General features: G+C 33.8%; 19 protein-coding genes across 29 annotated transcripts; 7 read left to right on the top strand and 12 right to left on the bottom strand.

The window, feature by feature from the left end:
• Positions 1-1,773: 1,773 nt before the first annotated feature.
• Positions 1,774-19,574, top strand: LOC106709254. The gene is made up of 13 exons (XM_014501015.2): positions 1,774-2,016; positions 9,830-10,102; positions 10,322-10,473; positions 15,630-15,882; positions 16,132-16,247; positions 17,060-17,192; positions 17,502-17,675; positions 17,908-18,041; positions 18,169-18,340; positions 18,419-18,526; positions 18,636-18,744; positions 19,251-19,396; positions 19,512-19,574. Exons 1-13 carry the CDS (start codon positions 1,774-1,776, stop codon positions 19,572-19,574), a joined length of 2,076 nt encoding a protein of 691 aa, XP_014356501.2.
• Positions 19,575-20,780: 1,206 nt separating this feature from the next.
• Positions 20,781-23,958, top strand: LOC106709255. The gene is made up of 6 exons (XM_045681055.1): positions 20,781-21,130; positions 21,624-21,746; positions 22,051-22,186; positions 22,660-22,772; positions 23,071-23,213; positions 23,736-23,958. The coding sequence occupies exons 1-6, from the start codon at positions 20,888-20,890 to the stop codon at positions 23,893-23,895; spliced, it is 918 nt and encodes a 305-aa protein (XP_045537011.1). The 5' UTR covers positions 20,781-20,887; the 3' UTR covers positions 23,896-23,958.
• A 1,896-nt stretch (positions 23,959-25,854) lies between these two features.
• LOC106709261 (ADP-ribosylation factor 6) lies at positions 25,855-57,669 on the bottom strand. Its single transcript, XM_014501021.2, has 7 exons — positions 57,509-57,669; positions 50,854-50,956; positions 28,277-28,385; positions 27,726-27,881; positions 27,378-27,524; positions 26,795-26,983; positions 25,855-26,099 (listed from the first exon to the last, which is right to left on the bottom strand). The coding sequence occupies exons 3-6, from the start codon at positions 28,356-28,358 to the stop codon at positions 26,841-26,843; spliced, it is 528 nt and encodes a 175-aa protein (XP_014356507.1). The 5' UTR covers positions 28,359-28,385; positions 50,854-50,956; positions 57,509-57,669; the 3' UTR covers positions 25,855-26,099; positions 26,795-26,840.
• LOC123721577 (putative nuclease HARBI1) lies at positions 36,422-38,302 on the top strand. Its single transcript, XM_045680664.1, has 5 exons — positions 36,422-37,082; positions 37,213-37,397; positions 37,481-37,613; positions 37,685-37,805; positions 37,917-38,302. Exons 1-5 carry the CDS (start codon positions 36,822-36,824, stop codon positions 38,045-38,047), a joined length of 831 nt encoding a protein of 276 aa, XP_045536620.1. The 5' UTR covers positions 36,422-36,821; the 3' UTR covers positions 38,048-38,302.
• A 364-nt stretch (positions 57,670-58,033) lies between the features above and the next one.
• On the top strand, positions 58,034-70,275 carry LOC106707449 (leucine-rich PPR motif-containing protein, mitochondrial). Its single transcript, XM_045680944.1, has 16 exons — positions 58,034-58,216; positions 58,321-58,668; positions 59,268-59,424; positions 59,737-59,846; positions 60,305-60,536; positions 61,043-61,249; positions 61,334-61,547; positions 62,359-62,571; positions 63,076-63,296; positions 63,482-63,658; positions 65,404-65,562; positions 66,131-66,345; positions 66,899-67,072; positions 68,961-69,183; positions 69,550-69,772; positions 70,074-70,275. The coding sequence occupies exons 1-16, from the start codon at positions 58,083-58,085 to the stop codon at positions 70,250-70,252; spliced, it is 3,186 nt and encodes a 1,061-aa protein (XP_045536900.1). The 5' UTR covers positions 58,034-58,082; the 3' UTR covers positions 70,253-70,275.
• Positions 70,276-70,904: 629 nt separating this feature from the next.
• Positions 70,905-74,325, bottom strand: LOC106709257 (intraflagellar transport protein 74 homolog). Its single transcript, XM_014501018.2, has 11 exons — positions 74,204-74,325; positions 73,870-73,996; positions 73,488-73,725; positions 72,728-72,924; positions 72,451-72,627; positions 72,229-72,354; positions 72,028-72,129; positions 71,644-71,949; positions 71,457-71,571; positions 71,262-71,371; positions 70,905-71,117 (listed from the first exon to the last, which is right to left on the bottom strand). Exons 1-11 carry the CDS (start codon positions 74,323-74,325, stop codon positions 70,905-70,907), a joined length of 1,833 nt encoding a protein of 610 aa, XP_014356504.2.
• A 596-nt stretch (positions 74,326-74,921) lies between these two features.
• On the top strand, positions 74,922-76,394 carry LOC106709259 (putative serine protease K12H4.7). Its single transcript, XM_014501020.2, has one exon. The coding sequence runs from the start codon at positions 74,970-74,972 to the stop codon at positions 76,392-76,394; it is 1,425 nt and encodes a 474-aa protein (XP_014356506.2). The 5' UTR covers positions 74,922-74,969.
• Positions 76,395-77,837: 1,443 nt separating this feature from the next.
• Positions 77,838-201,914, bottom strand: LOC106709306. Of its 5 annotated transcripts, XM_045680896.1 has the most exons (11): positions 201,840-201,914; positions 191,763-191,997; positions 131,779-131,926; positions 114,118-114,275; positions 97,696-97,768; positions 95,275-95,442; positions 90,787-90,985; positions 84,585-84,862; positions 82,410-82,500; positions 79,519-79,758; positions 77,838-78,424 (listed from the first exon to the last, which is right to left on the bottom strand). In XM_045680896.1, exons 2-11 carry the CDS (start codon positions 191,825-191,827, stop codon positions 78,309-78,311), a joined length of 1,536 nt encoding a protein of 511 aa, XP_045536852.1. In that variant the 5' UTR covers positions 191,828-191,997; positions 201,840-201,914; the 3' UTR covers positions 77,838-78,308. The 5 variants fall into 5 exon arrangements, 4 of the variants coding, with proteins under 4 accessions (XP_045536852.1, XP_045536858.1, XP_045536864.1 ...); XM_045680902.1 differs by lacking the exons at positions 191,763-191,997; positions 201,840-201,914 and adding an exon at positions 171,236-171,456; XM_045680908.1 differs by lacking the exons at positions 191,763-191,997; positions 201,840-201,914 and adding an exon at positions 158,982-159,039.
• A 10,106-nt stretch (positions 201,915-212,020) lies between these two features.
• On the bottom strand, positions 212,021-233,151 carry LOC106719007 (dynein beta chain, ciliary). Its single transcript, XM_045681023.1, has 66 exons — positions 232,839-233,151; positions 232,515-232,672; positions 231,981-232,203; positions 231,730-231,882; positions 231,443-231,654; positions 230,848-231,363; positions 230,660-230,770; positions 230,435-230,589; positions 229,971-230,167; positions 229,604-229,858; positions 229,381-229,529; positions 229,033-229,244; positions 228,667-228,952; positions 228,319-228,597; positions 228,116-228,251; positions 227,859-228,040; positions 227,580-227,738; positions 227,329-227,502; positions 227,109-227,254; positions 226,909-227,035; positions 226,540-226,569; positions 226,051-226,296; positions 225,742-225,966; positions 225,433-225,659; positions 225,212-225,353; positions 224,691-225,103; positions 224,472-224,607; positions 224,248-224,382; positions 224,042-224,172; positions 223,595-223,928; positions 222,812-223,524; positions 222,440-222,741; positions 222,225-222,379; positions 222,029-222,165; positions 221,460-221,926; positions 221,182-221,297; positions 220,949-221,110; positions 220,578-220,777; positions 220,224-220,380; positions 219,940-220,128; positions 219,595-219,834; positions 219,316-219,506; positions 219,064-219,233; positions 218,714-218,976; positions 218,484-218,604; positions 218,238-218,413; positions 217,903-218,072; positions 217,679-217,817; positions 217,432-217,596; positions 217,156-217,349; positions 216,694-217,063; positions 216,472-216,612; positions 216,238-216,408; positions 215,931-216,167; positions 215,768-215,847; positions 215,112-215,388; positions 214,840-215,031; positions 214,551-214,722; positions 214,298-214,473; positions 213,905-214,147; positions 213,633-213,815; positions 213,447-213,506; positions 213,261-213,374; positions 212,919-213,061; positions 212,639-212,786; positions 212,021-212,303 (listed from the first exon to the last, which is right to left on the bottom strand). The coding sequence occupies exons 1-66, from the start codon at positions 233,149-233,151 to the stop codon at positions 212,142-212,144; spliced, it is 13,458 nt and encodes a 4,485-aa protein (XP_045536979.1). The 3' UTR covers positions 212,021-212,141.
• Positions 233,152-237,997: 4,846 nt separating this feature from the next.
• LOC106719008 (kinesin-like protein KIF13B) lies at positions 237,998-328,561 on the bottom strand. Its single transcript, XM_045684373.1, has 36 exons — positions 328,369-328,561; positions 323,896-323,983; positions 279,192-279,355; positions 264,455-264,582; positions 263,348-263,497; positions 257,381-257,628; positions 256,809-256,956; positions 256,397-256,576; positions 256,217-256,316; positions 255,996-256,144; positions 255,636-255,873; positions 255,355-255,501; positions 255,140-255,250; positions 254,176-254,399; positions 253,847-254,008; positions 252,606-252,767; positions 252,406-252,522; positions 252,027-252,288; positions 251,740-251,936; positions 251,357-251,517; positions 251,165-251,279; positions 250,869-250,970; positions 250,676-250,781; positions 250,031-250,222; positions 249,733-249,877; positions 249,108-249,256; positions 248,474-248,619; positions 244,280-244,463; positions 241,149-241,282; positions 240,767-240,893; positions 240,207-240,677; positions 239,950-240,119; positions 239,694-239,841; positions 239,349-239,513; positions 239,077-239,229; positions 237,998-238,630 (listed from the first exon to the last, which is right to left on the bottom strand). The coding sequence occupies exons 1-36, from the start codon at positions 328,421-328,423 to the stop codon at positions 238,548-238,550; spliced, it is 5,781 nt and encodes a 1,926-aa protein (XP_045540329.1). The 5' UTR covers positions 328,424-328,561; the 3' UTR covers positions 237,998-238,547.
• A 465-nt stretch (positions 328,562-329,026) lies between these two features.
• LOC106719027 (proteasome inhibitor PI31 subunit) lies at positions 329,027-330,901 on the top strand. 3 transcript variants are annotated; one of them, XM_014513261.2, is made up of 8 exons: positions 329,027-329,152; positions 329,225-329,380; positions 329,454-329,603; positions 329,706-329,717; positions 329,870-330,053; positions 330,208-330,298; positions 330,411-330,557; positions 330,723-330,901. In XM_014513261.2, exons 2-8 carry the CDS (start codon positions 329,237-329,239, stop codon positions 330,853-330,855), a joined length of 861 nt encoding a protein of 286 aa, XP_014368747.2. In that variant the 5' UTR covers positions 329,027-329,152; positions 329,225-329,236; the 3' UTR covers positions 330,856-330,901. The 3 variants fall into 3 exon arrangements, with proteins under 3 accessions (XP_014368747.2, XP_014368748.2, XP_014368749.2); XM_014513262.2 differs by having other exon boundaries at positions 329,209-329,380; XM_014513263.2 differs by lacking the exon at positions 329,706-329,717 and having other exon boundaries at positions 330,723-330,898.
• Positions 330,902-331,469: 568 nt separating this feature from the next.
• Positions 331,470-357,375, top strand: LOC106719030 (PRL-1 phosphatase). 5 transcript variants are annotated; one of them, XM_045684960.1, is made up of 6 exons: positions 331,470-331,586; positions 353,904-354,089; positions 354,700-355,198; positions 356,039-356,205; positions 356,472-356,603; positions 357,137-357,375. In XM_045684960.1, the coding sequence occupies exons 3-6, from the start codon at positions 355,091-355,093 to the stop codon at positions 357,243-357,245; spliced, it is 516 nt and encodes a 171-aa protein (XP_045540916.1). In that variant the 5' UTR covers positions 331,470-331,586; positions 353,904-354,089; positions 354,700-355,090; the 3' UTR covers positions 357,246-357,375. The 5 variants fall into 5 exon arrangements, with proteins under 5 accessions (XP_045540916.1, XP_045540911.1, XP_045540920.1 ...); XM_045684955.1 differs by lacking the exon at positions 331,470-331,586 and adding an exon at positions 347,282-347,468; XM_045684964.1 differs by lacking the exon at positions 331,470-331,586 and adding an exon at positions 347,484-347,617.
• Positions 357,376-358,892: 1,517 nt separating this feature from the next.
• LOC106719033 (deoxyribodipyrimidine photo-lyase) lies at positions 358,893-362,002 on the bottom strand. Its single transcript, XM_014513274.2, has 7 exons — positions 361,513-362,002; positions 361,193-361,395; positions 360,772-360,930; positions 360,410-360,608; positions 360,057-360,249; positions 359,741-359,982; positions 358,893-359,496 (listed from the first exon to the last, which is right to left on the bottom strand). Exons 1-7 carry the CDS (start codon positions 361,922-361,924, stop codon positions 359,333-359,335), a joined length of 1,572 nt encoding a protein of 523 aa, XP_014368760.2. The 5' UTR covers positions 361,925-362,002; the 3' UTR covers positions 358,893-359,332.
• Positions 362,003-362,895: 893 nt separating this feature from the next.
• Positions 362,896-365,845, bottom strand: LOC106719010 (deoxyribodipyrimidine photo-lyase-like). The gene is made up of 7 exons (XM_014513243.2): positions 365,382-365,845; positions 364,711-364,913; positions 364,471-364,629; positions 364,121-364,319; positions 363,816-364,008; positions 363,425-363,666; positions 362,896-363,225 (listed from the first exon to the last, which is right to left on the bottom strand). Exons 1-7 carry the CDS (start codon positions 365,752-365,754, stop codon positions 363,059-363,061), a joined length of 1,536 nt encoding a protein of 511 aa, XP_014368729.2. The 5' UTR covers positions 365,755-365,845; the 3' UTR covers positions 362,896-363,058.
• Positions 365,846-366,361: 516 nt separating this feature from the next.
• On the bottom strand, positions 366,362-369,255 carry LOC106719034 (deoxyribodipyrimidine photo-lyase-like). The gene is made up of 7 exons (XM_014513275.2): positions 368,810-369,255; positions 368,508-368,710; positions 368,213-368,371; positions 367,903-368,101; positions 367,627-367,819; positions 367,294-367,535; positions 366,362-366,774 (listed from the first exon to the last, which is right to left on the bottom strand). The coding sequence occupies exons 1-7, from the start codon at positions 369,171-369,173 to the stop codon at positions 366,629-366,631; spliced, it is 1,506 nt and encodes a 501-aa protein (XP_014368761.2). The 5' UTR covers positions 369,174-369,255; the 3' UTR covers positions 366,362-366,628.
• Positions 369,256-369,875: 620 nt separating this feature from the next.
• LOC106719036 (deoxyribodipyrimidine photo-lyase) lies at positions 369,876-372,475 on the bottom strand. The gene is made up of 7 exons (XM_014513278.2): positions 371,954-372,475; positions 371,646-371,848; positions 371,065-371,223; positions 370,781-370,979; positions 370,514-370,706; positions 370,173-370,414; positions 369,876-370,062 (listed from the first exon to the last, which is right to left on the bottom strand). The coding sequence occupies exons 1-7, from the start codon at positions 372,321-372,323 to the stop codon at positions 369,896-369,898; spliced, it is 1,533 nt and encodes a 510-aa protein (XP_014368764.2). The 5' UTR covers positions 372,324-372,475; the 3' UTR covers positions 369,876-369,895.
• Positions 372,476-372,757: 282 nt separating this feature from the next.
• Positions 372,758-377,812, bottom strand: LOC106719011 (ankyrin repeat and MYND domain-containing protein 1-like). Its single transcript, XM_014513244.2, has 15 exons — positions 377,675-377,812; positions 377,169-377,342; positions 376,853-377,062; positions 376,516-376,713; positions 376,236-376,432; positions 376,022-376,142; positions 375,765-375,948; positions 375,184-375,679; positions 374,928-375,096; positions 374,647-374,856; positions 374,293-374,532; positions 374,067-374,205; positions 373,693-373,888; positions 373,202-373,538; positions 372,758-372,967 (listed from the first exon to the last, which is right to left on the bottom strand). Exons 1-15 carry the CDS (start codon positions 377,798-377,800, stop codon positions 372,758-372,760), a joined length of 3,207 nt encoding a protein of 1,068 aa, XP_014368730.2. The 5' UTR covers positions 377,801-377,812.
• Positions 377,813-378,369: 557 nt separating this feature from the next.
• Positions 378,370-390,036, bottom strand: LOC106719035. Its single transcript, XM_014513276.2, has 12 exons — positions 389,942-390,036; positions 385,145-385,344; positions 383,136-385,052; positions 382,928-383,058; positions 382,621-382,840; positions 380,992-381,138; positions 380,564-380,626; positions 379,966-380,106; positions 379,514-379,731; positions 378,974-379,141; positions 378,576-378,725; positions 378,370-378,447 (listed from the first exon to the last, which is right to left on the bottom strand). The coding sequence occupies exons 2-12, from the start codon at positions 385,341-385,343 to the stop codon at positions 378,391-378,393; spliced, it is 3,411 nt and encodes a 1,136-aa protein (XP_014368762.2). The 5' UTR covers position 385,344; positions 389,942-390,036; the 3' UTR covers positions 378,370-378,390.
• A 9,210-nt stretch (positions 390,037-399,246) lies between these two features.
• On the bottom strand, positions 399,247-431,304 carry LOC106719040. Its single transcript, XM_014513283.2, has 8 exons — positions 430,740-431,304; positions 405,959-406,201; positions 404,642-404,786; positions 404,239-404,374; positions 401,058-401,157; positions 400,755-400,839; positions 400,341-400,492; positions 399,247-400,133 (listed from the first exon to the last, which is right to left on the bottom strand). Exons 1-8 carry the CDS (start codon positions 431,088-431,090, stop codon positions 399,846-399,848), a joined length of 1,500 nt encoding a protein of 499 aa, XP_014368769.2. The 5' UTR covers positions 431,091-431,304; the 3' UTR covers positions 399,247-399,845.
• Between the last annotated feature and the right edge of the window lie 1,492 nt (positions 431,305-432,796).

Genomic DNA, 432,796 nt, shown 5'->3' with positions numbered 1-432,796 from the left:
TTATTTAACGCGAAGCGTTTCTTTCATGAATTTTAACTACTTTCAACAGTGGCTCATAAAAATCAATTTATAAAAACTTTTCTAACGCGACGAAACGTTCACAATTTAATAAATATAATGTCACCGTTAAAAGACGAAAATAAATTTTATCTCTGATTATTATTATAAATGCGAAAAGTTGTATGTATGGATATTATTATTACCTATCTTCAAAACGGCTAAACGGATCTTGATTAAATTTTGCACAAATTTTGAACATCTAAGAATGAAAGAACACACTAAGTTTTTTTCATTCCGCGCGGTCCAAGTCGCGGGTCAAGCTAAAAAAAAAACAAATAATAATGCCTATGTTGTAAATAAGACAAACAAACAGTTACATTGTGAATAAACTTTAAAATATAACTGTTAGTTATTGATTGAAGAGCTTTCTTATTTACTTTTAGTTTGTTTTGGATTGGATTTTTGACACCATAATTCCTTTTATTAATTTAAGCAAAAGAAAAACTGAAACTGAAAACATATTGTTACATATCTTTGTTTATATAGATGATATGTTTTATACAGAGATTTTGGTCTCAGCAAGCCACAGTTAGTTACTTATTTTACCCACTTATGTTGGAATGAAGACCTTCATCACTACATAAATAATTTAGTAAATTTATCCGTAAGCAGAACTTGATAGCAGGAAATATTATAGTGTAATTTGAAGACGCGCTAATTCAGCCAATAATCTAACATGCATATTGAAAAATACTTGTGTATTTATAATCATTGTTTCTTTTTTAATTACCATAAAAAATCAAGTAATGTTAATTACATAAATATAAGATCTTAAGTCCTTTTCAGCCATACGCCACCCACTGCTGGGCATAGGTCTGCCCCAAAAATCACCATGCTGATCGATCATATGCTACCCGTATCCAGGACAATCCCGTAACCTTGACCAGATCATCGTGAGCGTCTATCTTGCGTGTGGTCTGCGTCGACCCGTCCGTGGCCGCCATTCTAGAACTTTACGGCCAAGATCTTAAGTAGTCATAACTTATTTAAAAAATAATATAACTGGTAGCAAAAACAACACGTACAATTCAATATGTAATCTCGTTTTATCATATTTTCACATGATAAAAAATTCAATTGGATCAAGTCAATATATTGAAGTTCATAAAGTTATATCTGTATTTGTGGATAAACCAATTTGAGGTGAGTGGTGAAAGTGGAATCCTATAGCGATGTTATTGCGGTCTTGTCGATGTGAGGGAATATTGCTCGAGTTTACGTTATTAAAAATATAACCATTGCCATCTATATATAGATCGGTTAGGGGTTAGAGTTAAAGTTTTTTTGTAGATTTAGATCTATGTATAAAATTAATAAAAATTGGGGTGTCTGTATATCTTAAACATACTCCGTGTACATGATTTATAAACGATGTTTAACGTAAAACTATTTTTTAAAATTTTTGCCTGTCTAATTGTGTTTAATTTTTTTTTAAATTTTTAAAAATATACTATAGATATCTGAATATCAATGTACAGTATGCATTCATACAGAAACAATACAGTGTAATATAAAGTGCAGGAACGTGAACTTTATATTTCGCACTGGCCATTTTGCATTGCAATTAAAAAGCAATCAACGCCAACCGGACGTCTGAATACGAACGTCACGTACAAAATGTGAAATTTCAGTATTTCGGTGTAACGTCAAACGCGCGCTTTGTTCAATTTTTTTAGGTTATTTTTATATAATTTTACATAAAACATTAAAAAGATGTCTTCGATTAAAACTTCTGAATTCGCGGCGGATAATACATCGGAAGTTAATATAGCACTGATGATGCTTAGAAAACCGACAGAGTTGAAAAAAGTTATAGAATCAGTACCTAAGCCCGTTAGTGCCGTCCCTAAAAATGGTTTGCCGATGTGGTACAGGCTGGGTCTCGAATCCAAACTGCCCGTGCCCAAAATGCCGCTTGGGAAAATCATATTTTCGCGGGGAAAAATTGGAGAAGATGTAAGTACTTTTGAAACTTGACATCAAGACTTAAAGCTTTATAGCTTTAGATTGTAAAAAAGTTTTTATTATTCCTAGGATGTATAATAGAACAGAATGACACATCTACGGAATGTAAGAGAAATAAAAAAAAAACATTTTTGCATATTTGTTTTGATAATTTTATATCGCTGTATAAAAATATATATTTATATTAATTAAAATCATAATAACAAAACCAAACTGACATATATTACTTCCAATTTCATGAATTTTACCCATAGAATGTTAAAAAAATCTTGTATAATCTCCTAGCAATTAATTATTCCGCACTCGTTAAATGTCCTTTCATTTAAATTAGTAGTTTACCTCATTTAGTTCCAGGAGACGAAACATGAATATAAATTAATTGCTGTTTGACCAGATATTATGTAATTTTACTATAAACTATGACTATATTAACCAAACCGCACGGGACCAGCGTAGTTGACTATGGCCTAGTTACCCCTAACTTGTGGTAGACTCCGAGCCCCTGAGTGGGGACGTATAGTGAGCTGATGATGATGACATGATGATATGACTATATACAATATATATAACTATATACCAATAGCTAATAATAAAGCCCAGATTACAATTACTCTTTAAAAAATTTCTACGACCGAATATTTAAAATCGATTTAATAGTCTTGTGTCTTTTATTAGAACTAGTTCTAAAAAAAAGTAAGCAAAACTTTTTTTACATTATTGACCTTCGACAAAAAATGCAATATTATTTACATACAAGATGCGACTCCGACAGCGCGAATTAAAAAAAACTTAGCCGTATTGTTTTTCTAGACTATGTTTTTTATTCATGCCGATCTAGAGAACATTCATCCATCAACCTAAACGTTCGCAGTTATAATATTAGTAAGATTATGAATAAATCTTATAGAGAGATAAATCAATATAGTGTTATTCTACTAGCTTAAAATAGAGTGTTTTATAATCGTACCAGGACTCTTACAATCGTATTGATGCTAAACGTACAATAGTAAATCCATCTGCAGCATTGTACAAATGGTTCAAAGCGACGCGACGTCTCTTTCAAAGAATACTATGTGCTAAAATATAATATCTGTACTCTCTACGTGACAAGGAACGTAAACAGTATCTCTATTGTCAATGAAATGAACATAACATTTTATACTTCGTTACCCCATGATATATATTATTTATGCAAGTATACAAATTAACAAGCGTCTAGTTGTTACATAGTCGCTACAATTTAACATGCATTCGAATTTAAAATTGAGAAATATCAGAATAAAGAAAAAAAAAACGTTTTTTATAACAAATTATGACAAACGAGAAAGTGGACAGGTTATATTCGCCTAAATAGCGAAGTTATTTATGCACAATATAAATGCGAATTTATTTATGATATCCGCATTTGGCTACCTTTAACTGTCGGAGTGGACGCACACAGAGTATAATAAATGCTGCATATTGAACGTCTCCTAAACACGAGTTTTGTCAAAATAAGTGGTACAAAGCATGTGCGTGTTCTCTCAATGTGATTAAAAAAACAGATAACGATATATTTTTTTTTTATACAGAGGCTTAAGGCAGTGGAAAATTACGTTTAATATATGGTGTTCTATGTAAATTGAGATATTAGCGACTGTAGACATGTGTAAACAAGGTAAGACTTTAAGTTAACTCATAAATTATCCAAAATTCTTCCGTAACATTTCAGTTCACAACGTTCTAACAGTACTCAAAAGGTACGTTTAAAAAGTTCGTTAGGATGATAAAAACCGCTATTGCATTATACATATACATTTGTATTATACATATACTAGCTGTCGCCCGCGACTCCGTCCGCGCGCAGTTAAAAAAAACTTAATAGGGGTATGAAAAAAAATTAATACGCATATAAAATTTGGTAAAAATCGGTAAAGCCGTTTCGGAGGAGTACGGTAACTAACATTGTGACATGAGAATTTTATATATTAGATTACATTCCAGGCTGGTTGCAATTGTTTAAATTTATAGAAAAAAAGTTTTATCGCTATCTTTAAAGGTCAACGTTAAAGCAGTTAATCCTTCAATAGCGTACATAGCTTAGCGACCATACATAGCACACTTAAAGATAAGTATGGTCTACATCAGATAATTTCATACTAAAAAGACTATGTGAAAATTAATTACTAATCAGTTATAGTCGAACCAAAAAACAATAATAACCAAGGTATTGAATACCCTTAAAATGCTTCGAAGATTACACTATAGGAAAAGGTAGCAAATCTTATCAAATGTTTCCACGAAACACCAAATTTATAACTAAGCCAGATATTTATTTTTCTCTGACGCATAACGTAGATAAATTCAAATATAATATTCGCAGATTAATTCACGCCACATTTCAACCGAATCTCGGCCGTGAGGTTGTTTGAAATCCTTTTTAAGAAGACCAAGCTTTCATTATGCTAATGCGTCGTATTCAAACGTTGAATGGGGCGGTACGGAGGCTTTCGTGCGATAAATTCATAGTCCCGCTCCCGCATCGTTTCAACCCTAGCACACGTGCTATACTTCAGTTAAATTGTTTGGGGTCAGTAAAGCCCCAACTCTTGTTTGCGTCGCTGGTCTAAAGGTTAAAGCTTTGCGTTGTGGTTCACTCTGAATGGTGCGAGAACGATCTTTTATTCCAGTTTTTTCTTTTCATTTGCACCCGCTTTAGTTCAGACTAGACACACAGACAAAACACCGAGGGTTTATTGTGTACAAACCCATACTTTTATGCAAATCGCTTTGTCCAATAGCGATGTGTTATAACATAGAATATTATGTTGTTTCTATTTTAATGGCAAACTCCGAAATGAATAAACAAGTAGACGTAGAATAACGCATAAAAGAAGAATATGTATTCCTTAAAACACATGTTATTTTGAAGAAAATTTAAAGGTTGTGTTTACTAGCAGAGCATAAGCATCGAAGAACACCAGCCGAATTTTGAGGCAGTACTTTAACGTCTCGGTTAAATTTACGACTTAAACGATTTCAATTTACTTCAGCGTTATATTCATTAGGGAAGCGTCTCGATTCGCAATTTGCCCTTTATTTCACTCTCTCAATAATAAGGTAGGCACTTTACTTTCGACGAATGAAAATCATTTAATTTATCTCAAACAATCTATTTCTTGATAGGCGACGTCACATCTCATCAAAAATTCTATTACATTACAACTTGATGACTTTTCTTGTCTTTTGTTTGTATTGTAAGTATCCTATTTCTCGACCTTTAGCCCTCATTCACACGTACGCTTTTTTAACGCCACGTGGGCGTTGGCTTTCAAACGTCGAACGCTTCAAAATCACTCTTGTTCATTAGTTCGTCCAGCGCTCAAAATGCAACACTGCGCGATAGAAAAAGCGTCATATGAACACATGATGCATTTGATTCTATTTCATCGCTTTTTAACGCGCGATTAAAAAGCGCTCGTGCGAAGGGGTTACGTCTCTCGGTCACAGATAAGTGAAAGCAAAGCGAATACGAAAATCAAAATAAAATAATAAAGACTTACACATAAGTCCAAGTAAACACAAAATATAATTTACACATCGCACAAATATTTTACATGTGTATGTAAAGTTACTTGTATACCTGGCTATTAAATTTTGTCTATAAAACATCAAAAGAAGTAACACTTCTTTACCCTGAGGGTGTCATAACCTGAACGTCATTTTATTGACCTACTTTTTTATATCTAAAGAATCGAAGTGACGGTCGGGTGCCACTTTGAAAGCATGTCAAGTTTAATGGTTATAAGAATTTGAAACGAGATTTTGATCGAAATCACTGATTATCTAAAGTATAAGAAATCTTAAGTCACATCAATCTTTCACGAAGGAAATAATTTTCATATAGTACACGGAACATTAATAGGAACTCATTTTTATGCTGCGATGTTTCAAATTAAATGTTCAAATTTGTGTTTGGTGTTTTTAATAGCCTACTCAATAAATTCAATTTCGTCAACGCAGAATTAAAAAATTAAAGAACTTGTCCACAATATTCCCGCATGCATCAGCAACCTACACGTCAAAGTCCTGTCTAGTCGTTCCGGAGATTAGCCGAAACAAATGCGGCCTTACGGACAGACAGATAGACAAAAATTTGTACACCATGTGTACAAAATATGAACTTTGTTACAAAATAACATATACCTACTCTAATTTTTATTAATATGTACATTAATCGTAACATTATTTTTGTAACAGTATGCAAATTGTAGCGCCCATATAAATAAAACAAAAGATATTAGTACAATATTTTGCTTTATAATCGTGTTACATAATTAATATGATGGGTAAGCAAAAAGGTTCGCTTTAATACATTTATGAAGATTTTGGTAATAATAAGCGAAATTGTTTTAACCAAGTTGTTAATGGATCATTGTTTTGATGTTATTCTATTGTAGAAATCATAATGAAGCAATTAATAGCTTTGCTTTGCTTTTCGCATTGAAAATGTTAATTTACAATCTTCTATCTTACTAATATTATAAATGCCGAAGTTTAGATGGATGGAAATTTGGCATTTGTAGAACATAGTCTGGAAGAACACAAAAGTGGAAGTACTTCTTGCGTTTTTTTTCGTAATTCCGTGCAGACGGAGTCGCGGGCGACAACTAGTCTTCAGTATAAATGTTTGATAGTTCCGATACTTTACGGTTTTTTTTCTTGTATGAACTCTGTATGTATCCATACACCTTCTATGGTTCCATTGTTTAATCTTCTATGGCTAAAACGTGATTAATTTTGTTTTGTAGGATGCCATTCCCACTACCACCTTATAAAAAAAAAATTACACTAATGTTTCACAAAAGTGACATAAGCTTATTTATACAGTTTTATAATTATTAGAGAATTCGAGTACAGTCACGTTACGCACTCATAAATTAAGGAAATGAGCAAACTGATGACGTTTTTAATTAAAACTTCCGACCATGAGTGTTTTCGTGATGGGACGACGTGATAAAGTAAGCCGATGTTATTTTATCGCAATTTAATTTGTAAACAACAATGTTTTAATAAGAAAACCGGTCTTGTGTTAAAGTGCCTTAGTAACAGTAATGAATGAAATACCAAAGTGCCAAAGATAAAGTGCTATAATTGTTTTGTTAGTAATAATAATAACTGTTATTGATAAATGTTTTATTTAAGGTGCAGTTAACAGGTAATAAAAATGTATAATTGTTAATTGACACTTTATTTGTATTTAATCCATCTATATCTTATATGACGGCTTAATATATCTTACTAATATATATGCGAATGTTTGGATGGATGGATGGATGTTTGTTTGTAGGTATCTCTGGAACTGACTTAACGGATCTTGATGAAATTTGGCACAGATGTAAAACATAGTCTGCAAGAACACATAGGCTACTTATTACGTTTTAGCCATCATGCAAGATCCATATATGAGATTTCAGATACAGATAGAGGGATTCTATGATTATATTCTATGATTTAGTTCATATATCTTTAAATAATACCACACATTCGCTATCCGTATTAAAGTTTTAATACAACGTTAGAATAATCTGTTAAAGTTAATTATGTAAAGTATTAAAGCGGCGTTGATTTTCAACGAACTCGGGCGTGCTCGGTACATCGTTAACAGGTGTTTGCAAAATGTAATAACCAATTTTCTCTTGTCACTTACACCGCACTCTCAAAGTTCCTTCGTTATAATCCAGCCAAACATTTTTTGTGACGTGAATATTTGTCGCAGAATATCTAAACTTTAATTATGAAATACGTAAGTTAATTAGCATAAATTTATAATAGGTGTTTTTAAAATACAATTTAACTGTAAATAACGTCACTCAATGTAAAGCGGATCTCCTTATAACGTTGAAATTAGTTGGTTTACCTTGTTTTCCATCTTTTATACACTCCATATAACATTGCTCACACTATATTTAACATCATATGGCTATGGCACATGCTCTATTTAACATTACGTGAAATTTCGGTATAATAAACCTTTAATCGTTGGTTTCTGATACCAAAACTGGTTGAAACATATTGTTTTCTCTATTTTCTCTATTTTATACAAAGATTTTGGTCTCATAAACCTAACGATAAGTTGTCGAAATTTCTAAGAATTGCAGCTGTTTACATTTTTTTGTTTCCTTTTTCTTATTTTATTATCGAGCACGTGTTTTCTACGTTCCGGGCGTTCTAAGGATTTTTTGCTATTATTTTTGTACAATAGAAGGGGGTGAAAAAACACTTTACTTTAAAACAATTTACTTAGCAAATACAAATCATAATAGAATAGAAAATTAGTTCACTCCATTTAACGTCGCAAAATGCATGATTTTTAATGCAATAGACTAAATACAATACATTAGAAATAGTGCTATAAGGGAAGAAAAAAGAGAAAATATAAAAGAGGATGTTGTAAATGGAGTTGAAAAAGGTATGCTTAGATTGTTTGAACACGTTGAAAGGCTGAATGAAATTAAAAAAAAAATTATGCCACGAAAGTGAGTGGCAGTTTTGGTCGGGCCGTCCCAGACGGATTTTTACTGTTCATATCGATGAAATACTTAAGAAGAGCGGTGTTCAGAGCACCCGAAACCGACGTGCATGTATGCGTTGATGTATGAATGTAGAAGAAGCGAGAGAGGTTTAGACCGCCAAGTACCATCCATAGCATCTGGATGGCTGGCATTCCACAACAGTGCGGTTCTCGCGAAATTTTTTGCCGCACACGGCCGCGTTGTGGGATGGTCTGTCCTTGGCGGTATTTCCAAACCAGTACGACTTAGGGTCCTTCAAGAAGCGAGCATATGTCTTTCTTAAAGGCCGGCAACGCATCTGCAGTTCTTCTAGTGTTGCGGATGTCCATGGGCATCGGTGATCACCTTGGTGTTCCCGCCGCTCGTTTGTCCCCTTCTCTTATATAAAAAAGGTGTGTCAGGACCGCGCCAAATAGAGGTGAGGTCCGTAGTCCCAGCGCACCCCTCTGTATCTTATACGAACGAGTAACCGTAACATTGATCAAAGTTTTATTCAACTAAGTTTTGTTTTTGTAAGACTTTCTAAGTACATTACCTATTCTCTTTTCACGTTAAGGAATAAAGAGCTTAGCCGCAGCGAGAATGTTGACAACTTGTTGCTCGTGTTTTGAAGATTGAATTATTTAGTTAGGTTGATATAATTTCTATGTATTCTTTCACTTGAAATCTGTTATTTTTTGCAAATGATGTGAAAAATAAAATATTTTATATAACATAAAAATACAGGAAGAGAAAGAACAGTGTCGATATTTCGATTTTTTTTTTGAGTCACTGATTTTTTAACACAGAATTTGTTTTTTCTAAATATACAGTTCCAAATTTACGTATAATTAAATTATGTACAATATCATAGCTGCCCATTCAATCCTATCAAATCAAAGGGAATGTAATTAGTTATGAAATTAAATTCGTGAGGCAATCGCGGTATTTGTAATAACGCGTAATGAGACGACGTCATACGCCTCCCACACTTAACATGCCTTCAACCACTCAAGTACTTAGTTTTAGATTTAATAAATTAAACTCTTATTAAGCCTATACTCAAAACTACGCTTACCACCAAAAAGCCTTCGGCGAATTTTATAATGGACAATCATTAGAACCATGTTCGCTGTTAAAATGTGTTTTGACAAGGTTGGCTTTTCACTTTGGCTATGTCACCATTTCAAACCAAACTCATTTTTAATACCTCTAATATTTATCCATGTCTCTACAACTGCTGTTGCTATCACTGTTAATTTATATTCCAGGTCCGTCGCCTCGGGCTGGGTAGTGATGCCCCTTTTCCAACCTTCGATTTGACTGACCCCAACTGCTATAACGTGTCATACGACTACGTGCCGATGCACGACCCGCACCTCGCGCATCACTTCGCACAGAAGGCTGCACGGAATAGGATGAAGCAGCTCGGCTTCTGCACGAAAGACGGCCGCGCGGTCTGCTCGCTTAAAGAATTCAATCAGTACAGAAAGTACCTGTATAATCGCTTTATGGACAGAATACATATGGAGATGAAGAAGTTGGTAAGCTCGGCAATACCGCTATAGGATTATTTACCTTATCTCTGCGGTCTTTTAACAACAATATTGGAATGATTTACAATATGGATACGTTCCATATAAGAGATAGAAAGAGAATGCAAAATATGACGCTTAATATAAATATGATAGTTTCTTGTGTTTCATGTTGGAATAACGATCTCCATTTACAATAGAATAAGATACAGTTTCGGAATTTTTCAGGATGAACGGGCTCGTGATGATCTGACGCTGAAGCGCGTAGAGGTGGACGTGGCGCGGCGGCAGCAAGCGTTCACCAAAGCGGAACGCGCAAGAGAACATCTCGAACGAATCGCGCAGGAGCACGCGGACGAGTGGGCGGAGAAGAGGAGACTGTGAGTAAAGCGTACTTACTTCTTTGACGCTATGTATATTGTTTGTCTCCAAAACGTATATATCCCAAGTCAAAACGAAAAACCCTTGTGAGCTCGATGTCTTATTTATACTCTGTCAAAACTGGGTATCTCTCGTCTATAGGTGCTCAAATGTAGCATTTGTTTTATTGTATACGAAATAAAATTAGAATCAGATGCATCGGATTTAATTCGTAATAACTGAATGCAAATTCTCTCTCTGTGTAACTCTTTTGAGTTGGGTGTCGACATAAATTTATTAGTTACTGAAGTATGGGACTGGCGGCGCTTAAACGAATTTCCAGCCAGACTTATCGAGCTCTACAAACTATGTGAGCGGCCCTGCGCGTGATTAATGGCCTCACTTTATTTCTATTTACTTCACGCAATTTTCTGTTGTAAATTCCTAAATGTCGAATAAAAATTGAAAATCTTACTTAATATTATAAAATCGAATGTTTAGATGGATGGGCGGATGGATAGATCTTTGTTTGAAGGTATCTCCAGAACGGCTGCATGGATCTCGCTGAAATTTGGTATGGACGCAGAACATAGTCTGGACGAACAAAAAGGCTACTAATTAGGTTTTTGTTTTAATTCCGCTCGGACAGATTCGCATGCGACAGCTAGTATTTATGAATAAGTTATGTATAGGTAATAAATAAGTTAACTTTAATGACATATAAAAATGCTATAATTTTAAGCCATTTAAGTTACTAAAAACAAGTAAAAACAGAATTTATTGTTAACCTAAGATTGAAATACGAGTAACGTTCGTAGAATAGTTAAGGCATAGCAATGATAATTAAAAACGCACTTGATGAACAGGAAAGATGACAATTTTAGCTATTTTATATTAAATTTTTGTTTACCCTTTAATATCCAAATTCGTAACAACTTTTGTTTTTAGTTTGTGCAAACCCCTCAGGAAAGTTTAGTAATTTATTGAAGAGTTTGTCACGTAGCACTCAACAACAGAAATTCAAATTGTTTGTTGACACAGAAACTACAAACCAGTTGTAAACAATGGAAGCCCAAAGTTAACATCTGTATGTCGAAAGTCTTTTATAACTTTAGAAATGAGTGAAACTGTAAAGTTGGGCTATACTAATTGTATAACTTTGCCAACATTATTGAAATTTCCTGTTTATTTTACAGAAAATTATTCCAAAAATTACTTACATTCTTTTACTATGAGAATTGAGTGCAGAGACATTTGTTTTGTAACACACTTAAGATGGTGTTTTTATTAAACCGCATCAGTAATAACCAAGAAACTTTCAATTTATACATATTGTGTATGACTAAGCTCTTCGTCAATGCAATACAAATTCAATTTAAAAAGCAAAATACCATTTCATCAATTCTTTATATTTCCGCTCTTTGCAATATTATCTAGTGCTTTTCAATTCAAACTGTTTGCAGCGATATTTGCATCCGAGTTTCCCGTGTCTGCTCCCGAGCACTTCGCCCCATCTCTCGGATCCCACCCCTCGTTATCGTAAACTCGACAGACGCATTTGCATAACCCATTCGCTGAGTACAAATACTAGATTTTAGCTTACAGTTTGTTTACACGATACTAGACTTCTCTTTAACTGGTGATAAATTTATTTATTTAATTTCAAGCAAAAGACGATCAGGATTTCAATGTGCGAATTCTAGTAATGTAGATTATATTAATGCCACATTAACGCTACATACAACGACAAAAGATAAGTAATTTTCTGTCCTTGTCCAAGTAAGTCTTGAAAAATTTCTTAATCACCAATTAATCAGGATACTTGTCAACCTAATTAACCATGATGAGACATTTTATTTAATACTTCTACAAACATTACTTTCCTTCACTTCGCAGTACGTTTGTGACTACTTTAATCTTAAACATATTTTCCACTTCTCCAAAACATTTCTCAGCAAGGTTCACAATGACCTACTTTGTTGAACCTCGTGGAATGTAGTAAAGAACTTTCTGGAATGCAATAAACTTTGCACTATTCAAAAGCATTCGACGTACGTCTCTTAAAATCCAACTTGTGTTTATTATGCAACTTAACATAAAATTTAGTAATGTTCAGTACAGATATTTTAGTTACGAATTTACTATTAAATGGATATTAAATTGGTACTTAAAATATTTAACGATTCAGTACTCATTTTGTTCTATGCACAAAATTTAGTAACACTATACTGAATTCAAAATGAATTTACACTTTATTCCTGAAGTGACCATCTGCGCTGATAGTTGGCTGGAAATTATTTAGTTTAATATTTGCATTCAGTCCCCGCTTGTTTGTCAACTGTTCGGCTCGTTCATTTCTCTCCTCAGTCAATTGCATGTCGAGCTTTCAAACGGGGTTACTGTTTGGCAATTGTATTGACTTCAGCGCTGCTATACATAGATGGGAAATTTTCGGAATAATAGCAGTTAGCAGAATAGCAGTTTAGAACTACTAAAAGCCTAAAAAAGTGCACTAAGTTATTAAAATTACTAGAAATATAGTGATAATAATTGGGATCAAAACAATGATAGACCCCTACTACTACGTTTGAATAATGGGATACTTCAGAATCTTTGACAGGTTTTTAGAGAAAAGTAGTACGGATAAAGCTTACTTTTGCATATATCTTCGAAGGGACGACACTCTAAAAACAAAGAAAGGACGTTTAAGATATATAATCATTTTCTAGTTCAAAACTTGCTCATTTAATTGTTACTAATAACATGTCAAAACAGCGCACAGCAACTATGATATCGAGATTGTAAGGATTTCAGTCCCGAGCGTCCGACAACGGCAAAGTTTGCGAGACGAGAAATTTAATTAACATTATTGTGCTATATAATTTAATCTTATTTATACTTAACCTACGTACATTATATACTATTTATACAATTCATATAAACGCACATCAATAGTCCTATTATAGTCTTATCATTTACAAAGTAAAATTATCTGTAATAGAAGAACCTTGCAATTAAGCGATTTAAATTTTATATAATTCTAAAGAAATTGTCGATTTTTGTTAACGTGAGCTTTATATTTTTAACTAGCTGTCGCCCGCGACTCCGTCCGCGCGCAGTTAAAAAATGGGGGGCGGGGGGTATGAAAAATAGATGTTGGCCGATTCTCAGACCTACTGAATATGCTCACAAAATTTCATGAGAATCGGTCAAGCCGTTTCGGACGAGTACGGCAACGAAAACTGTGACACGAGAATTTTATATATTAGATTACTTGCAAAACAAAATATACATAAGTTAAATTTAATCTAACAAGTCTTTGCATATTAAACACAAGTACAGATGTTAGATATACTAGTCATTTTTTTTGCTTATTAAAGGAAGTATATTTATCAATATTCTGGTCACTTTAGCCATATGTTATTGTTACTTGGAAAACAGGAAAAAGCCTTGAAGATTCACTTTGACACAAACGCTCTCGTTTCAATTTCACTTAAGACAAGTTCGATGGCACTCAGTCGCCGCGGTGCGAGCTGTCTACTGTGCATTTCAGATGACTTGCACTATGGAAATTTTTAAACTACTTAAACTTGTCCGCTGTCGATTTTTATCGTAACTACTTGTAAAAAATACTTTACATACGTGGCCTCTTATTTAAGATTTTATCATCATTTGATGTTTTACGTTTGTACAAATTTCACCCAGTTCTGTTCTGAAGTTCTGAAAGAGACAACAGTTCTAACAACATATTGTTAGTAACAAACGTTCATACATCCAAACTTTCACATTTACAATATCTTACTGAGTGTCTATTTTACAATTACCAAATAAATCCTGAATAAGCAACTTTGTACTTATTTTTCGAATAAAGTCGTCATTGGCGTTTTACAATCTCCAAATAAGCTGTAAAACGGAAAATATTTTCACAAGAAATGTTTTGTTTCAATTAACTTATTTATTAGTTTTTTTACAAGACTAGTAATATAATACAAGAAAGATTATTACGATAAATATTGAGTACAGTATTATTGATAGTAAACACCGTTAAGAGAATAACAACTGTCAGTTCTTATTCAAATTGAAAGACATCAGGGAATTGGTGAATTTTTCAAAACAAGCTGTTTTTTCTTTAGCATTTTGGTGAATCTAATTTAACATAGACAAAGGTAAACGGAACGGTAACGGAAACAGTTAACGCGGGCTTTACGTTACAAACGCGCGGAGTGATTTACAATGGTGCTTTATTTCTATTTACACCCACGCGAAGTTTCCGACCTTACTGAGCAGTGAACGTAATTTTCAATTTGTTGTACGGGATATTAACATTAAAGTCAATTTTTTTTAAGTACTGCGAACTATAGATTATATGAGTAATTGACTGGCTGGCATTCTACAACGAGGTTTTCGCATAATTTTCTACCTTTCACAGAATCGCTGTAAAATACTCTGCGCTCAGAGGTATTTCCAAACAGTTATGACTTAGGGGCCTACAGGAAAAGAGCGTACATCTCCCTAAAAGGCCAACAAAGCAAATGCGGTTCCAAATAAAACAAATTGTGATAAATTTCCTTATGAACTCCTTTACAGTTTTTGAAAGCTTTGGACTTACAAAGCAACAAAAACGTAACACATTTATAAACTAGTCTTGTGTTATCTATGTTCATATAATATGGAGAATTACGGGTATCAAAACATCGTGGATTTCACGTATGTGGTTATTTCTCAACAGTAAGCCAGTTAACTGCCAAATTTTTGAGACGTCGAGTGGTGAGTTTGTAAAGAGAAATTGATGTCACGAATGCAAAACGTAAATCAAAGGGAGTAGAAACCGGTGCAGCGCCGTCTTAATTAAAAGAACTCACCCGAGCGCACCGACCGTCGACCGCTGCCTTAACGCCTGCTCGCGTGTTCAAACACACAGAATATTCAGGCAGACTTTCTGAATAAATATTTTCTGCTCCTACTTACTAATGTACGATTTTTGTTAATTTTATTTTTGAAAGCAAATTGCAGCGTCAATTTTAATCATTTAAATATTTTTCTAACCTAATAAGAATTAATTAACTCGCTAGAAAATTGACATTCATTTTTACTTTATTAATAAAAAGCCCGTAGAACAAACATAAGTAAAATAACTAAATTTCTAAGACATGCATAAATAATCTGTCGTTTTCAGCGCTAAGGAACAAGAAAAGAAGATTAAAAATAGGATGAAGTATCTAGCCGAATTCAACGAGAAGCAACGTAAGGAGAGAGCGGCGCGTGCGCACGAGAAACAGAACAGAATCAAGCAGAGGGTACAGGCGGCGGCAGAGCTGGAACTCAGGAGGAAGATCACTATGGTGCGGCAATGGCGAGCCAACGAGAGGCAACGACTATACAGGCTAAAGCAGGAGCGTGAAGCTAAGGCGAAGCGGTTGGAAGACGAGGTAACTAACAAGAGTAAGACCTGACCTGACCTGATGACTCTATTTGGTCACTGACCTCGGACAATAATAACTTCGACCCCGCGTGATCTCGACTCTGTCCTGGACTTGGAGTTATTGTAGGACTTTTTTCAGATAGATGCTGTAGGATGAAATGTTGTAACATTGCATTCCGACATGACATCTTACTCAGTTGTCTCTTATTATGTGTAATCAAAAGTTGAAGAACGATAATGAAAATATGTTTTTTAGGCTAATAGAAAATGGGCGGCCCGAATCAACGCACAAAATTCAAAAATTCAAGAAGAAACTTTACTACTTAAAATCTACGCTGAAGATATGAAAGCTGGAGCTATGAGGAGAGCCAAGTAAGATTATTAATGCATTAATAATACTGCTTGTTTAAAATAACATATATGTAAGCATAATAGTGTGTCTAAAATATAGGTACTTCACATGGATGTTATAATACTTCCGTCAACTGAACACTAAAACCACGAAATGGAATACTGCAGTTCAAGTGCAAGGATATAACATTGATAGATTTTATTACGCGGTTTCTAGACAATTAACCGCAATATTACATGAGTTTCTAGCCTTGATTTGTAAACTGCGGCTTAGTTCTTATTTCTCGCTTCTTCGCTTCAAATGTTTACTTTTAGGTATGCAACCACAGATAATAAGTACTAAGCAATCTTTATCATTTTGTAGACCTAAAAAAGCTGGCTCGCATTCAAAACATCCTTACTTGCCGTCCCCATTAAAATTTATTATAGACCAGACTGACTTAATGTCCCGAGATATCCGACTCTAAAGAGCCAGGAGTGAAAATGCTAATTTTTGTTTTATTTCGACTAAAAAGTATTTTATATATGTTAAACTTATCGTTTGCGTCGTCTATAAATTAAATAATAAAAACCTATGTAAAAACCTTCGTGAGTTATATGAAGTTGAAAACGCAGAAAAACATAGAAATCTCAAAATTTTATATTTTTCACTTTTTAAAAATATAGGTAGTTAATGGATATAATTTAATAACTGATGAATGATTTCTCTTAACGCAAACATAATAAACGTCTTGTCGAGAACAAGAAAATAAAATGAAAACAATAAGATCTGTAACATTTGTTTGTTAAAGTCAAATAAAGTTGTTTTACTCATAATAAAATTTGTATTGTAGGAAAGCGGAAGTTTACGCGTACAACACGGACTTGGAGTTACAACGTATCAGATTAGCGAACTGGAAGCTGCTGCATGGCGGAGATGTGAAGGCCGCCAAACTTGTTAAAAAGATGGGGGTCGAGTTTGAGAAGGTTACGCTATATTTATATTAAATAACAATCAATTTACTTATGCAGATTTGAATAAAATACTGAACGAACTTTGAACTTGAATTCTGAAAACTATTCAAATATGAAAGGTACCGTAAAATATTATCCTGTGATTTCATTTCATGATGCTCTGAACAAAACCACGTTTCATTTCAAAAGCTTGCTCTTTTCGGAAAAGTATGAATTTTTCCTTGTCTAAATAGTATTTGTTATTCCTGAGATAGTAGAAAGGATATGCAAAAATTGTGTGTTTGATACTACAAGATTTTATTACCTTTTTATGTTTTACAGTCAAAGCGCGGAGCTAAGGGCATGAGTCCAGAGTTAGCACAGTCGCTTGCGATAGAAGCTATGACGAGTGCGGTGTCGACACAGGGTGATCCACTTGTCACCTTAGGACAAGCTCGTACCATGATGGACGTCGCCACTGTTCTACCGACGCCGCCCTTGAAACTACTGGAAGAAGTAAGTCTAAGGATTATAATCATTTACTGTTCATCATCATCATCGTTATTATATTTCTTGACCCTTGACCCTATGGTCGGCACAATATGTACAATTCTTCCATACATCTTTTCCCCTCCCAATCACAATTATTTTCCGTGTGCTGTAATATTATTAGAAAAGCTGAAAAAGGACAGCGTCAGTTACACATATTCATCAGTTGGCTATTATAATTAATTTTGCAAAATTTCAGGTGATAGAGTCAGTTGTGATGGAGTTTACACGACAGCGTGTGCACGTGATGTTGCGAGGAGTCGAAAATCTGGTCCACACGAAAGCAGCTAATGTATTCTTCTCAAGCATACGACCGTCTGAGAAGAAACAGTTGTGCGTTTAAATATTATATTACTAATACGATTAGATCTATGAATGTAAATGAACCTCAGTGCAGCAAACTCCTCAGAGTTTATTATGGCCAGTTAAAATAATGTCACAAAATTCTTTTCCCTTGAAGCGGGCCAAAGAAGCCTCGTTGGGCGGTACAAGTTGCGGCGGAGATGGCAGCGGCCCAGATGACCGGCCATCGTCACAACTCCCTGGAATTCGGCAACGTGGAGGCCATTCCCAATGATTTCGAAGCAGAAGTCGAGATGAAGAGTATTAAAGATCGACCACCGACGCCAGTCGTATGTATCTTTTAAAATCAACACGTAGGAAACCTAGGGTGTAACTAGTAATCGAAAATTTTCTTATGCTTCTTCTAGCCATCAAAAACGAAATTAGCAGAAGTGACATTCTTAGATCGATTGGAAGATTTACCAGATCCAGTCTCTGTGCCGAGCTTCTTACCTGAAAGAAGAAAACTTCTTGAGGTAAGTTAACGTTCTCAGAACAAAATGATCATAGTAGATCATCATGAAATCTCTGAGGAATTGGTAAACTATTTGAAACTTTCCATTTATCACTTGCCATTCATTTCAGATGATCAACATTGCAGCCAAGTTACTGACTCGGTCTGTTAGTCAGAAGGTTTTAAAAGGCATGGACGTCACGCTCGGCAAGGTTACATTGCCTAGACTCAGACAAGCCAGTTCGTACCATTTAATATTGTTTGAACAAGAGTATTTACTCTCCTATTATCTGTTAAATGAACGGGATATCATATTAATATTATAAATGCGAATGTTTAGAAGTTTAGATGGATGGATGTTTGTTTGAAGGTGTCTCAAGAACGTTTCAGCGGATCTTGATGAAATTGGCATACATGTAGCACATAGTCTGGAAAAACACATACGCTAATTAATTTTATTTTTTAAACTTCGTCGTACTCGTTCGTTTTACTCTTCGTCTTGAGTTTTGTCCTGTACGTTTTCCAATTTATGCAAAAAAGAATCATGTAAGGTAGTGGGCAAGTCTAGAGTACAATGAATTAATGTAGCAAAAGAAGATGGTAAGATAAGTATGATAAGTGAAGAATCAACACCTGCATCGTCAGTTTCGTCCAATGCTTTTATTGAAAGCTACATTTTAATGACAACAGTTGGTGGAATGTAAATAGGTAGTTTTTTAACATACAAAATGTGTATTGTTAACTAGTGGAGTGGGGTGAGGCTGTGGAAGGGATGAAGGAGGCAGTGGTGGACAACCGCGTGCACGGCGACGCAGTGGAGGTGCGTCACACCGCCGACTATCTGGCTAGCCGCGTGCTGAAGTCATTACGTGCTGAGATGAAGGAGGAGAAGGTAAAGTTATAAATCAGACCAAACGTAAAAGTATAAATACACACTCGTTTTCTGTACTTAACTTGTTCAGCGCTTTTTAAACGTCAAGAAAATTACATGTGTTTTATCTTTACAGAAGAAGATTAGTACTCAGTCTGAAGGTGACTTCTACGTTCCTGAGAAAGTGAAACAAAATTGATAATGAATGAAATTGATCGGTTAAAGTCTTTGAAAGTTCAAGAACTTTTAATAAAGGTAATTTAAGTTCTTATAACTATATTATTCGACTAAATTGAAGAAAATTAAATTTTAGATTAAAAACGCGATCTACAATTTAACTTTACGATTAACGTTTTCAAGTTTGATTTATTTACTTGTACAAACTACTAATTTATTCTTTAAGTAATGATTACAATACAAAATTATTCCACTAAAAAATTGACTAATATTTTCGATATGGTTTTAATTTTGTCGATTAATTAGACACCTGTGATTTTAATTGTCTATGTATAGCGAGTTTTTGAAATAATTTTTTTAATAATAATTTTTGAGCAGTTTTAAATTTTAATTTTTAAAATTTTACGTCTTCCTCATTTGTTGGTTTGTAATAAATGTTATGGTTGATTGTGTGTTTCATTTTCGTTATCACTCGTCCGTCCATCTGTCTGGCTGTGAAGACATTTTTAAGAACGCGTGGAGCTATCAAGCTAGAATTTATACCAAAAACTCTGGTCTACTGTCCCTCAGAGTTGGGAAAAAATCTAATTTTTAAGCCAATGCAATCAAATGATTCGCAAATTTGTGACATTCGCAAGGGAATCAAAACCCCGTGGTACCGTGAACTCGGAATCTTGAAATTTGGTACGAAGCAACGTCTTATAGCGTAGATAAATAAAGGAAAAATTGCGAAAACCTACGTTTGTACGGAACACTCGGTGCGCGAATCCGTCCGACTCGCACTTGGCAGTCTTTTTTTAACATTTATAGATTGACGAAAATATTTCTTACAAAATTGAAACAGTATATATTAATGATGTATTATATATAATTTTCTGAATTTGATGTGAATTTAACGAAACTTTTATCTTCCGGGATCTTCAATATTCCCTTTTTCTCACGTTATGGCCATTATTTTGTAATTGGTTCTACGTGATTAATGGCCATTACACCCTTCTTACGTCGATGAGTGGATTGATTCGTTTTATTAAAATTTATTTAAAAAGCATCTTCGACATTGTTAGCATTATTTTAATTTTGTCTGACGGAACTTTGTCCTTGTAGGTGAAATTCTATGCAAAGATAATACTGAGGTTTTTAACTCCTTCGATTTATATAGAAACTACTTAATTAAATTGCATTTACGAAATAAAAACTTATTCATAGTGAAAGAAAATTATCTCGACATCTGTCAATAAATTTTTAAATATGGAAAGGTAAAAAATGTTTTGAACAGCGCAGTTATTTCCATAAAACCAACCCTAAAAATAACCCAACAAACTCGTAATATCCGGTATGCAGTTGCTTCACGAACAGAAACCATTGATAAAGAACATCGTAAACATGAGCGTCAATCTGTCTACAAGGAACCATTCCACCCACAATATAGAGATTAAAGAGAAACGGTCTTCGGATTCGTCTTTAAGACTGATGAACCCGGTAGCCAGCGGTGATAATGTGGCCACCGAGTTGAACACACAGAAATTGAAAGAAGATATGCCGCTACTGCTACCCTGCTGTGAGGGCAAAGAGTTACAGGTTAGCTACACAAATCGTAGTAACGTAATTTTAATTTACCTTTCGTCTTCTTCTCGTCGTATTACGAAGAAAGTTTGTTGAATCGTCTTGTAATTATGTTTTGCTTAGACGTCTCGACGTGTCTTGAAGATAAGAGACTTCTAAATTACGTAACTACCAAGCCTTAGATTAATAAATACACCGTGTGGTAGCCAATAAACTTAAAAGATTTTAGAGAATGTAACAATAAACAGCTTTCCGTTACAACAACATTTTTTGTTGTCGATAAAAGACGCCCGCATCTCTCGCCTCATCAATCAGACAATACTCCAAAATCTTTTCACTCGATTTATCCTGTCGTACACTTGAACACACTCTAATCAATCTTTTTACGTCGGAAGCAATGAATTATGTAACGGTTTCGGTACTCAAAGGTTAAAATAGTCCAAATATAACAAATTTTGCCATTATGTCCTATGGTAGAATAATTTATATGTATTTGTAAATTTTTAAGATAAATCAAGATCTGGTAAGGAGCGGACTGTCGGCGATCTCAATGAAACATGAAAGCGTAATGCAATGCTTGAGCATATCCCAAGCATCAGAAAGATCACAATTACTTCCTGGACTTGTAAAGGTAATTTATCGGAAATAATAAATAGATAGCAGAAATAATAAAATAAATAGCAAATATCTAACTGATAACTGAATCTAAAGTGCCGAAGAGTTTATCTTAGTTTGCCAACTTGATCATGTTACATGAAAACCCATGACTATCGAGATTTAAAAAAAAAACATATTATTTAGCAAAACATTCCAGTATATTTATTTTGTCAGCTAAAATCTACGGTTACATTATTAAAATTTTTTAAGTTTCGATTTACAGATTCAATTGATTTTTATTTGGAATTTAAAGTAACAAGCTGTATCGTTGTCCACAGCATCGTAATTCCTTCCGGTCGCTTCATCGTCCGGATCTGAAGCGTGTGCCGTACCTGCGCCGCCTCAGCCCCGACGACCTGGAGATGCTGTTCCGTGGCTACGCTGACTTACCCACAAGAGACGCTCTTGTAAAAGGTAGGTTATGTTTACACTAATAAGCTAATTGGGATAATAACAATGCCTGAATAATTAAGTGATTATTTTGGATTGAGTTGTAACGAGTATTTTTTTTGTTTTCTTGTGTAGTTTTCTTAACTCCTAACTATTCTAATATTGTTTAATACCCATGTGTTGCCATCTAACAATATTTCTTGTTAAGTCACTGAGCTGGGTCCTCGCGATACAGGCTGCGCCTAGTGCGAGAATCCTGGATAATTCACTGTATTTTTGGATTTTAATAAATTATTTTTTCATTTTCATTCTTTAAACTTTCTTCGTTTCTTCTTAAATCATAATACACTCGAACCTGGATAAGCGAGAAACCCTCTATGAGCGAGAGTCATTGTCCGGTCCCGGGCTGACGAATTCCATAAGTGAGATATTGGGGTCCTTTGGACTCTCGCTCATCCAAGTTCGACTGTACTTAAAACTACTTGTACTATAAACAGACTATGAAGAAGCTTCAAAAACAACATCCACACGAGGTCAGGACTTAAGGACTGGTGACTTATCCAAAAAGGCAATACAGGAACACAGTAAGACCGAATTCCTTCTCATTGAAGCTCATTCTAATACATAATCGAGACTAAAATAATATTGATATTTTAAAGTCTAAATGTTAATATGATTTAGAGTTTCTGGCGTTTTGTTGCCAAAAGCTACATGCATTCAAGAATATAATTGCGAAAGTTTGGATGGATGGATGAATGTTTGTAACTACGTATCTCCAAAACGAATCTCGATGAAATTTGATACAGATTTAGATTGTTAGTCTGAAAGAACACATAGGCTTCTTATTACGTTTTTTTTTAATTCCGCTCGGACGAAGGTGTAAAAGCTAGTTTTAATTTAATTGTCTTTCTGCAGATGATAGTACACTGAATTCTAAATCAGAGCCGCGGCCGACAAAAGAGGAGATACCAGTTGGTATGCGACTGCACGGCACCCGCGCGAGGCTCTACACCTCTGTCCTAGCTGGCACTAAGCCTGGGGATCAACTTAAGTAGGTACATCTTTTAAAACATGCAACATTGTAGTGTAACCGAAAGATAGTAAATTTCGTCAGTTTGTAAACAGGCTTAACTGTCTGTTGCTATTTCAATTATTGGTAGCATTAATGTCAAATTTATAAGAATACAAGGATGTTAGAAACGATTCTTCACGTCCGACAAGATAGAATTTTTTAATTTAGTGATACATTTGATGGCACATATAGTTGTCAAATACATAATGTTCTACCAATGTTAATATGTAATATAAAGGCTAAAATTTAGATGGATGGATGGATGGATGAATGTTTGTTTAAAGGTATCTCCGGAACGGCTCAAACAGATCTTGATGAAATCTGGCATATATATAGAACATAGTCTGGAATAAGACATAGGCTACAAATTAAATCTTTTTTTTAATTCGGCGCGGACTGAGTCACGGGCGACAGTTAGTCTATATATAATCTGACGAATTTCAAACGGGGTAATATATACGCAACATGAATTTAAACTTGACCGTTTCGTAATCTTTCCAGCAATGCATCAACTTTAGAAGACTACGACACGGTACCTGAAGTAGTTCTCCCTGAAGATGAGGTTCAACTTAACGAAGAGTTACAGATAATTCTACCACCGCGTTCAGAAGATGGTGCGGAATCTGTTATTACCACAGCCACTGATAAAACTCTGTGTTAAATTGCTGCATTAACGTAACAAGAAAAGTGAATTCAATAGAAATATTACAAACTCGAACTGAAACTTGGCTACGAGAAACACATTTGTATACAAAATAAAAATTAAATTTATGTTTGTAAATAATGCTTTTTTTTAAACGTTGGTTTCTGAAACCGAAATATCATACCCATAAAACATTCATCCCTTTCATTATCGATATATATATATATATATATATATATATATATATATATATATATATATATATATATATATATATATAAAAGAAAGTCGTGTTAGTTACACTATTTATAACTCAGAAGATCGGTCGAACTGATTTAGCTGAAAATTGGAGGGCAGGTAGCTTAGAACTAGGAGACGGACAGGAACTTTTTTATCTTGTGTGCATTTTTTTATATTCCGCGCGGACGGAGTCGCGGGTAAAAGCTAGTTTTTAATAAAACCGAGAACATGTTTTAAATTGAGATTTTGGTCTCAGAAACCCACGGTAAGATCCTTTAAATATACTTGTCGTTTAAATAATTTATTTTGAGAATTATAAGCTGTAAACCTTCATGACTAACAAACTATTTGATACAGCGTTGACTTTTTTATACACTGAAATGAAATAATCGAAAAGTCTGAAATAAAAAAAATTGTGATAGTCCGCAAAAACTTCTTTTAAACGAATAGCCAATTCGCCCAGAGAAATACCACCACTCAGAAGAGATGCGTTAAGTTAAAGTGACAATTAGTGTGTGCTGAGTTGAATTTTTACGGGAGACGCGTAGGAAGAGGCAATGTCCTTTTTGTGCGTCCCCTCCTCTGTCGATTAAATGTAGCACATTTACAAATACGGATGCCTATAGGTACATGTCACTTCGCTATTTCAGCGAATTTGGGTGGCCAATATTCATTTGTCACCTTGTACTATAGAAAAAAACTTTTTATTGCATCTTGTCATAATTTTTGGCTTTTTAAATTAGTTTTGACTTCGGTAAGTATAAAAATGCGAGTTATGGTTGAAATAAAAAAAAAATCTGGTTGTATGTTTTATTTTCGATAATTTAATTCGGTTACGCAAGTTTTCAGTGATATTTGTATAAGTGATAAAGAGGTATCGATGTATGGAGTTCTAAAGGTTCCAGCTACTAGATATAGAGTGATGTTTGAAGGATTGTATAAGAATTCAAAGTGTACAGAACATGGTAAACGATCAAATATTTCAAACATGGAAGCATCAAACAAACAAACGTACTATTAATTAATTTAACAAGCACCTTTTATGATAATTTACTGGACGCTTAAGCGAATACTCTCTCCAATATCATAAACTAGGAAATTTTATGTGTTTTCTAGAAATGAAGACTTATATTTTAAGATTGTCAAAGACGTAAAAAGGATCTGTTACAAGTATAGCAACTTTTTGCAAATAAACATTCAATTAAGGCAATTAAAAAATCTTCCAATATACAAAAACATCGCCATTAAATTTTCTTTGAAAAAAAAAGAACAGTAATGTGTTCCAATAAAAGTTATCTTTGCATTTGTATTTGAATTACTTTTATCTCTAATTGGGAAGAAAACCTTGCATAGTGTAATTGTGTTGGGAGTTGCGTAAATTAAAAGAGTAAATTTATTTTACAATAATAACTTTGTTTTAATTTTTTTTTATCACCCACAGAATGCGTTACAAACGAAGCTATTATACAATACGGTAAATACGCAGGCGTGCAATACGTTATTGCTTTTTTATATTTATAATAGTTACACCTCACATCGATACTTAATTTAATCAATTGATTTCTATGCATCAAATATGAATTTCTACCTTACTATACAAAAAAGGAGGTAAACCATTAAATTAATTTTCTTTAATAATATTTTAATAATAAAAAAAAAATTGTTTACTATACGTAATTATTTGCTTTTTTAAATAAAATTAAAAAAATAATAATCAAAATATTTCGTTACAACAAACCTTCTAATATTTTAATTAAATAATGGAATAAGATTTTCGTTTAGTGTGACGTAAATGTTCACTTTGTTTTTGTTTCTAACTAAGATTAGCAAAGTCCCGCCGCGCACTGTCACAGTCCATACACACAGCGGCAATACATACATACATACATACGAGAGTCAATGTCCAATACATCGGCACTGGTTCACGAGGTTTCTATCCGACGGCATGGGCGCAGCTTACTTAAATTAAATGGCATCCTCAACTGAAAACAAACATTCAATATATAAGTTCCAAAATATACATATCCCGATTAAAGTCCGACAAAACATAACACAGGGTGGTTTTAAAACCATTCAAAACAACATATGAAATAAATATCGAAATGTCATTAAAAATGTGAAATTACATTTTTTTTAATATTATAACCAAACGAGCAAGCGGCCACATGAATTCGCCGAAATAGCGAAGCGACCGCTGCCCATAGACATTCGCAATGGCAGATGGTTTGCCTACCCTCAAAAATTATGACTTAGCGTGAAATCAAATTGTATACAGTCGAACCTAGACAAGCGAGAGTCCAAATACCGTGGTTTCTCTCTAATCCGATGATATTTTTCTAGCTTATGATGGTGTCTATCGGATTCGGACAATGAATGACTCTCGCTTGTAGAGGTTTCTCGTCTTTCTAGGTTTGTTTAAAATATGATTAGTCACATGTCCGTTCCATCATTTCATTATGAAAAACCTTAAAAGGGAAGAAAAACTAGTCTTGGTGTCTGAAAAGACACAGCATAGACGCAAGACTACAATTTCACGACTGTCTATTGTATGGTAGCTGCTACACGTTACAGGGGAAAACAGAAAGATAGACAAAGAGACTGGAATATTACAGAGTAGAAAAAAATAACATAGTTTGTGTTATCTCGAATTGTGCTGTACAGTTAGATATGAATGTACCGTGTCAGGGCTAGTGGCGGCGTCCTTTGGCCGCCTACTCCGCAGCTCATAACTTGTGGTTGCTGGTGAGCCAGGTAAGGCCCTCGTACAGACCGTCGCCGGAGGTCGCGCACGACGGCTGCACGTACCAATTGCGGTCGCGGATCCGCGTCAGGCCCAGCTTCTCTTGGATCTCGTGAGGTTTCATCGCTGAAAATTATATAACATACAACATTTAATATCAATCTTCAGATACTGTTATTAACAAATAATTTAGTCTCTGCAGTCGGATCTATTTTCCACTATACTGTTAGTGGAAAGTGAGAGGGCATTAAATATGTACTCTAAATATTCATGCGATATAGTTATAAACGAAAAAAGTAATTACAACAAAGTGGTATAGGATTAATCTTAAAAAAAATTGTAATTAACAGCGAATTGTAATAAATAGCTTCACTATCATATAGTTGCGTAATGATGTAGATTTCTACGTTCGTGCTCACAACTTACATTTTATTTGTGTAATGTTATAAACAGTAATTAAAATTATACACTCTAAATTATAGACTTTAAAACTTAAATGATAGAAACAAGTTGATATTACCATCGGGTAAGTCTTGCTTGTTGGCGAAGATGAGTATGATAGCGTCGCGCATCTCGCGGTCGTTGATGATGCGATGTAGCTCCTGACGTGCCTCGTCGATACGATCGCGGTCCGCGCAGTCCACCACGAATATCAAGCCCTGCGTGCCTGGAAATAAACAAGCAAATCATCAACAACATACCCGCCAAAACATTACCTAGTCACATTCGGGCAACAAGTATCTTGTCAGGACATAATCGTATTAATAGATCGACTTTATTAGGTAAGTATGACAGACACAAAAAGAGAGCGTGGAATTTCTGATCGGTTTGATATGACTATCATGTTTTTAGTAAAAAAAAATCTTACCTGTGTAATAATGCCTCCATAGCGGTCGGATCTTGTCCTGCCCCCCGACGTCCCATACGTTAAATTTGACGTTCTTGTACGTGACGGTTTCGACGTTGAAGCCAACTGTAGGTATCGTTGTGACTGACTGACCTAATTTTAACTTATATAAAATAGCTGGGACAAGAAAATGTTACGAAAATTATTGCGGGCGATAAACTGTCGAATTATTTTATTTTAATTGATAAACCAGAGCATAACCATAACGCAACTTCAACTAAGATGGTCGAAAAAAATACAGCATAAAATTAAAATGTTTACGTTAAAAGAAACATAATTTCTATTGGCGTTTATAAGTTGCTGTTCCGCATCATACGCCACATCAATAAATTAATAGAACGAACAGAAACGAAAGTAAAAAAGTCCAAAACAAACTAATGGCATCGCAAAATATACGATTTAGAAAGCTTAGCGAAACATGAATTAGGCCGTCGCATAATCTTACACTGAGATAATTTTTGAATTGCTTCTAGTAGCTAAAAGTATTTGAGATATCGTTTGATAAAGGATACTAGTCTTTCCAGCGGCATCGAGTCCCAGCATCAATATCCTCATCTCCTTGTTACCAAAGATTTTCGATAGAAGTTTCCCCATAGTGCTGAGCTCACCTCAACCTCTCAACTGGAAAAAACAAAACATTTCAACTAAGAAACAAGTATTTACACCACGATAATACAGAATGACGTATCATATTTATAATTTGTTTGGATTTCCATGATAGATTGAACAGTGGACCTAACACAAATATTTGTAAAAGAAAATGTTGTCGACAATATTTGTGAAATACAGCAAAAATCTCATTCTAATTTTGACGTAATGACGATGCGAATATGACTATCACAAATATTCATGCTAGGCCCACTGGAATGCACGAATAACATCTATGATGACGAAATAACGTCTAATGAACCGTTATGAACAATTAGCATCAAACCAACAAGATGAGTGATAAATTAATGAAAAAGATATATAGCTCTTATAAAAGCGCAGTTAAAAGAAACAACTGAGTGAGATGAGCCAAAAGACCTTGACTAAAACTAATCCATAATCTTGGGCAAATTCGTGGAAATGTTTTATATAGGTCGATAGTAAAAGTTGGCATCAAATAGCAATCGATTCTAATTAAAGTTGGTCCCTTTAAGTCGGATATCGTTTCTCCGCGGATTCATCGAGATACATGTTCCAGCAGCCGCGAAACTTTCTAATTTGGCTCTAATAAACCCAACAGAAGTGGGAATATACTTTCAAACGTTCGTTGAAAGTTATTTAAAAGTTAAATGACATGAATATATATAAAACTTATTAAACTTAACTCTGTACATATGTGTATGTACATGTCTATACAGCAGCGTGAGATGCATTCAACATTTATTTCTTACTTTTATCTATACTGGACCGTAAAAATGGACATTATTGGTTGGTTGGATTACCTTAATGTCAAATAAACTACTTTACCAAGACTTGAGTAACGTGAGGTTGGTAAAATGTCGTAAGATAACTCTTGATGGAGAAAATAAAACTTGAACTTTGACTTAATGTTTTACATAAAATGAACACTAGCAGCGGTAATTAACGTGTTCTTTTGTACTTAAAAATGGGTCAAAGCATTAATGAATGCATACTTTGACAACAATTTCGTAAGAACAATAACATACAAACATATGCAAAGAATTTGTTTAAAAAAAATATGAAGCTTACATTTTTATGTCTAGAACGTCCTTGAATATTATTACTAGCTGTCGCCCGCGACTCCGTCCACGCGCAGTAAAAAAATTAAATGGGGGGGGGTTATGAAAAATAGATGTTGGCCGATTCTCAGACCTATTGAATATGCTCACAAAATTTCATGAGAATCGGTCAAGCCGTTTCAGAGGAGTTCAAGTTCGAACCCCGTGACACGAGAATTTTATATATAAGAAGAAGTAAGTAGTATCTTAATACAATAAGCCATTATATTTACACTATATTTCAACATTTGGACACACAAAATCAATTATTCACGTCAGACTTATCACAAACAGTTTAAACTGCTTAAAAATAACCTTTAACCACTGCGATAATTTTATGAGTACGTTATAATCAATTCGGAATAAATAAGTTCAATTGAATTGTTAATTGACATGTGGAGTAAATTGATATTCCATAGAGTGGACTTTATCCGGTAAATCGGCTTACATTTAGATCGATATGTGTTGACCTACATTTATCGTAAAGTTTATTTTGTTGGTAAACAATTAATTTAAGAACTTAAATATCTCATTAATAAGGAACCTTAAAAAACACAAGTATACGTAACTTTATGATATAGATTAATTATAGAACTGATACTTAAGGCTCTTTATAATTTTTAAATTTTTTCGTCGTCGTAATTAGAGTCATAATTTTGTCCCAACTCTAACTTGTCCAATTTAGAATTTTGATGGAAAAACTAATCGCCATATATATGGTTTTTAAACAATAAAGTAACTGAATTGTTGTTTAATTAAGCCTTAAACAATATCAATATGATGTTACGTAACTAACATAATTTAAATAGATATCATCTCTGCAATCCGCAATCTCCACGTACAAGTATGCCGCCGCCCTAGATTCAGCTTCCAGCTAAATATAGATAACACAAGGGCCCTTACTGTGAATTTTTCTTTTGCCCAACAAAACCACTTTCGGTTCCTAATTATGTACACCTCAAGCTCTATTCAGTTTTGGTATACCACATAAGTAACATAGAACTTCCATTCATAAAAATTCAAGGAATAAATCGTAAAAGTTACGTATTTCATCGATTTAATAAATTAAAATCAAACCAAAATGATAAACTGCCGTCTTTAAGTACAGAAAGATTTGATATTAAATTCAATGAGTCAACAATAGATTACATTCTTAATGATTAATTTTTGCAGCTGTTAATAGACAACAATGTAGATCATCCACATACGTAATAATGCCAAGTATTCTCACCAAGAGTCGCAGTAATTTGCTTCGTATTTAAAAATCTCAGTACCATCGTACAATGATTCAGCAATAGGCAATTATCACGTGAACAGTTAACAATCATTATCTCATCGTTGCGTAATGAAATTGAATGTGATTAACTACAAAGGGAGAAAACCAAGAAAGTGCGGGATCAATTCAGTTTGCAGGACAGATAGTGATGTATTGAAGAGTAGTAAATAACGCCTCGACTTTTAGACTTTAGGAAATGACAGGAAGGTGATGATCGTTTCATAATAATAAAAATGTTTAGTCTTCGAGAAAATACACACATTCATCTAAACTGTAGAAATTTAATTATTTATGATACCTTTCGGTTCATGCTGTTAACAGTTAACTAACCAAATCATGAATAATGCGTGGTAATTAAAATGCTTAACGTAACTTAACAGTGGTAGATCCCGCAACAACAATATTTGTTGGGTGCACGAATTGGCCGGGTCGACCGGTGCAATACCACGACCACACAGAAGACTGACGTGAAGTGGAAGAAATTCCGCGTTTCGTCTGATGAGTGTGGTTCCGGAGGCCTAATCCCCCCCCCCCCTTCACTCAGCATGGCAGTCGGATTGGAAGAGTACATACCCCAGGGGGGTACCGATACCACTGGTATTGGAGAATCCCCCTCCGCGCGTTTACGCCTGAACTCCCGCTTGGAGTTTGGGCGTAAGCGCGCGGGCCGCCCTGCGTATTCTGGGGGGGGCACCATTCCGCTCGTTGCTGGAGCTCGGGGCAAAAGCAAGAAACGCGCAGCGGTTTCCCCTAAAACGTTCGCCGTGGACGTCTGTAACATTAGGGGACTCCACTCTAACTTGGAGGCCGTCCATTACCACCTACGGATGGCTAAACCGGCCTTGCTTTTCCTTACTGAGACGCAGATATCTCCTCCGGCGGACACATCGTATCTATCCTGCCCGGGATACAAATTGGAACATTCTTTTTTGCCTCGGGCCGGGGTGTGCGTGTACGTCAGAGATGATGTTTGCTCTCGTCGCCTCAGCCTTCTTGAAGGTAGGGACCTATCCATTTTGTGGCTGCGCGTAGATAGCGACGACCATCCGCGAGTCTACGCGTGCCTCTATAGGTCCCATAGCGGTAATGCCGAAATAGACCGACTCATGGAGCAAGTCCAAACGGCTACAGATTCTGTCCTGGAGCAGATCCCATCCGCCGAGATTGTGGTACTTGGCGATTTTAATGCCCACCATGCCGAATGGCTTGGCTCTCGAACCACCGATCACGCGGGGAGATCTGTCCATGACTTTGCCTTGTCCTATGATCTGACGCAGCTGGTTATATCGCCAACGCGAATACCAGATGTGGAAGATCATACACCTTCCCTGCTGGACCTTCTGCTGACCTCACATCCAGACAGCTACTCGGTTTCCGTCGACGCCCCCTTGGGGTCGTCGGACCACTGCCTGATCCGGACAACAGTGCCTATCTCGCGTCGCCCACGGCTCAAGCCAAATGGCCTCCGCCGAGTGTGGCACTACAGGTCAGCAGACTGGGATGAGATGCGGTCCTTTTTTGCATCCTACCCATGGGAGCAAGTTTGCTTCAAGCTGGACGATCCCGATGCCGTTGCCGACTCTGTCACCGATGTCGTGCTTCAGGGGATGGAACTATTTATTCCGTCATCTGTCGTGCCTATCGGGGGCAGCTCTCGGCCCTGGTATGGTCGATCCTGCAAATTAGCAGCGCGCTACAAACAGGATTGTTACCGAGCCTGGGCTGAAGCGTCAGCGGCTAGGGATGTAAATACCAGCTTGCTCAAAAAGAAGTACAACTCCGCCTCCAGGTCCTTCAAAAGAGTTATTGCCAAGGCAAAGTCGGAACACGTGGCTAGCATTGGTGAGAGACTGGTGAAACTTCCTTCGGGAACTCGTGCGTTCTGGTCTCTCGCCAAGGCTGTCCAGGGGAATTTTTGTAAGCCATCTTTACCACCTTTGCGCAGAGGGGATGACTCGTTAGCCCACACCGCAAAAGAGAAGGCCGATCTTCTAGGCTCTCTTTTTGCGTCGAACTCGACTCTGGAGGATAAAGGTAGCTCACCGCCGAATATCCCGTGCGGTGACACCTTCATGTCCGAAATCCAGTTTCGCCAGAGATCAGTACGTAAAGTGCTGCATTCTCTGGACGTCCACAAGTCGAGTGGGCCTGACGGAATTCCTCCCATCGTGCTTAAGACTTGCGCTCCTGAGTTGGCACCGGTTTTAACGCGCCTGTTCCGGTTCCTCTACTCCTTAGGCATCGTCCCGAATTCATGGAAGACTGCCATAATCCACCCGATCCCAAAGAAAGGCGATAGCTCGGATCCGTCCAACTACAGGCCGATTGCCATTACCCCTTTGTTCTCAAAAGTCATGGAAACGACCGTCAATTGCCAGCTTATGAGGTACCTTGAGGAGCATCAGCTGATTAGCGATCGGCAGTATGGGTTCCGTCAGCGTCGCTCAGCTGGTGATCTTCTCGCGTACCTCACGCATCGATGGTCGGAGGCTATCGAGGGCAAGGGGGAGGCCCTGGCGGTTAGTTTGGACGTGGCCAAAGCCTTTGATCGGGTGTGGCACAAAGCACTTCTTGCGAAGTTGCCTTCCTACGGGCTGCCCGAGAAACTATGCGCCTGGATTTCTAGCTTCTTGGAGGGTCGGAGCATCAAGGTCGTTGTTGACGGTGCGTGCTCTGACCCGAAACCAATCAACGCTGGTGTCCCACAGGGCTGTGTACTGTCGCCCACATTGTTTCTTCTGCATATCAATGACATGCTGCAATTCAGCAACATTCATTGTTATGCAGACGATAGCACGTGTGACGCACTGTACACGGCCCGTGCCAATGTTTCTCGGGCTACTGCCGATGAGAACCGGACCAAACTTGTGTCTGAACTGGAGACCCTACTGGGTGAAGTTTCGGATTGGGGTCGACGAAATCTCGTTGAATTCAATCCCAAAAAGACACAAGTATGCGCCATTACCGCTAAAAAACAACCCTTTGTCGTAGATCTTCGTTTTAAGGGCACTCCCCTGGTTGCCTCAGCCAGCATCGGTATTCTCGGCGTTGACATATCGAGTGACGTTCAGTTTCGCGGTCACTTGGAAGACAAGGCCAAGCTGGCCTCCAAAAAGCTGGGTGTGCTCAGTAGGGCGAAGCAGTATTTCCAGCCGGGCCACCGCCTACAACTGTACAAGGCGCAAGTTCGGCCCCACATGGAATACTGCTCGCACCTCTGGGCGGGAGCACCCCAATACCAGCTTCTTCCATTTGACCGCATACAACGGAGAGCGACTCGAATCGTCAACGACCGAGCTCTTACCGATCGGCTTGATACTCTGGCCTTGCGGAGGGACGTTAGTTCCCTCTGCATTTTTTATCGTTTATACCACGGGGAGTGTTCCGAAGAACTGTTTGGAACGATTCCTGCCGCCGAGTTTCGTCATCGGACGACCCGACAGACCGCCAGGTACCATCCATACCATCTGGATGGCTGGCATTCCACAACAGTGCGGTTCTCGCGAAATTTCTTGCCGCGCACGGCCGTGTTGTGGAATGGTCTGTCCTCGGCGGTATTTCCAAACCACTACGACTTAGGGTCCTTCAAGAAGCGAGCATATCTCTTTCTTAAAGGCCGGCAACGCATCTGTAATTCTCGTAGTGTTGCGGATGTCCATGGGCGTCGATGATCACTTCGGTGTTCGCGCCGCTCGTTTGCCCCCTTCTCTTATATAAAAAAAAAAAAAAAAAAAACTTTTCTTAAAATGTGTACGCGAAAACAAAATTTAAACGAACAATAAGTCTATCAAGATGTGGACATTGAATGCAAAAGTTTCAGAGAAATCGTATACCCGTGAGAAATATTTAAATTTTAATGAAAGTGAGAATTGTATAAATAAACACAGGTTAGAAAACAGCACTCATTACAATTCCCGATCTTATCATAAACGAACAAAAAGAGATAAGTTAAATAAACCCGTAGTTTAGTAGACTATCCAGATGTCACATCTCAGATCTTGGAATTGATTCCTACACAAGAAAAGTGTTTGACGTTTTGCGTAAAAGGTGAACGATTGCTTATTTTAAATCACCTTGTATTCCCAACGGTGTAAAAGGGATACAATATTTATTTTTCCCAGTCAAACATTATCAAGTTTAGACGAGACTAACCGGAATTTTAAATTTAATGCAACATGACACCTAAGCAGTCCACTCTCCAAATTCAAACAAATCCTTAAATCTTTAGAGAGTTTATCCAACATTAATCTGCAAATGGTTCTGCAATCGTTATTGGAATACCTGTTTGTTTCAAATGTTCCAGCGGAGTAAGTTATTTGAAACACAGTACCAGTATAACTTGCAGACCTAGATTTCTATACTCTAGGTCGTGAAGTTATCGGTGGCTATTTGTCAGAAAATTTATGTCGTAGAAACAAACAGTTACGTAGGTGAAACTTACCGATAAGAATTGTTTGTTCAATTTATTATTGTTTTACGTCGATATGATTTCAGACAAGATCTGAAGCATATCTGGAATTTTTTGTAACTATAAACAAGTAACTAAGCGTAAGCTAAATATCGATCGAGAGACAGTTGAAAATCTAACAATTAAAACGAACAATACGCCAGAAAACTTAAAATGGAAATTGAACATTCACTTTCTATGACTTGTATCGTGTTTAATTCACCACATACAAGTTTAAAATAAACGAATAATGGTAAAAAGTAAGAATTATTTTAAAAGATTACAAAACGCATTAAAACACTGACATTTAAAGATCACGTAATACTATTCTACCAATAATTGCCTCTGATTTGACCAATTGATTGCCCCAATTGATACAATGAACTCTGCAATATAACTCCTACCTTCAATACAGAAGTAATTATGTTGTATTATTTTTTTATAAGTTTAGTTGCTTCTATTGGAGACTGATATGAAAAATGATGATGCTGTCTTTAATTCAGACAAAGCTCTATGCCAGAAAGTGTACTGTTATCAAATGTACTTTAACAGAAGTGTATAGAAAAAAGATACGCTTTAATATTAAGGTAGTGCTAAGGTAGACATAAAAACAGTAAAAGCCGTTTCGCTTTTCACATACCAATCTGCTTGGTCGATATTATTGAATATTTAAAGGTATGCAAAGGCGTAAACTTGTAAAGAGGGTAAGTCGAAGCACGAAATTGGGTCGGTGCCTGCCGTCGCCGTCTCCCTGTTCTGAACCCTGAGAATCGAATGTATAAGCAATGTTTGTTTAAAATGTGTCGCTTTCTACGATATGCTCTATTTAAGATTGTACGCCATTCATTGACTAGGATCTTGTACAACTCTAATATGCAATGATTGGGCGAAGCTTAATCAAGAAATGAAGGCAAAATTAAACATTGTATCAAAAGATTTTTAACGTAGCAACAGTCGCACTTTAGAGAGGGCGATAGAAGATCAGAGCTGGGGTGACGTAATCCCCTATAGAACACTTGATAGCGATTTCGCAACGAGTCAGTGCTACTTGCACAATTAGTGAACTGCTAGGAACTTATTAATTCAACAAGCAACATTTTAATTGTCTTATCGTCAATAGGTATAGAAACATCAACATTATCCATCAGTGGTAACAGTAGATAATACAGGTATATAATTTTCATCAAACAAGAGTCCACTCCAGCGGGGTTAGGCAGTAAAAAACAAAAACGAAACGAAAGCGACTGTCGTTCGATTGTGATTGGTTGAGAGACTGACGTCTGACGTCACGCGTTAAAACCGTAGGCAGTAACACGCACGAAAGACGAAAGACGAAGCGTCGTCTATCGTCTATCGTTTTTCGACCAATTCCTTTGAAATTCTTAGGCAGTAACACGAAATGACATTTCCAATCGTTTTAAAAGCGACACGATCGTTCGTTTTTGAGACGATCGACAAAGGTGTCTCGTTTTGCCGCGAAGTCAACCGAATCAACTTTAGTTAAATATCTTAAACTATTATTAAATATTAAATAAAACTTCGAAGGTGAGAAATCAATTTGGTATTATGTTATAAATGATTTGTTAGTTGAATAAAGTAAACAATTTATGATTTGGCATATTATAGATGTGTCTCGCATGTGGACCGCCTTGATGTTAGAAGCTGCAGATGCCGAAGCTAAAAAGATGTCTCGGCAGCGTATGCTTCTACAAAGATTAAAGAATCGCGAACGGTTACTCCAAAAAATTCCGGAGTGGCAGTTAAGAGCTCATTACAGGCTGAATAAGGAAGAGTTCCACTCGTTGTGTGACGAGCTCAGGCACAATACCAGTTTAAAAGGTTCGAAAACAACTTCACTGGAACTTAAGGTAAATTGATTTCTTATGATATATGTTTTTTTTTAATATATGTGTGTTAAAAGGTGATTATGTATTTAATATGATTAATGTTAACTTTAGTCACTTTGAGTCTTATACTGACACAATTATTATATTTTAGGTGCTGACAGCATTGAACTTTTATGCCATGGGTTCATATCAGAAAGGTGTTGCTAATGAGGTACATATGAATCAAAAAAGTGTAAGTCGGTGTATCAGAGAGGTGACAAAAGCTCTGAATGAGATTTCAAATAAATGGATACAATTCCCACAAACAAGCACACAAAGAACTAAAATTAAGCAAGGGTAGGGGTTACTATATATAACTTCCGTCATTTTATTTTTATTACCTTGAGCACATACAACTACTTACAAATATTATTTTACAGATTTTATACTAAGTTTAATTTTCCTGGTGTAATTGGTGCCATTGATTGCACCCATGTGGCCATAGTTCGTCCAGCTGCAGATGTACTTTGTTTTTATAACAGAAAAGGCTTTCATTCTCTTAATGTCCAAATGGTATGAACCTTTTTATGTTTGTTATAATAATTATAAGATAATTAAAGATTAATCTCAATTAAATATTTTAGGTATGTGACAGTGATCTCAGAATCACTAATGTTAATGCCAAGTTTGGTGGTGCAAGTCACAACAGTCATATCTGGGCAAGTAGCAGACTGCAAAGCCATATGGAGGCTCTGCAACTATCTGGCAAGTCCGTTTGGTTGTTGAGTAATTGCATTTTTAGTAGAAAAATATTTAACAGGTGATGTTCTATGTTAAATATTATTTGTAACTTTAATATTACTTATAACATTTTAGGTGACAGTGGTTACCCTCAAAGGAGCTACCTTGTGACACCTATTCTGAATGCAGAACCAGGATCTAGAGGAGAGAACTACACTAGAGTGCATGTCAAGGCCCGAAACTGCATAGAAAGGGCATTTGGTTAAATATAGATTTTGATATTTGTTAGGTCAGCGTATCCTTTATTATCACCCTGATTATGCAGCAGAAATTGTTATTGCATGTGTGGTACTGCATAACATGCTCATAGATTCAAGAGGAACTCCTACAGATGATGAAGAAGTAATTTTGTCCACTGCTCTTACACAACCAACTGTTGTTGAAAACGGGCTGGATGTGATTGTGGGGTGGGCTGTTAGGAATAGACTAATTATTGGCAGTTTTTAGTTTGGTTGAAGAAGCCCACACAATAATGTCTAAAAATGTATTTTTAAGAAGAAATATGATGAAGATGAATGTTTTACAAATTAAAAATAAACTTTATTTATATACAATTATTTTTTATTTCAATATTCACTTAAACATTAATTACACAAGTTACAACCAAAACCAATGTAAATGTTACATGTTTTTGCATTTGAGACTGCATCTCAAAGCATAAGCATTACATTAATAAGCCAGTGAGTGAGGGTCCTGGATGCCATTTCCCTCTCCTTTGAACTGATGATGGGGCAGCTATACTCTTGAAGAGGAGGCAACATTTTGTTCATCATCTGAAATATCATGATAAAGTTAGTAAATATTAATGTTTAAACTGTATTTAATAAGATAAAACTAAACATTAAATTGTATCAATTGATTTTAGTTAATTTATTTTACCCAAATGATTAAACAGAAACATGGGCAAATAAATTGAGGTAGGTACTTATTAAATATTTTTCTATTAATACAGTTACCAACTGAAGAATAGATTTGCATATCTGTTTTCTAAATGAAATAACAGGATTGTAATAAATTACTGTCAGTGATCTGCTCCAAAATTTGTATTTGGATAGATGGTTCCTCAACTGGAGGCTCCTCATTTGACTGTTCCTCTACTGGTAGTCCTAAAATATAAAGTTTGGGTGATGAAATGTGATATTCGTAGCTAGGAAAATGGCAACTACAAAACTATTGTTATTAAATACATGATTCAATAGCAAGGGCACTTGCAAAGAATAAGTAAAATAAAAAAGGATGTGTCTGCCAGCATAACAAACATGCTTCAGAATGAATGTCTTGTCTTATGTTTACAATCATTATTATATTAGAACCAACCTTGATCCATTGCTCCATAGACTTGTCAGGATCACTACCTGCCTTACCCAGCAACATCTTTAATAGTTGGCAAAGTTCCTGGCGCCTCACTCTTCCCTGCGGGGTGTTTACCATTTTAAATACGTTATTGACGTACCTTTCCATAAATTCCACCATTATGGCGATTTGCTCATTGCTTGCGTTTTAAGAATTCATTTTACAAAACGTAAATTGAAACACAAACACTTCACTAAACTTTTGTATTTTTACCGCGAGAATATTTGACCTTTATACGTCAAATTCAAATGACACAATGTTGATCGTCAAGTATAGACAATAATTTGTTTTTTTTGACGATTCACCTTCGTCTGCACGAAAGCGACTGTCGTCTGTTACTGCCTAGCCTTACATGGAAAAACGAGAGACGCTATCGCTTAGACGAAACGATCGATCGTTTCGTTTTTAGTTTTTTACTGCCTAACCCCGCTGTTGTCAATAACAACTGATTCTAGTGACGTTAAATAAGCTTCCCTACATAGCAACAATCCTCTTGATCAAATATGACAGAATATCTAACACAAGACAAAACATACGTTGAACACATGTTACGAACGATCTGCTTAACATCTGAGCTACATAAATTTGATTGTAACTACCAATTACAAGATGTAGGTGACGTCACAGGGTTCATCGTAGTCATCACGTAACGACATCCGCTAAGCGTGTACAAACATCGTAAACTCCTCGGACAAATACGAAACACAAAATACGCTATGTGCGGTATGGTAACATTCGCCCTCTCTTCTATTTCCGTCGGGTCAATGCTTGGGGCGTTAACCATTTCCGCACCATTTCCTTTCCCGGGGCAATTTCAAATAACAGATAAAACTATAAATTACCACTCTTCGCAATATATTGTACTAAACAAAATGTATGAAATAAATAAGTACGTTTGAGTTTGTACTAAGTTTGAGTGTTATTTTTATATTTATTGTATCTTCCTCGCCTCTTCTCATATTGCTTCTCTTTTTGCATCACATATAAATTGTTTCAAAAGTCAATTCCGTCGCACTATAATCGTATAATAAAAAGTGTACCAAGTGTTTTCTACTATCGAAAGCTCTTTACAATTGCAATAAAAACAAACTGTGATATTCGTTACGTTTGTAGATCAATGGGCGAGATACGCTAGCAACATAATTGGCTCCGCTCCAGTGGGCTAGTGGGGAGACTGCCAGTACAATATCCCTGCTACTGAACTAGCCAGGAAAACAAAAATAATCCGTAATGAACGAGTCATGATGATCAACTGATTGAAATACTCTAAAATGTAAAGAATTCGTAAATACAATCGTTGTAATTACATATTCGTGGTTCGCAGAGTAAACGAACGAAATCTCAAAGTAAAAGAAAGAAGAAGCTAACTTTTGGCAAAGTAATATCAACGCAAGAGTTATAGAAACGCGAATGAAGTATTTGGTCGTTTGCCAATAAAGTACATCACGTAACTTTTACTATTCAATTTAAACTTAATGGGATCTTCCATTTCACTAATTAGTTTTAAAAAGATCAAGTCAAATCGATTAATGAGTTCGATTTTGCAAAAATACATTCCACAATTATGTCTACATTACAATATTTAATAAGTTATATCATATTAGTATTGTGTTAAATTATTACGTATTTGGTATTTGCTACGGACCGAAGTAACGGCCTTATTTTAAATGGTTATGAATTCTTTCTACAAATATTTAGTATTCCTTTTGGTGAGGACGAGTTGAGCGCTTCACAATATGCAAATAGAATGGCCAAATATGTACGAGAACTTTTTAATGTTTTCTATTTACTCAGTATTTACTTTTAATCTATTACCGTAGTGGTATATATGAACATTTCTTTTTTCATACATCTAACAAGCTTACGAAGTGCGATGACTTAGTTTAAAATTATACTTATGAGGTATATAGATAAGCTGCCTGTTAAAAGTATGCAATATCCTTGGGATGACCTTGTTCCATAACTTTAACGTTCCTAATCATTATAACAGGGCGGTGAGTGACCTTCCCGTCTAATGTGAGGTCATCGGTATTTTTATTAACATTGTATCAAGTTACCAAAATTTAATTCAATTACCAAATGCGTTTGTTTGTTTATTGCGTCGTCGGTATGGTCTTATGATGAATCAGGTCATATGTAAAATGAGTTACGAATCATTACAGACGTGCTATATACAATCATTGGATAACGTGAGAGTACAAATTTTGTTTATAACAGGTATCAAAGTAGACATTCCGGATTCGTAATGTCCACCGACACAGTTGTTCATTAGACTAGTGAGGAAAGATAAACTCGACGACGTTGCCACAGTAACCATTAACGATATTCAATAAGTTCTTTTTACTATGATAGAAACCACCATGCAATTTATGCAAGACTACAAAAAATTTCATTTTAATACTTTTCTAAAGAGATACCGAATTCTAAATTAAATTGGTTTTCTTCAAGTTTAAGGATTTCATTTTTGGTTCATATAATCGTATCAATTAATCTAACATCTTTCTAAGAAATCAAACAACTTGTCATTTAATAGCTGTGAAATTACCATTGCGTATGCGCCGCGAAAGTCGAGAAAGTGTAGAAACGTAAACTAACACAAATGATAGTGAATCGACCTGTAACTAGCAATCTATTGCACCGGCCAAATGTATGATGATTTTCTTGATATGGTAAGATTAGCAGACCCAAACCCGAAGTATCCTTTAATAAAATGCAACTGTTCCATGTACAAAAGAGCTATAAAGATACGAGTAGTACACGCAAGTGTCTTTACATGAACGATTTAATAATTTTTATCGTAACACTAAATACTAGACAAATTCCTAGCGGGCTATAAGGAAATCATAGCAATTGTCTATAGTCTAGACAACAAAATATACAGTTCCTATTAATAGAAGTGTTTATTACAGATAAAATTATTAACTACCAATTAAATCACTAAAAATAATCCAGTCGTAAAGTGGCTTACGACTTTTGGTCGATAGGTACTATAATACAGACGGCAGCAGTGCGGCAGTCAAAAATAAAGCAAAGGTTTAAAATTCACGAGGCCCCGTAGTCGGGTGAGGAGCGCACTGTCTGTCCATTCTAATGTGTATAGAATGTCTGAACTGACAACAATGGCTCGGCAACGATACGCTGAGAATCCAGACATTCATTCAAAGAGGACGTGATAGTGCCCATTTCAGTAATCACTTGTTATGGCTTATAGCAGACATGTTGAAATTTCGTGTTTTTTTGTTTACTTCCATTTAAAAGCCACAGCTTAACAAAATATCACTAAACCAATGTGATGAGTAGGTATTACAATTGATTATTTTTTGGCACATGTAAAGATGTCGCCTTTTTGTCAAAGGTTGGATGGCAAAAGATGTTAATAAGCATTGCACAGGTTTTTCATTTTGATAATGAAACAAAGGATTTATGTACTTAACGTATCACTTTGTTAGGATTGTTGGAATAGAAGTCCTTCATATCTCTTAATAACCTTACCAATGTAGGGATTTATGACATTCATAAACAGATAAGCGATAAGACATTCAGAATATACAAGCGAATAAGACTATCGTGCCAAGTAGAGTATCGAGCGTACACGGTAACCGCAAACCGGCTACCCAACTGCGGCAAGCAAACGTGACATGTGGTGACTATTAACCTACATGGAAGTGTCGTGAAATTGTATGTACATAAAACTGACAAATTCACTAAAATAATAATAGCCTTGTTTTTGATTACTGGTTGTGTTTTATAAAACTTTTTCTACTAAGTTAGCTTACCTACACTAGTTAGTAGTTAGCCGTGTTACTTGTTTGATTCTCAGACTAATCGAGAGGACTAGGGATTTCCTTGCAAAACAATTAAAATTTAAAAATAAAAATTGTTCCTATTTTTATACGGCCATATTTTTTAAATATGAGTAATTGATTAATCTAAACCCAAATTTTTAACCGCCTTCAAAAAGGTGAAGGTACTAAATTCTTCTGTATGTTTTGTTTTCGTAAATTTCGCATTATAAATATATATTTAAAAGCTATTGCTTTGTTCGTTACTTTATTTGAAAAACACTTGTAGAAATAGTATAGGTCAAGTTGTGCCATCGACAGGCGTCTTTAGTTCGCCTGACAATTTTTCTCTGCCAGTTCCAAACAACTCCAGTGATCCTCATATTTATGTTTGTAATAAAAATCTCATATACCTCGCAATTCAAAACTTCTTACGCTATCTTTTACACTGCAACAATTTTTTGTACTACTAAAAATATTGAAGACAAATATACCACACTCATAAAATAAATATTATAAGTAACGGAATAAGTGGAATGAGTTAACTAATGCACATTCTAACGCTAATATTCGTTATTTTTCACCTTGAACTTTCACAATATGGCAAAGGGCAAATGGCTGATATAACATCAGTATGCCGGATAATATCGGAGGGTGGATTGTGTAGACGTTGTTGCGTTACCATGGCAACGTCGATGTTTTACGACACCCCGCGCGTAACGAGCAAGATTGCATCGAGCGAATCCTCTTTGATATTCCCCAGTCCATTTTATAGTCGATAGACCCGTAGGCGGCTGTGATAAAGCGACTACATCTAAAACTTTCACGTTGTACGTGCTTAAATTTTTAATGACATAAGCAGAGGGGTTATTTACGTTTTTCGACAAAGCTTATCTGGAATAATGGTTTAATAATCAAAATTTCAGATATTTCATGGTTCATAGTAAATGTGTGTGATGCGTATTTGTACCTTTTTCAACATATAAATAGAGTCTGTTCTATAATGGAAAAAGATAATGTGAATCGACAGCGCCATTATAGATATAAAGAAACAAAACTGTGAAAGAACACCGTTCCTCGATAACAAATCGAATATGTCGAAAGAATGTAACTCCTATGCAGTATTATTATGACGCACAGACCAAGTATAACTAAACCCAAAGACGTTCAACACATATATCAATTGTTTTTCATTAATATACTTTGACCAAATAAATTTCTTGAATTAATATCGAAATTGATTCATCTTTAAAGTTTTATTCTATTACATTGAATGTCAAAATGTACATTATATTGATGTTAGGTTACTTATCAAAACACGAGTCTGCTTGTCTAGTTATAGAGGCTTAGCTTTCCGCAACCCAGCGACTAGCGCCTATCTAACTCTTTCCACTCTTTAGCCTTATAAATATTTTTTGTCTCTACACATTTCATATCATTCAGAGGCAGTATTGATCCCGGGACTATCACAACCGGGTGACTACCCCGCAGAATCGCACTTTGACGCTACATGAACATTAATATTGTTATTGCCTGCGCGACTTTTATGGTTTCCCGACCCCTACAAATGTTATCCCAATTGCTCGTTGCAATTTATTGGTAAAGGAAAACCTTTCAAGTTTGCGTGCCTTCGGAGATGTGGTTTTATTCATGTGTAGGTATATTGTTACATAATACAGAAACCGCAACTTCTGTGCAACATAACTTTTAATTTGAATAGTTTATAATTTTATAGTAATCTCTCCAAACAAAATTTCTGGTATTGATTTTACAACTAGCGGTAGTTTTCACATTGATTGATAATATATTGTACCCTTTCATTACAAAAAATATAAGAAAACATGCGAATGAACTTTACATTGATAACAACGTTATAGTGAATGGTTCATAATGCAATGAGTAGTGCAGACTCGTCAGATCGTGTTACGTAACAAAATTACTGAGTATCGGAGTCTAGTTGATTCTTTAAGATTTCATAGCAGACATAACAATAACCTAGTAGAAAAGTTTAAATGAATTTCGTTGCAGAATTCAACAACTCGCGAAGCATCTTGTTGTCGAGAAAGCGAAGTTAATTTATATTAAAAAAAACCGTATCTTAACCGTACAAAATTGAGATCGTACAAGATTGATAAATAATAACAAACAATGACGAAACCTTCAGCATTAATCGTATTATCCGACTAAAGTAAATAGAATTCCCTGTGTACACTAGGCCCTAATTTAATTCGTCAACCGTCCCAAATAACATTAACCACCCTAACTCATAGAAGCGACGAGCGTTAAACGTTATAGTGCTTTATAAATTGTTGCAATAAATCTTGCGTAATGACTTCAACAAAAACATAAATCGAATGTACATAATAAAAGTTAGTTTGAATACGAAAGTACACATTTTGAAATGTATATCATATCTACCTATCCAGTGTGTAAACAAAAACCGACTAAATATCAGAGATTACCTAGTTTTTTTTCTTTTTTTGTTAAAGGGCGAAATGTATAAGTACTTAGTACACTTCGCAAAGAATCAGACGGTGCTTATGATAGGTAAATAGCAAATATTTCCGTTGTCTCTGAGTCATTGTTTGAATTATTAACGCATTTTAAATACATAATTACCAGATGGCCAAGATAACTGCTATCTAATTTAGTTATCGATTATCAAAATCGTTTTCATTATTTCAATACCATTAAAATCACCTAAAAGTCACTTTATTCGTATTCGAGTACTACTTAGTCATAAAACGTCATTGCAAGTTTTCTACTTTGAATAAGTAAAAATACAACTGTTCTTTACATTCTAAGCTGATCAATGATTCAATGACCATATGGTCACTTGTGTCCTGTACCTACAACCCTACGTCAAGATAAATTTTTAAGGTGAAAACCAGTTTAAAAAAAATTGCCTTTTTTAAAAACTAACAGAGCGTAAGCGAATTGCTGTCGACAAGATGCAAATATTCGACGAATATTTTTTTAATTTCAGTAGCGCATATCAGATTTCGTAATTACGTTCTATAAACTGTGAACCCAACGCCAAATAGTTTATTTGACTTTTTCTAAAATCATAAGATTTGACGTGTGATATGACGCAGACATTAATTCTTCTGGGCTGCCTTTCCCTACACACTATGAATATATTCAAACCAAGATTTAGGTATACAGTGAAATCATAAAAAAATCCTTGTCTACTCTTTATAATAGCATGATATTTCTTGCAATTTTGATATGCTTATTTTGTTCCTTCCTCAGACCTTTAGGATTAACCGCACGTTTCTCTAGTGTGCTACTTTAATACATATAGCATTGTACTAATCAAGCTTGATGTCGTCCAGCTACAAAGCGTATAAATAATTTTATTACAGTGGCAGAGTTTGGACGCGCAACGTGCGAGCGGGTGAACAAACTTTACTGTGCACGTCCCCTGAAAGCTCGTTCCGACGATGTAAACATCGAATATCCACGCACAAACTATCAGGGTTGCCAATTATCCCATTTTATAATACGATACTTTATTAACTTTACAATGAAAAACTACAAATCAAGATATATAATAGCTACAAATGTGGTATTTTCAAGATTTTTAAAATTGCAGTATTTATTAAATTCTGATGTGGTTACAATAAATAAACATTAGATGCCACATGGTCGGTGCGACGTCAAATTGTGTAAACTGGCTTCGGGATAAGCAAATGCCAAATGGATTTCGTTTTACCACAATTAGTGGTAGAGATGTACATTTACATTTTTTGTAAAAAAAAAAAAATCTCAGAAAATGCATGCTCATCTTGTCTTATTTTATTACATTAATAATTCTTAGATTTTCTATGACATTTTTTGATTAAAAATTTATAAATATCAAAAACAAACTATGTCTAAATGCCTTTGCGCAACAGTTGACAGATAAAGGATGTCGATGAACAAACTATGACATAAATATGTAAGTTAACCAACCTTTCTGTAGTCTTTACAAACAAGTTTAATTGGGTGTACATTTACAGGTACAATTAAACTGCATTGAACATATAAACAATGCGGAACGCTATACGACATTATGTTTATTACGAAAGACGTCGTTAAAGACAAATGTTCATAAAGACGTAAATTATTCTTATCTCATAAGAATATTTATGGCCTAACCTTGGCAGAGACGAAAACTGAACAAGTACAAAACAAAGTTTGTAGAACTTCCCATTTTACTAAAGAAGGTAACCGGTGCAAATTATAATTCTGATTAGAATGTCCAACAAAAGCTACTTTCATAAATACATATAAAGTATGCAGTAGTACGTAGTAGTTTTTGTGTAACGTTGTCTAAACTAAACAGGTACCAATGTGACACCAGAGAAAATAACATGTCTTGTTACCACTGCAAGGCGGGTAACTAGTAAATATAATTAGGTTTTATTCCCTTAGAGATATAAATAACTGGCATCCCTTGTCCCGATATAGCACGGCTGAAAGGGTCCACCGGGTCACCGGCCTGTGTCATGCAACACTTCGATACTTCATTAAGCGTATGACCTGACGAGACTAGTTACTACTTAGACCTACAGCTAACACACAGCCGTTGATGGACTTCTAATCTGCCTGGTGACAGACGTTTTAAAGTAATTACTTTGGTAGCAACTCGATAAGACATACAAAGGTTCATGCACCTTACGTTAGCGTGACTAAGTATTTTATTAAATTTCAACAGTGAGCATTTGCTCATATCAGTATGCTTTTTGACTTCAGCGCCTTTTTTGTAACTTTAATAATCATAAACAAATTAAATTATTGAATTTTCAAACTTTATTACTGTTACAAAAATCAATTCCTTAAAACATCTTATATATAAAATTTCCATGTCATAATGTTAGTTACCGTACTCTTCCGAAACGGCTTGACCAATTCCTATGAAATTTTATATGTATATTCAGAAGGTCTGAGAATCGGCTACTATCTATTTTGCATACCCCTATTAAATTTTTTTTTAACTGCGCGCAGACGGAGTCGCGGGTGACAGCTAGTATTCTATAAAGCCTCAAACACGTAATGCTTTATATTAACTAGATAATTTACAGTTTAATATCAATTCAGTCTTGGTTTTAGAAGTTTTATAGTCGGCGACAAATTCATAAGAAAATACAAATGTTTAGTCTATACAAAATAAATAAATGAAATATATACGTGTTAATAAAAATATTTTCATGGCTAGAGAAAGCGTGAAAGTGTCTGTGTGAGCTTTCTCTATTTTCAAAGTGCTTTATAAGAATAGATCGTAAGTGGGTCAGGGTGGGATTGTGACCGTGGGAGCCGAGACCCTTTTATTGTCGCGCCACGAATACGGTAATGATTCGCCTACTGAATTTATTGTTATGTTAACAATAGTACCGTTCATAGATTAAACCTGCGAGACAAAATTAGATGTAAAAGATATTGAATCAATACTTGGAAGCTATATTATTGAGAAACAACAAGTTAAATAAAGCAGAGAAACATTTGTCTCATTGACACAAGTTAAAAGGGCATTTATCCGAAAGGTTTTACAATTTTAAACTTAAATCAACAAACACCACTGTAATCTAAACATTATTTAGGAACAAACGTTCCCGTTACTTTCTTTTGCAAACCTTTATTAACTTATTTTGATACATTGATCGGAAACTACGTTTATTTCACCAAAGGACCACCAATACTTCCCTGTTTCTATTTATTTGCCACAAATTTCCAAGTATAGCACGTTCTGTGCATACAAATGACTGAATGGGCCCTTCTGAAGGGTCAATAACCCATTGCCCATCACCGGATAGAGCCAGCGGTATCCTTTACTGCCAAAACACATTCAACGCGCAACGTCGCATAAAATTTAGCAAACCCTTTGTAAATGTTTTGCGATATAAAGTCAATTTATATGGCTAAGGAGTTTTCCTTAACATGAGCGTTTATGAAAAAATAAAGTTATCATAGAAATAAAAATATAAATTGCGTTAATAATTCAATACTTATCACAAAAATACTGTTAATTCGCATTCAAATAGTTTCTAACAATAAGAAATTACTCGTAATATTAATATTGATAGTTGAATCAACAAGTTAAATTAAAGCTGGGTATCATGTCGGACGCCTGTTACATCCACTGTTGGCGTTAACACATTGAATACCAATTGGCTTAACGGTCGCTTTAATCACATTCCTATTACACGTACTAGCTTCAACATTTCCCGCTAATTTCTTCTCAGATGGCTTGTTGGATGGACTTTTCTCCCATCTTATTGCATGAACATCTCAATATATCAAAAAGTACAAAACAGCACAGCCTAATTACCATGAAAAAAGCCGACACAAGGGGATAGTAGCAAAAAAAAATGACGGGTAATAAAGGTGATTTTTTGAAATTGTCATAAGCATAAGAGTGTTATTTATAAGTAATCATTACTTAAATTGAACTAATTTGAATCCAGCGTAACCGAAAATATTCGGACTGATTATTAAACTGACACGTTTTTTATAAATTTTTACTTTTAAAATGTATTAAATTTTACTAATTTCAAAATAATTGTATTCAAGGCACGATTTAAGGTGTGTTCGGTATGCACGATGTTTGTAAGGCCTTCGAGTGCGAACAGGCTCGCTTACGCCCACGCACAGGTGTGACTGGTTAGTTAAATAGCAACGCCGTTTAACTCTAAGATGAACACTCAGATGTAAGCGGTCACTAAAGAAGTCTTCAGTGAAGGTTTACTATTAGTAATGGCCTAAGTATCTATTTTGGCTAACCTTTACACGAGTCTACGTGAAGTTTGATGACCTTAAAATCCAATAAAAACCCCTTTCGAGTCCTAATAAAAGACCTTTTAGTCCAAATCTCGTTAAATATAACTGCTTACTTAAATCATCTTGTAATCTATTAATCAACCCTTGCAATGCAACCCAAATAGATAACTTTATGATAATATTAAAAAAATAATTTCGAGCTTTTCCCTTTGCTTCGATTAAATATTTTGATACCGCGACTCATTTGGACAGGTATTTTGTAATTTGTTTTTTATTTCTATTTTGATAATCGATGTTTTTAAAACACGATTAAAAAGTCGTCAATTATTTCTATGTACGGTAATACTTGCTTACTTGCATACTTGCCCTTAATGCGCAAACCACTTCGAGGTCTTCAGACTCTATGCAAACGGTTACAGTAAGGTTACGAAATGGACACAGATAACACAAGTCCACCTTGCCGATTGCTTTAAGGATATACTGTTTTCTTAGATCTTAAAGCGAATACTAACTTCTATCAATTTATGACTAAAGAAAATTTAAAAGTTTTAAGTTTCCCAGATGAGTTTATATTCCTACTTCAAATTAGAAAGAAGGCATGATTTAAATGCTGTTAAAACTTTACATAATAAATGAACATTACATAAGAGAGAATACATAGTATTTTTTAAAAAACGAACACCACTGTTCAGTTCTACATTACATTCAGAACAAACAAGTCATGGCTATAAGCAGTCACGCTTTCTGCTCGCCCAGCAGACTATAGAAATACAAGAATATCTAATCTATGAGAGCAAAATAAGCGCGTGCGAGTATTTATAGATCAGTTATACATAAACAGCGCAAAGATAATTTTATAATGTCTACTTTAGATTAAAATAATTTAAAAAAAGACTGAGAATATGATTAACATATATTTTAAATCCAGTTTCAGACTTGGCAGCACATTATAATTTTGTTTAAAAAGAAAAATTAAAAAAAAAAATTCTAATACCTTACCGCGTACCTTCGCCTTCAGCAAGTCAAAGAAACATAAAACCTCTTCGGTAATTTAGTACGTTCCAAATTTAAAAAAACGACCACACTTCATCACACTAGGCTTCGATAGGGCTACTCACATCAAACAGACACCGCCAACACACCGGAACCATTCCACACTATTGTTGTATCGCCGCGACAACCCTGCAGTACACGGTTGCTTATCTAACGACACGAGCACACCTGAAACAATGGATACATTCATTTTATATTTTATCGTCCATATAATATAAAAATATGTACAAATGTATTGGGTATTTGTGTAATATTTCATCTAAATCTATCAAACTACCTAATGTGACGCAACGAAGTGGTCTCCAGTTTTCTTGACTCAACCCATTCCTCGTTTAAGCCCATATTTATGGTAAAACATTAATTTAATTCCCCTCTATAAAGTAACTTAAAAAATCAGACGCCACTAAACGTAATCGAATTTCCCTACTGAGATTACATCAGGATAGGAAAGAATAAGAATTCTGAACGTGAAACTCTATTTCACCATAAAATATTCAGTAAGCCTATTAGAGGCAAGTGTTGTAAAACATATCCACTTTCTATTTTATGTCGAAACAAAGCAATTTATTTATAGGCACTAGGTGCAATACACCAGACTATTGAATTATTACGTACACGGTAGCGCTACAATCGAGTAGCTTTTGCTATAATCGGTGAATGAATGCCTTGTAAGATAATGAAATTTCTATAGATTCCTGGGGTCCGTGTTTTCCTGAAGTAGATAATCGAAATGGTTAAACCAAAGCCTTGTAAAGGAGTAAATGTATTGTATCAAAATGAACTATTCCTATACATAATTGCGATTGTATGGATGGATGTTTGTTTGAAGGTATGTCCGGAACGGCTCAACGGATCTTGATGAAATTTGGCCCATTGGTAGAACATTGTCTGGAAGAATACATAGGCTACTAAGTTTTTATTTAATTCCACGCGGATGGAATCGCGGGCGACAGCTAGTTTTGTTATAAAACACTTAAAACTTAGAGCAGAACCTTTAATACGCTTATAATTACTTGGTATGGTCATGGTATGGTTACTGGGTATTATAATTCTCTTAAATTTTATTATTTACTAGCTGTCGCCCGTGACTGTCCGCGCGGCGTTAGAAAAATCTTTATAAGTAGCATATGTGTTCTTCCAGGCTATATTCTACAACCGTGACAAATTTCATCAAGATCCGTTGAGCCGTTCTCGAGATACCTTCAAACAAACATACGCATTTATAATATTAGTAAGATTTATTTTTAAGGATTTTTTTACGAAAACATTGGAAATTTAAAAAATATTGCTATGTAATTAAATACGTAAAGTCTTAAACAACATTTGATAATGTTTAAATTGACACCGTCAGGTACTTAGGTTATTATTACACGTTTCCTTGGGACTCATTAAAACGCAATATAGCCAACCACTAACGCAATGACAAATTTGTGAAGGGGAAGTCATAAGGTAAAATATTAATTAATTGTTAATACGAAATGATTTTTCACTCCAAATTACTTAATTTTAAATATAAAATGTTCCATTTTTTATCGGGACAGAATTTAATTTAAAACTAAAGTTCACCAAATACAACATAAAATTCGGACTTTAACTTCGTCGCTAGTCTTCAACTAACCATTGGTTTCCGAGACCCAAAACTCTGTATAAAACATATCATCGCTGTCATTATTGTCTTAAACGGGGATTTTGGTCCAGAAACCGACGGCTAAACTTAGTGTGGGATTTGATTTTAAAACTTATGTTTGTTTTCTAGTAACTATTTAACTATTGTCTAATAATCCCGTAGCATAAGTTCTAATTTAGTTTAAATAATTACAAATGTTTTTTAAATTATTCAACATAACAATTTGAAATCCCACGCCCAAAATTATTATCCAATGAATTTTATATCTAAAGTACCTACGGTGAGCTCATTGAGTTGAAAAATTAATTCTGTATAAGCGTACCGGGACCTGTTATCATCCTACAGAAACTCTCAACTCCGCAATGCCAAGGGGATGAAAATTTTATGAAAACATAAATAAGTCATTTGTAAGGTGCACAGATTGAAACTCGCAAGAGTTAAAATGAAGTATTTTAAATATTATGTTATAAATTTGATGAGATTTTATCTTACTAATATTATAAATGCGAATGTTTAGATGAATGGATGGATCGATATATGTTTGTTTGAAGGTATCTCCAGAACGGCTTAACGAATCTTGGTGAAATTTGGCAACGTAGTCTGGAAGAACACATAGGCAACTTATAGTTTTTTTTTTAATGCTGCGCGGATAGAGTCGCAGGCATTTAGCATTCTTTTTTGATTAAAATAATCTGTAGAGAAACATTGAATTTCTCGACTAATTAGGTATTAACGACAATTCTATACTCTTTAATACTGGTTGAGAGGTCAATGTCAGGTCATATGATAAAATATATCAAATGCCGCAAAATAATACATGACACGTGACACATTGATATGTAGCATGTAATCTAGGAACGCGGGAGCGCACGACTACGAACTTCCGTCCGTAACATGCGTGGGTATGACAAAGACCATAAATGTATCACAATTGGCATATTTCAAGTCATAAGCGACAGCGGAATAAAATATACCGTATTCCAATTCAAAATAAAATAGATTATAAGCAAAGTGATCCTTACGCATATCTTTCGTTTGGTGTTAATATTGTGCTTAAATATATTGTAAATTTCTCAGATTAGCATTTATAATTGGTAACTGGCGTTTTTTTTTTCTTTATAAGCTTTTGCATTTATATAGATTACAGATAGTAATGATTTGTTCCAGAATCTGCTAACGTTATTTATGGATAACTGGCATCATTTGTATGTGTGCTCCAGTTTTAATTAACATTTCGTATAGCGACGATTAGTCTACGAATTTGTAATTTTCTAAAATAAGCCTATATAAAATTCAGATTTAGCTATCAATATTTTACCCCAAGGAGCACTTATAACTTACGTCTGCAATCTCGTTTCGGTTGCCATCCGCCGCAAACATACTGTCATACATGCTTAAACTGACGATATTGGTCATGGGCTTATGGCACACAGATAAAATGACGTTTATCATACTGGCGAAAAAAAAAAGCAAGTTGAAAGAAGTACGCGATAAATTTATTTTATAATTGAAGCTCGTATCAAATAAAAAATATTCTAGAGCAGTAAAGTTCATTACGGTATCATAGCAAAACATAACTAAGGTTAACTACAACATTGAGTCCCCACCAACGGTTCCCGCCTTGTCGTGGCGGTGGGGCTCTAGTACCTGTGGGATTTTCACCCACGGCGAAGCTAAGAGGAACCAGGGTCGGTTCGGCGTGCAGGACTGGCCGCTTGCCCCCCGGAGCCGCCGAGTGTAGCGCGCCGGGCCGGCCCACCTGGGGGAGGCCTCCAGGGGTGGACTATGTTAGCGGGTCTGCCCCTGTGAGGGCCTGTAGGTAGGGCCGCGGGGGGTGTGGGCGGGTACTGGTTTATCCTGCCACCCTGCATCCCTCGTGGCCGGATGTGTGGTGGGGTCGTGGGGGCTGCGGGTGGGTACTGGTTTATCCTGCCCCCTGCAGCCCTCGTGGCCGGATGTGCGGTGGGGCCGCGGGGGGTGTGGGCGGGTACTGGTTTATCCTGCCACCCTGCACCCCTCGTGGCCGGATGTGTGGTGGGGCCGTGGGGGGGGGGGGTACTGGCTTATCCAGCCCCTCTGCGGCCCGGTAAGGTCGACGGCGGGACCTAACATCAGATCCGCCGTTGGGGGCTGGGGAGGTGGGACAACCGCCTCCCCGGCTTCCATAGCCCTGTGGTGGCAGGTACGGGGGTACCTGTCACCCGCTTCAAAGGGCCAGGAGGACGGCGCGCCTTGGTTCCCGGCGCGCCTCCCCAATGGAGGTTGGTGGGCGTAGCCCACTATCAGTGGAGAAGCTGCTGCGGCGGCTAGCGCAGACGGGGCCGCGGAAGATATGCGAAAGCAGTACCCGTGACCCCGTCACTATGCGCAGTAGGAGGAACAGAGGTGGTTTAGCGGGTATGCTCCCATTAGGGGAGAGAATCTCGCATAACTACCGTGTCCCCCCCGGGACACGGCGTATGCATAAAGCATTCCCCTCTTAAAAAAAAAAAAAAAAAAAACTACAACATTGAGTAAATTTAGGGCATCTCTTCATATCATAAAACAAAAACAAAAAAATGTAACAACAGTTAACTTAAACTGAAATTGTCACGGCCTTGTACCATGGCCTGATTATACTCTGTTGCTAAGTGATACCACAAATTAACCAAATACATTTGTTAGTACGATGTAGTAACCTAAAAACTTGATTATCGTAAAACTAATAATGAGAGCCGATAAGACAACAGTATTTTGTTATCACTTACGTTTTTTTCAATCTTTGTGATTTTTAGTTACAACATCACTACATTAATCGTGAAACAAAATCAAAACATTTTCTATTTTTAATTAAACTTCTAATTATTTGCATTATTAATTCAACTGAATAAATTGCGACATGTGAAATAATAACCAAAATTGTCACGGAATTAGGATAAAAGTTGCTAAAATAATATTTAATTTTATTTTTTGTAATTTTTAATAATCGTAATAAGTACGCCATATTTGACGACATGGATCTGCATTATAGAATTACTTCAAGCTTCTTGCACATTAATAAAAAAAAAATTACTTAAAAACGCACATTTTTAATAAGATGTCATGACTACATTTCATTGAAAAACTTATACATAAACAAAATAGATGTAATGCAAGTAATCAGAAGTGACGACTAGACGATTTATTGTAAAGGGCTGTGGGGGAGACTATCTCACAATGTGTTACGCCAGACCCCTTGCAATTAAAAAAAACCACAGACTGAGTAGTAAACAGCTAGTATAATTAATTGGATGCATAAATTTAAATAATAATGGAGACACCTTTTCTAATAGAATAATCAAAATAATATTATATTATATTAATTGGAATTATCTTACTAATATTATAAATGGGAATGTATAGATGGATGTATGTTTGTTTCAAGGTATCTCTGGAACGGAGGTATAACTTGATGAAATTTGGCACAGATGTAGAACATAGTCTGGAAGAACACATAGGCTGCTTATTACGTTTTTTTAATTACGCGTGGTCGGATTCGCGAGTTACAGCTAGTAGAAAAAAATTTATAGATATTACAGCTAATTAAGGCGACATTGAGAGAAGTATATGCTCAAATAGAAGTTGAATAATCTTCATATTAAATGATGAACATATATTTATCCTATTTTCAGCATTTAGCAAACACAAACTAACAATTTATTAATAAATGGAAAAAGTCCATTGTTAATTATCAAGTTAAATAAAGAATAGGTTTAACCAACAAGAATAGGTTTGACATATTGATAAATAATTTAGAAAGACAGACAATTAACAAAAATGTTTGTTTTATAAGAAAAAGCTACATTTTGACAGAGCTACATTTAGTTGTGAGATAAACATTTTGCATATGTTAAACATTGTGCTGTGTACAATTTTAATATTTTAATGGACATCAAACGGCAACAGATAACATGAACGCACTCAAGCAATTTATATCATAAAATAAAAATTTAAGTCACAAATTAAACATAAATTTAATTATTATTATTGTTGTCATGTCATTGTCCAAGAATATTTATTCTGTGTATTATTAACTCATTGGAAATATGAACATTACTCATATTATATATTGGGATGATAACTCAAATACAAAATTAACTGCAAATTAGTAGAAACAGGAAAAAACAACAAAATAAAATATGTAAATGTAAATTTTCAATATGCACTATATGAATAGTTAATGTTTTTAAGCAGTGAAGTTATTAATATTTGACACTAATTGATAAAAAGTATATAAATATTTAGTTAACATATTTGTAATTTCTGATAATTGTAACTTTTTTGCAATAATTAATATCAAAATTATAATTTCAAAATACATGATAATGATTAATGATGCATTTTTCCTTTGAACTTTGATTCAAATTGCAAAGGACTCATTATCTTCAGTGATATTATACTAAAATAGGATAAACCAAGTTGTAACAGCAGTCACACAGTTCGAAGGAATTTTAGTATTTTTGATTTGTATTATCTTATGTATTTTCTAATTTAAAGAATACCAAAATTATTGTTTTAATAATCTCTTCAATGTTAAATCTTTTAAGTTGTTTAAAAACTATTCTTCATGCCACAAAACTTTATAAAATTTTTCACTTATAACATAAATATTTAAAACTTCTAATGTGTAATTCTTATACATTTAAACAAGAAAATAGGTAGTTTATTTCCTATTCCATCATTCATCACAATCAGCGGCAAAACCATAGATTTAAACATGAATCATCGGCGGGAAGGCGGCAACAACATTATTACTTATGTTGCTTGGAAACTGGTTGTTTAAATAAGGGGGTCAAATTTCTGCAAGGTTAGGTCGTAATTTATATCACGCGGGACTTAAATATATAAGTACGTGTGTGCTTGACAAATACTAAGAAAAAACTTGATCTAATGTCTTATTCGTCAGGTAAGGCGGTGCCTTTCGTTCGTCAATGGGCTTGGGCGATGGCGGTCAGCTAACGGCCGTCGAGAGCCGCTTACAAAACAGTAGTCGGTTTACACATAAAATATTCTAGTATAATATTAGTTCCCAATGCCAAATTAATTGACCAGTCAGGAACAAGAGGTAAACTTACCACATGTCAACTATAAATCTCTGCTATTCCTACATCCACTTTTCACTCACAACACAAAACATTCCACATCCACGATTGACATTCACAAATCACAGTTTCACTTTGAAGTTACGATACGAAGTTACATTTGCGAACACTAGCGCCACGTGTGTGAACCGAACATTACTAACTCACTGGAATGAAGTTGTTTTCATACTCAGCATCGTTGTAACAAAATCAAAGAGTGTTAAAATTCAACATTTTTAATGTAATAAAGAAATTGAGGCAAATTTACTATTGGTGGGTATATTCATAACAAATGAACAATTAAGAAAATAGGAAACACATCATGGTCTTGTTTGACAATTTATTTGTTTAACTCCTCCTCACCGCTTTCAATTTCAACCGTTAACGTCAGCGTCAAAATGGCGAAAAGTCACGATTATCTTGGCCTACATGTGTAGAAGTCTGTGCTGCCTGTACTTTGATTTTAAAACAGTTGATGTCAAAAAAGTCAATGTCAATGTCAAAACAAAATATAATGTTCTTTTAAAAACTGTTCTAAATTTATTTAATTTTAGTCAAAAATTAGAAAATGTTGGTTAGGCGTTGGATTTGTCTACCGAATTCATATCGACTGTTTAAAAAATTATCTCATAGACCAATTTCACATACTGTCGGTTTAAGGCCACCGACGGTATGTAATTGTATTAGAAACGGGCAGTACAGGTTATGTTTAGTTTTCTTTACGTTGTTATTGGTTTGACTTTGTATTAAAACATTTTTTCCACACAAAAATATTCCATAATTTTTATGATGTAATTTTTTTACAGATATGTGAATACAGATGATGCCAAAATATCCGAAAATGTTACTAACAAGGATAACACATTACGTGAAAGTGTTTCCCTTTTTCCGAATAAATCTTTTAAACTATACAATTCATCAATGGCTTCAGAGGAGCTATTAGAAAAATTGATAGCAGGTTTATCAAGTGATATACATCAGAAGAGAAGGGTATATAAGAATGATTTTATCAGAGTGTTAAATAAGGTGAAAGAGTTAAATTTCTCTACCAAAAAGCAAGGCTTGCTCCTAATAAGCTGTTGTGCGGAATTACTACCAGATGAAACTCCATCCTGTAGAATGGATTTGATTGAACAGGTTTGGATAGCATTAAAGTAAGATTTTTTTTCTTTCTTATATTTTGATACAGTAGGAGACCACAACCTATAAACATAATAATTTTATATTATATATTACTTTTTTTGATCCTGCATTCAAATATTTTATATAGTTTTGTGGAACTTTGTTCTAATCCCAAACATAACTATATCTAATATATAATATTCTCGTGTCACAGTTTTCGTTGCCATACTCCTCTGAAACGGCTTGACCGATTTTGATGAAAATTTTTGTGCTTATCCGGTATCTATGAGAATCGGCCAACATCTATTTTTCATACCCCCCCCCCTTTTTTTAACTGCGCGCGGACCGAGTCGCGGGCGACAGCTAGTGTATTATAAAAACATAAATAAAATAAAAAACTACTATTGCTGAATAAGCTTGACTGATAAAATACCATAACCTCACAGAACCCAAGCATGAATGACATGAAATCTATGTTTCATCTAATGAGTGAGTGAAAAGTTACAATTCTAGTGTGACCCTATTCCATAGACTCAGATACCATTGTCTTAGAAGTAAATAAAAGCCAATAGACATTTTCAATCATTATTTGATTTATTTATTTGTTGAAACCTGTTTCATTTATTTACAGGCCACATACAGAATTTGGTGTAGAACATTACAATGAGTTACTGAGAGTATACATTGCTAATAATAGAACACTGAATGTTAGCTCATTTATCCAACAAATGGGTAAAGTGAAACCAAATACTTTAACATATGAATTGATTCTTGAAGCTCTTGGGGAGGTAAATATATAATAAACTTATATAGCTTATAATCTTATGTAGCTTTTAAAGGAGACAATACAACAGTACAATATAACATTATTTAAGTTGTAGTGCATGTAACAGCTATTTACCAATATTAAGTAATGAGTTACGACTTAGGGGCCTTCAAGAAAAGACTAAACAATTCCCCCAAAGATTGGCAACATATCTGCGATTCCTCTGGTCCTGCAGATGTTCATGGACATTAGATTAATTAATTTTAGGTGATCAGCTTTTTGTTTGCCCCCTTTTGTATTATTTGTTTAGTGAAGTACTACTTTTCAATATTAGGTTGGAGATCTCAATCAAGCAACGGAAGTTATAGCCAATATGAAAGCTGCAGGTTTACCAGCAACAGAAGAGATTTTTAATTCCTTGATTATGTGTCAAGGAAAATCTGGGTAAGTTATTACAAACTCACCATAGATTGACAGATATTCTTTTAAGTAGAGCTACATATAACTTGTAGGAACATTTAGTTGCATTATACTATGTATCTTTTGTATGCTTCTATTATCTTATTATATGTTTTGATTCTATTAGGATGAGTAAATAAAACATTCTTAAATTATCACTTAAAATCAATCTTTTATCTATAATTACATATATCCCTTGACTTCATCATGAGAAATATGCATCATGGGTGAATAGATGGACCGATGGTTCTTATGATAGAAAAAGGAAATATTTGAAAATTAGTTTTTCGAATTTGATAAATATAGAAGATAGTCTGGAAGGATACTGAGTTTTTTTTTTTATTTTGCTCCAACATAGTCGCAGACAAAAGCTAGTACTGAATAAAAGTACTAAGGAACATTTAAAGATAGAATATTATTATATAAGTTATGCAATGTTCCAGTAATTTAGCAAACATCAAAGAAGTCCTAACAATGATGAAATCTCTAAAGCTTGAACCATCGGTAGACACTTATACAGCTACTATCAGAGCATATGCATTTAATAAAAAACAGGATCTAGTTTTGAAAGAAATGCAAAAAGCCCAACAAAATGGATTACAGTTTAGTGAAATGCATATAATGAAGATTGTGAAAATGTTAGCCTCAGTTGGCTTGTATGAAGCAATTCCTAAGGTAAAACAGTTAGATATGTTTTTATGCCTTCAATTTGATTCCTTTTTAAAATATGTATTATTAGAACACTAAAAAAAGTTCTGCATATATCGATGTCCCCGTTGAATAATCCTGCAATGCACTCTTACCGGGTTCTTGCTTTTCCGTCGAATTCGACATCTAAAGGTCCTATTACACATTGTGATTTGTTTAAATATTTTTCTTATGGTTAATTATCGAGATAAAAAGTCATTATTGAAACAGTTTTTTTTTATTTCCGGTATTATCATTTTTCCTTCATAGCACAGAATACGCCCGGAATACATGAATGAAAATGAAACTATAAAAATTAGCTTTGTTTTGGTATCTAAAAGATTCTTGTACAATAATTATTGATGTAGTTATTAAAGAAATACGGTTTTTTGCTTCTCCTGAAAAATTTGATTTTTCCTATTACGGGGTTATTCGATGGCGGTGTCGATATATTTAATACTATATCATTATAGTCATATTTGTTTTTATTTCAGGCTCTTAAATTCTTACCGGAAGATATTCTCAAAACACCATCTATATCACCTTATATGCAGAGTGTTTCTACAGCATTGGTGTTCCAAAATCACCCTGTAGCTGCTTTAGAAATATATAAATGTCTGCCTTTACCTTCATTTGGCCCTAAAGATGACCAGGGTTTGCATGGACGAAGTTTAGTTAGAGATTGTGTGAAGGCTTCAATAGTAAGTTTGTAGAAAACAGTTTGAATAACAGGAATGGTTGTTTAACAAGTTTTAAGGACTACGTAAAAATTTTATATTTTTTAGGGTTCTGGTGTTATAAGTCTTATTGCTGAAGAACTGATGTCATCTGGTAGGAATCCTATAGCATTACAGAATGCTTGTGAAGCAGCACTACAGTTGGGTAAAGTTCCGTTGGCATTGGACTTGTTTACACGGATGAAACAAATGGGTATGCCCGTCAGACCACATTATTTTTGGCCTATATTACTTCACACATCAAAGACATATGGAGAAAAAGGTTAGTACAATATAAATATATCTTACTAATATTATAAATGCGAATGTTTAGATGGATGGATGTTTGTTAGAAATTGTCTCCGGAACGGTTTAAGGGATCTTGAAGATATTTGGCACAGATGTAAAACATAGTCTGGAAGAACACACAGGTTATTAATCAAGTTTTTTTTTAACTTTGCGCGGACGGAGTCGTGGGCGACAGCTAGTTTTAAATATTGGTTGATGTATATTTTTCTTATTGCCTACGACACGATAGTCTAGTAATTTAAGTCTTTGATTTTTTTTTATATTGCATAAGCTCGCGGTTATAAGGCGTCAATTAACATTTATTTACCCTAATATTTTTTGGAATAAACTAGTGGTAGATCCCGCAATAACAATATTTTTTGGGGGCACTAATGGTCAATGGTGAAATACCACGACATCATAGAAGACAAGCGTGAAGTAGAAGCAATTTCGCGTTTCGCCTCATGAGTGTGGTGCCAGAGACCTAAATTTAGTCCACCTTCCCTACCCACCCTTTTCTTATAAGGAAAGGATGGGAAGGGGTATTGGATTTGAAGAAGGAGGGGACACATAGGAAGAGCGATATCCCCTTTCTGTGTGCCTCCACCTCTGTCAATTAAAGGTAGGCAACGCATCTGCAATTGCAGATGTCTATGGGCAGCAGTCACTTCGCTGTTAAGGTGGACTCAGGTGACCGCTTGCTCGTTTGCCACCTTATGATATAAAAAAAAAATATATAACTGTCCATACATATATAAAAGGTTAAGGTACAATACAAGAATTTATATTTGACAATTTTTATTTAGGTATAATGAATACACTGTCAACGATGGTTAAAATGGATGTCAAACCTGATTATGAGACTATAATGACATATACATTGCCATATGTCAGTTTCACGTCTCCGCAGAATCTGATGAAGAAGTTCCAAGATACAGGTCTATCTGTATCCACGGTACTTACTCCTATGATGGAAACACTATTAAATACAGGACAAGTGAGAGCCGCTAGTGAAATCTGTAAGTATTACTGTGAAATTCAACTGCAGAAATATAATTCAAAACCTATTTTTTTTAATGTTTTGTAAAATTGTTTCCAAAATGTAAAATAAAATAATTAAATATTATAGTAAAATTCAACGAATTCTACTCTAAAAGTTAGTAGATGTTAGATTTTTATTTACTAATGTTTTGCTTGCATTGTCAGTGTTATTTCTAATATCATATCAGTGGATTTAAATTACCAATTTTGGTATTAATTTTTTCAAATATGTTGGTGATTCTTATCTTCTTGTGAGTCGCAGCAAAGAACATAATTTGCTCGCTAATTACATCGAATCGCTCATGATATTTTAACAGAACTATAAATTAAAGTATTATGTTGTCTTAAGTTCTTAAATTTACCTGAAAATTATATTACGTAATTATTTAAATCAGGCAAAGTATAAAAAAAAAAAAAAAACAAGAATCAAATATGTCTATAGTAAAGAGTATTTTAAATGTTGTAATTGAAATTGATTATAGGTGAATTATTTGAAGGAAAAGTGGATACAGATGTTCTATTACGATCAGTTGTAAAAGGTTATCTGATTAGTTTGGATGTGAAATCAACTATACATATCCTAGAGGATGTCACTGCTAAAGCTATGGATAAAAACAAAGACTGGGTGGGCAGGTTTCTGTGTGTTTTTATGAGGCATAAGAAAGTTAAGGAGGATCTCTCAGATTTTATGGCAATTGTACAGGTTAGTGACAAATCCTGCGCAATTATAAGTTTTCTATGTTATTCAATCTTTAAAAATATAACTTTGATGTTATAAAAATGAACATGTCAATGTGTTCATCGTAGAAATACCGAAAAGTGTTGCTTTTTAAACTCTTATTTGGTACATATTGTACTGGGTAATCTTAATTTTTTTTAATGTTTTAGGCTTTGAAAGAAACATCACTTAAGATATCGACTTCCGCGGCTGATTATTGTATATCTAGACTTCCAGAAATCTATGACCAGCAAACTACTGAGAATTTTAGGAACAATCTCATTGATATCACGGATGAAAGATTGATAGACGACAGCGATATCTTCGTACAGCAAATGCTGCATCCAGTAAGATTTTTTTTATTAGTTTTGTCTGATTATCGAATAAGGAGTTATTTAGTAATGTTTTTATGTTTTACCATAGGTTTCTGAGACCAAAGTCTCTGTTGAAAACATATTGTAATCACAGTTTTGTCAAAACAGGAATGATATGTTTTATTCAGACCAACAACTAATTTTAGTCCTCTTTCCCTTTTTTATTAGAAAAGGATGGGAAGGGAAAGTGGATTTAGTGGAAGAGGGGACGCATAGGAAAGAGAAATTTCCTCTTTCTGTGCGTCCCCTTCTCCGATGATTAAAGGTAGGCAACGCATCTGCATTTGCGGATGTCTATGGGCAACTGTCGCCGCGCTATTACGGCGAATCCAGGTGGCCGTTTGCTCGTTTGCCACCTTATGATATATATATATAATATACTAGCTGTCGGTCGCGACTCCGTCCGCGCGGAATTAAAAAAAAAAAAAAAAAAAAAAAAAAACTGTAAATCTAAACCATTCTCGAATCTCCACGAACACACACAAAAAATTTCATCAAAATTGGTCCAGTCGTTTAGGAGGAGTTCAGTCACATACACACGCACACAAGAAATATATATATTAAGATATATATTAGGGTGTTTCAATAAAAAAACTTTTTTTTTTAATGGTGTCGAAAAGTTGAAAGTACACATAAAAACAAAAATTTTAGCTCCTAGTAGAGCCCTTAATATTAATATTAAGGTTTGCCTCTATTCATTCGTAATTTTTCTATTTAAATAACACGGGAAAACCTTTTTTTATTTTAAAATTTTAATTACTTTGGATTGGCTTGTTTGCGCTACATCTCAAAGCAAGGGTCTATAGGAAATTTCACGCTCTACAAAAAACGTCTGATGGTCAAAGTTCCTCAGATCAACCGTTTCAAAGATATCTGCGATCAAAAATAACACTAATCAAAAATTTCAAATATTTTCCAATAAAACTGCAAAAAAATATCATACCCTATATTTATCTTATTTTTTTCTGTAAAATCACTTGAATTTTGTTTGCCTGAGATGGTAATTTTTTTTTTGCTCATTTACTCAATACGTAACTCACAAAAAGCACAAATACATAAATATAAAGGTTAAAAATATCAAATAAATGATTTTTGGGTTTATTTTATAGCAAATTTATTTTATGTGTCATAAACTTCATAAATTTTTGTAAGAAGAAAATGTAAAGTTCCTCATTACATTAACTAACCAAGCACTCATCATTGCATTTTATTCAAAATAATAAAAAAATTATGTAAATATTTTAAATCAATTGAATCAACTATAAAATTTGATCAATTTTTCCATTCAAAAAATTCGACAGAGCTTTATTTAGCTCTGTCGACAAAAGTAGTATAATCGTTTGATCTGAGTAGTGTAGCTAATAAGCTCTGTGTTGGTAAGACTGGCCGTTCGGTACCAACTTCACTTTGTTGCTCTGCTTTTAACGCTTTATTATATCTTCTCGTCATTGTCTTTCTTCATTGATACTGATTGTTTTTTAAATCCGTTATATTATTAATTTAATTTGCGTAAATATATTAGATATAAATTTTATTACTTGTTGTTGAATATTGTTTTTTCTTATAAAAAATTGATTGTTCAATAAAATTTATTAGTATTCGGTGGAAAATTAAATAAATTTGTCATAATATATATATATATATATACAGTCAAAACCGTAAATAAAAACAAAGTTTAATTTATTCCTGTATTTATACTATATATTTTTTTTTTGTAGAAAAACATGAACGAAGTATCACTAAGGGCCCATCTGAACGAATTGGAGGCAAAGGGCATGAACACACGCGGCGTACTGCGCAAGTTACTACAACAGTACTGCAGAGAGAACAACTTGCCTGCAGCACTTGAAATACTTGATAAGTGTAAAAAGGAAGGAGTGAGTGCTTTAGATTTTATAAGTTAAATAATGAAAAAACTAAATAAATATTAAATCTCAAAGGCTATTAAAGGAAATATTGTATGGACCGATAAAGTTATCTGACCCAGTAGGCATTATAGGTCAAACTAAATTATGATGGCTCACTAGCGACACCCTGTCAATTTCGAAAGAGTGTCACAAGATCCTTGTCGTACTGTAGTTGTCATGCCAAGTTTTTTTTTTATATCATTTAATATGCCTAAGTAGGTTTTATATATTTTCTGACAGTTATGGTCAGCAGTATCTCTTTCACCGGGCCAGATTACTATGTTTGACTTTAAAAATGATTGATATCTTTGTATCGTTAACCTTACCTATAATAGAAACAAATTTAATTGGCCTGGTGGCCATGTAAAACAAAAATATAATAATTCTTTGGTTATTAATGAGAAAAAGTACCACAATATCTATATTAGACTGTCTTGTCATGTCAACAACCAACTGCGATAACAGCGCCCTCATCACCGGACCAAGTAAATCAGTCTTACGATAGATTTCTATTACACTGAAGTACTTAATTTTGTAGGTATTCTTATCAGCGGGTATGAAGGCAGCCATATTCGATCTTCACGTGAAGCTGGGAGAATTAGAAGCGGCTGAGTTAGCACTTGTCGATCTCAACAAATCCTTTCCTAATTTTACCCTAGATGAGTTTAAAGTGATAGATTTCGCTACCCTAATGGTATATAGGAACAGGATAAAACCAGCTTTCGATTTGATAAGTGAACAATCTAAGAATCGGTAAGATTTCTTTTTTAATTCATGTGACGAAAATGAGTGTCGAAGCGTGGATAGAAAATGTTTTAATTTATGTAACTATAAATAACAATAACCCAGTAAATAATAAAATCAAATTTTAATTAAGATGTTATAATGTACTGGATGTACACAGTTCTTCTTTAGGCCGTAGTTCTATTAGTCGTTAAAAAACGCATGCGTTTCGGTGATAACTTGCTTTACATCGACCGATCATTTCTTAATCTATATATATAAAAGAAAGTCGTGTTAGTTACACTATTTATAACTCAAGATCGGTCGAATTGATTTAGCTGAAAATTGATGGGCTTAGAACCAGGAAACGGACATAGGATAATTTTTACCCTGTTTTCTATTTTTTATTCCGCGCGGACGGAGTCGCGGGTAAAAGCTAGTATCAAATATGTATCATACTTGCGTATTAATACAACAAAATTAATCACATCTCTTTTCTTTACTCTGTAAAAATTGAGATAGCAATGTTTTTGTTTGAATGTCGTCAGTGAAAGTCTACGGTTAATAAATATTTTTGGTATAGACGTGTGATCGGAGGTAGAAGTGTGTCTATGAACTGTTGGCGTCTGTTGAGCGCGATGGCGTCGCACGGCAACGTCGACGACACTCGTCGTATGTTCCACTTGCTCACTGAACTGCGCTACTGCAAGCCCACCAATACTGTACTGGGGCCACTCGTACGAGTGCACTTGAACGAGTAAGTCTTTTCATTCATGTACAGTCGAGGACGTTTATTTCCTACCCATTTACAAAACTAAAACCCATTTCAGTATTCATACATGTTGTCATCTCTTTCACTCTCTTTAACAAAATAGAGACAATGAGATATAAGTCTTTTCATTCATTTACAGTCGAGGACGTATATTTCCTACCCATTTACAAAACTAAAACCCATTTCAGTATTCATACATGTTGTCATCTCTTTCCCTCCCTTTGACAAAATAGAGACAATGAGATATGTCTTTTCATTCATGTACAGTCGAGGACGTTTATTTCCTACCCATTTACAAAACTAAAACCCATTTCAGTATTCATACATGTTGTCATCTCTTTCACTCTCTTTAACAAAATAGAGACAATGAGATATAAGTCTTTTCATTCATTTACAGTCGAGGACGTATATTTCCTACCCATTTACAAAACAAATTCATTTCAGTATTCATACATGTTGTCATCTCTTTCACTCTCTTTAACAAAATAGAGACAATGAGATATAAGTCTTTTCATTCATTTACAGTCGAGGACGTATATTTCCTACCCATTTACAAAACAAATTCATTTCAGTATTCATACATGTTGTCATCTCTTTCCCTTTCTTTGACAAAATAGAGACAATGAGATATAAGTCTTTTCATTCATGTACAGTCGAGGACGTTTATTTCCTACCCATTTACAAAACTAAAACCCATTTCAGTATTCATACATGTCATCTCTTTCACTCTCTTTAACAAAATAGAGACAATGAGATATAAGTCTTTTCATTCATTTACAGTCGAGGACGTATATTTCCTACCCATTTACAAAACAAATTCATTTCAGTATTCATACATGTTGTCATCTCTTTCCCTTTCTTTGACAAAATAGAGACAATGAGATATAAGTCTTTTCATTCATGTACAGTCGAGGACGTTTATTTCCTACCCATTTACAAAACTAAAACCCATTTCAGTATTCATACATGTTGTCATCTCTTTCCCTCCCTTTGACAAAATAGAGACAATGAGATATAAGTCTTTTCATTCATGTACAGTCGAGGACGTTTATTTCCTACCCATTTACAAAACTAAAACCCATTTCAGTATTCATACATGTTGTCATCTCTTTCACTCTCTTTAACAAAATAGAGACAATGAGATATAAGTCTTTTCATTCATTTACAGTCGAGGACGTATATTTCCTACCCATTTACAAAACAAATTCATTTCAGTATTCATACATGTTGTCATCTCTTTCACTCTCTTTAACAAAATAGAGACAATGAGATATGTCTTTTCATTCATTTACAGTCGAGGACGTATATTTCCTACCCATTTACAAAACAAATTCATTTCAGTATTCATACATGTTGTCATCTCTTTCCCTTTCTTTGACAAAATAGAGACAATGAGATATAAGTCTTTTCATTCATGTACAGTCGAGGACGTTTATTTCCTACCCATTTACAAAACTAAAACCCATTTCAGTATTCATACATGTCATCTCTTTCACTCTCTTTAACAAAATAGAGACAATGAGATATGTCTTTTCATTCATTTACAGTCGAGGACGTATATTTCCTACCCATTTACAAAACAAATTCATTTCAGTATTCATACATGTTGTCATCTCTTTCCCTTTCTTTGACAAAATAGAGACAATGAGATATAAGTCTTTTCATTCATGTACAGTCGAGGACGTTTATTTCCTACCCATTTACAAAACTAAAACCCATTTCAGTATTCATACATGTTGTCATCTCTTTCACTCTCTTTAACAAAATAGAGACAACGAGATGTATTGATATAGTGTCACCTACACTAATGTTAATTGACTTGCCAAAGTAATATTGCTTACATATGTATGGATATATAATTTATTTTTTCCAGTAACAACATAGAAGCCGCTACAAAGGAATTTGTTACCTTAGCGAATAAATATAACAAAACTCCATTAAAACATGAATTGTTGTGCAAAATATTGACGACTATGGGAGATGGCGGCTCTGAAGAAACTTTCATTATAAATGAAAAAAGTAATGGCAGTATGAACAAATTGGTACAGAAAGTGTTAAATATTGATAAGAAAGTTCACGGTCCGGGAGATGTACAGGTAAGATTTATTACTATATTTATCCTAAAGGTCGAATTTGATGAAAAATATCTGACATTAAACACATTCAGTGCCAATAACTTGCCTTATTTCACTTTAGTACTTAGTGGCATTGAAAGTGTTAAACAAACATAATAAAAAAATAAAGATAATATGTTTTAAACGGGTTTTAGTCTCAGAAACCCACGGTTAAGAATTAAAGGGACAAATAATTTATAATAAAAATGGTGAAAACTTGTTTTAAAGTTGAAAAAAGTCCAAAGTAACAATCGGAGAAACATTATCAAATCAGTCATGTGACGCCGAATACGGTTTACTAGCTAGAAAAAAATATATGATAATACATAATATATTTAATCTTTATAGCTTACTTTAATGGCTGCCTTAGCGGACGTTGGTTATAAACGAACTCTACGCAAGATGCTTTTGGACCCCAAAGTAAAGTTCCATCCAGACGCCTTACTGAGGCACTGCGAAAGATTTGCCGATGAGAAGAAAATCTCTGCCTTGGAGACTGTAGCTGAATGCGTCAAGGATCTACGATTTTTTAACGTTCAAGATTTATATAATATGATGCTTGAAGTTTATCGTAAGTAACAAATTTAAAATTAATGCCAACAACTTTCGGAAAAATCTAATTATTTGGTGTCAACTACAGAAATACGTTACGAAACGATACGTACGTTCTCTTTTTTTAATTTAATTGTACAATTCATAGAAAGTTCACTTTGACAACTCGTACTTTGCCACAAAACGCTCTGTAAACTTTTTTATTATGGATATATGACTTATGTACGCTACGCATTAGTTTTACCTTCCACTATATTTTAAACGGAGAAGCTAAAGTGTATTAGTTTTTTTATTGTAATTTTGTTTATTTTATTTTTTAGAACGTGATAACAATTATAAAGACGGGCTCGCTCTTTGGACTAAAATGCAAGAAGCAGATGTGACACCATCTCAAAAGTTTATACGTAACCTTTGCTCGCTTTGTACTGCCAATAATAAAGATATACCAGCGGATCTAGCTGTTCTACTTGACAAGGAGACCAGGCAAGCTATTCCATAATTTTATTAATTTAAAATCTTATATGGCGTTTATTCTAAATTTAGTTTCAATGTTGACTTGTAGAATCTGTGATATTAAATTATTGTGTTGTAATTTAATAAAACCTTTTGAAAATATTTAGTTTTTTTCTTTAAAAATAATAAATATGTTAAGTGTTTCATATCTTATGTCGAACAAAATAATAATTTCAAAGGAACTAAAAGATTCTGGTAATCGATTGATTTTATTAAACATACGAAAAACAAGTTTGAAAGGAAAAATTATATTTGCCAATTGGAATATTCTTGAGAATAATCTTGAATCTGTGTTAAAATTTAATAAAATACTAGCTGTCGCCCGCGGCTCCGTCCGCGCGCAGTTTAAAAAAACTTAATAGGGGTATGAAAAATAGACGTTGGCCGTTTCTCAGACCTACTCAATATGCTCACAAATTTCATGAGAAACGGTCAAGCCGTTTCGGAGGAGTACGGGAACGAACATTGTGACACGAGAATTTTATATATAAGAAGATAAGATATCAAGAGTTAACTGTGGCCTAGTGACCCCTAACTTAGGATAGGCTACTAGTCCCTCAGTGGGGATTTACAGTGACCCTATGATGACCATCAATAATATATTTTACGTGCATTTATTTGATCGTTAGAAAATACTATCAATAAGATTTTGTACTATTAAGGTCTTCTATTATTTTCTGATTCAGCTGCTCCAATACATCCAAGGCTTCCTTCTTAATTGGTTCATAATCAGCTTTTAAAGTAATCGATGCTATGTCCTCTTCTAATATGGTTTTCCTGTTTTCAAGGTTTGCAACTTGGTCTTCTAAACTATTAAGTTTTGCATACATCTCATTTCCATCTAACGCCGCCTACAAAAATAAATCATTTAACCTCTTATTTACTGCATTCACTATGTAATAAACTTAAGTAATTGACCTAACATAGAACTATAATGGTTTTTCTCACAAGTTGGATATCTTTTCTAATGATAACATAATTTGTTTTATATGTACCTGTATTTTCTTCAATTTATTAGCTGCTTCTATAACTGCGCTCTCAGTGGGAGCTAGTTTTTCTTTTAAAACTTGCAGCTCATTTTGTAATTCTTTTTTCTGTATTTCTCCTATTAAAATAATTAGTAATTTTATGTTAGAACTCATTACACGTGAGATTACATAGCGACAAAACAATTCATTAAACTTGTCTACCTTCGTCTCTGAGTTTTTCGAGATCAGAAAGAGTCACAAGTTCTTCTTCCATTACTCGTGTTTTCTCTGGTAGCGTTAATAGTTCTGCTAATAAACGTTCGCGAGTAGCTTCTACCTAAAATTAACACATATTAGATTAATGGTTTTTATCATACCACACTCATAGTCGCAAAGTAATCGTCCGTACTTTCTTAAGATTTGCCTGAAATCTTTCATAATCCTTCATCAATGTCTCCACAGATTTTTTGCTTTCATCGTATGCCATAGTATATCCATCTCTCTTCTTCAATGAATCTATCTCGCTCAGATCTAGATCGATATTGGAGCTGCTATGTTCTAATGCAAATACAATATCTTTCTCAAGTTGGTCGATCTTTTCTTTTTCTTTTGCAAGATTTTCTTCGTAAGTAGACAAAAATGCATCCATAGTTTCTTCTCGTTTCTTCAATTCTCTATATTTTTGATGACGTTCGGAATTACCTTCTTCGAGGTCCTAAAATTGATATCTATTTTAGTATTAATTTTATTTTGCCACATACTCTTTCAAATTACAACACCCTTATAATTTCACCTGCTCAGCCTGTTCTATTAACTCCTGAGTCTTTGCGATTTGTTGTTTCAAGTTTGCTGCATTACTATCTAATGAAGCAATGGCAGCATTATCTTCTCGAACCTGTGAATACAGTCTAACGTTATTTTTTAAATGTTTAAATTTATTTTGCATTACGAAATAAGATACCATAAATTCTATGAGAAATGTCCTATTATTTACCTGTTGTAACAATTTCTCACGTTCCTCTTGAGGATCCAAGCGGTTATTTATTTCATTCTTAAGACTGTCGCGTTTCTCTTCTGCAGCTGATAATCGTCTATATAATTCCAACAAGTGTACCTTTATCTAGACAACATAGTTATTCGTGTTTTAAAATCGAACGTAATTATAGAATTATCTACGCTATTAGAGGTTGCAGTGAAAAATAAATAACGTAAGTACCTGGGACATAGAGATCTCTTTGTTGAATTCCTCTTTTTCTTTAGTAAGATTATCTATCTGTGTTCTTGCTTGTTCTGCTTCTTCTCTTAAAGCGGCAGCATTAGCTTCTAGTTCGTTATACTGTTTTCTTTGCTCCGGTGACATTTCTGACAATAGTTCTGATATTGTTGATTGCTCCTGTTAAGAAATGGATCATAAGAATCTAGAACTATTATTGATAGAATTTGTGATGATATTATTCCACAACACTGGTTTAATGATCATTTTAGATCTATACCTTATCCATTTGTTCTCTTAACTGCCTTAGCTGGCTTTCTTTTCTTTGTTTCTCTAAAAACACCTGTTCAACATCTACCTGTAACTTTTTGTTACTAACTTCTAATTCTCTTGTTTGTTCTTCTACTGACTGTTTAGACGCTTCTCCGTTAGCAATACGAATAGCTGTATTGTAGTCTGATAATCGGCCTTGAAGATCTATAAAAATCGTAATAATGCATTATCATATTCAGAGAGAAATTTCTAACATAACAATTCTAGAATAGGTCTTGAGCTGATGGATTCCTGAAAGGGAAAATATGTAAGTAATCAATTTATTGCATTTGTGTCAAGAAATGCTAATTTTCAAATAAAGTGTAACGATACATATTATTTTCATACTTTCACGATTCTATTAAAATGATTATTTGTAAAAAAAAACTCGTATCAATTTTAATGTGTTTCGTATATCTTGTGCACTCGTTAGCCTAAATAGAGTGCAAACATTAAAATGGTAAAGATAAGACAAGTAAGTATGCTTATTGCTTAATGCCTTTGTGTGTATAGATAAATATGCCAGAGGAAATGGAAAGACTATATGAAAAATGTTAATGTTTTATCGTCGTAGTAAGAATAGACAGTAATTTTTTTTTTTTTGTAAAGAGCGTTTAGGTAACATAAAGAGTTATTATTTTAAAATGAAATTAATATAAGTTTTGGTTTAAAAAGTATTGAGTTTTGTAAAATGAATCGTTTAAAACAAAAATTGACAAATACCTTACCTGTCAATTCTTGTGCCAGTTCCCGTACTCGCTTTTCATAGTGTTTTTTAGCAGATTTTTCTCTTTCTCCCGACTCGACCTTGTCACTTAATCGAGCTATCTCCGCTTTGATTTCACGCACCTTGACTTGCATCAACTCTTCCCAGTACCTTTTATCTTGCAGCTGCCTCGTACGGAATCCTCGTGCAGTTCCTGTGCGAAGCCCTGATATGCCTTGTTGTGTTATTGGCCTGTCGATCTAAATAACAAGGTTTATCTATAACTGTTAATCATGGCTACAGACTAAAACTGTAACTAGAACTAACACTAGAGGCAGCTGGTGCATAATCTTTTCCTTTCTTTCTACCGCTTTTGTACCAAGAGGTTTGCTGTAAGTACATACCATAGAGAATCCAGTCATAGCAGTTGGCTGTCGATTAGCAGTAGGCGGTGCGGGTCCAAAACCAGCGGTCGCCAGACGCGACGCCGTGCTACCCCGATACGCAGAAGTAGGTCTCATGCTGTCGCTTCTGTGCATTAAGTAAGCATTGTAGTAAGTTGTAGTGGCAGTCGATTGGCAATATAAACATTTTATATTTTAGGAAGTCTACTTCAACCTAGGTAATTATAAAAAAATAACGTTTCATTTGCTATCTATTCATATAATCTTTATTTCATGCCTTCGTTGTAAACTTTATCAATCAATTATCTTTTTGTGCATACGAAGTTGAAATTACCTAGATACCGCGGATCCAGTATTGGTATACTCTCGATAGCCTCTCCTGGACACAGGGCGCGGGGCGTCGGTCCGTCTGACCGCGCTCGCTCTGTCCACAACACTGCCCTCAGAAAAATCCATAACGAACTTATTACTTGTAACGTTATAGCGACGGTAAATTAATTAAATAAACCACCCGATTGTCACGCGCAATAGCTTTGTTGTTTATATGTTGCTATGACAACGGGGCTGATATACTTTTGACGTCATGGATTGGACAGACTATTAAACGATAATACTTGCATTAAAGTGCCAAATAGCAAACTTATGCTCCAACCGTGGATTTCTGAGACCAAAACTACTATACGAAAATACCTATTGTAAGAGAAATCTAAGAGATACCGAATTTTGAAATAGGTCTTGATCCTAACTGTAGTTTGATAAAGGACGGTTTATGGCTAGAAGTATGGTGTGCTTTGTAAAGTAACGCCCTTATAAATTGATTGCCAAGTTTTATTTTGCAAGTGCTATGAATAGAATGAAAAAGAATATTCCATCACAGAAAGAACTTGTTTTGCCTGCAAATGCACACATGTTGTTAAATTAAACGAAATATTTGGAAATGTAAGGAATTCTGCCACCATCGTTTTAAACACCTAGATAAAATTCCTTTGCATTAGCATAAATACCAATTACGATGCAAAGAACATTTAATGTATTACATAGCTCAGTGCGTTGTTACTAATTTAACTTGTGGGAGTTGACTCCAACTTTTAAAACTAAAAATGTTGTTATTACACATTTTTAAATTATTAATTTTTACCCATCCAATTTGCGGTTTTGTATTCAACGGTCGATTTAGACATTTAGTAAAAGAAGTGACTTCTATATTTCTTGGAACTCCTACACATGAAACTCGATGGTTGGAACAGAAGCTCGACCATTTTGATGAGAAAGAAAATCGTACATGGAATATGCGATATTTTAAAAGAAACGATCTTTGGAGACCAAACGGTCCAGTAATATTATTTATCGGTGGTGAATCCGAGGCATCGCCCGGTTTTCTATACGGAGGTATGGCGTATGAGTTGGCTAAGGAAACGAATGGTGTTATTTTTGCATCGGAACACAGATATTATGGAAAAAGTGTACCTCTACAATTTACTGGTGTCGATGATTTTAAATATTTAAGCGCAAAGCAATCTCTCGCTGACAACGCACACCTGATACGTACAATTAAATTAAATCCACTTTTTTCTAAGGCTAAAGTTGTTGTGATTGGTGGTTCTTATGCCGGTAATTTGGCAGCTTGGATGAGGTTGCTGTACCCAGAATTGGTAGACGCGGCAGTAGCGAGTAGTGGACCAGTTTTAGCAAAGAAAGATTTTTACGAGTATCTAGAAAAGGTAAACGACGTTTATGAACAATACGGTACTAATAACTGCTTATCTAGAATAAACGATAATTTTAAACGGTACGAAACTTTATTTGAAACTGAACATGGTATCGAAAAGTTAAAGAAGGAAGAGAATATTTGTCCTGAAAGTGATATGAGTGTACCAGAAAACAAACAATTGTTTTTCCTTTCCAAGGCGTCTGATTTTATGGGGAGAGTACAATATGGTCGCGCTATCGATATTAAAAATAACTGTGAAAAAATGAATGAAACCAAAGAGAAGTCTGAACTTTTAGACGAACCGAATTTTTGGAGAGAAGAAAGTAAATGTAACGACTATGATTTTAACAGAATGGTTGATAATTATTACAAAAATAAATCGGACTGGACCGCTTGTTGGACATATCAAACATGTACCGAATTTGGATACTTCCAGAGTTCTACTTCTAATAAGCAACCTTTTACGAACAATATACCGGTAGATTTCTTTGTCAAGCTATGCATGAAAACTTTTGGTTCCGAATTCAATGACACTCGAATTGAACATGGTATAGAAAGAGTGAACGCTATGTATGAAGGATTACACCCGAATGTAACAAAAGTAGTCTTTGTAAACGGTGACATGGATCCGTGGAGTAGGCTTGGAATTTTAGAAGACGTATCATATGACGCCCCAGCTATAATTATTCCTCGTGCTTCTCATTGTAGAGATTTAGTTGCAAATTATAAAGATAGCGAAGATGAATTAAAAGAAGCTATAAAACACATAAAATACTTGATTAAGAAATGGATAGGAGTGGGAGAATTTATCTGAGGATATTTGATTTGAATTTGTTTTATTAAATAACAGAATTATACCTTTGTTTTTTCTTCTCCAGTAAGTACTAGTCGGTAATTTTTTTACACTATTAGTGTTATAGACAAAAAAAAATAGGGAATGCAAATAAAATGATCAACGTTATTAGAAATAATTGTATATTTTATTCATACATATTTTCCTTAAGATAGGTTACTCATTAACCAACACCCTGCTATATACAAAGAGGATGTTGATGTTATTCTAATCTATCCGATTTAATTCAGGGGCAACACAATTCTATTTAACTGTCAAATGACTCTAAGGAATCCATCTTTTCGTGATTACAAAACGTTTGTTCTAGAATGTTCAAGAATCATTTTTATGAATTTACACATTAAAATTTTATTGTCATTTATAAAAGACAGTTAATAATAATTGATTTTTTTTTCTTTCAAATAAATAAATTCGTGGTCTTGGTTTGTTTATCACAAATTATTTTAATATTTCATACGTAATCAGTTGTTCTTTATCGTTTATAGATTTTTTTTTAATAAAAGATTGACTTTTTTACGATTATAAATACAATGAAATGGTAACATGTGTAGCACCTCTGAAAACATGATTTTGAATGTACAACAATGTTATATTCGTTAATTATATCAATTAAAATTTATATAAGTAAAGATCTAAAAAATATACAAGAGTATACAATATATAAAAAGACAAGTTAATCGTAATTTAAAAATAGTTTCAAAATTTGAATACCTTAAAAACTTTTTGGACGATTTCAACTTTATACAATATCAAGGCGTTAAAGAATAATTCCAAAAACTCTTAATTTATTTTAAAACTCGTCTTTCTAAAATGTATTCTTTTCAATTATACTTAAGATAATTATACAATAATATAACTAAGCTTTAAAATAGTTGAGTATTGGTAAATAAAATGAAAATGAACGGATATGCGAAACGTATATTTTTAAATAAAATAAGTGTTCCTAAAGTATAAAATACTTAATTGATGAAATAAGTCTATATACAACAGAGAATTATTATAATTCCTATAATAAAAGATACAAATACTATATCTAAAATATATATTTTTTATATTCTAATAATCTACACTACGTCCAGTACAAAACTACATCGATCGCATCAGCGATTTTGCTGATATAAATAAGTAAACAAAAAAAAATGACATTTTTAAGAATTGCTTACATCCCAACCCTGTATTGACTAGGATTGATACCTAACTTAAAAATACGTAAAAATTACAGAAACAAAAGATTCTAAAATAAAATAAAGTTGTAATAAAAAAAGAAAAAAAATTGAAAGTCATATTCATCTGCTGACATTTACATTTATTGGCAGTGATAATTAACTACGATTATACCAAGTATCATACTTAAATTAAATGAATACTCATAAAAATGGTAGAAAAACATTTTGTAGAAATTCATATGCACGCTTTTATGATAGCTGTATACGTAAATAATACGATCTATGCCAATTTTACAAAACATCGTAATTACTAATTAATATTATCAGGATTTAAAATTCATTAAACCATTCATCGAATTATAATCCAAGTCAGGACGGACCGTTTTTCAGATATTTCATAATTTACAAAGAGTATGAATATTTACACATTATCCAATAATTATACTGTCACATCGATATTATTGAAATCTAAACGAATCAAGAATAGTTTAGTAATTAGAGTGGCTACACTCATTTATAGTCCGGCATCTCAAGGATAGATGGAACAGACTACGTTACAGGCTAGTGTATACCCTGAACATATTAGCCAAATTATCAGTTTCTATATAGTTGAGCATTAGTCTTTGTTATAATAAAATCGATTTCAAATTTCCACAACATCGATGCAACGATATACAATCGAGTTAGTTCCTAATAGGTCCCGTATAATCTAGTCCCATTCTCCGATGAACATTTGGCGGGCGTGGGGTGCGGGCGGGGGCGGGAAGCCGCGGCCGGGTACTGGCAGTCGGCCGTATAGTGCATATGGGTCGTAGTGCTCGCCATCTGAAATCAAACCACCCCTATGTAAGTATCTTTTTACTAATGTCACTCTAGTAACCGTTAACATTACTATACACCTTCGAAGTAAATTCAAAATGATGTTTGAAACTAGTAGACTTCGTCAGCACAAAACTTAAAAATAAAGGAACCAGCGTGCAGCTGCTACACGTGAGTCCGGTCAAAATAGGTCCTGCCGTTCCGGAGATTACCCGGAACAAACTCGGTCTTTCGGAAAGACATATAGACAGACAGACAGACAAAAATTTAAATATTGGTTTTTCGTTTTCAGCAACGCAAATACGATATTACATACGGACACATTTTATGTATTTGTATAGATAGGGAAAAGTAGTTTAGATAAAGTATTAACTTGTATATTATTATGTTTGGAATAGTCGAAAAAATCCATTATTGCACTATTTTATTACGTAACATAATAGCAGATTAGTAAAATTACGATGTTAAAACAATAAAATTGGTATTCCTAAACACACAACATTTAATAAACTTACAATAAACATAGTATACATAAATAAATATGTGCGTGTCAACAACAAGAGTGTTACATCGTGCTGTTCACGATCACGATCTCACAGCGACTTTAGAATACATCTATGTAAAGTATTAGATGCCATTAACACAATTTATTGCATGTCCTAAATTTTGCAATCTTTTGTATTATTTTGTTAAAGGTTTTTTTGGTCAATTGCATATTTATCAATTAAAGGGTGAAGCGAAGCTTGCAATGGCGAAGTCTGGTGGTGGTGGTACCGGCATGGTGAATGTGGTCTGAAAATGCAGCAGAAAATCACAGAGCGCGATAGTTGAAGATAGAAAGACGAGAAGAAGAATTGTGGAGGTGGAGTGAGAATAGTGTGACTTACGAGAAGCGAAAGGCGTGGTGCTACCAAGCGAAGCGTAAAACGGAAATATTTATACCAGGACTGCAGCGAAGAGTCCGCGAAGTTAAAGTGCGGGGGTTAGTTTCTATGTACACTATCGGGGCTGCTGGATGACCATGGGGCGCAGCTTTCGCTCCCTGTCGGGGTAGAATTGAAACATCAGCTTTTCCTTTTTCGGGTTACGCTCGTACGCACCGATTCCGCTCTCGTAGGAGCGGGCGTGCCAAAGGGCTGCGGGCGGCATGGGCGCATGCGCGAAGGGCGGCATGTGCGGTAGGAAGGGCCCGGGGTGCGCGTGCGCCACGCTGTACCGCTTGCTGGGCACCGGCGCCTCCTTTAGCGTCAGCCGCTCCGTCATCGTCGGCAGAACGTGCTTCCCATTCGCCTTCACAAAGTTGGGTACGCGAGCACGCAGCCCACAGTAGTACGGGTCATCTGGAATTCAAGTTTTTTTAGGTGTGAGTGTAAAATGTCCTAAATTAATATCAATGACGCGATGATACTTTTATGTACAAAATTCTCTAACAATCTTTATTATACCTTGTTCTTACAATTTAACAGATGTATTATACTTGACATGTAAATGTGTTGAAAAATCACTAACATCCAGCATACGATAAATGTAAGTAAAAGTTTGTATTCATAAATTTACCATTACATAGTGTTGGACTAAGCCCGATGTCACGCATAATATAAGTAATATAAACTAAAAGTGGAGACCATCTTCATGTCCAACACGTCGCCGTGTTCGTTGAGTGTGTTCCACGTGTTACATGTGGTGACTGTCACGTCCGTGTTATACATGTTTGTCGTATATTTTAGAAGTATTTGCGCTTTTATTTTGTATAAAACATACTTTGTATAGACATGCATTTATTTTATTCCAAGTTGCAGAAAAACATGCTAGCCAGTGCTATGCCTAGATATCGGGGGGGTCTTATAAGGAATTCGGGTTTTAAACAACTATAGTTTCATAACTAAAACAAATTAAAATTTGTTAGATAAATATAATGAGTTTCAGTGCACATGCTCAGTAAACGTTCCGCATCCTACGCCACGACAAATGCCGTTGCAAATATCAAGGATATAGTAAAATGCCAGGTGCGGTGAGGTTGCGACATAGTTCACTATTGTCTCGGTAAACCTATACCCTTAGCCTGCAGACTGGCACGAGGCGGCCGTCAAGTTAGAACGAACTAATATAAACCAAATAGATCTGACTTAGTTAAACTGTCTTTATATTTTGGTTTCTGCTTTATTTTTGAATATTTTACTGTCTATTTAATTTTGTAAAATATTTATTCTTTGAGATTCTTAATGACTGAAGTTAATTCGTTAAATTAGGACAAAACTGAAGAAACAATTGCTATCTGCGTCATTAGACAGTGACGACAACGTCTAACACATTCGTAGTGAGTACTATTTCAAATAAGTTTAGTTGAAACAAGTCTCTCATATTTTACAGGTGGCGCTGTAAATCTGCTAGTCGTGGACATCTCAGATTTATAAATGATGATTCGTCCGCGTCGGATTATTGATATTACGATGTTCACACCACTAGTGTTGATGCTGTAAATAATGATTTTCGTGCATAAATCCTATGTATTGTCAAAGGCGTCCGCTGCAGGAATATATCAAGTGGAATGACCTTGATAAACTACCTATTGTTACACGAATAGTGAATGTAAACAGAAATACTGACGTGTACTTGATTCTTTAATAAAAATGCATTAAAACATTCTACGTGAGTAGAAAGCAAGAGTTGCGTAGTCGATACAAAAGAAAGTAAGTACAGCAATGTCTATTGAAAAATTAAAAAACATATCTTGAATCTATCAGAATGTCATGATTGTAATCGATTATTTATATTTTACTAACTGTCGCCCGCGACTCCGTCCGCAAGGAATTTAAAAAAAACATAAAAAGTATCCTGTGTGTTACATCAAACTGTGATCTACAACTATGCCAAATTTCATCGAGATCCATTGAGCCGTTTTGGAGATACCAAACATTCGCATTTATAATATTAGTAAAATTTATCATAAAATCTCTGAGAATATTTAACCAGTAGATGTTATGACTATAGTTAAGTAAACGATACTTAAAGATGTATCAAATTAATTAGATCATTGACGTACTAAGTTAACCTAGTAATTGATATTATTGTAACTTTATACGCTGCTGGTCAAATATACTTGGGTTCTCACAAATATTATCTGATCAGTCATTTTTAGTTTAACACGCAATTAGTGTTAAAATCTAGAATCATTGAAGCAAATACTAAAATAACAGACTTTTTTTTAAAGTGAACCCTCAAATTCAGATCCAGTTTCAGGTAGACACAACTTTATAGTTTTAACTCGAACTCATTCGGATTTTTAGTGGTCAAAATTACCTCTAAATTAATCATCACAAAATAACTTCCAAAAAGGTTACAGCCCGCCCAGAGTTCTATCCGGATTCGTCAGTTTTAAAACTGGAAAACCCCATTTTAAACTGTTCCATATAGTAGAGGAATTAATTTTAAAAAAAACTTTAATTCCAGAATTTAATTGTAGTATGTTTGGACTGATGTTTGGTTTGGACAGTAGGTCCAATTGTTATTGGCTTGATTAATTAAAATTACAGTCATACAATTTACGACAATTGTTTTTATAGATTCAACTACTTGCTTTGTTTCTTACGAAGTCTTAATTCCTTTTGTTAATTAAAATAACCTTAGTTTCCTTAAAATTTTATCTACATGCAAAATTCTAGCCACAGTCATCTTTAAGGTGACCTTCATCGTTTTAAACCCTTGTATTTACTCTTTTTGTATCTTTACCGATACATGCATATCATTTGGTTGGTTCATCAAATTTTTTGCATATACCTATATATAGTTATATTTCACCTCTGTAATAGCTCTTTTTTATGAATATTTTCTTTCTTAGATATATACGGCACAAACCTTCTCTGGTGTTCTTATCGCCTATTAAAGTTTTGTCAAAATGTATCTATCGGTTTTGGAATGCACAGAGGATAAACATACAACATTAATTTTCATTTAAAAAAAGAAAAAATTATCGTATTTTTTTAATACTGACCGTATTTCTTGTTGTCTTTTCCTTTATCCGATTTGCCTCTCGGGAACTGCGACGGGACGCGTCCGTTCACTTCAATGTCATCGTAATCCGGCTGCAAACAATTACAGATGAAAAAATGAATTAGCGTAATGTATATAAAAAGCAACAGTAAATAGGAAATTACTTTTTATGTATATAAAGATTTATATAATGGTAGAGAGATGTTCGATAGACAGTAGAAAAGATATATTCTAGTTACATCCAGAAGCTGTCAACTAAACCAGATGAATTAGAGTATTGTCTTGCGCAGGCGCTTTCTGTACCTACTTGGTGTAATGGTATGATACGATAAAATCATAGAGATCCTCAAAAACGATTCTAGAGATATAATATGGAAATATACGGTCATGTCAAGACTCTAGGATCGACAATTTATGTATTTCTGTTTCTAATCGCGATGTTTACTTCTTTTCTATTCAATAAAGTACAGAAAACTTGAAATATAACGCAATAAAAAAAAGGATTAAAGTCTTGAAATAATAGTCATAAACAAATTAAATCATGTACCGAAAAGAAATCTCTTTATTCATATAATGAAGATAATAAGAAATGCAACTCTACGTTGCACTAGTTGAAATACGTGGGTACTATCTCAAAGACTTACTAAGAAAATATTGACTAAACTACAAATAATGTTATTACTAAACCCATATTGTAGATGTGATTTTATCGTAGCAAAAGAAATGATTCGCACCACCCAGCTTAAATACTTTTATTTATAATAGAGCCCGTAAACATTGGAAAATAAAAGTGGCGGACAAAAAGGCGGGCGACATAATTCATGTATGTAATGTCACAGTTACAACCTTTTAAAGGAATGTAGTATTTGGATTACCAACAAAAGAAGATGGAAGGCGACCTCTAAAGGGCGTGTATTGCCATCTATCTTCGGCGGTCGTGAAATCACAGATGCGTTGGCGAAATGGGCTTTACCATTGTGTTCACACGACATATTCAAAATAAGTTGCAGATTTGAACAGATGACATACATAATACTCGAAAGGAAATACGCGAAACAGAGACAAAAAAGAGGTAGAAAAATTGTTCATAGTTTTGGCTAGAAAATGCATTTCTCCAAGTTAATGGCTGTGATTTTGTTTTACTTTTACATTAGCTTCTGAATTAGAAATTAATTCATCATGAAAATCCTACCTTTATGTTTTATTTCATACAGATTGTTTTTCAATAAGAACTGATTGGATATGGATTTCATTATTCATGTCAGGCGATACTGATTCAGAATCACTTTGCGTAAATCGGTTCCCTTATCTCACATATAATGTATTTGTTGAGTTCTTTTTATTTTTAAATTTTTTGCGGTTTAAGGGTCAGGGTCTCAACTCCATTAAAGCCAAGATACATGGACTTAATTTAGTCAGTCGACTGACAGATGGGATTGCTTTTGGTATTTCGATGACAGCTTCGGATGCCTATCTCGAATAAATTAAATATATAAAAATTAATATTTATTTTCTAAAAATGAATAATTAGATTATAAAATGTTATAATGACAGAATTGAAAGACATGAGTCAGTGTTTAATTAATAAGATTACAGTTTATGTACTTTAAAATACCCTTGGGACTTACTATTGCTTAAAATTCATGCTTTAAAAAACGTCAAGTCATAAAAATGATATTTAGAACAATATTCCTATGTTGTATTACTATCCTATTACTAACCGTAAATTGCAAGAATAATTTGCACTAATTAATTACATAATGGAAAAAACACTGATTTATTTTCATTTATTCTTACATTTAATGAAAGTAAATCGCCATTTGAATATTTTAGGTAACTAATCTCGGTTCCTCGAAATTTTGTTGTATTAGTCATAAAATACGATATCTTCTAAGTGCTAATAAATTTGACTGAACCCTTTTCAGAGTGTTTTAATTGGGATTTATGAAAACGATTGTCTGGGAACGAAAGCTAAAAAAAGGAACAGAAAGATATTTAGTATACTATGAAAGTTATGTACATTTTTGTATGAAACAGATAGCCTTAGCTTATGAGTAAGATGTATCTATAAATCTAGTTAGGTAATAGTAGATATAAATACAGTAGAAGATGAATAAACAAAGTTGTACGTAAAGAATGTGATAAAGTACATAAAATGCTATGAAGTGTACCAGACCTTGGGAATATCAGCAGGTCCGTAGCCGTTCTCCCGCGGTGGAAGCTTGGGCGGCTTCTCTCCTCTCTTCTGTCCCATCTGCATCATGAGTTGCTCCCGCGTCGCCGCCACCACGCCGTGGCCGTTGCCGTGTCCGTTACCCAATCCGTTACCCAGTCCGTATCCGCCGGAACTGCCGCTAGATCCAGAGCCATTGGCGTTAGAACTGGCGATGCTGTAGGGGTCTTCGTCGGGAATCGGTATGCGAGGTCTATTCTTGATATCCAGCGGTCTTTGTACTATTAATAGAAAGAAAAAAAAAATTAGTATGACCTACAAGTCTCCGTAAAACAACGGCAAAATCTAGCAACTTTGAAAAATTCCTGAAAAAACTGGAATAGCATTAAAAATATCACAGTTGATAATGCTACTGGTTTTGTAATGGTGGACACATGTAGTGCGTTTGTAGCGTAAATAGTGCATATACTGAAGGTTTACAAAAGGAAAGGCATAATCATGTGCCAAAAAGACTGTAACCAAAATAATTGTACGGGTTACCCAACGGTGTCACGTCGATACAACGTGGGTTTTTTTTATAATAGAATTAAATGATATATCATTAATAGACATTTTGAGCGGACGACAATAGTAAACGTTTAGTGCATTGCGAAAAGCAAGCGACATGAACGTTGTGTCGTGATTCTGAAAATGAACGCAAATCACTTCTCTTCACGACTTTGGACAACCTACGATTATTAGGTCGGCGATGCTAAAGGTTGCAGGGTTATTATAAATCCAAATGATCTGTTTTCAGATCTTTTATAGCCATACATATTAAGCTTGTTTTTAAAGATAGCGATATACAAAATAATAGTGTCGGGCAACTTAGATGTAAGGTTAAATTTCAGTGTAATTTAATGGCTGGCTCCATATTTCTTTTTATTGTAATATATAGCACCAAATATTTGGAATCAGATCGAGTGAAACATTGTTTATATTTGCTGTAAGGCAAATTATAGAGAATGATTGAGCGGAAATTGAGATTAAAGCATACAGCGTAGTGGACCGTGACGTAGCTTTATTTCGTATCCTTATGAAAGCGGTGATTAAAATAGTAGCAATTATAGGAGCTATTATTTCTTTGTATCTATAAATTATATTATAATTTAAACAATGAATTTTAAGTGCTCAATTGTAGTGCGTGTTTCTATGCATCTGCTGGTAGCTTTACACTACCAAAGCTTCGTATAGTGGCAGTACAATTTCCAATGAAAGAATAATGGTAAAAACAGAAAAATTTTAGATTAGCGTTGATAGATAGGATTTGAATCGCACATATCTGGACTCCACAAAAGGTTTACTCGTAAAAATTGCAGGAATAAAGGATGAACGAGGTAAGAATCAAGATTAGGTTGGTTTATGTCGTGAATACATAAAATTATTTGTTCTGTTTATACAGATGTGGATACAAAATTTCTAGAGACGAAATATTTGAACTGGTAAAATTATAAATGGTTCACAGGAAATAATAAGTTGAGTGAACTTACCGTTTAACGGGACTAATTTGCACTAAGCTAACAAAGTGGTTGATTTTTCAATTATTTTAGACAAGACATTAAAAGTAATTTTTATTTATCTCTTTTATTATAGAGGATCATAAAATATAGATTTGCGCAATTGTACGCTTCCGGTAATCATCAACGCGTGCTACTTTGCATAACATCGACCACGACTTTTGTCTCACAAACCCTAAATGTTTCAATTGCAAATCATTTCGAATTCAAAGTGGATTCTGTAGCAGTAGGATCTAGTCAAATGGCTTATTTCGTTTCGGTGAACTAGATATGCCACAGTTAGTCACGAACACGTGGTGCGACCTTCACGTCGAAATCGAAATTTGCCGCCTTAACTACGACCATTGCTGCACGCTAAAGTGGTGAAACATTTCGAAATATATCATCTACCGTGTTAAATGTTATATATAAATAAGCCTGTATTATAAAGACCTCAATTTATGCTTATTTCATTTTAACTATATTGCCGAAACGAACTAATATCGCGTATATGATTAAAATTAAGGTCTACATGAATAATACTTGAAATAAAGTTTTCAAATGTTCTAATCAAAGTAGCATCACGATTTCTTTATAGAGAAATTGAGATGCTTTCTATAATAGATTCTTTTGTGTTTCCATCCGATAAATAGCTGTTAGACCGCGAAACCACTGCAGAAAATCTAAGAAAGTATCTTATTCTTTATGGGAAATCAAAGGAATATGGTTATGCGGTTTCTTTCTCATAGATTCTCTATGATTTGAGCAAAACCAATATTAGATGTTGGTAGTTGGTAAGTGCGATGTGAGTAAAGCTAGTTAGAAATTTGCAGTATACTGTGAATAAACTGAGGTGCAACACATCTTGAGATCGACGGCAGATTGCATTGTTGCACAACAATAATGCAGACTACTGCGGAGTGAGGCACTGAATAGTTGATGCGGTCGCGCACTATGAGACTCGAATCAGATTTGCAATTTGTTATAAAATTGCACGTGCCTTATACCAGCGACCAGCGATGTTTACCGCAAAATTAATGTCAGTTGTTTTTCTGACAGTACCAAATAAGCTTGTTAAATTAAAAGCCCATATTTTTGACTTATTTAAAGTTGTGTATCTGAGCTCCTCATAGATTAATAGTTAGTTGAATATTATTAACTGACATTTTAAATCATCATCAGCAGGTGCTTGTCTACTGCTAGGCATAACCTTCCCTAATTTATTGAAATTTTGAATATGTCAATAAAAATAAACACAATTTTACTATAAATAAACATGCAGGTGGGTCGTAGTGCTCGCAGTATAAGTTTTAAACATATAATTTTCGATCAGCTGTCTGACCTAGTTCCGGAAGTATGGCGGACTGGACAATGAAATCGATAAAAGTCGACTGCGAACGGCGGCTCACCTTGGTCGTATAAAAACCAGTTCACTTCGCATGGGCCACTACAATTACCTTTAAAATTACTCCGATGATCCTGTTCTTAAGGTCGTCTTGAGACATTATCAGAGTACGGAAACCTTTTTCAATTCTTTCAATATCGAAAGTATTGTGAGTATAACGAGGTAAAATTGACTCTCGCTACAAAAGTTCGACTCAAGGTCGTCGTCACTTCAAGCACACGTCTACAGTTTTGCGTGAGAACACTGTATTATAAAATTTAATTTTATATATTCGTTAGCGTTTCTTAATGATAAGTGTAGAGGTCGGCTCATTGTTGTGTTGCATAACCCGCGTCGTCCGGAGGTCTGAGACAAGGTAACTGTAACATTGTCGGCAGCCGCTACTCGTTGCCGGCGTCTCTGTGCATGAAACACCATTCAATGGTAATTAACACCGTCGTTGATGACGCGTGACTGACTTCTGATTGCGTCCTTGTAATATTTCTACAATGTATAATGGTATGCGAAGTTATAAACGCCTAAAGGCAATGTAGATGTTTGCTTTCGTCGGTATAAATGACTAACAAAGGGATGGGACTGTCGATAAAAAGTTACATGAAGATTTAAACACAATACGCGTTGTCGTACATTAAGCTCGTAGGCGTTCTTTGATAAATATTGCTCACGATGCAATATAATAATGGGATCTTTCCGTTCTCATAGCTGAGCCGTGTCTTCAGTGATGCACTGTGTCTCTGTCAGAGATCTCGGCGTTAGGCGATTTATTCGCTTTGACACGTATTGTGCGCTTGTGTCGTTCAGGCGCCCCGACCGACGCCCCAAGGCTTCCATTTCTATCTACATCTCTACATCTTGCTCACATTTAACTTCGTTTTAAAGCAAACAATAAATATTATAAATTTTTCTAAGAACTAGGGAAAACAAATAAGGAAAAATAACTTTGATGCAAAAAAACAAATAAGGAAAAATAACTTTGATGCAAAGAGTTCTATTAATAATTTTACAAATTTAAGTATTTTTATGTTTTTGTCCAATTTTTTTTTTTGGAGGGAGATTCCAAATTTAACCAGAAAAATATCAAGATAAGTAATAGTCAATTCTGTGCTACCTATAACGCACTGTTATAGATTAAAAAACGGGTAAAAAAATCGTATAATAGTAAATATTTGGCAGAATATTTTCATAAGTTCTGATTCTTGATTAGATTGTGTCTAGATTGTTAGCAATTTAAAATATAAGTGCGTTATAAATTCAATCAGACGAAATGAGTGCGATGTATATTTTACACATCATTAAGCTTCAGAAAAACAAATCGTCTGTCCAATATTATAACTTTGCCTAATCAAGCGACGCGACGGGCAGAAAAAAGAGGATCATTGCAAAAAACCATAAATAATTTATTAAAAAAGATGTTGCCAGTTTACATTGAACTAGGGGAGATGTTGCCAGTTTTTAGCGCGGAAGTTTCATATTAATAATTAATAAAATGTTATAAATTTTACATTCAAATAAATATACATTATTCAGATGCTCATCGTGACTTTAATTCCTTGAATTATTAACGCGTGTATTTTAATAAAGTGATTAAATTTTATGGAAATAAAATCGTATACATTTTTATTTATTAACAAAGTTATGGAATTCAATTACTGTACCGAAAAAGGTTAGTTACTACTATGGGTAAGTAGGTTGTGGGAATGGCGGCGAACGAATACATTAAAGTATATAAAATATAGATACTGCACATTTTATGAACCTTGTTTAACATATATATTTTTACATTTTATATTCAGTGTTTAGGTCGCATTAGCAAAATGGTTACGATACGATATATTCTTGTATGATGACGGCGCAAGCTGTAATTTTTTTTTTAATAATGTGAATCCTCTTGTTCTTTATGTAGGAAGGAAAAATGCAATTTATTTACCATTCGTATCAAGTCACTCATTAAGAATGTATGACTATACGATGTAATGAGTACAGTAATCGAGAATTTCCTTGGAAAAATGCGATTTCATATTTGGATCTTCATCTGGGTACCATTATTCCCGCGATACATTTACCACAGACATTTAGCGATCTATTCTCAAAAGCCTAATTGGTAAATCGTATATTTAATACTATCAGTGGTCACCCATTGTTCCAAATTCAAATTGAATTTTATTTTACATATTTGATTTAAAAAAAAAACTTTTTCTGACATTAACTTTGATTGTGTTATTTCATTAGAAAAAGGGAGTACAAAGTTATCGCTTTAAGTATTAAGTGTCAAAAAGTTAATGGCACGGGTCCTGTTTAATGTAATTTAGGTGGAATAAGAAAATTTTTCATCACTAGCGTAAAATTTAAAGTAACACGTGGGTTTTCGCTTTTCGAATAGTTAACTTAAGAGTAATTATTTGTATTGTGGGAAGAAAACGTTAACTTTACGTTAAATTATTACTAATCGGCAGTAAGCGATAGTATAGCTAGGGAGTGTAGGGACTAGAATTATAAATTATTTCAAACAAAAACTGTAAGATTACAAATCTATTATTTTTAGCAGGGTGTTTCATAATCACAACGATTCAATCTCATATCAGAAGCATCAAATCTTTAAAGTTATAACGTATCAATAATGCAAAAACTCGATGCGGAAATTTACGAATGAACGAAAATTATCTTGTCATTATAGGTTCGTCTACGTTTAATCTGTGCGAATTTTGTCTATTAATTTTTGTGATACGATAAGTAACTTTAATTATACTGACAAATATATTTACAATTGATATCCCATGACATTTATGCGGATTAATGCCTGACGAAGGTTTAAATAATTCGTAACGAATTTTTAAAGTAGCAATTCGATAAAAACAGTCATGCTAATTAGGATCAAAAGAAGCTGTTCAAGTCTGACTGTATTTATGTTATGTGTATCGGCTGTATAGACTAGTTGGAGACTTGCGGTTCTAGGCAGATTTTTATTTTCTGCCTTGACAAACTGATCATGGACGTCTTGTATCAGTGACCGCTTCACAACCGTCTCGTTTATAAAAGAGTTAAGGAAATACAGTATTCTAGCTTTTGCTTGTGACGTTGTCTATACGGAATTAAACAAAAATTGTATGAAACCTTTGCGCTATTTCAGACGCTAATCTATACCTAATTGGCAAATTTCATCCAGATTCGTATAGCCGTTACGTTTTAACATACATCCACGCATCCATCTAAACTTTGACATTTATAATATTAAGTTAGTCAGTTTAAGTATGAAGTTTGATGTTACCTGGTGGCAGTTTAGATTTGAGCATATCCATAGCGACGACGTTGATGACGAGCACCCATATGGGGCACTCGAGTATGTCTGCGTCCGACTTGACAAAGGCGACCGCACTCAGGCACTGCGTCTCCAGCCTCCGCCGGTCCGGATAGGAGCGCCGAAGTTCGCGGTTCACATTCGACTGGAATTTCTTCATGTCGAACAGCTGGACATAAATTATTAACTATTAGAAATATTATCAAAAACTAATAATGAGGTAGATAATTGCCATAAAATATCATCGTCATACTGATTTTATCCCACTCATTTAGGTCCGTTGCACCATATTATTGCCGTATAATATTCATATTAAAGTTTTTTTTTTAAGCTACATTAATAATAGCAATGGTATCAAGATAACAATGTATGCAAAAGTAGTTTCTCTGGTAAAGAATACGAAGTTACAATTTCCAAAGTGTTATATCATTCAACTGTCGGACAGCTTTATAAAGGTAAACTGGTAGCAGTCTTTAATAGCCGACAAAACAAAAACTGTACGATGATTTCTAAGACTATTTCGAAACCCCAGTCAAGTTATATTAAACTATTCAATTGGTATGAGATGTTATCGTAGTAATTTCTCTAAGAAGAGCCGCTGTCTTACCAAATGAAACAATTGATTTATCAAACGCCCACGCATACTGCCCTTATTAACTTCACTAACTGAACAAGCAAATACAACATTTCCAACTTCAGTTTTTTTTTTTTTTTTCTAATAAATAACTTCTAACTCTCGTCGAAAAAAGATAAAAAGTTTGTACAAATTTTTATTTTATTTAACGTACATAAAATTACACTATTAGTAATATGATGCAAACATTTTTGACCTTATAATTAATGTTTACTTACAAAGGTTAGGTTATAACATAAAATAATATTAGGGGATTCATAATTATTGCTATCCTACTGTATAGAATAAAAAGAAAGTGATATTACATAAGCTCTGTGCTGTCAAGGTTCGTCGTTCGCATCAAGATGGTCATCTCAACGCAACTAGACGTCGGACAAAGTGAAAAGAGATGTCGATCGTATCTAAAAAAACTACCTCCCACAATAAGTCATCGGAGAATTTACCAACTCATTTGTTTTGAATGAATTTTAATTATTAATGCTTCGTTTAGCGCGATTGTTAAATTAAAAACCTCCGCTGACGGTTCACTTAATTGGATATGTTCCCGGAATTTTGTAATACATTCATATGACGGCCTGAAGGTTATTTTGTATCTGTTATTATTTATTGGAAAATTCTAATAATTTGATTTATAATTATAACTATACTTTGTATAAAAAGTTATGTCGGTAAATTGGATTTATAATTTTTAAATAGATTTTCTACCATTTACTTGTTTATTTACTGTTTAAATAGAACTGGTTCGTAACAGATGTACTATTAAACTTTACTAGTGTCGCACATTTGATGAAGAAGACAACATTGTTATTCTTTAAATGACTCTCAAGGGAACTAGTTGTGGGAACTGAAAAGTATCGCACGAAAAAAAATCACAGGGATCGAGGGGTTACAACACATTGTATTGTCTACAGATTATTGTTGTGTTTCTAAGAAATACTGACCTGAGCTTGCAACGGTTTCTAATTATAGAGATGAATGTATTTGAAATTAGAGTAACAGGTTTCAAGGGCACTGCAGAACGTGATTATTCAAAACACATCTACATAATATATAAAAACCGTGATTTGATGGAAGTTCAAAGTGTAATTTTTGACAAGGCCTAAGTATCGTAAAAATTTTGTTTTTTCTATAATACGAAAAAGTACTGTGGGTATTTTAAGGCTTGAAGGCATATAAATAAATATATACTAATATAAACTCATATGTTATAAGTATATGAAGTAAAAGATGGGCCCAAGTAAGAGAAATAGTAAGTTGTATACTTTTAAAATTCAGTGAAAATCAAAGGAACTGCAATTAGCAAGCTCACAAATTCTAGTCTATTTATTTGTTGGTTATTGATTGCTTGCAGACCTATTTCATATCCTTCATCCGCAAGTTGCGACACCTCGGACAATACGCATCGTATCTGCGAATTGCTTTCATTACTCTCAAGGAAACGGCATAAGATACAAACAAATAAGTGAGGCAATGACCATTCTTTCCCTTGCTTAATGGCACTATCTTCTCGCATTGTTCTCGGCTTCTGGTTACGTAAACCTTGTTAATGGTGTATGAATTACTAACATATCTCTTGTGTTACACTAGGAAGTGAATTTCGTATTGTTTGATTCGACCTAATTATACCATACTATTTCCTACTTCGTTATTAAGATTAATAGCGTCTGTGTCATTGGTCTAAAATGAAACAATCAGGACACTGAGCTTAATTGTTTTGTTGTAGAAAGCAGAAGAAAAATTGTTTACACCTATTTCTTAATAATACGTTTAAATTTTTTATGTACGTATAAATCAATGACAATATTAAAAAATTGCAACTTCATTAAGAGACCTCATTGTTGTAAATGTCTCTTATTAATCATAATAATTTGTACTTAATGAAACAGATAAAACATTATTAATTAATATTACTTATATAAATACTGAGAAAAGACAGTTAAAGTACTTAAGATATGATTACAAAAAATTGTAATGTTCTAGAAGATCAAAAAATGAACACCGACGTCAATTTGATAATTTCGAAAGAACGTCAACTAAAAAGAAATTATGTGGCAATGGCATGGTCAAGACATCAGTCGTGAGCCGCTGGGAGTCGTGATGCACAAGATATTACTAGCGATGCACAATGCATCTCGCATTAACAGTAATGCTTGTTTTGCACGAAGACAAAAGAGTGAGGTAGAAGAGTGTGACAGTGCAGTACTCCTATAGATTGAAGGCACACTTACTGCCAAAACGGTACTATTCTATTTCGGCGTGTACGTTGAAATAGCAGTACTGTATTGCCTACTGCCCTGCTTCACTGTTGAAAATGTCCGCGTGGAAAAATAGTATAATGTTTCAATTGTTATCCTCCAATCATTTTTGTTTTCGACACAAATTATAGTTGCAAGAGCATTCCTAATTATTGTAGTGACAAAATAAAAAAATTATTTTAATTTTCAATTTGTCGCAACTGCTGACAGCTGATACAGTCTAGGTCTATCATATTCTGTCATAATTCTTTAAATCCTTTTTTAATATTTAAGTATAAAAAATAGTTCAAAATATATTACAATCGGAGAATTTTGAACAGTACCACGTTTTCATATGAACAAGGCAAATTTGTATTAAGTATATACTCACGATAAACAGAATTCATATGTAATTCAAATCCAACAGCAATGAAGAGGAAACAGCTCGAACGTGATGTAGATGTAACACATTATCGATAAACAATCATCCTTGCGTTCAAGTTTTTCCAGTGACTATGACAAAACCAAGTAGTGCACTTTGAAAATTCCAATTTCTAAAGTATTAATATACCAGCTTTTAAAATGTGTAACATACTTCTAACTATTTTAGGAGTGTTTTGTTTAAGAACTATAGGACTCCGTTTTTTTTTTCATGATTCTAAGTAAATGCTATATTAATATACAACAAAGTATCGTTTTAAAGAAAGCTGCTGAAATTTGCTATATTTTTGTGATTCTATTTTTAATAGTTTTGGAGAAATCGTAATACAGTAGAATCTCGATATCTCTAGTGTAGGATATGGAAAATAATCAACTTATTAAGTCCTCGATTTAACAAGTAATTCAGGATATGAAGTATTTGACAGGAATAGGAGATTCCTAGTAAGACGACATCATTTTTTACTAACTTCGACTTAAATAGTCTGATTTTTATTTAAATTATTATGCAGGGAAGTAATATTTTGTTCGATAATTCGAGACACCGAGTATTAAAGGGTGCAGCGAAAGGGAACAGCATTTTTTCGACTTACTGAGGTTTTCAGCTTAATGAGGTTTGAGTTATAGAAATATGACTGTAATAAAAATTTACTTCTTTGTTTTTACATCCATTTTATTTACAATATCAACGATTAATGTTAGAACTGATTATGATTACTGCCCGAAGCGAAACAGAAGCTTCCTTATTGTAGCATCTAATTCAAATTACCATCGCGCTTACGAGCCGGATTATTACGAGAACTCCAAGATATTAATATTCCAAGTTTCGTCATAAACAAATGGGTTCATCTTGACGGAAATTACGGCACCACCCATATGGCTGAGGCGAAGCTAATTGCCTTCTTGTGAGTAAAAACTATTAAGCTATATTTAATCTATCTTTTAATAATATGTCAAGTAATTTAAACCTACAACCTACCTATTGAACCTACACTCATAATTTTGAGAAAACCAATAACTGGTATTTAATTCAGTTAATACCACAATTACTATTATAGTTTTGTTTGCACGTATTGAAATTATCTGCTCTACGTAACATATGGTTTATTAACACTTTTGTAAGTTCTGAAAAAAAAAAAAAAAACAGTTTACCTTAAATATTTTCTCCTGTTCCAATGAGTATCCAGGCAGCTTAAGTATGTCTTGGCCTATCGCCGTCTCCTCGTTGTTTGTGGCGGCTGTACTCTTCACAAACACACTACTCTTGGAGTAGCGTCTGATGAGTATGTTACCGGCGTCATCCATTTTTATTTTCACGCCCTGTGCAAAAAAAACTTAATTATTGATACAACTAATACATATTGGTTCATATGCTAAAGAAGGGCACTATTAAACCTTTTATGTATGATTAATGAAGAATGGTTATCAGAGAAACCATTGAGGTAGGCCATATATATAGAGAGGTTATTTTTTAATATCTTTTGGTAAATTACTTGTACTTGTCAGCATGAGTTAGTACCTAAGATTGTTGGGTTTTTGTCACTAGACGGAGCGGATCAATGGAATTTTAGTTCCATTGTTCAATATGTTGAATTGTCCGCTGCCCAGATATTAACCCATTCCGTTGATTATGAAGTACAACATTGAAACAAGTACCTTCATAGAATAATTTCTTATGTTTATAAACTAAATTTTATTTTTAATAAGTATTATCTCCTTTCTTTGGATAACTAACTACAAAGGGTTGGAAAGTAAACTTTCTTTTATATAAATATCAACTCTAAAGCAAGTATCCAACAAAATTGCTGTTAAAATTCAAATCAATCGCCTATCCGGAAGTCAAATATTCAAATATAATAGTTGTTTCACACGTCATGAAACTTAACAGTAAAGTTTAAAATTATTCATCAACTTACAGATTATTTTAACTTCCTTACAAGTCGGTTACTTTATGTCCGTGTATTAATTCAAATATTTTTTTGTTCATCAACATTATGCTAGTTATACACGTTGGGAGTTATGCTAGTTATACACAGTTAAGCAGTGCAAAACTGCAATTGAAAGGACATTTACTTTCAAAACAAAACATTGGTCTCTCTTGCCGAATAATTCCACTGCTGTGGCATTTGGATTCGCACTTATCGTTGTATCTTTTTTCAAACAGAATTAGAGGGAGGACATAGTACATCAAAACCTACATTCCGTGTGTAAGTGCAAACAATTTCTTTCTATACTGCCGCATTGTCCTCGTGTGAAACAAGCGTAATGAAGCGGCACAGTAACCGGTAGCGGGAAGTTTAGCAACATTTATGAAACTTAGTTAATTGTCGCGACTTCGAATGCCGTTCACTCACCGGGCCGTGGATAATTAATTCGTGCAGAAATAAACATTTTAGTCACAGGTATTTTAATATTACAAGATCTAGCGTGTACCAAAATGTACTGAGTTTAAGAACAAAGGAAAAGTATTATTTTATAACTAGATGTCATCCAAGATAAGATTTTAATAGTGAAAGAGTAGCAAAAAATTGTAACATCTACTTACTAAAAGAGAGCGGAAAAGGTCAAATAGTGTTACAATCGAATTTTACTAGTTTAATGCAAACATTGGCTCAGATTCAAATTCCCACAGGAAACTAACTAATCTAAAAAACTTTTAAATCATATGCAAATTATTTTTTTGTTTAAACGTTATTGAACTTATACATCGAGTGTAAAAAATCCTTATGGTAAAGCTTATATCATTGACCTTTACTGGCGCTCGTTACTGAATTTAGTTTGAATAATAAAAAACATCGAGACGAAATAATAGATAAAAACAAAAAAAAAAGCTCGATTACATTTGTCATTTTATAATCGTAACTTGGATACTCTGATGATTATTTAAAGACAATCCAATTTAGTAAGTGCATGAATCAAATCTATTCTATCTACAATCAATGATTGATTTTGGTATCAACACCGAGGGAGAGAGAGAGAGAGAAAGGGAGAAAAAAAGAAAAGCGGGAAAGTCTCACGAAATCGTAATTTTGTAAAACTCTATCTAATAGACCTTCATAATCTTTAGTCTCTAGATTTAAACAGTGTTTAAAGCTATTTAATATATTCTCAGTAGTCAGTGTTTTGCATTGGTGACATCAAATTACGTTACGTCGCCGTGAGACCCGCTAAGCAATCATTAGGGATAATAACAATTGTTAATACCTATTTATGTGTCTTCAAACGTGCATTTATTGCTTATATCGTTAAGAATAATTACTGTTGGTTGTTGATTATCATTGTAACTTAAAACTGATGATGGAATTTCTAAAGATTTTAGCAAGAAGGTCATACCAATATTATAGAGGTTCCATTCTTAAAATATAGACTTGACTATTTAATTAAGAATTTGGTCGACAATCAAAATGCTACATTACTAATTTACTAATCTTCTGATAATTTTCCGATGGAAAATTTTAGCATTTAATTGTACATCTCAAAATGTACGCAGACCACTTAACCGTTTAATGAACATCATCCAAGGAAATGAGGTGGTTGAAGTGTTATATTTAATGCAATATTTAAGAATAGTACCTGTCCAACGTGTTTCTTCACTTCTTCTGTCTTCGGGTCTCTGAGTGGGTTATCAAATCCGCAAAGGCCGATTCTGCAAAGATAGAGAAATAATTGAAATAATGTTAGCAACAAATAACAAAGGGTTGCATTCAAAACACGTAAATCGTATATTTTTATGTGATTTCTGCATCGCTTGGAACTTGGCCAAACGAATTTAGAATAACATTATAGATAGGAAAAACCACTTTTATAAAAATAAAATAACATTTGTTATAAAGTGAATATTGTGATATAAAGACTCTTTAAAATACAATTTGAATTTACCCGCAACTTCAACAGCGCAGAATTAAAAAAAACATAATAAGTAGCCTATGTGTTCTTCCAGACTATGATCTACATCTATGCCAAATTTCATCGAGATCCCTTGAGATCTGGAGATACCTTCAAACAAACATGCATCTATTCATCCATCTATCCATCTAAACATTCGCATTTATAATATTAGTAAGAAGTAAGATAACCATTTTTAAATTACAATATATCATGATTAATAATAATCAGAGATTTTTTTTGGAATGCTGCGAAAATATTCAACTAAATACAGCGCTTGATTGTGCATAATTTTTATCTTAGTATCGCCCTATCCTGTCTATTATAATAAGGTATGAAAATCAGAGTAAGCCTAAAAACACAACTACAGGAAGAATTTTAGTTGTGTAGAAAATAATGGTTTAAAATTGAATTCCCATATTACAAATTAAAGAATGACGTTTGAGGAATTCGTCTTCATTTAAAATTACATCCACGTGCTGTATCGGAATATTGTTTTCTCAAAACCGTTGATCGTTATTCGTCGCCCTGAGAACTACGTACATCTCATTTACATTCTTTACAAGCACTGCGGTCGGCTCCCGGCGGCGCTTACTGATTGGAAATTTCTATTCGATTGTTAAACCTTGTAATACCATGTTTTCTAATCACTTAGACGCGTTAACTATGGTTTTGTAAGCTGTTACCGTACAATCGAAAGTTGATCCACAAGGATTTTCTACTCGCATGAAGAATTTCAATGTACTGTATGAGAAATTTGTTGAATTTGATATGACAGTATTTAAATTATCACTATAGTTTCTTTGAAGATGTTTGTTGATGACTTAGATTTGATGCTGTCAAGTTACTTTATTAACTTTATACGAAACTTATAACGTTTTCAAAGTTTTAGCTCATTAATTTCTTTGGTGCCTTATACTTTTTCAATGCATCAAAATTTGTAAACATAAAATTGCTTTTAAAATATCTTGGACTGTAGGTACACTTATGAACCATCTCGTTAAGTTAAAAAATTTATTAAACCGTCAATTCTGGAATGAGGAAGTAAAAACCAGGACTTCATTCTCAGACGAAGAACAAGAATAAAATAGGATAATGCGAGAACAAATTAATTTGTACGTATCAATGGGTCGTCGAACCAGTAGAGGCGAGTGGTGAACGGAGGTAACCTTGAGGCGAGACGCGTGACGCGCGCGCTCCCGATCGCTACTGTGTCACGTCGCGCGTGTTTCGGTGGCGCCCTCTGCCACAAACTTGATTACACGATAATTTTTTGCACAAACATATTTGTTAAAGTACTTTATTGCTTAACCGACAAAAGGGTGACAACTTTGTGGGGATATCTCATTACTACATGTTATCGAAAGTCTGTATCGGATTTTCACCTAGAGTGTTTAGGGTTATAGACAGTAAAGCTTTTTTTAATTTACGACTTTCTAATATGGTTTTATGACCTTTAATATATACTGAATTTACATCACCCTGTCTTTTATTTGATTGTGCAGATTTGACAGTAAAGTGAATCGAATTGAAGGTTTTAACAATTATTTTGATTGGTTATGATTAATTTGATGTAATAAGATTTTAGATTTACGATCTAATAGACCTATGAATTGGGTAATAACATTAATCTTCATTAATAAACTTTAATGAACTGAGAATTATTAAGTTCTACTCCGAACGTGACCAACATTGATGGAATGCAGAACTTGTATAATTGCAAATTAAAATTAAGCCATTGAATTTACACTTATTACGATTTAAATTATGATACAAGAATACTTTTCAGAGCAAAGGCGATTTGTTAAAGAATACCATAATAAGTAAATTAGAACAGGAGGCAGATTGATGTAGAAATAAAAAGTTGGAATCTCAAAGTACTAGGTAACTTATTACTGATAATGAATGTCAAAAGATTAACCTAATAATTACGGGTCTATACAAACTTAAATTTTACTTCAAGTATTTCGCTAGTATTTGTATCAAATATGAAAAATGACATGGTCAATATTTCCATGGTCAAGCGTGACTAGTCAAGGTACTGTCGCGTAATGAAATGGTTTGGAACAGTGGACTCGTTAATTTGATATTGTTCCGTTATCCATTTCAATTATGTGTTATTTAATGATTAGCAGTTGCAGTCACGAACTGACTAATGAAATTGTACTTCTGGCAAGAAAATTATAGACAATTTTGATTATTAATGGATAAGGCGCGAGCGATAGTTGATAGAGATTATTTATGTTTGAGAGTTGCAGAGTTTAGATGTGAGTTAAAACAATAGAATACAAGGGCATTTTTTTTTACAATTTCTGTTCCAATTAAAGTGTAATAAAGGAGTTCTAATGAACTTTAAATTTTTAATGTCTCAGAAGGGAATATATCGGTAGTAGAAACTTTTCACAATTTCAATTATAAATCCCACGCTAGTAAATCCTCGAGAGAAATTAAATTATTTAATCAATGCCTATAAAAAGTAATTAAGTAGAAAGTATGTTTAATTTCTCGACATGTAATTAAAAATAATATCTAAAGTATGTAGCATACAACATCGAGCGGCAAGAAAAAAGAAATAGATATTAGACTCGTAGGAATAAGCTACAGATTTAGCCATACAAGTATAAGAATTTATTTTTTCACAATTCGTTTAAAATGAAAGAGAACAAAATAATTGTCGGTGAAAATTGATTAATGATAGTTGCAGATCAAGGTTACCAATCAATTAATATCGTAAATAAAAATAAGAATGTTGTCAACGAAAGTACTTTCGATTATGGATGTCGCCTCGAGCGACGATCAACGAAAGTAAAAGCTGATCGGAAGGTACAGGCAGCTTGATTACGGTCATTTCTTGTGCTTGATATTACATTGTACAATCATAGAAAAAAGTATCAAGTATATTACATAGAAAGCGAGTACTTTGATGTATGATCTTTTGGAAAGTAGGCCGAAGAATAATATTGTGGCTCAAAAAGCTATGTTTTTTTAGAAGTCGCGGTTTCAAGAGTACAAGATGCTCTAATGATGGCCTTCGAAAGAAGATGGTATTTCAAATAGAGATAGTTCTATAGTGTTGATTTTTATACTTCATCATGATCAAGTATCTCCCTTAGTGACTTTTAAACAATACATTTAGTTGATATAACTGCGCAATTTAATAAGGAATTGTAACATACCTTTTAAAGGACATCACTGTACAGAATTTAAGTTCAATTTAGGTCACACTTCGTGAATAAAAGGCGCGGTGACTTGCAAGGTTAATAATCATACCATCTGGTGACAGTCACAAAGAATTCCGTCTCTAAATCGAATGGAGATATAATACTTTATTAGTTATTGTTATAAGAGCAAAATAATAAAAGTTGAGCAAAATAATATAGGAGCTGTTGAAACTATTGAATATTAAAACAATGGAAGCACTACTGGCATATTTCGAAACATTATTACGTTCGTTTGTGACTATAACTGTGTAATTCTTCGACAGAAATTGAATAAAGACAAATTTCCAAATAAAAAATATAAAGAGATTGAACATATAAACAAAAAAGTAATCAGATTGAATATGGATGGCTATAAAGGTAGAGGAAGTCCAAAGAAAGTATGGATGGATTGTGTGAAAGAGGCTATGTGTAAGAAGGGGGTAAATTCAGATATTACGGCTGATAGAGATGTGTGGAGTAGTACAGTACATACTGTGCTGATCCTCCATTGGGATAAGGGCAGGTTGATGATGATGATGATGATGATGATAGAGATATATTTAGTATATGTTAAAGTACAAATATCTAGACATTAATTTACACTGTAAAGGCTTTGTAGAAGTAGATCTAAAACTTGTTAAATAATGATAAATATGAAAAGTTATCGGTAATTTTAGCAAATTGTAACCGTGATATGGTTTTAGTTAAGAGTGAAAGTTAATAACCAATCAGTGTCAATCATCAATTGGTTTAACGTTGGTATATTAAATGAGAAGTGCCAGACATGCTGATAGAAAGTGGTACCAACTTACATTCAAGAAATAAGAGAAAACATTTTTGAGTAATGTAACCTGATTAGGTTTAAACATTACTAGATGAAATTGGAATATGTTGCAACAAATAATGTTAAAGTGCCAACAGAAATTCATTAAAACAAAGTTTTATCTTAATCTGTCGAGTAGCTAATTGACGTATAAGGGAGACAAACACAAACATTGAGTTTTAATTTCGATCGATGTTATCTTTTAAAAAATGATCACGATAGTTTTAAAAAAGTTAATTTTGTATCTAAATGTCCTTCAAGCCCCATATTAACTCACGTTTCATTCGTCTTGAATCAATCCAATCTATCCGCTGTAGGTCAAACATGTCGGCATTACAAACAAAACACAATAGCTTGAGTTATGTGATCCATGAAACTGAGCCGATACTTGCCAAGGATAGTGGCGATTGTCCGCGGATGTGCCCCGCTTTTGTCACCTTGATTTTAAAATGAGAGCAACAATACTAAAGATTTACTCAATAATTTTGTATCTATACCTAGAGCAAACATTTTTATGTTGTTGTTTTGGATTATCAAAGAGTAAAAAATCATTTGAAAATGTGCAGTTTACTCTATGATCAAGTTAACGTAATGATTGTTGACCTTTGAAAGAAGGTGCCACTTTAAAAAGAACTTTATGACCAACTACAATAGCAAATCGGAATAAAGGAGAAATTAATTTTCTGTTCAAACACTTGATTTTTCTGTATGATAAAATAAAGCTTTTATGCTATTGTACTTAAAGTCTTAATTTGAATGACAGAAGGCAGTTAGACATCGATTCAAATGGTGTTCAAACAATCATTTCCGTTTGCTTTCCGTATTGTTGGTGGGAATCGATTTTCCCGAGCATGAAATCAATTGATCCCGCCGTAGTTACTTTCTTTTTAGCATCGCTTGTGTATTTTCTCAATGCTCTACTTAATAACTGAGCCGTTCTTCGAAGTCAATATTATCAAACTCGCTTTCTTTTGCTTTTCCTACAAAATGACTTTATTGGTTATGCGAGTTGGAGTGAAACAATTTAAAGTAAACAAATAAAAAGGTAGTTACATTTTAATTGAATTTCTAGCTATATTATAGCTATACTAGCTCCCGCCCGCGACTCGCGAAAAAAAGCTTTTTTAGTAGCGTTTTTTCCTTTCAGACTATGATCTACATCTATGCCAAATTTAATCGAGTTCCGTTGTGAGCCGTTCTGCAGATACCTTCTAACAAACATCCATACATCCATACAAACATTCGCATTTATAATGTTGGTAAGATATGTTGAAAACTAACTCGGAACTCATTAATCGTTTTTATTATTTTTTTTTATCATTATTTTATTAAGTAAAATATTTCAAATAATTTGTCGGCATTTGAAAGTTGATTTCTAACTGTATAGTTATACGATTGTTATGTATATAGTTACCGTTTGTCGTTGTCAGCGTCGCTTAAAGCATTGAAACAGAATAGGGCTATTTACATTAACTATTTCTATCAATTACTTCTAATAATAGAACTACTAAACTAGTGTTCAAGGCTTGCTATACGAGTAGTTACGATTATTATTTCTCATGATAACGTTTTGGCACTTGAAAATAAATAAAACCGACTGACTGTCTTTTGACAGTCAGAAGAATACTGATCGAATGTCATATCATTTATCAAAATCGGTTAAGTCGTTTAAGCCCCAAACCACAACCAAACCGACAACAAAACCCACATATCCTACTAATCGTTGATTTCTGAGACCAAAATCTCTGTATTTAAGGGATATGGCCTTTAATTATCTAACAAGACAGAGATAACAATATGATTTATAGAGCGATTTTGGTCTCAGAAATCAAAAATTAGTCGAGTTATTAAAGTTCAATACGACTGTAACCATCAAAGTTGTTAAACGGTCGCTCAGAAAGTTCGCTCACCACAGATGTAGTATGAGATGCAGTATACTACGGGACAACATATGTAACTATCAAATGACTAGTTCTCGCCGTAAGATAGATTATGTTTAAACTATGTTTGATAAAGTTAACACAATTGGGGTTCATAAATAAGTACAATAACTCATTGTTTCATAAAAGTCAGTCTGTATAACATTTAGTTTAAACTTTATAGCAAAGTTCAGGACAGTTGTAAATTACGACCTCAGACTGCACCTAGCTTATTGCGAAATGCACTCCGGCCTTAAAGATATCTAAATTACTTTTACGATTTAGAACTAAGTTTTAGAGTTGTTTAATAATCAAAAACATGTACTTTTGTGTTGAAATAGCAAAATACCGTTCTGTAAAAAATATTACATCTTACTTGTGGATGGATGGATGTTTGTTTGTTTGAAGGTATCTCCAGAACGGCTCAATGGATCTCGATGAAATTTTGCAGGATTGTAGAACATAGTTTGGAAGAACACATAAGATACTTATTATGTTTTTTTCTTTTTAAATCCCCGCGGACGGAGTCGCTGGCGACAGCTAATTTTAAATAAACCCAGCACGTAAGCCACTATAAAACCCGTGTTATATAATTTAAACATTTTTCTATCCTTATCTTTTTCGAAGTGAATGAAAGAAATAACAATATGTATAAGTTTGATTTTTTTTTAATTTACTCAATTATTTCACTTTGTCATACTCATTTATTACTCATATAATTGTTTTATCTCTTTTCTGTTATATTCTTTTATGTTATGACGAACTCTACATAAATTTCAAAGCTATGAAGTAAACAATTTTTAAGCGCCAATAGTCTAATGGTTAAATATACAGACATCCGATCATGTTGTCGATAGTTCGACTATTATCGTAAACCATATCGTAGCACAAACCTAAAACTTAGTTGGAATTGTACAAAACGCATAAGTTAATTGACAAAAATCTACTAATATATAAAAAAAGACAAAAAGGTGAAACATTCGCCAATGTTCAAGTAGATATCTCATACTACGCTGAGACCACACAGACATTAACGCCGACAGCAAATGTTAGTATTAAATTACACCGCATACATTTCTTAAGGAAAGTAAATTCTTTTCAACTAAACTGACAATAACTGGAACTAATGAACACTTAACATTGACAAGTTATACGCATAGCAATCGAAACCCTCAATAAATTCGAAATTGTATCAGATATAGAATGAAAAGTAACATAAAGTATGTAGAAAAAAGATCGGAATAGCGCTTTAAATCGAAGTACTTATAAATTTTAATAATCTTCTTGTTTTATTTGTCGAAGAAAGGAAAGAAGTACGAATATTTAGCAAGTAATTTATTTGTTGTTTATCTTAAGGAATTTTTTCTTTGCCTATTTTTTAATTTATATGTTCATTAAATACATAACATATACATAGACATTATAAAAATTACAATCCTACGATTTTAATTTTTTTATTAATTTAGTAATAACTAGCTTTTACCCGCGACTCCGTCCGCGCGGAATAAAATAAAAAAAGAAAACGGGGTAAAAATTATCCTATGTCCTATTCCTGGTTCTAAGCTACATGCCCATCAATTTTCAGTCAAATCGATTCAGCCGTTCTTGAGTTATAAATGGTGTAACTAACACAACTTTCTTTTATATATATAGATATAGATTTAAATCATACAATAACTAAGGTGTACAATATGAAAATTAGAGTTCGCATTGTGGTGCTATGCGGATCGAACTTGTCGACCTTCGACACACCTACTGAGCCGCCGGTCTCCGGCAGTCGCGCCGCGCCGCGCCGTTGTCAAACAACAGGATGTATCCATCATGACATCTGTTCACGTGTGACATTTACTCATTTCCTACATCAAAATAATTTCGTCTTAATATTATACTATGAATATATATAACTATTTTTTGGCCTTCGTTTAAAACTAGTTGTCGCCTGCGACTCCGTCCGCGCGGAATTAAAAAAAAACCCTAATAAGTAGCCTATGTGTTCTTCCAGGCTATGTTCTACATCTGTGATATATTTCATCAAGATCCATTGAGCCGTCCCGGAGATACCTTCAAACAAACATCCATCCATCCATCTAAACATTCGCTTTTATACTATGAGTAAGACTAGTCTTTACCTCAGCCTCGTACGTGCGGAATTACAAAAAAAAATGTTAATAAATATAGTCTATACCACCCGGAGATAGTGTAGCAACCCAACGGTGAAATAATATTTTAAATCGGTTCAGTAGTTTCGGGTCTATTCAACGAAAAAAAAATCTTTCCTCTTTATAATATAGGTAGGTATAGATGTTAATCTATTACGTTACAATAAATTTAGATAATTGTTAAAAACAAAAATTATAACCGTAATTGTGATTTTGTAATTTTTTACCATCGTCAGTTATATGTAAATTAATTCAGAAAATCTAATACAAAATCCATTCATTAAATGCACATTTTCCAAGGTTTTTCTCATAATAAATTGTTCAAAATCATGTTGCATCATACCAGTCACTAATTACTAATTACATGGAATACTAAAACTTTGACTAACTGAAGTATTTTATTGATTAATTTAATTAGTATACATATTTATAAAGGTTAACGAGGCTTTAAATATTTTTATGTACACTCGCTATATAGTAAATAGTAACTACGCACTGTTTCTAAGTTTATGATTTTTTTTAATTTACGATTCACTAAATAAAATAAGTTTTATTACATTAAAAAAGTTTAAAATTATTTAATAACGTTTAATTTAAACTGACGTTTTTAAACATATATTTAAAAATGTTTTAAATTCCCAAAACACAACTGATGTTAATAAACGTGTTAAAAACAAAAAGCACGCTTACAACAATATTTATAAAAGCCGATTATGTTATGTTAATATTATTTTGATATGTTTACTAAGATTATGATATTTAGTATCATTACATAGATATTAAAATGAGCTTAAAATCTTCAAGATGCGTTATTGAGCGCAAGCAAAGGTTACTTGACCAATTTATTAATAGCGAATTAATGCATATTTCAACATTGAATGTACTTGGAAGGAATCTCGCATTAAAAGGTTGACCAGCAGCCGATGACAAATCTTTTGAGGAAACATTAACATTTTACGTACAAAATTCCTGAATAAATTAATAATCTGAATAACATACGAGTATCATACATTTTAACATACGAGTCGTTTTCACGAGTTCCAAGTAGGGTTGGCGACAGGCAGGCGGCTGCATTGTAAAACCTTGTGTGCCGGCCCTACGTGAGTGGGAAAAGGCCAGGGAGATGATGCAGTTGATGAGTCCTTTTCATGAGAGTAGTGACATGGATGCCAATATGTTTTATATAGAGATTTAAATCTCAGAAACCAACAGTTAGACATCATCAAACAACACAGCAGTGTGGCATTGCCATCCTTGACTCTCCATTTAAGTAATACAAAATATATAAACAACAAAAGTTTCATTTGAGCTCTATATTAATACCTTTCGCTTTGCTTTGTTAAAATCGCATAACGCAAAGGTCAATCTGTCAGTTCTGTTAGAAAAGTTTAGTTATGGCCTGAGGCTATTGCTTAATCTACTAATGTTTTATTTGCTTATAAACATTTGAAATAAACAAATGAAGATTATATTTTCTATTTCATTCGTCATAAGGTTCAAAATTGAATTTCTATAGCATTGTAAGTTTACAGTACGGTTTAATTTCGACGTAAATAAATTGCTACTCTATTAAAATTTACGCATCTCTAATTGGTAATTGGTAAGGTTTTGATACTAAAGTTAATTTTATTGGTCTCTTATTTTTTAAATTAAGTATAGTGTGTCAAGGTTGCTAGTTATTTTCATTTCTAAAATATTGACAAAGCTTGCAGTACTTAATTTAATAAACGATAGAATAATATCTAGTTCAGGCACTAATTAAGTATGTTCTTAGAGATTATTTCATGATTTCTATTATGAATATAAACAAAAAATGATCATTGTTACCGAGCTATGATTGGTCTTCAAAGAAAATCAATTAAGCACTATTCTCATGTGATTTGAACTTAGATCCTACTTAAAACTATGATTAATAGTAATATGGAACAATACTCTGACCATTTAGAGAACGAGGTCAAAAGATATTGATATCGCAAATCGATATCACGTATCGATGTATGTATTTTGAAAGTTTAAAACAATGAACATAATTGATCAACTAATGTAGGTTAATCGACTATTTCACCTCGTGATTGTTCGTAATGGTTTTGTTATACAATTACAATTTTAATTACAAAATAAGATGTTGCATAATGTTTAAGCTGTAAAGGTTTGCGGAAGTATACGTGTTATATTATTTGTACGTACTCGTAAAACTACTAACATTGTACAAAAACAACTCTATCAAAGATCGCAAATAAGAAAATGTCATGGAGAATTTCCATTCGAAGTCGAAATAAACTGAAAAGGAGTGTTGATATCTTACCAATTAAGTAAAAAAAAACTACAGAACTTAATGTATGATTTCATCTTTCAATATCACGGTTTTATTTGTCATAGGGTTTTGTTGAATTATTAATCTAGCCGCTATTATTTAGCCTCATATATTTATTTGGTAAATATTTTTATTGTTAAATACATGCGTAAGTTTTTTCTACAAATGACAGATTTTTCAACGCAGTTTTACTTTTATACTCTACTCTAGTAACAAATAGACATTAAGTTTTCGTTCAGCATGTCTTTAATAAACGTGTGAGTGATGTCTATATTGTATAAAATCAGCGCATAACAGCGCCCTCTACAAGACAAATTGAAGATTGTACGATTACATTGTCCGGTATGTACCTCACTTTCACTCGATGTCACATTTTCACATGGTCTGTTAGCGCAATGGGCTAAGTATCTGCTTTAATAGTTTAATTCGGATGAAAGATATTAGTATAAGTACATTGTCATTTTTTTGTTATCAAATATTTAAATATGATCTATTCTTACTGTGATATTGTTTTAACGTCAGTTCCAAATGCGCCTCTTATAAGGTGGATTAAAAAACTTAAGTTTTGAATTATATTGAAAAAGAAAATAACAAGGTTAAAACTTAAATGTAATTAATTCTTTCGCGATGTTAGTAGCTAAGACCTTTACTAACAAACTATAAGTGGAAAAAGAGCGTATTTTTTCCATCACATTACCGGAAATACTTGAAGGTAAAGTTAAATAACTTTATAGGCTTTTTAAATCTATGAAACTGATATGTTAAATGTCATTCAGCGAGTTAATTTTGTATTCATGACGCAATCGCACAGCTTTGAATTCACATTTGTTATTGTCTCTTGAGAATGTACATATTTATAATAAATGAGATCTGAACCCACTACTGTAATATTTGTAGCTTATTAAAATTACAATGAATCTATTGTAATTTAGAATGTATGTATTGTAATTGTAAATCTAAAATCTAAATTTCAAATGCGAAGGTTTAGATAGGATTTGTTAACAAATAATTACAGAAGAGTATAACGTATCAGAACGAGTTTTGGAACAGATATTTTACATTTTAAATAGTGCTTAAACAAGTTCATTTTAAACTTCCAGCGGATAGAATCACGGGCGACAGCTACTACCAAGTAATTAATACTATTTTGATATTCGCTATACTTACAATAACGCCTAAATTTTTTAACGTACAAATACGTCCAAATCCTACTTTTGTCACCTTGTATGACTTGCTTTCTTAATGATGTCTAATGTAGATATGACAAAATATTTTTAAAAATTCACTAGTCCAGTGTGTGTATACCTTTATAAAGGCGCGTCTGAGTCGGCACGCGCGGCCGTGGGACGAATCAATTCCAGTCATCGCTGTAAATACGACAGGAGCAACTTAACCCGCCGGACTGCCGACGATCAGATAGTTGATATTTGCATGTTGACATTAGAACTAGAGAACTGCTCTACTTAAACTTGTACCATTTATTACTCAGAGAAGAATTGTCTTAAGTGATATGCCCACACGTACGTAATACGGATGCGTTGAATGGAAAGACAAGAAGTAAAGAAAATACTGGTCTTGATAGATCAGAATTGCTAAGTTTTTCTTTATCTTATCTTAAAAAAGTCATGGAAGATTTTCAGCTACTCACAGACTACAAAACAATCTAGAAAACTGGGATAATGGTATACAATTTTTTATAAACTTACTATATTTTATTATAGTTATGTTCTGCACGTATCATGTTATCGTAACATAAAAAGAATTATCAGTTTCATAAGATCTGCAACAAATTCGTTGACGCCGGGCATTGAGAAGTGTTGCAAAAGCCTACCTCAATGTCGGCCCACTTTCGAACCGACTCCCCTGCTATAATCGTGTCGTGTCGTATCAAATAATTATGTCATGCCACGTTACTGCGCTGCGCAATCCATATTATCTTGATATATAACTTCAATTTAAAAATAAATTTGGTTTAATGTACTACTCTTGTGAAGTACACATGTAGTTTTAGTACAAAATTTTTGAGCATTGAAATCTATTGGCTTCTAAGACCAAAATCTCTGTATAAATCATATCGTCATTCTTATCATTACCGTTAATAAAACCGATATAACAATAAGTTTTAAACCTCAGGTCTCAGAAACCAACGGCAAACCGTTTAACTAACAATCAATACTGTAATGATTAAAAGGAATTTTGAGCTTATCAATAATAACCCCGAAGTAAATATAAAACGTCAACGCAGACTTTATGAGTGTCCAAAACACATATTAAACGCATTTCAATTACCAATTTTCAAGATAATCTTAAATTAATGACATGTGGTACCGCTCTACGCTTTACTTCCACAAAAAGCAAGGCTAGTTGAACCATTGTCCGCCGCTCGTGCGAGCTCGCGGGTTCCGCACACCACTAACAAAGCATGTAGATATCGATAAGAACACAATAAACAATAACATTCAGATATTGTTGCAACACCTAATTGCTATGCGACCGCGCCAACCAAATTGTTTGCACTTCGACTTGATAGAATGTAGGAAATATCATATAAAAACTCTTTTCTTTTAATTATGTGTGAGAGATACTGGAAGACAATCTTGTATAACTTTCCATAGTCCATACAAGAAAAGTAACTGAAATGACTTTTTATACAACATAAGTAGTAGTAACAATGTATGTAATAGATTTATGAAAACGGACAAATAAATGAAGCACGTAAGCAAGCATTATTAAGATGGTTTTCGAATACATATTTAAAAAGAACGACCATAGATTAAAATATGTAGTTTTGATTCCTTGTAACACGTTATTTGTCACAATTCGAGCGTTTTATCGATGGTCATAAATTGTATGCATGTCAGTAACTCGCCCTCTTGTCTGAGATCAAATTATCGTGTGCGCTAGACAACAATGTTAGAGCCATCTGTTGCCGCCAGGTGGCCAACAAGTTTGATGATAGATCTCTGACAATAAGTGTCCGTTCCCTATCCTACATAGATTTCATTGGTTATAATCATAGAGAGAAGAAATTATGAATAAATTTATATATTTTACTTTTGTGTCTAAAATTAAAAATAAGATTTATAATTTCGTAAAACAACAACAAAGACGGTATATATGGTTTAAATTTAGTAATATAATTAAATAATTATACAAAAAAAGAATTACAATTAACAGATTACAATTTCAGTAGCGGCTACTTAGCGACTTCTAATTCAAATAAAAGGAAGGACCATTTCCCTATCAGACATCCGTGAACCAGTCCTAATTATTGCCGCAGGGAATGTTCGATCTTTATTGTTCGCTGTTAGACTCCGCGTACATTAGATCGAGGCTAATTAAATGAGCCTGCGGGAGCTCTGACTTTCATTAAAATGCCGATTTTCGTGTGTGTGCATCTGATAGTGCACGAACGTCGAAGTGCGACACTTCCTACTTACTAACGCATAAAACAAATAAAATCTAGAAGATTTATCTATACTTAAACTATAAGTGTGAACAGAATATACTTTTATTTGTACTAGCTAGTTTTACAGTCAAACCTATTTTAGAGTTACTAAAGTTAAACTGTAAAATATTTGCGGTTGCATTTATAATATTACTGTAAAAAACTCGTCGGCAATAACTTATTTTTTACTTAATTAAATGGTTTAAAAATCTGTAGATTCTCGATCGATCGAAAAATCTATTATTTTATTAAAAAAACTTGAGTGGTGTCAAGGGACACCCGGATGGAACGAAGTTCCTTTCAATTAATTAGTGAAGGAACCAATGTTTATTCTATGCATAAAAATCTTAAGTCTTCACAAGAAGTACATTTTATTTCTATGAATTTTCGTTATATATTTTCAGGTCGTTGCCATGGTGATATAGCAAAAACTGTCGTGACAACTTTTCGTAAGAATTTTTTCCGTCTAGCCCCCTTTCACAACGCGCGATAAGGAACTTCGTTCCAATTATTGTTTTAAAAAAAACACAAATATAGTTATTGGGCTTTTAATTTTCTAGAAATTCCGACCTAAGGAATTGCTACGATATTTTTTTGCATTATTACTGTACGTTGTGTGCTACTCTTGCTTAATTTATTTGAAATAAATCACCATTAGCATAAACAGAGGCTCGATGATCTATTCTGCGAGACTTCCGTGTCATTACTGGCTACTGAAAACATATCTTGCGTGTGATTACATCGCTCTACCAAACACCTCTTTGTCTCATTTAATTTATTTCCCAGAGAGAGTGTAATTATATCAAATACGACCATGTTGCATTGAAAGTAAATTGTTGGTTTAGATTTATCATTGCCAATTATATTTTATTAAATAAAGGTAGCGCTTGGGTGGTCTTCTTTTATTTTAGAAGATACTGTATACATCTAATATATAAAATTCTCGTGTCACAGTTTTCGTCACCGTACTCCTCCGAAACGGCTTGACCGATTCTCATGAAATTTTGTGAGCATATTCAGTAGGTCTGAGAATCGGCCAACATCTATTTTTTTTTTTTTTAACTGCGCGCGGACCGAGTCGCGGGCGACAGCTAGTAGAAACTAAAAAAAAATACTTTGGTAACAAGATATACAATAATGATAAGAAGTATATTTTAACCTATGAATAAAGGATGAAAAATATTTGATAGAAAAAAATAGATTTATTGATATTTATTTCCAATTGTTGTTGACGATTCGTCTAGAAATTTGAATCTGTACCATAAACAGGAGTTGTGTAAGAAGTACTAATCAAATACCTTATCGACATATTTGCACGCACGATTGCCTAATACTAAACGTTCGACAGCTGAGGTACAAACTTTCACTATCATACGAACAACTCGTGTAGATCTAATAAAGTTATTACTCGACATTAAATAAACCGGTGAAACTGTGAAACTTCGGTAATGGCCGACTAAGCGACCTTGTTTCTCGCACGCTTCGCTAAACCCGCGTCTTTTGTTAACAGCATTTATTAAATTCTTTATAAGAAAATTAAAATAATTTTAAATGTTAAATAATTGCATTTATTGCAACTTTATATACTGAGGCATTATGAAATGTTTACTTTTGTAACGCGTTTATTTTTAAACTTACACTTACTTAATATTTCAAATTTAGAACAAAATCAAAATCTTCGTTTCTAACATGTTGTTATTACAGTTAAAGATAAAGGACACGGATGACGATATGTTTTATACAGGGATTATGGTCTCAGAAACCAACGGAAGCTTTACACTTTGTTTGAAACGAAGAACACACATTGATTTCTAGTTCGATAAGTATATAATCTTGTCTCTAAATATCCACGTAAATTAAATCTAAGTTTTAAGATTTATTTTTCATTAACTGATAGTTTATTAAATTATTTACTGTCATGTATATGCAGTAATCACTTCATAGACTTCGTATTCGATATTTATTTGCACTCAGAATGTAGAACGGCCACGTGCTGATAATTTTAGTTTTATAATCGATAAAAATACCTTAAGCATTTTAGTTGAAGGGAATTATTATCTATCGGATCATTTATATTTATGTTGTTAGAACTATTTTAATAAAACGTTATTATATAACGAATATGTCTCTTTTATTCCCATTATTAGAGTCGAAAACGAATGTTACAATATATGCAATACTAATTTCAATAATGAAATCTCAAATCATTGTTAAACTGTAAACAAAAATGGTATAGAAATTACTAACCTCATGCCGTCAAATCCGTCATCAGATCCATTGATAGTGAGTACCGGCGCACGCGCATACGCCTTTGCCACGCGTCGATTCTTCTCAAACACTATCACCTTCGCCCAGATTTCGTCGTCGATCTGTGTCCATTTGTCCAGTACTTCTTGTATGTGTTCCTGTAAAAAAAGATTTCAATTAGTGATAAGAAGACTTCATGTTAAAAAAACCGAATATTTTACAGAATGGTCAGTTTTCAAGTATAATTTCCAAGCCATATAATAATGCAGAAGAAAAAAAACAGGAACGAAATTTAAAGAATTGTCGGACTATGTTAAAGTTTAAACCACAACATTTTATACTAATCTTTTGTATGTCCACTACCGTACTTCGTGTAACGTTTCTTTGAAATCCCGCATTTCATTTGTTCCGTTACACAAAATTCATTTATGTCAACAAGGTGTAGAAGACATTGTTTAAAAACTATAGTTAACGTGAGTTTCTACTACCGAAAAACATGTTTAGAAGCAAATTGTCGTCCCTCTTAGTCCCTTTGATAAAATAGAGAGAAGAATATTTTCATACATGTTTTTATGCCGTCGAAACTCAATGTTACTTGAAGAAATTATTTAAGAAGTTTGTAACAATGTTCAGGTAATATTACGGTTCATACTTTGTCTTTATTTAACTTGCGACACTTCAAACATTGACCTTGTGTCATGGTGTGTTCTTTTGTAAGACGAGATTGCTAATGTCTCAGATATTAATCCAGATTTGGCAACGTTGTAATGTAATGACATCGCTCAGTGTGGGCGCAACTTTATTTTCCGCTCTAGTTATTTATTTCTTACTTGAAGTATATGAGTCTGTTTAATTGTTTGTCTAAAACTTAAAGTGGCATTTTATAGTAGTTAAATTAAATTTACGTAATTCCAGATTTTTTTTTAAACATAACAAACTGTGAGTGACATAAAAGCATTAGAACTATATACATATATGAATTTGGTTTCATAATAATGTGTTTGCTATTCTTTTAAAAGCTGATAAATATTAAAATTATTTAAATTAACTATCATTATACTGATATCAATTTGGTGTTGAGAAATAAATATTTAAACAAATTATTGCTTTATTCATTTCGGGATCTGTATCCTACGATGTTAGTGACCTCTGCATTGAAGTAACAATTTCTCAAATAGCACTAAGCAAGGAAAAATTTACTCTATGAATAAGTAATTGAGGTTTAAAATGCAAATACTACTATATCAAAGTCGCATAAACAATTTACGTGGTCACCGTCCCGTGTAGACAAAACTTTGTTTTTACTTACTTGTAATAGGTACACTAGCAATTTTCCCGCGGATATCTAGTTCTAAATAAACCGTTGCTTTATACAAAAAACTTAAGAAATAATCGCGGACGCAGTACTTTTGTTCTTATTCTAGGGTTATACAATAAACAAATTGATTATTTTACAATTTTTAAATATTATCACATTAAGAATTTTTTATTATTAATATTATAATATTCTTTATACTAATAATATTTTTAAATTTTCAAAAATACGATGTACTAAAAATACACGTGATTTTAGGTATAAGAATGAGGGCTAGTTTAAAACCTCTTCACATATCACGAGAGGGGAGTGTAACAATGAATCTAGTGAAAGAGGGATCATAGAGAGATATCGTCATAGACAGAAGATTATTATTTAATTTTAACTTTCATTATCACTACTAATCGTTAAAGTTTTACGATAATTTATTTTGGACATCCCTAATATACTCGTACATTGAAACATTGTTGGCATGTTTGGTGGTATTATTAAAGCGATTACATAACAGCCAATTGGGATTGTTAGCGTGTTTTTGTTTCTTTCCGGCTCCGTGATAATGATAGCGAATCTCACTTTCGATATTGTTCCGCTATACCACGAGTTCTCCGTTGAAAGTAAAACTTATGCTGCATAACTTTGTAACTTGTTCTCAGTATAATAATGTAATTTTGCTATCGAAACAATGTTATAAAAGCTGTATCCCTCGATTCCGTAAGCTATGTATTTCTTTGAATTGTTATCTATCCCGTTACATCCAGAAGTTTTCAGCCGGTTTGTAGTTACGTACTAACAAGCATCAATGCAACCATCCATCCATCCAAACTGACAAAATGGTCACCTTAAAAATTTACAGTTAATTTATATACTAGTGCGGGTCATAGAGTTAACTACTCGGACTACTACTCGGAAAATGTGTAATGTTTCTGAGACCGGCTAGAGTTTATGTACTTGTTTATATGTGAGATGTTACATAACATAAAGTTAGTAAAGTGGTATAATGATTTAAATAGTATGTTATTAAAATGCGTGGCGAAATACATAACTTATTAAAACATAGCAAATTATGATTGTTAAAGTTTATCTAAACTAATATTATATAGAAGAAAGATTTGTTTGTTTAAATTGAATAGGCACCGAAATTTTCTACACTTTTCCTGGGTAACATAAGCTATAATTATTACTAGATTCTTTTAATTCCGCACCGACGAAGTCCCGGGCAACTGTTAGCAAATAATATGTTTGAAAAGGTTTTATAATTTAGACACTTGAATTTTTTACTTTAGCTTTTGTTTAAGCTTATCTATATATTTTTTCTAAAAGTGTCTATATGTCAACAACAGGTAACTGTAATACAATTTGTATAAAAGTATATCAACATTTAAATAATAGGAAATAACAACTCAAATATACCCTTGCTTTGAAACTGTAACAAATTGACAACACTTTCATTTCATCACATTTATGAATACATGTTGATTGTACAGACTACATTCATATGACATTATTTGACATCGATGGAATCAATAGTTTAACAGTGATGGAATATTTTCGCTAATGTGCAATTCACAACAACCTTTGCTATAATCTAGCACTATATTGTTGATCGGAAAGTCATGTATGTGGTATTTACGTTGAATAGTGCTCGTTAGGTTACTTTTGTACTTGTTGTAACCGTACGGTCACTCAAGCTTAATCATTGAACTGATATATGGTCAACGTTTTAAAGGACTTTGTTGTCTTATAAGGGAAAAATAACACCCTTTAGCATCCTGCTGTAACTTTTTATTTCACCTTGCAAACTTCCTTGTATTAGTTTTTATGAAATTCAACAATCAAATAGAAGTTTACGGTTAATGTAATGTTGATATATTATTCGAAGATTTTAATTCAGTTAAATTTAAAAAAGAAAAACTTTATTTTTAGTACGTGTTATATATTGGTAGGTATAATGCTATTAATTCTTTTTTATTTAGATCTATCTGAACATAATTATTTAAAAAAACTTAATAAAATTAAACATCTTGTTAAATAGTCATATATCATAAACTCTTACAATGACAATGCAAATATTGGTAGAGATTTTTTTTTAAAAATATTAAACATAATTACAGATATACTATCAAAATAAATAATAACAGTTCCAAATTAAGATCCTTTTCACATAATCTATAGTTACATTCTAGTTTTCTTTCCATATCTCTTTGTCAATAAATACTTATAAAAACAACAGAACCTCGCAAGGCTGACCACACCTAGATGCCTACAACTTGTAACTACTGCTTCTTTATAAGTTATTTATGTTTAAATCCTTACCCGTTGAATTGTAATATTACTAATGTGATATTAATGAGCTTTTGCAACATTAATGCGATTAAAAATAAACTTAAATGTAATTATTTTAAATTGGAACATACTGTATAATAAATCTAGTGACTGCTATAGATACGAGAAGTATAAGGTGTTAATAACGTGTATGGTTTTTGTTGGCATCTGAATATATTTTTAATTTTACTTCGATTATAAGAGATAACTGACCGAATTTTTGTAATGTCGTTGACGGTTTGAGTCCTATTTATTCTTTATTTGTAGAGTATAACTATTTTTTGCATATACATATTTCGCATTAAAAATAGAAATAGAACAAACAAACGCATATATAACAACATTATTAGTGTATAAATTTAAGAAATGTTTGTAATAAAAATATCGTAAAATAAAAACAGTTATAAATTATTCTGTTGCGATTAAAAGCGGTATTCAATTAACTTTAAAATAAGCAGCCGACAAAATTTCTTAACACGTGGAAATTTTTTACAAAAAATATTAATCTTGTTATCGTAATTAGATCAAAGTTACATACCATTTTTTTTACTATAAATTGTACGAAATAACTTAAATATTTATAATTCAAATAAATTATATCTAATATATCAAATTGTTTTTAAGTAAAATTATAAAATATTCACTCTGCGATATTAATCGTTTGAACAAAAGATTTCAACGAGCACTCGAGAAAAAATGTAAAAATTCACTGTCATACTTCTTGCCTTAAAACATTTTGCTGTCTCCATTTTATTTAAAGATAATGAGAAGGGGGATAATATAATTTAACATTTTCAACAGAGACAACCTATAGTTACGTATAATAATTTATAAAAGCGTGGAATAATTGATACTTCACTTAAATCAGTAAGAATTAAGTGTCAAGGTGTAAAAAGGTTAAGATAGGTCAGAAAAATTTAAATTTAACGTAAAACACAAAGGTTAACTTCCATCTTGGTGCAACAGTTTGACAAATACACTGTTATAGTTCGAAAATACTAAAATTTATTTTTTTCTTGTCTAATTTACCTACCACCGGTCTATCTGTATATTTAGATGTTAACAGTACGTGCAAGTTGCTAATAATATTACTAAAATAAAGAAAACGATGTTGCATAAATATCAAAACATATTATCAGCTCACTACACGTCCCCACTGAGGGGCTCGGAGCCTACACTAAGTTAGGGGTGACTAGGCCATAGTCAACCACGCTGGCCCAGTGCGGGTTGGTTGACTTCACACACATCTTTGAATTTCTTCTCAGATATTGCATCAAGATGTTTCCTTCACTGTAAGAACGTCGGATAAATGTACATATGTAAATCGAAAAACACAAATGGCGTGATTCGAACCCAGGACCTGCAGATTACAAGTCAAGTGCTTAAACCCTGAGCCAATCAAAACATATGCTTAAAACTAAATTCACAGAAGCATATTAAAACCTTTTCGGCAAAGTCAAGCAGACATTGATGTCCTCAAAAACCTGTTTTAACCATTATTTTTATTTTGTTTCCTCGAATCTAAAAGAATTTTATTACAATTGTGACACTTCAAAGTTGTAATTTATTGAAGGGATTAGTGCGTCATTTTTAAGGCAAAATATTATTTAATATGATATTATTTCTAGATTATAACTATTTAAGTCTTTCTTTAATAAAAATTCACAGAACTTTCTGTATGATACATAATATATATAAAAATATATATGTACATATTCATTATGTTATATGTTATTTATTGTATGAAGTCATTAGTGAATGTATTAGTAGCTTCAATTCTATACAAAACTCTTACTTAATATTCAAATTTTATATAAAGAAAAGCGAAATACACAATCAAGTATATTACTTTATAGTTATTCCGCATTCTTATTATAGTAATCTAATTCAAGCAATTTCCAACTTTAAGTTACAAAGTATTGAAGTCGATAATCGGATAGCGTTCGTTTAAAAGTTGCTCTACATAAGCAAATAGCAGTAGGATGACCTTGCGTGTCCGAGTTTCCGGCGACCATTCGCGGACTGATCCTAACATTAGCTAAAGTAATATAAAACAAGTACAAAGAAAATGTTTTATTTTTAAATTTAAAGAACTACTTTGAATAATTCCTTATGTGACTAAAAATGCAACCGTACACCTTTTGGAACGAAGTTCCTTATCACGCGTTGTGAAAGGGAGCTAGACGGAAAAAATTCTTACGAAAAGTTGTCACGACACTTTTTGCTATAGTAAGTATGTTAACGACGAATGAGTGCTACTTCACCATGGCAACGACGTGACAATATATAACGAAAATTCATAGAAATAAAATGTACTTCTTGTGAAGACTTAAGTTTTTTATTCATAGAATAAACATTGGTTCCTTCACTAATTAATCGAAAGGAACTTCGTTCCATCCGGGTGTCCCTTGACACCTCTCAAGTTTTTTTATATTACCAAATGTAAGATATAAAGAGTAAGTTAAAGTGCCTGATACTGATCAAAATAATCTGACGTGATGCTCTCTTTTATTTAATATACCAAAAACAATAAAACCTCCCGTGAGTTTATCGAACCGTTAAGTTTGATATCGATATTAAGTTCGACAATTCAAAAGAAATCATTGGAGTATAAGTTTGTTTAAAATTTAATTTCATCTTTATTAGGTTCGGATATTATTAACGTCAAAACTGATCAGAAAATTTTAATTACAATAAACTCTCCCGATTTTTAACAAAAGCAACAAACTTTTTAAATATTTGTATACAAAGCATATTAAAAAATTGTATACAAATTATGTTAATTCGTCGTCTTGATTTCCGGATATTATGAGTTTCTAGAGTATGCAAGTACTATAAACTTAGTTATATTTTTTTTTATACATTTATTCAATTTCTAGATAAATACATAACCAATAAACTGTAATAGTTCCAAATCTAAATAAATAAAGACACATATACAACGTTTTAAATCCTAATGAACATTGAACATGTTTATGCTATTAACTATTTATGGATTTAAGGAAATTTACCGCAAAATAATATTATGCAAGAATTTTTAAATGTACTAAAATGTCAACCTATTTCTCATCATTGAACGTAATTGAAGTAGCAGCATTCCAGTTAATTCTAATAAATTATTCATTTCGCTGATAGTACAAGTGTATTATGTACGGAAACCAAATTAATGTTACATTTTAACAAATAGATCAGTTATTAAAAGCTTGTCTTGATCGGGATATATATACTCCTTAAAATGTCAGCGTTTGAAATGTATGTAAAAAATAAAAATTACGTATATAACACAAGTTTAATTAGTAAATAAGTTGGTATTTTTTAAATTAATTTGTCAGTAAAATGTTTCTCAGAACTGTTATACTTGTTATTATTTTGTTAAGGTACCAAAAATATATTTCATTCATATTATTAATCAAAAATAAATTCACATTCATCAACTTTGTGTTATGCTAACAGTACTCAATAAACTTATATCTTGTCCGATCTCAAGTAGAGCGACCTTCTAACCTTGGTCATCCCTTGTCGACCTTTTAAGTTGAGACAGCATGCCGAGAGTGAATGGAGACACAGTTTATGCTTCGATTGGTATTTAGTCATCGGGTCATCTTACCACTACATCAATGTAATATATAGTTTTACCCGCGACTTCGTCCGCACGGAATTATACAAAAAATCTTAGTAAGTAGCCGATATGTTCCTCCAGTCTATATTCTACATCTTTAGCAAATTTCACCGAGATCCGGTAAGCCGTTATGTAGATAAGTAGTAACATACATCCATCTATCCATCCAAACTTTCCCATTTATAACATTAGTAGTATAAAGTAGTATGTGATTCAATCTATATATACAGAATTTTATAGAGTAATACCATTCGGAATAAGGAATTCACGGCGATTCAGAAAGGTTAAAGCTACAACTAAAGACACTTCTTATTTAAAAACAAATTACTTTGTTGCTACTTATGTAGTTTTAAATTATTGTTTTCATATTTACAATTCTACATTTGGGTCTGGTTAATATTTTTATACTATTACTGGCTGTCGGAATTTAAAAAAATAGATAAAAAAAAAACCTATCCCACCCATCTGTTAAGAAGATACACGTCAAGGTCGTAGAATCAATTATTTTGGAATCTTCTTATTTCTATTTCGCATTAATTTGAAAATATTTAAGCATCACATATTTTTTTTAAATTGAATTTTTATTTTGTTCTTTATAAAATACATATTACAATATTTTTTAATGTGTCATAGATTAGAAAAAAATCTAGATTTAAAGCTTGCTAGCGACGATGATTTTCTGCTGTCTCAATATACGGACATCATTTCATTCAATGTAAAATCGATTTAAAAAAAAGATGTTTTTGGATTATATATTTTACTCAAAACAATAACTACAATTTTCGCATTTTAACTGTCGTTAATAACTTACGGTCTTTGTTAAGATGAGTTACAAAAACCCTGATCAAAAAAACGAAATCAGTTAAAGATCAATACATTAATTAACCGTCTACATCTTATAGGTCGGTGTGACCTTTAAACAATTACGTCGTCTCGACGAATCTTTTATGAACTTGTTCTACCAGTTGTCCTACCCAATTGTTGTTTTTAATTTGGGCTTCTTTTTCATCGATAAGATTGTTTTATTAATAAACACAATCATTATTACTGTATCTACTTCATCACCATTCATCCTCCATCATCGATTGCCACAATGGACGATCCTGTACTTGTCCATCTACTTACAAACATAAAAGTACAATGCGAAAAAATCAAATCAATTTTAAGGCGTTATACTCGCACAAGACATACGAATACATTAAAAATTATCCTGCAAAATAATGAAGATGATGAAAATAAATACATTTAGGATATAGCTTTTTGTGCTCTAACGATTATATTTAAATAACATAACTAAAGTTTATAATGCAACAAAGCATTTAGGTAAAGCTTGTGGCAAAGGAATGTGGTCGGACCTAAATCCTTTTACCAGCGTCATAGCGCGCGAATATAATAAGTCGCACTGACCTTTGACAATATAAGTCACGAGCGGGTAAGCATCGGATAGCGTTTTTAAATTGTTGCTACGTTCAGAACGACCGTTACAGCATAATAAGATTTTCATTTTTGTTTGCCCGATTTTTAAACTATACCTATCGCCTCTATTTTGTTTTTAAATGAAATAATATCTAAGACAAAATTAATTACATGAGTGTTTTTCTCTTAGTCTTGATCAGGAGTAAGGAGAGATCAATCTTTGATTTAATATCAATTTAAAATCTACATTTTAAGGTAATAAGTACTAAGAAATATTACTAATATTATAAATGCGAATGTTTGGATGGATGGATGTTTGTTTGAAGATATCTCCAGAACGGCTCAACGAATCTCGAAATTTAGCATAAATGTAGGTCACAGTCTTGTAGAACACATTGGCTACTTATAATGTTTTTTTTTTTAATTCACGCAGACAGAGTCGCGGACGACAGCTAGTATCTAAATAAAAGTGGTCATGAAATTATTATTCTAATACATTTGTACAGAACATCTCGTGAAAATTCATGTAACCAATTGTCAAGTGACCGATATATACATGTACTGAACAGGTGTTACTTGTCAACTCTCCATTTCAAAATGGCGAATGCAAGCTTGCTTTACGACTTTGATTCTTAATGACCGGTGATAAAGTGTAGTTGGAATTTATTGCATGTAAATCAGTGCCGTCATGTTGCTCCGGCTTGTACAATGAATACACTAGTGTCACATGTGATAATGTTCAGTTACATAAATGGTTAAGCCATCACATATGTTAACGGAAATAACTAATACCATTTTAAATGTAACATACTTGTTAAGAATTAGTAACAGCCTATTGTAAATATTGTAATAGGAATCAGTTTTTATAAATGATATAACATGTGATTCGAATCTTTAGTTAAATCTTAAATCTTTAGATTTTATTTTAGGTACTATGTTCTCTTTGTTTCTAAATTCTTTTATAAGTTCTGTCTACTGCAAAGATTAAACTTTTTAAGGATGTTTTGAGAACTTCAGAATAGGTTTCATGGTGTTTGGACTTGAGTTAACATAATGAAAATAACCGTTAATAATAATCAAATCACATTTTAAATGTCCAGTTTATTATTTCTACATGTTTCGCCATCGTTCTCTATGGTAATAATTCAATATTTCTTGGTTTCTACTCTTGTTTGTTGCTTGAGTTAACTGATGTTGATTGATACTTATCAGGAAATGACGCTCCGCCAGCTTTCGAAACTTTTCATTAATATATCATCCCATTCAATCTATTTCGGGCCAACGATCAAGTACTCACGTACTTTTGATAGTGATGCGTGAAATGTTGGCTTTTGTACTTGATGTACTTCTAATATGATTAAAATTATAGTTACTTAGCTTCCGAAAATATTTCAAAACACAAGAATAATATCTATAGCCAATAAATATAACCTGTCACCGGGGATAGCGTAGCTACCCAAGAGTGAAAGAATTTTTCATATTGTTTTAGTAGTTTCGGACCCTATAACAATCAAATATTTTGCCCTTCTCGTATTGTTTACGTATCTTTATAATATTAATATAGATTAACTTTAAACAAGACCTAGTAACTGTTTTCCTTGGCACTTTGTCACGATTCCGCCTATAGCTCAGAAAAAACGACAATTTAAATGAAGCATAGACTCGACCATATTGCATTCTGTGGCGGAGTTAGTGTATAGCAAAAAGAACCTAATATAAATGGTGCGAAGATTGATTATTCGCTAATATATTGCATGATATTGCGGAGTCGCAGGACCAGACAGGTGAGTAAAATAGAAAGTTGTTCGCTTCCTGGTCGGCCGCTCGCCTCGCCGTCTCCAGGTCACTAATGTACTCAGTTTTAGATTTTAATATGCTAGGACAATTATTAATAAAATAAAATAAAGCCCAACATTTTAAATGCAGACCTAACAGTCAGTCAGTAGACAGGACACGGTAACGAATCTACGTTTCTACTCCTAGTAATTTATAGTATGTTTTTTGTTTTCTTAAGCTTGCTACACACGTTCTGTAATACACAGTTTTGATTGAAAGTGAAAGTGTGTAGCGGGTTTTAGGGTTTTTCGGTATATTCCCTTTAATGCAGAGGTGTGATCTCTTGCATACTGCACGAATTTGCATTGATGAACAATAAATTTCATCTCACCTTAATAATACTTTGCATTACTCACTTTACCTTTCTATCCAACTAATTGTATAAATATGAGATGACAATTACATACTGGTATTAAATCGTTTTTTTAAGTACACCTTGTGTAAATTAAGTGAAAACAAAAAAGTCGCATTGCGCAACTAGTTTGCAACTACAAACATAATGCTGCGGCATTGCAAAGGTTATGTAACGTTAAGTAACATGAAGATGTGCCCAAAGGTAAAACAAGGGAATTAAAGTCAATACATTGCTACAGGTTGTTACAATTTGTCACATTATTCTTAGGTATTTTTTTAATTTCTGTATTGTTTTTATTAAAAAAGAACAAGCTATGAGTTAAAAAAAAAATTGAAAACACTGCTTTCTTAAGTTTAAGTTGTATTTCGCTACAGGATGAAAGGAAAAGTCGAAATTTTAAAATGTACTTTCTCTTGCGATACACTAAAAAGTGAAACCTGATAATATGAACGCTGTGAGCGAATAATGACTAAGTACGGCAACGGAGTTTGAACCATCCTGTATAACTAAATATGCTTTTAGTTCCTTGTTATATAACGCCATGATAATTTGTTAGTCGTGATCGAAAGTCTAAATATATAATACTAGATCAGGGGTAGCTCAGCCATGAAGCGTTTGTGCAACAAATACACATAATAGTATTCTGATATTCGCTTATTTATATATTTTTTTACTTTCCTATCTTGATTTCATAATAACTCAAGCTAATTAGTATTATTATTTGTATAAATGTTATCTCTAAAAAAATTAGCTACATTAAATTATTCAAACTTTCGTGAGACATTATCATTAACTTATTTAGGAACGGCTAAAACACTCACGTATATATATCTGGTGTCGGCACCGACTAGTTTCGAGTCCATCGGGGGCCCTTCATCCATGTGAGCGACGGGCCGTGTTCGCGAAATAATACCAGTTCCACTTACCCTGATGAAGGATTATGTTATATTAGCTACATGTGTTACATTATGTAGTGCATATGCCAGTTTATCTCAATATGACTTTAGAACATTTTTATGAAAGCCATCGAGTTTTATATAACGTGAAGTACATAATGAATATGTAAATAAATAATTAAAATGAGCACAGGCGAATTTATCGACAGGTTAGTTATAATATCGGGGCACATTAAAATGAAACATACAAATCATTTGAATCCAGATACGAGTAATTCATACCTAAGCATGACTTTGATAATGTTATATTTGATAAAAAGGGAAATAAATACAACTGACAAGGGTAAACTTCAATCAACACATTAAATATATAAAGGAGAGTGACATGAAATATCATTCAAAATTTAATATGGACAAGTCATCCAGTCTACACAAAAAAAAAAGCTTTTCTGTGCGGACTGAACTTCTTAAAACATTTTTGTCTGAATAAAAATTATGCAAAAAATATTTCATACCACAATGGCTACTTAAGTGTAATTTCATTGCAATTTAATGGGATAATTAATGAGCAGTTGTATACTCTAACCGGAAGGAGGGTGGCGTCTACAAGGACGTATGAAACATCTGTTCCCTAGTAATAAAAACCTTGAGAAATAATCCAAGGCCTTTGCCAACTGTTTAAGTATTTAAGTGTACATATTTTAAGTTGGGAATATGTAGACTTTTCGTAATACAACATTCAGATGTAAGATCAAAGCAAATAACTAATTAAAAAAAAACAGTAAGGTATGTCTTTCAAGTATAGTTTCAGAAAAAAATAATTCTACAATAAAATTTCGTCACTGTTTATTTATATTCTTCAGTGACATTTCAGTAATTATTTTATCATTCTTAATAGAACGTTCATTCGATCTAATGTCTATTACGGCCTTCGTGATTAGAAACGACCTTTACAAACATGCAATTATGTTACACACAACTAAATATCAACTTGAGCAGGATTGACAACTACATATTCTTTCGTAAACTCAAGCATATATCTAACCAAGTGGCATTACGTAATATGATTCTGCCAACTTTTAAAATGTCAAATATTGACCTGTGACATGATGACGTAGCCACCTGTCTTCGTATTAGTTTAATAATAGCTATATCAATTTATACCTTAACTCAATAACATCAAGAGTTGTTTTTGTGTGATTTATAAACTTGTAATTATTATAATGAGGTGAATGGATAGAATTGTAATCTGCACTTATATTTGCTTAATGCGTCAAGTACAAAGTAACTTATTATCTTTAATAATATTCTATTGAAGTTTAAATACTGCCAGTACTCTTTACCCTTCACTACGGTTTAAGTTACTTCATGCCACCAAATTATTTCTTTTTTATTTGACTACTAGCTATCACTCGCGACTCCATCCGCGGAATTAAAGTCTTGAAGAACACAAAGGCTTTGTGTTCTTCAAGATTATATCTACATATATGCTATTAAATGTACTATTCTAAAAATTATTATTATTATTAAATTTTTTATTCTACGAATTTCATTAAGATCCGTTGAACTGTTCCAGAGATACCTTCTAACAAAAATCAATGCAACCATCTAAACTTTCGCATTTTTAATATTAACAAGTTGTCATTTAAATAGAAAAATCAGTATTTACAGAAACGTTTAGAGAACGATCAATAGTTTACTTCAAAATTAACTTAATTAGTCTACGAATCGTCATCTTAAGTATCGCTTATTGGGTTTATTCTTAAGATAAAACATTATACTGTTAGTCGCGGCGCTGTGTTGCAAGCTTCACGACACTTGTGCTCCGTCGCCACTTGATATCCTTGACAAAAGCGAAGAATTTTCGAATGTATAATGTAATATATTATTTACTACACACTTATGTATAAATATATATGAATACCTTTGATTTAATCACTAAGAATCTTTAATGTGATGGTTCAAATTGTGATCAGCGATTTTTATTCTGTATTGATATTTAGTTTTCCATTAGATGTATGAAAAAAATATTCCGTTAATGAAGTGGAAGGTAAAATTTAAACATCGACCTTCACTTTTGTACAAAAATTTGCTTTTCTGCCACCGAACAAGTTTCACTTTTAACACGTATCAAGTACGTTTTATACGATCGCGTGTTCCAATGTAATTATATTATCAAGAACTATCCCAAATTGGATTTTATTGTAGTTGAAATACTTAAATATAATTTGTCCGGAAGTGTACAACGGAACATCATAACATTTTGGCTAAAATATGATTAAATTTCGCAAGTTAGTGCGAATAATAGAATTCACTTTAACACTTAAGTCTTCAAAGTTTACTGTCGTACTCAGAGTAATCAGTTACTAAGTTTGCACTAAGGTAAGCGTCTATTTTAATGACTATTTAACAACTGAAGCACTTATACTTATTTCTATGAGAGAAACACAACTTACTCAAAATATTAGGTCTCCAGTGCCACATGTACTTTAGTAGTCACGCTTTTAGGTATAATATCTAAAAACTAGTTATTTAGGTGCAGTAGTCGTTTAAAAACCGGCATATTTTTGTCACTGCCGCGGACAGGTGGCGCTGGTTGCGACAAGTCTGTTGCAACATTCGGTGCGTGAAGTGGTCACCAGATCGTATTAAGGACACGGTTGTATAATTTCGCGTCTTACGTCGCCAGACAAACTTAATAATGATTTCGATATGCTTTTTGTGGTTAGATATGAGAGCAAAAAGTATTACTAACAAGTTTTAAAAAACACAAAGAAGTAATTGCAAGATAACTTTACCTCTCTACTAAAGTTGGTATTATTACTTCTTAGCACAAAGTATCGAAGTATAAAATTTAATATGTCTTCCCTAATTAATTTGGGTTTCAAATGGTTTATAAAATAAAAAAATGTTTTCAAGAATACAACTTTATCTATTTGAAAAAAAAACTTACTAAGTTTGTACAAGTTTTTCTTTTCTAAATAAAGAACCCAATCTAAAAAAAATATAAAATAGAATTACTAGAATACGTTTACTTATTAACTTGACCTTGTGTGTAATTATTTTCATGCGACCTTACATATTAGCAAATTTAAAAACCCATTAAAAATGTTGTCAAAACTCCTCGCACCTCTGTTGATACGCTCGTCTAATGCGAAAACTCGCGATTGATCTTTGAACTTTTGCTTAAAAATACCAAGGCTTTATTGCCAAGTGCTAATTAGAAAAAAATTATAGCAAGTGAAAGTTAATTGAATGCACGTAGTAGCACGTAGTATGCACGTAAATCATTTTATCATCGTATTCTACAAGGCCTAGTAAATGAAAATTAATAAAAAAAATTGCACATAAAAATATACAAAATATTTAAAATAAATTCGAAACAAATACATTTATTTAATTTAAAATAATAAAGTAACATTATTGATATCACTACCAATACCAAATTAGAATCAATTATTTAAAAAGTAAAAGCTCTAAATATCTGTCAATCCCTTTAATAAAAAAACGCGTCAAGTGCAAAAATAAATCACAGTCATAAAGGCGAGTATACTTTAGTTGAAACTCGCCGATCGCATTATAAATGATGCTTCTTGATTTGAAAAGATTACTCGTGAAATGAAGGTGACCCGCGCTGGATTCAATCTGGCTAAAGCCGTCCCTTGGACAGCCATTGTCACTTAGGATCAACGCCCCCGATGATTTATTATACCGATTTTTTTCTCTTATGTTTTGAAATTCGGTCATTATTAATTCTAAAGAAACAGCCGCAAAAAATCTATACATTTTGAGAATGCAATCAATATAAATAATACGACAAAATAATAATTAAAAGTTATTAAAATTTTATTTTATAAATTGCTGGTTAAAAAAATACAATAATTCAATATTAAAAAACATTAACTATTTCCTTTCAAAACACGTTCCTTCTTAACTAAAATCGAATTCATAATAAAAACAAAATAATTCTGACATTGTTCCGAAGTTGAGGGCACATTTAAAACTGTCTAGATGAGATATTTTACGGACAATTTGCGGTGCGGTAACACTACCATTACTTACACACAATCGAGATCAATGGATCAGATATAAATTACCAGCAAAAATCCAATACAAAGAAAATTTCAACTATTATTTGCATTATTTATTATTGGTAAATTCTACACTAATATGAGTCGTTAAATTGTCCCACCAAACGATTCCCGCAGACTAATAATTATGTTGCGGCAGTTAGTATTAGAATTTAAATTGTATTAGAGATTTCTTGATTAAGTATGAAATAATAACTTCATTAAGGTCATGGATACAATTTAACGATGTTATAGATTACCATGTTCATGCGACCGTTCCATTTACGGTTAAGTTTTCAATAGAAATCATCTTAACGATGTATGTTGCCAATATTAAATATAGTGTTGGTTGGGTCAACTGCACTTTATGTTGTATATTCCCACGTCGTTAATGTAGTCGGAAACTGTTACAAAAACTTAACAGTTGACAAAGAAAACTAAATCTTACGGACTATAACTATGTGACATTGTCGATTGAATTATACTGATGAACTAGCTTTGTCTATTGTTTACCTGTGGAATAGTAAAATTTTGTAATAATACTACAATAAAATTGCAAAGACGAATCATTTGTATTGAATATCATGTTGTTATATTTGTTTTTAAAAATGAGAATAACATATATGACTATATTATGCAAGTATATTGACAGTGAAAACGCGCAATAAGCTTCATTTGTCTGTTAACGGAAAGTTTCAAAGCGTTTAAAATATAACGTCTCTGTTGCAATAATGGCGGTTAGCTATTAAAATGTTAATCTACGTTTTATATTTGAAGACGAATTTTGCAATATATTTAAATTAGTTGATTGACGGCATTTGAAGTTCACCTTTGCCTCTCTTTGAACTAATTTAAATGCTTTATGTACAAAGATAGAAATTTTAGTACATAAAGCCCTAAATCCTTTAAATTTCGTAAAGAATTTTTAAACTTAAAGTTATTTCCATTCATTAAACAAACTTAATTATTCAAGCAAAAGGTACAAAAGTCAATATTCTTAGCTAATATCATTTTAGATATTGAATGTAAAGTTTTGTCTCCTGTCTTACCTTTAAATTATAACATAATCTACTGAATTATTTTTAGACAACCTAATAATTCCTTCTATCGTACTAATATTATAAACGTGAAAGTTTAGATGGAAGGATGAATGGATGGATAGAAGGTTTCTCCAGTACGGCTGAAAGGTTCTTGTTGAAATTTGGCATAGATGTAGTCTGCAAGAACATGTCTTTTATTCCGACAACCAATAAAGCGGGTAAAATTGGATATCAAGTAACTATTAGATAATTTATAATAATCGGTATTGTCTTTGATATCATGACATAACTGGGGAGTGGTTTCTCCTATGCGTTGTAATTTGTTTGTATCTATTACGGTATGATTGTGAACTCAGGCGTGAACATTGCTAACGGCGGCGCAGGCGGCTCGACGACCTCGTGATTGATGTGTAGAAAGTTTCCAAGTGATTGGGCGTTACATGAGGCTATTACTACTTCATTGGCTTGTTGTTGTTTCGATTAGTTCGATCCGCTTACAGGCTTGACAGTTTGTGCTTTGTTTATTTTCCTTTTATCTAGTGTATCATTTATTGTGACCCAGAAATCTTGGTGAACATTGAATCCTATCTGTTCGTTGACAAAAATATTTCCAGGTTATGCATTTTTTTATATACACCGTTATCTTTTTTCAACTGTCATCTTTTATGTTAAAAATTTTCTTAAAACAAATTTCATAAAACCATCAAATCTTGTGTCTATTTTTAGTATAATAATTCCGCTTTTTAAGTGAGCGTTAATACTACGAAGTTAATTATTGAAAATGCACTTTACCTTATAAAGTTTGTCCTTTTGATACCACACATCTTCCTCTTCCTCTACTTGCGTAGCGAAAGCCTGTGTGAGGTCGTCGCGGGAGCGCGATAAGATTCGACGTCGTGACACCATCTCCCCACCCGTCGCCGCGTCAAATGGGCCCAGGCTAGAACAAAAACAACAGTTAAAGTTAGGTACAGTAATATCGATTGACAATACGATATTTTAGGAAAGTATACGAATCGAATGATATCTCGTTCTAAAAAATCAGTTATGCTGTTTGGGCTACAGAAAGTCCCAAAAGAATGGTCAAGCATGGATTCGAAATAACATTATCCTAATTTTAAATCAGATGGCTTATATTAAATCGTACAAGTTCATTCCTAATACAAGTTATTGTTGCATTTACTAACAGTAGCTTTGGCAAGTAAGAAGGAAGAATAATATATCTCGGTCATCATTGCGTGATAGAATTTAGTGACATTTTATAATGATGAATTCATTAGAAACGTATTCTAGATCATTTTGAATTGTCATATTATGCAAATATACTTCCGTGTATTTAAAATATCAAAGTTAATATTATGTATAACGTTCAGGATTTATTCGTGTCATATTTTTAATCAGTTTCATCAAATTTATTGACTGCAATCTATATGTTATATTTTTGTACATACAGATTTTATAATTTAAATAAGATAATTCAATGCTATTTTGATTCTAAATCTACAATTTTACCCCAAAACAAGTGTAAAACTAAATATTACACACATACAACAAATCCAATTGGAACTTAAAAACCTGTGTAACCATTAAGACAACGGAGGAGTGGGTTGCGTCTTTTATATCAAAGGCAACAAAGCGATAGTTAGCACCGCTTCCTTCCGAGACTTAACAATGTGTGGCATTGGATTCGGCATTGGGGATCGTGGTCCGTATCTAACAATCGCCTCCGACGTCCTCCCATTCATCTGATACATTACGTCGTTTGTTTACGTCTCCGATGCCGGCTGCTCTAGCGTCAATTAGACACTAGGTAGGCATAGCAACATTAGTTGCTGCAACTGTTACACTTTTAATATGATTAAAAGTTGCCTATAATTAGCACAGCTTACAGTTGTTGCAAATTTATGAGAATTCGCTAGGAGTACAATGGATTAGACTGAAAACGAAAACTCAAGTGACAGTTGCTTGTAACAGCAAGAAATATCTTACCCATCGATTGTAACAAATGAAAACATTTGCCGATCGTCAGAATTCGCAACTCAAGTGGATACGTGTGCCCAGTTAAATGTACATAAATGCCGTTTTCTATTGAGGCAACAGTTGCAGTCCAAAGCGTCTTATTGCGAAGCGAGTTGTCGAAGAAGGTGTTATGCCGATAACATCTTTGGCGCATTTGCTTGTATCTGCTTGTTTTCTAACGCTTGCCTTAGTAGCCCGTATTGTACTGTCACTTTTCTATTCAGGGCGTTTATTATAGGCTTTCAGGAAGTAGATCGTTCTTTGATATATCCGATTTATTTTAATAGTTAGACGCTCTATTTGAACCTCATTCTTTGTAACCTAATTAGTATATATTTGAGTTTTGTATATACATATTTCTAGAGCTTTCTTTACCTGTGACTAAATAATAATTAGGTATTGTTTAAACTTTCAAGACATACAACAATTAATAAAAACGTACTTTATTTGTTTTATATAATTATTATTCGGTAGAGTAAAAAAATCTTTGATATTTTATTCAATGTTAAAAAATAAAAGCAATTACCCTTCCGTGATTAAAAAAGTATCAAGAATAATACATGAATAGTAAAAATTCGTTTGTATTTAAAATTATTATTTATGGATGACATTTCCTTTTAAGTAATTATTAAAAAAGATTTCTTATAATTAATCATACATGATTTACAGACGGATATAGTTAAAAGGTCATTTTAAAAAAGCCTCTGGAGAAAAAAAACATGTTGATTTTGGACAATAAATCTTTGACTTTCGCTGTTAATTTAATTTTGATATAAAACAAGCGTATGTATCAATTTTGTGTATACGTGTGTATGTTACCGTAAAAGTTTAAAAACAGTTTAGATTTAATAAAAGATAGATATATGCTATCGCGGACTTTTATTTAGCACATTTAAAGAGCTACAATTCGCCATACATCATTTTGATGTAGGTCTTATAGTTTAGCCTACGTAAGCGCTGAAAGCAAAAATGTCCCTAATTTTCGCAACAAATTTTGAAGCTATATTCAAAATCTACTAGTCTTCTAGTTATTTAAAAAAAAAAAACAAAAAAATGGGACCCACCTGCAAGCACTTCCTTTCGATTAAAATAATTTTTATCAAAATCGAACCACCAGGGACGGAGATTCGCGGTAACACACATAAAAAAAAAATTCAGTCGAATTGATAACCTCCTTCTTTTTGGAGTCGGCTAAAAAATAAATCAAACCAAAAATATTACATTGGATATAATATATTATGACGTTATAAATATGAGTGTATTTTTTTAATGTTTGTTTCTAATTTTCCGTCAATTTGTATCATCATAGTAAGATTATAAACGGTATTTTTAACGCGTTTATAAACTATTCTTTGTTAAATAAAGAACTTCAAAACGAATGCATGCTTCAGTACGTTGCGTGCATTTGTAGAAAATGAATTAATAACACAAGTTTTCTTTTCATTCATAAGACAGAATTAAATTTATATGACAGGTACACCAATTGGAAATTATCAAATTAATTTTCGTTTTTGACTTTTTATTAGAATTAGAAAAGTATTAAAAAAGTCGCAAATATTAAATATTTGCAACTACTTTCTTCTTTTTTCTTTTAAATGTCACGCTGATAAAGTCGCGGGCGACAGTTAGTATTTACATTTGTATTTTATTTTTAATTTCTTTGAGACCGACTGCTGCACTTGTTAGGGTGTCTTCCTTAGTGTAGCTTAGAATGAGAAATAAACACTAAGGTACTCTTTATGACCAATTAACGAATGCTGTAGTTCATATTATATTCATTTAACAAATTTTCATAGTCGTTCGAAAGTAATAAGACATTATAAGCAACATTACAGAGTAACGTCAGTGGGCAGTGGGCCATAACATTGTGACGCAGCGGTTTGTTATAAAAATAGAGCAAAGAACGGACACCGCGCACGTGTACCTACTTATTAACTTACTCTTTGATTACCTCGTAGTTATAGGACGGCCTCTCGGATGCCTTAAATGTAAATTCCAAAGCGAACGGATCGAGAAAGCTATGTTTTAATGGTTTCAAAGTATGGACTGTATAGAAGGAAGTAAAGTTTTTTTTACATTTAATACTGATATTTAATACTAGTTGATATTGAAAATAAATGTCAATTAAATATAAGAAAACAGGTATGGGTAAATTGGGATGACGGTTTAGAGTCGTTTGGTTTTCTAAAGTGATACGTCATTTTTCACCGAAGTGTTTTATATTTCTTTATAATGTTTTGTTATAATTACAATTTCGGAATAAAAGTTTAATACCAGTCTCTCAATCATATGTACTATTCTATTTCTGTAATTAAGAAACACATTTCATTTACCTTGAATTTAATTTAAATAAAAATGTAATATACGCATGCAATTAATCTTTAAATTGATAGCTCGCAATTGCATTATATCATCGTTGTGGCGGGTCTTTGGCCGCGGTACAGTTATGCTAAGATGACGTCACAGGCGAGGGACCTGTTTACAAGGAACCCGCGACGCTGACCTATATCGACAGGTGCGTGAGGACTTAACCACGTATCGATATCGAGAAGATTAAAGTTATAAGGATGTACATTACTTATAAAATATATTTAATGAAGACATTGAATTTTTTTAATTCAATTTATTAATGAATAATGTTGAAGGCTGATTTTACATTTTGAGTAATTCAAAAATAAAAGTAATAAAAATAGTTTAACAGGAAAAAACAAAGAAAGAACCTGTTAAATCCAACGTCCAGCGTGAATGCAATTTCTTAAAGGTTATACAAATAAGGTTATAATAATAATCACTTTTGTTAATAACTAACTACAAAAAAGCGAAAAATTATAAAATTGAATACGAAAATAACTACTTTCAAATACAACATTTCATTACTTTATCCTTTACAATTGCGAAATAATAAACATAAAATCTATCAACCAAAACAAATGTACAACCGTAGTAACACACACATTTACCTATGAGCTCAAACATTGACCTAGTGGAACAATTACGTGTAAAGTCATTGCGCGCAAAAACGTTTCGAACACAACCCGGCCGTCCCGTTAGCTAAGCTAGTTATCACGGGAGTGGCTAGCGGAGCGATGCTTTTATTTTCTTTTGATATCATGTCGGCATCTCGATACCGTAATTACAACGAAGGATAACTTGACGTCATTTTATCGTTTAGTAACGTTTTTATAATTACAATTGTAGTGTTTGCACATTACAGAGGTACACACATTACACAGGTAAATAGAGTACCTTTTCTTTATCTTTTAGTGCGAATAATTTAGTGGTAATTAGATATAAAATAGTACTTTTTTGTTCATCCTAAGCAATTCTAATAAGACTACGAAAAACATCAAAATACATTATTAAACGACTACAGTTACATAGAGCCAAGTACGTTTATGTTACAACACACCGAATTTCAGTAAAAATTGACCGAACATTCTTGACAACTACTTTCCAAGTCAAATTACAACGTGCTCGCGATCCTAATTGCATTCATCTATTGTACTCAGCGCCAAAAGAATGTAGATCTTATATACATTACACATTTAAAATGCAAATTCAGTTGTTCTCCTTCACAACATAAGGCTCATAATACTCTGCACTATTCTTAAAAGCGAGGTTCTTTTCGATGATTGGTCGCGTTCCATTTTTAAAAAAGCTTTTGTTTAGCAAAAGGCATTTTCGCAATGTGTGTTCTTAAAGATTCTACGACTAAAATAGAATATGACACCATCACTCAATATATTGTTAAGGTCACGGTCAATTTATGAACTTAGAACTATCGAATAGACGTGATTCAGTTTTTGCATCAATCTATAGTTCACCCAAATATAACGTGAAATAGTTTTTTATACATTTATAAAGTTTAAATTATTACAATTCGGAGATACTTGTATGCCTTGAATATAACGCTATAACAGATTTATCTTTGTTAAAATAAGGTATGTAAACCATAAGATTCATGGTATATTTACAATACATTTAGATCCTAACGTCAATTGTGTGTAGGCGAATGAAAATTGTCCTTCATATCAATTCAGGTCAAAAACAATATGCAAACCAACAAATTAAATTCACGTATTAGGGCGCAGTTCCATTGGATAACTTTATACAGCATGCGGGGACTCCCCGCATTCGGGCTAATGACTAATGAAAATAATCCGTCAATGTAAAGCACGTGTGGGGAGGGTGGTTTAGTTGCCAAGTACAACAAATAACGCGATAAGGAAAAGTAAGGACTATCACCCAACGCATGCAAGCGCAAACTTCTAACGAAAACGGTTCTCGCATGCTAGAGGTATTGCATGCGTGAATAAGAAACCTCTCGCGTTATGCGTGCTGTAAAACAACCGAGATATCGACGAGTGAAACTGCGCCCTTAAACATTAAATAGATAAAAACACATAATTTTAAGATTTTTTTTTCACATTTAGTTTCGTACGAAACATAATAACTACACCCACACACAAGGTATTTAGCCTACAAGTTTTCGAGATAGGAACCAAATTTAGCGAATGATTCATATCTGAGCTATGCTGTTTAGAAAGTTAATAAAACGCCTATATTATTGATAGCGTTGTTGCGAAAATTAGCATAGTTAAAGCTGCGAACCTTACGTGATTTTGGCACGTGCAGATAATATTATGCATTTATCAATAGGAACTATCTGCACCCGTGTTTAATTAATTTATCACTTTATTTTTTAATAACATAGAAAACAAAAGTTTATAAACGTAGTAATGTCTTCTTTTTCGTATTATCGATACCAAAATTACGTCAGCTTTATTATGTGAAAATATTTTCGTAACGCAAGAATCAATTTAGTAATTTTTTTAAAAAATAATGCTGTAGATATTTCGTATATCTTCATAGCGTTTGATTACCTAGTACAAGACATTTTAACTGGCAAGTTTAATGTGTAAAACTTGTCAGTTAAAATGAATTGTAAAATGTATAATAAAATCAATTCATAATCCCATCAATATATTGCGATGTAACTGTGACATAGATACGAGAGCTGTAGAAAGTTAGGCGGAATAAATTTGACAGAAGTGTACCTCGTACAAGTAATATATATGTATTTTTACATGTATTATGTTGACAGATACTTTCAAGATATATTAAATAACTATATGTAATTGTGTTCAGTGTATATTTTGGAAATTATTATGTTAACATAGAATAAGTAATAATAAACCTTAAATAATACTTATTATCTTCTCCCTGATGTTAATTCACTAATGCGGGGTCGGCACACAAGGTTTTATTAACCTTAAAGTTTTGGCTATATTTTTTTGTGGCCGGCCGCCTGCCTTTCATACATTGGACTTTAAATCTTAATATATATATTTCTTGTGTGCGTGTGTATGTGACTGAACTCCTCCTAAACGACTGGACCAATTTTGATGAAATTTTTTGTGTGTGTTCGTGGAGATTCGAGAATGGTTTAGATTTATAGTTTGGTCTACTGGAAAATGTTTTTTCAATTAATCTTAATATATATATTTCTTGTGTGCGTGTGTATGTGACTGAACTCCTCCTAAACGACTGGACCAATTTTGATGAAATTTTTTGTGTGTGTTCGTGGAGATTCGAGAATGGTTTAGATTTATAGTTTGGTCTACTGGAAAATGTTTTTTCAATTAATTAATCCGGCGGACGGCGCTATCATCGCATTCAATATTATTCTATTTCAATTTTAGTTTGTCCCGACAGATGGTGCTACGATTAATTTGAAAAAAAATTTGTTATTCAATTCATGTGCTGATTAAAATATTAAATGTAATTATTTTTTAAAGAGTTTTGAAGTGTGTATAAATAATTTTGTGAATTCAGATGTTTTTTTAATTAATTTTTATTTGTAAGGAGTTTTTGATTTTGGAATGTTTTACATCAGATTCGACGGATGGCGCTATCATCGCATTCAATATTATTCTATTTGTATTTTAGTTTGTCCCGACAGATAGTGCTACGATCAATTTGAAAAAGTATTTCGTTATTTTGTGTTATAATTGTGTTATTCAAGTGAAGTTGCTAATTAAAATATTTAATGTAATTAGTTTTCGAAGAGTTCTGAAGTGTATATAAATAACTTATACATTTTGTAAATTTAGTGCGGAGTCGAAGTGAGTATAACCTTCAAGTTTATTTGTGTAGTTAGAGGATTGAATTTTTTTAATTATTTTTATTGTTGTTGGCTTTACTCTGTTGAGTGACAAAAACGAGGTTTACCTCATGCGCATATTTTGATTTGGTTGGTGGATAAAGTACGCCCAGAAGAAATTGACAAAATTATTTCAGCGGAAATTCCAGATCCGAATGTTGATCAAGAACTGTTTAACATTGTTACTACTAATATGATTCATGGTCCATGCGGTACTCTAAACATGATGTCACCATGCATGAATGATGGAAAATGTACGAAACGTTTTCCAAAACCATGTCAAACTGATACTATCACCAATATTGACGGTTATCCATCTTACCGGCGCAGAGACGTAGATAATGGCGGTCAATCGTATGAATTGCGACTGTCAAACGGTGTAAGAGTAGATATTGATAATCGGTGGGTGGTTCCATATTCGCCATTACTATGCAAAACCTATAAAGCGCACATAAACGTTGAACTGTGCAGTTCGGTGAAATCTATCAAATACATTTGTAAGTACGTTCACAAGGGCAGTGATAAAGCTATATTTGCTGTTCAAAATGTAAATGACAATGACGAAATAACACGTTATCAAATGGGTCGATACATAAGTAGCAATGAAGCTGTCTGGCGCATTTTTACGTTTCCTATTCATGAAAGGGATCCTGCAGTTATACATTTGGCTGTGCATCTTGAAAACGGACATCGTGTTTATTTTACAGAACAGACTGCACTACAACAAGCATTAACGGCTCCAAAAACAACTCTTACTGAATTTTTCAATCTTTGTAATCGACAAGATGTTGTTGGTCAATTCGCAAAAACATTAATGTATACTGATGTTCCTAAATTTTTTACATTTTTTACAATCGAAAAATTGGGAACCACGAAAACGAGGGATTCCAGTCACAGGATTCGCCGACATATTTATGACAAATACTTTAGGTCGACTATATACAGTTCATCCTAAGCAACGCGAATGTTTTTTTTTGCGTTTGTTATTGGTTAATGTTCTTGGACCGACATCCTTCCAATATTTACGAAAAGTCAACGGTATTTTATACGACACTTTCTTCGATGCGTGTCGTGAGTTACATTTATTGGAGGATGATAACCATTGGGATCTCACACTTGCAGATGCAGCACTGAGCTCATCTCCACAACAAATTCGTCAATTATTTTCAATAATATTAACAACGTGTTTTCCGTCTGAAGCATCTGCTCTCTGGAACAAATATAAAGACTCAATGAGTGAAGATATTTTGCATCGGATTAGAATTACTAATCAAAATCATGATATTCAATACTCCGCAGAAATATACAATGAGGCTTTAATTATGATTGAGGATATTTGTATTCTTATTTCAAACATGCCACTCATCCATTTTGGCATGCCGGCGCCGAACCGCCCAGCAGTAGATATCATCAACAGTGATGTTCAACGTGAACACCAGTTTGATAAGACTTCGTTGGCTACTTTTGTTGCTAATAATTACAGCTGAACAACGAAATGTATATGATCAAATTAACGTATCAATTGCAGCACAACAAGGTGGATTCTTTTTTTTTGGATGCACCAGGTGGCACTGGTAAAACCTTTCTCATCTCACTGATACTTGCGCGCATTCGATCACAAAATCATATTGCATTGGCCATTGCTTCATCAGGCATTGCAGCGACGTTACTTGATGGTGGACGGACTGTGCATTCAGCACTTAAGTTACCTTTGAATGTTCATACAAATCCCGAAGCAATGTGTAACATAAAGAAGCATTCCGGCATGGCTGAAGTTTTGAGAAAATGCAAAATTATTATTTGGGATGAATGTACAATGGCCCACAAGCATTCGCTTGAAGCTCTCGACAGGTCCCTGAATGATATCAAAGATAATACTAGGCTTTTCGGTGGTGCTCTACTGCTACTGTCTGGTGATTTCAGGCAAACATTGCCAGTAATTCCACGTGCGACATATGCAGACGAAGTAAACGCATGTTTGAAGGAATCTTATCTATGGCGGAGTGTCAGTAAATTGAGTCTTACTATCAATATGCGCGTTCAACTACAAAATGATCCATTAGCGTCAGGATTCTCTGAACAATTGTTAGACATTGGCAACGGTAAAATTCAACTGTATGAAGATACCCAATTTATTAAATTTCCAGAGAACTTTTGCAACATGGTGGCTACCAAAGATGAATTAATAAATAGTATCTTTCCAGATTTAAGATATAACTATACTAATCATGAATGGCTACGAGAGCGAGCTATTTTAGCTGCAAAAAATTTAGATGTAGACGCCATCAATTTTAAAATACAACAGTCATTGCCTGGTAATGAAATTACATTTAAATCAATTGACACCGTTGTTGATCCTGACGAAGTGGTCAACTATCCAGTAGAATTTTTGAATTCTTTAGATTTACCTGGAATCATCATCATCATCATCATCATCAGCTCACTATACGTCCCCACCGAGGGGCTCGGAGCCTACCCCAATGTAGGGGGTGACTAGGCCATAGTCAACCACGCTGGCCAAGTGCGGGTTGGTTGACTTCACACATATCATTGAATTTCTTCTCAGATATGTGCATTACCTGGAATGCCACCACATAATTTGCGACTGAAGATTGGCTCACCTATAATTTTGCTTCGTAATTTAAACGCCCCGAGATTGTGTAATGGCACGCGATTAGTTATAAAAAAAATCATGGGCAACATTATTGAAGCGAATATTTTATCTGGAAAATTCCAAGGTGAAATTGTACTTTTACCGCGGATTCCAATGATTCCTTCAGATTCACCTATACCATTTAAACGCTTACAATTTCCGATCCGTTTGGCATATGCTATGACTATTAATAAGTCACAAGGTCAAACGATGACATTTTTTGGCTTAGATTTAGAAAATCCGTGTTTTTCTCACGGCCAATTGTACGTTGCGTGTTCCAGAGTTGGAAAACCATCGAGTTTGTTTGACTAACTAAAAATATTGTACATCCAATGGCATTACGATAAATTAAGTTTTTGTAAATTAAAAATAAATAAATACATATGTTATAAAATGTTTTGAGTGCAAGCTTTTTCACCTTTCATTAAAATGAGTTAAAGTTTTCATTTACGATGCTGTTATTTATTTAACAAAGTAATAACTTTTCAATAATAATTTTCATCAAAGCGGTCCAAATTGTTTCAGCTCATTAAAAAAAGTATGAAATTAAAGACGTGTGTACAGGACAACGTCTGTCGGGTCCGCTAGTAACACTATAGAGTTTTAAATCTATACACATCTAAAGATGGCTTAATATTTACTAGCTTACAAATAGTGTGTAGGTTTTATACAATGCATTAATCTTGATTATGTCTAGGACGTTTCTGAAAGTTTTCATAGTTAACTTTCGCCGCTAACAGAAGCTTAAAAGCAAGACCGAATTTTAGGTTATGTAAAGCGGATATTGCATTACCTTTGTTCATTTTTGCATTAATGGCGAATAAGTTAAAATAAAAAAAAATAGGATATACAGCATGTAACTTAGGTATATTTTAGCATAGATTCTTTCGTTCAATTTTATTTAAATAGCTTACTTAAAAAAAATTATATGTTAGTGTACTACTTTATTTTGATGGATAGTATTTTATTGTCTTACTATGCGCATAATTATCTGAAACGATGAAAGAATATCTCATTTAATGCGAAAGCCATTAAATATACATTTTAATCTAATTTAAATAGAATTTCGCTATCCAAATCCAGTATAGGCAAAATTAATATTCAAATTTTGATCTTTTATTCTCAGTTCCGTGATCTAAAATTACGCAATTTCTAACGATTAGCGAAACTGATATTGGACCAGATTTTGTAGCCATTTATAATATTAAAATAATATCGATGAATTTCGACTTAATCGATATTTATAGATTTTACATGAAATTTAATCATTGTTATTTAATAAATATTTGTAATGAAGCATACATTTTAAGCTCTGAAAATTTTAATAGCAGTAATTGTACGTTGGTAGAAATTCAAACATAATACAAAAAGCTTTATTGTTTATTTCTAAAAAAATAGCTTTATTCCTTTCTTCCCCACATTAAATGTTACAAATTTTAATTATATCCGTTCGCACAATTTCCTTAAAAAAGGGGTACAAAGTTTTCGCTTCGCGTAAATTATATGTATAATGATAATCATATTGAATCCTTACGTTTTGCTAAAGATTGGCAGTTCTATGCTAATGAAAGTCTATACAGCTCTCAAATTAATATGTTTATTTTAACTTATGCAATAACTTTTTACCGAACTATATCGTATTGGTAAGATTTCATCAGAACAATGCAATTTATAAAATAAGTAATTCTTTTATTGCACTGTGTTGCATTCCATCATTCACTCCCACAATCGCGCGTGACCTTTATTAATTTACGTAACATAGTGTGGGTAAAGCGAGTGCAGTGCGGGCGCAATGCACGCTTTGCAAATAGCGAATTAACTTCTCGTTAACTCTAAAGACTTTATCATTTGTTTCGCATCTTAATATGTCTTAGATAAAACTACGTATATCTGCTTTATAGGTAGACTTTAAATCTCCGGTCTGTTAAAAAAGTATAGAAAATCCTTGTAAGTAAAGTCCTACAATGACCATTATAACCTTTAAGTAGATTTTTTTTCTACAATTTTGTCTTTTATTATTATATACTAAAATTATTTCTTTTACTTCCGTTTCCTACGAACTTGAAACAACACGTTTATATTTAAAGGGCTTTTTTGTCTTATCATGTAATTATTTTCAAGTATCATTTAAAATAATCACACGTTTTTGCGTCATGTGTTTAGGATCATACCCAAATGGTTTCTAATCTATGATCGTAGACATTTAGCGTAAAAACCCGCTCGTCTACTGCATTTACTCTCTAGTCACGTGTCTAAAGATTGCCAGACAAAGTGTGGATAAAACGGGGCCTGAACTTTTTTTAGCATCCAGACGGTCAACGATATAATGTAACTAAAACGTCTTGATCCGTTAAGCTTATCACTTTCTTGTAAAGAATGTATCATTGTTGTAAAGTTGCAGTGCTTAAATATGAGGTCGTTACGAAACACGTTATAACGGATACTGTCTTTTGTTTTAATTTTTTTATCAACCAACTTTTTTGTAACGTATTTATTTTTTAATGTAGTCACAGCCCTTGATAATTCTACACAAGTTAATCTTTTCTGTTAAATGTTTCTTTTGTATCCCTATCACGAATGTAAGATACTTTTATGTCCTCAAAATACGAACATAAATGTAATTTAAGTGTCCATTTTATAGTATTTAACAAAAGATATTATGAATCATGCACGAGTAGTTTATAGCCTACCGTTAGAATGGATTCCCACATAGAAATGTTATATTTAACTTCAATAAAAATATTTGGAGGCCTAAAGTACATATAAGTATAAACATATTTATAGTTTTTGTGATACACAACTTCGCTTCACTTTGATTCCGAAGCACAGGTGTGCTACAAAAGTGAAGCATGTTTGTGTAAAGTTGTGTTAGAGAATACAGTCTCTATGTGTATGAATAATGAGTCGACCTGTGAACCGCTACCCGGTTATTCATGCGCGGTGTCTTATCAGCCGTTAGCATCGGCTGACATCTCGCGGTTTGCGAATTTTATGACGGATACCTGAGGACGGGAACTCCTTTTATCTGGACATTTTTATGTATACGGTTGACTTGTGATGTTTAATGTCTTCTCAGATTAATTTTTAAAGTTGTTCATATTCGCTTGGTAGGTTCTCCCAAATTGGTTATTGATACTGTCGAAATTAAACGACTGAGTGTGGTAGTTAGTTATAGAAGAAGGTTTTGTGAAATTAGGTTACATGTCAGATGTAATAGAACATCACATGTGAAGACGACAAACATGCGCATACGCTTTACCATTTAGATCAATGGTCTCAAATATAATTTGATTTTTGCCACTAAACTCAAAATATCCAACTGTCTAGAAAAATTCAACAAATTTGGATTTTAATTTGAAAACACTTCAAAACATTATATATATACACGTGCATAAAAACTACACGGATTTTCCTGCATGCATACGGTTCTTTATTATGGTATTTTTTCTACGTCTGCGCCCGTTACCCCACTATCAGAGACATTAATCACCTGCTTGTCATAAAGTTTCACGACTGTACAAATGCCTAACCTATCGCAATCTTTTCCTAACCTAGCAAAATCTGCCTAAAGTTAATAAAGTACCGTTGAAGAGATTTTTGCTTGCAATTAAACTGTTGTAAATACATATTTTGGCTTTGCAACGTTACCGTCTTCAGCTAGTTAAATATTTACTTTGAGAAGAAATATTATATTTTAATGTAAAACTATCTACTTTAGTACTTAGAAAGGTTATATTGAAACAAATTCGAACAAAAAAACAACATGCTTATGACAATGTATAAAAAAAATTAGAATTTCAACTGTTAGAAATTTAAATATCATTTTTAATACCATGTCCATTATAATCGCATAAAGCTAGCGCGTTGTCTCAGATTTCTCAGTTTAACTATTAAATGAACTTACATAATCACAATGGTAGCTTTCACTAAAACTACATATAAACACAGTTTTGTTTGTATCGTGAGTTTACTTCCTAATGCCCGTGTTACGCAATCCTAATTAATTAGTGCCCCAAATAATTTGCAATAACAATTAAGAGTCGTAATTTTATTCCACCTGTTAATAAAGAGTTAATCTTACTACGTTTTTTATACAGCGCAGACAGAGTCGCGGGCGACAGCTCGTATTTAAATAATTAACACAACATCTTGACTATGACGATAAGAGGTTAGTATTGCGTCTTTTTTGAAATAAGGTCAAGTTGTAACCCACATTTTCCTAGCTACTATTTAAAATCAGAATACATTTTTAAAAGTCTTCAATGGTAAGTTAAAAAAAGAAAGATACATACTACACTTAGTAATTGGACTTGTTCCACAAGTTTACATAAAACCGTCTGACCTCGTTTTATCTGACATTGAAAGTGACTTGATTCGCGCGAATGAGTGTCAAAATTGTACCAAACTAGACAACACGTGGAAGCTATAATGACAATCATTTATCATCATTTACTACATTGCAACTTAAACTTAATTCATCATCGAATAATGTAGTAAGTACCATCTCAAATAGTAACTTAAATTTCTTGCCATGAAACAATTATTGCATTATCCAACAGAATCAAATCTGGTACTCCTTTGTCCATTTATGTAGGCAACACACATATAAATTTTAACTCTATTGAAATATCTTTGGGCAGCGGTCAATATGCGATATTAGCGTATCGACATCTTGTAGCCGCTTGGTCATTAGTCAAGTCAAGTCCTTCTACAAAAAAAAAAAAATCTCCATCTTGTACAATTAAATTCAGCTTCTGAAAGTTAATGTGTAACTTAACACTAACTTGGTTACTTAGCCTTGTCATCATCTATGAGTTACTCTTTATAATTTCAACCCGGATATTAATCATGCGTTAATTACATTTATAATCACAAATAAATTCTCACATGTAATGTGAGCGAGTGACACGTACCGATGCCGTAGTAATGAGTGTACGACTCTTGCATCACAGTTACTGCACTTGATAAATCTCTTTGTTTTATATTACCTATGGTTAACTAGTTTTAGTCTTAACCACAATTGATTGAGTGGAAAATTGCGAATTCCCTTTTCGGCCCAATTACGGCATAATTGTTACTTTGACATTCATAATTATAACCTTGCATGAAGGATATTGCTGATGATGCAGATGTCAATGAAACTTACTAATTTTAGTTTTAACTATACTACAAAGTGAAATTAAGAGTTTCTGTCTAGAAAGCTTATGATGTTATTTCATAATTTCAAACTTAAAAACGTCAAATAACAGCATGAATGGGATATTCCTAAGGAAATGTTGGGCAAAATAAATCGACGTAAGATCAAAGCTTTTTAAGGAAAACAATGATCATTAGAAAGAAGAAAGAATAAGTTAATTTAATATGTCTTAAATGCATTTACGTAGATTTTTGAAGTGACTAAAATAACATACAATTCAACCACCTCCAAATTATTTAAATAACAGTTAATTTTCATTCAATTTTATAATGTTCTCAAGTTTCAAGGATTTTTATTATATAAGCTTTGTTTTTTCGGTTTTTACCTTGGTGTTGATATCGAAGAGGAACGGGACAGGTTCGTTTTTGTCTTGAACCTCAACACCTTGTGATTTCGCAAATCCATGATAACAACAAATGTACAGACAGATCGACACAACAATCCACACACGACCACTCACTGACCGCGCACTTTTCATACTACTTTAACAATTAGAACAAACTATAATGCAATCTTATTAACATAAAAATTTCAAGTTTTAGCCTTACATTGGAACCGTCAGTAGCGAATTACAATGAAGGGTTGGGAAATCTCACTTCTGCTTGCAAACAAAGTGCTTGGGGTGAAAGAGATAGTTTCGGTTGAGTTACTTTGTTGAAATTTGGCTTAGTGTCGTAAGTGTTGATGTTCACTTGTTATAAAGCCTTTCTTTTCTCACAGACTCCATTAATTACTTAGTTGAGATTTTACCTTATAACGCTTTGTTAGTTCTTGTATTTTATGAGCTTAAAATTACAATTACTTGCATACGTTATGTTACGATTTGTATTACGTTTTCTTATTTCGAGGTGACTTAAATTCTTTTCAACGTTAACACATAGGTAGACCAAGAAAACTCGCCAGTTCGGAGAGGGTAGTCGGTCGCAGTTGCCTTCCAGACGCATAAACCGTTCAAATCAATTTATTACATTGTTGCTTTGATTTATAACGTCGCCGTTCGATATTATGGACGTTTTAACCGTTTGAATAATTTCGCGTTTAACACTAGTGCAATTGGTCACACTAGAGCGGTGAAAGGGACATCGAGATCGTAAGTCTTCGTTTTTATTTATTTATTTTTGTACGCATATGCTTCACGTATACATATTTAATATAAGAATAATATCTGCTTTGTAGATTAATAAAATAGTGGAAGAAGAACTAGTTTAAAACAAACGAGTAAAAATATTGTCCAATTCATCCAAAAAAGTATATTTTCACAACGTCAGTTCATCATCATCATCAGCTCACTATACGTCCCCACTGAGGGACTCGGAGCCTACCCCAAGTTAGGGGTGACTAGGCCATAGTCAACCACGCTGGCCAAGTGCGGGTTGATTGACTTCACACATATCATTGAATTTCTTCTGAGATATGTGCAGCATCACGATGTTTTCCTTCACCGTAAGAACGTTGGATAAATGTACATATGTAAATCGAAAATCGAAAAACACATTGGTACATGGCGGGATTCGAACCCAGGACCTGCAGATTTCAAGTCAAGTGCTTAACCCCTGAGCCACCGACGCTCACAACGTCTGTTGGGCGTGTAAAAATTTAATGTTTGAAAAAAAAAACATAGAAATTTGACTATCATTAAACTTTACTGCTATAAAAACTGGACACATTTTACTGTCCTAAATTTTAAACACTACATTTAAATATATACGCAAATCGTGGGAATAATTTGTAGATAGCTAGAAACTGGACTGTTAACAAAATATCTTCCACGTTTAGTTTGATTAATTCCAGAAGATCATAATGAGATTTATCCTATTTGAAAACTAGGAAGTGGCAGATGTTTTAAGATTTAAAGGCGTAGAAATAGGAGTTGATGGGCGATACACGTACGTGATAGCACAGCGGCTCTTTTGTACTAGAATAAGACAAGCGATGACAACCAGAAAGCCGTGTATGAACCTACTTGACAATTACTCAGCAAGCTATTAAATTCAGCTGGCAAAAATCCAATAAATTAAAAACGATAAATTGTTTTAGTTAGTATTCGTAGTACCCCGTATATTTATTGCAAATAAAGATATTATTATATCTATAAGTTAAAAAACAAATGAAAAAAAATAGTTTTTTGGTCTTGAACCCATCTCTTCCATTCCTTGCAAAAATTGTTAGTGCTTAATCTCGTAAAGTACCAAAAATAATGATATATTAGTCTGATAGATATAATCTCACTGGTCAAAAAGCCTCAATCAAATACTTGTACATACAACACACATTATCGGATTATATAATCCAGTCGCGATACAGTAGCGCGATTTGACCGAACCCTACATTTCAGTATCGTACCGTTATAAAAGCGCGCTTTGAATTTGAATGTAAACACCGAACACACTTTTACGAACACGCTATAACTGTTTATAATTATTCGAACTGATTTCTAAACTATAAGTACTTATCGTCTCCCAAATTTGCGACTAGAAAAACTGTATGTTAAGATGACTTGTTATGTTACTAATTGCGTACTCAGAGACATTTAATAGTAACTGTTTCGGCTGCGTGAAGCCAGGTAGCACCTTGAAAGGCACTACCCGCCGCCGCCTGGGACAAGCTCCCAGTTGGGTGACCGGTGCGATTAAACAAAGCGAGAATCTCGTATTGCACCTCGCGGCACGCAACTCGATCCTCACCTTGCGCCGGTAACACCGGTCCAGGATCCGCAGAGAAGTAGCAAAGGCGGCTACTACGGACCAACAAACGGGCAACGTCGCCAGAGAAAAAACACTTTAGTAAAAGCGAAATTCCTCGGGGTGAGTTAAGCGCGTGTGGTCTCGACAGAGGCTGAGTTGCGACTGATAGATATCGCCGTAAGGCGCCATATTTATAGCCCGCTAAAGCCGAGGAAGGGGCTCTCGGTTAGCGCTCGGACCACAACGTGCTGAGACCAACCCTTTGGTTTTATCTTTATTTATAAAATTACAAGAATACAGAATTATAAAATCATAAGAAAATACACATTGATATATATACAAAACATGCGTGACACATGTTTAAAAGACAATGTGTATTAAGCAGGGATAAAGTATTTTACATTATTATTACACATACAAACACAAAGTGAATCTTATGCACACACGTACACATGTCATCCTAATGCATCATGCTAACAAGTGGCCACACATACTGAGATTATTAATTTAATCCAAAGTTAGCAATAACTTTTAAACCTGATTGATGACCAATGTGATTCACTTATACATATACTTTATCCTTACGTCTAGACCATAAAACTTTACCAAATTATTCTAGACGTAATAGAGCACAAATAATATTTAACTGATACATGTAAGGGCAAGTGGGATTATACATAACATTCATACGGTACGACAACTTACATACATTAGATTCTTAACAACATTTTAACCTATCCAAAAACACAAATATACTCACAATAATATATAGGTTAACAATGCGACATTTAAAACTGACTCGATACATAATTAACATTGAAGTTACCATTAAAACATACTGACATGTAAGAGTAGACGACTGGCGATACATTCGTACACAGATTGCGTTACACATACGATATAAGTACTAGCGCGGATACTGTGACGACACATTTTACATTACACTAGCACGAACACTTTGCCGTTATACGACACATATTCACATATTAATTTCACTTCATTACGCATTATAATATTTCTCAAAACATCTGGTCCCGCGGTTCTTGCACATTGCAAGCCATTGTAAAATTAGTGCCATAAACTTTAATTCTTTTATGGCTTCCACGGCGCGGCTGTTACTTTGCTCTATTGTCCAATTTCGAGAAGCGAAGAATTCGTTTCCATAACATTTTAAAACCAAAAAGTAATTATCGGAAAGCCGGCAATAAAATAGATGATGTTGCCTGCACTTTCGTCTTTCAAATATTCGTTTCGATTGTTCATTTCGAACTATCCAATAATAAAAATTACTTTTCGGTAATCCTTTAAAAATGAGCCCATTGTTGTTCCTTCTTGCATCTGCCGCCTTAATTCTTAAAATAGCGAAATTACTTTTTCGTCGCCAACAATCTCCCCCTCGTGCGTAGCACCAACCTTAATATGGCGACGCTTCTGTCACCGGAATTCCAAATCATGGCCGCCCAGCACGCCGTCTTATCAGTTGACGTCTCTATCTGATTGATCATCGGAATCGGGTAGAACGTGCTGGATCCTGCCCCATATCACACATTCTTGAGAGGGAGTAATTTCAATACTTTTGCAGTTAGCATATTTCGCGCAGTGTTGTCCATTTTTCTTATTGTAGCTGCAGAGCATATATCCAAATCATGCAAGCTATATTAAGTCGTCCAGTCATTTATCTACGTTCGATTTATGTATCGGTCCATAATCTTGTCGAAGCTATTTATAATTAGCTTCGCTTGTACCACTGCTTGCCCATAATCAATATTTTTCACATTTGACTTGTCGTTCAAATTGTGCCATTCGATTTTGCGAACGCGTTCAACCTTATAATTTTTCTTGTTTTCCTTAGATGGTCGCATCGCGTATTTTCTAGAAAAAACTTTTCAATAAGTTATTCTTCGGTCCGTAACTTTTCTGTTTCACTCGTTCGGCTATACCAATGCTCGAAACGGTGCCTTTTTGTTTATGCCATTTGCTACGGGTCACGCCGTGATTTTCGTGTATACATTGTCCTGTTGACCGCCAATGTTTCTTTGTTTTTGACTTATGTCGCCGTACATATTCCTTTTGCTCAACATAAGCCTTTTCCAATACAATATTCTGAGATCTTTCAGCCTTACAATTTAACTTCGGCCAACAGGACGATTTCCTCCGTGGTGACGACTGCTCTATTCCCGGAGCGACGTCGTAGAGCTTTTCTTTTCGTAGTCCGTAGTGTTTATTTTTATCATTTGTCCAGTTACGTTTTGACCGCCTTTTGAAATTGTCTTTGTTGCGCGAGGTCTGGCTGGGCTTGGGTGTTCTCGCGCCGTTCTTGCGTTTACCTTTGTCATTTGTCGCGCTCTTGTAGACTTCGTTTCCGTTTTCTTGCATGCATGTGCTTAAATAGTGCACAGGCTTAGCACTACCAATGTCTACACCATGTAGCACCCATCCCAGGCTTGTTCTCGAAGCGACGGGTAGCTCCGGCTTGCCTTTTCTAAACTCTCGCGTGACAATCAACTCCCAGTTGTCTTGACCGATGATCAACTGCGGAGGTTCGGCTTCATAATATAATTTGTCGCTTAAGTCTTCTAAGTGGGAGTATTTGTTAATTTTTCCTTTATCGAGGAACTGTGGCGCTAACCTTAAATTTTCAATTGTGCGCACTTCGCCCAATTTTTCTTTCACATTTAAGTGAACTCCCTTTACTTGGAGATTCACTATCTGCGAATGCGGTTCAATAATTCGTTGGCCACCCATTGTTTCTATAATAAGTTCCTCCTTATTTCCCGTTGCGCCGATCTCTCTTGCTATGTCGGCGTTTATAAGCGACACCGTAGAGTGCTCGTCTAACAGAGCCATAATTTTCTTTGAACCCTTTGTTCCGTAGACATTTACACGAACCATTTTCTTATATACTTTTCGTGTGCTATCTCTTGTTAGACGTGAGACTTTTGTGATATCTTCCTTTGTGGAAGTTCGCTGTTTCTTGGTTCTCGGTGTACTATTCGACTTGTCATGTAACATCGTATGATGCCATTTTCTACATATTGTACACGGCGGGCTTCGCCGACAAGTCGCCTTTTTGTGCCTTCCCCATAGACACTTGAAACAGACGCCATATTTCTTTGTGATTGCCCATTTTTCATTTGCAGATTTCTCGTAAAATACATTACATTTTACTAGGGCATGTTTTCCGTGACATAACGGACACGTTTCTTTTGTCAGCGTTCCTTGCTGCCTTATATCTTCACAGTTTATCAGATACTGTGTTTCTTTTCTAGAGTCGCAGTTCGAATCTCTAGCCATGGATTCTGCCTTGTCACCCGAAGTTGTAGACTCGGAGCAGCGGCGATCTTCTTGTTTAATATCAGTCGGAGAGAATGCTCGGCTTGTTATTACGCCCGAAGCCATACAATTTTCTTGTTTCACGACTGCCAAATCTTCCGATACTATCTGCGGACATCGCTGGATTTCTTGTAACGATGTGCAGCCATTGATACTTTCTTCTTGCGGTAGATATTTGTGACATCGCCGAGCCATATTCTCGTTTCTCATATCTCGTAGCGATGTACAACCGTCCGTAATCTCTTCTACCGGTAAGCCTATCTGACACCGTTGGGCTTCATTCAGACCCCGTGTATCTTGCAGCGATGTGCAGCCATTAATTATTTTTTCTTCGGAGTCTTCATCCATTGAGTCCTCGCTCTCGCATTCTGCCAGCTCCAACTGTACGCGAGCCAATCTTAATTCGGCCGCGGCTAGCTTTTCCATAGCCAATAGCTCGCGACATCTTTTCGAGGAACTCGTAGTCTTCATGGACTCAGAACAACAGCTATGCCTCACCGATACAGCGGCTGTAGTTACACCGTGTATCGATGCAGTCGATGGGCTTAAAATAGCTGTGTCTTGTACGGGTATCACAGACATCACCGTACCGTTAATTGTTGCCTCTGTCGTCGTATTTGAAGCGCACGTATTCTGTAATCTTGCCGACGTACAGGCATCCCTCGTCCATTCTTCAATTTCTTCTGTCGCGCACTTTGTAGAGAGTGGCGACGACATACGACGAGACGCGTTATTCATATTATTTCTTAACGACGGCATTTTCAGTGCTTCTTCCTTCGTAGCAGCGTGTATATCTCTTGATATCGTCGACAAACAGACATCTCTCGGACATATGTTGCATTGAACAGTCGCGCACCTTGTAGAGGGCTGCGATGGGGTCCGACGAGACGCGTTCTTCATTAAATATCTCTGAGTCGACGCCATTTCTTCTTTTCTACTCCCACAGATCGACCGTGATATACGGTCTCTTCTAATCCGGCTCGAAGGACCAGCTGTTTCGGCTGCGTGAAGCCAGGTAGCACCTTGAAAGGCACTACCCGCCGCCGCCTGGGACAAGCTCCCAGTTGGGTGACCGGTGCGATTAAACAAAGCGAGAATCTCGTATTGCACCTCGCGGCACGCAACTCGATCCTCACCTTGCGCCGGTAACACCGGTCCAGGATCCGCAGAGAAGTAGCAAAGGCGGCTACTACGGACCAACAAACGGGCAACGTCGCCAGAGAAAAAACACTTTAGTAAAAGCGAAATTCCTCGGGGTGAGTTAAGCGCGTGTGGTCTCGACAGAGGCTGAGTTGCGACTGATAGATATCGCCGTAAGGCGCCATATTTATAGCCCGCTAAAGCCGAGGAAGGGGCTCTCGGTTAGCGCTCGGACCACAACGTGCTGAGACCAACCCTTTGGTTTTATCTTTATTTATAAAATTACAAGAATACAGAATTATAAAATCATAAGAAAATACACATTGATATATATACAAAACATGCGTGACACATGTTTAAAAGACAATGTGTATTAAGCAGGGATAAAGTATTTTACATTATTATTACACATACAAACACAAAGTGAATCTTATGCACACACGTACACATGTCATCCTAATGCATCATGCTAACAAGTGGCCACACATACTGAGATTATTAATTTAATCCAAAGTTAGCAATAACTTTTAAACCTGATTGATGACCAATGTGATTCACTTATACATATACTTTATCCTTACGTCTAGACCATAAAACTTTACCAAATTATTCTAGACGTAATAGAGCACAAATAATATTTAACTGATACATGTAAGGGCAAGTGGGATTATACATAACATTCATACGGTACGACAACTTACATACATTAGATTCTTAACAACATTTTAACCTATCCAAAAACACAAATATACTCACAATAATATATAGGTTAACAATGCGACATTTAAAACTGACTCGATACATAATTAACATTGAAGTTACCATTAAAACATACTGACATGTAAGAGTAGACGACTGGCGATACATTCGTACACAGATTGCGTTACACATACGATATAAGTACTAGCGCGGATACTGTGACGACACATTTTACATTACACTAGCACGAACACTTTGCCGTTATACGACACATATTCACATATTAATTTCACTTCATTACGCATTATAATATTTCTCAAAACATCTGGTCCCGCGGTTCTTGCACATTGCAAGCCATTGTAAAATTAGTGCCATAAACTTTAATTCTTTTATGGCTTCCACGGCGCGGCTGTTACTTTGCTCTATTGTCCAATTTCGAGAAGCGAAGAATTCGTTTCCATAACATTTTAAAACCAAAAAGTAATTATCGGAAAGCCGGCAATAAAATAGATGATGTTGCCTGCACTTTCGTCTTTCAAATATTCGTTTCGATTGTTCATTTCGAACTATCCAATAATAAAAATTACTTTTCGGTAATCCTTTAAAAATGAGCCCATTGTTGTTCCTTCTTGCATCTGCCGCCTTAATTCTTAAAATAGCGAAATTACTTTTTCGTCGCCAACAGTAACTAAAGGTGACTCTTAGTGTAGATTTGATATGGAAAATGTGATTAATTTCACTGCTTAATTGTTCATTAAAAATAAACTCTGAGTGCGGCAAGTAATAATTTCTTATTATGACTTTTAATTTTACAAGACCAGGTTTTTCCTGGGACTTTATCAGCGCGGAATAAAAAAATCCAGTAATAAATGTAGCCTATGTTACTCAGTGATAATGGAGCTTTTTAATGATAAAAGAATAATACAAATCTTTGATCTTAGTAATTTATGACATTTTGAACATTTCTTAGTAAATTATTTTCCAAATACTACACTTAAAATGAAATAAAAGGAAAAAGCAGAGATTTAAATTTTCACTTCTGTGATAAGAAATAATAAAGTAATCAACAAAAAAGTAACTGTTTAAAAATAATAATCTAGTGCATCTATTAAGATATGAAATATCTTCATTAAATTTTTTTTTTACGTATTTACTTATACATATTGACACCTATTATCATTACATTATCTATTATTTAAATAAAATATCAACATATTTCTTATTTAATTGTATATGTAATAATTATTAAAATTAATGTTGCATTGATAAGGAGATGACTTTATTGCGCGCTATTCGCATTTAAAACGTGATACTAGAATTCAAGATGACGGAAACGGAAGAGACGGAAACTTGCAATGACCTGCATACGAATTGACAATAGATGGCGGTTATTTAAGAAGTCTGGGAAATGGTCGTAGTTTATATTATTTATTCTAAATGTATTTGTATTATCTGTTAAGAAAAGGAAATGTTTGATTGCTTGTTTGTTGGTGTGTCTGCATTGAATAAGCTCCGAAACTACTGAACCGATTTGAAAAATACTTTGACTGTTGACAAGCTACACTATCCCCCGATGAAGTAGGCTATACTTAATACTAGATTTTTTTAATTCCGGACGAGATCGTGAACATCAGCTAGTATATTATACTTTCAAAGTAATGGAATAGAAATTCCGAAATAAAATCTACATAACAAAAAGTTTTAATTAACTCCAAATATAGACACATTATCTACCCACGTATTAAACTAGTTTATATTAACTACGTACAAAATTGCGTGAAGAAATCGTTTTTAAAAACAGTTTAGTGTCTTTTAATTCAGGATTAATTGTTATGAGGCCAGAAGCCTATAAGTGGGAGAAGCGATGCTATCGTCAGACACGCGAGACACGAGACACGAAGCTATCGTCTCTCACCGTCACATTTCAGTCAATCAACAGACAGACAGATCTAGATCTTTATTGAAACACTAAGGAGCTTACTTTAGTACCTTCTCGACACAAATTTAACGATTGTGTCTTTTGCATCTTTATTTTGTGTACTCCAATGACTCTATCCTCAGGTAGATGAGTTTTGTTTTTGTTATACAAATTTAAATATTTTCAAAAATGAATTTTATTTTTTTACATTGGAAAGGCACCACATTCGCGATTATTATCATTATTAATATTGACTGAAGTTGTCTAAAAACACTTTTAGGAACTTTTTTTAAACACTGTCTTCTCTATCACTCGCAACATTTTAATTTATTCATTATCACCGTTCCAACACTCGTGTAGTATCACTACAATCTTTTAAGACAGATGTCGCTACTTGTAAATTAAAACAATTTGCAATGGTAATTTATGGTCGTACATCTCACAAGAAATGTAGAGACACACGACCACAAAGTCAAAAATGTGCGAGACGAGACGCGACTGCGAAGATCTCAGAATAAACACTAGCCCTAAAGATGGACCCCCGACGGGTCTGAAACTAGTCGGTGCCGTCACCGAAAAATAATACGTGAATTAAACCGTTCTTAATTAATTAATTAGTATGTCTCACGAAAGTTTAAACAATTTAATTGACCACAATGCCAGATGACGAAAATAACAGAACCCAAAAAGGTACATTTTTTAAATAATACTTCTAAATATCATCAAGTTCATCATCATTATAACATATGTCTAAAACCATTTCATAATCATCATGTTAATTTGAACAGGAAATTAAAGGTTAAATTGAGGTCAAATAGCATCAAAGTATTTAACACGTATGACCTTCTATAACCTTTGTATTTCTTTAATATGATTTCGTTTTAAATTATTTTTTCCGTTGTCTATTTTATCTTTACTACAATTCAAACTTACAATCTACGATTTTAAGTAACTAGAGAATGGTCTTCATATGAGATCTGTCAAAAGCAGTACAAAAATATTGATCTATGTAGAAATAACTCAAAATATATTAAAATTTTTAGACGTTCACATCCTGTTTGCGATTGTCGACTTATTTTTACATATAACATGTCAATTTCACCTGATTAGTATTCTTAGGGGCGAATATAAATACGTTTCTTTTATGCCTATCACGTCACGTTCACGCGGAGGCTACGTCATAGAGCTAAACGACCGCGCAATTAGGTAAGAATCGTTTCGTAACAAACTATCGATTCTGGAGTCTTCGATCTATGTTTTAAAAATAAAATATACACTTTGATGAAAATTTTGACAGGAGCTTAACAACTAGATGCAAGATCATTCAGTTGTTGTTTAAAATATCAGTTGCAGAATCACAATTATTAAGATTAAGCATCGATCAATGAAAGAGACATCAGTCTGATTGAACTGATTCTCTGTTATGCCTGCCGATTAATCAGATCGTGGTTAAAAGTAGGTTTCCAATTTTACTGTAATATGAATGATATATTCAAGATGTTATCGAGTACTTTAACGTCAAACACATGACATGCGTCGGTTGCACAATTAAATAGAACTTAAAAATACCAATCAAGTACAATATAAGGGACTGAACTTCGCAAAATCATGCTGAGTAAGAGCGCTTGTCACTTCGTTGTGTCGTTCGTATAATAAAGATTTAAAATTTGTATAAGCGTAAAATAAATCGAGATCGTGCTCTTTGTGATCGACGAACAAATGCATTCTGCGTTCGCGATGACTTTGTATTATTCGCGATACAAAATAAATCGAAGTATGACATTCGCTTTGTATAGAACGAATTGAAGTGGGCGCTCTACTGACTTCATTACTCTTTGCGATCGATCGCGGCATTCGATCGGTCGTCCTGTAACAGTTCCATTGAATGCTTGACATACAGACGACCAGTGTTCTCAGAACTCACACTTTACGACAAACGACAGTGGACATTCAAATGTGCATTTTACAATTTATTAATAATTTGAATACTAAGTACAATTTGATGCAATAATGCTGTCTTGAAATAACGTACATTAATAATTGTTGATTTTTATAATAGAAAAATTCATGAGAAACATTGCCTGAATAATTTGTTGAAAAATATGAACAGCGATCTAAATAAATTCGAATAAAACAGTTTAAAACTTGTTATTTTTAAAGAAAATCTTTTAAGACATAATTTACCAAACCTGAATAGACTTCGTCAAAACTTGTCCCTTTTGCCTCCTTTACTATGTTACGAGTACGTACCTAAAACAAAGAAACATCAATTAATAATGCGAAAAATTAAGTTTTAAAACAAATTACGGTATTAGTAACTTTGCTGACAAAACTTATAACATAAGACTGTCCTATTTAGTATCTTCTTTAATTAGCAGCTACAAAAAAACGTAGTAAACGTAGAAGTAGAAACTGGATTTGACGGAGGAGGGACACATAGGATGAGGATGTATTTTCTTTCCGTGCATCCCTTCCTCTGTCGATTAAAGGTAGGCAACGCATCTGCAATTGCGGATGTCTATAGGCTTTGCTATTTTGGCGGACTCAGGTGACCGCTTGCTCGTTTTCCACATTATGAAACATTAAAAAAAAACCCCTCCCAAAAGTCAATCTAACAATAGTGTTCCAAACTCGAGAGGAATCGTCTTAAAAAAACTAATTTACCAATCAAGTTTTTTTTTATTTCCTCTGAGCGTATAATGTGTAACATCGTTATTTTATCGCCTACCACTTATCATAATGAACAGTTTATAAATGAATAGCTTTTTATACGTGATAGCTATCTAATATCAACTGGAAACAGGTATAACCGTGGGGTTCTGATACCAAAATATCTGTATAAAACATATCGTCGTCCCTGTCATTACCTTTGACAAAACAGAGATGACAATATGCTTTAAACAGAGATTTCGGTTTCAGAAAGCCACGATGAGTCGGGTTACAACGTCCGTCAACTGCCGTCACGGTTCGAAATAATATGATTTATGACTTCAATCGTCCACCGAAATTGTATTCTATGACTATTCAATTACGATTTAAATTTGTTTAACAGATTGATTGATACGTGTTTAAAGTTTTACAAGGTAATAAGTTTTTTGACATAGTTCGTGTAGTGAAAGTTTAGTTTTTACGTAGGCAGTAAAATGATTGCACGTGCTGCATTTTCATGATATTCATGGTATTAAAAATGGTCTTATCAACATGATATATATCTTACTTCTTACTAATATTATAAATGCGAATGTTTAGAAGGATGGATGGATGTTTGTTTGAAGGTGTATACTGAACGTCTCAACGGATCTCGTTGAAATTTGACACAGATGTAGAACACAGTCTGGAAGAACACATAGGCTAATTATTATTTTTTTTTTAATTTCGCGCGGACAGAGTCGCGGGCGATAGCTAGTATATACATAATTTTAAATATTGCTTAACAAGCAATCGTTTTGTTATCAACATTTTATACGGCATAAAAAGTGCGTAAAAAAAACTTCAAAGAAATTACCGTTACATAGCTCGGAAGTCAATAATTCAATAGATTTTTATCTTTCTTTGACCTCTCCGATATTATTGATTTGTTGAAAAAGCGTAATAGGTCACAGTCGTTTTGTCTACGAAGCGAGTCACGCTGACGCATGACGTCCCTTTAGTTTCGGTCAAATCATTTCCGTAGGTACTACAATTATATATTCAATTTAATTTCGAATCAGTTTAAACTCGTTCATAGTATTTAGAACTGTTGTGGCTAAGTATGTCCTGTTTTTATATTACCTCATTACGTTGGTATAAATATTATAATTTATTTGTTAACTTAAATTTAACCCACATTACCAAAAACCATGTCTCACGTCATGTTAACAACAGCTTTACTTAACCGAGTGTTGTTCATTGAATCATTAATATTAAACGGGTCTAGAACTCGAGCAAAGATAATTCTTGTGCTTCGTCCGTCCATCTGTTGCGTCATAGATATGACGCCCGCTGACTTTTGAATAATGGACTGCTTTGGAGCCTTATTTTTTTAACTGACTTAGATGACGTTAGATAATTAGAAGAATCTTATAATGATATTTTAACACATTAACTGCCATATTCAGGATTATTAATTTGTTATTCTGAAAATTTGTTGTACCCACAAAAAATCTCATTTGTACTTAATATTATTGTTTTACTAGCTGTCGCCCGCGACTCAGTCGGCGGATTTAATAAAACACGTAGTAAGTAGCCTTGTGTTCTTCCATGCTATGCTACATCTATGCCAAATTCCATCAAGATCCGTTGAATCGTTCCGGAGATAACTTCAAACAAACATACATCCAAACATTCGCATTTATAATATTAGTAAGATTTGATCATAGGAATTCGAAGTGGATATTATTAGAAGAACTATTACGAAATAGAATTTAGCACAAGCAGCACTTCACAGCGTAAACAATCCGTGGCCGTGGGGAAATTAAGAAATTGCATCGTGACAACACAAATACTAGTGAGATAAGCTCACTAGGTTAAATAAGTAGGATTACTTTAACTTTCTTAACTTTCATAACAGTGAAATACATAAAAAATGTCATCAAAAAAGTAGAAATAAAATTTTAGGTACGAAATTTCATATAAGCAGAATGAACTTATTTTAGACTGAAAAAAAAAAGATGAAATCATGAAAAATTTTAAAATTAATCAGTGCCATACACTCCCGAAAGGATATTACTTGTTATTATGACCTTTAATCTAATGAAAATAGAGTTGTAAATGTTACAATAATTGTGTTTTTCCTACGCGTTCCGCTGTTTGATTCGGTGTAGCATGTTCGGCAGATATATGAATGCGATTTTCACCGCATTTCTCTCAGTTACTTTCCAAGCCCGGTTGAATAACCCTCGTTAACGCATCGTGTAATTACGTCAATCTATGAGTACACAAAAGTGGACACAAACTAGCCGCTCCTGTTCTCTACATTCCGTAATATGCAAGTATATAACATTTGTTAATATGTTATAACATCGCTTATGCATTTATAATATGGTAAAGTATCGTTAGATATTCCAAATGAATGTTTATATAATTTTATAAACTATAGTAATCTCTGATCTTTTCTAAAAAAACCTGAGAAAAAAAATTTTCGACGACTTCGTTTAACTTACACACATCCGTGATTCGATAGTATTGAAAAAAAAAAATCATATGTATGATATATAACTTCAAACTTTCGTGGTTTTTACAAATATAATGTTCGTAAGAAACGGGATTCTTACCACGATTAGGCTGTTTGTTTTTTTACACTACCGCACAACATCAGTCAACCCGTGAACATGGCGCATGCAACTGTGCCGAAATATCGGGAGCTCAAACAGCCTAATCGTGGTAAGAATCCCGTTTCTTACGAACATTACATATGTATGATTTTTTAACTATATCGATTTGATGTAATTTTAACCACTTTTAATGTACTTATTAATTCACACTACATTTAAACTCTAGAAATTCATTCTAGGCATCTTACCGCTATGTGTCTGCGACGCCACAATACAGCCTTGTGCCCTAGATACGAACCGAGAAAGTCTTCAACTATTAAAATTTTCTTCTTGGAAACATTTAAGTTTCTCTGACTTTACTGAAACATAATCTTTTAAAAACATGTATCATTCTAAAATATAATTTTTCATTTAACTACAGCCGGTTGACACTAAAAGAAATGGAAAGTCTACGCTTAGAAAATGTGCTAATACTAGAGATATTTGTCAATTTAAGTGTGAAATGTTTGTCTACAATGCGTTTTCTATCTTCTAAGTCAATGAATCAAATATTGATCTGTTGTTTTAGAAAAGAATAAAAATACTAAGATAAAAATCATTTTTTTTTCTATCTCGAAATTGATTTATCAATCACTAATGCACTAACTTTACTGTACGTATATTATGCTTTTGTTTTTCTGACAATTTAAAAAAAAAATATTGTTTGACATTAACTCTTCCTATCTGGCTACCTCGTGCCCATTTTAAAATATCTTTGTTTTATAAAATATAAGTCAATTGCTGCCTAATTCCACTAAGCAGTCAGCAGCGTATTAAAATTTGGATTTTAAAGTAATTTACGTATAAAATCGCGGCAATGAGTACATAAAGAGAACTTGCATATCATTGGCGTCTTAACAGACTTGTAACTCTCCTTTGTCCTACATTTAGCTTTCCCTAGATCTTGTCTTACGAAACGAAAGTCTCAAGAGAACGTTTATTTGTTTACAATAAAGTTTATATCACGATGTCGCACTGAATTATTTATAACTCATAAAACTAAAAAAAAATTGTGATTCATAAAAAACAAAAGCATAACCTTTACCTACCACCTAAAGTTACCATCGTCTCATTTAGAATTACTATTTGGGGCTATCCTTACCACAGTGACTATGTGGGCATTGCGCTACTAAAAAAGTATAAACATTTAATCTATGTCAATAATTTAATTAAGCTTTGTGATATTATCATTATTATTTAAGCAAAACATATGTAAATTAGTTAGTTTCTTAACAAGTAATTGATTACAACTTTGTTGGGCAAGAAGCAATAAATATTAGCCAATGTCTTTGACCTTTTGAACGGTGTTTTTCTTCATATAATGCGACGTTTCTATTCATTTATTTTGTTTAAGATTTTTTGTTGTTTCACCAATTGCATACATAGTGTAGGTCTTAAAGTTATTGTACGAATAAGATTTAAGTATGAATTTTTATTGGGGAAAAAACAAGCAAGTCAGTGAATACCTCTAGAATTTTGCAATAAGTTTCAGCTGTTTTTCTATCTTCATTGAACAGAAGAGGTGATGAAAAAGAAGTAGTGGAAAGGACAGAAATGTGGAGGATTATAAAACAAAGTCCGATAAAGTTTAAAACAACGAAAACGAATTCAAAAATCGATTATGCACTTGGCTCAATGACGAAGACCGTGGGGGCAGTGTGAGGTCGCCCGGTTTCGCCGAAATGGGAATAAACAAGTTTATAAAATGTCACAGAATCGTAAAACCATTCCATTATCGTTGCGTGTCAACGTGTACCAACTAGCAAAAACAAACCTCTAAATGACTTTAAACTACCAGCATAAAATATGTCCGAATTTTGAAAGGCGTATTAATTTAAGATCTCATTTACGGATTGCGTTTTGGTTACATTTTTCGTTTGGTTAATATATTTCTACAGATTTTGATATTTATAATACAAATAATTTCTAGTTCTTTTTAATATATTCGGCATTTATCTTTTAATCTAAGTTATAAAATCTAAGCATAATTTTATTTGAAATGATCCGATTTACATATACTACTTTTTAATATCGGCAATTGTATTTAAAAGGAGTTAACTTCAACTATAGAATTTATTAATAAAAATGCTTATTGAATCGATTATACTTTCTAATATCGATACTTCAAATATGATGTAGGCGGTTAACATATCTGATTAATAGAGCCCGCGGGATAGTTCATCTGCTTACAAAAGTAATCGTATTTGATGCTTATTCGAGCATAGAAAATTTTAATTTGCTTTTCAAACAGAGTTGGTAATAAACGTCCATACGAATAGAACTCACTCATTCACCTGTCACTTAACCTACAGATATTTATTGAAGCACAAAACAAAATAATAATCTTAATTTAGTTACTAACATGACAATTTATAGGCCTGTAATGTTAAGAAATTTAGTTATTATACGTTTTTGTATAATCAATACTTTATTCTTAATGTATAGTTAAAGCCAGAATAGACATAGTTTGCTAACTGTATCTATTTGCTATTTGCTATTTGCATCCATTGCAAGATAAATGATTTATATAAAAAATGTCGCTACAGTAAGACCTTATAAAGTATGTTTCTTTTCGGTGGCGGGCTAGGGATGGAAAATAAATACTGTTGTATTTCTTGTCGATTTCTGTTATAATATCCAAAATAAAATAAAATAGATTCACAAAATACAATAGACAGTAAATTAAAAATTTTTTTTTACATATTTAAGTCATTAAATGTAACGGCCTGTTTGTCATTTGATGTAACTATAGATGGCGCGATAGTACTACAGAAAACATTAACTGGATGTTTGGTATCAAGGAGGTTGCCGAGCTACATTTTTGTATTTGCCAAAAATGATGGTTAATTAAATTGGTTAAAATATGTCAAATATTTGGTGATTTACGCTATTCTTCTCATAAAAAAAAGATAATAAATCTGGACGTCTCCAATATGAGTTTAGTCGCTAACAGTAACAGGTTTTAGATCCGGCTGATTTTGAATATAATTATAATAAAATTTGTTATTCCAACGTAATTTATATTTTGCATATATTTTGATACGCTTCATTTGGTTACGTAATTTTTAAGACAACCAAATGAGCAAGCCTTTACAAATAATGTTATCTAGCTTTTAGTTCGAAACTGTTGAAAAAAATAATTTAACTCTAAATTAAATGCAGTATTATGAATTATTGCTGTATAAATACAATGTTTTGTTTATAAATAAAGGATTCTTGCAAAAAATAACAAATCAGTTCTTAGGCCCTTCGTACCTTGCCTTGTGTACTAAGTCGTTGCAATTCTTTCTTGTTTTAATAGAAAGGAATTTATTTTTTAATACTAGTTGGAAAATTTATTTCATAGTTTTTTTAAGTTTTTCATTAACCTTTTCACATTATTCAAGGTTAAAGTTTAGATTAAAATTAAAAGTCATTTATCTTTTTTAAATCTTATCATGTATGAGATTTTTGGGCGAAATATTTGTTAATAAAACAATTGATCAAACTCTAAAAGTGATAATAGCATCTAAAAGGTTAACAAAAAAACTTGTTTATAACTGGTTTTAGACGAAAAATACATATCGGAAATGAATAGTGAAATTTGTGAGGTGTGACAATTGGTTTCAATATTTGACAACTTTAAATTGCATTTACTTTAAGAGTTACATAGAACAAACGAAAAAATTGTTTCGCAAGGACACGTGTTATTTAATACTCGTGACGTAGTGTGAAAAATAAACACCAAACGCCAACGAGTTTCTAAATATTCTTCCAGTAATTCTTATTTTGAGTGAACAATATAAAAATTTTCGTAGTTTTTTAACTAAAAACATACCTCAAAGATAGTTGAGTATCGATAGCTCATGTATATCCATACGGAGGAGCTTAGAGTCTACATAATTTAGGGGTGATTAGGCCATAGTCTACCACGCTGGCAGTGCGAGTTGGCTGCATGAGTGTGCATGCGAAAAATTAAAGTGCCTAATTATAGTAACACAATATAACACTTGCTTTCATTTTTTACAAGTATACTCTACAATATAAATTTAAAAATAGAATTGCTTGTTACATAAATAACTTCTACTTGTTACATAAATATTTATTGCCGCGAATGGAACTGTTCATACAAAAGACATCAACGAGAGCGGAGACTATTTCGTAGATATAATTTTAATATGTAATGACTAATTTTTAATCAAATTAGCCGAGAACGGGGACGGTAATATTTGAATAATAACTTGATTTTACTTAACAGCATAGACATAAATACGGAAATACGTACAACGGCCTTCTATTATTAAAACCTTGTTTTGTATGTAAAGACTTTTGAGTGTTTGTAAATGTTTAAAAACATAGATGTTATCTGGCAACCGATATATAATTTAAAATAGTTGCTTAAAATTCATTTATCAAACCCACATTTCTATGAAAACCTCGTCCTATTTACAATTCATGTTTAATGGAATAATTTAATACATAAATAGAAAATCTAGTTATTGAACAATATGGAAAATATAGTAAACGCAAATTTAAACTTTATACGCCTTGTTATTAGGACGTAAGTAGCGTGGATAATTATAAATAGGTTGATATTGACTCCCCACCCCGACCTCATAATTTCTCGGCGCGATATAACCTTCCGACGCCAATCAAATGTGTTTTATCATTAGTCGAATCAAATTAGACGATTTCTACTAAGTTACGGCGAGATCAGACCTATTTGATCTATTGTTATTGCCTATTGTTCATAAGTAGTTCCTGTTAGATCTTTATATGAGTGATTAAATGTGTAACAGTCAAAGACCTGACAAGTTTGAGATGATCACTGAGAATAATTATAATAAGCGTAAAGTGTTAAGAAATAATTTAATCTTTCTAATATTAGAAATGTTTAGATGGATGGATGGATGGATGTTACAAGGTATATCCAGAACGGCGGCATGGATCTCGCTGAAATTTGGTATAGATGTACAAGAACGCATAGACTACAATTTTTTTTATATCCTTGCAGACGGAGGTACGAGGTACAACTAATTCAATGTAAACTATGAATATCATCAGAACGAAATTGTATGATATTTTGTTTATAGAGATTTTTCGATATGAAAACACCTTTGAAATTTTACCACTTGAATTAAATTGTCACAAAGCTTTCACTAATAGTCAACCAAATGTGAAGTAATAATAATAGATGAGTGGGTGGTTTATTAAATCATTTTAAACTTAAAAATTTTATGTGTAAATAAATACACGTAAATCTTATTTACATACAACCTCTTCTTTCGTCAGTTTTTAATTACACGTTTATGAAATAAGTATACTCAATATATTTTTTTCTCAGTTAAATGTTTAAGGAATGGTTAACTCTATAGCTAATATTGCAATCCGGCGAGACTGCGCTGGTGTTTCGTAACCACTGAGCAGCAAGTCTGCGCGTGTTCTGATATCTAATTGTATGGCACAACATTGCACAGATATTTCATAAATTTAAGTACTCCATATTTAATAATCCAACGTTTACTTGGTTAAGTTAGCGTTGATTAAGTTTAATGTCATAATTAGATAGAAATCATAAAAGTATTTTATAGTCACTAATAAAAAAATTAATCTCTAAATAATTTAATTTTAATTTAAAAATATTTAACATTTTACATTAATTACATAAAAATATTTCCATAAAAAATTAGGAATAATTAAAATGAAGCAACAGATATTGAAAACTAAATTTGTTTATTGTATTTTATATGAATTGTGAACAATTACAAAAGCTTTGAATGCGTGCGCTCCCTAACTTACATGCAAACAGATTCCTATGATGGATAATTTGGCTAACTATCCAAAGTGCCGGATATCAAACTTATGTACATTTATACAAATTTAAACTCTATTCTAACCAAATAAGGGCAATTTTCGTGCGTTTCTTCTCAATCGCATATCCTGCCGGAAAAAACGTTTCTAGCAAATCAGAAAATAGATAATAGGTCTATTTAAGAGTATTCCTACAAAAATAATGTTCTTCCGATGACCTCTATTCTCTGAGAAAAATACTGCGATGTATTATAAAATACTTAATATTGAATAATGCAATTAGAATTATTTGAATACTTGAAATATATTTTTAATGCATTAGGGTTATTTCTCGATATTTTATTATTTTTAGCAGCACTTCACTGTGCGTTAAACGCTCCATAAGTCACAATCGAACCAGTCGGTAATCCTTTCACACACGATCGTCTATTGCGCAATTGTGTCCGAGTTATTGTTAACAACAATAACTGACAACGGTTACCGCCAACGATTCCGTATCAAAGCGGTTAACCGAACCATTTACTTTCTTTTGTCTGTATTTACTGTCCCCATATTTCGGCATTCTCGACCTTATTCCTTTGTTTTAAGGATGTCGCTGCCCCGAATTTTTATGTTAATTTTTATAAGTACAAAGCACTTGTTGAAATTTTATGACTAGGCGTGTACCGTGAGACTTCCAATACAACTGCTACATGAACGTATATTGTTATTGATTTGTATGTAACATATAGATTTTAATATTTAAAAAGGTCACATGTTTAGTCTGAGTTCTTTTTTATTTTATCATAGATCACAATCTCACAGACTAATGTGGATTGGTTACAAAATGCCCAATAACTACTAACTAGCGCTACTAAATATATTTTTTATTTATCCCATTATTTAATTGGACACTAATAATTATTTTTCTATTTTAAATGCAACTGCTTAACTCTACTTAACTTACCTTATACGTACCATACAGAAATTGACAAAAATCAATGTCTAGCGCAAATGGAACTCAAATAATGCGATTACATATTTTTTCTTTTTCTATTTAATATAACTACATATTTATATAAATTAAAATAACCATATCTTATCCAACACCAAGGAGTTAGAGACGATGTCGTTAGTTTTTATAACACATCGAATTTAACGATATAATCAACGATCGCGATTTCCAGTACTGGCCGTTTCGCAAACTGTTTTCGAAACCTTGAACATTTACTTAAATAAACTCCGTTTTAAATCTAACAAATGCTACTACTAATTATTATAAATAATAATATCATCATTGTGGATCCTAACCTAAGTTAAGGGTGACTAGGCTATAGTCAACCACGTTGTCCCAGTGCGGGTTGGTTGACTTTACACATATAATTGAATTTCTTCTCAGATATGTGCAGGTTGCATCACGATGTTTTCCTTCACCGTAAGAACGTCGGATAAATGTACATATGTAAATCGAAAAACACATTGGTACATGGCGGGATTCGAAACCAGGACCTTTAGATTACAAGTCAAGTGCTTAACCCCTGAGCCACCGACCGTCTAAAATCAAAAAATATTAATTTTAAACCGATTTTTATACAAATTGTAAAACTAAATTATCAGTTTTTGAACTTTGATAAAAAGATAGGTATTTTAATAATTTGTTGCGGTATTTTGACTTATCACGACTAATTACGTTCCAATTATATTTTAATTGTACTTAACGTTAAGTAATATTGTTATCGAAACAATTGCATACCAATTATACAGGAATTTGTATTCCGTTATATCAACAAATAATTATTGTTTAATAAAACCTGAGGTAATCATAATTCACAAGCTTTTGCCTGCGATATTGTCCGCGCGGAATTAAATAAAAACATATTTACCTTTGCAATATTTTAAAAAGTAATTAATCTCTTTTTAATACGTTCTTTTACAACAAAGTCTATTTAACATAAAAACGCTCCATAAATATCGCTTCAAATGCTGTGTCAATGCTCTAAAAACCAGCTTGTCACAAACAGTGTCGTTTATTGCCATGTTACAGATTTAAATATAAATCTATTTGTTGATATCCTGTTTGTTGTGTATATTTTGAATATTATAAAATATGAACATTTGAACTTGTAACTCGTTTATTCATTTCGATTAAAAAAAATGAATTTTAATAATAATTAAATCTGCACACTTTATATTGAGAAAACTCTTGCAACATTAATACTTTTAAGAATTTCGCAACTTTATATAATAATAACTAAGTATGATTATGTATTAAAATATTGCCTAAAGTAGATTTTAATATTTGACTTCATTTAAATCTATTGGAGAGTTCAGAATTAAACTTAAATCCGTACCTGAGCCGGTTACGCTACGCTTAACAATCGCGACATACAATCTCTCGATAAAACACTGAATCTGACGCAATCATAAAAATGGCAATAATTTATATACAACAAACAAAAAAGTCTCTTAAGATTTTACTTTAATATATTCAGTAATAAATTTCATACACATAAAAGTCTTATGTCATATTTATTGATGTTTAAATATCTTTCTTCGATGATATTTGATTGTTATAACATTTTTTAAATCAGAAAACATAACTTATAAATAGATTTCTATAAGATTATAATATTATATTTGAACATTTCACGTAAGTATGACATAAGCGTTAAATATAATATAGTATGTCACGTGATGTCTATTTGTAAATCCCAAAACGTAATTAATATGATGCCCACATAATAATATGTTCAAATTAAGAATTTACCATTTCTGTGGGGCGTTGCTTACCAATCAGAGGTCACCTTGATACAGAACTAGAATTTTTATTAGGTATTCTCAAGTTGGAATTTCTGCCTACTTTAGACAACAACCGTTCGTATGCAAGTCGCGCGTACAAAAGATATCAACGAGCGCTGTTCAACATTTATTTATGGGAAAATACATAGTTTGTAAATACAATGTATTATTTTATATAAAATAGCAAAATAATACCAAAATCATCTTCATTTTCATGAGCAAAAATTTAAGAATCATAATTAACGTAAATAATTCTAACTAATTGAATTTTCTATGATAGAGCACAGCATAAGTAATAATGAAAATGTTTTTATTGTTTGTGTACGTTGATACTTTCGAATTTGATTCAAGTTATTATTTTTAAAAGTAGGACAATTTTAGTGCACCGAATGCATGCTCGATTCCGCATCGATTTGCGTATTCACGCACGCATTGGTATCTCTAAATGTGCATGAACGCCGTCCAACACTTATAGATACGGTTGCAATAATTTCACAACTCCTGACATTTCCGCATATCGAGACGAGAATTGTGTAATAGTCAATTACGCGACGTCCGATTAAAAATAAACCTAAAACACTTACCACTTGCAAAAAACTCTGGCGAAGTGAAAGTCGGTTCCTAAACGGAGCTATTAGCAAGCGCCAAACGTCACTGATATTGCTGGCACAAAACACTGAAAATTCACTGTTGACATAAAAGAAAACACGGAGTTCGTAATTTGAAATTGAATGTGCGGTGGATTTGAAAGTCGCGCGGTAGTGAGGCGCGCGGCGACGGCGGCGGACGGGCGCGCGGGTGGCTGGCGGCGAGAGACTGCGCGCGCGCCGTCGACCGCCCAGCCCCGAAATACTAATCACCTTGCTATCGAGAATGTGATACTGTCGCAAGCATTAAGTTTTAGCGATATTACTGTCATAATATTGTCTAATATATGCTTCCGTTTGCATATTGTAGACCGTTGTTTTTCCTGCATACAGTTTTTTTTTAATTTGCAATGTTTGTTACATTTACACACTACGGTAGAAATGTTTTAAAAATGCCAAACGTCAAATAATTATACTCAAATTTGGCAATTTTGTCAATAAATACATTAAACTAACGCTACAAGTCAGCATTTCGAAAAAAATGAAAAAGCTTATAACTTACACCACACACGGGGCAGGTAAGACACGCACCCAATATGACGTTTTTCATTTCACTCAGCAACTGTTAAGGTCGGAAATTGGTCACAAATATGACCTATCAGAGAACGTTGCTTGTGACGTCACATCTGAAGGAAACAGGTCATTGCCAAATTGGTTCCGGATTCCTCAACGAATTTTTTACAATACCTTTGTGGTCTATGTGTTTGAGTTGTTCAGAATATAATTTTTAACAAACGAAAAAAAAAATATTACTTTTATTGTTGACATACCAAAAAAATATTTGAAACTTTATTGGTGACATACCAAAAGTTTTGAAAATATTTAAAACTTTTCGTATACCTACTTATGATGGTACAACAAAATTATTCGCATCCCTGCATCAGTACTATCTCCTGGGCAAAGAAAGCACCTGCCCTAAGCACGTGTCTAAGGCGCAAGATAATATCTATTATTATATGTCACCTTCAAATAATTATTATTTTGTCTGATAGGGACATTGCAAATAGTTACTTAAAATTAGGTGAACTCCTCTCAATTCACTGAGCTTATACTCGTATTATCAGAAGAATGTTTTGTATTAACAACTCGATAGATTCAAAGTTTCGCATGTCGCCTTGTGACCGCCCACATATTTAAGGTGCGGGCAATTAGATTCAAACACTTGCTGTATGTAAACCGCTTGTGTTTAGTGTGGGTTGATTACAACCAAAGCATAATATTTAAATCTTAGATACTGTGGCTTAAAAGTATTCTAATTAAAATTCTTAACACGATTTTCTAAAAATTTTCACATTTTAGAACATTTCTAAATGTTATTTGTAATCTGTATTATGAAGTTACTGAAACATTTAAAAAATAACCTAACAAATTTATTATTTCTTTAATATGCAATTTGTAATTTTTTTTAAAAACGATCGGCTAATGATTGCAACATTTACAAATTATAACCGTTATATTACAGTCAGCAATTAACTGTATGTTCTTATAAAAACAATACAGTAAAATTTATTTTAATAATTTAGAATCAATATAAGTCATTACTGCTATTGTTTAAAATTGTATACATTGTATAATTCACATAAATATACATGTGTCATAAAACGTCGCAAGATTTAATTGTTCAGATGATCTTTGGCGAAATAAAAACCTTTTTAAATTGTCTACCTGAATGTACCAGGATTCATTTAAAGTAAACCCCTGAACCGATTTTCATGTTTAATGAATGACATTTCGTGATTCACCTTAAAGTCTGTTTTTGTAACTCCATGATAGTGCACAATAAAGTATATTTGTATTTGTATTTGTAAAGTCTGCTTGTAAAATCGAAATTGGGAATTCCAAATATACTTCGGGTACTGTAGATTTAAACCACAAATTGTCTACGACGATATGATAATACAAATTGAAATTTGAATGAATGAATGAAGTTGTATTTATCGTTTTTTTTTCCTATTTACTCCTTTTTTCTAATATCTGTTACTCCTTCGAATGTTATGAACATTGCTGGATGAAATTTTATATACACTTAACATCAATCAATTCCTTAGTTCAGGTAATACACAATACGACCTATGATGTGATCATTAAAAATTGACGAGGCGTCATCAAAACAACGTCTGTAGAAGGCTTGCGCGTGTCAACATATGACATTGGCCTAGTTGTAGTTGATTCGATATTCGGTTACATCGCACAAGTGACGAACCTCCGCACCTCTACACGCATCTTTAATTAATGTGTCGTTCGCTTCTCACTTCAATGTACCATTAGTTACATCATCGTGTTGGTATGATGAGCGGTTATGAGTGTCATAATTAGAGTCCTAATTGGATAACTTTTAGCAATGTTCTGTATTCATGTGGAATACGTTTTGGTACGAAAAGTCGGGCAATCTATTTTCAAGTGTGCCTAAGGCTTAGTGAAACTGCTTAGTACTAAAATCTTTTCTTTGAAAAACTGCTTAGAAATACGTGGCGATGAAATTTCCTTTTTCAAAAGTATTCAAATAGTAATTGTAACTTTGTATACGTGATACGTCATTTAAAGAAAAAAATCCACTTAATATGTCAACTGTAGCTTACTGACAATGTTGGAAAGACTTCAAGGCCGTTTACTTGTAATAAACACTTCTAATATACCTGTTAAAGGAAAATATGTTCTATGTTATTGTCATAACGAGCTTTTATATGTTGTGAATACTTCGGTTAAATTTCAAATGACACGTCACTATTTCTGCTTCAATGGGTTTAACCCAAACCCTGAGAGAGGATGCAAATTATGACGTGTTACTCCGCCGGGGACTATGTCATAAGTCGTTAAGTCATTTTTCTGAATCTTCGATTAACAAGATCGATTTTTGCTCGAGTTTTTGCTTTCTACTCAACTACAGGCATCCCTACGCTCATGACAGCGTTTTTCGTAGTGTTTGTGTGTTTTTTTTTAGGTATAATGATTAGTCTATTAGTGTTTTAAGTCTTAAATATCCTGCAGACCTAGAATAGTATATTAAAAAACCTGAATTTGGTTCCTTTAAAAATTGCTCGAAGCGCTAGATAAGGAAATAGTTGGTGTAACGGACATTTTCGGGCGTGTTTAAGTTTTGCGGACCACAAACGTGAGATGTCCCTTTTAAGGTGTTCATTGCGAGTTCGTCGAACTGAGACTAAGATATAATTTTCCTTCTACGCCTCTCTGACATCATGCGATCCTCTAAAGGATACCTGTGAATATTTTAATAACTTATTAGACAATTATTTTCAAAATGGCGAATACAATAATCATGCTAAGTTTACTTTCGTTAGCCTACCATTCGTTTATGTTGAATACATGAAAGACACAAATTATAAAATCAGATTAATATACGTTTTCCTTATGAGCATTAAAAAATCAAAAGGATTTATGATTCATTCTTTAACGGAAAATAATGCAAAATATTTAATCAAAACAACATTTAGTTGAAGATATATATCAAAACAAAATTCAAACATTTCAATTAAAGGACCAAGTATTTTAGAATTGCACTCGCATGGTAATAAAAATTTAAAATATTGGCAATTTATTTGTCCGCGATGACATCGAGCTGATGCATTACCATGAATGCAGCGCGTTTAAAAACCTATTACTCTCAACACGGAATCGAATTGAATCTTCAATTTGTTTAAAAAAACAACATAAATCGATTATGCAATTCACTCGATTATTAATAAAGGTCCCGCCTCACCGAATGAAGAAAAACGAGTACCAACATTAAAATTTCATACCATTTCTTTTCATTACTTGGAACAATATAAGTATCGTTATCTTTTAAACTCGAACGCATTTCATTATTTTTTAGATACACAGATAATATATTCGAAAGGTTTTTTAACTTGATTCCTGATTCCATTTTGGATATGATTTTATTATAACTTGCTTAATTGGAATATGATCAATGCAAAATATTCTTTTTGGTATCTTCAATACTGACAATGTGACGTCACATCTATTGCACGTTTATTCAGCATCTAGACTTAGGTGTAATTTGTGTATAATAGATACTATATTTCCAAAAATATAATTTAGAAAAGAAAACAATTGCTACACACAGAAGAAGAAATGACTAAAATAATATCTATATTGAAATTTCTCATTACGTGTACTTTTATTTTTACTCGCTGTTAGCTGCAGGCGCCGCACTGTGCCACTAATGTCAAAATATAAATCAATTGGAAAGCAAATACATCGTCTGAGAACACTTCCGCGATCCATCTATCTTCTTCTGAGTATTCAAAGCCATAGGGTTGCCAACTTTAATAAACAACTAGATATAATGCTACAAAGTCTTCTCAAAGTAAAACAGATTTTTGAGACAGTAAATTCATGTAATTTCGTAAAATGTACTTATTTAAAATAACAATAATTTGATATAATAATGAAAAAGTAAAGCTTTTCTTCATTTGAATTGTCAGTCACTTAAAGTAAGGCTTTAAAAGGTCTGATAGGTAAATATTGATCATTTTTAAAGCAAAGATGAGTCAACTATTACCTGACTATATTTGTCTACCTAAATTAAACATTTGTGCAAACATAATTTATCACCTTCTTGGTATTCGAATTTTAGCAAACATTCCGTATTTATTATTCTAGGCTAGTGTAGATGGTGTAGATGGACCCAGATAAAAAAATCACTAAGAAATTCTATCTTTCGAAAACTTCACATCAAGATGGCTAAAGATTTTTTCTAATTTGAATAATGTGGTCTAGTTGTTTTTTTTTTTTTTTTTTTTTAATTTGAACAAACATATTTTCTCATTAGGTTTCGTTACAGTGAAAATATAATTTTGACAACCCTGGCGATGGCGAAAACGTTTCGTGAACCAGAACAAATTACGATTTCGTAGTAGTTCAAAATGTACTCATAACTAATTCGAATAATAAAAATATTGAGCAATTTTGTATACTTACTGGTGTCACTGGTGGTGTTTTAAATAGATACGCAATATGAACTCGCAGGGTTTAAAAACAAATATTATTTATACAATGTTTTACTCTCCGTACCTATGATTTTTTTTTATAGATGAAGGGGGCAAACGAGCGGCGGGAACACCAAAGTGATCATCGACGCCCATGGACATCCGCAACACTAGGAGAATTTCAGATTCGAATTATGTCATCAGAATATGGCATGTATTTATGCACATTCTTAAAATTTATTTAATGTTCAAATAAACTATACAGCATTCTTTTCAAAAAGATAAGAGTAAGTAGGCAGACATGTAGTCCTTATACAATATTTCGTAAGTTGTACAAAAGGAACATCATTGTATGCTTAACGGTGCATTGTTCACCCGTTAATGGACGAGACAAATAAGTTTTTTTGGCGGCAAAACGTAGGAGGCGAATTTTTACTGAGCTCAAAAAATCTCTTAATTTACCGTCTCTTTGACTCTTAATACTTTGCAATAGATGCAAGAATCGTTTGAATTTTTAATGTTTTTATCTTTGTTAAAGTTTATTTGTTTTGTTTATATAGAAATTCGGTATTTGGTTACGCTGTAAGTTGTGGATCTTCTCGATATTATTGATGTTACCGTTACAAAGGTAAATGGATTGCTTGTGACATAACAGTTGTCCTTGACAAGCTGACCGAATTACTTTAAGTGGTTCCATTTTTTAATTTTCGTTTTTCGACTTTCTCTTTATACATAGTTAAGGTATATTTCATACATCGAAACTTACTCAAAACTTACCGTGGGTTTCTGAGATCAAAACTAAGTTTAAAACATAGTGTTATCTCTGTTTTGTCAAAGATAATGACAGGGATGACGATATGTTTTATATAGATATCATAGTCTCAGAAACATGCCATCGTGCATATAATACGGAAAACATAATTTTAATATCATGCAATTGGTAACAGATGAATTAGAGACATGCAGGGCCTGGGGAAATACATATTCTATATTATTACTAAATTTTCCCACAAGTAGTCATATAGAATGAAAAACGTCAACAAAATGCTAGCAGGGAAAATAATTAAAAAACCCCGTTATTCAGTCACTAGTATGATCGATATATGGGACTTAAATATAATTGAGGTTAGTGATTTGTCCGCTTTAAATTAAGTCGCAATGACTAACGGATTTTCCGTCAAAGAGTAAACAAAAAAAAACATAAGTCGGTCTGGCCAAAAATAACCGTCAGATATTATTTAATTCGAAATTCAAATTGCCGCCAACGATCAGGATTCATTAAGGCACGGCGAACTTCGTCGACGAGTCCCGTAACGGGAATGTCGGTCAAAGAGTAATCGTGTCAAACCACCCGTGGCTCGATATACGATCCCGGGCTACTACTCGTAAATCCCGCGTTCCCGGTAACCTAACAGTACACGGATAATACTAACACATCAAAAAATAACTGTAATTCCTTTAAAATAAAGCATAATTTCTAATAACTCTATACATACGTTCGTAGTTGTAACTAAAGTTGAAAGTTATGACTCATTTGTTCATGTTATTCTTCGCGTTTTTGTTGTAATTATGATAATAAAATTAAATGTTAATATAAATTTTGATAATTATACCTTTTAAATCGATGTTACGGTAACAAGGTTAGTTATGTGTGACATTTTTTGTTTGCAAAATAATTAATTAGAATAAAAAATATGCAAACAACATTTTTGTAACGAGATAAATAAATAAATTTTTAAGGACAACCTATACATAGTCTTTAGCATTTAACCCATAGTTATTCAGCTAATTTAAAGATGTTTAAAGCAAAAACAAGATTTTATGCAAGTTAGTACTAATTTACATTAATAAATGGACTTTGAATAGACTCATCTTGACTTAATTCCGTTCTTCTCGACTTTAGCATTTTAAAGTTTACTGGAACTTGTCAATTAAATGGTTCTTACCATCGGATGCACGACCTAAAATGCGCGATTCATTGACCTTAAATAGGATTAGGTAATTCAAGTCAACGTTGTGTACAAGAAAAAAATGCAAGTGCAAGGTCGGATGAGCTCTGAATATGGTAAAAGCAATCAACTACAAACTGAAATGTATAATTTTTGCATGTATATTCTCAAGTTGTACTTTTTTCTTTCATCTTAAATCTCTTACCATAAAGTGAATTTTAAATACTTTCTTTTAAACTTTCGTATGCATTCTTTGAAATAACTCTTTCGTAATAATACTGTAACAACTTATCAACTTTCAAGCTCGGTGCAATAATTCAAAAAGCAACCTGTCAAATGAACAGAAGACGCGAGTGTTCACTGAAAACGAAAACCGCTGAAGCAAATGAGATAACGGCATTTTTATTTATCATCGACATTGATCGTTATAAATAACATCCCTTATTTCACTCAATGTTTGCGCCATCGGATATACGTTGCAAAGATAATTTAGGTAGAGACAGTACAGTTAGCAAATAAAAACAATTAGCTTTTTAAATAAGTTCAAAATATCAAACCTTTAAAAAAAACTTCTTGGCATGAATAATTTCTTTATAAAGACTACTGATTACCGTAGGTATACCCCCAATCCAGTAATAATAATGAAGTAACAGCCCGAGCCGAGGCTCCTAAGGGAGCCCTATAGCCTAGTTACTCTTAAACGAGGTTTAGGCTAAGTGCCTTCTGGGCCCGGCCACCTCAAGCCTGGCGAAACTGTAAATACCTCCTCAAGGCAAACAGTGCTCTCACAAACTACTCTCTACTCAGTCTCTCTCAGTACTCAGTCACAAAAAAAATACGTTGGTATACAGAGATAAAAATATGTCCAGAACGTGGATCTTCGTCTCAGAAACACACGGTTAGTACTCTACCTTAACTAAGGTGAAAATACTTTTTTTTTGGATCTGAACACCACAGCAAAATTAACTTAATCTATGGTATGACAATTTATCCTTTAAAAATTCGTTATTACAATACCAAGAAATATGTTGGATACATTTAAAGGATGTAAGACTCAAAGATTCATCTCGAAAATATTTGCTAACAAACTATAGAGTTAACTAAAAATTTGTACAATGAAAAAAATACAAAAATATTATCTTTTGTTAGCGAACAAATTTACTTACAACAACAAAAGAAACTTAACAAATTGAATTCGTGTAAACTTTTTCTTTATCGATTCCTTTACCATATTGTTCCAGGATTTGGCTTTAAAATGTTTCTTTATGTAAAGTGAATTGATAAAAGTATTGTACAATCAAAGAATTAAATTACCATCCCACTTAGAACTGAATACTGTGGAAAAAACTGTCACCACAAGAGTTACAATTTAGCTATACAAGTGTCACGTAAGTATAGTGTGTGAGTTTCAAACGACACCGAATCTCACCGAAATGGGTAGGAAATAAACGTCCTCGACTGTACAACCACAGTACGTATGACAGTAGGTGTTTGCGTTTACATATCGTGTTATTTATTGCATTATAAAAGGTATCGCCGATCGCGCATTTCGGACTCCCCACTGCATGTTCGATGACATATCACTATTTATGGCGTTCACGTATTGTCACCGCGGTGTAGGACGTGATGTATGTTCCGTTTGTTCGAATAGATAGCGAACGCTTCCGAAGTCTTTGTTATCTATGAGCGCGCGGTATTCGGGAAATGTTTTGACCTCTGACCACAGTATTCGTTTAGCGCTACCTCTGAATAATGTGAAAAACGTTAGAATTTTCAATTAAATAATTTTTGCAAGTCAAAGTATGTGAACGTTTGTAAATAGAAATACAGAGCTAGATAAAAAAAAAATAGTAAGTTTAAAGAGACAGGTGTCTATGGGTATAACACGCTTTATTAAAAAACAAGTGAATGTAATCGAAGAAGTTTTTTTTAAGAAAAAAAGAAAATAAAGATTTACCGCCGAAGGTAAGAAATTATATATAATGATTACCATCAAGCGTTTTACGGTGATTTTAATGAAACATAACAATATGACAATGCTTGTAAACTTGTTCTGGTGCGAGAAACTGCCTACGACAAAAACGCTTCGGAAGAAACGGCTACCAGATATGGAATGATTGAGTGCGATTTAATTGGCAATGTCACAGATAGTTTAATTATACGCAGAGAAAGCGAGAGTGAAAGTTAAATATGGATGCACTTTAATAACATTGCAATTGATGCGTACAATGTATCATTCATACATACATACATACATACAAATGTATGTATATCGATCATTTATCAATTGTCACCTTAGAAAACAAAACATCAACCGTCCATTAACAATCCAGAAATTCTTTACAACAAATAACATTATTATTTTTTTTTGCTTTGTAAAATCACAGGCCATGTATGTACACTTCACAATACCCAAAAAATACCCAATAATAAAAATTAAAAAAAAACAATTAGAAAAAAAATACAAAAGCACTTCTTTTAGTATTTTAATTATTCAATAATTACACATGTATTCAATTAAAACCATAAATAAAAAATAAAAAACCTAAAACCCCAAGATAGTAGAAGTTTTCCTCATTCCCATCCCAGATGTGAAACTTTGTTGGCGTCAGTTATGTCTGAATAGGAACAAACTACATTTTACTGGCCCAAGTTGGAGTTCAAATGTAACAATATGTAATGCTATTTCCTACTTTAGGAACACAACAAGCGCGACGTCAGCCATTGTCAGCTCAAACTACAATATCGTAAACAAAATCCTATTAAGATGATGATACACCTGGAGATAAATATTATACGTATTAATTATTTACTTAGTGCAGTTATTTTTTAATAAATATTTTGTAATATCATAAGGAAATGTACGGTAAAGAAAAGTTTACTTCCATCAACGTTATGACGCCATAAACCTACTTTTTTACTTTTAATACGGCTTTTTAGCTGAAAATAACAAAATCTTGAGGGCTACATAATTTTTAAGATATTCACACTTCAACTAATCGACTGCCAATGTCGTATCAAGGGTAATTTTTTTTTACTTATCTATACGTCAAGAAAAAAAATTGTTTTTATGTTTGTTATAAACGAATGAAAATGTAACATTAAATAATAATGATAATATTTTAGTATACATTATTACTTATATTTTTTAAGAAATAAAAGTTCTGACGAAGTGTGTCACAGACCTAATAGACAAACATTTTCTAATTTTCCTAGCAGTACAACATGCAAATGCATTAGGCCATGTTAACACCGGTCGGGGGCCATACGAGGAAGCTCGCCTGCCCGCTGCCCGCCCGCCCGCCTGCGCGTCTGACACGCGGCGGTTCACTAAGGACCGTATACAATGCCTGCGTCGCATTGCGTTGTCACTTCAACTGAGCTAGTTTTGCATAACTATTCTTGGCTGATGGACAATGGATATGTCTCTTTTTATTCGTTTACAAATGACGGGATAAATGTATTCTTTTAACTGAAATACGACTGAGTTCGGTTACAAAATGCAATTTTTTTCCTTACATTTTTTTTTACTCCAAAAGAAAAAAGCAATAGTCTACTTATCTTATAATATCTTTGATTAATAGTGCATTTCTTGATGAGAAGTTTTACCAAACTTAATAGTAATCGGTAGAAAAATAAATTAACTTATGCATAAACGGGTTTTTTTCTAACAACTGTCAATGTATCCTTAACTTAATGACATAAACAAAACTTAGATCTATTTTAAATTTTCAATATAAATTGCTAAAGACACCTTTGTTCCAGTTTTCCAACAAAACTATACCAACTCAAAGTCGATTTGTAAATCGTGCGAATAAATCGTCAAAGCTGAAATCGAATGGTACAAGAAAGGGAGCGAATGCGAATATATTGTAGTGGGTTTATTTTCAATAGCTGTCGGGTAAATATTAAAGAGCGGCACAAAAAACCGTCCCAGTACTGAAATAAATAGTGGAAACCTTTCAACCCGTGCTCAGGGCTGTACTATTATATTGTCAATTGGGGAACCACCGCGCTCTGGTATACAATTACGAGATGTGTTCATTCTACTACAATCTGTCAGGCGCGGCCCGGTCCGTCTCGCTATAAATAAGACCGATTTATACGCACGCATCTTGTCTTATTTATGGCTATTTCGGCTACAATACTGTGAGCTGTGACATGATACCCTACTATAGTTTGTAGCCTATAGACTTTAAAGGATTATTATGATAAACTTTTTATAATTTAAATTGGTTCTGTGTTGTAATTAACTGAAATCTGATTGGTATTTAACTTATCTGAAATGCGAAAGTTATATATATTGAAAGTATATTTTTACATTTGTGAAGGAAGTTGCAGAAGGAAAATGCATTACGTTATTTGCATAGCCTAATGCATTTACAGTACTCGAGAAAAACTTATCACCTACCATAATATTTGATGTTAAGCGTCATATAATATTTTAGGCAACAAAAAACTAGAACTAAATTAACAACAAACTTTACAAATAACCTTTAAAAATTCCATCGAATGAACAGCGATACGAAAACGATACACGCTGTAACCGATCTTTGCAGGAATAAGTCGTTTAACTCAGTAATAAAATGTAGCTGCCTGACTTAGTGGAGGCGAGGTCTACTGTCGGGAGAGGGATCGCGGCTCGGGAATCACGGCACAGTAATGTACCACGCGATTGTACAGGAATTGCTTTACAATTCGTAATTTAATCAACTATCATCTAATAGATGCGAATAAAACATCACGTTCCGAGTGTACACTTTACATTATAGTTGGTTGATGGCAATAAACGTTGAGATTAGATAAATCGTTTTGAAATGTACTAATTAACACATATAAATACTTACAGAAACTCACAATAGAATACTTTAATCGTGAATTGTAGGTGCCAAATGCTTTTGTAAGAATTGTACCAAAGTAGAATGGAAGTCGTAACTCTCCAACCTCCAAACATTTCATTGATAAACATTGATTGGGTAGGAATTCTGAAGAAAACTCTTAACACTTCATATCGTAAATCAACACTTACCCAAGACCTCCCTAGTTGTAAGAAGCGATACGAATCAATTGTTCTATACTGAAAAACATGTCCCAACAAGCTCCTGTACATTTAAACTAAAAGAACGCGTGAAAGCGCTCATAAAAAAGATGTAATGCCCTACCTGAACGAACCATTAACTTTATTTTATGGACAGTAAACACCATAAACATCGAAGGAAAAACGTTAAACACACATTTCGAAGTGCATTTGTGCTTTATTGTCCCTTCCAAGCGAAATTCAGGAGTTAAATAAATTTATACTTTATACCAGTTACATAAGGTCTACATTAAAATACTGAATTGTTTTAAAATACTTTACTTAAGAAAATTATGGTATGGCGTTTACAATTTTCATAAACTAATTAGTTCATGTTTAATGAATAATTTAGGAAAGGATCCTAATTAAAGAAACTTAAGGTGTTGAAGTATGCTTCACATAAATATTTCTAATCGATACCTCATTAAAGATAAAAACAATAAACTAAACATAACATCGCTTGACTACAATTTTTAAATCAAGAGAAATTATTTATATCCTTTTCAGAGAGTATATTATTATTTAAGTAGGGGTCGCCCTTTGTCACTACGGAATTGCAAAATAAAAGAATATCCGTTCCGCCCTCACCTTCCGTTGAAAGGTTCGTCAAAATCAGTCCAGCCGTTTCGGAAATTACCCGGAACAAACGCGGCTTGCGAACACAAAGACAGATAGAAAGACAAAGAAACAGACAAACATTTTTAAAATTGGTTTTTCACTATAAGTAAAGCAATTACATCACATAAATGAAATATTATTATTACGATAATAAATACAGATAATCCAATTTTATAAACTGAATAGATTATTATAGTCCTCTTTAGCGACTCCAGTGTCATTACGTCGTAAAGTCGTTTTCCTTATGCTATTTATTTCATTTAAGAATTTCATTTTATCGAATCACCAGTAACGGTTTTGGGGTTTTGTTACTCATTCTAAAATAATATATTAAAGAATGGCAAATGACACTTTTCTTTCTTAATTTATTTTTTACAGAGTGTTAAATGAGTAATGATGTTTGCGGTTTGCAAAGTACACTTCTTTCGACGATAAAAATCAATGTGATATCATGTCATTTTAAAAGATTACTGAAATCACCACAGATTTACTACATATATAATAGTTTTCAAATATCTTGGTGGCTCTTAACTTCGCCTGTGTCGCTACGTAGAACACAATATTAAGAGTAGCGGATTGTAGCGGGAATCAGCAGGAGGGCAACGCGCAGAGCGCAGATGACCTTGAGCCGCCAATATATTTGAAAAGAATTATACCGAGAATTTGGTGAATTTTTACACAGCATTTTTATAACTCATATAGAAATCATGCAAAGTTTATTGAAGTATAGGAAACTTGGTTATGTTTTAATGGATATTTTTAGGAATTGCCTATATCTCATGTATATATCTCATCTCAAACGTTTGAAGGAGTTACATTGGGTTTTACTTTGAACATACCTGATCACTGTTGCCTAGTAGAAAGAAAACGAAAATCAAGCAATAACAACCCGAGGGCGGTGGCACATTGTAAAATGTAATAAATAGTTAAGTATAAACGCAAAAAAAGTCACAATGTTCTTTTCGTTTCCCATTTGCTATATTATGGATACTGTCCTCGGCTCCATGGGTCAAGTTACAACCCTTTATATCCATTGTAACGGTGCTATTTATTTGACAATCCGACTGTGCCGCAGAGAGACGTATAATTTTACAATATATGCAAACAGTAGGAAATAAAAAAAAAGTGAATTTAATAAATTATATATACTCGTACTTGTCAAAAGTATGAGTCTAAAGTCATGTCTATGAAAAGTCAAAAGTTGAAACTGATCTATTTCTACTTTGAAATTAGCAATCAAGAAATCTATCACCAGAAATATAAATTCCGTCGGTAATGCGGAATCAAACGCGTTTTCTTTTATGTGAAAAAAAAAAACTTAAAATATATTGTTATTTAACGATCAATAAAAGTGCAGTTATGTCAAATGTTTTTTATTTAGCAAGGTAAGTCGTAAATGTATCGTGAACGTTTATCACGTGATGTACTATTTCGTGGATTCCTACACGTAAACTTTGATCACTCGGACAACGACATCGAATGGTACTCAAAAGGTATTTGTTTTATTAAACGTACACAAAGCAATATCTTTTAATATGAGCAGAGTTTCACAGTTACTTGTCACGTAATATTGTAATTCAATGTAAATGTGAAAAACCCAATTTTAATTTGTCTGGTTCATTTATCCGTATACTAGCTGTCACCCGCGACTCCGTCTGCGTGGTCTTATAAAAACGTAGTTAATGGACTATGTATGATTCCAGACTATCTTCTACATCTGTGTCAATTTTCATCGAGTTCTGTTATACCGTTGGAGATACCTTCTAACAAACATCCATCCATACATACATCAAAACTTTCGTATTTACAATATTTGTAAGATATGGTAGAAGATAAGAATAGCTGAAGGAAGAGGCATAATTTTGAGTGTTCACTTAATAATTACCTAATTTCAATACCAGGATAAAATTGTAATTTACTGAGTCAGATTATTGAGACTAATATAAACAAAGGAATTGGATAAGAAATACGTTTATTTGATAAATCGGTTTTCATTTAACTGTGTCGTAACGTTAAAACATGGCCACATCTCATCTTATCCCAATTGTTAAAATATTTATATACTTTTTTGTTAATTTTATTATTACACAGGATGTGTTATTTATTGTAATTTTTATAGTATTAAAGCCAATTTGAGTAAGAACTCTCAATTCAGTTTACTACTAGCTACTAATACGTCAATTACACAATGTTAACTTAAATGTTATTGTATAAATACAATATAAAAGTCAAGGCGACAATCCTAGTTGTATATGTATATAAGCCACCGAGGCATTACTATCACGTTCAGTGCGTAGGCATTAAAAATAATACAAATGTATGTATTAAAACATAAATTCTCACTTAACCATCCCTATCTACTAAAGCATTGTTTGCTTATCGTTGGGATAAAGTTACTCTAATTAAAAATTGGTCCTAGTACTAAAAGGCACAGAAGAAACGAAGGGTTCTGTTCAATATTATTATTTTTACTTTTTTTATCAAATTTTTCTTGTTGGTTTTATTCTAATTTGAACTTTTACTGGCTTTAGTTTAATCATTATATGACAATAACATTAATTCCACCAAAACAAGCTCATAGAAAAAACGGATTCTGAGCTTTGAATTTATCACCAACGAATTATGGATAAAACCTTTTTACCAGTCATAATTGAATTTAAATATTTTTGTAAACAACAAATACAATCGACGACCTTGATGCTATAACGCAATTTGCCAAGTAACCTTTAAATGGACTAAAGTTATAAATACAAATAAGGATGCCGGAACTGCATAAATAAAAAATAAATTTAAAAAATAATCTCTATTTTTATTTTTATAAAAAATAAAGAAACAAATTACTAACAGAATCTCTCACCACGAGTTTTCACTACCAAAAGAGCAGGACATAACATAACATAACGAACACAGTCCCTCTCATGGAATATATAATATGGAAGTAGCAAGAGAAGTATAACAGAACTTTCACCAAAGAAAATCTGTCATCTCTGTAACTTTCAAGGTATAATGGGCGTCAAAAGTGTTTCCGTTGTTCATTTATTTTTATTTATCGATTAATAAAGTTAAAATACAATCGAGAACAGTTTAGTATATCGAACCCTAATAAAGAACAAGCTTCGATGAGAAGGAACGTGCCTTGTTAAGCTGATGAGCTTTTAAAATCGTTTACATTCTTTTATACACGTCTCGCATAAAAATAGCTCGGAAGGTGAACACTCAGACTGTTTTGGTAATGCCCTAGTACTTGTTTGCATTAAACCAATTAACATGATTATTTATTACCTTAGATATATACAATGTAAAGGGTAAATATCTTCTATCTATCCTATATGTATAAAAATCTGTTGATTTATGACAACTTAATAACGGCTGAAGCGCTCTGGATCACTTTTCTTCCCTAAACCTAGGAAGCAAATAAGAATCATTAACATTAAAAAGAAAAATATAGTCCGACAGGGACATCTATCGGCAGCGGTGCGTTCCATCGGAGATCCCGGAGCCATGCCAGTGGCACTACAGGATGGCCACCGAGGGGGTTTTAGTGGGTAAAACCCCACAAGTTTCTCCCCAAGAGCAGGGTATCTAAGTTAAACTAAAATATACCAGCTTACTACCACCCCCTGTGACGTCAAAAAAGTTTCACAAAAACCTTTTCGAACTTACCGCGGTAGCAGCTACTTCCTCATCAGCTAAGATATTCTTGTGTTAGGTTAGGTGTATAGGTTATTGTAATCTTCTGTTTTTAAACTGTTTAAGTTGCCGCTAGGAGGCGTAACATAACCTAAGTATACACAATTATTTTCAAATGATGTTACAACGTAACACATATAAAGGTAATATTACTGGTAAGGTAACAAACAGTAGGTTGGTAACAAACGATTGTAATTACATTGGCATATGTTTAGGTAATTATTGACAAGAGTGGGCGTTGTGAACATCGACTTTGATGACCCAGATGAGGTCATGAGTTTACACCGTACAAACATAAATTGCTATTCATGTTCATTAGTTTTTTTATAGTTCTTAATTTACCAAATATCTTAACACTAGCTGTCGGCCGCGACTTCATCTGCGCGGAATTAAACTTAATAAGTAGCCTATGAGTTCTTCCATTCTTCTTCTACTGTACCGTACTGTAACTGTGCCACATTTCATAAAGATCCGTTAGGCCGTTCCGAAGGTCCTTCTACCTTCAAACAAACATCCATCCATCCATTAGTATGATTAATACATACCAAGACGAAAAATTATATTATGACATTTTTGTTAAATTGAAATATTACTGTGGTAATTTCCATTAAAATTTTTAGTCAAGTTTTCGATATTAAACTTTAGCGCAAAAAATATAATTAACATATTTTAACTAAAAACTATAACATCGACAAACAATGTACTGAAAACAATCTTTTCAACACTTACCGTTTTGCCTCAAGGTATCCTTTTTTAAATATCTTACATCTAATCATCGACAATAATAGAGTCCAGAGTCATCTCAACATTATCGGCTTATGAATCTAATATAAAAAGTTCAAGGGTAACAAAACATTCGACACTAATTGGCTAACATTGGTATAAATCAAATTTCTATACCTACTCGTATAATCTGATTGACAGGAATATCACGTGTTAAATCTACATTCTTCTAATTAAGATTGGAGATACATAAAAGTCATTTAAGACTTGAATACGTTACAGGCAACATCGTGTGACAAAAATTTGGTAAAACTGTATTTTTTTTTTTGTTTTCCGCCCGAACATTTTAATCGAGTAATCAGTTTGATTAATAACCGCTATTTATAATATCAGGGTTGATAAAAAATGTTATCTCTTTCATTGTCTGGGACAAAAAAAGAGATAGGATTTTTTTAATGTTTGGAAGTGGAAACCGACCATTAAGTAGTGCACGAGTTAGCCGAGATATCGATATCTCATATCTTTAATCGATGTTCCCCATGACTCATACGAAAATTACTTCTAACCAAAAACATAATTAAGACGTACATTCTTTAATTACGAAGATGACGGCTCTCGATTGTTCTTGTCTATGTTAGAGCTTCGACTAGTTAACGTTATTATTCTTACGAAGGTTTTTATAACTTAACATAACAGTAACTTTGAAATTATTAAGATAAAAATTTCTTTTTTGTAATTTCAACAAAAATACATTTAATCATGATTACGTAGGTTTAACTTCATGATGGAGTTTTGATCTATATCTGTTACATATAAACTAGCTTTTACCCGCGACTCCGTCCGCGCGGAATAAAAACGGGGTAAAAATCATCCTATGTCCGTTTCCTCGTTCTAAGCTACCTGCCCACCAATTTTCAGTCAAATCGATTCAGCCGTACTTGAGTTATAAATAATGTAACTAACACGACTTTCTTTTATATATATAGATTGCGTATTTTTTACATATTTAATTTTTTTTTATATAACTAGCAGTTGTCGACGACTTCGTCCGCACGGAATTAAAAAAAAACTGGTAATAAATATTGGCTATGTTAGCCGGGATAGTGTATCTTCTCAACAGTGAAAGAATCTTTCAAATCGGTTCAGTAGTTCTGCAGCCTATTCAATGCAAACAAACAAACAACCATTTTTTTTCCTCTTTATGATCTTATATATAAAATTTCCATGTCACAATGTTAGTTACCGTACTCCTCCGAAACGGCTTTACCGATTTTTACCAAATTTTATACGCGTATTCAATAGGTCTGAGAATCGGCTACTATCTATTTTTCATACACCTATTAAGTTTTTTTTAACTGCGCACGGACGGAGTCGCGGGCGACAGCTAGTTTTAGTATAGATTAAGATTTTTTTAAATACTTATCGTTTTTTAATTAATTCATGTATCAATACTTCAACGTAAAAAAAAGCTTTTCTTGCAATAATTTCTATTATAACTTATAGCGCCATCTACATCGAAAGTCTTGCACTAACTGAGTAGTAACAAGATTACGAATGTGAAAACGGTGTGAAGCAAGAAACGTTTGTTGCTTACAATTGCCGTCAACGGCGCTAGTAGTAGTATGTTTTGCACAAGTTTAACTTTAAATTTAACTATTCTTTAAAGTGTTTCTTTTATTATTCTACTTATAAATATATTTTTCTTATGAAATGAACTCATTTCTATTAATATATCAGGTGAATTGAAAGGTCATTCTTGAATATTAATTGTTCAACATCACTCACCATAGGTCCCCACTGAGCCTGATCCTACCCTAAGTCAGGTGTGACTAGGCCATAGTCAACCACGCTTGCTCAGTGCGAGTTGGTTGACTTCACACATATCTTTGAATATCTTCTCAGATATGTTCAGGTTGTATCACATGGATATGTACATATGTAAATCGAAAATCGAAAAACACATTGGTACATGGCGGGATTTGAACCCAGGGCCTGTACATTACAGATCAAGTGCTTAACCCCTGAGCCACCTACGATTGAATTTAAGAAATTCTTTTACGAGATTTGAAAGAAAATTCTTGAAAGTAAAAATTTTATGAAAATAAAACTATTAGTAGAAGCATATTATCTCTCTTATAATGTTTACATCGTGGGAAAAATTATTAGATCTAATATTAATAATATGATATTCCCGATCAGAGAGTATCGATTACAAATAATGATGTAATGTGGTGCCACTCAGAGTGAATATATTATTTCTGTTGCACTGGAATCAGAGAAGTTCCTTATTGCCACAGTAAAGTTGAGCTCTAATAAACTTCCTTGCAACAGTAACTTTTCATTAAACAAGTTACATACTATCAAATAAGTATATAATTTCCATTCTCATTTATTCTGCTTCCATTAAAATTTGGATTACAAAATACATGTTACTAATATTATAAATTCGAAAGATACGACGGACGGAAGGATGGATGTTTGTCAAAAGAGATCTCTCTGAAATTTTGCATAGACTTAGAATATAGGCTGGAAGAACACATAGTAGTAGCCTATGTGTTCTTTATTTTATAATCCGTATGAACGGAGTCGCGAGCAACAGCTAGTAACAAATAAAACGTGAATTGTTCGACGTATCAATTAATATATTTAAAGTAAACAAACTAAAAAATATTAACACTGGCAATAATTGTATTTGTTTCGGTAACCGTAATGGCGTAAGGCAACTATAATGTTACCAGAAGCAATTCAAAACGGCAGTAAATAATTGATCCAAGATATTTTGTTACTAAAAAAAATACGGATTATTCGGAAATTAATCATATAAATAAGATTGATAGATAAAGATAAATCAAACTGTAATGAAAGTGAACAAACAAATCGGGCATTGATTCCATTTACTCTCTCACAGTAGGAAGGAAAGTGATGTCATTTGCATAATCTAAGCAAAGACATAATGTTTTTTTTGCTGTCACTAGAATTAAAATCTCATTAAGTGTGAACACGAATTAATAACTGTATTCAGTGCAGTGAGAGTCGACCTCAAGACAGTTCAAAGATCAAGAGCACGGACATCTATACCAAAACTTTTAATATTTAAAACATAAATTATATTTTAATGTTAACTCTATTATATGCTATTTTGAAATCTATTACAAAGTGTTAACGTTCCAATTATCTTGCAGATTTACCTAGAAAAGATTGACTTGCTCAACAAAATAATTTTAAAATATTAGCTTCGCAAATTAATGTAAAAATTCTTTACAATATGGTTCAGGAAGAAGTTTCGAATTCTGGTTAGGAGTGACTTTAATTAATAGTGGTGAATATTTGGTCGTCGTTAGTACAAAGCGAAATATTTAGTTCAAAAAACAAACGAATAACGATTGCTATTTATTTAATTTAAATGAAATGAGTCTACATTTTAAATACATTTAATTTATTTAAATTAATTCACTCACCTTCTTTCACGCCTTTTCCTCCTTGACGTGCTGGTCCCTTTAATCGTTCTGTATAAGGTCATCATCTTGAATACGCTTTTTAATGTACACTATTCACAACACTAATTAATTATAATTTGAATAAATCAAATGGTTAATAAACATTCACAGAAGATAAATAATATTTAAAACCACTTATCACTGTTAACATTATCAACACTTCACTAATTATATGAGCTCCGTCAAGACGTTAAACCTGAAACGAAAAAAGATGTTATTTTTTAAATTAAGACGTAAAAAAATATATTATGTATCCTTAGTAAAAAGTGGTCAAGATAAATACGAAAAAAATGCTTTCATTCAGTTTCATTCCGCGCAGACGGAGTCGCGGGTGACAGCAGTACATATATAACAACAAATAGCGTTTAAATAGTCATAGCAATGTTACAAAATTATAATTTTTAATATATCCAATTATATTTTATCATCCGATCGATTGCTAAACAATTAAAATACCTATACTATTGCCGTTTCAATGTCTATCAATAATTATTACTGCTCGTAACATCCGATTACTTAATGGCAATATAATACAGGCCATTGATAGATGCTGTAAGTTTATTGCAATAGAAAAGCAAGTTAATTTTATAGTTTAAGATTTTTTATTTAAGTGTAAACAACATAATGACGTTAACATCTATAAGGACTGTAACAGCTGTACACTAAAATTTTAATCTAATCTAAGAGATGCATGCAACTTTTTTATAGTGTATTCCAAAATAGCGAAGAAACCGTTGCCATAGATATTTCCATTTTCAGATGCGCTGCCTTCCCTTAATCGATAGAGGAGAGGACGCTTAGAAAAGAGGTGGAGGGTTCAAACATAAGGACTCTAGGTGTGGCCACAATAAACTCAAATGTATTAATTTTTATTTGAAAATTAATGTAGATAATACAAATACCTATTAATACCAAATACTTGTTCCCATTTTTATTATAAAATACCGTTACCTTTGTACAAATAAGTCAACAAACGTGTTTGATTAGAATTAGTAGAGTTCAATCGAAAATAATATCTATTCCCATTATATAGATTGCTTTAAAATTTTCATTCGAATAGCAAATAGCCCCCGCAGGGCGGTAGGAAATGTGAACCGACCAGTCCACTAGCCCACTAACCGATTAATGTTTATCGATTAAAATTCTGACTCGATTTAAATTATTATCATTCGAGTGAAAATCGATTACTCACAACTTTCATTGGTTCCCATACAACGCTTGTCTATTGCTAATTTTCACTTTCATCAGTTTTTACTTTGTGCGTTCACATCCATTCATCTAACAACAAAAAACTAGGTGTTATGAATTTTCTGTGAGTTTTCTAATCCAGGAAGATTGCGGAAAATATATCAGCTTTAAAATGTATTACTTAACAGAACGTATAAGTGGTCAGTCAATAATTAATCAATAGATGGCGCTTTTAAGGCGGGTGCAGCAGAAATAAAATATTTTACATTAGTTGGATCACTTATTTAGAATAACAGTATGTTTCTAACAACGAAATTTAAAAAAGAATAATTGTTTAACTTTTTAATATTTTTAAAGTGATAACTGGCCACCGAGAACACCTTCATCTAAAAAAAGTAATAACGAGAGATTTAGCGCGAAGAGAAGTGCAAAATAATATACGAACGGAATAACAACGAAATTGATTATGCTCTTGTAATTTAATTTTAATAGTTTGTAGCAATAAAAAAGATAGTAAAAGTGATGGTCAGATATCATAACTTTGCTAATGAAAAGTAAAAAAAAAACTTACGTATTTTACGACGAATTCGATTTATTCAAAATATTTTTTTAACATATCAACATAACTATTAACGTATAAATATAATTAGACAGTTAAAACATTTGCAATAGCAACATTCTTAGCCAATTAAATTCATAAAGAGTCCGTAAATCGTAACATAAAGCAAGCGTGTCGGCAAGAAAGTTGTATGTATGTTTGTATCAAACTAGATTATAATGAGCCTCAATATATTTAACGTCCAATTACCAAAACTATATTTCGTAAATTTGTTATATATAAAACCTTTTTGGTTATGAAAGAAGGCGGAAAACGAGCATGTGTGGTCAGTTCTTGTTAAGAAATTAACACTGGCCATAAAAATACGCAATATAAGAATACAAAATTGAAGATTTTCAAATGCGTTGCCAATCCTTTAACAAAACAATAACATAGTAATTAATAGAACACTAGAATAATTAATATATCAGTCTGATATTTTACATTACCGCTAAAAATATCAAAAACAATCTTATCGAAATGTAATTAGAAATTATTATGAAAGATATTTTCACTCATGAAATATTCACGCTCCGCTGAATATTAAACCGAGACAATTATAACTGGATGAACGACTTGACCATAGAGATCAAAGACCCCGCCATGCTAATTATTGGAATTTATGATCTTATTTAACTTTTATAAAAAAAAAACTTTCACTACATCAAAAGAATTCGATCGATTCTTTTGCTGGTTCCGGAATTTTCTGATATTTATCACTTTTAATTATAAATATAAAATAAAAATATCATCAATAATGATGACAACATTTTGATAAAACTGACTACCATCTGAATCACTTCCATTTAACTTCCTAATTCTTAAACTATAAAATGTTGAGTAACAATTTTAAATGTATTACATATATTAAATACATAATTACATATTTAAGAAAGTCGTACAAATGAATGAAAGCGTAAACAAATTTATTTATGCATCTGTTTTGAGGTGCAAATTATTATATAAGAATAATTATAATACATATTTAAATTGTTGCATTTCAAAATGTATTATGAAACCAAAATTAATAAGAATTTCGACTTCCAAAAGCAAAGGCCACACTGTTCATTACATTGCAATGATGACAGTTGCTTTATTAAATACAAATTTTAAGTAATATTAACTGATCAATCATTATTATTTTATGTCTGTGTCAATGATATAGGCAATAATTAATTGACAAATAGTTAATTTGACCTCGTTTCAAACTACTAATGCGCTAATAGAATTATTTTTAACTTGAGCTTCAAATGTGACATGAATTTCGAAGGTCTCCTTGACCAGTTAATTTATAATCGTAATTTATAATTTTTTCATTACTTTCAAGAGAACATTTAAAGCATAAGAAGAAATATTGCAGTGTCAACAGCCAGGATATAGTTTAATTTTTAAGAACAGTCAGGATTTAAAACTAAATCCTGGCAGTTCTTAAAAATTAAAAAAAAAAACGATATTAAGAAATATTAGTATAATAACGGGACATAGAATTAAAATCGAAATGAAGAATAAAAATCTAAGGGTACAAACATTATTAGGTTGCAGCAGTAGCTAGCTAATTCAACTTTATATTTACGTAAATAAAACGTTTAGTTAAAAGTCTAAAACCTCAAACAATTTTGTAATATTTTATATTTTCTATTTCATGGTAATCATTGCATACATTTTTACTAGCTAAGTGTTTGTGATTACAAACACCTAAACTATAAAAATTATGCAACAAATAAAAAAATTTTGCAATTCATAGTGGTAGTGGTGTAACTGTTTTGAGTCGTCCACGCAACTGTAAAATTTTCATGAGATAACACACATAAAAAAAATACAATTGATAACCTCCTTCTTTTTGAAGTCGGCTAACAAAGTAAACTATAGCAAATATGCAATTCCGTAATCGATTTTTATTTAGTTAAATAAAAATATAAACTAAAACAAAATCTAAAATGAAATGAAACAAGAAAGAAATAAACGAAGACCACGTTTAGTTGATCAAAATACTAAGTTGAAGAGAGAAGGAGTAGAAATAAAAAGTACAGAGCATGTCTCTGATTACATTTTTGGAACATATAACTACTATCAATCTTATTAATATTATAAATGCAAATGTTTGGATAGATGAATGGATGGATGTTTGTTACAATGTAGATAATAAATAGTCTGGAAGAACACATAAGGGACTTATTAAGTTATTTTACTTATGCGCGAACAGAGTCGAAGGCGACACCTAAAATTTTTAATCTTAAATAAAATTTTCAATAATCGTAACGAGAGAAATAGAAGAAGAACTGATAAGCACAATAACAACAGTAGAAACAACATAAAATCAACAATTTAAACTATCGTTTAACGTTTAACTAATCGTTAAACTAGAATCATTTTTAGTAATGTCATAAGAGCAACTTAACATTACATGTGCCTTTAACGTATTCGTGAAATACGAATAAGTAAGAATCGTTTCGCAATCTGAAGAATGGCATAAATCTGAGTCACCGACAACTCGCACCGGACAGCAACAACAAGGCAACTGGTTCCTGTGGTAGACGCTGTTTAAGGAATCAATTTTACGAATTGGGTAATACATAGTTTTGATTTACAACGACCAGTTTTAATCAACATTTCTGTACAACGTTTGTACATTGTTGAGGAATGTAACATTATTAGCTCGTATTATAATTAACATTTAGTTTAATCTTGGAAATGTGGTGCAGATATTTCTAACTGTATACAGGAGCAAACTTAAGTATGCAGGAAAACTAAATTATATTCAGCGAGATCTATGCCAATGTGAATTGATAATCTTTCCAATCATACGATAATCGTATTTGTTGATCTATTTTAATGCGTGAAACAAAGGTATGACATTTGAGTTAAATGTCTAAATATAGAGGTCGACGAACTATAGCTTGTTTTGTGTTCCATTTTCAAATAAATAAGACGCTAACCTATAATCCACATAAGGTCATTAGCCTTCAAAAATAGATATTCAATGAACATATTTATGTGAGAGACATCACGGCTACAAAATTCACGGAACGTTCCCCGCATGTGTCGCAAAGCAACAAAGGCCAAGTTACTGTGCCACAATTAAAATGCGTCAGGCGTTACCGCATCCTGATTCTCTGATTGGAATATAATCAAATATCCAATTTAATAGACCTGTATGTATATACAAACATCTAAGAAGTACGGTGCATGTTATATTGGACGTTTCGTTACTCCACCGTTGCATCACTTTTCAAAGGAAATGAAGGTTAATATTTTAGAGTGAAGTTGAGGATGTTACAAAATTGTATACAGGCTTCATATTTGATACGTAAACTTACAATTAGATTAAAATTAAATATAAGAATATCTCGAGCCTTTCAAGTTTGACTGAACTGGACTTACAACGTACATACGTCTTTTGACTTCTTACTAAAGAGCCTAGTTATAGTGTAAAGGAAAAATCTTTAATAGAAAAATTTTTATTCATCAAGTTGAAATAGAATTTGGCGTCATGTCGAAAACGGGTCACCAGTATTGCATCATCGTCGTCAATATTTAAGTGACCTTATTGGTTCATTACATAATATTTGAAAACTTATATGACTCAGCGACCTCTTAGCGAGGTTCTTCATACATTGGGGAAACACGGTCGCTAATGACGTGATTTACGCACCCCACATCACGTAAACCAAATATTCATCAGTTTTAATCATTGCATTAGATTCTTAGGTTGGACCTTCAACTTTACACGGAGAATTTATTTGATTTGAGGAGAAAAATATGTCGCCTTGATAACAATAACTGCTAATGAAACTAATTTTGATTATAAGTAATTCTCTCATTAATGTAATGTTTGAATCGTATGAGATGTCCATAATTATTCATTGTTATTTGTTTATTATTGTATTGAAACGGCATGCCACATCAACAAATGGAATGTGGCCAGAAGAAATGCCCCTCTACCCCTCAATTAGACTCAATTACCTGCTTTACTAAGAAAGGATACAACATATTGACTACTACTGGACATGATATATCAAGGAACCTTATTTAAAGACGATTAAGGCGACGAGACCTTAAAGATTCTCGGCATTCTAGAACATTTCCTCATTGTTAACATCTCAAGATGGTTTTTCATTTTTGATTAGCATATTCAGTCTGCGTTTTTGTCAGTGCGACGAATAAATTAACATCTCTTGAGAGAGATCAATGAATAGAGTTACAATCTCAAGATCTGACATCACTATGAAGAACTCTTTTCATCGGTCGATTTGTATATTATGGGTAATTTTAAATGACATTCCGATCAATATGTTAGTAGTAACATTATGGACCGTAACGACATTACTGTCATTTTTCGCTTTCGACATCGTAAAGTCAACGCGGCGCACCGGTAATGTGCGTACATTAAACAAATCGTGGCCCATCTCGTGAAATAACATAGTTATCTACAAACTGCGTACCGTTCGCAAAACAAGTTATTGAATAGAAAAGCAAAATTAAAAGAATTGGAGGTGCACCTCCCGTGCAATTCGTGTTGTAGGTATGTCCGGAATCATCCCTTACCTGAGGCTGATACTGGACGTACACTCACATACATAACAGTTTGGGATTTCATTGAAAATCACATAAACAAATTGAGTTATGAAACGTAACTCGATTTCAATATCAGACAAAACATCGACAACCTTTTGCGGTACGTTTTGTAATCGTAAATCGATATAATAGCCGCGAGTAATGAATCGATTCGCAGCAAATCGATTCTTCACTCTCGCTCGGACGCTACCGACACGTTTGCATCTGGCCACTTGCTAGCCACTTTCGATGATCGCTTGCGTAAGACGCAACGCATTAACGTATGCCATTCTTCTTTTTTAACACTATAGTGTTGTTAAAATATTTCATGCTTTCAAATATTTTGTGTTAAGTTTTTAAATGCAAAAGAGTGTGGAGCCATTTTTCTGTTTGACAAATAAATTGATAAGAATAAAAGTAAAACTTTTGTTATCACGCTTTCGGCATGTTGAAATAGAAATCTATGAAATAGAATTGACATAAATGTCCATTATCTTTGACAAAACAGAGATAGTAATATGTTTTAAACGGGGATTTTGGTCTCAGAAACCAACGGTAAATGTTATAAATTACTTTGTGTACTACAACAGATTTAACATATCACATACTTATCCTTAACTTAATAACCCAAACTCAACCCGTCTAATGTCCCAAGGGCAGTCTCACCCTTTTCGTACAAAATTTAGTAAAAAAATTAAAACGCTTAATTTGCCTTATTTAAAAATTCCTGGCAGGTAAATTTCTGACCTTATGCGTCATCTTTGAAATAATAGCATGGATTACTAAAAAATAATGGTTTATATTTGAACTGTCTGGTCTCAGGGTCCCAAAATTAATGCTTAGGGATGTTGTAGATTTGTTAAATATACCTTAAGATTATCAAAGTCTTTGAATTAAAGTCAAATGGTCAAAGTTTTATCACAGGAGAAACTGATTGTTCTGACACTTGATTAGTGTCTATTATTGATGACTATGCATAAGTGACAACATATCTAAATCTTCTTGGTATAAATAAGAATTGATTGTTTTTTGTTGGCATAAATTCACTTCTTATTTTTTTTTTTAATTTACAAATTATCTCTCCCATAGACTTTTTATCAAATAAACTTTTGTGCTGGCTCAATCCAGGTCTGTTTACTTGTAGATTATGTAATGTAGTAATTCTGAGACATTTTTGGCGGAAAGTTACTTGGTCACATTCCATAAGGGCACGCCAGAGAAAGTAATGCTATAAAATGTTATTTTTCTTAGCGCCGCCATTGAGATATAAAAAATGAAAATGAAAAATTATATTATCTAGTCACAAATTACAATATAATTTCAGGAAAGGCAATTCAAAAGGTTTAACTAGGACAACGATAAAATGTCGCAATATCAAAGTTTCAGCAATAGAACCGCTTGCTCTTAACAAATGAATTATTGTCCCAGAAGTGAGAACAAGTTTAAAGCTTACAATTAACCGAACTTACGATAAGATTAGAGACGGTAAAATTTAGTTATTTGCTCAAATTTTATTGTTAACTTATGTAAGACCTAAAGCTATTATATAAACATATTTGCCTAGTTTTTGTCTCACCCATATATCAAAAATGCAAGATATCTATATCTATATATATAAAAGAAAGTCGTGTTAGTTACACTATTTATAACTCAAGAACGGCTGAATCGATTTGACTGAAAATTGGTGGGCAGGTAGCTTACAACCAGGAAACGGACATAGGATAATTTTTACCCCGTTTTCTTTTTTTTATTCCGCGCGGACGGAGTCGCGGGTAAAAGCTAGTTTGTAATATGTGCGTCCTCTATATCTAACAAACACTTACTTCAGTATTGTTATACAATAAATTGTGGTCGGAAATTCTCCTCATATATTGATTTCAATGCGTAATCCAATTACAAAGCTGCGTAATACTTTTATTTTCAACATAAGCAAGTTTATCCGTGAGTTATCACTCCAAAACACGATTTGAGAATTAAAGAATTTTTCAATGAAACATAAATTTATAAATACGTTTTAGAAGATGTGACTCATTAAGGATTTTATACATATTTAGTTGAATGATCAATAAATTTGAAGATACTACCAAATATCATCAAACGTGCATGTTTTCTGACACAAAAGTAAGAATAAATTAAATTAACATAATAGTTTTGGCGTGACACAAAACGGATTCCGTTTAGCCGAGGTCAAGTTAAAGGTGTCTTGTATTTACCTTTTTTAAGATCCTCCATCCGAATAAAAATTGAATAATCACGAACAATGACGCTCATGTAAATTTTTATTTTTAAAAATATAATGATGTTAGTTTTCCGCTAATTTTAAAATAATGGAAAAAAATCTTAATTTTATCATAAAAAATTAGCCATTCTAATGTATTAAGGACAGTTTAACAATTAGCATTTATATCAAGGAAATTTGTGTAACTACACAAATATGATATATATTTTCACACAAATAATCTACTTGAAAACCTAGTGTTATAAAAACGTAATAATTTAATTGGTCAAAATCCGCGGGAAGTTCCTAACTTAACCTCCGTGCACATTAACGTTAATGATGTAAAAAGGATGGGTGTATTAAATCATACAATTCCTGCACTTTCCAAATATTGTTTAAGCGCCTAACTAAAGCGTAATCTCTAAGTCTAGGTTCGATCCCTGCCTTGTACAAATATATTTTTCCATTAATTTGCTCCGACGTTGTGCTGCAAATGAAAACATCGTGATGCAACCTGCACATATCTGCGATAAAATTCAAAGATATGAGTGAAGTCAACTAACCCGCACTGGGCCAGCGTGATTGACTATGGCCTAGTCATCCCTAAATTGGTTAGGTTCCGAGCCTCTCGATAGGGTTATATGAGCTGACGACAACGATGTATTCATATCTTGTGAAGTTTATAAGTTACGTAAATAAATTAATTTTAGTTTTTTTATTAACAATTTTTATAAACAAATAACAAACATTTGACAAATTATTGTTAATGAACTTATGTTAACGGACAAATTAATTTTCATGTTTTAAAAAGATAAAATGAAGGAAATAATTTGAACTTTAAAAATTTGTAAATAAAATCTTTCTCATTATCTTTACTTTTATTAGTTGATTTTAATAACATCTTAAATTAATAATTATAAAAATGAATACATTATTTTTACTTGTGTTTGTGACGTCATACATCCGTTGACAAAGTTGAAAACAACTGTTTGTGTTAATAAGCACATTTATTAGCACCCAATTCAAGGGGAGTCTAGTGTCAAAAGGTTTTAATAAAGATAACCTCTTACAAGGTACTATGTAAGGAAGTTAAATAATTTGAGATGACCACTTTACAAAATTTTCTGACTTGTTATGTATTCTTCCAAACTAAGTTCTACATCTATGCCAAATTTTAGCGAGATCCATGAAGCCGTTCTAGAGATACATCCAAACATTCGAATTTATAATATTAGTAAGATTATTCTTTAATACATTTCTATGACTATCCATATTAAGATGCAATAGTCACTGGGCTTAAAAATAAATAATGATAAATTATTTTTATTGATTTTAATATACGAATCGTGAGTCTCATTAAAATAATACAAAATAATACTGTATATTATTCATATTTAAGTACATTAAAATCTTAAATTAAAACAATTGAAAATCATTATTTTATCCAATTCCTTATGAAATTAAAAAAATAAATCTTTACCTTAGTTTTAAGTTACAGCTTATCCAAAATACTTAATTCACTTCACAGATTATTGTTAAACTGTAATTTATCACTAATATCGATAATTCGCACTAAATTAAATTTCGATTCTAAATTCGAATTTTCGATATCATAACGGTTTAAAAATGGCGCGTTTCTGTTTTCGAAGTCGCGCACAATTGAAGCGTGCTGGCCGCTAGCTGGGCGCCGCTACTTTGCGCGCGCGCACCACACGTTTGCCGCACTGCCACATAAGTAGGTGACATAGAATTTATAATTAAATTAATTTATTTTAAAAGTTAAACTTTTTTAACTGGACACATGTATTTTAATTTTCCCAGCAACGAATGTGCAGTTCCTCTGCAGAGATATTCATGGGCCTCAGTAATTTCTTAATATTAAGGGAGATAGAAAGAAAATCCTTAACTATTCTCTATTATTCATAATTAATAAGTAGATGAGGCTCTCTAAAACTAAATTCAACTAAATTTTATGTCTAGTTATATTACTAAATAGGTTCGATTGCAGTTGGGTTTTAAAAATTCGTGACTTTACAAACATTTTAAAAAAACAACGCGGAAACCATTTAAAAATCATAAAAACATTGTGCATGTTATTTTTTTACCTAATTTTAAAGCTTTTATTGTTATTAAAGGTCAAAGTACAAAGCTTAATATTAGCAGATCGTTAAATACACTTCTGCACCAGTGAATAAGACCCAACCAATATTATATATACAGTTAAAAAGTATCAACTTAATACATACCCTAACATACAGGAAATTATCTCGGTATTTTAGCACTTAGAGCCATTCTATAGAAGCATTGATTGAAAGCAATTAGGTGTTCAGACTGGCACATTATATGAGTTTTGCGTGAAAGAAAAAAACATGGACATCATTGGAATTTCATTCGTTATAATTCTAATATATACGTCATTGTGTAATGACTTAAAATATGTGTTAATGTACAAAAGTATTCTATTCATCCAAATATTTTTTTTTCAAGTCCTACGTAACTTTGTACCCAAGCCTAGCCTATAAAAAAGCGTATCTTTAAAGAATAAACAGTTAAAAATAATAAATATAATGTTTCTTTAAGCTATAAATTATTAATTAATACGGCGTCGTACATTTGACCTTGGTAACAAAGATATTCCAACAATAGATGTTAGTGAAATCGTCGAACAAACAAATCATCAGCAATGATGTAGACAGAAGAAATACGAACGCAAAAGTTAACTAAAGAAACAAGATACCGCTTTCATAAAAAGGGAAAGTGAAATCAATTGTGCATATTTTATAATCAAAATATGACCTTTAAACCAATATATACAATTTTGGCAATCGAATTAAAGAACTACGAAAACCATACCGGGACAAAATGTTTAAACTTAAAAACTTAAGTTTCGTATAGTACTTATATTACTTATATGATGCGATTTTTAGATGAATGTATAGATGGATGTATGTATGTTTGTTTGAAGGTATGTCCAGAACGACTCAACGGATCACCATTAAATTTGGCATAGACGTAGAACATAGAAAGAACATAGGCTACTAATTAAGTTTTTTTGTATAAAGCGCGGACGGAGACGCGAGCGACAGCTAGTAAACTATATTTAGTTAGTTTTAATATGTAAACCTCGGTATTCTAAATTATGAACATCCTTTAACACATTAGGTGATATTTTATTAAACAATTTTGTAGGATGTGAAATAGTGTTTGCGAAATACTTATACTATTTTCTTGGGGGCCATAAAAATCACACGGTTATGAAGAAATCGGTTAATTGATTTATTATTTCAACGTTATTTGTATATACACGTTTTTCTATTTCCCTTTTTAGACCACTGTGGTTGGTCATACGTAATGTAAATTCAAGGATTAAGTTTTAATATGTCGGTGGCCTACTTATCGGTCAACATACTATGCATTTTAGGACTATAACTATTTTTTGCAGACTATATGTACATATGTTCGAGTTAAACTTGTTATAGGCCATATATAAGATGAAATACCACAAATACTTTACTAACATGCTTATATTTTTCTCATTAATTGTTAGTTGTATGGGCCCGGTTTTTGCGTAAGTCAATGGTTAGCCCGTATTTTGTGAGTGGAGGTGAATTGGATTCACATAAGCCAGACCAACTTTCTAAAGAATCACAACAATCACTTGATGTTGTCGATAGCCTATGTAAATCTTATTCAAAAATTATTTGTAACTGAGTTTCTTTTAGGTGTGTAATTTATAAAGAAAATGAACACGGAACCCTAAAAAGGCGTTAACGAATAATCGCTAATGTGGCCATTTAAAAACCATAACTTTAACTCAAAGGTCTTCCGACTCGAAATCGAAAGCGAGAACCAATTTTATAAGTGTGACGAAAAACCGAAACTTTACTACTTTCTTTGATTTCCGAACGTGTTATAATATTTTAGCCAAGCTGATACTTTCTTTGTAAAAACTATGGAACAATTGTTACAATCGTTTAAACTCATCATTAAAACCCCTATGGGTTTATAATTTAACAGGGTCAATTCTTATAATAAAATCTAATCTTATATTTATTAAAAATGCGAATGTTTAGATGGAGGGATGTTTGTTAGACGGTATCTCCGGAACGGCTCAGCGGATCTTGATGAAATTTGGCACAGATGTAGAACATAGTATGGAAAAACACATAGGCAACTAATTAAGTTTTTTTTAATACCGCGCGGAGGGACTTGCGTGCGACACCTAGTTTTAAACTAAATATATGAATATTGTGAGTTAAATGTAAGTTACTCGGGTTCCAATAGTAGCCAATGAGGATGACTAAATATTTTTATTTTAATTTCTCAATAACATTGCCAAGAATGCCAAGGCTCTTTGCAATAAAAAGTCGATAAGAATTTCAAGCAGGCTTGAGCACCTAAATATTATTACATGTTGAATGACTTGTCAATATGATGTATTACTCTGTGATGTTTTATTAAGATGCTAAGTACGTGCGCAATTTTACACATAAAAAGCTATAATTTTTGTCACGACTTACATTAAGTTAATGAGGTAGTACGAACTAATAGCAATCATTTCCCACTTATCTACCTGATTTGATTAAAATCTCCGTATAAAACATATCGTTAACCCTGTCAGTATCTTACAATACATTTGAGATAACAATATATTTTAATACGGGAATTTTGGTCTCAGAAACTTACGATTAGTTCGCATATAATCAACATACAACATATGAAAATAGTAGAATAAGTTACGTTAAATTAATTAATTTTCCAATAAAATACATCCAACTATACACACTTTACCAAACCTACAACATGCTTCAGAAAACGAATTTTACGTTTTTATAAAAAACTAGTTTGTTAAGTGGGCATTTTTTCGCCGTCGCTAAGCCGGTGCAGCAGAACTGGTGTTTGGCACACATACCTTATCGGTATTGCCTAATGCGCTTAAAATTCTGTTACCTTGATTTATCGTACCTCGGCAAGATCTAATTATTAGTACAGACATTTTTAGAAGAAATTCCACACAAATTTATAATTTTAGGGCGTTAATTTAATTGAATTTATCGTAATCGACTCTTCGATAATCATCATAATAATCCCTCGCTGCCATATTCCAGTGAGTTTGGTTATTATTTACTTACACCATTTCGTTGTTTATATGTTTTGTTGTAACTATGATTTTTATTTTTGACCAAATAAATTTATTTGTAAAAGGCCAAGTCCTATTTTCTAAATTCAAATATAACCTGTAGGTACCTTTATATACATATGTGTTCTTCCAGTCTATGGTCTATTGCCATGCGAAATTTCATCCAGCTCCGTAGAGGCGTTCTGGAGATACCTTCAAACAAACATCCATCCATCCATCTAAACATTTGCATTTATAATATTAGTAAGATTAACTATTAGGATAAAATTGTGAAATACTTGTTAATTAAATAAATAGACACTTGACTGTCAAATTTTTAGACTATGACGCCCACGTCTACCAGGAATAAAATACGACGACGCGTAACTGTAGGTCGCGTGTAACGGTAGCTGCTTTAAAAGGAAAACGTCCGGTTATCGTTATAATGCGACCAGCGGCACGCCCAAGCATTCTCTATACGTATTCTAATCTAATAGAATACCAAAGTAACTATAGGAGATATCTAGCATACGTCATTACTATCCAACTATGATATAAGGAAGCCTTCGATCTATCTAAATATACTAAAACAATATACAATCATCGTCAGCTTCTATTTATCATCTGCTGAACATACTTTCGCAAAACCTTCAACATGCTGTCTTAGGCATACGGTAAACGAATACTTAGTAAACTTTTGATTAAGACACAACATATGTGATGTTCAATGACCTCGAGACAACATTCTTTAACGTTCGATATTACGCACGCGTTACGCAGTTGAATGTGCGGACTTATAATTACCATTTTCGGCATAAAATATGTCTGTAAGTTTTTGAAATGAAATAATTTGATGTTAGATTTATAATAGAGACTGATAAGTTTTTTTCCTTCAACTAAGTCATCATCGTCATTTGTCTTTTCTTATACATTATTTATTTATTACTAGCTTTTACCCGCGACTCCGTCCGCGCGGAATAAAAAATAAAGAAAACGGGGTAAAAATTATCCTATGTCCGTTTCCTGGTTCTAAGCTACCTGCCCACCAATTTTCAGTCAAATCAGTTCGACCGATCTTGAGTTATAAATAGTGTAACTAACACGACTTTCTTTTATAAATATAAATTTAATAATAGGTACATAGTAACAACTTAGAGTATATCCATATCCGTGTTATAAGTAACGAAATGTATTCCTTACTAAGTTTCCTTACTCAATGGTGCTTAGTAATACTTATTTACCCTTAGTAAAAAGATCAAACTTCCTAAATCTTCTTTAATCTATTACGTAGATAATATAGAGTACACCTTCACTCGCCAAAAGTAATCCTCTCTGGTAAATCTTCCGAATTATGCAAAACATCCAAGAAATGTTGTTTTGAACGAAAAAATAACTTTTTGTTTAAATACACTTTTTAAAACCACTTTCACGTTAAGTGGTAAAATGGGATTCAGTACTCTATAACAACATATAAGTACATACTATTAGCCAGTTTAGTTTAGGCCACTTTCACTGCCAACAAATACCCATGAGCTAATTTACATGCATTCTTAACACGCGATCTTCTCGTTTAGGCGCCCACGTGTCATACGATTTTCTTCAACTTTTATATTGAGAGCTGAACACATTAAGTACCATTTTAGCTTGCATATAACGAAAGAAAGATTAGCTGTTCAAGCCTTTTTTCAAAACGTTATGTCAATCCATGCCATTTATAGTGAAGTTATAATTACGTGTAACATGGACGTAATTGTATGATATATAATATTATGTCTGTTAATAGTATAATATTATGTTTGAGATTTTAAGTCGACGCTAAAACTTTTTACTACGTTAAACTTTATCGAGAAATAATCTACCTCCTCATACCCTATTTGTTTATATTTATTTAATACCTTACTTTGTAATAAACTTTAAGATTTTATACTACGTCTACGTATTGACTACGTCTAATCGAAAATATTTGCTTTCAAATATTCAATGTTATTCTCAACGATGATGCATAAACATTTTCAGCAACTAAGTAGGTATCCAGACTTTATCGCATACTTGACAGATGGCAATTATTAAAAACAGGAATCACTAAAGATTATAAGTGCAGGAACCACGATACATCGTGCCCAATATTTGATACATTTGAAGGTCATACGTCTTTATAGCAGTACGCTACGAATACTGCTACGTGGGACATCCGCTGAGTCAGCGCGACGCGGGTAGGCGACGCAAGGAGCCACAGCGGTTGTGGGCGTGACGTGCATCAAACGTTGCGCTCCTAGACAATTAAGGCAAGTTAGTACATGTCACGTTGATACACAAGTCAAATATACTAACGTCAAAGTTGGACTTTCGCAAAAATTTTCAGAAATCAATTTCAGTTTTTTTTTTAGTTATGACTATTAAAATCGAATAAATCATTATTAATTGACAGAAACACGCGTCTACATTCTACAGCTTGATTATGATTCAAGCCAACAAGCCAATCTATGTTAAAAAAAACAACAAGGAAATACAAAGTAAAGACCCAATTAAAACATTTAGGATGGACTCGACCTTCAAAGAAGCACGACCTAGACGTTTACGCAAAAAGAACACAACATTTTACGCCTTGCTATGGTCATATTATTATAAAACAAATACCTTACAAATTTATTGGCAGCTGATAAAAAATAAAACATAGAGACCGGATATGGTATGCACACTAAACTGTCAATTATACCTTATACATTGAAAAAGGATTAAAATGGCTAAACTTCCTTTGACAATGGCCATTGAGAAATAATAAATATCCTTACTATTTATACTATTTATTATAACTTTTCAAAGTAAAATGAACTTGAACATTTAACTTAAATACAACTTGATGGTAATGTTCTAATACAAGTCACTTATGGATGTGAAGAATAGTTGATAGTCGAACTTGTGCACAGATGCAATTAATAATAATCGCCATCTATATTCGGCTTACAAAAAATATAATAACAGGATGAATTTTATCATAGAGGTAACCTTGAAACGTTTAAACTTCCTAAAAAGTATAACTTTGAATTGCATGAACGTTAGAATTTTTCTTTAAGCAAGTTATAAGCAAGTAAGTGATACTTTAACTACTATTTTTTATTAACAATCAAGATGAGATCATGAACCAATAGGCAATGAAGACTTGCGCCAACGATCAGTCATGCTACGAATATAATGACTCGTGACGAAACGAAATGACGCTATCCCAAACATAATGATTAAATGTGTTTTAATAAAAAGCGGTTTTGTGTCATCATTACAAGGGCTACGAAGTAAGTTCTTTTACCTTTGTCTTTAGCGAATAAGTTTTTTTTTTCTGTAAATGTTTTGTAAATGTGACTTTAATGATGTCTGACGGTTTTATAGAATAGTAAAAAATGTAGTACAAAATTTAAGGACAGCTACTTCATAGTAATGGAGTCCGAATTTTGTTTTTCTATTTAATTGTTATTTTATTTCAACCTATTGTTTATTTTAGTTGATAATTTTTGTTCTTTTTTAAGATGAACATAATGTGTTTTTAAGTTTTACCCGAGGTTTATATTTAATTATGTACAGTGCGACTTCACAAAAGCATTATAACATTTAGAAAATCTTTTCTTAGCTAACAAATTGTACAGATAAAATATTTGTGTTTTTTCTTTTATTTGCTCACAGTTCACCTATGTCTCCTAATGTAAATAAATAACTGATTCTTTTTACATTCATCTGATTGCAATGCTGGACGCACAAATAAAAAGGTCCACATTATGACTAAATAAACGAGTGTCAGTATAAATAGAAGAATTGCATTGCAGGCTTGGTGAATACATTTGGCTCCCAACCTATTGTTTGTATGTGTGGGTGATGTTTGTACGTATATTAATAACTTTTAACAGACACGCGCGTACCATACCTTCCCATACCCATTGATGATTATGTGGTTGATGATTGTTAGCTTCTATGTAGTAAGCGGATAATGTATTTACATAGATTACCTATATACATTGTATTGAATTTTGTTGCAGGCACAACTTATATGAAAGTGCTACAGGAGAGGTATTACGAAAAAACATAATAAATAGCCTAAGTGTTTTTCTAGACTATGTTCTACATCTGTGCTAAATTTCATCAAGATTCGTTGAGCCGTTCCGGAGATACAAACAAACATCCATTTGAATATTCGCATTTATAATATTATCAAAACTTACTTGATTTTATATGATCAAATAAACAAACCAATTGCTTTATTTATGTTCGCTTTTCTACCTCATTGTACAAAGTTGAAACAAAAATTTATTCCAAAGAATAAAACCAAAAACTTAATGACGTGTTGGCTGTTAAAAAAATCCTATTAAATCCTACTATTTAAATGTTTATTTTAACATTGAACTACGACTTAATGCCGCCTACCTACCATCTAACAAGGCTACCAGCGAACAGCGCGGCAACTCGAATGCTAATGCTACGCCCACTAAGAAAGTAAAAGCTAAGATATCGAATTAATTACAAAGATACAACGACGTGTTAACAGAAAAAAGATTCACTTTCGTTACTACAAATAGAACGAGGTATTTAAATAACAGTCTGTGGGCCTAGCACGAATATTTGTGACAATCGCCATCGACAATTTGTATTAAAATAATATGTATATCGGATGGAAAGTACATCAAAAAATGTCATATTAATGTTGATATAATTAACGATGACGTTACGAAGGCATTTGTCATAAATCGTGTTAGACCGTTCGACTTTGCTACTAGACTGGGACGAACTTTTTGGCTTAAGTAAAAGTAAAAATTTGACTACCTATTTATCCTACATTATTAAAAATGGCTCTAAAATGGCACATTTTATCTGCAATACATATAAAAATTCTGTCTAATCTTGGACTTTAAAGTAAGACATTATTCTTAGTATCATATCTATAGTAAGTTCTTCATGAGAACTGTTAGATAACAGTAGAAATAGGTGCTTCTTCACCCCATTAATAAGCGGTATATTAGTAATCGATTTATAAGTAAAGCATCAATTGAAAGTAGAATATCGTAATTTAACAACACTTTGCAACCAGTTTAATTTTCTAATTGTCTTGCGAAAGTGAACAGTTAAAAGTGCTAGTAAAGATTATGTTAGCGCTCAATCATTTACGCTTCGAACGCAAATACGTAACAGTTTTACAGTCATGAGGATTTTTAATTTGTTTATGATACTGCAAAGTTAATTTAAGTTCTACGATTACAGTTGAATTAATACGTGATATATTCACTTATAGAAAAATATGTTTAACTAGCTATCGCACACTGTCCCCGCGGCATTAAAAAAAATAAAATAAAAATATAACTCCTTTATTGTCATCATAAGGAATACAATATTTCAGGCATTATTAACAGAAAAAAATATGACAACAATGGGCTGCAGGCTCAGCGTGTATCGCAAGGCATAGCCTTGTGTAGCTGGTTTTCAGCCTGTCCCGGTGGGCCGTGTTGCGCCCGGTCAGAGGTGCCCATCTGCTGGTTTACAGCATTAAGAATTTTTAACAAGAGAGAAAAAAGTAGCCTTTGTGTTCTTCCAAACTATGCTCTACATCTGTGCCAAATTTCATTAAGATCCGTTGAATCGTTCCGGAAATTTTTGATCGTTTTAAATACAGAACTAAATATTTGTTTTCGACTATCAGTAGTAGGCGCTATAAACGCGCGCGCTTTGAACAAGCAAAATATCTTGTATTCGTTTCGCTTATTTCGCACATTAATCATTTTAATAATATAAAATTAATTAAATACATCTTATAGACAGCAGAAATTAATTCTAAGTCTGATTTCATATTAAAAAGAAAAAATTATAATCATTTTATATTTAAAAGATTGACGCACCTATGTCTTATGTCATCAAACTATAAAAACATCAAATTGATAAAATATAACATAAATATACATTGAATTATTAAAAAAAAAGATATATGGTATTTTAAAACATAATCAAAGGTCAATTAAATCCAAATATGATTTCATCGTCTACAACATGACCTTACTGATTCATAACTTATTTTTTTACGCACTATTCGACGGAATAGTGCGTAAAAAAATAAGTTATGTAGTAACTTCATCAAATGTCTAAATTATTCATAGTAAAATGACGATTTTACTATGAATAATTTAGACATTTGATGAAGTTGAATAAAAAATAAATGCGTCATTTTTGTAAGCAAATTGATATTTTCTATTTCCAATTAACTATAGCCTTGTTAAATTTTCTGCAATAATTTTAAACGGTATGATTGTCGAAAGAAAGCGCACAATTCAATTTCCCCTTTCAATAATAAAAACAACACCATTAGCGAAAACAGATTTTATTAAGAAATTACAAGAAACTTTTGTAAAAAAATTAAATATAATTTGACTAAAATAAAACATAAAATATATAAACACTAAACCTCAGAATAAATACAAAGCCGTAAAAGATAGTTACAATGAAGGACATTAAGAATTTCTTTTACATTATTCACTATTTAGAATCTTAATTTTTAAGCATGTTGGTTGCTCACTACTTGTAAGCGCTACATAAAATAATGCTATGTTATTCTATAGCGGCATTATGTAACATTGACTCTATAACAAAATAATTAATGAAAGCAAATTACGTTTGCAACATTATTCTAATCATCTATATCTGAAGCAACAGCGCAACTCCGGCTAAGGTCCACTTGGCGGGTTTATCTTTTGTTTTGAGGTTGAAGGTCCACACGTAGGTGGGGCCGCGGGTCCGCGTCTTGTACACCGGGCACTCGTACATGTTCCTAAGGTCTTGTTTGTCCTGCGTTATAGCCTAGAATAAAATTGTTATTTAGAAAAGAGTCATAAATGATCAAGACAACAAGCTGTGTTAAGTCTTTGCAATAATATCCCATAGTATGTATTTGTTACATATTAAAGAGCAAGAAGAAATAACATAAAAGATTTGGTAAGGGTGGGATAAAAACAAATTAATTGTTCAAATTTAATCATAATGTACAATTTATAATCTATTAGAGCTATATTTTAGCGGCATATTGTCTGTTTTAGGTAATACGTGACCTTGGTGATATTAATATTGCTCGACCTATTAGACTTTAGTTAAAGTAAAACTAATACATAAAACACGTAATGGTGTTTTTATCATACCCGAACATTAATAACTGGCATTGGTGGGAATAACTCCTTGAGCCTGGAGTCCATAATGATGCCGGCCTGCACGTCCCAGCGCGCACCCTCCATCTGCAGCCCATGCACGTACGCGCCATCTCGCGGTGCTGACCGGGAGTCAGCTATCCTGTACCAGGTAAGCATGACTTAATTTACACGCAGCAAGCAAATAAGTACAATTTTTTTTTATTTACAATAATAAAAAAGTCACAATCAAGTGATTAGAAAATTATTTATCTACAAATTATCTTACGTGAACTCCTCTTTCATTTTTTTAGTGACGTCACACTGCAGACACATTTTGTCGAGGGGCAGTTCATAACGGCGCGCTGTGCTCTGCATGATGGCGGTCAACAAGCTTTGCGGGTTGAAGAAACCCGCCAACCACACTGAGGCAGGCAACTAAAATTACAAAAATAACGTTAATATGAAATAATAAAATGTTTATTGGGTTGTATAATTACTTTAAACTGATTCTTTCGACATATGTCATTTATCTCTTTCAATGATAATCTCACACGATCACGAAATTAAGATGAGATATAAATTGATTCACTTCATTGATTATACAAAACAAAAGACAGTTAAACTAGCTTCTTACAACAAAGTCAGTGGCCCAGGTTTCCAATTCTCGAAGCCGTAGAAGTAGATCTACGAACCAGGCTGAGAGTCCAAGCAAGGAAGGATAAGCTCGATCAGCCCAGATGGCAGGTACCTAAAATTTATTATCGTTTTAATTACTCTATATAAATATAACACTTAACACTAACTTGTACATCATACTTACTTGATCCAAAAATAAAGAATTTTCTAAATCTTCCATATCGGACGTTATTGTTAGTTCTCCCTGTAAAACCGATCTCTTTCTCATTACGATTTCTAAAATTATGTTCGAATGCCTCTAAATGAGGCAGACAAAATGGAATACTGGATTATTACAATATTTCAATTTACATAATATAAGAAACTATACCTTTAATCCTAAATCTAATTCTTTTAATGACCTCTTCATTTCGCCAGTCAAATGGTTCATTCTCTCGCACTCTTGGAAAGCCACAATTACGTACGGCGTACGTTCCTCAACTTTGCCCATAATTTCTACCATATTGAATTCTTCTGGTAATTTCTCCATTATTTCGTCTAACATTTGTTTGACCTAAATTTAATTAAAATTATAGCAATATTTTATACCTAGTTATAAATAATAAACTAATGTAAAAACTTTTAAATAATACGTTTCAATACCTTGTCTTCTCTAGTAACAGTTGATGCTCCAGAAGCTTGGGCATCTCTCGGTTGCATTTCGAATATTGTTCTGAATAAATTTTCCGAAGTAGTAGTCAAAAATCCTATTTCAGCATTAGGATGTAAACCGTATAAGTAAGGAGATTCTGGAGGCATCGCATCTTCTATGTACTGGTGATAACCAGAATAATCAGTGTTAGGGGGAGCAGGGAAGCCTGGAGCTAATTGAAGTTCACCATCGACCTAAAAACAATTGATTCAGTTCAATAAAGTGTAAAATTATCATAAGAATTTAGTCGATACATATTTTAAAATCAGAACCATAAATGTGAACTTAATTTACGCAATATTAAGAGCTTAAGATTATTATTAAGAGCTTAAGAAAAAACTTACAAGATCCGATTGCATAAGTTCTTCTAAGTAAGCGTTACAAAGACGTCTGTCCCAATCGTCGGTTATATGACCTCCGTACATAATTTCACCAAACAAATATCGAAGATCTTCCCAAGGGACTTTAGAATTAGCCTCCAAATAGTTGTAGAGAACAAACACGCTAATAGTGAGATCACCTGAATCAAGAAATTGAGTAATAAAATATTTTACTTTAAATAGAAGCTTAATCAAGTTATATACATTTATAACTTACCAACATTAAAGGGATAAATTTTGTTCCAACCCTGAGGGCCAAACTTCCTTCTTTCAGCCACTACGGCATGGAAGTAGCACAGAGCAAAGAGTATAGCTTTAAATTCTGCTTCCTTGCCACACATTTCTAAAGTTTCTTGATTGAAATTATCTAGGGCTTTATGAATGTTTGCCTTAAAGGTTAATGAAATATTAATATACCATCATCATGAAATAAGTTATAACATACCATCATCTCGAAATAACGAATGTACAACATTTGGTGATATCATTTTTACTGATCCTTTTACCTGCATACCGGTGGGTGGCTCATTAGTAATTTTGATACTGGATTCTAAAATTCCTTGCGGGATAATATGAGCCCCCGGTGTAGCTGCCGGCTCGGCAGACATAAACAAACGAAAGTCTTCGTGACAGCCTGAAGCAAAACTTTCCATCTTCTTTTCTAAACTCGGCAGCCATTTTTTTACTAAATGAATATTCTGAAAATGAAATCAATCCAGCTATTAAAACTAATTGAAATGATCTTTGCACATAAATAGAAAAAGCTTATTGAAAATACCTGTAAAACGACCCAATGGCCATTCTTTAACGCTTCATCCATTGCTTGTTCGGCCACAATTTCTTGGCCCTGACCTAATGACACGTTATGGAAATTATTCCTATCGACAGAGAATCCCATAACTTTACCAAGAGTTTCAACGTCTTTAAGGGGATTCACTCCGGGTGAAAGAATAAAAAAGATTGGTGTCGTAGGACTCGTTTCTTCAAATGATTTGCTGAATTCAACTGTTCTGTTTTCAACGTATTTCGATCCCATCCTCTCTTCGATGTAAGCTCTAAAAATAATGTTGAAAATGTCATCATCAGCTCACTATACGTCCCCACTGAAGGGCTCGGAGCCTACCCCAAGTTAGGGGTGACTAGGCCATAGTCAACCAAGTGGCCAAGTGCGGGTTGGTTGACTTCACACATATCATTGAATTTCTTCTCAGATATGTGCAGGTTGCATCACGATGTTTTCCTTCACCGTAAGAACGTCGGATAAATGTACATATGTAAATCGAAAATCGAAAAACACATTGGTACATGGTGGGATTCGAACCCTGGACCTGCAGATTGCAAGTCAAGTGCTTAACCCCTGAGCCACCGACGACGTTGAAAATGTACGAAATTATATTTCAAATCAAACACTAAGCAAAAAATGGTTTTACTAACGCTACTGCGTAGGTCATCCTATCAGGTCGCAATGCTCTTAGCATGCACAATCGTTGTAGGGCAGTTTTATTTTTCCATTCCTGTAAGAGAGCAATTAAAACTGAAAATAAAATTTTATTCATGAAGTATGCAGCGACTTCCATAAAAATTACCATTAACTTACCTGCGGAAACTTTTCTCTTTCGGGGCATTCCATTTCTACTATTTTTTTCCAGCGTTTCGGTGACGTTTCTATATCTCTATCGAGGTTCCTAAATTCATCCTTGCTAGCTAAAGAACATATGCCGCCCCAACTTTGGTTCGATAAGAAGTCCACTGGACTCGTCACGTGAGGTTTAATTGGAAATCGCAAGAAAAAGTCTAATTCAGCAGGGGAAATTTCTTCGCTCATTAGAAGCACCTTTAAAATATATTTTTATTAACTCATATATAAAAATGATACCTAAAATTAACAACATTATTTAAATTACCTGGAAAGTCATCTGTGACGCGAATATCAATTTGTCGCATTCAAAAAGACCCCGAGATGTATATTGAAAGACAGAATAGCTTATGCAATCTATTAAGTTTCTTACTCGTTGATTTACTTCATCCGATGGTTCCGCACGGGAAATTGCTTTTTGGAAGACAACACTAAAAGCCTAAAGAAAAAAGTTCTGTACTTTCTTTTATTATTCTTAAAACGGGAAACGTGTTATAAATACCTTTAATGAAAACTGGTAAATCGGATTAATAGTATTCAAGTCGTTTAAAATGAAATATAGCAACGATGCTCTTGCTGAAGCTGGACGGTAAAACTCTCTTGCTTGATCAATTTGGTAAGATGTTACTTTAGCTTCTGTAACCTACAAATGAATCAAAACAAAACAATTTCCAATCTTTTTCAGAAAAATGTATTGCAAATAAAAGTTTTAGTTGTTGCAAACCTTCTTCTCAATATCGGCTGCTGTTTTTTTGGTAGTTTCCAAATTCTCTACTAATGCAGTGTCGCCCAAAATATTTGCACCAGCTGAAGATAGTCTAGACAATAAATCGTCTTCAAGTTCTTTTAATTGAATCTTAAATTCATTTTGTTGTTTCGTTAATTCTGCCTTTAATTCTTCAAGATCTGGTCTCTCGGCTTTTACTACTTCGGCTAACAGTTGATCTTCCAAGCCATCTCTCGTGACGGTAAAGTTTACTAAAGTAGTCTGAGCTTGCATTTCTGGTTTGTAATGTGGATTGGCAAGTTTAGTATGCAAGATTAGTCTAAAGTTAGGACTATATTCAACTTCTTTATCACCTATTTTTATAGCTCTGTAATTTAGTAAACACGTTGTTAATCATTTAATAATGACTCGTTCAGATTAATATGACTTATTTATACTATGTTAATGAAAGATTTTCACCTGCCCTTCTTGATCAAATTTCTGCCTAACAAAGGATCTAAAACAGGATCCACTGTTTCACCAATATTTTCCAATAAAACTGTCTCTCCCTTTATAATTGCTTTTTCTATTGTATCCAAGTATCCTTTTTGTCCGAGTCGTATCACACGCAATTGGTCACCATATTTTTGTTTAATCCATTTAACTCCTTGTAGCTGTTTTATGTAATAAAGTTAGTATGTAATTTTTTATTTACTTATGATAATTAATATTAATCACAAAAGTCAAAACGTATACCTGTGGGTCAATCATAAGTGGCCAGCGATCAGAATTCGAAAGTATTGTAGCATTCTCAGTGCTCATACGATCAGAAGGCAGGCCTTCATTCTGCCACATTGCTATTGTAGTGTCATCAGTCAGCATCGTTAACGGATCTAGGCCCTCTGTTATAGGGATCGGTGGCTAAAAACAATAATTGTCATTTTATTTTACCTTATAAAAACTAAATTAAGCCTTTATCCTTTAAGTTCTGTATCTACGTTACCTCCAAAGTTTTCAAAAAGACAAGCCAATTCTTATGTAACAAGTCAAGCCTGTATTGTTTTGTAAAGCATCCAACGTATGATATAAAGGCACATACAAGTAAAACATCTCCGGGTAAAGTGGTACTCTGTTGCATGAAACTGAAAATAAAAAAATTACAATTTAGATGTTATTTATTTTCAGTCTGCTTTAGTAAATACATTTGGTTGACAAATTGTTACGCACTTTGACACTGCCTCTGCCCACCGTACATTTTCACTCGCGAGTCCGTTAACCAATCTATTAGCAAGTTGAATTGTCCTGTTGGTGGCATCAGCTTCTTGTTGACATTTGAGTTTCTCTAGCGTTGCTTTTTCGAAATCAGCTGTTAGTGACCCTAGTTGCTCTTCTAAAGACTAAGAACGTAATGAAGGTTTTAACACAATATTTGTAAAGGAATGTACTCGTAAAAGTGATTTATATTTTGCTAATATGTCTACAAACCTTTGACTTCCCTCTTAACAAATAAAATAACTTTATAAAACTACAAATTATCATGTTTTAAATGTTTAGATACTAACCGCAACTTTAGACTTAATTGACTTCAGCTTCTCAGTAGCCGCAGCTAACTCAGCGTTGGCCGCCGCCAAAGCTTTACGTTTTGGCTCCACATCACAAAATACTTCATAGAATTTGATGATGTTTATTACCCACGCGCAAAGCCCAGCGGCTGCGGCCGATTTGGACCTTACAAATTCTGCAAAATTTTCATGTTACAAAAATAGTGAAAACTAACTGTAAAAATAAAACTATTCAAGCTTTGTTACCAGGTTCAAATTCTGAATCTTTGAGATATGGTTGAATTGCTTTTATGACATCAGGATGAATATTTTCTTTATCATAATGTATGAGGGACTCCAAAAAAACATCCACTTTTGCCATCATCATCTAGAAAAAAGCGTTTTTAGTTCCAACCTAGTGTTATAAATGTTAACTTATAATGTTAATTCGATGATAAAATATTTGTGGACGTCAACTGACTAATTAATATACATACCTTAGCAGATTTCCAACTTCGATCTTTAGGTATTTTACCACCCGGGGCAAGTAATACCATTACAGCGGCCGTGACATTAGTAACAGCGCCAGGTGGTGATCCAAAAGACTTAAGCTCAGTGAGGTTGGCTTTATTTAAGGTATTCAACGCTTCTTGTGCAGCAACAAGAGCAGGTTCTGCTTTGATCAAATCTTCTTCACAATCTTTCTGCTTCTTTGCGACTTCCTCCGCTATTACAGCTACTTTTTCCTCTTCTTCGTCAGCTAAAAACACAAGAGAAGAATTACATTTATTACAATATAAATGTGTTCCTAGATATAAAACAAAAGAGTGTCCATCTTTTATTTTACCAAGGGCTTTCTCGCTTTGAACTTTGGCCGTCTCAACCCCGACCATTTCAATTAGCTTATCTGCAGCTTCATTCTTCTGCTGTAACTCTACTTCTTGAATTGCCAACTTAACCTTCAATTGGTCTACTTGTGTAGCAGTACTTCGTAACTTTTCCAAGCCATTCTCTAATCTAAATGTTATTAAAAGTAATTAGCACATAGTATATTAAAAAAAAAACACGACATTTTACTTGTTAATCGTATTCCCCTTACCTACAAATCTTAGCCTGCAGTTCTTGTGTTTTTTGATTGACAAGTTTTGCGTATAAACTGATTTGTTCTAAGTAGCTCTTTGGTGTGGTATAATTGTATCTTCTTTCGTTCGACAGATAGGCTTTGGAAATAGAATTCACTGAAGTGTGAACATATGCCATAAATCTTGAAATGGAATCTCTTAACGAGACCTAGAATGGTTTGAAATTTTTACTCATTCATAAAAAAAGGACAACAATTATTAGATACTTTAACATAGAAAATTATTTGATAACTTACTGGTAAAACATGGAGTCCTTCCAAGAACTTCATCGAGACTGATACTAAAGCCTCTTGAGGCCATTCATGAAACCAATTTATAGAAGTGCAGTTGATCAGAGCTGGGAATTTCCTGGACCTTACTCGTAATGTTGAACCAACAGGGGAGAAACATAAAACGACTTTCAATTGTTTTCGAACTCTGTCTATGAAGAACTTCCAACAAATTTCTCTTGTATCCGGTAGACCTGCACCTTTTACCTTTAAATAAAGTTATCTTTAGTACAAGACTTAGTGGTATAACTTTATAAGATTCGAAATCCTTGCAAAATTTGAACATTAATAAGATAACTGTACTAAAATTACCTCATTTCTAACTCCGCTAATAATATTTTCAATCTCATCATCAGGGAAAAGATCTGCAACTTCTCCTGATGCTAACAAATCATTTATTAATACTAGAAATTGTTCGTTTGCTACTTGCGCATCGGTCATTAAAAACATAATACCAACGTTCTTTAAGCCGGTTTTGATGTATAATCCCGAGAGCTCGTGCTGAAAATTAAATATCAATATATGTATATTGTTTTTTTTTCTCTAGTAACTTTAAAGTTTTAAGGAAGAAGGAATTCCTTTAATTATAATTTTACCTTCAAATCCGAAACACAGTATCCTTTCTTCAATTGTATTTGGAATACTTCTAAGCTTGAGATAAAGGCAGCAAGACGAGAAAGTGACTGTTTGCCCGATCCTCCTACACCCACAAGTAACGCACTTCCTCGTGGACTTTCCAGGATCCGACTAATTCTAAAAATCAATTATACATAACTAGCATTGCACAAATTCTAAATTCTTTTTCTATTCTAACTTCGTTTTCACCAGCCAACTAAGGCACAGGTTTTGTTTTATTTAATGTTTCGGTTATTATTTTAGGGTATAAATTTAAAAAGCTCTAAATTCTATCATCGCGCTTTCATTACGTATGGCTATTGTCTTTAAATTACCTGCAAATGTGCATCATAGCGTCTTCAAAAAGCACAAGATTCATTGCAGCAATAAGATCGTTATAACTCGCCATGGCTTCTGTCAGCAGTTTGTTGAGCTGGTCCCACGACTCGATCGGCATGTACTTAGGTTCTCCAATGCCTCCCGCGAAGTGACAGTAGATATTTGGTTTATCGAATACGACGCCTTCATCAATATCCTAAAATTAAATTTAATTTTGATGACTTTTAAAGTAAGTTCTGGTCCCTACAATTATTTTATATAGGAATACTCCAACTGCTGTGCAATTAATGTTTAATTAATCTGAAAAAGTTTTTCGCAGACTTGAATAATTAATTTTTATCATAAAAAATGTTGTATAAATACGCACTTCAAAGTTTTTCTTGCATATATCGACCTGCATTTTGAGAAATGCGTCAATATCTTTATCCTCAGTGAGCTTGTCTCCGTACACTCGGTGAGTTTCGTGCAACCACAGACGAATTAGATCTGAAGGACCTACTAAACATTCGTTGGTGCTGAATAGAAAACCCTTCAAATCAAAATACAATTCATTAATCAAGTGCTATTTTTTAAAGTATTAATAAAGTTTTAATTAATTACCTGGAATATGTTTGATAGATCTCTTAAATTAAATATATAATGGAATTTAATGGCTGTCGGTAAAAACACTTGTGATACTTTATTGTGTAAAGCTATTGTCGCAGTCACAACATTGTCTGAAAGAGAGACAGAAAAACTGACTTAAGTATGCAGTGGCAGTTACTTGGATTATTATTAACGTGAGCCAGCTTAGCCTATTAGCCTATAAAAGTTACCCCAAAACATTGAACTTGGTAAATTATTATTAGTTAATTAAAATTAAATAAAATAAAACTTACTTGATAACTTAGCGACTTGACCACTTATCCGCAACTCCGGATTAACCAGATGTTGACTTAAAATATTATGGTAAATGTTATTCAAGGCTTCATTATTTGGAAAACTGATAGCGAAAACGCAGAAATGTCTTTGTAATCTTGGATTAATTGTAAAACTACCCGATGTTGGATTCATACAAGACACGTATTGAGTGTTGTGAATATCTTTAAGGGTCAACTTAGTTCTGTCGTACCAATGATTGTAATCAAGATGCTGTCTGATTATAGTATGAGGTTGTACGGTACCGTAAGTATCAACTTCTGGCATATTCATATCATCAATAAAATATATGAGTGTCTTATTTCCCGGGGGACCGTAATTTCTACCAGCCTTTTTCTCTAAAGGTTTCTCTAATACTTTCTGTAGCATTTCTGAAGACGTATAGAAATTAAATGGAACAGATTGCACGGCATAGGCTTCTGAAAGACTGTAATCAGAAATGGAATAATAAATGCATCATAATATAAATTGTTACTTTAACTGTACTATTGGTTTAAAAAAATATGAAGCTTATGGTCTAAAATCATACCTTTGTAATTTTTCATTAACTAAAACTGTTTTTCCACAACCAGCTCCCCCAACTAACATCACCGGATGCTTATTTTTCATTAATAAATCCAAAAAGTATCTTATTCTGATAGTTTCTGCTGTCGGTACTAATACCGCCTGTAATAGTCACGGATTAAAAAAAACAGTTATTTTTTATTTTTAACTTTTTTACATACCTGTAACGGAATATCCGTATCCAATTCAAACTTTGTGATCTTTTCAGTCCACGGTGTGAATTGTTTTGTCTCTGAATCTATATAATAATCAAAGACGGTTCCACCTTGTGGAAATTTGATTGTTTTAAACTCGTTGACCCACCATTTTGTAAACTCTAAAAAGTGAAGGAGTTTGAAGAAAAGTATAATAAGGTATATATAAATAGTCAACTTACCGATTCTATAGTCAACATTTGTGTCCTGAAACATTGCAGATCCGAACGCCCATACGCATGCAAAAACAAAGAAAATATCATGCCATTCTTTAGGACAATCTGCTGGAGTATTCTCAGGTACTAATAAACAATCAAGGAGGTGACATAACATTTGTATGTGAGCCATATCAGCTATAGGCGTTATTTTCTTAAATCGATTTCTAACAGTTTCTAAACATGGTGGTATATATTTATCAAACAATATAACCAAATTCGACTTCTCTGCTGGTATCTTTCTTGTTTCGATCCAACTTGTCACATATCTAAAACATTAAGAACATTGTATAGTAATTTGTGTACATGACCTTCTTAAATATAGATCTCAATACTTACGGATTCCAACCTAAGTCTTGGGGATTTATGTACAAAATGCCAGCCCTTGAAACGGTAGCTGGGGTAGCAGTTCGTAGGTTTGAAATTTCAAACATAAGTCTCATTGTGGGAGTCAATGCAATTCTTTCATTGCTTGCTAATGTCAGTATCTTATTATCATCCATAACAGTATTCAAAGATTCTATCCACATCGGATCTATATCTCCGTCTAAAACTATCCATTTTGGATTTTCTCCAACGATATTCGCTTGGTCTCTCATAATCACCGAAAATAAGCCATCCTTCCATTCTCTTGTTGCTGGGTTTATAATACCAAACAGTTCGTCATTAGTCACGGCTTTAGGATTTAAATCGTTGAATATTGGTTTCTTTTTGAGATTCTGGTATGTTTTAAAAAGAGTTTTCCAAACTTGAGTTTTCCCAGTCCCGGCATTCCCAACAATAAAAATAGAATGACGTACTTCTAATAACTCTTCAAGTTGTACAACTTTCAGAATAAAATTATCTTCAGGTTGAAGCAGTAAGTCCATTGCCGCTTGCTTTACGGTTCTCTCGAATTCCAAATCACGTTTTCTTGGTACTTCAAGAGCAGGGAATAAATCACCAATTAGCCCCATAAACACGGGCATGTCATCAGTTACAATTTTTGGTATGTTAAAATCACGAAGAGTCCTCATTAAAACTTCTTCTTCAGGTCTTCCGGGATCACCTCTCTAAATGAAAAAAGACACGTAAGAAAAAAAATCTACAAATAAAATTCCGTCCTTGATTCAATTTTCTTACCTTTAAAGATCCGGCAACAACTAGCACAGATTTAATTGCTCTAAGTCCCCAGTCGTAATGATCTTGTTTTGATAATAACTCCTTGCACAATGTATACAGTGTTATGAATTTTCTAGCGAGTATCTTAGCTTCTTGAAAACCTTCAGCCACCAACATGATTTCACAAATCAATTCGAAATCTGGAACTACCATTGCGCATGGTCTGAATAAAGCTTTTAAGTTTTCAGGTAATTCTGTCCTTCCAGCATAACCAGGATTCATGGTTATGAAAATTCCGACTGTTGGGACTAGTACAATTATTTCCCCCATAAAGTTAAATGTTTCCTTTTTGTCTCTGAAAAAGTAATTATTTATACACAATCTTGATAAAAAGTACAGTTTAGTTAAATAACAAATCGCTTGCATGATAAGAACTCTAAATTAATGGACAAAATTATATCATAATACCTTATCGCATCTTGGACAGATTTAACTTGCACTGCTACTACGGATAAAACTTCTACGGAAATTCGATTGAATTCGTCAAAACAACCCCACGCACCGGTTTGAGCTAAACCTTTATAAATGTTGCCGCAAGACTGTAAACAAATGATTCATAAAATATTCGCTAGAAAAAGTTTTGGAATTTTAGAAGCTATTGTAAATATGAATACCTGGTAGTCCATTTGCTCTGAACAATTAAATACATAGACCATAATACCCAACGCTCTTCCTAGATCCTTTGTCGTTTCTGTTTTGCCTGTACCAGCTGGTCCGGCGGGACCACCTCCCATTATTAAATGCAAAGACTAAAAATCCAAACCATTACAAAAATTTCAAAACGGCGAAGCATAGTAGTATAGTATTCATTTAAAGTATGTTTCATTTACGCCTTTACCTGAGTCAATGTGATGTAGCAACGGTCAGTTAATGGAGTGATCACTAATCTCGGAGTGTTACCGAGATATTCATAACTGTATTTGAATTGAGCGTCACAAATATTTGCAAAGCAGTGAGATTCCTTTTCATCCCATCTACAATATTTGTTATTTATACAACAAATAATATAAAAAAATTGCAAAAATAAAATTATAATATTTTAGTAGGAATTTCGAACCTGTGTCGTAGTTGCGATTGCCATTGGAATGCTGATCCTGCTTCCACTTTCCCTTGTATGAGTTTACTGACAACATCTCTTGAATGTACGTCTATCGTGCAAATCGTCATAATTTTCTGTCTGTCCTGTTTACTGAGCTCACCGATGAGTAAAGTAATAAGCGTGCTCAGCTGAGCTAATTGTTTCTTGTAGTAATCCTTTAGTGCATTATCATATCCTTCTTCTAATCTAGAAAAAGCCATATTCACTTCCGTCGTCCACCAAATTTGTGAGGAGCATAGAGATACTTGGGCCATATAGTCAAAGAGCCATTGTTCACGAGGTTTCTCCTCGTATGAAACTATTGCTTCACTAAAATACTGTCGAATGGATGACCTCATTATTTCTTGCAGTCTATTTAGCCAGATTTCTACCTACAAGTGGAAGCAAATGAGTAAAACAGTCAAACCGTTATTTATATTAATAGTATTACAGAATAAGTATTATTTTATTTGTAATCAAAAGTTCTAGCTATTACTTACTGGTCCAGTACAGTCGCATGCTCCATGAAAAGGCACGTATTCACCATCTTTAGCAATCATTCCAGCTGCCTGTTTCTCTGTCGGGTTATCACTTTTAATAAAATTCAATCTTGCGATTGAGTCAAAAAGCTTGGTCAAATGTCTAAAATAGATAGGAAGTAAGTAAAATAAACGAAGAAAAAATTAAAAATATTACAAAGACGAGAAAATCTCAAAAGTACCTGATCACTAATTCAGCTTGATTTCCGTTCGATAGAATGTCTAACAAATCTGCTGATGATACAAAGTAAAACCTAGGAAAGGCCAATCTCTTCGTCTCCAGATATTCAGCTAATGCTTTTTCGCAAATTATTAAATCTTTTTGTAAACTATCAAGTGTTTCTACCAAACCTTGTTTATTGGTACCTTTTACAACATTAGGCGTTTTCGACATTTCTTTTGAAAGAATCTAATAAATGAAAAAGTAAGAAATGTTTTTAAATACCATGTCTCTAAGTAATATCAATCATAATGACTAAAAATTTTCTTGCCTTAAACTCAGCATCAATCCTATCGAATCTAGCCGAATCATCGGGAAGTTGCTTTCTTATGTCTTCAGAGCTCATGAAGATACTTTCTAAATGGGACCAAGTCCTTTGCACTTCAAACCAGACCGAGATAACTTGATCAGCAATTGATAATTTTTGTTGCCAACTGGATACCTCTTCCAGAAAATGAGCAATGAATTTCGAAGTTATTAAATTTTGAAGTTGCACCTAAAAGAGACAAAAAGAGGTGCGTTCTTTTGTAAAAAAAAAAATACTGAAATAATACTATCAAGTAAATGAGACGACTCTCACTTGATTTTCTTCTAAGGTCTCGATTAATTCTTCGCTTGCTCGTAACAAAATACATCCCGTTCGTGTGTGAACTTCTTGTTCAAATTCCATTCCACTCCAAGTGGTATTAAGATCTTTTAATATTTTTTCCATAGACATTTCTTTAACAGCTTTATCCACTATGTTCTTTACTTCTTCTTCACATTCATGCAAATTAAGTGCTAGCAAATCTGCTAGTGTGGTATTTTCATCCATAACGATTCTCACCTAAACGATTGCGTCAACTTTAGCATATATTTCACTATCTTAAATAAACTTTTACCATTGAATTCTTAATAACCGTCTATTTTCATAAGTGATATTTACACTGACTAAAAATTGAATTTTAAAAGAATAAATTCAACATGCACAGATGCACAGACATGCACAGACAACAAGCGTAAGAATTTTTTAACATAAATTCGAGCAATTAACATAAAATATTACAGTTGTTTGTTGTTTTATACTTACAGTGAGCTCAGGTGGTAATGCAGCTAAGCTCTGTGAAATATAAACGTATTTACATTCCAATATATAGCTTTAAGAATATAAAACATTCCCTTAATTTATTTCTATCATACTCTAGTAAACAATTACCTGTTTGGTTTATTTACATCCAAAGAAATACTTAAATTATTTATGTAATTAAACGAGCACACAACGGACACATGCTAGTAATAGATTTTATAAATATACAAACATTTTTAAAATTTGCAAACCATGCTATGCCAATCAAAAGTTTTGAAATATTTGATCATTCCAATGTAGCAGTTGTGGTTTATTTACAAAATAAATTAATAACTTATTTACAAATTTATACACTTTTTATCTTTTGAATACCTTTGTAGATCTCATTAGCTGATCCCAATGCCTTTCTCTGATCGCTGGATTCTGTAACTCAGCAACTGCACGTAACGAAGTTAGCATATTTTTCACGGTTGCTTCCAAGTTGATGTACGTATCCCAACTATTGTCATAAGATAATTACATATTTAAGTATTCTCAGAAAAATATAAACATTCTCTACTTATTCAACTTACCCTCTCATTTCCTTGTCCAGTAATCTTATTTCTTTCGCAAATTTTTTACACTCTATATCCATATTTTCTACGTCTATTTTCCGCCATGGCGTTGTTTTCCAATCTTCTATACTTGTGCGTACAATATAAACATAATCCCAAAGTTGCTGTAATATAATTTTAAGTTTAATTAAATCACAAACCAAAATACGAAGTTACTTGAGCCAATTTGTTACAATACCTTTAACATACGCAATTCTTTTCTGCATTGTTTTAACAGCTTAAACTCTGGTACATTTACTTCAAACAATGAACCAGATTCCTGAATGCCTTTCATCTCATCTTCCAAATGTAACACTTCATTGTCTACTCTGGACATCACAGCGTATGGATCATCGCACTCATATTTAAAGAACTGCGAAAATATTTCAACATTTTATAATTCTTTAAATGGTTAAACAACTAATATATATGCAATAAAAAAATATTTACTTCATATCTTTTAAAAACTTCTCTGTAATAAGTTATATGAACATCGAACATTGTTATCTTTTTTCTGATACATGCCACTTCTGCAGCCTGCAGTGGTGCTACTTGTTGCTTTACAGTCAGAGCTAGCTTCTTAGTGGCTTGCCATTGCTCGGGTAATTCCTGAAACAAATATTGAAATATTCCTTACACGAGAATTAGCACTCTACCACATACACCATATTATGTGAGTTCACTTCCTTCTTTTAATTATAATACTTCGCAATTTTTTTTAATACCGACTTGTAAAAGAACGTTGACTTCTTCTGGTATATCCATGTCATAAAATTTGAGTAATTCAATTGTTTCCGTCAATGGTTGGAACATTTCATCTGTGGTCATTGCTCTTTCTTTAACATTCATCAAGTAACCCATTACTGTTACTAAAGCTTCGTAGTCACCTTCGGGAACAGGTTGCAGTAAACCTATCACGGAAAAACAGAATTATAACCATTTATTCGCGATATTACGCTATCAAACATTTTAATGGTTTATAATACCTTCATCTGCTTGTCTAATGAAATTTCCAAGGTCACTGAGGCTAGAAATCACGTTATTTACTAAATGCTCTTTGTACATGTTACCCCATTTTCTGACAGTGTTCAATAACGCCTGCCTAAATGGTCTTATATCAACCTGTAGATAATGTTTACTATGTAATATGAGCATTATACATACATTATCACATCAAAATATTTTTTACCTGAAACCAAGAATTGAACACTTTATATGAGTCCATGTCTTCGATATCTAGGAAAAGATTCTCGTAATGATCTATTTGTTCTCTAAATGCTTCCATTTTGGGGGTACTAGGTATCGGTCCTTGTACATCCTTATCTTCAGAACCAATTTTATCAATTTCATCGGGATTTAAAAGTCGTCCATAAGTCAAGAATATTTCCATTACTGCGTCTCTTTCTTCCAACCATAAATAAGAGTAGTTTTCGAATGTTTTACAGAAATCATTTGCTTCTTCAATAACCTAATAAAAAAAGATAACAATTATTGTCATATCAATACTTAAAAGTATCAACTGAAGAAAATTCAATACCCTCTCTATTCCATTTAATATCTCTTCTTTCATGTCTATAATATCAACGTGTCCTATAATTTCATCTTCGTAGGTCTTTTCTTTTTTTGGATCTATCCGTTTAATTATAGAAGCCATTTTCAAAATGTCTGTTATGAGATTATTTATCAATGCCATAAAGCCTTTCTCGTCGTCTGGCTCTAAGCTTGGAGCAAAAACCATATCTGGCTCTAATAATTCTAATTGAGCTTCAAACAGAGGCGCTAACTTATTTTTGGGATTCATGTGTTCACATATATAACCAAGACTGAAAACAAAGTAAATTATCGGTTTAAAGAATACTACATTTACTTATTGAATTATAAACTAATCAAAACAACTCCATACCTGCAAGCTATAGATTTAAACAAAGATTCTTGGAACAGTGAATCTATAAAGGCGACGTACGCTAACCAAATTTCACTGTCTTGATTTTCTTGCATGTTAAATAGCAACATGTTTTCGTTCAGTAGCGTTGTTATTCGCTCAGCCGTATCTTTAATATCACTATAACGCTTGTTAATTTTTTCAAGACGATCATCTAAATTTAAAAGTGTATCCTAAAAAACACGTATTTTCATAACAACAAAATTGTTGTTAATATTAAAAAGTCTATTATTGCCTCTAGTGAGTATTGAAAATTTTCATTATTGAGATTTTCGGAGTATAATCCTACTTTTTAAATACAGCATTTACCTTTTTTTCTTCTTTCCTTTGAAATAACGGTTGCGTAGCCCATACCTTTAGAACCGCTTTGATTTCCTTTAAATTATCTTGTATTTTAGACATACGCTGATATAAGTTTCCCACTAACTTATGCAGTTCTTCGGAATAGGTCCATAAATCTGATCAAAATATTATTAGTCAATTTATTAACAGTTAACTATTAAAAACAAAATTTTGTGTATATGATATTGACCTTCAGAGTTCCAGTTAAGTTTATTTTGCGCCATTTCGATTCTTTGATCGATTGCCTTTATTTCATCTTCCACCAAATCAAACTCAACTTTCTGACTATCTTTCCTTATTTGATTATACCAATCAATAGTTATAGTTAAATTGATCCTGTATTGTCGGTAAGTTTCTTGTTTGTCAAAAACTTCCAAACTCTCTTTAGGTAAGAGATCCTGCACATCGGAATTATTTTTCATGTGCCGAACTTCTTTCATTAGTTCTAAAAGCTGAAACCATTACGACGTTGTGTGTTAAATAAGCACTTGCCACTTTAAAGAATGCTGTGTATTAATTTTAATAAACTTTCCCTTTTGATATTATTTTTATTTGACTACTCACTTTTTGACTGAAATTGAGTACTAAGTCTGATCCTTGCCGGGCAAGGATTGGCTTATTCGTATTATCTAGTATTATTTTAGGAACGGTAGCAGCCCATTCGTTAAAATATTTCTTTTTAAACTCATTAATATTTTCTATAAGCTTGTCGTATCTTTCAAATAATTTAATGGCTTCATCCGCACCCTTAATCCTGCATACAAATTTAGTTTTGAACTGCTTATCAATAAGAAAACTTTTTTTTTAAAGAATTTGTGTAAACTTCAGCAAGTATATTGTTTTTATCTACTTTGTCTGTATTTTATATTTAATAAAATTTTACAAAAAAGCGAAAGCAAACTGAGTTTTTCTAATCTACTATTCTCTAAAACATCTACGACCAATCGAGAACGTATAGAGTTAAAGAAGATTTTAAGCCAGATAATCAGCTTTCGCAATTTGCCCCACCCCGCTGACTTACGGGTGCGGCAAACTGCGAAAGCAGGCTATAGGCTTGGTGATCCTCGCGGCCAGCATCGTCATGAATAGCAGGCCACCTGCCACCGGCGGCATATACAGGTCGATCTCCATGTGGCCGTACTTGTACAGACGATTTGACTGCTCTATAAATAATTCCTGTAAAAGTAAGTAAATATTTACTCATTAAAACATGTTTTGTTTTTACCTAGTTGTTATTTATACTTACCTCGCATATTTGCAACTCCTTCTCTAACATAACAATTATTTCGACATATTTTGCTGTAAATTCGTTTTTGATCAACGGTCGATCTAAAACGGATCCAACAATATCAATCAACTGCAAGGAAAATTAATAAGTCAATGTTCTTGTGATTATCATAGTTTTATGTTTACGGTGATAATTATGAAACATACCTTAAAAATAGCTTCTAAAGTGGAACAGTTATCGAATGACTCGACTAAAACTGTGGATAATTTAAGGTCTAAGTCGATAATATTCTCTTGAAACTCTTTAAAGTCCGTATTAAATGTATCATCGTCTGGTTCCAAAACATCGTAGGATTTTGAAGCAAATTCATGGAAATAAGCATCGAATTCCGCTGAAATGTCTCTTATTTGACCACTTAATACACGACCTTTCATTCCTCCCACTTCTATCTTCTCAAGCTTTTGAAATTCCAAAACAGTTTTAAAAAACCATTGTATGGTGTTCAGTCTATCAAGAAATTTATTCATTCGTTCGAAAACGACGTTGGGATGAAACGTCCAAGGCACCACTACTCGATCCATGAAATATTTTGGTAACTTTTCCTTGAAATAATCAAATGTTTGCCGAAACTTCTTTAAAATGTCAATTGTAAGTTGAATACGTTGTCTCGCTTCGTCGATGTCGCTATGAAATAGTGTACTGGGATCTAAACATTTCTTTGCCTAAAATACGTTTCTAATCAGTTGCTGTTCAGACACAACTAGTATTACATAAAAGTTAATAGGAAGCCTATAAAGTTACCTGATAAATAAGTAAATTGCATATTTGTTTAATAAGAACCATCAATTTTGAGGAGCTGCAGTAGTATTTTGAATCTCTCCACACCATGCAAATCACATGGAACAGAGGTCGGAACAAAGGCTGACACTCAGTAAAGTCTGTATCTTCCAACGCTTGGAAATGCTTCTCTAATGTTTTCAGATATAAATCGATTTCACGAGCTTCTGCTAAAGCTGTAATAAATGCGCTGGTAAGTATAGGAACACTTTGTAAAAAGTAAGAAGGTTTCAGACTTCTGACTTCTATACCTGAAACAATGTTCTTGAACAATCGACTAAAGCACGGATAATACGCTGATGTGGTCTTCTCAAGTATAACCGCCATACAACGAACTCTCTCTGTACGCAACTGATCGTAAATGTAATTCAAGTTGCTTAGTCTAGATTTCCAAAAAGCCAGTTCTGCAAATATAAAAATAACTCTAAATTCAGTCAGTTTAGCTAAAATCATAATAAGGTCACTTTGCACAAAAATGTATGAATATCTGAGCAATTCTAACCAACACTAGGTACTGGGTTTTGTCCGTTATCAAAGGCTTGTGAGGAGTCCTCTGTCATGACATCATTGATCTGCTGAGCCCATTTTATGACGACGCCTTCGATAGCACTCTTCAGATATAAATCGACCTCTTTTCCTTTTAATATTTCTTTTTCGGCTTCATGCACTAATTCTACGCCAACAGGCATGGGGAGAACCGTCTGCCCGTTCACTTTACCTTTCACCTAAAGTGATAAGTACTAAATTCACTTTTAGTGAATTAATTTATAGAATCATGGTAATTGTAAATTTTAATTTTAAAATTGCTACAGTGCTAAGTACAGAAAAATCTACACAATTAAAAATAACACTAATAAGATTACTTTTAAATGTAAATGCGTATATTTGTATGATATAAATTACCAATTTTCATGACCGTAATCGCAACGCTCTTTTTCGTAAAATGTTAGTAAGATTTAAGTTAATTACACCTTGTACCCCGAATTTAGTCTCGGTAACAAACTAAGAAAATGTATTTTATTTGCGTGTTGCGTACCTCGTATACGGTGCTTTTGAGATTATGAATTTGTTTGAGAATATCTTGCGACACGACCAGCGGCCAGCCTTCGTGGTTCAGAGGGTTGGAGAGAAGTGGCACAAACACCTCGTCCACTAGCGATGCCAGCTCGTCTATCAATCTAGGTGCTAAATCGCCTGGATTCAAACATATTCTTGCTTATGTTAAATTATATTGCTACCCTTTTCAAGAACATTAAGTTATAGTAGAATGGTTCCTATTTTGTTGAGTTCACATTTTTTTTAATTCTTTTAAAGTCATGGTCGTACTAGATCCTTACTTACCAAATGATCGTATACTCACCAAAAATAACCATATCAGCACAGTTCTCTCTGGGGACGACATCGGGCTTCTTTTTAATGTAATATACTGCTTTATTTTTTAGACAACAAGGAAATGAGATTACAGGAACAAGCTGCGCGGCGTGAGTCAAAACTACGACCAAAAGCAAAGGAAAGGGCTTGTCTACGAATTCTTTTAGAATACTTCTGTGCTCTTCTACGCTCACAAGTCGCATCCATTTCTCAGGCTTAAGTTTAAGCGACTTTACAGCGTAAGAGCCGATGAAATCAAAGCGAGGATCTTGGTTAGAAGTCGATGGACCTGGTTGGTCCATTTTTGACTGAATAGAAACTTATATTGACATCTTTAGGAGATAATCAGTATTGCTGGCTCTTTGTATGACTGCTGGAGAAGTATTGAAAGACGAAGAAAAGGCAAAGGCATGGAAAATAGCAAGTCACGCAAGTCGAACGCGATGTCATTATGAAACGAAGTCTCCTTTGTAACGAGCTATAAACTTTACGAAAATAGACTAGCTTTTACGGTGTGCAGAAAAAGACTTCAGTAGTTAGTGTTTTATAAGTATGAAATAACAGCACTTGCTACTATAAAGCAATATTAAAAAAAATAGTTATCACCATCTGAGAAATCAAAAGAGTGTAAAGTTTTTGTATTTAGTATTCAGAAAATGAATATTTATGGAACCAAAATTAATACTCTACCTACCTATCGGGTATTGAGTTTTAATCATTTTCTTATTTGTTTTTAAAACTTGTGGACAATATCAAGTAATTACATAAATATTGTTTAATATTTGTGTTGACCGTACATGTAAGCAGAAGTAAAGCAGTGCCAGGCAAAAGGCGCGCCACCCCGCGACCGCGCGACGGCCAGACGACACTCGCACGACGTCGCGAATAAGGTCAACCCCTACCATGCCCTTTGTCACAAACTAGAAGCGACAGCGATTTTTATCAAAAAATAAAATATTAAAAAAAATAAAATAAAAAAAAGGTTCTATGATGTCTTTGTTTGACTCGATGAGGTTTTGTCGCTTCACTGTGAAGTTCCTATGGCCATCTTCCAACTCCATCATCAGATCAGCATTATGTCATCATAAGGCATTGTCACGGGATTTATACATGTATGCAAAATTTTATCTCAATCTGTAGCCGCAAAAGTGGAGCAAATTTAATTTGCAAGATTTGAGTTTAAGCATCCGGACAGGTGAAACTAAATAAGAGCTTGTAAAGAGTATAGTCGTATAAAGAAAATTGTCGGTGTGAAAGTGAAAAAGTTTCTATTAATGGCCATCAACAACTGACCGCAGCAACCACATCAGTAAACCACGAAGGGAAGCAAAAAGAAATATCAAAGGCAAAACATTCATAATCATGTATTGCGTGTTAGTTTCAATTTTGTCACCTCTGCTTACAGCTTCAACAGATAAACGCTTTCGCCAAAAGAAAGATCGGAGATATTTTTTCTTCGTTTTCTTATGTCTTGGTTCAAACATCAAGTAAAAATTTCAAACCCGCTTATATAAGATATTACAAAAATGTTGATCGCATGACATATTTTTTTACTTTCAGTTTATCATTTAACTGAAATATTAGTTAACGTTAACTTAATATTATAACATTATTTGTTTATATTTCGGGAGATTTAAATTACTCAATACGGCGTACCGATCTATTTTGCATAAACTGAAGTAAAGCATTAAAAGTTCAGTTGATTTTTCTAACTCACTAATAACTTTAATAGATACATTTAATCAATTTGAATACAAACCAAATCTTACTAATTTTACTATTTTACTAATATTATAAATGCGAATGTTTAGATGGATAGATGGATGGATGTTTCTTTGACGGTATCTCCGTAAAGGTTCAACGGATCTTGATGAAATTTGGCACAGATGTAGAACATAGTCTGGAAGAACACATAGGCTACTTATTAAGATTTTTTTTACTACCGAGCGGGCAGATTCGCGGGCGACAGCTAGTATGTAATATTTATTTAAAAAAAAAATTACCTGTTACTATTCTAAAGCGAACTCAACATGTTACAGTGACTAAATTAATATGAAGGGTAATGATTAATTCTCAGGCTAATCCGATCTGTAATAATCTATGAAATAAGTTTATGAGACAAAAATCCCCGTTTTAAAACTTATTTCTGTTTTGTCAAAGATAATGGACAGGGAGAACGATATGCTTTAGGAGATTTTTTCCTCAGAAACCAACGGTTACACAAATAAAGTAACTTTTAACAGTAATTCTATTTTTGTTTTTCATTATCTGTATATTACTGTGTATTTACACCTCATTTAACGTAATTTACTGGTACGAATTTCAACTTGCGATACTAAGTTCAACACTATCTGCTACTAGGTTAAAAAATTAAAGGAATTAAATGAAAATCTTACTAATATTATAAATGCGAATGTTTAGATGGATGGATGAATGGATGTTTATTTGAAAGTATCTCCGGAACGTCTCAACGGATCTTGATGAAATTTGGCACAGATATAGAACGTAGTCTGGAACACATAGGCTACTTATTATTTTTTAATTCCGCGCGAACGGAATCGAGGGCGACAGCTAGTGAAGCATAAAAATAAACACGCTAAATATTTTTATAATACATTTATTGATAATGACAGCGATGTTTGATTGAAATCCGCTACTTGGCAAAAATATTTCCACTAAAAGTGAACTATTTTTGTATTAAATTTTTTAAAATCTCTTTACTCATGCTTATGTATACAATAATGAAAATCCAACCATCTATAGCTACAGAGTAGCTGCCTATACTAACGTCCGCTATCACATTAAATAATTAAAAAATACATACATTTTGTGATTCAAACTTGTATTTGCACAGTTAAAGAAACGGGCAATTTAATATAACAATTTCATTCTAATAAACATGGAATTCGGTTAAAATTATAATGCGCACAGTTAAGCTCATTTAAGTTGATTTATGCAATAAATATAAAGGTACAATAATACAACTATACGATCATTAAATCATATAACAAATAATTTCATTTACCTTAAAAAACTAAACATTTTAAAACAAAAAGCACAGCACATGTTCAGCTTAATTTCTAAAAAATAAAAATTAGGAGCTAAAAGAGGCTGATTTAAGGTCACTATATGTCTAAAACTAGGAGCCCTAGTGTTATTCCGCCACGAACCAGCCTTCCGCCGAACTAACAAACTCTCAACACCGCATTATCAAAGACATAAAAAAAACACTATCTTTAAGAGTCTAAGTAGAAAAAAGTAACGTTCAATAGATTTTCATGTTGCAATAATATTGGAAAATAATAAATAACAGTTTAAAAGCACTTAATTGACACAATGAAAACTACAATATTATGTTTTTTTTTAAGTTATCTTGATAATGACCGTGTTGTAAGTTTGTTTTCTCGTCGCGTGTCCTCACTATAGCTACTGGACAAAAGCACATCGAGAGTTTCAAAGACACATTCTACTTTATTTTTGATAATATTCAATACTTCAATTATATTCCTTTACTTTGGACTTTGAGCTTTACTCGTCTAGTCCTAGAGGCCGGTTTATTAACATCATTAGATATAGTTCCGTTTTAATATATTTAAAATGCAAAAAACGAATGCAATTTTCAAATATCGTCTATAAAAATCTAACTTACGATCGTAAATTATTTCTATCGAATGTCTGTTCATTACAAATGCAAGATATTTTAGAAAAAAAAAAGAAAAAAACAGATAGAATATGGAATGTTTAAGTACCAAAGTTAAAGCACGCGATGTCGTGTAATGTCGTGAAGCTTGCGATATAAACGAACGAGTTAAATACCCGAGTGCGTACAATTTCATATATAATTTCGTGAACTTCAAAGTTTACTAAAAATGTCTTACAATTAAAATGTTAATATACAATATAGTGTACAATGTAGGCAAGTGGCGGGCTAAGATGAACGCACGAGTGAAACACTTACAAATACTAGATAAAGAGGCTTTTTATCTATTCACGTGTACTCATTTAATGTACTTAGGTACCATTACTTGACTAAGAGGATGGAATATACATTAGGTGATCTCGCGCTAGTGTGCGGCGATTCCGCGACGGATCTCTACCGCAGTGTACAGTTTCACCGTCTTATTGTTCGAATGTGGATGGAGAAAAGTCGAGGACAATATGATGTATTCAATATACACCGTGTGCCGGAACACGAACTAGAAACATTTTTTTTTTGTATATATTTTATTTTACATCTCAAAACTTCTACACAACCTAAAAGATATAAATTCGGAGCGCAAGTAACAAGCGATAATTGTTAATGATTTTTTTTAAGTACGATAGAAAATATATTGTTAAATAAATATTGAGCAGGCAGTAAAATTAGGCAGTAATTTTGACATTTGAAATGGTCCATGTGTTAACCGCGTGCGCTTGTCACTTGCGCCGGTCTGCGGTACCGGTGCGGGACCGGTGCGGGTCCGGTGCGGGGGGGTTCATGTGACCATCGAATGTGTCGTATGTACTAAGTACCAAAAGTCTTTTATCAGGACGAAGATGTGAATTTGGACGACTCTTTATTGTTATTATAAATGAAAAGGAGCGTTTCAGGGACGGGCGTCGCATTAAAAATTATACTACAAATATTAAAAGGTCAACTATCGTCTTTTAGTCCCGTGGCAAGAAACTATCACATCAGACAGGTAGAGTTACACTAAACGTAGAACATGAGCAATTTAATTTAAAAACAAAGTATATGAATTGAAATAATAAAAAAATATGCAATATTGGATCAGAGGATATTTAAGTTGAAATTTTTTATAGGAAAAAAATGTATTTTTTATTTTATTTTATCGAGAGATCAGATGTGTTAAAATCCAGTATATTACCATTTTTGTCATATAAAGTATTAAAAATGAGAGTTACAATACACTAGTAAAATACAAGCGAATTCCTATTGATAAAAAAAATAATAATTTATCATAAATCCTAACCACAAACTATACAATAAAAAAAACACTAAAACATCGTCAATTTTCATCACCGACCACAAACAATTCATTGGCTAGAAAAATTATTACACACAAAGATTCACATATTTACATAGAAATCAAAATAATAAAAATTAAATCACATATTTTATTTATTTAAAAAAAAATGTCATTCCTATATACACAATTACTTCTATAAACGGTCAATGAATAAAAATTATTATGATATTACATTAAAATAACTACTAATGCAACACTAAATATAATACTACCAGTGCACAAAAAAATGATACTTGTCAACTGTGACGTCAGAGCACTAACGAAGACACTATCGCATTCTATAGTAATACATACAATAAATAGTTATTCATTTGAATAATTTACAAGTATCATGTTATGGTACACGTGTAGTAATGTAGTAGTGTGTCGAGATATACGCTGAAACGTCCCACCATCGTATGATTATTGAGCATTCAACAAACTCGAGGGGATTCGTTTCTTTCAACAAAATTAAGTCGTTTAACATAATTGAAAAAAAAAAAATACAACGGCATACAGTTATTGCTTTGCCCACTTAATAACATCACATGATTATATATACGATAAATTATACAGGGGGTAATAAAGCACCATAATGCAAAATGGGTGCAAAGTGGGGTGTTGGGGGGTTTGGAGGGATATGGAGTAATGTCCATGACTGTTGACTGTTGACTGTTGACTGTTGGTATTTATTTACTCCGAGTTTTAGTACCGAGCATGTTTATGCTCTCGCCGCGACTCCGAGACCGGTGTAAATTGTGAACACCGTCAACTGTAACACAAATTGTATTCATATTGAAAATAACGCCATCTAGTTGTTAAAAAATAATAAAAAGTGATAACGTAGGAATTATGCGAGTTTTTTTTTTTACAATTCACATATCATTGTAACGATAGGTACAAACTGTTACTTGTTTAAATGTAAAATTTTGTATGTTAAATTAAATAAATGTAAAACTTTATCGCTTTATAGACGTACTGTGACGACTTGTCATCAGATCCTTGCCTTACTGGCTGTCTTGTCATGTTAATTATTTTGTATCACATTATATGAAGTTATGTATATTCTGACAGCATTTACCGAGATAGAAACGCGTCTCTTACCGGCCCAGATAAGTTTACTCTGTTTAGACTGATATCAAATCTATTCTAATTATTAATAATTGTATCTATAATAATAAAATAAAAACTTTATAAATCATTGTAGTGTGTATGTACCCTTGTTGTTGGCGCGGCGTAGCTCTGCGTCGCGGAATGCGCGTGCGCTGCGACCTCGCCTGTCCTGCACCAACTTGTCGGGCCGCACGAAGATGCCGTGCCGCGCCCGACACGTGAAGTACCGCGTACCACCCACAGACCCATCGTTCTTACCTACCGCACATGCACAAATACAATTAAAAAAAAATAAAGATAGCAACTGCTAGTAAATAAAGGCTCTTTGTCTGGAAATTAACTCTTAAAACTGGCATATTAAAATATGTTGTATTTACCAATAGGCGCGTCAAGTTCAACGCCGACCCAGAGTCCGTGGGCGAAGTGCGTAGGCCCGACGTAGGCGACGACGCCCGTGCCCGCGCTCAGCCGCAGCTGCACGCTCTCGCCCAGCGACAGCCACTCCGGCGCCGCGTACGTCTTGCCGCTCTCCATACACTCTTCTGTTACATAACATACTTCATCTAAAAATACTGATGAAAACTGTACTTTATCGAATACACAATTATCTTTACTTTTAGCTGTTAATTACAACACAAGTAGCGCTCTCTGGTATCCTTAGCAATACATTTATAACACAGAAAAGTATAATTTTTTATGAGAGAATAGGAACAATATGTTACCATCACCGATGCGCTCAGTGGAGGAGGCGGGCGTGTCATCGAGCGGGCGCACACTAGTGACCGGCTCTACGGCGGAGCGCGGCCGTGCTGCGGGGTAGGACGCACGCGCCGCCGCACGCGCACTGCCGCCCGCACGCCGCCGCACCACCTGCACATAATCACATTAAACTTTATATAATAGAAGAAATATAAGCAGACTAAGATGTAATTGAAATAACAAAAGTTGAAATATGACGGTAGACAAAAATGTATGTACTTTTCCTGCGGGTAGCTGCGTGGAGACGGGTGCGTCCGGACCGGCCGAGTCACTATCACCGACTGAGGACGCCTCCGCACTGCCCTCCGCGCTACCTGCCTCGCTGCCCTCCCCGCGGCTCGATGGTTCCGAGCTCGTCGACTCCGCCTCTCCCTCGCCCTCTGGCTCTCCTGAAATATTTTTTAAAATATAAATTCTCATAATAATAAAACTGCATCCGGACATCTTCATTAAGGTTCGTACTTTACAGTACTTACCGTAGGAAGTGCGCGTATCGTTGTGTGTAGAGTCGCCATTTACTTGTGTATTTTCAATAGTCTTAGAAGTGGGACTAGTTGGTATGGTATGAGTTTCCACCGGGATGGCACCTAAAGGATCCACCAGCTGTTCGCTTTGCGCCTCCTGAGCGACCTCACAATCTCTCAAGAAGGGATTGATGCGATTCCGAGAGCCCGGCGTCAGCACCGGCGTCAGAGCCGGCGTCTTCGCTTTCTCGAACGTGGAATCGTTCAATTCGTTCTTTGATTCGACTATATCGTTCTTTAGTTCGGTGATATCGTTCCTAAGTTCGGAGATCTCATTCTTTAGGCCGAGCACGGAGGATTTGGTTCGAGTGAACTGCGAGTAGTCCATCGTCTTGTCGAAGTCCGGTGTGTCGTCGACCGACATGCTGCGGATCGACAGGGTGTCGTCGTTCGTTAGATTTGTTGATGATACCGCTTGAGAACCTGTGACGAGTAAATTAAAATCGAACAAATTACACATAATTTTTAATGAATTGTAAAGAAAGAAAAGCAAAATTGTATTTGTAACGCACCATATCCGCTGGAAGATATAGAGGGCGAGTTCTTGTTGGGCGCGCGCTCGCAGGCCAGCTCGTGCAACGAGTCTAGCGTCTTGGAGGTGGGCAGGAAGCCGCGCGACGAGCCGCGGCCGCGCGTGCGCTGCGATTGTTACATACAATACATCCATAAAAATTATAGAAAAAAAGGAATGTTTGCACTTTTTAAAGTGTCTGTTTTATTGAAGTTCTTGTTTACAATTATCTTCCTGTAGTGAAAAAAATATTATTGTCTCGAGAGAACTAGCAGTATTTTAGTGACCTTGCTGAAATTTGGCATAGATGTAGAACATAGGCTACTAAATAAGTTTTTTTTAATTTCTCGGGGAAGTTGTAGCTAGTGATAAAATAAGCATACATGTGAGCGTGGGGTGGATAGTTCATCATTGGGCGCGGACTCCGGCTCGGAGTGTGAGTCGTCATCATTGCGGCGTCCGGGCTCCTCGTGCAGTGTCGTCATGCGCAGCGCCAACTTACCACTCGCCGGGGACGCTGCACACACACACAACATAATTCATAACACTGTTTTGTCAAACATGTCTACCTTTTCAAATATTAAACTAGTTAAAATTATTACTAACTTACTAATGAAATATGCAAAAAGTAATACAAATTTAAATACAATATTTCTTCTTATATAAAAGATACAAAAAGAGCTTACAAAAAAAATCTTTAAAACACACCACAAATGTTTATTACACTGCATACGAAGAAATTACAAATCGAATAATTGGAAAGATGTTACAAGCAGTGCCATTCTGCAACATTTATCCATCGAATGCGGTGCTTTGATGTATTTGATGATGAAATTTTGTTTTTTAATGTAAATGAGTACCGAGTAATTTTGAAATACAAAATGTATCGCCAATTCATGCTTTAAACCGAAATCCGAACGAATTTTAACAGAAGAAAAATACAATTGTTCAAGTAAAATATGTTAGAAAAACTATGCAGCAAATTCGATCTGATCTCGGCCATGTGTATGAATGTATTTAATGTCATGCCAATATCGCACCAACATACTCCTAAAGAATCACAGCAAATAAAAATAAAACAATGCTTTTTAAAATAAACAAGTTACGAATTAAAACTAGAAATCACTTTAAATTAGACCGCACATCGTTTTCCATTGACGGATATAATTCGTAGTGAAAGAATAATGAATGCACAAAATTATTTAAAATACGAAATAACCAAATAAAACTATCGAAATAAGCCATTCTAGCGATTCTACGACTTAAATGTGGACGTACACTTGTTCGGCGTTTGCAGTCGCAGTGAGTTCAGGTTCAAATTCAAGTTTAGGAAGGTTGGCCGGGCTGCAATACAAATGTTAATCACCTTATCAATGTTAGTCAATACAAAACAATATTACAACGGGTAAAAATTATCCTAAAATTTTACTTTAAGGTATTCGTAAATTATTAAAAAAAAACAAATTGAAGTAATCGTAGTTAACACTGTTAAATCAATATTATAGTTATACAAACATACTGAATAAAATTACATCTCAACGTAACTTTTTGAAGTACTACAAATCTTGTTACAATACGTTAAAAGTTTTATTATACAATCTAGTGCATGCGTTGTTTACATCACTAACACCCTTCACACAATAACAATCGTAAGATTGTCTACTTTCACATGCACTTCGTTTGTACAACATCCTATTTACAGTTTCACATATCTATGACTACTGTTAGTCTACACAAACAATGCCTTTCAAGTTTTTTACACATTAAGACTTCAATTGTATACATCGTTTCTATTTTAATACTCTATTACAAATAAGCGAAGTCATTAGTTGTTTGAAGCACATTTCGCTCGTAATCCACGGCGAATACAGTTATATGAAGGAAGAGGGGAAGGTATCAAACACGGGTCATGCTTTGTACATGCAAATTAAACAAACACGCAAACAAAAAATATACAACACAACGGAAGCTAGCTCGAACGCTGGAGGCTTGCTGATCCAGTTTGCATCTAATAGCTTCAGTATTAAAGTCTAAATTTCAGTGCCCAATTTTGAATACAATCGACTAACTCGTGTCTGTAAGTAGCTATTAGAAGAAACAAAATTTAGAATAGCCAATAGTCTCTTTGATATAATTTCATACGAACAGCCAATTCATAACAGAAAAAGACGTTATTCACAACATAGCTATTTGTTTCCATTAAGTTTGCAGTTAACATTCGTCTAATAATTTCGCCATACATTTTGCCATTCCGAGTCAATACGATGTATTGTTCGTTTTACCTGATAAGAATGAGCCTGCAGGTAGCGAGGGTTGAGATACAGAAAAAACACAAGGTTAGTTCAAGCCGGCACAATGTACGGCTCAGAAATTTTATCACACCACGGAATATATATTTGAATAGAGTTGAATTTTTTAATATAATTCGCTTAAATTTTTCGAAAACTGCGAGGAAAATTATTCTATTCAAACGAAATATTTCCAGTGTATAAAAGCCAATTTTGAAAAATATCGTTGTTATAAATTTTGATACAATACCTAAAATAAAAAAAAAAGAATGAGAAGAGAAGATAATAGGAGTTAGGGTAATAGAGCCATAGCATTGCCACAAAGCCAGTGGGGGAAAGATTTTAAATCATATATGAAATTATGGAGTAAGGTGTAACTTGTGGACAGGTGAAGGTGTATTGTACCCTGATTCATTATTACATAATAATATTGTGTATTTTTCAAACGATGTGCTTTAGAATGAATGACTACTTCTACTAACCTTTATCGTGCAATCTTATGTGGACTCTAAAATTATTTTCTATATACTACTCTGTCTATTTGTAGATTTGTAGGTTGGTATAAATTTCTTTTAATGTCATCTAATGTTACAATATACATGAGTGTGTTGACTGGAATTATGTTACAAGGCATAAAAAAATGTGAAATGCTGGATAAAAATGATAGTTTATATCAAAAGGGAGACCCTCTTATGCTGTAAACAAATTGAAATTGTATGTTTTACTAATTATTTCTTATGTAAACACTAATATATGGAAAATATAAATGCTAAAAACGAACTAAAATGATCCAATATTACTGGGTATCCTAAAATAGTGTATTTATATGAAAAGTTGAAGAAATAACGTACTATATGATAACAGAATAAAGTAAGGCCTAAACAATCAATTACATTACAATCTTAAAACAGAAATAGAATGATTCAATTTACAATTCGATAAAACTTTAAGTTCACTTCACAAGTTCATTCATCCTGTATACCATTCTGACTTTGTCCCTTATTTTATAATAATTGACAATCCGAAATAAATACCACAGAATAAGTACATTAGTCATAAGATAACATGGGATACAATTGTTTTCAGATATCTTAGCGACTCTTAACATAGCGCGAGTCGCTGCGCAGACCGAAGTGAGGCACTGCGCAGCGCACCTATGACCTTGGGCCTCCAAGATATTTGAAAAGGCTAACACGAAGTATTTTTGAACATAAATGTAAACTCACCGAGTCCAAAGGATTTAGGCGGTGTGCAGGGGTCGGGGTCGTGCGCGTGCGCAGGTGTATGCGCAGGCGCTGCGTACGAATGCCGATGTCTCCGCGGTGGCTCAACGGCCAGGTCGGCGACACTACCCGACCGTGCGTTGCCCAGCCCGGAGAGCGACTCCAGAGACGAATCCAAGCGCATTATCTGTAGTACGTATATAGATTAGGGTGGCCCAAAAAAATAAAATTTTTGTTTTTTTCGATTCTCGTGTGAAAATATGTGAGTTTACTATGTTTTAAGAACCTCCACCAAAGGACAGGTTAAAAAAAAAATCTTAAAAGGTCGCTCAAAATTTGACGTCAAAATTTTATTTTCTAAAGGTTTTATAAATTTCCAAGGTAAATACTTTATATCTTCATATAAGTCAAATTTTCAGAATCCTTATATTATTTTACACTTAAAAAGATGACATGACGAGAAAAAAAAAATTAAAACAAAAAAATCTGATTTTCGGCAATTTTTGAATTTTTCAAAAATTCTGAGCGACCTTTTAAGAATTTTTTTTAACCTGTCCTTTGGTGGAGGTTCTTAAAACATAGTAAACTCACATATTTTCACACGAGAATCGAAAAAAACAAAAATTTTTTTTTTTTTGGGCCACCCTAATATAGATATTTAATTTTTTTTTTCTATTCTTTCCTCTTTCAATTACAGTTTTGTACTTTTTACTGATTATGTAATTTTACTTCATTTTATTTCAATTAAAATAGTTTTTTCTCTCTCTTTACAATGCTTCATTGTAAGCCTTTCACCAATGTGCTGAATGCATCAACCATTTTAATAAACCGTCAGACATAATTGTGCTACCAAGAAAATGACACCTTTTCCTTTAACTTTTACCCGTCATTTTTAAAATTGTCATAGTAGAGATGGAAAGGATATAACAATTTATAATACCTATCAAGACTAGATTGCTAACAATTTATCCTACAATAAACATCAAATAACTAACATTAACAGAACATTTTAAAATTATCTTACATCACAACTAAATAACGAACATAGCTTATAACAGATTTTATATTTACTACTAAACTACAAATGGACACGAAAATACCGTTGAACAGAGTAACTAAGAAATGAGTGAAAATCGTAATGCCTATTTACATCATTTGATAATAAATAACATCGACATTTCTACTTCATGCAACATAATGCCACGACACAAGTACAACATGTCGCGGTGACATTGTCACAGACAGGCACAAACACTAACACCGACAAGCTGACAGCAAGACATTGAATTCTTATCGGAAAGGAATCCCCTAATTGATTTGCTGGATAGCGAATTGTTAAGCCCAATTACGTCATCATTTATATAACAATATCCAAGTGTTATTACGCATTCCGAATAAAATTACACGATAAATAAGAATTAAATAGAGCAACAATTTAGAACTCTTTTAGTTTTAGATTGCACTGAAAATTGCACTCAAATTAGTATATTTTTCCATCGGAAACGATTTAATCCTAGCAAAGAAAAAAAAAACATTAAACTGTAATGTTATTTTTGTCGTAATTAGAGCTGAACGCGCCGCTACCCGTGCTGTATGTACACGTGACGTGGTGACGTGGTGACGTATCGGTGATGACGTAATGGCGGTGACGTAATGGCGAGCATGCGCACTCACGTTGCCGGCGCCGCGCGCGCTGCCCTCCAGCGCCTGCGACAGCTGCGCCGCAATGTGGCAAGCGCAAACACACAATGTATAAAAAACTGATGTGCCCGCATATATACTATATACTATATTTCAGATCATTTCCTATATAAATCTCAATTAAAGTATTATTCCTAGAAAACTATTTTTAACTAACACTTTTCGACGAATGTAATACAAAAAATATATTTAATGGTATGGAAGAAGTCTATTCAAATAATTACAATGTTTAGAATATTTTTTTAAACATGTGAAATATTAGAATAGGATAAATAAAATAATAACTAGGGATGTTTATTATGCTATAGTGCGAAAGACAAAAGTTAAGTGATTGGTATAAAAAGCGTTTCCAAAAAGGTTTATAACATTTGTATTTAACTAGTCTGGCCATAAATACTGTTACATAAAAACATTTCTTTTTTTCAACTTTTTAATTATTTTTAAATTTGAACACGTATATTATTTTAAAAACTTAATTCGTTTTTGCGCCATTTCACATATTTTTTTGTGTTCATAATCAAATTATAATATGGAATGGGGTATTAAAGAAAATAGGATTGCAGTGATCGCCTTGCACAAAGTGGGTATGGAGCCGTCGATCATATTCCAGACACTTCAAAAGCTTGGTATCAGCCGTATGTTCGTATATCGTACTATTAACAGATACAGCATCACTTCGTCTGTCGAAGACCAGAAAAGATCGGGGCGGCCGCGTGTTGCTAGAACTACAAAGGCTGTTAATGCTGTTAAAGCCAAAATTCGTCGAAACTCCATTAGGAAGCAAAAAATCTTATCGCGAGAAATGAAGATTCCCGCTAGAACTCTGTCGCGTATTATAAAACAAGACCTGAAGCTCGGTGCTTATCCACGATATACAGGACATGCCCTAAATCAATCTTTACAATTAAAGAGAGTGGATCGATCAAAACGCCTTCTGTCGCGATACGCAGGAGAAAGGCACAGAAATATCCTCTTTACCGATGAAAAAAAATTTACGATTGAAGAACACTACATTAAGCAAAATGATAATGTATACGCTCACAGTTCTAAAGAAGCTGCTCAAGTTGTCGGAAAGGTAAAATGTGGTCATCATCCTGCGTCAGTGATGGTTTGGTGGATCGTGTCTTATCAAGGAGTCACAGAACTGCATTTTTGTGGAAAAGGAGTGAAAACTTCAACCAAAGTATATCAAGATACAGTCTTGGATCATGTAGTGAAACCTTTCAGCAATACAATTATTAAAAATATACCGTGGACTTTCCAGCAGGACTCTGCACCTGGTCACAAGGCACAAACTACCCAAGGCTGGCTTGTAACCAACGTTCCGGACTTTATAAGAGTTGAAGACTGGCCCTCATCTAGCCCAGACCTCAACACTTTAGACTTCAAATTATGGTCAGTTTTAGAGGACATGGCCTGCTCTAAACGCCACGGCAGCATTGAGTCTCTTAAAAAATCTTTGGAGCAAGCAGTGGCGAAATTTCCCTTGGATACAGTGCGTAAATCCATAGATTCGTGGCCAAACAGATTAAAGGCCTGTATAAAAACTAAAGATGGCCATTTCGAATAGAATATTTTTTTATTTTTTGCTGAGACCTTAATAAATATGTAGGTATAAATTTTATGAACATTACATTACTTCATTTAAAAAAAAATGCATTTTCATTTGTAACAGAACTTATGGCTGGACTAAGTATTTTGTTCACAACAGCTGCGTGATTTCAAAAGTAAAGCCACAATATTCAAAGCAGTTAGTTACGTATTTGTAATTGCAATCTGTAAAACACGTAATAAAAAAATACAAATATATTTGTTAAAAAGCAAATATTATTGATTTAAAATGGCCGATAATAAACACAAACTGCAATGAATAAGCGGTAATTGTTCGTATAGTTAAGAGCGCATGGCAACATTGATCGATGAAGGTACATAAAATGTGGACTTACGTCGCCTCCGCAGATGTCATAAGAAAGGCGACGCGCGTCCGTCTGTCCGGTCTCCTCGTCCTCGGGACTTGCGTCTCGCAGTAGCCAAGGGAATGTACGGCGAACTAACTGAAAGAGCCGAAACACGGTCCAATGGGCCTTTGACATCTGCTGAGGGTCTTTGGTGCACTTCATCAACCAATACAGCCATTCTATATTGGAATTAATCTATTCCTTTATTTTAAAGTTAAAAAAAAAAACTTTTTTGTTATTGAAAAGCTGGTAAAATTAAAAAAAAACTCGGATTAACTTTAAATACGTCTTCCATTGTCCGTCAACTTTAAACTAAAATTCTTTCGGTGACTAAAAAAGTAACCAAGGAAGACAATTTAAAGTATTAAACAAAAAAAAACAATGATTTTGATGTAACATGATTTGCCTTTACGACATCTGACTGGTAATATGAAAGGCATAATAATGAGACATGTAACGTGTAGTGGCGTGGGCGTGTCCCGGCGGAGGGCGGTGGGCGGGGCGAGGGCGGGGCGTGGGGGCGGGGCGAGGGCGGTACCTGTGAGAAGTTGGGTACGGAGGCGGTCTTGCGCATGGTGAGGTTGTGTCCGCGCGCCTGCTCCAGCTCTCTCACCGCCACACTCTGCCGCAGCCGGTCCAGCGTCAGAATGCTCTCCACTGCGCTCACGCCGCGAGTGTACTTCTCTGTAACACATTGCATCGGTTTAAAACATTGCTATAATTTAAATAAGCAAATAATATGCAACGCGTATTGCATATGCTACCTCCCATTGATGTATCTACCTTCTTACTAATATTATAAATTCAAAAGTTTGCATGTATGTGTATTAGAAGGTATTTCCAAAAAAAATCTACGGATGTCAAATTTTTCAAAGATGTAGAACATAGTCTGGAAGAACACCTAGATTACTTACCAAGATTTTTTTTAAAACCGCGCATACGGAGTCGAGTGCGACAGCTATTATTAATAAAATTAGGAAGACAAAGTTTGCTTGAACTAACTCGTCCCAAAAATACTGATGGGATTTCGTTTTTTTTTTTTTTAATTAATTTAGTAAAGTTATGTGGAACATTTAACAACACTATAATCCTTAGGAGCTTAAATCATTATCATTGTATGATTTTATACAATGGAATAAAAATTATATAAATGTATATAGCCTATACTGTACCTATGTAGGTCTCGCCGTCTGCAGCGCTGGCCTCCTCGCCGGTGGCTGCGATCTGTGCGAGGCTCTCGCGCTCCTCCAACTCCTCGGACGCCTTGGGAATGTTGGACACCACCTCGTATGTCACACCCGTCTGCGTCAGCTGGTCCGTCCTGACACAATACATGTCACCATGACATGACAATTATTTCAATATCTGACTACCACATTCAAATCTTTAATCTGTATGAGATGATTTAGAAGGAGAATCTACACTAAAGGTCTCCCTCCTTAACTAATTAACAACTCTGAGTGAGTCATAAGTTTCATAGAAGTTTTAAGTTTTCCATGCAACTTAAAAATTCCTTACTATTTAAATTTGATACAACCAAACATATAAGCAAATTAATCAACACATCATAACATGTCAATTGTATTATTTATGGAATTTAGAAATTACGAAAATGGCAACATTAAACTGAGCATCTGCCAACCCTTTATTAGTCATAATATGACGCTTTCGAGATGACATTAATTCACAAGTGCCTCAAGATCCTTGTGAAACTACAAATCGAGGTACAATGAAAACTGTTAGGGTTAAATAAAATATCAAGAGGACCAAAAAGTACTTTAAAGCCTTAGTATTTACCTGACAATTTTCTTCCGTATCCTGTCAGTAAGGCTTTGCCGCTTGTATATGTTGAGAGCGAGCCGCTTGCGCAGCACCAGGTCCATGGGCGCGGGGTGCGACAGACGCACTGTCGTCTTAAGAATCAGGTACACGCGTTCATTGGCTGTAACATCACAAAATTTATCAGAAAAAAAGATTAAAGGAACTAAATTCTATGCTTAGCGTAGTTTTAGTATGAGAAATCTTTACAAAGGCACGCTCTGAAGCGACTGCCGAGAGTTGTTCGTATCTTTCTACCTGGAACCTTAATACTTACGTTCGGTTATTCTGTTGAGGTACTGCGAGTCATGTATGGAGGAATCCCAGGAGGCGACTGCGGCGACATCCTTGTCGTGGTGGTGCAGCAAGTGTAACTCGTAGAAGCGGTGTCCATGCTCCTTGGGCAGGATGGAGTTCAGCCCCGCCACTGTCACTTCTTCACCAGACGGATGTGTGCTCAGGTCGTCCGCTGTCATACCACACATGCATATTGTCATACTTCTTATTATACTCGAGTAAACTGTTTTTTCATGCTTTAAATTTGTTGTTTCGCATACCATGGACAGCAAAAAGAACCAACAAGTCCATTCTCCGTTAACTAAAGATTAACATGCGCCTATGCACTACCTGCTACCGTCTAGTCCTCAGTTACTTTGGCCATGTTACCCGGAGACAACCAGACAATCTGGACAAACTGGTTATAGTAAGAGAAGTTAAGGGTAAAAGAGCAAGGGGACGATCGCCTATTCGCTGATCTGACCAAGTTCAGAGAATATTGGGACTCAACATTCCGACCGCTGTGAGACAAGCCGCGGAGAGAGCGGTGTGGAAGCAGCTCCGTCGACACATCAGCGAAAGCACTTCAAGATGAGCACGACCTTCAGTGATGAAGAGCACGAAGAGGAAGAATGCTTTAAATTACCATTCAAATCCAAAAACAGAACAGGTATGTGTTGCTCCATGCCGGGCGGTGGGTTCCACGCGGCCGGCGCACCAGGTATCGGGCTGCCGGGACTTGGCACCAACACCTATAACAGAAGGAGGTCTCACAGTAAACCTACTAAATTGACATCGGTTATAGATATGCTATGAACATATTAAAAAATAATACTGACTGCATTCCTTTCTTCTGTGAGCGACACCCATTGCTCCACGAGCGACTGCTCCCTTTCCATATCGCGTTCGCTCTTCATCGACGGAGACATGTTCACCAATTTCTAAACACAAAAAAAATTGTTAAACATACGTAAATTTTAAGAAATATAAAACGATAAATAGTTCATATTTACTAACAAAAAACACATCTGCAATAAAAAAAATGAAATTTAACGTTTAATTTAATATGTTTATTGTATGTAAAGTGGTGGAATAGACTATGTTCAGCTTTTTGTTGTCTAATCAAGTAAAATACCTGTAGCTGGGCGTGCAAGTGTTGCCGACGTCGTGCGAGCGCCTCGCTCCACCTCTCCCGCAACACCGCCAAGTCTTCTTCCTGGTACGAGTCTAGGGGCTTCTGTAGGCGCGATCTGTAAATATTAAAAAAAATTAACAAACATTAACATAATGAATGACACATGACATATGTAGCATGTATGACAGATACCTGACAGTGACGGAGCCGAGCTCGACGCTGACGATGTGCTGGCAGATGATGGGCAGAGTGCCGGAGTTGTGTGCGGGACGTACGCGCACCGCCACGCGCCGCTGCTGGCCTTGCCGCAGCTGGTACACACCACCAGTCACCATGTCGCTGCGTTGAGTCACCTACGACATACGATAACTAATATAGTATATTTACGCTTGTTTCTGGTAATACTGCTCTCTCTCTCTCTCTCTCTCTCTCTCTCATTGTTTTTTCCCTCTGTAGTATGAAAAAAATTGCTAAGTGGTAGTCCTTAATAGTTAACGATACTAAATTACTATCGGTTACATAATATTTAGGGACTTTAGAATTTATATGAAGTCAACAGTTGGTGTGATGAGTACCTCGACAGGCGCGTACTCGCCGTTGTCGTTGAGCTCGTGTATCTCTACCCAGAGCTGTATCTTGCGAGTGAGCTCGGCCCAGCGGTCCGCCAGCGAGCGCGCCTTGGCCAGCTGTCGCTGCTCCACCTCCCAGCTGCCGCGTGCCCGACTGAACCCCGCTGAACGATGGCCCCACACTTCGATTGACAGGGCACCCTCTGCAGATACACAAAATTCAACAAATTTAATTTGACTCATCACTAATAGAATCAACAAACTTCAAGTAATCATAAGACTATGTGACTTACCAGCGCAATGTTCGACAAACTCTTCAGTGAGAGGCAGTTTAAAGTCTCGCTTGTGATCGAATCTCACAGTGAGGTGGCTGGCGTGGGCGGGGCCGGTGCGTGGGGCGGGGCCAGTGCGGGGCGAGGGGGGCGGGGCGTCGGGCACGAGGGGCGGCACCACTACGGGGTCGCCGCCTCCCCATAACGAGTACTGACAGAAGACAAAGTGCGACAGCGATGGCGGCAGACCAGTAGCCTGTTTAACGCACACACGGATCGTCACCTGCAAGAAGACAAAGTAAAAATCGATAATTTCTTAAATTGAATATACGGAACATTACATATCTAGGTGAGTGGGTAATGAGTGATTACTATAGTGATAATGGTATTTGTTACTGACCTGCTGCGAAGCTTGGTCGACAAGTTCGTCGTCGTCTCGCATATCACCGGAGCTATCTGACGCCGCCTCGCAGATCCTGTCTTGCGGGAACTGACCAGCCACTCTGCTTATTTCCACCTTTATAGTACACACATACAAATATTATTGTTTTAATATGTCTGATGTCTTTCTTTCAAAATTTTAGTATATTCGCATTATACCTGCAGCCTGCCCGCCACCTCACCCTGCTGGCTGATGATGGGCGTGTGGTAGTCGAGGGTCACATCGTGGAACAGCGCCTCCAAGAACACATTAGCTACGCCGATCAGGTTGTGGTTCTCTTGAGACTCGTAGAATGGATCCAGAGCTTTGTCGCATGACTCCTGAAGATTTAAATGAATGATTAAATTAAATATTTTTTTAAATTATTTTTACTCTTGAAAATACAAAAGTAATAAACTCTATTTATTTTATTTATTTATTTAAACTTTGTACAGATATAATTTTTGTGACATTACATTAGAAATGCAGTGCAGAAACCTCCAATGAGGGATTTTCATAACATGAGTTTTTTTCTATTATCAAACATATGTGATTGGAACATAAATAAATAAGAATTTAATTTCCAATACATTTTGTAAATAATCTATTTGTTTTAAAAAAAACATTTGAATAAAAAAATATATACACAAAATGCGAAATCAAAGAGTTTCACTAAAACTTACCAAGCAAAATAAATTACTTACTGTTAGTTACAAAAAATAAAAATAAGAATAAAACAACAGGAGGTATTCATCAGAAGATTAAAATGTGATTGGAAGCATTCTTTGAATCATGCAATAAAAAAACGTTTAATTACAAATATTAATTTTTTAAATAGAATATGGCAAATTAAGTCAGTCTTTAAGTATATTGAGATTGGACCAGTATTAAAAAAAAATCTCAAGAATTTAAATAAAAAATACTAGAAAAACTCCATACTATCTACTAGGCTTTTAATGAGTAGATGGAAACAGAAACACCATTACAGAAATACATAAAAACTCAAAAAAAATATTTATTTTTACAATAAACGCACCGTTGGCGATTCTGCGTCTAATTGTACTGCTTCCTGAAAGTTTTATAATATTGTTGTATTTACATACATTATGTGAAAATTAATTTTAATATCGAAGAATATTTTGTAAATATTAACTCCATTTCCATTCCAGACTATTATATTTTAAGCGTTTGGGTTATAATTAGAGATTAATGTTAATTTAGCTTTTGACTGTTACCTTAAGCTAACAATCTCTGTCAGAAACATTAATGATTTATACACCTTTATAAGAGAGCAATGGCTAATATATACCTTTATTAAATATTAGAAAGCAATGGCTTATATGACTATATTAGATACATCTATTAGAGTAATGGCTTATATGTCTATCAGAGAGCTGTGGATTAGACTTCGTATATTTACCTCTTCTGGTTGCTGCTCGCCTCGCTGCTGTCGTCTGCGCCAGTCGTCGTACATGTCGCGCATGTCCACGAGCTTGTTGTCGAGCTTCTCCATAGACCACACTTGTCCGCCGCGCGTACCGCGACGCACCATTATAGCGGGCTCCGACACGAACGCACCGCGCTATAACATATTATACATACGTTAAATTTTTTATGCGAAGTAAAGTTACACTAATAAATTAGATAGAGAAAGTTGGATATTCTAGCTACAGTAATAAGAAGAGTCACGTATGTACTAGTCATAAAGAGACAGATAGAGTTGTAGATTTGAGGGATTCGTTGCGGTACCTTGCGGTTGGGTGAGAGATTCTGCGGCGGTATCTGCAGCGTGACACCGAAGCGTGTGTTGCGATGCATCTCCTCAGCGAGGAAGTTGGCTTCCTGCACGAGGGCGTTGGCTCGCAGTATGTCCGCCTTCAGCCGGCCCAGCGAGCGCCGGAATGTGTCATCGCGCTCGGCCGCCCAGCGCTCCACGCGCGCCGCAGTCGTCGGCGTGCACGCGCTCATCTTACCTACAAACATGCCCACATACATTACAATATGTTCACTGTAATTTATATAGGAACCGCTAAAACACTAACGTAGTAGTCGTACACGTAGTCGGTGCCGACACCGAACCATATGTCATATTAAATAATTCAAACTTTCGTGAGACATTATCATTAACTTATATAGGACCGGCAGAAACATTCACGTATATATGGTCCAGTGTCGGCACCGACGAAATAATACCAATCCCACTCACCCTGATGAAGGGCACCCGATGGGCTCGAAACTAATCGGTGCCGAGACCGGACATATGTACGTGAGTGTTTTCGCCGTTCCTATATAAGTTAATGATAATGTCTCACGAAAGTTAGAATAATTTAATGTGTAGCTTATAACAGTGGTAGACACCAGCAACAATATCTGTTGTACGAATGTGTCGACTCGCACAGTGAAATACTACACAGAAGACACGCCTTAAGTAAAAGTAAATCTGCTTTTCGTCTGATGAGAGGGCATGTCGAATTCCTAATTTGAGTTCTCTTTCCCTTCTCGTCTTTTTCCTACAACGGAAGAATAGGAAAGGATAGTAGATTTTGATGATGAAAGTAACATATAGAGAGGGGAAATATTTTCTTTCATCAGTAATTACGAATGACTATTGACAGCGATCACTTCGCTTTTTCGGCGAATTCTTGTAGTTAGTTTGCCGCCTTATAATATAAAAAACTTTTCATTTTCAACAGTAGTATAATTAATTACTAACCAAGTTTTAGTGGGTCGTAAGAGTACGGCGGGTACGGCGTTGTGGGCGATAAGATATTTCTCAGCTGTTGGAACTGGCGCTCGTATTCCTGTCTCTGTTTCTCCAGCGCCACTGAAACAATACGCAAAACAAAATATAAATACCCTTAATACTATGCTCATTCAATCATTCATTCATTGGTTCACTCAGTCGTTCATTCATTCATTAGTGTATACCTTGCTTGTCCTCCTCGTGTTGTCGCTCGAGGCGTGAGATGGCGGTCTGTATGGGATCGTTGCTGAGCTCGTTCAACATGATCTCGTCTCGTGCGAAGTTGTAGTCTATCGGCTGAGCGGGAGTCTGCGGCTCCGATGCGGCCGCCGCTGGATATACAAACGTACAAACTTAATCTCACTAGTCACATAATACAAGCTTTAATAATCAACTTATGATTAAAATTGCTCCGTCTGTAAAACAAAATTTGTATAGTACAGAGTTTTTTAAGATGTTTACTAACTTGTATCTTTGGGACAGTTGACTCTGAAGAAGTGATGGTTGCCCCAAAGTATGCGGTCTCCGTGTCCGAGTCGTGCTGGCGCGGCGACTGGCGCACCATTGAGGAAGCAGCGAGCTCCAACCCGCGGCACCATCAGCAGCGCGCCGCCCTCCAGCACCAGCTCGCAGTGCTGCGGCTGGATGCCCAGACCAGACAGCTGGATGTCTGCTGATCTGTCTGCGCCCACTAGCGTCCGGTCCTGATAAATAGTAACATGTAAACTATTTAAACTGTCGAAATGCTTTTAAATAACGTCCCACTCATTCAGTTTTAGTTAAACTATTTTAGTTAAAAAAATCTTTCGCTAGGATTTAAACATACTTTTAGGTAATATACGAGTAGTTCGTTGAGTGAGGGATCTGCGTTGAGGTTGACGAGGTAGTACTTGTTCTTCTCCACCTTGATGCCGCTCGCCTGCACGCTGATGCCCATCTTCTCTAGCGCATGTTGCCGCTCGCTCTGGATACGACCTGAAAAATTACCGTTTTATACAATTAGAGTAATGCCACATAACAAAAATGTGGTTAATTAAATTGTCTAACCTGTTTCAACTAGTTTCTCTTCCCACGTGCGCGACATTTCCTTCATCAGGTGCTCGCTTTGAGCTAACTGCTCGTGCACATCCTCGCCCACAGGTGAACCCTGTAAAGTTTTAATTTAATCATTTCGTCAGACTTCAATTCTACTACAGAATAAGGGTTATTGAGTGAATGAATGAGTACCGTGGCGTGTTTGAGCATCTCCTTGAGCGCCTCGACCTCCTGCCGCAGCTCGCGGATGATGCGGGCGTTGGGGTCCTCGTTGACGACGGCGTGGTTGACGATGCGCTTGGCGCGGTCCGCGTACCGCAAAGTAGACAGCGTCTCTTCGTAGTTGTCGGCCGCGGGGGACACCGTCGCAACCTGTCGGATGATACAGTAAACAGTCACTTCATTGGTATAAATGTTATCAGATATTTTGGCGGCTCTTAGCAATTTAAGGTGTAGCTGGGGAAGGGCACAGTCACCGATGACCTAGGGCCGTCAAGATACTTGAAAAGAATTATACTGTCAATAACGTGTTGGCGTTAAGATTAACTGACGCATTACGTCAGTAACCAATTACTATATTCATTATTATTTTTAAGCTATATACCATAACAGTCTTGCTGTTGCCACCCAGATTGTCTTTGAGCAGCCAAGTGAGCACCGAGTCCCTGTAGGGCACGAACTTGTCGCGGTTGGTCTTGCCCGACGACTGGTCCGCCAGCTTTGATATCACCAGGCCGAGCGTTGTTAGTGATCTGCGAACAGAAAAAGTTTAGAACAGAATTTAAGGAATCAAAGGCGTAAAATGGAAATGAAATACACACAACTTTATGTGTTTCAAAGTTGCAATGGTTTATTGAAGGTAGAAAGGAAATCCTTAATAAAGCTTCCGACTTCAAGGCAAGTGCTTTCTAGGAAAACTTTCGTCACTTTGATGTTTCCCTGATTTAATGACCGGAGTTTAAATTGCGCAGAGATTAAAGTCTACCTTTCTGTGCAATTAACATAACGACGAATCTAAAACTTTACCTTGCTCCGATGTTATCAGTTCTGTGTTTACTTCAATAACTACGTTTCCATTAAGATACATTGGTATTGCCGGATTTATGAAAAATTTACAATTCTGACAAACGTCGAAGAACATTACAAATTATTTTCATATTTAAAACCGTGACTTACTTATTAATATTAGATCCCTCTTTAAGCCTATCGCCGACCGCGCCGGTCTTGACCGCGCGCTCTGAACCAGCCAAGTCCACAAGAGAGAGACGGGCCGCCTTCTCTCCCGATACTCCGGTCGCCGCGTCCGTCAATGTCTGGGTTAGCACCACACTGAACACAGCGTGAGACCGCGATGACTCACTGTTCATGTTGGTAGCCGCTACAGTACGTGACTTGTTGCCCTCCGTCATCAAGTTGTCGATGTCCTATGGGATTTTACATATGTTATTAAATTTTTAAAGTAGTTAAAATGTCAGGGCAAACCAGCGTCCTTCAGTGGATATAATTAAATGGTCACAATATGAAGGTATCAATTGATTTAATACTGAACCCAATAACCATTCCTATCAACGATCCTTTTGAAAGTATATTCTTGTAAACTTCTTGTATTACAACAATAAGTTCAACTTTGCCTGTAACTTTTCCTTCTATAAACTAGTTTCGTTGCAAATTTAAACCTATTTTAGTTTCCTTATTGATATTAAAAGATTTATTTGAGCTCTCCATTGCGCTGCAAACAAAACAAGTTTCTGGATTATCCAACTTGTGAAAACGATTTTAAACTACTCCGCTGGAGTGGAAACTGGGATATTGTTACAAGCGCACGATATAATTAGAAACAATGCATCTTACAAAGTCTTAGAATTATGTGGATTTATGTTCACTTAAAATCCATAGTCTAAAATCGATGGTACAATATATTCAAGTTAAATCAAATTGTTCAGTTAAATTCGCTTGCATACATACATATACATACTACGTAATAATTACTAGTGTAGATGTATACAAATTATACATTATGTTCCAAGTTAACCACAAAGCATATCGATTGTTCGACATCACGTTCATTAGACGACAGTATATAATGAGGATATATACATTATGTAAAGAGAGATGTTGATAATTGTTCTCGTTATTATTTAATGTAGAAATGAGTATTGCTTTGACGCTCGTGTATATAAACTACGGATAAAAAAAGTCTTAGCCAGTAAGTAGAACATAATAAATAAAGAAAAAGAATCCAATATTAATTAGAAATAACAGAGCGGTATGTTACGTCACGAACAGATGATGGATTCGAGGTAAAAGGCAGATAAGTAATTCGTTTCGCAAATGGAAATTTCATATTAGTCCTTTCAGTTGTCTTAGCAGAAGTAATAACGTATGACTGATTGTCTAGTTGTCTCTTTTCATAATAAATTATTTTCTTTTGCTTTGTACAAGTAAAATATGAAAATTAAATAAACAAAAGATGATTACGGTGCTTGACATGTGAATATAAACCATGCATGTGTATTATAAAGTCAATTTTTTAAGTCGCATCCGAACCCTTCCCGTTGTATTTACGTAGTACAACCGCTAGAGTACAAAATTATTTTTTAAATGAATATTGAAGTATTGTGGCATTAAATGAACTAAAAAGGAATTTGTAAAGTCGTTTGCAAAAGTAAATTTATTACTTTCTGGGACCGCAACAAAGTGAAACCGACCGCAGCGGTAGTGGGTCGGCGAACAAATTCGGTGACAAGGCAACTCTGACGACTACGGAATCAAATTAAATTACATCGCTTCCAATGCGAATGCTGTCTTTTCCCCCGCTTCGTTATTGCTGCAATGCTTAAAAGCACAATAGATTTGAACAGCACTGTTCTACCTCGGTGCATGCTGTACTACGTCACTGTTTTTCCCTCGTATGAGTTTAGGTTTACTGCTGCTTCGTTGGTGCATGTTGATACACTGCGCACTCAAACTTCACTAAACAAACAGAACCGCTGTTTGCAAAGCTTCAATCAGGAATGCAGATTGCTTTCATGGCCTGATTCCGAAGATATTTAACAATGTAGAAGATTCAACTTGATTAAATCCGAACAATTCAGATTATTGTTACAATTTCAAATTATCGTGAAGAAGTTCACACTTATTAGTCCATCCTGTGACCATAGATTTTGCGGTAACTACTAAGTTGCGTTAGTTTCTGAGAAAAAAATCTCTTTATAAAACATAACGTCATCCCTTTCATTATCTTTAACAAAACCGAGATAACAATAAGTTATGGAGATTATAGTCTCAGAACCCTACGGTAAGTTGATAGAAAGATTTGTGAAACGGATCAGAGAAAAAAACTTAACACATATTTCGTGAAACAATAAAATAAACTAGGACCCAAGCCGCAAATAAATCAGCATAATTTCTCATTCAGTATTGATAGCTCGCGGCTCGCGGCGTACATCGGAGCTTATGATTGACGGCTCCTACTTATTTATACAGAACATTTACATTCATACATCAAGACCTACATTCGTCTTTTATCAATTGTTATTTTTATTACATTTTTTTTTCAATTTTATTTTGGAATGAATTCTGTAATATTCCACGCGTGCTGGAGTGGAAAAATATGAAGTAATAATTTTTTATATTTATAATGTTTTAAACTATATTACATTTTTTACTCTCAACGTATACATATTTTCAATTTAGATAACCTTACTTAAATATTTATTTATACTAACTTTAACAACGGTACTAGTTTAATATTTATAAGCGGGGACCGTGGCTCGCTTTAAGACAATTGCAGACCCAGATTATTCATTCAACGCGGTGGAATAATTAAGGGATTTGTCTGGCGTAACATACTAAATATAAATCTGATGACATTTTAATATTAAAACTGTCCTCTATATCTGAACCCTACTATTTATTACATTTATTAATATTACTGTTGTTGGGATCGATTCGCCAATATTTTACTCGCACGTTTGGCCAACCAAAAAAAAAACACCATGTAGATATCCTAAACCGTTTTTCCATTGAAAATATTGTAACAATACCTTGCATATCCACGTATTAAAAAGAAATATTTAACAGTAGCATTCAATAAAGTTATACATTTATTAAAGTCTATATCACTAGCTACTGGAACTAGCGCTCGACATAACAAGTTTAATATCCGTCGTGGATGATTCCATTTTAGATCTACGAGATATAAATTAATGATTTTCTATGTATTTTGAAAATTAAAATGTAAAAGTATGTATATAAATACTATTATTTTATTCATGATACATTGAATGTGGATGGCTACATAAATAAAGACCGAAAAAATTGTAAATGAATTGTGTGAAAGAGGACATGCATAAGAAGGGAGTGAATTCAGATATAACGGCTAATAAACATGCAAGAAAAAGTAGTACCATGTGTGCCGACCCTCCATAGGAAAAAGGGCAGTTTGATGACATTGAACAACTTGCATTAAAAAATTTTATTGTTTGATTTAAGCCAAACCATTCTCATAAAATTTTTAAACAATGTTATAACTATTACTCTGTCTCAGAAACAAAGCTGATTTCGATTCAATACTACGGAACAAGACGTTACGACTGTCCGAGAACAATAAAAGCTCACGATAATAAAAAAATCGAATGCTTTTGATGCGATTAGATTGCGAGGGACAATGATAGCCGTCAACGTTTCATGCCAGCCAATCCATCAACCACCGAAAGATTTATGAACGCTAAAAACCAATAACAAAGTCATGGGCGCTAGATTAGCCAGAAATATTACTGCATTCGTAATGTTCTAATAGATTACACTAGTAGTAATTACAGACTTAAAGTCCTAACTAACAGTTTGATGCCTATTTTACAGATATTTAGGCGACTGATAGATCTAAAAAAAATCGTCTATTTTAGTTCATACGGAGAACCAAAACTTTATGGCCTTTTACGCCATAAAATTATAAAAAGCAAGTAAAATAATTTTAGAAATACTTTTCAACAAATTTCAGCGCACGGAAATAGTATATTTCATAACTTTGTTCACATTTTGCAGATAAAATATGTGTACACCAACTAAGAGAACATAACTTTCTTTTATATTTTAACAAAAGTAAGGTTTTGTTGAATGAATTTTTACAGCTACTTAAAGTGTGCTAAGAATTTAAGATTTTTATAAAAGCTTTAAAATTCTTGAATTCTTTCTGATTTTTAACGGACGCTGCTAGAAAGGAGGTCGTTATTTACAATATTATATACAAATAGTACCTATATCAAATCAATGACAATAGGGAAATACATATAGAGCGAGTGGATATTGAATAAGTAAATGCACGAACTGTGGGAGGTTCTATGACAAGCGCTATCGTCCCGCCTCAGTTCCATTTGCAATATTGATGCGATCGATTCCTCATTATGCGCAAGCTAATTCACACTGGACATAATGTTCCTACACGTGTCAATGAACGCCACCGGCTTTGAACTGACGAGCATTGTCTTATGCAATCACTACATCAACTTATCGCAGAATTTCGAGGTACTAGGAAGTTAATATATTGGTAATTGACAATAATTTTGATTGACACTAAATAATTCATATCTGAAGTCATTGTTTAATTAATTATTCTGAACATTTGTTTTGATGAACTTAAGAACGAACAACTAAAATATCAATAGTAATTGAATATATTTAAAAAACTATCTCATCTAAAGTTTAATGTTAAGTTAAATATGTATTTTACACAGCTTTAAAAAGAAATGTTTTGATACTAAACAAATTCAACTGAAACTGAAAACTAGAACTGCGTTCTTAAATTTCATTATCGGACAATATTCAAAGACAGTCAAATTAGGGATTCCCATCTTCCAAATGGAATTATTCATGAATACTCCAATCCAATAAAGAGGGTTCTCCGAATCGATTTGTTCACTGCTGGCAAGTATTCGTATCTAAAAATATTTTATATGTACTCACAAGAACTAAAAAAATGTGGTCTAAATTCGTAAAATGCCTTAGAATTTCAACATCAAACAAAAACTTAAATATCACTTCAAGAATACAAATGAGTAAAACATCGTTTAATTTACATAAGAGATCAGAAAACATTTAAATTGAAAGCAACAGTAACGTCGAGTTTACCATTTAAAGCACAAAGATAACAAACTTTAGCAGCTGTAAAAGAATCATTAACTCCAGATATACAAATGACCGTAATACTGGCAGCTTACAGAATTGTTGGAAAATGCTATTTTCGAAGGAAATGGTTTGAGCGGAGGCTTGGGTCAGGATCGACAGAAATAACGAGCACTGTTAAGCGTGTAACTTTATAATGAAGCTGTCGAAACGGCCAATCAGCCGGCGAACAACGATTTAATCAACGCCACTGCAATTTTTCTCTTCCCGAGTAATTAAGTTTGCAATAATTACTTAAACAATCTCAGGGAACAAAGTAAAATGTTTTCCTTTGAAATATAACCATACCTTTAAAGAATGCTACGTCACGTCGTCGCCCTACATTGGTCTTTGTTTCCGAAGTTTTTACTTCGGAATTATAAAATGTAATTTGAAGAAATGTGCTTTGTTGAATTAATTTGCCGTATTACTAATAGACGTATATTTCTTTCAAAATTTACTTTGTGCAAGAAGAAATAGGAACCAAATATGAAAGATCCACATACATAACTTTTTTAAATTTAAAATCCGAAATAACCGAATGCTTTTATTATATTCATGTAGTTTCAGGAATATATTTTAATGTTTTACAAGTTCGTCCATTACTTCATTTTAAATAGGGAATTAATTGAGGTTGATGAAACAACCCCTCTTTAAAATACATTCTGAAACTAATTTAACCGCATTTTTCGTTTTCGTTTTAAAATGAACCACTATATAGCCCAAGGGAACTTTATTTATCAGTTCTCCGTGATCCCACTAATTACCACTGTGATGAGTGGATAAGTAACTAAGACTGAAGAGCGCTCAATATGATTTTTATTTATTTAACTACTTAAATTTTAATGAACGAAGTAAATTAATTCTAAGTTTCAATCTAAGTTAGATATCCAGATAGCAATATGTTTTATTGCTATCAACATGCAATAACACCTGCATGTGTTCTGGCAGCGTAAAATGTTGACCAGTGTCATAACAAACCTGAAAAGATGTGACTGCCAGTTGCGAGAGACCGTCGACGTAGGGTCCGAGCACGGCGTGCTCGCGCACGCGCAACGAGCGTCGCGTCGTCTCCGGGTCCAACAAGTCATGCACGCGCTCGTTGTAGATCTCCATATACGACACCTCCACCTGAAACATCACGCATATTACATCACCTGCTCCTGCTTTATAAAGGAACTGAAGTAAATACAACGAAACAAAATATGGCAAACAAGAAAGTGACTGTCTGCAATGAGTTAATAGATTGTAGATTTTTAATGTTTGTTTTGGATTTTAATCTATCTAAAACGATAAGGAAATCTCCTATTTTATTTAGGATTATGATGCACAATACTTTTAAGAAATAAAAATATAGCTCAAAGAAAAACCCCCAACTTTACAGAGTGACCATTAGTATAATTACATTTCCCGGAAAATTTGCATGTAGAAGGATCCGAGCTAAAATACGCCTGAATGGAATCCCCCGAGAGATTTATTCATAGCCCTGAATTCCGTTACAGCGCCAAAGGTAGAAAATAAGGTAAAATATTATGCAATAAAACACGCTGCCAAATATAAATTGTACATAAAGCTGAAAATGTAATTATGAAAAATATAATTTTAAAATAAATCCTTATCTAATATAACGTATCGAAGTCGTTACCTACAAAGTAATTTATTATTGAAAAAATAACAAGTATTTCTTAAAGTCTAATAAAAGACAGTTTGACGTAATCACTTGTCGTTAAAAACGTTGACAGGTGACAGGGGAGGTAGGCGCTATTCTCTAATCCCTTTTTTTGGGGATTTTTCCTGTCCATTACGATGCACAGGACTAATAAATTGTATTTCATTACAGCGTAAACATTTCAAGCTAAAATAAGCTTCTTATCTTTGTGCAAAAAGCTTACTTATAAAAGTCATTTACATATTGAAAATATTTCTGCACACACAAAAAAAATCGTTTCCTTGGAATTACTGCAAGTGTAGGGGATCGTGTGCGATAGCTTAAACTTAAAAACCAACCCGCTGCCAATTACCTATCTCATTCTAATCAGAAATACCAAACTATTGTACATCAGAAATAATCATAGTTGTTTACTCTACCTTATATGTGAGTGCTGGCGGCGACTGCTGCCTGGCAATCCTCTCGAAGAGCGCGTCGCAGAGGCGCGGTATGATGCCACCCTCGTCGGCGCCCGGCGCGCCCATCATCGTATACGATTTGCCAGAGCCTGCAACAAAGGCTGAACTTAGCAACACAAGAAAAGTTAAAGGCAGCTTTTGTTTTTGGCGACGTCAACCGCTACTCTGCCAATACCTAATTCTTAAATCAGTCTGTATACAGCAAGCTAGATCCAATCATATATTTTAAAAATCAATAATTACAGTTGAATAACAGACCCCATCAATTCACTCGTGAGTCGTTGAGTTACATAAAATATATAAATATAAATATATAAATGTTTTTTTACAGAAAGTAAAAAAAAAACATAGAAAAACATTTTAATCCTCAAAACGTCAGAGTTGCCTTTGATATTAAGCTTCGTCTTAAATTTATTATTTATCAAGTGTCTATAAATGATCTTATAGAAGGAGTTGTTTAGCATGTTGTTAACCAGCTTTCCGCAATGTGATAACAAAAGACGAAGACGAACTTTGAAACACAAAAGTTACGACATCAAAAAGTGTTATGTTTATTATGAAATATTTAGACGGTTAATGGCATTACTGAGACTTACATTTTCTAATACAATTACCATTTTAATCATAAATCCAGGTTGCTGACGACAAGACAACGAATATTTATTTTCGAACTTGAATAAGTATTTTTTTCTTTATAATAAATTCTTAATTAAGGTTATAAACTTATTTTTTACAAGTGTATGGTACTTAAAAACTAATTAAAAATTATAACTACATTTAAAATTTTTACTTAGTGAATTGAATTAACTTAAAATTCTCTTCTATAATGGTCTCAAATTGTCGCAGCCAAGTTGAGTCGTAATGTGCAAAACTTTAATTAACGTCTAGCTGCCGAACGCGTACCTACTTCAAACCAACTAAAACAAACAGCTTGTTATTTTACCTACAACTTTGTACACATTGGAAAACATTCCATCGCTAAGTTTAGTTACGTCTCAACAAAAACGTTAATTTGAACAAAGTATTGTTGTTTTCAATTCCATCTTGTACATTATAGTAAAATAATTATTACGAATTTAATTTTTATAAATGAATTGTAACTAAATATATCTATGCTGATTTGAGCCATTGATAATAAACAGTATACGTGTTTCACAAAGTAAGGGATTTACATACAATCCTACTAAGCACTCGCGTGTACGACTTCTATTTTAATCCAGCTTGGGAAAGCTTTTGATCCGGCTATTATTTAATAAAAGACACACAATAGTTTATTAGTTATACTCGTAGTAGTTTATAGTCCATCACATGATTAATCATTTTTATCATGGGTGTATTTTGGTGTATGATTTTTTTTTGTGTAGGGTTGGCGACAGGCAGGCGGCCGGCCATAAAAACTTAAGCCAAAACTTTAAGGTTTATAAAACCTTGTGTGCCGACCCCACGTGATTGGGAAAAGGCCAGGGAGTTGATGATGATCATGGGTGTATTTTATTCGATTTAAAATTTTATTGGATAACATGTTTCGATACAAATCACGATAACATAGCCGTAACTTTTTTATAAAGAGTGAAAACTGTTATACTTTACGTTCACAGGACAAAAACACAAAAGCCACATGAAGGTTGCATTCGCATAACTTTTTCTGCGGCTTTGTGTAAACTAACATTTTTCATGTCATGTTGCAAACTCCGATATAAATCTTAGATGTAGCACAATACCTACTCAAAGTTCTGTCTTCCGTTATTCTTTGTATCACTTGTAATGGAAATGACAACTTTAATGTCAACGTTTATTTTGAGTTGTTTTTTATTATTTTGGAAATCACAAAGGTCCCATACATTTTAACCGTAGTCAAGAAAACTGGAGGTAGAAATTATATCACTTTTGGTGTTTAAATACACTAACAAAACTTTAATGTTACTCCAAAAAACCTTTAACTATAAACTGTAAATACTATATTGTGGTATTTTATAAAGGGCTCATTTAGTTCACCATCTTTACCTACTACCTAGCATAATGCACTTGACCGATAGCAAAGAGCTTTTAGAAACCAACGCCGTGTGGTTCAATAACTATTTGTAATGAGTTCGCGCACGGACGAAGGGTAATTGCACTGACCGTTGAAGTTTGATGCTTCATGTGGCCACTACATTAGACCTGATGTACCCAAATAATTTGTAAACACGGAATAAGACAAAGTATTTATATTCGTAGATATATAACGATAATCTGCAGGTGAGATTCAAAGTGAAAAAATACTAATTTCATTTAAGAATGTTAAGGAACATAAAATCTGATATTAAGTTCTGCAAAAAACCACACAATTCTCCTAGGACGTTACTTAATAAATTTTCATAAATATACGTAATTGATAAAAAAGACTTATATAACTTCATGTCATCTTACTTAATATAAACTTAAATATTTTATTACTAATATTGACGAATGGACGAATGGATGTATGTTTATATTAAGTATTTCCAGAACAGCTAAACGGATCTATCTTGAAATTTGGCATAGATGTAGAACATAATATGGAAGAACATAGGCAACTAATTACTATATTTTTATTCGCGGAAGGAGTCGAGAGCGTCAGCTAATATAAAGTAACATGTAAGTCTAGATAATAATTGGGTAAATGTTAAACAACAATTTCTCTTAAAGAATACGCTCTTTGGATCAAAATAAAACACAAAAAATCGTTCTTTTGTTAGTCGATCTCGTCACAAAGGAATAAAAGAAAGAAAGGCTTTTTACAGCGGTGATCTATTTCTGAATAAAGTAACATTTATGACTTAACTTTTACATCACAATCAAATATAAAATAATGCACTATAAACTAATATCTTTAAAACGATAAAAGAATACAGAACCTTTTTTTAAGTGTTTACAAATACCGGTAATGTTTGTCAAACATGAGTGACATTTGCATTAATAATTGTTTGATTAATTTAATGTTGAAGTAATTGAATTATCAAAGTTGGTTAACATCTGGCAAAAGTAAATGAGCAAAAATTAAACCGTTGAAATAATATTTTCTAAAGAGCACTATACAAAGTAAATGACAAAAATACATCACAGTCAATTAGGTACGCATGTGGGTGAGTTTATCTACACCATAAATTAGGAGCATAACTAGCCACGCATATGCATTCAAGGATCAACCACCATTATTCTTGGAAACGATTTTACGATTACGTCAACTTTAGTACCCTAAACATAAATTTCCCTGTTGTAAATTATTTGTGATACGCGGCGATACGAGACAGATTTATTTAGAAATGTCTCTATTACTTCTCAACTAGACGTACCAACTCGGGGCGAATTGCTAATATCCAAACAAAGTAAATTAATATTTAAAATTTTGCAAATGATGTAGTCGTGAAAAGTCATAACAAAAATGGTAATAGAGAATCGTCGTAGCAAATCATATCTTCACTTAGACAACTGTTACTACTTGCGGCTACTAGAACTTAAAATCGCTAGAAAACTGTAGAGATTTGTACTAGCGGTAAACGAACTGGAACAAAATGCATTGACCTTTTAAAGTTTTAATACAATTGAAGCCGAGGCGCTTGAAGCCAAAGCGTTACTCTAGATTGGCAGAGATAAAATAAAATAGGACCTTGTATGAGAACAGGGCTTGGAGTATGAAAGTTAGGGCGTGACTTCGGCCCCGTGTGCGGGATGATCCCGCTCACTGGCGCGCAGCCAACTGCCTACGCCTACATCTACCCGAAAAGTTAAGCTCTAAACTATACTATTCTCTTTTATACACAGCACTGCAATATAGTTTCAAACAGAATATTTTAATCGTATTGCATTATGTCAGTTTTCTATTATGCAAAAATACATCTGTTCACTAAGTATGTATCTAGTGTAATTGAATGTAACACTGATTTATTAATGTTTATTTCCAAAGAAAAACTTGAGAAATAATATCAAACTATATTATCAGTAAATACTGAACTGAAAATTTCTATTCCTATTTTTTCAATGAAATTCAAAGATATCGTTTTAAAATATGCAGCGGTAAAAATGCAGCTCTGATAAAATTACACACAAATGACTTACGATCACAAAAACGGGAATTATATAGTGCTTCTACTGCATCAAACCTAAGAGCCGTGACATTTCCGGCGGACAACCTACCTATAGGTAACATTGAGATCAACGATGCAAAGCATTCAAACTGTCATTATTACCATTGCGTAACATTAGTTGACATTGTCATTAAACATCCGTATTACTGTTAACATTTGATTAGCACTGCAGTGTCGATATTTTGCAGCAATGTTTAATTAGCGTGGCCGGTCGTAATTGGGAATCATTTAACGATCATCTCCAGTATATAGAGAGGAGCGCTGCAACGGGGACAATTAACGAATGCAAACACTCACCCACCCAAGCTGTCTTTTGGTCTAAGTGTTATGAGTAAATTTATTTTCAATGTGAAAGAATAAATTAAAACACACCTTATTCGTTTTTTTTATGACGTTCTTATGATGAAGGAAAACTGAGAAGAAATTCAAAGTTATAAGTTTAAATTAACCAACCCGCCCTGGGTCAGCGTGGTTGACTATGGCCTAGACACCGCTTAAATTACGATAGGCTCCGAGCCCCTCAATGGGGACGGGTAGTGAGCTGATGATGTTATTCGTTTTTTAAATTTATCTTGATCGGAATATCACTCACATAATAACGTGTAAATGACTATGTTATAGTTTAAAGATCCATTTCCGTGTACAATTTTTAGATAGCAAACTAAAATTTTGTTTTGGCATCTCACAAAATTGGTTACCATAAAACAAAAACAATAATTTTTGGATGGAAGAAATGCAGTATCCACTTTATTATAAAGATAAAAATAGTGAAGGTTTTACATAAGATCAGCTCTAGACTTGTTCCACAACGCGGCTGACACAAAGCTGGCACCTGCGATTTTAGGTCACCCGGACGCCGTACCTGCTTTAAACTCTTTTGTTCCCGTTCCCACGTAGCTGCGCGACGCGTTACATACAAAAATATATTTTAAAGACGAGACTCGTTCAAAGCTTTTTTAGTTTTAATCAAACGTTTTCCTAGTTACGTAACAGCGAGAAAGTAATTAACTGTTTACATTATACTTTTACGTATTAAGACATGTATTTAATTAAGTGTATTAACTGTAATTTTGGGTTTTGCTAACCGTTGGTTTCTGAGACCAAAATCTCGGTATAAAACATATCGTCATCCCTATCATTATCTTTGACAAAATATAATGTGTTTAAACGGAAATAATGGTCTCAGAAACCCACGGTAAATACATCACATAGATTAAAATATTAAAATGCACCTACTGCGTGCTCTACGCTCTACGCCGTAGACCCTATTGTGTGTTTGGTTTCGAAAATGTAACCCAATAACAAATCATAAATATCCGATGGAATGAGTTACAAGAAAATATTGGCAATTTAGTATAACAGTATCACATTATTTCTCCATGTCAATGATTAAATTATTAACATAAGAAGTTCACAAGCACTTTTGCTCGAGTATTTGTTATATGTAAAACTCAAATTATGAAATCTGTGCAAATACATCAACATTTTATAGAATAAAACAAGCCCCTTTGTGTTGTAAATTTACATAAACAAAGGCATACTCTGGCAGACGAGACAATTTGTCTGTTGCTAAACAAGGGCCAAAGTAAACAGTGTTAGAGTTCTAGGGTCAAATGCGGTCAGCAAACTGTGCGCGTATGTAATTCGTGTTCCTTGGGGGCAAAGCCCTAGACATTACACACTATGATATTGTACATTTGAATTGTTCCAAGTTTAAAACTTAAAGTTTTCTTTGTAATATTTAGCTATTAGCTTTTACCCGCGACTCCGTCCGCGCGGAATAAAAATTGAAAACGGGGTAAAAATTATCCTATGTCCGTTTCCTGGTTCTAAGCTACCTGCCCACCAATTTTCAGTCAAATCTATTCAGCCGTTCTTGAGTTATAAATAGTGTAACTAACACGACTTTCTTTTATATATATAGATATAGATAGAATTACGAACAACTATTCGCTTGATAGCTTGTACGTTCAAAGAATAAAATTTTTTTTTAATACAATTTAGAGTTTGAAACTTTTTTAATTTGTATAATCATTTATAACTTATACACTAGAACGTTTTTTTTTTCGATAGTACCTCAAAAGTTTTCTGTAGCATGAAAGAGCTTTTTCCGGTCTTTGAAATAGTCTTACAAACTGCTGTGCATCAAAAGACGGATGTTCAGCAAAACTTGCAACCGAACAAACTTTAAATTGGCTTACAGAATTCTGGTATTCTACGAATAGCCTCATAAGCAGTATATTATATAAGTAGTATTAATAGAAGTGTATGAATTGAGAAGATGAAAAGTTAAATGAGCGAGTTTACACAATATGTTACTTATATTTAAAAAATAGAAATAGAACACTGAATATGCCAACGATAAACTTACGCAAACCAACCGTCTATTAATAATATTTTTGTCCCAAATAATACTTTTATCACGATGGTTATAATGCTAAAACACTGTCTTTACATTTTCCTTAACACGGCCTCAGTAGAAAATACCATCCTAAAACACTAAGAGCTTCGCACAAAGCACTTTTACACTGAAAAGGCCTTACGTAGCGCACGTAAAACAATTTTCTCGTTTCAGAATCTTCCAGTACAACTCTGAATTGCTTCATCTCATAGCCGAGGGCGAAAAGAAATGTAATTGCAAAAATGTAGCTGTCAACCTTCTAGCGGGGTGTCTCGCAATTTCATGTAAATTCGCACACCCTTGAAATATATCCTGGGAAATCCTACAGATGTTCCGACAATTATTTCCTTATTACAAACAACGATAAGGAAAGTTGAAAAACTGGTTTAATGAAACTAGTTTTGTATTTGCTCGTATTCTTTTAGTTTACTAAATTTACAGTTAGTTAATGTTATTAACTCGCCAACATTAAAGTTTATCATGTTATAAAATGGGTTGAGATATGAATCGTACTTATTCCAAAAATTCATTACAGTTTTTATAAATACATCCTGAGTCAGAAAATAATAAAAAATACACAAATTAAGATAATTATTACTGCGTAATCCTCTATACTTACTTAGCACGTGTTTGGGACGATTCCAAAATGGGCTAATAAAGAAATCGAATGTGCAAAATTGTGGAAACTGGTCTGAACCCGGAACTAATAACTGCATGTGGGCACTTATGCATGGCAACGGCCCAGACTGTGCGGGGGTTCAGATTCGCCGTTTACTTTCAACATACGAGCTCCATCCATCTTTCATATGCTATTTCATGCTCGAAAAATAAGCATACAAATATTTGAATCTTTTTCGAATTGCATCTATTATGATACAATTTTGGCATGCTTTCGCATTTCAACGTCGTAAAAGGACTTCAATACCATTATTTTTCGCAAATACACGTGTAAGCAATATGTGTACATTTAGACAAGTATTTTTTACGCATAAGCAAATTCGAACGAAATGTTATCATTTTACCTAAAGTAGATATTTCAGATTTTGATAATTTTACAACATTAAAGAAAATTAAAACAATAATAACATACAACTAACAATCATGTACGAGTATGTGTGTAAAATCGATGCAGTTGTGTAAAATGCACGCTCGAACGCACTCAAACAGCTCTATAAACGGTGCGGTTAGGGTTGTCCACTATTTTTTGTGGTTATGAAAATCGATACTGAAGAAAACCATATTCATTGATAAAAATCCCATATTGTGAAGTTTAAAATTTAAAAAATTATAATTGTGACGCTGTTACAAACATCATCCCCTGCACCGTTCATACTTAAATTAGTCATAATTAACTAAGATTTGACACATTTAAAACTATACCAAGTTGGCACCCCTAAAATTCGCAATACTGTCGCGCTAACAGACAGTTTTTCGCTTACTACAAACACGGGACACGGCCACAAAGTGTGCTCAGCGAACCTAACGTTTCATTTTACTAAATACAGCTTTTATTGTTTCAATTAATACAAAATAGTTCAAAGTCTGAAATAAAGAATATATATATCGTTTGAAAGTCGTCTTTCAGCACTAAAGATCCAGCATACATGAGGCATAATTACCAGAGTATTTATTATGATGAAATTAATGTACTTCATGAACAAATTTTCCTTCGTAAAATGATTTTACACGGTCATAAAGTACTTGCTTGCATATGGAGGTTGTTCAGAGCTGAGTATAGGTATTATTATTTCACAGAAAATGACAGCACATAATATGCCGCAGGAAGTGAAATACGCTGTTGAAATGCCAATGCGTATGGGGCCTTTATTAAAGCTCTGTCTTAAAACTTATCTTCAAAATAAAAAGACGTGCAAAAAGCTCTTTAAAATTTTCGCCATGACTTGCCCTTAGCTACCAACTATGAGTCACATTTCAAACACTCTCTCGTCTAGACGTTATAAATTGATCGAGATTAAAAGTACGATATGAAAATGAATATTTAAGTATTAAATTAACCGAAAATAAGAGAAAGTGAGAACAAAATGTGTACTTCAACAAAGTTTTCAACAAATGGACCATCAAACTTAAATATTAATGAAACAAAATTCAATAACACCGTCGTGCTGAATAATGCAGTTCAGACGACATGCATACAGTGAGATAAGAGAATGTGGGCGCGGAACACGATATTGCTCTCAGACACTCAACAAGGGACACAAAGTTGTCTCAAAGGTGCACATAGTTTAATGCCAAGGTAATTCGTTCGAAGCTTTGTTCTACGACAATTAGACTTGTTTTATCAGTAGCTACGACATTGTTTGCTAATCTACGATAACTTTGGATGTTGAAAGCTTTATAACGTGTTGTTTATTCACTTTTAGCTTATGTAAAACAAGTTTTCTTTACATTCATTGATCACATCGAACAAAAAGGTAAGTAAACATGAAAAAGACAAAGAGGGGACTGTGTTAACCGAATATATATAGTCTATAATACAAGTCTATGTAGATATGTATATTAAAATGAAATAACACATCAACATTGTAGAGAAAAACGATTGTAATAGTGTAGTGCCACGTCACGTAAAACAAACGTGGGTCTCGCGCTTGACACGAGTTTAATTGCCTCGCCGAACGCGTAACAAATGTTACAGCTGCGACGTTACAAAATAACAATTTTCTACACTACTGTTAAATTAAAACTGTCTTTTTAAACTGACATTCCAATTTACTACTTCAGAATATGGAGAAATATCTCGTTCTATTGCTATATCGACAAAAAGACGTATACGTATTATGAACTGGGAATAGGATCCTTTTTCTCTTTGGGTAACTGAAAGGTTAGGTCGATTCGTTCAAGGTTTATATTACCGAAATATAGTAAAACAAATATGTGCTCGATATAACTTGAAGTTAAAGGGATTGGTGGAAATTCGAAAATGTAAATACCTACCACGTTATCTAAGTGGTATATTTCATAAATACGGTGTCTAAGGAAGTAGGAGCAACCGTAATAACATTTCGCAAAAGAGGGTTCTTGACACAATTACACCGGTTTATGCAATTCCCTCGAGACATGTGCATCACACCTAAATTATAGCTAAGCGTGCACTACTCAAGGCGGAGGCACAAGACGTAAAGTGTAGGCGCTTTTGACTCTACCTGAAGTTGTCACCACAAGACGAATTTGGAATAAAGTGTTTTAATCGTGTAATTGTGTTAAAGTGTCATTGCTAAATATATGACGAAGTATATCTTACTAATATTACTAACATTATAAATGCTAATGTTTAAATGGAAGGATGGATGGATGTTTGTTTGAAGGTATCTCTGGAACGGGTCAATGGATCTCGATGAAATTTGGCATAGATGTACCTACCTATATCATAGTCTGGAAGAACACATAGAGTACTAATTAAGTTTTTTTTTAATTCCGCGAGGACGGGGTCGCCGAAGACAGCTATCACAAATAACTTACAAAATAATAGTAAATTCAAAGAACTGTTTAATTACTAGTAAGGCTTAATGTGTCTTTAAATGTTATTATCTGGTACACAGAATTCCTCGAGCTCTCATTTTCATCTTTATCGTTTCACTGAAATTGTTAACAATAATCGGATAACAGCTTTATGAATATTTAATGAATGTTTTATTCAATATTATATCATTTGCGTACCACAAAATGAGTCATTTTCGATTTACATAGCAACAGTCGCCGTCGTTAATTCCCTGACGGTAGTAAGTTATAACTTGTCCCGAGTGCGAGCCCTGTTAATGACGCCGTTTTCCTCTCAAATTGCATTTCATTAAGGCCACGCTAAGCTCTAGGCTTCATGCGAGCACCCTCTTGATTTAGGACGTCTTAGGAAATTTCTACGTTAACGAAAATATAAAACGATTTGTAATAGTATAATACAAATAGCGTTTTAATTATTTTTTATATATACACAATATTTTTGTAGATTTTAATTTATTTTGTATTAAAAACGTTTTTGATATGAAAATATATCGTATATTTAAAATTTGTGTCTTAATTTAACTTGTTATCGATCAAAATTTACTAACTTGAAAAAGTTCTCATCAGATATTGCAGAATTGAGGCTTTTATCTCGGCTACTTATAAAGTGTATAAAAGTTAATCGATAGAATAATGAACATATTCCGAGTACAAATACATAGTATGTAAACATTAAACATGTACGGTAACTTTCTGAAAGCACATGGAATTTTAATGAAAAAGCTACGACGTATAACGCCCGCATTCTTTATTCATAACTGCTTTTTGAGAGAACTGCGTGTGTACTATATGATTAAAAGTTAACGTTTCTATCCCGTTCATTGCATTTACATCGAATATTTTAAATGTTAATTTCATAAATTTATACAGATTTATTATATTACTAGCTATCACTCGCGACTCCATCCAAGCTAAATATACTAAAAAAACTTAATTAGTAGCCTATGTGTTCTTCCAGAAAATGTTCTACATTCATGCCGAATTTCATTGAAATCCGTTGAGCCGTTCTGGAGATACCTTCGAACCAACATCCATCCATACGTCCAAATTTGCACATTTATAATATAAGTAACTAGCTTTTTCCCGCGACTCCGTCCGCGCGGAATAAAAAAAAAAAAAGAAAACGGGGTAAAAATTATCCTATGTCCTATTCCTGGTTCTAAGCTACCTGCCCACCAATTTTCAGTCAAATCGATTCAGCCGTTCTTGAGTTATAAATGGTGTAACTAACACGACTTTCTTTTATATATATAGATAAGTAAGATTATACAAATCAAGAATAGCGTTATATACTACATGTGTATATATGTAAATTTTCAGATGAGATAAATATAAATAAATAAAAAATACCCATCAAGCAGTATTCAAAATATCGCAACGTCACAAACGGTTTTAACTCGTAGTGAATGGATCGAACCGAGACGTTATTAAATCACTCGGTATATTCCGGGCGGCGAGCACAGCGCACCCCTGCGCTAGACTCTCGCTCATTTTTCGAGAGCCTCCAATGTTTTCATGGCTGAGAGACACTTGATTACTCACTACTACTATACAGAATATGATTAATGTTAAGACACTTAATATTTTTTTTCTTAAATATTAAAATATTTATTATTAAAATAGTTATTTAAATGTTTATATTATTGCTATTCCCGAAATTAAAATTAAGATAAAACAAATTGACAAGCAAGAGGGTTAAAGCGTTTTAAAAGAAGTCCATCCATTCAAATTATTGTCAAATAGAACTTAATGATATAGAGAAAGTCTGCATGAAATAAGAGAAAATATTAAAGAAAGTGTGAAACATTAACCAAATATACGTTTGGTTAATGTCGAAAGAACATTTTCGTAGAAACGGCGGAGATATATAAGGCAGAACCAGAATTTCACGTACATTATTCGCTGAATAAACACTTCTACGTCGGTAATAAGACCAGCTATTTAAACTGAAATGCGTAACATATTGTACGTTGGAGAAGCCGAGTTGGAGAAAGGCGGATTAAAATAAAAGCGGTGAAAATTCTGAAAATACATTATCCTACCACATTTAAAATTACATAACAGTGTAAAATTTAAATTTAAAATTTCACAATCCTAATAGCCAACAGCGAAAAATAATTCATTTAAAATTTCCTACAAAGAATCGTCGAAAAAAATAATTAGTCGACACAAAGTTGTGGCCGAAAAAGACAGTTAATGCGGTTAATCTTAATCTCGTTTATGACAAGGAAGAAAAGAAAAATTCCTCTTCGGGACGTGGACGATAAACAAGATTAAAATTTCTCGTAGCTAGTGGGCGAGCGCCGCGTATAAATCTGTGAGGGTAGCCGCCAGTTGAAATGCTAGTTTATAAACAACGCTCCCTTGCGGAATAATAATACAGCGGGATATAAATTTACAGCCCAAGAGCGTGCTTTATGGAAACCTTGACTTTATGAATATTAAATGAGCTACTGAAATAATATATCAAAGGTAAATCTGTATGAGTAATGAAAATTTTAAAAGATAATTAAATCCACAAGCATTATTTTTGTTACAGTGGGCCACTAAGCCAACAATATTCGTGACAATCGTCAAAATTTTTGCAGCGCCCCGGATCGTATCGGACGTAAAGTACACCAAAAAATCTCATACTAATTTTAACATAATTACGATACGAAGGCGATTGTCACAAATATTCTTACTAGGCCTACAGAATAAATCGGATTTTGTAATTTATTAGAAAGACTTTATTCATAAAATAGACATATTATAGGTAAAACTTACATAATAACTTAGAATTTATTATCGTAAAGCTTATATAGATACAGTGAATGGTACTGAAAAACTTTTAACGTATTGTTATTTCTGCTTTATTAAATAGAATAAGAGATATGATTACTAATTAATTTGATTATTATTATTTATCATTCTGTTATATATTGCTTTATACGTTTTTTTATACTATGATGTATTGTTTCTAATAATATCGGACGCTTGTATCAATATCCCAGTTGCCACTAGCGAAGTCTGTAGTTTGAAATCGTTTCGACATGTTGGACAATCCAGAAACTTGTTAAGTTTGCAGCTCAATGGAGAGCTCCAATAAATCATTCAATATCAATACGGACAACCGATATAGATTCAAATTTGCAACGAAACAAGTTTACAGAAGGGAAAAGTTACACACAGAGTTGGACCCATAGTTGAGATACAATAGTCAACAAAGTAAGTTTCAATCAGTTCTATAGCCATGGAATGATGGATGTTTGTTTGAAGGTATCTCCGAAACAGCTGAACGGATCTCTATGAAATTTGGCCCAGATGTAGAACATAGCCTGGAAGAACACATTGGATACTTTTCAAAATTTATTTCCGCGCGGACGGAATCGCGGGAGACGGCTAGTTACTAATAACGGTAGCAATGAACCTAATTGGAACATGAAATTGAGCAACTAATTATTATGTATAATATTTCACAATCCGTAATCACCTCATCTTCTCGAACCGTTTACTTTGATGTGCAATTAAATAGCGGCATCCGAGTGTTGCAATTATTTGCAGATTACATCTTTACATTACGGTAAATCTGTTTAAATATACCTAATTATGTATATATAAGTAATATGTTATACTTAAGACTAATTATATGTTATTTTAACATTTTTACAATCAACAACAAATGTCAACACATTATTATGAATGTCAGTTTGAAACGAAGGCGATTATTTATAACAACACTAGCTTTTACCCGCGACTCCGTCCGCGCGGATTAAACAATAGAAAACGGGGTAAAAATTATCCTATGTCCGTTTCCTGGTTCTAAGCTACCTGCCCACCAATTTTCAGTCAAATCGATTCAGCCGTTCTTGAATTATAAATAGTGTAACTAACACGACTTTCTTTTATATATATAACAACATATATAACATTTGATCCAGACAAAGAAATGTATACAAGATACAAATAAGTAAATATTAAAATTGCAACTGAATATTACAACTGACAGTGCCTGTAAAATAAACTACTACATAGTGCGCTGTCGGCTGCAACAAAGTTAAAATGGCGTGGAGTCAAAGCATTCAATTTGCGAGGCAATTTCCCGACAGAAACGCCCCTAGGCCACATGACAAAGTAATATGTAAGACAGGACGGACGTAACATATCATTACAGGTTTCTGGATTGCATAGATGAAAATAATTAGACCGGTACAGTAACTAATTGTTTGAAATTCTATTATTTATTATTGGAAGATATACAAAATGTCGTATGTTATATTTATTTATAAACTAAAATAAGAAAAAGCTAAAGAAATAACAGTATAACCGTAAGTTTTCACCCCCTGCTAGTCAAGAGCTGAAAACAAAAGGTTGAATTGTTAAAGTCGCTGCGGCCTTGACTCTTTTCTATTTTCGTTGACTGCCTACGTCGAAAAGAAATGAATAGTCGCAAAGCACTTAAAAATATAACTGTAGACATATCTAATAGGGTAGAGGGCACCTATATTCGTGTAAAACTAACTATAAAACTGTAATTTACTTGACATTTATTATTGTAGCATTGAGAATTCATTAATATTTATTGTATGGATGCGATTTTTCAAAGATAATCAAAAAATTAAAATCGTAAAAACAAAATCGTATGTATCACCCCACACACCACTGGTCACCAGTACCTATATTTAACTAACATTACCTGTCTGTCCGTATGCAAATATGCAGGCATTGTAGCCATCGAATGCATTGTCGAGGATGTCCCGGCCGAGACATTCGAACACCGTCTTCTGTGACGCAAAGTTGGGCAGCGCTGAATCGAGTGAGTAGAAACAGTGGTCGAACGCGAACGTCTTTGGTTGTTTTCTGCAACAAAAAACATCATAATTTAAAGTATATTTACGTACATTGAACAGAATAATAATAACCTAATCTTAGTCCTCTTTCCTCCTCCTCTAGTTTTAGTAGGAGAGAAAGGATAGGAAGTGGATTTGTCTGTAGGCGATGGATAGGAATGGGAAATTATCTCATTTTGTGCGTCCCTTTCTCCGTTGATGAAAGGTAGGCAACGCATCTGCAATTGCGGATGTCTACGGTCGGCGGTCGCTCCGCTATTTCGGCGAATTCAGGTAGCCGCTCGCTCGTTTACCAACTTATGATATAAAAAAAAAGAATGTAGAAATATTTAGAATATTTATCTTTAAACGATTTGTGTGGTAGTAAAATAAACGTCGCCGCCATTTTGGCATTAGGTAGTGGACTGTAATAGCCCAATTACCTGTAAAGTGGTATGATTAATTCAAATGGAAGTCACATTTGAATAGAGCTCAATTATTATGCTTTGGAGGATGTGTTTGGCAGGGCAATATTGTTTACTTTCATGTTACAATAATCAATTAAATGTTTCTAATTTCTCATCACGTCTATGTTATTGCTACGAAGTGAATAAATGATAAAACTTTAAATATCCAAAGAATTCCATGCGCGAAATAATTGAAGCTTTGATAAAAAATTCTAATTTTGGTTAAATATTTAATACAAAGTGTAACTTGTTATTAATGTTGAGACATCAATGGTAAACTATATCTCAGTAGAAGCGACAGTGTTGAAGATAAATGGGGCGTTAGGAAAATTAAAGCGCGCATGAAGCGAACTCGACTCGATCAAACTACGCTAATGACGGTAACTTTTAATTAATTTCGCTTACTAGACAAATTCCAACGTACAACCTTGTTAAAGGGATGGATATTAAAAATACCAGTGCCCTAATAAATAAATTTGTAAGGAGTAAAATTTATTGTACCATTTTTATTAAAGAAGAAAGTATATTGAAATATTGTGTTTTAACGTTATGCAATTTAAGTAAATCGTACTTAATTAGGAAAACAAACGTATAATTAACCAGCGATCGGCCGCGACTTCGTCCAGCCGTTCTGGAGACTACTCGGAACAAACGTGGCCGAGCGGACAGACATATATAGGTAGACAGGCGATTTTAAAAAAATTTGCTTTCCGTTATCAGTAACGCAAATACATCACTTGTACGAAATATGATTTTTTTTTTCGATATTACATACATACACTTCAATTTTATTCATGTGTATTAATAACAAAATACAGATAAACAAAATCAACTACGTTTTAATAATAGTTTTTATTTTGCTAAAGTTTTCAATTAGGATTAACATTAATTTTCCTTTGCATTTTGCTATCATAAATTAATGCTTTAGGTGGTAGCCAGGTGCAGTATAATATGGGATTAAGTTTGCGTACCGTGTAACGTATGTTACAAAAATTCAATAAACTGACATTTCTGAACGGATTGATGACTCTGTGGCGCGAGCTGTCAGTTGATTTTACGACTTGTCACTGTCACTTTTTACCTTGACCTCGATGCGAAGGGCATCGACCCTGTATAACCTATAATTTTTATATCTTTATTTAATCTTATACCAAATTCTTACTTCTTATCGAAATAAGAATTGCTCCCCGTACTGGGTAAGTTGTGCAAAATGTATTTTATTATTTCACTGTTATTTTTTCACTTCATTTCACCATGCTATGCTTTCCTATTTAAATATGAATTTTGCTCTTTTCTATATAATTGTAAGACTGCAACGGCCCGGAACAGCTATACTACGTACCGTCCTTGCTTCGCTTTCGGTTAAAACTAGTAACGGCTGCCGGGCACGAATTTATAACCGTGCCTCAATTTGTGCCATGTCCATTACAGGGAGTAAGTTTGGAATTTTACAACATCGACATCCGACGGCCGACTGGCTTGATAAAGCCTAACGACCACTGATTGCTACTCACTCCTGGCATCGCTTCGCAACCAGGCTCAGCTCACGACTGGCTTGATATAGCCTAACGACCACCGATCACTACTCACTCCTGGCATCGCTTCGCACCCAGGCTCAGCGCGTTACAACTAGCAAGGAGCGTGCGGTACCTCAGGAACAGGGCCAGACCTTGGCGGAACCCTCTTTTATTAGTTTAATTTCTTTATAAAATTGATCAATATTTTCTTTTTATTATTCATTTTATTTACTAATATAACTTATATTCTTTTCTAATTTTTGTCACTTTTATTTTTTTTTTTCTTTTCCCTCAAACAACCAACACACACAACTTTGGGTCGGATGGGACGACCAAAAGAGTGCTGCCGCCCCTTCCAAGTAATCTCTATAGACTTGGTGGGACCACTACCTAATTCTAGAAAGCAGAATTCTTACATTTTTGTAGTAACGTGTTGCTTTTCCAAGTATTGTTTGCTTTTTCCTCTACGAAGAGCTACAGCGGATGGGATAGTTAAGTCTTTGGAAGATCATGTGTTTCTCGTCCACGGCATTCCACAAACGGTTATTTTAGATAATGGTTGTCAGTTTATTGGTCGCGAGTGCAGTGCATTGTTTAAAAAATACAAAATACCAAATATACATTTTACGCCCAAATATACACCGCAAATAAATACAGTAGAGAGGTATAATAAAACTATAGTCACTTCCATATCTACCTTCGTAAATGAAGATCATCGGTCTTGGGATGTAAATTTACCCAAAATTCAATTCGCGATAAATAACTCTGTTAATGAAACAACTCGTTTCACCCCGTCCTTCTTAGTGCACGGACGAGAATTGGTAACTTGCGGTTCTCACTACATTAATAATGACGATAGCTCTGACGAATTAGTATTTTTACCGCGTGATATTTACGCGGAAAATCTGGGACACTTGGGCCCAGTGTTCGACGCAGTGCAGGCCGCTCTTTGGCAAAGCCACATTAAAAATTCTAAGCGGTACAATCTTAGGCGAATTGACGCAGACTTTAACGTTGGTGATATTGTTTGGAAGCGTTGTTACTTCCTAAGTGATAAAGATTCCCATTTCAGTAAGAAGCTCGCGCCCAAATTCCAAAAATGCAAAATTGTAAAAAAAAGGTCACCTCTGGTTTATGTGTTAGAAGACATGACCGGTCGCAATTTAGGGGCATGGCATGTTAAAGATTTAAAGTTGTTGCAAGACCGTGTTGGCGCGTCAAGTAAAACTCCTTGAAAGGATTTTCCCGAGGTAAAATCCTCCCTGAGGAGGGGGGTATGTGTAACGTATGTTACAAAAATTCAATAAACTGACATTTCTGAACGGATTGATGACTCTGTGGCGCGAGCTGTCAGTTGATTTTACGACTTGTCACTGTCACTTTTTACCTTGACCTCGATGCGAAGGGCATCGACCCTGTATAACCTATAATTTTTATATCTTTATTTAATCTTATACCAAATTCTTACTTCTTATCGAAATAAGAATTGCTCCCCGTACTGGGTAAGTTGTGCAAAATGTATTTTATTATTTCACTGTTATTTTTTCACTTCATTTCACCATGCTATGCTTTCCTATTTAAATATGAATTTTGCTCTTTTCTATATAATTGTAAGACTGCAACGGCCCGGAACAGCTATACTACGTACCGTCCTTGCTTCGCTTTCGGTTAAAACTAGTAACGGCTGCCGGGCACGAATTTATAACCGTGCCTCAATTTGTGCCATGTCCATTACAGGGAGTAAGTTTGGAATTTTACAACATCGACATCCGACGGCCGACTGGCTTGATAAAGCCTAACGACCACTGATTGCTACTCACTCCTGGCATCGCTTCGCAACCAGGCTCAGCTCACGACTGGCTTGATATAGCCTAACGACCACCGATCACTACTCACTCCTGGCATCGCTTCGCACCCAGGCTCAGCGCGTTACAACTAGCAAGGAGCGTGCGGTACCTCAGGAACAGGGCCAGACCTTGGCGGAACCCTCTTTTATTAGTTTAATTTCTTTATAAAATTGATCAATATTTTCTTTTTATTATTCATTTTATTTACTAATATAACTTATATTCTTTTCTAATTTTTGTCACTTTTATTTTTTTTTTTCTTTTCCCTCAAAAAAAAAAAGAAATAACGTGACAACCGGCTGCACGGGGGACGCTTAGCCGACGACGATACCTACAAAATTATGTACACAACCTTGTAAAAACTACACTTTCTGCCACACTAACCGTTGGTTTCTTAGACCAAAATATCTGTATAAAACATATCGTCATCAGTGTCATTATCTATGACAAAACAGAGGTAATAATATGTTTTAAACAGAGATTTTGGGCACAGAAACCGACGATTAATGTCTCAGGTGGTCAATAATGGAACCCTTTAAAGTAGATTTCACGTACTAATCTATTCTATCTTAAGGTTGATAACGCATGTACCAATGCAGATTTCTATGGACAACGGTCACCGCCATTTTAGCGAATTCAAGTGACACTTTTTCGTTTGCCACCTTTTGCTATAAAAAAAAAAATATACTAGCAAATATTGTTTATTCGACTTTTTTCATATACCTTTCAGCTTGGTACAAATAAAAGCAAAGGTAAAAACATCTAAATTTCTACTAAACACTTCTGTAAACGTCTATAAGATAAGAATTTCTTTGTAAGGGAATTCTAAAGGTTCCTTATCTGATTGCTACACATTCAAGGAAATCTTGCGCAATTCGCAAGAATAGGGTTTACCCTCACTTAAGTTTCTTTATCAAGATTAGTATAGAAATAAAACCCTTAGGTGTCGAGGAAATACTCCTTGGAAATATAAGAAAAAAACATTTTGTAGTAACTATATTTTGCACTTGCGATATTTTATCGTACTAATATTATAAATATTAGATCTCTAGAAGGTATCTCCGGAACGGCTGCATGGATCTCGATGAAATTTGGCATAGAGGTACAGCATAGTCTAAAAGAACACATAGGCTACTAATGAAAGTTTATGAGTACGAGTCACGAGCATCAGCTAGTAGTTCATTTATAACAAGAACACAATATATTTTAACAGGATTTTTTTTCTTCGATATATAAACTAAAAATCTGGCACAAAAAAGTAACCGTACAGGGCATGAATATCACCTAATTCTTTTTTTTATCAAAAGCGCCGAGTGGTCTTTTGTTTTCAGAGCACCGCTTCGTTTGCGGATTTTTTATATCAGTATCTGGTAAATAGGGGCTCGACCCGCCACAGAGATATATAAAAGTTCAATCGGGGGTATAAATCTATTTTATTTCATCATTCAAAACATATAGATGAATTTGTTAAAATGTAGGCATCAAAAAACATAAAAGGAAACTTCGATATTCCGATTCCATTTTCTTAATTATTTATATAATTGCTTTGAGTGTTTTTCATTGTCTTTTTTGGATTTAACTTATGTCTCTGAAACCTGAACAACAAGAAAAAATCTAGCCTAACCTAGACTAGTCGAGAGTAATTTGTCCATTAATTAAATCACAAAAAGTGTAGTGCAATGTGTTAAAACGCCTAAAAGATAAAATTTAAAACAAAAGACACGTTCAATGTTTCTTTTTATAAAATGCGAGCAAAGTTGTGTGTTATATAACTTCAAACTTTCGTGGTTTTTACTAATATAATGTTCGTAAGAAACGGGATTCTTACCACGATTAGGCTGTTTGAGCTCCCAAACAGCTAATCGTGGTAAGAATCCCGTTTCTTACGAACATTATATAAGTTGTGTGTTATATCGTATGAAATCAGTTTGTGCACGCAGCAGACTGGAAATGAAAACGATACACTGCGCCAATGTCGCTCAGTCTGCTCACGATATTTTACCGATGAGACTCAACGGAAAGTGTATCTGGAACGATACTCGTCTCGTACTATTGAACTTGTTTTCCTTTTTTGTTTGAGTTTTTATTGTTCTTGTACTTTATTTACTACCTCAATACTCAATTAGTTTGTTTGAGAATAATGAAGACAAAACTTTTGGATCTCGGGGCTTTTAATTAAAAGTTAAGCGAGAAATATTCATTATTTGTCCATTGAAAACAACTACAATACAAGAATCCTTGGACTATATTCCTTTTATTGTTATACAGTATTTACACCTTGGATTCTAAATATGTACCTATATATATTTTTTCACGTTCTCTATTTGTAAAATATTGTTACGATAGTGAATATAAAAGTATAATTGGAACGAAGTTCCTTATCGCGCGTTGTGAAAGGGGGCTAGACGGAAAAAATTCTACGAAAAGTTGTCACGACACTTTTCGCTACTTCACCATGGCAACGACGTGACAATATATAACGAAAATTCATAGAAATAAAATGTACTTCTTGTGAAGACTTAAGTTTTTTATTCATAGAATAAACATTGGTTCCTTCATTAATTAATCGAAAGGAACTTCGTTCCATCAGGGTGTCCCTTGACACCTCTCAAGTTTTTTTTTCCTATTATTTTTACTCTAATACTTGAAAAACTATCGTTCGTGTACGTGTAAACGATAGTTCCTCGTTTTAAAAATTGCAGACAAATACTCATAGTTTGTCTTGTAGAGGATATGCTAACGCGCTATATCTCATCCGTGTATTTTTGTCAACATGTCACAAAGAAACATGAGCCATATTCGTTGAAAGCTGGCAGCGCACAGCATAAATCAAAATTTCAATTTGCCCGCTGACATCCAGCTATCGCGGTGTAATGTTACCCGCAATATTGTATACTGGCTTATGTTTATTTTCATAGTTACTAGAGTTAGACTTATGTGATTAAGAAATATTAAAAACGAGTTGCAAATTAAAAGTAAAGTACTCTCAGTTATGTACAATATTACATAAGAAATTCAGGACAGGGTCTAAAATAGGCCGTTAGTTTCAGTATTAATCCCCCAAAGTGCTACCTGCGATTACAGCTCATGAAATGGTAATTCAATTTCACAATGGGGTAGTAACCTAACATTAGGCCAAGAACCTTTGGTATTAAATTAGTCACGCGTAAAGGGGTTTTGGTCGGGCCGCATACAATGATTACATTAGTTTCCTAAACGATTGTGATAAGCCATCTCGGAACGATTTATTTTAAACAAGAAATTAATTCAGGGTTAGGAAACCTAGCGTGTGTACTAGACTTAAGGACACCAAGTCCTTGACATAAAAACCTTGAAAACGTCTGAACGTATTCAATGTCTTTGTACTGTAAGGTTTTCAATATGCTGCATGTTTAGATAAAAATAATTATAGCGATCCATCACTTTGAAAAGTCGGTATTTAGGCATGCAATAATACACCCCTTTCTTAAGCTTTATTAAATACATCTAAGATTACGTGCTTTTTCTTTACCAGCTGCTACTTTAAAAAATCGATTACGATCGTGGTTGCAAGAAAACATATTGAAAATTGAATGAATGTTCCCACAATATATTAGCATAAGCAAGAAAACTATAACAATGAAACGGGGAATCTACTGGGACGTGTGACTACACGTTATGTTACCGGTGTCTGCAATGTGACGTGTAGCTCATAGTAAGTATGGCGCGGCGACAGAGCGCCGGCGACGGCGTCCCCAGCCGAAGCAGACGGCTGGCCGCTCGCCAGATACGTCAGGGGCCATCGTTCCCGCCTGTCCAGTTTCAATGGATCGCCAATCGATCATTGTTACACACTCTCAAGAAAGCATTATTCAATTTATCTTCCAAAAAAAATCATCTCTCAAAAGTACTTTTTCATGTACTCGTAAAGATACTCGTATAATTTTCCACAATAGCTTTTTAATGAAAATGTAGCGTGTAATTTGAAGAAATACGTCGACTTGGTAACTTTTTAAGATGAATGAGAAAAACAAATATGTGAATAATTATAAAATGTAAAAAATGACTTTTTAAAGCATATGTGTATTTTAAAAAACGTGACGTTTCTTTACGATACGGAAACGAAATAAATGATGTACCTACATTCCTTATGTGATTTTTGAGATGAATTGCAGAATCTTTCATAGGATGAAGTGAGTGGCTCGCAGCCAAATGCACCGACCTAGCTTTTGGGTAGCAAACTCATCCACTGCTATCAATTGATAAGATTAATGGACACACTGAGGAGGGACGCTTCCGATTACTTATCCAAACAATTTAACTTAAGATATATAATATTGCATTTATTACTGATATTTTAAAAAATGAGTTTAAAAGTTTTTGTTTTATAAAAATGTTTTTATAACAAAAATAACAATAAAAAAAGCGATAATTAGAAACTATGTCAAATTATTTTCATACATATTTAAATAAGATACAAGTTTACGGCTTTATTTCAAACATTTTCTCCTTTTATATTGTAAATGAACATAAAAGTTCAAAGGTTTCCTGCGGTTTCTTTAATTAAAGTTACGTAAAGGGAATCCAGAACGTATAGAACTACTAGCAGTTTATTACAGCTGAGCATATCTTAAATGAAATGAAACCATATACTATGCGAATTTATGTAACTAACATTTCTCCGAACATAGTATTCTAATACGTTTTCTACTCAATAGCAGTTGGTTGTAAAATTATTAAATATTTCAGACTAAAAGATCCAAGTAATAGAAATAAATATTGCTGTAAGATTCCACTCACGAATCACTTGTACAAAACATGTTGTTATGCCATTTTTTTTATTTTTTGTATTGCTGTTTCGGCAGTGAAAACGCTTATTAAGAAAATATGAACAAACAAACAACAAAAAATGAATACAGCCGCAAAACCAGTCATGGCCAACGTTAAAAAACTCGACTTATTTTCTAATACAAATGAAGGGAAGGAAAAAGCTCGACTTTTCTTTTTAATCTGTCGCAATGGAAATAACGTTAATTTAGTAATTTTCACGTATAAATTCTGCAGTTTATTAAAATTTTAAAACAAGTGTCAATAATATTGAAATATAAATATATTCTATTACTTACTACAAAATATTTGTTAAACCATTTGTTAAAAAGTTACGGATATCGTTAAGAGACAAACCTTATATATATTAATAAAAAAGATTCATATTCTATTCATCCCTCGTCAAAAGTTGTCCAATAATGCTGCTTGAATAAACATAATGATGACATATGTGAGGCTTAACTTTAACCACACGTTGAATACATTAAAGGTAAGATTAGATAAAAAAAAAAGATTTAAACAGTAAAACTGTTTAACAGTAAGCTTTTTTTTATCGAGACTCATGAAACCACGACACACCTACATATCATTTACACAGTTTTATGAAATAAACACTCAAAAAATATGCAATAAGAATAAGCAAAAAAATAATAACAAAATATTGCTTTGTTAGCATTACTCATGCCGGCAAAAGGCAATAATGTGTTCGCGCGAAACTTCGCAATGTCGCGAGGGAGGAGTTGGAAATGCTGACTCCGTGTATTTGCCCCTCGTGTGGAACTTCCCTCAAGGCTTAGGGCAAGGCCAAATACATGTAATAAATCGTTATCTTTAGCTGTTTATTCCTATGCTCTAGGGTAAAAAACAACATAAATATACTTCATAGTAGAGCATACAAACACAATTCACGTCGTATTATATCTGCCGCGGAAATAATAAGGCCAGCGTTACGCATACTAACATCGCATGTTATTCTGCGACCTCTTCCTGAAATATATAATATTGTGTTTAGTATTTAGCTAATGTATAGTGCTCTATATATATTTATGTCACAACTAGCTGTCGCCCGCGACTCCGTCCGTGCAGAATTTAAATAATAATAATAATAATAATAATCTTTATTTCAAGCAGCATATACAAGCTCATTATTTAGTTAGTAGGATACTTACGAACTATGTTAGTAACAATAATAATAACTAACTATAAACCAAGCGCCACATGCAGCTTTAGGCTGTGATTAATATATTTACAATCTAGCCTACTTGCTATTAAGCTAAGTATGCTGTTGGGACTGGCTCGCACCCTGCGCACCAGGGATGCGCATCTTTTGCGCATTGTGGCATAAAAGCAGTCGACGCGGGCTTCTGCAAACATCGCTGATGCGCTACAGAAGCGAGGCAGTCCCATCAGCACCCTGAAGGCATTATTATATTGAACGCGAAGGTCGTTGTAAGACTTTTGCTTGTATGTCGCCCACAGGCTGCTCGCATAGAAGCTCGTGCAGTAAGCTCTAAACAAAGTGATTTTCACTTCTTTTGAGCATCGGGCAAACCTGCGAGCGATCATATTGGCCCTCACAGACAACGCCCTTCGCTCCCTCTCTATGTCACAATCGTCTTTGAGATCAGTGGTAATGATTTGCCCTAAGTACTTAAACAGGTAAACTCTATTCAAGGTCAAACCACAGAGTTTAACGTCAGGCACATTATCATTGTTTTTACCACCTTTCTCAAATATCATAAAATAACTTTTGTTTACATTATAAATTAAGCCGTGACTATTTGCATAGTTTTCACAAATTGCGAGTAATTTCCTCAGACCACAGACCGATGCGCTCAACAGTACCATGTCATCTGCGTAACTGATGTTGTTTACACAGACGTGATCAACATGGCAGCCGACATGCTGACTGCTCAGCGCAACGATCAGGCCATTGATGTACAAGTTGAACAAGACAGGGGAGGTAAGACCCCCCTGTCTTACGCCACACTTCAACTTATACGAATCAGAGTACGTGTCTGACCATTTGACAACATTGACCTGATTTCCATACCAAACTTGCAGAATTCTAACAATATCGCTTGGTACTTTTAATTCATCCAATTTTTTCCAGAGTATGTCATAGGAAACCAAGTCAAATGCTTTGGACAAATCGAGGAAGGCAGCATAGACTCTAGTTTTTCGAGATGTATAATAGTTAATTGTGTGTTTAAGACATATGGTCGCACTTTCTGTGGAAAGTCCTGGTCGAAAACCAAATTGATTATCATGAATTTTCACATATTTATTCAGCTTCGAGTTCAGTATTCCGTCCAGGACCTTCGCCATGATTGTCGCGAGTGATATAGGCCTGTAATTATTTTTATCAGTTAGATTTCCCGTTTTGTTTTTTACGACAGGAACAACCACAGTTTTCATAAGTTGTGATGGCAGATAAGAATAGTTTAGACACAGAGAATAAAACATAGCCAGGACTCTAGGGGCATGAGGCCCTGCATACAAAAGATGCTCGATGCTGAGCCCGTCGTGACCGGGAGATTTCCCTTTGGATATTGACTTTATTGTTCGTACCACGTCCTCCTCCGTTATACATGTTGTCACCTTGGCATTGTAGGTCTCAGCATCGTGCATCTCAAATGCTTCTTTTACAGGGTTGACTAAGAAATTGTCTTTAAACAAACGTAATAACAATTAAAGAAACGTAATAAGTAGCCTGTGTTGTTGCAGACTATGTTCTAAATCTGTGCCAAATTTCCTTTGCAATAAGGATCATTTTAAAAGATACTTACAAATTAGCTAAATTACGCTTCCTATACTCTGGATTTTCGTTACCGAAATATCCGTCTTATATATATTTTTTACGTATATAACAAATTTTTCTTTCTTACAAAAAGTTTATGAAATATAAAATTTAACACATTGGTGTTCCCGCTGCTCGTTTACCTCCTCATCTTATAAAAAAAGTCAACGTGAGTACAAAATATATTATTTTACTCATAATAATCAGGTAATTACCTAAACATTATATGTCCACAGTTAGTATAATAGTGTTGACAAGTAGAATTACCCTGAATTTTATAAGGATTATGTACCTCCGCGCGATATAAATCGTGCGCCGACGACAGCTTCCGACTGGGGAGCGGAAGTATCGCGGTACTCGAGATAGGCTCAGCCATTGTATACGGAATATTTCATATTATCTTAAAGGTAAATTGACATTTTTTATTATAAGTTGGAAAACGAGCAAGCGACCACCTAAATTCGCCGAAATGATAAACGGACCGCTGCCCATAGACAACCTCAATAGCAGATGCGTTGCGTGCCTTTAATCGACGTAGGAAGAGAAGCACAGAAAAAGAATATTTCTACTTCCTATCGTCCTCCTCCATCAAATCCACTTTCCCTCCAAAACACCTCTTTATAAAAAAAGGGTGAAAAGACAAAGTGGACTAAAATTAAACCTGTGGAATGCGCACTCATCAAACGAAGCGCGGAATTACTTCCACTTAACGCCTGTCTTGTATGGTCGTGGTATTGCTCCGGGCGAGTCGGCACATTCGTGCAACCGATGTTGTTGTTGCTGGCATCTACCATTGTTAAAAAGATATGAAGGTAATATGTAATAAGCATTTATCAAATTCAAAAAATCGGTTTAAAGTAAGTATAATGTATGTATATAGGCAAAGATTGAACGTTTATAGAATAAGTTAACGCAGGATTCCCAATAGTTTACTTTACCTTTATTTTCTAAGCTAGCGTTGTACATTTACGCATTTGAATAACACATATTATCCTGATCAGAGGTGGAACGATCGTTACAGCAGTAAAACAAAGAAGAGATTACAAGCAACCGTTATTTATATACGGAGACACACACATTTGTAGGGTCTTTCTAACTTGACCCTCAAAGCCTTACGCAGGAGGCGCTACTCATGACCGAACAGAATACGAAAAAGATTGCGTCACCGCGCGCCCTACTTGGTAACTCATTTAAAACGAGATATCTCTTTCGGTCGAACAACAGTCTCTTGTATTATTTATTCGTTCTAAATTAGGCAATTACGTTTTTTCTTGTACTTGTATAAACGCCGTCTGTTTATTGAACTTGTTTAAATTAGACTATTGGCTATGTAATGTGCACAGGTGGGCACAGTTAATCGAAAAGTTAACTTCGTTAATCGTTAATTCGTTAATAAAAAAATTAACTTCGTTAATCGTTAAAGCGTTAAATTCTCGAAAATTTAACGCAAGTTAAAGTTAATCGTTAACAGTTAACCATACCAAAATTGTACATACTAATTTCACACTTATTGTGGCGACACTTGTTTAAAATAGTAATTTGACTATACATTCTATAACACATTAGTATTAGAGACAAGTATGAATGCATTATAGTATATTTCATTACGAGTGCAGAAAGCCTGTCATTGCAAAGTTCCGACAAATGTCTACAGGTTGACAGTTGGAACAAGTTGTAATGACAGTTCCGCACGTGTACTAAACAACTATTTTTAATACAGTTGCGAAAAAATGAAGCAATTTAATAGAATAATAAAAACACAATAAACTCAACTTTAACTAAAATGTTTGAAAAATGACGCCAACCGTAAAAGCATACAAACAGAGATTTTTTTGTTTTCGACATCCATTCTGGGTAGGCAAAGGGAACTATGCCCAAACGGCCAAGTCTTCAGTAGATTATTTTTATTGATATGATATGAAAAAATGAAATTTAATGAGATGAAATAAAATGAAACCTAACCTAATTCATTGAATCAAATCATTAAATCTGATATTGTAACAAATTAGGAGCTTCTTTTTAGAAAAATTTGCGTGAAGCATAAAAACTTCAATGATTTTTTTTGTAAGAACTTCGTGGTTGGTTTTTTCTTAGACATTATTTTGACAGATGGGAAAGAGAACGCACGAGTTTGGAAAAGCTAAAGAAGAAGCACGAGTAAAAAAGTTTTTTAATACAGTTGCTCAAAAAGTGGCGTATTGCAGGGACGAAGAGCGTTCGGGATGTGGGCTATTACAAACTCTTGTTTTTATATAGTCGTAATGAAATACACTATTTAGAACCTTCTTTTGATTTTGTCCTGTTGGTCACGTCTTTCCCGGACGCTCTGATGCATCACACTTGCACGCGAACTTCACATATATCAATTATTAACTCGGTCGCTCACCATTCGAGTTGCCGATAATCGCCCAACAGTTTGAACTTACGAGTGTGGCGTGGCGCGTAATTTAAACAAAATGACAGCACGTCTACAAGTTTCTAATTTAACGATTAACGGACTTTTATTAACGGAAGTTGAGTTTAACGGAAGTTAACAAAAGCGTTAACACTTTTTGAAGTTAACTTAAAAGTTAATCCGTTAAGCAAAATGTTAACTTCGTTAATTAACGATTAACGGATTAACGAGTTAATGCCCAGCTCTGGTAATGTGGTTATCTATTATATTAAATTTACAACATTTAACATTATTTTTATATAGGAGAAGGGGGCAAACATTCGCAAAACCAGAGCAACCGTAAAGGAGGGTCGGCCTTTTAGGAATATGTGTGCTGAGCTTTTCTTGAAGGCCGCTAAATCGTAATTGTTTGGAAATACCACTGAGGACAAAGTATTCCACAACGTTGTGCGAGGTGAGACATTACGAGAAAGTATCGTCGTATAAAATCATTTTATAAATCGTAATGTTCGTTGTAATTTTTTTAACTACTATAATAGTGTATGAATTATTATATCAAGGCGTTAATCTATACATAAACTGTGCTTACTATTGTTCGAAACGCATTTAATGACGCGACACGAAACCGAACACAGAAGTATGACGTAATCCGCAATCTTGCTGACGTCACATCGCTGCACGTTACACAGAGGGGCACTCGTAGCCGATGCACTTTCGATGCAAGCCGCATTAGCTGCAGCCCACTCTCATTCACTGCAATCTATCGACCCTTGCAGATGAATGAAAACAAAGTGGAAAATACAGTTAATTGGTAGGTACTCGTAAACAAAGGCTTATCTTTTGTACCAACTATGTATGGAAACAAAAGAAAATAGAGAAAAATATAAATAAATCATTTTTAATGGTCAATCCACACGTTACTTTGCATTGAAGTACTATTGGAAATTATAGATTAATCAAGTAAACAAGGCCTAGTTGTCCCTATGGCTCTATCGCTACAGCAGACTTCAGCTCGTGTCAAAAATCCAGAAAAAGAAACGTAAAAACCAGTCTTACACACGCTACAATTTTCATCTGATACACACGTAATGAATCGATTACGATTATTATCAATAAACCCAACTCATGCCTTTTGAATTAAGACGAACAAAACAATACAATATTCTCTTTTTGTAACAAAATCTAGTTAATATCTATGTCGTAGGATTGAATACAACTGTTCTAACAACGTTTTGTAGACATATCGGTATTTTACTAACGCAAACAAGAACATAGGTCAGGTAAAAGTAAACGATCTCGTGTCACCTATGGACATATGTGACCTCGATAAACAAACATGATCTATGTTTGCCCATCACGCAAGGATGCTAAGATGAATTAATTTTAGTGTACAGCTTTCATGTTAACATTTAGGCCAAACTCTAATCAGAGGGCTACTAGCAAGAAAATTTGCGAGAAATTCACAACACATTCACACAGACAATATTTGTATTAAATTTCTTCAGTGCCTCTATTGGGCGTTAAGTACAACGACAAATCTCATACAAATTTTGACGATAACGTACAAAACGAATATCGCAAATATTCGCTATAGACCCCTCTGTTATAGTTTTTAAAGTACGGTAAACAAACCCATACAATGATGGCAGCCGATAAAGTATTTTAACAAATAGTTTTCCGAATTCGTTTATCAATCCTCGTATTTATTTATTGAGTACTCATGTTTGAAGGAATAAGACTTAATCTATATATATAAAAGAAAGTCGTGTTAGTTACACTATTTATAACTCAAGATCGGTCGAACTGATTTAACTGAAAATTGGTGGGCAGGTAGCTTAGAACCAGGAAACGGACATAGGATAATTTTTACCCCGTTTTCTATTTTTTATTCCGCGCGGACGGAGTCGCGGGTAAAAGCTAGTTTTACATATTTCTATCTATAAACATTGTATTCAAAATGTTAGCCCATGTTAAGAAATAAACATTTCTGAAAACATAACTGTTAGGAACACGTAAAATATGAGTGAATTTAAAACCTACAAACTCGTAATGCAGTAGTCCCTTGGCTGAATTTCCAGGTCATGAAAAGACGTCTAAAAGACTGCGAACCAGAAACGTCTTACGTTTCTTGGCAATTATGTTAATAAGTTGCGTCAAAGCGAGAAAACTTGTAATGGGATAAGTTCCAAGTCAAAGATCGCGTACAAACACGGGAACGAGGACGATGTACCTTTCCACCTGGTTGATTATTATTTCGTTCCTCACATATCTCTTAACATCTTGCGCATTCATGCTGCCCTGGTACTTTTGAAGGGCAATTAAATTCTTACGGACCGGTTACTTTGGCAGGTGCAGATAAGTAACATATGTTCAGTTCTAGTTTTCGTAAATTCCTACTTTAAACATAGTAACTTCGGTCGACAAACTATTCGTACAAACATAAGATACTTTAACAACACTGTAAATACATATGCGTATAAATCCACACAAGCCTAACGGTATGATTGAAAAAAAACTTGAGAGGTGTCAAGGGACACCCGGATGGAACGAAGTTCCTTTCGATTAATTAGTGAAGGAACCAATGTTTATTCTATGTCTATTAAACTTAAGTCTTCACAAGAAGTACATTTTATTTCTATGAATATCCGTTATATATTGTCACGTCGTTGCCATGGTGAAGTAGCACTCATTCGTCGTTAACATACTTACTATGGCAAAAAGTGTCGTGACAACTTTTCGTAAGAATTTTTTCCGTCTAGCCCCCTTTCCCAACGCGCGATAAGGAACTTCGTTCCAAAAACATTTTATGGTAAGTTAAAGGAACTAACAACAAAGTGAATCATTCGCAATAACATCGATGACTCATTATTAAAATCGATTTATAAATAGAAATGTAGGCGGTCTATCGCAGAGTCAGACAGACTCAGAGCCTGACTCTCTCGGTACCGTCCCCCAAATACGGGATTTTCTTCGTCGAAATCACCGGAGCCACACAACGTCATAACCAAATAAATACACATAATATGGGTACTATAGTTAAATATGGAAACAAAGTAAATGATACATGATTTAGGTAGTACGAAAATCGTATACATGTTTACCACTAATACTGATGTGGAAGTTGGTTGAGGGGTTAGGAATGAAGGGTGAGGGGTAAGGTGATGACGTGTGGTGGCGCCGCGGTGGCTCGTGCCGTTCAAACTGTCTACGTTGGAACGTCGCCGATACGACGAAATCACAACACGCAACTATTTCGTTACAGTTGAATGAACCTTTACAAATTAATATTAATAGAACACATGCGGCTGAAATCAGTACGTTTTCTATATGCAAGTGCTATTTTAAATTCTAACACTACGTTCAAAAATTGTAACAAGAAACAAGGAGACATTGCAACGTCATTAACAACTATAGTTGAGTTTATAAGTTTTTACACATTTTCAATCTTGTGATCAGGCATCGTGAGAGAGCGTCGGTGGCTCAGGGGTTAAGCACTTGACTTGCAATCTGCAGGTCCTGGGTTCGAATCCCGCCATGTACCAATGTGTTTTTCGATTTTCGATTTACATATGTACATTTATCCGACGTTCTTACGGTGAAGGAAAACATCGTGATGCAACCTGCACATATCTGAGAAGAAATTCAATGATATGTGTGAAGTCAACCAACCCGCACTTGGCCAGCGTGGTTGACTATGGCCTAGTCACCCCTAACTTGGGGTAGGCTCCGATCCCCTCGGTGGGGACGTATAGTGAGCTCATGATGATGATGATGATGATGATCAGGTATCTGTATTTCATCAGGACATTCGATTAAAATTTAAAAAGATGACCTTTTATAAAAAAGAGCAAGGTTACTCGAAATATAAGAGAATAAATTGCGTAGAAACCATTCAAGAGAAAAATACCTGTGCATGGCGAATACAAATTTGAACTACAACGAAAATCCATCGCTGCTCGACGTGAAACGAAACAAATTTGAACGAGACACGTAGCAGCAATCGAATCTTCATATAGATTGTATTTGCTACGAACGAGACCAACTCAGCCGCTTCCAATTTCATTGAAGTATGACGAAAATTACATCTACATAGGTACATATTCTCGTAGACTTACGAGCTAGGAATTAAACACATAATAACATTTAATTCTTCTAAATTAAAAAAAATCACTTAAATGTGTCCAGGCATACTTCCCTATCATCACTGGGCAAGTGATTAGCCGATAATGAGTCAATCTATCGTCCAGCTGGGCAATCTCCCCAGGCGTAGATCGGTACTTAATGAATTGAAGGGCGAAAGCTAGTGGATCAGCAATTTATATTAAATTTGGTAAACACTGGATCTGGACAAAGTAACCCAGAAATATATCGCGTAAAACCATTATTTCAACTACAATTTTTAATTTGGGTAAATTGTCTATTGTTTCTCACCAAACCAGGAAATATTTATAATGTAAACTAATAAAGTACCTAGTCAATAAAATAATTAATATGGAAAGCATCATATTGCTCTTGACTTATAATTTTAGAATTGTCAAATTTTTCAATATAAATGGAACATAAACATATGCTCAGGAATGAAATATGCCAAGTAATTATCCACTTTACTTCATAACAACATATGTAACGAGTAACAACCATAACTTATATAGCAGTTTCTATTCCAAATTTCAGAGAAAGAACGTTTTGACGTACAAGTTTTACTCGCAAATAGCACTTGGAAGCACGTAAATAATACGACGGCCCAGAAAATAGCAAGGACACGTGGATACTTTACATTTGGGTCGAGCCTACTCGAAGTGTAATAGAAAAAGTTACATAAAAGTGACATGTGGGGCAATAGGAGTGTACTGTGTTATACAATTTGTGTAATGTGAGCAAAATCTCACACTTTTCTAAAATAAAAAATTTAAATTTAATTGTTGAAATATTAAACAACTCCTAGGACAATTCTTTTGTGGTTTTCTATAGTGTGAAAATAACAACAGAAATAATACATTCGGTGTAATGAAATTTTTAGCGCAATGTTGATGCAAAATTTGCCATATTACAGCTTTAATTGGAAATACCGGCGCCAGCGTCAGTCGAGCAAACTGACCATGGCCGAGATCCAAGCTATGCACAACAAATGTGGAATAAAAATAATAATTATAATAATTTAAAAATTAAAACTATGGTCAAATACAAATGTATTGGTTTACTTACGATTGGTTTCTGAGACCAAAATCTTTGTATAAAACATATCGTCACCCCTGTGAGTGTCTTTTACAAAACAGAGATAACAATATGTTGTAAACGGGGATTTTGGATTCAGAAAGACACGGTTATTATTCGCTTTCATTGCAATATACTTTAACTACGAAAGTTGCTACAGATCTAACGTAGTATTTAACAATATCGTAGGATTAGCGGTATTAGCTTGACACGCGTATAACAAGACTGTTCGTGTTATTAAATGACACAATACATTTTATACATTTCTTTACTATCGTATCAGTATCGTTATTTAAAAAAGAAAAGAGTAATAGTAAAGGAAGTCAAACTGTTTCTTAACTGAAGCTTAATATAATTCATTTGTTATTGTAAACCTGAAAAAGTAAGTAATGTAGGAGGACAGTGTCAATATTTTATTGCCTATACAATATTAGTTTGCCGCCTAGATAACTAACAACAGTCCACTGCGCAGTGAGATGACACTCGTGGTGATATCTCATCACTATCTAGTTCAAGGTCAGCATTCAGAGATAACATTTATGGTGTGCAATATATACAAATATATTTATAATCATCAGCTCACTATACGTCCCTAATTAGGGGCTCGGAGCCTACCCCAAGTATGGGGCTGACAAATATATTACTAATTTTAAATCTGTTTACATTAAAATCTTTATCAAAATCAACATATATCTACATATATTTACATTATCATAAGTGATCAAATCGCGTACAAATAAAACGTAGATATTCAAGGACTAAAGAATAACTAAACATACCCTGGTGTTTAAATGTTTTTATGACAATCTTGTTGGTGTTGTATTTTAATTACCTGCAACAAAATGAAAATTACAATTAGAAATACACGTAATATTTCATTCCTTCAACCACACGTAAAATTATTCTATTAATAAAAGCCACTTTTCTTTCACAAGTCTAGCATAGTAAAACAACAAGACAAAGATGAGCACAGTCAGGACGCGAGAGGCGTTAAACATCGCTGTGCAATGCACATTATTATCATCGGAAGTTCGCTGCTGAGCTTCCTATTCTGGCATACTGCATTGTGAATTATTCGCGTAACCCGCTCTTTGTGGCAGTTAATTACACGGCCCTAGCCTCTGCTCGTTGCGTTTAAAAACAATGCGGCTAAATTTAATTTTCATTTTTTGCACGTCCCGGGTGAGCTAATTTGTAAAAGCATAGGACAGCTTGTACTGAACTCATTTTTCATTTTTAATAGTGTGCCAACATTTTTAGATAAAAGATTTTTGGTTAAAATCTTTTTATTCATTAAACCAACTCCAAACAAAGTAAAATAAATTGGCACCAAAATAACTTGATCGTTAAGTTTCTGCAAATATAATAACAATTAGAAGCTCTTATCATAATGAAATTGTTTGGTCAGACGTTTAAATAGCTGGAATAAATTTGGAGAGAGAGAACTCTATAACATTAACGTATTTATATCGCATGTTTTGTATCGATGGCTCGTCGACGTTAAATTCAGTTAATCGATACTACGACAAGGAATATTCCGCGTAGACGACACGTTATCTAATCGAGTCGGTCTCCGTGGTGACTGCCTTACAAACACTAGTGAATTTTATACCAGTCGACGACTAGACTCGCATCTGTGAAGACGTAGTAACGTGTTAAATCATTTAATGTTGCATTAGTTTTGAAACTCACGTAAGAAAAATTCTACAAAATAATAACTTTTAATTTTATTAACATATCTAACACAAAATTCGTATGAAATCTATCTTTTTTAGCAAGTTACAAAATTATTAACTAGTCTTTTACCACCTATAACCATAGGTGACCATCTTCCAACCATAAAACGTATTCTGCTTAAACAAAGTTCAACGATAAACGATTATTTTCCCGGAAAACTACAATTAAGACAATTCGTAATACATCCAGTTAAAAAAAAACATAGAACAATGAATTGGAATCTAATATTAACATATGGAAGTCAAATTAGTAGCAAGGCCGTATACTACTCGTATGAATGAAATTGACTTATCGCGAGGTCAAAACATTGCGAAGGTTAGCTTTTGAATAAGTGAAGAATATGTGCCGTTTTTACCTTAGAAATAAGACAGTATTAAAAAAATAATAACTACAGTTAATTTTGTATAATGCAAAGCATTAAGAACTCTTATTTAATTTCTGTTGCCTAGAATATAAATCAAGACTTAAAGATATTATCATATTTTTACCACTTCATGATTAGTAAAAATTTAGTGTGCTTTAAATTTTATCGTAAAGAGATGACCTTGCCGTCAAATGCGAATTAATCCGTAAATCGATACAAGAGCCGTTATCTTTGTATCCAATAAATATTTTAATGAGAAAGGTGACGATAAAGCTACTGTAATAATAATTTTAATAAGTCGACTAGACGCATTGTTATAACGCGTCTAGACAAGGGTCAAGATCTAAGTATCCTGAAGGAGTCTATTAATGTTCTATACGTAATAAAATACGCTTCGCTTGAAACAAACCATTAGATACATCCGATCTCTTCACAGCTATGTTGGTGTAATTTCACGACATGTGGAAAGTTCCATGGAAAATACTACAAGCAATAATACAAACAAAGTAATATTTAAAAACTACGCTTAATTTTAGTGTATTGCGTTAATTCATTTTCGTTATCTTGGCAGGTACTTTAGAATATATTAGCGTATAAATGTAAGTAAGAAAATTAAACTTTGTATATTCGGTGAATAACCAATATATTAGTTGGTAGTGGGTAATACAGACTACAGAAAAAGATAAATAAAAAAGTTTCAACATACTTTCTAACCATTCAAAATTTTGTGAACACACAAAGTCCAACCAATGGTATTTTTTATCTTTGAAGAATTACAAAAGTAAAGCTTTGCAATTTTCTTCTCATATCCCGTAGGACTTAAAGTGATCTAAAGTTCTGAATCTAATTTCGTTGGCATTAGATCGCTACTGGCAGCAAACAAAGTTAAAGCTGAAATTAGAAATACTGCTCTAAGGGTAATTTGCCGCTCATAGATGAGTATCAAAGTTTCTTATCTCAACTTGAATTTTCCCAGTTAGACTCTCAGATCAATTGCAAAAGTTTTGTTTTAACTGCGAGTTTATCGTTGATGAAACGTGAGCTCCATTTTCCCAGTCCAGACAACTCAATGCATCATCATCATCAGATTTTGTCTGCCTATTGCTGGGCATAAGACTTTTCCACTTAACGCATGGATAGCCGTTATTGTAGTAAAGCTATAATCACTACTTCGAAAATACTTAAAAATAAAATCGTATTCTAATCACTTGAACCGAACGCCAACAGTAGTAATATTTTATGTAGAAATCATAAAACATGGGAGTGGTGGATACTTTCCCCTAAAAATGCGTCCCCTCTTAAATAAATGACTAAAGGGAAATTTCGTATAATTTTACAGCCTGCCCTCGGAGGGTGCGGCCTGAACATGGCGATGGGTCGGCGATGCGTTGACTTTGTGTTGGCTATGGTACCGTGACCAGCGGCGACACATTATAATAAAACAAACGCTAAGCGCTGCCCTTGGGAGATGCTACCGATGCTTTTAATGCTTATTATGCCATCCACCAATTTATTTCAACTTTCAAAGTGCACTTTGAATATGTTAAATTTCTTTGTATGGTTGAAAAAAAGCTAAAATCCCATACTAAAGCATTATTGCTTGAATGTACCGATTTGACAAAAATTATTTTCATCAAATGTAAGAGTACTAGTCATTTCAACCATGATAACATGTAGAACCTATTGGATGTTTGTAATAACACATCTATAAGAGTCAGTGGCGGTGAGTGAATGAGTCATTAAGTTCCAAACAGGCAATATGATAGACAACAAATACGGTGGCACGATATGACGGAGCCGACGTCCCCGGGCGTGGTCGCTCCCTAATGAAAGTCAAACATGCGAACCCTCGCCCCGCCCCACCCTAACCGATTGTTATTAATATTGTTCCATTTCACGGTATCTTCTACAGTTTTGTGTGCCTCTACCATTGGTGTTCTTGTAATGAAAATAATGTTCTAAAAAAAATACGCAACTTTTTGCTTTTCAAGTGTTTTTACCTTACCGTTGTGAAATTGTCACCTCCAATTTCTTATTATCTGCTAAGCTTATAAAATCCCCAGCAAAAAGCTAAAATAGTCAATTACTGCACTAATATCACTAAAATTAATCGTAAACAATAATTGTTTACAAACATACCCCACGGTGCAACTCCATTCTTTTATTAGTCTGGGCAAAAAGTGAGGAATACATTGAGGCTCGCCGTGCGGGCTACAGTTAAATAAATAAGTTGCGTTCTGCGCGACCTTCACCATCTTCGTCCGCTCCCGAAATAGAACCGGCTCACGAGTCGCCCCCACGTACTAGACTCACCTCCGACAAGACTCAAGTTGGAAAGGGGATTAAAACTTGGTTAAAATTTACTTCTAGATTTAAGCCAATTGTTTCACAAAGGCACTTGGCACTGTGTTATATCGCAGTTGTAAAACCTTGTCTATTTCGTATCTAATGTTTGCCGAAATATCAAAAACATATGTCTAAATCTTTATACTTAACTAAGTCACTAGTATCTTAAAATATCTTAAGAAAAAATAACGTAATAAACAGACAATTTTATTCCGGCAATGAAAAGCCTGCGAGTTCCTGTAACTCCATAATCTAGTTTCGCTCACAGAAGCCGCAATTGACTTTCCCTTCGTAGAAAATAAATAACCTAATGTTAAATCCCATTGCCACGAGCAAAATTGTACTAAAACCAGCTATATTTTTAAGAGTCCTTTTTCAGAAAAGGAGCTTTTAGAAAATCGGCCCTTTATAGGCAGTAAAATCAACAACAAAAACCTTCCGCGTTAACCGGGATTAGCGCAAAATCTTGATGGATCCGTTTTATCAATGACCAGTTCAAATATTAAAAATAAACAACAATTTTGAATTAAAGTAGTCCACATAAACTTCAAATTTTCACTCCTACCCAGTCCAGTTTTTGACACTCTTTTTTTCAAGGTCTTAAAGGCCATATATTTTTGTGTTTGCGCAATAAAAGTATAAATGTAAAATATTCTGCTTTCTAAAATATTCAACAGGAGACCCAGTACCGCGTTCCAATCAAGGAGTTACGAGCCTTTGAAAACGGACAAGAATTGCGTACGCCAATACTGTAAGTCATTCATAAGCCGGTAAACGCCCCCTGGGGGTTTACTGTCGAACTAAACTCTCGCTCCCTTAGAACTTGGAAATTCCATTTGGGAACTGTACGTGCGGACGCTCTTTAATGCCCCTTATTCCAGTCCGTCTACAATTTAAAGGGAATTCTTAGAAACTCATCAGGACTACATTCCGCACACTATATACAGGCACACAGTCAAATCGATTTCACATCGATACAAACTTGTGATAGATAGGTACAAACGATATATACTTTACTCCACTTCTAAAACGGCAAAAACTATTTTTTCTTTTTTAGGTAAAATTGAAATATAAATAGCAAATAAACCGTAGATACTACATTTATATCTTACACTATTGTTCATGAAACAATAAGACCAATTGGCTGAAGCGGCTAAGCCGCCCACAAGAAGCCATTCCAATGCTCTTAGCCTTGAGAATGAGATCCACGGAAGTCTTCCCTAGCGTAGCTTCGAGAACAATAACAGTATCGCCATTCTTCGGGCACGTATTACGCTGAACACGTGTATCCATTGTAGTATTGCGGGACAAAGGAAATCTCATTGTGAACTTGCTTTGGGTCAACAATTAAATTACATTCCTCCGCTAGCACAACACAAGCGTGCGAATAGAAACGCATCGCGTTATGAAAGCGGTCAGAAAGGGATCGTTGACTAAGCTTTTAGTGCGAAGGCGGAGTAATAATTCTGGATTAAAGAAGCGGCACAAGCTAATGCAACGAAAAGTGATATTTTATTAAAATAAAACGGTCGATATGCTAAGTAGATAGATTTTATATGATTCTGGGACTGACTACGTTAATGTACATAAAACGATATATGAACGTATACTACTAAATGTTTAAAAACATGGATTGATTTATTACTATACTAAGTAATTACAAGCCTATCGATGTCTACAGAATAGAATAATCAGTACCTGCGACATTTAATGTTACCTGGCGAAACCGCAGTATAAATCAAATGTAATTTCAATAGTGCGTGGATCGTAAAAGGTATTGAAGCTAAGCGCTAAGCCACGTGCTGTTTAGGTTTCGCCAGCGTCTTAGGTCTGTTGCGCAACCACTCACCACCCACGCCGCTTCAAAGCCAAGCTGTGATTCACCAATAGTCCCAGTTAATATAGTACTAATTTAGGGGAAATCTCAAGATCAATCCTATCACTTAGTTTAGTTTAATGTCTACGCGTTGGAGGTTATGTTCAATGGTTTCTCTGCCCCTGATGATCATCATAAGAATTAGCAACAGTTTAAAAAAAACTGTTATTTATAACTTTTGACATTAATATAGTCAACTAACGTTAGGTTATATAAAAGAGATGTTTATAAATTGCACATTATGTACAGTACAGCTATATTAATTAATACACTTCAATTAAACGTTCAGTGGGTACACATCTATTATTTCTGTAGGGAGAAAGTTACGATATTGAGATAACGTACCGAGTTCAACAGCAGTGGGCGTGTTCTTAGAACATTTACTTCCATTAACGTGAGTTCTCGCTAGTCTATTTCAAGTGTACACTAACAGTGGCTGCATTAACATAGAAATCAATAAACAGTAGCTAGTACACGTGAACAGTTATGTATTCAAGACCAATTACAAAAACTAATTCCGATATTAAGGAAAATATCGGGATTAATTATAAAGTTTGAGTTAGTTTTTTAGGTAAAATAGTAATTGTCTATAATCTATGGTGAAAATAGATGTGGTAAATTATGTTATTTACCTCAATAAAAAACTCATCGATATATAAAACATTTTTTTAACATAAGGTCTTTGATATTTTATCATTACAACTAGATAAGATGAGAGTGCTACACATTCTCAGACACGGTGGGCTTCTCGTAAATCACTTATCTTGCCGTATCGATCCAAAAACAACGCCGCTGATTAAATTGGAGTCTTTAATCTTATCCACAGTACATGAATTAAAAAATTAACCTGTTTCACAAGTAATGCTACCCGATAATGTTTGTCTGGATATTGACAAAAATAACTTTTCAAATATTTTTGATTTAGACGTGAAATAAGCGACACTTTAAACCACGATCATAAGAAAGACTAGTAAAAAGAAACTTTCGTGCGACTCCTGAGTAGTATCCAGAACCATCTCAAATACCTTGAATCGAATTCAATAAGTTAATAAGGGAAATTAAGTTATTTGTAATTAATTGCATCGAATTCTCTCGTGCGGCCATTGCTGAAATTGGACGCTTCGTATTAGTGTCGAAAAGGTATAATAGCCCTATAAATATTTATCGGAAACACGAACGGAAAAGAACCGGTTCGCTGCAAAGTCGTCCTCTTTTAATTAAACGGACCGTCTCTTTACTAACATTTTAACGTAAAGTTTTAATTTGTTACCAATACATGATAGCAATGTACAATTTTGTAACCGGCAACTTCTGGAACCAACATAAGGGTAAATCCAATTAATGGCCACTAAAGAAGAAATTCATGCACTGTGAAATAAAATGCCGAGATATCATGTATATCATCGATGTTTACAAAAAACATGACATTGAGGCACTCATGTAAACCAATAGACAGAGAAAAAAATAAAACTTGAGAGGTGTCAAGGGACACCCGGATGGAACGAAGTTCCTTTCGATTAATTAGTGAAGGAACCAATGTTTATTCTATGAATAAAAAACTTAAGTCTTCACAAGAAGTACATTTTATTTCTATGAATTTTCGTTATATATTGTCACGTCGTTGCCATGGTGAAGTAGCGCTCATTCGTCGTTAACATACTTACTATAGCAAAAAGTGTCGTGACAACTTTTCGTAAGAACTTTTTCCGTCTAGCCCCCTTTCACAACGCGCGATAAGGAACTTCGTTCCAATAATTTATTTGTTAAGTCAATTCATTTCATTCATTGACAAAGTCAATCCCTTTATTGATGTGTACATATTTATGGTTGAAATTATTATATCTAATATATAAAATTCTCGTGTCACAGTTTTCGTCACCGTACTCCTCCGAAACGGCTTGACCGATTCTCATGAAATTTTGTGAGCATATTCAGTAGGTCTGAGAATCGGCCAACATCTATTTTTCATTTTTTTTTTTTAACTGCGCGCGGACGGAGTCGCGGGCGACAGCTAGTAATGTATATATAAGCAATTTCTTCGGCGTAGATTCTTAAATAGAGGATTGCACGAATGTAATGTGGTTAATGACCTGAACCACTAAATTTAAATGTTCATTCGAGAAGAACTCTATAAGAACGGACTATATATACAACCTAGTATGACCACTTTTTTAGGAGCACGTCAACGTTCGGTATAATTTAACAGGCAAAATTCATTACCTAAAATATTTTTGCAACCGTGCATAGCATTATTTTTTAATATTGTATTTAACGGCTTTGTTAAGCATCTTTTTAATTATGAATGTATCCTTTTATAGAATGGACCAGTCGCTGTACAGCAAACCACAAACTTTGGTTAACCACGGAATGGAATCCGTAAAGAAAAGTATACCGCAGTGATTCCTGTCCCTTGTCATGAACAGAGAAATATGCAAACTAGACTAAATGAAAAAGATAACTGGAATTAAAGACATATCTGACATTAAGTATTTAAGTTTCTAATTTATGGCACAGTATTTAATAATTTATAATGCATTGCAATTTTCTATAAGGTGTACTGTTCCAACTTTTTTATATAATTTAGATTGGTCTATGTAACTATGGTAGGAATATGTTAATTGTTAAATCCATACTTCAGACGGACTATAAGTAAACGAAGTCAAATAAACGTATAATGTCAAATTATTGCAATTTTTTTTTTTTTTTTATAAGAGAAGGGGGCAAACGAGCAGCGGGAACACCAAGGTGTTCATCGACGCCCATGGACAACTGCAATACCAGAGGAATCGCAAAACAAAATTGGATCGCTGATAAATTGCAATACTTTTACAAACAGCAAATAATTAGCACTTGATTTATTTTAATTGTAAGTCGATCGCTGATTCCCTGATAATTTGTTACAAACAACAACATTTTCCATTCAAATAAATTATAATATCTACGTATTAAAATAAACAGGCCTTAAAAGAAGACAAAGTATTGCAGATAAAGTACCGTTTGTTGTAATGTGAGCCTTTTGTGTACTCAATCTTTTTATTTCGAGATTAGATACTCATTTGTTTTAATCCTCAACAAAACTGTATTCCGTCTCTCTCAAGCCACTGACGCTTTGCTTCTTTTGTTCTTAACCATTTCCTTTTAAACGACTTCAGAACATAAATGTACAGTATCTTCTTTGTACTTTTATTACACCTGAGACAAACTGCATTAAACTCATAAAAACAAATGGTTATTCCTAACAATCAATTCTTATCACAACAATAGTAACCTTTTAGGAGTGCACTAAATTGTGGTCAGCTAACCATGATCCCAATGGATTTATAGTAATCATATTAAAATCTGCTTCCACACAAATTATCTAATGGAAAAAACATTTAGAAAATTACGAATTAATTTGTAACCTACAAAATTCGAGTGCTGTTTATTTGGACAAATTGCTTTAAAGCATAAAAGAACATACTCGAATACACTACTGTACTGTTATTTGAAAAACTTTTTTTTATTATTAATGAAAATTTTATGTGACCCAAAAAGTATTAACGTTCTATAGTTATACCGTTGTACTCTACGTTATCTTAGAACACTTAACTAATACTACAACCTAGAGTCTCGAGAAAGACAATGAAGCTCAGGTAATACAAGCGATAGCGCCACTAACATCTATTGTTAACGACAAGCTATAACCCACATCCCAGAAATAGGAAGAGTTTTCTATCCCTTTAATAAAATAAAAAATATATATATCTTCTATAAGCCTAATTCAGGTAAGGATTTTTGTATGTACTAGTTGAATTTTCTCATTTCTATTGAATTCGACTTTACTCTAAGGATTTATAAATGTTCCTGTTATCTTTGGTTAATTAAAAATTCTTTGATATTCACTGCATCAATACAATATTTCCAGGATTTAATCTAATAATTCGCGATGAAAGTCAGATGAAAGAGACATTTATCTTGTAAACAATTCGCTGATTGGAGGTGCCTGCAGCAAGTCGAGCGATAAGGGGCGAGGCGAGGCGAGGCGAGGTTTGTAAATATTTGCATTTTATATCAAACAATTATCAAACGTACGATCAAACACAAAATCGTGCTCCACATTGGACGTATTCAATATACGGTAACAATTTAATATGTAAGAAGGACTTATTAGACTTCTTTTAACAACAATTTTTATCAAACTAATTTGTCAAAATTTATGATTACTATTTACCTACACCTGGATAGGACTTGCAAAAAATTTATTAAAAAGTAATAAACTCCACAAGTTTCTTTGCAAAATAAAACAAATTAATTACAAATTTAAATTAATAACATTAACAGATTGACAGTTTTGAATTAAATTATCAAAAACTCATTAACTTACTAGTCAAATAATTTAATTATAAAAACAGAAATACAAATTTAAATAAAATTTTGATAGTTACAAATTACCAACGCTATAATTGCTTAACCGCAATTGCGGGAAACCTGGAAAATACAACAAATTACATTAAATTTAATGTTTTTAATTAACTTCCTCTGTATACTTTGAGCAAAATTTGATAGAAGAACAGATTATAATTCAACTTATTCCAAGAATTGAGAACTAAGCCTTGCATTGGCATCAAAGAAAACATTCCTAACAAATGCTGAGTCACCTATTCTATTCCTTTACAAAAGTAATTCCTGATTATATAAAATAACAACATTAATTTTCAGTGCAAATGAACTGCCAAGCTTTAGCAAAAGTACAAGCATATTAGTGGATTAAGAGGCAGGTAGATAATAAGGTTCGTGCTTACTTTCATATTAACGTGTTTATTTACTTCATCAAAATATAAAATTAAACAACATTTTACATAACTACGACAAGATTTCAACGTACAAGGCTTGGGTTTAATATACTTATTATACAATAGTTTATCTACCTTTCGCCTTTGAGTATAATGGAAAGAAAATATATATATATATATATATATATATGTTCTTTCCATTATATATATATATATATATATATCTATATATATAAAAGAAAGTTGTGTTAGTTACGCCATTTATAACTCAAGAACGGCTGAATCGATTTGACTGAAAATTGGTGGGCAGGTAGCTTAGGACCAGGAAAAGGACATAGGATAATCTTTACCCCGTTTTCTATGTTTTTTTTATTCCGCGCGGACGGAGTCGCGGGTAAAAGCTAGTTTTAAATAAAGTTCCTGCCACATCTATCCCCTTTCTTTTAAGTATAGCATAAGAAAAAGGAAATGGCTTGTTATTAGGTTATTTGTTTACATTCTGTTACGAATATAAAATCGAGAGAAAAGTAATTACTATAGGTTATGCTAACAAGAATTTAGAAAACAAAGTCAAGATAATCGCTGGACACTTCTGCTGTGACAATGTCATGGGTGCTTATGTAACACATTAACGTGTTACCACCACTTTGCCGACACCGTGCACTTTAAACGCTATTATAAGGCTGCCTCACACGTAACGTGGACTGACGTAAGCCGCGATCTAAATGGTGTATAAACATCAGCCTTGACATTTAAATTGAAACGCACACAATAAAGTGTTTTTAGATTTACTGTACGATAGCTAAAGGTAAAGAGAGTATGAAGAAAATTTGATTCAACTCAACTTTTACAACGCCAGACATACAGAAATTCAAAAGCCAGAATTGGAAAGAAACCAAAGCATTCCTAAATTTTCACTTTGAAAAATCACAAAAGTGTAACAAAAGAAAATCCATGACCGCTGGTTGAACGTCCTAGACCTGGGCCTTGCTAGTTTTTTGGGTCACGGACTATACTCACTGTTATTAAGTTTAAGTAACTTTTAAGAAAATTTACTATAATACATAATAACCAAACAGATTTTGAAAACATTATTAACTAGATTATAGAAATAGAAGAAAAATAACAGTTTCTAAATACATTTAAGTACATCTAAAGCATTTTAAGTTTGCATTTGAAATATCCCTGCGGTTGTAGGCTACGCCTTGCCTGGGGGAAAGTGGAGAAAGAGGTTGTTTGTAATCCCTGTTCCAGACGAAGGGGAATATCGATTAAATAGAGATTTGGCGAATGAAAATCTGCTCGACTATACATAGATGTATCGGTGTTGATAAAGATCCATATCGTACAAATATTCATATCGATATTCCGGTACTCGCTAATTGATACCAAAAACAAAATAATTTTGAGAATATTTAGTTATTCTTAACACTGAGATTAACAAAGTATACCTAAACTCAATCTAGAAATTTAACCTCTCTGCTGGCCACTCTTATTTCTTGGCTTAGTTTTATATATTGTCTTAGGATTCCACCCCTCTGACAGAAGTCTTAATTTTCGCTGCAATTTCAGGTTGGAAACAGACATGTTTAATCGATAACATTAGCCTGTTATGCATATATACACATTTGTATGAGTTCTAAAACACACTTGAATGTTTAAACCTGTGTTTTTACATCATATGATAAAGTAGTTGGTTGATAATCGATGCGTCACTTTGTACTGCGCACTTTCGTACTAATTACCTGATCCACCAACTGTTTTTTTGTGATACAACACGTACGCGACGTACTTTATTCTGATAGGTAAATCATTAATAAAATTCATGAGTATTTATACAGTTGATGTTTTAAGGTATATTTTAGAAATACTAACTTAAGTAACTAAAGAAAAATTAAAGAATACTAACTATTATGATGTTAATAAAAACATCATAAAATAATCAAACCATAACTCCGAGCGTAACATTGGTTTAACTTAGAGGTCCCTTAAAGGAAATAAAAGGTGAGTAAAGCTAATGATCGGGAGTGTTGTTCCGGTGATTGTGCTCGCGGTGAGTCAGCGCTTCGAACCCGGGGCACACGCGACGCATCCGGTCGACAACGCGCTGATACATCGCACCGGGAGAGAATTATGAGCGAGACGTGAAAACGCGTTTCGCCGCTTTCACAGCGCGATTTTTCTTATCTTAATTCTGTGGCACACTACAAAATTATTCATCCGTTTAAGACAACTTTTTATGTGAATTTTCCTTATTATACTATGGAAACTTTCTTCGATCTATCCAGATAACATAATATTTAAATTTTTTGTCAATCAACAACATTTTTTCAAATTTTCAAGAGGTGTTTGCAAAAGAAAACTTCATTTACAGGGCTTTCATCAACAATTTAGACTCAAAATAAAATTTCTACAGAATTTCATAGGAATAACGAAACATCCACGATACCGATATACCGATATGCAATTCTCAACAGACGATAAAATTTCTTGTTACTTGGAAGAATAATTTTAAAAATTGTGACATCATATCCATTACTTATATGCAAATATTTTTGCAACCTTTGAATATAACCTTGATAAGCTGGTTTTGTTTAGATCAAAGTTCATTATTATTGATCAAATCATCGCTTGATAACCGCTCAGTGTTATTTTTATATCATAAAAGAGAGACAACGCGTTATTCTTATCACAAATGATAGTGTACATAATACAGTGTTCCAAAGGTTATTCACCTACATTAAAATCGCAAACATACAGTCAGTCTCGAAAACGTAATAATCTAATTTCTATCATAATTTGCTAGACAATGTTGGGTATATAGCAGGTTAATAATTTCTTCTCTTATGCGTATATTTTGAAGGCTTATATAAAATAGCGGGCAAGCAATGGCTGATGATTAGGGGATAATGATTATGTGTATTTTTGAATATCAAATATTAAACTGAAAAATTTAACCTCATGTTATAAAAACTAGTGTAAAACGTTTCAAGAAGGATGTCATTTCACACATCTGCGTTTGTTTAGTTTCTGCACTAACGTCGGCATTAAACAGAGACATTATAAATTGACGAAGGATAAATATTTGTACTACGAGAGACTTCTCGCTATCAACGCTAACAGATTCATTGACATCGATTTGCATAGACTTTGAAACAGTATTTCACAGTATGTTTTGCACTTTATAAGTCAATTTCAATGAATTAAAAATAAACATCTCCACTAAATTACACAAGAAACGTAACATCAGGGTACTTATTTCGTGTCTATTCATTGTAGAGACCGTTTTAATTATTCTAACTTAAACTTTCCGTTAAAGGTGAAACCTTAAAGTAACTAAAAGTGCATTATAGCCGTTGTGATGCGCGACAAAGTAAAACTCATCCCCTTTAAAGCACAACTTTGAATAGACTCACTTTAAATTGCAAATCTGAGTTGATTTCTAAGTAGCATGATCTCACAAACTCCAGACCGAATGCCAAGTTGCTTCTCGTCTGAGGATTGTTATGGCGGCGATACGGCTGCAACACCAAAGCGAGTCGTTACTAAAGCAGCTTCTATTACCATACAATAAATCAAAGCGTATAGAGCGAAGTTCGCTTTGTTTGTATTTGTTTTATAAACATCGAGTCATGCTACAATCGTGCATCGTCACCGTTGACATTTAATTGTTTTGTTTAACAATTTGTTCCGTTTATTTTATCATAACTCATTGGTATTTTCACCATACAGATGTTTGAATTGGAGAAAAGTTCACACTTAACCAAAGTACACATCTGACTGTAATACAATCCGAAATTGTGAAGTAATGGCAAATTGCCTCCATTACAAAGAAATTACAATAAAATAAAACATAAAACGCTATTGTTACGCGAAGCTGAGCGTTGAACGACTGTTTAATATGCCAATAAATATCTAAAGAAGTATTTCTTCCGAGTACGTACAACAATTTATATTGATTTATTGCCACCAATTTGTGTCATGTTCGGCGGAGAGGCGGTCTGGACATGATCAATGGTATCACTTGACTTTTAACATTGTGGAAAAATATAAGACATGTTTGAGAGCTTTAATAACAAAGCTATAAAAAAATAGTTCAATACACTGAGTGAGAATGCATTGTAAAAAGCAATAGAAAAGTGTACAAACTACTTAATGTTTAATAAAAAAGTATTTTATTGTACGGTGTTTGCGATACAAAAACTTTTATGTATCAATCTTCTGTCATTAAAAGACCTTTGAAATGTCAATCGTCGAACAAGTTAAGATTAGTAATTAAAATGGAAACCAAAACTCTCCAACATAACCTTGATTTGAAGAGATTTCAATCATCCAAAATGTTCGGTGTAAAAGCAAGATACTTTAGCAAAGATCGTAAACCGAAACGACGGTGCGACAACGTGTAATATCGAGTCGGATCTGAAATGTTGAGAGCACTCGGCTGATGAGAAGGGACGTCCGCACCAGACGACGATCGGTAACTGTTATAGACCTTGCCATCTGCATTCATATCTTTCGACCTTTTTACACGACTATAGAACCTTTTTGTCCGTCCTTTGGACTAGCAAGCGAATGTTTTCCATCTTGAATCTATCTTTTCGAATACAAAATAAAAAACAATACGTAAAAACAATTTTAACTTTGATCTTTGTGAAGTTCGCTTCGATTAAATATAACAATCTTCAATCTTTTCCATTTTTTCGTCTAACTTTTTTTCGGTTTTTAAAAGTTTAACCAGCATAAGTTCATCGATAACTACACACAACCTGGAAGACAATAAAAGCCCAGTATACCGCTATCAAAAATAATAGATAAACTGAGCCTCGTAAACACAGAGAACGTTCTATAAGACGTTTGAAATTACACAGGACGCTAGTGGAAATAAACGAAAGAGATTTCTTTCTCGTACAGGGACAGAGAGCGAGCGTTTCTCGGTCAGCTCACGTTTGCCCTTTAATAATATTTCAACGCTTATAAGCAGCGCAAATAGCACTTTAGCGTGACTTTTCACAACCTCTAAATTGAACTAGGACGTTTATTAAATGAAGAAAAGAAGTCTTTAAATAGCTGTAATTATATAAATTAACTTCGTTGAATTCTTTTAACTTCTTTTGAAGCTAATTACATTTTACATTCAAGTAGTGTTTGACGAATTTCAACGTTTTTATATTCGAAAGATTTTTATTTGATTAGAAATTAGCTTTATCGTTATTAACATATGATAGGAACATGATGAATATATTTTATGAATTTCTATCCTCTACTCAACCGTCTTCGTTGTTTTCGATTAGCTTTTGCTTCTGCCAAATGGCAAGTAGCTTATAACACTTGGTTATTATAGTTCAAATACACCAAATGTATAACTTAATTTTTTCTTCTTCATAAACAATTATGAGAACAAAAACGTATAAACACTACAATGAAGTTATTCGAATTATAATTTACTATAGAGACAGGGCTAGGTCGTTAGTATCAGTTACAAGAGAGACATAAACCAGAATCAAAACAACAAGGGTCGTCTATTAATGAATCCACGGCCTCAATTTATAGCTGGGAAATGGAGATTTAAAGCCTTACGGCTCGGCCACTTTCAATTGGCTTAACGAGGCGAACTAATCTATAAAGAATTAAATCGAATAAGGAACTATAATCCTCAATAAATCTTTAACGAAATGAAAATATCTTTAAACTCAACAATTTCATTAAAAAAAAAGATTAAAAAAAATAAAATTGTCTGCATGCTAAGCTTTCGCAATTACATTTCTGAAGAAGAGTAAACATAAAGGATGTATAATTTTGTGTCTAAACAGTGTCTATTGTCGCTTATAAAAACTTTCTCAAAAATTAGTTTTATTAAAGTTTAACGGAAACATTACAAATTATTCTTGTGGTGTATTATTTCTTATTATAAATATAGTAGGTAGCATAAATTGTTTGAAATATATTTTGTATTTCAGACTTAAAAGGTACGACAGAGAAAGGTTATTGCTTCGCCGCCTTGGATAAAAATCGTTTTACAAGTTGACTAAGCAATAAAGCGGCCAATAAGATTCTATTTGTTTTCTCAGCGATGTTTATCTGCCATCGCAATACGTAATCAGGTTCACGACCGCTTCTTATTGTAGTGAGGTTATAGGCTTCTTTGACGAACGTAACTTACTTATTTGTTAAGAACAGAAAGGATAATGAACAAAAAGAAACAAAAGGTAAAAAATGAACAATGTATTTGTTTTGTAAAAAAATTCATTATATTGTGTAAAAAGGATGATCACAAAAGTAATAGAATAAAAAGTAACTTAATCTCTTATAACTGACAGCGGGATATTATGGAGATTATAACACCTTGCCTGTTTTGTATTTTACAGCAAAAATGAAGAGGGTCAACATATACGCCGTACATTTTAAGCATATGATGTTTTATAGGACATCCAATAAATTAATACAGATTTGTATCAATTTTAAAAATGTGACCATTTGAACCCTAAACTACAACGCCAAGGTTTTGTAGAGTTGGAATTCATTCCATTGCAAATAATATTGATGCAAAATTGGTCGATTTAGTGTTAAATTTCCAATAAATTCTATGAATATAGCGTAATATTTGGCGAAACATCGTTTTCCATTCGGTCAAGCCTTGGTTCATTTCGCGGTCACTAATTAGATTTGCGGTAGCAAAGAGCGGCGCACCAATATAGGTCGCCTCCCTTTGTGCGGTGTTTGCCTTTGTTAAACTACACAGACCTGACTTTTATATATTCGTATAGCAAAATGTGGCTAGAGAATTTTAGACAACAATTAAAAAAATTCATAAAAAAATTCATTGAAATTAGACCTACTATTTATATTTAATTATATACTAAACAAACAAGAAATGTTTTCCATGCATTAGATGCTTCCATTAAACGTTCAAATAAAAGGAGGTCGTGAGCAAAGAGATTCTTAGGAGCGTTCAGAAAATCACGAATAGAATAGAATATCCACTTTATTCTTCTGATGACATAAGTATTATCTAATGCTATACTATAAATCATTTTTTTTTACCAACATATTCCAATAGATTATTTAAACTTGAAAATCCTAGAACTTTTTAGCAAAAAGGTGAGTGTGCAAGTGTGAGTTGAGCAAAACCTAAGCATATTTATAAATATTTTAAATCCCAATTTCCAACACTAAGGAAATAATATAAGCAAATTCGATAGCTTGGTATTCTTTATTTGAATCGTTAAAAATAAAACAAAGAATGGGTCATAACAACTAAATACGGTAAATTTAACCTACTTTTCAAACAATAAAATAACCCGCGTCATTTCCCTTCAGATAATAAAAGACTTGATACAATGAATGAACGAATGAAATACTTTGTCTTTTCACAAAAGAGGAAAATGAATGAACGGGATAAAGAGCTTAGCATCGCAATATTTATAATGTCCAGATGATACTGGAAATACGAAAATAATATAACACACGAATTATGTACATATTTATGTACTTTTAGACCACTTTATGTATTACTAATAGAAGGGAATGAAAAGTAGTGAAATAAAAAATGAAAATCTATAAAAAAGAAAGTGGACAAAACAAGAATTTTTAGTGCTTTACTTAGGCAGTGATATAGTATAGTTTCGGGTAGAAATATACACTACGGGACCGCTTATGTAACCATTAAATGACTTAAATGTGGTAGTTAGGTGTGTAAATACATTTGTCTGAATCGTGTCTAGTGCAGCGCGGCATTTAATATAGTCACACACGCTGTTAGCGCTACACGGGCCACGATTCCTATAAACAACGCCGCTCTCCTCAGCATAATTAATCTGTCGAGACTTCAGCACACTCTCACTACAATATTTACATGTTAAGTTGCAAATTATGTAATTTGTTAAATAAACAATTTATTCACTAAACACGACTTCAAATCAACGTTGAAAGTAAAGTAAAGTTCATTAATAAACAAAAGATGTATCGTAGCTTGAATGTTATCATATATTTAGTTAAGAAATATCGTTATTCGGCTAATTGGTCCCCTTTGTCTCATCCAATCAATGCCGGAGTAAACTTATTAGGCAATCCCGTCCGGCGCCGGATTCAACATTTGGACCAATTGTTCCGGCCTGCTGCTTCGTAATCTCATTACGTAAATACTAATGGTAGGTACACTCAGCCATTACTTAGCTCTGTTGACGAAATAACTCAATTAAACAGAATATTGCGAAACATATAGTCATCAAAAATTAAAGCCTTTGTTTTGTCTTCATAGCAACTTAAGGCGAAAATAAAGGTCACCCTTCGGAGTTTTAACAATAAACAATGAACATAAGTACGCTAATAATAAAGCTATATTATTTGCATATAATCAAGCGAACTGCAACTAGAACGATAAGGGGTACGTTTTAATCCCGGAGCGACTTCGTAACAGCAAGCAGCTCATTTTCAGTGCAATTTCACTATGAATAAAAGATTTTCTCCCTCATTGAAAGAGGAAAGTAAAAAGCGATGTAGAGTAAAGCTGTAATATTCCTCGCAGTCGAATTGATTCCAGTCAAAGGAAAGGCAAAAAAATTCACACCAAATGATACTTGTGCCGATTGATTTCAAATTTCGTCTAAGCCACTGTAGACGTCCATTTACTAAAGAACCTTAATATTTTATTTTCTATAGAAAAAGAGCTCTAAAGGACGTGACAGATACAACAATAAACCCAGGTCAGTGATTACATTGCGACGTTTTTAAATCTTAGAACATTTCATATATTACATAATAATCTATGTCATTACGGATCTTCAAATCAATTTGAAAAGGGCGATAACGATAACAATAATAGCGCGAACAAAAAACGCACGGGAACACCTAGTTAATAATAATACTGCCTTTGTGAATTCATTTCTATTGATTCATTGATAGATTGTTATAAACGAACATCCTGCTCGTCTTCTCAATTTGTAGTGTAACCAAAAACGACATTTCAAATATTAATGCAGAAGAAAATAACCTACATAAATGATTTTAGTGTTTCAAAATAGAATTTAATCAACCAGGCACGCGCTAGAACTAAAAAGTTACACGAAATAGTTATTTTGCTATTTATTTTATGCGTGACTCAGATACATTCAAAGTGAAACCCTGCACCAGCCAGTAAAAAAGCCTAAGCTCAGAGAGAGTATTCATTTTGTAATGAACGTAACGTGCTTTACAAATAAATCCCGGGGGCTATTTCGAACAATACACAAATTGGAAAGGGAAATATTGACAGAACGCTGCGCAAACAGCTGGAACGTGATAAATTCACAAAAGCGTGATTTTCGTTACGCCTACAACTAACCCAGTTAATTAATTTCTGTAAACTGGTTATGTTTAAACTGAGAGTCAATTCCCAAAATTTTAAAATTTAAATTAATATAGACGTTTGATCTTTTACTAACAAATATAAAATAAAAAACTAGTTTAAAATTATTGCACCCCCTCTTAATTATTCCAGAAAATTCAACATTAATATGCATTTCTTTAGTTCGTTGAACTCCACCCCTACCACGGTATGTCTAGGAAAAAGTTTTGTACAAAATCCTTAATTGGCAGGTACAGTAAGCATACAAAATAACGTTTAAAATAGTTATAGTTATGTGTTAGACTAGGTTCAGTAACAAAGCTAATATTACAGCCAGTATTAAATAAGAAATTTTCACGTTTTAAAGGTATTCCTTCGCAGTCTCAGAGTAAGTCATTATATGCTTTAAACACCTTCGATTATGATATCTTATCGCATTTTATCAGATAAGAAAGGTAACGAGTGTAGATCGTTGTAAGCTGACTGAATACAACTTGACTGCACTTATGTAAATATTAAGTGGTTTTCTAGTGAAATTATCAAAAATTAAACAAAAATAAATATCTAAAATAAATATATCACTGCAATAAGCTTTAGAAGGAAAAAAGAATGTAATCGATTTTCCTCTCCATTACGTGTATCGTTGGGTCGTGTAAGCGCACCTCTTGTGTGACAAGTGCCCAACGTATCTATAGTGATTGCTATTGTAAACACAACAAGTGGAACAGTTCGTTCAGCGATCAATAGTCAGGCATTATTATACATTGACGATCGATAACAAATCGAGTGACATCACAACAAAGACATTTTATATATGCTACTCAGAGATCATTAATGCAGCTCGTTTGTAATTTGTCTAGATAACTTGTAAAGAATTGGAAGCAGAGTATGATTCATCATTCACGATCTCTCCAATTTGCCTAGGTAAATCACAAATAGGCCACATTCAGAATTAGTTGGTAACATAGAAAAGAATGATGTCATACAGGATGTACGATAGAGAAGTTAAATTTGATTTTAATATAATAGAATTGAACAATGTTTGAGGAATGAACACAATTGGGTCAATCAATAAGACACGAGGCACACGACGTGGCGTGTTCGATGCTCACACGCGATGCCAAATGCACATCATTTTCATAATATAATAGATATGACTAATAAGCTTCAATGTTATTTCCGCTAACACAATCGCACACAGTTACACACCACGTACAAAGCGAAAATAAAAAAAACTATAATTGTAAATGTCAATAAACAAAACATTAGAGATAGAGCCGTCTTCTAATCGAGGATGCTTAGCGTTTGAAACCGTTTGACTTTATTCTTAGGACTTCAGTTAAGCATCGCCTATCAATACTTATACGTTCCAGGAAATCCTTTGTTAAGTCAGTACAAAGAACTAAGTATAATTTAATAAAATACTTTTTTTTATAAAAATTCATACTTGCCCAAGTTTGCGAACGAGTAAGATTTATACAACGGCCAGTATTTATTTCGGGTTAACCAAAGAAAGTAACTTCTAAATATTTGTTGGCTCCAGCAGCGTTAGGGCTGTGAAAACAAGGTTAGCTACGTGAGATGCGCCAGATCGCACCGCCCTGGAATTACTTCGACGCAACCTCGATAGTACGGCCTGCTTTCTTTGTAAAGAATACTCGTTAGTATCCTGAACGTACGACAGACAATAGGAGAGGTCTACCACAAACTGCAATACATTAAATTATTTACAGTAACATAGTTTTTTGCGTCATTCTTATTATATTTTCTATTATACATGCAAAATGAATAGCAAAGTAGTAACTATGTATATTAACATTTCTAGTAACAGAATTAAATGTCAAATAACGTAGACATTACAATATTTAACAACCGACTACGTCTGAAAATGTCAAAAGTTGTTACGTTATTGATAAGGTCGAGTGAAGCTGAACTTGACGACTTAATTTACCTCATATGTTATTTTATTAAATTCTTTAAAATAGCGAGCTTTCGTTATTATAACGATATAAGGAAACCTTTTTATATCAATAATCCATTAGATTGAAAATTATAACTGTTCATCTAATACATAGTAGAGCGTTGGGTGAAAACAATATCGCATTATTTTCGGTGGAAAAATACTATGAATCTGCACAAATCTAATTCACAAGACCAAAATTAATGAACACACTACATTTCACGGTAGAGCAAAGACGTTTGTAATACCTCAGGCTCGTTTCGCCTTGTAATAGATTTGCTACAGAACATCTACTGATCAGCAACAATAGCAACTATAAACAACAATAGCTGCTCAGAACCGCGCTTCAGATGTTAATTGAATTACAGTCTCGAATAAGACTATTTTTTCGCAACAAGTTCACGTACCGAGACGATACATTTTGATGATACTTTTAATGTAATGTAACAGATGGAAATATGTTTCTATCAAAACATTAGTAAATTAAAATTTAACTATCAATTTAACACCAAAAGATCTGTAATTATACTTCAAGAAAAGTATGAAAATGGATGCGGTTGAATAGCTTAGACCAGGGATTCCCAAAGTACGATAACGACCCCTTGGGGTTATATATACAATATAACTTAAATCATTGCTAATTCTCACTCTGTCTTCTTCTATTGACCTAAGTCAGAATGAAAAATAATAATAATAATAATGGATCTTAAAAGTAAATTTGGCCATGGGGGTCTGAGGTAACAGTTCATTTTGGAAAAGGGGTCACTTGTCCAAAATAGTTTAGGGATCCCTGGCTTAGATCATTTTTGTACAAGCCCATGAATAATACTCTTACAACGAATGTAATAATACTCATTAAATATGTTTTTCATTCCATTCTATTTCTTTTTGTAACGTAGTATTAAAGGACAATCAAAAAATAAAAATATTTTCCGATATTGTGGACAATAAAATATAAATAAAACGGAAAAGAATTATCACGAATTTTCCTTCCATTCATGCCCCGAGGCCCCTCACCGAGACAATAGCGACCGTTACTGGGTACGAACAAAGATCTATTAAGTCATTAAAAATTCACTGATAAAACTCTTTTATTTTTTTTTACTCACAATGTATTGTAGTTTGTTTTTCATAATCCGTTAACTATTCTTACGATCAAACTTTTGTTATATACTTCTGTGGTTTACAATTTCTTTATTTCAGAACTTATGAACTCTATGACTTACCTTAATGAATACTTATATTACAGGCTAATTAAATTTATAAAGTGAAATATCAATACAAAGTTACCGTAATTTAATTATTAAAATTATGTGAAATCATAATTAGGTATTTAAAAAATATTAACAGGTGAAAGGTATAATTATAACAAATTAAAAATACGGTTAAACCAGCCTTGTTTTTGTTGCAAGAGCGCATAATTGCAAAAATACATCTCTCACATACTGCCACTTTGTGTTGAAGCTAATTAAGTAAAGTTCATTAATGAGAAACACACCTCTAAACAATATGAATACGTATGTATTTAACAACAACTCAATATTTTACTAAGCGTATTATTTTACTAACGTATTAATCCAAAAGTTGGAATGAATGGTTTTACAGGAGTTTGTTACCAAGTAACTTAAAACGGCTGAACGGATCTGGATGAAATTTAGAACAGGCAGAAGTCTACTTGTGTTCTAACACAGCCTGGAATAGTGCATATACTACTAACACAGTTGTTATATTTATTACACGCGCATCAAGTTTCGGGTAACAGCTAATAATGTTTATTTAAACATAAAGGCAGTGTTTGTCTTCTGGTGGGGGTTGACTGAAGTGAGGTGAGCAGAGCACGCGCTTGCATAACGCGATAATCAGAGCGTCTCGACGGCTGGCTCTACAATGCCGTTAGCGATCGCCCACTGATCTCATGATAACACAAACATTGTTGAAGGAAAACAAACCATCATGCACAGACAAAGATTCGAGATACGTTAACTGTACTTATACAAAAACCAACACATATTAACTTGGATATATAAGGACTATGTCAAATATCCTTCAAGGCAAAATTTACTGCTACTTTATTATTCATCAATAATTAACTCGTTTTAGGATTATAGTGAACAAAAATATAACAGCTTTTGAATGTCCAATTTCGTGGTGGACCCACTATTCATTAACCGCTTAAGAACGCTAAGAACTTAAGGCAAAAGTAACTGTAGACTCAAAGCAAATATTAAAATGCTACACGGCAAAATGAGACGGATAATACTCTGAGAATCGAGTAACCGTATACTTCCTTTGCTCCTTTATATCTCGCGTGCTGAATCTAGGGCAAGGGCGAACTGCTAAGGTCAACTTTGCTCGTTTGGTAATTTCCTGCTGTATACTGTAAACTGCGAAATGTTCTTAACTTTTGTTTCGCTAATTGCCCATTGAGTTTAAAACAAAACTATGACAGCAATGCAAGTGTTAAGACCCTACAGTACGTATAAATGCGAAAGATGGGACATAGTTTATAGTCTTTAATAGCGCATAGGATACTTACTAAGTTTTTTAATTCTTTGTGGAAGAAGTCGCGGACTACAGCTAATATAAAATTAGCATGACGTTAAATATTAAACATACATATTATGTTAGAATGTTATCCTTTAAATGTAATACAATTTGATAAGATAGGAGGAAAGTTCAGACGTAGTGTCGTCAATGCCATTCCGGATCTATAAACGTGAATAAAACCACTGAAATCGGATAATGTTGCAAATAATCTACAAACTTATCACATCGTATATATGGAAAAAATGTGTAATTTACTAAATATCTCGTTCAGTCAATAAAATAAATTAATTAAAAAATTCTCGTCTCATTGAAGACCTGAATGTATGAAACAGAAACAGTATGTAGTACTAGGTCATTCGATGAAGATAACTGGGACAAGTGTTTCATTGCTGCATTACAGTCGCATTTGTCGATCGGCAAGTAACTCTCACTATATTCCAGCTTATATAGTTACGAGAATAGATCAGTTTTATATGGATCATTTTCGTAACAAAACATTTCAAGGAGAAGCTTAGTGTAGATTTTTACTAAATGTACAATAAAGGCCACTCCTATTAAACACTTAACGAAAAGATCAGGTGGCATTTACTATCTTATTTACCTTTCTTTGTCGTGTGCTGACTGAGGATATTGCAGAACGGTTTGTTGCCCTTCCATTTCCACGACGCATTGTGTCCCCAGCTCCAATTCTGTAACAACACATAATACGACTTGATATAAAACGAAAAAACAATCTGTTTTATCTTCAAAGTGCCGTAAATCACTCATGTTCTCATTTTACGATGTGCGACAAGAAAGATAACATAGATTATTTTATATTTTAAAAGAGGTGTTTTCAGGAAATTTGTTACTTTTTCATCTACTACAGAAAATTATTGGTTGGCGAAATTTTGTCGAGTAATATTTTAAGAACAACATTTATTTCTAGATTTATGGTGAAATTAAAACATTATAACGAAATTTAAATATTTTTTTTAATAGTGGTAGACGGCAGCTATATCTGTTGCACGAATGGGCCGGTTCGCACGGTGTACGACCACAAAGACGAGCATGATGTGCAAGTACTACCGCGTTTCGTTTGATGAGTGTGCATTTCAGTGGTTCAATTTTAGTACTCTTTCTCTTCCCACCATTTTCCTATATAGATTGGGGATTAATAGTGGATTTGACGGAAGATATAGGAAGTGGAAAAATTCTCTTTGTGTGCGTCTCCTCCTCCGTCCATCAAAGGTAGACAGACAACCATTTTGGTAAATTTAGGTGACTGCTTGCTCGTTTGTCTAGTATAAAAAAAATACCGCAACTACGAAAACAAACGCTATACATTCAGGTTTTTAAAGTTCTAGTCCTGACATATTTGAATGTCACAGTCCATTACAAAAATTCATTACAATGATGTATTCGACGTAAAAAACCTAATTGGCGTCACGATGCAAGTGAAGGACAAATAATTTGAACAGTTAGTGTCGACTCGCGAAACTCTGGCAACACAGACTGACGTAACATGAACATATTTAAATTATGTAAATAAAACCTGTACCTATATCTTTATTGATTAGATACCGATAAAAATAAAATATAAAACACAAATTATAAATGTAAAACCAACTGCCAACGTCTCATGACATCATTCAATATGTTTTAGACTTTTGGTATTAACATTACCTACATCGGATAGATTAATGAAATCTGTTAAAAAGGTCACAGGATTTAAAAGACAACGTATTCGAAACTTCATAAGACTTTTTAAAAAAGTTCAAAACATTCCTATTTTCCTTTGTTAAAGCCAAGTTTATTTTTTTACAGCATTATATATCCGATAAGGGTTAGCGAATGCTTATCGTTTTATCGGCATAAACCGTAATAACAAATAGAGGTGGCATTCGATACACATAACTTGTGAAATTATATCGACTCTAGCGACTATATATTCCTAGTCAATGCACGTTCGACTGGTATAGAAGTAGAATGTTAATCGTGGCTGATCGCCGACTATATTCGGTTACAAATATAATTGGGAGCGCGTGATCTGGATCATTTCGATTGTTTGAACTTGACGATGGTTCAAATAGAAAAACACATATTCATAGATTAGTTAACAGTAGAAAGATTCTAAACAATCAAAAAATTTATATTTCAATAAGACGAAATGTAATGCCCAGTCTCTATGAATGAAACGAATCGACTGATTTGGTTGTCGGGCTTAGTAAAAAGACTACTGATAGGTTCTTGATCTAGATTCTAGAGAATGTCAAACTGAAGCCATGAACAACGAAAATATACTTAGCTTTTTTACCATATTTTCTATTAGTTAAGTTCCTCTAAAAAAAGTCAAAATATTACAATGCAAAAAATTAACTCATCACTCGAAGAAAAAAGTTCGTATATATTATTTATACCTTTACGATGTTTTAATTGCGTAATTAGTCTTAGAGCGGCAACTATGCATAAGAACGGCTTAATGACTAGCGAGCGCCGACAAACGCAAATTTACGTAACTATCGCGCCGATGTAATACATAATCCTATTTATGTTATCAATGTAAAAGTAATTAGCCATTAAATAAGCACAATAGCTAGTAACATTTCCAAGCATAAATGCAAACCTAACATGTACATCACTCTGTGACAGATAAAAAATTTTGTTCAGCCTTTTTAATCTATAACTTTCTGGTCGTTGCTTCGTTTATTGCCTGTGTAAATTAAAACTAACAAACGCAACGAAATCATTACAAACAATTAAAATATATTCATCAACGAAAATTATGCTACTCGTTGCTACTAAATAAAAAACATTATATCTCATTTTTTTAAGAACAATGACGGAAAATGTATATATATATATATATATATATATATATATATATATATATATATATATATATATATATATATATATATATATATATATATATATATATATATATATATATATATATATATATATATGTATATACAATATATGTATATACTTACGTAGAAACAACACAACTAGTACGTGCCAGTGTAAATATAGTTTAGTTGTTAAAAAGTAGTGCAACAAAAAGCAGTATATTCGCGTGCTCGCAGGCTGTACGTGATGAGACGGAACGCGGCCGCTCGCGCCGGTCCTCTCAAATCCGGTTACACTGCCCATTGTAGTATACTATAATACGTCTTCTGAACAAACGTAATTAAGAAATGGCAATGGCTTCTAATATTATAAATGACGAAGTTTTTTTTATCGCAAAACTGCAGAATGGCTGAAATGATTTTGATTACAATTAGGAATAACGCAAAGATTTTTTTGTTTCAAAGAGTTTTGAAATGTACGTTTGCGGATTTATTATTTACATGGCCATTTAGAGAGATTTAGAATTTACAACATGATATAAAGAGAATAAGTTTATGGAAATGTATGATCACATTTATCATTTTACTATATTATACTATGTCTACGTTTACTACGTCTTATGTATCTAAGTTAAAAAAAAGTTGAAATTCTAACCTTGTTAGTTGAGCAAATGATATTTTGTTGTCAACAAGTTTAAGTAACTGTGAAAACTTTACGCAAACTGAATCGCAAATGTTGTCTCGAAATATGACTGGAATTCTTAATATAGAAACTTCACCTACATAAAACATTAAGGGAAATTCCACAATGTGTTTTTATTTCACTGAAAAACATAAAGTAAAAAATATTTTCCATCATTTTTGATGTATTGGACAGGACAAAAGAAAAAAAATTATATTGAACTAGTGTGAAACACTATTTACATGGTTCAAATAAAGCAAACTAGAGCCTACTTGAGTATGTCAACAATCTGTACTGAAAAAAAGAGTTAAAATATACCATTGACAAATTTAAAAAAGAAAAATAGATAAATTAACTTACTCATTGCAACAATCATAAAGTATTTCTGGTAAAATCTCACTCACTAGATATGTGTTTAACTCAAATATCTGGATATCCTTAGTGAGGCTCTTATATTACAAAACAAGTAACAAAATATCATAACCTCCCTCAAATATGGAATTTGATGCTACTTTGTCTACTTTATTGCACTATGGGATTGAATCAAGGTATACTGTGTAACTATGCTTTTTGAAACTCTTGCAAATAGTTATTTAAACATGTGGAAAACAAAAATATGGTTACTGCCTTAGTTGGTTGGTTATAAAAATAATAAGTAACACCAGGATAAATTTTGTTTATAAACAATTTCATCATCATCATCTCCTTGACCTTGTCCCACCTACGTAGGGTCGGTACACCAGGTTTCCGTCCTCCAAATCAATCGGTCTGCCATCATCTCCTTTGTTTGATGTACAATTTATTTAAAATTTATTTACATTCTAATAACTAAAGAACATAAAAAAATACTGTATCTTATCTAAAATACATATTCTCAGCAATTTATTAAACAAAAATTATCTTTATTGTAAAAAAAGGATTTTTAAAAAATACAGAAATATATTGCAATACACCTCTGTGCAAAAAACTTTCTTTGAATTCATTTTATCACAATCATGTATAAAGTATACCAACAATTTATTCCCTGTTATCTTTTATGACTAATTATTTTTTTCTAGCACAACATATCAATGGATAGCTGTTAATTGAAAAATTTCATGAAAAAAATTAAAACTTGTGCCCCACTGTGCTTTTCGTAGGTCTAGGTCTCTAATACATTTTGGATTTACAAGGTAGAGAGATAAAAGACACCTGTTAGTGTATTACTAATACTTGATCTCAATAAACTTTGTTTTTCAATCATAAAAAAATTATTGTCTTGGGTCAGAGAATACAAACAAAAAAGTATTTTTGTTTCACTCTTGCAGTTCTCTCTATATGAGCAGTTGGGTTTTTGGACAATGTGCAATATTTAATGTACTTTAATTTTCAATAAACATAAACTTATCTCAAGTCATATTAAGTATATTGTATTTAATAAAATATACTAGCAAACTTTTTTTACAAAATGTAAATACACATCTGGCTGAGTTACAAATTGACGAACACGATATACACAAGTGATTGCACACCTGTAAGTTTACAGATTTCTTTATTTATTACCAATGCGAAACCAACTTACCTCGCCTATTGAAGGGTCGAACCCGAACAGCAACTTTAATCTTATCCGATGCCATTTTTACACTTAAAATACACAGATATATTCAAAACACAGCACTTTACACATCAATGTTAAATAAATTATTGCACATATTCACCCATATTCTAGAACAACAAAATTCATTATTTCACGTTACGTTCACGACGGTTCCCGAGTTGACACTGTTCGCCATGTTGTTTTTTACGTTAGTGTAGGGATGGGATGATCAGCTACAAAACAAGCAGAGTTGCTATTTAATAATTTCGGTTTTTAGGTACCATTTATGTGTCTTCTTTTTTTTAGCAAATATTTAACAAAATGTTTGCATTTTCACATATCTCATTATTTACAATTATATCCAAATTAAAATAAGCCTTGTAAGCCAAGTTAAAATAGTACATTTAATTCTAATTATCAGTAGTAAGTTAGGTACGTGATTTTTTTATCGATATTAGTCTGTTTCAATATTTAAAAATTTTATAAATTTAAACTATCTCTTGAATTGGGGTTCTTATAGAGCTTTGAAAATAAATTTACTACAATGTTACTTTTATTACTTTCACCATTTTGATTTTTTAGGACAACACTATATCAGACCGACGTCAAAAAATTCAAAACATTGATTTTATATTGACATTTTACAAATGACAAGTCACGGCATTGAATCACAATAAATTAAAACTGAATCTTTGTCTTTACAAATTGCACACAAATGCAAATTCAATTGCAATTCTTTTAACCGGTCTTTCTTTATAAAATTTAGAAGGTAATAATTCCATTGTCATTGAATATAAAGTGTGAGATAAAATACTTTCTTGATAGTAATATTTCTTTGCAGAGCCAAATAACGATGGCTACAGATCCATTATTTGGTTGGGATTTAACTTTTAAGACTGTAGAAAAAGATGTCAAACGCAAATCTGATATTCTTATAGCTTTTATTCATTGGAATATGACTAAAAGAGGTTTTAGAAGTATTGGAATAGGAGATGAGGTAATTTTTATGCAGTTGACTATCAGAATATCTGCTTTATAGTGTTATAGTAATTTTTGCTTGACTTTTATAGAGAACACTAACTGGTGAAGAAGAGAAATCAGAACTTCTTCCAAGTGGTTGGAATGATAAGGAAATCTATACTTTAAGATATGTTTTGGAAGACAAACTGTATATTCTGCATGGAATCAACACTGATGACAATCTCGTCATCAACCTTTTGGTAACTTAACTAAATTATTTTAAACATTTGTACCAATCAAACATTCAAACAGTCTTGTAAGAATTACACTAACTTTTTTTTTGTGCTTCACTATGTATGAAGGTATGCTGTCAGGTATGTATTATAAGTATCTTTAAATAATTGATTTTATAGCTAATTGTGGTTATAATTTCAGTTGAATTGTTTTATGTTTTAATATTTTACATGTTTACGTAAATTTATAAAACTATAAATAGAAATTCATGGCATTATTTTTATTTACTTAGAGAACAGAAGATATATTTGTGTCAAATGTGGCATTCAAAGTTTACGATTCTATAAAGGCAATGCATGGCAGTATTGATAAATTGATTCCAAACCACAAGGATCTTATGTACACCATAAGGAGAGATCTGATTGACACAGTCACTCAGAGACCTACAACAACTGTGCAAACACAAACCACAAGAGGTTAGTATATTTTAACTAATTAAATATGCCAAAAAAGTAAATTAGGGATTGTAATCATGTTTATTCCTTGGCTACAGAATAGAATTATTGTCTGTACCTTCATCTGTCTCTTGAAACCAACCTGTAGTATACATTATTGTTACTTTTATTTCAGATAATACAAATGACAGAAGACTTGAGAATGATCCATTGAGAGTTCCTCCTCGACCCTTGCCATGTGTGAATCCAGATAATCATGACTTGTGGTTTGTTACCTTATCTTTATTTTGCCCATCCTATAATTTTTCTTACATGAGAAGATTCATTCTGTGTAATTCTGTGATATTGAAGTACTTGGAAAGTTTGCTTATATTTCAGGGAATTACCTTCTGCCCAACTCCCTAATGTGGGCAGATCAGATCTGGATCCCTTTGCGCCTGGCGCTGGTGGTATGATCTTCAATCCATTCGGACCGCGAAGAGATGTTGAAAATCCTGGATTAGGTATCCCTGGAGGGCTCCCAAGGTTAAAATTTCTTTTTAATAAGAAGTGCAATTGCTACTTTTTAATTTTGTCAATTAGTCTACATAAAAATTTACCACTTTTAAAATTTTACACCTTTTTGCTTTGAAATACACATTTATCATGCTACTAAAATTAAGTAAATACCATGTAAAATAATCTTTACAGAGGCGCAGTACCGCCAGGGGCTCGTTTCGACCCGTTCGGCCCGCCAGGTGCAGGTCCTATGCCAGGTCGCCGACCGCCGCCCGACGCTGATCATTTCCCCCCGCCTGGCTTCAATGACCATATGTTCATGTAAAAATCTCTTTTATACCACGTTCCAAAGTATGAGGAACAAATATAACTGTTGTGCTATGTGACCAAGCCTTTTATTTATTCAAGTTTTCCCAAAAAAAAAACATGGAAATTTTTGTTACAGGCTGAAAATCATATGATAGCAAATTTTTTAATTGATTTATAGTTCGAAACTTCATAGGTGTCTCTTGTAAAACAAATAATTTAATAACTGGTGTCATTACCAGTTGTTAAATTATATATTGTACAGCAAATTGATTAAAAACATAAATTTGTTGCAACATTGAAATTGTTGTTGATTTGTCAAAGTCAATGTATTTTATTTTTATTGTAATTTTGTCTCAAAAAATACTTTTCTGGGTTGTGCTGAAAAATATTTATAGCCGCGGTGAAAAAGTGTGAAATAATTAAAGTATTGAATTTAATTGTCCAATGACATTAGTTCGTTTTTAGTATTGAAGTTAATATTAATTGTTGTAATATCAATGTACATTGTCGCGCCGCATCACAGAATTGTAGTGTTTTTGGTCAGGCTTTAAATTGTAATTTTTGTGAGAAAAATTATTTTTTTGCGGGCAAGTTTAAAAGGAAAGTTATTTTCTTAACTGGCAACATTAAGTGGCAGTTCGGTAATTTTTTTGTGCGAGGCACACGTTTTCCGCGTGTGTGGTGAATTTTGTTGGCTGTTCACGGCTGCATCCGTTCAATTTTTATTCAATGTGTATGGCTGTGGAGGTAAGTAAATGTATTACTTTTGCTTAAAATGTGTAAAACGTTTAAAATCCAATTTAACTGAAGAAGGTCGCACTCTCCCATCAATATCGTACGTCACCATGAAGGCGTTCATAGATTTTCCTACTATAAGTGAAATTAACTTTAAGTATTTTCAGAGTGCGTATTTTCGTCTGTTATACAATACTTAAAGAAATATTTCGGAATATTTCGTTACTAATTATTTGAAAAATTTGCTAATAACCTCTTTAAAATGAGCACTCCTACATTTAATATAGTGTAAAATAGCACCTATGATGAGAACAGATATGTTGTTTCTAGTTAGTGTCAAAAACTCTGCAATTAAACTTTGTAATAAGTACATTTTATCGCACGGTTCTTAGGAAATATTGGGATGGGCAAAATTTTAAAAGATACGCCCTGCAATACATTTATATCGTTAAATGATATAAAAAAATCTAGAATACCCTCAAACAATAAGTTTTAAATCAATCACTATATGGTTAAGAGCTTAAATGAATGATAATATGTACAATAAGTGAACATTAAAACATTTATTAAAAGATGTTTTTAGATTATGTACACCTAAATAGAGATAAAACCAAAAGAAGATATTTTTTTTATAAAAATGTAAAGGATTGAAATGTGGGTTATAAAAAATTCTATTGATACATCTACCTGGACCTTTGAAGATCTCTTTTGTTATTTTACTAGGACAAGTTTTTATGACATTCCTTTACCTTGTCATAGTTAACATTGGAATTATAACACAGATTTCCACTGCAATTTTCATTGTTGTTTAATTTTATGTGCAACATATGAATATATACATAATGATGAACTACTTTAAGATTTAGTAAATGATCAACAATTACATTGTTATTGTTTTGAAAAATTTCTTTACAAAATATCGCACATATCACTTAATAATAGAAAAACATCGAAACTGGATTACAAGTAGGAAATTGAATCTGCAGTTCCCTCGATGACCTTATTTTTGATTTAAATGTAGTTTATTTACAAACTTTATCTCACATTGCAGAAATAATCTTAAACAACTTTTATTTGACATTGAAATTATTATTGTAAATAATCTTAACCCATTGGCTGCCAGGTACGAGATATCTCGTAGTAAGCGTGTGTATCAAAAGTGCCAGCTACGAGATATCTCGTAGTGTGTGCTGCAATTTTAGATTAATTACAAATGGCCATTTCAGTTAAAAATATTTTAAAAAGGTTGAATGAAAAATTTATACAAAGTAAAAAAACGTGTTAATTTTCAGTTTTTGTTATAAACAAGAGCTAGATTTACTATTAGACTATTAGATTTTTACATAAAATTTTATACAAATATAATGTATGAATTAAAAATTTACATAGTGCAAAAATCATTAATTATCTGTTTTTAGTATAAAATTATAACTTAGATGATTAGATTATAATAATTATATTCATATATATGAATTTATTACTAAAATTAAAAAAAATATTTTTATTATTGTTGCTGAATATGGTAAACTCTAAAACAAGGATCAACACAAAGTGTTGGCTTTTCGATGCACTGTGAACAAAACCTAGTTTCCTTTCGTTTTTTTTTGCATTGTGTACATTCGACATGACTTTGTAGGCATTAATTTTTTTTTCTCTGGGTGGAAGATGTCCTAAATATTGAAATGCATTACAGACCCTGCTTTCTCTTGCATTGCTGTCGTCACCAAGTAAATGCATAATAACTGATTCTAAAACTAAACTAAACTAACTAAATTGAATTATCGTCATCCTTTTATTCCGTTGTTTTTTTGGTTGTGAAACATGTGTGCATTGTGCAGGAACATTTCCAAGTAATGTAGTTTTTTTTATAAGAGAAGGGGGCAAACTAGCAGCGGGAACACCAAGGTGTTCATGGACGCCCATGGACATCTGCAATACCAGAGGAATCGCAGATGCGTTGCCGGCCTTTGAGATGGTGAAGTCGCTTCTTGAAGGACCCAAACTCGTAGCGGTTTAGAAATACCGCCGAGGACAGACCAGTCCACAACGCGGTGGTACGCATAAACCGCACGGCTGTGGATTGCCAGCCATCGAGATGGTGTGGATGGAACTTGGCGGTCTGTCGTGTCGTCCGATGACAGAACTCGGCGACAGAAATTGTTCCAAACAATTCTTCCGAGCACTCCCCGTGGTAGATGCGGTAAAAAATGCAGAGGGAACTAACGTCTCTCCGCGACGCCAGAGTGTCGAGCCGATCAGTAAGAACTCGGTCGTTGCCGATTCGAATCGCTCTCCGTTGTATGCGGTCAAATGGAAGAAGCTGGTACTGGGGTGCTCCCGCCCAGAGATGCGAGGAGTATTCCATGTGGGGCCGAACTTGCGCCTTATACAGCTGAAGGCGATGGCCCGATAGGAAATACTGCTTCGCTGTGCCGAGCACACCCAGTTTGTAGTTTATCTTTCCATTTGTTGACCATACTGGATCCTGATCTGAGCCACTTAGAGTCGCCTTGATTCAGTTTCTTTTTGACTAAATTTTCTGGATTTCCCTTTCGGTCGAATCTTAGCGCCCAATCCACTTCCCCTTCTCATACTTTCCTAATAAGAAAAGAATGTGAAGGGTAGGAAGACTAAAATTAGGCCTTCAGCACCACACTCATCAGACGAAACGCGGAATTACTTCCAATTCACGCTTGTCTTCTGTCTGCAATATTGTAACGGCATTTACTGCAATTTTTATTGAAAAAAGAGCACTACGAGATAACTCGTAAGTGGCAACCAGCACAGGAATTTTATTCAGTGACGCCAGCTACGAGTTATCTCGTAGTGTTTTTTTTTCAATAAAATTACTGTAAATGCTATTACAATATTGTATTAGTAACTTATACATATATATATTTTGTAAAATTTCATGTATTCTTCAAAATAAAACCTTGGCACCCAGGGCAAGACGCTCTAAAAAAGGTCTGGCAGTCAATGGGTTAATCTTACTTAATTATTAAGGTTTTTATGTAAAGATAATTTGAACATAATACCATTCAATATTCATATATTGATCATGTCATCATGATTGGGAGAATTATTTAAAAAACATTGCTTTTAATTTGCAAAACCTGTAAGTGTCATTTTTTTTACCAAACAGGAGGGTATTGTTTCTAATGACAGAATTTTTATATCATTACTAACTGTCGCCTGCGACTCCGTCTGCGCGCAGGAAAAAAAAATTTAATAGTGGTATGATTTTTTTCGCGCCTTTTAAACCTTCCCTAGACCTCCACGAACATTTCAAGACTAAGATAAGATGAATCCGTTCAGCCGTTCTCGAGTTTTAGTGAGACTAACGAACAGCAATTCATTTTTATATATATAGATTACCTGTTGTAGACTCAACAGCCTTAGCAAGTTGGGAGAGAGTATAATTTGATTATTTTGTTCCTAATTGACATATAGGTAAAGCCTTTACAACGTAAATAAATGTCTAAATTATTACAACTGATAGCATACAACTTTCATGTAATGTTTAATAATTAAGATTAGGTATGGCTCATCTAAAATTTATGACTGGCTGAACTAGCTCACAGCTCACATGTGTGAAGCAATCAGTGAACTGGCGGCATCTGTATGGAGTTATGATTTGTGTTTCAAACTGCAAACTGCTAGTCACCAGGGAGCTTGTCGGCTCACATAGTTAGTACATTGTGATTGTGATGAGCTGTGAACTGCCAATTAAGTTGTTGAACAGCAGCTTAATGGTACAAGTTTATGTGAGCTGGGTTGAACCGATACACAGTTGATTTACACATGGCTAATTAAGGTATATTTTTGCCCTTATATGAGTCATTTCACAGTCAACTGACCAATTACTTTACTTGTTTGTGATGTTATGATGCACTTTATAATGATTTTATCAGTGTTTGTGTATGCAAACATTGGTCTCATGAAAAATTACTTAATGTTTTAAAATATGCGTAATTTGATTGCAAAAGTAAATAATTTTATGTAGAATCAAGTAAACATTTTAAAATTGGTATTTAAATATGATTTCATACTAAAATGAAATTATTTAGATTTTTCGGAATATTATTTTCTATGCTTTGTATTAAAGCATTGGATGTAATTTACTTCAACATTAACAGTTTAGGTAACTGGATACATTTATCATGAGCATGTTTGTCTACTATATAATGATTTATAGGTATTGAGAGCACTGATTGACGTCATTTGTTGCGCAAATGCGAAGACTAATCATTTTCTACGTTCCATGTAAATGCATATCGCGTGAACCTACGCGTTTCATAATACGTCATGATTGCATAACAATTTCCTTTTATCACAAGTCGTAAAAATTTGACGTGGCTTTGCGTCTATTGTTAAACATTAATCGATCAAAGCATATCAATGTTGGAAAGCCGATAAAATAACTTATATTTCAACAAGATTTTCTATAGTGGAATAACAATAATATATATTAATAAGTGCGAGTATGTATAGTATAACTCTGGACTCTGGATATAACTAGGGGCGTCGACCCGGCCTTGGCGGGCGTGTGTTGACCCTGCGCAGGCGCAGGCGCTGGCCCGTTAACGTGAGCGCGCACGATCCTGCTCGAATGTTCACGAAACAGAGCGACCGGTATAGACAACTTCCAAAATGGTGCGCCTCTTTGACCGATGACACACGCACCGAGTATGTCGTCATCATTCGCGAACGCTCTATTAAATGAGTTTTTTAATTCGCTTCGATAACTAATTGAAGGCCTACAAACAGAACAAAGCGAGTTATTCATAGTCCGTTTTAAACATTTAGCACACGACTGTTATATTTGTCTTCATTTCCAGTATAATTAGATTCAATTGCAATTAAAATGCTAGTTCATTTACACCAATGTTTAATGATGGTGGATTCTATTTTTAAAACAATCCATTTTGACCTGTAATCTCATCCCCTCATTCCTCCTCTCTTTTCTCCTTTCTCCTCTAATAACCTCTCTCTCGTTCTCAATGGTAATGATAACGAGTATTCAGACTTCGGTGAATATATTATATTCAATAAGTCCTGCCTAAAGTTATATTATCCGCGACAAAGCAAGTATGAAGAATTTTGGGTGCGGTTGAATGACGCTCTTTACTGTGGGGGATGTATCCGGTGGAGCGGCGTCGTATAAAAACTCGTGTCATTCGATTGGGGCGACGCCGACGGTCGTTGCTCCAGACTGCCGAGACGGGGCATCGTAGGGGCGACGATCTCTGTCCCTTGCCAACTGCGACTCATTAAACAACTCCAACTTGCGACTTAATCTAATGACGTCGTAAATTACATACCTATTCCATGTTAATGAACTTATGCGTGCAAGTAATACGTACGTTACCCTTAATTAAAAAATATGTAAGAGTATTCTTTCAATCTAATCAGGCTAAAAAAAATTGCTTCTATATTAGTTAGCTAACTGTCTACTAAAACTGAATGTATTCACCTTTAAAAAGTTTTCGATAATCAAAAGGTTCGGGTTATGACAATGAAATAAATTAAATGCTTATTAAGGTTTACAAAACAATAAATGTAATTGCGGTATCGTATGTTACCTTCAATTTTAACTGTCGAAGGTGACTTTAACGAGTTGATATAAAATTGTACCGTCGCGTCGTCCTTTCGCTCGTTTTGTTTCACCAGAAAGAAGCACTAAAAATGCAACTTATTTTTACGTTACGCAAATCGGGATATTCCCTTACAAAAGGGGAATAACGACACCTGTCGGCGAAGTGAAAAAACACAACTTATTAAATCTGAGAAACTTTGTATTTATTTGAACAACAAGCAAGTTAATGATTACAAAATTATGCTTTTCAGAAATTCAAATTCTCAGCATTAATTGTAAGTTAATAAAATTTAGAAACCTACTAATTTGGGTGGTTATTATTTTTCTTTGAGCAGAAGGTTAGCGTGGTTTGGACATGTTATGCGGAGGGATGATAATCATATAAACAAAAAAGTAATGAGATTGAATGTGGATGGCTATAAAGGGAGAGGAAGACCAAAGAAAGTATGGATGGATTGTGTGAAAGAGGATATGCGTAAGAAGGGGGTAAATTCAGATATGACGGCTGATAGAGATGTATGGAGGAGTAGTACATACTGTGCCGACCCTCCATAGGGATAAGGGCAGGTTGATGATGATTATTTTTCTTTGATTAAGTCTCAAACCCACCAACGCATGCAATTATGCATACTATCGACCGTAAAAACAATATTTATAATGGTAATGTACTTGCCATTTAAATGGCAAAGTACTCAATTATTTTTGTAAATTTAAATGTTATTGTTTACTCGCTAATCGGTCGTTTACCGCCAGACATTCACAAAATCGAACAAAGTAATTACATTATTTGTATTTATTTTGATGTCATTAGAACAAGATTAACGCAAATAACTTTTACATATAAATTTTTTTATCTACTTTTACAATACTGCAAGAGCCATCTTACTTACTAACATTATAAATGCGAATGTTTGGATGGATGGATGTTTGTTTGTTTGAGGGTATCTCCAGAACGGCTTAACGGATTTCGATGAAATTTGGCATAGATGTATATCATAGTGTGGAAGAATACATAGGCTACTTATTATGTTTTTTTTAACTTCGTGCGGACGGAGTCGCGGGCGACAGCTAATACTGTCATAAACAAAAGTAAATCCTGATGAGATTATATCGACATAAATTTCGTGGTATTGTTATCAACAAAACTTATCAAGATAGACACTCAATGATATCATTGTTGACTGTTTCCTTATGAATATAAATGAAAATAGTTTAAATCATCATACCAAAATTAATACGTTCTACATCCGATAAAGAGAATATTTAATGTTCAAATAGTGGGTAGACAAATAAATACACCCGTTGACCCCGCCTTTTGTTGCTGTTCCTAACAGACAAGACTAGTCAATCGTGTATGTGTGTTTCACAAAAGATTTTACCATTAATCGAATAGTAAGTTAAAAAACAACGAGAGATACCAGGGATTGTGAAAATGCATAATAGCAGATGCCTCAAGCAACAGTGTTGATCTAAATAAACTGAGATATGTTCCAATATGTTCCGTTTACATTGGTCAGTTATTGTATGAATTGTTACTTATAATATAAAGTTCTTTTGGTATGTCTTGATGTAAAGAATGGTTCCTTTTTTTATGTTATTTTTTGTCGATGTATCTCCTAAATTTTCGGGTTTTGAAGATAAAGGCCAAACATATACACATAGTTTATTTGCCTAGTTTTAATAGTGTATTATTTTTTACTCGACTTGCAAGAGGGTAATGTTTTTCTCGCGTATGTTAGTTTGTTTTTATGTATGTTAATTCTTTTGTTACCGCCTAAAGTCTACAAAATTGAACCTAATTTGATGTATGAGGTGTCATCCGATTCGTCTTGGTCGGGGTGTCATAAGGTATTATAAGATATGGGGGCGAAGTAACAATGGAAACACCAAGGTGTCCATCGACGCCCATGGACATCGGAGTAGGCGATGCATAGGAATGGGAAATTATCTCATTTTGTGTGGCGCTTCCTCCGTTGATAAAAGGTAGGCAACGCATCTGCAATTGCGGATGTCATTGGACAGCGTTCGCTTCGCTATTTCGGCGAGGAACCGCAGATGCGTTGCCGGCTTTTGAGATGGTGACACGCTCGCTTAGGTATATTACATAAAACACATATTGCGGATGTAAATAATATTCTAAATTAGTGAAAAACGAGTTCGAATCTCGCTATAACTTTTTTTTTGCATTGCCAAATCATTTTCTCCATTTTTTTGAGTATATTCTATCTTTGTTTTAAAACTCAGCAAATACATGGCGCTGTATCATTCATTAATGTCTTAGTCATTCGGGTATTTTTGGAAAATTAAGGATAGGTTATCAATTACGTCAATGTGTAAATAAACTTTTTATCTATCATCTTTAGCATAATGCGGTGTTATATTATAAAGTGTCATGACGCTTGTGAAAAAAGTCTAATTACCAGCGTTTATTCTCTTCGTCACCTTTAACTAAATAAATATCAGCTTGTAATGGGAGTCGTTTTGTATATTCTGCTTTTTCATGTTTCGTAATTTCGACATAAAAGTCCAACATTTTAATTAGACAACACTTTAACCGTCTGTATAATTAAAGTAAATTGACGCCACATAACAATTACAAAGCTTCAAAGCGTTGGAATTTTAACTCTGAAAAAAAATCCACGTCCTTTGTGAATTAACGTGACATGACAAACTAATGTACGTTCTTAATGTCGGATATGATGAAAACATAATGAGTTATGTTGTAAATGTAATGTTATGCTTACAAAAACATTTAATATTTTATTAGTACGTTAATTAAACAAATCCACCTAGAATGCTGGCTTTAAATAAAGCCAGATGTACAGAGGGATGGGCTTGCATTGTTTCAGTGGAATTCAATTAGTAAATGGGTTAGTCGCGACGAGTGGCAGGTAAAGCGGGTCACAGAGACGCCCTGCGACAAGCTATCCGGGTCACGGAGCAACGCCACGACAGGACACGTATACCGCTAATGCTAGTTTCACACGAGGGCAGAACCGTGACGCAGTTTAGCAGGACAGTGCATTATTGTTTGAGTGACGACGTTAAAATATTCTGTCTTGCCATACCCACGTCTGTAGTACGCCTAACATGCATTTTGTAACTAACGTGCCTTTTTGATCACTCAGACAAGTCCAGTTTATCTGAAACTGTCTAAAACTTCATCAATATTAAGGGTATATCAACCCAATCAATCAATCAAGGTACTATGTAGATTTATAACAACGTTACTTTTTGATGTTTAGAAATATGTTACTTATTATATGTATTTTTGACCAAGATTTCTGCAAAAAGCATTGAGTAGTATCTGACCACCAATAAAGTTATTAACGTTATATTCATTACTTTGTCTCTTATTGCGTTCATTATTGTAGTACAGTATATTTTAGTTATCTTCTTTTTGGGTATGACGTCATCTTTAGTGCTTACGTCACAGTACGATGTCACAACATTCGTGAGTTTGTGCCTGACATTTACTATTCACTATTTTGCTCGAGTCAAGCGAGTAGATAAAGGTAAAAGGTTAATACGACACACCCACATCAGGCTTTCCACCCACCTACCTTTCGTAGTCTTATCTATTGGAAACTTATTAATGCTATCTTGTTGTGGATGCACAGCTTTTTGTATTGCCTTCACCTACTTGTTAAAGCGTTATAAAGGACTGAATTGGGTCAAGTACTCTTAGTAGATACAAGGCAGTTGGGACATTTTCGTTGCCTCAATTCTTATTAAAAAATTTACAATTTGTGATTATTGTGTGAATTTTAATAGTTGGTATAAAATAATATTAATTTACGTGTTTAAATAAAGATGACTTACTAACACGAAACCTTTTTCAATATCGTGTCAGTAACTTTGGTGCAGACGTCCAAGAATTTCCGTCGAGTCAACGCGATTTCATTTGATCCGTTGAACTTTTGGAATGCCTATTTATAGAGTGCATATTCACACGTGGTGGTTTCCAATTTCGGTTGGTACAATTTTGTGTTTTACTGCACGGAGATAGGGTGGTTTAGTTGAGTTGCGTACGAGGCGCAGGCGGAGTCGATGACCGAGTATTGATCCCGGCGAAGTGGGTCGCGACCCGGTTCCCGTTGCACGGGCTGGGGCTGCAGCGGTCACCTTTTAGGCCCAGACAGACTTGCAGGGGCAAGGATAATGTCACACCTACAATTTTTTCCATTCTATTTCGTAAACATTTACATTTTAGTATCAAAATCTTATAACATCTTTGAATATGATAGTTGTTTTACTTGATATTTCTTCAGTTTGATTTAATTTTTTTAAATACTCAGTAAAAAAAAAGGATAGAACAGTATATGAAAAGAAATAATTGCATGTATTTCGATAATTGATGTAATGTTGGTTATTAAGCAAGACCTTAGAATAAACCTTGTAGTTGTAATTAATGCAGGTAATGTTCCTCAACAATGAGTTTGCGAGTTTTCTTGAAAATTGTTCTGTACGTAGGCTACAATCCGGTAAACGTTCGTAACCGGTACGATAACATTAAATGCCAGTTTGCCTGCAAACTGCTTTGTAATCGAATTTTGTTGTCGCAGAACCACAAATACATTAAGGAGAATTTCAATTTTGTTCCTTAATACATTGGTTTAGAATTCAAATTATTGCTACAGCGTATTTAGGGAAAGTTTGAATTATTCATGGTAAAAATAATAATAAGGGCCTGGTATTTACAGCTGCGAAATTATTTCCATGGTATGTATATAGTAGACGTAGTTAACTTGAATAGAAGAAAGGTTGGTACCAGTGAAGTTTGTTGCTGCGCTAGTAGCAAGTATGCAAGTTGTGAAAGTTGATTCGCCACAACGCCCCACCGCTCACCCACAAAAGGACTATACTCAGGGTTACTTTCCCAACTTCTTTGTCTTCTATCTTAGCTTGAAATGTTGTGAAGCAACTGTAAATTATATTTTATAGGTTTTTAAAAACTAAGATGACTTATACTCATGTGAACTCATGTGGAATCATAAAGCGGTCAGTAGCTGTCAAACATTTTTACTGCGTTGGATGACTTTTAGTTACACAGTTGCTACATTTATTCATGTCTTACAGAATACTGCTGGTAATTGTAGTCGTTCTCGAATATTCTTTAAACGATTCCGGAAACTTTTTATCGACTTCGATTTCATCAATAGAATTCTTATCAGATATCTGAAGTATTTTTGTTTATCAAAATATTCTATTTTATTCTGGAATTCTTTACGAGTACTTCTCGTATGTCTCGTTTAAGTCGAGTATAATAATACAATATTTACTTAATAATACAATACTTAGCAACAAGACACAAATATGTGTCTTGTTGCTAAGCGATTAATTTGAGAATGACCTTCGCTCAGTCGTCTCAATGTGAACTCGGTTGGGAGAGGTTACATGTTTTTATTGCTCATTTCCCATCACTATCATCAAACTAGTTTATGAACAAGAAGATATTTAAATATTATATTTAACTCTATTTTAATTTGTAATGACATCTTCTATGCTATGTTATAACACAGCACTAAAAGATTATTTTAATCGTATAAAAGGATATGCGTTCTCTATATAGTACTGAAATGCTGTGAATTTTCTCTTTATACACATATACTTAGAAATAGACTAGACAACAATAAAGGTTCTAATTAGTAGGTGAGTTTTAATAATAGATACCTAGTCTAGTAACACAATTCTCGGGCATACAAGAATAGAGATGCGCGGGCCGCGGCCCCGCCCTTGCGTCGATAAGCGTTGCCTGAACGTTCCCTCAAGATTTCTCGAAGGCACTAGAGCCCGCCGCCCTCGAGTGTTTGCTCTCCTAAGAGCTTAACCGAACGCCTCGCACTCGCCAAAAGCTATAACTTTTAATGATAATGTTATACATTTTTCAATTGTAGTGTTATAAAGATCGTACAATTTATGATGTTAATTAGTTTTTAAAAAGTAGACCGGAAAAACGCTTACGTTGCTATTAATATGTGTGGGTATGACATGTTATTTTACTTCAAGTAATCATATGATGAATTTCCTAAGATAAAAGAATCCTTCCGTAAACTTCTTAAAATTGATGCATGAACAACTTCCTACATTTGTGTTACACCGTTAACCATCTTGCCTTTAATGTGTAATACTGTTAAAGTCAACACGACCTCATTTTAGTAAACTTAAGACAGCGTTACGAATTGTTCCATATTCCTGATATGCTGTCTCAAAAGCAACTTAGTTCATCACGATGTATCATTAATTTGTAACGGTATACTGCAAGGTTTATGTTGTTGACAAAGTAGGAAACAAAATGACAAAATTATCAGTGAAGTAGTTACGTTATTCTTATACTTTTAAAATACAGTTGTATCTTAAAGATAACTTTAAATTATATGCATTGTAAAGATTTCTTAGCCAGATACAAGCTCTTATCGTACTTTGGACATAATAAGTAAGTAACTTAAGTCACAGGCGGCTTACGAAGCGATTGTTATAATTTTCTACACGTATTATTACTATTCAGGACGTAAAAACATTATTTTATATAAGAGTTAGTTGTAAGGTTTTATTGACTTCTGTTTCTTTCAAGAATCCACTATTTTAAAACAAGAGTCCGCGATAATGTTACCTTCATCTCCATCCCTTTTTTCTTGAAATAATATGTTTTGTACGGTTGTTTAGGCGGTGGAAACCCAAAATGCAAACCGTATTTCGTGCCTCCAGCGGTGAATCATTACCGGATGGTACGAAACCTGATCCGAGCAGGATCGTTGTACTGCTAAGTAACCGCACGTCTGCACTCGTTACCGTAACTCTGCCCTACTATAAGAGTATGTACTTGTGGTTTTCTGTGTCAAGTTAAATGCCTTTATTTATGTGTAAGGAAAACTCTAAAAATACTTTAATATGAACATTTAGGTCTTCAGAGATTACAACCTTCACAATTAACTATTAAAAATACGAAGTTTTGATTGGACGGATGTTTGATACCATGTAACTCTATAACGGGTAGACGGATCTGGATTAAATTTTGAACATATATAGATTACAGTCTAGAACACTAATTCAGCATTCAATAGTAAAATACACTAAGCGAAACAATTCAATGTTTTAAAAAAAATTATTGAGGTGATGTTTTCATATAAATTCTTACAAACATTTCCAACTTAACACCTGTTGGAAAAAAGTTACTACTTTTCCATCAAAATGAATCAATTGATTGACATTTCATTCAATAATATTATAATTTATAGCGCTTTTTGCAGTTTTTCCGTATTAAAACAATAACTAAGACGTTTAATAGAATAGACTATTGTTTACGTTTCATCAGACAGAGGTTCTAAAAAAATCATGCAAATTAATTATTAAAGTACTTACACGTGTTCTTTAGATATACGTGTTTGTTTTATTCTTGTATCATCTTCACAAAGCCGAGATACACGGACTGCTTCAATGAAATGTGTATTTAAATTACTAAAAAATTACATCATTTACTAGTTAATCCAATGTTCATGTAAACCATTCATGTACATAATTACCAAAGATTGTTAATGTTCATAAAATGCTTTCATTACCTGTGTTAATAAGTTGACATAATGACAAAATATTACATAAATTTACGTATAAAATTAATGTGCACCAATTTTACACAAAAAGTTAATCGATTATAAACTGCTTGTCACGAAACTTTTGAGTCTCCAAATGTTTGCCAAACTGATTAATTTAGCAAATTTTTCTTAATTTGAAATTCCAAAATTAAATTCCCATTGTAGTTTAACAATGATAATTCGGTCTGATTTTAATTCCGACCCCCCCAACAGTCTACCTACATTACTTTAATGATTTATTAATGAAAACTTCGTACTAGTCGTAAATTGTGACAGTTAATCTCTCGTTGATCCGGATTAGCAGAGGCTGGCAAGAGATACGCGAAACTAAGTACATATCAGATAAATCTCTGTTGTCAGTGTAGACGGCCTGTTTATGCTACGCCCTAAAATATTTATGATGTTGATAATTTTCTATTACTTTAAAGAATGGTATTCGTGAAATTATAAGAAGCAAGTATTGCACTTAGTTGTACTAGATATTCCAACACATTCAACATTTTTTGAGTATAGATTAACAAATGACCTAAGTTTTCACTGAATATACAAAAGTTTAAATACTCGAATAGTCATTGAAACTGTACCCCAAAATCACTTATAAAATATGAAAATGATTACAGCTGACCGTGGGTTTCTGAGACCAAAAGCCCCGTTCAAAACATATTGTCATAATTATAGATTTGGCAAAGCAAATACCAATGTATTTAAAAATAAAATATTATGCCTGATTGTGTTTTCTTCTTCTCAAAAAGGTGACGCCCACTGCTAGGCATAGGCTTGATTGCGCAATTAAACGTAATTAATAGATCAGGACTTTAGTATTGAATGTAGGTGTACATCTACTGTGTGGGTTTGAAACCTACACCCACAACCCTGAGTATAGCTGATTGTGTACTTAGTACGCCCACCCTACTCTAACTTGTTGCGCTTTGGATGTAATCGTTGCTAGAACATTATACGGACGGGTGAACGTAGACGTTTTAAATTGTTTCCCGCCTACGTTCACTCCGATGCAATTTCTTAGCCATTTATCCTATTAAATTTATATCGCAATCGGAAATTCCAATGCAAAATGGATCTAAATATATCATAGACGAGATAATGTGAAGAAATATTGTTAACGTTTTAGCATTCTTCTTCTTGTCCCGGATTGACCAAAATACGATTTTGAATACGGTCGAGAAGTGTTCCCAGTTAAAAATCAACGGCCAGATAATGATGTCTGTTGTCTTTTTTTTTCGATGTGCTTATTAATTAGCTATAGATAGCAGGATAACTATTTTAATCTTATACCGCTAAAGAAAAATCAAAACAATTTATTCTTAAATCTGAAATCGTTTTGATTTCTTGTAACAAATGTTCAAACATTTGATTATTGGCAACGTACGTTCTCACAAGCTCACAAGTATTCATTCACGGCGTGGGATTTAGTTGAAACTTTTTTAGTTATTTCTTTTTCTACTATTATTAGATTGTTCACGACGCAGTCGCTCATCGGCAATTTTCACACTCGTTCACACAAAAAATTCCATTCAGTTATAAATAAATATTTTAATATAACTTTTTTAACCTCTGATGTATAACCATATTTACCATGTCTATAGTGATATTTGTATTAATCAACAACAACACATTAATGTGAGGTCGCAAATATGTTTTTATCACAAATGTGTCTGCAGTGGAAACCTATTCTAACATTTCTCACGATATGAATACGTCTCTACCACCCACGACGTCGATGACACCGTGTTTAGTCTTACTGCATTCATAAAAACGCCTTCGGCGTAATGTAACAAGTGAACCGATCACAAGTTTAGCATTTCGTCGCTAAACAAAAGTTTCAAGTGATAAGTGTTATTATGCGTCATTGTGTCTATTCGTATACGTCAGGCTGACAATATTTAGAATCTTAGAATAGTTTGTATTAAATTTTACGGTTTTATGCTTAAAAGTCATATTTTTTGTACATTTGACAGGATTTACCTACACTAAAGATTCGTGGGACAAGCAAACTGCATCATATTTTTTGATGTTGTATCATCAAACTTCACCTTTATGAATTGACATTTATAAATGTAATTTTATGTGCGTATGGATAAATATAATTTTATTCAACATTTTACAAATGTTTATACAATCTTTGATGTAGTTTATAATCTTTGAGTCATTCGTAATTTTATAGTTCGTTTTTCTAAAGTTAGTCAAAATAATTACAGGAACGTTCGACTAAAGTTAGCACAAAGTTTCCAATACCATGATTCAGTATTTAAGAAAGTTCAATGTTAAGGTCGTGGGCTTTAAATGAAAATAAACACGTGTCTTGACTAAAAGTAGTAGCATTCTCAATAGTACCTTAAGTTATATTGTATTGTCACAAAGTTTGATGTGTTTGAAAGTTTCATTAATTTGAATATTTCATCAATACAATGTTGGCAACCCTGCGCGTGCTATGACGCCAGCAGGCGGCTGGCAACGTGACGTCGACCGCGGCCGCCCGCGCCCCCACCGCCACAGCAGGCAGCGCCACTCGCCAGTCTCTGCACGCCCGCGGCACGGACAGTGTCGACCCGTTGCGATGTAAACGCCTAACCCAACTCTACTGTCTACGACGACAGCTATTGCTGCGCGAAAGTTCAAGTTTTGTCGAGTCTACTTGTGTACCCTTAACTTTGATAAAGTGCTACCATCCGCCCTTATCGGACGCATGTAAGTGATGTTTTTGTGTCACCAATAGTCTCTGGAGTCGCTGCATTTACGGAGGCCGAGAAACGAACGCGGCACATGTGACGAAACTCCGACGAAAGTAGAACACAACTGGGAACGTATAGTAACTAACCGGCCGTTCGTTGGATATGGTAAATATACGTGACGAGAACACGACCTAGTGCACATTGTCAAACTAAGCTCGGTTTTGAGTTTTATAGCACACCGTTCTTTTTAGACGTTTTTAGTTTGGTCGTCACCAACAGGTGTCCCGAGTACAAGGCGACATGTATACGCACGCTTTACGATCATTATTCGATAGTTACCCGCTCTATCTTATCAATTTGGTGCCCCGTTACCAGTTTGCGTTATAGAAAGCGGTGGAACACGTACAACACCGATAAACCCGCACAAACACTGGCGTTGTAATTTAACAGTGGAAAGTTATTCTTTTAATTCACTTGTTCCATTACGGCCACTGATAGCTCCCGACGCTAAACGTTTAGCCCGCTTTCATTTAGAGCTCGCTCATTGCATGTTCGTCATGTCTTTTTATAGAACCAAATAATTCGACCTGGTGGGCGTGCGATTGTGTCCATGTAAATTGAAAATACAGTAAGGTTCACTATAATTATTACTTGTGTACTTACTTCATTTTTGCCCACACAAAAGCATTTCATTTGTCAAATGTTAGGTGCGGGATATTCCCAAATTAGTGTTGATTATACATGTTTGATTTCTTAGTCTAATTAACATGTTGTTTTGAGCTTTGACCTCGAACAAACATTGATATCGTTATTAGTTATGTGTTTTAAGCGACACAGTCTTTTTTAATGTAAATTAATTTAGCGATGTCTGGCTTCCTCAGTGTGGGCTATGTCATTGCCAATGTCATTATTTCACGGTCGAAGTTAATAGCTGTGATTATCTTCTCCTTGAGACTTGCTTTAAGTTTTAAATTTATTTAAATGGACGAATTTTATACAATTTTAGCCACAGATTCGCACATACAATTCAATTCTACACTGAGAAAGAAAAGTCATTTGAACATGTATTTTTATTTTGTTATTGAAGTCTTTCATTTGTTTATTATTGTTTTTTAACCTCGTAACCGGTCGTCTCTTTAAAATAGCTGCAAAAGTAGAAAAATTATAAATGTATATATTTTATTAATGACTAGCTGTCACCCGCGACACTGTCCACACGGCATCTCAAAAAAACTTTATAAGTAGCCTATATGTTTTACCAGGTTATGAATTACATCTGTGCCAAATTGCATCAAGATCCGTTGAGCCTTTCCGGAGATACCTTCAAACAAACATCCAGTAGGTAGAAAAATGTTATTTACACGATCTTGCAGATTCATAAATCTCTCCAGTTATTTCTTTCGAAGGAGATTAAATTGTTTTTTTTCAACTTCCTGTGCAATTTCTTGTTGTAATTTCTTATCTGTTTGTTATAAATAAGGTTGTCATAAGATGATGTTCTATTTAATTAATTTACTTGATAGTTCAAGCTACGGTTTCTAATTTAAAGTTGATTAGTACGCGTAATTCATTTTGTCAAATAAGAATTATTGAATAACAAAAACTTCGTTAGCATGCGTATGAACACGCGACATCCATTTTAATTATACGTACAAAAAGTATTTGTTTCATGAAAATACACGTAATTCTACATCCAGTACAAATGTTATTTGTACAATAAATTTGTTGAAAATTCAAATCAGTAAAACGTTTACCTACTACATGTATATAACACGGTCTAGAGAGTCTAGACGAGTGATTGTCAAACTTATTTCTTTCACCGCCCCCTTTTAAAAATCAATTATATTTCAGAGCCCCCTAATTTTTATTCAGCCCTAAAACTTAAAAACCACAATTTCATTACTTTAATTAATTTCAATGCCCCCCATTTTTTGGGCCCCTTATCGCCCCCTCCTAGGTTTCAAACGCCCCCAGGGGGCGTTATCGCCCACTTTGGGAAACACTGGTCTAGACTGAATCAAGAATAACGCTATGTAGATAATGTAATCGTGTGAATAAATATAGTTTTAAACTAGATCACATTCTTTAACACAAATTGTCGATGTTAGAAAGGTTGTCTTATTGAGCACATTCCGTCACGTCCAATAATTACATCAAAGATCATAAAAACACTGTCATACGTCGGTTTTAAAGTAAAATCTTTTAATTTTAATTCTTAGGCACGTTTGATATTTTATGTTGCCCAACCTTCGTGGAATCGTTTAGTTGTGCGTAAATTCTTTCTCCATGAGTAATCGTGTGTGAATACAGCGACATTCACCTGTCCTGGTTATCTGTTGATCTGTATTTAGTCTAAATATTTGTGTAAACATGTCTGTTATTTTGTAATTGTACAAGAATTAATGTTATTTATATATTGTACGAAAAAAAGGTTTTTATTATATTCAATGCTTACCACGGTGCATTATGTTATTTTTAACTTACTTTTTTAGTCCTTCCAAATTATTCTTCATATGATTCGATTTTTTGTTACATACCGCCTTCGATAAAATTCTATTAAAATTTAAGAAACGTTACATAGTCAATTCCTTGCGCGCCCCGAATTGTTTAATTCAAATCAGCCTGTGCACTAGGTATTGGATATACTTCAGACATGTAAATATTAAATTTTTAGACATCTAAAGTCTAAACATATTACGTAAATAGCTATTTGACGTCATTGTCGTGTCCCAGCATGAAAAGGACGCGGCGTGCGCAGGCGCCGTGATCTGTTTGTTAACATTGTCGCAAGTTTTATTTACTAAAATACATCAAAACTTGCAAATATTGATGTCTTCATTCGACCTTGCTACTTCATTTGCGACTCAATTTTTTATACATCTGCAACATCGAGCTGCGCATTAAAGATGTCACGTTTCAATAAACAAACAGACTATTTGATTATATCGTGGAAGAAAGTCAGTGGAATTAATAATAACAATTAATTGGCTGTGAAATGTATCAATATTTATCAATAGTCCATGTTCCTTTTTGTAGGTCGATATTTAAATTTACAGTTCAAAGCACGTTAGCTTAACATTTATGTTATGTTTAGAGCTAATCTGTCTTATCTGGTACGTGACTGAAACACAAGCAATCTAGCATTGCATGCATTAATCTCAGCCGTGCAAACGTGTTACGTGGCACTGACCCTCTTAGACAAATATGTCGTTTGAAATTAGAACCGCACCATTTATGTACACTATTAAACCCCCTTATATTTTTTTAAACTAGGCGACAGGCCTACGATTAAGGAATTAAAAAAAATATATTTTGTAGCCTATGTGTTCTTCCAGACTATGTTCTATCTATACCAAATTTCAGCGAGATCCTTGCACCCGTTTTGGAGATACATTGTAACAAACATCCTTTCATCAAGATTGAATTTCAATGATTTATGTCCTGACTAATTTAATTTAATAAACTTTTTGATTTATACCTAGGTGATCTGTAGACAGATCACACCTCTAGGTATAAATCTTTGTGATGACAAGAATACAGATACACCTGTACAAAAACTCAATAATAAGTTGTTATTGCATAAGTTTTATGTTACTGGATATCCATGGTAAGGCCGCAAAGGTAGCAATAAAATGCATCCTAGAAATGTAAACATTGAATAGATAGAAATAAATAGCAGGAAAAGTAGCATGTCAAGGTAACGAAGTAGTTTACTAGAGGCGTTGCAACGGCGGCGAAGCACGCTCGTTATACTATTGTGGGACTGGCCTCGGCCGATACTTCCTCAAATGCATCAATATGCTGCCAGCACTTGAATTGCTAGTTCCACAGATATATACTTCCTTAGATGTAGTAAGTCATAAAAACTAAGGAATAAATTACGTAAATTCCCAAAATAAATAGACTGATTTCTTAATATTTTAATTTATTTTAGATTTTTACTACAAAGAGATGCTTTATGATTAAGGTAGTGAATTGTAATTGCACAATCATATATGCCCACTATTGCAACATCTTTACAATTATTGCATGTAAAATACATTTGATTTTACATATTGTAAAGAATTCAATTTGGTTTATTTTTATTTATGTATAATAAAACTTAATAATCTTACAATTTGAATAATTTGCAAAACACAAGCATAGTAAATGTACAAACACTGCAACTTTGTTCATGTTATTTGATATACCGCATAATGTATACTCATAATCAATACTCTATTATACCTATCAAGGTCTTCGAAGTATCATTATTGACCGAGACGTTGATTAGATATATATATTTTTACAACGAAAGGTGCATCAATAAAATTAAGGGTATTAAGATAAAAATAAGATTGATAATTTTGGAACGTTGATCTGTGTTTATTATTTTACAAAAGTCAAGAACAATCGCTATATTTTACCGCTTACTGCTTTTAATTGCGACAAGGTCAAGCCTGTCGCCAATAAACCTGGCACAAAGGAAATAAAACCAATCAATCAGCCAACGATATATGATTCGTGAAATTAGTTGGCGCCTCCCCGATAAACGATGTGTCGCGGGCACGTGGCCCCGATCTGCGGCGTACGTCTATTGAATTCACATTGTCTGTCCATAACAAGCGGTCAGCCGGCTATTGATAGATTAATAACATCCGTGCTCACATCCGAATGCCCTTGCTTATGCACTGTTTAAAGAGCCATGTGAAAATATTTTCAATCCGTCCTTTGTTATCGATGTCGTCAGCAACCTGATCGCAGCTACCGCGGGCTCCAACCACCTTGGAATTTATCGTACGTCCATTTTTGCTGAAGTGCCAGTAGCTATACAATTTTTATCCTCCGTACAACGAATCACTTGATGTGCATCAATATGAATTGTATATTGCAGGTATAATGATAGAAATCATACATTTCGCTTTTGAATGAGCAGTTGTTTAGCACATGTTTATTGCACAAGTATTTTCAGCTTCAAAAAGTGCACTTAACTCCTTCATCATCAAACGACTTATTCACTTCATCATGCATAAAGCTTTAGATGGCAATAAGCAGACAGTGAGTTAAATCGTCTGCATAGTATGCACATATGCTGGCAGTCTGGAGTTTATCGAGCGTCCCGTCTAGTCGACAATCGGACAATCTTCCTCCTCCAGACTCTGCGTTATCGAACGCGACCCCAATATAGGAGGGGTTGACATCTTATCTTTTATTATTTGTCTGCTCGACCTTACGTCGCCGAATTCGATTGCGATTTCTGATTATTTTATATAGTTGTTCGATAGTGTGCTAAGTAGCTAAATTCCAACGTACGTAATTCGTTGATTTAACTCCATATATTTGTAAACGCTATCATTATCATTCATATTATTAGATTTAGATTATGTATCTTATAAAGACAAAAGAATTCCACAATCGTAAAAATTTCGTTGCAAAAAAATATACAGTCAAAACCGTTTATGGCGACATCGTTTAGAACAACATACCGGTTAAATTGACCAAAATCAAAGGTCCTGGCTGAATGTTATTACATATCTTTCCTATTAATACCTGTCACCGGTTGTTACAACTATCGGTTTTTACGACTCAATATGAGTAGTCCCTTCGATGTCGTTATAACAGATTTTGACTGTTATTGATTTTATTGATTGTTCCTTAATGCCGCGTATTTATAGCTCCGATATTGCGTTTTAACCATGATATACAAACTGTACTGATACACTCTAAACTACAGTAAACTTTGAGTTATTAGTCAGCCATATATTTCAGTGATTTAAAGACGCAAGATGGAAACATCAACATTATTCTAACTTTTCTCTTGGCTGAATCCCAAGTCTGCTTTCCGTCGCTCCTTAAAAATCTCAACGAAAATAAATATGTGCCGAGATGTTGTTTTCCCTGAAATGTCAGTGTGCTAATTGCGATGGCGGTTCATATAGCTGCCAGTGTTTCTGGCTTTATCAATTATATATAAGAGAGAAATGTGTAAATGTAAACAAGACGCGGCGGCTACGCGCAGCGGCAACCGCTGCCAACATCTGTTGCGCATTGGCCCGTATCAGTGATGCTCCCCTTAGTCGTCGCCTCTAAAACCACTTGACGATAAAATATCCTTCCAAAGTATTCTCGGTACCTGAAGATGCCAGTACAATATCTGGCGAACGATATATACAACTCGGTGCTCCTGGGACTGTTCTCTGTTGCCTCTCAGATGTTGAACGCTCGCTGTTTTGTCCGTTTTCTTAGAGACGTAATAATTAGTGCCTAATTAGTGGTCATAAACAGATTGTGTAAATTTCACAGTATCACATTAAGTTGTTCGGCTCATTTCAATGTATTAACATAATTAGTGAATTTGTCGGCAAACAGTATTGTATGTACAACTTGCGTTGATGATGTTTTTGTTTTGAATGATGCGGCAGTAAATGTCGGCATGTGACGTAGCACTAACGACTCGGTTGTGTTGTTACAGCTGGGCATTTCTTCTGTGGCGACATTGATGGAGTTCCGCTTGGACAGCGCGGAGTACTGCCAGGCCCAACACAAATAAAGTGCGGGCGTGTGAGCGAAAGAGCAGCGAGCACCCGCGGGACCCATGCGGCCGGGAGCGCGCCCAGACACCCCATACACACGCTATATGTTGCTCATACACCCACAGGTTAGCAAAATATTCGTATTTGTATAACATGTTATCATTTGTTTTGGAACTTGAATAAATTTGTGATGATCCAATTGATAATAAATGTAGCTTCTAGCATTCTAGCAAAATCTCTTAAATACACTTATTAACTAAAAACCTCTTAACAGGCCTTCGTCTTATCACATTGTTACCGAGTTGAGTGTATGAGATGTTTAATTAACACGTTCCGATGTTCTTTATTGTGACCACGACGAGTCCGCATTTATCGAAATGCACACAATGGGAGCGCTGTCGGCTGTCGCTGTCGGCCGTGTTTACAATAACCGTTATCGCACGATTGTGTGCCGACTGGTGGCGGTGGAGCTGGCACAAGGCACAGCAGCCCCGAGCCGCACTCCCCGCGTGCTCACATGACGGCCACGACGCCGTCACTCCGCCGCACATCACCTACTACTAACAAAACTTGGCTATTTTTATAAACAAATTCTTAACTCCGCCCCGCCGCGCATCGTCTCGGTGTCCGCCGCCGCTTTGACGCAACCAAAGTCGATATGACATCGCTCATTAATAAAACAGACGCTTTCACAGTTTTCCCGACTTTAACCTTTTTTAAATACTTCTGTTCCAGCTTCCTTAAATCCGAATCCCGCTGCTGATTGGAGCATATCATCACTCTCAGTTGCCGGAGTTCAACCGAAGAGGAATAAAAACAAAACAACTTATGTTACGCGGCTGATTCCTTATTAGTTTTCGATCCCCATTCTGAACCTTCGTTTATCCGTCTTCGAATGTGCTCGAGCGTTTGAAGGCGACATCCATGCGGGTGGTTTTCATTATATAATTGGACCCTTTTTAAAGAAAAACCACGAAACTGAAGTGTGTTGTGTGGAAATAGAGTGACAATTTGCCTGTTAGACTCTGACGGATACCTGCACGTTCTGTCGCGAGTGAAGTGAGGTCACCAGCTCGGTGTGGAACATCGTATCGTATCGTATCGCTGAGACACGCCCGCAACCGCCATGAAGCAAAAGGACATTCGGCCGGCGCCCTCGCTCATCGAGTACAAGAGCATGCGCTTCCTCATCACCGACCGCCCCTCGGACGTTACCATACAGTCTTATCTGCAGGTGAGTAACCAATAAATACCTCACTATACTGACGGTAAATTTTCTCAATGCCGTGTTGTCGTTTGAATTCCGTAATTCTTTTTTTTGTTTTTGTATTCATCAAACCACTTGATTGAAATTACTGATTAAATTAAACTGCTTTTTTATAGCTAGCTTTATTTCATAATTAACTAAAATTTAAATGTTTGAATTTATTATTCGCAAATTAAATAAGTAGCTAAGGCCATATTATAAAGAGCTTTAAAATAAATAATTGCATGACGATGCATTTGTTGCCGTGCGGCGGCGCACGTATGCATAGTGATGTCTTCGATGCTATCTATCTAATATGATATGGGCGCGGCGAGAACAATCGCTTCAATGTCACTCCACCTCCAGTACCTTTACACTCGACCACTAGCATCAATGGAGTACTTGTAGACGCGTACTTGTAGCTATGAGGATAAGATTCAAGTTGTATACGAAATTATTTGAATTTTAACGCTAAAGTGAGCACACAATATCCATTTTGCTGCCCTCGCCGTAAAAATGTTAAAATTTCGCAAACGGTGACTGATCAATTGATTGTCAAATTTGCGATTTTTACCATCAGGTGTCGCCGGTCGGTAATAATGCATCGCACGCCTACTGACGTTACATTCACTTAGACATATTTAGTTTGATTCCTTTGGTTTATTTTCAACTGATAAAGATGATACAGGAGTAGTCTACTCTATGAGAGTCTACTCTACGTACAAAAGTAGTCTACTCTACTTATATGGGAGTAGTCCAATCTGTTGCGTTGAAGCAACTCTAACGGGCTACCTCTAGATGTTAACTTGTGTCTTGTGTTGGTGTCAGGAGTTGCGCAAGCACAACGTGTGCACGGTGGTGCGCGTATGCGAGCCCAGTTACGACACGGCGCCGCTGCGTGCTGAGGGCATCATAGTGCGCGACCTCGCGTACGACGACGGCACCTTCCCGCCGCCCAACGTCGTTGACGAATGGTTCGAGATCCTGCGCGACAAGTGAGCAACATTACATCGCTTTCTGAACTTTATAGCATCTAATCTGACAACAACTTTAAACAAGTACAACGGGAGAAGAGCAAAATCTTGGACCTACCCCACGATTTATTATATTAATTTAATTGGAAACAAATTAACTTCTTCGATTCCAGCTTAAATGTCAGTTTTCTTTCAGGATAGTAAAGGCAAACTATATTCACCTTATTTTTGGTCACATGTAAATTCCAGTTTTGTATATTGAAGGCCATGTGCCCTTGTATGTGCAGTGCGGCCCACAAGCCCGAGGCGGCGGTGGCGGTGCACTGTGTGGCGGGTCTGGGCCGCGCCCCAGTCATGGTGGCCATCGCGCTCATCGAGCTCGGCATGAAGTATGAGGAGGCAGTCGAGACCATACGCGAGTCAGTATACATACTGTTATCAAAATGGGCTTTCAGTAAATTGAATTGTCACAAATAAACAGACATACTGCTGGGTCATCATCACCCTGTCGATTGATGCAAGTTACTGTTCTTGTTAACAGTACGAAATGATCCTGACCGTCTTGAACAGCTTTGTACCATTAATTTTGAAGCCATTATTTTTTTTTTATAACAAGGTGGCAAACGAGCAAGCGGCCACATGAATTCGCCGAAATAGCGAAGCGACCGCTGCCCATAGACAGTCGCAATTGCAGATGCGTTGCCTACCTTTAATCGATAGAGGAGAGGATGCACAAAAAGAGAATATTTAACCTTCCTATGCATCTCCTCCATCAAATCCACCTCCCCTTCCCATCCTTTCCTTATAAGAAAAGGGTGGGAAGGGAAAGAGGACTAAAATTAGGCCTCCGGCACCACATATCAGACTGTACTTGGAATTACTTCCACTTGACACCTGTCTTCTATGTGGTCGTGGTGTAGTATTAAGATAAAACCTTAATTTATATTTTCAGTCAGCGTCGCGGCGCCATCAACGCCAAGCAGCTGTCCTATCTGGAGAAGTACCGGCCCAAGTCGAGGCTGAAGAAGAACGGGCACAAGAACTCGTGCTGCGTGCAGTAGCCACCGCAGCCGCAGCCGCAGCCGACAGCGAATGTAGCTCTGCTTTCACACACACACTGACACACGGAGCACAACCGACTAGTTTGTAACTTAGCAACACAACAGAACCCCCCCTCCCCCCACCCCCCTTCTGTTTTCTAATGACAACGTTGGCACCAGATTATCAAAATAATAAACCCTTCCGCTGAGGGATGGACCATTTTCGTTCTTTTTTGTCAAAAATCGGATCAGATGCTGTGGACTCAATTTTATTATTATTATAAAAGAAAAATCATTTTATTTCTTTAATGTATTTCTTTTGACAATTTGAAATATTGTGTGGAAATTTGAGAAATAACAGTAATATTGATTTGGTTTTCATAACATCGTACATCCCAACAATTATCAGCAATTTGGTACCGACCGCGTCGCTCCGTCTTGAATATTTTTACTTTTTCTATGAATTTACGAGCCTTATACTTTTGTATGTCCAGAAAAGTGTATGGCCCGTGTATGGCGGTTTGTATGGCCCGTGTATGGCGGTATGTATGACGCCACACTTTGTGTTCACAAACGACCGCTCGCTCACTCCGGGGTACTTCATAATAACAATTGCAATAACCATAATAACAATTGAGTCAGATTCGCGTACCTTCTTAATTTTCTATTATATTATTATTTCTTTGTGTGTTGACATTATGATGATTTTTCCTTTCTATAATTTTATTATTATTTTCATATATTGAGACTTGTTTATTAATAAAATGTGACATAATAGATGATGATGAAATAATTTGTGTTTCTTGATAACGTTTTAATTATTCCTATGAATCATGAATACAAATTTATGTGCTTTTGTGACGAAAAATATTAAATGAATTAGATTTTTTTTTTCGATGACTTTCATTTATGTAGGATTCGAAATTCTCAAACCTTTGACTACGAAGCTAACTTAAATCTGTAAAAGTTCCGACGAGATATGGCTATTTGATATTATTTTTCTATATCTAATTTTATGATGTTTATCGAAATATATGATTGTGTAATCACGGAACAGCCACATTCATGAATAAAAATATTTATAAGCAAAGCAAATGGTGTTTTATTCCTTATCATTTTTAAACTCGTACAAATAATGTTGGAAAGTGTGGATATTAAAATAGTAACTAACCTTTGAACTTCATATGTTAGAAATTTTAGCAGAAAAATAAAATAAAAAAACCTTATATTAATGAAAATATTTATTCTTAAAAATTAAAAAACATATTTTTTTTATCTTTCAGAAATATTAATAAATTAAAAATTACGATTATAATTGTTTGGATTCTGATTTTGTTTATTAAATTAAAACCAACAACAATGTAATTGCACAAAGTAATTATAACTTTTAACATTTCACTTATTTTATCTGTTTACATTAATAATACTCAACAACAATAATTTAACAACTAATTCGATGTATTGTACAATTGAAAATGGAACAATTTTTTTTTTAATATTTCTTGTCTGCCAAATGCATATACAATTGCCAAAAAAAAATCAATTAAGTGCTTATAAATTATAGACCTAATAAACTGGAAAATATTGCCTTTGACAGTTTTCATCACCAAATTTTAAATGATTCAGATTTAATGACCATCAATAATATTAAATAATAATAAGAACAATGTAACAAATACTTAATAATTAAAACAACAGTAACCCTTAAATTCCAAATAACTTAAATGAATGTTATAAGATTATTTTTGGCCAATTAACAGAGCATTGTCTTGGGTACGAAAGTCTATTCAGTTTTGACCATCTATAGCCTAAACTTAACTAGACTTACTGATTCTGATGAGTGAGAAGTGTCCTTTCTTATTCTTCTCGGGTTTTTCCCATCACGCCGTTTTTTTTTTAATTCTACAGACTCAGTCAGCACAGTGGTAAATGTATTGCCAATAAACTTAAACCCATTGGGTTGATTGAGTCCATAGAATCAAAAAGGAATCCCATTTGACTGCAAGATTGGTAGATCGAATGTCCCAACAGGAAACAACCTACTTCTGTGAAGCTCACAGACAAAGTTAATTATAGAGAGGTACAATCAGAGAGTTTGTTGGTTATAATTAATTATTTTTGTACTTGTGTTGTTTCCCGCCATAGCGCGCGACGAACGCACCGACGTCAAACTTGCGCTTGCAGCCGTTGTAGTTCATGTACCGGATCTTTCCGAAGACCGAGCGCTCCGCCCAGCCCTGGTCGTGCACCCCACAGATAGACCACATGCAACCTACAAGCAGATTAAACTGCGTTTCAAAAAAACCTGCATGAACCTAAGTCGAATGACTGTCTGTCATGAATGAATAGCTAACAATGCGAAAAAATAAATTTTACTAATATTATACATACTTATTACGTTCTTTTTTAATTCCGCGAGGACGGAGTCGCGGACGATAGCTAGTATTCAATAAAACCATTATTTTAGTGTAAAAATTAAGATATTTAGTATACTTAAACCCTAAAATAGTTCTTACCAACAAAGCCACTTGGATCTCTGCCATCTATACTGTAATGATCATTTAAATATATTGAATATTGAAGTGCATCTTCTGGACTCGGCGTCCATTCTAGAATCTTCTTGCACCAATACATACGAAGGAAGCCATGCATCTTGCCTTCTTTAACCAGCTGTAGTTGTGCTGAATTCCACAGTTCATCATGAGTTTCTGCTTTAGACAGCTGTTCTAGTGTATATATATGGGTACGTTTGTCTTTTCTTAAACAGAGAACGAAGAAGATGTAAGTAGTAAGAACAAGACCAGTATATAAGACTTAAAAGAAACTACAAACCTATGATCATCTAAAGTCTTTTGTGCCCAATTACTAGCGCCCTTAATGGTGTCATAATGTTCGTTGTAAAAACAGAAATTGTCAGCCAGTTCTCTACGAACGATCGCTTCTTCAAGATAAGCATTAACACTTTCAGTGTACTGGGATTTGTACTTTTGGACACAAAGCGCTACTCTCTGGACAGAAATCTGACCTTTAAAGAAATGGTACATTTGAAAAACGTTAAACTGTGTACAAAATATTTATTTTAAGATGTTTAATATTCAATGAAAAACGAGTTTAATTTTTTTTCTGTCAGTGTAAAGCAAAATCCTATGAAGACAATGGATCCTAATAATATAAAATTAAATTACCAAAATGATACCACGGAGATAGATTACTCAGGGCATCTTGTGTGGGATCATTTCTTTTGGTTGCAAATATCTTCAATCTCTTTTCAAGAAAACTCTTTAACATCTTCATAGCTTCATCATAACCTGGACTGGCCCACTCCACCGGCCCTACAGTCTTGTCAGCTTCTCTTGTCTCTATTGCCTTATCCCAATCTATTGGCTATAACATAGTTAATATTAATTAACTAATATAGTACAAAGAGTTTAGACAGAAACATTTCATGCCCATTCATTAGGCAATACAACCAATAAATAACTTGAAATAATAAAGATGCAAAGCAAGTTTGATGTAACTGGAATACTGCAAATTGAGATGAGTGTACCTCTGGTTCAAATTTACTTGTGTATGGATGTTTAATAACTGGTGGGAACTCGGTTAAAAATTCCTCCAACTTAGAATTTATCTTATTCCTTATAGTCCTTGCAGAATATTCAAGTTTGTCAGAGGCAACCCAGCATGGTACTACATTGTGGGCATCCACCTGGAATAATTAAAATATTACAAACTTAGATTAGAAAATATTGATAAAGAATCATTTTTATTCTCTATTCAATGCAAAATAGGACCATTTCTTATTAACTAAACATAAAAATGTACACCTATGACTCTAATAGGAAATCATTCAGTTTCTATTACTATTTTTACTTAACAAAAACAACAGGTGTAAATTGATAACAATAAACAAGTGGTAAATACTATTCAGTTTAAATCATATTTAATTAAAATAACAAAAATAGATTTACCTGTATTAAAGGTACATCTTTTTTTAATTTTTTCTTGGCTCCCTCCAGCCAACTCATGGGTGTCCTCAGGGGGTTGAAGTCACACACAACTGCCCCAATCTTGTGGTCAATGATCCACTGGGGCAGCGCATCTGCACCACTTCCTTCCAGCAGGTGAAATGATATATTTAATTTTTTACATTCAGTGGCAACTTTTTCTAGACCTATAAGGAGGGGCAACATAAATATATAATTACAATTAACATAGCTCAGCTATTTGTGGTTACTTAAGCTATCATTTCATTTATTTATGCAGTGACTTGCTCGTCTACATTTATTACCTTTAATTAAAAAATGAAATTGTCTCACAGATGCATCTAAATATTTTGCTATCAAACAAAAACATACATGAAGCGGGACTTCATTCTTAAGAGCTAGTTTCTGCGCATACAAAAACGCCCAGTTGTCCTGAACTCTGCTGTCCCTCGACATCCAATAAACAATGCCCTCGCAAAAGTCAGGCACAAGTTGTTCTTGTGATATTATACGCACGCGCTTTTTGTTAAAATCAAATTTCATTATTGAATCTGCTGTAGCTTCCCGACTCTTTTGTATTTCATTCATAAAATCATCTACAGTTGTTTGGGTACGTTTGTTTTCAACATTTAAAGATCCCGCAGACAACTTTATTCTTTTCGCAGCTGAAGCCATTTTCCTGATTGTAAAAAATGTAAGAGAATATAATGTATTCATAAATGTATGAAAGATAATCTTCCTTTTGTAAAAATACTTAAACGTTTGTTTTATTTGTAATTCATAACATCGGTTTTAATATTTTACGCGCGTTTTAAGATAAACTTTAAACTTTAGTTTAGAACACTTTGCAGTTGTACAAATGTCAATGTGACATTTACATGTAGGGTGGCCAATAACTATAACTTTTGATACCAACTGCGTTTAAAAACATTCTCACCAAAAACACTTATAATACAAATCCGAGTTGAATGCATTTTAAAAACATTTGTACTCAATACAGGATTTATTGTTAAAACATTACCCTAACACCCGTAACCCAGAAGGGTTCACATTATGGATTTCCGTTTAGCGAAATCCGGACTCGTCAAATTCTATATTCAAGCACCTATATAACAGGCATAAACGATCGCCCGTTACTAATACTCTAACGTTATTACAACAAATTAAAATTGATAATTATTTGTTAAAAAATAAAAGAATATACAGTGTTAATTTTATAATTCATTGTAACTACAGGTACTCGATTAAAACAATTAACATTATACATATTGTAAAAACTTTATTAGGTACATACTCCGTATTTTGTACGATAACAGTTATCTTAATAATTACCACATTATATGTATGGTGAAAATTTTAATGAACTTATCCTTATCTTTAACATTAGATCCATTAAATGGCATTATAGATACGTAAGGCTTTTAAGAGGTAGATTGAAATTACATATAAAAAAGTGCTAAAGCTGTACTTAAACCACGCAATAATAAGTATAATTGTATAAATATAATTATTTTGTTCACAACCATGACCAAGCTAAAAATTATCGAGTTTGTTCAAAAAATATAATAACAGCATTTAGCATTTAACTGATTATTTTATATAAAATTCTTCGAGTTGTTTTACTTTCTACATCAAGTTCTTCTCAATATTATATATTTTTTGTTCATACATCAGTTTTGCTATCTTAAAACACATCACAATATCTTATTCCGTAAAAATAAAGTACACTATGAGTAAAGCAATCTTATTGCATTATCTGTGAAAATAAATGTACTTTTCCTAAAGTATTGTCAAATAATTCATTCAAACCAAAACATTCAAGAACACATAAAGCTATAACTGTGTTCTTGTCTACTTAGTAACAGTATGCTTATGTTTCTTTCCTCCATATTTCTTGACAAAGGCGTCAACGTCAAACTTCCGCTTGCAGTAGTCATAGCTTATGTACCTCACTTTACCAAACACCGGGCGCTCCGTCCAGCCGTGATCATGAACCCCACTTATTGACCACATACAACCTGTAATGTCATTTTTTCTTTTATAATATACCAACAAACAAGAACTGAAGAAGCTAAGAGGAATATTATCAATAACTATTTGATTCTAAAAAATTAATGATTTCAAAAATTCTTTTGCCATTGTTACTGAGTAAAATAGTCTAATATTTATTTTTACTTTTTATTTTAGTTTTAAATAAGTACAGCAAAGTGCACTAACCAGCATATCCATTAGGATCTCTGCCATCTATACTGTAATGATCATTTAAATATATTGCATATTTAAGAGCATCCTCGGGACTTGGCGTCCATTCTAGAATTTTCTTTCCCCAATACATGCGCATGAAGCCATGCATCTTGCCTTCTTTGACCAGCTGCAGTTGTGCTGAATTCCACAGTTCATCATGAGTTTCAGCTTTAGACAGCTGTTCTAGTGTATATATGTGGGTACGTTTGTCTTTTCTGAAATAGATAATAAGATAGGAGTAGCATTTAAACGATATTCGTAATTTTTAAAACGAGTTCTTTACAGGAGTTACACAGCTTTTAGTAAACTGCCAGTAATGTGAAATAATAAAAAGTGTACACTGAAGTTATACGTTAATACAAACCTATGATCTTCTAAAGTCTTCTGAGCCCAGTTATAAGCACCGTTTACATCATCATAATGGTCACTATAAAAGCAGAAGTTGTCCGCTAACTCTCGATGCAAGACTGCTTCCTCCATGTAGAGTTTTACACTCTCCTCATATTGAAATTGACAGTTTTGAACGCAAAGAGCAACTCTTTGTACTGAAATTTGACCTTGAAAAAAATATTATTTTTTATATAATTACGTTTTATTTATATTTGCCAGAAAGTTCTGAAAGAGTGAAACATTGACTCATGCACTCAAGAATTAAATATTGTACAATACCGAAATGAAACCATGGAGACAAGTTGCTCAGAGCATCTTCTGTGGGGTCATTGCGTTTGTCAGCATAGATCTTTAATCTCTTCTCAAGAAAACTCTTTAATGTCTTCATAGCTTCATCATAACCCGGATTGGCCCACTCTATTGGTCCCACTGTCTTGTCAGCTTCTCTAGTCTCAATTGCCCTGTCCCAATCTATTGGCTATTAAGTAGAATTCAAAAAGCATAGAAATCATAGTGTAAAATAGTGTGTAAAAATATTTTCTATTTTTTAATTGTTACAATTACAAACTTAGGTTTAAAACATCCATTATATTTATAATATTTTAAACTAAAATCAATAAAACATATACCTCTGATTTAAAGTTGCTCTTGTATGGATGCTCAATTAAAGGTGGGAAGTCAGTTAGATATTCCTCCAGCTTGCCATTGATTTTAGTTCTTATGTTCCATATTGTATACTCCTGCTTCTTTGAGGTAACCCAGCAAGGCACTACATTGTGAGCATCTACCTGAAAGTTATATTATAAAAATTCTTTATACTTGTCAATAAATAGGCACTTTGATGTAATCATAGTAGTGTTGTATTTAACCTGAACTAAAGGTATATCCTCTTTCAATTTCTGCTTTAATTCTTCAACCCATTTCATTGGTGTCCTCAGAGGAAGAAAATCACACACAATTGCTCCAATCTTCTTTTCAATGACCCATTGCGACAAGACATCGGGACCATTTCCCTCTAGCAAATGGAATGATATATTTAATTTCTCACATTCCTCTGCAACTTTTTCTAACCCTACAATTAAATAATATGATTTATAGAATTTGTTAACTAACATCTAATTAGGTATCTATCTATCTATCTAATTTTTTAACATTGGTAGACGCCAGCAAACAATAACACCTGTGGCCATGAATGTACCGGCTTCACCAGTGCAACACCACAACCATGCATAAGTGAAGTTAAGACATAAAGTGGAAGAAATACCGCATTACATCTATGCATTCCAGAGGCCTAATTTAAGTCCTATTTCCCTCCCCAACCTTCTCATAGGGAAAGAGTGGAATGGGGAAATATTGTCTTTCTGCGGCTCTCATCTTCTGTTGAATAAAGGTGGCATCGTATCTGCAATTCAGATGTCTATGCGCATCAGTCGCTTCGCGATTTCAGCGACTTCAGATGGCCGCTTGCTCGTTTGCCAACTTATAATATTAAAAAATATATATTTTGTAAGAATACTCAAATTACAAAACTTGATATTACCTTTCATCAAAAAGTGAATCTGTCTCAATGAAATATCTGAAGTTTGTCCACTTAAACAAAAACAAACATGCAGAGGAACCTCATTCTTAAGAGCGAGCTTCTGCGCAAAAAGAAATGCCCAGTTATCCTGAACTCTACAGTCTCTCGACATCCAATAAGCAATACCTTCACAATAGTCAGGCACAAGTTGTTCTTGAGATATTATACGCACGCGATTTTTATTAAAAGCAAAATCCAATATAGAATCTGCAGTATTTTCTCGCTTCGTTTTTATTTCATTTATAAAATCGATGAAATCTGTATTCGTTTTACATTCAATTTTTGATTTTGAAGTTGCAGAAGACACCTTTTTCCTTTTAGCAGCAGATGCCATTTTTAAAGCCCAGAGCTTTGAGTATATCCAAAAAATGATTTGATAATCTTTTGCCTCTTCGTGTCAGACTTTAGTCCATAACAAATATTAATAATTATTTATTTTGCCCGCGTTTAGTAAAAGATGTAGCGGTTTGAACGTCAATGTCAAGTTTTTGAGCAGTGTTACCATAGTCCGTAAAAACCATTCAAATTCAATTCAAGGGAAATGTTACTCGGCACTGTGGCCAAGTGAGTATACACATTTTTTAAATTGCGGTGAGATAAGAGTTAGCCGTGGAGTTTATACCCGTTACATGTATATATTGTGACAATGCGGAGTAGCGGCGTTCTGAGTACTCGGTCAAATAAATAGAATAGCGTCCGAGTCTGTCTCGGTCTTTTATAAATAAGTAGCACTGCTCACCACTGTACTCAGTAGGTTTAATCAGGCTAGTAGGATTTGTTCCGCAATTTTTAAATATGCTCGTAGAATATGTCAGAATGTCGCATTCCAATATTACAAATTAAAAAAAAGTTAATAATTTCAATTTTGTTTATTAAATATTACATAGTACTTCTTCGTGTAATAAAATAGTTGCTAATTCGTCGTTATGGTACAAAAAGTAAAATGGCAATCAATGTCGAATTTTAGAATTATTTTACCAGTTCATGGGCAAATAAATGAAACTTGTATGGTTGAAGGTTAAATGTTGGTGTAACATTTTGTGGTCATGGCAATAGACATTACATTTGATAACAGATAGATATCGTTTATATTAAAATCACTTCTCTCTCTTTAAAATTTATTTCTATATTAAGATTTTTACATCAAGATATGTGTATATAATTGTACATTTCTATAAAAATAAAACTTTCCTTAAAAATAGCACCTGTTATTTTATTTCTGTATAACGTTGAACAAAGGCATCAACATCAAACTTACGTCTGCAACCATTACAGTTCATGTACCTAACTCTACCAAACACTGGTCGGTCCACGCAGCATTTGTCAAGAAGACCACATATTGCAACCATACAACCTGTGAAAGTAGAAATATTTTGGACATTAACATTTGTTTTTTCAGCAGTGTTTAAAATTTGTGCATTAATGTCATAAATTGGTAGAATTAAAAATTAAAATATACATTCTACAGCATCATACATTTATGACTTAACAAATAGCTGTCGCCCGCAACTCCGTTTGCGCCAAATTAAAGAAAAAACTTAATAAATAGCCTATGTGTTCTCCCAGTCTATGTTCTACAACTGTGCTAACTGTTTCATTAAGATCCATTGGACCGTTCCAGAGATACCTTCAAACAAACATCCATCCATCCATCTAAACATTCGCATTTATAATATTAGTATGATAGCTGACTCCCTCTGAAGGGAATTAAAAAAAAAGTAGCTTATATGTTCTTTCAGACTATGTTTTACATCTATACCTAATTTCAGTGAGAACCATTTAGATATTCTGGAGATACCTAATAACACCCATCCATCCATACATCTAAACATTCAAATTTATAATATTAGTATGAAGTATGATCTGTACTAACCAGCATATCCATTAGGGTCTCTGCCATCTATACTGTATCGATCATTTAAGTGTATTGCAAATTTCAAAGCATCCTCCGGGTTTGATGTCCATTCTAAAATCTTCTTTGCCCAATATAGTCGTAGAAAACCATGCATTTTGCCCTCTTTGACCAACTGTATTTGAGCCGAATTCCATAGATCTTCATGGGTTTTCGCAGCAGACAACTGTTCTAAAGTGTAATTGTGTGTTCGTTCATCATCTCTGAAATACAAATTAGATGTAAACAGTTTTCCGGAAAAGTGTCAGAAGAAGTTTAAGCTTAGCATGATCAATTTGTAGAAGTAATGCATACCTATGTTCAATTAAACTCTTTTGAGCCCAATTATAGGCACCTTTCAAACTGTCATAATATTCATTATAAAAACAGAAGTTTTCCGCTAGTCCCCTACGTACAATAGCTGCATCAAAGTAAGCGTCAACATTTTTTGTGTACTTCGATTTGTATTTCTGAACACACAGTATAACTCTTTGGTGTGATATATGACCTGTAAGTTGTAATTTTTTTTAACATGTAAACAGCATAAAAGTAAAAAAAAAAAAAAAAGATATTGTACTTCAATATAATTACCAAAATGAAACCAAGGTGATAAATTGCTTAATGCATCTTGTGTAGGGTCATTTCGTTTTGTGGCGAAAATCTTAAGTCTTGTTTCCAGAAAATTCTTTAACATCTTCATACCTTCATTATAACCTGGACTGGCCCACTCTATTGGTCCTACAGATTTATCAACTTCTAGGGCCTGAATTTCTTCATCCCAGTCTATGGGCTACAGATTTTTTGAAATGAGACATTTAGAAACCACTATAACAAATTATTCTGTGAACTTATTTTTTTTAACTAGTATTAACTTACTTCAAGTACATAAATAAGTAAATACCTTTGGATCAAAGCTGCTTGTATAAGGATGCTTGATTACTGGTGGAAATTCAGTTAAGTATTCATCTAATTTTGAATTAATCTTATTTCTCATACCCCACACTGTAAGTTCCTGTTTTTCGGAGGCTATCCAACAAGGTATTATATTATGTGCATCCACCTAGAAATAACATACAAAGAAGTTGCATTCTGGTGGATATGAGCCAATATGTCACCTTTTTTAAATGTGTACTAAGAAATACATAATTACTAGGTATATTACTTAGGCAGATACATTGAAAATAATAAAAATTAACCTGCACTAAAGGCACTTCCTTTTTAATTTTCTTTTTAACTTCTTCAAGGCAATTTTTTGGTACTCTTAGAGGACTGAAATCACACACTACTGCACCAATCTTGTGCTCAATTATCCATTTGCTTAGTACATAATAATCACAACTTTTTAACAGATGGAATGATATATTTAATCTTTTACATTCTTCAGCAACTCTTTCTAAACCTGAAATAGAATATTATGAGAATTTTAATGACATAAAACCAAAATGTTAGACCATTGTTGAATGTTAACCTTAAATTGCTATTTATTTGTTATTTTTACCTTTCATTAAAAAATATAACTGTCTCATAGATACATCTAAATATTTATCAATTAAACAAAAGCATACATGTAGAGGAACTTCGTTTTTAAGAGCAAGTTTCTGAGCAAACAGAAATGCCCAGTTGTCTTGAACTCTGCAGTCTCTCCACATCCAATAAACAACACCCTCGCAATAATCCGGTACAAGCTGTACTTGTGATATTATACGCACTCGTTTTTTGTTAAAATCATAATCCAAAATTGATTTAGCCGTGTCTTCTCGTTTCTTTTGTATTTCATTTATAAAATCTGATAACGTTGGCTTTGTTGTTATGTTTTCAATGGTTGTTGATGGCAGTTTCCTTTTCTTTGCCGCTGAAGGCATCTTGTAGTTTTCAATTCACAGAATTTTCTTTAAATTTACATTTGTATTATGCAATTTTGTTTTAATAATTTCTAAAATAAGATTTGAAATTGCATATAAAAATATTATCATAATATTACCCTTACCGCCTTTTTTAATGTCAATGTCATTTGATAGTGACAGGAAGGAATTGCATACCTTTTTTTTATTTTATGACTTGGTAACATAGACCTTTAGGTCATATTTTATTGGAAAGTGTTAATTACTTTGAATTGCATAACTAAAATGAATATAGATTATACAGGATACAGGGGAGTCCAGAAAAACCTACCTTCTATCAGCCTTTAGCTCCACCGCTTTAGATTAGTGTGGATGATTATTTTAAAAAGCGGTAGCTCGTCATCAAATACCCTGCGTGATTTGTCTTCTAAAAGTAATAGAAAATAAAATAAATTTTGTGACCAAAGTTTTATTTTTAAGTTTGATTTTTTGCCATGTCGACACACATTTTACTTCACAGATTTTGTTATAAAAGAAATTGTATGACATTAAAAAAGGCTAAATGCTATTTATGCTTAAATATATATAATTACATAAAATATGTTTGTAGAAAAATTCTTTTTAAAACCTTTAAATTTTATATACAGAAACTGTTTCAAATAACTTCATTATTAATTTGCTCATATTATATAGCAAATACATAATTATTGTAATGTCCTCAATATAATATGCAATAAATAAGACTACTTAGCAGAGATGTACTTGTGTTTTTTTCCTCCATAACGTTCAACAAAAGTGTCAATGTTGAATTTTTTCTTGCATCCATTATAATTCATGTACCTAACTTGACCAAACACTGCCCGTTCTACAAAATTCGTGTCGTGTATACCACATATTGACCGCATACATCCTGTTATCATACATAATTACATATTAAAAGAAAAAAAAACAAAAAAAACTGAGATTTTAGTCAGATCAAGATAATTTTACACAGGACAGTTTTAATATTATATTACTTACCAGCATACCCGTTAGGGTCTCTGCCATCTATACTATAATGATCATTCAAGTATATTGCATATTTAAGTGCATCATCTGGACTCAAAGTCCATTCTAGAATCTTCTTGCCCCAGTACATCCGGATAGAGCCGTGCATCTTGCCTTCATTTACAAGCTGTAGTTGTGCAGAGTTCCAAAGATCATCATGAGTTTGTGCTTTAGAAAGTTGATCTAATGTATAAATGTATGATCTTTTATCATTTCTGAAATAAGTTTTAAATACTATTACTATAATTTTTTTTATTTTAATAGTCTGAATTATAACAAAACAAATATTCTGAATGCAAATAAAAAAAAAATACCTATGTTTATCTAAAGTTTTCTGTGCCCAATTATCAGCTCCTTTTAAATTGTCGTAATTCTCACAGTAAAAGCAGAAGTTGTCAGTTAATTCACGTCGAACAATAGCTACTTCCAAGAATGCATTCACACTCTCTGTATACTGTAATTTGTATTCTTGAACACACAGAGCAACTCGTTGTGCTGAAATCTGACCTGTTATAAACAAGTTCAGATTTCATTAATTGTTACTGGTAGTTAAAAGCTTTAAAAGTTAACAAAATATTTACCAAAGTGGAACCATGGAGACAAGTTGCTCAGAGCATCTTCTGTGGGGTCATTGCGTTTATCAGCATAGATCTTTAATCTCTTCTCAAGGAAACTCTTTAATGTCTTCATAGCTTCATCATAACCCGAATTGGCCCACTCTATTGGTCCCACTGTCTTGTCAGCTTCTCTAGTATCAATTGCCCTGTCCCAATCTATTGGCTATACACAATTGAAAATTTGGTGAAATAAAAGAAAAATAATTAAAATAGCCACACTTATTGATAAAAAATAGGTTAATAATTACCTCAGGTACAAAATTGCTTGTGTAAGGATGTTTTATAACAGGTGGGAAATCAGTCAAGTACTCCTCTAGTTTGGAATTAATTTTACATCTCATACTGTATATGGTGTGCACCTGTTTGTCTGCAGCTACCCAGCAAGGCACAATGTTATGGGCATCCACCTGTAATCAACCGAAAGACAGTTATCAACTGAAAGACATATTTTGATTTGTTGCTAAGAGAGATACGATGACATGCTTTATTAATATAGTTATAACAAAGGCTTTGTTAGAGGGACCAAAGGCAGAGGCAGATGTGTAGGTTAACAGAAGCGGAGGTGTAAATAAAAAAAAGTTACTAAGAAAGTGAAAGTAGGCATTGTAAGTCAATATAAATAGTCCATTACAACTACGCAAATAATATGGTGGGTGAATGCAGAAATATGATAGAATGCCAATGTTTCGTAATTGCAGAGGTGAAGGCGAGGATCTCTCACAACCTTATTTTTTATGTACACTTGCATAGTCATAATTTAAGCTTAAAATAAGGCAATAAATTTTAAATGACAACAATAACTTTAAGAAAGTTTATCTGTTTGTATTACTTGTATGAAAGGGACATTCTGACTGAATTTGTTTTTTGCATTCTCAACCCAACTTGTAGGTATCCTCAGAGGATTGAAATCACACACAACTGCCCCAATCTTATGGTCAATAATCCATTGTGGTAAAACATTATCACCACTTCCTTCTAGTAGATGGAATAAAATATTTAATTTCTTACATTCCGCTGCAACTTTTTGTAAACCTAGAACAATAGTTTAATTATAATTTTGAAGTATACATTTGTGTCAGTTAAACTTTACGATGATATTTTACATATAAAGAATCTAATAGGTCATATTTTGTTTACCTTTAATTAAAAAATGGAATTGTCTCAATGATGCATCCAAATATTTCTCAACCAAACAATAACAGACATGTAGTGGAACCTGGTTCTTAAGAGCGAGCTTCTGAGCGAACAGAAATGCCCAATTGTCCTGTACCCTGCAGTCTCTCGACATCCAATAAACTATGCCTTCACAATAGTCAGGTACAAGTTGGACTTGTGAAAATATACGTACACGCTTTTTATGGAAATTAAAATCTAAAATTGAATCCGCTGTAATTTCTCGTTTCTTTTGAACATTATTTATGAAGTCAGCAAGACTCGACTTGGTTGTTTTGTTTTTGAAGCTTCCAGAAGCAATTGATAACTTTCTTTTCTTTGCGGGGGGAGCCATTTTTCTAACATAATAAGATATATTTCACCTTCTCATAATTTGAATTATACTTATTTATTTCTTCAAAAACACTTTTTTAATTTCTTAGTATTTCACCCTTCCCGCCTTTTCTTTGACTTAGTACTTTGCTTAATTGTCATTGTCTTGTCAAATTGTCAATGCCAAAGTGACTATTGTTTGGGCCAAAGAGTAGGAAGGGGAAATAAAATTTTTGGTAGGTTTTATTACATTTTAGTAATTTTTATTATGATACAACGAAGGAATATTAAATTACTTGATTAAAATTGCTTGACGATGCAAAATAAATCTGTATCAAGTGTGTATTATCGTTTCTAGTTGAAATTTAAAAATATAAGCTTGACTCACAAATACGGTTGCTACATATAAGTACAAATAAAATTAAAGGTGAATTATGAAAGAAAATATATTTAACGTTAGCTATGTGAACCAAAATTAGAGTCGCTATTAGAAGTCGGAAAATACAATTTCTTTAAATCATAGCTACATGGATGGCAGTTGTCTCTATCCACATTTGATTTTATACATTCATTACTACAAAAATAAACACTTTTACACAAGGAACATGCGACTTTTTCTCCCTTTAAAGGCAGACAACATTCGAAACACACGTTGTATTTAATTGTCTGCAAAATAAATTACTTAATATTAGATTAAAATTTTCATTTTAAAAAAGTGTTGATGTTAAAACATATTTTGGAGATTAAAAAATAAGCTGCTACGTCAAACACTAAAGGTAGCGGAACCTATATTAAACGTATGTATGTTATATTCGTGTATTTGAGTTCGTCCTTCGAACAGTATCAAATTCACTTACATATCCCATGTATGGAGAATATTGTAAAAACAACAACACTTACATCATCTGTTGCTTCTTTATTAGCGGTGTAATAATTAGTCACTCTGGATAAATCCTTTACCATTTCATGTTTACTAATATAATTTCGAACTTCTTTTTCAATTGTAGTTTTTTCATATGCAGTTACTTTTACATCGAAGTTAGTAGTTTTATCATTTATGTATCGGCAACAATAGATTACAATACAGAGTAAATATTTCAACACGGTTTTATCTTTTTTAATACTTTTACTTAGATTTGTCCAAATTTCTAAACAATCTGGTATTGTAAGCCACAAGCTAATGCCAGTTTTATCTGTAATTTCTTTAAGTACCATGTTCCAGTGTCGATGTTTATATCTATAAAGCGATAAAATTTGAATGAAAACGTGAAATATTTTTAAAGATCATAATAAAAAATTGACATAGAAAGTAAAATTGAAAATTTATCGCTGGATGGAAATAAAGTATGAAATATACATCGTACTTATATATACTAATAACGATATCGCACTTGTTAATAGTCTTAATTAATTCATTAACAAATTTTGCTCGTAGCCAACGGACGTGGGAGAGTCGAGCCAGATCCATCACAAGTTGTAGCGCCATTTTATATTCATCTATATCTGTGGGAATTGCCTTCTGCTTGGATACACCTTTGTCAACATTAGATTTACCATTCTTTTTCACTTTTTGTTCATGTTTACTTCCTAAGGAAAAATTGAAGTACTACAATTTATGAAGTATATCCAATTTGAAGTACATAAGTCGCATACCGTCGTATTGAATAAGATAACATTTATTTGAGGTAAATACGGTCCATTTTAAGTACATGTTAGTATCTAAAACTCGCGATTAAAACTGATTAAATCTGTATTAGGTGCTCACCAGATGGACTATGTTTAACATCGGTGCCATCAAGTCCATCGAGAAACTTCCTTGCGTAAACGAAAAAGTTATCAAATTCTTCTGTTTCATTTTGGCAAGGTCTAAAGGGGTCAGCGCCTCGCAGTAATAAATTTGTCAACTAAAACGATTAGATTTTAAAGTTATGGAAAAACTAAACGTGTTTGTTACTTACTAGGAATACAGATAGTTTAATTTAAGTACATACAATTTCAAGACGCTCCTCGGCATCGAATGTCTTGAAAAACGACAATGCAAACATTTTTATTAATATTGTTTGCTTATATTGATTAATAACTGCATTAAGGTCAACTTTCGAATGACTTATGAATATATCAAAGATGTCAGCTCCTTTTGACATCGCTATATCTATTGCTGACCGACCATTAAATTGTTCTACGGGACTGCAATTGTAACTTAGGAGAAGTTCAATAATTTCCCGACGAATCTGTTAAATTAAATGGAAATATCATTTTTATTCAGAAACCAAAGGTTTTATTAGAAATATTGCTTTGAAAAAAAATTTAAATAGTCTAGTAGATCAATTGTTATAAAGTTTCACCTCTTCTTCCATTGGACCGTCAACTACCTTCGCTAGTACCGCATGTAAAAGAGTTGGTCCTGGTGTTATGAATTCCGTCGAATCGCGAGGCTTGTATGGCAGACGGTGTGTGGTATCCGCACCGCTTTCGAGTATCAAACGTATAACATTCAGGTTATCCATTGAAAACTGATAGGAAATAACTATATCAAGTGGTGAATATCCAAGCACCTAAATAAAATAAAAATAATGAACATAAACGTAGACAGGGGTAAGATATGAAATGGTTAAATGTGCTTTACATTTGAATAAGATTCATTAATGTTAGCACCATGGTTGATCAAGTGCTGTACTAAAACACTACTTCCTGACGCAACGGCCATGAAAAGTGCTGGTTGTGGACATCTTATAAGGTTTGGATCTGCTTCATCTGATAGTAATTGTATTATTGTAGATAGCATTCTTTGGCAGCTGAGAAAAAGAAAAATAATGAATTTAGAAGAAGACATTCGAAGATTATAAATTACACATCAATAAAAAAAACTGTTTAAAATTCACCTTTCATTTTCACTTCTGTCTGTGAAATTCGTTGAACCAGCGGTATCTTTTTGTTGAGGAATATCGTTTGTGGATTTGGGTACTTTAGGTGGAACTATAGTTCCCCTTTTAGCATTTTTATCAGCAGCTTTCTTTTGCTCTTCCATTTCATTATTTAACATCTCATTGGCTATATCATTGACTGCAAAAAGGTATGACATATTGTTTCCCGATGTAGGTCTTGAAAATAACTCTGCTATATTTGCCACATATTCATCTAGAATGGACATAAATACGTCTTCACTATTTTCAATATCAGCATCTCCGTTTTCTAAAGTTTGATCTTGTAATGATAAGTTTGTTAGGGTTTTCTTAAATTGTTCCTTTAGTGATATTGTAGACTTCGTTTTCTTTTGAGGTTTTATAATTTTACTCGGATTTTTTGCGGGACCGTTAAGTTTCTGAGGGGATGATATATTTTTTTCTAAATACCACTCACACACATTTTCCAAAGCTGCTGGAAAGTACGATGGAAAATAAAATTAAAAGTAAGTTTGCAACCTTTCTTGAAACTGAAAATATTAAATCAGATGTTAACTTACGATTCGGTAGCAAACTTGCTTCTGGTATCAGTGCTTGGGTCATGGCTCTAATAGAAATGTTTTTACAAGCACAAACATATCGTATAATAGAAATGCAAAGGGCAGTGCAACAGCAATCATTATAATTGTCAATATTAGCTCCGGCGGCCACAAGAAAATGTATGATTTCTGCATGATCCCCACACTGTTGAAGAAAAAAAAAGTTGCGTATATGATTTTATATTAAATTAATTGCAATGATCTTAAACTATACTTACCACAGCATACATCAGTACATTATTGCCTTCCATATCTGTTAAATCAGGGTGTATATTGTATTCATTAATAAGTTGAACCACCTTTTCCGTATAACCCAAGTAACTGGCCATTAATAAAGTTCTACGACATTATAAAATTATAACCATCCAAGATTTAATAACATCAAAAATTCAAAAACCATTTCCGATATATTTTAACAAAGTCATACTAAACCTGCAATCCTGTTCGTGCTTTGCTGGTGGTTTTAAATTTTTTCTAGATTCAGTCAGAATATTTGACATTTCTATACCGAAATTGTTTCGTTGATGATCATGCGCAAAAGCATGTTGCATTATATGCTTTATAATGTTGTTATTGTTCCACGAAAAATACGTTTTATTTTCTTCTATATTCTCAGCGCTTTCTGTAATCTATAATTTGATGTTAATTTCATTGTTTCTATCAATTATGCCCTCGAAATGTAATTTTTAATGAATATTAGTTAAAATCGAACCTTTTCTTTCCTCGTTTTTTCTATTAAAATATTGTGGTCATTTGAACCGTAGTAGAAATTGTCGAACAAGTGGAGGCAAAACACGGGGCTTGTGATGTCCGTGCAATTTCTTGGGTATAGTTTTGGCCATTTCTTATCAGCTGTTTTTAAATCTAAGCCGTACTGAATAAGAAGTTCTTTTGCTGCATTTTCATTGTACTACGAAATTAAATATTTGTAGGATTTTTTCGGTTAAATATAGCTTCGCATAAATATTCTTGACTAATTACTACCACAAAATATTAACTTAAGAATTATATTAGTTTCGGTCAGAAAAATGGATTTCGCAAGTACTTACGGTTTTGGTACATGTTGTTAATAAAGTTCTTTGTGCATCAACGCAAGCTCGACCCGTATTAGTTGAATCTAAATTCAGAATCAAGCTATTTGTAGGTGGAATCCAAGCTAATCGCACTAATTGGTCGCCGAGCCAAAGACCAACGTTTTGTCGAATGTCTACGCATGATTCAACTCCTGGTCCAAATTTTATATTATGGTAAAATAAACCCTAAATAATTAAAGAGACATGAATTTCGTAGAAGTGCTAGGTATCGCGTAAAGTAAAAATAATTTAGTTTTTGCGTTTCATTTAAATTTATTATAATGATACCAACATTGAAGACTCGACCATCTGGATAGGATAGACTTCCATAACCGTGAAGTTTGTTGCAATAAAAGTGTCCCTCGTATGTGAAAAAGGCTCCTTCTTTATCAACATATCGCCAATAGTATTCTCCTAAGCCATGCATTGTATCACGTAAGAATTGACCAGAATATCTCTCCAACGACTATAATAAAACAGTAGTTAAAACTGTGTCATTGATACGTAAAACGTCCATCAATGAAAAGTCCAAAATTTTATTTCTACTTACTTTAACACAATTAAAATTAAATGAATACTGGAAATATCTTAGATTTACCATAGTCAAGTTATTTTATAGGTAAAATGGAGTATTTTCGTCATTAATTTTTTGTCAAAAACTTGGCAATGAATGCTGAATCGTGCAGTTGAAACGCGCTAAAAGTACGAATATACATTGGTACGTTTATATTTGTTTTTTTTTGTGTCTTATAGTAATATCTTCCTCGTCATACGTTAACAAAGTGATAATAAAGGTACCTTCGCCCCCGTCCAGTGGTTTTCACCATCGCCATTCCTTCTATTTTCCTCGTCTTTGTTTCCGATGTAATATTGCTCATAAGGCCAAGATTTACTTTTAATTGTTCCACAAAAATATTGTGACATAGGTAAAGATTATAAAAATTAAAAATCTTGTATAAAATCGGAAATAAGCATAATTATAAATACATTACAATTCAAATGACAAGATCTTATAAAACACAATATGACAGTTGTATGACATCAAAAAGTTAGTAAATGAAGGCACAAGATATCTATCTATATATAAAAGATAGTCGTGTTAGTTACACTATTTATAACTCAAGAACAGCCGAATCGATTTGACTGAAAATTGGTGGGCAGGTAGCTTAGAACCAGGAAACGGACATAGAATAATTTTTACCCCGTTTTCTATTTTTTTATTCCGCGCGGACGGAGTCGCGGGTAAAAGCTAGTTTAATATATATTTTTAGAGATATAAATTTTTAGATTTATGATAAAATGATCAGAATTTCAAACTGTTTGATGTGATTAACTTTTCAAATTTGGTGCTCTTCGTTTGTTTTTCATTCCTAACTACCTTGTGAGGATATTTACTATAGGATTAGGAGGATGACAAATACATTTTTATAGGTAAAAAACATCATTTGGTTTAATAATAAATGTTAAATTATATTAAAGTAAAAATATTTTAATCGTTTATACTTAAAAGACTTTTAAAAGCAGTTGAATCGCATACAACTTGACTTAGCCCTTTCAAAGTAAGTGTATTCCTGAAACAAATATGGTAATTTTTTTAATAACTTAAACTACTTAAAAATTTGCCTACAAATTTGATACTAGTTAAATATAAAGGTTGTAGCAGCGTGATTTTAAGACCTACAAAATAAAACAAAAATACCATCAAGAAAGCAGCAGCGAGCAAGAGTGCCTTGTGTTTGGGTTGCACTGCAGTCTCCGGAAACACGAGGGTAGTTGTAAAATTCACCAACTCACGATCCCAACCGTGAGTTATCTTTCCCATTTCACGCAACGAATCTCCTGACATTATCTGAAACATTAAAAAAATGAGACATGTATGTAAAAACTTTAAAAAAAACCTTTTAAAGGAAATTATGTTATTTGATGTTGTAGTAATAATTGAGAAAACTTGCATCTATTCGTTATTAATTTTATTTTTTGAAAACTATTGATGTAAATTGTATCACACATGGAGTTTGTCGGGTCCGTATTTATACATAGTTAACGAATAGTTTTAACGACGTTGCAGTGTATGTAAAAAAAATTCTATAAATATACCTTAAATTCCGACAACATAAGCGCGCTCCTCTTTAAGGAGGCGGGACCTTCAATGACGAAAAGAACGCAGTCGTCGGCGTCACGCACCAGGTAGAATGGCACCATCCAAGACCACTGCTGGTGCACGCGACCCACGTAGTTGCCCGGAGGTGTTACAACTTTCATCTCCTAAATACACAGACAAATAAAAAAAAGTTTAAAAATATTTTGATGATATTCTCAAGTCCATTGCAGATTGTCTACGAATTAAGTACGTAATCTGCATGTGCGTAGGCATAGTAGCGCCGTTCTAAGCACTGACCATTTTACATTCAATATTTAAAAACTTATCAACTTAGTCGATTAAAAGTCGAAATCATTTCAAATTATATTAATAAAATCAATCCGATACCTAAGCAATGGTATAACTGTACTGTATCCATTTGGTCCTTGAAATATTTGAATGCAAACAGTTAACATGTATTGAAGGTTGTGGAAGGCCGCACTGTTAGCGACATCCAAGAGTAATTTAGTAGCTGTTTTTATAATGGCAGAACATACTTGTAGCCTACAAGGGAAGAAGCAGGAAGCCCCAGCTAGCCGTCGCTTGAGCACCATAGCCTCCTGGCGTGTATTATCATGTAGATGCATGACGAACGCCCGCCCCGTGCCGCAAAGACATCGCTGTGTTGACGTCGACACCTCACTAGCGAAGTATAGCGCTTCGCCGTTTGGCACTCGAATAATATATCGATTTTCAGAATCGATTTTTGATGTAACTGAAAATATAAAACACAGACACACTAAGAGAAATATACATCATTGGACCAAGCTATTTATGTTTGGTTTCTCCACTGTCGAATAATTAGCCGGCGACCGTTTCAATTTCAAAACGATGTGTAGTTTCACTTTATAGGAAAATTAGCCAGACCATTCCTTTTCATGCTTCGTTGATTTTTTTATAAATATCAAATAAGTCAAAAAATAAATAAAATAATGTGTAATTAACTTACGATCGTTAAGCTCGACAGTTTGTTGTATAACAAGGCTGGAGGTGCCGATTAGGAAGTCAAGTCCATGCATAGGAATAAATTGGCCACCACTATGGGAATGCCAGTTCATAGTGGACACGGGTAATTCAGCGCGACCGCTTTCTGAAATCATCAACAGAGAGTTTCTTCTAACTCTTACCTAAATAATCTAGTTAGCAAGTTAAGAAAAAACTATTGAAAAGGAAATTATACTCTTAATAATATAGGTTTATTAATCTTTTATTTTTGTAGAATTAATTTATTACAGCACTGATACATAGCTTTGATAAGTAGCTTTTAAAAAATGTTTTTTTATAGTCGTCCGATACATCAATTGTCGTTGTAATTGAAAAAAATCTAGTAATAAATATACCTAATATACCTCGATGTAGTCTTTGTCACTCGGATATAGTACACTATTATACAATATACAACATTTTTTTCAAATTCCAAATTTCAAAAAAAAAAATCAAATCGGTTCAGTAGTTTCGGAGCCTATTTAATACAAAAAAAATCTTTCCTCTTTGTAATATTAGTACCGATTACTAATAAAATAAGTAATGTTTTCATATTAAATTACCTTGTGCTTCTGACTGTGGCTGTACGCTTATAACAAGATCTGGCCTTAATTTGTTACCGTCATCTGTAAATTGGATCATTTATTACTAAGTGTTCATATTAAAATAATTATTAAATTAATATTTTGGCATATTCGGGAATAAGACTTGCTAAAAAAGGTGTACACGTTCCTCCTAAAGTTAATTATAAGTTGGTTTCACACTGCCATTTGTTTGCAAAATTTTCATCGTTAGCGGAATATATAAGTTTTGCTAAATAACGTTAGTTTACTTTTTTTAAAATAAAACTTTGATAGTAAGTATTTTTCATAATATGACATTGCAATCGTTTCTAGGATTTGAAAGTTATACAAATATTATCAATAAACAAAAAATGTACTAGTTTATATTATACAATTAACTTATTTAAACGATTTGATTTGTTAATTACCTTGAGTAGCAGTGGGATTGTCGATTCCTTCAAGATTTCTTTCAGTATTTGTCGTCTCCATAACAGTTATTTTCTTACCAACAGTTTTGTTTGCTAATACATTACCGGAATGGTTTATCGTTACTGTTGTTCGGCACTTCGTACCTTATCAGTGAATGTGTTGATAAATCAGAATTATCAGTGTAACTCAACCATCGACATTGTAATACTATCAACTATATGAACATCGATATCGTTATTCTAGACATCTTGGTGTTTGATGTCGATCAGCCAAATATCTTTGAAATTTAAATTCATGGTTTTATGATCTTTACCATCTTCTTGTGTTGTAGAAAAGCTGGTAAGTGTTGTTATTTTATAATGTGGTGGAATATGTGGTAATAAAATGAACAATTAATTGTAAACCATTTATATTAGTGTTTAAACATTATACGAATAAAGTTATAACATCCATTTATGAATAATTATAGTTTTAATAATTTGTAGATTGATCATATTTAATTGTACATAGAGTTTTCTTTATTTTAAAGTCAATGATTTTAAATGAATCAGGTTCAATATATAAATTTAAGTTTTTTACTTTTTTTTGTGAGTTTACTGCGCGGTTAATAGTCTTTATTTTGACAATTTTCGGAAGACATGAAATGCATATTTTACAACGATAGACGTCTTGCCTAATTGTGACATAAAGTCGTAGAAAGCGAAATATCTTTATTGTCCTAGTATAGTCTACAGGTGCATTAGAGCTAAGTTGTGCTACAGCCTTCGGAGATATTTAACTTATCTTCTGGATGATATCACAATCGAAAAGCGTCTGAGAAAGCTTTGAATTTTTCTTTTAATTTTCATTCTGAATATTTACTTTAATATTGTAATGAAATCTATATTAACATAAATATATAGCCAATAATATATATTATCAATTAATATTTTATAACTTTAATATATAACACACATACATAAAGATAAATATAGAAATGACATCGTTGAATAATATTAAATCTTAAAGATACGTTGACACATATAAAACAAGTATAGTTATAGAAGTAAATATTCAACAACGATAAAATTACCATATCAATACACGCATAAACATCGACTAAGTATTTATTAAAGTTTTCCTCTTTTATGTTGAACCATTTTTACTTTAATACTGCAAGATGATACATTTGATAGAATCGATAAAAATGACTTAGCAAAATGTTCATACGACGCGCAGTACATGTCCATTAATAATACTTACATCAAACAACGAAAGCATAGATCTTCGCATAAATACTATATAGTATATTATTCCTAGTACGATTAATTCCTGAGATCATTCTTAACTCCATGCGTGTCTATGGCTGGTTAGACACGGATGGATACTTAAAAAAACATTATGTCAATAATATTCGTGAAGTACACATAAGTAAGGTGATCTTTAGACAAAAATACAACTATCATAAAATCTTCTCAAATAGTTTGTTGCTTAATAATATTTTAAAAATAACATTAACGAATTTTCTGGTTTACGAATCGACCCAGAATCATCTACTTTTTCAAAAGTTTTTTACGGGCATATGTAAACATGCGATCATGCCATGATCATATTATCGTGAGTGCAAAGTTTTCAACCGAATGTCTAACGTCGGAGTCCTCTTTGCCAACCATTGTTTAGTTTTAAAGTTGCCGCAAGGCAAGGGCTGGCCTCGCATTCTCCGTCAAGTTCATCGGTGAGGTTGTCATGCAGCTCCCGGAGGGCCATTAAAGTGGAGCGCGCCGCACGTTGGCAATTCATGTCGCCTTCACAAGTTGTATCAGCTTCGGATAAGAAAACTAAATCGCAAGTCGTCGGCGCCGCTTCGCCCTGAAATAAATTTTTCATTTTGAATAAGTAGTTAAAAATCGTTAAGAGCAGTTATCGTCATTTTGTAAATTGTCAAAAATATCTTACGCATAAGTAGCAGATTTGATGTAGACTGCAATGAGTTAGGAAGAGCTGTCCTCGATCTCCGGCCAATAAATCAACACCACGGCACCTTTGAATAATCTTTGAAAGAACCGGACATGGACCTGTCGAATCAACTGGAAAAATTGCATTTTTTACCATAGTTCTTTTAATTGTCAGAGTATTATGCATTTATAAAACGGAGTATAGTTACCATTAGACATGATTGGTGTACGATGTCGTCCACTGCCACCCATATAGCCTTCCGAAAGCTGTTCTTCGATTTTGCCATTCACATAATGACCAGCACCTTGTTCGTCTTGGAAATCATCAATTTTATCGTCGTCTTTAAGATAGTTGGCAACATCATTGGTAGTAGACATAGCCTTCTCCTTTTTTACTGCAACCCTTTTACTTTTCGTTTCATCATTACCGGTTGACAGTTTCATATTTATTGCTTTCTGAGTTTGCAAACTTTGCTTAAATTCTTTTAAAGCTTTTCTCATTTTCTCTAAACTGTAAGCTGCGGCCAAGCGAGACAGTAATTTTTCTTTCATTTCTTGTTCCTCTTTTGAATCTAGTTTTTCGCCAACATTAGAATAGTGTAAAGCTTCGTCCACTATCAGACCTTCCATATTTCGCAATTTTCTGTCAATATTGTCTAGTTTAGAATCATTGTCTAAAGCAGTGTTTCGCTTATTGTCATTACGAACGGCGACAGCCTGTGTATGATCTATTTGAATTTCTGTTTCTTCATTTGGTTTTGGTTGAATAAAGTTTCTCTTTACGTTTGTGTGTTTACGAAAAGAGCTCACAGGATTGATGACTTCCCTGTTAAATGTATCGAAGTACTGTTTCCTGAGTCTATCTTGATTTAAATCATTAACAAATGAAACAGATTTCTTGAACCGCTTATCAACTCCAAAATAATCAGACCAGTCTATGGATTTCTTTTTGATGTTCAAAGGTTTTTCAGCTTTCTCGTTTTCATGATGATGATCATGGCTGTGATCATGGTCGTGATCGTGGACATGACTTTTGGCGTGACCGTGGCTGTGATCATGATTATGAGCGTGGTCGTGATCATGGTCGTGGTCGAAATGATGATCATGACCGGAATCATGTTCAATTTCCTTTCCAGATGAACCCGGATGATGAATTGGGTGGCTATGTTGTTCATGACTATCCTCTTCATCTTGCGTAACATTGTGCTGGTGGGTGTCATTGTGACTTAAAATGGTGAGGTTAGGTGGTTTAATCTCATGAGAGGTTTCACCATCATCGCTGCTCCTTTTTACTGGGTTTTTAATGATTTCAGACTCAGGTTCACCGAATATTTTAGATAGATCTCTTAAAACTTTTGGATCGGTTCCAATGTTACTTCTAAAGTTTTTTGGTACATCTCGTTTACTCTGATTGAGCGCAAACCTTTTCTGTTGAGGGCTTATGTAGGGTCCGCTGCTACGCTTCGTGACTGGAAAGCGTTTTTCAATTGCATCATATGGATACTGATCATCATCTAAAATTTCGGATAGCCTGTCATCGTCTATTGGTTGAAAAGCGATTGCATACTCTTCTTGCATGTCGTTGTTATCATTATCGGCTAAGTCATATGCATTGTAATTATTATTTACATTAGCACGGTTTTTGTTATCTTCATAATTTAATCGCTCGTCTTCTATTTCGGAACTACGTTTCTTTTTAAATGCAATGGGCCCCCAGTTGTCGGGGTATCTTTTTTTGACAACTTTTTCCTTATACAATTTGACTACACCTTGGGGCGCGTCTGTGTTATCAGCTCGCATGTTGTTATTGTTTTGTTTATATTTGGACCACAGTTGATTTAAAAGGAGCGCATATTCAGCATCATTCTCAACTCTATCTTGCATTTTATCGTCCTGATCATTCGGATTCATAAATATGTTCCGTAGCATGTCATTATCGGAGTTTTGGGTCCTTTCACGGAACGCCGATTCTTTTTTCAGTGAATTAGGATGGGTTTTCTTTTTGATTACTTTATATTCGTAGGCACCTTCTGGGGAGCGTTCGTTTTCATCATCCAAAAGTTCAAAGATGTATTTAGGAGCATTCTCCTCTCCCGTATCTTCAGTGTCTAGAACGTAGTCGTTTTCTGTGAACACAATGAGGTTGTGCTAAGATTTTTCTTTTTTTTCCAGTATATAATACATTTTATGTATATATCTAAAATAGATATCGCCAAACCTGGATATGCGTGTGGCGGCAGATACTCGTAGATGTCTTCGTAGTCAGGCGGAGGCATTATCGGGCCATGGCTGCGTCCCCGTTGTCGCCTCTGGAGAGCCTCCAGAGCGCCGCGCAGGGACGAACCTCTGCGCTCTCGTTCGCCGCTCGCGCTGGCGACTGCGAGCGCGACCAGCACCCACGACCACTTTATTGTCATGCTGCTAAATTGAAAATTCATTTATAATATTGTTTTGTAGTTACAATCCGGACCAATGAATAGACACGATGCAATAGTTAATGGGTTTACCATTAACATCTTCCCTCCCAAAGGCCAATCTACATCTGGGAAAAGATCAATTTACCGGAAATTAATAAATGTCGAGGAATAGTAAGCTCATGATAATGTAATGTATAATGTAGGATCTTTATCAATACAATTGCAAGGCTACATCAATGTACTTTGTTCTGATATCGACCATCACTGATAAACGTTAGGTACTAACACTAATAACGCTGTAAAAAGAGCTGTATGTAGTTCATGAATACCTGCGAAAAAGTTCTGTAAAGAAAATGAAAGATAAACAAGTCCAAAAGTCTCCTCCAGAAAGGTTGTTCCCGAAGTAAGAAAATATTTTGATTCGGTTTACTTGGTTGTTTTTGGATGTTGATGCAGAAATACTTCTTTGAAAAAACACACGAGGAAACAAAAACAGCGGTAAAATATCAAACGGTAAAATGGAATATTCCAATTTTATGTTCTTTACATACACGTCGAAATATACTTAAAGATCCGATATTAAGTGCACTAAATTAAAGCTTCAACATTTGAGTATGCTGTAAAATATTTTACGCATAGAATAAAAGTCAGACGGGTATAATTATCAATCCTAATAAAAGAGACACAGTAAAAACCATTTTATTACTATTTTTCTGTCTAGAAAGTAACTAGTCTATGTCGATCATTTTATGAAGAATAGGTGAAATCACTGGAAATTAAACTTCAATCCGAAACACATTGGAGTGACAAAGGAATCAAGAAAGTAATTATAAATGATAGACCCATCATTTAATTATACACAGGGATGTTTTTGTAAAGTCAATCGGTTTACTAAACAGATTTACATTAATAAGCAAGTTGTATTTTTATTTTAAATGTTAAATTATTTAAATTATGAAACATTTTGCAAACTTTATAATGTATGAAATAAAATTAAACGTTATAAAGTGAAGAAAGTGCGTTGGTATTTTATAGCTACGTTTTTTTGGTAAAGTTGGCACGTTCTTGGGGAAACCGAACACTACGCGATGAAAAGCGCACTTGACTGCCTCTGAATCGGGCAAAAGGCTTTCATTGTTAGCTTTAAGCTGTATTTCACTCTCACTGCGTCATAAATGTGGCGTGAATTGCGACCAGAGAGCTTTTTTTTTGTTACTTTTTAAGCGTAGTAAGCAAAAATACATGTTACATACAGAAATATTCATGTTGTTATATTATTACACGAATATTATTTATTAACACGGTTTGCGTTTATTTTTATAAACGTAGAAAGAAAAAAATACAGTGGTTTAACTGATCTTTTATATTGTAAAGTCAACATAATTAATGCTATTATTTTAATTAATTGGTAATTTATTAAATCAATGTATAAATATTTAAATTCAAAATCTTGACATCTCTAATAAGAGATTACATCATCTCCCCAGCTCGGTTCGTAATTAGCAACACAATCAAAGCTGTCCGGAGCATTAATTAAACTAGTTGTGCTAATTGTTATCTGTCAGACACAATTAAATATGAACGTAAGAACTGCAGCTCATAATATCTAATATAATTAATTCTTAATCAAAAATGTTTTAAAGTGTAATAAAACCTACGGAACATTTTTCACTGAAATCGTGTCATCTTTGCGTTAAAGTTTATTTAATTATGATTTTTTTGATGGTGGAAAATATTTTTTTTATATGAATGATACATTTTTTTCTTTAGCGGAAACACTTAAGGTATGTATATTTTATAAAATTAATTTCCTCAGTTTGATAGAGAGATATAATAGAATTCATTTTATACAAAAGACCTTCGAATTCTGCTCCCATTAACAACCTTTTTTAAATATTAGATTTATTTATTCTCTTTAATATCTATTTTTGACTCGATACTGTACTAAGACCTATTTATATCTTGTAAGCTTTCTAGAAAGTTCAAGACATAAAAGCACTTTAGATAGCTGCTCAAAAGCTGAGTTAACACGTAGGCGGTCATTTTGTACTACATTCAAGTTTCTACGAAGTTGGAATTAGTTCCGAGTGACTATTTAAGTTGGATAATATAGATATTAAAGTTTGTATCTATAATTACAAACTTTAATATGTTTTGACCCTATTGGTTGTGTAAATCCCTTTTGCCAATTATGTTTGGTTTGGATCAACTAAAGCTTTTAAAGTCTTCGTGTATTAAAAAGTGAAACATTTTCATTTTTAATGAATACTAGCTGTCGCCCGCAACTCCGTCCGTGCGCAATTAAAAAAACATAAAAATAGCCTATATGTTCTTCCAGACTATGTTCTACATCTGTGCCAAGATTCACCAAGATCCGGAGATACCTTCAAACATCCATCCATCCATCTAAACATTTGCATTTACAATATTAGTAAGATATCTTTTTAAACCAAAAGATCTCGTTTATTTTAATATTTGAACCATTAAATCTGTCTTCATGGTCCCTTAGCACTCTCCCTTCGGTTACACGTATCTAATAATGGCTGAAATAAATCACAGCGAGTCCCTTCACGGCTTTTAGCTAAGCCACAAGGCTATTATTGAAAATTATTGCCATATACTCACACCTCAAAATTGTAACAGGTGACAATTTAACGTTTGTAACATTATCTTAATAATGCGTACTAAAGATTTAATATGTGCTCCTTAGGGGTATAAAGAGCAACAACGTGATATAGCACAACATAGTATGGTATTTAAAATTCAATTCCATAACCACGTATTTCGTTTTTAATAACTCTTTTTAATAATACCATTCCTATCAAAAATGATAATATCCAGTTTGATATTATCCCGATTACGTTTTGACTAAATATTGACATGGTAACTTACTTCAATTTTTTTATTTTTTTAACTTGAATAAAAACTCAAAGCAAATGTTCCAATGGGCGAACACTATGATTTCTCCTATTAGAATTTGAGAAATTAAAACAATTTGCCTAAACAAAGTTAGCAACTGTCTATTATATCTAACTAGATGTTTCCCGCGATTCCGTACGCGCGGAATTAAAAAAAAAAAAACGTAATAATTTGTGCCAAATTTCGTCAAGATCGGTTGAGCAGTTCCGGAGATAGCTTCAAACAAACATCCATCCATCTTAACATTCGCATTTATAATATTAGCAAGATTTCTCACACGTCTTTTTGTTCTGGTCTTTCAGTATTGGCATCCACGGTAATGTGTAACATCACTCATTTATTGTTGTTACGGATAACTACAAAACAAATGCGACACAAAAACAAGTTTCTAAAATTCATATTATTCTAGACTACAGTATAAAAAGTTAAAAGTACTAGTATGTAGGTATTTCCTTCGGTATTGATCACCGCCCTACTCTAACATTGTGGCCGGCGTAAAGCGACGGCTTATGTATTTTATGTATTAGTCGATATTATCCGCTTAATTTTAGAACTACACAACACATAGTAAATGTACATAATCCTGTAGATAATAAATAGCACAGTTCATTTTGCTAAAGTGCATAGAAATTCCTATCGAGTCTTTAGAAATTCCACGGCGTAAAGATTTTGCTATTGAATAATAAAGTCTGTGAATAATTTTGATCCTTTTATATTTATGTTACACTCAACAAGTGGTTTAAGCTTTGATCCTCTGGCACGGTGGAGAGTATACTGTTAATCGAACCTAGAATTCACGTACAATCCTATTATGCTACGAAATTGATACGAGTTTAGCTTTACTGAAATTTATTAAATAATTTATTAAAAATGGCATAGTAGCTATGACAAAGGATGAATAGACTCCCAACTAATTAAAGGAAAGTTCCAAAAAATATCTTCGATTTATATTGTAACAATCAACAAATAGTTAAGCTTGATATCCAAGCTAACCCTTGACAAATAAATACAACATATAAAATGCAAGATTAATAATTATTAAATCAATAAATAGTTTAATATATAATTGTTTATTAGCTGATATTCAGGTTATATAGCTAAATATTTGATGTGTTAGCCGTTTACGTAATGTTGCGTTAACACAGCAGTTGAAAAGTGACTTTAGGAAAATAACAATAATGATTTAATTCGTAACATTTAATACAATAACAAACAGTTAAGAAAACGGATATTTATTTTTTGTTTTTTTTTTATATGGTTAAAATGTCACTAAATGTAAATTTTTGGAAACTGATATGTTACATTTATGTATTGAAGTGTATAAAAGCAACATAAAGTTATTGGTGAATTAAAACTAATTTTATAAAAAAGAACGAACAAAGGCTTATGTAAAGGCAAAATCTGTAGTGTAACTAGTGTATAATTGCTTAAAACCAAATAGTACGAGTATATGCTGCGATTGTAGGCATTAATTTAAAAATGAAGCAGTGAAAATGTTCTTTTATTATAAAGATGTCAATATCCAGTCGGAAAATGTAGGTCATATTTTTATTGGCCTCTTATGACTATAATGTTATTATATTAAGCTGTCAAAAGTACATTTGAGTTGAAAAAAATTTTGAAAATCAATAAAAGTAAATAAAATTAAATATTTTATTCAATAATTTGTAATTGCTTACCTTAATACATTTATCACGGAGACAAAACAAAACACAGTGTGAAGTAGTTGGCGACCTCTTAATGCGATGTCTGGATATCAACTGTAGCCCCGGTGAAGGAAACTTGCGCGAACAGAGATGCGCACGGGGGTGAGCACTGGGCTCCGTCGGGGTGAGTCCAGCCTAGCGGTACTATGAATGATACGGACGAAGGTATCTAGGGGGAGAGGCGCGCGAGGGGTTACATAACGGACGAGATCGATACCGGGCGGGGGAAAGCTTAGCCATTGTTCACACAATCCCTTTTGTTTTATTGTGATACAGTTTACTTCACCTTATTGCATTCGCAGTGCTGACCTATGCGTCTATTGTTCTGTGCTGACCCGATGTGTAGGCATAAGCATATCTTGCATGCGTGCAATTCTTACAATTCTACGCTATTCTCTCGATGATCAGTGTATTAAGTCATATTTGTTGAATACGTTTACAGTTGAAAATCTTAGAAATTATGCGTTATATTAGTTTACTCATAATCTAGTCAGTAGTTTTAGTAGCCATTACTAGATGATGCTCCTTGCTATAAGTATGCATGCTATTTTTAACCAGTATTGTCTCTTGAAGCAAGACGAATTAGTAAGTCATTTAATAGGTAAGATGACAATTTGAATAAGTATGTAAACAATAAATAGACAAGAGGACAGTAAAAGTATTGTATGAAATTGCAGACAAAATTTACTAAAATCCTATTTCATTTAGAGAGTTGCGTGAAGTGGCGAAGGGATTTTGTGCGACAGTGTAAAAATTAATTGACAGTGCCGACTAAATATTTAAGTAACATATGTTTTGTACACTACATAAGTACAATTCATACTGTATTGTTTATATTTTAAATTTATTAGTTTTTATAATAACTTTACTCGATTGCGTAAAATCGTGACGATTCTGTAGGTAAATAATACACTAGTAGTTAATTATAACGAATGGCTCTTTGTATAACAATAAAGAAATATTTTATCGCAGTGTGAATGCTGAGTAGGAATATCGCTAAGACTTCCCGATGTTTCGCCTCGGTATTTAATTGAAGATGCCCGACCGATGTCTCACCAATTATTACTTAGAATTAAACAATGCGAATCTCTACTGATTTCATAAATATTCACTAATAGAAGAGAAGAAGAATTATCGAATTTTACTACGACGTCATTTCGTCAAATGTTGGTAATTCAAGTACTTAACTAGGCAATGTTTAATTAACTGCGCATATCTTATTACTTTCTAATGCAATGATTAGTTAAATTCTGGATTTATTTCCCTGTCTCATATTTTGTCAATACGTTGCAGTAAGAAGAAAATGTGAATTTGAAATCAATCTCAACAAAATAAAAATCACGCAATATACTGCGTAGGAGTTATATAGATGCGGATATTCTGTTACACTGTAATACTGTAATATGTAGACAGTTGTTGCTACGTAAAATTTTGTATATCATTTCGTATCTTAATCGTTTATCCTATCTAAATATAATAATGAGAATAAAGTATATTTAATTTGTAATGTTACAATGAATGTTATAGTTGGGGTTTAGAGAGCGAACAATTGAAATTGCTTTGAAGATAAATTAATTAAGTGATCCTTTGCGAAGAGGCCGCAGTAAACAAGGATTTATGCTTAGAGTAAATTATCCTCGAGCTTTTCTCGGAATTGTTTGTGAATTATATTATTTCTTTGTTTTAATTTAATGTAGATAATGAAGAAAACTCCGAAACAATTTATTATGTGTTTAGTTATACAGCCGAACCTGAATAAGCGAGAGTCCAAGTAACTGAGATGTTTCTCGCTTATAGAGTTTTCTTTCTAACCCGAATTTCTCGCTCATGGAGGTCGTCTGTTGAGACCGGATAATTACTTTCGCTTATAGAGGTTTCTCACCTATCAAGTTCTCGCTTATCCAAGTTCGACTTTTTTTTATGAAAGGACACAACAATCAGCAGGATTTTCAAATGAGTTTTCGGTACTGTAGAAGTGAGATGGATAGTTGAGAATGGTAATTATCCCATTAGTAGATGAAGCGACAGTTCCGCTCATTTCTTTGTTGACACAATTTAATTCCTTAACTATGACATAGAAATTCTCTCATTTATGTTTAAATTTTTTATATTATTTTTTCCGACATCGCAAACAAACAAATCTATGAACACTTTCATGTGTAAAAATATACTTATACGTGTCTTTCACGTTTAGGTAAATATTTTTTGATAAAGTAAATAACCTTTGTACCTTATCAGGGTTTTATGTATGTATTCTATTATTTTAAAAGCTTCGTTTCTTGCGGGATCTCTACGGTAATTCTTTATACGGTATTTATTTTATACGACAGCGAGCCACTGTGAGGGCGCGGTGGGTTCGGAGGCGATGCGATGAGTTAGTGCACTCTACGAGATGAGTCCGTTTATATCTTTAGACGTCACTTGAAATTATAAACTATTCAAAAGCAAAAAACAAATTTCAAACAACAGAATTTAAACCTATTCGGAAAATAAACATGGACGAAAATTGCACTTGCAAAAATGTTAAGTTCAAAGTAACTACGTTACTTAAACTTTGTTACTTTATCAGATAAAATTTAATATAAGTTAGTTTCAATACAAAGATATCTTTAAGTGTATCATTAAAAGTTCCGCAAAAGCGCTAGTTTCTTGAATAATCAATGTTTAAATAATCTATTAAAACATTGTTTTTTTTACAAGAAACTTCAAGATTGATTTATCTACGAGTCCTTTAATCATTGTTGAGATTAAGTTTCTTATTTAGCGCATGATAACTATAAGTATTCTCAGTTCTGAAGCTCTTGTGTTTATAATTTAATAATGTACCCAAAATCTTCAAAACAAGTCAAACACAAGAACTTATTCACAAAGTTTCAGTTACATATAATTATGAGAAGGAAAGTTATTTATTAAATTAATTTAAAGCAACTTCATTGTAATTCAAATCAGTAACCTAGATATTAACATGAGTGGAAATTGCATTGAGTTAAAAATAAATGTACGTGACATTTTCTGAATAGAACATCATTTCCTTTGGCTGATTTAACTTACAAATGCAATCAAACGACAAAGGTCGGGAAGCGTCGAGAACATCGCCTTGAAATTTATAGGAAAATGTGCTATTAATCTTTTTCCGATATACGATTTCTTATTTCAAACATTCTTGAATAACTTATATTGAAGTCATATAAATATCATAATTAAAAAAAACACTATTTAAAATATGCCTTCTCAGTTCCGAATTATTCAAAAGCAATAAGATTTGTTTTGTTATAACACTAACTAGATAGAAGATAAATATAGAGCTTTTATCGAAAAATCTTCAGAAACGAGGATAAAATGTTTTAACAACTCTTCGAAAATTTTAAATAAAAAAATATAAAATAAAAAAAAAAAAAAACAATCTCAAACAAAATGCAGTCAAAAGTAACATAAAAAAACAATTTCAAACAAAATGCATTCAAAAGTACCTTAAAAAACAACAAAATGCACTAAAAAGAAACAAAATAATGTCATGAAAACTTCTTTCTTCCTTTCTTCTCTCTTTCAAAAACCCTCTAAACTCTAAAGAAAGTTCTCTTCTTTCTTGTAACATGTCTATATTGTATAATTATTGTTATTTCGCAGTCGGTGTCGGCCGAAGTAAATATAATTTCATTTTATATTTGAGATGTATTAGACATACTTACGTTTATGTCCCTACTTAGGCCGAAACCGACTCCAAAATAACAATAATTATACAATATAGACATGTTACAAGAAAGAAGAGAACTTTCTTTAGAGTTTAGAGGGTTTTTGAAAGAGAGAAGAAAGGAAGAAAGAAGTTTTCATGACATTATTTTGTTTCTTTTTAGTGCATTTTGTTGTTTTTTAAGGTACTTTTGAATGCATTTTGTTTGAAATTGTTTTTTTATGTTACTTTTGACTGCATTTTGTTTGAGATTGTTTTTTTTTTTTTTGAAGTCGGCTATTTTTTTTTCTTAAAATTTTTGTTTTATTTCACAATTTTTAGTGAATTTGAAGTTCAATTACAAATTTCCTTAATACGTATAAGGACATAAATAAGACAAATAAAGAAAAGGACTTTCCTATTTAATATGTGTGTACTTCTATTCAATAACTAATTTAGAATGCACCAGAAAACCACTTATCCTTTAAACAATGAAATAATTATCAAAATCGGTATACAAATTGAAAATTAACGAACTAATACATCGTAGCGTGCCTTTAATTTTGTCCAGCCGCGCGCCGCACTAGCATTTTTCGAATGCGCGTAGTTTTTAATCATTTAATGTCTTCCAAACTATTGATCAGAATTACATAGTTTAAAGACTAATGTAATCTGCATTTAATACTCTAGCCATCAAACATATTTATTTTGATAAGGATTCATATCGAATATAATATAATAGCGTCGTAAGCTTACGACGCTGTTTTTCGTGTGCATTTTAATCGAAGTTTGTTCACAATAACATGGTTTTTGTGAGACATCCATAGATGATAGATATATGCCACCTGAGACATTTATTTAGCAAATTTAAGGATCTGTAATTACTCCATACATCATTTTAATGTAGGTCATATAGTTTGACCTACGTAAGCCCAGAAAGCAAATTTGAGCTGTTCATTGTAACGCGATGTAGCATTTTTCGTTTCCGCGTAATTTTATTCTTACGATATCTCCTAAACTATTAGACAGAATGATATAGTTTCAATCGCAAATATAATCTACATTAAATTCTCTTGATAATGAACATGTTTATTTACATAAGGGTTAATACTGAACTCGAATAATAGCGTCGGAAATAAGGCATGAATTTAATTGATGTTTCTGAAGAAAAAAATGGTTATTGTGAGAAAACTATAAAAGATAGATATATGCTATCGCGGACTTTTATTTAGCACATTTAAAGAGCTATAATTCGCCATACGTCATTTTGATGTAGGTCTTATAGTTTAGCCTACGTAAGCGCTGAAAGCAAAAATGTCCCTAAATTTCGCAACAAATTTTGAAGCTTATTCAAAATCTACTAGTCTTCTAGTTATTTAAAAAAAAAAACAAAAAAATGGGACCCACCTGCAAGCACTTCCTTTCGATTAAAATAATTTTTATCAAAATCGGACCACCAGGGGCGGAGATTCGCGGTAACACACATAAAAAAAAAAAAAAAAAAAAAAAATTCAGTCGAATTGATAACCTCCTTCTTTTTGAAGTCGGCTAAAAAATAGGAATACTGGTGTCAAAAACGAGACACGTATTACATCATTCGAAGTCACCCCGTCCTTAATAGTCCAGTCATTTAAGCTTAAATTAGGTAAGAATCTCGGAATTCGAGATACCCAGCTGTAAGTCTGTAAATACTTGTATATTAACACCCTAAAAGTTGTCTCAAAACCTACATATGGTAGGGTGTAAGCAACTATTAAATTTCAAGGTCAAAGGTTATAAAAATCGGTTTTTCGCGCTTTTTTTGGAAATATCTCATTTCCTATGGGTTTTTTGCTATTTATATTTCTTATCAAAATTGTAGAATACAAAATTCTCTACAAATTTTGTTTAAAAATTTTTTTTATACGGTGAACCATTTTCGAGATAGAGGGCGGAGAGCGCGCGGTCACAGCATCACTTCAGCCTCCGGTCGAAAACGCGCCATATAGTTGATGAACTATCAATAAATCAATTATTATAAATATTTGTCAAATTAATTAATTACTGACAATTTTGGATGAACTAGCTGCAGCATTTGAGGAAGAAAATTGTTCGGCCCAGAAATTATTAGAGAGTGGAACTCAAACCTTATTGGCAGTCTATAATGCTCCGGAATCTGTGAAAAGTCTCGATCATCTTCGTTACATGCATTACGTCAAGTCTACAAAACTTAATAAACCTGTGCAGCTTTCAAATATTCCACCAATAAGTGCAGCTGCTCATTAACATTTCAACCGTGTATATTATCAAGTTCAAACTTGGTTAGGACATGATTTGGAACCCCAGGTATGGGGTTGGGCAATGCGAAACGATTTTCTGGAGCCTATCATGACAATTTTACCACCTGCTCCAGAAGATTTGCTAAATACAATTTTCTGCAACTGCAAGAGTGGCTTTGGTTCGCGATGCGGATGCAGGAAAGCGGGCTTGCAATGCTCTTTAACTTGTGGCCAATGTAATGTAAGAAGTTATTAATATTAATTAGATTAAAATTCAAATATAATTCCTGTATTTTCATTAACAATTCTGCAATAACATGGGCAGGTAAGTGTTGTTAAATAAATTAATACTGAATAAAAAGTGGATAAGTTAGGAAAAAATGATAAAATATAATATAAAAGTTAATAAAAATTTACAAATATTTATAATCATTGATTTAGCGATAGTTCATCAACTATATGGCGCGTTTTCGACCGGAGGCTGAAGTGATGCTGTGACCGCGCGCTCTCCGCCCTCTATCTCGAAAACCGTTCACCGTATAAAAAAAATTTTTAAACAAAATTTGTAGAAAATTTTGTATTCTACAATATTGATAAGAAATATAAATAGCAAAAAACCCATAGGAAATGAGATATTTCCAAAAAAAGCGCAAAAAAACGATTTTTGGGACTTTTGACCTTGAAATTTAATAGTTGCTTACACCCTACCATATGTAGGTTTTGAGACAACTTTTAGGGTGTCAATATACAAGTATTTACAGACTTACAGCTGGGTATCTCGAATTCCGAGGTGAACTTACTAAAATGACTGGACTATAACGCCACTTCTTACGTAAATTCAAATTTCACCCCATTCCAACTCCTTTGTACATTTGACCTTGACCTTTGTAAATTCAAGGACAAACATTTTTAGGCACTGGTTAGTTTTCAAATGGTTTGTTAATAATATAACCTTAATTAAACAATTTTACTGAAATCAGTTTCTGAAAAATAACGACTGGAAAAATTTACACTGTTTTTTGTATTAAAAATAAAATGTGTACCTGTCAGACTTTGCTACACGTAATCCATGCGAAATATAAGCAAGTTAATATGCTTTTCGTCATTTCGGCTCCAATTTCTCACGCCCGTATTATCACATACACCCCTAGCACACTTATATACGAAAGCGGAGCGGAATCTCAAATTCCGCTTCTCAATATGCGAACGGTTTGGCGGAACGGAACGATGTAATGTTAGTTTCATGTCAAACAGCGCTCTAGATAAGGTTTTTATTACTGTGGGTTTCAAAGGCGTGACACTTGCATTTAAACATTTTCATCCCTCTTATTCCTTTTGAAAAAAAAAACAATACAAGTGAATTTCTTACGATAGAATCATGATTTTAATATTGTAATGATTACGGGAAAACAAAATCAATTCGTTGGTACTGTTTGCTGTCTGAACGTCAGCAACCTGCCATACTAAGTAGCTAAGTAGTGTTTTTATATGTTTTCGCGCTTGTTATTCGCGGCTGTGTGCAAGGGGCGTGAAGTCCCGTTATAACCTCGTTACTATGACAGCTTTCGGCGCGGCCCTACCGCTCCCGGCAACACGAACGTTGTAATCAATCTTGTTATGTACAACTACACCGATGCCTACATCATACCAGAGCTTTATGGTTACGCGATCTGTCTGTGTCAATTATATTACCCCGGCAACCGTGAGGAAAAACAATGTTGTTAAAATATGAAATATTTCGTTCACTTGTTTTTCTTTATAGGACAAGGGGACAAAGGGGGCTTTTGGGTCGTCTATTACTATGTGACCTGACGCCTATGGACATCAGTAACATCAGAAGCACTGCAGACATGTCCCCTGCCTTTAAGGAGATGGTATCCCCTGACATGAAATGAGGCCATGACAGCCAGAGTGGTACTTACACAATAGTTAAGTTAAACGATACCAAACTATAAATTTCTGATAGGCTTAGGTTATATTTCTAATGCCGTTTATGAAAAAAATGTTAAATTAAATTTTAGGCCACTGTGGCGCCACGACTTTTACCGTTTAAATCAGGTTTATCAATTTAAGTTAGTATTGAAAAAATGACAGTAATGCCACTTTGGCTCTCATGACCCCTAAATGTCCTTTGGTACTCTGTCCTGGACTTGAACCAAGTATATAAGGATTTATTTTATCTTCTAAATAATATTGTTCTAGTTAATGTTGTTTATTACAATTTCTGTACATGTTATAATGGAACAAGGAAAATCTGCAATTCTATTCTTATTCTATCTTACTAATATGATAAATGCGAATGTTTAGATGGATGGATGTTTGTTTGAAGCTATCTCCGAAACGGCTCAACGGATTTTGATGAAATTTGGAGAACATAGTCTGAAAGAACTCATAAGCTACTTTTTACGTGTTTTCTTTTAATTCCGCACGGACGGAGCCGTAGGCGACAGCTAGTTTTTATATAAATATGTAGATCAGATAGACGTCGACAGCCGTTTGGTCCGCATTAACATAGGTCGAATAACTGCGCGCCTCTCGCCTAGATCACAAATTCAAATAACGTGAGCGTCGCTAATACCTAAGAATATTTTCTCTTTATTACTATGCTGATATTAAATTTTGTATTCATATGTAACTATTTATATCAAGGTTAAATTGGACGAGAATTCGAAAGCCGAATATTATTATTAAGTTTTCTTTTAGTATTTATGCTAACGGTGTTAAAATATATTTGCAAAATATGTGTAAAACTTCTTAGGTGAAAATATTTACTATTAATTTCTGGAGTTTCGCTTGCTTTTTTAACTTCGTCCATCCATCCATCCAATCAGCCTGGTAACGCCCACTGCTGGGCATAGGCCTCCCCCAAAGATCACATTGCCCTAAGAATTGTAAACCTTAATAAGTGGCGATGGGCCGGCCATATTGCCCGCAGGACGGCCGATGGGGACGCAAAGTACTAGAATGGCGGCCACGTACAGGTCGACTCGGCGTGGGTAGGACTCCCGCAAGATGGACCGATGATCTGGTCAAGGTTGCGGGAGTATCCTGGATGCGGATTGCACAGGACCGATCATCGTGGCGATCTTTTTTAACTTAATGATAAATAAATCTTACCCATATTATAAATGAGAATGTTTAGATGTATGGATGGATGTTTGTAAGAAGGTATCTCCAGAACGGCTCAACGGATCTTGCTGAAATTTGGCATAGATGTAAAACATAGTATGCAAGAACAGAAAGGTTACTAATAGTTTTTTTTAAATTTAATTCCGCGCGTACGGAGTCGCGGGTGATAGCTAGTCTAAAAATAAAAGACAAATTAAACTTTTATATATACTTTTATTGGTAGACGTACAAAAAATCGATATTGCCAATACCTGATTGCGTTTTCCTTAATAAATGTTATGACTTAACGTCTCCGTAATAAATGTATTACAAAACGTAAAAATAAATTACATTATGAATAACTGTAACATTATACTTATAATATCAATGGTATAACAGATTCAATGTATCACATCGGCAAATACATTGCTGTGTAGATACGAGCGACTATCAACTAATTTACGTAAGAGTTTGATTAACATCAAAAGCCTTAAATATCAATTCCATATTTATGTAATCAAGCTGAACTATGAAATTAAACATATCACACATAGCTTTATCTGCATTTACGTATTTATTGTACAAAAATTAAATTTTCACTTTCTTTTAACTAAATTCGAATTTTGTTATACGAACTAATAATAAAATATTATTTTTTCAAATAAAAACACGAATGTTTCAAACTTATCGATAAACATACAATTTAAATTTAAAATCAAGAGACGATTTGCATTTAAATCGCATTAACAATGGCACTTCCTGACTAAAGAACGTATCACTATGCGCCCGACGAGCGGCGGCTTTAGGCAAGAAATGAGATTTTGGAAACCAAGACATGGAGTTAGAGTTCTTGATTGGGTTCTTCGGCGTCGGCCAGTTTAATAAGACCTATGAAGCTCTTCTCCGGCTGCATGAGGGAGTGTCTGTTGCCGCCGGTGTTTCTGACGGCGAGCTTGTCGCCGGCGCGGAGGAAGAGAGCGGCGGCGGAGAAGCAGGAGTTAGGCTTCTCGAGAGGCTCGGGGGAATGCGCTGACTGTGCGCACTGTAGGAGAGTCTCACGGCCCTCGATCTCTGGGTTGGTACGGTGTAGCACCCATGATATCACGTCATGGCTGTCCAGGTAGTAAATCTGTGAAGAGGCATATTTTTCACATGATTTATCGTGCAATAAAAACACCCAACATTCGACCATTTCAGTTAGAGCGGCGTAGTATTAGGATCTGGCAGAAAACAGCAATACGTGATGTCTACTGACCAAATAACCTCTTCATCTCTTTCTTAATCTCTTATAACTCATATCTTTACTTGTCTCTAGAACTGGTAGGTTATAACCGACCTGAACATAGACGAGGTAGACGCCGGTGTGATGCACATGCACGTGGCCTGCGCGGGTGAGCGTAGGGCGCGGGTGCGGGGAGGCCAGCGTCCACGGTGATGGGTACCACACGTCGTGCGGCGCATCGTGCGCAACGCTCACTAGACCGTTACCTGAAACACCATATTGCAATTGATCATTTTGGCGTAGAAATTAACTTAATTGTATGAAGAATTAATGATCACGGAAATAGTCAACTTGGTGTAGTAATTTAATTTTTTATATAGGACAAGGAGCAAATGAGCAGCGGATTCCCTAATTAAAGTGATCTGACGTTCATAGACATCCGCAACACTAGAGGAACTGCTGATATTTGTATGGAACGTTTCAACTTATATAATTGTGTTTACACGTAGAAAGTTGATATTGTCTCACCTTTGTAATGTTCATGAATTTCCGGGCTCAGATGGGACGTGTTGCCGTGGAAGTGGGCGGCGATGAATGGTCTCCTGCGGCCGTCCTACATAAAAGTTACGAAGTTTATAACTTAGAGATAGAATTTGGATATAAAAATGGTGATAAATATTTGAGCAGTTTTACATTAAATTGACAAACGGATTGAAGTATGAAATGGCCTTACCATTTTAAACTTCATTCTTTAACATTTAAATGCGCTACGAACTAGGTATATCCTTCTAGTTAATAGGGAAAATGCGATTTTTATAATAATAACCATACCCCGTCTTCGCTGTTTCTTGCAGTTCTTGTGACAGTGTGTAGCGACATCTTCTCAGCTATAGATGAGTCTGTGCTCGATATAAACTTTTTCATTTTGCGTCTGTAAGAAAATGCATAATATTTTGTGATTTTGATCGCAATTAAAATGAATTGTAAAAAACGAATGTCAAAATACAAATATTTGAATTACTAAAATTGTAAATTCACAACAATATTTTGCTATATCGCAATAAACCTTGATTTCTATGTTCCGTGAAAGATTTATGTTGTAATATGACCTATATTGTGAACACGTGGTGAATAATAGTCACTTTGTCCCTATTTCTATTTGACTTCGCATTTCTACTTCGAAATAAATCTTCTCATTATTGTTTGACGTAATATTTAATGCTTAGTTGGCTTCAAAGTAAGTCACTCGCATGTTTTGTCTAAAATGTATTCGTTTACAGGACCTAAGGGTTTTAAATTAACTTTAGTAACCAATAGGCAATGTGAAATTAGATCTCGGCTTTCTTTATGTATGTTCGCTTGTACAGTAATTTTAATTAAATTAATTTACGAAATTCTCTTGTGAATTAGTATAAAAACTATATATTCTACATTACCTTTATTAAATGAACTGAGGTAATGAAAAAATGTGTTCTGAGGGAGATTTTAACTTATGATATTAATCTCTTTGAAAGCGGAGCGAGCGCTCGCTTATTAAAAAAGGCTTCATTTCACTACAAAGAGGGAAAAATATAATTGAATTTATATTTATAAAAGGCTTACCTTTAAATATAAACTCAATTATATTTTTAATATAAGTATTGAAATACGACGTCTTTTGATAGATAATTTTGAAGGTAAAAATCAACACTAGTTCTTTTTAACCAACCAATGATCTTTAACCAACAGAAAGATATCTTGAAGAAAGTAGTGTCTGTTAAATGTAGAGGTATTATCAACAGTTGTTTTTGTAAACATACTAGTATTAACTTAACGAGAAGTAATTGAACCAAAGTATTTGCATAAGAAACTTTATTTTACCTATTTGTTTGTTGATTTTTTTAACTTTTTTCCTTAACGTTTAGTAAATAAAAAACAGAAGGGATAATTTGTGACTTAAACCTAATATCAATACAAAAGAACCATTAATGTAATCGATGTCCGCCTAACTACCAACATTAAATTAATTTAGTATTTCCACGGATAAAAATATCCATAAAATCTAGTTCGTAAGTATGGAACCCCAATCGTTTATTATAATAAGTGTTCAAAGTTAGTAGATAAATAACTTTTATGTGATTACTTGTTTTAATAACGATGTAATTTTAGTACCTAAATCTCATGTTTGTTATGATTAAACTTTCTTTAGTCCCTTTTTGAAGAACAATAACATTTTTGTTTGTTCGTTGGGTTTAAATTAACACATCTTTAATAGTAACTAGAATTTATATTTAGTAACAAATCGTGTATTTGGCAATATCTAATATATAAAATTCTCGTGTCACAGTTTTCGTCACCGTACTCCTCCGAAACGGCTTGACCGATTCTCATGAAATTTTGTGAGCATATTCAGTAGGTCTGAGAATCGGCCAACATCTATTTTTCATTTTTTTTTAATTGCGCGCAGACGGAGTCGCGGTTAAAAGCTAGTGTAAAATAAATAAATGATGTGCCACAGAAATGAAAAATAAAATAAATGAATGCTGTGCCAAATTCTAAATCTCTGCCTCCATGTGTTGGTTAATGTCTTGCGAGTTTTATTTAAATGATGACTGACTTAAGCAGGTTGGCAATTGGTTTATATTTTTTCTTAGCAATAAGTAGGTAAATTCCAATGTTTATAAAACAGTGGGTATACGATTAGATTACATATTCATATTTCGCACACATAGACAGTAGCTATACTTAGTAAATATGCGTATCAAAATGTAATCCAGCACTAGAAGGCATTAGGTAACCAGATACTTGTGGTCACATTCCTTTGGTAATCACCAGTGCTAGGTGTTTTTATTTATTCTGTTTTAAAATTATTATACGTAACGTAATTGTTCGCAATTTTTAGCCCTAGCATGAATATTTGTGACAATCGTAATTGTGTTGTCATTGACAAAATTTGTGCAGCGAAAGCAAGATTTTTTGGTATACATCGATGCCAGTTAGGGCGTAAAGTATACCAAAAATCTCGTACTAATAGTGACTTAATTGACGATGGCGACACGCATGTGATTATCACAAATATCTGTACTAGGCTCAAATGAGTTTACTTAATTTTACTTATGGATGACTCATTTTTTGTATTGCAAAAAATTTCATATTACAATAATTAGATTAAATTATTGAGGTATATGATAAGTAATATGCCAAGTAGCAAGTAGTTTGTAAAATAAGGTCAATCGATAGTACGTCCACCTGACATTGTATTATTAATTTCCTTTGTCTTTTATTTATGTACCTTTCGGGCTATATTTCAGTGATGAAATTACAGTACGTAGAAAAAAATTCATTATATTTTTGCACGCATGCTGCATTTGTCGAGTTTTTAAAATGAATTACTTATTTAGTTGTGTCAATTTCTCTTTAGTTTTGATGCGTTATTGGCCAGGTAAAGAATGAACGTGTATTTATATACATTAATGACCGTTTTTTGAGGTTTATAGACAGTAAACCAGTTGACTGGGACACCATTTTATGATGTTGTTTGCATCTCTTTCGTAACATATGTTCTTAATTACTACAAAAAATCAGGTCATCCCAGTACGATTTTTTTGATTATAAATTACTAGCTGTCGATCGCGACTCCGTCCGCGCGGAATTAAAAACAAAAGTAATAAGTAGCCTATGTGTTCTTCCAGACTATGTTCTACATCTGAGCCAAATTTCATCTAGATCCGTTGACCCGTTTCGGAGATACCTTCAAACAAACATCCATCCACCTAAACATTCGCATTTATAATATTAGTAAGATTGACATGTTTGTGTAAAATGTTTTGATTATAAATTAAGTTCAAATTTCTCCAAAATTCTTTGAAGAGAGCAAATGGCCTTAAATATATCCGTCGTAAAGTTCCGATTGTATTTCCGTTATAAAAGTTGCGGAAACAGAAACAGAAACGGATGTTGAAAAGCGCGCGGAACTTCCGCACTTGCGGAAACGGAAACAGAGGTCCGTTGCATCACTATCCGAGGTACTAACCGGTCGTCCGACTTTGAGATGATCTTCGGTACCGGCATTTCAGCGATAGCGTCCGCAGCTGCATCAGGGAACACGCTGCGCTTCACTCGGACCTCTTCTGCTGCTGCCTTGGTTGGTATTTTCATAGTTGGTAAATCTGTAACAAATTATATCGTACCGAGTTCAAAATAACATATATGCGATACAATTGAAAGAAAAGAGAAAATACTTAATATTTTATTATGAAGTCGGTGTTTTTTTTTACTTTTTAGTTCACATTTTTAATTCACTCACTTATTTATTTCTAGTAATCAATTTGAAACGAACAAAAGGAAGGAAGTCAAGTAAATTTTGGATCCGTCATAGTCCTGGTGTGGGAAGAAGCTGGTCACTACAAGTTACAACATACATGACGCGTACTCACCAATGTCGGTTAGCTCTGGGTTCTCGTTGAGCAGCCGCTTGATCTCCGTGATGTTAGGTATGGGGATCTGCCTCTCTTTGTCTGCAGGCAGCACCGCGTCCGTGAAGTCCTCGGGCTTCAGGCGCACCATGTTCGTTGTCCCTATCTGAGATGAAAACAACGGCTGATAAAAAGAAAAGAAAACTTCATGAAAAGAACCGGCTCAAAGAATATCATGGCACCGTATAGACTATACGGCGTTTCGTTATCAAACGTATTAAATATTTAATTACTCTTAAAGCTCTTCACTTAAAATCAAACTTAAAATTATCTGCAATTTGTTACAAAAGAAAATCCGAGACCTGAAACAATTAAGATCATTAGCTGTGCGGCAAGAGAGACGAATGAAAAGCAAAACAAAACGCCTCAAAAATGCTGTCGGCTAAATTTATAATTACATACTTTGTACAAAAAATATCTTATGAATATAAAAGGCAAACAGACTAAAAAGAAAATTGCCGGTCGAATTTCAGTAATTTGATCGTGAACTGTCTTGTGCACATGCGATAAATAAAATAAATGGAACGAAACGAAGTGTTAATGAAGTAAAGAATACGAAAAATGAAGGAGCATATTATATTTTTAAATAATTATTATTGACGAAGCTATATGAAATTACAAACATATTCTTAGATATTTAATTTTAAATCGAGAAAACCATATGAATGGAATAAAAATACGAATTGCGCAGTAGATTTGTAAATAGATTCGTGTTTATCACGTGATATCACAAATTGAATGCTCAGCTGCATACGTATGCATACGTAATTTCCAAACCACATTTGCGTCATCCCACAATTCAATCTATGAATTGAATAGCCACGAACAGAAGCCAGGTGTCCCACAATCTATTTTCAGATTCGATAACTTTTAAATGAATCCATGCTGTTATTATAAATTGAAATGATTTGTACATATGTTTGTATGTTTGTCACGAATGAACTCATTAACTACTGGACTCATTTAAAAAGTTCTTTCATAATTACAATGTTACATTATACCTGTGTAGACGAAGACTATTATAAAATTGTTCGAAGATATTAAAAAAATTATCCGTGCGATAGATACATTAATGTAATCCACACCCACTTTAATATAAATCACCAAGTCGTAAAATTTTAAAATATCCAGCAGTTTTATACCGTGACGTCTTATGAATCGGTAAAAAAGAACCAAATAAATTGTAAAGAAAGAAAGCATTGACAAAGTTTTTTTTACTAATACTGTGTAAATATTAAGCCAAATCTATTTCGCAGAAAAAAAGAAGTGATATATTACCTTGGGACCTTGCTTATAATAATCAGGGTACCAGTCCCCGCTTTCGGCATCCTCGTCACCGTCATACATGTCTTCATCGTCAGCCATCTGTGCGTCATCCTCGAGCACCGTCAGTCCGTGAAGCTTGTTCAGCGGCGAATAATTTCCCTTCTCCTTGTCTGAGTCTTTGATTTCAACATTTTTATCAGTAGCGACCGTTATATCTTCGACTAAATTACCATCTTGATCCTCATCCGCGTATATCTGTGAAAGAAAATTCCTTTATTTATAAAAATATTCATACATGACGAAACGTAAAGCTATTACATACTTACTAATGTAATGTAACAAAAAAATTGAACATAATGTTATAAAAAAATTAATGAAATTAAAAAAAAATTAATGAAAAATAAACAAATGCTAATGATATAATGATAAGTGGTAGGTATTCCAGCGTCACTATTGATTTTCATTTAATTTTAAGCGAAGTTGTAAGCGAAGTTATATTTTGAACATTTTAAATAATTTTGCCAACATTATTTACAGTTAGATCTCTAAAATGTATGACCAGTCAATACAAATTGTATGTATGTTAGAGTAATAATAATCATGACGATCTTAATGCTTTGTACGTGATATTAAAATATGTTAAAGGTAATAAACAAATTATTTATAATCAACAGAAAGCTATCACTATCCCTACATATTATGCACAATCACGAGCGAAGTACGCAGGTAAACAAATTTACCCCTCGAGAAATGTTCAGAGCCGAAATAAGTTAAAGAGGATTATGTAGGATTAAATTTTAATTTATCTTGACTCTTCATTGTTTTGTAGTGACTGCATTTCAGAGTAAAAAAAAAGCTTAAAATAGGAATATGTTAGTCAAGTTTATGTTTAGTTAAGTTGTTGTAAAAAGTTAGAACTAAGTACAGCACGTAAAGTAGAAAGGCAACGAAATTCTTACTAATAGTATAAATGCGAATGTTTAGATGGACGGATGTTTGTTAGAAGGTATCTCCAGATCGGCTACTAGGATCTCGCTGATATTTGGCATGGATGTAGAACATTATCTAGAAGAACTCATAGGCCAACAACTAAGTTTTTTTTAATTCCGAGCGAATGGAGTTACGGGCAACAGCTAGTATAACATTAAGTATGCGAACAATGATCAAAAAACATCTAATGTCAATTGTTCGCAAATAGACTCATTATTTTCATGTCAATCTAGAGTTCATATAAAGAATGTCGTCATCGGGATATAGAGGTATCGAATAAAGAAATATGAGAGTATGCTTCGTCAGTCCGGAGACAACAAAACAAGATCACATGAAACATGATACTTGTTTACGAAGGCACGTACCTAATATTTTTATCATAACATGGCGTACGTAACATTTATTTTAATCCAGTTAGTGATGTAATTTTGACAGTCAAAGTTATTATTAATTAGGCTATAATTATTTTGTATCTTATTTTTGAAAATCATATTACGTGGGATCATTATAACATGATTACGCCAACTTTAGTCTTTAGTATGGTGTCAACAAAGCATTACCTAATGATCATTACAAATATATTTAAGACTGATTCAAAGAAACTTAACCGTTAGGTATAAATAATCAACGTCTTTTAACTGGAATCATTATAGTAAAAACAAACAAACAAAAAAAAACATATGTTAAATATAATGTTGAAACAGACAAAGCAATTAAATTGATCTTTGAAATACTAAACCTACGTCGTTTATAACTACGTTTTAACATCACCTGCTTGGAAAGCAATTTTGCTGTCTTATTCTCTCTAAAATTTTAAGACACTGGAATTAACGAAGAATTCATATTAGGGTTGTCAACTGTTTAAATACTTTATTTAGCATCTAATGTTTTTGAATTTAAATTTTGCAAAATACATTATGGTTTTAGTTAGAATCACAGGTTCCCATTAACCATTTATCACTGTATGTTTTAGGCCAGGGATCCCCAAACTATTTTGGACAAGTGACCTCCTTTTCCAAAATGAACCGTTTCCACAGACCCTCATGGCCAAATTATCTACTTTTAAGATCAATAATTATTGTTATTATTATTATTTTTCATTCTGGCTTAGGTCAATAGAAGAAGATAGAGTGAGAATTAGCTATGCTTTAAGTTCGATATCGACTCCTTTGGGAATCCCTGTTTTAGGCCTTAACTGAACCGAATCAATTCTTATTAGCCTACCTATATTCAAAGACAACAGTGTGTTTCTTTATTAAAATACAATATAAACATCGTATTACATCTTTCACCAAATGACGTATAAAAACATTTTTTAAAACCAGCAAGATTTTAATGTAACTAATAACTGGCAACCCTACCACAGTGTCCAGGTTGAAGTCCGGTAGGCATTAAACGATTTGCTTTAAAAATAAATCTGTAACCGTTTCATTTGATAGCAATCCGGAGCGAGGCTGGACTTTTATGCTCGTACCACACTTTATTGAAATTTATTATTAAAATAGAAAGAACATTTATTACAAACGCGTGTAAGAATCAAACGGTAGATCGCCTTTTAAACTGTTCTGTTTAGCTTTGTTCGAACAAGATTATTGCCTCTTAAACGTACAATCTTCATGTTTATTGATATTTTGCTAAAACACAAGTTGTTTCTATAGCTTTGTTTATCACAAAGATGAAGGTTAATCCATCCACATAATTCATGAAAGACGCGTGTAATAAGATAGGTATAATCTAATGTATAAAATTCTCGTGTCACAGTTTTCGTTCCCGTACTCCTCCGAAACGGCTTGACCGATTCTCATGAAATTTTGTGAGCATATTCAGTAGGTCTGAGAATCGGCCAGCATCTATTTTTCATTTTTTTTTAAATGCGCGCGGACGGAGTCGCGGGTGACAGCTAGTTTTTTATATATAATGATTATCATTATGGCGGAATCCTATGCAAATTGCATTATTTGACGTTTCGTTGTGTTAAAAATGAAATGACAAAAAGATCAAAACTATGTTGTCGATCATACAGTAACATAATAAATCTACAAAACCCACGTCATTAGCAAGTTTCAATTTGTACAAACATAATCATTTCTTCGAATATAGATCACTCATAAAATGTACGGTGAATTAAGATAGCGTCGAAGTTGAAATCGTACACATATTAAATCAATATTTATAGTAGTTACTAAAATAAATAATCTGTTCGTACTCGTACCGTATTGAGGTGTGAGAAAACGGTTACTGTCTAATCTCAGTAAATCTATTCGTACATGTCAATACCTATTAATAAAATTGATGTGTCTGTATGTAATATCTAGAAAAACGTCATATTTTGTACGTGTGATGCTTGTTTGTTTTTTTTTACTTTTATCTGTTCGCAAATCCATATTTGTTGCGGTTAATCTTAGAATTGCTGGGCCGATTTTAAAGGGACTTTAAAATAAAGGTAGTAGGATGCATGCAGGCATATGCCACTTTTTTCTGTGCTGACGAAGTAGCGGGCGACCGCTAGTATTTAGTAAAATTATAGAAATTAAAATACGCAATTTCTTTAATTTAGTTTTTCTATTATGTAACGACAAAGGCAAAAGCTATTTCTATTGAGGAATTAGGTAATCGAGTCCCCAATAAATTAATTTCCCCAGTGAGCCGAGAATCCGATAAGATTGAGGCAACGGAATTAATCTTACAAATAAACGTTTCAACTTAACGAGTTCGGAAACGTAGAACAAAAGCATGTTACAATTTATATTCGTAATTTGTTTGAAAAGTCTAATTTGGTTGTGACAGCTGGTACGTTACACAACTATTTATCAAACGAAAGTGTGCAGGGGTAAGAATATTTTTTCTCATATTAAATATCTCTATGCAATACGCCCACGTCTTTTCTAAATAAAGTAACGTGTTATCCGCTTTTCATGAAGTTCAATTTAAAAGCAATAACTATAGAATATTTGGGTAATTTATATTTCTTGGACATTTATAATATTTGCAAAATATGACTGAATCATTTCATCGGTTGGAGATGTTGGCCAGAATTTATCACATTAAAACTCAAAAACTACTGGGAGAATTTCAAAAATTATTACAACATTCATTTGTTACACTATCCCTGAGGAGCATAGGCTACATTTAACATTGTTATAAAATATTTAAAAAATAAATGTCCCTTCAAGCAAAGCCGGGACGAACCGCAAGTCATAATATGGATGATGTGGAAACGTTGCTGGCATTTCTTATGAATTCAAGTGCGGTATTTGAAATGGTTTATTTTTAAAGATGTGCAAGTTTTTCGATGAGATTTGTTTTTAATCTCGATAATTTCAAATGCATTGACGTAGTGTGTGCAGAGTATATATGCTAATTTATTTTACTCGTTACGTTATTTGTATTTGCAGTTAATACATTTTTGTTGTGTTCATGAATCTTAAAATTAATTCCAATGTCTAAAGTTTTGAATGGAAATATTTCATTAGAAATAAATATAGCTTGTTGATTGTGTTGTCTTTAACTACACAAGTAGGTAAATGCCCCCTGAATTTAGTTCTAATTCGGAATCACGAATAACAATGATGACAGATAAAAAATAAACCAATTTAATAGAGTTGTATTTTATAGGATCCGTCATATAAATATCTGAAAGCATTTATAGAAAATATATTTTTTTCGAAATATGTTTTGGAACGAAGTTTCTTATCGCGCGTTGTGAAAAGGGGCTAGACGGAAAAAATTCTTACGAAAAGTTGTCACGACACTTTTTGCTATATCACCATGGCAACGACGTGACAATATATAACGAAAATTCATAGAAATAAAATGTACTTCTTGTGAAGACTTAAGTTTTTTATGCATAGAATAAACATTGGTTCCTTCACTAATTAATTGAAAGGAACTTCGTTCCATCCGGGTGTCCCTTGACACCTCTCAAGTTTTTTTTTTAGTATTTCCTTTGTTGAAAAATGAAGCGACTTAAATTTTAGAAAGCTACAATACCAAGTACTTAGTAAAACCTTACTGTACACATCCTAAAAGAAATGTAATGTGTATGTAAATTAAAAATGTTTGCTTCTATCTGAAACTTGGTGCGAGTATTAAAAGCAAATAAAACGATTGACGCGCGTCGTATCCATCGACGGCCGTTCGATAAGTTATTCGCGTGCGCGTTCGGCTGTTTGCACTTTTTATTTACAGTCCATTTCGAGATTTATACGATTCTTTTGCTTCGATGAACAATCGATGTGTAAATAAACTCATTTGGACCATTATCAAGTACAGAGACGGACTTAGAAATTTATTATTATAATAAGTATTTTCAATTTTATTAATCGAAACATACGTTTCCTATGCATACAGTTTTTATAGTACTCGTTCCCTTTGATATTCATAAAGCTGTTCTAATATTTTAATATTAAGCAAGACAGTACAAGTCAAAATTAAGAGTTATCTTTTTTGCTGTTAAACTACTTCTTTTCGTACCTATAGCTCGAAGTTACATTACAATGTAGATGTTTCAATATTGAATCCGACCCTGGTCATCGGACACTAAATCACAGTTTACAATCGTCACTCTTTGTTTTTTCGGGCCACTGCGTTCGGGATCAATGAACTAAGATCAAAATATTTATATATTTGTTTGCCGAATACATAACTCTCGCTTCAGCTGTGACTCGTTAAAATTTGAAAATACGAGGAAATATCGCGAAATGAACCATGTTAGTGAAATGATCGGGAGGTAGAAGATTAAATGGATTGGAGGCAATTTGTTGGTCGTTAGGACTAGACGACCTGGAAACGCGATTAAGCTCGACCTATCAGAGCGACTGTAATTGAATAGCAGCACAGGCTTGATGTCTTTTTTAATCTTTATTTTTTCGAAATAAAATATCCGTGATACTGTAATAAATTAAATGTAGACTTTAAAATACTTTAATTATTTCTGCATATTCCCTTAAAATACCTTCTTCTCGTATATATAAAACTTTCTGTCAAATTGCTGAACGACCTAATTTTTTACCAAGTTGAATTACTGGGTCAGCACAAACACAGATTAAATTAAATATCAAATTGGGTTATGATTCGTTTTAATAATCCAAATAACTTTTGAACGAATTTAATTTGAATTTTTTAAACTTACGCATCAATTGAGAGCAAAGTAAGAATTCTCGGTATCAGTAATTGAAAGAGGACAACTTCAATCGCCACCGCCTTAAATAGATTGGAAAACTATTTATTTATTGGAAAATTACTAAACCCTTCCAGTATTAGACCTTTGCACTTCACTCCTACACTCCGCTTTACGAGAATTGTTTAAAATATTTTTTCTCTTTTAACTGGGAGTTATTGAAACTGTGCATTGAAAATACGTTATAGGTAAAAAAAATCACATTGTGTCTTTTATTTCTAGAAAAATCGAGTGATTTTATTTAACTTTCCTAATGAAATTGGGCCTAGCACTTGTAATATCTAGGAAAATCGGTTAATTAAAATGTTAATTAGTTATTTCAGTTATGAAATTTAAAAAGATGCTCGTTTAATAATAAAAAATTAGGTCACAAATATAACGTAAAATGTTCAGTAGCAGTTCATAGAATACATTCTGACATTTAAATAAAAATAACTTTTGTCACTACGGCAGCAATATTTCTTGTATAAATAGTGATGCAACGGAAGTGTCTTACCGGAACCAGAAACGGAAACAGATGTCAAAAATTTTTTTTAGCAGAAACGGAAACGGATGCGGAAACAGAAGTGTAAATAATAATAAAAAACATATTTACAAAAATATTTTTTTCGGTAAAAACAGTTTGTATTCGTTTTTAATTTATTACGGCATTGGATATCGGTGTCCTTTAGCCTTCAATGTATGTATTTTTACTGCGCTGCAATAAGTTAAAATACGCGTTTTTTTTAATTTATTTTCAGGAAACAAAATTAACTATTTACAAATTAAAGTTCGCCAAACCACTCGTGTTGACAAACGACAAATATATTTCTAACTATATAATGATGATGATATATTACATGGTTATCACTTATTCAAAAGTACATTTAATAACTCGTAAGTATGAAATAGTCACATTTTGCCAGTTGTCAAATTTTATATGGACAACAACTAGACAGTTTACTCCAGCAAGAGAAACTGATTGTTTCAAACAGCAGCAGAAAATATTACGCGCTTAAATTCACAAAATAGTACGTAAACAAACAAATGCGACAAGTGCCGAAAGGCCGCGCACGGACTGCGCGTCTCTCGCCGCGCATTTGGATCTCTCAGCCGTCGTAAAGTTCCGTTTTATCTCCGTTATAAAAGTTGCGGAAACAGAAACAGAAACGGATGTTGAAAAGCACGCGAACTTCCGCACTTGCGGAAACGGAAACAGACATCCGTTGCATCACTAATAAATAGCGACAGCTGACATTTCCTTCCTAATATTTAACCTCGTTTCATTTCATGATGGACGTTACAATTGATTTAGCATTAGTTAAAATTAACACCAATGCTGTTTTATATAATTTTCTTTTGGCTGTTTAAAGAAACTAAAGAATGGAAAAAAAACTAAATTCTACTACAAATAACCGAGGTTAGATCCTAGATATGGAATTGTATTTCAACAGGACCATACTTTCGTGTTTATAAGAAAATAATAAGTTTGTCTTAGCATATATTTTTAGGTGGACTAAAGTGTGCACCTTACCCTTACATACATTGGAAAATTCCAGCTAGCAAATTGGTTAGTTGATGATTCAGTTTACCTTAGAGCCCTAAAATGTAATCACGTTGTAAACATGCGCAGCTGCTTCGCGCTGGGCCGAAGCCAATTCGGTTACCGATTTTATAAAGATTCTGAATGAAACATGGATATATGCCAGAAATCACTGCCCAATGTTTATTTAATATAATTTGTTTTAAAATACGCTAGTATTTATATAAAGTATTCGAAATATCTTACATGTTTACAGTTAAACAGTAAACACTGACTAATCAATATCAAAAGAAATTTGTCGCGGTAAGTATTGATTGAAGTTGTCGAGTTTTCAAAAGCTTTGGAAGAGAAAAGAGGCATTTTATACTTATTTTGGCAAATGTTTTTGTTTGTAGCTGCAATTAAATTTGTTTTAATCATAATAATCTGTCATTATTTGTTCTTATCTCTATAAGAAGAAAGAAGCTAAACCCAGCAATGAAAATACGAGATGTTTGCTAGCAAATAATTCCTAATTAAAATTATAATGATCTATTTTAAGCAACTTGTTATTAAAATTCACAGCTATATTTGAAAATTTAATAGGATATAAAAAAACGACAAGTCTAGCCATTTGAAGCCGTATTAGGATAGTTGTCTGAGTAGTTTAAAACCTTAGTACATTTATTGATACAGAAAAAAAAATGATCACAACTATTCTCTATGGTCAATAAAATTGTTAAAAACACTAAGCGTGGGTGACATTAACGGTATTTAAAGCAGATATGTTAAAAATAAATATTGTGAGAAACAGTCTATTGATAAAAAAGTCGGAACGGTATAAAACACCTGAACACTGAAAGGTACTCATAAAATTTAACCAGACCTTAAGTAACATGTAATAACTCATATTTTATTAGTTTTATTACATTTTGTTTTGCGATCCCAATGTTATTTAATACGAAATGAAAAGCGGTCGATCAACGGTGGAAAAAGTACTGAACAGTTTTTTCTGTAAATAAACATAGTGAATGTAAGTTTTAAATTCGTTTTCGTCCAATGACGAAACGTTCTGCGCCATTTTGGACATCAATATGTCCAAAATGGTGCAGAACGCTAGAGACCTACACGGTCTCGACTGTATTGTAAAATGGCGGGAAATAAAATTGAGGATGTGAACCCTTGAAAAAGAAATATAGCATCTGTACACGAACGTAATTTGGTAATGTCAAAAGAGTTCGTAAATAAGTTTAACCATATTCATCATTTATATTCGATAAATTTATTAATATATTCAGTACAGATATTGAGAAGGAGATTCGTACGTGTAGTTTATAGGAATGTCTCAAAGGACTTTCAAAATACCTCTACGAGTCGGCAGTCAGAACACGTCGCCGGCAAACGATCCTTCCATTACTCCCCGGCGAATATTACATCGAGAAATTTCTGAATGAGAAACGAGGATACTCGATTGATCAATTCCATAATTAAAAACTTTTATGGAAAGAACTATCAATGGAATACGGCGTGTGAAGAAAATAATGTTTAATGCAACAGGATACATGAATGGTTATGTTTCATTCATTCAAATATTTGCTAAAGTAGTGTTTTTCTGATCTTAATAAGTAATTGCAAAACGAATTACTTAAATATATTCAACATTGAAATATTAATTACACCAGTTTTTATAAAATAGTTAAATGGTAAGTCAATGATAATAAATTAGTACCGTATTATGTTCAATAATGCAGAAATATTAAAAACTAAAGCAATCTGTCGGGAATTTAATCCTTATCCGGATTTCGACCATTCCCAAAGCATGAGTAATCCGTCAAAATGGGATTACTAATATGTCTAATATTAAACGCGCACTCTACATTTAATCATAGCAGTATTGATTCCATTTTATAAGTATATTATTTTTTTAAACACGCGAATCCAAAAGTTTTGGCCTGTTATATAGTGGATTTCAATATCTATATATATAAAAGAAAGTTGTGTTAGTTACACTATTTATAACTCAAGAACGGCTGAATCGATTTTACTGAAAATTAGTGGGCGGGTAGCTTAGAACCAGGAAACGGACATAATATAATTTTTACCCCGTTTTCTATTTTTTTTTATTCCGCGCGGACGGAGTCCCCGGTAAAAGCTAGTATTAAATAATATAGAACTATATACTTCAAGGAAAAATTTGAACTCACTTAATAAATAAAAATATATTCTATGAACTTAATAATGTAAAACTCCAAGACATTTTATAAGATAATAAGTTTTCTGATAAACTGAATTTGAAATTAGACAGGCTTGTTGACTTTACTTAGACTAAATCCCTTACATGCGGGTTGTGAACTATAATCTCGTACAATAAAGCTGAAATAACTTGAGGCACTAAAGTTATGACATGCATACTGAACAAGACTTTGATGTTGGCTTCAGACTTCTCACTTTATATAGAAACTAGCTGTCGCCGTGACTCCGTCTGCGCGGAATTAAAAAAAACTTAATAAATAGCCTATGCGTTCTTCCAGACAATGTTCTACGTCTGTGCCGAATTTCATGAAGATCCGATAAGCCGTTCCAACCTTCAAATATCCATCCATCTAAACATTCGCATTTATAATATTAGTAAGATTTATTAAACATGTGAAACACAATTTATGTGGATCTAAATTAACATTAGTGCTAAACTATTGTTTAATATTAGCTGAACACTAATTGCGTCGTGATTGTAAAATTCTAGGTTCTACTAAACATGTAAAAAATATAAGTATAATAATTATCTCTGCGACTCCAAATTAATTCGCTATAGCTTAACTACTATTACAGATTATTTGTCAGTAACCTAATCTAGAAATTTCAGGATTTTTATAGATTAAGTATCAGAACGTAACTACTAATAGAGATCGCCTTAAAATGACATTTAAGGAATTAAAGCGTATGAGTCAAATGCTCATGAATAAGGTTATTATCAACTATAAACCACACGTTGTAATACACAGTACGCACTAATTGGCGGAACTGACGTGTACGTAGAACGCGCCCAACCGCAGTCAAATAATCCTATTTGCGTAAATACTGCAGCCAAACATAATGAGTAATTCTATAAACAATAATAAATTAGAACGAAATAATTGGTCTTGTGTATTCAGACAGACATAGAAGACAATGGTAGAGGTATGCATGTTGCATAGTTATCTTACTAATATTATAAATGCGAATGTTTAGATGAATGGATGGAAGGATGGATGGATGTTCGTTGAAGGTATCTCCAGAACGGCTCCACGGATCTTGATGAAATTTGACACAGATGTAGAACATAGTCTGAAAGAACACATAGGGTACGTACTAAGTTTTTTTTAACGGTGCGCGGACGAAGTCGCGGACGACAGCAAGTATGAAAGAATTCTATGGTTTTAGATAAGCATTTAGTTATAACTTTAACGAGAGGTTTTAAGGTAAGGATATTCAAGAAATCTTCTATGTTCTAGAAAGTTTGAAAACGAAGATTCGCATTTGTTTATGAGTCTAAAACAAATGCGAATCTCCGAGTTTGAACTTCGCCTTGAAGACTGTTACCACGTCACATATCAATAAATAAACACAGCCTGAAAGGAACCCTCTTTATGCCATTTAAGTACTCTCGCCCACTCTTAGTTCTCGATGACATTTTAACGAGCACTCGCAAGGCCTACAAAGGTACTATACGAAAATAAGTTGTAAATAACTTTGAAAGCTTGATTGCAAAAAGCGTCAATTTACTGCGCAATAAAACTTTTAATCCTTCCTCACGTTCTGCTATAAAACTTTCAGTTATTCTCGTACATTTTATTAGCATTGACAAATTCCTACTTCGAGACGATAGTTTTATTGGATAAAATCTTTTGATTTTAAGAGCAGTTTAAATAGGTGGCGCCACAACTTTATAGCTCATAATATAAAAATTTGGATTACACATCAGTATCTCTTTTAATTACATTTTATATATTTCGGTCAATATCGAATCGATATCAAAAACAATGAAATGAAATTTTGTTTTCTTAATTATTGTCCAAGAAATTGTTTTTTTTATGGATTTTATAGCCTGGTTGCAGATACCTTTAAGCTACCCATGAAATTGTGCATTAATATGAATACAGATAACATACTGCAAACGTTTACCTATATGAAATCATATTTATTATAAACAAAACAAATAACGATTAACTCAAGAGGTTAATTACCTATATCTCCATTCACTTCGATAATGTTACCGAATCGTTAACATAATTACAAATCTCTACATCCTTTACATATTATGTAAGTATACGTATGGAAATGGTTACTAAAACGTCCAAAGTCCACATCTCAAAACTTTTGTTCCATCGAACGCTTTCTTAGAAATGCAATAACAAATCAAAATAGACGCTACAAGCCACCAGGTTAATTACAAAGGAATAGCCATTGTGCAGACGTGGCCTTAAGTATAGAATTACTTGGCACAATGTAAACAAAGTTAAATGTAAACATTATAAGTCATTCCAATGGCAAACTACCTGAGATACGTATCTAGTTTTAAAGCGACCCTAATGCTAGTGATGTGCAACGTTTGTATTAACATATCGATCGAACGTTCGAATATCGATATTTAAAACATCGATATATTCCAAAAATCTTTTATTTTTGACTTTCCAGTGCCTCAAAAAAAATCAAGCACTACGTTAAGTAGGGTAGTTTCTTTCAGAGGTTTTATCTATTTTTAGTCATTGACACACTAAACTTTTCAATTTTCGCCATCTATTTAAACGACTACCTTGTCTTATAGTAAATTAACATTTCGGTACAGTAGTAAATAGAGTAACAACACTATTTAGAGTGAAGACGTCTCGAGTGACAACGGAGTTCTTAAACAATCTACGGTATCTATTACGTAGTGAAACGTGCTCTGTTTATTTTGTACTATAATTAAAAATAACGACGTTGGTAAAGTGAAGAAATAATCATAATTTATTCTTCAAAGCAATTCCAAAGGTCCAAACCAAAGGTTTTGGATGCCCTGCGCATACAATATAATAACGTTTTCAGGATGTTGATGAAACTCCCCCGATTCTGTAGTGCCTCCGTCATGTTTGCCCAGGCTCAAACCGACGGATTCCATGCAATTATCAGAAAAAAGGTAGCGTCACTGGTGAGGAGGCTCCGGGAGAGTGACAACAGCATCCTGAAAGCAATAGCTAGCGACCCTAAGGCGCCTGTGCTGAGACATCTCGTGCGGACTATGATCCCGCAAGGGATGTCTCCTAAATATATGACGCATTAGAGTTTCATACATGTAAATTATTCATATTTTCCACTAGTACTATTTCTACTAACCCTAGTCATCTAAGTTTTAAGTTTTTTGTAATTTACTAACCAAATATGGATCTATGTTGTCCGAAAATAAAGAATTTGAATTTGAAATTTGAATTGAAAGCTAAAATTATTATATCAATATCATCAAGGACTCTTAAACGGACAAGAAGGCTTTAAAATTTTCGTAAAGAAAATATTTTTACCTACACACATGCGTTCTAGCAAAATCGTCTGCTACTAAACTGCGAATGAATAACAAACTTACATTATTGAACAAAAGTTATACGATGATTATTTAAGTATTCTATTAATAAACTATAATAATATTTTTCTATGTATGACGCTATCTCTACATAGATTCCATACAGGTGTATTTAAATTGTGACGCAAATAAACAAGGAGCATAACTTATGTTGTTAACCCAGTTATGGTCCCGAAATAGAAGGAACGCATTCGCAGAATGTCAGAATCAGTCGAGTATTGGATATTATTGCCTGTCAACCTGCCACGCAATACGTTCTCGTGTATTTATTACTTGCTTTACGACGACCCTTATACATTGAAGTCGGAATTCTGATTAAAAGTGTGGTGTTTTTAGTACCTTCTTACCTTCATTTTATTGCTTGATGACATGTCAGTTTGACCTCAGAGCCTACCCTATGTTAGCGGTGACTAGGCCATAGTCAACCACGCTGGCCCAATGCGAGTTGGTTGACTTCACACATATCTTTGAATTTCTTCGCAGTTATGTGCAGGTCGCATCACGATGTTTTCCTTCACCTTAAATGTACGTACATAAATCGAAAAACAAATTGGTACATGAGGGTTCAATCCCAGGACCCGCAGATTACATTTTCTGGCCGCGTGATAGAGGCGAAGCTATCGCAGTTAATACTGTCACAAAATATATCAAACCTACTTAGGCATAGAAAATGCCGTAAAAGAAAGAAATACAAGACAGCTAAAGTACCATATTGTCAGTTTTTTCCATATTGTTTTAGATTTTTGTGTAGGAGTTAGGACAAGCAATTGACCCATTGGGTAAAATAGGAATATAATGTCACTTCACTATTCAAAATTGGTATGGTAAAGTAGAGAGTTAATCAATTTATGCTAAATTCATTAAACTTACAATACATAACAGCCGGTAACATCCAAGATCCAAGATAACTCTGTTAAAGTGAAGTTCCACTAGAGTTACACCTTTAGAAAACATATCGTCGTCCTTCTAATACTGTTTGAAAAGACGAGAAATAAGAATACATTATTATGCATTTGTTTCGGCAAAACAAGTTAACAAATCCTCGATGAATAATCACCTTTTTTAAGTACATAAAGTTGGTAAGCATATTGAGGTCAGCGAAGTAAAGTACAGTCATGCGCGGTCTATTCGTTCTTCCTAGGACCGATATGTAAGCGGCTTAATACGCTCTGATTAATGTGGATAGGACGATGCATTCAGTAATTAACGTTCGGTGAGCTCAGTGGCCTATTCCTGGAAGACACAATTGTAACACCGACAAGTACTTTGCATGTCTTTAAATATACTCGTTGCCGTAAAATTCCTCTGCCGTAATACTTCTATTTTTATAAAAAAAATTGTCTCTTTTTTTTCAAAGCGAATTTAAGGGATGGAAATATATTTTTATAATTACTAGTTTTTTTTTAGGAGGAGACAGATAGTTGCATACGAAATATCCTAAGCATTTATTTAAATTTTCGTAATAGTAATTTCGGTTCATTTCTTGCTTGGAAAAAAGTTGAGTAACCGTCGCTTGCGACAATATTGCGGCTACTTAAAGCTTGTACACTTTCCCTTGTAACATTAAAAGCCTCGGTCCTTCGCATTCATTTCTCCGCGGGAAGGAGAAATGTTTTTTTTTTACTGTTCGGTTACACTTATGACTTTAATATTATTAAAAAAACAATACATCTTACTTCTTACTAATATTATAAATGCGAATGTTTAGATGGATGAATGGATGGATGTTTGTTTAAAGGTATCTCCAAAATGTTTCAACGGATCTTAATGAAATTTCACGGTTGTAGAACAATTGTCTAAAAGAACACATGGGCTATTAAGTTTACCTATTAATTCCGCGCAGACGGAGTCGCGGGTGACAACTAGTTAAGAATAAAAATGATCATATATTTGAGGTATTTAAAAACACACAGCTCGTTAAAATTTAATTTTTTTGTAAAAAAACATAAAATTTTAACCAAGTCCGATCAAGCCTTAATTAAAACGGGACCAAGCGTTTACCGTACGCGGTAATTGTCAACAGACACGATCCAATTTATTCTGGGTTTTTAAAGTCATACATCAGGTTTCACCTTTCATTTTAAGTAATTGCACGCCATTTTAGGTTTAATTGTGTGCCAAAAAATGAGCGATAAGATTCAAAATTGCGTATACTTTAAAAATATACTTTGACGCAGGTTTCCTAGGGTTGTGTACCGGTGTCATTCGTAGATTGCATTAGAGATGCGGGCAGTGTAGGGCAGGGGTCATCGTCCAGTGTAATTAGGAGTGAGTGTGACCACTTCTGTTGGGCACATTGTCGAGTGATTCAGTGATGTAATGCATGACTCCTGTAACTGCGATTGTCATCACTCAGGTCATGAACTCGATGCTAACTCCTACGCATTATGTTTTTTTAAGAGTGTGCTATATGTTATTTGCACATTACAAGGGTAGAAGAGTGTAAATGTAAGTATTGCATTGGTAGATGAAAATTATACGTTGCTGAAGTGCTTCGTGTTGAAAACAATTTGCAAATGTGACTAGAACTTTAAAAACATGTAAATATAATTAATGGTAATAAATTATACCGTTCTCTGCTACGACCTGATACGAGCGGATTAAAATTTCACAAATAGTTCGCAAAGCTGTCAATCCACCACACCATATACGGTTGTAGTTAATCCGATTTCACTGTACGTTGAGAATAAAAATCGATTATTGAGCAAGTCGTATCGTTCATATAAAGGAATCGTAAATTAGATATATTATTATCTCAGCAGCTTCGTAATCCAGGAATGAAATAAATAAAGGAGCTCAAGCAAAGATATACAAAGAGGATTAAGGCAAATGCATTCCACACATACCGACGAACCACATAAAACGCATGAAACTATAGCCAATATTGGACCAAATGTTCGCCAATTGTCAGTACAGCAAAACGAAATTACTTTTCAAGGTCGTTGTCTAATGTCATCGCTCTGCAGCCATATTTTTGGCAGATCGCGTTTGTGCCGGAAAGGTTATCAACATACTTCTTTAAAATAGAGTATGATTACATTTTCAATATCAACTGATTTAACCGAAAACAATGTTTCTTTAACCTCTCGCACATTTAAAACAATTTTCCAACGTTTATATAAACATAAGCTTCCAAATTCAAGTAGAATCACAACATCAAAAGATAATCTATATATATAAAAGAAAGTTGTGTTAGTTACACCATTTATAACTCAAGAACAGCTGAATCGATTTGACTGAAAATTGGTGGGCAGGTAGCTTAGAACCAGGAAACGGACATAGGATAGGATTTTTACCCCGTTTTCTATTTTTTTTATGCCGCGCGGACGGAGTCGCGGGTAAAAGCTAGTACGAAATAGAATAGAACGAATAGAAAAAACGAAATAGGATAGAATATTGTTTATTGTACGGCCTTAAGTCTGAATCCTTGGAAAATTGTCAAGGCCTTCACTAATTCCTCTACGACTTTCCGAGCACGAAATTGTTGCGTTAATTTTAAAGATGAAACGCGATATTCATTCAAATGAACAAGAATTAATAATCGTGCAATTTGCTTTTTACAATAAAGCTTTCATCAGATCGTGAGATGTTAAACATCCTGTGAAACGGATACGCGACCGAGTATCATTAATTTTTAATAGCCCATCGCCAACCACTTGGTACCACGTTAAAAACATCGTTACGCCACGAAAGAGGTTTACATACTGGCCCTGTATATTTTTAATCATTCTTAAAACTGACAAGCATATGGTTATCTGTGTTATCGGACATCATGTAAACAAATATCAAATTTAGGATGATCAGATTTATCTTTATGAATACAATTTAATCTGTTATTATTTATAATTAGCAAATTTATTTAACTTTTATAATTTAATTAGGTTATTTTATAATATTTTTAAATAAATACCTAGTAGCTTCTTAATTTTAATTACAGATTGGTATTTAGATTTAGAACAATGGCTTTGAAGTCGTTAGGATCTAGATTAGGGAATTAATCGCTTAAGTATACATACATAGGTATTAATTTATAAGCTTTTTGTACTTTAAAGTTAGTATTAGTTTCGTTAAATGTCTTTTAAATAGGCAGCTATAAAATCCGAACGGAATAAATTTAATTTAATGATATTTACTGTTAGAGACAAAAATCAACACTGTGCCGGTGTATCGGCGCAGCACTAGACATGTCAAATATCTAACAGACTGTTGAGGGTAGTCTCACAAAAGGTTTTATAAGGAAGCGTGCGCTGCTGCTCGAGGCAGTCTCTCTCCATCCGTCATTGCGGAACGTCTGACATTCTTGTTACATTTTTGTTTACTTACGTTCGGTTCGAGTTTATCCTATTGCGAGGATTATTTAGAAGTAGAGTTAAATTCACTATTACGCTGTTAATTTATTTCTTTTAAAATACTTTTGCATCAAATATCTAACATCAGAAGTGGGATGGGATCCGCGTGATTCTATCCACTTTGCTCACTCTGTGGTTGTGTTTGTATTTTCGTGAAAATAAAGGCTAAGAGAAAAATGTCAGAACGTTACCGTGATAATCGTTGTAGTCGCAACACATGATCGATAAAAAAGAAAATCAAAGATTGCCTATGGGGCGTATGTTTAGCCTCAGGGCGTATATGTTGCCTCCGGGCGTATGTTTTGCCTATGGGGCGTATGATTAATAAAACTTTTATTTCAGACACATGATTGATAAAAGAAAATCAAAGATTGCCTATGGGGCGTATGTTTAGCCTCAGGGCGTATATGTTGCCTCCGGGCGTATGTTTTGCCTATGGGGCGTATGATTAATAAAACTTTTATTTCAGACACATGATTGATAAAAGAAAATCAAAGATTGCCTCCGGGCGTATGTTTAGCCTCCGGGCGTATATGTTGCCTCCGGGCGTATGTTTAGCCTCCGGGCGTATATGTTGCCTCCGGGCGTATGTTTAGCCTCCGGGCGTGTATGTTGCCTCCGGGCGTATGTTTAGCCTCCGGGCGTATGTTTTGCCTACGGGGCGTATGTTTAATAACAATTATTATTAGTTTTATTTCTGATACATGGTTGATACAAAATGTGCTATAAGTTGTGCCTACGGGGCTATATGTTTGCCTACGGGGCTGTGTTTTGCCTACGGGGCTAAGTTGTGCTCCGGGGCTATATGTTTTGCCTACGGGGCTGATTTGCTTTTAGGTCCTTTTTCTTGGAGGTGTTCTGGCTCTTCATGGCGCTTGGGACAGCGTGTAAAACGATGCAGCAAGGATCAATACTCCTTCGAGGACGAAGGAAATGCAGGATGGCCGAACTGTTAGAGACAAAAATCAACACTGTGCCGGTGTATCGGCGCAGCACTAGACATGTCAAATATCTAACAGACTGTTGAGGGTAGTCTCACAAAAGGTTTTATAAGGAAGCGTGCGCTGCTGCTCGAGGCAGTCTCTCTCCATCCGTCATTGCGGAACGTCTGACATTCTTGTTACATTTTTGTTTACTTACGTTCGGTTCGAGTTTATCCTATTGCGAGGATTATTTAGAAGTAGAGTTAAATTCACTATTACGCTGTTAATTTATTTCTTTTAAAATACTTTTGCATCAAATATCTAACATCAGAAGTGGGATGGGATCCGCGTGATTCTATCCACTTTGCTCACTCTGTGGTTGTGTTTGTATTTTCGTGAAAATAAAGGCTAAGAGAAAAATGTCAGAACGTTACCGTGATAATCGTTGTAGTCGCAACACATGATCGATAAAAAAGAAAATCAAAGATTGCCTATGGGGCGTATGTTTAGCCTCAGGGCGTATATGTTGCCTCCGGGCGTATGTTTTGCCTATGGGGCGTATGATTAATAAAACTTTTATTTCAGACACATGATTGATAAAAGAAAATCAAAGATTGCCTATGGGGCGTATGTTTAGCCTCAGGGCGTATATGTTGCCTCCGGGCGTATGTTTTGCCTATGGGGCGTATGATTAATAAAACTTTTATTTCAGACACATGATTGATAAAAGAAAATCAAAGATTGCCTCCGGGCGTATGTTTAGCCTCCGGGCGTATATGTTGCCTCCGGGCGTATGTTTAGCCTCCGGGCGTATATGTTGCCTCCGGGCGTATGTTTAGCCTCCGGGCGTGTATGTTGCCTCCGGGCGTATGTTTAGCCTCCGGGCGTATGTTTTGCCTACGGGGCGTATGTTTAATAACAATTATTATTAGTTTTATTTCAGATACATGGTTGATACAAAATGTGCTATAAGTTGTGCCTACGGGGCTATATGTTTGCCTACGGGGCTGTGTTTTGCCTACGGGGCTAAGTTGTGCTCCGGGGCTATATGTTTTGCCTACGGGGCTGATTTGCTTTTAGGTCCTTTTTCTTGGAGGTGTTCTGGCTCTTCATGGCGCTTGGGACAGCGTGTAAAACGATGCAGCAAGGATCAATACTCCTTCGAGGACGAAGGAAATGCAGGATGGCCGAACTGTTAGAGACAAAAATCAACACTGTGCCGGTGTATCGGCGCAGCACTAGACATGTCAAATATCTAACAGACTGTTGAGGGTAGTCTCACAAAAGGTTTTATAAGGAAGCGTGCGCTGCTGCTCGAGGCAGTCTCTCTCCATCCGTCATTGCGGAACGTCTGACATTCTTGTTACATTTTTGTTTACTTACGTTCGGTTCGAGTTTATCCTATTGCGAGGATTATTTAGAAGTAGAGTTAAATTCACTATTACGCTGTTAATTTATTTCTTTTAAAATACTTTTGCATCAAATATCTAACATTACATATGTGCTATTCGGGCTCTGTTTAAGTTACGTAACAGCAACACCAGTAGGTGTTAGGTGGTCAACAATAAAGTCTCATGGAACAAATATAGACTCGCTCCAAACTGTACAAACGTGGCTGGACCACGGCCAATTTCTCTGTGAATTTATTTCACGACTCTATTGTTATTTCTTGTCGCGAAAGCTTACGAAATCTATATATATAAAAGAAAGTCGTGTTAGTTACACCATTTATAACTCAAGAACGGCTGAATCGATTTGACTGAAAATTGGTGGGCAGGTAGCTTAGAACCAGGAAAAGGACATAGGATATTTACATTTACTCCGTTTTCTATTTTTTATTCCGCGCGGACGGAGTCGCGGGTAAAAGCTAGTTAGTAATAAAATAGAAGTCAGTGTTACAAGAAATTAACATAGAAGTTTTACCATAAAAGTTCTATATATGAAATTATATAATAACTCAAAATTTATGCAACACAAATATTTACCATTCTCATTCTAGGAATCCTCTCTTAGTCTACACTTAAGAACTCTATAAGTAATATTTATATCACTCAGGGTTGACAGTTACACGTCCAAAATGACATTTATTCACGTCAAATTATTTGCAAAGGAATCATGTCGGCCGGTTTGAAACAGAATGACATTTACATTGAATGATAAACATTAGTGACAAATAAAGGTATTTAAATCAAACAATGGAAAATTAACAAATAATACTATAATCAAAAATACATAATGTGCATTTATCATCATCATTATGACAGGATGACAAACTGGTAAGTATTTATAATAATGAAGGTATACGATCAAAATGACTGAAAACAACGTAACAACACCATGTACCTATTCGTTTACATTTCCATAGCTTTTCACTGTTAAACATATTGTTATTTCTGTCTTTTTTAAACAGAAAGAGAGATTTGACAACATATTTCATAGATAGATTTATATTTTTATATATAAATGTTAATAATTTTATTACATTTGCGTCAGCACAGCAAACGTTTCAAAATGTCATTACATTGTCCCTGTTGTATCATACATATGTATATGTTATGTCAATCGCAACAAAGTAAATCTTACTAATATTATAAACTAGCTTTTACCCGCGACTCCGTCCGCGCGGAATAAAAAAAAAGAAAACTGGGTAAAAATTATCCTATGTCCGTTTCCTGTTTCTAAGCTACCTGCCCACCAATTTTCAGTCAAATCGATTCAGCTGTTCTTGAGTTATAAATAGTGTAACTAACACGACTTTCTTTTATATATATAGATGTAAATGTTTAGCTGGATGGATGGATGGATGGATGTTTGTTACAAGGTATCTCCAGAACGGTTGCATGAATCTCTCTGAAATTTGGCATTGATGTTGAACATAGTCTAGAAGAACATATATGCAATAAATAAAGTTTTTTTAATCGCGGGCGACAGCTGTCATAAACAGACATTAAATATTGTAAGACATAATTTATATTGTTTCAACCTTGGGCCATGATTGGGTATTCCTTTAACATAGTTTGCTGCTTCAAACGTCTCATCGTACACACACTACACCCGCTTAGTGGAGATTTACTGAGAGATACCTACATTAGGGAACTTAAGCAACCATCAAATGTCTTTAAAATACGACATAAGTAACAAATCAGATACGAGTAATACAATAAGGTATACATCGAGACTAACCATGGGATATTTAATTAGGTTTACTAAATAAAGGCTAAAGGTATGTATTAATTTTTTTATTTACTGTACACAATGTACTCACGTCCTTAATAAAAGCCAGGCTATAACTTGAAACTTTATATAACAGCAACAGCTTACGTCCGTGTATTCTTTCAAAGGAAACACACAAAGGCTTGCTGAAGGGTAAAATTAGACATACAATAACATAATAGCGGTATCGTATATCATTTATCTTTCATCTCTTATGTGCTTGTGACTTTGTGGTTGACTTTTGCGGTACAAAAAAGGTCAACATTTATAATATAACCTCATTCACGGCGTGCCAGTCACCCAAAAAATGTAGTAGATATAGATTGAGGGAATTTAAACGAATGGAATATTATAAAAGGATTGACATTATGTAAAAAGAGTTATTTAATTTAGTCAAGAGACTTAAGTCTATGAGCAAGTTATGAAAAGACTGATTTTTTTACTTCTCGGTGATCAAAAGACTATTGGCTATAGTTTGTTATTCTATCTTGTGTTGACTGTACCACGTCAAGTTCATAAAAGCATATGTTAAAAGTATATCTAATATATAAAATTCTCGTGTCACAGTTTTCGTCACCGTACTCCTCCGAAACGGCTTGACCCATTCTCATGAAATTTTGTGAGCATATTCAGTAGGTCTGAGAATCGGCCAACATCTATTTTTCATACCCCCCCCCCATTTTTTAACTGCGCGCGGACGGAGTCGCGGGCGACAGCTAGTTGTTGTTATATATTTTTTACATGTATATATTTCTGTAAGATCTTATCTTCTAAACTTTTATTGTTATCCATTCAATCATTCAATGGATCAATATTTGAGCGACCCACATCTGCAGTGGCCCATCAATTCAACCATCGAAGTGTAACATAAAATCGATGTCTGGGAACCAGTTTCAATCGAAACTGAACACATATTATATTGAACGTTATACGATAACAAAAGAAAGAATGAAGCGATGACAGCAGATGGCTTGGCTACTTTCAATGTGATCCCAGTTAGATTGTACCAGCTTAAATCTCGAATTATCGTACAAAAAATACTATTGCGAAATAAGCATCTGGGCGTGCATTGACATTTTAGCTGCTGTTTTGCACCCGCATAGTCTAAGAAGATCTATATTGCTGTTGGTTTTTCCGAAAGACTTGTACTAAAACATATTGACATATCCCTAGCTCTCTTTGAAAATTTACGTTTATTTTATATGTTTTGGCGATAAGTTGCGGTAAGGTTCAATAGGTAAGTGAGTTTTGTTACTTAGGCGACATACCTACCTAAAGTATACACACCAAAAATTCTAGCTCCTAGATTATTATTTAGATTAAACAAATACTTAATATATAGTACAAATTTAAGAAGGTAAAACGAGAACGTCGTAAGCACGAGGTACGGTGTATACCTGAGTTTTTTTCATATCTACCTTCTAGGCTATTGTTTGCACAAGGTACGCCTTAACAATTGAACCACAAATATAAATGTTATGGGTTATTCACTAGCACTAATTTTCTGACCTACTTTTTGTTATGAAAGTGGTTCTATTAAAGGTTTGAAAACTTTGCTAAATACAAGTACTTAAGTCTAAATCTATTTCTAGCAAATAATCTTGATGAGAATAGAAACATTTTACTGAAACGTCTAAGATCGTCGACTGTGTGTTAGGAAAAAATTACCGTGGGTGTCCGAGAACAAAGTTGACGTTTAAAACATATTGTTTTCTCTGATTTGTCAAAGATAATGACAGGGATATGTTTTATACAGAAATTTTGGTCTCAAAAACCAACGGTGACTGAGATACGGTTATTAGAAGACCTAGTAGGTGTAGCGAAGGCACCAGAAGGACTGACGTCGCTTTTAAATGCTTTGGGATTATTAGATAACATTGCATGTTAAAGCATTGGAGGAGAAATAAAAATAGATAAAAGGAATATATATGAAGAAAGTTTCCCAGAAATTTTCTGCAATAACAATACGAAGGCTATGTTTAGAGATTACGTAATGTCTCGTCTCGTGGCGACCGACGGGCGGACCGTGGACGGACGAGGAGATTCGTTTTTGTTTACATTTGTAACAGGTTTCCTCCGCGAACCAAACCTGTTCTAAGCTCGGCCTTACGACCCCACGCTTTGTACCTTATCAATACGTCCGATCGCTTATTATTTAACTAAACTTACTTGATACTAATAGATTTACCCGATTAGAGGTTCAAAGTAACAGACGGACGTGTCTATTAAGCTTGTGGCTGTCCCTTTTCATTAGAGCAAAAGGACGAAGTTACGTCGAAAGAAATACGTTTCTATCGGAGCGAAAATCATTTCTAATTAAGAAACAACATACAAGAAAGACTAATGAGTTAAAAACTATATTAAATTGTAATTGCAATTTTACGGTGTAACAAAAGGAATTTTCGAATCTAAGTTTCCATTCAAATCTTAGTTTCTGTACACGAAAAACAGATTGGTCCAGAAGACGACGCGGATGTCATGATTTTTATTAAACAAGAATTAAAGCTATTATTAATTTTACAGCCATAATGTTTACAGCACATTGTAGATGTTAAACGAGAAGTCGCCATGCGTAGTCAATTGAATGTAATTACTATGCCTGATGATAGAACCTTGGCCGAGACAAGTGCGTTATCTAACAATAAATACTTAGACTGTTACGTAAATTGCGGCCGAGCGTACGACAGAACACGCCTGCCGACCTGCTTGTCGTTACACCGGCGGACCGGCGCCAATGCTGCACCTAATCTACTGACATTAAAACACCTTCCACGTACATTATCTATGTTTACCTTTAAATTAAACGCCGCATTCTTCTAAACTGGAGTCATTATCGTTATATGCTATTTAGATGTCCATATTAATACTTGCCAATTTTTCTTACGTTTCTCAATGCGTTTGAAGTTAAATATATTAGGCAATAAAAATGCCAATGATCACTGATGTTATAAACAACCAATAAATTTTATATGTCACATGTCACTTTAATTCTATTTCAAATGCTAGCTGACGTCAGGTCGAAAGTAAATAAGTGAGTAGACTCACCGTGTCCTCGAGATTTTTGAATTCATTGAAGAGTCGATTATTCGAGAGCTTCTGATTGAGCGACATGACGTTAGCGGAGAGCGCGATAACGTTGGCGGTGAGCTGGTCCACCTCGCTGCGCAGCCGCCGCACCTGGATCTCGCGGACCAGCGTCAGCGCGACCAGCCATACTGCCAACACTCCAATAGACACTCCGAACAGAACGCATCTCCTCCGACCCTTGCCGTTCTTCTCTTCTTTATACTGTCGCTCGTAGTCACCACCCACCAAATTCTTTGTCAAGTCCCTGGCGTCTTTCAACGCATCAGATTTCGTGTACATGGTATCTGGTATCAAGGCGCTATTTTCCATAACAATCCTGACACTGCACTCGCGAATTTTTAAGATGCGGATCTACGATTAAATAATAGCTTATCGCCCCATTATCGGATTCACGGAAGATCGGGTCGTAGGGGCTTGTGCAGAGAGATAGCGGGCACGTGGCTAGAGGCGTTCGGCAGAAGGAAACACGCGCGCCACCCAGGACGGTCTACGAACGAGTGAAGCGAGCCGACGCGTGAGGTGCGCCCGCGCAACATTGCACTCGCCCCCTGATGGGAACCTATAAGTGCATGCGCAGTAAAACTCATACAGCTTATTGGTTTCCCATTTCCCATCGATATACAACAAACAATTTAAATTTGCAGACACTGAAATTTCAAAAAGTTTATTTTTTTTAGTTTATCATTTTTCCATTACTTCGTGACAATATTACTTAATTTTTAAAGATTGTGGTAAGTCTACGTGTATTTTAATAGTTTTACACAATATTTTGCACAATTTACATTTACAACACGCACACAATAAATAGGCATGATGAAAGTTTATGACGTCACGTCACCATGTTTATGAAACTTAACATTTTATCATCGTCACTCTAACCGTGAATCTTCTCTGCGGAAACACTCTCACCAAATCATAGTGTCATCTCATTTTTTTTTTTCAGATACAATGGGAGAAACAACATTATGAATGTTGAAATGTTTGGCTATTGGAAATTTCCAAAATTGTAAATGGATGGAATAATGTTAATGTCTAGATTTAATCGTTATTAAAAGTATCTATGTTTAAATATCCTCGCATTATACATAAAACACTGTATTATTAGAAAACATGACAACAACATGCATTTATAAATGACACATTTAAAGAGTTGGTATAAATATGAATAATTAATTTAAATTTTAATTGCGGGATTTTCCCGACGATTCAACAAATGAATATGTCAGCAAATCCGTATGTAATATGTAACAAACTCTTAATTTACATTCCATTTCTTCTAAGACGCCAGCAATGCGTTCAAAGGTCGCTTCGCTGCTTTTCTAGGACGGATGTGTCGCGCCACTTTGCCAGATTACCACACTTTACATACATTTTCTGCGGATAAATATAAGCTAGGATAGTACAAATTCTTGTAAAAATAATTGTCTTCAACGATGAGTCCCGCAGTGTGTCACCTCAGGCAAAACATAACCTAAAACTATCTTCACTAACAAAGCTTGTGTTAGTCAGTGGTATTTTTCGTAAAAGCAATGTCCTTGATTTTAGTTGTGTACTTATGTCATTGACCTCTATGTCATAATTATCACCTTAAATAATATTTAAAATGTTTATTTCAAAGGAAATTTTTATGAATATGATCCTCTTGCGGAGCCAGAATTATTTATACATTCATAATATTGTCTTTCAAAGAAATAAATTCCTGGACACATTTACATAAGCCAACGTAGAATTCAATCAATTTTTGCATACGTAGAAGTATCAAGTGCAATAAGAACCTAATATTATTATTATTGTATGAAGTATAAAGTCCAACTTTCTGCGTAGTTGCAGCTTCGTGGGCAGGTAACTGAATTACACCAACTTTGCACTTTGCAAAAGTAAGGTAGGTAAGCGTTTTGGGTTTAATGCAATTAAAAACGACACCACACTTGTTGCTTAAAGTAGAAGGAGTTTAGAGATAATTAAAAGGTTATAACTCAAAGTTAAAAAGTAACAATCTTTTCTTGACTAACTTT

Source organism: Papilio machaon, chromosome 2 (genome assembly GCF_912999745.1).
Source record: "Papilio machaon chromosome 2, ilPapMach1.1, whole genome shotgun sequence".
NCBI classification, from domain to species: domain Eukaryota; kingdom Metazoa; phylum Arthropoda; class Insecta; order Lepidoptera; family Papilionidae; genus Papilio; species Papilio machaon.
The sequence above is the reverse complement of the archived record's forward strand: the minus strand, read 5'-3'. Positions and strand labels throughout refer to the sequence as shown.

Excerpts from the sequence above, each read along its gene's own strand:
- LOC106719030 (XM_045684960.1), top strand. The coding sequence starts at position 355,091 with ATGAAGCAAAAGGACATTCGGCCGGCGCCCTCGCTCATCGAGTACAAG. Across the intron at positions 355,199-356,038 it reads CCATACAGTCTTATCTGCAG|GAGTTGCGCAAGCACAACGT; the intron begins GTGAGTAACCAA and ends TGTTGGTGTCAG. Across the intron at positions 356,206-356,471 it reads TTCGAGATCCTGCGCGACAA|TGCGGCCCACAAGCCCGAGG; the intron begins GTGAGCAACATT and ends TTGTATGTGCAG.
- LOC106719036 (XM_014513278.2), bottom strand. The coding sequence starts at position 372,323 with ATGGCTCCCCCCGCAAAGAAAAGAAAGTTATCAATTGCTTCTGGAAGC. Across the intron at positions 371,849-371,953 it reads ATTCCATTTTTTAATTAAAG|GTTTACAAAAAGTTGCAGCG; the intron begins GTAAACAAAATA and ends CTATTGTTCTAG. Across the intron at positions 370,063-370,172 it reads AGACCCTAACGGGTATGCTG|GATGTATGCGGTCAATATGT; the intron begins GTAAGTAATATA and ends GTATGATAACAG.
- LOC106719035 (XM_014513276.2), bottom strand. The coding sequence starts at position 385,343 with ATGACAATAAAGTGGTCGTGGGTGCTGGTCGCGCTCGCAGTCGCCAGC. Across the intron at positions 383,059-383,135 it reads TACACCAATCATGTCTAATG|TTGATTCGACAGGTCCATGT; the intron begins GTAACTATACTC and ends CAATTTTTCCAG. Across the intron at positions 380,107-380,563 it reads GCCACAGTCAGAAGCACAAG|AAAGCGGTCGCGCTGAATTA; the intron begins GTAATTTAATAT and ends TGATGATTTCAG.
- LOC106709254 (XM_014501015.2), top strand. The coding sequence starts at position 1,774 with ATGTCTTCGATTAAAACTTCTGAATTCGCGGCGGATAATACATCGGAA. Across the intron at positions 18,527-18,635 it reads AAAGAAGAAAACTTCTTGAG|ATGATCAACATTGCAGCCAA; the intron begins GTAAGTTAACGT and ends CATTCATTTCAG. Across the intron at positions 19,397-19,511 it reads CTGAGATGAAGGAGGAGAAG|AAGAAGATTAGTACTCAGTC; the intron begins GTAAAGTTATAA and ends TTATCTTTACAG.
- LOC123721577 (XM_045680664.1), top strand. The coding sequence starts at position 36,822 with ATGATTTGGCATATTATAGATGTGTCTCGCATGTGGACCGCCTTGATG. Across the intron at positions 37,083-37,212 it reads CAACTTCACTGGAACTTAAG|GTGCTGACAGCATTGAACTT; the intron begins GTAAATTGATTT and ends ATTATATTTTAG. Across the intron at positions 37,806-37,916 it reads GGAGGCTCTGCAACTATCTG|GTGACAGTGGTTACCCTCAA; the intron begins GCAAGTCCGTTT and ends ATAACATTTTAG.
- LOC106707449 (XM_045680944.1), top strand. The coding sequence starts at position 58,083 with ATGTTGGTTAGGCGTTGGATTTGTCTACCGAATTCATATCGACTGTTT. Across the intron at positions 60,537-61,042 it reads TGTATGAAGCAATTCCTAAG|GCTCTTAAATTCTTACCGGA; the intron begins GTAAAACAGTTA and ends TTTTTATTTCAG. Across the intron at positions 63,297-63,481 it reads ATTTTATGGCAATTGTACAG|GCTTTGAAAGAAACATCACT; the intron begins GTTAGTGACAAA and ends TTAATGTTTTAG.
- LOC106719007 (XM_045681023.1), bottom strand. The coding sequence starts at position 233,151 with ATGGACCAACCAGGTCCATCGACTTCTAACCAAGATCCTCGCTTTGAT. Across the intron at positions 220,129-220,223 it reads ACTGTGTTTCGGATTTGAAG|CACGAGCTCTCGGGATTATA; the intron begins GTAAAATTATAA and ends TTTAATTTTCAG. Across the intron at positions 213,062-213,260 it reads CCTGGGCCACTGACTTTGTT|TTGCCTGCCTCAGTGTGGTT; the intron begins GTAAGAAGCTAG and ends TTGTAATTTTAG.
- LOC106709306 (XM_045680892.1), bottom strand. The coding sequence starts at position 147,423 with ATGGATTTGCGAAATCACAAGGTGTTGAGGTTCAAGACAAAAACGAAC. Across the intron at positions 114,276-131,778 it reads AAAAGGACAAACTTTATAAG|GAACACATACAAGAAGTACT; the intron begins GTAAAGTGCATT and ends CTTTTTTTACAG. Across the intron at positions 90,986-95,274 it reads AACAGGAGAAAATATTTAAG|CTGTTCGACATGAAGAAATT; the intron begins GTAAACTGTTTT and ends ATTTATGTCCAG.
- LOC106719011 (XM_014513244.2), bottom strand. The coding sequence starts at position 377,800 with ATGTCACAATATTTTTGTGGAACAATTAAAAGTAAATCTTGGCCTTAT. Across the intron at positions 375,949-376,021 it reads ATGTACTGATGTATGCTGTG|TGTGGGGATCATGCAGAAAT; the intron begins GTAAGTATAGTT and ends TTTCTTCAACAG. Across the intron at positions 375,097-375,183 it reads GACAGAAGTGAAAATGAAAG|CTGCCAAAGAATGCTATCTA; the intron begins GTGAATTTTAAA and ends TCTTTTTCTCAG.
- LOC106719040 (XM_014513283.2), bottom strand. The coding sequence starts at position 431,090 with ATGGAAAATAGCGCCTTGATACCAGATACCATGTACACGAAATCTGAT. Across the intron at positions 404,787-405,958 it reads ATTATAAGCAAGGTCCCAAG|ATAGGGACAACGAACATGGT; the intron begins GTAATATATCAC and ends TTTTCATCTCAG. Across the intron at positions 400,840-401,057 it reads CAAGAAACAGCGAAGACGGG|GACGGCCGCAGGAGACCATT; the intron begins GTATGGTTATTA and ends ACTTTTATGTAG.
- LOC106709257 (XM_014501018.2), bottom strand. The coding sequence starts at position 74,325 with ATGGATTTTTCTGAGGGCAGTGTTGTGGACAGAGCGAGCGCGGTCAGA. Across the intron at positions 72,130-72,228 it reads GTGAGAAATTGTTACAACAG|GTTCGAGAAGATAATGCTGC; the intron begins GTAAATAATAGG and ends CTGTATTCACAG. Across the intron at positions 71,572-71,643 it reads TTCAGGCAAATCTTAAGAAA|GTAGAAGCTACTCGCGAACG; the intron begins GTACGGACGATT and ends TGTTAATTTTAG.
- LOC106709261 (XM_014501021.2), bottom strand. The coding sequence starts at position 28,358 with ATGGGGAAACTTCTATCGAAAATCTTTGGTAACAAGGAGATGAGGATA. Across the intron at positions 27,882-28,276 it reads CGATGCCGCTGGAAAGACTA|CTATTTTATATAAGTTAAAA; the intron begins GTATCCTTTATC and ends TTCTTGTCCCAG. Across the intron at positions 26,984-27,377 it reads CAAGCAAGACTTACCCGATG|CGATGAAACCTCACGAGATC; the intron begins GTAATATCAACT and ends TATAATTTTCAG.
- LOC106719010 (XM_014513243.2), bottom strand. The coding sequence starts at position 365,754 with ATGGCATCTGCTGCTAAAAGGAAAAAGGTGTCTTCTGCAACTTCAAAA. Across the intron at positions 364,320-364,470 it reads AGAGCAACTTTAAATCAGAG|CCAATAGATTGGGACAGGGC; the intron begins GTATATGTTTTA and ends TCTACTTAATAG. Across the intron at positions 363,667-363,815 it reads AAGACTTTAGAAGATCATAG|AAAAGACAAACGTACCCACA; the intron begins GTTTGTATTAAC and ends TATCTATTTCAG.
- LOC106719033 (XM_014513274.2), bottom strand. The coding sequence starts at position 361,924 with ATGAATACATTATATTCTCTTACATTTTTTACAATCAGGAAAATGGCT. Across the intron at positions 360,609-360,771 it reads CAAGTAAATTTGAACCAGAG|CCAATAGATTGGGATAAGGC; the intron begins GTACACTCATCT and ends ACTATGTTATAG. Across the intron at positions 359,983-360,056 it reads AAGACTTTAGATGATCATAG|AAAAGACAAACGTACCCATA; the intron begins GTTTGTAGTTTC and ends TCTCTGTTTAAG.
- LOC106719027 (XM_014513261.2), top strand. The coding sequence starts at position 329,237 with ATGGCTACAGATCCATTATTTGGTTGGGATTTAACTTTTAAGACTGTA. Across the intron at positions 329,381-329,453 it reads GTATTGGAATAGGAGATGAG|AGAACACTAACTGGTGAAGA; the intron begins GTAATTTTTATG and ends TGACTTTTATAG. Across the intron at positions 330,558-330,722 it reads ATCCCTGGAGGGCTCCCAAG|AGGCGCAGTACCGCCAGGGG; the intron begins GTTAAAATTTCT and ends TAATCTTTACAG.
- LOC106719008 (XM_045684373.1), bottom strand. The coding sequence starts at position 328,423 with ATGGCATCGGATAAGATTAAAGTTGCTGTTCGGGTTCGACCCTTCAAT. Across the intron at positions 240,894-241,148 it reads TATCCACCCCACGCTCACAT|CGCACGCGCGGCCGCGGCTC; the intron begins GTATGCTTATTT and ends TAACAATCGCAG. Across the intron at positions 239,230-239,348 it reads TGAACTTGACGCGCCTATTG|GTAAGAACGATGGGTCTGTG; the intron begins GTAAATACAACA and ends CATGTGCGGTAG.
- LOC106709255 (XM_045681055.1), top strand. The coding sequence starts at position 20,888 with ATGCAGTTGCTTCACGAACAGAAACCATTGATAAAGAACATCGTAAAC. Across the intron at positions 22,187-22,659 it reads AAGAGACGCTCTTGTAAAAG|ACTATGAAGAAGCTTCAAAA; the intron begins GTAGGTTATGTT and ends TACTATAAACAG. Across the intron at positions 22,773-23,070 it reads CCGAATTCCTTCTCATTGAA|TCTGCAGATGATAGTACACT; the intron begins GCTCATTCTAAT and ends TTTAATTGTCTT.
- LOC106709259 (XM_014501020.2), top strand. The coding sequence starts at position 74,970 with ATGTTGTTATTACACATTTTTAAATTATTAATTTTTACCCATCCAATT.
- LOC106719034 (XM_014513275.2), bottom strand. The coding sequence starts at position 369,173 with ATGCCTTCAGCGGCAAAGAAAAGGAAACTGCCATCAACAACCATTGAA. Across the intron at positions 368,711-368,809 it reads GTTATATTTTTTAATGAAAG|GTTTAGAAAGAGTTGCTGAA; the intron begins GTAAAAATAACA and ends ATTCTATTTCAG. Across the intron at positions 367,536-367,626 it reads AAGAGTTTAATTGAACATAG|AGATGATGAACGAACACACA; the intron begins GTATGCATTACT and ends TTTGTATTTCAG.